The 573,179-nt window shown below is 43.2% G+C and overlaps 8 protein-coding genes across 18 annotated transcripts in view; 3 read left to right on the plus strand and 5 right to left on the minus strand.

Moving 5' to 3' along the window:
* Positions 1-23,396, minus strand: part of LOC121285613 (plexin-B2-like) — a 249,354-nt gene extending 225,958 nt beyond the window's left edge. Inside the window, exon 1 of one of the 3 annotated variants that reach the window (XM_041202227.1) lies at positions 23,188-23,396. The gene's annotated coding sequence lies outside the window, so the exon portion shown is untranslated. The other 2 variants (XM_041202228.1, XM_041202229.1) reach the window with 2 other exon arrangements.
* A 45,055-nt stretch (positions 23,397-68,451) lies between these two features.
* dennd6b (DENN/MADD domain containing 6B) lies at positions 68,452-163,528 on the plus strand. Of its 5 annotated transcripts, none has more exons than XM_041203652.1 (21): positions 68,452-68,616; positions 71,971-72,009; positions 82,756-82,798; positions 86,965-87,077; positions 90,847-90,927; positions 97,288-97,393; positions 111,716-111,795; positions 112,743-112,805; positions 114,604-114,659; positions 115,126-115,248; positions 120,579-120,674; positions 125,779-125,873; positions 128,406-128,471; positions 138,359-138,423; positions 143,235-143,258; positions 147,090-147,179; positions 148,065-148,118; positions 150,642-150,751; positions 154,743-154,845; positions 157,127-157,201; positions 163,391-163,528. In XM_041203652.1, exons 1-21 carry the CDS (start codon positions 68,452-68,454, stop codon positions 163,496-163,498), a joined length of 1,755 nt encoding a protein of 584 aa, XP_041059586.1. In that variant the 3' UTR covers positions 163,499-163,528. The 5 variants fall into 5 exon arrangements, 4 of the variants coding, with proteins under 4 accessions (XP_041059586.1, XP_041059585.1, XP_041059587.1 ...); XM_041203651.1 differs by lacking the exon at positions 163,391-163,528 and adding an exon at positions 159,688-160,089; XR_005944943.1 differs by lacking the exons at positions 154,743-154,845; positions 163,391-163,528 and adding an exon at positions 159,688-159,758.
* A 51-nt stretch (positions 163,529-163,579) lies between these two features.
* gcc1 (GRIP and coiled-coil domain containing 1) lies at positions 163,580-183,977 on the minus strand. Of its 2 annotated transcripts, none has more exons than XM_041203649.1 (3): positions 183,842-183,977; positions 179,593-180,666; positions 163,580-166,518 (listed from the first exon to the last, which is right to left on the minus strand). In XM_041203649.1, the coding sequence occupies exons 2-3, from the start codon at positions 180,628-180,630 to the stop codon at positions 165,205-165,207; spliced, it is 2,352 nt and encodes a 783-aa protein (XP_041059583.1). In that variant the 5' UTR covers positions 180,631-180,666; positions 183,842-183,977; the 3' UTR covers positions 163,580-165,204. The 2 variants fall into 2 exon arrangements, with proteins under 2 accessions (XP_041059583.1, XP_041059584.1); XM_041203650.1 differs by lacking the exon at positions 183,842-183,977 and adding an exon at positions 183,608-183,725.
* A 143-nt stretch (positions 183,978-184,120) lies between these two features.
* LOC121286509 (ADP-ribosylation factor 5) lies at positions 184,121-210,388 on the plus strand. The gene is made up of 6 exons (XM_041203655.1): positions 184,121-184,605; positions 194,525-194,605; positions 197,241-197,350; positions 203,030-203,101; positions 204,182-204,307; positions 208,691-210,388. The coding sequence occupies exons 1-6, from the start codon at positions 184,539-184,541 to the stop codon at positions 208,775-208,777; spliced, it is 543 nt and encodes a 180-aa protein (XP_041059589.1). The 5' UTR covers positions 184,121-184,538; the 3' UTR covers positions 208,778-210,388.
* Positions 210,389-227,496: 17,108 nt separating this feature from the next.
* On the minus strand, positions 227,497-409,394 carry sbf1 (SET binding factor 1). Of its 4 annotated transcripts, none has more exons than XM_041202231.1 (42): positions 409,266-409,394; positions 322,251-322,336; positions 320,139-320,276; positions 319,330-319,455; positions 318,011-318,121; positions 304,573-304,678; positions 301,195-301,327; positions 300,594-300,702; positions 300,119-300,232; positions 299,254-299,331; positions 294,101-294,214; positions 293,116-293,244; positions 292,033-292,131; positions 291,379-291,583; positions 291,085-291,197; positions 288,689-288,838; positions 288,261-288,329; positions 287,358-287,516; positions 273,995-274,254; positions 273,306-273,478; positions 272,668-272,741; positions 272,226-272,421; positions 271,382-271,509; positions 270,389-270,564; positions 269,119-269,228; positions 268,121-268,325; positions 264,481-264,677; positions 260,368-260,505; positions 259,562-259,657; positions 254,899-254,973; positions 247,516-247,700; positions 246,640-246,816; positions 246,395-246,496; positions 244,374-244,559; positions 243,150-243,276; positions 241,909-242,039; positions 241,053-241,274; positions 240,634-240,741; positions 238,982-239,196; positions 234,576-234,666; positions 232,778-232,909; positions 227,497-232,681 (listed from the first exon to the last, which is right to left on the minus strand). In XM_041202231.1, exons 1-42 carry the CDS (start codon positions 409,318-409,320, stop codon positions 232,583-232,585), a joined length of 5,697 nt encoding a protein of 1,898 aa, XP_041058165.1. In that variant the 5' UTR covers positions 409,321-409,394; the 3' UTR covers positions 227,497-232,582. The 4 variants fall into 4 exon arrangements, with proteins under 4 accessions (XP_041058165.1, XP_041058164.1, XP_041058166.1 ...); XM_041202230.1 differs by having other exon boundaries at positions 269,095-269,228; XM_041202232.1 differs by lacking the exon at positions 254,899-254,973 and having other exon boundaries at positions 269,095-269,228.
* Positions 409,395-458,591: 49,197 nt separating this feature from the next.
* lmf2a (lipase maturation factor 2a) lies at positions 458,592-478,866 on the minus strand. The gene is made up of 15 exons (XM_041203228.1): positions 478,738-478,866; positions 474,838-475,091; positions 474,395-474,423; positions 473,828-474,024; positions 473,007-473,185; positions 472,351-472,489; positions 469,828-469,968; positions 466,144-466,249; positions 465,219-465,315; positions 463,348-463,530; positions 462,708-462,876; positions 462,172-462,283; positions 461,282-461,387; positions 459,803-460,128; positions 458,592-459,349 (listed from the first exon to the last, which is right to left on the minus strand). The coding sequence occupies exons 1-15, from the start codon at positions 478,829-478,831 to the stop codon at positions 459,343-459,345; spliced, it is 2,139 nt and encodes a 712-aa protein (XP_041059162.1). The 5' UTR covers positions 478,832-478,866; the 3' UTR covers positions 458,592-459,342.
* Positions 478,867-479,318: 452 nt separating this feature from the next.
* Positions 479,319-525,512, plus strand: ncaph2 (non-SMC condensin II complex, subunit H2). Its single transcript, XM_041203122.1, has 19 exons — positions 479,319-479,462; positions 489,946-490,073; positions 492,706-492,807; positions 493,237-493,292; positions 494,279-494,360; positions 494,891-494,962; positions 495,544-495,623; positions 497,355-497,509; positions 500,116-500,202; positions 502,476-502,570; positions 502,674-502,745; positions 510,248-510,314; positions 511,350-511,454; positions 511,685-511,738; positions 519,296-519,364; positions 519,519-519,574; positions 521,510-521,611; positions 523,436-523,585; positions 524,530-525,512. The coding sequence occupies exons 2-19, from the start codon at positions 489,963-489,965 to the stop codon at positions 524,668-524,670; spliced, it is 1,656 nt and encodes a 551-aa protein (XP_041059056.1). The 5' UTR covers positions 479,319-479,462; positions 489,946-489,962; the 3' UTR covers positions 524,671-525,512.
* Positions 525,513-536,604: 11,092 nt separating this feature from the next.
* LOC121286461 (protein SCO2 homolog, mitochondrial) lies at positions 536,605-540,002 on the minus strand. The gene is made up of 2 exons (XM_041203586.1): positions 539,943-540,002; positions 536,605-539,632 (listed from the first exon to the last, which is right to left on the minus strand). Exon 2 carries the CDS (start codon positions 539,620-539,622, stop codon positions 538,402-538,404), a length of 1,221 nt encoding a protein of 406 aa, XP_041059520.1. The 5' UTR covers positions 539,623-539,632; positions 539,943-540,002; the 3' UTR covers positions 536,605-538,401.
* Between the last annotated feature and the right edge of the window lie 33,177 nt (positions 540,003-573,179).

Raw genomic sequence — 573,179 nt, forward strand, 5'->3', positions numbered from 1 at the left:
TACCTCGTGGAATGTAACCATTATTTGGTTAACAGACAATTGATAGAGGCCAGCTTTGAGTCCTAGCTGGACAGGCAGCAGATGCCATCTTACAAACATCAAAAGTGTTCAAAAATATACTACAAAACATCAAGAGTGCATTTTCATAATCCTCTCTGACCGCAGCATCAACAAGCTCCATACCTCATTGATCCGTACTTTCATTTTGTATGAATTTACTAAAGAATGAGAAAAATCCCTGATTTCACAATGAAATCTGTTTTTAAAATATGCGGAGGTTACTTGACTAGCAATCCAGAGACCCAGGCTAATGCTCTGGGGGCATGGGTTCAAATCCCACCATGGTAGCTGGTGGAATTTGAATTCAGTTAATAAATCTGGAATATAAAGCTAGTCTCAGTGATGGCGACCAGGAAACTATCATTGATGGTCATAAAAACCCATCTGGTTCACTATGCCCTTTAGGGAAGGAAATCTGCCATCCTTACCCAGTCTACACGTGACTCCAGATCCACAGCAATGTGGTTGACTCTTAAGTGCCCTCTGAAATGGCCTCGCAAGCCACTCAGTTCAAGGGCAATTAGGGATGGGCAACAAAGGCTGGCCTTACCAACGACGCCCAAATCCCATGAAAGAATACACACAAAAAAAATCTGGACAATAGATTCCAAGAGGGTAAAAACTATACTCCAAATAAGTGCCCCAGGTCTCAATTGAAAGTCTCAGACACTTAAAATTCATTTTTAAATGTACGCCAGCAGCCTATAGATTATACTATTACTGCAGATTGCACAGGATGTTATTTGAACTTGAAGGGAATTTTAATTGGATTAGCAATCTAGTTTACAGCCAAATTGGACTGAAATTATCTCGGTAGGGGAGAAAAATGTGCACCGATGCAACATCACAGACCCATAAAGCATCTGTATGACTTGAGCTTTGATGCCACTTGAAATTTTTGGTCTAAGTTCAAACACCCAAAAAATTACAGCCCCAAGATGTTTTGAGGTTTCATTCTCATGAAGCTAAAATAATCCAGCTATACCCAGTTGTGTACTCAGAGCTCATTCACTCTGGGCTGCATGAATAGGTCTTCAACAAAAAAAATGCGATTTTTTTTTAAAAGAATACATTGTAAAACAGAGAAATAGATTAGATGTCTCAAATTTGTCACCATTAAAAGGCATACAGAAAAAAGAAAGTAGTTTAAAGGACAATCATTCTTATCTGCTCTTACAATCGATTTAATATGCAGCGTGCATCTCCTTTAGTGGAAAACTACTGCTCCTTGTCTTGCCTCCTAGTAATAGTGTAAAATGGAATAAGACAAAGAGATCCTCAAGAAGTGTGTAGCGCTGCAAGATTGAGGATGGAAAATTCAACTGCTTTTTAAAAAAAATGCAAATCAGTTAAATAAAGTTAACATAGCATGTTCATTAGAAATTCATCCCAGTCTGTTGTTGCTCATCTTACACCTATTCTTGGAGCAGCAATAATTTTCTGCAGCTAAACTAGGGAAAAACTACTGCCACTGTCTTTGGTCACCATGAATGACATCAAATCCTTGAAACTGCTTCCATCCCCTCTCCTTTGGGCACCACTTCCTGAACCAGACCATTTGCAACCTCAACATTAAATTCAAAGCAGAGAGCTGACCACATATCAGTACCATCTCAAAAACCACCTAGCCCCATCTCTGCAACAACCTTAGCTCACCTTCTGCTGAAACTCATTCATTCCTTTATCACCTCCAAACTATTCGCCTCGCAGTCATCCTCCACCCTCCATAAAATTCCACTCCCGGTATCCCTAACCAGCACCAAGTCTTGTTTACACACCGCCTGCCTTCTTGATTTACATAGTCAAATTTACATTCACAGGTTTAAAATCTCTTTAAAGAGTCTTTTATTAAATTCATTCACTCTTGGTATGCAGGCATCACTGGCAAGGCCAGCATTTATTGCCCATCTCCAATGGCTCTTGAGAAAATGGCAATGAACTGCCTTCTTGAACTGATGAAGTCTCACATAGCTGTTAAATTGAGTGTTCCAGGATTTTGACCAACCAACAATGAAAGAATGGTGATTAATTTCCAAATCAGAAGGATGTGTATTTTGAAGGGGTACTTGCAGGTGGAAGTGTCCCTATTCATTTGCTGCCCCTCTCCAAGATCACGAGGTCACAGGTATGGTTGTTGAAGGAGCCTTGCCAAGTTGCTGTAGAGCATCTTGTAGATGGCACATACTGTAGCCTCACTGCATCAGTGGTGCAGGGAACGTGTGCTTAAATTGGTGAATGGGTGCTGATTAAGTGTACAGTTTTGTTGCGGATAATGTACAGCTTCTTGAGTGCTTCTGGAACTGCCACACATCCAGGCAAGTGGAAAATATTCAATCATATTCCCAACTTGCAACCTGTTGACTGCGCCAAGACTTTCAGGAGCGAGGTAGTGAAGTGCTAATGGCCCACAAAATCTCATGGGTGCCCAGTTGAGCTGCTTGATCTGTTCTGAATCTACCCCGATTCACAAGTTAGCGCCTCCTGAATGCTGTAACCTTTTCCGATCACATAATATGCTCCCATGAACCTCTGACTGGCCTTTCTCCCCCCACAATCCTTCACCCCACCATTGATGGTCAATCTTGTAATAGCCTGGGTCACACACCTAGACTCCCTTCCCTAAACCCCTCTTTTGTTGCTTCTTCCAATCATCCTTTAAGACTATTCTTCAACCCCAATAAACAAAGATTTTGTCAAAGCAACTTAATCTTCTTTGGCTCAATATGCATTTTAGATTGTGGAAAGCTTTACTAAGTTAACCATACTATGTTAATACAAGTTGTTGTTGTTTACTCATAGTAATTCCAGAATGGATTCTTTGTACGTACGCAGACAGATAGAGAGAAGAGAGAGAGAGATAGAGAGTGTGTGTGTGAGTGAAGAGAGAAGTCACAGTTGACCTCAAGCACATCGAACTAAAGAGGGACATCATGCTGGGAATCTACCATTACCTAGGGCAATCTACTCAGAATATGTCCATGCATCAAATTAAAAATTCATGCAGTACATAATTGGGGAAACTTGATAGTTTAATGTTGGTTAATAAAGCCTTCTCATCCGGTCTCTTTTTAAGAAAGAACCCTGGCTCATTTCAATAGTTATTCCCCTCCCCCACTCTAAAAACTAGCATGTTTTTCTTTAAACAAGGTGTCATGTTTCAAACTTACACAATGCGATTTACATTCATATGCAAATCAACTCTGCCATCTGGTATCATGCATCAGGGTTTACAAATCTCTGATAGGGATCAAAGAACCTAGATTCATATCAGTTCTGTTGAAGGGTCCTGAGGACTCAAAACGTCGACTATGCTCTTCTCCACCGGTGCTGCCGGACCTGCTGAGTTTTTCCAGGTATTTTTTATTTTTTGTTCTAGATTCATATATTGTCAACATACGAATAACTATATGGTCAGGGAATCTTGCCCTCATCCTCTTCCTTGCACCCATGGAGGAATGTTCCTCCTGAGAGGAGGCCTTAAGAGGCATGGAACCTAGCAGTCATTTTTATTTTCAGAAAACGAAGAGGCAGCCTTATGTAAATTATTTATTAGGCATCACACTACAGAATCTTGACAATTTTTCATTATTTTTCAAGCGAGTTTGAAATTCTGCCTTCCTTTGATCAAGTCATATTTTTGACCGCAAGACACTCCTCAGTTTCTGCACATGGTTTCAGAAAGCAGAGGAAAGTTTTTGACTGTGGGGGTGGAATCCTAAGCAATGCTAAACAAGCAGTCTGCAATTCCTACTTGCTAAAACCAATTGGTATAACATGGGAAGCAAAAGCTGTAGCTAGAAGGCTCAAATCATGTCTTAATTCATTTGCACCGAACCAGTTTGAATTCAATTAGTTCCTTAAGCAAAAACAAAAATACCTAGAAAAACTCAGCAGGTCTGACAGCATCTGCGGAGAGGAATACAGTTAATGTTAACTGTATTCCTCTCCGCAGATGCTGTCAGGCCTGCTGAGTTTTTCCAGGTATTTTTGTTTTTGTTTCAGATTTCCAGGATCCGCAGTATTTTGCTTTTATCTTAGTTCCTTAAGCAGTTTGAAATAGTTGTGAATTGGTTCAAGGAGCTTGGGAGAGGGGAAGTGCCTGTGTGAGGTGTAAACGTGCAATATTTGAGTCAATCTGTTCAACATTCAGCATTAGAAAAAAACCTCAAGAAACAAAATGTGAGAAATCTTCTGGAAAGTACCAAGCAGCTTTCCTTTTTTTAAAAAAAACTACCAACAGCATTTGCAACAAAAAAAAATTTGCTCACTCAAAATTAGAGATCCTGTGGTGAAGAATTAGTTTCATCCACATCATTACCAACACCCAACATTGCAACATCCATACACTGGTTAACCAAAGTCACAAACACAGTCTAATTGTGACCAAACTGCATTGTTCCTCCTTATCCCTCCTGCAGTCTCTAAAGAGGTTGATCACACCATCCTCTTCTAACACCAACCCTCTGATGTCCCAACCCACTTAGTTTCACTCTGACTTATCCAATCATAGCCAGATAATCTCTAACAATGTTCTTCCTACCCATGAATGAGGGACTTCAACTTCACTCTAGTTTGGTCCAAGCAAAATACATTCCCATAGAGTCACAGAATGATTACAGCACAGAAGGCCATTTGACCCATCGTGTCTCCTGGGTCTCTGAAGTAGCAATTCACCTAGAGCCACTTCCCCATCTTCTCCCTGTAGCCCTGCACATTCTTCCTGGTCAGATAATAATCCAATTCCCTCTTGAATGCTTTGATTGAACCACTACACTCTCAGGCAGTGCATTCCACTGCGTGAAGGTGCCAGTCTACAGCCAAATCAATTCACTCCACATAATAATCAAAAAAAAACACTGGGTATAGCAAAGGCTACAGACCTTGACAACATCCTGCCTGTAGTTCTGAAGACAAGAGAGGGGGAGGTGGTGGCGTAGACACTGGACTGATAATCCAGAGGTTCACACGCTGGAGATATGGGTTCAAAGCTGGTGGAATTTGAATTCAGTTCACAACAGGGTATTTGCATTGCCTTTTTTTACCCAATAAGCTGGGGTACTCAAAATGCTATAAAATGTGATGCACATATATAGTTAAAATAAAGTGAGAGCAATTTTTACATATAAAATGAATATATCATGGGATCAATGTTTTGAGTTTATAAAGTCTGGGAAAAGACAAGGTGACAGTTCAATATTTCTACAACTGTGAAAAGGACTGGATAATGAAGTTAAATTAGATGCTGCACTGATAACATAATATGCATAATTTAAACTACAAACTGTGAAGTGCCATAGACTCTATAAATACAAGTTGCCAAGCCCCTGTTCAATTATTTTCAAGCATTGCACATCAGCTTACAATCAAACCATCCCGGATAAAATTATCCAAAAAGGAAATGTGCCTATAAAGTGTATCACAATGAAACAGGATCAAATGTGAACCTAACAATATACTTTGTCTTATTCAACTTTAAACTGCAAATTAGCTATCATTGGTAAGTGATACTAAGATCTATATACCCTTACCTTCAGCACAAATCCAGGTTAGCTATGTATATGGGTCAAGCATTTATGAAAATTAAAAATGTGATTCCCCATTATACCAGATACTGTCTGCAAATTTGGTAACTGTGGTCTCAGGAGTGACTGACCCATTTTTATTTGAAGTGTGTGTCATGCAGTCCAACAATTAATATAAAATTTCAGTTAGCATTACATACAAAAAGTCTCATTGCCTGTAAGCTTGAATTGATTATCTTCAGCATTGATCCAAAAGTTCATTTGGAGCTCCAATGGGCTGCTAAAAATATAAAGAACATTCTGGAAAGAATGCATTTCCACCGGGAAAATTCTACATAATATTTCGGCAACTATGTTTGCTTTTGCTACAGACATCTTATGCATAAATAAATCACCTTGGTACATTCAAGCCACTACTTATATTTAGAGGCCAGTCAATCACTATATAACATCAAATAAGCAGACTGTTTTCAAAACAGACATTTTCTCTGGGGGGGAGAAATGTCACAGGTAAGTATTTAAAAGAAAGGATGTGACCTATTAAAGTATATAAATCAGGTAGTGGTAATCTATTTTAAACAAGCTTTTCAATTGGAGAAGTTTAAACTTTAATATGCTGCCTTCTATCCTTAATGATTAGACATAAACATTTTGCACAAAAATACACAGTACAATTTCAAAAATAATAAGACTTCATTTATATAGTGCTTTTCATGACCACAGGGCATCTCAAAGCACTTTACAGCCAATTAAGAGCTTTTTGAACTGTAGGCAGTCACTGTTGCACACATCAAACTCTCAGTAACAGCAATGTGACAGCGATTGGATAATCTGTCTTTGTGATGTTAATTGTGGGATAAATATTGGCCAAGACACCAGGGATAGCTCCCCTGAGGCAGATGGGGCCTCAATTTAATGTTTCAACCAAAGGGCCGCAGCATGTCTGACAGTTCAGCACTCCCCTCAGTACTGCACTGGAATGTCAGCCATGATTTTTATGCTCAAGTCCTGGAGTGGGACACGAACCCGAAACCTTGTGACCAGAGGCCACAGCTGACACAGATTAATAATGGCAACGATTGAATTCAATAGACTTTAACCAAAACCAGGGTTTCTCATTTCCTCCTCAACCACCCTCCATTTCCATATGCGACCACTTGGTTTGGGATGTTTTTGCCTCATTGGTCTTTGCAGCCACTAACAGGAGGCAGGAAGTCCACAATGAAAAATTAGATCAGTCCCTGTGTAAATCCCAAGCCCAGAGAAAGCCATTAGCTCTCCAACATGAACTTATTCTATAGAGATGAAATTGAAACCTAGATCTCAGAACAATTGCTGTGCTATTTCAACCCTAAAAACCACACACATTTTGTGGGACATCAATAATACCATGCGATGATTCATTCCTACCCCCTCCAATGGAGATTTTCTTTTCTGCAACAACAGCACACATGATCCTAATTTTGACAACTCATCTGTTTTCATATTTTGATACACTGTATAACTTTTTAAAATAAACCATAATTAGAAAGTAACCATATGCACTAGCCCTTCTTAAACTGAAATATACAATCACCAAAAATCATATATTCTTTAAAGAGCCACAGCATAAAAAATATCTAATCGCTGTAGGTGTGCTGCATTACTACAATACACTCTTACCTTCAATCATATCCATAATTATGCCCTACGTGTCATTTCATGTGAGAGTAGAAGCACTGTTAAATGAGGAAATTGAAAGGATATTGTCCTAGATGTGCCACTCTGCTGTTAGTTTCATGAAAATCAGCGCATCACCATTTCAATGCATTGACCCCTGTGAAGTTTCTGTATCTGCATGTTAGAGATTAACCAAACTGTCCACAGAAAGTTAAGTCTTGACCATTTCAGTCTAAATGCCCTTAAGTCATGATAAATGTTAAATCACTTCCAGCCAACCCCTCTGGCACTGAAAACTATTGCAAGTGTGGAGTCTCATTCTTTTTAGTTTTAATTCTTGGAGGTTTTAAAAATTACAAATTTTAAGTTTAAGTTCACCAAAAATATGTTGATCATTTTTCTCCTCGCGCTCTGTCAATCTAATCTTTCTTTCCATTTCTCTTTCTGTGTCTAATTTGGCAATTGAATCCACCCCTTCTAATTTATACCTCATTCTGCTGTCAATTTCACAATCTTTCAATCTGACTGGTTAAGGAGATAGACAGTTATTTTCCCTGTTCACTAGGGTCCCAACTGTCCAGTTTTGATTAGTGACATTATCTGCTTGCGCTTTCACCTACTTGCCACATAAAATTAAAAAGCCTAAAATGTGCAAAGGCAAATATAACCAGAAGACATGGGAGGTGCCCTGCTACAGCAAATTATGGCTCAATCTTTTTGTTTTGTCCATAGTAGTGGCACATATCCCAAGATTTGAAGCCCAACATACCTTTGTCTCACTGGTCATCAGTTTTCTTACAGTAAGTGTTCAATTTGGGACCTAGCTGGTGCAGTAGGTTAGACGCTAGTTTTTCACCTTTGCAATCCACATTTAAAGTAATATCAAATTCCAGTTTTCTATGGTCTGTTTGATCCAAATGAAAAAAGTGGTCAGGTATTCAAAAACACCTAAAAACAATGCACTCTTCTGATCTACATTAATTCTACCCATCACACCCACAGAATGCCACCGCCATCGTGCTGATCAATGTGCCAACCAATATTGTGATTAAGGAAAAGAAATTTAACAAAAGCAACCAAATCTGAAGAAGCATAAGTCATGAGGCAGGAATAAAGGAACATAGAGAAGATTATAATGTATTATGAGACAGAAACTGACCAACTTAACAAAATGTGATGTACTTATAATAAGAATGCTCTTTCAGACAGCCAGTGCAGATTTGATGGGCCAAATGGCCTCTTCCCACACTATAAAGATTCTGTGATTCTAAAGCTTGTAGATAGGTAGCAGAGTTGAGAGGTCTGATTCATCTGCTGCAATTGGGGGTGCGGGTGGGGGTGGCCTAGGCAAGGGGGAGAAATGAGAGAAAATGGAAAACATGGGGGGCAAGCTTTCATTCAAAGAATGAAATAATTCATTTTAAATCACCAGGTATCATCACAGGATAGCATTTCCAAACATTCCTAGCTTTGTTCCAAAGTCTATAGCCACAGGTTACATTAGGACTGTCATCTTTTAAAAGTCCTACTTCCATCTAACAACACGAGTGCAAAATTCTTCAGCACAAAGCCCAACACAAATCGCTTGGAAAGAAACAAACTTGCAAGGGCTGCAGGGAACCAGGAGGGGAATGGGACTAACCAGATTGCTCCATAGGTAAACTAGCATAGACTCGATGGGCCAAATGATCTCCTTCTGTGTTGTAAATGATCCTATGACTCTTTGACAAATCAAGAAGAAAGCACCTTGGGAGTGGGCTGCATGCCCAGACTAATTTTGTCATTTGGCAAATATAAAAACCAGTAGGTAAACTTGCATACCTTTCACATGCCATGTTGCGACATGAGAACACAGTTAAACAATTTAAAGTAAGAAGTTGGAAAAACTCAGCAGGTCTGGCAGCATCAGCGGAGAAGAGTTGACGTTTCGAGTCCTCATGACCCTTCAGCAGAACTTCTGCTGAAGGGTCATGAGGACTCAAAATGTCAACTCTTCTTCTCCGCCGATGCTGCCAGACCTGCTGAGTTTTTCTAGGTAATTCTGTTTTTGTTTTGGATTTCCAGCGTCCACAGTTTTTTGTTTTTAAAGTAAGAAGTTGATCATCATACAGGCCCAACAGGGAAGAAAATAAAATGGGTGGTAGCTGATACTGCTGATTAGAGTGCAGTTCCCAAGTCAGTGTCATAACTTGTCAGTCCAAAATCACCAGGCCCTGAAGAAACCTACATCTCTAATTTTGTCTCACCCATAGCTGGCTGCAATGGGGTGCCAACAGGGATCATGATATAAATCTACCCAATTCAATCCTACTCCAAGATTACAGTACCAAGTTGTAGTATAAAGATTACAAAATATAACCAGAATTTTTCGGTCGAAACACTGACGAACTTTGGACTAGATTAAGAAGTTGCTAAAACTGTTGATGTTGCTTTGGTGATGCAACATTAGAACATGAATAAATGCTTGATTATTCATCTAAAATGTGTAATTTCAGTAAAGCTTTTAAATGGTACAGCTTTCTGGGAATCAGTGTGTAATGTAGCAACAGATTTATTGCACAATTCTCTATATGCAGGGTCTTTTTTCGGGGCAGCTTACTGTCACCCTCACTTGTAGGCATTAATTCATACCAAAACATGATTCTATTAGGATGTCACCAAACAGTAATCACAAACTGTTACCTCAACTGTGGGCATGATCCTCCAGAAAATTGTGAATCCTACATTAAAAATGGTTCATTCTAGTTAACCTCACCATTATTCTTCATGCAAAATCCAGGGTGTTCCTCAATATCATAACCTCATATTATTGTAAAATAAATTAGTCTAACTTTCAACATCCATAGAAGTACAGTTAAAATGTGGAAATCAGGGATTTGCCCTGCTAGTCCAAAGATTTCACTACATTGGTACCTCACTGATTAGATTTGACATTAAAACACATGAAGGACTTGAAGCTGCAGTACTTCTTCATCCTACTTCATAAAGTTGCAGAGGTACTCTCTCTACTCCTCCAACTCTTCCTTTATACTTTAGCACTCATCTCCCTCAGCACCAAACCTGTTTAAATAGTTACTCTTGCATTCTCTCAAACCGCCCCCCACCCCCCCCCCTCAATTAGGTTAGCCCAAATACATCTGCCTCAATTGCTCCCTCACTCCCCTTGCCCCAATTGGGCATTCTTCCCCTTACAATGCAATTTCACATTGGCACTCTTTCCCAGCCAGTTCCCATGGGCACTTCCCCATCCCAAGTACTGCTCCCGGCATCTACCACCTTGACTTAAACCATTCGGTCACTGCCATCCATTCCATTCCTTTTGTTCTCCCCCAACTCTTACCAAACAGTTTCTAGTCATCACATATGATAGGTAGGAACTCCTCTTCCCAAAAGGAATTCTTAACTAAAGTTTACTTATTTTTAAATCAGCAGGAGGACTCTTACAGCAGTGCTACCAAGGGGAGAATGGCCAGCAGTTTCTAACACGTGATCCAGACCTCAAAATGCTGACAATCAGCATGCTGTTAGCATAAATGCTAACTGCAAATAGGGAAGGAAAAAGATTGCATTTAAATTAATTCCTATCTTATGTGATGCTCTTACTTCAGTAATTAAAACTGCTCCCACTACTTCAGTATTATAAAACTCAAAGCACACAATACATTTGTACAGTCAAAAATCTGTGAATGTACTGTGAGTTTTTACCCACAATGTGGTATAACCTAAAAATTCCCCACACACCATTAGGTTTCATAATTCTGGCAAAACTGAATATATGTTCTCTTGGCAGAAAAACCTAACTCTCCAAAAATAGTAATGCTCAGATGTGAGTAACTTTAAGCTATTAGCCAATTTTTGTGGCAGATCCAGCATTCCTTACATCAAAGGAGACGAAAAACTTGCAAAGTTGTCACTGCATTGCTATTTCAGAATACATTTTTCTATCCAAGGAACAGGAGTAAACCATTCAGTCCCTTAAGCCATGATTTAATTGAATGGCAGAACAGGCTCATCTGCAGCTTGACCCTATCCACCCCTTTGGTTCTACAACCCTTAATACTTTTGCCCAACAAAATTCTATCAATCTCAGATTTGACATTTTCAATTTACCTAGCCTCATCAGCTTTTTGGGAGAAGAAATGTTCCGGGTGTTTACTATCCGTTTTTTGAAGAAGTAATCACTGGTTTAGACTGCCTAGCTCTAATTTTAAATATAAACTCCTTTATTCTGGACAACCCCACCAGAATGATGCCACCACCAAACACATCTTCCCTTCACCCCCCTTATCAGCATTCCGTAGGGATTGCTCCCTCCGGGACACCCTGGTCCACTCCTCCATCACCCCCTACTCCTCAACCCCCTCCTATGGCACCACCCCATGCCCACGCAAAAGATGCAACACCTGCCCCTTCACTTCCTCTCTCCTCACCGTCCAAGGGCCCAAACACTCCTTTCAAGTGAAGCAGCATTTCACTTGCAATTCCCCCAACTTAGTCTACTGCATTCGTTGCTCCCAATGTGGTCTCCTCTACATTGGAGAGATCAAACATAAACTGGGCGACCGCTTTGCAGAACACCTGCGGTCTGTCCGCAAGAATGACCCAAACCTCCCTGTCACTTGCCATTTTAACACTCCACCCTGCTCTCTTGCCCACATGTCTGTCCTTGGCTTGCTGCATTGTTCCAGTGAAGCCCAACGCAAACTGGAGGAACAACACCTCATCTTCTGACTAGGCACTTTACAGCCTTCCGGACTGAATATTGAATTCAACAACTTTAGGTCGTGAGCTCCCTCCCCCATCCCCACCCCCTTTCTGTTTCCCCCTTCCCTTTTTTTTCCAATAAATTATATAGATTTTTCTTTTCCCACCTATTTCCATTATTTTTAAATATCTTAAAATCTTTTATGCTCTCCCCACCCCCACTAGAGCTATACCTTGAGTGCCCTACCATCCATTCTTAATTAGCACATTCGTTTAGATAATATCACCAACTTTAACACCTATGTGTTCTTTTGTTCTATTGTTGTTGACATCTTTTGATGATCTGCTTCTATCACTGCTTGTTTGTCCCTACAACCACAACCCCCCCTCCACTTCTCTCTCTCTCTCTCTGCATCCCCCCCCCTCCCCCCACACACACCTTAAACCAGCTTATATTTCAACTCTTTCTTGGACTCGAACTCAAGTTCTGTCGAAGGGTCATGAGGACTCGAAACGTCAACTCTTTTCTTCTCCGCCGATGCTGCCAGACCTGCTGAGTTTTTCCAGGTAATTCTGTTTTTGTTCTGGATTTCCAGCATCCGCAGTTTTTTTGTTTTTAACCCACCAGAAGAAATGTTTCTATCTACCCTATCAATTTATTTTCGTATTTTAAATACTTCAATTAAATCATCTCTCTTTTTGCAAGGAAACAGCCTAGTCTGTGCAATCTGCACATGTTACATTATAAACTTTAAGTACAGCACCTCCAAACCAAAAAACTATGTTTCAGAATTTACGTCTTAGGAAATTTTATTGGTTTTGTATAAACTTATTTAATGATTAATTAGAATATCCATGCCTTATTTTTATCATCTGAATGAAAACACCATTTTGGAAGCCAACCAAGTTATTGTTAACTAGAATCTCCCAAAACATAATAATGGCAAAAAAAAGATTTTGAAATTTATCTTGAGAGCAGGCAGTCCAGAAAGGGTTCACTAAGTTGATCCCAGGTAGGGAGGGATTTTATGAGAAGAAGTTGAGTAGGTTGGGCCTGTACTCATTGGAGTTTAGAAGAATGAGAGGTAACCTTACTGAAACATGAGATTCTTAGGGGGCTTGACAGGGTAGATGCTGAGAGGTTGTTTTCCCTTGCAGGAGAGTCTAGGACCAGAAGGCATAATCTCAGAGTAAGGGGTCGCCCATTTAAGACAGATGAGGAGAAATTTCTTCTCTCAGAGGATAGTGAATGTGGAATTCTTTACCAGAGGGTCGTAGAGGCTGGGTCGTTAAGTATGTTCAAGGCTGAGATAGACATATTTTTAAACCAGTAAGGGAATCAAGGGTTTATGGGGAAAAGGCAGGAAAGTGGAGCTGAGGGTTATCAGATTAGTCATGATGTGCCAAATGGCCTATTTCTGCTCCTACTTCTTATGGTAAAGATATCTCTTTAAAAGGGGCACATTAAGTACATGATTTACTCTTTTACCAAGGGATAGTGCTGAGCTATCTGCCTACATAAACAGTACAACAGTTTTTTTTTAAAAAAACTGCACATCCTGGTTCATTACTGGCCTGAAAGTTACAAATCTGAAAATATTGCATCATTGCAATTTGAGCCAGAGTACACGTATTAAAATAAAAATCCTTTACAACGTAACTGCTTTGCAAGATCAAATGCTGAGATTAATATGTTGTTCTATAGAGTTCAAGTGACCAGATCGGAGCTCCACTCCACATGAATAGAAAGATGCAAAGGGGAGGGCAAGAGGACCATTAATACACACTCTACTCACTGCATAGTACTGAACATGAACTAGCCTTCCAACCACTAAAACATGAACACCTGTAATGTATTTCTAGCATTAGCTCTTTTTTTTAAATTCCAGATTTTCAGTTTTTTTAATTTTTAACTCTGCAAATGTATCATCTTGACAACTGATGGTGTTTGGTTATGGTTACAGGATGTGTGTGAGGGTGTGGTGGGAGGATACAGGAGGTAGGAAAGCCATAGCCAAGCAACAACTTTTTAAATAATTTCTAATGTATGTCCTAAATATGCAGACTTTGATATAAACAAAACTATTATTTTACTTTTCACTGAATAGGTGAGAATGAATTAAATTCATAGGATCACAAGAAATACAAGGAGTGGGCCATTCAGCCCTTGCATCTGCTTTGCCATTCAATAAAATCACAGCTAATTGGATTGTGATCTTAACTCCACCTTTCAGCCTGCTCATGAGCTTGGCCTAAATAGCCAAGTGGTTATGGTACTGGGTTTGTAACCCTAAGATCAAGAGTTCAAATCTCACAATGGCAAACTATGAAACAATGTAACTTCATCTGAAACAGATGGAAACAGGTTTACTCAAAAAAAAGAGTATCAAGAGTTCAAATCTCACAATGGCAAAACTATGAAACAATGTAAGTTCATCTGAAACAGATGGAAACGGGTTTGTACTCGAAAGAGGTTTCAGCCTGCTCACCACCACCGCCACCCCCCCCCCCCAAAAAAAAAACACACAATCCCCGACTCCGTTGCAGATCAAAAATCTAATTTAGCCCTGAATGTATTAAGTGACCCAATCTCCACTGTTCTCTGGGGAAGAAAATTCTAAAGACTAACAACCCTCAGATAAAAAAATTCCTCATTTCCATCTTAAATGAGAGTGCCCTAATTTTCAATGTCCCCTGGTTCTAAGTTCCCCCACAATGGGAAATATCCACCCAGCATTTACCCTGTCAAGCCCCCTCAGGATAGTCTATGTTTGAATAAGATCATCTCTCATTCTTGAGTATAGGACCAATCTGCTTCATCTTTCCTCATAAGATAACCCCTTCATCCCAGGAGTTAGCCTAGTGAACCTTCTCTGAACTGCTCCCTATACATGTATATCCCTCCTTAACGGAAGGAGACCAAAACTGTACACGGTAATCTAGGTGCAGTCTCATCAATGCCCTGTACAGTTGTAGCAAGGCTTCCCTACTTTTATACTCCAACCCCCTTACAATAAAGGCCAACATTCCATTTGCCTAATTACTTGCTGTGCCTGCATGCTAACTTTTTTGTGATTCATGTACAAGGACACCCAGATCCCTCTGTACTACAGCATGCTGCAGTTTCTCTCCATTCAAATAATATATTGCTTTTCTATTCTTCCTGCTAAAGTGGACAAGTTCACATTTTCCAATATTATATCCTGTCTGCCAAATCTTTGCCCATGCACTTAATCCAACTTTATCCCTTTGTAAACTCTTTGTATCGTCCTCACAACTTGCTTTCCTATCTTTGTATCATCTGTAAATGTGGCTGCAATGAAGTTGGCCCCTTCATCCAAGTTATTAATGTAGATCACAAATAGTTGAGGCCACAGCACTGACCCATGTGGCACCCCACTCATTACAGTTTGCTAACAAGAAAATGATCCCCTTATCCCAATTCTGTTTCCCGCTAGCTAATCAATCCTCTATCCATGTTAATATATCACCCCAACACAATGAGCTCTTATTTTGTGCAGTAATTTTATTGAATGCCTTTTGAAAATTCAAATAAACTTTTACCATTCCTGCTGATGTTAATGCTGGAAAGTCAGATTCCAGAGTAAAACCTGGTTTGATAGATCCTAACTTTTAATTTTTTTTTTAAAGAAACCGTGGAAAGCAGTTATGAATACATTTACAGGAGTCTGCTAGTGTACTTTTAACAAATAATAAAATATTTATCAAAAAAACTATATTACACTTGACAGAAAATTTGGAAAGATTTCAATTCAAACACCAGTAAATTAGTCAAATCACACTACTCTTTCATCCCAAATATACCTTCACAAATTTGTAAAGTTAAACACAACTTACAGTATCTGTCTTATGCTCTAATATCGAGGTAAAGTATGTGGTACATGTAAACAAAAAGGCAAACTGCAGCTGGATACACCACACTCCAAAACCTAGTGACAGATGCCACCAAAGCAGAGTCTATGGATTTCTCATCAAACACCCCCCTCCCCCCACCGGATGCTTGTCACACAGTGAGCCAACCAGTTTCACTGAAACTCTGTCTTTCATACGAGGGTTTCCAACCTCCACACTCAAGGATCGCACCTTAGAATTCTCTCTCAAACGACGCTTTCACTCAGACGTCATCAACAAGGATCCATCTCCAGGGTTTCAATCTCTCCTTCCGATGTTCCTTTCCCTGGATCTCTATGTACACTCACTTCGCCTTATATGCACACTTTCAGACATTCGGCCATGACAAGCAGAACACCAATGCTCAAAAGGGTACATTTGCCCTTCTGGCCTGCAGCATTGGAGTTACAAACCTATGGCTGCCTCCTCGGGTCTTCAGGTTTCTCTCAAGCCCACTTTGCTCCAAGTCTGCTACCCACAGCTTTCTCTCTAATTAGGAGCCTGTTTCTCTGCTCCTTACTTTTAACTTCACTTAACAAGACCCGTTTCAGATTCCTGTCCTTGTCCCTTAACCTGACTGTCCTCTTGGTCCTAAACTAGGGAGTGCGACAGAAACAGACCCTTCTCCCGTCCTGCTCACCAGGACACCTTCTCCAAAATGGCACTCCTCTTCCCTTTTCATGCTGTTTCACCTTTCCTCCTTTTTTCTTCTGTGCAAGACCACTTTCCAGCTGAAGAAATAACAAAAACGAACTGCACAGGTGTGCAGGGCTGTTTACCGGCCTGTAGACATAAAGACGAACCGACTGCACATGCATGGCCATTCTCCAGGCGGCATGTGTGCAGAACCCGAAGATTGTACAAAAGAACGAACTGCTTATGTGTGGCCATTCTACAATCAGAGACTGCCGAACTGGTAGTTCCCGATCTCCGATTTAAAGGTGAGTTTTTTCCTCCCTTTGTGGTTTATCACACAACATCTACTTTATCCACTCTGTTTATTACATTGTCAAAAAAACTAAGAAATTTGTCAAACAAGATTTCCCTTTCACAAAACCATGTTGGCTCTGCCACATTGCATTATGATTTTCTAAATGTTCTGCTACTCCTACCTCCTTAATAATGAATTCTAGCATTCGCCCAATGACTGGCATTAGACTAACTGGCCTATTGTTCCTTGCTTTCTGTCTCCCTCCTTTCCTGAATAGCGTTGTTACATTTGCGGTTTGCCAGTCCACTAGCAACTTTCCAGAATCTAGGGAATTTTGGAAGATTACAGCCAATGCATCCACCATCTCTGCAGCCATTTCTTTAAAGGCCCTTGGATGCAGGCCATCAGGTCCAGGGGACTTGATCTGAGATGAGTGGTTTCTTTTCCACACTTCATTCCCAGCCCAAAAGAACTTACTGCCCAGTCCAAACCTAACAATTTGTACTCAAGTTGGGGATTCCATGTAGAATAGCAACAAAATTCTTATCAATGAAAATCATATCAAATTCTACTAAGTCAGTATCAGTGCATTAATTATAAAGATAAAAACAAAAAAACTGCGGATGCTGGAAATCCAAAACAAAAACAAAAGCAGAATTACCTGGAAAAACTCAGCAGGTCTGGCAGCATCGGCGGAGAAGAAAAGAGTTGACGTTTCGAGTCCTCATGACCCTTCGACAGAACTTGAGTTCGAGTCCAAGAAAGAGTTGAAATATAAGCTGGTTTAAGGTGTGTGTGTGGGGGCACCTCTCTCTCTCCGCCCCCCCACACACACTTATTTCACAAATAAAACTAAGATGGAAAAATTATCAAAATTATCAAAAGTTGGTTGAGTGCCAATAATGTCACAATAAGTGAAAATTAAAAGCTCAAAATGGTCCCATTGGTCTAGCAATGAGTGTTTTAGAGCATCAACATGCAGGACCATAGGCTAGTGAGACTCCATCCAGGCTGCATGTAGGTGCTGACCTCAGAATGCTGCCATGAGAAAGTATCAAGCATTTCCCATAAGTCAGCTGAAAATAAGGGGAGTCATTCCTCCGCTCCTTTATTACATTTGAACTGTTCCTCTATTACATCTAAACCAAGTTGGAACAAAAGGAGACTTGCCAGGAGCACCGATGCAGTAAATAAAGTGATACCCTTGGGGGCTGGGGAAAAGGTACAAAATAAAGCTGGAAGTAAACCCAGAAACCCAGTCAAGATTTATCAAATGGTAGAAAATAAACATGAGATGGATATTACTACTCTACTTAGACATCCCTATTGTGAAAAAAGAGGCATTCTGAGGCCACCAGCTCAGCCAAAAGACATGAAAAAAAAGGATGATAAAACAGGAAGTAGTTATAACGGATGACTTCAAATCAATTGAATATAAACTGGGAAAACTCCAAAAATAATTGACCGCCACAACCTGGTAAATATAGTGCATGCCTGCTTCATGAGTCAAGGAAAACACAGGAGCATGACTTTGTATTTGTTGATGATCCAATGCGTTGTAAGTGGAAGTGATTACATTCATCAGGTACAGCAGCCGCAATCACTGACCTCAGCATAATCTGTGAGCCCAACATACTAGAGCTCAGGAGTCAGGCATATAAAAAGAGCTAATTCAACACAAAAAGGAACAATCATAGCAAGTCGAAACAAACCAGTCGAAACATCATGAGACAACTTGGATTTCTGTACAATAACCCAGTAAGCAGGAATCAGCATGGATTCAGAAGTTGTGTCTGGTCAACCTCTTTGAGGAAATGATAATGGATAGTAGAAAGTTCTGTGAGGTGTACCTAAATTTCCAAAAAGGCACTTGAAAGACATTTCAGGGTAAAACTAGCTCAGTACCCAAGGAGGAACAGAATAGAAAAATTATGCTGTTAGGAGGGTATGAGGCAGCTCATGTGAAGCTTAGAACATAGATCAGTTGGGCTGAATGGCCTGTTTTTGTGCTGTAAATCCTAAGTAACCTCAAAGCCATTAAATCTTAGGAATGGATAGGAAATTGCCTGTAAGGTAGGAAACAATATATTCAAGTCAAGTTCACTCGGGTTGTATCGGGATAGGATGGGAAGAAAGACTTCAGGAGAGTACTATGCAGGTTGCCTTCCTTTGCTGTTAAAGCCACAACTGTTGCTAAATTATGATAAACTACATCCAGAAGATCTATTGAAATTGGTCCAATTCAGAGATGCCATACAAGGCAAAACTGCGAAATTGAAGGAGACAATTCAGATATCTCAGAACAAAATATATATTTTAGAACACTGATACATGCAATTTAATGCAGGCAACAATAAAGGACTGCACACTAGAGGAAAAATGAGTGAAATACATACTCTGTGGAATGGTCTTGAAATAGCCAAGGATAAATAGGAGTCTTACAAGACCTAAGACTCAACGTATCAAACCAATATATAGCAGCAATCAACAAAACCAATGGAATGTTGAAGTATTTAACCAAAACTGTAGAAAACCACCAAAGGCACATCCAAGCACCAAGGGGCATACAGAGACAAATCACAAGGAAAAGAAAAACTGGAGAACTAGAAAAGAGCAGAGAGTTTACCTTACTGAGATAAGAGATAATTTGATAGGATGGAATAAATAGATCAGGAATGTTTTAAATTAAATTGCAAAATTACACCAGGTCAACACAGTTTCACCTAGTAAAATAAAAACCTGTGTGTCTTATAGAGAAATTGTTTTTCACAGGAGAGTGCCACATGGATTGGACTTCCAGGTTACAGGCAGGGGCGGAGGATGGTGATGACAGCAAAAAGGAATGTTCACCACCACCTTCTCAAGGGCAATTTGAAATATGTAATAAATGCTGTCCTTCCAAGCAATGCTCATTTGCCATGAACAAATAAATAAAAACCTTGAATTATTTGAACAACAACTGGATGCTGAGGGGGAGGGGGTGGGGAAGAAGAGAGACTAGAAGGTCTCTGTGGATAGATGGATGGATGAGTTAAGATGGACCAAAAAGCCTTACACATTGTAAAGTATCTTGTGATCTCATCAGTGGTTGGTCTCAGAAAGATATTAGCTGAGGTTTTAAAACATAAGACCATAAGACATAGGAGCAGAAATTAGGCCATTCAGCCCATTGAGTCTGCTCCGCCATTCAATCATGGCTGATAAGTTTCTCAATCCCATTCTCCCACCTTCTCCCCGTAACCTTTGATCCCCTTACCAATCAAGAACCTATCTATCTCGGTCTTAAATACACTCAATGACCTGGCCTCCACAGCCTTCTGTGGCAATGAATTCCACAGATTCACCACTCTCTGGCTAAAGAAGTTTCTCCTCATCTCTGTTCTAAAAGGTCTTCCCTTTATTTTGAGGCTGTGCCCTTGAGTCCTAGTCTCTCCTACTAATGGAAACATCTTCCCCACATCCACTCTATCCAGGCCTTTCAGTATTCTGTAAGTTTCAATCAGATCCCCCCTCAGTTCTAAACTCCATCAAGTATAGACCCAGAGTCCTCAAACGTTCCTCATATGTTAAGCCTTTCATTCCTGGGAGAGTTCCCATGAACTCTAGTTCCTCTAGACCGTCTCCAGGACCAGCACATCCTTCCTGAGGTGGGGGGCCCAAAATTGCTCACAATATTCTAAACGTGGTCTGACCAGAGCCTTATAAAGCCTCAGCAGCACATCCCTGCTTTTATATTCTAGTCCTCTCGAAATAAATGCCAACATTGCATTTGCCTTCCTAACTACTGACTCAACCAGCAAGTTAACCTTGAGAATCCTGGACTAGGACTCCCAAGTCCCTTGGCACTCCAGATTTCTGAATTCTCTCCCCATTTAGAAAATAGTCTATGCCTCTATTCTTCCTACCAAAGTGCACGACCTCATACTTCCCCACATTGTATTCCATCTGCCACTTCTTCGCCCATTTTCCTAACCTGTCCAAATCCTTCTGCAGCCTCCCCACCTCCTCAATACTACCTGTCCCTCCACTAACTAATGCCCCAAAATGGCAGCACGAAAACATCAGAGAGTTTAGGCACTAACATGCACCTTAGAACAGTCAGACCTAAAGTCAATACTGCACTGTGCATCATACCTATCATCAAATGCATTCTAATTGGGTATTGATTACAAAATATGCATGCAAGATGAATCTCATCATGAAATACAATAAACCCACCCAAGCGGTGGCAGCGGTGGGGGGGGGGGGGGGTAACAATTTAGCAAGCCTTTCACAGAGAAATGTGTTTTCTTTTAGCCCCTATCCAAGGTCCCCCACACCATTCCCCAAGAGGTTGGGTAGGTAAACGAACCCCGGGCTTCTGTTAACACTAGACTTGGGTGTTAGAAGGCATACAAAAGGTTGCATGGAATGATTTCTCAGCAGGATTCCTCTTTCTCTCCCTGCAGGGATGTGTCTGGCCTCTACTTAACACCACTACCAAGAAAACACAGAATTAGGAATTCATTGTATGAAAAAAGGAGACACTGACCAGCATCCTACAGCTCTGTGGGACAGCACTCCACCACACACGTTCATGAATACAGTACAAGTTTCCACACTCTGGATACATTGAAACTATTCTACAAAGCACTCTTTCACTCAGATCACTAGCCTGGATATATTCAGCTTAAATATTAATTCATTTCTGAATCATTTATGCTGAGCAGGGAATTTCCCAATCATCAAGAACCAAGCAGCCTCAAAAGTGGTAATCCTCTTGTGTAAACTATCAGAAGCACTGTGCCTAGAGATGGCAGCAAACAACACAATATTATGGAGGTATGGAAACATAAGAGTTGTGCATTTTTCATGGCCTACTTAAATCAGGAGGGTCTTCCGAAAATCAGTTTTTCTCTAAAATATGTCAACCGAAGCTCACCACTAAAAGTCACAAACTTTTCAACAGTCATCAAGGGTGCTCCTTGAAATACACATCCATATCAACAACAAATAATGTCATACACCAGTCTTTAAATGCCTACGATACGACAGTGAGGCTTTCTTCCCGCTTTCATACAAAGTTACAGCAAAACACTAAAACCCGCAAAAACTAAGCCGGCATAAAAATTTTATGGGAGAAAAAAAGCAAAAATTTAAACATCAACCAAGGTTTCATTAATTTAGCTTGCACCCCGTGAATTATTTGTTTTCCTGACCATGCAGAAGACCATGAAATTTGACTAAAGCTCATTAAAGCTTGAGCTGACACTTAAGCGTCGACACTTACCTACTTACCTTGTGGCACCACTTGTGCCGGCAAAACAAAGATTCCTACTGGAAATAGGCTCAGCTGCTTCCAACAATAAAAGAACAGCCTCAGTGCAGCCAGAGAATTACTTTAAAAGACCTTCCACGGTATACAGCTCTTCCAAAAGGGTGAATGTCACACAAGTTCGCGTCATAAAGTTGCGGAGAATTTGTCAGCATTGAATTTTGATAAATTCTCGAACAAAAAATCGCTACCACGCCCAGCGCATGAACACCCCGCGTTGAAACAACCAGTGCCACAAAAGGAGTCAAACTTTAGTTTCCCCTCCAAAAGGAATCAACCATCCTGTATATATTTATCACATTCTTCAGTTGGAGATACAAACACTGGAAAGAAAGGGATCCATTGAAAAGCAGGACATCGAGCCAAGAGTGACTCGACCAGTAAATGGTTAAAAAGGAGCCTGACGTCAGGCTCAAACTTGAAATCTAGGGATTAAGACCCAAGAACCCCCTTTAGATATTAAGCAATTTACAATTGGTCTCCTTGAATTGTTCTGGGGTTCCCCCCCCCCCCTCCCCTCCCCTCCCTCTAAGTACACACAAAGGAGGAGAGCGGGGGTCGCGTCAACAATAGGAGTCGGTCGATCTTCTCCTTTAGGGTTGGGCTCGGAGACTAGCAGCTGGGTTAATTATAAACCTCGCCTTCCATGAAGAAACGAATCCCTTTCGAAATTAAGTTAATTTAATTTAAACAAACGCAAACATTTCAGAGCTTTGCAGCGCTCCAGGACAGTGCAGCCAAGATACAGGCACCAAGAAGTTCGGAGCTTTCAAAGTTGGAAGCCGAAAGGGCGATCGCCGCGCGCCCTAAGTTCATTTAACTTTTTAGTTCGTTCCTCCCAATTTTTTTTCATGTTCAGTAAAACCGACCGGTGATAAAGAGAAAAAGAGCAATGAGGTAAACGAACAATAAAAAAAAATCACATTGACCTACTCACACAAGACAACAGGCAGCTCCTCACCTTTACTTTTCCAAGTGCGGTTCAATCGGAGAGACTTCAAGGAAGGTGAGTGACTCACATGACTCGATCTGGGTTTTAATCCAGAGGGAAGAGAGATAGAAGGGGGAAAAGAGGAAGGACTCACCTGTGGGCGATGCACACATCCGCTCTGAGTAACAACGACACGAGGAACAGGAAACGGAATCAGCCGATTCCTCACGAATAATGAAGAGGAGAAAGCCTCCTGATGGCACCCGCGGTGAGGATGTGTCTTGAATGCTCAGCGACTCTCCTGTGGTTGAAGTGCGGCTGCGAAGGGCTCAGCAGCTCCGGCGCGCCTTCCACCGACAAACTGCTCGGGACATTGGTGGTTTTAATTCCGGCGGGGGGGGGGGGAACGTGTGGAGAAAATGACGCCGGAGCTGTGGGAATTCTCCACACATGCAACGTCAGAATCATCATCAGAAACTGGCACAACTTCTTAGTTAGTCCCAGGATGTCTTATGTAGCGATTGTGGCTTTTTCGTTATGGTGATAAATTCGGACTGAATTAGAACACACTCCAACCCGGGCTTCTGTTTGCTTATCTTAAACCGATCATTTTGTTATTGCTGGCTATATGAATGTTTATTGCGCTGATTTCTTTGAAGATGTGTATGTGTGTGTGCGTGTGTGTTTTCTCTCTGCCCCGCCCCTGTCGTGTTTGTCAGTTTCACGCTAGTACTGCCTCGGGAGGTTTTACAGGCATGAGTTGTGTCGGGTTTTCTTTTGCCAAACTGCCGTCGACGAGAGTTTTTCGGACAGTTTAACAAGAACTGAAAGTTGGGGAACTTTAATGTTGAGGGCGGTTCAGCAAACTGTCTGAATCTCAGGATTCACCATAAGAAGTCTGGCAGTGCGAGGCCGTTAAGCAGAGCACACGAACGAGTAGTGTCATTCATATTACTCGCTTCATTCCAAAAATGCGATTATACATATGAGACATATTTAAATAGAACTTTTCATGACCATCGGACGTCTCAAAGTGTATTGCAGCCTATTAAGAACTTTTTGAAGTGTAGTCACTCTTGTAATGTGGAGCCACAGCAAACTCCCACAAGCAGCAATGACTAGATAACCTGTTTTTCGTGATGTTGGCAGATGGGGTTTTGCTTTAATGTCTCATCTAAAAGATAGCACCTCCAACAATGCAGCACTCCTTCAGTATTCACTGCAGTGTCAGCCTTGATTTTAGTGATTGAGCCTCAGAGTGCAACTTGAACCCAGAACTTTGCAACTCGGACAAGAGTAGTACCCACTGAGCCATGGCTGACTCTCAATGTAAGGCTGTATTAAAATGTACAATGAAAGTCCATTCCACAGTATTAAACTTTTGTACTGATAAGCAGGAAAGCTACTGGAACCTAAAGCAGCAACTACAAATTGCAGAGCTGTCACATATGTAAACTTATAGATGCAGTCTTTTACATTATATGCCCATATATTAAATATCTAAAATAAAAATCATATAAAACACACAGCTAAGCTTTAAAGACAGGATATGAATCAATTGCCTTTCCATTATGTACAAAATTCACAGTGCACTGTATAAGATCCATATCTATAGCCAGTTCCACTATCACTAGCTAAAATTGAGGAATCAGAATTGAGATTATTCTTTCACAGGATGTGGGTGTTGCTGACAATGCCAGCATTTGTTGCCCATCCCTAATTGCCCTTGTGAGCAGTTAGGAGTCAATCACCTTGCTGTGCATCTAGAGTCACTTGCAGGTCAGACCAATTAAGGACGGCAGATTTCCTTCACTGAAGAACTTTAGTGAACCAGATGGGCTTTTCCAACAATCAGTGATAGTTTCAGGGTCACCATTACTGAGACTAGCTTTCAATTCCAGATTTTTTAAATTGAGTTTTTTTTTAATTAATTGGTTGAATTTAAATTCCACCAGCTGCCATGGTGGCATGTGCCAGGGCATTAGCCTCTGGATTACTAGCCCAGAGACATTACCCCTACACCACCGTCTCCCATCAAATGAAAATGGGACTAAATGGCCTTTTTTCCCCTTTCATTTCTGTGATTTATCATGTAGATGCAACATCTATTGAAATCATTGAGGTTCTTGTTGAACTTTCATCTTCAGCAAAACAGATCTCAGAACTACAGATCTGATTTCCCATTGATTGCTTTTGAACGTGGCAAAAGCAGCAACCCTAATTTTCCCTTAAACCCACTCTTGACCCAGTACCTCCTCTTTCTAAGCTATTGTTCCCAGATTCCACAATTATGCAACTTGTTCTAATAAATTTATATTAGTTGATAGTAGGAACAGGACAGAGAGAAAGATTCTTTCTTAACGGGAGCGGTGGGAAGAATCCTTTTAGTCAAATTACCTCAATCTGATCCTGCCTGTCTCCAAGAGGCTAGTTAGATTTGATTTGATCTTGATGCTTGGGTACAGTTGTGCTGTATTGGGGAATAGTCTAACAGTAGAATAGTACAATAGTAGATAGACAAGAGAAGAAATTAATAACAACATTTTTTAACTCCATTATCTGTACTGCCTAGAGTGTATTCACTGTCCATTCTTTCTATTTCCACCTTCCTGAACAAAATTGTTCCTCTCAATTTTTCCTGGAGACAGAATTTCTAACTCCCAACTCCTTCACAAGAACCCTTTCAAACTCCAACTCCCCACCTCCTAGCCTGCTACCTGAAATAAGTCAACATATTGTAGATTCATTCTACAACAGTTATATCTCCACATCTGAAATTCATCGCCTCCATTTTCAGGTGACCTTCCATCCATTGCTTCCTTCCATAAAACTAGCACCAATACAGTCATAAACCACTGGCTTGAATGCATCTGGTAATTGGCCACCCAGAATGTTGATTGCCAGATCTGTCTTGACAACTTTGCTCCCTTATCACAGCTGCAGAAACAACCTGGGGAGTGGAGCAGAATCAACTCCAATTAACCATTCGTTTTCATGGACTATCAACCACAAATATGAGGAACTCATCAGTGAACTTATTAGCATCCAAAGCCAAGGCTGTCTACACAGCTGCTTCAGTGTCTTCTGATGTTTCTTTCTGGGGACTACTTAATTCACAGCCTTCCTTTCTGCCTTCTTCACAACTGAGTATCAGCCACTCCATTTTCCAGCTTCTGCTCAATATTTCCCCCAGCCCTTGTTACACTTATCTCATCCATGATGTTTACTCCCTACTTCCTTGGTCCCTCTTTTTCACCTTCTTCCAATTAAATTTTACCTCCTTAACCTTAGTCTCACCAACATCTCTGTTATTTAATGCTATTTCTACATCCTTCAGAAAACATTATCAATCTTTCCCTTAAGCCTTCTGTTCTATCATTGATTCCCTGGTGGTCTCATGGTTAAGATTTGGCACCACTACTGAATGACAGAACTGGCTTCAGTGGTGAAATGGGCTGCTCCTGTTCCAATTATCCAATGTCTAACCACTGTCCTTTCTTTGCTTCCACTTTCTTCCAAAGTCAGTTGATAACACTCTTTCCTCTGAGACAGAAGATGGAGTTCAAGCTCCACTCTAAGACTTGAGTACATAATGTAGGCTAACGCTACAGTGGATATAAAGTTGTCAATCTATGTTACATGAGATGATATGTTAAGTAACCCTGCCCGTGTTCCAACATCACCAAAAGTCTCATTATGGCTGGTCAAAACTTATGGTGTGCAAAATGGCTGCATTGTTTGCCAAAATTATAAAGTCACAGAATTTCAACATAATCTATTATATGAGAAGCGTTTTTGAGATGTTTTGGAGAGATGCAATGCAACAATGGAAAGTGCTATGTAAATACAAGTCAGAAAATCAGAAGCTAATTAGAGGTGAGGAAAGCCATTTGCGCATCATGTTCCATCTATCCAACAATGTCTACAACCTCTCCCCCACCTCCACCCCGCAAGACACTTATTGCACCATGCAATAAGTTTATCAAGTTATTCCAGGGTTCTTGACTCCACTATTGTGTATGGATGTTTATTCCACTGTTGATTGTTTTTTCTCCAAAGAAGAGTTTCCTGATATGTCCTAAAAGTGCCCTTCTTAAATCAAGCCTGTGTCCCTTAATTCTACTCTTGCAATTTCTTTTAAACATTCCAGATTAACTTTTCTATATCCTGAACTAGGCTTTTAATAATAATTGATAATCTTTACATCCCTTTAGATTCACCTCTCAGAATATTTCTTTTTAGGCTGGAAAGCTGGAATTTCTCCAAACTTTCCTCATAACTCATGCTGATTCTGGAGATTAGCTTTATACCTCGACATGGCCTCAGTGTTTGAATCTCTCATTTCCAGTTGATCAGAAGTGGGGAGTTGGGTGTGGAGGATCACAGGGGAGAGGGGGTGCAATGCAATTTTCAAGGTGCAGTCTGACTCAAGCATTAGGGTTGGATTTTCATCATAGAGGTGGGTAGCAGGAGTCAGGAAACTTCCCGGCTCGGCCCTCCTGCCTCTGGAGAAAGTGCCAGCAAAGACGGGATTTTTTTCCAGGGGTGGGTGCTAATTGGAGTCAGACCCACCACCCCCAGAAAATGTCCAGATGCAGCCACAGGGGCTGCCTAGTGCTGAGTCAGACTGTTTAAAGGGCCCGTTTCAGTGCCCTGGGATTTCCTCCCAGTTGTAATAATAACAGCAAAGCAAAGAACAGCCCTCTAGACCTCACCCCTCACATTCCCATGATCTATCCATGCTACCCCTTGCCCTCTACCCACCCCCATGGTCCCTCATACCCTCTATGCCAAGCTATAGTCCTCTAACCATGCCCCGGTGGCCCCTTATATCCTCCATGCCAAACTATGGCCCTCTACCCACCCCATTCCCCCAAGCCAAGCTATGGCACTTTCATGCCCATTCACCCATGATAGAAATATATAGAAACATAAAAAATAGGAGCAGGAGTAGGCCATTCAGTTCTTTGAGCCTGCTCCGCCATTCATTATGATCATGGCTTATCAGCTAACTCAATAGCCTGCTCCCGCTTTCTCCCCATACCCTTTGATCCCTTTCGCCCCAAGAGCTACATCTATCTCCTTTCTTGCAAACATACAATGTTTTGGCCTCAACTACTTTCTGTAGTAGCAAATTCCACAGGCTCATCACTCTCTGGGTGAAGAAATTTCTCATCTCAATCCTAAATGGTCTACCCCATATCCTCAAACTGTGACCCCTGGTTCTGGACTCCCCCACCATTGGGAACATCCTTCCTGCATCTACCCTGTCTAGTCCTCTTTGAACTTTGTAGGTTTCTATGAGATTCCCCCCTCATTCTTCTGAACTCCAGCGAATATAATCCTAACCAACTCAATCTCTCCTCATATGTCAGTCCTGACATCCCAGGAATCAGTCGGGTAAACCTTTGCTGCACTCCTTCTATAGCAAGAACATCCTTCCTCAGATAAGGTGACCAAAACTGCACACAGTAGTCCATGTGTGGTCATACCAAGGCCCTGTATAATTGCAGCAAGACATCCCTGCTGCTGTACTTGAATCCTCTCGCTATGAAGGCCACATAATATTTGCCTTCTTTACTGCCTGTTGCACCTGCATGCTTACCTTCAGTGGCTGGTGTACAAGGACACCCAGGTCTTGTTGCACATTCCCCTCTCTCAATTTATAGCCATTCAGATAATAATCTGCCTTCCTGTTTTTGCTACTAAAGTGGATAGCCTCACATTTATCCACATTATACTGCATCTGCCTTGCATTTGCCCACTCACTCAGCTTGTCCAAATCACACTGAAGCATTTCTGCATCCTCATCACAGCTCACCCTCCCACTCAGCTTTGTGTCATCTGCAAATTTGGAGATATTACATTTAGTTCGCTCATCTAAATCATTAATATATATATTGTGAACAGCTGGGGTCCCAGCACCAATCCCTGCGGTGCCTCACTAGTCACTGCCTGCCATTCGGAAAAAGACCCATTTATTCCTACTCTCTGTTTCCTGTCTGCCAACCAGTTTTCTATCCATCTCAATATACTACCCCCAATCCCATGCGCTTTAATTTTACATGCTAATCTCTTACGTGGAACTTTGTCAAAAGCCTTCTAAAAGTCCAAATAAACACACATCCACTGGCTCCCCATCATCAACTCTACATCCTCGAAAAATTCCAGTAGATTTGTCAAGCATGATCTCCCTTTCGTAAATCCATGCTGACTCCATCCGATTCTGCCACTGTTTTCCAAGTGCTTAGCTTTTAAATCATTTATAATGGACTAGAATTTTCCCCACTACCAACATCAGGCTGACTGGCCTATAATTCCCTGTTTTCTCTCTTTTTAAATAGTGGGGTTACATTAGCTACCTTCTAATCGATAGGAACTGTTCTGGAGTCTATAGAATCTTGGAAGATGACCACCAATGCATCCACTATTTCTAGGGCCTCTTCCTTAACTACTCTAGGATGTAGATTATCAGGCCGTGGGGATTTATTGGCCTTCAATCCCATTAATTTCTCCAACAGCATTTCCCTACTAATACTGATTTCTTTCAGTTCCTCCCTCTCATTAAAGATTGTGATCCCCAACGTTTCTGGTCTGTTATTTGTGTCCTCTGTGAAGACAGAACCAAAATATGTATTTAGTTGGTCAGCCATTTCTTTATTCCCCATTATAAATTCCCCTGTTTCTGACTGTAAGGGACCTACATTTGTCTTCACCAATCTTTTTCTCTTCACATGCCTTTACAAACTTTTACAGTCAGTTTTTATGTTCCCCGCAAGCTTACTCTCACACTCTATTTTTCCGTTCTTAATCAATCCCTTGGTCCTCCTTTGCTGAATTTTAAAGTGCTCCCAACCCTCAGGTCTGTTATTTTTTCTGGCCAATTTGTATGCCTCTTCCCTGTATCTAATACCATCTCTAATTTCCCTTGTAAGCCATGGTTTGGCCACCTTTCCTATTTTACTTTTGTGCCAGACAGGAATAAACAATTGTTGCAGTTCACCCATGCTCTCTTTGAATGTTTGCCATTGCCTATCCACCATCATCCCTTTAAGTAACATTTCCCAATCCATCATAGCCAACTCGCGCCTCATACCATCGTAGCTTCCTTTATTAAGATTCAGGACCCTAGTCTCAGAATCAACTACGTCACTCTCCATCTTGATGAAGAATTCTATCATATTATGGTCACACATCCTCAAGGGGCCTTGCACAACTAGATTACCAATTATTCCTTTCTAATTACACAATACCCAGTCTAGGATGGCCTGTTCTCTAGTTGGTTCCTCAACGTATTGGTCCAGAAAACCATCCCATATACACTCCAGGAATTCCTCCTCTATGGTATTGTTACTAATTTGATTGCCCAATCTATATGCAGATTAAAATCACCCATTATTACAGATGTTCTTTTATTGCATGCGTTCCTAATTTCCTGTTTAATGCCATTCCCAACATCACCACTACAGTTTGGGAGTCTATATACAATCCCCACTAATGTTTTTTTGCCCCTTAGTGTTTCTCAGCTCTACCCAGACAGATTCCACATCCTCGGAGCTAATTTCCTCTTTATCCAGCAATGCAACTCCATCGCCTTTTCCTTTTTGTCTGTCCTTCCTAAATACTGAATACCCTGGATGTTCAGTTCCCATCCCTGGTCACCCTGCAGCCATGTCTCCGTAATCCCGACTATATCATGCCTGTTACATCTATTTGCATGGTTAATTCATCCACTTTATTGCGAATGCTCCTCAGGTTAAGGCACAAAGCCTTAAGGCTTGTCTTTTTAACATTACTTGCCCTGCTCCCACTATTTTTCACTGATGCCCTGTTTGATTCTTGCCCTTGATTTCTCTGCCTATCACTTTTCTAATTCCCCTTTCTGTCTTTTGTTCTTGTCCTTGATTTCCCCCTTTTCTGACTCCTTGAATGGGTTCCCATTCCCCTGCCATTTTAGTTTAAACCCACCCCAACCACTCTAGCAAATATTCCCCCTAAGACATCAGTCCCGGTCTTGCCCAGGTATAACCCATCCAGTTTGTACTGGTCCCACCTCCCCCAGAACCAGTCCCAATGTCCCAGGAATCTGAAATTCTTCCCCTCACACCATCTCTTCAGCCACATATTCATCCGATATATCCCACTATTTCTACTCTGACTAGCACGTTGCACTGGTAGTAATCCTGAGATCAATACCTTTGAGGTCCTACTTTTCAACTTACTTCCTAACACCCTATATTCTGCTTTTAGGACCTCATTCCTTTTTTTACCTATGTCATTTGTACCAATGTGTACCACGACCATTGGCTTCAGAATGTCTTATAGCTGCTTTGAGACATCCTTGACCCTAGCACCAGGGAGGCAACATACCATCCTGGAGTCTTGTTTGCAGCCACAGAAACGCCTATCTATTCCCCTTACAACTAAATCCCCTCAGTACACTCAGTACAGAACCAATGAACCCCATAGTAACAAAAGGGTTTGAGAAAAAGCTTTAAAAAAGGGATTCATCCATAATTTTCTACTTTCTTTAAAAAATCTCCATTCACTAAAGCCCTATAAAATTGTCCATCATCCTGAACCCTTTAAAATATCAAATTGGAAGCACTTGACACCTCTTTATTTTGTCTGAATAAACATTGTGCAATTGACAGAATAGATCACAGAGCAAGAGCTGTCAATCAAGCAATGTTTTCCCTGGGGTACAGCTGTTTCAACAGACTAATGCACCTCCAGGGAGTCTCTCTGACTCCATGAAATGCAGTCCATATATCAGTTTTTCTTTCTTTGACTCGCTGTATTAACAAAACTGAAAGCCTATTTTCAAAATAATAACACCATCCCACTGCTGATACTATGAGATTATGCAATAACAAAAGTTTTGAGTACTGTTTTAATGAAATAAAACAGAAGAATTATAGTATATACACAAACTGTTGTTTATAGCAGAGGATAAGATTGAGAAGGATAAAATATTACACATCAAGTCACAAAAGAAAGCAATTTTTAGTTCACATGTTTGGATTGAATGCTCATTTTGGAACCCAATCTGCCTTGCATAACTTTCAGCCTCATATGCACTTGCTTATCAAGAACAGACACTAAGATGATACTATGGTCTCAGCTGGCAAGATACAGAAATGGAATCAGTAGTACAGAATTTTATTCACATTTCTTTTCCCTCGTCTGCAAGGAACCAATTTTTCTGTCTCACTTTTACTGTTCTTGAATGATTCAGATAAATCCAGCCCTAAAAGAATGTGACCTTGTCATTTTAAAATGATAGAGACTGAACCACCAGTTTAAAAATAGAATGGAACTTTTTCTAAAGAATGTTGTCTTCACGGTCTTCACAACATTTAAATTTGAAAGAGTTACACTCTTAGGGTTTTTTTGGTTCGGGAAAGTTATATGCACTTAAGAGAAAGGAAGGGTGGAAGAAAGGAAAGAGTACTTTAAAAATACGTATGCCGAATTAAAGAGACTATAATGATGGATGTATCAAAAATCACCAAGCAATGGGTAACAACTTAAATGAACATCATTGGAAAAATTGAAAGGATTATAGTAATGAAATCAGTTTGTATTCTGTTGACATTGGAAGCTGCATAACCCATCTAGGTTTTTGAATGACATTATATCAAGTTGTAAATCTTTGGGAATTGAAAAAGCAGTTGTAAGCATAAAGCTTGGTAAGCAATTTTGTAGTAGAAATAAAATTTTGCTTTCCTCCCGTTATTTAATATCATTTATACAGAAACAAATATTGGCTCAAAAAGTGAGATTATACGCTTTGGTATAGTTTTATTTATTCATGTTAGTTATTCCATATACCAGTAGTTTAGGCCTAACTCTAAAAATCACCAAATCATAGAAATGGCATGGAAGGAGGTTAGTTGGCCCATCATGTCTGAACCCTCTGAAAAAGAGCAATACTGCCAAATTCCTATGTTCAACCCTTGGTCCGCAGCCTTATAGATTAGCTTTGTAGATTAATGCTCTTCAACTGTACATCTAAATACTTTTTAAAAGTGATGATAGTTTTTGCACTTACCACTCATTCAGGCAATGAGTTCCAGACCCCTACTACCCTACAGAAGAAAACAATTCTCAACTCCTCTTTAATCCTTCTACCAATTACTTTAAATCTATGCCCCTGTTTAATGTCCTCTCTGCTAATGGAAATAGGTCCTATCTATCCACTCCATCTAGGACCCATGTAATTTTATACACTTCAATTAAATCTCCCCTCATCCTCCTCTGTTCCAAAGAAAATAACCTCAGCCTATCAAATCCTTCCTCAGCTAAAACTCTCCAGTCCTGACAACATCCTTATTGATGTCCTCTGTACCATCTTCAGTGCAACCATATCCCTTACTGTAATGTGGTGACCAGAACTGTACAAAGTACTCCCATGTGGCCTAACTAGCAGTTTATGCTAGTGTTTTACATATTCTAGCTTGACCTCCCTGCTCTTGTACACAATGCCTCATCTAATAAAGGAAAATATCCTTTATGCCTTCTTAACCATCTTATTTACCAACATTCAGAGATCCGTGAACATGCAATCCAAGGTCCCTCTGGCCCTCTATACTTCTCAGTATCTTACCATTTATTGTGTACTTTCTTGCCTTGTTTGCCCTCCCCGAGTGCATTACCTCTGTTACGATCTCAGGAGAAACCAGTAACTTTTAAAAAGAACTCCAAAGTCCCAGTTATTAACTGAATGAATTACGCTACAAGATTTCACATTTTAAACAAAAACTTACTGTACGAAGGTTAAACAAAGCAAGTACTATTAACTTAACACTATATATTGTAAACATTTATACTTCGAGCCTGAAAATCTCAACAGAATACTTGCCGTTCTACTTTTATTTCTATCTAAGAGTTCTCCTATACTTTACAAGATCTTGAGGGTTCCTTCACTCTTTCAGAGACCAAACCCAGGTGTGCCACAGCTCTCAGGAATTCACTTTGATTCTCTTCCATGTTCCTGCTATTCTCTGAGGTGTGAGATTTCTTAGGGTCCTTGCACTAGTGTCTGACTGGGCCAACTCTCCAACTCTCTTTCAACGCCTCATGATTATGGATGCCCCAACTCAAACATGGGCCTCACTGCACTCTGGCTTTAGTGACTCCAAATCAGAAAGACCCCTGGCTCCTTTAAGCCCTCTACTCTTGCTCCACAGCTCCTGGCAGATTCTCTCTGCATTTGTTCAAACTGCCCTGGACACAGACATCAACTGACTTTTGCGAGAAATCCCACAGATAAAACCCAGAAAAAAACTCCCTGCAATCTGTTCCCATGGTAACATGACATACCTGGAATGTCCCAAGTACAGATGTAAACTAATTATCCTCTACTCCACACTATCCCTTTGTTCTGGGAAACCATATTCATAATTAAAATCCCTCTGTTCCAAAAATATAACTTATTCATAACACATCTAAAAGTACATCGAAAATATTTCAAATTGGACATTACAGAAAGTGCAATAAAATTAATCTTTTCTCCATAGAGCATGTTGCACTCTGAGGTGCTTTAATACAATTGAAATCATATCATTGTTAGAGAACAGAAGGAGCCCATTTGGCCCATCTGTCTGCACTGGCTCTCCAAATGAGCAACTCAATTAATGCCATTTCCCCATCTTCTCCCTGCAATTCTGCACATTCTTCCTTTTCAGATTAATGTCTAATTCCCTTTTGAATGCTTCAGTTGAACCTGCCTGCAACACATTCTCAGTGAGTGCATTCCAGACTTTAACCACTCGCTGTGTGAAAAAGTTTTTCCTCATATCACTTTTTCTTGTTTTACTAATTACTTCTAATCTGTGCCCTCTTGGTCTCGATCCTTTCATGAGTTTCTCTTTATCTCTTCTTTCAAGACCTGTTGTGATTTTGAGTAACTTTATTAAATCTCCTCTCAACCTTCTTTTCTCCAAGGAAAACAGTCCTAACTTCTCCAATCTACCTTCATAACTGAAGTCCCTGGAACCATTCTTGTAAATCTTTTCTGCACCCTCTCTAATGCCTTTGCATCCTTCCTAAAGCGCAGTGCCCAGAACTGTTTTTATTCATTTATGGGATGTGGGCGTCGTTGGCTAGGACAACATTTATTGCCCATTCCTAATTGCCCTTCAGAAGATGGTGATGAGCTGCCTTCTTGAGCTGCAGTCCATGTGGTGTAGGTGCACCCACAGTGCTGTTGGGGAGGGAGTTCCAGGATTTTGATCCAGCAACAGTGAAAGAACGGCAATATATTTTCAAGTCAGAATAGTGAGTGGGTTGGAGGGGAACTTCCAGGTGGTGGTGTTCCCATGTGTCTGTTGTCCTTGTCCTTCCAGATGGTAGTGGTCATGGGTTTTGAAGGCACTGCCAAAGGAGGCTTGGTGAGTTGCTGCAGTGCATCCTGCAGATGGTACACACTGCTGCCACTGTACTTTGGTGGTGGAGGGAATGAATGTTTGTAGAAGGGGTGCCAATCAACCAGGCTGCTTTGCCTTGGTGGTGTCAAGCTTCTTGAGTGTTGTTGGAGCTGCATTCATCCAAGCAAATGAAGAGTATTCCATCACACTCCTGGCTTGTGCCTTGTAGATAGTGGAGGTGAGTTACTCGCCATAGAATTCCTAGCCTCTGACCTGCTCTTGTAGCCACAGTATTTATATGGCTAGTCCAGTTCAGTTTTTGGTCCATGATAACCCCCAGGATGTTGATGTTGGGGGATTAGCAATGCTAATGCCATTGAATGTCAAGGGGCAATGGTTAGATTCTCTCTTGTTGGAGATGGTCATCGCCTGGCACATGTGTGGCGTGAATGTTACTTGCCACTGGTCAGGCCAAGCCTGATTATTTTCTAGGTTTTGCTGCATTTGAACATGGACTGCTTCAGTATTTGAGGAGTCGCGAATGGTGCTGAACATTGTGCAATCATCAGCGAACATTCCCACTTCTGACCTTAAGATGGAAGGAAGGTCATTGATGAAGCAGCTGAAGATGGTCCGGACGGAATACTCCAGCTGAGGCTGAACTATTGACTTATACCCTATATCCTGGGCTTTATTAATAGGGGCATAGAGTACAAGAGCAAGGAGGTTATGTTGAACTTGTATAAATCACTAATTTTTAATATATGCCATGAAAAGCAAAGGACCTGAGTCCTGTGGAATCCCACTAGACACAACCTTCCAGTCACAAAAATACCCGTTTACCACTACCGATTGCCTCCTGTAATTGAACCAATTTTGGATCCAACTTACCACTTTCCCTTGGATTCCATGAGTTCTCATTTTTCTGACCAGTGTGTTATGTGAGACCTGTCTAAAATCTTGCTAAAATCCATGTAGACTACATTAAATGCACTTCTCCACTGACACTCCTTGTTATGCCCTTTAAAAAAAATGCAATCAAATTAGCCAAACAGGATCTTCTCTTAACAAATTGTCTGTCCTTAATTAATCCATGCCTTTCTAAAGTATGATTAATTCTCTCCCTTAGAAATTTTTCCCAATAATTTGTCCACCATTGAGGTTAGGCTGACTGGTCTGTAAATCCACAGTCTATCCCTTTCTTCCTTTTTAAACAACAGTTTACCATTTGCCAGATTATGATTAAAATCCTCATTAGTTAATTGGCACCACACCTGTAACCAGAAAGGATTGGAAAATGATGGTCAGAGCCTCTGCTATAATATCCCTTGTTTCTCTTAACAGCCTAGGATATGTTTCTTCTGGACCTGGCAATTTATCGACTTTCAAGTGCGAAACCCTTTAATATTTTCTCTCTCACTATAATTATTCCATCAATATTTCACACTCCTCCTCATTAACAAAAATGTCTGCATGGCTCCCCCTTCCCCCCTCTTTTGTAAAGACAGATGCAAAGTATTCTTTAACAACCAAACCCACATTTTTTGCCTTCACTCACAAGTTATCTATTTGGTGTCTAACAGGCCCTACAATTTCGTTGTTTATTTTCTTTCTCTTTATATATTTCTCAGACATTTGGTTTTACTTGATTTGACTTGCAAACATTTTTTCATGCTCTCTCTTTGCTTTCCTATTTTCCTTTTTAATTTTAATTGATCATACACTTTCTGTACCCCTATTGACTTTCTGACGACTGAGAGGGAGAAATCCCAGCAGCACAGGTTTTTGAAAAATTTTGAATACAGCAAACACATAAAGCTCAAGTAATTCCTTTTTTAATCACTGCATTAGTAGCTCCCTCCCCAAAACACTTCCCAGTTTATTTTTGACCAGGTCATTAGTAAAGAAAGTTGAATACAATTGCAGTAAAGGAAGTAAATATCTATTTACACCATGCTGTACTGACAAGAGAAAACAAATTGTGGATTTGTGGAAGCTTTTTATTCCATCAGCCATAACCAGCTGAACACAAATGCCTCAAGATATGCTATTGCACTCTTTTGTCTGCCAGCTCATGCAGCTGCCTGCTTGTCATCTCTTTCTGGTTTTCTGTACATAGAACTGCCATCTCATCTTCCACATGGTGTGTTTGCAGCTGATGCTCATTGCATCACCTTCGTGGGGTACCAACCCTCAGCTGTGTGGCAAAATGTCCTGCACATCAGAATCTTCTTGCGTTAACAACACACTAAAAACACCCAGATGCGCCCCTTTCAAGGTTCTAGTCATGTCTTTTCTGTTTCATATACTACATCATCAGGTGACATAACTTATTACTAGCAGTAAGTTGAGGTGCAGTGGATTAGAAAGTAACAACTTTCCAGTTCAGAATTACTCCAAGTAGCAGTCATACAATGTTAACTCTATGGCATGTATTTTGTAAGTTGTACCTTCACACAGGATTTTGTGACCTCCAAATCTGCAGATGCTACTTCTATTAACAGCAATGTTTTACTACTTGACATAAAAGCGTGGTGTAACTTATATGCTAACTTTTTTAGTAGTTTGAATGGCGTGTATTGATCTTGTCAAATGTGCTTCAACCTTACCAATCAACAGCAAAGGAAAATATATTCTACAGTCTACCTCGTGAAATACTGTTTTGCAATGGATTTACCAAGAGTCCTGTCATCAAATGAAGTTACTAAAATTTTTAAAGGTCTAAAATTAACTTACTTATTTTAATTAGAAATAGCATCACAAATGATCAAGTTGTTAGAAAAAAAATCTCAAAAGATATGGGGGCAGAATTTTACGACCCCATGGCGGCAGGCTGGGGCCATAAAATGTGACGAGTTGTTCAAAAGTCCATTGACTTCAGTGGGACTGGAAAATCCCACCGGTATGGGGTGGGGGGCCCGTAAATTTCCGCCCATGAATGCAATGGTATATGCACGTCGCTTCAGGTGAATGAAGAGTTGAGTCATGATGGGATTGTATCATCTTGTCCTGAGGTGGACTTTTAGGGGAGGCCTAAGGACAGGATAGGATTTACATAGACTTACATAAAATGTACAGAACAGAAACAGACCATTAGCTACTATGACAGCTAACCCTGTCAACATATCCTATTTATTCCTCCCTTATCTAGATTTCACTTAAATGCACCCTTTTCCTAACTCTACGGAAAGAAATGCAACTGTTTTTAATTTTAAATCAAAGCTGCACATTCAGAAAGAAAATCGACAAGATAATGTAGAATGAGGCTAGAATCCCAAGTTGCACCGATTTGCACGCTTCCCTCATAAACATCCAGAAGAGGAAAATTGTAAGAATATCGTAAGGTTAACAGTTGAAACAGCCTCAACATGAACGCCAACAAAACTAAGTTTGCTCATTAAAGTTTAAAGACATTGCAAAAGAGTTGATACATTTACAATTGACAGCGTAAAACTCTGTATTAGATGTCAAACTGCAAATTTCTTCCATCTGGCATTGTAAATTTTGAACACAGAGGACGGAATCGTCCCAGATTTGCACAAAGCGGTGGGAAAAAGGATGTTTTATTCGGCAGCTGCAAAATAGTGGCTTTCTGCGCCGTATTGTCCTATTCCCGGCGCATCCCGCCTCATTAATAATGCGTTCCCAGGAAACATGCCAGATTGCTGGCAGGACAGCCTCTGATTCACCCACCTCACCATCACCTCAGGCCTTCAGTAATCTGGCTGCCATATTTAAAGGGCACTGCTGCACAGAGCTAGTCTCTCTAAGGCATAGGAAGCTGCTGGAAAGACACGGCTGCCAAAGGGAGGAAACATGCTGCCCACAAATTTAGCGACACCTCCCTTGAGTGCCTACTGGATGCTGTGGAGGCCCGCTGTGATGTCTTTTACCCTCACTCTGGGAGAAGACCAACAAACAAGGTCACCCATCCAGCATGGGGGGGTGGGGGGGGGGGGGGGGGGGGGGGGGGGAGTTGGGTGGCGGGGTGCAATAGCAGCAGGGGTCAGTGCCAACACCCTGCAATAGAGGACATCCACCCAGTGTTGAAAGAGAATGAATGATCTCCTCCGTTCCACCAGGGTAAGTTACTCTCCTCATTGCTCTCAGCCCATCTCACAAACCCATCACACATCCACAAGGATCTCACTCACTGCCAGTTCAAGGGACATCACCATTCACTATCCCACACTCACCTTCACCTGCCTTGCAGATCATATCCTCAACCCGTCCATGGCACCTCTCACCACCCATACATACTAGATATCCTTATCATCTGGCCTGGCAGGCATCTAGCTTACACTCTCTCCATCTGTATTCATGAAGGACAAGCTGGCACATGACAAAAGGAAGAGGTCGTAGACTGGTGGAGGAATGCCTGACATCAAGGTGCTCGCAGACTTTGAAAATAGCTTCATCCAGCTAGCTGGCGATGATCTGGACCGTTCCTATGCTGACGGTGAGGTTGGTGGTGCTCAACCAAGTGAGAATCCAGCAGTGCAACATCCTTCAGACAACCATGCTGTGAGTCTGTTCCCCTGTTCCGCAGTCCCCTGCCATGCACCAATTAACTCTCCTTGCTTTCACAGGCACATCTGGGAAGCAGCCTAGGGAGTCCACAACCCAGGTCATTGACTCAAGCCCCAAAGGCACCTCAGAAGAAAAATCTGATGACACCCTAACTGAAAACCCATCACAGTGCTCACCCACACCTCAATGGGATCTAGTTCCACAGTAGCCCCATGGTCACAATCTGATGAGCATATCGCACTGTCTCATTCACAGCAGGCAGTGGCAGGGACTTCCCAGGTTTCTGGCACTCAGAGGACTACTGGAGGCCAGAAATCTGCTGAGTCCGAGTCAGATGATGAGCCTCTGGACTCTATCACACCTCAGTTGCTGGAGCTGCAAAAGCAAGCTCAGGAACATCAGGAAGGATGTCCGCTGCACTCCTCAGATTGCAGGGCAAGATGGAGGAGTCTGTCTATCTTCAGTCTGAGGCGATACCACTGGCATTCCAATGCACCAAGGTCAACACTGGTAGGATGGTGACTACCATGGAGACCTTATTCCAGGACATTGCTCCTGCACTGCTGCACAGGCTGAACTCCATCGCTGATGCCATAGTTGGCCTCCAACAGTGTTCATGTAAGAGGGATGTGGGGCAGCTCAATCTCACTCCAGCTTCCCCTTCTCCTCAAGGAGTCAGCCAGGAGCTCTCAGGCACCCATAGGGAGGAGGATCAGCAGCTCAACACCCCATGGCCAATCACCCAGGTCAGTCCAGTGGTGTTCATCCCATCTGAATCCCCTCTTCCTGTGACCCCAGCAACTCCAGCTCCATAGGCTGAGGAAGATGCCACTGCCACACAGCACGACCCCAAAAGCAGGCTGAGACATGGAGGGCCCGTCTGGAGGATGCCCATCATGGTCATCACAGACAAGGCATAGCAGTCAGCAGGCTGCCTCCACCTCCGCTGTGGACGTCGGGGGAGCGTATAAGCAGGGTTAGGAAGGTTAAGAAGATGTAACTCTTTCAAGTACAAACCTGTTTCCATCTGTTTCAGATGAAGTTACATTGTTTCATAGTTTGCCATTGTGAGATTTGAACTCTTGATCTTGGGGTTACAAACCCAGTACCATACCCACTTGGCTATTTAGGCCAAGCCGTTAAGAAGATGTAACTCTTTCGAGTACAAACACATTTCCATCTGTTCCTATTCAGATGAAGTGACATTGTTTCATAGTTTGCCATTGTGAGATTTGAACTCTTGATACTCTTTTTTTTTTGAGTAAACCTGTTTCCATCTGTTTCAGATGAAGTTACATTGTTTCATAGTTTGCCATTGTGAGATTTGAACTCTTGATCTTGGGGTTACAAACCCAGTACCATAACCACTTGGCTATTTAGGCCAAGCAAAATATTTGTTCAATGTCTCTTCCATTTCATAGTTTTGCCATTGTGAGATTTGAACTCTTGATCTTGGGGTTACAAACCCAGTACCATAACCACTTGGCTATTTAGGCCAAGCTCAAATATCTATTCCTTGGTTTCTACCTTTTTCCAGTCAAGCATAGGGTCAACTGCAATATCAGTCAACAATGCCCACTGATGAATTAAAGTTCAGAATAAGTGGTAACTCTTTTGAATACAAACACGTTTCCATCTGTTCCTATTCAGATGAAGTTACATTGTTTGCCATTGTGAGATTTGAACTCTTGATCTTGGGGTTACAAGCCCAGTACCATAACCACTTGGCTATTTAGGCCAAGCCTAAATCAACCAAACACCTTTTTCCCTTCCTCTGTTCAACTCCCTGAAGCGCTCAACTCCAGCACTCCAACTCCAACACATTTCCATCTGTTTCAGATGAAGTTACATTGTTTCATAGTTTGCCATTGTGAGATTTGAACTCTTGATCTTGGGGTTACAAACCCAGTACCGTAACCACTTGGTTATTCAGGCCAAGCCGTTAAGAAGATGTAACTCTTTCGAGTACAAACCCGTTCCCATCTGTTTCAGATGAAGTCACATTGTTTCCCATTGTGAGATTTGAACTCTTGATCTTGGGGTTACAAACCCAGTACCGTAACCACTTGGCTATTTAGGCCAAGCCGTTAAGAAGATGTAACTCTTTCGAGTACAAACCTGTTTCCATCTGTTTCAGATGAAGTTACATTGTTTCATAGTTTGCCATTGTGAGATTTGAACACTTGATCTTGGGGTTACAAACCCAGTACCGTAACCACTTGGCTATTTAGGCCAAGCCGTTAAGAAGATGTAGTTGCACAGCCTGAGCATGGGTGTTAATTACTTGAATTTAATGTTCACTATTATAAATAAACTCCCAAGAATGTCTCCTTGCCTATGGCTCCTTGTTATGATGAGCAGTGTTCATGTCACTCAGATGTGAAACCTTGGTTCTGGCACAAGATAAAGGCAGGTGTCTCAGTCCAGAGCCTCTTTCTTGTGTGCAGTGTGTAACCTTCAGACCAAAGTGATGGTCCGGCTTTACACTCACTGGACACACTAGTGATGCCTACACCTTGCTGGTGCTTGTCATAGCTGACAGCATGTCATGAGCAGGTGTTACAGAGTTCCATCATTCTCTCTGTGTGCTCTCAGCACCTTTGAGGTGGAGCTGGCCCCCATCTCTTCAGTCTCTGTGACTGGTGATGCTGTGCTCCCGAAGGGGTCAGGTGCTGAAGGCTGAAAAAGGATCAGGTGCATTTAAAGTATCACGGCTACACCTTCGTGATATGACCCGGATCATAGAGTACAAGCAAGCTGCCCTCGGCCAGACAGGAGTCAGATGTTCATAGAGGCAATATGAAGATCTATGGAGTGGCCTCACTGCACGTCGTCATCATCCTCCTGGAATCTAGCAACTATTAGGGCCTCTGCAGCGTCTCCATGACAGGGGCGTGAGCACTGAGGGTATGTGCACTGCCATCAGCCACACAGGAATCAAACATTCACAGATGTAAGGCGAGGATGTCAGGACTGTCCTCACTGCATCTTGTCATCATCCTCCATGAATCTTGCAGCTATGAGAGCCTCCTGAGCGCGCCTGCCTCGTCTGGCCAGTGTGATAGCCTCACTGCCAGCAACCTCGCCTTCGAGGGGCTCATCACCACCATCCCTTTCGACATCCTCCTCATCGGAGGATACATGCAGTTCCTCCATCTCCTCCCCAGCCAGGTCCTCCCCCCTTTGCAGTGCCAGGTTGTGGAATGCTCAGTGAGTGACAGTGATGCACAACACCCTCTGGGGACTGTATTGCAGTGCTCCATCTCCACCAGACCTGTTGACACACCAGAACTTCATTTTCAAAATGCCTATAGTTTGCTCCACCAAAGTCCAGGTCATGGCATGAGCCTCATTGTACCATCACTCTGCTGCAATCTGAGGCCACTGCACGGGTGTCATTATCATGTCCTCTGTGGGTAGCCCTGTCCCCAAGGAGCCAACCCTGCGGCTTCTCTGGACCTTGGAAGATGTCAGGGATCTGAGACCTGCTAAGGATGTAGGAGTCATGGACCGTCCCTGGGAATCGTGTGCAGACCAGCTGAACATTCACTGAGTGGAAGCCCTTGCAGTTGACGTAATTGACTGCTTGTTGCCACATAGATCTAAGCACCATGTGAGTGCAGTAGAAGGCACGCTGCACCTTTGGAAAACCTGAGACCTGCCCAAATCCCAGCACGCTTGCTGCCTGGCTTTCTTGATCCTGGGCGAAATACACAAAGTTCTGTGCCTTCACAAAAACGGCATCCGTGACCTCCTGAATACATTTGTTTGTAGATACTTGACAGATTCCACGTAGGTGACCTGTGGAACCCTTGAAGGAGCCACTGGCTCCTCAGTTACTTTCATGGCCACTGGCAGTGGATGCCTTCCATGTCCCCATGGCGCAGGTGGCATATGTGACAACCAGCTCCCTAGACATGTGCAGTCTTCAGCGACACTGGTTCTCAGTCATCTGCAGGAATGACAGACACTGTCTATAGACCATGGATCTAGCATGACACCTACGAGCGACGGCTCACTCTGGATCTTCAGCTGCGTGCACAGCAGGCCCTGCCACACCTTCATCTTGAAGGAAATGCTCCTCCCTTTGTCAAGCCAGGTGCCTCTGCCACACCCTTCTTCTACTTCTCTGGTCTCTGTAAGCCATGAGGCATACTGCTAAATCACCAGACTCCATGATCCTGATGTTCTCGTCTTCTCCTGCAGAATCAAAAAGAGAAATGTGTGGGTTAGCATATGTGTCCTAAGAACCTCTCTTGCTTAAGTCTGAAGGCCGTTTCACACATTCAGGAAAGTATTGGCCCCTATTTGGATGGCCAGTTTGTAGTGCGCTCATTGGCTGTCCAAAACCCTATCCACCTCCGCCCCACTCCACTTAACCGATTGGTGGCAGCTTCGGCCTCTGAACTGCATGCTGTGCTCTCAGCTCAGGCACAGGCGTTCTCCTAACCTGCACTGCAAGGCTGCTATGTTAGCTTGAACCATGATGGATACTGGTCCATACCTTAATTAAGACATTGCAAGGGGCTGTGAACGCCTCCCCCAGTGACTTCACAAGGGGATAATACTACTTGCTCAGTCAGCCAATTGCTCTGCTGCCCCCTAAAACACACAATAATTTGCAGTCTGCGTCATATGGTGAAAATTTCTGGAGCATTTGGTGGCACTTTCATGCTTTTGTGTTGCTTCTGTGGGCAGAAAGCTTCAGAGGCCCGACTCCAAACATGTCAATGGAGCTGTGGGAGAATGCTAATTTTTGACAAGCTTTTCCAAGTGTGTGGTTGCTTCCCTCAGCCCCCCTCCTCCCCCCACACCCCTAGCATGTGTTGGAGTCCTTCCTTCAGTATGTCTGTGCACCACCACACCACCCCCACTCAGTCTGACCCACACTCGAGTCCTTGCCCTGGCAGTGCACAGAAAGCTAGCTGGGAAAAAGCGACTTGCCTGTGCCCCCCAGCAAATGCACAGCGCCTCTTCCTTGATGTCCTATGGGCAATGCTCATGAGTGCTGCGCTCCTCCATGTTCCCCTCGAAGTTCAGGTTGCCAGGTGCACTCCTTTTAAAGGCAGTCATGAAGTACAACATTCTGAAGTCAAGCCACCGTGGGCTGTAAATTTGATGCAGGGGGGTATGATTCTGCTGAGCAAGGCTTATAATTAGATGCAAATGTATTAAAATAACATTCCCTACATCTGGTGGTGGGAACCGTGGCCCGCCATTGACGGGTGGAGCGGACGATTGCAAACTAGTTTCACAATGGCGTAAAACCGATTTTTGGCCTTTTTGCCATAGTGATCCCCCCCTGCCCCTGCCCCCTCCCCCTGCCCCCACCAAACGCCCACCATGATGCCCGACGTCAGTGGCACCGGAAAATTCTGACCAGAGTATTTCCAGACATCAGAGAATATTTATCATGCAAGGAACACTATGGTTTTTGCAAAATGCTACAGGGACACTTATGAATTAGGGGACTAAATCTGGCCAACTAATTATGAAATGAGTTTTGCATTGTTAATACCAGCTAAATATTCATACATGCTAAATTCTAGAAGGTCTGTTAATTAGGTTTTTTTTTCAGTTAGTAAGGGCATTAGAATAACTGCCGTTTAAATTTTCCTGCTTTTCTGTGAAATGCTCAGGATGAGAATAAATGGTGGAAAAGCGTAGAGAAACATTTCCTGTAAAACCTTTTGAAGGAATAGTGGCTGCTCTGCAACGGACTTCCTCTGTTGCCTGTTCTAGAAGGCAATTAGGAAACCACATGAAGGCGATAGCATTGGAATCTACTCATGCAAATATATTGCATCTGTTATCACACTCTGAAGTGCTTCAAGATGAAGAGCAGATAGACTGATCCAGTGTCTGTAGCTTCATTGCTAACATTGAAATGGATTGAGGTCCAAAGCATGAGTTCCACTCTCTCTGAATACTCAGGTTGTGATTAAAATCCGCAACATTTCCCATGACTGCACCCATTCGTGATACTTGTCAGAATCTCTTCCATCCCAAACTGGGACACTGCAGGCAGTAAAAAAAGCTCCAGCATTTCTCAGAACTTTGGGTTTATTTATTTTTAAAAATCTGCCCATGTATGCTTACATTACAACATTGGTATGTCAGGTACAGGGATTGAAGGTACAATAAAATTATATGACAACCAGTCTGTAGTGGATCCAAGCTCCGTATCCACCCTAAACACAATGAGAAAAATATCTGGCATCATAACAAGAACTACATCAGCCAAAACAGAGCTAGTTTTGGCTATCCTGTTGTGCAATCTTTGCCTCTAGTTTACTTGTCCAAATAGCAGAGAGGAGCAGATTGGTTGTGAGTAAGAATGCTACTGCACAGTAGAGGCAATTAGTGGGACGAGGTGTGTAGTGATTGTAGGTATCACCTTTCCTACCGCCTTTAGGGGTCACATGAGTATACTGACAAATGAGCCCTAAGCATTGGTAACCTGAGGGGGTGGAGCTTTCTAGTCGTGGACATGGTTCAAGCATGTAGTTTCTAAAAGAGCTCTGTAATAAAGTTATCTGTTTCAAGTAAGAAACCTGTCCGGTATGTCAAGTTCATTACATTTGGCGACGAGGGTAAAATAACACCGACGCTGCACCTTGCCTTGTGAATGTGAGTACATCAGTTCCTAAGAGAAAAAAGAGAAGTATACTCACCAGTCATGACACTCTTTGGCAGGATTGACCCTTATGACGCGTCCATGGAAGACTGGAACCAGTACATAGAGCGCCTAGGTTTTGATTCGTGGCAAATGAAATAAATGTGGAGAAGAAGCAGAAAGCAATTCTTTTGAGTGTCTGTGGCAGCAAGGCAAACACTCTTATCCACAGTCTGACGGCCCCAAACGCCCAATTCTAAATCTTATAACGAATTGGTGGATCTCGTGAAGACACAGTTTCAGCCGAAGCCATTGGTAACAATGCAGAGGTTTAAGTTTTTAACTCCGGAGTAAGGGACCCGGGAGAGTCCATCACAAATTATATAGCAAAGTTGAAGCAGTTGGCTGAGCCCTGCAACTTTGGAGACACACTCAATGATTTGTTGCGGGACCAGTTGGTTTGTGGCATTCACAACAACACCATTCAGCACTGTTTATTCACAGAAGTTAATATCGATTTGAAGTATGCGATGGAAATAGCGCTAGCAATGGAAAGTGCTGCGAGGGACTCGCAGGCATTACAGAGTGTGCAACATGGTGTTGTTCTTCAGTTAGAGTGGGAACCTACCACCAGGCGTGGCACGAAAACCAGAGACACAGCAGTGAAGTGGGAGACAGTCTCTGCTGCTCAAAAAATGAAAAGGCCTAGTGGAAGCATTTCAGCAGTGACTCCAAAGTTAACCTGTTACTGATGTGAGGGTCACCATGTCCTGGAAACCTGCAGATTCAAGGAGGCAGAATGCCATTACTGCCACAAAAAAGAGCACGTTATAAAGCAATTCAGGGTGAAATCGAGTAAGCCCATCAGACAGCAGACCAGGATGACTGAAGTGAATAATATAACAGAATCAGAAGTTGCCGATACTGATATCTATTCCCTATACAATGTCAAAGCAGTAAAAACTGAACCAATAACCGTCATCCTTCAAGTGAATGGGAAGCCTCTAGTCATGGAGGTAGATATGGGAGCCTCAACCACAGTGCTGGGAGAACACACATTTAAATAACTAAGTGAAGGTACCCAGCCACTGAATCTGGAGCAAACTGTGGCTCAACTGAAGACATACAATGTAAAGTCAATACAGGTGAATGGCATTGCCATAGTACCTGTGTCCTATAGGCAACAGACAACCCAGCTTCCAGTGATCATAGTGACAGGTGAAGGACCTAATCTTTGAGGCCATGACTGCTTACAAAAAATTAAGCTCAACTGGTCAGAAATATTTCAAGTGAGAACAGGAGGAATTCCCAAGCTGTTAAGGAAGTATGACAGTGTATTTCGTGAAGAACGGGGAAAGATAAAAGGTTTATAAGCAAAAATATATGTAGATTTGGAGGTGACGCCCCAGTTCTTTAAGGCAAACCTGTGCCTTATGCCCAAAAGGAGAGGGTGGATGCAGAGAAGCTAGGCATCACCCAGCCAGTCCAATTTTCAGAATGAGCAGCCCCCATATTCCCTGCAATGAAACCTGATCAAACTATTCACATCTGTGGAGACTACAAATTGACTGTGAACAAGGCAGCCAAACTAGATAAATATCCTATCACAAGGATAGAAGACTTGTATGCTAAGCTAACTGGACGTGAGCCCATACCAACAGCTAGAGCTGGATAGCATGTTTAGAGGGTATGTAACCATCAACACGCACAAGAGCCTGTACCAATATGCAGGCCTACCCTTTGGAGTATCATCTGCATGTGCAATCTTCCAAAGGACCATGGAAAATCTATTGCCCCCAAGCAGTAGTTTTCCTAGGTGATGTCCTGATAACAGGGTCAACGGAAGCCAAACATTTGGCCAACCTAGAAGAGGTTTTAAGAAGACTTTGGAAAGCTGCTGTACGATTGAAGAAAGAGAAATGGATACTCTAAGTACCAGAAGACACTTACTTGGATCACCGAGTGGATGTCAAGGGGTTGCATCCAGTAGAGGAGAAAGTCAGGGTAATCAAAGGGGTGCCCTCTCCTTCCAGTGTCACTGAACACAAGTCTCTTTTGGGCATGATAAGTTATTTTAGTCACTTCTAGCCAAACTTGTCAACAGTGTTAGCACCTTTTACACTTATTATTGAAAAAGAACCATCCTTGGTCATGGAATTCACAATCAGAAGAACTCTTCATGAAAGCCAAGAAGCTATTACACTCATCATGACTACTAGTGCATTATGACCCATCAAAAGAATTAATATTAACCTGCGATGCATCCCCTTACATTGTGGGAGCTGTGTTATCACACAGAATAGAAGATGATTCTGAAAGGCCAAATGGCTATGTCACCAGAAGCCTCTCTGCAGCTGAGAAGGGTTATTCACAACTTGAAAAGGAAGGTTTATCAGTAAAATGTGGAGTGAAGAAATTCCACCAGTATCTGCATGGGTGGCATTTCACCATTATGTTGGACCATAAAACATTAATGGGTTTATTTAGTGAGGATAAAGCCATTCCACCAATAGCCTCAAAAAAAATTCAATATTGGACTTTGATATTATTGGCATAAGAGTAACCCTTTATGCACCTTCCTGGTGTGCGTATTGCAAATGCAGATGCACTCAGTCGTCTTCCATTACCAGATAGCATTGTACATGCTCCAGTGCCACAAGAAGTTGTGCTTGTGCTAAATTGCTTGGCCTCCTTGCCTGTGTGCGTGAAGCAAATAAGGAATTAGACAAACAGGACCTTATTTTGTCAAAAGTCCAAGACCGAGTATTGTAAGGATGGTCCAATTCACCATTGTCTGAAGAGATAAGACCATTCCATGCCCCTAAAACAGAGTTAAGTTGTCAAGGTGGAATCTTGTGGTGATCAAGAGTCTTCATCTCTTCGTAAGGAAGAGAACCACTCTTGACAGAGCTTCACAATGTACATCCAGGCATATCGAAGATGAAGATGTTGCATGAAGCTATATCTGGTGGCCAGGCATAGACAGTGACATTGAAAACATGGTCAAGCACTGTATCCAGTGTCAGCAACAACAGAAGTTGCCTGTTTCAGCTCCACTGCATCTGTAGGAGCGGCCAGGTTGGCCCTGGGTTAGATTATATATTGATTATGTATGTCCATTCTTAGGTACCATGATTGTATTGATCATAGATTTGCATTCTAAGCGGATGGATGTGCATGAAGTTAGACCACTGACATCATGTGCGACTATTGAAAAGCTGCACCAATGTCTTAGTATACATGGCCTACTGGAAGTCATTGTTTTGGATGACAGTACTGTCTTTATAGAATTTCAGAGATTCATGAGCTTAAATGGAATTAAGCAAATTAAAACAGCACCATATCATCCCGCATCAAATGGATTAGCTGAAAGAGTAGTGCAAACTTTCAAATATGGAATGTAGAGGTTATCCAAAGGTACCCTACAAACTCCACTTTCATGTTTTCTTCTCAATCGTCATACGACTGCTCATGCAACTACATGTTCAACACTGTCTGAATTACTGATGAAATGCCACCTACGCAGAAGGTTAAGTCTGGAGTTTCCAAACTTATAGGGGAAGGTAGAGGAGAATTAGCATATTCAAAAATTGAATTATGATATTCATAGCAAAGCTCAAAGATTTACTGTGGGAGATACAGTTTTGGTACAGAATTTTGGAAATGGGCCTATTTGGGTTCCTGGTATAATTGTCTCTGAAATTAGGCTCTTGTCATTTCAAGTGGAAGTGGAAGACCAGATTGTTCGATGGATCACCTAAGGAGTAGAGAGACATTCCAACAACCACTTATTCCGCCTGTAATTGATGTCAAGCCTTTAATCTCTGAAGTGACAGGTCAACCTAGAATAGACATGATGTCTCTGTTGAATTGCCTAATCCTTAACTGCCACTTTCAAAGGGGGATGTGCCCAATGCTGCAGTTCTTGATCATGTCGATCCAGTGGGAGAATGTCAAGTGGCAGAACTACGCCACCCTAACCGAGTTAGAAAACAACCTCACAGACTTGATCTTTAGTCACATGACCTGTGTATATTTGTATATGTTGTGGATTAAAATATTCTTTGGAAATAGGAAATGTAAAAAAAACTAAAGGGGGAGTAAATATAGTGATTGTAGGTATAATCTTTCCTACTGCCTTTAAGGGTCACATGATTTACTGGCGAATGAGCCCTCAATGCGGGTAAACTGAGAGGCGGAGCTTTTTAGTCAACCTGGTTCAAAAATGTAGCTTCTGAAAAAGCTCTGTAATAAAGTTATCTGTTTCAAGTAAGAAATCTGTCTGGTACATCAAGTTCATTACAAAATGCATCTATGAAGTCTCATGGCATCAGGTCAAACACGGGCAAGGAAACCTCCTGCTGATTACCATGTATGGCTTCCCCCCACCACCCCCCCCCGACTCCCCAGCTGATGAATCAGTACTCTTCCATGTTAAACACCACTAGGAGAAAGCACTAAGTTTGGCAGGGGTGCAGAATGTATTCTGGGTGGGGGACTTCAATGTCCATGCTCAGTAGCACCACCACAGACCGAGATGGCCGAGTCTTAAAGGACATATCTGCTAGACTGGGTCTGCAGCAGATGGTAAGGTAACCAACAAGAGGGAAAAACATACTTGACCTCATCCTTACCAACCTGCTTGCAACAGATGCATTTGTCCATGACAGTATCAGTAGGAGTAACAACCACACAGTCCTTGTGGAGACAAAGTCGTGTCTTCACATTGAGGATACCTTCCATCGTGTTGTGTGGCACTACCACTGTGCTAAATGGGATAGATTTAGACTGAGCATCCATGAAGTGCTGTTGGCCCATCAGCACCAGCAGAATTGTACTCAAACACAATCTGTAACCTCATGATCTGGCATATCACCCACTCTACCATTACCACCAAGCAGGTGACCAATCCTTGTTCAATGAACAGTGCAGCAGGCCATGCCAGAAGCAGCATCAGGCATACCTGAAAGTGAGGTGTCAACCTGGTCAAGGTATAACACAGGACAACTTGTGTGTCACATAACATAAGCAGCAAGTGATAGACAGAGCTAAGGGATTACACAACCAATGGATCAGATCTAAGCTCTGCAGTCTTGCCACATCCAGTCATGAAAGGTGATGGACAATTAAACAACTCCCTGGAGGAGGAGGATCCACAGATATCCCCATCCTCAATGATGGCAGAGCCCTGCACATCTGTGCAAAAGATAAGGCTGAAGCACTTGCAACAATCTTCACCAGAAATGCTGAGTGGATGATCCATCTCGGCCTCCTCCGGAGGTCCCCAGCATCACAAATGCCAGTCTTCAGCCAATTCAATTCATTCCATGTGATATTAAGAAATGGCCAAGGCACTGGATCATGCAAAGGCTATGGGCCCTAACAATATTCTGGCAATAGTACTGAAGACTTGTGCTCCAGAACTTGCCACACCCCTGGAAAGCTGTTCCAGTACAGCTATGACACTGGCCTCTGCCCAGAAATGTGTCAAATTGCCCAGGTATGTCCTATACACAAAAAGCAGGACAAATCCAACCTAGCTAATTACCGCCCCATCAGCCTACTCTCGATCATTAGTAAGTGATGGAAGGGGTTATCAACCCTACCATCAAGTATCACTTGCTTAGCAATAACCTGTTCACTGACGCTCAGTTTGGTTGCACCAGAGTCACTCAGCTTCTGACCTCATTACAGCCTTGGTTCAAACATGGACAAAAGAGCTGAACTCCCGAGGTGAGGTGAGAGTGACTGCCCTTGACATCAAGGCAGCATTTGGCCGAATGTGGCGTCAAGGAGCCATAGCAAAACTGGAATCAATGGGAATCTGGGGAAACTCGTCGCTGGCTGGAGTCATACTTGGCACAAGGGAAGATGGTTGTGGTTGTTGGAGGGTGAACATCTCAGTTCCAGGACATCACTGCAGGAGTTCCTCAGGGTAGTGTCCTAGGCCCAACCATCTTCAGCTGCTTCACCAATGACCTTCCTTCCATCATAAGGTCAGAACTGGGGACATTCGCTGATGATTGCACAATGTTCAACAACATTCGCACTCCTCAGCTACTGAAGCGATCCATTTCCAAATACAGCAAGATCTGGACAATACTCAGGCTTGGGCTGACAAGTAGCAAGTAACATTCATGCCACACAAGTGCCAGGCATTGAGCATTTCCAACAAAAGAAAATCTAACCATTGCTCCTTGACATTCAGTGGAATTACCATTGCTGAATCCCCCTCTATTAACATCCTGGGGATTACCATTGACCAAAAACAGAACTGGACTAGCCATATAAATGCTGTGGCTAAAAGAGCAGGTCAGAGACTAGGAAACCTGTGGCAAATAACTCACCTCCTGACTTCCCAACACCTGTCCATCATCTACAAGGCACAAGTCAGGAGTGTGATGCAATACTCTCCACTTGCCTGGATGAGTGCTGCTTCAGTTACACTCAAGAAGCTTGACACTAACCAGGACAAATTAGCCTGCTTGATTGGCACCCCTTCCACAAACATTCACTCCCTCTACTACCGACAAATAGTGACAGCTGTGTGTACCATCTACAAGATGCATTGCAGAAACTCACCAAGATCCTTAGACAGCACCTCCCAAATCCACGACCGCTACCATTAGTAAGGACAAGGACAGCAGACACATGGGAACACTCACCAACCTGACTTGGAAATATCTCACTGTTCCTTCACTGTCACTGGGTCAAGTTCCTGGAACTCTCTCTCTAACAGTGCTGTGGGTATACCTACATGACATGGACTGCAACGGTTCAAGAAGGCAGCTGACCATCACTTTCTCAAGGGCAATTAGGGATGGGCAATAAATGCTGGCCTAGCCAGCAACACCTACATCCCATAAATGAATTTTTAAAAAAGTTTCCCGATACTTCAGTTGTAGTTGTTAAGGCAAAAGTGAACATACAAGCTATTGATCCCTGATGTTGGAGGACAGACCTATGAGAAAAGAATGGGAAAACTTGAATTATTCATTCTTGAAACCAGGTGAATGAGACAGGACCTTATTTAAATACCAATTGGAATGGAAAAGTTTGAAATGGAGTACTATATCAAATTCAAACACATCAGCAGGACAAGGGGGTAGAGATACAAACTAGTAAAAGGGAAGTTTAGGACTAATGCAAGAAAATCTTTCTTGACGCAGTGACTGATTAGCTCCTAGAAAGGACTTTCATGGTAAATAGTGGAAGAGAACATATGGAATTGCTCAAGAGGCAGTTAAATGCTATTGTATGGGTGTCATAGGTTTCTATGGATAAATTGACTTAATTCAACTATATTCATCTTCATGACATTGGTATTTCTGTATGACACAGAGTGAAAAGGGCCCAGTTTTGATTTTGTTGAGAACAGTTGAGGCAGTGGTCAAAGCTGCAGCATCTCTGGATGAAGAATGGCAAAATTGTCCTGAGTCTTTCAGTCGATTGATGTACAGTAATTCCTGTTGAAAATGCGTATGTGGACATCAGATAAGGACAGGACTGAGCTTGGTTTAATCAACATTTGCACATAGGTGATGCCCAAATGGGCAGGCTATTATACAACAACAGTCATCCAGGTAACAGGCATTGGCAAAACAGCCATTAATTCAATCATGCTGCGCTAAGGTAATCAACTGGGTGGTATGTGGCAGCACTGTGAAATGCAGCAAAGTTGAGGCACAGAGGTAGCTTCCATTTCCCGCCTGGCAACTGGCCAAATTTACTGGCTGTTTGCCCACTGGATGTGAAAACCAGCACCAGGAAGCTGTGGCCAAGCATTTGGTAATCATGAGGGAGGGAGTTACAGATCAAGGCTTGTAGAGAGTATATTGGCAATTGCAACAAGGGCTGAGGTAGGCCATGATCAACAGAAGAGAGACTGAAGGCTTCCTCAAAAGACTGGGGAGTGCACTTATGTTCTTCCTGGCCCAAATGAGCAGTATAAAAAGCATTTATCTTCTGCAGCCAGCATCTCGTGCCTCCATTATGCTACTGGATTTCCAGATCTCTGGGAAACCCATACACTAACTGGTAAATTTAAATCAGGCTCCTAACTGCACTTGTTAATGAAGTGTCTCATCTCTCCATAATGAATCCCCACATGGTTCAAAACCTTCAACCATATAAATGGTGGTGGATTTGGGATGCATTGCGTGTTTAAAACTTTTTAATCCCCCCCCAACCTCTCCTGTCCACCGTTCAGATTTATTATTGGGATGAATGTCTTCACGAGAAGAGTGAGGGAAGAGAACTAGAGAGAACAAGAAGCCCTGTTTTCCACTTAAACTTATGTCCATCATTGATAAAAGTCTACTCCAGAGAGTCACATCAACCTACTTGCAGTAGTCACTACCTTGTATTTATATGCTATGTTGCAATTCCTAGCAGAAAAATGCTTACAGAAAAACCATATTATTATTGTATAGATTCCTTTTTGAGAAAGGCACAATTATTACGAAGCAATTATGTTGAGTTTTGTTTAGCTTCTGGTATGAATAGCATTACTGAACTAAATACATAAACCAACCCATCATATGTAACCATTATGCCAGATTCCCAGTCTTGACTAAAAATGCCATGGGGTGAATAACAGACTGGGTGATTAGATAAAAAACAAAAACCACAGGTGGTGGAACATATTGGCTTAGTCATGCATTTACTCAAGTGTTACCTTGGAATTTGGCCAACCAGCTTTAACAAAGATAAAAGCAGACTTGAGAATTTCATGGAATGTGAAACTGGAGATTAAAACAGTTTTTATATTTCTGGCTCAAAATGTAAACACAATTAGAAAATCTATTGATATGATATATCAGTATTTACATATACTGCACATATTAAAATAAACAGGCAACCAAAATGCAGAGATAGAGGAACCAAGGAGAACAATTTACCCTCTTTGTTCAAGTCAATAAGAGAGTGTGGACAAGCCCAGTGTCATTGTGACAAGCACAAACTAAGAAGGAATACACCATTACCTGCCCACAGTAAAAATGTAGGTATGCAAAATCTTGGATAAGTAAAACAATCAATATCCTGTGGTGCCAATTATGAAAAGATTTTCCAGAGCTCTGGAAAACCCGTACAGTAACTGGTAAATTTAAATCAGTCTCCCAATTGCACTTGTTAATGAAGTGTCTCACCCATGTGGTGGATCCCCACATGGCTCAAAACCTTCAACCATATAAATCATGGTGGACTTGGGATGCATTCCATGTTTAATACTTTTTAACCTCCCCCAAACTCTCCTGCCCATCATTCGAGTTTATTATCAGGATGAATTCTTCTCAAGAAGAGTGAGGGAAAAAATGCCCTGCTTTCCACTTCAATTTTTGCCCATCATTGATAAAAATCTACTTCAGTCACACCAACCTACTTTCAGTTTCATTACCTGATCCCAAAATCCCAAGGTACTTCACAGGAGCTTTACTGGACAAAAATTAACACCAAGCCAAAGAAGAAACTATTAAAGGCAGGTGACCGAGAGGTTAGTCATATAACTGGGGTTTAAGGAGCCTCTGAAAGGAGAAGAGGTGGAGAGGTTCATGGAGACAATTCCAGAGTTTAGGACCTAGACTGCCACTTAAGAGTTTGATTAATATCCACCCATTTATCATGATTCATGGCTATCATTGTGAAGTGGTCCATTATGTGATGAGAAGTTTTCATTATCTGAGACAATGTGGGCAATTTGCCACCTTTGAGATTCACCAAGCATTATGTATGTTGGGGTTGATATCTAATGATTTAGAGTGGATTTGAGTATTTGTGCACCATGTAACTTGAATTTTGTTTGGCTCTTTTATATGGAAATAGGTTTTGAATTCCATCCCATATGCACATTTTATACCACTGGTACATCTGATTGTTGGTGTATACTTCACTATATATAAGAGCGTGACCAGCAGTATATTTTCAAAAATGTTTAACTTAAGTTGCATATTGTGCAGCTCAGCAACAAACCAGGAGATGATGGTTTGACATTACTGAACTAAGTTGCATGCATAATTTCTGTGAGCAATATTTAAACATTTCAGAGTTTAAAATGGTTTTGTTTTTTTCTCAGGTAGATTAAAGGACTGAAATGGACAGTATTGTGTTGGAAAGGGGAATGTTTGTAAATCAAATACTGAACCCATGATCATGGCTGCTACTTCAAGCTTTAGGAAACAGTGTGTGGAAAGCACCATTTACATTAGTGTTTACATTTACAATTCGAGATTGACAAGATTTCCCTTGTTGCTAATACTTGTTCTTGTGTTAGTATTGGCAAGAGAAAGATATTTCTTGTGCGCAAAAGGGAGAAGGTAGAATAAACAGTAAAAGCTAGATAAAATCTTCAATCTATGTCAATCTTTCTTTGGGCACTTCAGAATTTAAGCATTAAAGTTCCCCTAAGGCCTGCCAAGCAAAACCAATACATTTCATTCCTGCAACATTGAATAGACTTACATACTTAGTTCTTAATATTTCCATTTACAGAAGATGTTCAGGAAGAGAATAATTTTCCACCAAGTAATCCATCTGAAAACTCCAGTGCACTGAGACAATACTTCCGAGTTCTGATGAAACCTTAAACAGAGGCCATGTAGGGTTGCCAACCCTCCAAGATTGCCATGGAGTCTCTACGAATTGAAGATCAATCTTTAGGACCCTGCTGAGTGTAACCCTGGGAAAAAATAAATGGGACATTAAAAAGGATTTTTTAAAAGCATTTTTCTTGAACATTTCTCTTTACCAGATATAAAAATATTGTAAAATGGGAATAAAAAGGCTGTTTGGCTGACAGTCAAACATCATTCATTTGCTACTGAGTCTGTTTTCTTTCCAAGTGGCATAGGAAGGCAGTATGCCACAAGGATGAATATGTTGGCTAAATAATGTTTGGAAGGTCGGGGCAAGTCAAATGATGAAATCTCCAGGAATACATTTAATCACAGGTGACAACCCTGTGGCCATGCTTGCCTATTTCAATTGTTCAGGCAGCTGTTAAAGATGCCACATTTACAAATTTTCTGAACCATCTGGAATATTATAGGGCTGATTTTTCAGACAACAGGTATAGTTTGGGAACATACAATCCCACAGTGTGAGCTTTGCCCATAAACAATTGGCACAAAGGGAGGAGCCTAATAAAACAGTTTTCTTGAAGAAAGATGATAAGTTTTATAGAAAGTAATTTTTATTTTAATTTTCATGCATCCTTTGCTGAATTTTGTTCCCTGTGTCATTTGGCACAGCTGAAGTAGATTTCCATTTTTGATTTTTTTGCACTGCCAGTTCTATGTTGGATTATTTTTGCTTGCTGCTGGCTTTGACAGTTAATCTTACAATGAGACGAGGATGAGTATTCCGTTGTGAGTTCCAAATGCAATGCACAATCGAGAAAAAGGATTTTTAAGGGCCCAACAAATGCATGTGCAATGATTGCCAAGTTGTTTGGCCATGCCAGTTTCTAACTTGGAACCTGCATATATAGGTCACATCATGTGCACATGGACATGTTAGAAGAGACCTGTCTTCACAAGAGCAGCTGCCAAAAGCTGTACCATCTGCTGCATAATAATCTGCATTCAACATTGGACCAGACAACTCCTACAATAAATGTGATGATAGGAATTCATGGTACCAGATTGTTCCAGGTTGCTCCAGTTTATATCTGCCACACCAGACACTCTGTTGTGCATACATGTATCAAGCAAGAGACAACAGCTATGTGTGTACAGACTAACAGTTTTTTTTATCTGTAGAAAGGCTGAATCATCTGTACAGGATGCACATGTGTCACGGGCTTCTCTCAGTAAGTCAATATTTCTGGAATCAATTGTGAACTTTACCAACTTTGTTGCTAAGGAACCATATCAATGCATGTTATTTGAACTCTGGACTTCTAGTCATAACCTTTTTGGTAGAAACTTAGGCTAAAGTTTTGTGACTTTTGTGCAGTTTTTTGCATTGATGTTTTCTCCAAGACCACAGTCCAAGTTTTGCACTGGGAGTCTGTTCTCAGGTATGTTCCTACATGCTGCAAGATGAAGTGATGAATTGTGCATCAATGCCAGTTTGTGATGCAATGATCTCAAATATGTTGCCCTGGGTAACTAAAAGAGCCTTGGCATTTCTCCAAAAGAAAAGAGGAGTGGCAGAATCTATTATTCTATTATAACTGCAGATTAAGTAATTTAAGGGCCTATTAACTCATTATTTAATGTCATAAATTTCATTCCCTTCCCTCCATTGGGACGCTCCGCATTAATTGATCCTGTCTCTTTAAGTTTCACCTTCATATCATTTTTCTCTCTCACCATTAGCGGTTCTCCCAAGACCTCTCTCTATGTTGGAGCAATCCTACTTGCACTATTACCTTTGCCAGATTGCAGTAATTTACCTGCCTCTGCTGATTGGGAATAGCATAGAACACATCTCAGCAAGCTTGACCTGGTTGGTTCTTCTCTCCCAGGGCTTCCCATTGTAAAGCCCACTGCTGCCAGTAAAATGAACCGAGGTCGAAAAAATAATTGACAGTTGGCAAAGCCTAACTGTTAGCAGGGGGTAAAAAACAAGTCTGAAATGGCCAAAATCCTTTGTCTCCCCAGCAACTTTGGATACTGTATTTCTTGGACGTGTTTTGGACTTCATTTCCAGTATGCCCTCTAGAGAAGGGGTGGACAACTGGTGACAGGGACAACTGGTAAGAGAGATAGTTGGTGAGAGGGGCAGCCAGATTTGTGCACTTGGGAGTTTTTTTTTCAATTTTCTATCCCACATTGGAACTTGAATCTCTAACCCTGAACCCAACCCCAACTCTAAAGGTAAACAATACTACCTTCCTAATCCTACCAACGTAATGTAGGAGAGTTCTGACTCGGACACTAAACTCAAAATGCCCCCAAATAAAACCTCATTACACAATTCCTAACCTTATCCCTAATCTTAACCCTAATCCTAAACCCAAACTCTAACCCAAGTACCCCATAACCCCAATCCTTGTTCCTAAACCTGAAATACCCACCAAAACACAACTTCTACACAATTCCTAACACTAATCCCTAATCCTAACCCCTACACCAAGGCTTCCCAAACTATGGGGCGAGATTTTGGGATCACAAGCTTCAAGGCAGTAATGGCTGCTGTGGAGTTTAGACTGAATGCTCACAGCTGCAAGGCCCCTTTAAATCCTCCAGCTCTTTTCTAATGATGGGTGTGGTCTAACAAACATTTTTAAGGCCTGATTGCTATCGCAAAAAGAGCCTGTGAAAAGATAGGTGTTTTTTTTAAACCTGTAGTTTAAACAATTCTAGTTATGCTGAACTTCTCCCCCCATCCCCTCAGTAGCTGAAGCTACCTCCATCGGGGTCACATGAAGTTAGTGGCATTAAAATGGGGTCACACTAAGAAAACATTTGGGAAACACTGCCCTACAATAACCATAACTTAACTAATCCAGACTCTAATCCCAACCCTATCCTCCCAAGCCTAACCTAATGTTAACTGTAAACCTGACTATAGTCCAACTAATTTCTAATCCTAATCCTTCACCCTAATCCTAACCCCTAACCCTAACCCAACCAACCTGGATCATAATAACCCTTAATGTAAAACTAAATCATCAATGGTAACCTCAACCCTAATTGTTCTGCCCATACATCCCAACCTAACTCCTCAACCTAATCCTAAACCAAAACCTTAAATCAGCAAACCTGACCCTGAACCTCTAACCCTAAACTAGTATCCTTAACCCAAACTCTAAACTCCTAACCAAATGCATTAACACTAAGCCTAATCCTAACAACCCTAATCTTATGCCCGCTACCCTAGAGCCTAACACCAAAACAAATTCACCAACCCTAAGCCTTGCTCCAAACATAAGAACATAAGAAATAGGGGCATGTGTAGATGGGCTTGAATCTGCTCTACCATTTAATAAAATCATGGCTGATCCTCAGCCAAACTCCACTTTGCCACTCAATCTCCATATCCCTTGATTCCCATAAAGTCCAAACTTCTATCTATCTCAGCCTTGAATGATCTCAACAACTGAGCACCACATCTCTCTTGGATAGAAAATTCCAAAAATTCACAATCCTCTGGGTCAAGAGATTTTTCCTCATCTCAGTCCAAAGCTTGCACCTCCTTCTCTTGAGACTGGAATCGGAATTTTCCATCCCCATTGGCGTCAGGCATCATGTTGGCCGTGAGTGGACAATATGGCGGGAAGGCCAAAAATCAGTTTATGATTGCCTGCTCTGCCCACCAATGGTGGGTTCCATTTCCCACCGCTGCACATCAGGAATGTAATTTTAATACATTGGCTTATCATTATAAGTGCTGCTCGCTAGAATCATCCCCCCCATGTCAAATTTACTGCCCATGTCAGTGGGAAAATATGCTGGTGCAGAACGTGTCTTGACAAGTGTAACGTGCAGAAGTCAGGACTTACCATCAGGGCCTTGCACACATTGCGGACATCCGAGGAGCAGATGATGCTGGAGCCCTAAAGCAACCAGACCCTGGAGGAACATGTACATTGCATACTGGGTGAATTCTGATGGACATGGCACCGCCACAAAGCAGCTCATGGAAAGTGGAAGGTCACCATTGAGGGTCTGCTTCGGGGCATCAGTGTCTTGGCCATGTTCTGCTACAGATGATCGTCAGGGGATGGAGAGGAAGGTCCAGCTTTGAAGAAGAGTCATCCAGACTTGAAACGTTAACTCTGTTTATCGCTCCACAGATGGTGTTAGACCTACTGAGTTTTTCCAGCACTTTATGTTTTGTTTCAGATTTCCAGCATCCGCAGTATCTTGCTTTTATTATAGAGGAAGGTCTAGGTTTGACTGGGAGAGGAAGGTGCACTGTGAGTGTGGGGAACGGTTGAGGTTGGGAAGGGGGGAATGATGGTGTCGGGGGTTGGGTCAGGTTGGGGGGGAGGGGTAATGGGGAGAATGTGGCAACTGAGGAAGGAGGTGTAAGGGGGAGGAAGGTGTAAGGGAAAGAGTTTAGAGGGGGAAGGAGTTCGGAGGGGGGAAGGACTTTGGGGGGAGGAAGGAATTCGGAGGGGTGCAGGATTTTGGTAGGGAGGAAGGAGTTCAGAGGGTGGAAGGAGGCTGGGGGAAGGAAGGAGTAAAGAGGGGGGAAGTAGTCCAGGGGATGAAGGGGTTTGGGGGGAGGAAGGAGTAAGTGGGGGGACGTGCAGGTGAACATGCAAGGGAGGGGTCTGTGGAATTGATGAATGCCTCCTGGGGAGCGAAATGAGGGTGGGTGTGGTAGGAAGGAATGGTGAAATGAGAGCGGACAGAATGAGCTGGTAGGGTGGGAGGGTCCAGACATCTCATGAATTTGAATACCTCTATTAAATCTCCACTCAACCTTCTTTTCTCTAACACCTGATCTATCTTCATAACTGAAGTTCCTCATCCCTGGAACAATGTCCTTCGAAAGTCATTCCACTCTACCTAAATTTTCTGTATCTCATTATAACCAGCAAGACACACCTCAATGGCTCTCCATTTCTTAAATGTTCAAGATCCCCGCCTGCTCTGTTCCCTTTCTTTTGAATAGAAACAGAACCTTTAAAAGCACCCTGCTTGGTCTTTAACACAGTTTTCTCCACTTATCCACAACAGCAGCCTTTGTCCTCTGCATCTCAGCAGCAGCTTCCCTTCTGTTCTGTCAACTAGGTCTTTCCCGTGAGAGGTGCGAAAACTGCCAACTGACACCTCAATGGGTTTCTAATTGAGTTTCTCTTTCCATAGCAACCTAAGATTACATGGGCACTTCTCTGAACTGAGGTGTTTACAAGGAATTCAATCCATTTTCAGAACTATCTGTTTTACTTTGCATTAAAGGTATGTTTTAAAACATAATCGTCTAGTAAAGTTCAGTGTTCATAACAGCTAGGACACCCAGATCCATCTGAACACCAACATTTCATAATTTCTCACCATTCCTACCAAGCAAACAACCTCACCTTTCCCCAAATTATATTCTGTCCGTCACCTTGCTTTTCTATATCGCTTTGTAGATTCTTTGTGTCTTCCTCACAGCTTACTTTCCCACCTAGCTTTGTGCCATCAGCAAACCTGGACAAATTACACTCAGACCCTTAATGTAAGTAATTAATATAGATTGTAAATAGTACTGATTCTTGCAGCACCCTACTAGTAACAATCTGATAACCTGCAAATGACCCGTATATTCGTAATGGTTTTTATCCTTTAACCAACACTCTATTCATATTACACATACCTATGAGCCTTTATCTTGTGCAACAACTCTCCGTGTGGGAACCTATCTTATACTACATCCATAAATTCCCCTCGATCTACCCTGCTAGGTACACCCTCAAAATTTTTGAATAGATTTGTCAAACATGTGTTGGGTTCCTCCAACATGGAAAAGAAACCCAACACCGTTTGTATTTAAAAACTTCATCCTTATTACTATTTTTTATTTTTAAACTGGACCTTTTCTCCAGAACAGAATTATCTTAGTTTCTGGAATTTCACACCTCATTATGCTTAGGGAGCTCCTAAAAGACAACCTGTGACTGTTTAGATTAAGTTCAAAGGGAGCTACAGGAATTCCATTTGCATTTGATAAGCCAACCTTGCTAGTGAAGTCAATGCGTCTACTGAGACAATGGCTTGCCAAATGCTAGGCCCTCAACATAAATGGCACCCCCTTTCAACCCATAATGGGTGAGACATCATCAATTCTGAAAACAAAGTCAATTCCAGATGCTGTATAAACATCCCTTTTGAAGTAATAGTGGAGGAGGAAGTTCACATGACCCAATACTCTGGCCCCTGGAACTGAGGATGGACCTAGCAGGGTAGATAAAGGGGAATTTATGGATGTAGTATAAGATAAGTTCCCACACGGAGAGTTGTTGCACAAGATAAAGGCTCATAGGTATATGTAATATAAATAGAGGGTTGGTTAAAGGACAAATAACAGTTTAATATTACATTTCTGGGCTGCACGCCCAGTTTGCTGTTTTATCATCCAACTGGCAAGTCGCAAAGAAGCCAGCTCTACCCAGGCAGAACAACCAGCTCATCTAACCTGGTTCTGCTGGAAGATTTCATAACATCGCCCACAAAATCGACTCAATCTCTGCATGCCTACTTCATGTGCGACATCAACCTCTTTACTTAACCATGGATGGATCTCTCTTCTTATTGAGTTTTATTTCTCAATAGCATGCAGATTGAGAATTATGAAACATTTCTTCAAATTTTCAATATTACTCAGGTAATGTCATACCTTTTATTCCAATTTCTCAATCTACCTTTGCCATTAATTATGTTCAATACTCTAGTTTCACACTTAATTACAGCCCTCTCAAACTCAATATGAAATTCTATAATTTTCCCAGAGGATTCCTTTCTGAGAGGTTACTAATTAACCCTGTCTTATGATACAAAGCAAAATCTAAACTGGCCTTTCCCCTGGTTGGTTCCATCATGTATTTTTCTAGGAAAATGTGTCAAATTAAGTCTATGAACCCATCCTACAAACTAACTCTTTCCAATTTGCTTTCTCCATTCTATATGAAGATTAAAATTCCCTCCAATTATTGCATTACTTTGTTACAAACTCATTTTTCTTGATTAATGCTCTGTTGAACAGTATATTTACTATTAGGGGCCAGAATTAGTCAAAGTGTCACTTAACGACACAGAAGGTGCCCATTTGGCTCAGTGTGAGCAACTGTCCCTCATTTCTTGGGACTGTCCTGTATTTGAGGCCAATGTCCCGTGTCCCAATTCGAATGCTGCCAGGATGCTGTTTTTGCCGTAATTTGGACCTCTGAATCTCATGCATGTGTTTTGCACCCTGGCAGCCGCGGCCATACTCCTCTCCCCTCTCATGCTCCTCCCACCCCCCTCACATTCCTCCCCCCCCTGCCTCACACTCCAAACCCCTCTACTCACATCCCTGGCAGCCTCCCACCACCTCCACTCTTAGCTCTGGCAGGAACCCCCGTCCCCTGCTCTAACTTACCCTAATGCTGGAGTGTCCCTTAAATATTTCTGTGAGAGTTTATTTAATTTCATTGATTTGATTTGGCCCATCGAGTTCATGCCAATTCCCTGCAGAGCAATCCAATTAACCCTGCTTGGTCCCTATAATCCTGCAAATTTATTTTCTTCAAGTGCCCACTGTTTTCCTTTTGAAATCATTGATTGTTTCCTCTTTTAAGAAAAACATTTTCTTCAAAATCAAACCTCAACTCTCAATACTAAAACAATCCTTCACACTCAAATAAAGTGCACCCATAGGGCAAACAATAGGAATTCACAGCCTGAGGTGGACTGATCTGAACTCCACTGCAATAACTTCAACTGGGGACATCATGCACTTCCTGTTGAACACCTGTCTCCATACAACAGGCCCTAGTCACCTGACTAGGGTTGCCAACAGTGATTAAATATCTTCCCGGAGATTTCATCACATGATTTGCCCCTACGCTCCAGCTGTTCGCTGGCCAACATGTGACATTCTACCTTCCTATGCCAATTGGAAGGAAAGACTCATTAGCCAAACTATTGTGGCTGGGTGATGGGATCCCAGGAGTGGGATCAGATAGGTCAGATTCAGATCAGAAAAATGGAGGTAGGACATTAGCTAGGAATGTTGTGATAGACATGGAGTTACAGGAGAAGCAAAGTTTAAAAAGTGTCCAGCAAGAGAAATTGATGGGGTTAAACTGTTTATACTTCAATGCAAGGAGTATTACAAACAAGGTAGATGAGTTAAGGGCACAGGTAGACACATGGCAGCAGGATGTCATTGATATAACGGAGACCTGGCTAAAGGAGGGACAAAACTGGCAGCTAAATATCCCTGGTTATAGAGTCTTCAGACATGATAGAGTAGGAGATAAAAAAGAGGGGAGGGGGTGGTGTAGCACAAATGGTTGAAGAATCAATTCCAGTTGTGAGAAGCGTTGATATACTAAATGGGTCAACAAACGAGGCTTTATGGATTGAGCTTAGAAATAAAAAAGGGGCAGTCACACTACTAGGAGTATACTACAGACCCCCAAATAGTGAAAGGGAGATAGAAAAACAAATATGTAGGCAAATTTCTGCTTGTAAGAACAAGAGGGCAATAATAGTAGGAGACTTCAACAATCCTAATATCAACTGGGATTCAAACGATATAAGGGGCACTGTGAGAGAAAAATTCATGCAGTGTGTCCAGGAAAATTTTTTCAACCAATTAGTGACAAATCCAATGAGAGGAGATGCAATTCTAGACCTAGTCTTGGGGAACGAAGTGACGGTTGGCGACCATATCAGGGACAGTGATCACAATTCAGTTAGATTTAGCATTACCATGGAAAAGGACAGAGATAAGGCTTAAGTAAAAGTCTTGAACGGGGGAAGGCAAAGTTTACAGAAATGAGAAGGGACTTGGCTGAGGTGGACTGGACAGCACTGCTGGAAGATAAAACAGTGGAAAACCAGTGGGAGCACTAAAAAGCGAGATCCTAATTGTACAAAGTAGACATGACCCCTGCAAAAATAAGAGTGATACTGCCAAATCTAGACCCTCCTGGTTGTCTAGAGGAATACAGCGGAAAAAGAAAGCGTACGATAAGCACAAAGAACTAAGCACTGCAGATAACCTAGATGAATATAGGAAGTGCAGGGACAAAGTTAAAAAGGAAATAAGGAAATCAAAGAGAGGGCATGAAAAAAGATTAGCAAGTAATGTTAAAGATAACCCAAAGATGTTTGCCCAATACATTAATGCTAAAAAGTTAGTTAGGGAAAAAGTTGGACCTATCAGAGATGAAGATGGAAACTTGTGTGTAGATGCAGAGGCTGTGGGAAGGGTTTTGAATGAATATTTTGTCTCCATGTTTACAAAGGAAAGGGAGGATGTAGATATAGTAGTCCAGGAGGAACACTGCGAGATATTGGACAGGATAGTCATAAAGAGAGAGGAAGTACTCGAAGGGTTGAAATCCTTGAAAGTTGAGAAGTCACCAGGGTCAGATGGACTGTTTCCAAGGCTGCTGAAGGAAGTCAGGGAGGAGATAGCAGATGCTCTGAGGATGATTTTCCAATCTTCAGGAGATACAGGGGAAGTACCGGAGGACTGGAGAAATGCAACGTAGTTCCATTGGTTAAAAAGGGATCAAAGGAAATACCAAACACTTATAGGCCAGTTAGTCTGACATTGGTGGTGAGAAAATTAGTGTCATGTGGAAAGGTATGGACCAGTCAGGGATGGTCAGCATGGATTTGTTAAAGGAAGTTCTTGCCTCACAAATTTGATTGAATTCTTTGAGGAAGGGATAAGAAGGGTTGATGAAGGTAGTGCAGTGAATGTTGTGTACATGGATTTTAGCAAGGCATTTGACAAGGTCCCACATGGCAGATTGGTCAGAAAAGTAAAAGCCCATGGGATTCAGGGTAATGTGGCAAACTGGATAAAAGGTTAGCTTTGTAACAGGAAACAAAGGGTAATGGTCAACGGATGCCCTTGCGAATGGAAAATTGTCTCAAGTGGTGTTCCACAGGCGTCGGTGTTGGGACCCTTACTGTTTGTATTATATATTAACAATTTGGACGTGAATGTGGGGGGCACAATTGGGAAATTTGCAGAAGACACAAAGATTGGCCGAGTAGTGGATAGTGTAGATGATAGCCATAATCTCCAAAATGATATAGATGGGTTGGTGGAGCGGGCGGTAAAGTGGCAGATGGGCTTTAACATAGAGAAGTGTGAGGTCATACATTTAGGGAGGTCAAACAGTTACAGGGATTACAAAATAAATGGGAATATACTAAGAGGAGTAGATGAAGTGAGAGGCTTTGGCGTACAAGTATACAGGTCACTGAAGGCAGCAGTTCAAGTAGACAAGATTGTAAAGAAGGCATATGGAATGCTCTCCTTCATTGGCAGAGGTATAGAATATAGAAGTAAGGATATCATGTTGGAATTGAATAAAACACTGGTGAGGCCACAACTGGAGTGCAGTTCTAGTCACCACATTACAGGAAGGACTTAACAGCTCTGGAAAGAGTGCAAAGTGTTGCCAGGGTTAGAAAAGTGTAGCTACGAGGAGAGATTGGATAGGTTGGGGTTATTTTCCTTAGAACAAAGAAGGCTGAGAGGTGACTTGATTGAGGTGTACAAAATTATGAGGGGAATAGATAGAGTGGCCAGGATAAAATTGTTTCCCTTGATGGAGAATTCTAGAACAGGGGACATAGTTTCAAGATAAGTGGCAGAAGGTGTAGGGGGGACATGAGGAAGAACTTTTTTTATGCAGAGGGTAGTGGGTGTCTGGAATTCGCTGCCCAAGTTGGTGGTAGAGGCAGAAACTTTAAACTCTTTTAAAAAGTAGCTGGATCTGCACCTTAAGTGCTGTAAGCTTTAGGGCTATGGGCCGGGTGCAGGAAGGTAGGATTAGAAAGGGCACCTGGGTGTCCTCAGGCTGGCATGGACAAGATGGGCCGAATGGCCTCCTTCTGTGCTGTAACTTTTCTATGGTTCTATGGATGATGCTTGACTGTCAGCTAAACAGCCTTTTTTCCCCATTTTCAATATTTTTATCTATGGTAAAGAGGTGTTCAAGGAAAATTAAAAAAAAACATCTTTTTTAATGGCCCTGTGATTTTTCTCCAGGGTTGCACACAAAAGTGACCTGGAGTTTGATCTGCAATTTCCGGGGACTCAAAGCCAATCCTGGACGGCTGGGACCCTTCACCATCTCGCATAACAATCCTCGATCCGTCAGGAACTGCGCATGCGTCAACGGGCAGCTTGCTCTGAGTATACGCATGCGTTAACCGCTGCCTGCTCAGGACAGGGTGTGCATGCGTCCTGCTCCCCTGCGCATGCGTGAGATTTAGAACGCGGCCCCGTTGTCATGGAGCTGTTGGAGACAGGGGGCCGGGCTCGGACGGCGAAGCATTGCTCGGTCCTCAGCCCCAGCCCCGGCTTCGCACTCGCACTTCCCTGGGACCACTTCTCCGCCTGGCTTGAGTGCGTGTGTGTGGTCACATTCGACTTGGAGCTTGGACAAGCGATCGAGGTGAGGGTAGGCCTCGCCCTGAGAAGGCTGGTAACAGGCGATTGGGGATGGAGGAGGGCGGTGAAATGTTGGGTAATACAATGTGTAACATACGGTATGTATACTGTATGATATGCACTGGTGTTGCTCATGTTTGGCCCTTTTCCTCCTCTAACATGATTGGCGATCTGAAGATAGCGGATCAAGTTTCAGATGTACCCTGCTGACACCCAGCTCCACTTTATTGTGACTTTTGTCGACCTCTCCCACCACTGTCCCCATGTTGTTAGGCTGCTTACTTGGGCGTCCAAGCCTAGCTGAGCCACAATTTTCTCAGGTTTAACATTTGCAACAGACATTTTATCAAGCATCAATTTCTTCAGTTTACTCTTGGGAAGACTAGCTATTGACTTCGGCCCTGCTGCAAATTCTGTGCACTCACCATTGTTTCATCTCCCTCCCAGACATTGCCTAAGGTTCAGCCACACTATTTACAATTTCAGCGTCCGATTTACCCTGAACCGTGTACCTATATCCTCCATTGCAACAGTCACCCTACTAACTTTGCACATCTCCACCCCGTCTCAGTCCCTCTGCTGTTGAAATCCTGATACCTACCTTTATCAGCTCGAGACTTGACCATTTCGCAGTCTCTCAAAACTTTGACTTAAACTCTTACCTCTATTGTATCCCTCATCAAATTCCACTCGCCCATCATCCTTGTGCTCACTTACATACTCCTGGTTTCCCCCAAAGTCTTAAGTAGAAAATTCTCATCCTTGTGTTCAAATTCATTCAGGGCCTTGCCCTGCCTAATGCTGCAACATTTTCCAGCTGTACAACTTTTGAAGAACTCTGCATCCTTCCAACTCCTGTCTCTTGTACATCACAAAATTTTTTCATCCCACTCTTAGTGGCTGTGCATGTAGCCTTCTAGGCCCTATGCTCTGTAATTCTATCCTTGCATATCTCTGCTTTTGCATATTTCTTTCTTTAAGACTTTCAAAAGTTACTTCCTAAGCTTTCAACTATCTCTCCTAATACCTCCTCCTTTGGCTTGGTATTGATTTTTGTTTGATTTCATTTCTGTGAAGGGCCTTAGGATGCTATACTGTGTTAAAGGTGCTAAGTAAATGCAAGTTCTTGTCACAAATTCCTACAAAGAGGAAATAAGTTATGCCAACACTTTACATGATGGGAAAAACAATCTGTTTGTTATGCTTGAGTTACAGACATCCCACCACTGGTAAGACTGTGATGCAAGCACCTATTTCACCCACCATTTATTTCTTCATTCAGTAATTTCTACACTTAACTGGTCTTCATTTTTAAAAAAGATTTTATACTTTTTCCTGATTTTTCATTCCCACCCCCATGTCCCCAATTTTGAAATTGATCATCCTTCTTTGTTGTTGGTCCCCCGGTTCCCTTACTTCATTCTGCTAGTCTTGTTCAAAACCTGACCATGTTCTACCAGTCTTCTTTGCTAGCTTCCAGTTCAAGAATAGTTTTAAGGATATAATAAGAAACTGTAGACTAGTCAAACATCAATTGTAGACAAGCTCTTATAATTAAAAACAAAATTAATAAACATTTAGATCTACAAAAATAAATTAAGGCCTATCAGCTCAGATTTGTGATACTGAAGTTATGTTTAAGTGTGATGGATGTGCATGAATTTTCAGATCCTTTGAAGTATCTCATAGAAAGCTCATAAAAATTCAGTTTTTTTTTAATTCGTTCACAGAATGTGGGCATCACTTTTTTCTCTTTTTCTAGATCTGATCTGTCTTTTTCTCTCTTTCTGTACCTGATTTGACATTGAATTCACTCACTCCAACTTAAACTTCTTTGTCGGTCCTTGTGATGTTAATTTCGAAATCCATCAATCTGGTGGGCAGATTGCTTGCCCAGTTGGTTCAGGTTCCATTTGCTCAGTTTCATTCACTGATGTTCAGCAACTGGCTACATTTTTAAAACCTAAACATGTAATGGTAATTCTAACTAGATGCCCTGACACAGCAAATTATGGCCCAATATAAATGTGTCAATGCTCTGCACTACCTTTCATGCAGTATCTGCTATTTAGGTGGTGTTGTAATTAGCATTTAGAACCTTAAAGAAGTTAAAAGAAGCTTCATGTACCATTACCTGAAGAATCCATTACTGACACTGTGTGTTGGCCCAGCATGTGGGTTATACAGTAAAATCTTTATTATCCAGCATGTATGGGGAATAGTGGTGCCAGTTAAACAGAAATGCCGGTTCACGGAGGGTTCCACTTACCAATGGAATACAGCGCAATACTTGGAGCATGAAGTAATGTACAAGTACTCAAGAAGTAAAGAACAGTATTCTTTTTACTTCTCATCTTAAACAGTACATTAACACTAAGTATAAAATAATACAGAAAAAAGGTACAGCTTTGTAATTGCTCCCAGTTGGTAAAGTGACCATTCATATTAAGGGAATATCAGAAACTCCATAGTAGCGAATTTCGGTTGGTAGTGCGCCGGATAACACAAAGTTGAATTGAATATGCAATTAAGTGGCAGTGCAGGAATGTGTTCATCTGGAGCACAGATTCTCAAGGTAAGGATAAAAAGTAAGTGTTAAATGATTTGTAAAACCTTTTCCTCAGTAAAGCATGGTTTCCCTCCCGAACAGCACTGTGACTGTGGCTGTATCTACACCACATGGATTGCAGTGGTTTAAGAAAGCAGCCTAACACCACCACCTCAAGGGTAATTAGGGTTGGGCAATAAATGCTGGCCAACCAGTGATTCCATCAGTGCCAAACCTCCAAAAATCATTGGGGTGGGGGTTTGTGGGAGGAGACATAATCGGGTGAGATGAAAAGTAAAGCCTGAGGCTGCAGGGACCGTTTGCGACTGGGCATGTTGAGATTTTATTAATGGAGTGCCTTTTGCATGTTATATAGGCCCCCGACTGATTTTAGCAGCAACCTTGTCCAGGGCTTGATTTTCTTTGGTACATGTTACAGCAGATGGGAATGGGTTGGGTTCCTTGATTCTGCTATTTTCAAAGTAACAGAGAGGAATAATGAGGTTAGTGTGATTGATGTTGTGTACGTATGGACTAGAAGGGCATTTGAAAAAAGTAATAATAATAGAAGCACATGGGATTAAGCGGCAATGATAGCATGGATACAAAATTGCCTATTATTTAAGATAATGCAGTGCATCTTCCTGTTCTTCAAGAGCACATGGAAAGCACATGGTATACCTACAAATATAAAGTTTTAAAACAAAATATTTTGAGGATAGACATATTTAATATTTTGGACATGTAAAATTTATCCTGTTTTATGAAAAATTTCTTCAGTTGAGCTGTTTGTATTTTTTTGGTCCTCAGCTTGTGTATCCCCATGATGTGCGACTTACAGAAAAGGAGGTAAGATATTAAATTTGTGGAATTTCTATTCACTAGATAGTACCATTGAGATCCCTTGTAGCTTGTCAGATAATACTGCAACCATGATAATTTTGCTTTATAGAATTTGCATAAAATGCACAACTACTGCTAAGCTTTCTTGAAGTCTGAAAGCTGTAAAACATAGATAAGAGTTCTTGGAAAAGGAAAAGATAATTTCAGCCAAATACAATTGTTCCTTTCTTGGGAAACATCCCAACTTAACATTTTCTGACGCCTCCTTCAAATACCAGAGATAATTTTCACTTTTGTTGGGATGGAAACCTGAAATCAGTGAGAAGAAAAATCAGGCAGGCTGTGTAACAAACAGTTTCATCCACTACTGTCAATTTACCTTCTTTGTTGTAAAAGTCTAGTTGCCGTTTGAGCTCATTTGTATAATGTGGACGTCAGTGCACTTTCCCAGTAAATTAATGGCCAGCTTGGGTTAGTGATAGCAATTTAGCTTCTGAGTCAGAATATTGTGGGTTTGAGGATGCTACAGGTTCTGAGCGCACAATCTGGGCTGGTACTTGATTGCAGTATTGAACAAGTGTTGAAACATTGGTGGTGTCATCTTTCCTTGGATGAAACAGTAACCAAGATCCCCACTGTCTATTCAGCTGGATGAAAATGATCCCATTGTATTTTTTTGGAAGAAGATTAGGAAATTTTCCTGGTGTCCTGGCCAAGAGTCCACCCTCGTCCAACACTAGTAGACCAAATAATTGATTTATTTCAGTGCTTTTTGTAAGAATTTCCTGTGGCTATTTTGGCTATCATTTTTGCCTGCAAAACAACAGCAATTAATTTGCTGTGCAGCATTTTGGGATATCCTGAGAGCTTGTGATATTTAGCCTTTTCACAGCTCTTTAATCTCTTGGAGGCCAAAGTTCCTTGTCCCTTAGAAATCTACAACACAGAAGGAGGCTTCGTCATGCTTGTGTCACTTCTTTGCTAGAGTAATCCAAGCTAATCAAAATGCTGTGTTCTATTCACATAGGTGTGCATTTTTCTTTCTTCAAAATATTTAGTCAGCATTTCCCTTAATAGGTGCAGCAATCTCTGCAACCACCCCTGAAGCAAAGCATGCTTCAGAAAGTTTTCCTCACCTCTGCCTTAAATTTCTCACTGACTGTATAACTAGAGGAAATAATTTTTGTTTATTGACTCTTTTAAAACCCTTCATAATTTTAAAATCTCTACTAAGTCACCTTGGAGCCTTGTCTGCTATGGTGAAAATATACCTAGTAACCTTTAGAGTAAAGCATAGTCCAGAAAAAAAAGGGATCAGGAAGAAAAGAAATTCAAAGCAGACGAAGGCAAATTTGGAGTGCATGTCCAAAAGTGCAAGGAGCATGTCACATTAGGTTGATGAACTGCAGGCACATGTTGCCACATGGTATTATGATATTGTGACATAAACAGAAACCCGGCTGAAACAAAGAGAAGAATAGGGATTTAATATGCTTGGCTGCGATATATTCAGGAGGAATATGGCATAAGGAAAGGAGGGGGTGGGCAGCATTGCTCAAGTATACCATGCAGCCTTGAAAAGGGATTATGCACTAAGAGGGTTCGAAGAACCTATGTGGTTAGATTTAAGCAGCGGAATCGTAGTTGTTATGCTGAAGTATGTATGGCATCTCATGGCATCAGGTCAAACATAGGCAAGGAAACCTCCTGCTGATTACCACGTACCGCCCTCCCTCAGCTGATGAATCAGTGCTCCTGCATGTTGAACACCACTTGGAGGAAGCACTGAGGGTGGCAAGAGCGCAGAATGTACTTTGGGTGGGGCCTTCAATGTCCATCACCAAGAGTGGCTTGGTAACATCATTGCTGGCTGAGTTCTAGAAGACATAACTGCTAGACTGGGTCTGGCAGGTGGTGAGGGAACCAACAAGAGGGAAAAACATACTTGACCTCATCCTCACCACCCTGCCTGCCACAGATGTATCTGTCTATGACAGTATTGGTAAGAGTGACCACCGCACAGTCATTGTGGAGACGAAGTCCCACCTTCACATTGAGGATACCCTCCATCATGTTGTGTGTCCCTACCACTGTGCTAAATGGGATAGATTTCAAACAGATCTAGCAACTCAAGACTGGGCATCCATGAGGCGCTATGGACCATCAGCAGCAGCAGAATTGTACTCCAACACAATCTGTAACCTCATGGCCCGGTATATCCCCCATTCAACCATTACCATCAAGGCAGGGGATCAATCCTCGTTCAATGAAGAGTGCAGGAGGGCATGCCAGGAGCAGCACCGGGCATACCTAAAAATGAGGTGTCAACCTGGTGAAGCTATAACATAGGACTACTTAAACAAAAACAGAATTACCTGGAAAAACTCAGCAGGTCTGGCAGCATCGGCGGAGAAGAAAAGAGTTGACGTTTCGAGTCCTCATGACCCTTCGACAGAACTTGAGTTCGAGTCCAGGAAAGAGCTGAAATATAAGCTGGTTTAAGGTGTGTGTGTGGGGGGCGGAGAGATAGAGAGACAGAGAGGTGGAGGGGGTTGGTGTGGTTGTAGGGACAAACAAGCAGTGATAGAAGCAGATCATCAAAAGATGTCAACGACAATAGTACAATAGAACACATAGGTGTTAAAGTTAAAGTTGGTGATATTATCTAAACGAATGTGCTAATTAAGAATGGATGGTAGGGCACTCAAGGTATAGCTCTAGTGGGTTTTTTTTTTTAATAATGGAAATAGGTAGGAAAAGGAAAATCTTTATAATTTATTGGAAAAAAAAAGAAGGGGGAAACAGAAAGGGGGTGGGGATGGGGGAGGGAGCTCACGACCTAAAGTTGTTGAATTCAATATTCAGTCTGGAAGGCTGTAAAGTCCCTAGTCGTAAGATGAGGTGTTGTTCCTCCAGTTTGCGTTGGACTTCACTGGAACAATGCAGCAAGCCAAGGACAGACACAGGACTACTTGCATGCCAAACAGCATAAGCAGCAAATGACAGACAGAACTAAGTAATCCCACAACCAACGGATCAGATCTAAGTTCTGCAGTCCTGCTACATCCAGTCGTGAATGGTGGTGGACAATTAAGCATCTCACTGAAGGAGGAGGCTCCACAAATATCCCCATCCTCAATGATGGGGGAGTCCAGCACATAGTGCAAAAGATAAGGCTGGAGCATTTGCTACAAACTTCAGCCAGAAGTGCCAAGTGGATGATCAATCTCGACCTCCTTTGGAGTTCCCCAGCATCACAGATGTCAGTTTTCAGCCAATTCAATTCACTCCACATGATATCTGAAGGCACTAGATATTGCAAAGGATATGGGCCCTGACAATATCTTGGCAGTAAAATAGCGCAAATCCAGCCCGCCCAATTACTGCCCGATCAGTCTACTCTCGATTATCAGTAAAGTAATGGAAGGGTCATCAACATTGCTATCAAGTGGCACTTTCTTAGCAAAACCTGCCCACTGGTGCCCAGTTTGGGTTCTGCCAGGGCCACTCAGCTCCTGACCTCATTACAGCCTTGGTTCAAACATGGACAAAAGAGCTGAACTCCCAAGGTCATAGAGGTTTACAGCACAGAAAAAGGCCCATCGAGGTGAGGTTAGAGTGACTGCCCTTGACATTGAGACTGCATTTGATCGAGTGTGGCATCAAGAAGCCCTAGCAAAACTGGAGTCAGTGGGAATCAGGAGGAAAACTCTCCACTGGTTGGAGTCATATCTAGCGCAAAGGAAGATGGTTGTGGTTGTTGGAGGTCAGTCATCTCAGCTCCAGAACATCACTGTAGGAGTTCCTCAGAGTAGTGTTCCTGGCCCAACCACCTTCAGCTGCTTCATCGATGACCTTCCTTCCATCATAAGGTCAGAAGGGGGGACGTTCGCTGATGATTGCACAATGCTCAGCACCATTCGTGACTCCTCAGATACTGAAGCAGTCCATGCCCAAATGCAGCAAGATCTAGACAGTATCCAGGCTTAGGCTGACAAGTGGCAACATTTGTGCCACATATGTGCCAGGCAGTGACCATCACCAATAGGAGAGAATCTAACCATCACCCCTTGACATTCAATGGCATGACCATCACTGAATTACCCCACTATCAACATCCTGGGAGTTATCATTGGCTATAAACTGAACTGGACCTGCCATATAAATACTGTGGCTACAAAAGCAGGTCAGAGGCTAGGAATCGTGCGAAGAGTAACTCACTTCCTGACTCCCCAAAGTCTGTCCACCACCTACAAGGCATGTCAGGAGTGTGGTGGAATACTCCCCACTTGCCTGGATGAGTGCAGCTCCCCCAACATTCGAAGCTTGACACTGTTCAGGACAAAGCAGCCCTCTTGATTGGGCACCGCATCCACAAACATTCACTCGTTCCACCACCGACGCACAGTAGCAGCAGTGTGTACCATCCACAAGATGCACAGCAGGAACTCACCAAGGCTCTTTACGCAGTACCTTCCAAACCCACGACCACTACCATCTACAAGAACAAGGGCAGCAGATAGATGGGAATATCACCATCTGGAAGTTCCCCTCCATGTCACTCACCATCCTAACTTGGAAATATATCGCCGTTCCTTCACTGTCGCTGGGTCAAAATCCTGGAACTCCCTTCCTAACAGCACTGTGGGTGTATCTACACCACATGGACTGCAGCGATTGAAGAAAGCAGCTCACCACCACCATCTCAAGGACAACTAGGGATGGGCAATAAATGCTGGCCCAGTTAGCAAAGCCCACATCCTGTGAATGAATTATAAAAACATAGTGGGAATGAGTTAGAGGAGCAAATCTGCAAGAAACTTCAGAAAGATGTAAAAACAATGGAGTAGTAATAATGGGGATTTCAATTATCCTGATAAAGCCTGGGGGAAAAAAAAAACTGTGTTAAGGGTAAGGAGGAGCAGAAATGTGTACAAGAAAACAAAGTAATTACTGTAGATCAAGCCATATAAGTCGACTTGGCGAATAAAACAATCCCATTTTTCTGGCCCCAAAAACCATGTTTTTGTGTATACTTGGCATATAAGTCAACCCCCCTTTTCAGCCATGAAAAACTGTACTTGCATTAGAAGCCAGCCTCAGTTTTTCACACCACAAATGCATGTTTTACTTACTGCTACCTTATAATTGGGTGCAAGGGATTAAGTAGGCAATACGGGCTATGTTGTGAAGATGCACGGGACTTTAAGGCACCCCCAGTCCTTTGCGTCAGATGCTGATGACATTTCAAAATGGTGACCACTCATGCCAGCAGTTCACTTTTACACTCACTGTATAACTGGACCCCCGTTTTTGGAGGAATTTTTCGGTGCTTCAAATGTCAATTTATATGCTGACATCTATGGTAGATTGAAATGAAACAAAAAGGAGGCTTATGATGATAAATGTCAGGTTCATTATATAGTAGAGAATCAAGGAGAATACACTGTGCAGAGGAGAACTGAGAGGGCTTGGTTGAGATACTAAATGAGTACTTTGCATCAGTCTTCACCAGAGAAGAGTTTACTGGCAATGTCATAGTAAAGGAGGTGATAGTAGAGATATGTCACAGAATTGTTGAACTGACAGAATGAAATAGATCAAGAGCAGGTACTTCAAAGGTTCACAGTCCTCAAAGTAGAAAAGTCCCCATGCGATCCTAGGTGGTTGCTCAAAACAAAGATGGAAATTAAAGAGGCTCTGGTCACAATCTTCCAAGTTGAGGATGGTGCCAGAGAACTGGAGGATTGCCAATGTTACACTCCTACACTCTTATTCAGAAAAGTGCAAGGGAGATAAACCAGTAGGTATAGCATTAATGTTGGGGACACTTCTAGCGACATTAATCTGGGAAAACATTAATAACAAGTAGAAGTTAAGTTATGTTTTGCTTATTAAAAATGGGACTACACTGGCCACCCTCCAGTCCTCTGGCAAAAATTCACACTCAATAGAGTCTGAAATTTTATTTCTAGGGCTTCTGAAATTTCCTCCCTCTTTTCCCTTGGGATCCTTTAAATCTATCATTTAATGCTTTGGCACTTTGTCTTCCTTTAATTTATTTAAAATTTTCCTTTTATCCATCACAACATCACTTATCTTATTCTCAAACATGTCAGGATTCACCTCCTCTCTGATATCCTTCTCTTCAGTAAAGAAGACTGATACAAAGTATTTGTTAAATATTGTAATAACCATTTTCTGATCATCTACAATTTGACAATACTCTCCTCTCAGGTCCACGTCTCACTTTTAACAATTCTCTTTTTATTGAAATTCATGTAAAATACTTATTGTATTGTTCCTTCTAATGTTTTGAATTTGTTTTCTTCATCTTTCTTTGGTTTTCTTATCCCACTCTTAAACCCTTCTATTCTCTCATTCTCCTTTTTTCATTATTTTTATAGTCCTCATTGGCCCTTTTCTTCAATTTTAATTAGTTTCTAATCTCTTTGTTTATCCATTATATCCTAAAACTATTAGCGCTTTATCTTTTTAATGGAATAGACTAATTCAGTACTGTTGCATTTTATTCAAAAAACATTGTGTTGCTTTACAGTCCAATGTACCAAATTTGCTTTCCACCTCACCTGAGCTAGCTCACCTTGCATCTTTCTAAGATTTGCTGTATTCTAATCTGATCTTCTAGTTTTTGTACTAAAATTTTTCCTTTCCAGTTGGTTCTTAAAACTTATTTTGTGGTCACAGCTTTCAAGCAGCTCACTTACATTTATCTCCTTCAGCCCATTCACCTTTAAAATGGAACAGTCAAATGGACTCCCTTTCCTAGACATGCTAGTTGAGAAATCTGCCAGGGGGTTCTCTACCATGGTGTACCACAAGCCTACCTTTATTGGTCAATACATGCGTTGGGATTCTTACAGTTCCACTCACTGTAAGATAGGCTTTAAAGGCCACCTCATAAATTGGGCCCAAGCCATTTGCTCACCATGCAAGCTTGATGCATCAGAGACATCCTGTGGGATAATGGCTACCCTGATCAGACCATTTCTTGCTGTATGTCATGCAAACTCACGAACAAGCCTAAGGTCATCACTTTCGGCCCTGAAAAGTGCCCATTCTACCTCAGATTACCCTGGAAGGGCAAGGTATCTCAAAAATTTGAGCAATCGGTGAAGCTAGCTGTTTCACGCTGCTACTATGTAGTAGCAACACATGTGATATTCGCCACTAACAGGATGCTGCTGTCAAGCCAAAAAGACATTCTGCCGATCTCACAAATGAGTAATGTGGTATGTGAATTTCAGTGCAAGTGTGATGCTAGGTATGTAGGCCATACGTCCCAAAGGCTGGTGGATTGTATCAGACAGCATGTTCACATGCTGTTTGCAACAGGCAAGGTATAGATCGTACCTAACCAGCCCATGCTTGCAAAACTCAAAACACATTGTCCAACGTTAGATGTGATTCCGCAATTGGACAGCATTTGCTAAGTAATCCTCAGTATGCTAAGAATTACAATGACAACCAATTTAAGATTGTCAGTTAGGCTTGCAGCGTGGCGCATTTGCATGTACTGGAAGCTACAAATATTAATACACAGGGCCCTGTTCTTTGCAGACAGAAAGAACATGTATACACATTGTGCCTGTTTCAGCTAAACAAGATAAGTGACGACCATTCGCTGGTTAATTCCTCAGGGCAATGCCTTGACCAATCAGAGTCAAACTGCCTGATTTAAATTTCAAACAATGCTTGGCAGTTAACTGTCAGTCACCATTAACTGGTACATTGTCCTTTGCAATGCCTCTACCAATCAGAGTCCACTTGCCAACCAATCAGCACTCTCTTCTCATACAGTACAAAGTTTTGCTTCCTCAACATTAGTATTCTTGCGATTGTCCTGATGAGTGCAAGACGAAAAGCTTCCACAAAATGTTTTTTTTCAGCAATATTCATGTTCTGTACTACCAAACGACTATTTGTACAATAATTCTTTTGTTATACCAACTCATCCCACTAATCATACTGCATTTCTTTCATATCCTTCCCATAGTTTTGAGATGTGCAGTATAACTTTACTAATATGTTAAGCCTTTTGATTTATCTTTGAGCAGCAACCATATTGACTTTACCTGTAGCTTTTCCTTGTCTTTTGACTCTCTATAGCGTATATTCTCTCCTTTACCAATATTGTTACTCTGTTTCTTTTTTATCTTTCCTATCCCTCCTAGATGTATTATATGCACATTTTACATTCATGTCCAGTCTGTAGCCACATTTCTGTTAATTCTGCTAAGCCTAGATTTCCCTGTAAATAATCCTAGTTTCACCTATTAGCACGTATCTTAGCTAATGTCACCACCGTCAACACCTTTGTCCTTTTGTCTATGACATCTTTGGCAATCTCTTCTTTGCCTCTACCTATCACTGGCCCTCTATCCAGCTCTACTTGTCCCACTCCCCCCTTGAACCAGCTTATATTTCACCTCTCTTCTATTTGTCCTTAGTTCTGTTGAAGAATCATACGGACTTGAAATGCAGATGCTGTCAGACCTGCTGAGTTTTTCCAGGTATTTTTATTTTTGCTTTTATTTTCTTTGGCTCCCTCCTCTGCCTCATCTACATGCAACATCATCTTTGTACATGTGGCCAGTTTCCAATTTTACTCTGACAGGTCCCAGTTCTACTTCTCCACCGTCTCTCTTGACCCCTCCACTGTTTGTGTTGTCAAAAGGCTTGCTCGACATTCAGTCTTAGATGCGCAGCAATTTCCTCTAGCTAAATATTGTATTGGAAAGACAGAAAGAAATCATCAGCTTTGGCTCCACCACAAACTCCATATCCTTGTCCATGATTTCATTTCCCTCCCTGAGCCAAATTACTTCCAGTTTCAATATTTGATTTTGATGCCAAGTTTTATTCTGACCCATATCCTCATCATCATGAGAACAACCTCCTTCCAGCTCCATAATGTTGCCTGCCTCCAATCCTACCACAGCTCATCTATTCCTGAAGCTGTCATGCATGCATCTGTCACCTTCAGACTTGACTATTCCAGAAAGGGTAGTTGAATTTAGGGCACTGAACCTCATAAACAGTTAAGTTTTATAATGAGAAAATGGCAGGGTTGGAATTGAATGGAACAAAAGGCCTTCTTAATCTAAATTGTGAATTAATATAGAATGGGGGGAAAATGAGCCAAATTTCCCTTGAACAGTCATAAAAGGAGCTGGAGGACATTCCATTTTCAATTACTAAAGGCATTTTTACTGATCTTAATGCAGCTTTCTCACACTTGGAATAGGTAATTCTCCTGATGTTGTCAGCACACAATATTGGAACAAAAAAGTGTGAAGTGGTGCATTTTGGTCAGATAAATAAGGATAGTCAACATAAATGAAAGGGAGTGTAGGAGTGGAGAGACCTGAGGCTGAATGTATACACATCTATGAAGGTGGCAGGACAAGTTTAGAAGGCTTTTCTAGAAAAAAAGGATCAGGATTACAGTACAAAAACATGGAAGTTATGCTAAATATTTATAAGACACTGGATAGGGCCCAGTTGGTGTAGTGTGTTAAATCTGGGCACTGCACTTTAAGAAAACTTTTAAAGCCTTAGAGAAGGAGCGGAGGAGATTTACTAAAATGGTACTTGTGGTGAGGGAGTTCAGTTACGTGGAGAAGCAAGAAATGTGAGGGTTGACCAGAGAAGATTAATTGAAGATTTGTTAGAGGTGTTCGTCATCAAGGTTTTAACAGAATAAATCAGAGAAACTGTTTCCAGTGGCAGAAAGGTCAGGAACAAGAGGACGCTGATTTATAGTAATCAGCAAAAAAAAACAGGTAATATGAGAATTTTTTTATGCCTGTTATGATTTGGAACGCACTGTCTAAAAGGGTGATGGAAACAGATTCAATAATAACTTTCAAAAGGGTATTGGACAGATGTGTGAAGGGGAAAATTGACAGGACTGCAGGGAAAGAGCAAAGGAACGGGACTAAATGAATAATTCTTTCAAAAAGCAGGCATGATGGACTGAATGACCCCCTTCTGTCCTGTAACATTCTGTGATTCAGTGATTCTGTATGTTCATAAAAAAATTGAATCTTTTCTGGTTTGTATTTTTTCTCATTCATCAATTATTTTAGATACCTTTTATTTTAAAGCAAATATGATATTGGGTGATGGAAGGTAGGAGAGAGTGCTGTGCATCAAGTGTTAGAATACAAGGTGGTCTCTGCAAGTGAATGCATACTCGGGGACCCAGTCCAGTGGCGACGGGTGTTTCCCCATTGGGAAAAGCAAAGTAGCGCTATCCACTGCTTTTTAAATAGGGATTGACAGAGACCTCACAGGAAATCACCTGTTTGTCTCTTTAGCTGGATAGTGGCTTATGAAGCAAGGAGGAAAGGAAAATGGAATATAAGTAGCCTTCTTGAGAAAAATAACACATCTCTGAATAATTTCCACCCCTCTTAACTAAATGGGGAATCAGTTGATGAATATAGTTGTTAGGAGAAATATGGAATGCTGAAGGAATTGGAAGTTAATTTTCATGTTTTTCAGGATACACTTATAATTCAATTCATTTTCAACTTATTGGAAGTCATTCTAATTTCCTGTTGTGTTTGCTTAAAAGCCAAGGGGGACTTTCTAATCTGTTAAAACAAAGACATTTATTATTTTGAAGACCTCAAAGTTTAAAACTTGCCTCATCGCTGTCCCATTCACTATCACTAACCCTAGGTTTGTTTTTTCCTCTCTGCTTTTGTTTTTCTTTATTTTCAGAAAACCAGCATCTGCTACCTGTCCTTTCCAGATTCCTACTCGGGTAAGAAATCTGCTCAAATGAGGTGTACTCTTTTCCTATTGACCTTTAAGTAAGCTGTACTTGTGCAGATCATTCTATTCCACCCAGAAACATATTTAATCCTGAGATTTTTACTGCTGTTTATTACTATTCTCTTTTCAGAAGTCCTTGAATTTAAGGATTAGTTTGGGAAGAAAGCAGGAGGCTGTATAAATCAGTGCAAGGAGGGTTTAAAACCAGCGCAAGCAAGAATTGCCCCGTTGTGAGCTAAACTTTCTTTTTTGTTTCTAGGTTTTCAGCATCAGCATTTCTTGCTCATAAATCTAGAAAATTCCCAGTTTGGCCTTTGAATGTCGATGATGCTGACAAGGCTGAATTTAATTGTGCATCTCTAGTTGCATTAAGAAGGTGCTGGTGGGCTGCCTTCTTGAACGGTTGTGATGCTTCCATAATTGTGTGGGATCAGGGATTCAAGGATATTTACAAACATATGAATTTGGAGCAGGAGTAGATCATTTGGCTCCTCAAGCCTGCTTGGCCATTTGATAAAATCATGGCTGATCTGATTATGGCCTCTACTTTCCTGTCTGTCCCCTATAACTTTTGACTCCCTTGTCAGTCAAGAATATATTTAACTCAACCTTAAAAATATTCAGTGAACCTGCCTCCTCTGCTCTGTGGGGAAGATCACAGACTAATGGCCCTCTGAGAAAAAGAATTTCATTTCAGCTCTGTCTTAAATCGGAGATCCCTTATTTTTAAAGGGTATCCTTTAGTGCTAGTCTCCCTCATAAGGGGAAGCATCCTTTCAGCATCCACCCTGTCAAGTCCTTTCAGGATCTTATATGCTTCAGTAAGATCACCTTTCATTCCTCTAAATTTCCATGGATAGAAGCTCAACCTGTCCATCTTTTCCTCCTAAGACAACCCGTTCATCCCAGGAATCCAACTAGTGAACCTTTCATGAACTGCTCCCGATGCATTTATATTTTTTGTTAAGTAAGGAGACCAAAACATTACACAGTACTCCAGATGTGGTGTCACACAGCTGTAGTAAAACTTCCCTACTTTTATATTCCATTACCCTTGCAATAAACGATAACTTTCCATTTGCTGTCCTAATCACTTGTTGTATCTGCATGCTAACTTTTTATAATTCATGTACCATTCCTCTGTACCACAGAGTTCTACAATCTCTCTCCATTTAAATAATATTGCTTTTCTATTCTTCCTGCCAAACTGGACAAGTTCACATTTTCCTACATTATACTCCATCTCCAAATTTTTGCCCACAGTTGGGAGGGACTTGTCAGCCTTCAGCGTTAATAATTTTCTTTGTATCCTTTTCCAGGTGATTATAATTGGTCTCAGTTCAGGAATAAACGGGTCTTTTTCGGAGTAGCAGACGGTGACTAGTGGAGTACCGCAGGGATAAGTGCTTGGGCCCCCGCTATTCACAATATGTGTCAATGATTTGGATGAGGGATCAAATGTAATATTTTCGAATATTATTCCTACTCTCTGTTTCTGTCTGCTAACCAATTCTCAATCCATGCCAATATATTACCCCCAATCCCACATGCTTTAATTTTACACACTAACCTCTTATGTGGGACTTTAATCAAAACCTTTCTCAAAATCCAAATACATCAGAATCACTGGTTCTCACTCATCTATTCGGCTAATATATGACGACACAAAACTTGGTGGGAATGTGAACGATGAGAAAGATGTTAAGAAGCTTCAAGGCAATTTAGACAGGTTGAGTGAGTGGGCAAATGCATGGCAGATGCAGTATAACGTGGAGAAGTGTAAAGTTAGCAACTTTAGTAGGTCTTTGTCCACCAATCACTGAAAGCAAGCATGCAGGTGCAGCACCAATTAAGAAGGCAAATGGTATGTTGGCCTTCATTGCAAGAGGACTTGAATACAGGAGCAAGGATGTCTTAACCTGTGCAGTGCCTTGATGAGACCACACCTGGAGCACTGTATGCAGTTTTGGCCTCCTTACCTAAGAAAGTATATACTTGCCATTGAGGGAGTGCAGCGAAGGTTCACCACACTGATTCCTGGGATGGCAGGATTGTCGTATGAGGAGAGATTGGGCTAATTAGGCCTGTATTCACTGGAGTTTAGAAGAATGAGAGGGGATCTAATTGAAGTGTATACAGTTCTGGCAGGGATGGACAGGCTGGATGAAGGATGATATTTCCTCTGGCTGGGAGTCTAGAACAAGGGGTCACAGTCTCAGGATACGGGATATACCATTTAGGACTAAGCTGAGGAGAAACTTCTTCACTCAGATGGTGGTGAACCTATGGAATTCTCTGCCACAGAAGGCTGTGGAGGCCAATTCACTAAATATATTTAAGAAGGAAATAGATAGATTTATGGACTCTAAAGGTATCAAAGGGTATGGGGAGAGCACAGGAATATGGCGTTCAGATGCAGGATCAACCATGATCAGGCTCAGAGCAGGCTCAAAGGGCCGAATGACCTACTCCTCCTATTTTCTATGTAATAATCCAGGGATTATTACCTTTGAGGCTCTGCTTTTTAATTTAGCCCCAGCTGCTTATACTCTGAATAAGCTTTCCTAGTCATATCCATGTTGTTGGTACCTACATGGACCACAACAATTGGATCCTCTACCTCCCACTGCAAGTTCCTCTCCAGCCCAGAGCCGATGTCACCAGGGAGGGAACATAGCCTGCATTATTAGACAATGACATTGTGAAGGGTGTGATTTTTAGGTCTACTCTTTAACACCTGGTGTGTACGGGCTGAAATTCTTAAAAAACTAAGAAAGGACCTGGAGTTTTGGCAAAAGCGGCAATTCACAGGTTCATGTTACCCCTGGTTCTCTTCCATGGTCTTGTCCACATCTGGATGGCACTGGAGAGGGAACATGTGCTGTTCATCGATATGCTCAAGGCCTTCTATGACTGTCGGCACACTCATTAATTGATATGGATAAGTTTATGCTTTAGCTTCTCTTAGTTTCATTGAACCTCATGTTCAGATTATGATATTAGCAGTGCCTCCACGAGAGAGGTGCTTGTAGAGCTGTTTTTCTGCTTAGTGATATTGGAAAAACATCCCAACACAGTTGTTGGTCTAATCAGTGTAGACATGTCCAGTCTTTGAAAATATGAGATAGCAGTTGATGCCAGTAACTGAATGTGAGAAATAAGGAGGTAACAAATTAAAGTGAATGAGGGAAAGTTGCCAGTAGTTGGATACAAAGCGTGATGAACCAGACTAATGAGCTAGGTTTCAAAATGAGTTGTAATTGCATTGAGATTATTATTTAGTGTATTAGCATAATGTATATTTAAAATATACTGATGTTGCTCATGCATATTCTTTTTCCTGGCTTATAAACTTTGAAAGATTAGCCACCCTTCACTGCATTGTTATGATGAGATCCTCTAAAAGTTTTCCATAAGAAAGAAGAAACAACTGAACTTATTTAGCACCTAGCCTATTCTGGGATGTTCCAAAGCATTTCATGCTCAATCTCCTAATTTACATATAGCAACATTCCACAAACAACCGATGGGTTAAATGAATAGATAATCAGTTTTTGGTGCTATTAATTGAATGTTGACTAGGACACTGGGAGAACTCCCTGCTGATCAAAAAGTGTCATGGGATCCTTTGCATCCACTCGAACAGGATTCTGAATTAGTGTCCCATCTGCAAGACTGCACCATTGGCAATGCAGCACTGCCTCATTACTGCATTACGTGCTCAAGTCCAGGGCTCAGGCCCAAATTTACAACTTTCTGACTTGAAGATGAATTTGCTTCCACTGAGCCAAAATGATACTAAGTACCAATTTGTTCAAAATCCAGTCACCACGTACTGTCCCACCCAAAAGTGGCTCCCTGCTTCCTAGTACATTACATTTAAAGTCCTTGCTCTTGTTTTCAACTCCCTCTTGTTCTGGTCTCGCCATTTCTCTGCAAGCTCATCAAGCATATCCCCTTCCTGCACTGTTCAGTCCTCAGACATTAGCCTTTTGTGTACCCCCATCCCATCACTTGTCCCTGTAATTAGTAACAAAACCTAAGGCATTCCTTAGTGACCTATTTCCCAAGGTATTTCAATTTTTGAAGCACTTTGGGATGCCTTTTATCTTACAGGCATTAAGTGACTGCAAGCTGTTTTTGTTTTTGCTATAGGTTGCCTTGGAGACACACAATTCAGCTTTCGAATCCGAAAGACAGTGGGGCACAAGCTATCCATGGATGAAGATGAAGAGAAGTACAATCGAGATGCGCCAGTTGTTCTTCAGGTGTATTTTAAATTTAATTAATTAAATTTTTAACATCTATTTATCAACAATTAAACAGCCAGTCAAAATAAATGTTAAAGCATGTACTGTTGCAGTTCAGAATGATCTTGTACTAGTTCTGGTGCAAAACATTATTCATAATTCAGTACATGAAACGTAGACCTTAAATTATTCCTCAAAATTCAAAAGACAACTTTGAGGCTACTTCTTGTTTCATCTACTTGTTATGCATTATTTTTATCTATTACACACCTTTCTCCTATCTTCCTTTCACCTGTCCCTACAATATAAATGCTAGTTTGTTCTTTTTCCACTTAATCGAATTCTAATTTGCCTGCACTTTTTACATTCTCTTTCAATTTTTTTCAGGAATAGTTATCCATTTTCTTCTTAATCTCTTATAGCTTTGCTCCTTCCTATTTGTGTTTTCTGTAACCTCCTCCTGCATTGCAACTACATCTTGCACCTGGAACTGACTATTCTTCTGAATTTGGCCCATGCTCCCTTTGCCCCATTTTTGGTGGTTGCACCTTTAGCCCCCTTGGCTATGCTCTATGAATTCTTTCCCTAATACTCTACCTCAGTCTCCTTTAAGACCCTCCCCTGACTAAACTTGTTGCTGTTTCCTAGATGTTCCCCAATTCTTAAGTGTGCAAAAGGCTGGGAGAATCTACTAAATGGAATAGCTTGCTAAACAGATTGGCAACAGGAATTTGGTGAGAGTGGGAATTCAGTGCAGAGTGATAGGTGCTAAGAACTGTAGCAGTGGCTTAAACTTGGAGCTAGGCACCGCAAGAGATTTGACTGTGTATGAGAAAAGGAAAGAGTAGAAATAGAGGAGTACTCATAGGGGATTCAATAATTAGGTGTACAGACAAGCTTTTCTGTAACTGCTAATTGTGGTTCCTGAATATTATGTTGCCTCCTTGGTGCCAAGGTAACAGATATCATCAAACAGTTGTAAGTGGAAGGAAACAGTTAAGAGGTGGTGACCCATGTTGGACCTGTAGAAAAAGTGTTGAGGTCCTCAGGCAGAATTTCAGGAGCTAGGAAAAAGATTTTTTAAAAAAATCTCAGGATTACTCCCAGTGCATTGCTAGTCAGTATAGAAATAAGAGGATTGTGCAGGTAAATGTGTGGCCACAGAAGTGTTGCAGGTTTCAGAAGTGTTGGAAGATTTCAGAATTTTGGGGCATTGTGACCAGTTCTGGGGTAAAGGGCACCTGTACAAAATGGATGGGTTGACCTTAAACAGAGTTGGTCCGATGTTCTTGTTGGGACTGGTTAACTGGTACTGTTGAGGAGGGTTTAAAATAATTTTGCAGGGGTGGGGAATGAAACCACAAAATAGCAGCAAGGAGCAGCAGTGAGATCAGAGGATGGAGGTATCAACAGCAGTAAAATTGGAACTATCCCAAAAATCTCAGCAGATTGAGGAAAGTAGTAAAAGTGACAAAGGAGGTATTAAGTTGTGTCTACATCAATGTCAGTAGTGTGACTAACTAGGTTGGTGGGCTGTAGGCACAGATTGCCACTTGGGATTATGATGTGTTTGTAATAGTGGAGACATGGCTTACACAAGGGTGGAATGGGGTTTTTTAATATTCCAAATTCTCAAGTATTCAGGATTGATAGAGAAAGTAAATGGGAAAAGGTCGTGATTGTATTGATTAAAGATGTTAATGTTATAACTAGAAAAGATATATTAGATAGTTCTAGGGCTGAACCTAATTGGGTTCAACTAAGGAACAGAGAGGGAGCTGTTAGTTTGCTGGAAGGTTTTTAAAATGTAGAGCTCCCAATAGTGAGAAGGGGATGGATGAGCAAATTTGTTGGCAAATTTCAAAGGCATATAACAAAAATAGAGAAGTAATATTAGGAGACCTTTAGTATGTAATTGCCTAGTATAAGCTGGGAAAAACCTGGTGCTAAGGTTAGAGAAAGAGATGAGTTCCTGTTATGTGTACAGGACCACATTCTCGATCAGTATGTCTCCTGGCCAACAGGGAAGCTACCACTATTAAAATCAGAAAGTGCTGTTAACTACTTAACAGGTCTGACAGATTGGAACAAGTGATTCTAGGGTAAAGCAGTAATGGAACAATGGAAAGCGTTCGGGGAAGAGAGTTCAGGCAAGAACTAGGCATATTCCTGGTTGACAAAGGAAATAAAAGTTCAAATAAAACAGAAAACACAGCTTGTGATAAAGGTTTGGAGCAAAATTCCGTTAATAATCAGGAAGATTAAGGAAAACTTTAGTGACTGTAAATCAGTGTCCAGTGGCGTACCACAAGGATCTGTGCTGGGTCCCCTATTATTTGTCATTTATATAAACACCATAGATGACTATGTGGGGGGTAGGATTAGTAAGTTTGCGGGTGACACAAAGATTGGCTGGGTGGTTAACAGCGAGGTTGGGTATCTTGGGCTACAGGAAGATATAGACAGGATGGTCAAATGGGCAGATAAGTGGCAGATGGAATTTAACCCTGAAAAGTGTGAGGTGATACACTTTGGAAGGAGTAATTTGAGAAGGAAATTTTCAATGAGTGACATGACACTAGGACGTTCTGAGGAACAAAGGGACCTTGGCATGTGTGTCCATAGATCTCTGAAGGTGGAGGGGCATGTTAGTGGGGTGGTGAAAAATGCATATGGGACACTTGCCTTTATCAATCGAGGCATAGATTACAAAAGTAGGGAGGTCATGTTGGAGTTGTATTGAACCTTGGTGAGGCCGCAGCTGGAGTACTGTGTGCAGTTCTGGTCACCTAATTATAGGAAGGATGTGATTGCACCGGAGGGGGTGCAGAGGAGATTCACCAGGATGTTGCCTGGGATGAAATATTTAAGTTATGAAGAGAAGTTGGATAGACTTGGACTGTTTTTGTTGGAGCAGAAAAGACTGAGGGGCGACCTGATCGAGATGAACAAGATTATCAGGGGTGTGGATAGGGAGCAGCTGTTCCTCTTCGTTGATGGGTCATTCATGAGGGGACATAAATTCAAGGTGAGGGGCAGGAGGTTTAGGGGGTAATGCGAGGAAAATCTTTTTTACCCAGAGGGTGGTGATGGTCTGGAATGCATTACCTGGGAGGGTAGGGGAGGCGGGTTGCCTCACAACTTTAAAAAGTACTTGGATGAGCACTTGGCACGTCATAACATTGAAGGCTATGGGCCAAGTGTTGGTAAATGGGATTAGGTAGGTAGGTCAGGTGTTTCTCATGTATTGGTGCAGGCTTGATGGGCCGAAGGGCCTCTTCTGCACTCTGTGATTTTGTAAAAACAGGAAAGAATTAAAAATCTTAATATGGGAGACAAAGACAGGTTATGAGAAAAGATTAGCAGGCAATGTTAATTTGAACCTAAAGTATTTTATGTACACTTGAAGTGTAAGTGGTTAGCTAGGAAAGAAGTTGGACCTATTAAGGACCCAAGGGAAAATCTTCATATATAGACAGAGGACATGATTCAGTAATTAAATGAGTACAGGTAATTTTCATTTGTCTTCAAAAAGGAAGCCTATGATGTGAAAATTACAGTAAAAGAGGAGAGGAAAGTTATGAAGAGGATAAAAATTAATAGAGAAGATGTAATAAAAGGTTAGCATTACTATAAGTTGATAAGTCTATTTATCTGGTATTAGTGCATCCTAGGTTGGTGAAAGAAGCAAATGTAGATGGGCTGAATGGCATTCTTCTGTCCTATAAGATTTTATAATTCCATGATATGTTTTGTATGTTAACTTATTCAAATTATTTTTTTTCAGCGGGATCGAGCACATTATTATGGATTTGTCTACTTCCGACAAGTCAAAGATAGTACAGTTAAACGAGGGTATTTTCAAAAGGTAATCTGTCTTGTTTATAGTATGAAACAGACTGGTTTGTGCATTGGTCAGAGTCAACAATTTGACAAAAACATTTAAGTTTGAGAAGTTTGCCTGCCTCATTATACTAATGAAGAAAAACAGTAAGTTCTGTGATTTATTAGACTGCCTTATTGAATTGGAGAGAAACCTTGTGCTCAGATCAACAGTTTGCCTTACTGAACAGCAACAGGAAACTATTTCTTTTTGATTTAATTATTCTGCCATAACACTTAGAGTGCAAACATTCAACTTTGTTATGTGTTCCTAACACAGGGAATGCACAATTGTCTTATATAATGAATTCTGCACAACGGATTTTCTAATTGATAATGCACAATTTTTGGCAGAAAGTGAACATTACCAATTGAGATGCAGTGCAGAGCTTTTCTGTGACAGTCACTAGTAGTACCATGCCTGTGGAGGAGTTTGGCTGTAGTCAGCAAGCAACAAAATTTGTCATGGTGCCCCTTGTAAATTGGAGCTTTTGTACATCATGTGCAGTTCCAGTAGGAGATTTGATGGATGCAGTTGATGGTTTTTTAAAAGCTGTTTTTATATTGAGCCTAGTTACATTTTAGTCAGTTTGCCTGGATATTCTTCAACCTACTTGCCACACTTGCTACAATCCAGTTGGGGACTGTTAACATTTAAGTAGAAATCCGAATACCTTGTTTTATCCAACAGAACTAAGCCACAAGATTTCACTTTTTTTCAACAAAGGACAACTTAGTTGTTTATAAAAGAATTAATTAAAATTAAGCACCATTAACTTAACAATATAGTTTATAACTATGCATGTTATGCACTCAGATTTACTTCTTTCCCCAAGAATTCTATTATAAGATACTTTAAACTTAAAGTTATTTACTTCTGCAGGGGCCACCCATAAGTATGCCACAGCCCTCTGGAGAATTCTCCTCGTCTCCAGCTATTCTCAGTGGTAAAGCTTTCATTTACCATCACTTGACTCTGGATACCTCAGCCCCTTGTTCTGGTTAACTTCTTAATACTTCACAGTTAATTTGGCTGATTACTTTCTTTTGCTACAAGACTCTGGAGGCCCGTTGTAGATTTTCCCACTAGCTTCAAATTAGGCAAACTTCCGGCCTCTGTTCCTTCACAGAATTCAAACTGAGATTAAGCCTCACCCGCATCCCACGCAGTGAATAATGAAGTTAGTTTTTTGCTCTGCTTAGAGCGCAACCCTAGCTAACCATCTGGCTATCTCTTAGTGAGCTATAAACCACACAAGGTCCAAACTGCAACTATCTTTTCCAGCCAAACCCAGGTAAATTGAAACCAGAGAATCTCCGTAAGTTCCACTCACCTCCATGATTACTTATTTATCATCAGTAAATAGGAGAAAGGTGATACAGGAAGAGATACACAGACAAATTAGAAAAATGCAGCAACAGCAGTGCCCTAAATAATAATTGTCCAAGGAAATTTTGGGGCAAAATTAATGTAAATTAAAAAGGTTGGATTTCTCTAATGCATCCAGGAATGCTTTCTAAATTAGCATGTGATGACAACTGCTCTGTACATTAGGACTTGCGGATGTCTTTGTTGTCAAACATTCGCTGCCATAGTTTACAGAAGGCTAAGCTGGTGCAGCTGATCCAATGTTACTTCTCCTGTTCACTGATGGCCTATTGAAAGAGGTGGCTGCCAAGGTATGGGAAGTACTCAACATATTTCAGAGTCTTCAACAGAAATGGGAGGTGGAATATTTGGCTGACCATTGTGGATTAATGAGAGTTTGGTTTTGGCAACATTCAAGGACAGACAGAGTTTCTTGTATGCAGAATTGAAGAGATGATAGTGGCTTGCAAATCTGGTGCAGAGTTGTCAATGACACTGCTGTCATCCACAAACTGTAGATCATGTACATCTGTGATTGTCAGTTTAGTTTTGACACAGAAGTGACTGAGATTAGATAGTTTTCCATCTAGGTGCTATGTAATACTGACACCAGAGGTCAGTTGATCTTTTTTGTGGTGAATAGCCACTGTCAGGTAGATTGTAAATAGTATGGGGGCTATCACACAGCCTTGCATCTCCCACTCAAGACAGTTGCAGTTATACCATCATGAGGCAATTGTAGAATTGTCATGAAGTTTCTTAGGCATCCAAATCTTTGGGGTATTATCCACAGAGCCTCGCAACTTACTGAGTCAGATGCTTTGATCAGGTTAATGAGCACAGTTAAGAGTTGCTGGTGGTGTTGTGGACATTTTTCTTGGATTCGCCTGGCAGCAAAGACCATGTCAGAGGTTCCTCCAGAAGCTCTAAAGCCACACTCAGTCTCTGGGAGGATTTACACAGCATGATTTATTTCCCTTTGTGAAGACAGTTACAATCCCTGGAGTCGGGGGGAGTTGGTGAGGGGGTGTTTGTGGAGGGCTGAGTACTTTTTCCACCCAAATACGTAAGATGAGTGCTTGGAGTCTTGATGTGAGCTAAGGCCCACCAGCTTTGAAGACCTCAGCTGGAGTACCATCAAAGTTGCAGGCTTTGTTGTTTTTCATCCATTTGATTGCTTGTTGCAATTCTCCCATCAATAATGGTTCACCCATGGAATCTACCACAGAGTGTTGGGGGATAACCTGGAGAATATTAGGTGCTACTGTGGATTCATGTTTGAGAAGTTGTTTAAAATGTTCTTTCCAGCGCTGATGGATGGCATTGTCACCTTCAAGAAGAGAAACACTACCCTGTGAACGAAGGGGATTTTGCCCATTTGACCTTAGTCTGTCGATGGCCCTGGTGGTTTCAAAAAAGCTTTGCATGTCATGATGATCAGCATATTGTTGAATCTCTTGTGCTTTTTCTTCCCACCACAGGTCCTTTATCTTCCAGATTTGTCTTTGGGCATCAGCCTTGAGCTGTTGTAACACTGCCTCCTTAACTTGTGACCTTGGGTTGTACTGCCCAGCAATGAAGGCTGCTCATTTTTATTCTAGGAGGTCACATATTTCAGCATCGTTTTCATTGAACCAGTCCTGGCGATGACAATTAACAAACTCAGTGGTCTGGACACAGGAGTATAGTACAGTTAACTTTATTTGATTCCACTGTTCTAGAGTTGACTTGGATTTGTGAAGATTTTCCAGATTGGTTGTGAGCTGCATTTGGAATTCCCCTCTAATTAGGCTGCTTTAGGGGTGAGACATTGATCATCTTCCCTTAGACTTCTGGGCTTTGGTGCTAGGTGGATGTTGATCACCAATTGATCAAGTTTATGATTTGTCTAGCAAGCAACACTCTCCTGCATTGATCAAATAATACAGACATCACTTAGATCTTTGACCCAAGCATGGATGTAATCCAGGAAGTGACAATGCTTTGATTTAGGATGGCTCCATGTGGTTTTATATTTGTCCATTTGGAGCAAGAGGGTGCTTATTATGTTGAGGCCATGCTGAGCCCACCTAGTTTTTCCCAAAGATTCCACTCCAGATATCAGAGTTATGACCAACCCTGGCCCCCTAGAAGGATGATCTATTCTTCTTTTGAAGTGGCAGTGAGACTTCAGCAAAGTCAGAATAGAACTTTTCCTTCAGAGGATAAGCGTTGATCATGGTGGCATATTGGTTATGGTTGAGCTGTAGATGAAGTATCATGAGCTTTCAATTATATATTTTGTTCTTTAATGCACCTGTTTTGCTCCTTTATCTTGCCTACAACTCAGTGGGGAGAATTTTCTCCCTGTCGGTGGGGGGGTTGTGTGGGGGCAGGCTAGGGAAGGCATACAGCCGATCGGCGGCCCCAATTGGCTGGGCTACGCCATTTTACATGGGCGGGCCTTAATTGGCAGCCCGGAAGCGCTGAGCGCTCCCTGTACTGGCGGGGGGAGTAGGCTGAGTCGGGGAGTGCGCTCTTTTGCACCTCTGTGCCTCAGGAAGATTAGTTTCATGTATAAAACATTGAATAAAGAGAGAAAAAATTTTAAGGACATGTCCCCTCATGTGAAACTATCACATGAACTGGGACATGTCCGTTAATGTAAATAAAATTTTTTCCAACACTTTAAAAACATTCATGAAACCTCATCCTGCCCGTGGATGAGGTTCCATGAGAAATATGAAGGCCGCCTTAAGGTTGGACAGGCAGATTGGTTCAATGATTTAATTGATTGTTAAATGGCCTTATTAGGCCTTTGACAGTTCGGCGGGCGTGCAGCCGACTCGGGTGTGCACCTGCTGAACTGAAAATCTGAATGGCGCGCAGTGACGTTGTGGTGCATGCCCGAGGTCAGCCTGTGTCATTTTATGCCTTGGTGAGCGGGTCCCGCCCCTGCTCGCCGAGCCAAAGATTCTGCCCAATAGAACAAAAACCCTCTTTCCTCAGAAGGACAAATATAAAACCACATAGAATCATTCTAAATCAAAGCACTGGTACTTTCTGGATTACGTCCTTGCTCGGGTCAAAGATTTAAGTGATGTCTGTATTACTTGATGTATGTGGGGGAGTGATGCCTGATAGACAGATCATAAACTTGTTTAACTTGCCTACAACTCTTGAATTTCTTAACTTCCTCTCTGATTCCTTGTTTTGTTTTTTCACGTCTGCTTGCCGTAATAGTTTAAAATTTCTCAAACAGCACTAGTTACTCACCCAGCAAGGTCATTGGTCTCATTTTCTGTGCAGATGAAGGCTGCCCATCCTGTACAAGTCACTTGTGTCCCAGAACTAGTGTTAATGCCCCATAAATTTGAAACTTTCCCTCCTACATAATTTCTCCAGTCACACATGTGCTCCATTTTCTTACCATTCCAAAACTGGCATATGACATTCGCACTAAATCCTACCCTGAGGTCCCTCACTTCAGTCTTCACCTAATTCCTGTAAATAAGCCCTTTTGCAAGACTTGAATTATGTTCCTTCCAAGGTGATCGGTTCCATTGTAAACCATAACTTATGTTCGTTTCACTTTTTTATCCAAAATTGTTTGCATCCACTCTGTTATATCCCTTACCTGGTTTTTGGGATCTGTTATACCATTTAGGATTCTCTCCAAATTCATCTGTCCTATTTATAGGATTACTAATACACTTCTGCATCATTGCGCTCTTCCCCCCCTTACCCTGCAGGCACTAGCTCCACGGTTTCATGGTGTATTTTATGATTGTCGTCGTCTTCTGAGATGTTGTTGCCATTGCAAGTATTTGCTACAGGTTGTCCATTTGTCAAGTTAACACATTTGGAATTTACACTGCCTCCCATGTCCTCTTTCTAGCACTAGAAGGAAGTCCAAATAGGAAGTCCAAATTGTAACGCAAGTCTCGCAAGTAGGCATACACTAGATCAAATGGTAGATTATTAAATATTCCATTAGTAACATTGGCATTTTGTTCTGTTGGAAGTTTACCATTTTCTTCGGCAGCTTATCAAGGAGCAGGTAACTTTCAGTTGAATGGAACGCTGGTTTACTTTTAGCTAGTTAAGGGCTAAAAGTAAGTACTGTATCTTACACTTAAAAATTAGAAAATGTAGGCCAGAAGGAATGTTTTGATACATGCAGTTTAACAGTTCTCCTGCAGAATTATCTTCTCTAATTTCAAAGATTACCCCAAATCATTCTGCTGCGGTGACATTTGCTTTCTTGGAGACTTGGCTATATGTAATGACAGCTTGCAATGGAGAATGAAAATAATGCGAGATTTACAGCCACAGCTGAGTTCAAGTTCAATTTTCTTTTTAAATGAAATTTCAAATGAATGTTGATGTTTTTCTAAATTTATTCTCAGGAGGTGGATGGTGCAGGCAAGATCATCTTTATTGCTTATCCCTGGTTACTCATGGAAGGTGATGGTGGGCTACCATCTTAAATCAGTGCAGTCCTTGTGAAAGCATTAGGTCACGAATTTCAAGGTTCTGATCCAGCAACAGTGATGTATGCCCAAGTCAGCATGGTGTGTACTTGGAGGGTAATTTAGAAATGGTGTGAGTTCCCATGATGTTGCTGCTCTTGTTTTCTTGCTGGTAAAAGCCACAGAGCTGAGAGGTGCTGTCATGATTGCAGTTGTTCCATTCTAGGTTAATTTTTCTGATTGCTAGAAGGAGTGCACTCAGCAGCAGCCAGCCTTACCAAAATACAACAATACCACTCACATCAGAGGCACACCATATAAAGGTTAACGCTTATTCTCCATAATCCACCTTCTAAGAGGCTTTAATTTGAGCTATAACAGCTGACTGTTAGACAGGAACCTGTGACATCTAATGTTTAAAGGTACTGCACAGAACATAGCAAGTTAGATTTCATTAAAATAAGTCAAAACTAGATATAGTTTCGATTTGCATCATATTATTCTTCTTTCTGTTTTTTTCTTCCAGTCGCTGGTGCTGATTTCTCGACTTCCTTTTGTGAACCTCTTCCATTCTCTGCTGCAACTGGTTGCACCTGAATACTTTGAGAAACTGGAGCCTTGTCTAGAGGCAGGTTAGAGCATTTCTAGGAATGTTACAATTGTGACAAGCAGCAAACTCAGAATACCCACATAAAATTAATGTGTCTGTCCTTCCAGAGACATATTATTTTATGTTCAAACTTAGCATATAGAAAATTCACATTACCCCATTTAAGTTTCTAAGGGCAAGTAACTTGTAGGAATTTAAAAAGACAGTAAGATCACAGAGACAGCCTTTTCACTAAAACCTCCAATCCTTTTTCTCTCTAGGAGCGCACCTAAATACCCTCCAAACTAAGTTTTTTTGCAACCAGTCTTCATAATTTAACCCTTTAAGCCCTTGGCTATTCTGAAGAATATGCAATCCACAATCCTTCATCTCTCCAAGGGCGATATATCCTTTCGAATGCACAGTGTCTATATTGAACACAGTACTCCACATGGAGTCTGGGCAAGGCTCTATACAACTGAAGCATAATTTAGTCACTTTTGTATCCCAGTCCCTTTAAGATAGAGGTCAGTATTCCATTAACCTTCCTGATTATATTTTTTTGTCCTTTTCCATTAGCTGTGCTCATGGACACCCAAATCCTTTGTTCCTTCACAGGTTCTAGTTGCTTGTCATTTAGAAAATATAAATATTTGTCTTGAATCAAAAGGGCTGATTTCACAATTCTCCACATTGAACCTCATCTCCTATAGTTTTGCCCATTCACATAGTCTGTGTGTCCCTTTGTAATTTCCTGCTTTCATCTACACAGTTTATTGTGTTTCTTAAGTTGGTTTTATTTGTTAACTTGGAAATCTAACTCTCTTCTTTCACCCAATTCATTTTTTTATTACGAAAAGCAGACATCCCTGTTCAGGTGCCTGGGAAACACCACTTGTTACATTCCACCAATCAGAGTACATTTCCTTTATGTCCATATTCTGGATCCTAACTTACAACAATTAACCAACCCATGTCACAAGGTTACCTCCAATTTTATGTGCTTTTGTTTTCGCAGAACCGTAACAAATGCCTTTTATAGACAACATCTATAGGTGCTCTACTGTGCTTCATGTTTGTGACCTCATCAGAAAAATTCAGCTAGATATAACCTATCCTACAGAAATTTACAGAATTTCCTTGATCAGCTTTGTATTCTTCATTATTTGACTTGTCTCCTACTTTTGGATTATCTGCAATCTTGAAGTTTTTAATCTACTAAAAATCTTAACTGCATGCATTTCTCATCTACAATACCTTACTTCTTATTATCAATTTATTGTCACAATTTTATGTCAACTTTGCCATTATAAATTCCCTACATTCACATCTTTAATGGAAGCTGCTGATGTATAGTTGTCACGTTGTTATTGCACAATTTAGTCACTGGGTGGAGGCATATTAGCTTTTGAACATTTTTAGACACTGCCTTTCTGGAAATTTTCAGACACTAGCATATTTTCTGTTCAAGTATGTTTTGGTTTAAAATTCTAATTTTTCCATTACAATTTAGAGCCGCAGAATCTTGCTACTCATAAGCCCTTGGCCCAACATGCCTGGGCTGACTCTTTGGAATAGCTGACCAATTTCGTCCCTCATGCCAGCCTTTTCTCTATAACCCTGCAAATTAGACCTCTTCAAGTACACGTCCAGTTACCTTGTGAAAGTTGGTAAGGAATCTGATTCCACCACAGTTTCAGATAGTGTTTTCAAGATGTTAACAATCCCTTGTGTGGGGGAAAAAACTCTTAATTTCCCTTCTAGTTCTTTTGCTAACTATTTTAAATTTGCGACCTCTGGTTACTGAGCCATTTACCAGAGGGAATACTTTTTCTGTACTTGTTCTATCAAAATCCTGCGGAATTCTAAATATGCCTATTAGGTATCCCCTTAATCCTCTGTGCTGTTAGGAGAACAATCCCAGTTTCTGCAACCTCTCTACGTAACTGAAATTCCTAATCCCTGGTATAATCCTGGTAAACCATCTCTGTATCCTCTCTAAGGTCTTGACCTAATTCCAAGAGTGTAGTGCCCAGAATTGCTCAGTGGAAGCAGCATGTGATGTTCAGAGCAAAGCAATCCCGCAACCAAAATATCAGATCAAAGCTCTCCATTCCTGTCACATCCAGTTGTGAATGGTGGTGGACAATTAAACAACTAGCAGAAGAGGAGGCTCCACAAGTATCCCCTCCTCAATGATGGGGAAGCCCAGTACATCAGTGTAAAAGATGAGGCTGAAGCAGTGCCATGTGGATGATCCACCTCTGCTTCCTCCTGAGGTCCCCAGCCTATCCCCAGCAGATGCCAGTCTTTAGCCAATTTGATTCACTGCAAGTGATATTAAGAAACGGCTGAAGGCACTGGATACAGAAAAGGCAACAACCCCACCGAAGAGTTGTGCCCCAGAACAAACTATTCCAGTATATCTACAACACTGGCATCTATCTAACAACGTGGAAAATTGCCCAGGTATATCCTGTGCACAAAAATAGACAAATCCAACCAAGCCAGTTACCAATGCACTACTCTACTCTCAAATATCAGTAAAGTAATGGAAGGTGACAGTATAATCTAAATAGTACTGTTCTGAGTGGGGAGCAAGAACAGAAGGACCCTGGGGGTAGATGTTCACAAATCTTTGAAGATGGCAGTGCAAGATGATAAGGTGGTTAAGAAAGCATATGGGATTCTTGTCTTTATAACAATACAATTCAACACAAAAAACGAGGAAGTCATTCTAAACATAGGAACATAGGAGCAGGAGCACGCCATTCGGCCCATCGACCCTGCTCTGCCATTCGAACAGACCATGGTGATCGTCTACCTCAATGCCATTTTTCCCCTACTATCCCCTTATCCCTTGATGTCATTAGTATCCAGAAATCTATTGATTTTTGCCTTGAACAGGCTTAATGATTGAGCTTCCACCGCCCTCTGGTGTAGAGAATTCCAAAGATTCACCACTCTGTGAAAAAATTATTCCTCATCTCAGCCCAGAATAGCCTACCCTTATTCTGAGATTATGTCCCCTGGTTTTAGACTCATCAGCCAGGGGAAGCATCTTTTCTACATCCACCCTGTCACGCCCTGTAAGAATTTTGTAAGTTTCAATGAAGTCACCCTCATTCTTCAAAACTCTAGGGAATGCAGACTCAGTCTCTCAATCTCTCCTCATAAAATAATCCTACCAAACCAGGGATTAATCCAGTGACCTGTACAAATTATCTGGAGTACTATGTACAATTTCATCTGTATTTGTTCATTGGATGTGAACGTCACTAGTAAGGCCAGCATTTGTTGGCTATCCTCAATTGCCCTTGAGTAGGTGGTGGTGAGCTGCTTTTTAGTACCACTGCAGTCCATGTGGTCTGTGTACACCCACAGTGTTGTTAGGAAGGGAGTTCCAGGTTTTTGACCCTATGACAGTGAAGGAGTGGCAATATGGTTTCAAGTCAGGATGTTGTGTGGCTTGTAGGGGAGCTTGCAGTTGGTGGTGTTCCATGTTGCTCTTGTTCTTTTTGGTAGTAGAGATTGCAGGTTTGGAACCTTGTGTCAAAGGAAGCTTGGCGAGTTGTTGCAGTGCATCTTTTAAATGGTACACACTGCTGCCACTGTGTGTCAGTGGTGGAGGGAGTAGATGTTTAAGATGATGGACAGTCGCTGAAGAAGCAAGTTGCTTTGTCCTGGATGGTGTCGGGTTTCTTGAGTGGTGTTGGGGCTGTACTCATCCAGGCATTTGGAGAGTTCTCCATCACAACTCTTTTCTTCTCCGCCGATGCTGCCAGACCTGCTGAGTTTTTCCAGGTAATTCTGTTTTTGTTCTCCATCACACTCCTGATTTGTGCCTTGTAGCTGGTTGACAGGTTTTGGGGAGTAAGGAGCTGAGTTGCTCACCTCAGAATTTCCAGTCTCTGAACTGCTCGTGAAGCCACAGTATTTATATGGCTGCCCCAATTCAGTTTCTGGTCAATGCTAACCCCCTCCCCCCCAAGATTTTGATGGTGAGGGATTCAGCAATGTTAATGCCATTGAATGTCATGGGGAGATTTTTTCTGATTGGTTCATTGTCATGCTTTGGTTTTCTAATTGTGTTTCACAGAAATACCAAACAAATAAAATAATAAGGAAAAAAATGTGCTCCTACTTATCTGCAATTGTAGATGCTTGTTTGAAAGTCCACATAAAATCTGAGAAACAGCAAAATATAAGGCGACAAATCCTAACTTACCCTGTTAGGTAACTAGCTCTTCTTTCCTTTGCTTGCATCTACCTCTGAGACAATATCAGCATAGGTGCTGCTTCAGTAGTAATCTGCTGCTTTAGGTCTTGGGGGTTGGTTCTTGGTTCCCAAGTCTTCCTTTCTATCTTTTTTTATTTTTTTCATGGTATCTGGGTGCTGCTGACCAGGCCAGCATTTGTTGCGCATTCCAGATTGCCCTTGCACTGAGTGGCTTGCTAGGCCAGTTCAGGGGGCATTTAAGAATCAGTCACATTGCTGTCTGCTTGGAGTCACATGCAGGCTAGATCGGGTAAGGATGGCAGATTTCCTTCCCTAAAGGACATTAGCCCTTAGGACCATCCTTGGCCCTTGCCTGCCATTCATTCCCCACCCTGATCTCCTACACCTCCACTTGACTTGAGCAATATAGTGGGATACCACATAAATGACAACACTGAAAAACTTGTTTGGCTGATAGGACTTGTGTCTGGTGCTACTATTCTAATACAATTTTGTTTTATAGGGTAGAATTTTATGAGTCAGCGAGCAGGGGCGGGGCCCTCTTGCAGACGCGTAAAATGATGAGCGGTGATGTCGGGGAGGAACTCCCAACGTCACCGCACCCGATTTAAATTTTCAGGAAGGCGGGAGCGCAGCGAGATCAGCTGTGCGCCCACCGACCTGTCAATGGCCAATTGAGGCCATTGATAGGGTCAATTAAATAACTAAAGGAGCCCCGGCGGGAACTAGAAAAAACATGAAACCTCATCCATGGCGGGACGAGGTTTCATGTAGGCTTTAAAAAATTTTAATAAAGATTTTGTAAAAATTATGGACATGTCTCAACTTATGTGACATTGTCACATGAGGGGCCATGTAAGGGAAATTTCACTTTTCTATTTTTGTGTTTTTTTACATGTACAGCTGATCTCCCTGAGGCTGCACTTAGCCTCAGGGAGATGAGTGCGCTCTTTTGTGCACATGTGCGAAAGAGCGGACTCTCGATTTTGGGATTCACCCCGCCCGCACAAGGAGTGCAAAGCGCTTCCGTGCAGACGTCACGCCGGGTTGGCCTTAATTGGCCCGCCCACGTAAAATGGCGGCGCACCTCCATTCGGGGGCGCCAATCGGAAGCGTGCCTGTAAGCACCTGCCCATCATCCTCACCCCCACCCCGCGATGGGGGAAAAATTCAGCCCATAGGGCAGAATCTTCTGGCTGGTGTGCTGAAGCCCGCACGCCAGTGCTTAAAATGTCGAGTGCAGATGTTGCGCGAGCGTCCGGACATCAGCGCGAGGCACCATGATATTTTGGTTGGCGGGTGCGCTATGCACTGGGACACACACCCGCCATTAATTAAAGGCCTCGTTAAGGCCCTTAACTTGCCATTCGTCGACGATTTTGAGGGGCCCATATGAACTTAGCCTCGGTGCATGGGCCCAACGGGCAAGCTAGGTGATTTTTTTTTTTACAAACCTCATCTAGTGGCAGGATGAGGTTTGATAGCGGTCTTAAAAACGTTTAATAAAGTTTTTGTTTATTTCATTAACATGTCCCATCTCGTGTGACATTTTCACATGAGGGGGACATGTTAATGAATTTTTTCTTTTTCTTTTTTTTATATTTGCCGGCCTTTCAGCAATCTCCCTGAGGCAGCACTTTGCCTCAGGGAGATGTGCACTCTTTCCTGCCCATGCGCGAAAGAGCGCACACTGACAGTTGGGGAATCCCCCCTCCCCCACCGCACAGGAAACGCATGGTGCATCCCATCAGGCGGCCCGCTGGGCGGACCTTAATTGGCCCGCCCACTTAAAATGGCAGCGGGGCCCATTTCAGTGGCTGCGATCGGTTGCCCGCCCACCGCCGAGCCGGTGGGGCCCGCCTGCCCATCAAGGGCAAAATTATGCCCATAGTCTTTTTTTCAAATGCTTATCCAATTCCCTTTTTAAAATATGTGATAGCCTGTGCCTTAGTGTGAAATTAGAGGGTATTGTAAATTTTGAGGACGATTGCAGTAGGATATAAACAGTGTGGCGGAATGGGTGATTAGGGTTAGATGTAGTTTGGACAGAGTAAAGAATTGCAGAATTTGGAATGCAGATATTTATATCTTTAAACATAGAAGTGTCATTAAATAGACATTCTAGATATACATGGAGCATTGAATATAAGAATAAGTAAGTGATCTTGAATTTGTCCATGACATTGGTTAGGCTATTGTTAAAATACTGTGTGTTGTTTTGACTACCACATTATAGAGTTAGTGCTGGAACTATGAAATGGGAATGTGACCGGGAATAAGAGGTTAATAGTTATGAAGAAAAGCTCAAAAAATATTATTGTTTCTCATGTGGACAGAGATGATTGGGGGGGGTGGGGATGGGGCGGTACATAATAGAGGTCATAAAATGATGACAGGTTATGGGTAACTGGGCATTTATTATCACCAGAAGATTATCACCAGAAGAATAAAAGTGAATGTTAAAGTAACATTTCCCACAGCGAATAGCAGATATTTTTGGTGAAGCAGATATTTTCAATTGTTTTGCTGCTTCACCTTACTTATTCCTAACTCCTCCTTAAGTACTCAGACTTGTGCCTTTCTGTTTCATTAATTTAAATCCTCCCACATTCTCCAAATGGACATTGATGCTGGTTTTGTTCAGAGGAAGCCCATCTTTTCTGTGGAACTTACTGTCCTCCAGAACCTATGCCATTGCCCTATGAATCTGAAACACTCCTTTCTATACTAACTGGCAATCTACATGTTGATGTTTCTAAATGCTTCTCTCTAACTGGCCTAGTGCATGACCCCAGGAATAATCTGAAGATTACTGCCTTGAGTGGTGTGATTTGCTGCTTTTCAAACTAACGTATAATTCTTCAAATTCCTTTTGCAAGACCTTAATCCTACTCTTTTGTCTAATTGTTCCAATGTCAACCACATCTTCCGATTGCTCAGCTTCTTTCCAAAATATGCATAACCTCACCATGCTACAACTTACCTGGCATCTTATTTGAAACTTGATTTGGAACTTTTAGGCACAAGTCTAGAAAATGCTCACCAGCCCTCTAATGGAATTCCACTACCACTAGTTTTTCCTTGACATTCACATGTATTTTTCCCCTCCCTGGGTAAGCACTTGCTTGAACATGTCATGGTGTTGCTTTTGATCAGTATTCCTGTGTCACACACTTCTTGCCGGCATTCTAAATATCCAGCATTGTAAACCAAATTGGCCATAATTAAAGGGAATATGACAGTATGGATATGAAGTTTTCTAAAGGCTGTTTCCAAAAAAGACCTTTTGTTTTTTTAGGTAACTTATCTTGTGTGTGGGGAGATTTGAACTTGGATCCCCAGAGCATTACCTTAGGTCTCTGGAGTACCGGTCCAGTGACAATACCACTATGCCACCACCTCCCCAAGGCACAAATTGGGAGTATTTGATAGAAAACTGTCCACTTGCCTGGACGAGTTTGGCTCCAACAACATTCTAAGATTGACACCACCCAGGACAAAGTGGCCATCTTGATTGGTACCCTTTCACAAAGCTTCATTCCCTGCACCACCAATGAACAGTGGCAGGTGTGTACTATCTAAAAGATGCATTGCAGAAACTTACCAAGGCTCTTTAGGCAGCACCTTCCAAGCCCACGACCGCTACCATCTAGAAGGACAAGGGCAGCAGACACATGGGACAGAATTCCCCCCCCCCAATTAGGGGGGGAAGAGTTGAAGAGCAGATGCACGGAGGTGCACCTCCAACCGGCGTCCCCGATTGAGGGCACGCTGCCATTTTATGTGGGCGGGCTAATTAAGGCCCGCACAGCGTGATGTCCGCAGGGAAGCACTCTGCGCTCCCTGTGTGGGCGGGGGGGGGGATCCCTCAGCAGAGAGTGTGCTCCTTCGCGCATGTGCACAAAAGGGCGCACTCATCTTTCTGAGGCAAAGTGCTGCCTCAGGGAGATTGGCTCTACAATAAAAAATAGAGAAAAAAAAATCCCCTGACATGTCCCCACATGAGCTGGGACATGTCCATAACTTTTAAAAACACTTTAAATAAATTTTTAAAAACCTACATGAAACCTCATCCTGCCTTTGGATGAGGTTTCATGTTTTTTCTAATGCTCACTAGGGCTTCTGGCCTGCCTGCCAACCTTAAGGTTAATTACTTAAATGACTCTGTCAATGGCCTCAATTGGCCATTGACAGGCTGGTGGGCGCACAGCTGATTTTGCTGAGCCCCCACCTACCTGAAAATTTAAGTGGGGTGCGGTGATGTCGGGAGTTCCACCCGATGTCACTGCACGTCATTTTACACCCCCTGGCCCCTGCTCGCCAGCAGGAAATTCCTGGCCATGGGATCACCACCACCTGGAAGTTCCCCTCCAAGTCACTCACCATCCTGATTTGGAAATATATCGCCAATCCATCACTGTTGCTGGGTCAAAATCCTGAAACTCCCTCCCTAACAGCACTGTGGGTGTACCCACACCACAGGGACTGCAGCGGTTCAAGAAAGCAACTTATTGCCAGCTAAGGATGGGCAATAAATGCTGGCCTAGCCAGCAAGCCCCCATCCTGTAAATGAATAAAAAAAGAACCAATATGGAATGCTGGAAATCAACAGTGAGTCACTCAGCATATATAGTACTGATACCTACTTCATAATTTCATAACTTTTCTCTTGCTGACATACCTGCTGTGTACTTCCAATATTTTCTTTTAAATTTGTGATTTTAGCATTTGCTGTTTTCCCTTTGTATTTTCGTATCCATGCTGCCACATTTTTTTTTAAAACCTCACGATTTAATTTTTATCAATAAGCATTCTATGCAACAGCAATGTCACTTTAAGTAGCTTTTGAAAACTCCTTTACATAATATTGACTAACATGTTATCAATACAGTGTTATTCCTTCAGGAGCTATTAGATTTATCAATCTAGAAATTTGTGCTGATTTTAATTAACCCATGTCTTTCTAAGTGATCAAAATCCTCAAGGGGATAAAGAAGATAAAAATCAATATGCTTAACATGTTTACAGGTTGCACAACAGGACATAGCCTCAAATGTGGAATAGGGATGGTGAAAAGACTTAGGGCGGAATCGTCCCAGATTTGCAATTAGTGCGGTAGTGGGCGGAAAAAACATTTTGTCTGCCGGCCGCAATGGCAGCTTCTCACACCGTATCATCCCAAACCCGCCGCATTAATTATGCATTCCTGGGAAACATGCCGTTTCCATGGCTGGTAGGCTCTCAATTGCCTGCCATGCCATCACCTCGCTGCTTCATTGTGTCAGACACCATACTTAAAGTGCAGCCATGCGCACATCTCTCAGTGCTTCCAGCCCACGACTGCTGCACAGAAGACAGGATGGCCCCGAAAGTCAAAAAGACTGCAGTCTCCTGCTTCAATGACGTATCCCTTGAGCGCCTACTGAATGCCGTGGAGGCCTGCTGTGTTCACAGGATGGACAGTTGCATTACCAATCCAGCATGGGAGGCAGTGGCAGCGGTGGTCAGCGGCAATGCCTTGCGAAAGAGGACAGCCACCCAGTGCTGCTGCAGGATGAATGGTCTCATCCATTGTGCTAGGATAACTCACTCTCAACTCACGCACTGTCAAACCCATCACATCCACAGGGATCTCACACCACAAGGGACAACTCCACTAACTCTCTCACACAGCCTCACATCTCTACCAGGCTCATATCCTCTCGAGCTCAGGTGCTCATCCTATTCATGGCTCCGCTCACCACACAAACATTCCATGTAGTGCCATGTGTCATGCTCACACACTCTCCATCTGTTTCCACGCAGGAGAAGCCTGCACACATCAGCCTGAAGAGTTCCCAGATCGGGGTTGGAGTGGCCCAGATTAGCCCCTTTTCTCACTTTGAGGACTGTGTCATTGTGCCGACTGGCGAGTACATGGACGGTCCCTGCATTGACAGTGAGGTCAGAGGTGAACATCCTCATGAGGATCCTGTACCACATCATCCCTCTCCTGCTTTTGACTCTGCTGCCATGCACTAATTATCTCTACTTTGGTTCACAGGGAGCTCTGCCAAGCGACCAACACCGTCAGCCAGCCAGTCCCTCAGCTCCATCCATGTCCTCACCTCCAGCAAAGCGGACTTCTCCTCCATTGTAGAGCTGGAAATCAGCAGCCTGGAAGACCCTTCAAAGTGCTTACGTACACCCTCCACCTGCACAGAAAGACACACCTTGGTGGGACCCAGATCTAGAGCAAGCTTGGGTTCACAGTCTGGTGGTCACCACACAGACACATGTCCTCAGCAGGAAGAGGCAGGTTCGGCTGAGCTCCCTGGCACTCGGAGGACAGCTGGGGAAGAGGCATCTGTGAGGTCTGAGTCAGATGACGAGCCTCCGGATTTGGCCTTCCAACTCATCCGGGAGAGTCAGCAGAAGGCATGGGAACATCACGCAGAGCTGTTGGAAGCCTTCAACAGAGTGGTACCCGAGTCGAAGGAGTGTGTCCGCATGCCCTCTGATGAAGTGGTGCCCACGTGCGTTATGGAGGTCTCCATGGGGAGGATGGGCAGATGCCTTGGAGACCCTGGTCCAGAAAGGCCCGGAGATGTGGGCAGACCTACAGTCTGTCATGGGAGCCATGGGTGAGTTCCTGCAGTGGCAATGTGAGAGGGAAACAGGGCACCTCGATGTCCCTCCAGGTGCTCTTTCCCCTCAGGCTGGGGCCCCCAGGCACCTGAAGGGAGGAGGAGTGGCAGTTGGATACCCCTAGGTCATCCATCAGGAATCTTAGAGGCTGTCCTCTCCCTCCAAGTCTCCTTTACTTGTGAGCCCCTCAACCTTGTCCTCTCTCACCCCAGAGGGGCCAGTTGGCCAACAAGTGATTCTGGAGGGAGAAGTAATTGTGTGACAGGGCCTTTCGGAGCCTTGTGCATGCACTCTCCTACGCATGCGGATCCTTCCTGTATCACATTCGTCGCACTGTCCTGAGCATTTTCAGTGCTGCCTGCTGGGGTTAGCTTTCAGTTGTCCATCTGAGCCAACCTGCATTTCTGTCCACAGTAACCTCCCTGACATCCTCCTTCCCATCCCCAGGGCCCGTGTCTGACTCCCAGTCCCCACCAACCACCCTCGCCATCCCTTCTATTGCTACCGTCGAACCCTCACCCTCCCACCCTACTGCCTCACTCTGCCCTTGTTCTTTCTCACCATTCCCTCGTACCACTCCCATCTTCAGTTCCATCCTGAGGAGGCAGTCATAGACTCATCAGAATGCTCCCTGGCATGTTAACCTGGACACACCCACCTCTTGACCCCCCCACACTGGAATAAATCCCTCTTTAACTGCCCCACCCCCCCGGAATGGAATCCCTCTCTCTCCCCCCAGCCCTCTGGGAATGGAATCCCTCCCCCCGGCTCCCTGGAAAGGAATCCCTCCCCCTTGGGACCCCCTTCCCCCACTCATTGAGACTCCTCCCCCCTCTCCCTTCTGGAACAATATCAAAGGAGCTTGTATCAGCAATTTTGAGAGAGTTGATTAAATACCTATTGAAAATGTTTGTAAGAGGTGTTTGATATTTCCTGGAAACTGAGATTGGCCAGGTATACTGTATTGCTCTTTCTTAGTCCTGTGTATTGCTATGCTTCCATACATTGGTGTTCAGAAACTTTTCCATTATGAACGTTAGAATGACTAGTCTTCTAGTAACCTGGGCCAGAATTTTTTGCTTGTCGGGCAGGCATGCGCCCAACCCGATCGAGCAAAAATGATGTGTGATGTTTCGGTCAGCGGGCGTGTGCGGGAGTCGGCAGTGCGCCCGCTGACAATTAACAGGCATATTAAGGCCAATAAAGTTATAATTGAATTACATTTTCTGCTGCCTGTCCAACCTTGGCAAAAAGGCCAAACAGCCTTTGGATTTTTTAGGAAACCTCAGCCACGGGCAGGATGAGGTTTCCAACAGCAATTAAAAATTGAGCAGGGCCATGTTATTAATTAAATGTTAACATTTTAATTTAATTTTTAATTGCTGTTGGAAACCTCATCCTGCCCGTGGCTGAGGTTTCCTTAAAAAATCCAAAGGCTGCTTGGCCTTTTTGCCAAGGTTGGACAGGCAGTGAAAAATGTAATTCAATTATAAGTTTAATGGCCTTAATATGCCTGTTAATTGTCAGCGGGCGCACTGCCGACTCCTGCACACGCCTGCTGACCGAAATATCACCCGTCATTTTTGCTCGATCGGGTTGGGCGCATGCCTGCCCGACAGAGTCACATGAGGGGGCATGATTTGTAACATTTTAAAATTCTTTGTTTTTAATTTTTTAAATCTTCATCTCCCTGAGGCAGTTCCCTCCACACAGGCAGTGCTGAGCGCTGCAGACAGCGTTTCACACTGTGCGGGCCTTAATTAGTCCACCAGTGTGAAATCCCGGTTGTAGCCCGATCGCAGGCGACAGTCAGCTTCCCGACTGCTCCAGCTCGCATCTGCCAAGCCTGCATGATGAGGGCAAAATCCTGGCAGAGGTATATCATTTTGTCCTTTCTTGAACAGAAATACTGTTGGGGTTAAGTCTGTAGAGTTGTGTGAGTTTATACAGAAATTTCTTTCATACATATTCACTCCACTTGAGTACCTCCACTTTTGTTTGTTCCTTATCCCGCAATTGTCACTACTCTTAAAGTATTGCAGTGTGCCTGCAAACTTGCTCCTTGATCTGCTTCACACTATTTGGTGGCCTATGTAATTTTAATCAGGTAGATTCTGCATTTGGAGTACTGTGTACAGTTCTGGGCACTGCACCTTAGGATATACTGACCTTGGAAGGGGGGCAGCATGGATTGACTGGATTTTTACCTGCCAAATTACTTTAAATCCTTCCTCCCCATGCTACCCCCTGCCCTCCACCCCCCATCCCCCACCCCCCAAGCCACAGGCATTAGTTTAAACTAACTGCAAGAACAATGGGATTTGGTTCAGTTTGTAAAATGTTTAATCTTACAAAAGGTTAAACATACAGAACACTGTGAAAGTTATTTTCATCATTACTCATATGCAACCCCCCAACCCTTCTGCAGACAGACTGCAACCTTGCCTCGGGTCCATTTTGAAGCAGAAGATTTTTACTTTAGCATTAAGTGATGTTTGTGCCATTTTGCTAGCTATTGGCAGCCCACCTGCTCTTTACCCCTATTTCTCCATAAGCTCCCACATACTGGTGCACTCAGACCCTGGGCCAGCTGTGAGTGCTTGAAGAGCTGAGACTTTGAGCTGACCCTTCCCTATCTTGTCCTGCTGGCCTCAACCTTCAAAGAACTCTCTTAGTGTTAGTGGATACTGGGAAGCGCTTGTCAGTACCGACACCAAGACTCTGCCTAATATGATTAGGCCTCCCTGCTGCTTCCATACCTTGGGCCTACCCATAGAATGTTGCCGTTCCCCAAGATTTATCTGAGGATTTATCCCCCTCGGTTACAGTTCATTTTATTTTCTTCTATCACCCAAAACAGTTTGTACTTTTTCAGCACAGAGAGAAAAGAAAATTCTCTCCAGTTCAGTTGGAGTTTTCTCTATTTAACTTGTGCAGTGTGCAACACTTTTGCAAAGTTTATACAAGCATTTCTAGAAGTTTTTCCAAAGACTTTGATTAGTTTCTACCTGGTAGAAGTAGAGGTGTGGGAAGTGGAGGAAGGCATAGAATCTTGGAATGATACTGCACTATAAGAGGCCATTTGCCCCATTGTGCCTGTGCCGTCTCTTTGAAAGAGCTTCCAATTTTCCCCATTCACCTGTCCTTTCCCCATATCCTTGCAAATGTTACCCCTTCAAGTTTTTATCCAATTTCCTTTTGCAAGTTACTATTCAATCTGCTTCCTCCACACTTTCAGGCAGTGCATTGCTGATCATAACATATGTTTCTCCTCATTTCACCTTTGGTGGAATCTGGGAATTCCATTGATAGCCTGAGCTGTTGCCCTTGCATGACATTTGAGGTCACAAGTCCCATTCAAAGACTTGAGTTCATTCTTTGGGTTATCAGACGCCATAGTGGGAATAATTCTGGGTAAAGGTAGAGTTGAAGAAAATAGTTGCAGAAAATTGTGTTCAATTTATGAATTCTGAATGCTGCCTACTCTTTTTTTTGCAGTTTGTAACGAGGTAGACCAATGGCCAGCACCAATCCCTGGAAAAACACTCAGCCTACCTGTCATGGGAGTGGTCATTCAGGTATGAATGGGCAGAAATTTGGAACATGGATATTTGGAGTTTGGTGAGGAGAAACCCAGATGTCCTGCAGTTGTTTGGGACTTAAAACTCAGTAAGGACTATTGTAGAATAAGCAGACTGTAACTCATGTCATACCTTCTTTCCGAGACATGAAACAGATTCCATCTTTCTGCTGGGAGATTTGAACCAAGGACTCCTGAGATGAAAGAATATTATCTTAACCCAGGTTCCCAGTTCAGACCCCGTACATAGACATTTCTTTAGGGATTTATCACAGCCTAAAATTCAGCATTTCTAACTGCTCTTGTTTCTCTTCTTTGGCATTCTTTAACTCAGATTTGGAGTCTTGTTCTCGGTGCAGTCTTTTAGATATTGCACATGCCCACAAGATAGAGAATCTGTATCCTCTGCTCTGACCATTTCACATTGTTTTCAACTTGACCTAATAATTGTTGGCTTCTTGTCAGAGATTCACTGTTCTTTTTATCTGTTTTATAATCCAGCATGGCGATGAGAATTTCTGTTCTCTTCAGTGTTGGTATAAGATGCTCAAAAAGCATATCTAAGTATAGCATAATCCACATACTATTCCTAGGTTAAATATGTAGTCCAGAATTCTGTTTTGATGAGGAGATACTCAGGGAGTTAAATAAATGGATAGAATCTATAATGTGGCAGTTTGCCAATACTATTGACCCTATTCTCTGTGCTTAATTTTCCATCATCAGGGCAATGTCCTATAAATCAAGTGCAATTAATCCTTTTTAATTTGGGGGATTTTGAGAGCCTTGGGGAGGGCAAGTATAGAAATACTTTGTGAAAAAGAGTATTAGAAAAAGTTTTGTAAATCCTTGGTTTTTGTAAATCCTTAGTTCTAAATTTTTAAAATGCGTTTAGGATTGTTTCCTTTTTCTGTCTTAAGTTTTACATTTTCCACTCACTCATAGGTGCGAATTCCATCCAAGAAAGACAAACTTGGAACGAGCCCTCTCAAACAGTCAAACCAGGAGGTATGGCAAAAATGCACACTATTCTTATTAAGTATGATGATGGCCCACCGCTAGATGTTCTTAACGGGGAGTGGAAGCTGGTAAATCTATTAAAACTGCATAACATGTGGGGTAAGTAGAAACTGAGGTCAAGATTTTCCGGCCCCACCATGGTAGGAACTGCTGTGGGGGATGTGGTGGGCCAGCCTAAAGTCCATTGACTTTTCACGGGACTGGAAAATCCTAACCTGAAGATTAGCGAGTGTAGTGCTAAATGAGTGTGATCCTAAATGGATCAATAAACAGAACAAAACTTACCTGCTTCACAAGAGCATCATCAAACAACATTTTATGCTGAACCACATAAAGATATTAGGACAGGTTTTAAGGGATGCCTTAAAGGAGGAAAGAGAGTTTGAGAGGCAGGGAAGTATAGGGAGGGAATTCCAGAGCTTAGGGCCTAAACAGCTGAAGTAATGGCTGCCAATAGTGGAATGAAGGAAATTGGGGATGTGCAAGAGGTTAGAATTGGACGATTGTTAGGGCTGCAAGAAGTTGGTGGTGGGATGACTCCCCTGGAAAAGTGAAGGACGAGGAAAGGTTTTATTGGGCTTTATTTAATATTCATGAGCTTTGTGAATTTGGTTCCAGGAATGCTCTTCAATCAGGCACAAGATTTAAGGATTGGAGAGCACAGTTTATAGTTAAGGGTGTCAAAAGAAAATGTAGGTAACTCTTTTTCAGTAATGGGCTGAGAATGGTGGAGCAGGTTACCAGTTGGTTCATGGAAAATAAAACTGTGGCAGATTTTAAAAGGATTGAATGAATTCCAATATGCAAAGGAGATACAGGGCGCTTAACTATATAAGCATGGTTTAAAAAAAAAGGGAAAGTTTGAAAGGGTGAACTAGGCGCACCAGAGGTCTCATGCTCACTCTGTTAATGTGCTGCTATGAATAGCGGTTTGAGAGTAATGTTTTGAATTCTTTACTGGATGTGGAACCTAGATTTTACAGAATTTGAGACACCATATGGTAAAAGACGCTATATGGTAAAACACACTGCGTGTGGTGAAGGATGTTGTACCCAAATTGTATTAGAGACACTATTCCTATCTATTTGATCCTTTTCCAAAAATGTTTTAAAAAGCGTACTATGGGCAAAACTTTTACCTCAGCGGGTGGGTGCACGCCTGACCTGCTCAAGCGTAAAATGACGAGAATTGACGTCGGGTGAGCGTCTCGATGTCAACTCGCAGTCGCGTGGTGTTTCGTTCAGTGGGCGTGTGCTGGAGTCGACAGCGTGCCTGCTGACACTTAAAAGGCCTGTTAAAGCCATTAAAAAGATAATTGAACAAAATTTTTCATTGCCTGTCCAACCTTACGGTTGGTAGGCAGGCAAAAATGCCAAACGGCTTTTGCACTTTTTAGGAAACCTCATCCATGGGTGGGATGAGGTTTCCTAAAGCAAATAAAAATAAAAAATTTGAAATTTAATTAATAATGTGTTCTTACTCACAAGGCAGAGTCACATGAAGGGACATGTTTTGCTGCATTTTTCAGATCTTTAATAATTTTTAAAAAAACTCTCCATCTCCCTGAGGTAGTAGTGGTGCATGCGCAAAGTTCGCGCTCATGCCGCTCACCCTCCCCCTGCCCACACAGGCAGCACTAAGTGCTGCCATTCACGTTTCACGGCCCGCCAGTGGCGGTGATCAGCTTCCCAACCACACCTGCCCACCCCCTGCCGAGCCTGCCCAACAAGGGCAAAATTCTGCCCTATGTTGAAAATTGAAAAGCTTTATTTATTTTCCCCACAGAATCTGTTGCCAGCGCCATTGGTCATTCCCACAGTAAACGAGTTGGATCTCTTCGGGTAAGAGTTACTTCAGTGCAGTAAATGGACTTGAGTGAATATGGCATGAGCCTAGTGACATAATTGCGATGTTGCAGTATAAGTGTTCAAATATCTTTGAAATGTTGATAGTTAAAATTGGTGACATTTTTAAAAAATAACACTACCATCTTTGGAACTGCCATCTGGAGCTATGACCTAAAAAGATTCATCTACAGTTATTTATTCTCTTTCTGGGGATGTTAAGCTGTAACATATCAACTGTCTTTAAGATTTAGGTCTTTGAAATGGACAATCTGAACAATGTAAGATTCAACTGATGTGTTTTGGAAAGAGGGATTCTGAGATATGATAAGGTGGATGGGGTGGGATTGAGGGTACCATGAGTTTCTTTGATCCACTGGCCTTTATTTGGCCTAATTTAAAAAAGGTTCAATTTCTTAGCTGCAACCCATTCTGTTTCCCTGATGTATTCTTCCTGTGTCAGGTGTTTCCAGTCAATTCTGATCCATATGCAAATGCTTTGGGAGCTGATGTTGCTTGGAGAACCAGTGATTGTCATGGCAACATCCCCCAAAATTTCTTCAGATACAGTGCTGGCACTGACCAGGTGAGTAGGGAACTATTTGCAGTAAGTCTCTTGTGGCTCAAGTGACATTTTTTGGATATCTTGTATATTGAATTTCAGCTTTTGAGAACTAAATTAATTGACTGAATATAAAATTTAGCAGACTGAATAGAAAATTTAGCAATCAGTTAGTTGGGTCAAAGCTTTATACCAAACACATCTTCCCTTCACTCCCCCTGATGGCATTCCATAGGGATCGTTTCCTCCGTGACACCCTCGTCCACTCGATCACCCCCTACTCCTCAACCCCCTCCCATGGCACTTTTCCATGCAACCGCAGAAGATGCAACACCTGCCCCATCACTTCCCCTCTCCTCACCGTCCAAGGGCCCAAACACTCTTTTCAAGTGAAGCAGCATTTCACTTGCACTTCCCTCAACTTAGTCTACTGCATTCGTTGCTCCCAAAGCAGTTTCCTCTACATTGGAGAGACCAAACGCAGACTGGGTGATCGCTTTGCAGAACACCTTTGGTCTGTCTGCAAGCATTACCCAGACCTGCCTGTCGCTTGCCATTTCAACACTCCACCCTGCTGTCATGCCCATATGTCCGTCCTTGGCTTGCTGCATTGTTCCAGTGAAGCTCAATGCAAACTGGAGGAACAGCACCTCATCTTCCGACTAGGCACTTTACAGCCTCTGGACTGAATATTGAGTTCAACAATTTTGGATTATGAACTCTCTCCTCCATTCCATTTTTCCCCCTTTTTGTTTTTTCCAATAATTTATATAGATTTTTTTTCTCACCTATTTCCATTATTTTTAAATGTATTTCTATCCATTGTTTTATCTCTACCTTTTAGCCTTTTTAGTATTCCTTCACCCCACCCCCACTAGAGCTATCTGTACCTTGTTTGTCCTGTTTTCTACCCTTAATTAGCCCATTACTTTAGATAATATCACTACCTTCAACAGCTCTTTGTCCTTTTGTCGGTGACATCTTTTGGATATCTCCACCTATCACTGGCCCTTTAACTAGCTCTTCTTGTCCCAACACCCCCCCTTAAACCAGTTTATATTTCATCCCTTTCCTATGTTTACTTAGTTCTGTTGAAGGGTCATGAGGACTCAACATCAACTGTGCTCTTCTCCACCGATGCTGCCAGACCTGCTGAGTTTTTTTTAGATATTTCTGTTTTTGTTTTTGTCTTATACAAGAAAATCTTGGACAGATAATTACCCTTCAAGAGATCTAAGCTAGTTGATTCTACAACCATTAAGCTGCTTCCTTGTTAAGGAAATACTTTTTTGCATGTCACTTGCATCTGCCCCTTTTTAGTTTATACTGTTATCCCCTCGTTCTGCTATCTGGTCAAATGTCCCTAACTGATCCTCAACTTCCTTGAGCCTTATTAATTTGAATATCCTTCTCAATCTTCTCCTTTCCAATGAATAGAGTGCCAATTCTGTGAGATTATCCTAATGTGTTTAATTCTCTAGATCCCAAATCATGCTTTCTTATACTCCTTTGTGAGCTATGACGGATTGCTTGGTTTTTTTCTAGATCATTTATGAAAATTTTGAAAAGGATGATGGTAATTTCATCTCTAAATTTGTAAATGACAGTCATTTTTTTTTTAGCAGGGAAAGCCAAGATGGCCTTGGATTATTTTGGGATGTATTTTGTTGATGCAGTTGAATGCAGATCACTAAAGTCATACATTTAAGGATATAAAGTAAGCAGAAGGATTATAGGAATAGTAGGAAAATACTGACTAGAACAAACCAAGTGGAAGTTCTGGGAGTCATATTAGACAGATCCCTAAACATATCAAGCTGGTGTATGTCTTCTGTTAATTTACATAAAATCACAAACCATATAGATCAAAGAATATTATCTTGCCACGGTAAAAAGTGTGGATCAGGCTGCACCTGGAGCCAATGGTGTTTGTATTTTAGGACCCGTTGTTACAGGAAGGGTACAGCTCAGCTGAATGAAGTGCAGGAAGTACTAATAGAATGCGAAGTTAGTGATCTCAACCACTGGAAACATCTTTTCCTTATTTATTTCAATGATAGATCAGATCATAAAAAAGTAAATTGGAATCCATGGCCAGAATCTTAGCTGTCATGCAGGTGTGCGCCCGACCCGGAATCGCACGAGAAGACATCGGGCGTATGTCCTGATGTCATCGGGCTCGTGCGCAACATTACAGTCAGCGAGCCTGCACAGGAATTGGAAGTGCACATGCCGACTATTAAGTGGGCAATTAAGCCCATTAAGGAGCCACTTGTCAGTGACTTTTCGCAGCCCATCCATTTTTACAGTTGGCGGACAGGCCAAACGGCCAGCTGGCCTTCACATTTTCACGACAAACTACATCCAGGGCGGGATGAAATGTCTGGGGTTAAGTAAAATAAAAGATGTTTGAGGGATGGTCTGCTATGTAGTCTGCTGCCAGGTGCTTGCATTCACAGTTTGCAGCAGTTTATTGAGCTCATTTCATTTTTAAGTTACTGCAGCTCCCTGAGGCGGCTCCACAGCAGCTGTTAGCCTTCAGGGAGTGCAAGCCCATACCCTCCTTTCTCTTGGTGCCCGCCCTCACACTGCATCCCCTCCGGCAGTGCTGAGCCTTTCTCAGCATGTGTTTCATGCTGGCTGGCAGTTAATTGGCCAGCCAACGCGAAATTGCATTTGGAGGCTGATTGCATTTCACCTCTGCTTCCGGGTCTGCTAATCCTGCGCGCCTGATGAACGTAGGATTCAGGCCCTTATTTTTATATCTAAAGGCCGAGAATGCAGGTGCAAGGAGGAAACCTTGAAGTTATACAAAACCTTAGTTAGGCCACATTTGCAATATCCTGCACGCTTTTGGGCCTCCTATTAATGAGGGAAATAAAAACAATGGAAAAGGCACAGCAGCAAAGATTCACCAGCTCATTACCAGAGGCAACCCCTTGATAATAAGATGTATATACATGAATGATAAAGCAATTTCCAGTAAGATGCTAGAACTGGAGTATTTGTGGTATTAGGGAGCTGTGATGTGGTGGAAATCTGGCTAAAAAGATAGGCAAACTGCAGAACCATCAGTCTAACTTCAGTGCAAATTGTGGAATTGAATGCAGAAAATGAAATTGATGGTCAGAAATAAACTTGAGGATCGCCAGTACCTTAATTAACCTAGTTAAAGCAGTCAGCATGTATTCAGAAGAAGATCCTGTCTGACCAACTTCCACAATAACTTGGAATCAAAGAATGATGCAGCACAGAAGGAGGCCATTCACCCCAATTAGCTTGATTTCTCTGCCTTTTCCTTAAAACCCTGTAGACTTTTCCCCTTCAAATATTTGTCCAATTCACTGTTGAAAGTTAGTATTAAATTTAGGCGGTGCATTCCAGATTTTAACAATTCACCTGTGTTTAAAAAAAATCAAATTATGTCCAGGTCGCCTCTCGTTCATTGGCAATTACCCTAAATTTGTGTTCTCTGGTTACTGACCTCAACCATTGGAACACCTTTTGCTTATTTATTCTACCAAAACTCTTCATGATTTTGAACACCTCTATTAAGTTTCCCATTGATCCAGTGCTTTCCAAAAATTTTTCCACTGGCACCCCATTTTAATGCTTGAAAATTGAAGGGACCCCAGAGTGAGAGCCCATCAGGGTCGTGACCCATGGTTTGGGAACCTCTGCTTTAACCTCCTCTGTTCTAAGAAACACAGCCACAGCTTTTCCCACTAACTACAGCATTTGTCTAAGTGTTTGACCATCTCTAATTACACCAGTTTACTTTGATGTTGTGTGTGTTAATAGAATGTAGAAGGGACGCTTAAGAACCAGATTGCTTTGTTAGAGAGCAGCCAAAATGTGAAAATTGTATGAAATTCTTCTTCACTCTTTGTGATATATTATCAAGTAGCTAATAAGGATTGCTGAGTGATCTGGGACAAAACATTTGGTTTTATTTGGTTTATATTTTAACTTCCGGCTATTCAACTTGTCAGGTATGTAGAGTGGATTGGGCGAGTGAAGGTTTAATCTTTCTTTGTTACCTACTTTCTATTTCGTTTACTTAAGGGCTTTGTTTTGGTAAAAACAAAAAACTGTGGATGCTGGAAATCCAAAACAAAAACAGAATTACCTGGAAAAACTCAGCAGGTCTGGCAGCATCGGCGGAGAAGAAAAGAGTTGACGTTTCGAGTCCTCATGACCCTTCCACAGAACTGGGTGAATATAAGGAGAGGGGTGAAATATAAGCTGGTTTAAGGTGGGGGGGGCGGGAGAAGTTGGAGGGGTGGGTGGTGTGGTTGTAGGGACAAGCAAGCAGTGATAGGAGCAGATAATCAAAAGATGTCACAGACAAAAGAACAAAAGAACACAGAGGTGTTGAAGGTGGTGATATTATCTAAATGAATGTGCTAATTAAGAATGGATGGTAGAGCAGTCAAGGTACAGCTCTAGTGGGGGTGGGGTGGAAAGACTAGCAGGGCATAAAAGATTTAAAAATAATGGAAATAGGTGGGAAAAGAAAAATCTATATAAATTATTGGAAAAACCAAAAGGAAGGGGGAAGAAACAGAAAGGGGGTGGGGATGGAGGAGGGAGTTCAAGATCTAAAGTTGTTGAATTCAATATTTAGTCCAGAAGGCTGTAAAGTGCCTAGTCGGAAGATGAGGTGCTGTTCCTCCAGTTTGCGTTGGGCTTCACTGGAACAATGCAGCAAGCCAAGGACAGACATGTGGGCAAAAGAGCAGGGTGGAGTGTTAAAATGGCAAGTGACAGGGCGTTGAATTCAACAACTTTAGATCTTGAACTCCCTCCTCCATCCCCACCCCCTTTCTGTTTCTTTCCCCCTTCCTTTTGTTTTTTTCCAATAATTTATATAGATTTTTCTTTTCCCACCTATTTCCATTATTTTTAAATCTTTTATGCCCTGCTAGTCTTTCCACCCCACCCCCACTAGAGCTGTACCTTGACTGCCCTACCATCCATTCTTAATTAGCACATTCGTTTAGATAATATCACCACCTTCAACACCTCTGTGTTCTTTTGTCTGTGACATCTTTTGATTATCTGCTCCTATCACTGCTTGCCTGTCCCTAGAACCACCTCCCTCTCCAATCCCCAAAACCAGCTTACATTTCACCCCTTTCCTTATATTCGCTCAGTTCTGTGGAAGGGTCATGAGGACTCGAAATGTCAACTCTTTTCTTCTCCGCCGATGCTGCCAGACCTGCTGAGTTTTTCCAGGTAATTCTGTTTTTGTTTTGTTTTGGTAAATCTGTCCATACCCTCCTTCACACAGAATTTGAACATCTGAGCATAGTAGTTGGATTTGCTGTCAGTCTGTTTGTTCTCTGTTGTAGTTGTATTGCACCCCTGAGATACTGCTGTGACTATCGGCCTTACTTCACCATCCATGACACTGAATTTAAAGAGTATACAACGCGAACGCAGGCACCGTAAGTTGAAACATAAATGATTTTTAATTGTGTTTGTTGAAGTGGTGGAATGGAGTCTTGGAGTTAGCACATTGAAGTGAAACTTCCTAATTGCAGTAAGCTGTACAGTGAGTGAACTTCGCTGCCCTCTGGCTGAGTATGGTAAGAAGTCTGTTACAGTGCTCATGAACAAGGTAAATTGATGCTTCTTCCCTGTGTGTTAGCTGTGGCTCAGTTGGTAACATCCTTGCTTCTGATTCGGAAGGTTGTGAGTTTCACACTCCAGGACTTGAGCACAGAAATCTAGACTGACGCTCAAGTGCAGCACTTGTGAAGTGCCACACTGTCAGAGGTGTTGTCTTTTGGATGAGACACTAAACCTCAGGTGGCTGCTAAAGATTTCATGGCACTATTTCCCAGAAGAGCCAGGGAGTTATCTTCTGTGTCCTGGCCTATATTTTGCACAAAAACAGAATATTTGGTCATTACCACATTACAGTTTGTGTGATTTAGCTGTGTGCAAATTGGCTGCTGCATTTCCCACATTACAATGATGACTACACTTAAAAAGTATTTAATTGACTATAAAGCGCTTTGGGACGTTTGGAGGATGTGAAAGGCACTATAAATGCAAGTCTTTTTATTTTTGTGTAGATTAGAGCAAATGGAAACATGCAAAATCAGCTGACCTGTCGCATTGAGAGAAGCTCAGTCAGGGATAAATGATAAGAAGAAGATGGTAACACTAATAAACCTTTAAGATAATTTACTTTTTGAAATTTTACAAACAGAACCAGGAAGAAAATCAAGTATCAACAAAAGAAAGAAAGGCTTGCATTTCTATAGCACCTTTAATAACTTCAGTGTTGTGAAGTGGATTACAGCCAATTATGTACTTCTGAAGCATAGTCACTGTTATAATGTAGAAAACACAGCAGCAAATTTTCACACTGCAAGATCCTACAAACAGCATTAAGATAAATGACCATATCATCTGTTTTTAGGGATGGTGATTGAAGGATAAATAATGGCAAAGACACAAAAGTAATCTGAGATGGGGATTTTTTTGTGGAACTGGAGCCATGACCTGGGGGGTGGGGAGGGGCAATCTTCTCCCACCTCCAAAGCATTATTTTCCTCTGTGACCTCCTTTTTCACTGCTGGTAAAGGATATCCTTCCTTCTCTGTACATCCTCCTCCAGAACCTTCAGTGCTGCGCCAAAAACCTGTATACCCACTCCCTCCATTCCTGGGCCATCCTAATCCATGCCATTGTTTGTTATCCAGCGTACTGCATACCTTTAGTGTAAGAATGTATGTGGTAGCTACATGTCCTGCTCCACAAAAATTGTCCCTAATCAGTGCCCAAGTGCTAATGTGCAGGTGTCTATTTTAGCATCTCCAAGTACAGTTAAATGATGGTAGTCATCAATTAGCATGTAAATTGCAGCTAAAACAGACTTTTTAACAGGGATGCCACATTAGCACAGCACCCACTTATTGCCTGTTATCACCCTTTCCCTAAAATAACCCCCAAGTCTAAAGCTGTCATACTGAAATTATATGATAATTTAATTTAAAGACCTTCCCCTCTCTGATGCTGAACGTTCAGTGCTCAGCAAAGGACTTAGTTTCATATCCTTACGCCCTCATCTCAATGAATTTCGGACTTGGCACGATGCTGAACTCTTCTTCCACTGCCTTCGTCTCCGTGCTCACTTCTTTGGGCAAGAGTCCTCTCCCCATTCAACGGATCCTTTTACCCACCTCCAATATTCTCCCTCCACCTGGACCCCTCCCTCTGGATTCTTACCTTCTCTTGATTTTTTCATTGAGAACTGTCAGCATGACATTAGTCGTCTCAATTTCTCTACTCCTCTCACCCATTCTAACCTATCTCTCTCTGAACTCACTGCACTCTGTTCTCTCAGGTCCAACCCTAACATTATCATCAAACCCGCTGACAAGGGTGGTGCTGTTGTTGTCTGGCGCACTGACCTCTACCTCGCAGAGGCTGAGCATCAACTCGCAGACACTTCCTCCTACCTCTCCCTGGACCATGACCCCACCACTGAACATCAAGCCATTGTTTCCAGGTCTGTCACTGACCTCATCTCCTCTGGAGATCTTCCTTCCACAGCTTCCAACCTGATAGTCGCCCAACTTCAGATGGCCCGCTTCTACCTCCTACCCAAAATCCACAAACAGGACTGTCCTGGCAGACCAATCATGTTGGCCTGTTCCTGCCCCACGGAACGCATTTCTCGCTATCTTGACTTCCTTCTCTCTCCCCTTGTCCAGTCCCTTCCCACCTACATCCGTGATTCCTCTGACACCTTATGTCACATCAACAATTTCCAGTTCCCTGGCCCCAACCGCTTCCTTTTCACCACGAACGTCCATTCCCTCTACACCTCCATCCCCCACCGGGATGGTCTGAGGGCTCTCTGCTTCTTCCTCGAACAGAGGCCCGAACAATCCCCATCCACCATTACTCTCCTCCACCTGGCTGAACTTGTTCTCACACTGAACAATTTCTCCTTTAACTCCTCTCACTTCGTCCAAATAAGAGCTGTGGCTATGGGTACCCTCATGGGCCCCAGCTATCCCTGTCTCTTTATGGGGTATGTGGAACATTCCTTGTTCCAGTCCTACTCCGGCCCCCTCCCACAACTCTTTCTCCAGTATATCGATGATTACTTATGTGCTGCTTCATGCTCTTGTCGGGACCTGAAAAAATTTATTAATTTGCTTCCAATCTCCACCCCTCCATCATTTTCACATGGTCCATCTCTGACGTTTCCCTTCCCTTCCTTGACCTCTCTGTCTCAATCTCTGGTGATAGACTGTCCACCAATATCCATTACAAGCCTATTGACTCCCACAGCTACCTCGACTACAGCTCCTCACACCCTGCTTCCTGTAAGGACTCCATCCCATTCTTTCAGTTCCTTCGCCTCTGTCGCATTTGTTCCGATGATGCTACCTTCAAAAACAGTTCCTCTGACATGTCCTCCTTCTTCCTTAACCGAGGTTTTCCACCCACGGTAGTTGACAGGGCCCTCAACTGTGTCCAGCCCATCTCCCGTGCATCCACCCTCACGCCTTCTCCTCCCTCCCAGAACCATGATAGGGTCCCCCTTGTCCTCACTTATCACCGCACCAGCCTCCTCATTCAAAGGATCATTCTCCGCCATTTACGCCAACTCCAGCATGATGCCTCCACCAAACACATCTTGCCTTCACCCCCCTGGCGGCATTCCATAGGATCATTCCCTCCATGACACCCTGGTCCACTCCTCCATCACCCCCTACTCCTCCTCCCACGGCACCTCCCCATGCAAATGCAGAAGATGCAACACCTGCCCCTTCACTTCCCCTCTCCTCACCGTCCAAGAGCCCAAACACTCCTTTCAAGTGAAGCAGCATTTCACTTGCATTTCCCTCAACTTAGTCTACTGCATTTGTTGCTCCCAATGCGGTTTCCTCTACATTGGAGAAACCAAACGCAGACTGGGTGACTGCTTTGCAGAACACCTTCGGTCTGTCCACAAGCATGACCCAGACCTCCCTGTCGCTTGCCATTTCAACACTCCACCCTGCTCTCTTGCCCGTATGTCCATCCTTGGCTTGCTGCATTGTTCCAGTGAAGCTCAATGCAAACTGGAGGAACAGCACCTCACCTTCTGTCTAGGCAATTTACAGCCTTCCGGACTGAACATTGAATTCAACAACTTTAGATCTTGAACTCTCTCCTCCATCCCCACCCCCTTCCCGTTTCTTCCACCTCCTTTTTGTTTTTTCCAATAATTTATGTAGATTTTTTTCTTTTCCCACCTATTTCCATTATTTTTAATGTATTTCCACCATTGTTTATTTCTACCTTTTAGTATTCCCCCAGCCTCACTAGAGCTATCTGTACCTTATCTGTCCTGTCTTATACTCTTAATTAGCACATTCCTTTAGATAATATCACCACCTTCAACACCTCTTTGTTCTTTTGTCTGTGACAGCTTTTGGTTATCTCCACCTATCACTGGCTGCTTGTCCCAACAAACCGCACCCCCCCTTCCTAAAACCAGCTTATATTTCACCCCTTTCCTATTTTTACTTAGTTCTGTTGAAGGGTCATGAGGACTCGAAACGACAACTGTACTCTTCTCCGCTGATGCTGCCAGACCTGCTGAGTTTTTCCACGTACTTCTGTTTCTGTTTTTGTTTTGAAATGATATGTTGCTAAGTTAAAGGTACATCCTACATACTACATTTAATTTTTCTCATCCAAATGCAAGATAAGCAATCAATCACTTAAATAAAAACAGAAAATGCTGGAAATACTCAGCAGGTTTGGCAGTATCTGGGGGAGAGAGAAGCAGAGGTAACGTTTCGGGCTGATGACCTTTCAAACTCTTAAATTGGGCAGAAGAGGGCCAATGAGGCCAATCAAATGTCAAAGTCTGAGCTATGAGGAAAGTTATGGTGGTACTTAAGATGCTTAGCGGAGTAGGAGAAGTCTATTTGGAGCAATATTTCCAAGTTAAACCATAATTGCAGGATTAGAGGACATATGTACAAGCTGGTAAAATATAAATTTAGAGCTGATTTTAGAAAGCATTTCTTCATTCAGTAAGGAACTAGTACCTGGAATGGAGCAGCGCTAGAAATTCTGATATCCTTCAAGAGAAAGTTGGGTGCTGTGTGCAATCTGAAGGAATTGGTGTCAAATCCTTCCTGGAAGTAGTAGAAAGACAGAAGAAAAAATTGGAGCAATAACTATTAATAAACCATCATCATACCCCTTGAAGCTGACTTGATAGCAGATAGAAGTCTTGGAGTACATTGTACAAATGCAAGTTTTTGTCACCCACCCCCACTATATACATGTGAGGGGGAGAAAAATGTGGAAATGGGATCTGTATATTCACCAGTACTAATTAGGGAATTTCCTGTCATGTTAATATTAACCAAGTCCTTTGTAAGTTTATAACGAGACATTTAGACTGGTTATAACAATCTTTCATCTCTGTGTTCCCTATATCATCAATTCCAGAGCACTATCAGTGGGTTATTTTCTTTACTCCTTGTACTCTGTATTGATTTAGGTGGTGTGATTTATTTTGACTAGGCCAAATGTTATTTTGGGAGTGACCAATCCTTTCTTCATCAAAACATTCCAGCACTGGCCACACATTATTCGTATTGGAGAAGTCAGAATGTCAGGTAAGGAAGGAATGGTGAGCGTAACTTATTGTTCTGAGACACAGCTCTTAAACCTGTACTGAGTTAAATATGTGCAGAGCCCTGTGTTCATGAAAAAGGGTTCAGAAAATTTTTTTTCTTTGAGGGAGATGAGCGATGAACCATTTTATGTTATTGCATCATGTGCAAGTAATGTGATCATTAAATGTCCTTTTTTTTGCATGATTTTGTAAGATCTTGGGAACTGAAGGAAGCCATTTAACCTCTCAATCTTGTTTCATCATTCACTTTGGCAGAAACCTTACTAAACAGAATTGGAATGCAAAGTACTTCACAAAGCTACACAAACTGATATTCAGATGAAGGCAGAGAGTATTCTTTGCCAAACACCACATTTGGCACTCGAACAATAAGAGCACATAAATGATCTCTCAATCTTGTTAAACATTCAGTTAGATTATGGCTTATCTTAATTACATCACCGATCTTGGCTCCAGACCCCTAGATACCCTTCCCTAACAAATCAATCTCAGTCTTAAAAATTCCAGTTGCCCCTCCTACACCCATTGCTTTTTGGGGAGACATTTCCAGATTTCCACTAACCTTTCAGTGAAAACATTCTTCTCAATTGCACTCCTGAAAGGCCTAGCTCTAATTTTAAGGTTATGCCTCTGTGTTCTAGATTTTCCCACCAGAGAAAATAATTTCTTTCTATCCATACTATTAAATTCTGCAATAATTTTAAGTTCCTTGATTTGTCCAACCCTCAACCTTCTGAACTCCATAATTATGCAAATTGTCCTCATTGCCAGCACTCTATTGAATCTGCACTACACTAAGAATAAAATATTCTTCCTGAGGTATGCTGCACAGAATTGATTTGCAGTACTAATCCAGCACATTACCTTCAATTCAATGCATTTTCATTTTTGCTAATGATTTCTAGCATTATTTCCACTGATGCTGGGGATATTTGATGAGGTTTTAAAATGATTAAGGTTTTTACTGGGGTGAATAAGGAAAGATTTGTTTTGCTCAGGGTGACAGTGACGTGGAATCATTAATTCAAGGTTATCACTGGGGAAGAGGTTAGGAAAAGTTCTTTAGGTGGAGAGTTGTTAAAAGTATGGAATTCTTTTCTATAAGGAATAGGTAAAACAGAGAAAATTAGATAAACATTGAGGCAGAAAAACATGCAAGGCTCTGGATAAAGGGGAAGGTAGTGGGATCAGCTTTTGGACTGCTCTAATATCAGTATAAGAAAACATCAGTGGTTCCTTAGAAACATATTCATATAACTTACCAAGTAGAAGGAAACTGATTTGCCTATTTTGCAGTTACCAGCTCTTAACTTGGAGCTGTCTAATCAAGGAAATATCTACAACAGACCCAAATCTTTAACACTCTTTAAGAGCCGGATGCAACAATTTTGTAACTGTCAGCTGGCCTCATTCTCATGTTATGAGACTGCTAGCATTTGGTTCTTTGCTGCTTGAGCAAGTATTCCACTTACAGGAAGCCTATTCTAATGAGGGGACAAAGTTTATATCTGAAAATCAAGCTCAGCTGGTCACCCTTGCGTAATGTGTGGACCCCAGTGTTCTCATCTCAAAATTTAGGCTTACATTTAATTGTTTCATGCACATAGCAAGCCACTTTCTGTTACACATTGCAATAGAGGTCTTTTGCTATCATTTAAAAACTGGATGTTTTCTTTCTGCAACACCTGAGAGCTTATTGTTCAAAATATTTTCTATCCATTCCTTTTAAAAAAAGAAATGCTGTAAAGGTGAGATGATGGATTAAGGTCCATTGTAGAGCTAAGTTAGAGTTCTGAATTAAGAGACTCTCAGGCTGAACTGAGATATGATCTGAGCTCTGGGTTCTAAAATAGCTGAATGAATAATTGAAATTTGGACTGTCTTAGATTGTAAGCATAGAGGTAGAGGAAACAATAGCAAATTAGGCCCCAAAGAGGTCCTGAAATTCAGTTTTTCCTGCAGTGCAGTGGAATTAACAAATCAGCCTACACTATTTCAATGATTTAAAAAATGTTATCTAGTTTTGAATGAGCCATGTATTTCCCTGTTAAATATTGGATCGTCCGAAGCCGGTCTTTGGAACCTGCCACAAGCTCCTTATCTTCGCCTCCATTCTGTTCTCTTCCCTGGCCACTGTCTCAGGCTGAGACAGACTGTTCGCAGCCTAAGTATTCTCAAACCGTGGTTCTGATCCCATATTCTCTCCATCAGAAAGACCTCAGGCTTCCAACATAGTAACATTATTTATTTCTGCCCCTTAAACCACTCAAGCTGTCCTCTTGTGTCCCGGTGTTACAAGTCTTGGAAGTGTAACTGCAATGTGCCGCCTGTCTTATTTTACATGAGCTGTGCATCCACTGTTATTTTGTATGTACTGTAATGTGTGTATCATCTGTTCTCATTGATATAACATCTAATCTCGAAGCACGAGCTTCATATTTAATAGTTTTGTGAATCCGCTTTAAACCATAAAATGTAGCTTCAGCAATCACATTATGATTTTGTTTTCCAGGTGATTTACCCAAACAAATAAAAGTGAAGAAACTGATGAAGCTTAGGACACTGGACACAAAGCCAGGTAATGAAGGTTTGGCCTTTACTTTGGGATCCTTCTCAAGTCGTGCCTACAGCTTATTAGACTATACAAGGATTACTTTGTCTTGTTAGGGGTATCTGAAAATTAAGGTGAGTATCACAGCCAGACACTGACCTTTCACTTTTGAAACTTGAGTTCAAATCCAGTCCAGATGCTGTAGATGAAGATCTCCTCCTCCTGATGAAGACAGGGTAGTGCAGTGAAGCAAACACGATCCTTTCATTGCCCAGACCTCTCCCTGATCTGTCTGATTTCATTTTAGGAGATCTAGTGATTGAACCAACAGGAATCAAGAGGATTGGAAATCAAGATTCACAGATGTTGTGGAAGGCAGTTTTGGCAAGAGATTGCTTTCCCTTCCAATGCTTAAGAGATTCAGTGAGAGGAACTCTCATTGCACGATAAATGAGTCAGATAACATTCTAATAAAGGAAGTCTTAGATGACAGTAACAGTAAAACAATCACATGTGACATAGAATCAAAGCATGGTACAGCACAGAAGCAGGCCATTCGGCCCATCATGTCTGCATGCGCTTTGGCAAAGTGACCCAATTTGTAGCATTCCCTTGCTTTTTCCCCACAGCCCTGTCAATTTTACCCCTTCAATTATTTATCCCATTCCCTTTTGAAAGCTACTATTTAAAGCAGTGCATTCCAGATCATAACAGTTCGTTCCTTTTTTTTCCACCTGTCATCTCTAGTTTTTTTCCCCAATAACCTTAAATCTGTGTCCTTTGGTTACCAACCCTCCTACAGGAAACAATTTTTCTTTATTTACTCTATCAAAACCCTTCATGGCCTGTAACACCTCTATCAAGTCTCCTCTTAACCTACATTGCTACAAGGAGAACAATCAAAGCTTCTCCAGTCTCTCCACGTAACTGAAGCCTTTCATCTCCAGTACCATTCTAGTACCATTCTCCTCTGCACACCCTCTGAGGCCTTGACATCATTCCTATAGTGTGGTGCCCAGAATTGGATATAACACACCAGCTGGTGCCCAACCAGTGATTTCTGAAAGTTTAGCATAACTTCCTTGCTTTTGTTTTTTATTCCTCTGTTTATAAAGTCAATACAGATGAGTGCAATGTGTTGCACACTGGGGGCAAAAAAACAATATTTATTGCAGTGACTATGTATTCCTATAATGAACAAAAGTACAAAATGTCAGGCTGGATTAAGAGGCTACCATGTCAGAATGTCATGGGTTCAAGGTCTACTCTGGAAGTACAGAATCTAGACTGACACTTCAGCACCGTACTGAAGGAGCACTACATTGTTGGGGGGGCAGTACTGAGGGAGTGCTGCGCTGTCAGATAGTGCTAACAAGGGCGCCTCTTTACCATTTCAACAGTCATCCATGGGCATGAAACAGATGCCTGGTTGATGTTCACCCCTCTAGGCCAGTGTAGGATCAGGGGAACAATTGGGCTTTTCTAGAGTAGGAAGAGGCAGGGAAACTTGCATGTTATTTTGTGGAGCCTGTGTGTTTCTCTGACCTCTTTCCCTCAGGCCTCCTCTGTTGTATCATCGTATTTTGCTGAGAGAAGCATTCTCACTGCTTGCTCTGGCCTGATTGAATGGATGCCTCTGTGTCCAACAAAAGACCCTAGAAAAGTAGAGCAGAGTAGAAAAGGGTGGAAAAATTCACCAACTCCACTGTAACTCTGCCATGTCTGCTGAGTGGTGAATGCTTTTCGGATGAGACATTAAACTGAGTTCTCAGCTGCTCTGTCAGGCGATGTATAAGAACCCACAGCACTGTTCAGAGCAGAACTGTCTTGGTCAAAATTTATCATTCACTAAAACAGATTACCTGGTCATTTATCTCATTGCGGTGTGTAAGACCTTGCTGTGCACAACTTGATTGCCATGTTTCCTCATTATCAACAATATCTACAGTTCAAAAACAAGTTCTTTGTTTCTTTCATTCATTCTTTCTTTCCATTGCTTTGTGACTCCCTATCATAATAAACAGTCTACAATGGGAGGAGAAAATTCTAATGGAAAATTGGATAAATATTCGAAGTAGAAGAAAATGCAAGGCTATAGGGAGAGTGTGGGGCAGTGAAGATTTAGTTTGGCATTAATTCAGAGCTATGGGGAGCATCAGGTCTGTGGGATTAGTTTTGGATTGGTACAGCAATAGGGGAAGAGAGTCGAATAATGGGATTAATTTAGGATTGATACAGGGCTGTGAGAGGAGAGTGGAGCTGTAAAATTAGTTTGGGATTGATACAGGGCTATGAGGAGAGTGAGGCAGTAGGATTAGTTTGGAAACGATACAGGGTTATTGGGAGAATGCAAAGCAGTGGGATTAGCTTGGGATTGATACAGAGCTATGAGAAGAGAGTCGCGCTGTGCAATTAGTTTCTGATTGTTTTAGAGACATGGTGAGAGAGAATGGGGCAGTGAGATTTATTTTTGATTGCTTTACCAAAGAGTCGCTGTAGACCCAATACAGCAAAAGGTTCCTATGGTCCAGCTCTCCTCTACCAGTTCAGTTTAATGAACAAATACTGTCACTTAAATGCCCCTTGACTGATTTGCCGAAGCTTGCTGGATCTGAATAATTGATAAGGATTCAAAAATTATTAACTTCCCTACAGATAATTGAAGCAATCAGACAACATGTATACATTTTGGATATGTGCTTGGGACCTTGTATGTAACTTTGGAAACAGACAAGCGAGCAATACTAATAGTGATTTAGGCTGGAATAGTCAGTTAACTTGTAAATTCTTTGGGCCAAATTCTGGAAAAATAACTTGATTTCATGACTCACGCATTATGCACACATTGGCCAACAAATTCAGGGAATTAAGAGATATGCTGTAAATTGTGAAATTTCCAGAATTAGTGTTCCATTTACATTGCTCCATAGTTTGCTTCACACAAACAGCACCTCGTCCTCAACTACCCTGTTAACAACCTGCAAATCTAACAGATTGATTGCCCATTAAATTTGCCTGAGAAATTTTCGGTTTGTAATCAACAGTATATGTACCTTCTTACCAATGTAATAATTATTAATGTAATGACAATCAATCACTCTGGCCCAAAAAGGGGACAATTTAAACAATTAAAGAGTCTCATTCCTGCATGTGTAAATTATTAGAAATTTTCAAAATTTCAGACTTCTAAATTCTAACTCATTTACTTACTTTTCCTTTCTCTCTTTCCCTGTTTATTTCTTTATCTGCACATGATTTGATTCTAATCCACCCCCACTTCGTCGTTCTTCTGTTTCTCACTCCTTAAATCTCATTGATTAAGGAGATACACTGTTGGTTCTGTCATTCGCTAAGATCCCAGATATCTCGCTCTCCTCGCCATACCATGATCATCTTGCACTCCCAGCAAGTTGTGACACAAAGTGAAAGGTGCTGGAAACTTGTCTATCTAATGGCTAACACAGTGAGTTGTCCTGCTTCAGCAAGATTTGGCTCTTTATCAATTATAACTGATTTGAAGGAACTGCTGCCAAGAGAGATCAGTTTTGTCTTGTAACTTTTGAATTCGATGCTCATGAGTGATGCCAATGCAATACTTGCGAGGATTGAATTTGCACTTACTTCTGAAGTGACAGTGTGTCAGCACCCTGTTTTGGGAACCACTGCAATGTTGGATAACAGTGTTGTATCCTTCCAGAGTGATGCTCCATCGCAACAGATGTGCATTTTGTCACAAGTCGACTATAACTACATTAAGGGATTGTGCTCAGAATACATCATAAATGCAGTTCCATGTAAGTAGGGCTGTAGCCTCTGCAGCATCAGAATCACTTAAACATTAATTTTCAATTTTAGAAAAAACCATCTCTTGAGGCAGTAGCCTGCAATTTAGGTAAACAATTCTTGTCCTTCCACAAGTTAATTTACTTCACTTCAAGCTGGACTGATACTTCAATCTAATGCGTAGATGTGGAGGATGAAGCTTGAGCATTGTTGGGAGAAGCAAGTGCATGGTTTGTACTTAGTACCAATCTTTCAAAAGCCCTTTTTGCCTGGGCTGATCCAACCACTTGACTGGACTTCATTTTGTGGGTTAACTTAGTTAATGGTGAAGCTTTGTTATCAGATAACCAAGGAATACTTGACCATGGGCAGACCAAATACATGATGGAATCAACATTCAGTACAAAACCTGAACCATACCATGGTTATATTTGTTTTTTAACCTTAATCATGAACCATGCTTTGTTCAACTGGGTAGTGACATTATTGAAATGTCCTTCCCAGGTCTGACTGAAAATGACTGTATCATTGCATGCATTGTTGAGATAATCATCAGTCCCTGTCAGAATGGAATCTACCAGCTGTTGGAATGTGACACATTCTGAAGGACAAAGTCTGTAAACTTGGATACCTTTTGCAGGACTGTAGTTCTATTGCTTCATATATGATTGATTCCAACATGTACCACCACTTGTGGTTGTTCCCATTCCTTCTCCAAAACCTTAGTGCCACTTGTTCCTTTGTGTACCAGTCCTACACTCTAACACCTGGAAGATAATGGACCATTGGTTTTGGCTACTAGGCGCATGTCTGTTTGCCTGACTATGTAATCTTATTTGGCTACATTTCACTTAAACCTCCTTTGGCAAGCATTTACTCGATGGTGCCATCACATTGTGAGCAGCTAACCTCAATTACTGTCTTGCAATTGTCACATACATTCAACTGAACACCTTCTTTTGAATGATAAACTTGGGTCAGTTGGTGTAAGAAATTAGCAGTGCCCTGAATGGGGATGTACTAGATGCCTACATTTGTTTTGTTCAACCTTGCTTCCAACAACTGGTTTGTTTATGTTAATATTTAAATTACCAAATGCTAATTAAAACACACATTAGTTAGATAGAAACTGTTCCCATTGTCAGAAAGATTGGGAACCAGAGGACTCCAATATAAGGCGAATGGCCAAAGAACCATTGGCAACATGAGGAAAAGATTATTTATGCAGCAAGTGGTTAGCATTTGGAATTCACTGCCTGAGTGTGATTGAGGCAGATTCAGTTGTGGCTTTCCATAAGGTATAGGATAAGCATCTGAAGAGAGAAATTTGCAGGGGTACGGGGAGAGGGCTCAGGAGTGGGACTAGTTGATTTGCTCTTGTCGAGAGCCAGCATGGACATGACAAGCCAAATGGCCTCCTTTCTGTGCTGTAACCATTTTATGATTCTAAGTTAACCTCTTCTTCAAGAGTGCTTTCAGCACAGAGCTTGATGAGGGTTAAGTGAATCTCCTAAACAGAGTGCCAACCGGAATTTATTGACAGCAGGAATTCGTGAAGGGGGATGGAAGTGCTAAGGAATTTAAATCAAGGGACAATATAAATAAGTAAGTAATCAGTAATTAATTAGGACAATTACTTTCATTATTCTATTATGGGATGTGGGCATCATTTGTTGCCTATCCTTAATTGCCCTTGAGAAGGTGCTGGTGAGCCGCTGCCTTGAATGTTGCAATCCCATCAGGTGCAAATACATCCACAGTGCTGTTAGGAAGGGAGTTCCAGGATCTTGATCCAGTAACAGTGAAGGAACAGTGAAAAAGTTCCAAGTCAGGATGTTGTGTGGTTTTCAGGGCAACTTGCAGGTGTTGGTGTTCCCCTGCACCTGCTGCCCTTCTAGGTGGTGGAGGTCACAGGTTTGGAAGGGGCTGTTGAAGGAGCCTTGGTGAGTTACTGCATTGTATCTTGTATATGTACATACTGCTACCATGTGTGTTGATGGTGGAGGGAGTTATTGTTTAAGTTGGTGATTGAGGGTGCCAATCAAGTGGGCTGCTTTGAACTGGATGGTGCCTGCCTTTTGAGCACAGCTGGAGCAGCAATCATCCAGGCAAGTGCAGAGTATTCCATCACACTCCTGACTCGTGCCTTGTAAATGGTGGATTGGATTTGGGGAGTCAGGAGGTGAGTTACTCAACTCAGAATTCCTAGCCTCTGACCTGCTTTTGTGGCCATAGTATTTATATGGCTGGCCCAGATCAGTTTCTGGTTTGTGGTAACCCACAGTGATAGTGGGTCATTCAGCAATGGTAATGGCATTAAATGTCAAGGTTAAATTGTTTTTTCCAATAATTTATATAGATTTTTCTTTTCCCACCTACTTCCATTATTTTTAAGTGTATTTCCATCCATTGTTTTGTCTCTACCTTTTAGCCTATTTCGATCCCTTCCCCCCACCCCCATTAGGGCTATCTGTACTTTGCTCATCCTGCTTTCTACCCTTAATTAGCACATTCCTTTAGATAATATCACTACCTTAAACACCTCTTTGTCCTTTTGTCTGTGACATCTTTTGGTTACCTCCACCTATCACTGGCCCTCTATCCAGCTCTTCTTGTTCCCCCCCCCCCCATAAACCAGCTTATATTTCACCTCTCTTCTATTTTTACTTAGTTCTGTTGAAGGGTCATTCGGACTCAAAACGTTAACTGTGCTCCTGTCCGCAGATGCTGCCAGACCTGCTGAGTTTATCCAGGTATTTTTGTTTTTGTTTTGGATTTCCAGCATCTGCAGTTTTTTGCTTTTATTTTTGCTTTTAAATTTTCTCTTGTTGGAAATGGCCAGGCTCTTATGCGGCGTGAATGTTACTAAGGGGTTACAATTCCAAATAGCTAAGTAGAGGATACAAATTACATTAAATAGAAATCTGGTATACATCAGTTTTTTCTTCTCCAGCTAGCATCCTTGGTTTTTCGAGGTTCGCCAAACCACACCTTATGCTGTGATTTTACTATGGGGGCAGGGTGAGTAGGTAGGCTGGAATGGTGATCGAACCCTGTGCTGTTGGCATTGCTCTGAACCACACACAAATCGTCTAGCCAACTGAACTAACCAGCTCTTTCCCCCAAGGCCACACCATCGCCTATACATAAATATTCAAATAAATAGGATAAGGGACTACTGAACTAAAAACAAATAAGTAGATCAACTTTTAAACAAAATGATGACACCAAATGATGAAACAAAATGCTTCCTGCAATTCTTGTTCCCATGTAGGAACTCCAGGTGCTTTGTGTGCCCTGGAGAGTCGCATATGCAGGAAATATTTCCAGTTGCATAAACTCAAACTTGGTTTTGGAGCTTGAGGAGCAACTGAAGTCGCTACATTTGGGAAGATGAGAATTTCCTGGAGTGCATGTTCAAGGATTATTCTGCAGCTATGTTGTGTTCAGAAGGATAGTAAGTGCTGAACAGTTGGTTGTGGGGGAAGGGGCTGCTGGTGGAGGCGAAGTGCTAAGGGCATTGCAGGAAGTCATAGTCTGTACTGGAACTAATGACATAGGATAAGATCCTTTAGATAATGTTTCAGGAGTTAGGAATCAAGCTCAGAACTGGTCCTCAAAAGCAGTAATCTATGGATAACTCTCAATGCCATGTACTGGTGAGCATAGGAACAGTGTGATAACACGTGTGGCTGGAGTATTGTTCAGAAGGGAGAACTTCAAATCCCTAGGCCATTAGGACAAATTGTTAGGAGGGAGGGACATGTACAAGATGGAGGCATTGCACTTCAGCAGGGCTGGGACCAGTTTCCTCCCAGGAGGATAATTAGTGCTGTGGGGGAGAGTTTAAACTAATTTAGTGGAGGGGGACTTGAATCAGCATGAAGCATAGGAGAGGAAATACAAGAGGTACAGGGGACTTAGAGAGGCAACAGCATTAGAATGAAGAGTAGTTCAGATATAGGATGTATAAGACAGAGGGCTGGAATTGAGAAACAGACTAAAATGGGTTTAGAGTGCATGTGTGTAAATGCTAGAATGTGGAAAATAAGATCAGTGAATTACAAGGACAAGTCTCCACAAGGGATTATGATATAGTGGCAGTCTGAGTCAGTGGAAAAGGGAACTGGCCCAGGTGTATTGAAATCAAAGGTTAGCTGTTAAAATGAGCAATGGGAGGACTTCAAAGTGAAATGGTTTGGGTGCAGACTGGAACACATACCCACGAAAGGAATAGGAAGGACATCCAAAGCTAGGCATTTGATAAATATTGGATCTTTAGTACAGTAGAGAACCAAACAAAAAGGTTCAAAAATCCAACAAAAGGTACAGGGCAGAACCAGAAAAATAAATAAGAGGGACAAAGAAAGTATATGAAAGTAGATTTGTGGGTAAAGGAACTCAAAAGTCTTTTACAAACACATAAATAGTAAGAGGCTAGACAAAGGAAGGGTGGGGCTGATTAAGGCCCTAAAAAAAATCATCTTGTTGAGGCAGAGGATATAGTTGAGGTACTAATTGAGTGCTTTGCATCTGTCTTCAATAAAGAAAAACATGCTGCTAATGTCACAGTAAAGGAGGAGGCATTAAACAAATTGGATGAGATGAAAACAAAGAAGAAAGAGATACTTGAGGTTAGTAGTGCTATTCCTCTCGTGGGTAGAAAAGCCACCTGGCTGGATGGAATGCATTCTAGGTTGCTGAGGGAAAAGTGAATAATTGAGGAGGCTCTTACCAAAGACTTCAGTCATGCTTGGATATGGGAGTGATGCCAGAGCACTGGAGGATAGTAAATGTTGTATCTTGTATAAAGAATGGGAGAGGAAAAGCCTAACGATTATAGACCAGTTGGTGGTGAGTCATTAATCAGGGACGAAATTAATTGTCACTTGGAAAAATATGGGTTAATAATGAAAACCAGCACTGATTTGTTAAAGGCCAATTGTGTTTGACCAACTTGATAGGGATCTTTGAAGCAGTGGAGGGAGCTGATGAGGATATCGCTGTTGATGTTATGTAGATGGACTTCCAAAAGATGCTTGATTGATGTCCTTATTTTTATAGAATACTTCAATATTATTCAAAGTTGACACAAGAATAACGACAAAACTAATGAGAAAATAATGTTTTGTGGATAAAAAGCACACGGACATAAGGTTCTTAATGTAATAACAGCAAGCATTCCACGTTGTTTATGGAGTCATATAGTCATACAGCACAAAAGGAGGGTATTCAGCCTGTTGTGCCAGCTCTTTGAAAGTAGTATCCAATTAGTTAAACTTTTAGGAGAGACTGAAAACTTCAGGTAAAAACTTTATTGAAGCCATTTAAGTACACAAATGACAATAAGCTAGATAAATGTAATCATATCCTGAAGTAACTAACTGTTTTATTCAATCTTTATTTAGGACATGAGAGATTTCAGTTACTGAGGAGAAAATACTTAATTCATTCACGAGATATGGGCATCATTGGCCACATCAAGGCCAGCCATCCTTTATTGTCCTTGAGAAGGTGATGGTGAGCCACCTTCTTGAATACAACTATGTAGCTTGCCTGGACCATTTTAGATGGCAGTTAAGAGTCAGCCATAATGCTGTAGATCTTGAGTCACATATAAGTCAGATCAGGTGAAAAAAAGGACACTGGTGATCCAGAAGGGGTTTTATGAAGATCTCGTAGTTTACATGGTTACCATTACCATTACTAGCTGTTTATTCCAGACTTACTTGATTAATTGAATTTAAATACCCAAGCTGCCATAGTGGGATTTGAGCTATTGTTCCTGGATCATTAATCCAGAGCTCTGGATTACTAGTTCCATACATAACCGCAATGCTACGTTGTCCTCCATGAAAATATGAAGTTATCTTTTGTGATTTGTGGTAACCCGGTGAGCAGATTGCATAACAACAGTGGAGACTTTATGTGGACAAAATCCATAACAAAGGTGGACATAAGAATGCGTAATGGAAAAAAATGTTGACACGAAAGGATTACAAAATGCAACATAGGAAGCCAAATTGTGCAAATACCAAGTGAACCCAGATGAAAGTTTTTTTTTAGTTTTATCTCCCCAAAGAAAATAAATAAAAGCTATTTAAAACATATTTTCCCTCCTTTCTCTACAGGTATCTACACATCTTACAAAACTTTTTTGCACAAGGACAAGGCACTTATTAAACGACTTTTAAAGGTAAATCGTAATTGTTTTAATGTGAGACCAGGCTAATGATCTTTGCATGTAGCATTGATTCCTTTGATAAGATATGAGATCCCTGTGACTCTATTTTCTCCCCAAGCTAGAAGATGCTGAGGTCAGTGGCATTCCTCTCACTATGTTGTAGAATCTTATGGCATAGCACAAAAAGAAGACATTCAGCCCATCTTACCTATGATAATTCTTTGAGAGTTGTCTACACATCCCATTTTAAATTGTGATTTTCAGATACTCCAGTAATTCTCTTTTAAAAGCTACGGTGGAAGCAGTTTCCATCATTGATTAGGACATTTTGTGACAACCAGGGCAAAATTTACATTCAGTATCACTGCCATTTCTTCATGCACACACACAAAAATCCTTTTCCATCTCATGGTTTCCACTGTAACTTGAACTATTCTTTTTGTTTTATGTATTTAGAAAATTTCTAGCATACCTTTTCTAGCCTTTCAAGCCTTCCTTTTTGCTATGCCTCTATGTTTTCTATACTTTCTTACATTATTAGCTTTAGAATTGACTCATGGCTTTTTAAGCCCTAATTTCATTTGCTCTATTCATCAAAGGAAATCTAACTTTTGTTATACCTCATTTACTACTAATGCAAGTATGTTTTGTTTGTACATTAATCATTTCCTGTTTAAAAGTTTCACCTTTTTGTTTACTGTCTAATTTACCAACATGGACACAAGGGCTACATTTTTAAAAATCAATTTTTACGGGATGTAGGTGTCTCTGGCTAGTCCAGCATTTATTGCCCATCCCTAATTGCCTTTGAGAATCTGGTGATGAGCTGCCTTCTTGAACTCTCTAGCAGCTATATTTAGGACTCGGCCAGCTCAGTCTGTGGTGGTGCTACTGAACCACTTCTGGCAATGGACATTGAAGAGTACAGAGTACATTCTGCACCCTTGCCATCCTCAGTGCTTCCTCCATGTGGTATTCAACACGGAGGAGTACTGATTCATCAGATGTGGGGGGTTGTGGGAAGTATGTGGTAATCAGCAGGAGGTTTCCTTGCTTATGTTTGACCTGATGCCATGAGACATGGGGTCCGGAGTCAATGTTGAGGACTCCCAGGGCAACTGCCTCCCGATTGTATACCACTGTGCCACCACCTCTGCTGGGTCTGTTCTGCTGGTGGTGTCTGGGACATGATCTGTAAGGTTTCCATGAGCTGTTGTGAGACAGCTCTCCCAATTTTAGCATCAGCCCCCAGATATTAATAAGGAGGACTTTGCAGGCTCAACAGGGCTGGGCTTGCCATTGTCATTTCCGGTGCCTAGATCAATGTCAGTAGCCTGTCTGTTTTCATTCTTTTTTATTGGGTTTTTAGCAGTTTGAAACAACAAAGTGTCTTGCTAGGCCATTTCAGAGGGCATTTAAGAGTCAACCACACTGCTGTGGGTTAGGAGTCACTCATGGGTGAGGATGGCAGAGTTCCTTCACATTGGTGAACCCGATGGGTTTTTATGACAATCGACAATTTCATGATCTTCATTAGTCTTTTAATTAAAATTGCACCATCTGCTCTGGTGGGACTCGAACTTGGGGTCCCTAGAGCATTATCCTGGATCTCTGCATTACCAGTTCAGTGACAGTCCACTACGCTACTGCCTCCCCTTGGGGGAGGGAAGAATAACTGTCCTTCCAATCAAGGCAGCATTCAAACAGTTGCAACTCCAAGGAGTCCTAGAAAAACTGAAATCAGAAGGAAGGATAAAGGGAGAACCCTTCACTGGACACATACTGGAAGAAAAGAAAGTTGGTATGATTGTTCATAGCCTGAGAACATCACTACAGGAGTCCTCAAGGAAGCATTCTAGGCTCAACCATATCCAGTTATTTCATCAACGACTGTTCTTTCATTATAAGTTTTGAGGAAGAGCTGGTTACTGATCATTCTGTAGAGCTTGACTTATTTCACAATCTTCCAGTGAATTAACCCATGACCTAGATAACATACGAACATACAAATTTGGAGCAGGAGTAGGTCATTCGGCCCCTCTAGCCTGCTCCGCCATTCGATAAAATCATGGCTGATTTAATTGTGGCCTCCACTTACCTGTCTACCCCAATACTCTGTGACTCCATTGTCAGTCAAGAATCTATTTAATTCAGCCTTAAAGCTTATTTTTAAACTGTGTCCACTAGTTCTAGTCTATCCCATGAGGGGAAACATCCTTTCAACGCCCACTCTGTCAAGTCTCCTGAGGATCTTGTATGTTTCAATAAGCTCACCTCCCATTCTTCTAAATTCCAATGGATACATGCCCAACCTATCCTCATAAGACAACCCCTTCATCCCAGGAATCAGCTGAGTGAACCTTCTCTGCACTGCTTCTAAAGCAATTATTATCCTTACTTAATAAGGAGACCAAAACTGTACACTGCTCCACATGTGGTCTCAGCAAGACCCTGTACAACTGTAGCAACATTTCCCATCTTTGATATTCCATTCCCATTGCAATAAACAACAACTTTCAATTTGCCTTCCTAATCATTTGCTGCACCTGCTTATGAACACTTTGTGATTCATGTGGCAAGACACACAGATCCCTCTGTACTGCAAAGTTCTGCAATCTTTCTCTATTTAAATAATATGCTGCTTTTCTATTCTTCCTGCCAAACTGACAAGTTCACATTTCCCACATTATACTTCATCTGCTAAATTTTTTGCCCACTCATTTAACTTATCTGTATCCCTTTGCAGATTCCTTTTATCTTCTTCACAACTTACTCTCCTATCTATCTTTGTAGCAAACTTAGCAACCATACAGTCGGTCCCTTTATTTAAATCATTGATGCAGATTGCAAATTATTGAGACCCCAGCATTGATCCTTGTGGCATGCCACTGGTTATATCTTGCCAACCCGGAAATGACCCATTTATCCCTAATCTGTTACCCCCTATATCTTGAGCTCTTATTTTGAATAGTAACCTTTGATGTGGAACCTTGCCTTTTGAAATCCAAATTCACCACACCTACAGGTTCCCCTTTATCCATGTTGCTTGTTACTTCCTTAAAGAATTCTAATAAATTAGTCAAACATGATTTCCCTTTCACAAAACCATATTGACTCTGCCTGATTGCATTAAGATTTTCCAAGTGCCCTGCTACAATCTCCTTAATAATAGATTCTAGCATTTTCCCTATGACAAGTGTTGGACTAACTGACCTGTGGTTTCCTGCTTTCTGTCTCCTTCCTTTCTTGAATAGAGGAGTTACATTCGCTGTTTTCCAATCTGATGGGACCTTTTCAGAATCTAGGGAATTTTGGAAAATTAAAACTAATGCATCTGCTTAGCTGTCACTTCTTTTAAGACCCTAGGATGAAATCCATCAGGATCTGGGGACTTGTCAACGTGAAGGCATAATAATTTTCTCAAAACCTTTCACTGGCGGTTATAATTGTTTTAATTTCCTGGGATGTTATTTCTGGCTTCCACAGTGAAGACAGATGCAAAAGATATGTTCAGTGCATCCGCCATTTAGTTATTTCTCATTATTAATTCCCTAGACTCTCTCTCTAGAGGACCAACTTTAGTTACTCTCTTCCTTTTTAAATATTTGTAGAAACTCTTACTATCTGTTTTTATATTTCTAGCTAACTTTCTCTCATACTCCAATTTCCCCCTCATTTTTTAGTCATTCTTTGCTTCTGATCTGCCACTGATCTTTGCGGAATTGTACTCTTTTTCTTTCAATTTAATACTATCTTTAACATCCTTAGCTAGCCACATAAGATGCATCCTTCTCCTCCAAGAGTCTTTCTTTCTCACTGGAACATACCTTTACTGAAATATCTCCCTAAACCTTTTCCACTTCATCTCTACTGGCCTACCACTTAACCTAATTTCCCAGTTCACTTTAGCCAGTTCTGTCTTCATATGCTTATAATTGTCTTTATTTAAGTTTAATACATTAGTCTTGGACCTGTTCTTCTCTCCTTCAAACTGAAAGTGACATTCATTCATGTTATGATTGCTGCTACCTCCTTTATGAGGTCATTAATTAATCCTGTCTCATTGCACAAGGCAGGTCTGGAATAGCCCACTCTCTGGCTCTAGAATGTACTGTTGTAAGAAACTATACTGAAAATACTTTATGAACTCATCTCCCAGACTACCTTTGCAATCTGATTTATCCAATTTACATGTAGATTAAAAACACCCATGATTATTGCTGTACCTTTCTCACAAGCCCCTATTTTTTTTCTTTCTGGATACCTCGTCCTACAGTGTAGTTACTTTTAGGGGACATGTAAACTACTCCCACAAGTGACTTCTTACCTTTGCTATTTCTTATCCCTACCCAAACGGAGTCTATATCTTGATCTTTAGAACTAAGGTCATCTCTCACTATTATTTTAACGTCACCCTTAATTAACAGAGCTACCCCACCACCTTTTCCTAACTTCCTGTCTTTCTGCAATGTTATGTGCCCTTGAATATTCTGGTCCCAGCCTTTGTCATCCTGCAGCCATGTCTCTGTAATGTGAGAGAAACAGCGTGGTCATTTACAGGGATAGAGTATGAGAGAAACAGTATAGTCATTACAGGGATAGAGTGTGAGAGAAGCAGCATGGTCAATTACAGGGAGAGAGTGCAAGAGGAGCAGGGCCTTTAACAGTGACAGTGCAAGAAGAGTGTGAGACCATTAAAGAGCATGAGAGGGAAAAGAGCGCAGAGAGCAGCTGATTGGTGAGCAGGATTGGTAAGTATTCCTAATCTTTAAAGTAAAGTATTTAGTTTGTGTTTAGATCTCTTTTTTCTCTTTTTCTTACAGATAGCTTGTATAAGATCAATACAGGTGTGTATTAAAATAATTATAATAAAGTGTAAAGAGTGGAGTTACTAGAGTAATAAATTGAATAAAATACGATAGCGATGGCGGGATGGGTGAGGTTTTGCTGCTGCAGCATGTGGGAGCTGATAGACACCAAGGTGATCCAGATCGAACACATCTGTACCAAGTGTTTGCAGCTCGAGGAACTTCGGATCCGAGTTAAGGAGCTGGTGTCCGAGTTGTGCCACACCAGGGAAGGGGAAAGTTACCTGGACACTTTGCTCTAGGAGGTGGTCACACCCTTCAGTATGCTAATTGAAATTTGGTCTGTGATCAGGGACAGGAGGGTGTGATTGCAGGTGAAGCAGGTTTGGGGACTCAGGAGATAGCGTTCGGGGAGCCTCAGCCCCTGCAACTGTCCAACAGTTACAAGGTTCTTACAAGCTATGTGGATGAGAACAAGGACTCCAGGGAGGATGAGCGAACTCACTACAGCATCGTGGTACAGGGAGCCATTCAAGTGGGGGGAGGAATTGGGAATATGGTAGTGGTAGGGGCAGTATAATTAGGGGGATAGACACTGTTCTCTACAGCCATGAGTGTGAGTCCCAAAGGCTGTGTTGCCTGCCCGGTGCCAGGTTTAAGGACATCTCCTCAGGGCTGGAGAGGAACTTGGAGTTGGAGGGGAGGGATCCTGTTGTCGTTGTCCATATTGGTACCAACAACATTGATAGGACTAGAAAGGAGGTTCTGCTGAAAGAATTTGAACAATTAGGAGCTAAATTAAAAAGCAGAACCTCCAAGGTAATAATCTTGGGATTGCTACCTGAGCCACGGGCAAACTGGCATAGGGTAAATAAAGCCAAGGAGTTAAATGCGTGGTTTAGAGACTGGTGTGGGAGGAATGAGTTTCAGTTCATGGGGCACTGGTACCAGTACTGGGGTAGAGGGAGCTGTTCAGGTGGGGCAGGCTTCACTTTAACTGTGCTGGGACTAGTGTCCTAGCAAACCGAATAAGTGGGGCTGTAGAGACAGTTTTACACTAAATAGAGGTGGTGGGTGGGGGGGGTCGGGGGGGGGGATCTGTGTTTGTGTGTGTGTTTTTGTGTTGTTGTGTGTCGGGGTTCTGGAAAGGGGATATGTAGACTTACAAAGCAAAAGCACATGACAGCCTTGCAGGTCAGCTATTTAGGAATGATGCCCAGAGTGAACAGGAAGGGACACAGAATAGAAACATAAAAAAACAGCAGCAAATGGGGTCAAAATGGAAAAAAAAATGGTAAAAAGGTAAAATTAATGGCTCTTTACTTAAATGCATGTAATATCCAGAACATTAAATCCAACATTATCTCCTTTCTTATTGGACTAAAACCATATTGATCTCGAAAATAGTCCTCAATGTAGGATAGAAGCTCCTTCTCTGCTGCTTAGATTACCATTATCCTAGTCTATTCTTGGATAACTAATGCCACTCTTTATCATGAGTATTATTTATTGATTTTTTTTAAATTTTCATCTTGTTTTTTCCATGTCACTTTTTGTAAACAAAACTCCAAATAGAGAAACCATATACTATGTAAAAGAATAAGAATGATAAAGGGGAATGCAAGCCCATTAAAAAAAGATACAAGCAAAATTTTAATACATAAGTAATTGACAGACTTATTAAATGAATACCTTGTATCCTTGTATCTGTTTTCAGAGGAATCAGAGGCAGTGGTCCATCAGGACCTAGGAATAGGTCAAGGAGAGAAAGAGATGTAGTGAATTAAATATATGGGCATGGTCTACAGTAGTTCAAAAAGGCTATTCACCAACTTCTTAAGGGCAATTAGGGATGGGCAATAAATACTGACCTTGTCAGTGATGCCCATATCCCATAAGCAAATAAGAGAGAATGCAGAGGTGATTTACCAGGGATGAGAGACCTCAACCATGTGGAGAGACTAGAGAAGTCAAGATTGTTCTCCTTAGAGCAGAAAAGATTAGGGGGAAATTTAATGTTTTCAAAATAATTAAGTGTTTTGATAGGGTAAATAAGGATACTGCAAAAGCTATGGGCCCTGACAATATTCTTACAATAGTACTGAAGACTTGTAATCCAGAACTTGGCACCCATAGCCAAGCTGATCCAGTACAGCTACAACACTGGCGTCTAACCAGCAATGTGGAAAACTGCCTAGGTATGTCCTGTACACAAAAAGCAGGACAAATCCAAGCCAGCCAATTACCGCCCCATCAACCTACTCTCTGTCATCAGTAGAGTGATGGAAGAGATCATCAACTGTGCTATCAAGTGCCACTTGCTTAGCAATAACATGTTCACTGATGTTCAGTTTGGGTTCTGCCAGAGCCACTTGGCTCATGACCTCATTACAGCCTTGGTTTAAACTTGGACATAAGAGTTGAACTCCAGAGGTGAGGTGAGAGTGACTGCCCTTGACATTAGGGCAGCATTTGACCGAGTGTGGCAGGAAGGAGCCCAAGCAATACAAGGGTCAATGGGAATCAGGGGGAAAAATCTCCACTGGTTGGAGTCATATCTAGCACAAAGGAAGATGGTTGTGGTTGTTGGGGGTCAGTCATCTCAGTTTGAGGACAAAACTGCAGGAGTTTCTCAGGGTAGTGTCCTAGGCCCAACCATCTTCAACTGCTTCATCAATGGCCTTCCATCATAAGGTCAGAAGTGGGGATAATAGCTGATGATTACACAATGTTCAACAACATTCGTGATTCCTCATATAGTGAAGCAGTCCATGTCCAAATGCAGCAAGACCTGGCCAATATCCAGGCTTGGGCTGAAAAGTGGCAAGTAACATTTGCACCACACAAGTACCAGGCAATGACCATCTCCAACCAAAAAGAATCTAACCATCTCCCCTTAACATTCAATGGCATTACCATCGCTGAATCCCCCACTATCAATATCCGTGGGGTTACCATTGACCAGAAACTGAACTGGACTAGCCATGTAAATACTGTGGCTAGAAGAGAATGTCAGAGGGTAGGAATCCTGCAGCGAGTAACTCACATGACTAACCAAAGCATGTCGACCATCTGCAAGGCACAAGTCAGGAGTGTGAGGGAATACTCTCCACTTCCCTTGATGAGTGCAGCTCCAACAACACTCCAAAGCTTGACACCGTCCAGAACAAAGCAACCCGCTTGATTGGCACCCCATTCGCAAATCTTCACTCCCTCCACTACCGAAGCACAGTGGCAGCAGTGTGTACCATCTACAAGATGCACTGCAGAAACTCACCAAGCCTTCTTAGACAGCTCCTTCCAAACACACAACTACTGCCATCTAGAAGGACCAGAGCAGACAGATGGAAACACCACTACCTGGAAGTTCCCCTCCAAGTTACCATCCTGACTGGAAATGTGTTGCCATTCCTTCATTGTCACTGGGTCAACATTCTGGAACTCCCTCCCCAACAGCACTGTCAGTGTACCTACACCACCTGGACTGCAGTGGTTCAAGAAGTCAGCTCACCCCCATGTCTCAAGGGCAATTAGGGATGGGCAATAAATGCTGGCCACACCACCTGGACTGCAGTGGTTCAAGAAGTCAGCTCACCCCCATGTCTCAAGGGCAATTAGGGATGGGCAATAAATGCTGGCCTAGCTAGTGACACCCACATCCCATGAATGAATAAAAATAAGGAGAAACTGCTGCCTCTGGCAGGAACCTTGAGCTTCACCATTAGAAAATCAGACATTTTCATTCCAAATTGTAGACTTCGCACTACAAGGCGTTCAGAATTTTTACTTAGCATTTTCACTTAGAACAATGTTGCTACACCTATAAACTGATGACTTTTTTGGTATTCAATATCTGTCAAATAATTCCAGGGCATTCAAAGAAAACGTCCACCAGAAGTGCAGAGTGTCATTGTCCGTCGCCATTTACTGGAGCTGACCCAAAGTTTCATTATTCCCCTGGTGAGCAATTTGTTCCTCTTTAGGATGTACAGAAATGGAAAATGGTCTGTGTTGACTTATTACCTGTCATTAACTGCATTTCTGAACTTGGGCCCTAAACATCTATATTCTGCTGCATAGCCTAACGGAGTTGGCTTAATAATATGCAAGAGCAAAGTATACAGATGCTGGAAATTTGAAATAAAAACAGAAAATGCTGGAAATACTCTGTGGAGAAAGAAACACAGTTAATGTTTCACGTTGGTGACCCTTCGTCAGAACTGGGAGTGCAAGGCAGAGAAAGGGCTGGAGGTTAGGGAAAAAAGAACAACGAAGAAAGGGAAGGTCTATAACATGATGGAAGGCATTTACACCTCCACTAGATACAGATTTTGTTTCCTTACCGTTCTTTCCACCTTGCACTATCAGCCACTTTTGATCATCCCTGCCTTTAACCCTATAACAGAACTTCCCTTTTGTTCCTTCTTCCCTATCCTCCACTCCTTTCTCTGCCTTGCTTAAAAAACTTAATATGTCTAAGTGCTGCCAGTTCTGGCAAGGGGTCACTGACCTGAAATGTTACCTCTGTTTTTCTCTCTCTACAGATGCTGTTGAAATTTTAGTATTTTCTGTTTCCATTAATAATATGCATATAGGCTCATATATTCCACCTATAATCTTCCCTACCCTCCCTTCCCCGCTCCCAGTTTTTTGCCTTCCCTTTTCTGGTGATGTTGATTCCTACCATAGCTCCCAAGCACCATGGCAGGAAGCCCAGCTTTGATGTGTGCATTGGTTTGCCACCATTTTGAACCAACTGAGCCAAAGGGAACTTTTGAAGGAGATTTTAAGGTATGTGTAGGAAATAGAAACTTATACTGTACATAATTGTTTTCTTTCCCTCAGGAGAGATATGTTGCCAGCCTGATGCCCCTTCAGAGAACCATCACTGCATGGAAGGTAAAACTGAGTATTGCTGATAAATTGCGACATTCCCATTCCATTTATTGACTTGCAAACTCTGAGCTACAACACAACTGTTAAATCTCTGAAATAAAGGGACAATCAACTTTATTTATTCATTCATGGATGTGGACATCACTGACATATGGTTGCATTTATTGTCCATCCCTAAGTTGTCCTGGGGACTAGTGGTGGTAAGCCACCTTCTTGAACTGTTGTAGTCCATGTGCTATCAGGAACGATGAAGGAACGTTGTATATTTCCAAGTGAAGATAATGTGTGACTTGGAGGGGAACTTTCAGGTGGCAGTGTTCCCATGTGCCTCCTGTCTTAGTTCTTCTAGGGGGTTGAGCTCGTGGCCTTGGGGAGATGCTGTCGAAAAAGACTTGGCAAGTTTCTGCAATGCTTCTTGTAGATGTTACACACTATTGTGTGCTGGTGGTGGATGGAGTACCAGTCAAGCAGGCTGCTTTGTCCTGGATGGTGTTGAGCTTCTTGACTGTTGTTGGAGCTGCACCTACCAAAGCAATTGGAGAGTATTCCATCACACATCCTACTGGTGCCTTGTAAATGGTGAAAGGGCTTTGGAGAGTCAGGAAGCGAGTCACGTGCCATAGAATATCCAGCCTTTGACCTGCTCCTGTAGCCACTGTATTTATGTGACTGGTCCAGTTAAGTCTGTGGTCAATGGTGACTCCCAGGATGTTGATGGTGGGGAATTCAACAACGATAATGCCTTTGAATGTCAAAGGGAGATGATTAGACCAAAGAAAGATTGAATTAAAGCTGCTGATATTTTAAAAGATTAGGATGTTATCTGTGAGCCTCTACAGAGAACACCTGAAAAATGTAAAGTGGCAACCTATCAGTTTGGCCTAATGCTGCATAGTACACAGGAGCTGGAGGCAGCTGTTCAACCTTTCGAGTCTGTTGCTTAGGAACAGGAGGAGCCCATTCAACTCATCGAGCCTGTATCACCATTCAATTGGATCATGGCTGATAGGTATTTTAACTCAATTTACCTGTCTTGTTACCCTTGCCAAACAAAACCATGTAAAATCTTAATTTTGAAATTGTCAATTGACCACCTGCTTCAACAGCTTTTTATGGAGAGAATTCTGGATTTCCACTACACGTTTTGTGAAGAAATGCTTCCTGACATAAACCCCAACAGCCTAGCTCTAATTTTAAAATTATACTTCCTTGTTCTGAACACCCCCGCCAGAGGAAATAGTTTATTTCTATCCTATCAATCCTTTAATTGTCATAACAGTTCACCCCTTAATCTTCTATATTCAAGAGTTATATAAGTCTAGTTTCTCAACATGTTTCATAATTTCACCTTTTTTATCCCAGGTTTCAGGCTGGTGAATCTGCGCTGCATCTCCTCCAAGGCAAATGTATCCTTCCTGAGATGCAATGCCCTGAACTGAACACAGAGCTCCAAATAAAATCTAACCAGCACTTTTACAGCTGTAGCATAACTTCACCCCTTTCATATTCCATATTCCATAACCCTCAAGATAAAGGTCAACAACCCTTAACCTTTTGAATTTTTTTTGTACCTAACCACCTTCAGTGGTTTATGTAATGAATCCCTAAATTTTTCTGCTGCTCCACAGTTCCTAGTTTCTTGCCATTTAGAAAATACTCTGATCTATGTTCCTTAAGTCCAAAGTGGCTGACTTCACTCTTCCCCACTTTTAACCCATCTGCCACTCAATTTCTCAATGTTCCTTTGCAACTATTTGCTCCCATCTACACTATTTGTTGTGCAACTTAACTAAGCAAAGTCAGCAAGTTTGGATATACGGCTCTCTATTCCATCACCTGAGTTATTTATAATTGTAATAAAAAGCTGAGGCCACAGTGTCTGGGGACACCAGCCCAATCCTGCCAATATGAGCACATAAACATTGTCCTCTCTCTCTCCTACCTGCTAACCAATTCCCTATCCAAGCCAAAGATTTGCCTCCAGTTCCATGCACCCTGATTTTTTTTTTTTGTTTTGTTCATGGAATGCGAGTGTCACACACAAAACTATAATTTATTATCTATTGTTAAGAGTTTCTTATGTGGAACCTAATCAGATGCCTTTGGGAAGTCCACATAAATAACACCTGTAGACTCTCCCTTAACTACTATGTTAGTTACCACCTCAAAATATTTGGTCAGGTTTGTTAGATTTACCCTTTATAAATCTATCCTGGCTCTGTCCAAGTGCTCAGCCACTCTCTCCTGAATACCATGTTAAAAGACGCATTAAGTTGGTGCAGCCAGTGCGTGAGTGACATGTGAGAGCTGATAGTGTACTGATGCATGCAGTGCAAGGATTTGCAACTGTTCATGTTCTTCATCGGTGGATTGAGGTAAAAGTCAGAAGCTCAGGATTCTCTATTGGAGGAACTTAGGATGGTAAATAAGATCTTGCCAAGAGTTCAGAAGGTTCTTGCATATGAAAGTAAATGGTCTTCTCAGTAGAAAGAAAATTCCATTATTTCTACTGCCTTTTTCTGACAGAACCCACCGCAGATCCGCCCCTTTATCAAAGAAGAATTCATGAAGACACTGGAATACACTGGACCACAACTGACCTCTGTGCAGAAAGGGGATTGGGTAGGATTATACAGGTAGAGCATGACTTTAAATCTAATTGCAAACTTGACTGTAAGTGAGGAGCTGTAAAGTATTGAAACCTTTTATTTTGGGGTGGAGAATCATTTTGTTTTGAAAATCAGTGACCTGATCAAAGACATTTTTTATGGTCTTTATCAGAAACTCTGGGCTGAATGTTTGGGCCCCACCGAGGTCGGGAGCGAAGACGGATAGGGCCCGAAAATACTCGTGTCAGCCAGTGTGCAGATTTCCCGACATCATTCCTGGTGTTGGTTATTTTGGTGAAGGCAGATTCAGGGCCAGGAGGGCTACCAGCGTCTCCACATGGTGGGCAGAAAACTAGGCTCATTAAAAGCCTTGTTAAGCACACTGAAAGGAGGCCAACTGGGATTTTCCAGTAGATCTCCATTTTCCTGACCCAGAGAGGGACAGTTTAACTGCCTCAACATGGGCACCCAGCAGCAAGCCAAGGGACCAGAACTCCAGGCAGGCCTAGAGGTGCAAGTGCAGCAAAAGGCCACCCTGCAGAGGGCTTCGCTGCCGTCCACCCAAAGTTGTGGCCTGGCTGCTTTTTATGTCTTTTATTTAAACTTTTTAAAAAAGTTGGTCAGAGGTGGCCTCCAAATTGAACGCCTACTCAGTTACTTACCATCCCTTGCAGGCTGCTACTCCTTTCAAGCTGAAGGCCTCTGATTGGCCCTCTAACTTAGAGCTTATCCATCACCTTCATTTGGAGAGGAACCTGTCCATGCCAATTAGAGGGGGTCCCTGTTTGAAAATTCCAAGTCAGTGACTGTATCCCCTCAGGGGTGGGTTTGGGACCCAGAAACAGTCCTGACTCCTGATTCCTGTCCCCAGTGCACAACTCCAGCCTTCTACCTTAGCTCCTGATCCCAACTCCTTTCCCACATTCCATCTCAAGTTAAACCCAACAGCCTTGGTTTCTGCTGTGCCTTGAGTTGACCTGGAAATCCCATATCCAATTCATGACCATGTTAGACAATTTCTACCTCCAAAACTTTTCACCCATATTATTCCTGCTGCTGCTGAAACCATCATCTTGTCTCCATACTCAGGTTATCAATGATGTCCTGAGCCCCGCCTTGCATAAACTCCAACTTAGCAACAGGTAATTTATCTCACAAAATATTGCCCCTGTCCCCAGTTATTGCCAGCCTATCCTTCAGAACATTGATTTCAGAATTCACATTTGTATTCAGTGCCTTCCATGGCTGTGCCACTCCCTACCCATGCAACTTCTCTCAATTCTTCAAACACTGGTCTACTCTACATTGCCTGCTGCTTTCCCATCCTCACCCCTCCAGAGTACTCTACCAATGGGGCAGAGCCTGCAGCCAACTTGTCCCACACTCTGGAACTCTTCTCTAACGTGCTTCTCACTACACCTCTCCCCACCTTCAAAAGCTTTTCCCTGCCTTCAAATTCTTTCTTTAAACCAATCACAACAATTGCTATTTCAGTCACTAAATCAGAATCATAGAATGATACAGCACATAAGGAGGCCACTTGGCTCATCGTGTCTGTGCTAGCTCTTTGAAAGAATTCACACGCTACTGTTCTTTCCCTATAGTCCTGCAATTTTTTTTTCCCTCTTCAAGCATTTACCCAGTTCCCTTTTGAGTTATTGTTGAATCTGTTTCCACCACATTTTCAGGTACTACATTCCAGATCATAACTCACTGCATAAAAAAATTTCTCCTTGTGGTTGGCTCTAGTTCTTTTACCAATTATCTTAATTATTTGTCCTCTGGTTAATAACCTTCTGAGACTGGAAACAGTTTCTCCTTATTTACTCTATCAAAACCTTTCAAGATTTTGAACACCTCTCTCACATCTCCTTGTACCCTCTCTGCTCTGAGAAGAACCTCAGCTTCTGTAGTCTCTCTGTGTAATTGAAGTCCCCTGTCCCTGATCCCATTCTAGTAAATCTCCTCTGCACCCTTTCCAAAGTGTTATGCCTAGGATTGGATGCAGTATTCCATTTGGGACCTAACCACTGATTTATCAAAGTTTAGCATAACTTCCTTGCTCTTGTACACTATAAAGGCAGTGCAACACTTCACACTTCTCTGTACTAAAATTCCATTTGCCATATGTTTGTTTGATTGATGTCTTCCTGAAGTTTGTTACTACCCTTCCTACTGTATACTGCATTTACAAGTTACATGTCATTTACAAGCTATGAAATTATAACTTGTATACCCAAGTCCAGGCCACTAATATGAAGAAATACTTAAAAAAAAAAAGTGGTACTACTTCCTTCCACTCTGAAAAACCAGTGTTCACCACTATCCTCTTTTTTGTCCCTTATCAAATTTCATATTCACGCTGCCAATGTCCCCTTAATTTCATGAGTTTCAATATTGCTAACAAGTCTAATATGTGAACTTTAACCAACACCTTTTGAAGATCCACATATACAATATCAACCATACTTCCTACATCAAACCTCTCCGCTGCTTCATCAAAAAACTCATCTAAGATAGTCAAACACGATTCATTCTTATTAAATCTGTGCTGGCTGTCTTTTATTAACTCATATTTTTCCAAATGACAATTAATTTTGCCTTCATGCTGACTAAGACTTGACGGGCATGGTGTGAGTTCCAATGTCAGGATCATTTGCGAGTCTCGAGCCCTTGTGGGCAACCAGCAGGTCTATGGCAGCAATCTTCCTGGTGGCAACCAATTAAGTGACTGGTCCACTGTCCAATTGAGGATTGTGGGCTGGGTCTCCACACTGCTGGCCCAATGAGAGGGCTGGCAGCTTTGCAGTTTCAGTAGTAGCACCACAGAGAAGTGGCAACTGCAAAGGAGATTTAGAGAGCACCACTTGCAGTGGAGGTAAAAAAAAAAATGTTCCTGTGCTGGGGCCAGGCAGGCCTGGCAATTAGAGGGGAAGCACCTCCAGTGGTGGCATTGGGTCCATGGGGCTGACCATTGCTGCCAGGGGCCACTGCCTTGGGCTACAAACCTTCTGGTTGTGATTGCCTTTCCCCCCAGGAAACTACCCCCATACAGCTATCAACATCTCCGTGGGGCAGGGGCATCTCCACTGACAAAATGCAGGCAGCCTGTGAGAAGGGCTGTCAATTGACCTTTTAATGATTTAACTTGGCCACCCTCCTCTGGTTAGCAGCAGCCAAGCTGCTGTCATTTCCACTGCCTGGAAAATGCCCAGTGACAGGTCTGAGTTGGGAACGTGGCTTCCAGGCATTTTCAGTCCCCTTCCCCACCCCCCGCACACACACCAAGATTGCCACCTGGGGGCTGGTAAAACCTTGTCCACTGTCTCTAAAAGATTCCCCATCACCAAAGTTAGGCTGACTAGCCTGTCGATGCCATATTTATCTTCCTCCCCTCTCTTTGCAACATTTGCAATCTTCTAGTCCCGCTCCCATACACTACCAACATTTTAAAGTACCTCCTCTTTAACTCATCTTCTAGTCCTGCTCCCATACACTACCAACATTTTAAAGTACCTCCTCTTTAACTCATTTTATCCTAACCAATTTCTCTACCAGATCCTCCATTATTGTGATATTGGCAGGCATCCTCTTTAGCAATGACAGGTACAAAGTACTCAATTTGTACCTCAGCCATGCCCTCCATAAGAAGATCTTATTGGTCCATCAAGTCTGCACCGACTCTTGCGTAAAGCAATCCAGTTAGTCCCACTGCCCTGTCCTTTCTCCGTATCTCTGTAGAGTTTTCTCTTTTTAGCTCCTTAACGGCCCTGCTTTCTTGGACTACCCTTGCAAACATGTTCATATAAGAATTTTGGGTTCATTTTTATGTTAGTCGCCAATCTATACTTGTACACACTGTTTGCCCCTTTTATTTCCTTTTTCAGTTCTCCTCTGATCTTACTATACTCAACTCAGTTCTCTGCTTTATTATGAGCCTGCTCAAGTGTCTGTAATTTTGAGGTACTATTGTATTAGGTTACTGGTCTGAGCAGAATTTGTTTTCTTGAATTGACAGACGTTTTTTTAAATCTCCTAACTTTGATGGCTGGTTTCGTATGAGATACCAGGAGATGTGTAAGAAGCTGGAGATTCTTCACCTTGAGGTGTTGTGTGAGGCAGTAAGTATGGGTCATCATCAAAGCTTTAGATCTTGTGAAATAGGTTTGGGTGAGGAAGGTGGTTCAAACCATATGTATACTGCAACAATAACTTACATCTGTACAGTTTCTTTATCACAGATGTCCCCCAGCACTTTATAGAAGGGGCAGGAAAAAAAACCTGGCTTTGGAGGGAGACATTCAGAGGGGTTACTGAAAGCAAGGTTGAAAAGATGAATTTTGAGAAAGCGCTTTTAAAAGTGAAGATGCATAAGGCTGCTGAGGGCATTTCCAGTTAATAGGGCCAAGAGCATTAAAGGTGTTGATGCCAGTGATGGGTGAATGGAGGTGCCAGAGTTGGAGGACCAAAGGGTGTATAATGGGGGATATCATGCTGGAGAAACTTGATGTAGGGTTGAGCTAGGCTGCGGGGAAATTTGAAAATGAAGTCAAGGGTTTTAAATGTAATATGTTGCGTGTCTGGATGCCAGTGTTAGGAGGCGATGGGGAATGGAGTAATGAGTGACAGCTATCTAATGGAGGTCAGGTATTGGGTGGTTAATAATGTATTTAAGCTCTTGCATTTGAGGTCACTCTTGTGGAAAAGTCCCAACTCCCCATAGCTTTGGAAGTGTCTATCGTAGTCTTGAGATCAATATATGTTTTGAATAACAAACTCAAGGTAATAAACAGCAAACTCTGTTAGTGCTGGAATTTGACCTATGTCTGCTTGGGACTTCTGCCTGTTATTTGATGTTGAGGCACAACATCACATTTTACATTTATAAAATTTATAATAGTGTGAATTTTTAACCATTTAATGAAGAAATTAATAATTTTAGGTCCTATCTTTATACCTAGCAGCACAAGACCACACGTTTCTACCACTGCTTTCTAATCGGCAGATTGAGCTCTCGGTTATTTATGTAACAATACCTCTGTTTACATGGACAGGTTCTTAGTCTGGCTCACAACTCCCTTCCAGGATACCTGACTGAGTTTGTAACAGAGTATTCTGTGTGAACAATGAGAGCTAGAAGGCATCAGGACTACCTTCGTTCAGCTGAATTAATTTCATCAGTGTTAAGTTTTTATTAAAATAATTTGTATTTAACTACAAGGAAATATTTTTTAAAAATTATTAGTGGATCTCTCGAGGGATAGCTGATGCCAAGTTGGAGGATATGATGTTTTGTAAGAATGCAGGTCATGCTATGTGATGCACTATTATTATTAGAGGCACTGCATTATGGTGAGGATTAAGTCAAATTCAGGAAGTTTATGCCTGGAGAAGATTTCTAATACTCTGGCCAATCATCTGTGCCTGTACACATAACATCAAGTCCAAGTGCTGATCCAGGTGTGGCAGAGCAGTGGGAGGGACGGAAGAAAACAGGGGCAGGGGTGGAGGGCATGAGTGGGAGCCAGAGCAGGAGCTGGAAGGGGTGACAGAGTGGGGGTGAAGAGGTGGGGGAAGGCAAACCTATTATAGTGTCTGGCACCAAATGAAATGGAACCTCAGCAACAAATTTATGGGTAGAATTCTGGAGAGTTCTCCCGATCTACCACTTTACCACCACATTGACAAAGTAAATAGCGATAATATCAGAGAATTTTACAGCACAGTAGGAGACTGACCATTGTGCCTGTGTGGGTCTTTGGTAGGGCTGACTAGTCAGTCAGTCCCACACCTCCGTTATTTCCCCATACTCCTTCAAGTATTTATCCAATTCTCTTTTTAAAGTTACTATTGAATCTATTTCCATCACCTTTTTAACACAACACATTCCAGGATATAAATCGCTAAAACAATTCTCTTCATCTCCTCACTGGTTCTTTTGCCAATATCTTAATCTGCATCCACTGTCATAGACCTTTCTGCCAGTGGGAAGTTTCCTCCCTACTTGAATAAAAACCCTTCACTTTTATTAAATCTCCTCTCAACTTTCTCCACTCTAAGGTGAACAATTCCAGCTCCTCTCATGTTTTCACGTAACTCAAATGGGACCATTTTAATAAATCTCCTCTGCGCCCTGAAGAAGGTCTTGACATTCTTCCTAAAGTCCAGAGATCAACATAATACTCCAGCTGAGGCTTAACCAGTAATTTATAAAGATTCAACATAACTTCCTTGCTTTTGTACTCTATGCCCCAATCATAAAGCCAAGGATCAAGTATTTTTTTTTGAACAGCCTTCTTAACTGTGGTTAAGAAATACACAAAGGTGTACTTAGCATATTTAGTTACTAATTTCAACAGTGAAACTCTATTTGTTTTTTACATTTACTTTCCGTTTTACTAGGATCTGCTGATGTGGGTTCGAGAAAAGTCTGAAGTGGAAGTTGTGGACCTGATTTTAAAACTGCGTGAGAAATTGGTAAGATTTGCCTTTGCTCTTGTATGTGTCTCTCTATTAATTGGACTTTGTTAATGCCTGTAGATTGCCATCACAGTGTAAGGAAAATCATTTAAAAAGTCCTTCTGTTTATCCTTTATAAACATCAGGATAGATCCATTTATTGAATATAGAATGCAATCAGAGAGATTGTGCTGAGGCTCTTTCTATTCTATCTTCCCATCACTTACTTTAATCCTGATGTTGGTCTCTTACTGTTGTTCTCCAACAGAAATCTTTCCCTGTTATCTAATTTCTGAACTGTTCTAGGTTTTGTCATTGATGACAGTACCAAAACCTTTTCATCAAAACATTACTTAGTCAGTTGAATTGGAGCTGAAAAAATAATTATCATTCTTTATATATCCTACCATTGGATTTTCCAGCAATTAGGTTTAAATAAACAGATCCTTTTTTCATAGATCTTCTCAGCATATCCTTCAATCCTTTCTCCCTCAAGCAAAAAATAATTTTCTCTTGAACCCATTTATACTGTCCACTTCCCTGCTCATTTATCCCACAGCTTCAGTAATGTACATTAGGAACAGGAAGTAGCAATGGTGCACTGATGATTGATTAAGTGAGTGGGCAAAAGTATGGCAGATGGAATTCAATGTGGGATAATATGAGATCATCCACTTTCAACCCAAGCAAGTTAAATTGAAGTAGGAACTGTAGGAAAACAAAGGAATTCAAGATCCCCAACATACACATGATTTAAAGCCAATGGGCAGTATAGAAAACAGGTGCTGTAAGAACAGTGGATGCAGCAAGGTTCCGTTGCAAGGAACCAAGCAGTGTAGGTGGGGTGTGGGGTTGCTGCTGCAGGGGCAGTGGTTTGCATGGTGTTGAGTGGTGCAGGTTTTGCATTGCGCAGGAGAACCAAGGGTTTAATGAGAGTGAGGAACTTAAAAGTAATTAATATTAGTAAAGAAAAAGTACTGGAAAAATTAATGGGACTAAAAGCCAACAAATGCCCTGGACCGGATGGTCTACATCTTAGATTTTAAATGAGGTAGAACAGATATTAGTGGATACATTGGGGGTTTGATCTTCCAGAATTTCCTAGACTCTAGAATGGTCCCCATGGATTCCCCTGTAGCAAATAGAACCCTGCTGTTCAAGAAAGGAAGGAGAGAGAAAGTAGGGAACCCTAGGCCAGTTAGGGGAAATGCTTGAATCTGTATTATGAATGGGGTAACAGGCCACTTAGAAAATCATAATATGATTAGGTGAAGTCATGACAGTTTTGTAGGGACAGGTGTAGGCCATTAAGCTCCTTGAGTCTATTCTGTCATTCACTGAGTTCATGGTTTATCTTGGACCTAATTCTATATATCCAACTTTGCCCCATAACACTGAATACCTTTGGCTAACAGGAATCTACCAATCTCAGATTTAAATTTAACAACTGACCCAGCATCAACTGCTGTTGCCGAAGAGAATTCCAAACTGCTATCACCCTGTGTATTTCCTAACTTCAGTCCAGAAAAGATGACCCTAATTTTTATGGTGTGACTCCTAGTCCTGGATTCCTCAGCTAATGGAAAGAGTTTTTATCTACTGTATCATGGTTAATCTGTATTTTAACTCCATCTACCTGCTTTGGTTCCATAACCCTTAAATCCAAGCCTGACAAAAAAAAACTATTAATCTTTGTTTTGAAAATTTTGGGAGAGAGTTCCAGATTTCCACTCTCCTTTATGTGAGGAAATGCTTCCTGACATCACCCCTGAGTGGCCTAACTCTAATTTTAAGGTTATGATCCTTTGTTCTGGAATACCCTACCAGAGGAAATAGTTTCTATGTATCGTATCGAGTCCTTTAATGGTCTTAAACACCGCGATTAGATCATCCCTCAATCTTCTATACTCAAAAGAATCCAAGTCTAGTCAATGCAACCTGTCTTCATGATTTAATCCTTGAAGCCCTAGTACCATTCTTGTGTACTTGTACTGTACCTCCTTCAAGACCGATGTATCCTTCCGGAGGTACAAGGCCCAGAACCGAATCCAGTGTTCTAGATGGGGTCTAACCAGAGACCTGTAAAAATAGAACATGGCCTTCAATCTCTTTGTATTTTTTTTTTTAGATAAAAATTGAATGATCTCTAGTGCTGCATAATTCTATTACAAAAGCAAAATACTAGATGCTGGAAATCTTCCACAGATGCTGCTTGACCTGCTGAGCATTTCCAGCAATTTCGTTTTATTACTGCATAATTCCATAGTCTTTTTCATTTGTTGAGCAAATGAGTTTGATCTTGTCCTGGATCCACCCTATTCTGTGGAACACAACAGATAGCATGAAAGGACATTTACAGTTTCTACCTATAAGATTTTTAAAATGCATTATGCCTAAATTATGTCTGCCACCACACTTTTTGAAAGTCAAACAGTTAAGTTCAATATTTTCAGGGCTCTTCCATCTCACCCTTTTTAATTTAATGGCTATGTTTTCCTATCCAGTTAAAAGCAAGGGTCCATCAGCTCCCAGTCAGGGAAGACTTGCTGGAGAAGCTGGAGTTGTACCTGGAAACAGTAATCAGCTCCCTGCCTGATGATCTACAAGTGGTGTTGCACCGACATTAATTGGGACAGCAAATGACCTGCAGGCAGTTCAGTCCATCAGAGGGAACCAGTAGAGAGAAGTCACTTTGGACGCCATCTGTTTTCTGTTGTCAGATTCTGAAACTTCCATTATACAAAGACAGAATTGGTTGCAGTGGTAGGATTGCACTAGAATGAAAGCTTCTATTCAGCAGCCAGAATTAATTGTGAATGATGAACTAAAATGTCTGTGATGTAACCTAGCTTACACATGGATAGGATCAGAACACGCTTATTACTGTTAGTTTTGAAAAAGGTTTCACAAGATTAAATTAAACAGTTTTAAACCCATGGTGCTGTTTCTTTTATTTGGATGTGAACGTTGCTGACAAGGTCAACATTTGTTGCCCATCCCTAATTGCTCTTGGGAAGGTGGTAAGCTGCCTTCTTCAATTGCTACAGTGCATGTGGTGTAGGCACACTTCCAGTGCTGTTATTGCATTTCAGGATTTTCACCCAGTGACAATGAAGGAATGTTGATAGCATTCCAAGTCAGGATGGTGTGCCGCATGGAGGGGAACTTGCAGGTAGTGGTGTTCCCGTATGTCTACTGTCCTAGGTGATAGAGGTCGCGGTTTTGGAAGATGCGGTTGAAGGTTTGGTGTGTACTGCAGTGCATGGCACACACTGCTTCCACTGTGAGCTGGTGGTAGAGGGAGTGAATGTTTAAGGTGGTAGATGGGGTGCCAGTCAAGTGGACTGCGTTGTCCTGGATGCTGTTGAGTTTCTTGAGTGTTAGAGCTGTACTCCTCCAAGCAAGTGGAGAGTATTCCATCATACTCCCAACTTTTCCCTTGTAGATGGTGGACACTCTTTGACTCAGGAGGTGAGTTACTTGCTGCAGAATTCCCTGCCTCTGACCTGCTCTTGTACCCACAGTATTTATGTGATTGGACCAGTTAAGTTTCTGATCATCAGTAACCCCCCAGGATGCTGATGGTGGAGGATTCACCAATGGTATTGTTGTATGTCAAATGGAGATGGTCATTGTCCCGGCTCTAAGTGGTAGGTAGCATTCACACCACATATCAGTCCAAGCCTGTAAAATCTAATTAATGATCAGTCATTAAATGTGAGAATGCAATCTGGAACAAACTGCATTGCATGACCTGTAACAAGGGCTCAAGAATGTGATCCAATCTGTTGGCCGTGTAGGATTACACCGTGTAGGCTGGTGGAAGATAAATTCTGCAGTTAGGTACATGACGATGTGGAGAAACTACCAGTAGTTGTGCAAATTTAATTATTATAAAATCCATTCTCAGAATTGGCAAAACAGTTGGTTGAGTGAAGGACTGAACTGTGTCTGCTATTAAGGTGTCAAGGCTACTTCTAACAAAACTTGTTGAAACAAAACTAGAATACTTAAAAAGACAGGATAATTTAAAGGCAGGTAATTGGATTTATAAGAAAAGACAATAAGTTAAACATTGTCTGAGGAAATAGTGTGTTGATGAAGGAAATAGTGAATTTGTGAATATGAATTTTCAAAAGGTGTTTGATAAAGTCTTGAAAAATTTGGTCAGTTTCCCTTAGAACAAGTGAGATGAGAGTAATTTGATAGTCCTGTTTAAAATTACTAAATTTGGGACATAAGATACAAATGGCTGATTTTCAGTGATTGAAAGAAGATCATAGATACAACCATTAGTGTAAGAGACTTTTTACAGAGTTCTGAGGACGTGAAATTCACTACCAGTTATTGATTGAAGCAGTGTCAATATTTAAGAAAAAATTAAGAATAGGTGGTTTAAGGAAAGAGGAATAAAATAATATAGAAAATAGGGCAGGCATTTAGGATTATGATGATTGTCCTTTATTCCTATTGTTTCTTCCGATTTGAAAAAGTTTTTAAACCTGTTCGTGACCTATCCCCCAATATAATATCCTACATGGTATCTGTCAGAGTTTTCCACACCTACCATATCTGTCACCACCTCAAAGATCAGGTTCTTCCACTAAAACCTTCCTTTCTGAAATGCATTTTGGATGCTTCTATTTTCTCTTTTTCGTTGTTCTCCTTTAGCTCAACTATTTTCTCTAATACTTTAAAAATCATGATACTTCTTATCTCATTTTTAACCAAGGTGGAACTTAACTCTTCCCCATCTGGTGAAAGCTCATTGACCGGAAATGTTAGCTCTGTTTCTCTCGCTGCAGATGCTACCTGACCTGCTGAGTATTTCCAGTATTTTCTGTTTTTATTTAATCTTAAGATGCAGAACATTTTAAAGCATTGAATGCTTAGCCCTGATCCAATGTGCTAACCCTTTCCTTACCATTTGGTCCATAAACCTCATCAGATTCTGATCACTAAAATAAAACCATACAGCACAGAAATCATTCATATTTCTCATTTCATCTACCTGATCTATTTTGTTACTCAGTGAAATGTAGCAATTTGCTATCCTTTCGCGCAGGCCTACTGCTCTTAGTAGTCTTCAAATGTTTTGAAATGCAATTCCCATTTCTACAATCCCAATCAATTGTGGGTAATTAAAATCTAGATAATACTGAAAATTGCTTTTTTCCATTCCCCTTCCAAAATATGGGATAGAATCCACTGATGTAACATCTCTGTAAATGTTCAAGGAGAGAAGAAATAGTGACAACAGGCTAGTCAGCATAACTGGAGAAAAAAGACATGGTTTAAGCTTTTCATCTTGCACTCATCAGAACACTTTGTTACCATGGAGAATGCACCAGTGATATATTATTTTCAAAAAGACTAACAAACATGGCTGAAAACATTCCCTCAGCCACTGAAGGTGGGCAAAGATAATTAGAATCCAAAAGGAAATTGAATATATACGTGAAAAGGAAACATTTGTTGGGCTATGGGGAAGGAGCAGGGAATGAGTAACCAGATAGCTCAAAAAATCAGCTCAGACAGAATGGGCTGAATGGCTGCCTTCTGGGGTGTATTATTGTGAAATAGATGCTGAACCACATTGACTGTGCACATTGAACTTCTTTTGAGTACATCAGCTGTCTGTACAGCCCGTAGTCCTTGATTCAACAATGTTGCCATTAATCCTCCTTTCTTAACTATAGAAGTTGCAGTTTTGCTTCACATTTTTAAAAAAATGCTTTGCAAAGCTTTTTTAGTGACCAATAGATATGAGAGTAAAGGTGTCAAATTGGCAAGCTGGGACCTTACTTTATTTGTAATTGCGCCTGGCAAGGATATAATGATCTTTCAAATAATGGCATGGATTAAATGGGAAGGTTGCAAACTTCCTGTTTAGAAAAAGTGGATGCTTCCTCCTGCACAGGAAATAGCTTGCCCCACCTGAAATATTCACCTACTGTAGCGCACTCTGGAGGCTGTAGATTTTTCCGTTTTCTTTAAATTAAAAATTGTCTACACCACAGCATATTACAAGTATCCATGAAGCAACCTGGGCAGCAATATAACATTGTTGGATTTGAAGAGTTCTAAAGAAGTCATATTTGGCTGTAAATGTTAACTGTTTTCTTCAAAGATGCTGCCAGACCTGAGTATTTTCAACATTTTGTTTTCAGTAGCCATATAACTTGGGGCTGGTGTATTGTATTCCAGATGGAGCTTGGGTATAATGAGAAGCTGAAGCAGTTACATTTTCTTTGGACAAGCAAAGGCAATTTGATTGACGGTTTTGAAAAGCCATTAAGATTGATCGAAACTTGACATGGGCATATAAGGATGTCAGAAATTAACAAGTGGAACAGCTTCATATATGGAATAAAAAAATGAACAACACTTTGGAAGTGTTTTTTGATCTGTTGATTTTACATCAAATAGATGCTGCAATTGAATGGTTATGTACAAAAGAAGTCAAATGCATTCATTACTAACAGAGTCATAAGTCTACAATTCCATGTACAATGTTATAAAACAGTTCTATAAAGTACAAGACATGAAAAGGGCAATACACTCCTAGCCAATCTGGATCAAGAAGGCTCTGCCTTTATCCGAGGGACCTTTATTAGCTATCCTGCACATCAGTCACATTTCAAAGCAATTCATATCACACCTCCGGTATAAGGAGAAATCACAATGAGCATGCCTGCATGGAATAGCAATGTGGTATGAAAGTAACTGCAAATCTACAGTCAAGGTCCATACGATGTGACTGAATGGATTTAAATGGGTCTATCACATTCTAGAGTAACAAATGTAAAGTACCCATGGTTTATAGGGTATTGTAATAAATTATAATACTCCTGTGCATTAGTGTTCAAAATTAGGAAGGACAAGTGTCCAGTGGATCCACTACCTGAAAAGGTGGCGGAAACAGTTTCAATTGTAACATTCAAAAGGGAATTGAATAAATACTTAAAAAGGAAACAGTCACAGGACTACAATGCAAGTGGCAAGTGGGATTAAGCTCTTTCAAAGAGCCAGCACAATGGCCCAATGACCTATGGCATATGATTCTATAAATTAAACTTTTCCTTTTGTTGGGGCACTAAAATCAGCTACAACAATTTGCTAAAACATTCCAAGGCACTTTCCTAATCGAGAATTGATCTTGTAAGCTAGCTGTGACTTCAGTGGAAATCCCAAAGAAATGTCATTTTTATCCTTTCTCCAATTTTAGTTGCCTTGGAAGCTATGCCAGGTGATCAGGAACCACCTGTAGAAATGTGTCTTTTGAATAAACAACTGAATTCTTAAGAAGTGGGGAAGGATTCCAAGCCTAAGTTTGGAGAGAGCAACATAGACACTCAATCAGTCCAGCATTATTAACCCACCAACCCAGCAGTGTTCTTTGCAGAGATAAAACTGGCACTTATTTGGCTGATATTTCATAGCAGGAATAAAGCTCTTTAGACGATAAGGCAAATTGACCCCTGTGCTGAAGAGCACAGAGACAAAATCTTCACATCAAAAGGATCAGGAGAGAACTAGAGGAAAAAAAAACAGAGCTCACTGGCCCTTTAGCTTCCAGTACAGACACAGTAATAAAAAAGAAAGATTATGTCATCAACAAGGATGCTATTTTACAAAGCAAAGCTTTTTGGCTGCAAAGTTTGAAGCAGGTCTTTGGGAAACTTTATTCAAAAACCTTTACAGGAACCCATTTTTTAAAGTCTCATGTTAGTTTCATGTCCTTAATCCTCTCAAAATTGCTACATAGTGATAACTAGTTTACAGACCATTCCGACTACATTGTTATGAAATACAGCACTGTTACTGGTTAGGCAGATAGAAGTGCTTTAGGAGATTTTTATTTTCTGGATAATGGCAGTGACACTAAGCTACAGTGCTTACAGAAACAGAAATGCCCCACTACAAAACTCTATTAGTAAGAAAGACCTGAAAAAGTGGATTTTTGGATTAAATAACCAACTGCAAATAATTACAATAGTCCAGAATAAACTCTGTGGAAATCATCTTTTGCCAGAACCCCACCAGCTGCTGGCTTGCTGTTTCATCACATTTTGCTTCTCCTGAGGACTAAAGTGCAGGACAGTGAGAATGGCAGTTAATGTCTGCTGGCGACCTAGGGCATCTGGCAAGGTCAGGAATCTGTAGGTTACATTTTTCACATACTCCAAGTTTGCTCCTTCACGTTTCTTGTCCCTGAGATGTTTCTGTATCTCGTCTTGAAGAACTTCTACATCTTCTTTGTGTTTTTCTTTCTCCATCAGAAGGCTGTCCTCCAGCTCATGAACCACAGCTTCCATTTGGTGTTTCTGCTTTCTCAGTGTTGTGACCTCAAGCTCCTTTCGAGCCAGCTGTTCTGCATAGTGAAGAAAAGTAGGTTCGTTGGGTCCTGAAAAATTAGCAGTCTGCTTTAGAATATCTTGACAGAAATCTTCTTGAAGATGATCTTCATTCTGAGGACCTTCCCCATCTGACCAAAACTTGTTCTCAACAAAGTTTCTATGACTAGATAGCCCACTAGAGCCCGAGCGTAGAGTTTCAGTCTCTCGGTCTTTCTCAGCCAAGACTGCAAGAGCTCTGTCTCTATGCTTGTGCATTTCTTCTTCCAGTTTAATAACTCTCTCGTGACAGTGGCCTTCTATCTTTTCTATTTCTTTCTTGTGAGCTGTTTGGAGTTGGACAATATCCAGATTTTTTGCTTCAATATCACACGTGTGTTTGGTCTCCATTTCATCACACACAAGTCTAAGGGTAATATACTTCTCTTTCAGCTCCGCCAGCTGTTCGCGCAAACTCTCCAGTTCTTTGGTTGTACTGCCATCTTTAGCATTCTTGTTTTTGAGCACAACTTGAGCCCTCATCTTGTACCGTTCAAACTCTTCCTTCAGCTGTTTCAATTCTTGTTGATAATAGAAAACAGAGGCTTTCTCGCCATCTGATGTTTCGGGTGTGCCTGTCATATCAACTTCACAAAGCTTCTCTACATCTAAGGGTTCCTGTGATTTCTGAATTGCCAACACTAGCAATCCTTTCAGCTTTTCCATTTTGTCTCTTAAAATATTGACATCAAGATTCGATTCATCTATAGTTAGATCTGATGGGGATCTGTTGGAAGCAGCAATAGCCAACGTCTTGTTCTCCATATCCAACTGAGTTATACGGTCCTTCAGTTTATGAATTGTCATCTTGTCTTTCTGTTTGCTCTTGTCATAAGTGCCAAGAAGCTCAGAAAGCTCAGAGACTTTACTTTCCAAATTTGCAACTCGTTCTTCCTCCATTTGAGAAAAATGGCGTAGCTGTTCCTGTGCCTGAGCAGCCTGAAGCACAGAGAGTGAAAAAAAGTGTTAACCACAAATGAATTATAAAAACTGTTTTGTAACATTAAAAAGGGACACAGGAGATTATTACATACTTCTCCTCAGAAGCACAATGTCAGGCTGTGAATTAACATTTACTGATAATTTGTACAACATTTTACATTGTTGCTGTATAATTCTCACAGTAGAACTATTTACTGTTCTTTGGCTGGCAATGTAAACAAAACTAAGGTACAATTTGAATAGTGAGCTTGGCAGAATGGACAGGGATGGCAGAAGATAAAAAATCATCTCTATAACAATGCACATCGTTATAAAGTGCATTATAACTTTATAATGTCCACCACTGGGAGGAAGAGTTATTGTGACCGAGATTAGAAACAAGATGGGGGATAAAGGGGACAAAAGAGATCGTTTCTAGGAGCAGCACAATGGATCAAGAATATAAAAATAAAAACAAACTAATCAGCACTGGAGCACAAGAAGTTAGATTTAGACAGTGCTGCTAACATAGTTTGACACTGAGCCACATAAGGAGATATTAGGTCAGATGACCAAAGCTTGGTCAAGGAGGTGGGCTTTAAGGAGCACCTTAAAGGAGGGGAGGTAGAGCCAGAGAGGTTTAGGGAGGGAATTCCAGAAATTAGGGCCAAGGCAGCTCAGTGGGGATTAAAATAATGGATACTCAAGGTCAGAACTGAATTAGTGCAGAGATCTTGGAGGCTGTAGGCCTGCAGCCGGATAGGAAGGTGCCAGGACATGGAGGGATTTGAAAACGAGGATGAGAATTTTAAAATCAAGGCTTTATTGGTGATGTCAGATTCAGATGTTCTACCGACGTCAGGATTAGTTTGTTTCTTTTGATTTTGTTGGGCAATTTGAACTGTACCTCCGTAGCTACAACTTTAAATTGATCTGTGCTAAGGACTGCCAAAGAATCCCTGTTTAAATTCTCTTGCTGAACAAACATTTGGGCATTAAACATTAGTGTTAGGACAAGGAATTTGCTGTGTTGTTACTTGTCTTAAAGTTAGATCAAGCCACCGAATTTTCTCTCTTTTGTCTTCCAGTTGACTTTTATCTCTAATTTGGCTTGTATCTTGTTTGTAGTGTGGAAATCAGAGGTAGACACAATGAGGTACAGATTCCCTTCCCTTAAGGATACTAATCAACCAGTTGAATTATGAAAACAACAATCCATTAAATTTTTCTGGTTGTTTAGTGTCAGCCCACAAATGACCATTTCTTAACTGCCACAATGGAAGCTCTGGTTGTTTGAAGCCTCTACAATTAGTGGGTAATGCAGGGCGTTATCGGCCTTCGTTGATAAGGATCAAATTAATACTCTATCCAAGATTTTTATTTTGTATTAGTCAAAGGAGGGCACTTGTTCCACTTGACCCTTACCCAATATCACTCCAATGGCCTAGAAAGAAACGGAGATGGCATGTCTGAACGGATAAAAGGGACCCTGACTTCTCTATTAAACACCTCAAGATTCCAGACCTGGGAAAATGCATCCTTCGTCCAATATCCAGGAGAAGAAGTGGGAGTTATGTCACATTACCTCCCCCCAAGCTGCTAGAACCTATAATATTCCCATGTGAAACTGAACCTAGGCAGTCTACCATTTTACCAACTAACAAGTAGCAGCAGAAAGAGCTCTGTCCACGTAAATTGCCTGGCCTTTACTACTGGAATATTGGAACTCCTGTATCGATGCCTATAAGACTCATTCATCTCTACGTGCCTTCTTCCATTGTGGAATTCCTCGCTTCTGGAAAGTTGGATAATCCTGCAACAGTTTCAGCCTACTAACTTCTGAAGGAGGACGCCACAGGACTTTTTGATTCTGGACTCTGGACTCATGTGAAACCATAACTCTTATTTTTATTGTGGTCTTGCCCAAACCCTTTCTTTCCCTTATCCCTTCTTTATTCTATGAGTGCAAAAAGGGGCAGATGTTGCGAAACCCCTTTCTGGTGTTTTATAACGTCTGTAAAATAAACAAACCCCCTTATTTTACCTTATCTCGAGTTTGCTTAATAGAAGGTTGGATCACTCCAAACTGAAGGGTTGGGGACAACATGCCACTACTTGTAAAGGGGAAATCAGAAATCAAAAACACCTTTCTGTTCACAGAGAGGTAGTGAGAGGAGAAATCAGGGCTGTTTAAATTAATCCCCCTCCTGTCCAGAACAGAAATTGGGAGAAATCACATCTGGGATTGATCCAATTTGAATTTGACCAGAGTCCAAATTTAAGAGACAAGCCAATTTTGAGATAAGAGTCAATTGGAAGACAAAAAAAAGAGGGAAAATTCAGTGGCTTGAACTAACTTTAAGGCAAGTAATTTAACATGGCAAATTCCTTGTCCTAACACTAAGGAAACGGCAATGTTTGATGCCCAAATGTTTGTTCAGCAAGAGAATTTAAACTTTGGCAGTCCTTAGCACAGATCAATTGAAAGTTGTAGCTACAGAAGTACAGTTCAAATTGCCCAACAAAATCAAAAGAAACAAACTAATCCTAGCATTGGTAGAACGTCTGAATCTGACATCACCAATAAAGCAGTTAGATGAAGTGCTCGCTCATGACTCCGAATCCCCTCCCTAAGCCAATTTCAAGCTGGAAAAGCTTAAATTGCACCCAGAATCTCGGGAGAAGGGAAGAGAGAGAGAGAGGAAAGGTGAGGAGGAAAGAGAATTCCAGTTCCAAAAATTGGAAATGGAGTTAGCAGCTCAAAGGGAGCGACAGAGAGAGAAAGCAGACAGCTAGCCACTGCAAGGGAAAATCTCTCTCTACCTGGCAGCATCTTCTATCCCCCTAACCCAGAACCCTCTCGGAGGCCCTCAAGTATGTGAAAATCCTTCCCAAATTTAAAGAGCGTGATGTGGAGTCATTTTTTAACCACCTTTGAGAAAATAGTAGGACAGCTAAAATGGCCCTCAGAGATCTGGACACTTTTAGTTCAAGGGCAGCTGTCAGGGAGAGCCCAAAAGGTCTACTCCATGCTGCCTTCCGAGGTGTTCCTAAATTATGAGCAGACGAATGCCTATGGGTTAGCCCCAGAGGCATACCACCAGCAATTCGTGAACGCTCAAAAGAAGCCAACCCAAACCTACATCGAGGTTGAACGGCTGAAACAAACTGCGTTCAACCAATGGATAAGATCCCTAAAAATCTTACGCACCTGTGAAGCCTTCAATTTGTTGAATGAATTCAAGAATTGCCAACCCTCCAACTTTCGAATACACCTCGAGGAGCAAAGAATCCTCACAGCCAGAAGTACAGCAGTCACAGCAGACAGCTATGACCTCAACCATGAGCCTGTAAACTCAGACAGGCCCTTTCCAAACTATATTGTGAATATTGGTAAGAGAGGCAGCACGATCTAGAGAGGTAAGGGCCCCTGCCCAGAAAAGAAAATACAAAAGAGGGTGTGAGAAGTCTCCCCCTGTAACCCAAAAGGAGAATTCCCAGAGACCGGTGCATTCTCATTGTAACAAAATAGGCCATTTCAGACCCGAGTGCTAGAGATTGAGAGGCAAGCCAGTTGGCCTAGCAGGGCTTCACAAGTAGTCTCCTGAAGGATGCCCCAATGGATAGTGCAGCAGAGACTCTCACTACAGAAACTTACCCCTTTGGAGGGCATGGCACGATGCACTCTGAGCCGGACAAACTCCCAGAGAGCTTCCAGAGTTTTGTCCTTTCTGAATCTGAGCCAGATAAACTCCCAGAGAACTTCCAGAGTTTTGTCCTTTCTGAATCTGAGCCAGATAAACTCCCAAAGAACTTCCAGAGTTTTGTCCTTCCTGAAACAGTGTTCCCCCTACCCAGCCCAAAATGTGAGTAAGTTTGTGGTATCTCTCTGGGACACAGGGGCCACTCAGTCCTTAATGTTGGAGAGAAACCTAAACCCCGAGTCCTCCCTGAAGGCAAAAGCACCAATCAGTGGAGTGGGAGAAGGGTTGGTGTTTGCACCCCTGCATTGGGTCCACCTAGAGTGTGACCTTGTTTCAGGCCCTGTTACAGTAGAAATTCTCGTTAAGCTACCAGTAGCAGGAATCGATTTCCTCTTTGGGAACAATCTGGCTGGCAGCCAGGTGCTAGCCAGTGAAAAAAAATTGCCAATATCAAGCAGCAGAAAACTGCAGAAGGGCAGAAAGCTGGAGAAGGTCCAAAGGTCCAAATGGGTGGTGTAGCACCCATAGACCTCAAGCAAAAGCTGCTCGAAGCTAGCAAGGCTGAAGCCAGGCCAGTAAAATTAATGGGGTCCACAGAAGGCCCCTCCCTAGAATCGGAAATAGATTTCCCAAATATCCACAAATTAAATAGGGAGCAGAGAAGTCCTAAAGCAGGGAAATAAATAATGAGGCAGATGCCCCACACAGCCGAAGATCCTGAAAAAAGACAGGTTATTAAGCCCGGAATGGAAAAGGTTAAGGACTTGCCTGAAACATGGCTGGCTGAAACTCTCTTTCCGGCATTAAATAGGGACAAAGAGGGTTCCCAGCAGATAGGGAGGGAGATGACTCCCTCAGTCAAAAAGCTACCAGGAAGTGGAGCTGAAGCTCCACCTCCACTCAAGGGCAGTGATGTTCCAGAGGACATGGAAAGTATTAGGACAGCACCCTCTCCAAAGCCAAAGGCCCCGGCCAGGAAACCAGTGATTGATTTCACTAACCATTTTATAGCAATTTTAAATATGGCGCAGAAAGTTCCCAAATTAGCCCAGAAAGAGTGTGGATGGTGCCTCACCCAGTTGATAAGCCACCAGGAGGTACCGCAAGAGCTGACCATCCTCCAGCGGGCAGTAGTGTCCCAAAAGACACTGTACCCATCACAGAACTGACCAGCAGAGGGATACCAACTAGACTGGACCCACCCACCCTCATACAGAATTGCAAGAGGACTGGACAGAGTTAACTATCCCCTTTAAAATGATCCATAAAGCCTTCAGTATGCTCCAGAGGATACAGAGGTGGTTTTCCAGGGTGTTACCAGAGAAGAAGGACTTCAGTTATAATGAGAGATCGGGAAAGTTAGGACTGTTGTCCTTCAAACAGAGGTGTAAAGAGTTGACACAATAGAGGTTTTCAAGCTTCCTCCACAAGTTGTAACATCCTCTCTTTGTCTATCCCATCCCTTTTATAACCTTGAAGATTTTCATCAGCTCACCCCTCAGTCTTCCCTTTTCTAGAGAAAAGAGCCCTAGCCTGTTCATCTTTCTTTCAGGTGTAACCTCTGTTCTGGTATCATTCTAATAAAGTTGCTTCGCACCTTCTCCAGTGCCTCTATAATCTATTTATAATGTGAAGACCAAAACTACTCACAGTACTGCCAGTGTGCCTTATTAATTTTTAGTGATTTGTGCATCTGTACCTCCAGATCCCTCTGTTCCTCTCCCTTGTTTAGATTCACTAGAATTGTACCAAAAATTAGAGATTTCATTTACATGGAGAAACTAGAGAAACTGGAGTTGATCACCTTGCAGCACAGAAGGTTAAGGGGAAATTTAATAGAGGTGTTTAAAATCATGATGGGCTTTGGGAGAGTAAAAGGGTCAGTCACCAGAAAACACAAACTTAAGGTAATCAGCAAAAGAATCAGAATTGACATTAGGAAAACATTTTGGCGCAGCACAAATGCACTATCTAAGAGCAAACAGATTCAATAACAACTTTCAAAAGAAAACTGGATGAATACTTAAAATGGAAAAAATTGCAGGGCTTTGGGGAAAGAGCTGGGGAGTGGGACTAATTAGTCAGACTTTTCAAAGAGGCAGCACAGGCACAACGGGCCAAAAAGTTTCCTTCTCTGCGGATTTATTCTATGACAATGATTCAATGATAATGCTGTTAAGGAGTCAAGTTAGCAGATTTCAGCTGGGTCCAGGGAGTGGAAAGGAAATCCAGCCAACTCCTAATGGCTGTCTAATGATTCCCACTGCAATGTCGGAATGTCACGTGGGCATGAGAGACCATCAGAGTGGAACAGCCTTCTGACATTCACAGTCCAGGCTCACATCTGGTCACTCGGGTAAAAGACTAGTACAGATGAAACTATCCCAGGGCCTTCAGCAGAGAAATGAAAATCGAGGATGTTATGGTGGAAGTGCAAAATATGGAATTTTCTCACCAATCCCCATTCTGCTATGGTCACACTATTTAGTTTTGGGACTCAGCCAAATGTAAAACAGATCTCCCTCTACATATACAATGTACTTTCTCAACACCACCACTTAAGGGAGGCAGTAGCGTAATGTCACTGGACTAGTAAGCCAGAGGCCTAGGCTAATGCTCTGGGTACATGGGTTCGAATCCCACCACAGCAGATGATGGAATTTAAATTCAGTTAATAAAAATATGGAATTAAAAAGAGGTCTCAGTAATAGTGACCATGAAATGTTGTCAATTGTTGTAAAAACCCATCTGGTTCACTAATGTCCTTTAGGAGAGGAAATCTGCTGTCCTTACCTAGTCTGGTATATGTCTCCTAAATGTGACTCCAGACCACAACAATGTGGTTGACTCTTAAATGCCCTCTGAATTGGCCTAACAAGCCACTCAGTTGAACCACTACAAAGTCTACAAAAAGGAATGAAACCGGACAGATCACCCGACATCGACCTAGGTACCGGAAATGACAATGGCAAAACAAGCTAAAATTGGGAAAGCAGTTCCACAGATTAGTCAAGCTTGACATAGTCTTACTCATGGCATCATACCTTACAGACAATGTCCCAGACACCACCACTACCAACCCTGGGTATGTCCAGTCCAACCAACAGGAGGTAGTGGCACAGTGGTATACAGTTAGGATGGAGTTGCCCTGGGAGTTCTCAACATTGACTCTGGACCCCATGAAGTCTCAAGGCATCGGATCAAACATGGGCAAGGAAACCTACTGTTGATTACCACGTACTGCCCCCATCACCAACACACCGATACTGAATCAGTATCCTCCATGTTGAACATCACTTGGAGGAAACACTGAGGTGGCAAGGGCACAGAATGTACTCTGGGTGGAGGACTTCAACATCCATCACCAAGTGTGGCTCAGTAGCACTGCTACTGACTGAGCTGGTCAAGTCCTAAAGCACATAGCTACTAGACTGCGGCAGGCTGTGAGGGAATCAACAAGAGGGGAAACCATACTTGACTTCGTACTCACCAATCTACCTGTCGCAGATGCATCTGTCTATGACAGTGTTGGTACGAGTGACCACCACACGAACCTAGTGGAGACAAATTCCTGCCTTCACATTGAGGATACCCTCCATTGTGTTGTGTGGTACTAATACTGTGCTAAGTGGGATAAATTCAGAACAGATAGAACAACTCAAGACTGGGCACCCATGAGGTGCTGTGGGCTATTAGCCACAGAATTGTTTACAACCACAATCTGTAACCTCATGGGCCGGCATATCCCTCACTCTACCATTACCATCAAGCCAGGGGATCAACCCTGGTTCAATGAAAAGTGCAGGAGGGCATGCCAGGAGCAGCACCAGGCACACCTAAAAATAAGGTCTCAACCAGGTGAAGCTACAACACAGGGCTGCTTGCATGCCAAGCAGCAAAAGCAGCAAGTGCTAGACAGAGCTAAGCAATTCCATAACCAACGGATCAGATCTAAGCTCAGCAGTCCTACCACATCCAGTTGTGAATGGTGGTGGACAATTGAACAACTAACTAGAGGAAAAGGCTCCACAAATATCCCATCTTCAATGGTGGGGGAGCCCAGCACATCAATGCAAAAAACAAGGCTGAAGAATTTGCAACAACCTTCAGCCAGAAAAGCCAAGAGGTTGATTCATCTCGGCCTCCTCTTGAGGTCCCCAGCATCACAGATGCCAGTCTTCAGCCAATTCGATTCACTCCACATGATATCAAGAAACGGCTGAAGTCACTGGATACTGCAAAGGCTATGGGCCTTGACAACATACAAGTTAGGACAGGGGTAGGCCATCCGGCCCCTCTAGCCCGCTCTGCCATTCAATAAGATCATGACTGAGCTGATTGTGGCCTCTACTCCACATTCCACCTACCCCTGATAACCTTTGACTCCCTTGTTAATCAACAGTGTTTTAACAAGAAGACTTGTGCTCCAGAACTTGCCACGGTCCTAGCCAAAGTGTTCCAGTACAGCTGCATCATTGGCATCTGCCAGGCAATGTGGAAATTTCCCTGGTATGTCCTATCCACAAAAAGCAGGACAAATCCAACCCAGTCAATTACCGTCCCACCAGTCTAGTCTTGATCATCAGCAGTGATGGAAGGCATCGTTGACAGTGCTATCAAGCAGCACTTACTCAGTAATAGCCTGCTCACTGATGCCCAGTTTGTGTTCTGCCAGGGCCACTCAGCTCCTGACTTCATTGCAGCCTTAGTCCAAACATGGACAAAAGAGCTGAACTCAAGAGTGTGACCGCCCTCGATATCAAGGCAGCATTTGACCAAGTGTCAAGGAGCCCTGTCAAAACTGGAGTCAATGGGAATCTGGGGAAAACTTTCCACAGGTTGGGGTCATACTTAGCACAAAGGAAGATGGTTGTGGTTGTTGGAGGTAAATCATCTCAGCTCCAGGACATCACTGCAGGAGTTCCTCAGAGTAGTGTCCTAGGCCCAAACAGCTTCAGCTGCTTCATCAATGACCTTTCCTCCATCAAAAGGTGGGGATGTTCGCTGATGATTGCACAATGTTCAGCACCATTCGCAAATCCTCAGATACTGAAGTAGTCCATGTCCAAATGCAGCAGGACCTGGACATCAGAGACTTAGGCTGAGAAGTGGCAAGTAAAATTCATGCCACACAAGTACCAGGCAACAACCATCTCCAATAAGAGAGAATCCAACCATCTCTCCTTGTCATTCAATGGGATTACCATCGCTGAAGCCCCCAGAAACAACATTCTAGGGGTTACCACTGACCAGAAACAAAACTGGGCCAGGAGTATAAATACTGTGGCTACAAGAGCCGGTCAGAGAATGGGAATTCTATGGAGAGTAACTCACCTCTTGACTCCCCAAAGCCTGTCCACCATCTACAAAGCACGGGTCAGAAGCGTGATAGAATACTCTTCAATTGCCTTGCCTTGATGAGTGCAGCTCCAACAATGCTCAAGATGTTCAACACCATCCAGGACAAAGGAGCCGCTTGATTGGCACCCCATCCACCACCTTCAACTTCCACATTCTCCACCACCGATGCACAACGGCAGCAGTGTACACCATCTACAAGATGCACTGCAGCAATTCCTTCAACAGCACCTTCCAAACCCACGACCTCTCACTTCTAGAGGGACATGGGAAGCAGATAAATGGGAACACCACCAGCTGGAAGTTCCCCTCCAGCCCCTCATCATCCTGACTTGGAACTATATCGCCATTCCTTCACTGTCGCTGGGTCAAAATCCTGGAACTCCCTTCCTAATAGCACTGTGGGTGTACCTACATCACATAGAATGCAGCAGTTCAAGAAGGCAGCTCACCACCATCTACTCAGGGGCAATTAGGAATGGACAACAAAAATGCTGGCCCAGCCATTGACGCTCACATCTCATAAAGAATATATTTTTAAAATGGCTCCATTTCCATGTTATTTTCTTTCAGGGGAGATGGCTAATTCTGAAATATCAGATATCATGCTACTGATTTGTTGACTGAATTATGTCCTTTATTCAGCAGGTTAAGGATTGCTTGATTCCTAACTGCACAGAGCTGTTTTACTAGCAGACATGTTAGAATTCAGGCTACTGCATAACACTTATTACTAATGCTCAGCTCAAAAATTAGCTCCTTTAGGCAAGTTCAGATTTGCTAGGAAGCAAAGTTGAATGCGCAAAAAGACATTTCTTTAAGACAAATAAATAGCCCTCTATCATTGAGATGTGCACCTGAAAAATACCTCCCACAAACCTCTAGATCTGTCCAAACCACCCTGGCATACCGCATAGTTCAGGTTAAAGTATATGAACTGGGTTTATTATAAATATTGGCAATACTATACAGAAACAGGAGTACAACAATTCGATCAATTATAAGACTTCATACCGCATGGCCTGGATCTGTGATGAAAAGTTCTGCATGTGAAATAAAACTCGAAGTTTCTATAAGTCACTAACCCAGATAGAGGCACAATGATGGAGGAGTCATGGGCCACCGACCCAAACAAAGGCATATTGATACATTAGTCGTGGGTCACCAACTCAGATTAAGGCATAGTAATAGAGGATTCATGGAGCACCAACCCAGATATGTATTTTATTTTACTTTCATCTTCAGGTTATTGTAATAGAAGATTATTCCCAATTAATCAAAACTGAATTTCTCAGAATTATTTCTTGTTGTGACAATCCAGAGAAAAAAGGAATCCATAAAAATATACAATTTCAACAAATCAAATTTGACTTACTTGGATTCAGATTTTCCTCCATCTAAATAACCACCAGTGTTTATGTGCTATATGATCAGCAAATGAATGGTAAGCCCTGATTGACATTTAGGAGTGGAGTAGGGGGGTGGGGTCAGAATAATTGTTGGCTTTTGTTGTCTGCACTATTGAAGGTGACAACTGAGCCAGTAATGGACCTCTATTTGATTTTTAAAATCTGTAGCTCTTCAAGGATGAAGTTTATTGAAGATCTACATTTACAGGTAAGAGACTAATCTCAAATAATACATTCAAGATACATGAGAAAAGGATTCTGCATTGAATATTTTCCCTACTCTGTATCCAGCCCCTTAATATCACATTTTATGTCTTTCCTCAGTCAATTCCATATGACCAGGTAACATCTTCTGCTACAGATTGATACCACAGTGCATTTAACCAGACATCAGTATGGATTATGAAGATCAGTATAAAAAGGCCCTTTTTTTTGCTTAAGGCAAGATAATGTGAACAAGTCTCCTTGAGTACAATACTATGTAGGACCAATGTGCATAGGAAAGCAGTGCTAATAGCGGGAGACAGTGATTGATGCTACTTCCCTAGAATCAGAGAGATGAATTGCGTGAGCGGAATTTTGAGCAGTTCAAATCCCCCTGTGCAAGACCCTTTCCTTAGTCTACCAATGTCTTACCTGGGTAGAATGAAGATGTAGTCTTATACATGGAATAAGTAGGAGGCAAACTAACCAATATACAGCCAGTATTCTTAGACATGCGCTGGCTAATTTAAACACATGATGCAGAGAAAGATGAGCCAGCTGAATGCATAGCATAATGAGAGGTATCACAGCTTCACATCTTTGAGGCATGAAGACCAGATTTGAAAATGACGACTAATTGGGGGGATGGGGATTGGGGCGGGGGTGGGATCTATTGAATCTGAACCAAACCAGCCACAAAGTCCAAGGGAGAACAGGAATGGAATAAACAGGTTTACATTAGAATGGATGGGGAAGAGCCAAAGAATATATATAATGGAGGAAGAAGGAAGAAAAATAGAAGAGAAATAATAACTTTCAGCAAGGAATTGGAGAAATAATTGAAGTGAAGACATTTGCAGGGCTATGGGGAAAGAGCTGAGGCTCTTGGATAATTCTTTTAAAAAGCTGACAGAGGCACAATGGGTCGAACAGCTTCCTTCTGTGCTCCACTGTTCAATGATTTTAAGGAGGACATCCAGAACTAACAATGAGATAGGCTTGAAACATACATGCACAGATGCACAAAGCATTAGGTATAAAAATCAGGAAACTAGAAGCACTAAGAACCATTAGGAGGTATGATCTTCCCTCCAACATAAGGGCAGAAATGGGGGTTGCTTGCTGACAATTGCACAGTGTTCAGTATCATTCACAAATCCTCAGATATTGAAGCAGTCTGTACTAGCATGCAGCAAGACCTGGACAACATTCTGATGTACTGTAACAGCAAGTAACATTCGCACCACATATGTGCAAGGCAATGACCATCTCCAATGAAAGAATCCAACCCATCTCCCCATGACATTCAAGGGCATTACTATTTCTGAATTTCCCATCAGCAACATTCTGGGGGTTGCCATTGACCAGAAACCTAACTGGACCAGCCATATAAATACTGTGCCTACAACAGCAGTCTTCATTCTGAGGCTGGGAATACATGCCTGGATGAATGCAGCTCCAACAAGAAGCTCAACACCATCCAGGGCAATGCAGGCCACTTGACTGGCACCCCATCCATCCCCTTGAATATTCACTCCATACTCCACAGGCGGATGTGGCCACAGTGTGTACCATCGACAAGATGCATTACAGCAAATCGCCAAGGGTCTTTCGACAGCACCTTCCAAACCCACAACATCTGCTATCATTTAGAAAAACAAGGATAGCAGATGCATGGCAAGAGCCTGTCGAAGTGACACACCATCCTGACTTGGAGCTATAACACCGTTCCTTCACTGTCGTTGGATTAAAATCATGGAACACCTTTCCTAACTGCAAGGTGGGTATACCTACACCACATGGACTGAGAGGTTCAAGGCAGCAGCTCACTACCTTCTCAAGTGCAATGAGAGATGGATAATAAATGCTGGTCTTGCCAGTGACACTTACATCCCACAGACAAATAAGGTCACAGGTACGATGCTCTTAAAAGCCATTAAGAGGTACAACGCCACAACTTTGGGAAAAATTATTTCAGCCATGCCTGAACTGGCAAAATACATTCCCATATAGAAGATTTTCAGAAGGAACAGAGAAAAGAAAAAGGAAAGAGGGGTGACATTACTCAGGCCACAAAAGATGGAATATTAATTACTAAGATCACAAAAGATGGAATATTATTGAAGATGGTGTTTAGAACAAGTCTCTCTGAATTTAGCAGAAAAAAATAAAAGGCTTTGCAACAGTATTGGACATTGATTATAGGGTGATAAAGTGTGCAAAATAATTGCAGGAAGAGGATTTGTATCCACTAACCTGGGAAAAAATGGTGATCAAAATAGGGACTGGCTTATAGAATATATTCAGAACTGCTTACAGTGCTAAATATTTTCACATATTTAATGTAGGAAGACACAGTAAAAGAATCTGGATAAGAAGGTCCATGACCATTTGCTGATATGAGGTTCACACTCTACCTTCTTTATTTCCAGCTGAAGCTGTGCCTGATAATGAGCCTTTGTCTCAGTCATTTCTTCCTCCAATTCTTGTACACGTGGATCTGGTCTTCTCTTCTCTTCTTCAGCAAGCCGTAACGCACATTTCATCTCATCTACTGCCCGACTCAGATGCTTAATTTGAGATTCACAGTCATCCACCCTGTCTGCAGCGTGGCTTTTTGATGTCAACATATCCCTCGTATCTTCTAGTTGCAGTTCCACATCTTGCCGCAAAGCTCTCTCTTCCTGCAGCAACTTCTGAAGCTCGTGAAGCATTGAGGCATGGTCACTCTGCTCCCGGCTTCGTTCGTGTTGCTGGGTAATGATACGAGCTTTGGCCTCTGTGAGCTGATCTTGGACTTTATTCATCTCTGTTTCATATTTGGTGCTTTCTTCTTCAAACCTCTGGGTCAAGTCTTCTAGCTCTTGCCTCATTTTCTTCTTGTCTGTTAAATAGGAGGCCTCCATTCGTGATTTCTCCTGTGTGACAGTGGCCAAAGCATTGGTCAGAGTTGCCAACTGACTCTTCAACTGTATCATTTTATCAGTGTCACTGTGACTCTGTTGTTCCCCACTCCCAACACTAATACCACTTTCAGAACCATTAGCTTCCTCAGATTTTGGGGAAGAGGTTCCTCCAGCCACCAGTTCCACTGAGCCCTTATCTTCATCATTTAATTCTCCCTTGGTGCTATTGGTCAAACTAGCTGCTGTGTCCATACTATTCATTGTCCCCACACTGTCCTCGCTATGGACTGAGCTCTGGTCATCTCCAAGGTCAGAGACTGTACTTCCAGGGCCTACATTCTGTAAAATCTTATCCACCTCTTGAGAAACAGAAAGGACTTTCAAACTAGCTTCCAATGCCTCCTTTTCTTTGAGGAGGCTTTTATAAGCACGGACAACATCTCTCAGGCGTGTCTGGTATTGGAATAGCTGCTTCTTCTGTGCTTCAATTGTATCCAAAAGTTCTTTCTTACTGGGGCCACCACCAAAGTTCACACCAAACTTCTCCATGTCAGTTCAAAGTGGATCTCAAAGCGAGGAGCCCATCTGTAACAAGGAGGAAAAGAAATATTATCTGATAAAAACACATCAATCTCTTGTACTCTGTTTCAGTACAGCAAAATAGTGGGCAGGTGAAAGGTGACAAACTCTTTTCCTCTATGTGGACCAGGAGAGAGAGGCCTTTTAAGAATTAACTCACAGCAGAAGTCAGTCAGGAAAGGAGCATAAAATTAAGAGGGGGAGAAATAATACCCACACTGTTGACAGACAGGTAACTGAAAAAGTCAGGGGGTGAATTTGATCTTTGGTAGTAGGGAAAATGAGCCAGAGTAAATCAGCCAAATGTTCTACACTCTGTCCAATTTTCAATAGATCACTGAAGTACAATTTCAAATTCTGCAGGATAGATAAGGGGAAACCAGTGGATATACTATATTTGGGTTTTCAAAAAGCATTTGATAAATTGGTTATTACTCAAAACTAGGAGTAATCTATTAGTATGGATTTAGATTTAGTTAATGGGCAGAAAACAGTGAATAGGAATAAATTAGTTATTTTTGGGTTACTGGTTGTAACTAGTTGGATACCACAAGGATCAGTGCTTGGGCCTGAGCTATTTACAATATTTTATCAATGATTTATATGTGGGGACCACATGTAATAGAACCAAGTTTGCTAATGATACAAAGTTAGGTGGGAAATAAAGTTGTGAAGAAGTTGCAAGGAAGCTGTAAAAGGATATAGACAACTTAAGTGAGTGGGAAATAATGTGACAGATGGAATATAATGTGGAGACATGCAAGATTATCTAGTTTGGTAGGGAAAATAGAAAAGCAGAACTTTATACAAGGTGAGAGACTCTGAAATGTTGGCAAACAGATGGACCTGAGTGCCTTTGTATACAATTCAAAGAAAGTTAACATGCAAGTCTGGCAAAGAATTGGGAGAGCAAATAGTTTGTTAGTTTTTATTACGGATGGATTGGAGTACAAGAGTAGTCTGACTGCAATTGCATGAGGTCTTGGTGAGACCACACCCAGAGTACTGTGTACAGTTTTGGTCTTCTTCCATAAGGTAGGATATAATTGTCTTAAAAGGCATGGAACAAAGACAGATTCCTAGACTGTCCTATGAGGAGAGATTGAGTAGAATAGGCCTATATTCCCTAGAATTTAGAAGAACAAGAGATAATCCCATTGAAGCAAACAAAATTCTTAAGGAGTTTGGCGGGATAGATATTGGGAGGATGTTTCCCTTGGGTGAGGACTCATGAACTAGGGATTCACAGTATGAATTAAATGGTACAATTTTAGAGGGGAACAGAAACAGACACACCTCGTGGGTGCACCTACACTAATCTTTGAAGATGGTTGGACAAGTTGAGAAAGCTGTTGCTAAAGCATACGAGAGCCTTGGTTTTATTAATAGAGGAATAGAGTACAAAAGCAAGGAGGTAATATTGGACCTTTATAAGACACTAGTTAGGCCCCAGATGGAATACTGTGTTCTATTCTGGGCATCAAACTTTAGGAAAACATCATGGCATTGCAAAGGATGCAAAAGATGTTTACTAGAATGGTACCAGGCAAGAGGGACTTCAGTTATATGGAGAAACTGGGTTTATTCTCCTTAAAGCAGAGAAGGTTAAGAGGAGACTTGATAGAGGCGTTCAAACTCATGAATGGTTTTGACTGAGTAAATAAGGAGAAACTATTTCCAGTGGCAAAAATATTGGTAACCAGAAAACACAAACTTAAGGTGACTGACAAAAGAACCATAGGAACCAGTCATGACAATTTTTTTTTACATAGAGAATTGTTGTTCTGAAAGGGTTGTTGTAGAAGCAGATTTAATAGAATCGGGGGAAAATTGTACTGTGCTATGAGCAACAAGCATGGGTGTGTGATTAATTGGGTAGCTCTACCAAAGAGCCACGCAGTCTTGATGGGCTGAATCGTTTCCTACTATGCTGTATCATTCTGATTCTATGATTGTCAATTTTTATTACCAATGGCGGCCGTGTCATCAGCTGTCTAGGCCCTAAGCTCTGAAATTCCCTCCCTAAACCACTCCAACTTCTCCTTCTGCACATTGATTGTCCAAACCTACCTCTTCAGCCAAGCTTTCGGTCACCTAGTCCAACATTGCCTACCTTGGCTTAGTGCCAGCTTTTGGCTGATTATGCTCCTGTGAGGTGCCCCAGGGCAGTTTATTACATCAGGCATGGCTTATTTGGTAGTATTCTCATCTCTGAGTCAGAAGGTTGGGTGGGTCCAAGTCCTACTCTGGAGACTTGGCAACAAAAAAGGCCTACACTCCAGCACAATGCAGAGGGAACATGGCACTGTCAGAAGTGCAGGGCTAAGAGAGCACTGCTCTGTGGGAGGCAGTATGGAAGGAATACTGCATGGTTGGAGTTGCTGTCTTTCGGATGAGCTGTTAAACCGGAACCCTGGCTATCCTCTCTGTTGGACGTAAAAGGTCTCATGGCACTATTCTGAAGAAGAGCAGGGGAATTCTGATGGTGTCCTGACCCTCATTTATCCCTCAATCAACATCACTAAATAAACAGATTATCTGATCATCACATTGCTGTTTGTGGAACCTTGCTGTGTTCAATTTGGCTGCGGTATTTCCTACATTACAACAATAACTACATTACTGTAGTATAGAGGTGCTCATTGGCTGTGAAAAAAGTGCTTCGGGACGTTCTGATGTCAAGAAAGGCGCAATTCACACAAGCTCTGAATTTCTTTCTTCAAAAGACTTAATCACATATTTGTGGCGCCTTTCACGAACTCAGGATGCCTTAAAATGCTCTGCAGTCAATGAAACACTTTTCGAAATGCAATCGCTGTTGTAGAGAACAATTTGCGCACAGCAAGATTCCCAAAACCATTATTTGATAATGGCCAGATTATCTTTCAGTGATGTTGCTTGAGGGTGAATATAAGAAAGTTGGCATTAACTGGGGCGAGGGAACTACCTTGTTTTTGTTCAAAATGGTCATGCGATCTTTTATTCCCACTTGAGACAGGGCCTCAGGTAAACGAAAGCCTCCCCTCCGGCAGTACAGCACTCCCGCAGTACCGACTCTGTGGGAGTCACGACCCTCCGACCCAAGGCCGTGCTTGGCCAACTGACCGGAGTCCAGTTTTCCCTCTCACCCAACTAAAGCCACTTTACGTCGCCCACAAAACAAATAGGCCCGATTCCTCACCGAGGTCCACCTCCTCTCCGGGCTGATTGGCGCCTTCAGTGCAAGACCGAAACGCCGAGGCCAGAACACCTTCGCTGACGTCGCCAATGGAACTGGAAAGACGCCATTTTGAGAAGGTCACAGAGCTGAGGGTGAAAGGTCACCACGGCGCCGTCACTCGAGCAGCCTTTGTGAGGCAAGCCTCTAATTGGACGAAAAGCCCGGAAGTGGGCTTTGCGGTTTATGTTTCAAGCACACGTTTGACGTCATTTCTTCCTCGTTGGCCGGAAACTGTCATTGGAAACGTCATCGCTGGGCCAGTTCCCGTTGCCACTCCCGCCCGAAGCTAGGACTCATCCTGAGCCGCCCGGCCCCAGGTCTCACCCCCGAGCCGCCAAGCCCCAGGACTCACCCCGAGCCGCCCGGCCCCGAACCGCCACGCCCCAGGTCTCACCCCGAGTCGCCCGGCCCCAGGTCTCACCCCGAGTCGCCCGGCCCCAGGTCTCACCCGAGTCGCCCGGCCCCAGGTCTCACCCCTAGTCGCCCGGCCCCAGGTCTCACCCCTAGTCGCCCGGCCCCAGGTCTCACCCCGAGTCGCCCGGCCCCAGGACTCACCCCGAGCCGCCAGACTTCGATCCCGGGCCCACCCGAGCCGCCCGGCCCCGAACCCCGAGTCGCTAGGCCCTAAGCCGCCAGGCCCCGCTCCGATCCCGGAACCATGGGAATAGCCTTCTCGCAGGTACTGAGCAAACTCTTCGGGAAGAAGCAGATGCGGATCCTGATGGGTAAGTGCAGTGTAACCGCGGTCCAAAGGAAGGAGTCTGGGGCAACATGATAAAGCTCTCAGTTATGGGGACTGGACTTTATAATCCTGCTGCGTTTGTGGTAAGAATGAAGGAAATGGATGATTGAAAATGCCCTGGTGTGTCTGTAGGAGGGAGGGTGATCCTGGATCAATGTAAAACTTAAAATGACATTTATGATTTTGTTTAGTCGTGTGTTAAACTGTTATCTCTTTCAATATATGTTTGGTATTAATGTCCCTTTGGTAGATGTAAACCTGGCGTTGGACTTTGGCTCTATAATATCATTGGTTATAAAATATTGTCTATTTTCAGTGATAGAAGTACATTTTTAGAAAAGACAGTGGAGAATCTACATGCTGAATGATAGTTTGGCCTCTCCTTCCAGGTGCTCATCTACCTGTGCTGTTTCTCTCTCCTTTAGAATCATAGTGATATGGCACAGAAAGAGGCCATCTGGTCTGTTATGCTTGTGCTGGTTGATTGAAAGGGCTGTTCAACTAGTTCCACTCCCTTATTCTTTCCCCAGTGCCTGTAATTTTTTCCTTACAAGGATTTATCCAATTTCTTTTGAATATTACTGCTGAAAACTTCCGCTGCCCTTTCAGCCTGTGCATTCCATATCATCACACCTCTATGTAAAAAGAAAAAAGTCACCTCATCTTGCCTCTGGTTCTTTTGCTAATTACCTTAATGTGTTTCCTCATTACCAACCCTTCAGCCATTGGAACAGTTTCCCTTTATCAACCCATCAAAATCATTGATATTTTAATACCTCTGGTAAGTCTCCCATTCTCACAATCGAGCATCCCCAGCTATTCCAGTAAAGATTTGCGTATATGCATTTCCAGTGTGTCTGTTCCTGAGCACCCTTTAAAATTGCAGCATTTTGCTTATATTGCTTCTATTAATTGTTCCTTGCAAAGTTAATAACTTCAAACTTCTCTGTTAAATTTCATCTGCCTTGTGTATGCTCATTTCACCCTTCTGTCTATGTTCTGAAGCATTTTTAATGAAAGTTACTGTTGAGTCTGTAGCCACCACCCTATCAGCTAGTGCATTCCAAATTCCAACCACTCATTGCGTAAGAAAAGTTTATCCATACGTCACCTCTAGTTATTTTGCCGGTCACCTTAAATCTGTGATCTCTACTTATCCACCCTTCAGCCACTGGAAACAATTTCTTATTTGCACTATCTGAACCCTTCATGATTTTAATACTCAATGAAATATTGCCTTAGCCTTTTGACTAAGGAGAACAACCCCAACTTTTACTCAGTAACTTCTATGTAACTATAATTACTCATCTCTGGAACCATTCTAGTAAACCTGTTCATCCTTGCCAAACCTTCGTGTCTTTGCTAAGAGTGGTGTCCAGACTTGGGGTACATATTCCAGCTGGGGCTGAACTAGTGTTTATCCTTTTCTTTTTTGAACGTGTTCAGTAAGTGTAGAAGAGCATGTCAGGTGCAGCATCAGGTTTACCGGAAAATGAGGTGCCAACCTGGTGAAGCTAAGTCACATGTATGCTAAACAGAGTTAGCAGCATTTTATAGAGTGTGAAGCAATCCCACAACAATGCATCAGGTCAGAGCCCTGCAGTGCTGTCACCCAGTTGTGAATGTTGATGGACAATTAAACAATTAACTGAAGTTGGACCCAGCACAAAGGAAAGATGGCTGTGGTCATTGGGTGCCAGTCATCTCAGCACCAAGACATTGAAGCAGGAGTTCCTCAGGGCAGTGTCTACTTCGGTCGTAAGGTTAGAAATGGAACTATTCACTGATGATTGCAGCGTTCACCTACATTCATAATTCCCCATTCACCAATTCCTGAACAATATCCAAGCTTGGGCTGGTAAGTGGCATGTGACATTCCTGTTGTGCCAGTGCCAGGCGGTGACCATCTCCAATAAGAGAGTCTGATTGCCTCCCTTTGATAGTCAATGGGATTGCTATTATTCAATCTCCCACTGTCAACACCTTTGAGTCACAGTCGACCAGAAACTTGACAGCACCAGCCGTAAATGCATGAGTTGCTTTTGAGGACAGATCAGCTGAACTGCCCTTAATGTTGAGGAAGAATTTCCCTCAAAATGTATCAAGGAGCTCTCATTAAAATGGGAAGCCCACCAGTTGCTGCAGTCAGCGCTTTTATTTTTTCTAGTGACTTTTCCTATTGCTGTAGCCTAAGAATGTTGCATTGCTGCCAAAATTCTTTGGCTTCACTTGACTCTGCTAATGGATTAGCTTGCCCGTGGTACCAGCATACAACAGGGCCTGGATATTGACCAGGTTTGGGCTAGCAAATAACAAGAAATTGCAATCATCCAAGACTGGATGTCAGACAAGCAGTCTAATAACACAAGAAATAGGAACAGGAGTAGACCATATGGCCCACTGAGCCTGCTCTGCCATTCAATAAAAACAAAAAACTGCGGATGCTGGAAATCCAAAACAAAAACAGAAATACCTGGAAAAACTCAGCAGGTCTGGCAGCATCGGCGGAGAAGAACAAATTGACGTTTCGAGTCCTCAGGACCCTTCAACAGAACTAAGTAGAAATAAGAAAGTGGTGAAATATAAGCATGGCTGATGTTGGGCTTGCTTCAACTTAATTTTCCCATCTGCCCCCCCATATTCCTGAATTCCCTTGAGACACCAAAAATCTGTCTATCCAGAACTCTCTGGGTAGAGAATTTGAGTAAAGTAATTTCTCCTCATCTCAGTCCGAAACATTTGGCCCCCTACCTTAAAACTGTACCCTTTTTTAGGCACTCTGGCCAGCAGAAACGATCTCTCAGCGTCTACCCTATCAAGCCCCTTCAGAATCTTGTAGGTTTCAGTGAGATCACCTCTCATTCTTCTAAACACCAGATAATATAAGCCCAACTTACTTAATATCTCATCATAGGACAACCCCCTGATACCAGGGACCAATTTAGTGAACCTTCACTGTACTGCCATACAGACTGTGGTAGGGACCAAGAGAGGTGGCTAAGCTTGCAATCCCCATGAAGCAAACTTTCTGTTTGAAAACTAAGGAAGAGGGTGCCAGAGGCAAACACTCAAACCTTCTAGAACTGAGTTTGCATAAACACTTAGTCTGACCTACCCACAACCGTTGAATGTGACAATGCTGTCATGTTGTGGAGCTCGGTTTAAACGACTGGTTTGAACTTAGTGAGATATGAGCTTCAATGAAAGAAAGAATGTTAGATAAAATTAACAACGCGGTCCATAATTCTCACCATTGCTTTTAATTGTTCTGAGTCTTCTCTGGGCCACATTGGCACTAGCCACCCCCATTAGTGTTTAGAGCATCTTTCTGCCAAACTCTCTTTCTACAATAGCAGATCCTCAGGATGTAGCAATTGGCTCTTGTGTCTTTTCTCGAATCTTCCAAAGGCAGTTTTCAGCACTGGGAAAAGGCCACAAGCTCATTAGGTTTATCTGGACAGCAGGCGACTACAGAATATGATTGTGTACAGTTTCTGTTACTAACTCCTTATGGAAACAGTAGGGTAGTGGTAATAATAGTCTAATGATGAAACCAAAGTCGATTGTTGTAAAAACCCACGAAGGAAATCTGCTGTCCTTACCTGTTCCGGTTTACATGTGACTCCAGACCTACAGCAATGTGGTTGACTCTTAACTGACCTTTGAAATGGCCTAGCAAGCCACTCAGTTGTATCAATCTACTAAAAAGCCTAATAGGAATGGAACTGGGTGGACTACCTGGCATCGACCAAGGCACCAGAAATGACGATGGCAAACTCAGACCTGTCGACCTTCCAAAGTCCTACTTACTAACATCTGGGGGTTGTTGCCAAAATTGGGAGAACTGTCTCAGAGCCTGACATAGTCATACTCACAGAAACATACCTAACAAATCATGTCCCAGACACCCATCAGCAGGACAGACCCAGCAGAGGTGGCAGCACAGAGGCATACAGTCAGGAGGGAGTTGCCCTGGAAGTCCTCAACATTGACACTGGATCCCATGAAGTCTTATGGTATCAGGTCAAACAAAGAAACCTCCCATTGATTACCGCACCCCCATCAACTGAAGAATCAGTGCTCCTCCAAGTTGAACATCACTTGGAGGAAGCAGGGTGGCAACGTACTCTGGGCAGGGGATTTCAATGTCCATCACTAAGACATGGCTAAGTAGCACAACTACTGACTGAGCTGGCCAAGTTCTAAGTGATATAGCTCCTAGACTGGGTCTGCGGCAGGTGGTGAGGGAACTAGCAAGAGGGAAAAACATACTTTACCTCATTCTTACCAACCTGCCTGTCGTAAATGCATCTGTCCGTGACACAGTATCAGTACGAGTGACCACCACACGGTCCTTGTGGTGGAGATGAAGTCCTGTCTTCACATTGAGGATACCCTCCACTGTGTTGTGTGGCACTACCACTGTGCAAATGGGATAGATTTCGAACAGATCGAGCAACTCAAGGCAGGGCACCCATGAGGCACTATGGGCCATCAACAGCAGAATCGTACTCGACCACAATCTGTAATCTCATGGCCAAGCATATCCCCCACTCTACCATTACCACCAAGTCAGGGGATCATCCCTAGTTCAATGAAGAGTGTAGGAGGGCATGCCAGGAGCAGCACTGGACAGACCAAAAAATGAGATGTCCATCTGGTGAAGCTACAACACAGGGCTACTTGCATGCCAAACAGCATAAGCAGCAAGTGATAGAGCTAAGTGCTTCCACAACCAACAGATCAGATTTAAGGGAGGTGGTGGCATAGTGGTATTGTCACTGACTAGTATTCCAGAGACCCAGGGTAATGATCTGGGGACCTGGGTTTGAATCCCACCATGGCAGATTCAAATTCAATAAAAATCTGGAATTAAAAGTCAGATGATGACCATGAAACCATTGCCAATTGTTGTAAAAACCCACCTGGTTCACGAATGTCCTTTAGGGAAGGAAATCTGCCATCTTAACCTGGAGGGCTCTTAAATGCCCTCTGAACAAGGGCAGTTAGGAATAGGCAATAAATGCTGGCCAGGCCATGACAGGTTTGAATCCCCACCACAGCAGGTGGTGGAGTTTGAATTCAACAAAAATCTGGAAACCATTGTGGATTGTTGCAAAAAAAACCCATCTGGTTCACTAACGCCCTTTAAGGAAGGAAATCTGCCTCCTTACCTGGTCTGGTCTACATGTGACTCCAGACCCACAGCAATATGGTTGACTCTTAATTGCCCTTGTTCAGGGGGCATTTAGGGATGGGCAATAAATCACTCTCCCCATTGATCTCTCAATCATTAGGCAATCACTCTCACCTCACCCCTGGAGTTGATTCATGTGGGCAATAAATGCTGGCCAGCGACATCCACATCCCACGAATGAATTTTTTAAAATGCACCAAAGAGCTGAATTCCATAATCATGGCAGCATTTGACTGAGTGAAGCACTAATGCACCCTAACAAAACTAGAGTCGTCAAAACTAGAGATAACTCTCCACTGGTTGGAGAGATACATAGCACAAAGGAAGATGGTTGTGCTTTGTTGGAGGTCAATCATCTCAGTTCCAGGACATCACTGCAGGAGTTCCACAGGGTAGTGTCCTAGGCTGAACCATCTTCTGCTGCTTTATCAATGACCTTCCTTTCATCATAAGGTCAGAAGTGTTTGCTGATGATTGTACAATTTTCAGCACCATTCGTGACTCTTCAGACACTGAAGCAGCCCCTGTCCAAATGTAGCAAGACCTAGACAATATCCAGGCTTGGGCTGAGAATTGGCAAGTAACGTTCACGCCACACAAGTGCCAGGCAATCTCCAACAAGAGGGAATCTAACCATCTCCCCATGACATTAAATGGCTCTACCATTGCTGAATTCCCCACCATCGGGGCTACCATTGACCAGAAACTAAACTGGACTAGCTGTATAAATACTCTAGCCACAAGAGCAGGTCAGAGGCTAGGAATCCTGTGGCGAGTGACTCACCTCCTGACTCCCCAAAGCCTATCCATCAAGACATAAGTCAGGAACATGATGGAATACTCTCCACTTGCCTGGGTGAGTGCAACTCCAACAGCATTCAAGAAGATTGACACCATCCAGGACTAAGCAGCCTGCTTGATTGGCACTCTCTCCACCACCAACGCACAGTGGCAGCAGTGTGTACCATCTACAAGATGCACCCCGGGAACTCACCAAGCCTCCTTAGACACCACCTTCCAAACCCACCACCACTGCCATCTGGAAGGACAACGGCAGCAGACACCTGGGACCACCACCCAAGCTACTCGCCAACCTGCCTTGGAAATATATCGCCATTCCTTCACCTGTCACTGGGTCGAAATCCTGGAACTCCCTCCCTAACAGCACTGTGGGTGTACCTATACCGTGTGGACTGCAGTGGTTTTGGAAGACAGCTCACTACCTCCTCCTTAAGGGCAGTTAAGGATGGACAATAAATGCCGGCCAATCCAGCAACACCCACATCCCATCAATGAATTAAAAAAATCTTGGAAGCAAGAAACCTGAACTAATAATCCCAAGATGTGCATTCTGATCCAAGGAAAGCAATTTGAGAACTTGATTTCACTTTTCCAATCTAAAATAAAATGAAAGTGACCATGCAGCTGTTGGATTTTGTACCCTGTGTATCTGAGGGAATAAACCAATTTTTAATTGATGTAGGACTATTTTTGCAAATTTACAAACAAAGTTGAATATAAAGGTCAAACCCAGATGGATAACATTTTTCTCAGAACCTTACATCTAGACAAAACAATGCTAATAAAATAAAATAGAAAATCTAAAGTAACAAAATTGCTGGAAATTAGGGTCTGTCAATGTCCTTCAGTAAATAGAATAAACAAAGTTTTGTGGTGAAGTAGCCACTGATGCTGATGGCTTCCATTTTAAAAATGATAAATTGTAACAAGCCTTTTAGCCCAACCAGCCTATGACGTTCATCCTCCTACTCCTAATTCATATGTTCATACGTATCCTCATATGCGCAATATCCTAAGGAGGACTTTGCACGTAACCCTTGATTCGTGCACCTCCAATGATTTGATTTATAACATGCCCTACATTACTACTGTTTGGTGGCCTATAAGCAACTCGTTCCAGTGTTTGGTGCCCCTTGCTGTTTCTTCGCTCCACCCAAACTGATTCTACATCTTGATCTTCCAATCTAAGATCTTTTCTCACTAACATGCTGATCTCATCCTTCATTAACAGCGCTACCCTACCTGCTTTTCTGTTTTGCCTATCCTTCCTAAATGTCAAATATACTTGAATATTCAGTTCCCAACCTTCGTCACCCTGCAGCCACTTCTCCATAATGGCAATTAGATCATATTTGTTTACTTTTTGTGATGTGAATTCATCTACTTTATTGCGAATGCTGTTTGCATTAAGATGGAATACCTTTAGTTCTCTGTCTCATTTTTTGCAACCTCTATCCTTATTTACAAGCGCACTATTAAGTTTGTGTGCTCTAGTGAATCTTTACTGTACTGCGTCCTTGGCAAGTATATTCCTCCTTGAATGTCAAGACCAAAACCGCGCAGACTACTTCAGGTGTGGTCTCACTAAAGCTCCGCAGTTGTAGTAAGACTTCCTTGTTCTTGCACTCCAGTCCCCCTTGCAATAAAGACCAGCATGTCACTTGCCTTCCTAATTGCTTGCTGTACCTGCATGTTAACTTTTCTTTCATAAGTACACCCAAGTCTCTTGGAACATCAACATTTAAAAGTTCCATTCCTTTCTAAAAATATTCGCTTTTACTACCAAAGTTAATAACCTCACACTAAACCACATTATACTCCTTGTGCCACTTTGTTACCCACTCACTTAACCTGTCTCTCACTTTTCAGCCTCTTTGGGAAAGTGAGCTGTGAGAACACACCTGGCCATGTGTGGTCAGCAAACTTGGGCACATTACCCTTGGTCCTTTTGTCTAAGTCATTTAAATAGCCCCCAGCACTGATTCTTGCAGCACTCCACTAGTTACAACCTACCAACTTAAATGCCTGTTTATCCCATCCTCTGCTGCCTGCCTGTCAACCAACCCTCTATCCATGCTAATAAATTGTCCCAACTCCATGAACTCTTAACTTGTGTACTAACCTTTTGTGTGGCACCTAATAAAAGCTTTTTTGGAAATCCAAGTCTTCTAGCTCTCTATTATTTACAAGCTACATCCTCAAAAAAACTAATAACTTTGTCAAACATGATTTCTCGTTCTTAAAACCATGTGACTTTGTCTGATTGTCTGTGATTTTCTAAGTGTATTGTTAAGACTTCCTTCATAGATTCCAGCATTTTCTTGACAATTGATGTCAGGATAACAGGCCTGTAGTTTCCTGCTTGCTCCTTGCTTTCTTGAATAATGGTGTTACATTTACTAACTTTCAATCCACTGGGGCTGTTCCAGAATCTGGGGAATTCTAGAAAATTATACCCAGTGCATCCACTATCTCTATGACTACCTCTTTTAGAATCCTTGTATGTAGGCCAGCAGGCCTGGGGATTTGAGGCTGGTACTCCCTTGTGTTTCTCCAATGCTTTTTCTCTGATATTAATTACTTTTAAATTCCTCAATCTTAGCTCTTTGGATATTCTATTTCTGGTATGTAATTTGTATCTTCAACTGTGATGACAGACACAGATTTGTTCAATGCCTGTCAATTCCTCACCCCCATGATATTTCTCCTGTCTTTGCCTCTAAGGGGCCAACATTTACTTTAGCTAGCCTCCTTTTAAATAGTTACAAAAAACAATTGTAAGAGCTTTTATATGTCTGGCTAGGTTACTCTCTTCTTTATTTTTGCCTTTTTATCAACTTTTTGGTGTCCCTTTGCTGGTTTCTAAACTCTCCCAATCTTAAGGCTTATGACTATTCTTTGCAGCATTATAAGTCTCTCATTTTAATCTAATTTTAATTTAATTTTAATCTTAATTTCCCAGTAAGCCATAGATGGATCTTTCTCACACAGCTTTCGTGTTTTTGACTGAACACATTTTTGTTGAAAATTTTGGAAAACATTTTTTAAAAATGATCCAATGTTTAGTTACCACCATATCTTGTAGTCTGTTACCCAATTGACCATAGCCAGCTCTCCCCTCACATCTATATAATCCACGTTAAGTTTAAGATTCTTGTTTTGGACTCGAGTCTATCACTTTTAAACTTAATATTATTTTCAGTTTTATTATGACCACTGTCTCGCAGAGGATTTTTTTCTGTGAGGTTACTAATTAACTCTGCCTCATAGACAATAGTAGATTTAAAATAGCTTTGTCCAGTTGGTTCCAGAATGAATTGTTCTAAGAAGATTTTGCAAAAGAATTCTACAGACTCATCTTCAGATTACCTTTTCCAATTTGATTGATCTAGTCTGTATGAAGATTAAAGTCCTGTATGATTATTACGTTGCCTTTGTTACAAGTTCCAGTTTTTCTCAATGCTCTGTGGTATAACTGCTGTTGAAAGGATGTGTTAGGGTTAGATGAAGGTTAGGAGGAACGGCTGACGACCTATTGGGCAGAATGACCTGTTAACCCTGGAATGCTGTAAATTCTATGTAACCTATTCTTAACTGCTTAAATTTCTTACATGAATTGATGTCCACTTGTTCTAGACTCCTCAATCACTGGAAACTGCTTCAATTCACTATCCTCTCCGTTTAAAACTAATTACCACTATAAAATTCATCCATAACTGTTCTAATGAAAACCCAACCAAGAAATCTTATGCTTAGCTACAAATGCATATTGAAAATTCCCTTGCAGTTTGTGAAGATATATTTAAATAGGGAATGCTCCATGGAAAAGTTTAAGATATAATGTTATGGAAGGTTTAGCATAATGTAAGCTGTCTAAACTACCTTATTTTCTTCTGTACTTCAGTGGGACTTGATGCAGCTGGTAAAACTACAATTCTGTACAAGCTGAAACTGGGTGAGGTTGTCACCACCATTCCAACAATTGGTAGGTTTCTCAATAGTTTTTATTTTCGGGGTAAGATTGAAACATTCATTATCTTTATCCTGTTCATTTAATTGTGCTTGGGAGGTAAGCTGACCAACTCCTCCATGACTTGTACTGCTATGAGACGTGCCAGAGGAGTAATCCCTCGAGTAAAGAAACAGTCAGTGTTCAATGTATATAATTTGCATTCATACAGCGCATTAGAAATACGTCCTTCAGGTGTCATCAGAAACTAAAATGGACACAGCTAAGAGCAGACATTGGTAGGGTGATCAAATGTTTAGGGTTGGATCTGAAAGAGGAGAGAGGGGGAAATGGAGGGGTTTAGGGAGGAAATACCATAGTGCGGCTCCCAGGTGTCTTAAGGTATGACCATCATTGAGAAAACCTGTAGATGATATTGCTAGGACAGCATTTAGAAAAGCTTCAGGATTGATAATGGGCCATGGTCTCAGAGAATGTTACTTGTGACTGGTAGGGCTTCAGCTAAAGGCATGGAGACTTGATGGGAGAGATTCAGAGGCATTGTGGGAAAGGTGAGGTTTGTGGACAACAGAATGGAGGGCTTTGGAGAGAAAAGGGAGATGGGGCATTAGCTTCAAGGGCAGAGATTGAGGGTGAGGTTTTTGAAAAGGGGATGCTGGCAGCTTTGAAATCGAGGAGGCCAATACCTAAAGAAATAGTACAGGAGCCAGGAAGATAGATGGATTTGATACAAAGCGAGATAGGAAAGAAACAAGTGAGACACATGGGTTCAGAGTGAGTTGGGAAAAGTCTGAGAGGGGGGTTGGATTTGGTGGATGAGGGGTGGGTCAGTAGCTGATTAGAGTCTCATTTCTGTTGCCAAAGTCATCCATGAGTTCATTGCACTTTGGAGCAGGGAAGGGGTTTACGGAGGGGATTGGTAGTGGAGAATAGGAGCTGTAGGGTTTATGTTTGCCCTTTCAGATGATCCTGGGGTAGCAAGTATTTTGGCAAAGGAGAGCAGGGCCTGATGGAGTTTGAGGTTCAGCCAAGTGTTGTGCTAGAAGAGAAAACCAGCTGTGTGCCAGATAATCCAGTCTTCACACCATGGAAAGTAAAGAAAGGGCTATGCTATGGGGAAACTCCCAGGATGGAAAAGAATAGAGGTTTTGCTGGGGACAAGAGCATCAAAGAGGGAAGTAAGAGTGCAATCGAGCAAATAGACAGCTGAGCACCATAGCAATTGGCCAATGGCTAGGCAGTGTTGAGCTTTCATAGCTCTGTTTGTAAATGTCTGGGAAAATCTTTCCGGGGCAAATGAATAAAGAAGTGTCTGCCCTTGAAAAGGTGGCAGTGAGCCACTTGAATCACTGCAGCCCATGTGTTGTAAGTGCACCCACAGTACTGTTAGGAAGGGAGTTCCAGGATTTTCATCCAGTGACATTGAAGGAACAGAGACATAGTTCCAAGTCAGATAGTGTGTGGCTTGGAGAGGAACTTGCCTGTGGTGGTGTTCCCACGTGCCTTTGCCCTTGTCCTTCTAGGTGGTAGAGGTCATGGGTTTGGAAAGTGCTTTTGAAGGAGCCTTGATGCATTGCTGCAATGTGTCTTGTAGATGGTACACGCTGCTGCAACTGAGCACTCGTGGTGGAGAGAATGAATGTTTAAGGTAGTGGATGGGGTACCAATCAAGTAGGCTGCTTTGTCTTGGATATTGTTGAGCTTCTTGAGTGTTGTTGGAGATGTACTCATTCAGGAAAGCGGGCTATGGAAAGAGAGGATTTAGGGTATAAACAAAGAGTTGAGAATGGTATTATCTGAGTAGGACCATCGAAGTAGAGGCACCTTGAAAAATGATGTTGAGGGGATGGTCATCTGTATGTATATGTTTGGTTAAGGAGAGAGCAATGAAATCAGAGGAGAGAAAGGTGAGTTGAGATGGAGATTGAAATTATTGCAGTGAATAGTTACTCAGCAGGGGCTGAAGGAGGATATCTCAGAAGCTCAAGTGAATAGCGAGGATCATTGACAATGAAGAGGTTAGAGGAAGTAAAACAGAGACAAATTCCAGAGGAGTATGGGGAATAGAGACCAAGGTGTGACTTGGTGAGGCAAAGTATAGCCATCAATGAACAAAATCTCAGTCAAAAATCAAAATGTCCATGCGATCATACATAATGTTGAGAATAGCTGAGGCCTTGTTTGGAAATGAACAGACATTCTGGAGGGAAATGCAATGAGACAATTGATCCACTGGCAAAGTTGAAGCAGATAGTATTAGGTGGATATGTGGTTGGTGATGTTAGTCCCCAATGGATACACTGGGCAGGAAGACCAGTGAGAGAAAAGGTTGGGATAGTGGAGTTGCTTTTTGTAATGAGACAATGTCGGGTGCCTTAATGGGCTATGGAGAATACAGAAAGGCACTAGAGTTAACTATGAGCTTACTCAGCAGGGTATCAAGCCTGGGTTTTTGGCAGGAGAGTAGATGTGCAGAACACTGGTGATGGGTTAGGGTTTAGATTAGTAGAGGTACAACATGAGGGAGCATGTCTGATGGAAAACAGATGCAGGAAGCATGATCTTTCACATTAAAAATAAATTGAAGTTGTGTAGAACAGGAGCAGATTGTGGCCTTGTGACTAAATATTAAGGGGTGTTCTCATTTCAGGTTTCAATGTGGAGACTGTGGAGTACAAGAATATCTGCTTCACTGTGTGGGATGTTGGAGGTCAGGATAAAATCCGTCCTTTGTGGAGGCACTATTTCCAAAACACACAGGTATGTGAATGCTGGAACTCCTGAGCATGTCCTGGTTATGTTGTCCATCGTTTCATAAATAGTAACACAACAGCCATTATTTGCTATTGCAACACACAGAATGTGCTTGCCTAATATATAAATTAAAAGGATAGTAATATATTGATGGTGTTGGTTAACTGGGTGAAATGATTGTAGACACCCTCTTTTATATTTGCTATGTAATAATATAAATAAAACATTGAGCCAAGTGTAAAATAAGAATTCTCCTGAGTTGATCTGTTCCAGTGGATTTACCCATCAATGTGCAAGGTTGCACAGGTGTCCTATCCACAAAAACCAGTGCCTAACCTGCTTAATTATCAGCCCAAATACCAATTAAATGTGGGCCTTTTAAGCTGATCTGATATTGCAAGTGAAAATAAGGAAATGGTGTATCTGCTGAATAATTATTTATATCAGTATTTATAGTTGAGGACATCCCAAGGAAACCATTATTAAGCCCAGTTAAAGGATTTGCCAAAATTAACAGAAACAAATTAAAAGTAATGAAGAAAATAATGACACTAAAGATTGGCAAATCCCCAGGATTAGATGCTTTGACCCCATGATTTTCAAGGAGGTAGGTGAGAACCTACTTGGTGGGGTGGTTGGGGAGGAGGGTTGGTGATATATTTGTAATGTCACTGGGCTAGTAATCCAGAGGCCCAAGCTAATGCTTTGGAGACATGAGTTCAAATCCCACCTTGGCAGCTGGTGGAATTTAAATTCAAATTAATAAAATCTGGAATTGAAAGTAATGGTGACCGTGAAACTATCATCAATTGTCATTTAAAAAAAAAACTCATCTAGTTCACTAATATCCTTTAGGGAAGGAAATCTGCCATCTTTACCTGGTCTGGCCTACATGCTATTCCAGATTCACAGAAATCTTAACTGCCCTGAGAAATGGCCGAGCAAGCCACTCAGTTCAAGGGCAACAAATGCTGGCCTTGCCAATGGTGCCCTTATCCCATAAAAGAATACATTAAAAAGATCATTTGCAGGTGCCCAAACCATAATCTTCCAAAGTGCTCTCAATTCAGGGACTGTTCCTTTAGTTTGGAAAATTGTGCAAGCCCCTCCACTATTTAAGGTGAGAGAAGGAAAACCATGGAATTATATATGAGTTAGCCATTATCCATTGTCAGGTGTAAGATTTTTGGATTCGGGGCTACAGATACCTAAGATAGGCAGTCAACTATTCGTAAATAATTTTAAGATAGTTTATTAAGAAGCAACAGTATAGATCGGCTGCATTATTTAATTAGAGAGAAAAATTATACGACCCGTGACAGTTGAGAGCGGTTTGCTGATCCCAGGGGACAAACAGGCAGTTGGCAGAATGTGGTGATCTCGGTAGCTTGTGATAGTGGCATTCTGCTCCCTATTTGAAGTGTCTACCCTTGGTCTTCCTCCTCCTCCTCTTCCATCTGAGGAAGATGGCTGCCTGATGAGCATTGCCACATTACCATCCCCTGGCCCCTATCACTGACTGCTTGTTAATATACTCTTTGTGGGGGCTGGTAGCTTACCAGTGTCAATCATCTATTCAAACCCTCCTGACCAATGGATACAGGACAGATACCTAAGATACCTCGGGTTGGTTACCTCCTCCCCTGTATGTTACCCTGCTCGAGGTCAGCTTTTTAGTTTACATCATGCTGAGGACATATCCTGGCCCTTTCTGAGCACTTGCATAGATAAGGGGGTGCACAGGATGCCATCCTACCATCGTATGTCAACATGGCAGCCTGAACCAAGTGACCTTGCTGTTTCCAAGGACTGTTTAGAAGTCAGTATTTAGAAATTGCCTTCCCAAAGAGACGATCAATGCCGTTTAGCTAATCTCATAAAAGTTCTAAACTATGCAGTAAATACAAGTTTATTAAAGACCCCAGTTTCTTAAACGAGAAACTAATTAAAGTCTATCATTAAGGATAGGGTGATTCATTGCCTTGAACCAATATGGATATGTAAATGCTTGATCATTCCTGGTACATCCAATTGAACTTCTTGAAGAGTTGACTAAAGTAATGGACAAGGGAATGTCTATGGATTTTACTTATATGGACCTCCAGAAGGCATTTGATAAAGACCCTCAAAAAAGATTGTTAACTAAAGAAGAAGCTCATGAATTGAAGGCAAATTATTGATCTGGTCAGGAAAATTGCTGAGCTGCAGGCAACAGTGAAAGAATAATGGGCAGAATACAACTAATAATGTACCACAGGGATCTGTGTTGGGGCTCAACTATTTACTGCATTTATTAATGACTTAAATGATGGAATGAACACACTGCCTGGTAGGGTGTTGGACACAGATACAATAGTAGCCTTCAATGGGGAATTGGATAAATATTTGAAGGAGAAAAATTTGTAGGCGTATGGGTTAAGAGCTAGAGTACTGGAAATAACTGGATTGTTTCTTGAAACAGCTGGCACAGACCCTGGGCAGAATGGCCTCCTGTCCTGTACAGTTCTATGGTTCTTTGGATTAGTGGTTCCTTAGCCACAACAGTTTGCACTTACATAACACTTGGAATGTAATAAAACTTCTCAGGATGTTTCACAGGTAAAATATAGAGAGAAATTTGACACCAAGCCACATTTAGGTGTAGGCTGATGTGTGGCATGGATGTCACTTGCCAAGGAGTGACCATCTCCAACAAGAGAGAATTTAACCATCTCCCCTTGACATTCAATGGGATTACCATTGCTGAACCCTCCTCCCACCACCAATAACATCCTGGGGTTATCATTGACCAGAAACTTAACTGAGCGAGCATATAAATCCTGTGGCTAAAAGAGCAGGCCAGAGGCTCTGATTCTGTGGCAAGTAACCCACTTCTTGATTCCCCAAAGCTTGTTCTCCATCTACAAGGCACAAGCCAGGAGCGTGTTGAAATACTCTCCACTTGCCTGGATGAATGCGGCTCCAACAATACAAGAAGCTCAATGCCATCCAGGACAAAGCAGCTCACTTGATTAGTACCCTACCCAGTACCATAAACATTTACTCCCTCCATCACTGGTACACAGTGGCAGAAGTGTATACCATCTTTAAGATGCACTGCAACAGTTCCCTAAGTCTCCTTGACAGCACCTTTCAAAACCTACAACCTCTCCCACCTAGAAGGGCAAGGGCAGCAGACACATGTGAGCACCACCTGCAATTTCTCCTCCATGTCTCTCACCATCCTGACTTGATACTATGGTGCTGTTTCATCTCTGTTGCTCAGTCAAAATCCTGGAACTCCCTCCCTAGCCGCACTGTGGGTGTACCTACACCACATGGGCTGCAGCAGTTCAAGAAGGCGGCTCACCACCACCTTCTCAAGGGCAGTTAGGGATGGGCCATAAATGTTGGCTTAGCCAGCAACACACATTTCATGAAAGGATAAAAAGCAAAAAAAATGCAATATTAGGGCAGATGGCCAAAAATGTGGACAGCGACGTGTGTTAAAGCGTGCCTTAAAGGAAAAAAGAGCGGTTGAGTGATTCAGGTTTAGGGAGGGAATTTTGGAACTTGTGGCTTAAGCAGCTGAAGGCACGGCCACCAATGGTGGAAAAATTAAAATCCAGAATGCTCGAGAGGCCCAAATTTTGAGCACAGGTATGAGGGTTGTGGGGCTGAAAGAAGATTAGAGATGAGAAAGACCGAGGCTGGGAAGGAATTTAAAAACTGAAATGAAAATTTTAAAATCAAGGTGCTGCTTTATTGGGAGCCCATGAAGGTCAATGCGCACGGATGATAGATGAATGGGGACTTGGTTTGAGTAAGGACTAGGGCTGCAGAGTTTTGGATGACCTCTAGGATAAACTGGGATGCTGGCTAGGAGTGTGTTGGATTGGTCAAGTATATAGGTAATGAAGGCATAAATTAAGGTTTCAGCAGCAGATGAGCTGAGGCAGGGGTGGACTTGGGCAATGTTATGGAGATAGAAACCAGCAGTCCTAGCATTGCTGTGGATATGTGGTCAGAAGCTCATCTTGGTCAAATTAAACGAAGGTTGTGAACAGTCTGTTTTAGCGTCACACAGTTGCCAGGGAGGGGAATGGAGTCAGTAGCTAGGAAATTAAAAAACAAAACTGCGGATGCTGGAAATCCAAAACAAAAACAGAATTACCTGGAAAAACTCAGCAGGTCTGGCAGCAGCAGTGATAGAAGCAGATCATCAAAAGATGTCACAGGCGGCAGAACAAAAGAACACATAGGTGTCAAAGTTGGTGATATTATCTAAACGAATGTGCTAATTAAGAACGGATGGTAGGGCACTCAAGGTATAGCTCTAGTGGGGGTGGGAGGAGCATAAAAGATTTAAAAATATTTAAAAATAATGGAAATAGGAGGGAAAAAGAAAAATCTATATAATTTATTGGAAAAAAACAAAAGGAAGGGGGAAGAAACCGGGGGGGGGGGGGGGGGGGGGGGGAGAATGGATGGATGGAGGAGGGAGGTCAAGACCTAAAGTTGTTGAATTCAATATTCAGTCCGGAAGGCTGTAAAGTGCCTAGTCGGAAGATGAGGTGTTGTTCCTCCAGTTTGCATTGGGCTTCAACGCCCAACGAAAACCGGAGGAACAACACCTCATCTTCCGGACTGAATATTGAATTCAACAACTTTAAGTCTTGACCTCCCTCCTCCATCCCCACCACCACCACCACCTCTCTCCCCCCACCCCCTCTGTGTCTTCCCCCTTCCTTTTTGTTTTTTTCCAATAAATTATATAGATTTTTCTTTTTCCCTCCTATTTCCATTATTTTTTAAATCTTTTATGCACCCCCCACCCCCACTAGAGCTATACCTTGAGTGCCCTACCATCCATTCTTAATTAGCACATTCGTTTAGATAATATCACCAACTTCGACACCTATGTGTTCTTTTGTTCTGCCGTCTGTGACATCTTTTGATGATCTGCTTCTATCACTGCTTTCGCCTACAACCACACCACTCCCCTCCACTTCTCTCTCCCCACCCAACCGCCTCCCCACCTTAAACCAGCTTATATTTCAACCCTCCCTGGGATTCACCTAGTTCTGTCGAAGGGTCATGAGGACTCGAAACGTCAACTCTTTTCTTCTCCGCCGATGCTGCCAGACCTGCTGAGTTTTAGCTAGGAAATTAAGTTTGTAACAGGTATCAAAGACAGTGGCTTTGGTCACCTTAATTAATTGAGGAAACTTCTCACCCAGTCCTGGATGTCAGACAAGAAATCTGATAATTTAACAACAGTGGAAGATGTGAAAGAGGTAGAGCTGCTTGTGAAAACTAACACTATTCAGATGATTTTGCCAAGGGGCAGCATATAGATGAGAAAAGGGAAGAAGCCAAAGATTTGCAGAGCAAGTTGCCATGGCCAACTTTGTTTCCATGCCATTTTATGTTTTTCCTGTAAATGATGGGTCCCTGACAATTATTTTTACAGTATATTGAGTTGCAAGGGGCTATGACTCAGATGTAATGCCTGATATGAAAGTTTTGAGAAGTTACCCAGTCAGGAAAAAGAATTGCTCAGATGGAGTTCTACAGATATTTAGCAATTGTTTCCTACTTTCTAATGCAATTGTTATTCTTCATGGAGTACACTGGTGGAATAAGTTGTGCTTTTTTGCCCTAAGAATAAGTCATTATAACTCTATTGGTTGTTTATCCTTTTAGGGCCTGATCTTCGTTGTGGACAGCAATGACCGAGAGAGAGTGCAGGAATCGGTAGATGAACTACAGAAAATGGTGAGAAATGGCAGTGTTGGGTGGTTGGGGCGAAACCCAGGTTTTCTTAGTATCTGAGGTGGGGCCTCCTTTTGTTTCAGTTCTTTGCCAAATCCAATTTGTGTTATATCTAAACTGGGGGTCTCTGATGTGGAACCAGTGGATCTATATATTTTGCCTTTCGTTCACCAAGAATTTTTGGAAATAAACATATGACCATTTTGCTTCATGTTAACCATTTGTATAGAATCACTTTCATTTCAGAAGAAATGCCTTTTACACCACCTGGTATGGATTTCTCAGTGGCCATTTATAAAATACTGCACAAAGCTATTGGCAGAAGGGAGCCATTTGCTGAGGAATTCCAAAGATGTTGACAATGGATGCGGGGGGGGTGGGTGCAGAATGAGCCTCCAAATGAGAATGACAGCTTGGGTGTATTAATGTTATAAATCAGTGATTGTAGAAGAGGCCCTGAAATGATCATAAATACAGGCAGGTATAAACTGAACATTTGATGCCTTTTTTTAAATTTCACGTGTGCATAGTCACACAGCCAAGCAGCACCCTTATCAGTGGCTAGATGGAATTCTTTAATCCTACCTTCAAGATTAGTCAGTGGATCTAGTCAGCCTCCATATACTTTACCTGATTTTCCCTTCTCTATAATAGAGTTTCTGCTCCTGCATGTTTATTTAACTCTCACGTGTTGGTGTTTTGGGTACAGATAAGATTAGACTTGTGTCTATGTGTTCACAGTTGAATAGCTCATCAATGTTGGCTGTCCATTAGAACAATAATAACAAATAAAGCTCTGGGATGTGGCACTGACTGTGCTCGATTACTGAAAGCAGCTCCTATTACCCAGCAGTGAGGGTTCAGTTGCTGCCATCACACACTCTACTGCCTCTGGGAAACTACCAGTTAAGTTCTAAAACATTTGGAAAACAGAGGTCTATATGTGAGATTTAGAATTAATTCATGTAAAGGTTTCTTAAACTCTTTAATTTTCTTGCTTCTAAGACTGCAGTAATGTGTCTTTAACTTTGATTCATGTGATTACTGAGCTCATTCAACTTGTACTTTGCTCTTTGTTCCCAGCTGCAAGAGGATGAGCTGAGGGATGCAGTGTTGCTGATATTTGCAAACAAGCAGGATTTGCCAAATGCCATGGCAGTTAATGAGCTCTCGGAGAAACTGGGATTACAGCGCATGCACAGCAGAACTGTAAGGCTCTTGTATTTTTCTAAAACATACATCCCCATTGTTGATGTTTGGTGTCTTCTTTAAGGTCTCCAATGACCAATGGCAAGAAGGTGCTAGGTTTTAACTGCAGCTCTGTACTTGACTTCGACAAACCAGGCTAGACCAGGGGAAAGCAGTATTTGTTTCTGCCCATTAAGTTGTTGGCCTTGTCCCGGAGATAGTACACTGGCCTCTGAGTGGGAAGGTTCTGGGTTCAAGCCCCACTCTAGAGACTTGTGCAGATAATCCAGGCTGACAGTCCTGTGCAGTGGTTGAGGAGTGGTGCATTGTCAGAGGAGCAACACTTGCCCCGCCAAGGCCATTGCAGTGGCAGGATGGTTCTTATCACCAATTCAGACTTTGACCTTGCCTCCTTACTCCTGCATTTTCTCCTGTTTTGAAAATCTCACCATTTTGGTTCTCATTTGAAATCCTTGTTCTCTGTTGTCCACTCAAATATCATGAAAGTTCTTGCAGAGATACCTTCACTGCTTTCCTTCCTCAGTCTCTGCACCAAGAGACCTCTCTTCATGGGTGATTTCAACCTCTATCTCAATTCATCCTGTTCTCTGACCTCAAAGTTCACTGCCCTCTATCTCCTCTTCCATGTAAACGCCCCAGTGTATATTAATGACCTTCCCTGCCCTCTTTTTCTAAACGCCCCCCCCCACCACACACACACACACACACACACACACACACACACACACACACTAATCTCAGATAAGGTCATCTTTGATCACTTCCTTGTATTGCTCTCCACCACAGCCCGTTTCACTATTCCAGCTTTCCTTTTGTATCTGCCCTTTGGAAAAGTTATTCCCCAATTCATTACAATTGCACTTTGAAAATCCCAACTGTCTAGCCTTTGGCCTTTTGTCCACCATGACATTTCTGCAGCTACTGATTTTCTCATCTGTATTTTACTTCACCTTTACTCCAGACCCCAGTTGAACCATTACTCTCTTCCAGGCTAGCCATTCTTCTGGGACAGCCCTCATCTCCACTCCCTTAAGTCTATAGGACACAGACTTGAACAGATATAGTGGACAACTGGTTTAGCTATTCACTGCCAGATCTGGCTGGACCATATAAAGCACTATTGGGTCCTGCTCGTCTGTGAAAACTGCTGATTATATCCAGAATACAAAGAAAACACAACATGGTTAACTACATACCGTCTAATCCTCGCCCCTGTCTCCACTGCCCTGACATCCAACAATAAGTGTAAGGAGCTCATGGATTAGTCATTAAGATTGAGACCATCCGATCAGCTGCTCAATGACTTGGAATGTATGGTAGCTAAATTTGTTGAAGAGACCGACATAGGTAGGAAAGTAAGTTGGTAGCCTGCAAAGGGATATAGACAGGTTAAGTGAGTGGGCAAAAATTTGGCAGATGGAGTATAACATGGGTAAATTTGAACTTGTCCATTTTGGCAAGAAGAGTAGAAAAGCAGTATAGTGTTTAAATGGAGAGAAACTGCAGTACTTAACGGTACAGAGGAATTTGGATGTCCTGGTACATAAAAGTTAGTATGCAGGTACAGTAAGTGTTTAGGAAGGCAGATGGAATGTTTGTATTTATTGCAAGGGGAATTGAATATAAGAGTGGGGAAGTTTTACTGCAGCTGTACAAGGTCTTGGTGAGACCACATCTGGAGCACTGTGTACTCATTTGGTCGTCTTATTCAAAAAAAGATGTAATTGCTTTAGAAGCATTTCAGAGAAGGTTCACTCGACTCATTCCTGGGATGAGGGGCTTGTCTTATGAAGAAAGATTGAACAGGTTAGGCCTATACCCACTGGAGTTTAGAAGAATGAGAGGTGATCTGATTAAAACATAAGATCTTGAGGGGACTTGATAGGGTGGATAATAGGATGTTTCCACTTGTGAGGGAAACTAGAACTTGGAGACATAGTCTAAGAATAAGAGGCCTTCTTTAAGATGAGGAGAATTTTTTTCTCAGTCATTAGAATGGAATTCTCTTCTCCAGAAGGTAGTGGAGGCTGGGTCTTTAAATTTATTCAAGGCTGAGTTAGATATGTTTTTGATAGACAAGGGATTGAGCGTTATGGGAGGCAGACAGGAAAGTGGAATTGAGACCAGGCAGAGTCGACATGGTTTTATGAAAAGAAAGTCATGTTTAACCAATTTATTGGAGTTCTTTTGAAGAAGTAACATGTGCTGTGGATAAAGGGGAACCAGTGGCTGTGCTGTACATAGATTTCCAGAAGGCATTTGATAATGTGCCACATCAAAGGTTATTGCAGAAAATTAAAGCCCATGGTGTAGGGAGTAACATATTGCCATGGATAAAAGATTGGCTAGCTAACAGGAACAGTAGGCATAAATGAGTATTTTCTGGTTGGCAAGATGTAAGGTGTGCCACAGGGATCAGTGCTGGGGCCTCAACTTTTTACAACTTATATAATGACTTGGATGAAGGAACTGAAGGTATGGTTGCTAAATTTGCTGACGACAGTAGGAAAGTAAGTTGTGAAGAGGACGTAAGGAGGCTATAAAAGGATATGGATAGGTTAAGTAAGTGTATAATGTAAAAATGAGAAATTGTCCACTTTGGCATGAACAATAAAAAAGCATGTTATCTAAATGGTGAGTGATTGCAAAGCTCTGAGATGCAGAGGGATCTGGGTGTCCTAATGCAACTTCAGTAAGTAATTAGGAAAACTAATAGAATGGTATTATTTACTATGAGGGGACTTGAATACAAAAGTAGGGAGGTTATGCTTCAGTTATACAGGTGAAACCACATCTGTAGTACTGTGTACAGTATTTGTCTCCTTATTTAAGGAAGGATGTAAATCCATTGGAAGCAGTTCAGAGAAAATTACTAGACTAATAACTGGAATGGGTGGGTTGTCTTGTGAGGAAAGGTTGGACAGGCTAGTCTTGTATCCACTGGTGTTTAGAAGAGTAAAAGGTGACTTGATTGAAACATATAAGATCCTAAGGGATCTTGACAGGGTGGATGTGGAAAGGATATTTCCTCTTGTGGGAGAATCAAGAACTAGGGATCACTGTTTGCAAATAAGGGGTCGCCCATTTAAGACCGAGGTGAGGAGAAATTTTGACGATTGTGAATCTTTGGAACCCTTCCTCAAAAGGCGCTGGAAGCAGAGCTTTTCAATATTTTTAAGGCAGAGGTAAATTCTTGATACGGAGTGAAAGCTTATCAGGGCTAGGTGGGAATGTGGGGTTACAATCGGATCAGTCGCGATCTTATTGAATGGTGGACCAGGCTCGAAGGGCTGAGTGGCCTACTCCTGCTCTTAAGTTCCATGTTCCTATGCTCCTGCCTTTGCCCCTAGATCACCAGGCCAAACTTGCTCTAAATTTCTCCCTGTCCTAACCTTGAATTGCATCAGTCTCTAGTTCCTCTCTAAACTCATGCCCTTCCGGGCCTCTCTTGTTAATAAGACCCACCTGTTTATATCCTTGAACCCTATTCCCACTAAACCTTCCCTGTCTGGTCCCCACGTTAGCTGATATAGTTGATGATTCTCTCCTTGGGCTCTGTCCCTGTCATGCCTTTGAAGTGCGGTTGGCTGTTTTATTATGTTAGAGGTGCTATATAAATGCAAGTTGATATTGTAGTGTGGGATCTCTCATGTTTCTGTCTAAGATGCTACTTAAAATCTACCTCTGACTAAACTTTTGACCATTTTTCCCTAATATCACATTATCTGGCTCTGTCAAATTTTGCTTTGTCATGCTCCTGTGAAGTGCCTTGCAATGTTTTACTACGTTAAAAGTGCTATATAAACAAGGTGCTGTTGTACTGAGGTAACACAGCACTGTTGGGGGTGCTTCCTTTTGGATGAGCCATCTATCCTCTCTGATAGACCCAAAGGTCCCATGGCACTGAAGAACAGCAAGGGTGTTAGTTTCCTCAAGTGTAATTTGCTTGGCAGAAAGACGTTTGTGGCTATGCATGTTTTGAAAATTTACAGAATTGGCACCAAGTTAAAAGGCTTATTATAAAATGCCCTGGCCATACATTCTCTCCATTATTTGGCAATTTCATCCCATCACCTAGAGTTTTTTTTAACTGCTTCCTCAACTGGCCACATTTCAGATAATGCAGTTTTTGGTTTGTCCTTGTATTAAAGGTTCAGACTTCAGCAGAACTTCAGGTGAAATATGAGAAACAAGATAACTTTGTAAACTCCAAAATACTTGTTCTATCTCTTCACTGTGTTACAGCACAATGTTTCTAGCTTAATTGTTGCAGTGTTTTTCAATATAATGCAATGAAAAATTCTCTTGTGTCTACTGAGACCTCTTTCTTTAGCTAAAGTTATTGTGAATTGATGTTAATTTCTTTCTTTCTTGTCCTTACAGTGGCACATACAGGCCACATGCGCCACTCAGGGCTCAGGTCTGTTTGAAGGACTGGATTGGTTGTCCGCCGAGCTGTCCAAACAATAGAAGAACCAGCTTCATCCACTATCCCGCCTACATCAGTGTGTCAACTGCTAGGACTTGAACTCAAGGACTTTAACAATAGCTTCCTTTCCTAACTCTTCTATTCTATCCCTTAATTTGCTTTCCATCTCATGCTTGTCAACTCTTTAAGGTGCATGTTTTTTTTAATTTAAATCAAAGTTTGGATAGGAGTGATCCCCTCATTCAGTAATGGATGGATGCCCCCTTGCAAAACTAGTTCAAGGAGTGACAGCATCTGTAGTCTCTTAACTATGAGTTAGAACCTTTGCTTGTGACTGAGTGAGAACTTTGCACCCAGCTCCCAACTATAGTTTCTCACTGCAGTTCTAAACTTATGTCCTAACAACTGGATGAACAACATCTGCACAGCATCTTGCTGTGTTTGTTTAACCTTCTGATTTTGGACCATAGAGTATTTTAAATGGTTGTTCAACACACAGTGAAACACTCCCTCTTCAGCGTTCCACAGAATATGCACATTGTTTAAGAGGATTCCAGCGAAGGAAGAAGTTTTGCAGATGTGAATTGTGATGCTTTCTAATGCTGCAGATGCTAAGTTGGATGTAGGAGCAGTGATGACCATGGCTATATTGTTTCAGGATTAGGGAATATGTGGACACTTGGATCCTTGCTCACTCAATGGTTAAGCTGTAGCTTGGAGAATGGGCTTATAATCTGCATTTGTGAGGAGTGCCAATTGTAAGATGAACAAACTCCTCAATCAAATCATAGTTTTCAGAGTAATTCCCTTTTAACCTAACTGCAGCCTTCACCTGTTAACTGAACAAGCCAACTTTCTTTCCATTTAGCTAAACTTCACCCTGCGCAAAGGAGCTTTATACCTTCAGCCTTTTCAAGCGGTTTCTTGATCTTCCCTCTTCCTTTTGGTGACGGGCTTATGTGTCTCCTCCCTGGTATATCCCTGAAGGACAGGATTCCACTGTTGGCATTCTCCCATCGGTGCAACAAAGGGCCACTGCAGTGAGCTCTGGTCTGATGCCACTTCTGTGCAAATTCAGACCTTGGTAGGAAGTGCTTTTTGAATGGAATTACATCACTTCAAACTACAAGAATTTGTATATTTTACTTTGTGGCTGTGCTTTTGTTTTTCTTTTCAATTTAGGAATAAACTATCAGGTTACAAAGGGCACTGGTTTGCTGTTTTAATGGCTCAAGGGTAAATCATAATTTCCACAATTGTACAGAGAAAACAGTTAATTGTCTCTTTGAGACAAATATATATATGGTTTAAAAATACAGCCAAATCTTAAATTGTATGCATGGAGCATTTACCTCATCCTGCCATGGCATCGTACTTGTGCTAATGTTATAATGATGGGGAGCCCTTCTGAAATTCCCCTTGTGTGTTAATGTAATGTTCTTTTGGTTATGTAAACACTTTCTGTGCTTTAGATGCTGTAAACACACCTGCAAATGTATATTGCGTTCCCTGTGGAGACTGTGATCCTGATAACTGGCATTGTTACAAACAGTAAATCAGTGAGCTGAAGCAAACCATATTGAACGTAACTAAAGGCATAGTATCTTTTCTGAAACATTGATTCAATCTTAATAAAGGCCTTTTCAGAAACATTCCTTAATATTTTGTGCATGAATTGTGCTTTTGACTTAATTCAGGAAAGGTACAAGTAATAGATTGAGTTTGTTGGTGGGGTGGGGGTAACTGAGTGTGTGTCTGTTGTGGGGTGGGGTGGTGGGGCTGGATCTGTCTGTCGTTGGGGTGGAGATGGGGGTGAGAAACAGCTGCCTCCATGATGGTAATCCAGCAGCCTTGAGCAATGCAGTAACCTTTGATGATTGTGCCTTGCACTAAAGTGATGGAGCAGCCTTAAGTGATGAATCCTGCTCTGTAGCAATTGTTATGACCCTGTGGAGAACGATAACTTTAAAAAAAAAATTCAAACTCCCAGTGAATAGCTGAAAGGATGACACAACATGATTTCACATTTTAAGACTTTTGCTGTAACAAAGAGGTCAACATCTTGCGGGTTATAATTGACCAGAAACTGAACTGGACCAGCCATATAAATACTGTGGCTACAAGAGCAAGTCTGAGGCTAGGAGTCCTGCAGTGAGTAACTCGCCTCCTGATTCCCCAAAGCCTGTCCACCCATCTACAAGGCACAAGTCAGGAGTGCGATGGAATACTCTCCACTTGCCTGGATGAGTGCAGTTCCGACAACACTTCAGAAGCTTGACACCATCTAGGACAAAGCAGCCCACTTGATTGGCACCCCATCCACAAACATTCACTCCCTCCATCACTGACACACGGTGGCATCAGTGTGTACCATCTACAAAATGCACTGCAGGAGCTCACCAAGCCACCTTAGACAGCAACTTACAAACCCATAACCATTACCTTGTAGAAAGTCAAGGGCAGCACAGATGGGAATGCCACCACCTGGAAGTCCCCCTCCAAGTAACTCACTATTCTCACTTGGGAATATATCGCTGTCCCTTCATTGTCACTGGGTCAAAATCCTGGAGCTCCCTCACTTACAGCACTGTGGATGTACCTACACCACAGGGACTGCAGTAGTTTACCACAATCACCTCAAGGGCAATTAGGGGTGGCCAATTAATGCTGGCCCAGCCAGAAACGCCCACATCCCGCAAATGAATAAAACAAACAATAAAAGCAAGGTTAACTAAACAATAATTTTGTAGGCAACTTATACTTTAAACGACAGAAATGAACTTACTGTTTTACTTTTAACAGTTGAAAATCCCATAATGCTGCTATACTTGACACTCCCTTAAGTAAAGATTCAATTCGCCTGGAACCAGTCCAAAGTGATTCTTGGGCCTTGTGTTTACTTCCATTCCTTTCCTTTTCCAGCCTGGTAACTTTTAACTCCAGAATTGTCTCTTGGTGAGGGTTTTCTGGGACATTTCCCCTGTAGCTGAAGTAAGGTGAATCTTCCAGCCTCATTTTAAATTCTCTGACTTGGTGTTTTCAGTCTGAGTGTGAGCTCCCATCCACATTGCTGCTCAGTGAACCATAGAGATTTGCTGCCTCTACCTGCTCCCTCTCTCAGATCCTGGCAGACTCAACTGTCTATGAAATTCAGGGATATCTTTTAGGAGAACCTTGTAATCCAACCCTACATTGGTTTCCTATGTACCCTTCCCCTCTCAAAGCCTATCTCCATGGCAATGTGAATCATATGAGCCTGGTATCCAGGTAGGCATACTGATTAGCTATCCTTCAGACTCTTAATTTCATTCTATCTGGAAATTAAATACAATTAAAGTAAACTATTTTTAAAAACTGACATTCTTAACACCTTCCTTTGGAGACTAACTGTCTAACCACTGTCAGCACAGTTGCTTCTTCCATTGTCTACAAGTGTGAATAGCTTGCACTTTCCAGTAAAACAACCCCCCTTAACCTTTATAAGCCATCCAATTTTGTTGTCAGTGGAATTTAGAACATGTCTGATGACCCCTTCATTCCTTCATTTTGCAGTCCCAAAACATAATCTGATAAAACCCCACATTTGTAACACAACCTAGCAAGGTATCAGAGCTGGAGGTAATAGGAGTGAGCAGAGCAGTTGTGGTAACGGGTGACAGTTTGGAGAGTTTTACAAACTGGGTCTAGTCAAACAAAAGGTGTGTCTGCTCCCAGGGTTGGGGTTGATAATCTGATGTTCCAGGTTGACCGAATGTGAGACAGAGATGGTGAGGAACCAGTTGTTGTCAATGTCACTTTAAGTGTGGCTATTCACTCTATATTTAGGGTATTAAGTGTGAAGCTAAATGTCCAATACACAAGATGAGCTTGGAGAGGGCATTTGGAAGATAGAATTAGAGAAACAAGTTCAGAATAATGGCCAGGCATAAGCTGAGGGGCGGTTTGGTCTGGTGGGCTAGGGTGAGAGAAGTGGCTGAGGCAGCTGAACATGTGGTCTCAATCTTAGTGACAAAGAAGTCCATGAGATCCTCACACTTGTTATTGGAGTGGAGGATGGAGGAGACAGGGGGAAGTGGATTTTAAGAAGACCATATGTAGTGGAGAACAGAAGCTCGGAGTTATATTGGCATTCCTAGGAGTTGTGTTTTGGTGGTGAGAGCCACAATGCTACTGTGGTGGTTTGGGGAGGGTAATTGTAGGATGTATAGCCAGGATAGAAGGCCTCACTAAAGGGGAAGATGTCATCAGTGCTCAGCTGTGAGGTTGGTGCCATCATCAAATAAGCTCATGAAGTGCACAAGTTAACAGACATTTTGGAGGTAGATGTGGAGAGGGGTGATAATAGCTGATCTGCTGGCAAAGTCCACAGGGTCAGTATTGGGAGGGATGAGCGGGATGGGAAGGAGGTAAGAAAGGTTAACCCCAGTGAACCTATTGGGTGGCAAGGTCATCAAGAGATTAGGATGGGGCAGTTGGGGGTTGCTGCTCATAAGTAGGCAATGATGGGCCCTTTGTGGATGCCAGGAGAGGCACAGAGGCAAACTGTAGGCCTATTTAAAAGGGAATCTAGCCTGGGACGGCAGCAGGAGAGTAAGAAAGTCAAGGAGTAGAGAATGATTGGCATAGAGATTTGGGAGGGTAGAGTACTCTCAAGAGGGGAGAAATGAAAGGCAGCTCAATAATAGGAGGGAGGGGTCTAGGAGTAATAAAACGAAGAAAAATGGAGAAATAGAAATGAAGGGCTCAAGTCCAAAGCAGCAGCCAAAACACACAGACAAATACATCGAGGGAAACACAAATTAAATAATAAAAATAAAAAACTACGGATGCTGGAAATCCAACACAAAAACAGAATTACCTGGAAAAACTCAGCAGGTCTGGCAGCATCAGCGGAGAAGAAAAGAGTTGACATTTTGAGTCCTCATGACCCTTCAACAGAACTGAGTGAATCTAAAGAGAGGGGTGAAATATAAGCTGGTTTAAGGTGGGGGGGGGGGTGGGGGGAGAGAAGGGGGGGTTGCTGGTGTGGTTGTAGGGACAAGCAAGCAGTGATAGGAGCAGATAATCAAAAGATGTCACAGACAAAAGAACACGGAGGCATTGATGGTGGTGATATTATCTAAATGAATGTGCTAATTAAATAAGCCTGGTTACATAATGGGGAAATAGAGAGGTGAGGAGTGGAGGGCAGCCAGAGTTAAAGTCTGAGGTTTTGTGATGGGATGAAGTTGATAAGGTAGGATGGGACCAGTTTGGAGCATTGATAAATTATGTTTACACAAAGACAGGTGCGGAGGGTAAAATAAACCTATTTGGAGGGTAGAATATTGGAGGATGCACTGCTCAAGGCATTTCAATGAGAATAAAGAGCCAGGAGGTGGACAGAATTAATTGAGGGACGGAAAAATGGTGACAAAGTTGCAGGTCACCATAATATTCAGAGATGACAGAGATATGGTCTACAGCCAGGGGGTAGTGAATTTCTGGTCAGAAACAGAGCATAGCTGAAGCTGGAAAAGTAGTAGGACAGGCATTAGTTCAGCAGGTAATAGCAACAGTAAGAAGCAGGAAGCTAGACAAAGTTCCTTTAAAATTATGCAGTTGAATAGCAGATCAGGAGCACAACAACTGAGTCTTCGGGTGCAGTTAAGTGCAAAACATGCACTTGACATCCAGGAGTTTGGAAGCCAAATTTGAACATAGATCCAATGCTGACTGACAAAAAGAAAGGGCAGGTGATGGGCATTTGGGCCAGGTAACTTTAAACTAGCAGATAGCACCTGGAAGGACAAGTGTAGCAGGCACATGGGAACACCACCATGTGAAAGTCCGCTTGAAACCACACATCATCCTGACTTGGAAGTATATTGCCATTCTTTCACTGTCAATTAGTCAAAATCCCAAAACTCCCTCCCTAACAGTACTCTGGTTATAGTTACACCACATGGGCTCTTCTCCGTGGATTGTCACCTTGATGTGGTGGAGAGGCTTGTGTGTTCCAATGATCTCTTGAGCTATAAAAGCAAAATACTGTGGATGTTGGAAATCTGAAATAAAAACAGAAAATGCTAGAAAAACTCAGCAGGTCTAACAGCATCTGTGGAGAGAAAAAAAAGAGTTAATGTTTTGAGTCCATATGACTCTTCTTCAGAGCTAAAGAGAAGTAAAAATGTAATGAAATTTATACTGTTTAAGGGGGGTGCGGAGCAGGTGAAGCTGGATAGAAGGCCAGTGATAGGTGGAGGCAAAGGAGAGATTGACAAAGATATCATGCACAAAAGGACAAAGGATTGTTAATGATAGTAGTATTGGCTAAAGGAGGTGCTAAGGTGACATTAAGGTAAGAAAGCAGAATGTGATAATGGCAGAAGAAGGGTAAGCATTCTGTAAAGAACAACATGAACAAGTGACAGACGGCCCTTGTGGGGCTGGGGTGGGAGGAGGGGACAGTGGTGAGAAAAAAGATTGAAAATAGGATAAAAGTTGGGGATAAAACAATGAATAAAAATGAAAATAAGTAAAAATAAAAATAAGTGGATAAAAAATAAAAATTAACATTAAGAAATGAGAACGAATATTGAAAAAAGGGGGTGAGGATGGAGGAGAGAATTCAAGATCTGAAGTTGTTGAACTCAATGTTAAGTCCGGAAGGCTATAAAGTGCCAAATGAGATGAGGTGCTGTTCCTCCAGTTTGTGTTGAGCTTCACTGGAACATTGCAGCAGGCCAAGGACAGACGTGTGAGCATTAGAGCAGGATGGGGTGTTGAAATGGCAAGCGACAGGAAAGTCTGGGTCATGCTTGTGGATAGACCAAAGGTGTTCTGCAAAGCAGTCACCCAGTCTGCATTTGGTCTCTCCAATGTAGAGGAAACTGCATTTGGAGCAGCGAATGCAATAGATCAAATGGAAAGAGGTGCAAGTGAAGCTTACTTGAGCTGCAACCATCCAGGAAGATGGACAGTATTCCATCACACTCCTGACTTGTGCCTTGTAGATGGTGGACAGGCTCTGGGGAGTCAGAGGAGTTACTTGCCACAGCATTCCCGGCCTCTGAGCTGCTGTTGTAGTCACAGTTTTTATTTGGCTGGTCCAGTTCAGTTTGTGGTCAGTGGTAACCTTCAAGTTCTTGGTGGGGGATTCAGTGATGCCAATGCCTTGGTTAGATTCTCTCTTGTTGGAGGTGGTCATTGCCTGGCACATAAGTGGCAGATAATATTTGTGGTGCATATCTGGCCAAGCCTGAATGCTGTGCAGGACTTGCTGCACGTGGACACGGACAGCTTCGTATCTAAGGAGTCTTGAATTATACTGAACACTCTGCAATCATCAGTGAATACCCCCAGTTCTGACCTTATGTTAGAGGGAAGGTATTTGGTGAAGTAGCTGAAAATAGTTGGGCCTAGGACACTACCCTGAGGAACTCCTGTAGTGATATTTAGCAGCTGTGATGATTGGCCTCCAACAACAACAGATGTCTTCCTTTGTGCTGAGTATGACTCCAATGAATGGAGAGTTTTCCCCTGATTCCCATTTACTTCAATTTTACTGGGGCACCTTGATGCCACACTGGATCAAAAGTTGTCAGGGGCAGTCACTCTTACCTCACTTCTGAAATTCAGTTCTTTTGTCCATGGTTAGTCCAAGGCTGTAAAGAGGTCTGGAGTCAATTGGCCATGGTGGAACCCAAACTCGGCATCAGTGAGTAGGTTATTGCTCAGTAAGTGCTTAATAGCACTGCTGACAACATCTTCCATCTCTTTGCTGATGATTGAGAATAGACTGATAGGGTGGTAATTGGCCAGATTGGATTTGTCACCCATTTTGTGGTCAGGGCATATCCAGGCAATTTTCCACATTGTTGTAGCCATACGAGAACAGCTTGGCTAGGAGCGCAGCTAGTTCTGGAGCACAAGTCTTCAGTACTATAGATGGGATGTTGCTAGGACCTTTGTTGTATTCAGTGCCTTCATGAGAAAAGGTCTTCATAGCAAAGGTGCCCCTAGATAGCAGTGATCATAATATGATTGAATTTCACATTCAGTTTGAGAGAAGAGAGTGGGTCTAAGACTAGTGTTTTAAACTTAAGTAAGGGCAACTATGAGGGTATGAAGGCAGAGCTGGTTAAAGTAAACTGGGAAATTAGGTTAAGGGGTAGGTCAGTAGAGATGCAGTGGCAGACATTTTTCTTTTTTTATTCATTCAGGGCATGTGGGTGTCGCTGGCTTGGCCAGCATTCATTGCCTAACCTTAATTGCCCTTGAGAAAGTCGTGGTGAGCTGCTTTCTTGAACCACTGCAGTTCATGTGGTGTAGATACACCCACAGTGCTGTTAGGGAGGGAATTCCAAGACTTTGACCAGTGACAGTGAAGAAACGGAGATATATTTCCAAGTCAGGATGGTGAATGGCTTGGAGAGGAACTTCCAGGTGGTGGTGTTCCCACGTGTCTTGCCCTTGTCCTTCTAGATGGAAGCAGTCATGGGTTTGGAAGGTGCTGTCTAAGAAGCCTTGGTGAGTTTCTGCAGTGCATCTTGTAGATGGTACACACTGCTGCCACTGTTTGTCAGTTTAAGGAAATATTTAATAAAACTCAGCAATAATGCATTCTAATAAGAAAGAAAAACTCTAGGGGAAGGACGCACCATCTATGGCTAACTAAAGATGTTAAAAATAGTATCAAAATTAAAGAAAATGCATAGAATTCAGTGAAGATTAGTGAAAGGTCAGACGATTGGACAGAATATAACAACACAAAAGATTGATAAGAAGAATAAGGAGGGGGAAATTAGAGTACAAGAGAAAGCTAGCGAGAAATATAAAAACAGATCGTACAGTTTCTATTTGTATTTGAAAAGGAAAAGTATAATTAAAGTGAGCAATGGTCCTCAAGAGTGTGAGTCTGAGGATTGATAATGAAAAATAAGGAAATAGTAGAAGCAGTGAACAGATGTTTTGCATCTGTCTTCACTGTAGAGGATATAAATAACATCCCAGGAATAATTGTGCATCAAGAGGTGAAAGAGAGGGAGGAACTTAAAACAATTACAACTACCAGGTAAAGGGTACTGAGAAAATTATTAAAGCTGAAAGCTGGCAAGTTCCCAGATTCAGATGGACTTCCTCCTAAGATCTTAATAGAAGTGGCTGCTGAGATAGTAGATGCAATGGTTTTAATTTTTCAAAATTCCCTAGATCCTGGAAAGGTCCCAACAGATTGGAAAATAGTGAATGTAACTCCTCTGTTCAACAAGGGAGGGAGGGAGACAGAAAGCAGGAATCTACAGGCCAGTTAGCTTAAGATTTGTCACAGGGAAAATGCTGGTATCTATTAAGGAGGTTATAATGTGGCACTTAGAAAATCTTAATGAGGCAGAGTCAACATGGTTTTGTGAAAGGGAAATTGTGTTTGACTAATTTATTGGAATTTTTTGACAAAGTCACAAGCAACATAGATAAAGGGGAACTTGTGGATGTAGTGTACTTAAATGCCCAGAAGGTATTTGACAAGGCGTCACCAAGAGTTCATTGTGTAGGGGGTAACATATTAGAAAGGATAGAGACTTAATTAGCTAACAGAAAAGAGAGAGTAGGCATAAATAGGTCATTTTTGGATTGGCAAGATGTAACAAGTGGAGTACCATAAGGATCAGTGCTGGGGTCTCAAATATTTACAACCTGCATCAATGACTTGGATGACAGACCAAATGTACGCTTGTCAAATTTGCTGATGACACAAAGATAGGTAGGAAATAAGTTGTGAAGAAGACATAATGAATCTACACAGCAATGTAGGTAGGTTAAGTGAGTGGTCAAAAATTTGGCAGCTGGAGAATATATGGGAAATGTGAATTTGTCCACTTTGGCAGGAAGAATAGAAGAGAACATAAGAGGGACAAGAATGGACAATTTGGCCCCTCAAGCCTGCTCTGCCATTCAATAAGATCATGGCTGATCTTCTTGTGTTTCAAATTCCACATTCCCATCTACCCCGGATAACCTTTGATTCCCTTGCCTAACAAAAATCTATCTACCTCTGCCTTAGAAATATTCAATGACCCTGTCTCCACCGCCTTCTGAGGCAGAGTTCCAAAGTCGCACAAACCTCTGAGAGAAAAAATTTCTCCTCATCTTTGTCCTAAATGGATGACCCCTAATTTTAAAACAGTGCCTCCTAGTTCTGGACTCATCCACAAGAGGAAATATCCTTTTGACGTCCACATTGTCAAAGCTATTCAGGATCTTGTATACTTCAATCAAATCGCCCCTCACTCTTCTAAACCCCAGTGGAAACAAGCCCAGTCTGTCCAATCTTTCCTCATAAGACAACCCACTCATTCCAGGTATCAATCTAGTAAAACAAAAACAGAATTACCTGGAAAAACTCAGCAGGTCTGGCAGCATCGGTGGAGAAGAAAAGAGTTGACGTTTCGAGTCCTCATGACCCTTCAACAGGGTCATGAGTTTTTCCAGGTAATTCTATTTTTGTTTTGGATTTCCAGCATCCGCAGTTTTTTGTTTTTATCAATCTAGTAAACCTCTTCTGAACTGCCTTCCATGCATTTACATCCTTCCTTAAATAAGGAGACCACAACTGCACACAGTATTCAAAGTGTGGTTTCACCAATGCTTTGTATAACTGAAGCATAACATCCCTACTTTTACGTTCAATCCCTCTCATAATAAAGGATAGAATTCCATTAGCCTACTTAATTATTTGCTGTACCTGCATACTAGCTTTTTGTGACTCAAGTACTAGAACACTTAGGTCCCTCTGCACCTCAGAATTATGCAGCCATTCTCCATTTAAGTAATATTCTGCTTTTTTGTTCTTCCTGTCAAAGTGAACAACTTCACATTTTCCCACATTAAACTCCATTTGCCAGATCTTTGCCCATTTACTCAACCTATCTATATCCATCTACAACCTCATGTCCTCTCCACAACATACTTTCATACCCATCTTTGTGTTATCTTTAAACTTAGCTACCATGTCTTTGCTCCCCTTATCTAAGTCATTGATGTAAATCGTAAAAAGTTGAGGCCCCAGTACAGACCCCTGTAGGAATCCACTCTTCACATCCTGCCAATCCAAAAAAGACCCATTTATGCATACTCTCTGTTTTCTGGCAGGTAGCCAATTATCTATCCATGCTAATATGTTACCCCCCTACACAATGCGCTTTTATTTTCCAGAATAACCCTGATGTGGCACTTTATCAAATGCCTTCTGGAAATTCAAGTACATAATGTCTACAGGCACCCCTTTATCTAAAGCACATGTTACTTCTTCAATAAACTCCAGTAAATTAGTTAAACATGATTTTCCTTTCACAAAACCATGCTGACTCTCCCGATTGCCTTGAGCTCTTCTAAGTGCCCAGTTATAATCTCCTTAATGATCGATTCTAACCATTTCCCCACAATAGACGTCAAGCTAACTGGCCTATAGTTTCCTGTTTTATGCCTCCCTCCCTTCTTGAATAGAGGGGTTATATTTGCTACTTTCAAGTCTGTTGGAACATTTCCAGAATCTAGTGAATTTTGGAAAATTAACACCAGTGCATTGACTACCTCACTAGCCACCTCTTTCAAGACCCTAGGATAAAGTCCATTGGGACCCGGACACTTGCCAGCCTGCAGCTCCATCAATTTGCTTAGTACCGTTTCCCTAGTGATTTCAATTTCACCAAGTTCCTCTTTCCCTTTCACCTCCTGATTTGCAGCTATTACTGGAATGTTTTTTGTATCCTCTATAGTGAACACATAAGCAAAATATTTGTTCATTTCTTCTGCTATTTGCTTATAACCTACTATTTACTCCCCAATGTCACTCTCCAGAGTACCAACACTCACTTTACTTACTCTTTTTCATTTTAAATACCTATAGAAATTCTTGCTATCTGTTTTTACATTTCTAGCTAGCTTCCTCTCATACTCTAATTTCTTTCTTCTGGTTAACCTTTTAGTCATTCTCTGCCATTCTTTATATTCTGACCAATCATCTGTCCCGCCACTCATCTCTGCAGAGTTGTATGTTTTTTCCTTAAGTTTGATGCTTTCCTTAACTTTAGTTAACCACGGATCGTAGGTCCTCCCCTTAGAATTTTTCTTTATAGTAGGAATGTACTTATTCTGAAAACTCTGAAATATCCCCTTAAATGTCTGCCGCTGCTTTTCGATTGAACTATCCTTTAGCTTAGTTTCCCAGTTCACTTCAGCTAGCTCAGCCTTCATCCCCACATAGTTGCCCTTATTTAAGTTTAAAATACTAGTTTTGGACCCACTCTTCTCCCTTTCAAACTGGATGTAAAATTCAATCATATTTTAGTCACTGCTACCTAGGGGTGCCTTTACTCTGAGGTCATTAATTAATCCTGTTACATTACACAATACCAAGTCTAATATAACCTGCTCTCTGGTTGGTTCCAGAATATGCTGCTCCAAGAAACTATCTTGAAAGCATTCTAAGAGCTCCTCATCCAGTCTACTACTGCCAATTTGATTTTTCCAGTTTAAATGTAGATTAAAATCACCTGTGATCACTGCCATCCCTTTATCACAAGCACACAATATCTTCTCTTGAATACTTTGTCCTACACTATGGCTACTATTAGGGAGCCTGTAGACCACTCCCACTAGTGACTTCTTTCCCCTACTATTTCTCACCTCCACCCAAACTGATTCTACATCCAGATCTCCTGAACCAAGGTCATCTCTGACTATTGCACCAATGCCCTCTTTGATTAACAGTGCTACCACTCCACCTTTACCTAACTTCCTATTCATCTTGAATGTCATGTACCCCTCAATATTCAGGACCCAACCTTTGTCATCCTGCAGCCATGTCTCCGTAATTGCTATCAGATCATATTTATTTACTTTAATGTGTACCATCAATTCATTTACTTTGTTATGAATGCTACAGACATTCAGATAGGGAGCCTTCAGTTTTGTCTTTTTGTTACCTTTGTAGCATCTAGCCTTGACTTATGATGTATTCTTAGGTTTTTTCTCTTTGTCCCTTCCTGCCATTCTCTGACCCTCTTCTCATATTACTATTTTGCTCTCCTGTCTTGACTCTACACCTTGAATTGCTACATCTACCCAAACTTGATCCCTCACCCCTCTTGTTTAGTTTAAAGCCCTCCGCAGCATATTATTTCAATGTGGAAAGAATGCAGAAATATGAGATAGAGGGATCTGGGTGTCCTGGTACAATCGCAAAAAGTGAGTATGCAGGTGATTAGGAAGGCAAATGGAATTTAATTGTTTATTGCAAGGGAATTGGAATATAAAAGTTGGGGTATTTGTTACAGTCATACAGGGCATTGACTACATCTTGGATAGTTTGGGTCTTATTTAAGAAAGGGGATAATTGCACTAAAAGCAATTCAAGTAAGGTTTACTTGACTGATTTTTGGGATGAGGGGATGATCTTATGAGGAAAGGCTCAGCAGGTTGGACTTCTAACCACCTGTTGGACTGGGGTTGATCCCCCGGCTAGATGGCAATGGTAGAATGAGGTCATGAATTACAGATTGTGGTTGAATACAATTTTGTTGCTGCTGCTGGCCCACACCACCACATAGATGCCTAGTTTTGAGCTGCTAGATTTGTTCCAAGTCTATCCAATTTAACGCAGTGGTAGTGCCACACAACACAATGGGAATGTGAAGATGGGACGTCATCTCCACAAGAAATGCTTGTTCTCTACCAATTGTTATGGAAAGATGCATCTGTGACATGTAGATGGGTAGGAATAGTGTCAAGTAGGTTCTTCCCTCTTGTTGGTTCTCTCGTCACCTGCCACAGGTCTAGAGTGGCAGATGTGTCCTTCAGGGCTAGACCATCTCGATCAGCAGTGGAGCCACTCTTGTTGATGGACATTGAAGCCTCCAGCCAGAGTACATTTTATGCCCTTGCCAACCTGAATGCCAGTGGTGTTTAACATGGCAGAGCACTGATTCATCAGCTGGGGGAGGGGAGTAGGTGGTAATCAGCAGATTTCCTTGCCTGTGCTTGACCTGGTACACAAGACTTCATTGGTTCCAGTGTCAATGTTGAGGACGCCTAGGGCCACTCTCTCACAACTGTGCGCTGCTGTGCTGCCACCTCTGGAGGTCTGTCCTGCCAGAGAGACAGGATATATCCAGGAATAGTGATGGAAAAGTCTGGGGGGCATTGACTGTAAGGTATGATTGCGTCAGTATGACTATGTCAGGCACTTTGGACACCAGAGATATCATGGCTTGTGTAAGAACGTAGTGATCCACCTTTTGGATAATGTCAGAACTGCCCAGTTCTTCATCAGTTTGGGGGTGCTGTGATCAGTTTAGGCATTTTCACACTGTGAGAAAGTTTCAAAAAGTACAGCAAAAATCAAAACTTCCCCAAAGCTACAAAAACACTTGCTCACTTGTGCACCCTCTAATTCTCATGCACATTCTCACACACACATACATCATCATGTCACCCACACACATTCTCACTTAACATTTCACAAACACACCCCTTCACGCTTACGTGCTAATGTGCAATCATTCTCATGAACACCCTCATTTACCTGTACAGACTCACTGCAGCCTCACGCACACAAGGCTTGTATTTATATAGTGCCTTTCACAAGCTCATGATCAAAGCATTTACATCCAATGAAGTACTTTTGAAGTGTAATGACTGTTATAATATGGAAAACAATGGTAACTAATCTGTGCACAAACAGCAATGCGAGATTGGTCATGGTGGTTGAGGGATAAATACTGGCCATTACATCATTACTCCACTGCTGCTCTTCAAAGTAGTGCCACTGGATCTTTTATATCCACCTGAGAGAGCAGGGGAGGCTTTGGTTTAACACCTCATCCATAAGATGGCACCCTTCAACAGTGCAAACTACCATTGTACTGCACAGCAATCAGCTAGAATTATTGTGCTTTGATCACTGTTGGAGGTGCCATCTCTCATTAAACCCCATTTGCTCTCTTAGGTGGACATAAAAGATTCCATGGTATTGTTTCAAAGAGCATGGGAGGTATCCCTGGTGTCTTGGCCAATATTGATCCCTTTGTCAAGATCACAGAAAAATTTCACCCCTCTCCTTATATTCACTCAGTTCTGTGGAATGGTCATGAGGACTCGAAACGTCAACTCTTTTCTTCTCCGCCGATGCTGCCAGACCTGCTGAGTTTTTCCAGGTAATTCTGTTTTTGTTTTGGATTTCCAGCATCCACAGTTTTTTTGTTTTTATCTCTGTGTTTAATTGACTACCACTCCTCTTCAAGAAATGCCTTGAAGAAGTTTTGTTCCTCTCTGTGACAAGATTTCCGTATCTCTCTTTTGCCTTTTTCACCTTCATTGCTTTCCATTTCTCTTCTGGTGTTTGACAAGGTGTTTACTAAAACCCGCTTTCACAGCCATATCTCCTTTCTCAGTGACTGTCTCCGTCTCCGATTTACCCCATGTGGATTTCAACTGAAATTCCGTCCCTCTTGTTTTGAAACCACCCAGGATTACTTGTATCTCCGGGACATAAAAAGTTTCTTGGACTGCTGTTCCCGTCACGTTCTGAGACCCATACTCAGTGCCATGTGCCGCCATATGAACACACTCGACCTCTCCCTCCAGCAGCACCGCCGTACCCTTTTTCAAAGCTGCGCGTGCCCCCAGTTTCATTTTATTCTTCGTCTCATCTGACGCGTCAACAAGAAACTTTTTCTCTTTCTCTCAAGTGCTAAGGAACACAAGCTCCAACAACTCATCGACACCAACACCCATCCAGGACCCTCCACCCCTGCCTGTCCCTCCGTCCTCACCCCATCTTCCAATCCCAGCCCCCGCCGTATATTCATTATACCTCTCCGATGCTGAATGTTCAGTGCTCAGCAAAGGACTTAGTTTCATACCCTTATGCCCTCATCTCAATGAATTTCGGGATCGGCACGATGCTGAACTCTTCTTCCGCCGCCTTCGTCTCCGTGCTCACTTTTTTGGGCAGGAATCCTCTCCCTGTTCAACGGATCCTTTTACTCACCTCCAATATTCTCCCTCCACCTGGACCCCTCCCTCTAGATTCTTACCTTCTCTTGATTTTTTCATTGAGAACTGTCGGCATGACATTAGTCGTCTCAATTTCTCTGCTCCTCTCACCCATTCTAATCTGTCTCTCTTTGAACTTACTGCACTCCGTTCTCTCAGGTCCAACCCCGACATTGTCATCAAACCAGCTGACAAGGGTGGTACTGTTGTTGTCTGGCGCACTGACCTCTACCTCGCGGAGGCTGAGCGTCAACTAGCAGACACTTCCTCCTACCTCTCCCTGGACCATGACCCCACCACTGAACATGAAGCCATTGTTTCCAGGACTATCACTGACTTCATCTCCTCTGGAGATCTTTCTCCCACAGCTTCCAACCTGATAGTCGCCCAACCTTGGATGGCCCGCTTCTACCTGCTACCCAAAATTCACAAACAGAACTGTCCTGATCGTGTCAGCCTGCTCCTGCCCCACGGAACTCATTTCTCGTTATCTTGACTCCCTTCTCTCTCCCTTGTCCAGTCCATTCCCACCTACATCCGTGATTACTTTGACACCTTACGTCACATCAACAATTTCCAGTTCCCTGGCACCAACCGCTTCCTCTTCACCATGGACGTCCAATCCCTCTACACCTCCAATCCCCACCAGGATGGTCTGAGGGCCCTTAGCTTCTTCCTCGAACAGAGGTCCGAACAATCCCCATCCACCACTACTCTCCTCCATCAGGCTGAACTTGTTCTCACACTGAACAATTTCTCCTTTAACTCCTCTCACTTCCACCAAATAAAAGGTGTGGCTATGGATACCTGCATGGGCCCCAGCTATCCCTGTCTCTTTATGGGGTATGTGGAACATTCCTTGTTGCAGTCCTACTCCGGCCCCATTCCACAACTCTTTCTCCGTTACATTGATGATTACTTCGGTGTTGCTTCATGCTCTCATCGGGACTTGAAAAAATGTATTAATTTTGCTTCCAATCTCCACCCCTCCATCATTTTCACATGGTCCATCTCTGACACTTCCCTTCCTTGACCTCTCTGTCTCAATCTCTGGTGATAGACTGTCCACCAATATCCATTACAAGCCTACCGACTCCCTCAGCTACCTCGACTACAGCTCCTCACACCCCACTTCCTGTAAGGACTCCATCCCATTCTCTCAGTTCCTTCGCCTCCGTCGCATCTGTTCTGATGATGCTACCTTCAAAAATAGTTCCTCTGACATGTTCTCCTTCTTTCTTAACTGCGATTTTCCACCCACGGTCGTTGACAGGGCCCTCAACCGTGTCCAGCCCATCTCCTGCGCATCCGCCCTCACGTCTTCTCCTCCCTCCCAGAAACACTTATCACCCCACCAGCCTCCTCATTCAAAGGATCATCCTCCACCATTTCTGCCAACTCCAGCATGCCACCACCAAACACATCTTCCCTTCACCCCCCCTGGCGGCATTCCGTAGGGATCGTTCCCTCTGGGACACCCTGGTCCACTCCTCCATCACTCCCTACTCCTCAACCCCCACCTATGGCACATCCCCATGCATACGCAAAAGATGCAACACCTGCCCCTTCACTTCCTCTCTCCTCACCGTCCAAGGGCCCAAACACTCCTTTCAAGTGAAGCAGCATTTCACTTGCATTTCCCCCAACTTAGTCTACTGCATTCATTGCTCCCAATGCGGTCTCCTCTACATTGGAGAGACCAAACCTAAACTGGGTGACCGCTTTGCAGAACACCTGCGGTCTGTCAGCAAGAATGACCCAAACATCCCTGTCGCTTGCCATTTTAACACTCCACCCTGCTCTCTTGCCCACGTCTGTCCTTGGCTTGCTGCATTGTTCCAGTGAAGCCCAACGCAAACTGGAGGAACAGCATCTCATCTTCCGATTAGGCGCTATACAGCCTTCCGGACTGAATATTGAATTCAACAACTTTAGATCTTGAACTCCCCCCTCCATCCCCACCCCTTTTCTGTTTCTTCCTCCTTGTTTTTTCCAATAATTTATAGATTTTTCTTTTCCCACCTATTTCCATTATTTTTAAATCTTTTATGCCCTGCTAGTCTTTCCAATCCACCCCTAGAGCTGTACCTCGAGTGCCCTATCATCCATTCTTAATTAGCACATTCGTTTAGATATCACCACCTTCAACACCTGTGTTCTTTTGTCTGTGATATCTTTTGATTATCTGCACCTATCACTGCTTGCTTGTCCCTACAACCACACACCGCCCCCCCCTTAAACCAGCTTATATTTCACCCCTCTCCTTCTATTCACTCAGTTCTGTTGAAGGGTCACGAGGACTCGAAACGTCAACTCTTTTCTTCTCTGACGATGCTGCCAGACCTGCTGAGTTTTTCCAGGTAATTCTGTTTTTGTTTTGGATTTCCAGCATCCGCAGTTTTTTTGTTTTTATCTTTTGTTTTTATCACAGGAAAATTAGCTGGTCATTATCACATTAATGTTTGTGGGAGCTGGTTGTGCGCAAAGTGGTTGCCATGCTTCCTACATTACAACAGTGATTATACTTCAAAAAATACTTAATTATCTGTAAAGCACTTTGGCATATCTGGTTGTTGTGAAAAGTGCTACATAAATACAAGTCTTTAAGTCACCGGAGTGGGATTTGCACCTAGCACCCTTTGATTTAGAGGCAAAAGGGCTAGCTACTGACCCATTGCTGACACCTGTTCCCGCAATTTTTTTTTAATGAAGGTTCCAAAAGTAATATTTTAATATATATTTTATTAAATTTCAGTTATCTCTTTGTCTAAGCACAATACAGGATCCTGTATGGAGACCACAATGTTCAGACTCTAATAGAAACCCCAAATTCTACATGGTTACTGTATTTTACAATCTGGACTCTCACCCATCTTTATACAGGAATTGTAAATTGAGATTATGTACAAAGAATTATCTTCTTCATATTTCAAATAAAAGCATTTTCAAAGTTAAAAGCTTGGGGCAAAAGCAAAGCAGATTTTTAAATGTGGGAAGAAACAAAAATGTTTGTCACTTCTTTTCAAACTAAACAGTCCTGAACAGAGGATTTTAGAAATCCAAAATGAAAGGCTCAATTTATCACAACTTTTTTTCACACAAAATATAGAACAAGAAATTGCTTTGCCTGCCCCACCTTGCTGCTGTCAGATCCCTGAAATCATTCTCACATTCAACAAGAAAATGACCCAGCAATGATCTCTGGGATCACTAATTGGGTACTGCATATTTTTTGTTAATTAGCTTGTCAAGTAGCTGCAGTTCTTTTTAACCTTCATCAGTAAGTTCTACAGAGAAAGGGGGGCTATAGACTGAATCTCCCTGGATTGTATGAATGGGGAGTACAGACAGGGTCTCCTTGGAAAGGGAGCTACACTCTCCCTCAGATCTACTTTTGTTCAAATGATTCTCATCAGCATTTCTGCCACTGCGGACAGGTAAAGAGAGATAGTCCCAATCTGGATTGAGCATGACGGAGACAGATGAGTGTTGGGCAAATGATGATTGTACTTAGAGAAGGCTGAGGATGAAGCTGTTGTAGGTAAATACCTCATGATATATTCATTACTCCTTCTCCCCAAAGTGTCTGATCCTAAATATGAAACAGTGAACCTTCCATCATATCAGATACAACTCTGATGTTGGTCAGCAGAATCACAAGTGTCCTCACTTTTCCATTTTTGCAGATCTCACATCGCTCTACCATGAGGTACCAAACAATGCAGAGGTCAGTTGTGGAAATTACACAGGGTGTTGCAAATGAGTAGTGCACTGCCCATTCACACCAGGAACTGAGTCGCAATCCTGCTGAGTCTCTCCTCTCAGCTTCCTCTACCAGTCTGAAATGAAATGTGTTTCTTCTCTGTCCAGTGCCAACCAAATATAATCATCAACAAAATAAAACCGAAATACTATTGCCCAATAGCCAAGTGGCTTCAAATGGCTGGTGGGGGGAAACAGGAATGTGATATTGGGGTGGTTGGTGAATGATGTACATTATCTCAAATGGAGAATTCATGTCATTGTAAAACATAGAATAAACATTAATTTGTATGTAACCTACACTGCATCTACCCTGCGAGTGTTTGATGGGACAGTACAGTGGCAGCTTTACTTCGTACCTAATCCATGATGTACTGGCCCTGGGAACTTCAATTGGAAAAAAGTGAAGGAAGCTCTACCCGGCACCTGACTCTTGTTATAATTGATCTAGCATGGGCTATATGAGGTTACAGGAGTGAAATCCCCATGACAAACACTTCATTTAAAAAAAGCCTTAATTTAAAAGTAATGACATTAGTTTGGGAAAACTATTGACCACAAAAAGGTGATACTTGAGGTCCTATCTCCATGAGGGCAACTCACCGCACGAGCTCGCAGTGCCCCACCGCACGAGCCCGCAGTGCCCCACCACACGAGCCTGCAGTGCCCCACAGGGACTGTAGAGGAGGGTTTGATATTGGAAGTCCCCTGACATTGCTAGACCCCATTATTCAGTGAAGTTGCTGATTTGGCGCAGGGGAAAAATTTACAAATCCTGGTGAATTTTGGTAAAAAAGGTCATAAACTGTACATGTTGGAAATATACATCAGCTCTGAATCTACATCCAGGGCAGCCTTATGCGTGGGTGATAATGTTTTGTGGAGGGGGGCTGTCCCATTTGATTCAGTAATTAATTGATCTTTTTACACACAGATCACATGCAGCTGTTCGAACAGCAAATTGCCCTGCAATTACTTTGAACAGATCCGCCCTCCCTCCCTACTCCCAAACCCTTCCAAAGTGTTCCAAGGCAGCCAGTTTTTTTGACTGACAACTACAGGCGGCACAATGTGCACCCCCAGCAGGAATGTGGATCAGACTAGTAAGTGCATGAGTGGCAGCTGGGAGGTGGGTTTGGTGTGAGCTGGGAGCCAGGAATGAAGTGTGGTTGCCACAAATGCAAGTTCACCCAAGGCACCATTTTCCCTAATGCTGGCTCCGTCTACCTCGAAAATAAAATACAGTTGAATATTTCAGGGGCATACCATTAATTGGACAACCTGTGGGCATTTTCAACATGCTCTGGTTTTATCCTAGTGCATTCTACATGAACCAACCTGGTAACTGAGTGAGTACTGAGTGAAACAAGGCTTGAAAGAGGCAGCCTCTTCAGCTGTATGGTACTGAGGCCCATTTACAGGGAGTAAAATGTCTTTACTCCACTGCACCACCCATCCTTAATGAAATACCCCTTAATTTAGAAGATTTCATTCTCAGACTATTCAGCTTTTTTAGTCTCCAGAAGACATTCAAATGCTGATATTGAGAACATCAGTTCCTTTTTAGAACAGGAAGTGTCCTTGCCTACATTGCTTCACATCAAAGTTGAAATATTCAGCTGTGTTTTAAGGGCAGTGTCTTTCCACAATGAAAGTAGCACAAGCACATCTCAGACCTTGCAGGATCTGAAACTATAAGGCCTCAGCAAAATATCATTCGGGTCTCTTTTAGGTTTAGTCTGGGCATTCTAGAAATTTTGAACTGTAAATGTTGGCAGTTAACAGCTAAAAATGAGTATATATAACAAAATTTGATCAGGGATCTGACAGCACAGGGACTAAAGGCAACATTACAGAACTTAGGATACTCTGACAGTAAGACAGAACAAGCGTGAGCTGCAAAATTTACAAAAACTGTTCAAAACAGTCAAAGGCAAAGTGCGATTTGGACAGACAGTGAACAAATGACAGCAAGAGAAAGCACGAGCTGTGAAATAGATTCTAGCATCAATATTCCTAAATTGGCAACACAATATTAACACTAAACAGGATAAGAATGTCTTTATCGTTTGTAATTGGAAACCATATATTTAAGCAGTCTAGACATATCTGAATGCGATCTCGACCCCTCAGTCTGAGTCACAGGAGCAAATGCTCAACAGTTTAATACATCCCCAAAATATGGATTTTTCTGCATTTGAGACAGATTTGTTGTGAGAGACAATTGGCTGTCTGTCAAAGATATGACTAAGATTCTACTTGCTGTAGTACAGGATAGAGAAGATCACCTTTTGAGCCGCCCCACTTTGAACTTTAGAACTTGTGGCAGTCTCTGCTTCTTGCTTCCCTCGCACCCTTCAACTGTCCAAGGCTGAACAGACATGGTTATGAAGCCTTAATTGCAGTGTGTTGGCGATGGGCGCAATATAGCGACACCCTTCAGTGTACCACTGGCTCACTGACATTGTTTTTTTTTTCCCGAATAGATAGCAAATACACGTGGATACACAACAATTTGTAAATATCATTCGACCTGTACACTGATATCTAGGAAGCTGTTGCATAAATAGAACAAGGATTAAACTATGTACAGCTGTACATCACTAACAGCAGAATCAAAGCTACAACACTGTTAAAATAATCTCACAGCTGTGTTGTTTCTGTGCAGACACCCATGAGAGCTGGAAGTCCCTCCTCTCCCTGGTCAGCAGCTGCTCCTCACCACCTCTTTCATCATGACCCAAGAAAAAGGGGTGCGGGAGTGAGCAGTCTGGGATAAGTATGGGTCAGCCCAGCCCTGCTGCACACAACCATCACAGCTGCCTCTGTAAACACAGTGAACATATACCACCTGCCAAGCCCTGTTCCTTATTGCATAAGTTAATATAGAACTAAGTACACAAACACATCCCTCATTGTCCTACTGCTGCCCCTATTTTGAAGGGCTCTAGTAATTTTAAAGGAACATTAATACTCTCATTGAGAGCTGCTCAGTGAACAACCACACACAATCCTGTACCGTTAACCCTCTCTTGTTCACAAGTGCAAGTGGCTGCAGTTTTCCTCAACAAAATTGGCTTCAGATTGCTGCAGCAGTGCTGACCCATCGAAAATCAGACCTGAGCAAAGATTATTCCCATGTCAATTTGTAAACAGCAGGCTGTCCTTATTTTTTAGCCTATATTTTCTGTAAAGTATTCGGTTTAAGGTGAGAGCCTTTATACATTCCCCTTTCTGGAGATGCCTCGATTCCCACTCTGGGATTGCTGTCCCACACCATCCAATGCGTTCCTTACTAATTTAGCTTGATCCTCCCGCTGTCCTGCACTGATTCTGTACTAACACCAAACAATGAGGAAACTGCAGAGGTTGCCAACAGCAGTTATAAGACATTTCACAAGGTCTATAATAAAGGCGGCTGAAATGACTGACCGTCGACCAACATCCTTTCTCCAAGAACAGGCAACTAATCCGATGGATTTGACTTAAGCTTTGCTGGAGCTTTTAAACCATTTTGATGAAAGAGGTTTTTAGGCTCTGGTATTTGGGCAATGAGTTGCTGATCTAGAATATCAACTCTAGTCTCAGGAATTTGGCCACAAAAGTTCTACTGAAAATGGCAACAGAATTAAACACACAAATTAGTTCAGAGACAAGAGCAGAGGAAACTGTGTGTGTGAAAGGCCCTGAGCAAGAAAGGGTTTCACTTTTGCTTTATACTCATTCTAACTTGCAACCTTCTTTTGTGGTGATGTGTGCAACAAGCTCTCTCTGTCCCCACCAACTCTCCAGAGCATCTGCTGATTCTTAAACAGAAGATCACCAACAAATGCACAAGTACACCAATGCTGGATACAGGCAGCAAGACATCCAATCACCATCCTCCATTTCTTCTGGACTCTGCAATTGAGTGGCCGAGAAATCACAAGTTTCCATAATACTCTGGTTCTTGTGTTTTTGATACACCAGTTGTTGTCCGTTAATGACAGAGATCCAGTTGATGAGCTCTATACCCAGAAGTACACAGGCAATGCCTGCAGTACAAATGCTCACGCATCAGACAAGCAGCTCTGTATTTTATCAATCCACTGCTGGGCACTCTGGCTGTCTTGGGCACAGAAGTTGTAAACTCTTTTTGTTGTCTTCAGCTACAAAGTAAAAATATTTAACAGTCAGTTTTGGTTTGCACACAACCCATAACTGTAACATTTGAAACTTGGGGGGATTTGCCAATAGAGACTCACATCAAAGAAGGCTTTGTCCTCGATGTTTTTGGGGGCTCCCAGCGTTGCTGTTCCCAGAGTGACAGATTCCACCTCTGTGAGGTCCACAATCCCCTTCACATCAGTGTCTGATTTACTGTCGTAATATCTCAACTGAAAAAGATAGCACAAGAATTCTAGAATGTTCCCAGTCAAGCAGCACAGCATTGAATCCTGTCCTTGTTTGTAGATGCCATCTCTCCTCTACTGAATCTCAGGAGTCACACAAACCACACCCCAAGTGAGGTGGGGTTGGGGCAGATGACCCAGGCATTCTCCAACCGGGCCGTGTTTGAACCCTCCACCCAGGCTGCATTTCATAAAATCTTATACAAAGGGAGGCAATTCAGCCCATTGTCTTGCTAGCTCTTTGAAAGAGCTGTTCAATTTTGTCCCACTATCCAGCCTTTCCCCATAGTTCTGCAAAATTATTCCTCTTCAAGAATGCCCATCCAATTTTAAAAGTTCCTATGGAAACTGATTCCATCACCTTTTCAGGTCGTGCATTCCAAATCTACCAACTCTCTGTATGAAGAAACTCTCATCCTTCCTCTGCTTTTTCCAATTATTTTAAATCTGTGACATCTTGTTATTGATCCACTTGCCAAAAGGAACAGTTTCTCCCTGATATCAAAACTTCTCAATTTTGAATACCTCTGCTAGATCTCTCAACATTCTCTGCACTAGAATAAACATCTCAGCTTCTCTAATCTCCCTACATAACACAACATCCTGGTATCATCCTGGTAAACCTCTCCAGGGGCTTTACATACTTCCTGAAGTGTGGTGTCCACAATTGTTTATAATATTCCAGTTGACATAACCAGAGATTTGGAAAGTTTTAGCAGGACTTCCTTGTTTTTGTACTCAAGATCCCATTTACAAAGCTAAGTATTCCATAGATTTTAACTGTCTCATCAATTGCTCTGCTACCTTCAAAGATTTATTATCCCCCAGGTCCTTCTGTTCTTGCAAACCCCTCAAAATAGGACCAATTAGATTATATGGTCCACTGCTACATGTTGTTCCTCCCAAAGCACATCGTTTCACTCTTATCTGCGTTAAATTGCATCTGTCATTATGTTTGTCCATTTCACCTGTCCATGCTCTTGAAGTCGGTTACTAGAATGCTCATTATTTAGTACATTGCCAAATTTTGATTCATCTCAAACTACAAAATTGTACTTCTTATACCCAAGTCCAAGTCATTTCAATATAACAAGAAAAATAATGGTCTTATTACTCATCCCTGAAACACCCACTTCATACTTTTCTCGGGTTAGAAAAACATCTATTCACCACTATCTATCTCCTGTTAGCCATCTGACACCCAAAGATAACCGTTTCTTTACTACCTGAATAAGTCTGTTATGTGGTACTTTATCAAATGTCTTCTGAAATCCGATATATATTCACTGCAATAACTTCATCAACCCTTCTTGTTATTTCAAAGAACTCAATTAGATTAGTCAAATGTGATTTGCCGTTAACAAATCCATGTTGACGGTCCCTTATTAACCCACAATTCTCCAAGTGAGAATTAACTCTGCCCTTGAGAATGGTATCCAATAGTTTTTCCATCAATTATATTCTGACAGGCTACCTGGTTTATCCCTCACCTGTTTTTTGAACAGAAGTGTAACATGTTTGATTTTGAAACCCTTTGCCCAGGTTTGAACCCTGCATCTGGGGTACTATATGGCCCTATGTGAAAATACAGGACAGTTTGTCACTGATATTGTGAAACAAGACAAGACTGAGCAGACTGGTGCAATGTTACCTGATGTTTGGTTTTATCAAGTACGAACCAACGTGGTTTCCAGGCTTTCAGTAAAGCGCCCCCCCTCTTATAAAGGATTCCTTCGTATGACCTGGAGACACAATACATACATGAGAAAAGGACACTAATAGAAACAGTGCATTCACACAATGATTTGTGACCCAACACAATTAAATCTCTCCCTGCAGCAGTAAGGAATCTTTTTTCATCTGTGCTATCACTACTACTTTGCTGTACAAATTGAACAAAGACAATGTTGAAGCATTTGCAACCATCTTCAGCCAGAAGTGTCGAGTGGATGATCCATCTCAGCCTCCTTCTGAGGTCCCCAGCATCACAGATGCCAGTCTTCAGCCAATTTGATTCACGCCATGTGATATCAAGAAATAGCTAAAGGCAGCAGATACTGCAAAGGCTACAGGACCTGACAACACTCCTGCAATAATACTGAAGACTTGTGCTTCAGAAATAACTGTGCCCCCTAGTCAAGCTGTTCTAGTACAGCTACAACACTGGCATCTATACAGAAATATGGAAAATTGCCCTGGTATGTCCTGTTCACAAAAAGGAGGACAAATCCAACATGGACAAATACTGCCCCATCGGTCTACTCGTGCTCATCAGCAAAGTAATGGAATTTGACAATGGCATCAAGGGGTACTTATTCAGTGTTTATGACATGGTAGATGGTGTGTGCCAGGCGGATCAAAATCACGAGGGAAAATTGATCACACGGTCACAACTGTTTTACAATTTGCATTTTATTTCGAGATGTGTGCCCTGAATTCAGAAGTAATAAAACTACCACAACTTCAGGGGGTTTTAGAAAGCTAAATTAAACATTTATTAACAAAAGAAAAGATTTCAAGCACAAACTTAGGTTTATAAATTACTACTATGATAACTCCTAAAACCCCTAATTAATCTGGCTCCCGGTTACACCTCCGTTAAGGCAACAGTAAAAACAAATAGATTTAAACAGACCCAGGCAAAGCCACAAATACCCTGAACAGTCGAATTCAAAGTGAGTTTTCTCAGCTTCGGTTCCTGTAGACAGCAATTTGATGCACAGAGGCTGGAGGCTTTTCACACTTGTGTTAGTTCTTAGAATGCCTTCTCCGCTCACACATAGCGGCATCTCCTTTACACATGTTTCTCCCTTTTAATGCAAATTCCGTTGTTTCCATATGTTTTTGCTATTTTACTTTTCTCATAATATAAATCTTTTCATAGTCTTAATTTTATTAGTAACCTAGGTATAACATCTTACCATCTCTTTGAAATTCAAACTAACCTAATTTATCTATAGATGCAAATTTTCCTCACATTCTAAAACTTCAACCATGTTTACGTATTTAACATTTCAAACCTAGCTTCTTTTTGATAAAACCTCCAGACCAGCTGACTCCAATTCAATTAAATTCCACACACATACAGACAGAGAAACTAATCCAAACCCCAGTATTAACCCACATTTACAATAAATCACAAAAATATTATGAAAATTATTATATTTTCATGACACTCAGCAATAACCTGTTCACTGATGCTCAGTTTGGGTGCCGCCAGGACCATTCAGCTCCTCACCTCATTACAGCCTTGGTCCAATCATGGACAATAGAGCTGTCAAGAGGCGAGGTGAGAGTGGTTGCTCTTGACAGTAAGGTAGCATTTGACTGAAAGTGGCATCAAGGAGCCCTAGCAAAATTGGAAATCTGGAGGAAATCTCTCCACTTGTTGGAGTCTTACTTTAGTACAAAGGAAGATGGTTGCTGGAAGTCAATCATCTCAGTCCCAGGACATTGCTGCAGGACTTCCTCAGAGTAGTGTCCGAGGCCCAACCATCTTCAGCTGCTTCCCTCCATTATAGGTTAAAAGGTGGGTATGTTCACTGATGATTGTACAATGTTCTGCACCATTTGAAACTCTTTAGTCCATGCAGTCTGCATGTCCATGTCCAAAAGCAGCAAGACCTGGACAATATCCAGGTTTGGGCCGTTAAGCGGCAAGTAACATTTGGGCCACACAAGTGGCAGGCAATGACCATCTCCAACAAGAGAATCTAACATTCAATGGCATTAGTATCGTTGAATCCCCCACTAACAACATCCTGGGGGTTACCATTGACCATGAACTGAACTGGACCAGCGATATAAATACTGCGGCTACAAGAGCAGGCCAGAAGTGTGTGATGTGTAACTCAGGTCCTGACTCCCCAAAGCCTGTCCACCATCTACAAGGCATGAGTGTGATGGAATACCCTCCACTTGTCTGGCTGAGTGCAAATCCAACAACATTCAAGAAGCTTGACACCATCCAGAACAAAGAAGCCCACTTGACTGGCACCCCATTCACCACCTGCAATGTTCACTCCCTCCACCATCAATGTGTGATGGCAGCAGTGAGTACCATCGACACTGCAGCAACTCACCAAGGCTCACATGACAGCACCTTCCAAACCAGTGACCTCTACCTCCTGGTAGGATAAGGGCAGCAGATGCATGGGAACACCACCCCCTGCAAGTTCCCCTCAAAGACACACACCATCTTGACTTGAAACTATATCATCATTCCTTCACTGTCACTGAGTCAGAATCCTGGAACAACTTCTTAACAGCACTGTGGGTGTAACTATGCCATGTAGACTGAAAGGGCTGAAGAAGGCAGCTCACCACCATCTCCTCAAGGGCAATTTTGGATGGGCAATAAATGCTGGTTTAGCCAGTGATATCCACATCCCATGAAAGAATAAAAAAAAAATGGTGCATCTCTTGAAAAGTGTAATTGCAGGCTTTCCCAATACTTACTCAAGGACAGGTTCCAGTTCCTGAAATCAGACAACCTTGTATGAACTGAAACAAGTGTCCTGTTTTGCACCCTGTCTGGATTTTAAGGTAGCTTATGTTTAGTACTTAACCCCTCAGGACTGCAATCAATTTACTGGAGAATATGCGGGATTCCCATCACCTTCTGTCACTGCAGAAGGCAAAAAGTAGCACATCGTCCGATCAGCAAGTATAGGCTAAATTTGAATTATTAAATGGAAGCAAAAAGACACAGCAACATACTAATGCAATACATTGACCAGGCCAGCAAAATACACAAACTGTTCAAAAACAAAAGACTAGTCCAAAAACCTTACTGTTCCTTCCAGCAGATTCTCAGTGAGAGCCTCTGCTAGCATGAGGTCTTCACACTTTGGTTTCCATTCACAGTCCTCATGTAGACTACTGACATAGAAGACTGAAGATCATAAGATGGTTTGTAGTGCCCTACAGGGGTCTGTATTGGGGCCTCAACTATTCACTTAGGTGATGGGATAGAGAGCCACATACCTAAGTTTGCTGATGACACAAAGATAGACCGAGTTGTAAGCAATTACAGAGACATTAACAGGCTTTGAAAATGAATAAAACTGTCGCAAATGGATTTCAATGCAGACACCTATGAGGTAATCTATTTGGACCTGAATAGGATCGTTCCAGTACTTTCTAAATGATGAAAAGCTAGAAACAGTGGAGGTCCAAAGAGAGTTAGGGATCTATGTACATGGATCATTAAAATTACGTACAAGTACAGAAAATAATCAGAAAGACTTCCCCTGGAATTTTGAAGATTAAGTGGTGATTTGAACAAATTTTAGAAGATGTCTGATAGTGTAGTTACAGATAAACTATTATTGTTGGTTGGGGAATCTGGGACTAGGGAACAGTCTAAAATTTAGAGATAGACCTTTCAGGATTGAGTTAGCAAAAACTTCTATACATTGAATGCTGGAAGTTTGGAATTATAGTCTGCAAACAGTAATTGATGCCAGATCCATTTTTAATTTTAAATTTGATTGAAACATTTTTTCTATCCAAAGATATTAGGATATATGGGACAATGGCAGGTATATATGGACTAGATCACAGACCAGCTAAGATTTCATTGACCAGCAGAACAGGCTTTAGGGGCTAAATGGCCTACTCTTGTTCCTATGCTAAGGGGCCTCTTTCTTGCATCAGCAACTGAGCAATCAAAATTGGACAAGATGCGCAAAAGGATTTCTGAGGAGCCTAATGTTCTATCTTTAACACTTATCAATGGACAAACACCATTCTATTTGGCTGGGATGTATCAACTGTTGAAATATCTCTAGCCCCACAGACAATCAGAGACCAGAGTCGTGACATGGCACCGCTACAGCATTCTTAGCAATCATTTAGATGTTGTATAAATGTTTATGCCACTCTGAAAAATCTAGACAACTTAGCAGGAGTAAGAAGTGTTGAAACACAGTCCCAGTATAGAGTTACTCTATTTTTCCCACAGTCCCTATTATAGAGAGCCTCCCTGTTTCTCCAAAGTCCCAGTTTGCAGTTATTCCTTCTTTCCCACAGGTCTAATGTGGGATTATTCCTTACCTGTGTTCACTCTCTGATGTCTGGAACTGGCTGTACAAGGTACTCGTACTTTTTCGACCCATGACACCACTGGAGGGAGTGGAGGTTGTGCTACTGTCTGTGTCCAGACTCAGATTCAGAGTGGATCCAACTGCTGCCTCATGCAGATAAACGCACTGTGACCTTCGATGATGCGACAGGCTTGAGGACATCAGCAGGGAACTTGAAGACAAGTGCTGCATAAATAAGAAAATCAGGAGTGATCCAGCCATAAAAAAGTGCCACTGGGTTTCATTCCTTGTACATTGTGTAACGATCAGCTCCTGATCACAGTGCAACATTCATCTGTTTCACACTGTGTAATGATCTCCTCCAGGCTATGCCATGACCTTCAATTGAAAACAGTTGGATTCCTCTGGAACTCATGCAGAGCTGTGATGATTGGTCAGGCAATGAAAATTACTTTCCCCTTCACCTGGTATTACTCCAGTTACAGATATATATCCCTTTAACTCATTTTAACTTCAGTTTTCCTCCAGTTTTAGGTGTGAGAGCACTCTCCCCTCTGAGCCAGAGATTTGAGCACATAACCTTTGCTAGCATTGAACTCAGATAGTCAGTAGCGAGGGAGTACTGCAGTGTCAGAGGGTCAATAGTGAGGGAATGCTGCAGTGTCGGGAGAGTCATTAGCGAGGAAGTGCTGCACTGTTGGAGGGTCAGTAGTGAGGGAGTCCTGCACTGCCGGGGTATTTGTTGAGAGGCAGCACTACCTTGTCAGAGGGGCAGTGCATGGGAGCGCTGCACTGTCAGATGGTCACTTCTGAAGGAATGCTGCAATATTGGAGATATTTCTTTTGGATGAAACATTAAACCAAGGCCTCATCTGCCACATCAGGTGTATGTAAAAAGATCCCATGGCATTAGTTTGCAGAAGGCAGGGGTATTCTACAGTGTTATGCCAAAATCTGTCCCTCAATCAATATCACAAAATCAGATAATCTGGTCATTCATCTCATTGCTGTTTGTGGGAGCTTGTTGTGTGCAAATTGGCAGCTGCATTTCCTACATATCATAAGTACTTCATTGGTTGTAAAAGCCTTTGGGATGTCTCGAGGTAATGAAGAGGTCTTTTATCTTCTTGGTGCTGTACTCTTTCGAATGTTGCTTCCACGAGAACAGTTACTCTCGCCTCTGCCTTAGTCAACTCATCCCTCATACCTCCATAATTGGCTTTGTTTAAATTTAAGTTCCTACTTTCAGGCTTAACTACATTATTCTCAAATTAATATGAAATTCTATCATAATACAATCACTCTTCCCCAGAGGATCTTTTACTATAAATATTACTAATTAACCCTGACTGATTGCAGAATACTAGATCTAAAATAGCTTATAGGTTCCTCAACATTGTTCTAGACACGTATCTGCCTCTCATCCATACCTGCTGTTGACCACAGTCTGTGCAAGGGTGAGCTGAAATCTCCACAGTCTTGCCTTACCTTGTTTAAAAATCAGATCCTCAGCAATACTCAGTTACAACTCAAGTATAGAAATCACAGCCACTATGGAGCAAGACATTTGCAGCTCACCATCATTTCAAAGTCAATTATGGACAAGCAATGAAGGCAGTTCAAATCCTGTGAACACATGTTGAAGCCCAAGTGCTGACCTACCTTACCCTCCTGCTTGCTCTCTGTCCGCTGGGTTGTTTTGATCTTGTCCCAAGTCTCCTTCCATTTGTCTGGCACTTGACCCAGCTCAGACTCCAGTGACTGCATCTCCTGTTGGATACAACAGTGATCAAATTAATGGCCCAATCATGCGCACTCCCCCCCCCCCCCCCCCCCCCCCCCCCCCCCCCCCCGCGCCCTTCCCACTATCAGACACAAGTGACACAAGAGCAGCTGATAGATTCACAGCCCATCCAACCCCAACTGTCAGACACACGGACAGGTGATCATGTCTATGGCCCCCTAATCCAGATTACTGTCAGATACAAGGACAGCTGACTGCATTCACAGCCATCTATGGGTTGATCCTCAGAAACTGCCCACATTTTAGATCTGGACTGACACTCAAGCATGAACTCTACCTCCAACAATTTACTGATAGCATCTGGCTCCGTCTTGTTTTGGTTATCATAGCAGGGCCAGACAATCTTGCGCTGTGTCCGAGGAGCTCTTTCCCCGTCATCCACTTGTTCTCGTCGACTGTACACCAGCTCCCAGTCATATGGTGGCCCTTCAGAAAGTGTCTCGTGTGTGTAATAATCCCATACCTTAAGGTTGGAAATGTTACCATACGGCCTCAGAACCTAGAATTTAACAGGAGGATAACATCAGTGGTATTTAGAAACTGCCAATGCATTTAGACCAATAGTCAATGGAGTTACAAAATCACAGGAACTGGGTAAGCCATTTAGTTCCGAGTTTTTAGTTTATGTCCCCTAGTCTGAGACACCTCAACCATCAGAAACAGTTTCTCTCTATCTACCCTGTTTCTGTTAATATTTCAAATTTCAATCAGATGACCCCTTTAATCTTCTAAATTCCATAAAATGAAACGCTAGTTTGTGTGATCTCTCCTTGAAATTTAACTGTTGGAGTCCATGTATCACTCTGGTAAATCAACACTATACCCCATCCAACGCTAATGCATCTGTCCAGAATGGGAACATAATATTCTGAGTGTGGTCTAACAAAGGGTTTATATAGCTGTAGCATGACTTTTAACCTCTTGTATTCTAGCCCTCTAGATATAAAAGTCAGCATTCCGTTAGCCTTTTAAATTATTTTTGTACCTGTCCACGACATTTTAATGATCTACTTACATGAAAACAGTCAATAGATCAATAGTTAATGGGGCTATAGAAGGAAAACCCACTAAGAATCATGTTGTACAATGAAATCCACCACCTCCACATCAACTAGCCAGACGCTCCTCCTCACCTCTCCATCTTCAGGTGCATACAGGTAATTGAAGAAGACTGGCGTTTTCTTACTGAGCCGGTCAATGTAGTCCCACACAGACTTGTATGTATGTTGGTTCTTCTTCTCTCCTTTCTCTTCATACATCAGTCCTGTGGGATACAGACAGAACTCAAAGTACACTTTAAAAAGACAACTGGACTACCATTAAGGCTGGTTACATAATGAAGAGGGGCTGAGTGGATCAGACTCTGTTCCTTCACCATGGAATGATAGAGGCATTTAGTTTAATTCCACTCCCCTACCTGCCTACCTCTGGGATCTGGGTTCAAATCCAGTACCAGACAGAGGGGGATGAGGGATTCCGGGAGTAATGAATCTATGTTGCAGGGGATTGTATGTTGTCTTTTCACCTCAGATTGAGTTTGAGAAAGGCAGTGTGGAATTTGATTAGAAAAACCCATTAACCTTTTTTAAAATCACATCCTGCCAAAAAAGCAACCCATCAGTCTTCCCATTATAACATTTAATATCTTGTCAAAACAGCAGAGAACACCTTCAGCATATCAGCCTACATCAAGTTGGGACGAGACAGGAGGGAGAGGAATGATGTTTCTGGCAACACTGACAAGGTGATGGGAGCAAGAATCTGACTGACTGCTCTAGTTACATGTGAACATACGAATTAGGAGCAGGAGTAGGCTACTTGGCCCCTTGAGCCTGCTCCGCCATTCAATAAGATCATGGCTGATCTGAATGTAATCTCAACCTCACATTCCTGCCTACCCCCAATAACCTTTCACCCCTTGTTAATCAAGAATCTATCTAGCTCTGCCTTAAAAACTCTGCTTCCACTGCCTTTTGAGGAAGAGAGTTCCAAAGACTCTCAAACCCTCAGAAAAAATTTCTCTTCATCTTTGTCTTAAATGACCGACCCTTATTTTTAAACAGTGACCCCTAGTTCTAGATTCTTCCACAAGATGAAACATTCTCTCCACATAACACCTTGTCAAGACCCCTCAGGATCTTAAAGGTTTCAATTAAGTCACCTCTTACTCTTCCAGTAGTTTGCTGCTGGTCCCCAGCAAAACTAAGAAAATAAATCTCAGCAGTTCTCTGACACCCCCACCACCGCTCTCTTCCGCACACTCACCAACTCTACACATGCCCCACACCCTCAACAACCCCACAAAATTACCCAGCCCCTTCACCAGCACACACACATCCTCATCTGAACAAATAGCAGCTGATTGTGATTTTACCAAGTTCGATCCTTTCATGGTCAGAGTCCAGAAGGAAGGTCCGGAAGCGGTTGGACACATAATGATATGCCAGGAATTTCAGATAGTGCAGACTAAACTCAAACTCCATTGGGAACTGCAAATGGATCTGAAAAGGACAGAAAGGAACAGGTACGAAGTTAAACGAGGGAACAATGGGCAAGGACTGAATAAACAACAACTTCCTGGTGACAATGACTAGATCTTATAGGATCAGGACTCCATTATTCACTGACTGGCAACATGACCATTCCAGAGAGGTAGTCCCACACAGAGTCTTGCTCTGCTTCCCCTGCAGAGGGTAAGGAGGTGGAGGAAATGGAGTGGGGGTGGGGGGTGTGGTTGGGGGACAGGGAGGAGGGGTGAGTGAGGGGGGAATCCAGCTTAATTACAGAAGTTGATTAGACGGTAGTATACACCATCAACTTGGTGTGAGAGTTAAAAAGGTGAGTCAAGCAAATTCAACCACATCAATTCCCAACAACGTTCTGAATAAGGGGTTTCCCATTTAAGATGGAGATGAGAAAGGCTTTTTTTCTCTGAGGGTCGTTAGTCTTTGGAATTTTGTACCCCAGAGTTGTGTAGGATGGATCATTGAATATGTTCACAGCTGAGTTAAACAGATTTTTGATATACAAGGGAGTCTAATGTTAAGGAGGGCAGGCAGGAAAGTAGTGTTGAAGCCATGAACAAATCAGCCATGATCTTATTGAACAGTGGAGGCAGCTCAAGGGGCTGAATGGTCTACTATGCTCCTATTTCTTAGATTCTTGAGGTCATGTGAGATCTGGAAAGTTTTGAGACTGCAAAGATGCAAAGAATTTTCTTCAATGGACTAATTATATAAATTGATGAGATTCAGTTCCAGTCTCAGACACTGATCTTCACTATACATTAATAATCACCAGCCCAATTAATGATGGATTATTGAGATATATCTATGCTTCTTTGGTAGCCTACATTATTCATTCCCTCAGTTAACTTCATTTCCTAAATAGTTGTTTATTTAATGTCTAGTTTAAATGTTTCTTATTACCCTTTAGGTTGATACATGATGTTGTTAGATTTCTTCTTCTGACGCTCTAACAAGGCAAAATTAGGGAACAGTCCCAACACCCTGCTATGATGCACAAGGCGCAGTGCAGCGCAATCTCACTTCGCCATGAAGACTACGAAGAGCCAGGTTCTACAATAGAATGCACCTACCTGATGTACACAGTCCAGAAACTGCAGGAAGACAGGGGTGAAGCCACTGCTCTGACTGGCCATTGTCTGAGCACCACGGTGGCTGAAACGGTGTCCAAATGACAGCCACTCTTTCTCCACCAGAAGGCGGAAGCCCTCCAATGTCCTGTAATGTTGGTCAGACAGCAGCTGCACCAAGGACACCACCTGAAGGGAATTCAAAAACAAGTCAGAAAAACCATACCTGGAACAAAATGGAGAAACTCTACTATGGGGATTGATATTGGGATGGGATAGTTGATCCCATGGCCTTTGTGGTGCCACTGAGAAGCTCTTCCAAAGCCACTTCATTTCAGCCCATCAATATAACCTATTCCTTTCTACTTCAAGCGTTCATCAAACTTCCTCTGAAATGCATCTGCTCTGTTTGTATCAACTGCACCTTGTGGTAGGAAGTTCCACATTCTAACTCTGAGTAAAGAAGTTTCTCCTCAATTCCCCATTGGATTTATTAGAGACAAGTTTATATTTAGAGTGCTTAGTTTTGGTCTTGCCCTCAATATTCTTCATATCTACCCTATCATATCATTTCATAATTTTGAAGATCTCTGTCAGGTCACCTGCAGAAAAGAGCCTGTTCAACTTTCCTGATAGATATAACCTCTCAGTTCTGATATCATCTTTTACAAATCTTTTTGCACCTTCTCCAATGCCTCTATATCCTTTCAACAATATGGAGACCAGAACTGTTTGCAGTACTCCAATATGGTCTAAGCAAGTTTTTATACAAGTTTAAGATCTCACCTCTGCTTTTGAATTCTATCCCTCTAGAAATCCCCGTGCTTGATTTTCATTTTTTGTGCATCTTATATAAATGAAGTCGATCCCCTCTTCAGCAGCTAAAATAAGACTGGTATTTGCACATCATCTTTCACGTCCTCAGGACAAGCGAAAGCACGTTACAGCCAATGAAGAATTTTTGAAACATAGCCACTGTTGTAATGTGGGAAACATGGCAGCTAATTTGCACCCTGCAAACTCCCACAAAAAGCAATGTGATAATGACCAGATCCTTTGCATTAGGTGCTGATTGAGGGATAAATATTGGTCAGGACAACAGGGGCTCTTCTTACAATAGTGCTGTGGGATCTTGTAGGCCCACCTGAGACACTATTCTACAAGCCACATAGCCACTCTCAGCCTGATAGTTATCGTCAGTGGTCAAACATTTACCACATTAACTATAGAGGGGTAAGCAGTCAGTATTCTGCCAACCCTCATAATGTTCCCCACAGTGCCTCCCCATAATTTACCCTCTTTCCTTATTCCACATAAGCAATCCCATCAACAAATCTACTAAAATGCAGCAAAGTGTGGGATAATGGAAGAATAATCCAGGTTGGGTCCAAGTCTGGAGGTCACTGCACTGTTTCTGTCTGAGTCAGATGGAACTGAGGAGCAATGCATGGAGCATCCTCAATACAAATGTCACCTTTGACATTTAGCTATTTATGTCTCCCCTGGGGTGACCCAGCTGCCTGGTGGGTAAATGTACAGCCCATGGGTACTGAGTCATATGAACTAAGGAGGGTTCAGGCCCAATTGCTGATCTGGGCCAGGGCAGCAGATAAGACACAATAGGTGGCCTGTAGAGCTTTGCAGGTAGACATAGGTAACATTAGCCATGATTCTGTCTGGTAGTCACTCTCTAGTGACTTCCGCTGGAAAGCACATGAGTACACATGCGTACAGGCAGATGCAGGTGCATGTAAGGGCATTCTTGTGCATGTAACCTCTAAACACACCCTCTAAACCAACACAGGAAAAATGACTGAAGTGCGCTATTAGGGGCAGTGTGAAAGCTTGTGAATGTGGACCCTAAAACCCAACAATAGTTAGCTCCAGGACACAAGGGGAATTCAAAAGCAACACTCTTACAAATACATAAGGATTACAAATGTATGGGTAATCATAGAGTGGAGTTCTTTTCTTTTATTAGGTTTGTGAGGACAGACTCCAGCTTGATAATTGATAATAGGTACCTGAGTTGTCACGTCCCAGCCATCCTCCAGACTGATCAGCACTGAGGATCCATTATCCAACAACTCGACAACCAGCACTGATACCTGAAGCAACTTGTGTAGCTAGTAACAGAAAATACAGTGATGAAAGAGGGAGGAAAGGAAGAGGAGGAGAAAAAGGTCGAGAAGGTAGGGAACAGAGTGAGGGGGGATGGGGCAGGTGAGAGGGGCAGTCGGGGTAGGAGGCAGCAATGTAACCGAAATACCTGAGAGAGCCAGTCAGATTCCTCCAATGAACGGTAGTACGACTGGTTGGGATCCGTGGATGAAGAGCTTGGCACGCATGCCTTCATCAACTTCTTAAAGCTGGTTTTCACGTGTCGGGCATCAAATATGTCAATGGGGACAACTTCCCATTGCTGTGAAGGATCTTGTTTCGCCCCCTGGGCAAAGAATCATGTGTTATCCACATACTGTTAATTGAAAATTTCACATGCAACCAAACCATTTTTGAAAGATCCTTAGCCATTAATATACCAATAGTGAACTCACTAAATCCCTGAGCAGATCAGTCTGAAACAAGTCTTCTTTCATTTATCTACATTAAACAGGAGCACCCCTACAGACCAGAGTATCTGGATTCCAAGGATCCAAAAATGGCCCTGCAATCAACCACCTGTACTGCTAGAGAGAGGGACTTTAAATGTTCAATGACAGGTTTCCGATGCAAACAGACATTGGACCTTGGAGTTTATTACCTCATCCAGTGGTTCCTGGTGGAATTATCATGCCAAGTCTGAGATGGAGCGAAAGTACTGCAAACTTTGGGATTTACAGTATACACTTGACAGTCAGACCTGCAAATGTATCATTGGTGAGACCCACACACACTGATCAATAATCTGCAATTACAAGGCCAATGTTTCTAGTGGCTCCAATATCAAATCCCCTGACTAGACAGCATTGATCCCAGGTTCCAGAAGGATGAGACAACATCATTTGACCTAGTATTGCAACATGGAGTGCTGTTCATCCCTTCTGTCTGTCTTCACATACAGTCTTCCCTCTTCAGGCTGTTGAATATTCTGGGACAAATGAGAAATGCAGGAATTTGTCCCTAGGGTTTAGGAGATTATTCTCACCTTTAGCTGGGACTTCTCACCGATAATGTACAGGCCAGCTCGCGGCTGCCTTAAGTAGTGAGAGTCTGAAGGGCCCCCGTTAGCCTGTGGGGACAATGTATCTTTCCCTGCAAGCCGAAGTCCTACGTCTGAATTCAGGGAATAAGCACTCAGTCGTCCACTGCCACGCATACTGCCCCATTTTCCTGGAAGAGATAGAGACAAACTAACTGTCAGCATTCAATTACCACTCCTCCAGTTACAATAAATCTGTGGTGCTGAGAGATCACCAGCATCATTCACTCGATTCCCTGTCCCAATCTCCTTTTTGGTAAAGGACTGTGGATCCGGACCCATACTCTATGGGAAGGGAAAGAGTGGGGTGGGAACAAAGAAAAGTGCAAGCGCAGATCAGGATTACACAATGCTAGAGTTTTACTTTTGTTGAATGAATAATTCTAAATAGTAAATCAGCAAGGCTCCCAAACGCTGTGCCAATAATGAGAATTTGCACAGCACCACCAGTAGTGGGAGATCTGCAACAAAACAGGCAAGTGTTTATATTGGAATTGCTGCTATAAATGTTTAGAAATAAAAGCATTATTCAAAATTCATGTCAATAGCAAGGAAGGCTTGTGGACTAAATGCATGCCATATTCAAGGCAAGTAACATACCAGTTGGTCTCCTTTGATGATGCAAGCATGAGTGAAGTCCAAGAACACAAAGGGATACACGTTCAGGTAATGACTGAGAAATGGCTGAAATGTTAGGCCAAATCTTCTGGTCTCCATAATGTCAGAGACCGGACATATAACTAAAGATGCATGTCAGGACCCTGTGGAAGTCCTGATGTGCAGACCTACATGGAAATTGCCCAGGAAGTTAAAACTTCGAATGGCAATTCCCCGGCTCCCTCTGTACTTCTGCAAATGTCTCCGACCAGAGTTGGAGACTTGGGACAGATCAGCAATATTTACCTAGTAGTTACCCAGGAAATGTTAGATAGATTAAAATCTGGTCTAACATCTGGGTAACTAATTCCCTCCTGACCCACCTACTCCTTCCCCCACCCATGTACTCGCCCATTCAGTAACATTCAAACTGGATCTTTAAACTTACCATAATGCAGCTCATGCTGTAAAAAGGGGTCTTGTCCCGTCTTCCCCTGACTACACTCCACTCCTACGGAGTTCACTGATGGGTGCTGCACATTTCTGACCCTGGTAGAAATGCGCAGCAACGTCAATTCGGAGCAATTTATGAGTGCAGCAGCAATTTGGCAATCATTGCAGCTGCTTGGAAGATGCAGGCCTTTAAGTATTTAATTTGTCTCTGCATTCACCAGGCAGATATTAACATGGTGGACAAGACAGAGGACATCAAAAAAAAAGTTAAGATGGATTGCATTTGCTCAAATTAAAAGATGTTAAGGAAGAGGAAGCACGGGTTATTACATATAACAATTCAGTAGAAAAGAATGCCATCAAATCTACACTCACCTTGTTGGAGAACGGAGTTTGGGAACTTCAACTCTCAATGGACCTTGGAGCTTTTGCATACAAGTAGACTGAGAACAGGCTGCATATGCGCTGTTTTTGCAATTCTTATGTTCTTGGGGTCCAGCATGTCAGTGCAAGAAGAAAAACAACACAAAAAACCCAGGTCAGGAGACCAGGAGCAGAGCACCATGGAAAACTAGTATCCCAGGCCGGGGAGAGGGAGAGATCCCAAAAGGTGGTAGGGACAGAGAGAGGCCCCAAGAGGAGAAGGGACAGGGAGACGTCCCAAAAGGAAGTCCAAGGTAGGAGACAGAGACAGGGGACAGAAACAAGTCCCCGTTAAGGTAAAAAAAAAGCAGAGAAACAGGCTCCAAACAGAAGTGTTGCAGGCCGTTGAGGCAAAGGTGCCCCTTCGGAGCAGTAGTGTTCTCAGTGCTACCAAAGAGCTGAAGTTGTGCTTGTGAGTTGGTGCTTGGTGCACACTTGGGAATCCAGGCAAATGGAATCTCGGGAGACGAGATTGAAACCCTGTGTGGTGGGCCGTTGTTGATGCCATCCAAGTTTGGTAATTGAAGAGGGTTCAGGAGAAGCCCTGAAGATCCAAGAAGGCAGTTGAGGGTTGGTGACTCTGTGCTGCAGGCCATTTGGGCAACTGCTCAGCATAGTCAAAAAGCTGAATTTGTACTTTGTGAGTTGGTGCTTGAGAGCATGCTTGGGAATCCAGGGGAAATGATCTCGGGGGATGAGATTGAAGCCCTGCAACATGGGCTGCTGTTGATGCCATCTGAGTTGGAGCGACTTTTGGAGACAATTCCTAGGTAAGATCTTAGAAAGTGAAGACAGAAATCCCTCATGAGACAGACAGAGTTTCATTGAAATTGGTTGACTCAGTGTTACTGATGTCTGGGTGGGTTGTTGAGAAATCCATGCATTCTTTCTTGGTCGCATCTACCATTTATAGTGTAGTATGGTGTGTTCGACCACAGTTTGCCTGTTAGTTTAAGTATACCTCATATTAACCCTGAACGTTAGATTATAGGATAGATATTGTAAATTGTTTTATCTTTCTTAACTTTTCTATACAAGGTTATTTTGGTTTGTTCAAAATCCATGGAATGTTGTGGCTTTATGTACTGGGCAAGTGTCTCGAATCTCAAACTTTGTCTACTTTAAACAAAGCATTATTGGTCCCTAACTGAATCTTACGGAAAACTTGGGGGCCTGGTCAAGGATCATAACATAATTGGGGACTGGCAGACAGCTAATGTTATTCTTATATTTAAAGAGAGATGGTGCATGCCCAGGGAACAATAGGCCACTTAGGTTAATACCGGTGGTAGGAAAGATAATGGAATCTTTACTCAAAGATGTACAGAAAAACATTTAATAACAAGAATATCAAAGAGTAGTGAGCACATATTTGAAAAGGGAAGGTCATGTTTGATCACCCTCATAGAATTCGTTGAAGAAGAAAGAGAAAAAGTAGGCAAGGGTAAAGTGCAGGATGTAATAAATTTGGATTTTCAAAAGGCCATTGATAAGGTACGGAGTAGCCTTGTGACTAAGGGTCAGAACATGTGGAGTAAGGGGATAAGTATCACAATGGATAAGAAGCTGACTATAAAACAAAAAAGGTAGTAGGGGTTAAAGTTGGCTATTTAGGTTGGCAGCAGATTGGGAGTGGTGTTCCACGACCACTGGTGCTAGGATCACTGTTGTTCACTGTTTACATAAACGATTTGGACTTGGGAATTGGAAGTACAATTTCAAAATTTGCAGATGACACCAAATTGGAGGGATGTAATTGTGAACAGAAGAAAATTGTGACAAAATGCAGGAAAGCATTAATAAAATTTGCAGAATCAATATGCGATTAGCAAATGGGCTTCAATATAGCTAAGTGTGAGGTGGTATCTTTTGGTAGGAAGATTAAGGTGACCATATATTCTTGGAAAATAAGTGTCTAAATGGGATAGAGGAGCAGAGGATCATGGGAACAGATACACAAAACAAAGTCATGATGCAGGTTTGCCCATTTGTTGGTGTCATCTTCATCCAGAAAGTTCACTGCCATGAATCTCCACCTGTCTGTCCTGCCCTTACACATTCCACATAGGTCAACTATATCCAGTCCATTATGTCTATCATCCATTTTTTCCTTTGTATCCCTCTCCTACATTTTCCACCTATCTTTCCTTCCAATAATTGTCTCTGTCTACCATCTGCTCTAATGATGTGATCAAAATACAGTATCTTTCTCTCTTTGATGTTATGTAGTAATTTCTTCGTTTCTCCATCCTTTTCCAGCATTTCCTCAATAGGCTCAGTATATGTAGGATATGCGGAACATCCTCCTACATGTCCACATCCCGAATGCATTTAGCTTATCAAGAGCCTCTTTGTCAGTTGTCCTCATCTCTGAGGCATATAACCTAGATGACAAAACGTAGAACCTCAGCATTCTTTTCCCAAGATTCAGGTTCAGTTTCTTTGATATTAACATGTCCTTAATTCTGACAAACGTGTTCACAGGTAGCTCAATTCTCCTTAGGATCTCAAAATCACATCTCCCATTAGCTGTGATAATCTGCCCAATAGGCAAATCTTTTCACTTGTTCCAGCACAGGTCAATTTGCTTCAATTTTCACTTCACAGAATTGTTACAGCACAGAAGGAGATCATTCAGCACAGAAGGAGATCATTCAGCCCACCAGCTTCTGGGGTTAGGTCTCTGCTTATCACCACTTTCTTCACATTCATTCTTAATCCATGTTCTACACTCCTTGCTTTCATTTTGTTTACAATTTCCTGCAGTGCCATTCCTGACTCTGCAACCAGTGCAGTGTCATCAGTGTATCTCAAATTGTTGACGTTCAACTCACCAATGTTGCAACCTGATAGGTCTTCTATTTCTCTGAAGATAGCTTCAGTGTACAGGTTGAACAGTTTTGGGGGCGTAACACATCCCTAGTGCGCTCTTTTGATTGGAAAGCTGTCTGACATGTTATCAAGTCCTGTCACTGCTGACTGATTTCAATATAGATTCTAAGTTAATGCAAGTTAACAGATCCATAAAAAAGCAAACAAATCAAAAGGGTTCATTTCTTGATGAACAGAATTGAAGAGTAGAGAAGATATGCTAAAGTTACATCGAACTTTTGTTAAATCATACTTGGGGAACTGAGAGCAGTTCTGGTCTCCATATGATAAAAAGGATATAGAGGCACTGGAGAGGGTGCAAAAAAGATTTATGAGGCTGATAACAGAATCATGAGGTTATACCTGTCAGGAAATAATGAAAAGGTTGGGGCTTTTTTCTGTGGAAAAGAGGAGGCTGAAGGATGACCTGATAGCAGTCTTTAAGATTATGAAAAGATTTAATAGGGTAGATGTATAGAATATGCTTTCACATCCAGGAGAGAGCAGAACCAGGAACTATAAATTTAAGATAAAAGCAAAAATACCTGGAAAAACTCAGCAGGCCTCACAGCATCTGCGGAGAGGAACACAGTTGACGTTTCGAGTCCATATGACTCTTCATCAGAACTAAGGAAATGGAGTAATGAGGTGAAATATAAGTTGGTAGAGGGGGGTGGGACAGGTAGAGCTGGATAGGGGGCCAGTGATAGGTGGAGGCAAAGAATAGATGTCATAGGCAAAAGGACAAAGGGGTGTTGACAGTAGTGATATTATCTACGGAATATGCTAATGGGGACATTAAGGGCAGCAAGCAGGACAAGCTAGTAGCAGATAGTCCTAGTGGGGGTGGGGTGGGGGAAGGGATCGAAATGGACTAAAAGGTGGAGATAAAACAATAGATTGAATTAAATTTAAAAATAGGTGGGAAAAGAAAGATATTTTTTTTAAATGATAAATTACTGGAAAAAGGGGGATCGGAAAGGGGATGGGGATGGAGGAGAGAGTTCATGACCTGAAATTGTTGAACTCAATATTAAGTCCGGAAGGCTGTAAAGTGCCTAGTCAGAAGATGAGGTGCTGATAGTCCAGTTTGCTTTGAGCTTCACTGGAACATTGCAGCAGGCCAAGGACGGACATGTGGGCATGAGAGCAGGGTGGTGTGTTGAAATGGCAAGCGACAGGGAGGTCTGGGTCACGCTTGCGGACAGACCGAAGGTGTTCCACAAAGTGGTCACCCAGTCTGCGTTTGGTCTCTCCAATGTGGAGAAAACTGCATTGGGAGCAGCGAATGCAGTAGAATAAATTGAGGGAAGTGCAAGTGAAGCACTGCTTCACTTGAAAGGAGTGTTTGGGCCCTTGGACAGTGGAGAGGGGAAAGTAAAGGGGCAAGTGTTGCACCTTCTGTGGTTGCACGGAAAGGTGCCATGGGAGGGGTTTGAGGTGTAGGGGGTGATGGAGGAGTGGACCAGGGTGTCCCGGAGGGAACGATCCCTGCAGAAAGCCGCCGGGGGGTGAAGAGAAGATGTGTTTGGTAGTGCCATCATGCTGGAGTTGGTGGAAATGGCGGAGGATGATCCTTTGAACGTGGAGGCTGGTGGGGTGATAAGTGAGGACAAGGGGGACCCTATCATGGTTCTGGGAGGGAGAGGAAGGTGTGAGGGCGGATGCACAGGAGATGGGCCAGACACAGTTGAGGGCCCTGTCAACCACCGTGGGTGGAAAACCTCTGTTAAGGAAGACATGTCAGAGGAACTGTTTTGGAAAGTGGCATCATCAGAACAGATGCAACAGAGGCGAAGGAACTGAGAGAATGGGGTGGACTCCTTACAGGAAGCGGGGTATGAGGAGCTGTAGTTGAGGTAGCTGTGGGAGTCAGTAAGCTTGTAATGAATATTGGTGGACAGTCTATCACCAGAAATTGAGACTGAGGTCAAGGAAAGGAAGGAAGTTGTCAGTGATGGACCACGTGAAAATGATGGAGGGGTGGAAATTGGTAGCAAAATTAATAAATTTTTCCAGATCCAGATGAGAGCATGAAGCAGCATGAAGATTCTTGTTAATGAATCCATTAGGGAATTCAAGAGAAACTAGCTAGAGAATGGTTAGAATATGGAGCTCGCTATCACAAGGAGTAGTTGAGATGAATCGCTTAGGTAAATTTAAGAGGAAGCTAGATAAACACATGTGGGGAACAGTAATAGAAGGATATGCTGATGGGGTTAGGGGGCGGCACATGTAAAAAAATGGCTAGGAATTTTTGAACCAAACAGTCTATTTCTGTACTATAAATGCTGTCTAACTGCAAGTTTAGTCTGCTGGTGAAGCAGATTCCCAGGTTGTAGCACTAACTATGCAAGTGTACAGAGATCTAATTCAGTTCCCATCTTAATGGCATATATAGTCAATTTTACATAATATTTTAATTATTTTCATTTTACTGGTTATAATTAGAAAACAACAACATTATGAGAGCAAGGAAGTAGAGTCAGCTGGAGCTTAGGAGCATCCTTGAAGTGCAGGTTGAGGGACTGTGGAATGCAGATCATGTATGTCTACATTACCTCCCCAAGATGAGAGGGTATAATCAGTGTGACAAGTTTACACAGGTGGTTTTCATTATAAAAGTAGGCATAGGAATTACTGAGAAAAGTTAACATAGGAAAGTTAGGTTTTGTAGGGAGCAGCTGCAAGATTTTTAATATATTATTCATATTACAATCCTTGATGTACACAAAAAATATGGAAAATTTATTTTGCCTCATAGGTAATCACTGTGCACAGCTCATTCAGCTTTGTCTGTCACTGAGCAAAGGCTTAGCCCATAACTAAGTTAATTAGGTGAGTGCAATAGGAAGTTAAGGGTTTTAGAACAGGCAGTCTCAGTTTACGCATGCTATAGCAGGTTAATATGTGGTTATTTTTGCTCTTAGCCCTCCTAAACACAAGGATAGAATTGATTACTATCCTTGTGCTCAAACACAATACCTTGAGGGCTTTCTTTCCCCTTCGTTGTGGCTCTTGGATTTGCCAGAGTGATGACCCTGGCTCTGTGACCTAGTACTGAGAAGGCACAGCACAAAAAAAAAAATCAGTCCATGACTTGCTCCAGGAATGAGAAAGCACAAGATAATCAGACAATTAAACAATTGAAAATATACAACATTAATCATGAAGCACCCAGTTAAGTACTAGCACTGGACAGACATATCGGTCTCCATTAAACAGCTATCCCACTGTGTGGAGTTCTGACAAAAGGTCATCAACCTGAAATATTAACTGTTTCTCTCTTTAGGGGTGCTTAGACTTGCGAGTATTTCCAGCATTTGCAGTACTTTGCTCTTTTATCACAGAGTACAATACTGGCACTGGACAGACACATCGATCTCCATTTAAACAGTTATCACAACAACTTACTGACATTTAAGAAGAGGTACATTGGTGCTTATTACAATTTCCTATAGGACACCATTGACAGTCCAGTAGAGAGAATTTTAGCATTCGGTACAGTTCAGTGAAGGGTACACTGACACCCATTACAGTCTGGCACAGGGTACACCAACATCCAATACAGTCTGGCACAGAGCACATTGACACCCAATATAGTCTTTCACAGAGCACACTGACACCCACTATCGTCTAGCACAGAGCACAATGACACCCACTACAGTCCAATACATGCCACACTCAAACCCCATTACTGTCCATTTAAACAGTTATCACAACAACTTACTGAAATTTAAATGGGTACACTGCTACCCATTACAGTCTGGTACAAAGCACACTGCTACCCATTACAGTCTGGCACAGGGTACACCAATATCCAATACAGTCTGGCACAGGGTACACTGACACCTATTATAGTCTGGCACAGAGCACACTGACACCCACTATCATCTAGCACAGAGGACAATGACACCCACTTCAGTCCAGTACATGCCACACTCAAACCCCATTACTGTGAATTGAAATAGTTATCACAACAACTTACTGACATTTAAATGGGTACACTGCTACCCATCACAGTCTGATACAAAGCACACTTCTACCCATTATAGTCTGGTACAGAGCACACCAACACCCATTACAGTCTGGTACAGAGCACACCATTACTGTCTAGTACATACCATACTCATACCCATTATTGTTTGGCACAGGTCACATTGATATTCATTAGTCTAGTACAGGTCACACTGATATCCATTACAGTCCAACACAGGCCACAGCAATACTCATTATAGACCAGTGCAGGCCATACTGATCCCATTACAGTTTATTACATGGCATACTGATACCCATTACAGTTTATTACAGGGCATTAATGGCCCATGTGTGAAAACCTGGACAGGAAACCTTCTGCTGTAGAGGGCGACAAAGCCATTTTATCCTTACCCTCAAGGAAAGCTCCAGACTCTGACAAGATCCCAGGAGAAATGAACAAATCTGTGGGATCCCAGGTAGCCATCAAACTCACAAAATTGTATCAAATGTGGGATCAATAAACCATTTACTGGGCATTCAAAGATGGCATAATTATTCACATGTGCAAAGGAAAAGGACAAAAATCTGTGTCTGACAACCACAGGGGGCTCTCAATACTTGTGATATCTGGTAAGATTCCAGCAAAGGTCCTACTCAATAGATTAGTAAACCACATTGCAGAACATGTACTGGCAGAGTCAAAGTGGGTACAGGAAAGGCACAGGCACTAGCAACCCTTTGGCAAATACACGATGAATAATGCGAACAACAGGTGGAGCTCTATTTTGTCTTATTGACCTGACAAAGACCTTTGACACAATAAGCAGAGAGGCCTTGCGTGCAGTCACAGACAAGCCTGGATGTCCTGATGGAGTGGTAAACCTGATACAGCAGTTTCACAATGGAATGACAACCAGAGACACTGGCTGTGTTGAATACACTGGCCTCTTTGACATAGCAAGTGGTGTGAAACAGGGATTTTATGCTTTCATGGGATGTGGGTGTCACTGGCAAGGCTAGCATTTGTTGCCCATACCCAAATGCCCTTGAACTGAGTGGTTTGCTAGGCCGTTTCAGAGGGCAGTTAAGAGTCAACCCTATTGCTGTAGGGAGTCACATGTAGGCGAGACCGGGTAAAGACAACAGATTTTCTTCCCTAAAGGACATTAGTGAACCAGGTGAGTTTTTATGACAATCAATGATAGTTTCATGGTTGTCATTACTGAGACTGATTTTCAATTCCAGATTTTTATTAATTGAATTTAAATTCCACCAGCCACCATGTTGGGATTTGAACCCATGTCCTCAAAGCATTAGCCTGGGCCTCTGCATGACTAGTCTAGATACATTTCCACTATGCCAATTATACATCCAATTCCGAACAGATAGCAATCTCTTCAACCTAATATAACTGAAATCCTCAACTAAGGTATAAGAATGATGAATTGGGGATTGCTGTTTGCTGATGACTGTGCCCTCATGTAACACACTGAGCATGGCCTTCAATGGGTCATGGACTGTTTTTCAAAAGCAGCTGATGACAATGGGCTAATCATAATCTTAAGAGATAGAATCCACCAATCACCACCAAACTCTGACTATACCTCACCTTCTATAACCATCAGTGATACAACTCTGAAGGCTGTAGATAAATTTACCTATCTCAGTAGCACATTCCCAGTAAATGTCTACACTGACAACAAGGTGGCAAATAGAATTGCTAGAACAAGCTCAGCAGTTCCCTGCTTATGCAAGACTCTGTGGAGGAAACAAGGTATCAAACTTACAACAAAGCTTGTGAACAAATGCTGTGGTAATACCTACCATCCTATATGCCTGTAAGACATGGACTATCTACTCCAGACATATTCGCAGTTTAATAGGTTCCACATGATTTGTATTTGGAACATCAGGGGCATAAAATGGGAGGGCCAAGTTCCCAACACACTCAAATGAGCAGAAATGTCTGAAATTGAAGCACTCATCAGAATTCGGCTCAGATAGAGTGGACATGTAGTACATATAACTGATCATAAAATCCCTAAGATGGTCACGCATTCATAACTTAAACTTGGACACCGCTTATGAGATAGCCCAAGATTAAGGTTCAAGGACCCCTTGAAGGCAGACCTCGCAAATATGGCATGACAGCCACAGACCGGGAGAAAAATACACAAGAACGAACTACCTGGGGAGCGATCCCATAGCGGTGTTGCTTCCTTTGAACAGCAAAGAATACAGGCAGCTAAGGAAGAAAGGCAAGCTAGAAAGACTGGCAGTCTCAACAAAATCAGACAATTCATCCTTGCCTGTACTGTGGGAAGTCAGGCAGGTCTGTAGTTGGACTCCACAGCCACTTTAGAATGCACAACAGATGACTTGACCATGGAAGAAAAGGCCTTCTTCGATAGCAAAGGGAAACCAACAGCGATGATGACTGATAGCCCTCTGCAGTGCAGTATGGGGCACACTGATATTTACTATAGTCTGCTAGAGGTCACATTGATATCCACTGTAGTCCAGTACAGGATACACTGCTAGCCATGACAGTCTAGTACAGGCCACACTGATAAAACAATCATGTCACTTCAAGCACTGCTTGCTTAACATGCACAGGATACAATGCACTTCCACTCTCAATGCCCCATTAAGGTTATGCTACCATGCTGGCTAGTCCCTCCGATCTGAGTTGGATGTTTCTAAACCAATGCTCTGGGTGGGAGATTGGGAAGCTCTTGTTTATGGCAAGTGGGCAAATTCTGGTTTTGTTTACCATCACAGCCCCTGAGGCTGCGGAATTGATCATTTCAATTGGCCAAACAAACATGTTTGTAAAATCTCTGTGACCTCTCAGGCTACTGAACCCAAGTAGAAACTTTCAGTGTTTGCATCCCAATCAAACCACAATAGTCATCACTACTGTTTGGTTTTTAATTCAATAGCATAGAGCTCTGAAATGCACATAAAAAAACTTCATTGCAGATGTCAGTGGTGTACATCCAACAATCGTTACCAAGCTCCAAAGGACTAGTCTTTTAACATGAACCAGTATCAATGCACGCACCTGCTACTGTTGGTACAGTGGCAGGTAAGAGGCAGACACAAGCTAGATTTAGTACAATGTTGTTACTAAAACTGCCAATCTTATTCCATTTGAGCAATTACTGCACACAAAATAGGAAGGGAATTTCTAGATATGGTGGTGGAGACCTGCTAAACCAGGTGCAGCCACTGGAGGGACTGGGCAAAACAATCTTCCCATCTGCCTTTGTATTTGGCACGGCTCAGTAGGTACAGTCACTATGAGCTTAAAGTCCTCTTTCTGTCCTATATATGATTATGCCCCATTCCTTCCTCCTGCTAGAAATTCTGAACTTATCCCCATTGTCCAACCATCCCAATTCTCTCAATGATTGCAGGTCTGCCTCAGAGTCCCATGCTCTGTTACGCAGTTTTATAGGAAGCAGACACAAGGTCTCTATTAACTAAGCACAAGCAGCACCAGTTTAAGAGCCGATAGCTCCACCCAGCCATTCCCCTGCTGGAGGGAAACTTCAACTAAGGAAAAGGCTCAGAAATGAAGAATTTTAAAGGAAAAGAAACAACAATAAATCACAAAATGTTGCTTATATTGATTGTACACGCCACATGGATTCAGAGTGATTCTCACCTCCGCGACTGAAAGTGTTCGTCATTTCCTCCTTTCCACCCATCACCTGTTTCATCAGCACACTAATCTTTGGCTGCCTCTGCTTATCAGACGAGTCTACAGAATATAACAGGACACCGGTCAAGCAAAGGTTCCCAGAATATAACAGGGCAAGGAAAGATTCTACATCAGCAGAGGTACAGAAGGAAAGGACAAGATGCAATAGAGCCCAGAGCAGCAAGCAGAGTGCAGAACTTGGAACAGGTGAGGTGCAGATCAGTATACGGCAAGCTTGCTGATGACAGATCAGAGATCAATCTTCTTCATAAGTGCCACTCTTCTTCCTGAGGAGCTTTGAGTGAACCAAAACAGAATTTCCACTCCCCTTCCTATGATGGTACTCAATGCCCCAATTGCAGCCTAATTAAGGGATTTCTGCAATTTCAACATTACCTCCTTACCATTACATTATTTGCCTCCAGATATAAAACCAAGAATTTAATTTGCTTTCTCAATGGCAAAGTGGCTACTTTGAGGTGTTTAAATAACAAAAAGCATGGGTAAAATGTGAGTAAAGAAATTCTTGACCTTGGTCAGGATTAAAGGACGAAAGTACGTGATTCACAAGCCTGAGCAAGGATAGAGATTAGAAACTATTTATGAGGTTGAATGCCCAGAATTGCATCTGTACTCTATAAATGGCCTGTCACTGACCTGCAGTATCAAGATATCTTGTGGTTCAATGCCCTCCAGATGCGCACAGTACACATTTCACCTCATTGATAACTTTGAGGGGAAATAAAATCTCACAGAAAGACACAACAAACCTGAGCTGTTCATGTGAGCAGACGTGAATCCACTGAGAGTGTTGCGACCACCTGTGTCTGCGTAGTGCGGCATGGAGTTTATCACTGCCTGCAAATACTTTTCTTGTGCTAAACTGGTGGAGTCTGTCTGAGACGGATCTGAAACAGAAAAATATATTTAATAAGAGCTCCATCACAGGTGAAGGTCAGAGGCAGCTAAAAGAGACTTGAATCATAGCTGCAACATTCAAACCCAACCAATAAGGCAATCTGACAAAATCACACAAATTATAAACCACAAAAACTGAGCACGGTTGAAACATTGCCCTCCATCTCTCAGACTGGCATGGTGGCACCAGGAGCACCCCCACCCCCACCAAAAAATTAAGTCAATACACTCCAGTGGTTGTGTTATAATTGGCACAAAGGAAGAGGTTTGTGCTTGTTCTCTTAGCCCTCGGACTCTGATGCAGAAATTCTTCAGGGCAACAAGTTGAAACCAACCACCCGCAGCCGCTTCATCAAAGGCCTTTCATGAGGATATTTTGGCCTTGGAGCAAGTCAGGCATAGATTTACCAGAATGACACCTGGACTCCAAGTTTAAAATACAAATAGCGATTAACATACGAACGTACGAAGTAGAAGCAGTAGGCCACTCGGTCCCTTAAGCCGGCTCCATCATTCAATAAGATTATGGCTGATCTGACTGCAACCTCAATTCCGCATACCTGCCTAACCCCGATAACCTTTCACCCCCTTGTTAATCACAAATCTATCTGGCTCTGCCTTAAGACTTTGTTTTGACTGCCTTTTAAGGAAGAGAGCTCCAAAGATTCATGACCCTCAGATAAAAAAAATTCTCATCTGTCTTAAATGAGCGACCCCTTGTTTTTAAACAGTGACCCCAGTTCTAGATTCTCCCAAAAGAGGAAACATCCTCTCCACATCCACCCTGTCAAGATCCCTCAGGATCTTATATGTTTCAATTAAGTCATCTCTTACTCTTCTAAATTCCAGTGGATACAAGTCTAACCTAACCAATCTTTCCTCATAAGACAACCCGCTCATTCCTGGTATTAGTCTAGTAAACGTTCTCTGAACTGCTTCTAATGCATTTATATCTTTCCTTAAAGGAGACCAGTACCATACTCAATACCCCAAATGTGGTCTCACCAGTACCCTGTACAACTGAAGCATAACCTCCCCACTTTTGAAATCAATTCCTCTCTCAATAAAGGATAACATTCTATTAGCTTTTCTAATAACTTGCTGTACCTGCATACTAGCCTTTTGTGATTCGTGCAGTAGGGCACCCAGATCCCTCTGAATCTCAGTGCTCTGCAATCTCTCACCATTTAGATAATAAACTTCTTTTTTAATTCTTCCTGCCTAAATGAACAATTTCACATTTGCCCACATTATACTCCATTTTCCAGATCTTTGCCCACTCACTTAACTTATGTCGCTTTGTAGCCTTCTTACATCCTCTTCACAATTTACTTTCCTACCTATCTTTGTGTCGTCAGCAAATTTAGCAACCATTCCTTTGGGCCCTTCATCCAAGTCATTTATATAAATTGCAAAAAGTTGAGGCCCCAGCACTGATCCGTGTGGCACACCACTCATCACATCCTGCCAACCAGAAAAAGATATATTTATGCCTACTCTGTTTCCTGCTAGCGAGCCAAACTTCTATCCATACCAATATGTCACCTCCTACACCTGGAGCTTTTATTTTCCGCAATAACCTTTATCAAATGCCTCTGGAAATCTAAGTACAGTACATCCCACCGGTTCCCCTTTATCCACAGCACATGTGACTCCTTCAAAGAACTCCAATAAATTGGTTAAACATGATTTCCCTTTCACAAAACCATGCCCACTCTGCCTGATTGCCTTGAATTTTTCTCAGCGCCTTGCTATAACATCTTTAATAATAGCTTCTAACATTTTCCCTATGACAGATGTTAGGCTAACTGGTCTGTAATTTCTTGCTTTCCGTCCCCCTCCCTTTTTGAATAAAGGAGTTACATTTGCTATTTTCCAATCTAATGGAACCTTCCCCAAATCTAGGTAATTTTGAAATGAAAACCAGTGGATCAACTATTTCAATAGCAACTTCTTTCCAGACCTTAGGGTAAAGTCCATTCGGACCTAGGGTTTGTCAGCCTGCAGCCCCAACAATTTGCCCAATACCACTTCCCCGGTGATTGCAATTTTCCTGAGTTCCTCCCTCCCTTTCATTTACTGATTTACAGTTATTTCCGGGATGTTACTTGTGTCCTCTATAGTGAAGACCGAAGCAAAATGCCTGCTTAATTCATCCACCATCTCCCTACTTTCCATTATCAGACGCACATTTGATAGGACTAATGCTGACTTTGTTAACTCTTTTCTTGCTTAAATATCTATAGACACTCTTACTTTCCGTCTTTATATTACTAGCTCGCTTTCTCTCATACAGTAATTTCTCCCCCCTTTTTGTCATTCTTTCTGTTCTTCATATTTTTTCCAATCTTCTGATCTGCCATCCGTTTTTGCATAATTATATGCTTTTTCTTTAAGTCTCATCCTGTCTTTAGCTTTTTTAGTTAACCACAGATGGTGGGTTCTCCGCTTGGAATTTTTCTTTCTCACTGTAATATATATATTCTGTGCATTCTGAAATATCCTTTTTAATGTCTGCCACTGAACATCCACTGACCTATCACTTTACCTCTTTTGCCAGTTCACTTTAACTCTGCTTTCATGCCCTCATAATTGCCCTTATTTAAGTTTAAAATACTAGTCTTGGATGCACTTGTGCCTCCATCAAAACAAATGTAAAATTCAATGTTATGATCGCTGCTACTTAGGGATGTCTTCAATATGAGGTTATCAATTAATCCTATCTCATTGCTCAATACCAGATCTAGTATAGCCTGCTCTCTGGTTGGCTCCAGAAGGTGCTGTTCTAAGAAACTATCCCAAAAATATTCTATGAACTCATCTACACTACCTTTGCCCACCTGATTTTTCCAGTCTATACGTAGATAAAAATCCCCCATGATTATTGCTGTACCTTTCTGACAAGCTCCCATTATCTCTTCTTTTATATTCTGTCCTACTGTGTAGTTACAATTAGGGGGCCTGTACACCACTTCCACAAGTGACTTCTTGCCTTAATCATTTCTCATCTCAACCCAAAGCGCTTCTACATCCTGGTTTCCTGAACTTAGGTCATCCCTCTCTAATGTGCCAACACCATCATTAATTAACAGAGCCACCCCGCTGCTTTTTTCTAACTTCAAGTCCTTCCTAAATGTCACTTACCCTTCAATATTCAGGTCCCAATCAATGTCATCTTATAGCCATGTCTCTGTAATGGCTATCAGATTGTAAAAATTTATTTCTACTTGTACTTTCATCTGTTTTGTTTCGAATGCTATGTGCATTTAGATACAGAGCCTTTAGTTTCGTCCTTTTATTATTTTTGTAGCATCTAGCCTTATCTGCTGACTCACTCTTAGATTTATACTCTTTGTCCTTTCCTGTCACAGTCCGTTTATCATTTCTCATATTAATACCCTTCTCTCTTGCCTTGTCTCTACTCCTTGGTTTACCATGTCTTCACAAATTTGATCCCTTGCCCCCACTATTCAGTTTAAAACCCTCTCAACTGCCCTAGTTTTGCAGTTTGCCAAGACACTAGCCCCATCACGATTTAGGTGTAGACCGTCCCAATGGTATAGATCCCACTTTCCCCAATACTGGTGCCAGTGCCCCACAAACCAGAACCCACTTCTCCCACCCCAGTCTTTGAGCCTCGCATTCATTTCCCTAATCTTATATATCCTATGCCAATTTGCACATGGTCCAGGTAATAATCCAGAAATTATCATTGAGGTTCTGCTTCTCAATTCACACTGTCACTGTCTGTAGTCTGCAATGCCTACTGACTCTAGTTTCTAACATCCACAGTTGCACTGCTTGAAATAGCTCAGTGCCCGAAAGTCCTGTTACATTCTCACACCTGCCACCCACTGTCCAGTGCCCACGCTCCCATCATCTACACACCAACACTCATGCCACGCCCACACTTGCATGGTCTGTAATGTTACATTTCTTCTTCCAGTTAATATCATGGTTAGTACCTGCAGCTGGTGCATTCTGGGACTTGAAGAGGCCGACGACACTCTTCCCATGCAACCCAGCCGATCGCAGGAGCACGGCCTTTGTGCGTGAGTTCCTCCAACATACAACGGGGAAGCGATTTTGTCTGTAACACCGTGAGATGCGTTGCATTGTACTGTCTTGTATGCTCTGCGGGATAATCAGCAGGCTGGGGTAACTGAAAGGGGAAAATATTAGGTTAATCAAAAAATCATCCTGCTGACACCTCGACAGCCTGTGCTGTGACTTTCAGACATTGCTATTACTAAGGCTCTATGCTTTCAGTTTCAGCAACTTGCACTTCATCTTGGTGGACCATGGATTTATCCAGTCCACAAAGTATCCAGTTTACAGGTGGACTGCTGTACAGTTACAGATAGCATATGGTGGTAGAAAGAAGAGACATAACTAACATTAAAATAGAAAGAGAATCCACATAGACTGAGATAAAGATTACTTTATTTTCTTTATTCTTTCATGGGATGTGAGCATCACTGATAAGGCCAGCATTTGTTGCTGATCCCTGATTGCCCTTGAACTGAAGGGCCTGCTAGGCCATTTCAGAGGGCAGTTAAGCCTCCGCTACATTGACCGCTCACAAGACCGCTGTGGATCTGGACTCACATGTAGGCCAGACCAGGTAAGGACAGCAGATTTCCTTACCAAAAGGACATTAGTGAACTAGATGGGTTTTTATGATAATCGATGATAGTTTGATGGTCACTACCACTGAGACTAGTTTTATATACCAGATTTATTAATTTAATTTAAATTCCACCAGCTGCCGTGGGTTTGAACCAGTGTCCCCAGAGGATTACTAGTCCAATGGCATTACACTTTGCCACCGTCTCCCTCTAAGGCAGGATCGATCACATTAGTGGGGCCTAGCCAGTGATGCCCACACCCCATGAATTAATATATTTTTTTAAAAGTTAAAGAGAGAAAAAATGTTCCCACTTGCAGGGGTGACCATAAACAGGAGCCATAAATGCAACATACACACTCATAAATCCAATAGGGAACTCAGGAGAAACTTCTTTACTGAAAGGATGGTTAGAATGCGGAACTTGCTTCCATCAAGAGTAGTAGGGTTAATAGCATTGATGCATTTGAGAGGAAATTAAACGCAAAAGGGAGGAAAGAAATGCTGATGGGATAGGTGAAAGAGGGTGGGAGGAGGCTTTTGCGAAGCATGAACACTGTAAAGCTACTGGACTGAAAGGCCTGTTTCTATGCTGCAAATGCCTTTCAATACTTTGCAACTTTTGGTTGGGCCACACTTCCATTACAGTGCTATACACAGTTCTGGTCTCCATATTACAATGAGGATAGACTCACAAGAGGACAAGAGACAAAAAGATTCACAATTATTATACGAGAACTGGGGTTATGCTTATCAAGAAAAATCGAACAAGCTGGGATTTTTTTCTCTAGAAAAAAAGAGAATGCTGAGAGGTGATCTAATTGGCAATTCATAAAATTAGGAAAGGGTTTGATACAGTCGACATAGAGAAAATGCTTACACTTATGGTGGAGTCCAAAACTAGAGGTCATAAATATAAGATAATTACTGAGTAAGCTCTTTAACCAGAGTGTTGTAAGAATGTGGAACTCACTACAAGCAGTGGTCCAGGCAAATACAATTGATGCATTTAAGGTGAATACAGGTAAACATATGAGGGAGAAAGGAATAAATGGAAATAGTGATAGGGTTAGATGAAAAAGGGTGGGAGGAGGCTCCTGTGGAGCATAAATGCTGACGTAGACCAGTTTGGCCAAATTACATCTAATCTGCAGCACAAAAAATTAATAGTTAAAACTTCCTCAAAGTTGGTGCAGATGCTGAAATGCAACATAACGATGAGGTCATGAGATACTCCCTGGAGCCTGGACTTCTGTGCATGATTGTGTATGGGGTACATGGCCTTTACCTTTACTGGGAACTAGGAGATATTCAACTGGACAGACAATTAATTTTTAATCCACAACTGTGTTAATAGTCTAAATTTCAGAATGGACAGGATTGTCCATGTCAGCAAGGCCACCTATGACAGCAGTCACGGTGCAAGTCTGGGGACAGTTGTGTCATGTTCTGAGGTGGCAGTCGTGTGAAAATCTACTCAAAATATTTCGAATTAATAAATTCAAAGCAAGAAAAAATACAAGATCTATCCATGCAGTATCCAATTCTCCCAAAGCCCATCCCTGCAGTGTCCCAATTCTCCCAAAGCCTTTCCCTGCAATACCCCAATTGATCCAGAGTCCATCCATGCAGAATCCAATTCTTCTGAAGGCCATCCCTGCAAACTCCAATTATCCAAGAGTCCATCCCCACAGCACCTAATTCTTCTAGAGTCCATCCCTACAGCATCCAATTCTCCCAGAGCCCATACCTGCAGAATTCAATTCTCCCAAAGCCTATCCTTGCGACACCCCAATTGTCCCAGAGTCCATCCCTGCAGTGCCTAAATCTCCCAGAGTCCATCCCTGCAGTAATCCCAATTCTCCCACAGCCCTTCCCAATAGTATCACAATTGTCCCAGAGTGCATCCCTGTAGTAACCCAATTCTCTCAAAGCCCACACACCCTTGTTTCACGCCTCAAAATAATTCCCAGCTGTCTACTAACACTTCAATCATGTTATCACACTGTCCAGATATGAAAGGAATTAGGGAGTAAGAAAAGAGAATTAAAAATGTTTGAATATTTTGGGGGAATAAATGGAATAAGCATAGGCTGAAGGATGCCAAGAAATCGATGAAGGCTGCAAAATGGGATCACAAGGAAAACCACAGCTGAAAACAAAGCGCAACAAGAAAGCATTCTCCAAGTATCTCAGGTTTGACAAAAGGTTAAAACAAAAGCTGTCACACTGAAACTGACAATGGAGAAATGGTGCCCGTTGATTGAGAAATTGCTGAAATATTTAACCGTTATTATACAACAGCATTTACAAAGAAATAGAGGGAGAAATGCCAGAAATGGGAGTACAGTTTCAAGGTGAATGTAGATGCAAACTTATAAAATCATGAGAGGTCACATTGGGGTGGTTGTTGAAGCTCCAGATAGAAGAGGTTCCCAGTTCTGACACCATCTATCCTAGGATTTGTAAGGAATTAACAACTGAGAGTCCGGTTTGAATGTTTCTCAATCACCGGACTTGATCCAAATTCCAGAGGGCTGAAAAATAGCAAAACAAAAATAAAAATACCTGGAAAGGCTCAGCATGTCTGGCAGCATCTGTGGAGAGGAGCACAGTTAACGTTTCGAGTCCGAATTTGAAACGTTAACTGTGTTCTCTCCGCAGATGCTGCCGGACCTGCTGAGTTTTTCCAGGTATTTTTATTTTTGTTTTGGATTCCAGCATCCACAGTTTTTTATTTTTATCTTAGTGAAAAATAGCAAATGTGGCTCCCATCTTCAAAACAAGTTCAAGGGGTATATCAGTCTTACTTCCTATGCTGGGAAGTATTGAGACATCGAGGAAGCGTCTCGAAGGGCAGCCGCTAAAGACTTTGGTGCTGCACTCGAACTATTATTCCGTCTGGGCAGTTTAGAGGTTGGTTTGACAAAACGATAATAACAAACTGTCCGAACCTGACTGGGATTTTTAAAACTCACCTCCTGCAGACACTGTACATGCGATTTACTGTAGTTATTCGGAATGGTTCATTCTTCGACCTGGTCAGACTATTACTGAGCGTGCCCAAGCCCAGGCGCTGGTAGTCACGACAACAAGCTCGCTCTACCATGTGGCTCATGGTTGATTTATCTGATCTAATGGTGGTGGAAAGTGTCAGTGCACTCTGCTCTATCTCCTCTGAAACTGCAAAAGAAAGTGTGTGTTAGGAGGGGGAGAGATCAGTGAGAAGGCAGGTGAGTAGTTTCACACACAGGCACATGGAGTGTTGGACAACTGTGGAGCAGGAACATGCAGGGTGCCTGTTGCATGGTCTAGGCTGACAGTGAGGCAATGCAACATTGTCAAAGGGCAATGCAGCACCCTCGCAGTACTGTCCTCCTTCTGACAGTGCAGCAACACTGCAGCAGTGACCTTCCAATAGTACAGTGGTCCTGTAATAATGATCTTTCAACAATGCAGTGCTTCCGCAGTACTGTGTGTCTGACTATGCAAGCTCTGCCACAGCACTTCATCTACGACAATGCAACACTCTCTCATTATGGCCCCTCCAACAGTGCAGCACTCTCTCATTACAGCCCCTCCGATGGTGCAGCGCTCCCTCATTACAGCCCCTCCGACAATGCAGCACTTCCTCATTCTTATCCACATCCCCCCACCACCGACTGTGCAGCAATCTTCAATATAGTCCCTCAAATAGTGCAGTGTTTTCTCAAACTGTCCAACAATGCAGCACACCCTCAATACTGCCCCCTGACACCGCACTGTTTTCTCAGTACTGCCCCATCTACAATGCAGCACTCTCTCCATTCTGGTTCTCGCACAGTACAGAATGTAGACTCATGCAACGAGAAGCATCTCCACTGTCCACCAAAATCCTAAGCCACACTTCCGAGTATCCAGACTCAGCACAGATCGGCAGCCCCCGGATACCTGGCACATGCTGACCACATACCAGAGATTTGATCTAAATTGTCACCGTGTGGAGTGGCTCGCTGGTCCCAGGTTGGTGGTGTATACTTCTTTCTGGTCACATATTGCCGTCCAATTGTCTTCTTTGCATTCTTCATGATATTCTTAGACATGGTCCTGAATAGATTGAATCAGAACTACTTTTAATTTCAAAGGGACTGACTTCTACTGATTGTTGATATCTAATAACTCTTGAAAAATAATCCTTAAACTGCAAAAGGGCTAGCACAAATCTCAAAAATGTCTGAGGGTCTCTGTCCTTACGCAATGGCAGTTTTGACTTGCTACAGAATCAGGACCATGCAGCTGCCAGGAACAACAGAAAGAGACACACCAAATGCACTTAACTGCTTAGTAATCCATCAAAAGTCAGTCTTAAATTTAAGGCATGCCAATCAGAGGAGAGCATACAGTCAAGGTCTGAGCAGCACACGCCTGACAGGAGCACACCTCTGGTGACATGAACCATAGGACCTCAGCCCTTTACCCTGTCCTACACCGTGGGGCCTTAGACTTCCTTTGCGATTCTGCGTGAGAGGTATTTCCAGGTGCTTTTGGCCATGTAAAGAAGTGCTTTTTATTTACCGACAGGTAAACAAACAATAAACAAAGAATAATGCTAATTTGGTGAGTGTGCATGGATGATGGGTGAATGGGACTTGATGTGCCAACACAGCGATGGTGGTGCCCATCAAAGAAGATGGAGGTGGATCATCAGTGTGTGGTTTTGAGTGCATAGTCACCAGACTCATATGTGATGTCCCCATGTATAATTTTTCTGCCAATGCTCACTTTTTAAACTCAGACAGAGAATAGGCAATTTGGGTGAGTTGCAAGAGGGGAAAAGGGCCTACAGAACAGAGTCCAGTAGTCAGTCAGTTCCTTCACAATAGGATGGGATAAAAAGAAATAGAACAAGTAGCCAAAATTGGAAAATAATTATATATTAAATTACTAGGCTCTAGGTCTGAGTGGAATTGCACACCTGTACTTTACTGTGGGGCAAAGAATGACAGGATTTCTCCTTCCAAGCTCTGCAATGTTCACCCTCACATGCCAGGTAGGGAGCCTGTTGAGAGGGGTTTGAATGTGTGTCAGGTGATGTAGAGCAGGTGATGAGCTCTTCAATCTTCAGGTGCCAACTGAAATCAGAGGGTTTAAGACCTGGTGGCACAACATACTAAAGCACAGTGGGCAGGAAGGACCATACCACCACTACTGAACGCTGCCCCGTTGACTTCCGTTCATAGCTGTTCCCATGCACCTCCCTAGCTCACCTCAGCGACGGGTTCTTCTCCTTCTGCTTGGACTCCACAACTTGCTTAGGCGACTGGCCTACAGTGAATGCAAAGGTGCTTTGCACATACTGTGGGTACCTCAGTTTGTGGATGTGTTTCCGAAATATTTCCACCATCTCAGATGCCACCTCTTCATCAAAGGTGATCTTCATCAACTGTTAGGGAGTAAAAAGGAACATGTCTAGGGATAAGAAACAACACCTTGAGGGTGGCGTTACCTGCTGAGAGGCTTCTCTAGAAACTATATAAACTCTTTTTATGGTTTTTAATTATCTCGGTAACATGGCTCAATGTTTACAGCGAAGTGCTGGGTGGAAGCCAGTTATTTTGGTAAATGGGTAATATAAGACTCCTCTCTTGTTATTTTCTCCCCTAATTGCACCTCCTTGAAAGTACCATTACGAAACAAGAGGAGGGACATTTGGCTCACCTGCCCTATCAATTCCAGACACAAGCTGTAAGCAGGTAGAAGCGCTCTGTGAAGGCGCACCAGAGTAGAGTTCAATGAAGAAATAGATTTAATCTAAACAAACAAACTTCAAATGGAGACACCAGATAAAATCATGGAAATCAATACTAAGAGGGAACCATTAGGAATATGCAAAGTGTGGTGGGGAGGGAAGAAGGGAGATTGCTTAACTTAAATTAGATCAAGAGACTAACGAAACTTATCAATAAAGGACAAATACCAAAGGTTTTATTTCAGCAATCAAAATATAGCAGAGCAGCGGAAACCCTGAAATTCTTTAAGATAAAATTAGGTGCTACAAATTTCAGACTGTAAGGTCAGTCAGGATGGATGAAGCTGGTGCAACTGGCCTTCATCCATGAATACCCTTTATTCATACTGACTCAATGTATGCTAAACCCCAGACCCTACAGTTTACAAATACTTACAGATTGTAAAGCACAGCACTCATCAAGTCAATAAGAGGTCACTGAGCACTGCCCAATGCTCTCTACGAATCTTACCTGAAAAGTGGAGGAACGCAATTGGAGCCCATCCTGGGAATCCTGGTCAGTGCGCGACTGCTGGTTAATTTTCTTCTCTTTGGCAAAAGAGGCAACAGGGAATGATCGAATCACAGTCTGTTCCCCAGCTGAAAACATGGAAAGAGAAAATTTATACTACTCCAGAAATCCAGGGCCTCTTTACACTAATCCAAAAACGCAGGCAGCCCTTATATGTCAGTGCTTCCAAAACTTTCTCCCACTGTGACCCCATTTTGAGGCTTCAAAATGGCCATGACCCCAAAGTGAGAACCAGGCAGGGCGGGTGGGGGGTGGTGGCTGAGAAGAGTAGGGGGCTGTCAGGGTTTTTAAATAAAAAGCACCTACCTTCTCACTGCCTTTTTTGCAGTTGGAATTAGGCCTCAAAGATCGGTCAGTTAGGTCACACCCACCAATCCAAAAAAACGTAAGGGTATAAAGGGGCCTTGCAGCTACTGACAATGGCCTCGAAGCTCGCAACCCCAAAATTTCATCTGGGGTTGCGACCTACGGTTTGGGAAGCCCCACCTTACATTAACCTGAAGCCTTCGATTAGATTCAAGCCTGTAACTCACTCCCAAGTATCCATTATTCTATATATAAATTCCCCAAATCTCTCAATTAGATTCCAGTCTGCAATTCACTCATGAGTATCTGTTATTCTACATATAAACCTGCCCCAACTTTCTTGGAAGTTAACAATTAGGTTTCAGTCAGTAACTCACTCCTGGGTATCTGTTATTCTGTATATAAATCACCCTAACCCCTCAATTAGATCTTAGTCTATATCACTCATGGCATGGCAGCCTTGTTTCTGATTTCTTACCTAATGTTTCAATGGGCGCCCCTTTGAAGATGATACGGTAGGTGGTGAGGAAAATGGCACCCTCTGCTGGGAGGATGGGGGGGCCTCCCAAGGAACCACCCACTGATTCCTCTCTTCCATCTGGTATCAGGTTTACTCGCAGCCCTTCCATTACCAGTTCCTCCCCAACCAGCAGAGCCGGACGCAGAAGTTTAGGCTGAAGTCAGAACCAAGCGAGAGAGAAAGGGAATCATTAGTGACAAAAAGAAACTCAGTTTCACACAAAGGAGCATTTTAAGGCACATCGGTTGTCGAAATATTCTGACTTTTTGTTCAATTCTGATATGTAACATACCACAGGTGGAATTATTAGATATGAACTTTGCCAGAATTAGAACCTGAAATGACCTGTACAGTTGTGTGGAAAGACAGGCAGCTCATCGTTAACTGTGAATATGCTCACCTTCTGAATAGGGGGGTGGCGTTTGCTTTCTCGATGAACAGCATCCAATGTCTCAATGTGCATCTGCACAATGTCTGCAGAAGAAAAAACATAAAACACATGAAAACATAAATCCCGAAATAAAGGATGATTCTCCAACACATAATACACACATACATACATACATACAAAGGATTGTGAGGCTGTAAGATGTATGACCAAAGTTAGTGACAAACCAGAGACCATGTCAACATTTAAGGAGAGGTTAGATAGATGGTTCAAAAAGAAAATATTGCAGGTGCTGGAAATCTGAAAGGGTCTTCATTGACTTGAAATGTTAATTCTGTTTTTCTCTCTACAGAAGCTGCTTGACCTGCTGAATATTTCCAGCATTTCCTCTTTAGATAGATGATTGCCCGTCTACACTGTCCCATCAAACATTCCCAGGGCTGGCACAGTATGAGTTAGATACAGAATAACTTCCTCTTTACACTGTCCCATCAGCACTGGACAGAGGCACTTTGTCAGAAGGGGCTAGTTTATTGCTGGATAAAGCAGGAGCTTTAGTGACTATATTTACAAGGCTATGCAGCATCTTTGATCCTGAGCCCTCTCCACAGAAAGGTGGTCGAATGATCCAGGCAGGAGGCTCAGCTTACCTGGTAAATTGGCATGAAGTGCTTTTAAGTGGTCATTACTGACACCGCTCTCTGTGCAGACTTTATCCACAAATCTGTTGATGAATCGAACCACCGAATTTGCCACATCAGAAGTTTCTGCATCCTCAAACCCACTTTCAGTATCATAGCTCTCGGCCACACTGCCTGCAATACTTCAGGGCAGAGAAGGTCAATCAGAACAGGAGATAAGAGTTCCGCGATGGTATCTTATACCAAAAATTACAGTTAGAAAACAGGGATCACTCAACACAAGCCAACATAATTCATAAAGATCAGAGGCCACATGGAAAATCTGTAACATCACATGTCAATTCTTACTTGTATTGCTCAATGCATTTGAGTAGAGTTTGACACTGAATCCTGAGATTACTTTTCCACTCTAAATTCATAGGCTGGGATATATCTCAGTCTGTGAATAACCTCTAATGAAGTTTGGGATATCACTGCCTGTGAGTGACCACTAGTGCAGACTGAGATTTCATTGTCTGTAATTACTAGCACAGTGTCTGAGTAACCGTTAGCACAGGATAGGCTTTCACTGTGTCTGTGAATGACAACTGACAGAGGTTGGGGTTTCAGTGCGAGTGACCACCAGCATAGGTTGGGGTTTCACCACCTGGAAGTGACCACCAAGAAACACTGAAGAAGTGAATGATGTTGGTCCTGACCTGTTTGTTACAAAGCTGTTGCTCACACTTTCCAAGTCTCCAACAGCTGTACTGCGGAGCAGGCGATTCTTGCTGGTATCGAGTGGCAAGAGCAGGTAGGTAAGGCGATTGCCATAATGAATGGCCTGACTGTATACTATGCTTTCCTCTTTATCAATCAGTTCTTGTTGCTTCTCTTTGCTGCGGGTTGGCCACATGCGTAATTGTTCTGCTGCCACTTCCAGCGCTGATCTTTGCTGCTTCTCCACGCTGTTACAACCCTTCAAAAACACAATGGGCAGAAAGCTCGCAGCACGAGTTTGTGCAACCTTTCACTATGGAACATATCACACATATATGTAACTACATAGCTCTTGCACTTCCGTCAACACGCTTTCGCCTGCGTCTGGGGTTTCACTGTCTATGAGTGATTATTAGCACAAGCTGGGGTTTCAGGGTCTACCAGTAGCATAGGCTGGGATTTCACTGTCTGCAAATGACTGCTAGCACACAACATAAGAAATAGGAGCAGGAGTAAGCCATTCAGCCCTTGGGGCTTGCTCCACCATTCAATGAGATCATGGCTGATCTTCTACTTCAACTCCATTTTCCTTTACTATCCCCATATTCATTTATGTGTTTAATATGTAGAAATCTATCATAGGAGCAGGAGTGGGCCATTCAGCCCAATGAGCCTGCTCCGTCATTCATTTAGGTCATGGCTGATCATCGACCTCAATGCCACTTTCACACACTATCTCCATATCCCTTGATGATATTAGTCTCCAAAACAACTATTGATTTATGCCTTGAACATGCTCAATGATTGAGCTTCCACAGCCCTCTGGGGTAGAGAATTCCAAAGAGTCACCATCCCCAAGTGAAGAAATTCCTCCTCATTTCAGTCTTAAATGGCTTACCCCTTATGCTGAGATTATGTCCCCTGGTTTTAGGCCCATCACTCACCACCTTATCTACATCCACCCTGTCACATCCTGTAAGAATTTTGTAAGAGCAGAGAAGACTGGGGGGCGACTTGATCGAGGTGTACAAGATTGAGAGAGGCATGGACAGGGTGGATAAGGAGCAGCTGTTCCCCTTAGTTGAAGGGTCAGTCATGAGGGGGTATAAATTCAAGGTGAGGGGGAGGTTTAGGGGGGAATGTGAGGAAAAACTTTTTTACCCAGAGGGTGGTGATGGTCTGGGATGCACTGCCTGGAAGGGTGGTGGAGGAGGGTTGCCTCACATCCTTTAAAAAGTACCCAGATGAGCACTTGGCATGTCATAACATTCAAGGCTATGGGCCAAGTGCTGGTAAATGGGATTAGATAGGTATGTCAGATGTTTCTCGTGTCGGTGCAGACTCGTGGGCCAAAGGGCCTCTTCTGCACTGTGATTCTGATTCTGTGAAGTGTCAATGAGGTCATTCCTCATTCTTCAAACTCTAGGGAATACAGACCCAGTCTCTTTAAGCTCTCCTCATAAAACAATCCCGCCATCCCAGGGATTAATCTGGTGAACTTCACTTGCAAACCTTCTATGCCAAGTATATCCCTCCTTAGATAAGGGGGCCAAAACTGTGCCCAATGCTCCAACCTAGGACTGAGTGCATGCAGTTGTTGAGCAAGAAAGTCTACATTTTTATTTTGTACAATCCTAATTTAGTTTGTAGTTGGCATTAAACTGAAATCTACAGTTTAAATTCTGTAGTTGCTAGCTTTAAGCAGGCTTTTTTCAAGGGTTCCAGTGATAGAGCGGTTTAATTAAGAACCAGCTGAAACTGGATCCTCATTAAATGACTCAGCTGGGTCTTTTGTGTTAGGAGCATACATAAAAAGCCAATTTAGTGCAATTTAACACTTGAGCGTGATTTACAATAGAGTGCTGAAGTTGAGCGCTTCAGGGAATGAGATTTACATGTTGAGCGAAGGTAGGGAAAGAAGTGTTGAAGAGTCATACGGATTCGAAACGTTAACTGTGTTGCTCTCCACAGATGCTGTCAAACCTGCTGAGTTTTTCCAGCTATTTTTGTTTTTGTTTCAGATTTCCAGCATCTGCAGTATTTTGTTTTCATATTAAAGAAGTGTTTGGTTGCTTTTGCCTAAACTTTTTTCTGCCTCACGGAATTGATTCTTGTTTTGCTACAGGAGAAGCTGGTTAATTGATGAGTATCTGGTATGTGATTAAGGATTATTTATTCCTAATGCTCAAAATAGTATATTTTTGAGCGGGAGGTGAGCAGGAGAGGATAAAAGACGCGGACCTAGGTGTCTGCCTGCAGTGAGACCAGTGGTGAGGTCACGAACCACAATGTGACGCAAGTGTAGGGGAAGCAGCTGATTGGCTGCTCCAGCTGAGGTCTCTAGAGAATTTCTAGTCTTTAAAGTAGGTAAGGTCTTTAGTTTGTGCTTAAGTCTCTAGTCTTTTTTTCTCTCTTTTTCTTAAATATAGCTTGTTAAGTAGAAGATCGATACTGGTGTAAAAAAAATTGATTATAATAAAGTGTAAAGAGCAAGGATACTAGGGTAATTAATTAAATTAAATATGATAGTGATGGTAGGATGGGTGATGTGTTGCTGCTGCAGCATGTGGGAACTGCCGGACATCAAGGTGATCCAGAGTATGTGTTTGCAGCTCGAGGAACTTCAGATCAGAGTTGAGGAGCTAGAGTCCAAGCTGCAGATATTGCGTCACATCAGGGAGGGGGAAAGATACCTGGACACTTTGCTCCAGAAGGCGGTCACACCCCTCAGATTAGGTAATTCAAATTTGGTCTGTGATCAGGGACAGGTGGGTGTGACCGCAGGTGAGACAGGTATGGGGACCCAGGGGGTAGCGTTCAAGGAGCCTCGGTCCCTGTAATTGTCCAACAGTTACGAGGTTCTTGCAAGCTGTATGGACGAGAGTGGGGGCTGCAGGGAGGATAAGCAAACTGACCATGGCACCGTGGAACAGGGAGCAATTCAAGTGAGGGGAGGAAATAGGAACCTAGAAGTGGTAGGGGACAGTACAATTGGGGGATAGATGCTGTTCCCTGTAGCCATGAGAGTGAGTCGCGAAGACTGCGTTGCCTGCCCGATGCCAGGGTTAAGGGCATCTCCTCAGGGCTGGAGAGGAGCTTGGAGTGGGAGGGGAGAAATCCAGTTGTCGTCGTCCACATTAGTACCAACGACATTGATCAGGCTAGAAAGGAGGTTCTGCTGAAAGAATTTGAACAGTTAGGAGCTTAATTAAAAAGCAGAACTTCCAAGGTAATAATCTCAGGATTACTACCCTAGCTACTGGCAAAGGATAAATAAATTCAAGGAGTTAAAATGCGTGGCTCAAAGATTGATGTGGGAGAAATGGATTTCAGTTCATGGGACACTAGCCCAATACTGGTATAGAAGGCAGCTGTTCCAGTGGGACAAGCTTCACTTGAACTGTGCTGGGACCAGTGTCCTGGCAAATCAAATAACTAGGGCTGTAGAGAGGGCTTTAAACTAAATAGAGGGCGGGAGGGTTCTGGAGAGGGGATACATAGGCTTACAAAGCGAAAGGATATGGCAGCATTGCAGGGCAGCTATTTAGGTAATGATACCCAGAGTGTGACAGGAAGGGACAAAGTGTGCAAACATAAAAAAAAGCAAAGAGGATAGAAGGGGGAAAAATGGTAAAACAGGCAAAGAAATGGCTCTTTATTTAAGTGCACTTAGAATTCAAAACAAAATAAATGAATTAATGGCACAAATAGAGGTTAATGGGTATGATCTTACAGCCATTACGGAGACATGGTTACAAGGGGATCAAAGCTGGAAACTAAATATTCGGGGTATGTGACTTTTCATGAGGACAGGCAGGAAGGAAAGGGTGATGGGGTAGCTTTGTTAGTAGAAGATGGAATAAGTACGATAGCAAGAAATGATCTTGGATCGGAAGATATAGAATCCGTATCGGTGGAGGTAAGGAATAACAACGGAAAGCGGTGGGAGTAGTCTATAGGCCCCTAATGGGAGTTATACTGTAGGACAAAGAATAAATCAGGAGATAATAATGGCACGTAAAACAGGCAGTATATTAATCATGGGATACTTTAATCTTATTGTATATTGGGAAAATCATATTGGCAGAGTTAGTCATGAATAAGAATTCATAGTATATTCAGGACAGTTTCCTAGAACAATATGTTGTGGATCCAACCAGAGTCCTCTATTTTGGATCTGGTAATGTATAAAGAGGCAGGTTTAATAAATGATCTCAGAGTAAAAGGTCCCCTAGGAAACAGTGACCATAACATGGTAGAATTTAGCATTCAGCTTGAGAGTGAGAAACTTGGGTCGGAAACAACTGTGGTAAACGTAAATAAGGGTAATTACAAGGGAATGACGGCAGAGTTGGCCGGGGTGAACTGGGAAAGGAGTTTAGCAGAAAAGACGGTTGATGAACAATGGCAGACGTTTAAGAAAATAGTTCATGACTCACAACAAAGATATATCCTAGTGAGGAGGGAGGATTCTAGGAAGGGGATAAACCAACATTGGTTAACCAAGGAAGTTAAGGGTAGTATCAAATTGAAACAAAAATATACAATGTGACAAAGATTAGTGGTAAGACAGAGGATTGGGAAAATTTTAAAAACCAACAAAAGATGACCAAAAGATAATAGATGGAGAAAATAAACTCTGAGGGTAAACTAACAAGTAATATAAAAACGGAGCTTCTTTCGATATCTAAAAAGGAAGAGGCCAAAGTGAACATAGGCCCCTTACAGAATGAAGCTAGGGAAATAATAATGGGGAACCAGGAAATGGCAGAGAAGCTGAATAAATACTTTGTACCAGTCTTCAAGGTAGAAGGCACTAAAGCATTCGAGGTATACTAAATAATCAAGAGGCAAAAGGGGGGAGGAAATAAATACAATAACTATCACTAGAGAAAAAGTACTAGGGAAACTAATGGGGGCTAAAGGCCAATAAGTCCCCTGGGCCTAATGGTCGCATCCTAGGATATTAAAGGAAGTAGTTACAGAGATAGTGGATGCACTGGTCATAATCTTCCAAGAATCCTTAGATTCTGGAAAACTCCCAGAGCATTGAAAAACTGCCAATGTCACACCCTTATTCACAAGGGAGGGAGACAAAAAACTGGTAACTATAGGCCAGTTGGCTTAACATGTGTCATTGGGAAAATGTTAGAGTCTATTATAAAGGGTGTAATAGCAGAGCATTTAGAAATAAATAATCTAATCAAGCAGACTCAGCATGGCTTCATGAAGGGGAAATCATGCCTGACCAATTTATTAGAATTCTTTGAGGAGGTAACAAGCAGGATACATAAAGGGGAACCAGTAGATGTAATATATATGGATTTCCAAAAGGCGTTCAGTAAGGTACCACACATAAGGCTACTTAATAAGATAAAAGCCCATGGTGTTGGTGTAGTATATTAGCATGGATAGAGGATTGGCTAACTAATAGAGACAGAGAGTTGGGATAAGGGGGGCATTTTTAGAATGGCAACCTGTAACTAGTGGAGTGCCACAGGGATCAGTGTTGGGGCCACAATTATTAACAATGTATACTAATGACTTGGATGAGGGAAGTGAATGTACTATCATCAAGATTGTGGATGACACAAAAAATAGGTGGGAAAGCAAGTGGTGAGGATGACACAAATAGTCTGTCTATATCCCTCTACAGACTAAGTGAGTGGGCAAAAACTTGGCAGATGGAATATGTGAGAAAATGTGAGGTCATGCACTTTAGCAAGAAGAATAAAAGAGTTGAATATAATTTAAATGGAGAAAGACTGTAGAAAGCTGCAGCACAGAGGGATTTGGGGTCCTCGTGCATGAATCACAAAAAGCTAGCATACAAGTTCAGCAGAGAATAGGGAAGGCAAATGAAATGTTTGCCTTTATTTCAAAGGGAGTGGAGTATAAAAATAGGGAAGTCTTGCTAAAACTATACAAGTCACTAGTTAGACTACACCTAAAATACTGTAAACAATTTTGATCCCCTTATCTAAGAAAGAAATAGAGGCATTGGAGGCAGTCCAGAGAAGGTTCACTAGGTTGATTCCAGGTGTGGAGAGATTTTATGGGGAGAGGTTGAATAGCTTGGGCTTGTACTCATTGGAGATTAGAAGAATGAGAAGCGACCTTATTAAAACATATAAGATTCTTAGGGGGCTTGACCGGTTGTTTTCCCTTGTGGGAAAGTCTAGGACCAGAGAGCATAATCTCAGAGTAAGGGGTCGCCCATTTAAGATAGGGATGAGGAGGAATTTCTTCTCTCAGAGGGGAGTGAATCTGTGGAATTCCTTAGCATAGAGGGCTGTAGAGGCTGGGTCATCAAATAAATCCAAGGCCGAGATAGATAGATTTTTAACCAGTAAGGGAATCAAGGGTTATGGGGAAAAGGCAGGAAAGTGGAGTTGAGGATTATCATATCAGCCATGATCTCATTGAATGGTGGAGCAGAATCTTATGACCTCTATACAACTCCAGCAAGACATCTTTACTCCTGTACTGAAATCCCCTTGCGACCAAAGCCAACATACCACTTGCCTTCCTAATGGCTTGTTGCACCTGCATGCTAACTTTTAATGACTCACGAACCAGGACCATAATATGCAGGAGCCGAAGTAGGCCATCTGGCCCATCAAGTCTGCTCTGCCATTCAACAAGATCATGGCTGATCTGATAATCCTCAACTCCACTTTCCTGTCTTGTCCCCATAACCCTCGATTCCTTTACTGATTAAAATTCTATCTCAACCTTGAATATACTGAATGACCCAGCATCTACTGCACTCTGCGATGAAGAATTCCACAGATTCACTACTCTCAGAGAAGAAATTCCTCTTTATCTGCCTCAAATGGGTGACCGCTTACTCTGAGATTATGCCCTCTGGTTCTAGACTCTCCCACAAGGGGAAACAACCTCTCGGCATCTACCCTGTCAAGCCCCCTAAGAATCTTATATGTTTCAATAAGGTCGCCTCTCATTCTTCTAAACTCCAACAAGCACAGGCCCAACCTATTTACCCTCTCCTCATAAGAAATTCTCTCCATAACCGGGATCAATCTAGTGAACCTTCTCTGGACTGCCTCCAATGCCAGTATATCTTTCCTTAGATAAGGGGGCCAAAACTGTTCACAATATTCTAGGTCCCTTTGGATAACTACATTTCCCAACCTCTCATCATTTAAGAAATATTCTGCCTGTCTGTTTTTTCACCAAAGTGAATAACTTCACACTTATTCACATCATATTCCATCTGTCATGTGCTAGCCCACTCACTTAGCCTGTCCAAGTCCTCTTGAAGCTGCTTGAAGTCTCCTTGCATCGTCCTCACAACTTATATTCCCAACCAGTTTGGTGTCATCAGCAAATTTGGAAATATTAAAATTTGTCTCCACAACCAAATTATTTATATAGATTGTAAACACTAATATAGCACTGATCCTTGCGGGACCTGACTAGCAACAGCCTGCCATCCTGAGAATGATTCATTTATTCCTACTCTCTGTATCTTAGCCAATTCTCAATCCATACTATTATATTTCTCCCAAACCCATGCGCTCTAATTTTATTTACTAACCTCCTCTGTGGGACCTTATCAAAAGCTGTCTGAACATCCAAATACATCATGTCCACCGGTTTTCTTTTATCAACGCTACGAGTAATATCCTCAAAAAACTCCAAGTTTGCCAAATATGATTTTCCTTTCATAAACCGATGTTGACTCTGCCCAATTTTATTATTTTCTAAATGTCCAGTTATCACAACCTTTATAATAGACTCTAACATTTTCCCTACTACTGACATCAACCTAACAGGTCCATTCTCCCACTTCTTCCTTTCTTAAATAGTGGGTTACATTTGCTACTTTCCAGCATGCAGGAGCCTTTCCAGAATCTGTAGAATTTTGAAAGATAACCAATGCAGCCCCCATATCTCTAGCCATCCCCTTCAACACCCCAGGATGAAGCTCATCTGATAAATCCAGGGGAATTATCAACCTTCAATCCAGTTAGCTTTTCAGTACTACCTCTTTACTAATACTAATTTCTTTTAGTTCCTCAGTTTCACAAATCCCTTGGTTCCCTAATATTTCTGGGAGATTTTCTGTATCTTCTTCCGTGAAGAAAGATGCAAAGTAACTGTCTAGTTTCGCCGTCATTTCCCTGTTCTCCAATATAAATTTTCCTGTCCCCACATGTAATGGGCCCACATTTGTCCCAGCTAATCTTTTCCTATTCACATACCAAAAAGGCTTTTACAGTCCGTCTCTACGGTCCTCACTAGCTTGCAGTCACATTCCCTTTTCCCTTTCTTAATCAGTTTCTTGATCCTCCTTTGCTGGGTTCTAAACTGCTCCCAATTCTCAGGCTTACCACATTTTCTGGCATCAGTTCCTTTGATCTAATGCAATGTTTAACTTCTTTCATTAACCACGGTTGATTTACCTTTCCCTTTGGGTGTTTGTGCCTCAGAGGAATGTATATGTGTTATAGGCACTGTAGTATTTCTTTAAATACTAGCCATTGCCTATCTACTGTCAAATATTTGTGCATTTTTCCAATCCAACTTGCCCCTTCATACCTTCATAATTTCCTTTCTTCAGATTTAAGACTCTAGCTTCAGAATGAACTATGTCGCATTCAAACTTAATGCAAAATTCTATCATGTTATGGTCACTATTTCCCAAAGGCTCCTTAACAACAAGGTTATTAATTAGCCCTTTCTCATTACACAACATTAAAATCTAAAATGGCCCAATCCTTAGGTGGCTTCTCAGTGTACTGTTCTAGAAATCTATCTGGTACACACCTCAGGATTCCTCCTCCACAGCATTAGTGCCGATTCAGTTAACCCAGTCTGTATGTAAATTGAAAGCGCCCATTATTACTGTATTATCCTATCACATGCATCTCTAGTTTCCTGATTTATACCGTACCCAACATTACCACTAGTTTGGTAGCCTAAAAACAACTGCCACCAATGTTTGCTGCCCCTTGCTGTTTCTCAGCTCCACCCAAATTGATTCCACATCTTGACCCATTGATCTAAGATCCTCTCTTACTAACACACTGATTTTGTCCCTTATTAAGAGTGCTACCCCACCTCTTTTTCCTTTTCATATATCCCTCCTAAATGCTGAATATCCTAGGATATTGAGTTCCTAATCTTGGTCACCCTATAGCCACATCTCCATAATGGAAATTAAATCACGCCCATTTACCTCAATTTGTGCAGTCAATCATCAACCTTTTCACAATGCTCTGTGCATTCAGATAGAGTGCCTTTATTCTGCTTTTTTATTATTCTCTATTCTGATCGATTTTATGTTTGCCTACGCTTCATCCATCTTCTATTTTTTCTTTCTACTTTTTTTTACTTCCTTTTACCAGTTTTGCTTCCCTTGAATCTGAGCAACCCCTCAGGTTTCCATCTCCCTGCCAATAAGGTTTAAACCCTCCCCAACAGTACTAGTGAATCTCGCTGCAAGGATGTTAGTCCCAGTGCTGCTAAGATGCAGTCTGTACATCTTGCACAGGTCCCACCTGCCCCTGAACTGGTCCTAATGCCTCAGAAATCTGATGTTTTCCCTCCTACACCAGCTCTCCAGCCACATGTTTAGTCGCTCAATTCTCCTATTTCTATGCTCACTAGCATGTAGGGCTGGAAGTAATCCTGAGATTACTGCTTTAGAGATCCTGCTTTTCAATCTCCTGCACAGCTCCCTGAAATCCGCTTTCAGGACCTCATTCCCCTTCCTAACTAAGTCATTGGTACTGACATGGACCATGGCCTTTGGCTGTTCACCCTTCCTCAGAACAGTATCCTGCCGCCTCTCTGTGACATCCTTGACACTGCCACAAGGGAGGCAACATACCATCCTGCAGTCACATCTACAGCCACAGAAACACTCGTCTGTTCCTCTAACTAATGAATTCCCTATCACTACTGTTCTTCCTCTCTTCTTTCTAACCTCCTGTACAGCTGACCTGCTGGTGGTGCCACAAACATGGTTCTGACTGCACTCCTCCAAGGAACCAAAACCCTCACCAGTATCCAAAACAGGAAACTAATTAGAGAGTGGGGCTGGAAGAGATTCCTGCACTACCTGCCTGGTTCTCTTGACTGCCTGGCAGACACACAGTCCTTTCCTTCATCATGTTCCTAACCTGGGGGGTGACTGCCTCTCTGAACGTGCTATCCACATAGCTCTCAGCCTCACGGATGTGCCACAGTGGCTCCAGCCGCTGCTCAAGCTCTGAAGCCCGGAGCTCAAGCTTCTGCAGCTGGTGACGCTTTCTGCACGTGTGGTCATCCAGTTACCGGTAGCGTCCACAACTTTCCACATACTACAGGACATGCATTCTATTTGACTGAGCTTCCCTGCCATGCCTTAACTTTACTTCAATGATTGAGCCTCCACAGCTCTCTGGGGCAGAGAATTCCAAAGATTCACCTCCCTCTTGGTGAAGAAATTCCTCCTCATCTCAGTCCAAAATAGCCTGCCCCTTATTCTGATACTGTGACTCCTGGTTCTAGATCCCCTCCCCAGGCAGGGGAAACATCCTTCCTGCATCTACCCTGTCAAACCCTGTAAGAATTTTGTATGTTTGAATTAGATCACTTCTCATTCTTCTAAACTCCAGAGAAGAAAGGCTCAGTCTATTTAATCTTTCTTCATAGGCAATCCCTCCATCCCAGGAATTAGTTTGGTGAACCTTGGTCATAATCCCTCTATGGCAAGAATATCTTTCCTTAGGTAAGGAGACCAAAATTGCACTTAATTTTCCAGGTGCAGTCTCAGTGAGACATATTTACTCCTATACTCAAATTCTCTTGTAATAAAGGTCAACGTATCATTTGCCTTAATTGCTTGCTGTACCTGCATGTTAGCTTTCAGTGACTCATGAACAAGGGCAACTAAGACCCTTTGAAGTTCAACACTTCCCAGCCTTTCACCATTTAAGAAATATTCTGTATTTTTGTTTTTCCTACCAAAGTGGATAACCTTACATTTCTCCATATGTATACCATCTGCCAAAATTTTGCCCCCTCACTTATACTCTCCAAATCCCCTTGAAAGCATCTTTGCATCCTCCTCACAACTCACTCTTCAATCTAGTTTTGTGCCATCTGCAAACTTGGAAGTATTACATTTAATCCCCACATCCAAATCATGGATATAGATTGCGAATAGCTGGGGCCCGAGCACTGATCCTTATGGTATCTCACTAATGTAAATACTGTGGCTACAAGAGCAGGAATCCTGTGACGAGTAACGCACCTCCTGACTTCCCAAAGCCTGTTCACCATCTACAAGGCACAGGTCAGGCATATGATAGAATACTCTCCACTTGCCAGATGACTGCAGCTCCAACAACACTCAAGAAGCTTGACACCATCCAGGACAAAGCAGCCCACTTGATTGGCACCCCACCCACAAACATTCACTCCATCCACCACCAACGCACAGTGGCAGCAGTGTGTATCATCTACAGAAACTCACCAAGGCTCCTTAGACAGTGCCTTCCAAACCCACGACTGTTACCATCTAGAAGGACAAGGGCAGCAGACATGTGGAACACCACCACCTGGCAGTTCCACTCCAAGCCACTCACTATCCTGACTTGGAAATATACCCACTCACCATCCTGATTTGGAAATACATCGCCATTCCTTCACTGTCGCTGGGTCAAAATCCTGGAACTCTCTTCCTAACAGCACTGAGGGTGTACCTACACCACATGGACTGCAGCAGTTCAAGAAGGCAGCTCACCACCACCTTCTTGAGGGCAATTAGGGATTGGCAATAAATGCTGAACTAGCCAGTGATGTCCACATCCCATGAATGAATAAAAAAAAGTCATGGCCTGCCAACCTGAAAATGACCCATTTATTCCTACGCTGTTTTCTGTTCGTTAACTACTTCTTAATCCATGGCAGTATATTCCGCACCCCCCACTCCACAATCCTATGTGCTCTAATTCTGTTTACTAACCTCTTGTGTGGGACCTTATTAAAAGGTTCCTCTTTCTCTATTCTGCTAGTTACATGTCAAAAACTCCAACAGGTTTGTTACACGATTTCCCTTTCATCCCTTTTATTGATTCTGCCCAATCCTAGCATTATTTTCTAAGTGTCTTGTGACCGCATCCTTTATTATAGAATCTAACATTTTCCCTATGACTGATGTTAGGCTAACAGGTGTGTAGTTCCCTGTTTTCTCTCTCCCTCCTTTCTTAAATAGTGGGGTTACATTTGCCACCTTCCAAACTGCAGGAACCATTCCAGAGTCTATAGAATTTTGAAAGATGACCACCAATGCATCTACTATCTACTGCCACCTCTTTCAACATTCTGGGATGTAGATCATCAGGTCCAGGGGATTTATCTATGTCAAGTCCCATTAATATCTCTGGTACTATTTTTATTACTAATATTAATATCTTGCAGTTCTTCTTTTACACTAGTCCCTTGATTCTCCAATATTTCTGGGAGGTTTTTAGTATCTTCCTCCATGAAGGCAGACACAAATGTTTGTTTAGTTTCTCTACCATTTGCTTATTCCCCATTATAAATTCTCCTGACTCCCCTTGTAATGAACCCACATTTGTTTTTGCTAATCTTTTCTTTTTTACATAACTTTAGAAGCTTTAACAGCTCGTTTTTGTTTGTTTACTCTTGTATTCTTTTCTCCCTTTCTTAATATTTTTCTTGGTTCTCCTTTGCAGGATTCTAACATGCTCCCAATCCTTAGGTTTACTTTTTTTTTGGCAACTTTATATGCCTCTTCCTTTTATCTAATGAAATCCTTGATTTCTTTCGTTAGCCATGATTGAAACGCTTTCCTTGTTGTTTTTTGTACATTAAAGGAAAGCGTTTTGTTGTAAACTATGTATTTGCTCGATAAATGTTAGCCATTGCCCATCTACCACCATACCTTTTAACATAGTTTCCCAATCTACCATAGCTAATTTGCCCCTCATATCTTCATAGTTTCCATTGTTTATATTTAAGACCTTAGTTTCTGATTGAACTACATCACTTTCAAACTTAATGTACCACAGACTGGGATTTGACTGTGCGTGAGTGACCGATAGTATAGGCTGGGTTTTCACCATATGACTGCTCTCTGCAGTGTGCTGAACAAGAACAACTTGAAGTCAGTTATTTGGCTAAGGAACCAGTGATTAAAACTTAATAAAGACAAATTTTATGAAGATGGTTAAAGCATAGAATCAAAAGGGACACAGCAAATCTTGGTTAGGCCACATTTAGAACATAGGGGTGTCATGTTGTCAGTAAAGCAGTCAGAGAGTGTGATCAGGGAATGCTGCACAGCAATTCTTTGCCAGACTCAGTGACCAAGCCATTACTTACTGTTTCTGAGGGATGGTCACCATCGACTTCCAAGTACAACGCTCGGATATGATTCTGTACATCGCTGTAAAACATGGCCTCCCAAAATTGGAGATTGGTCCACACCAGGTGTTCCTGTATACAGCTGTAAGCGAACTGTGTGACGCCAGAGCCCAGCTTCTGCAAACATTTACGTTATCTTTTTAAAGATTATGTCTAATTCCTGGGACAGCATTCAGATCCACACAATAATTGTCATATCCACAGTCAATGCCAACAAACAGTTTGCATTTACATGGCATCTTTAACAGAGAAAAAGTGCTAAACCAGGCCTGCTCATTGGAAATGTAAACAGAACTGCAAATGATCACTATCAGCAGACCGATAATGGCTCTGCTTGCCTCATCCGGTGCCTGTGTGCCCGTCTCCCTGAGTCGTGCAGTGACTGTGTCCCCGTCTCCCCGAGCTGCCCGGTGCCTGTGTGCCCGTCTCCCTGGTGCCTGTGCCCCCATCTCCCCAGTGCCTGTGTGCCCATCCCTCTGAGCTGCCCAGTGCCTGTGTCAGCATGCACACATGTGTGTGCATAAATCTATGGTCTCCGTCACAGGTCTCCTTGAGCTGAAATACAAAACCAAAATATTGCAGATGCTGAAAGCCAGAATAAAAACAGAAAATGGTGAAAATAATCAGCTCATCTAGCAGCATCTGTGGAGAGAGATGGAAAAAAAATTAGTTAATATTTCAGGTCAGCGACTTCCTGATGAAAAGTCACCAACCTGAAACACCAATTCTGTTTCTCTTCTCCACAGATGTGACCATACATGCTAATTATTTCCAGAATTTTGGCTTTATGTCTTTGTGCTGTCCTGTGTCTGTGTACGCGACTCCCTGTGCTGTTGTGTATGTTTCTGAAGGCACACTTACTCTGCAGAAGGCTGTAACCAGCGGGAGTAGAGCTGCAGCAACTAAATGTTCATCCAATGGTGTGCAATCCTGTAACAATAAAAAAATTGATTCAGGTCACTTTCTTTGAGACACTGACGCCACAGTGTGTCTGACCCCCTCTCTCCCTCAGTGTGTCTGACCCTCCTTCCCATTCCAGGCATTGTCCTACCATCACTCCACAAAAAGTGTGTGGCTGTGACCTCACCCCAATACACTGTGGGAGCTCTCATGAAGAGCTGGAGCTGTAATGCAATAGTGTAATAGAGGAGATGGGAGGGGACAGAGGGAAAGATGAAGCAGGGGAATCAAGGGTGGCAGTAAACAGGAAAGGCAAGATGGGGAAAGTGATGAAGTGAAAAGATCAGCCACATGCAGTTGTTTGTGAACACGCTTGGTCACCATAATACCTGCAATGCACAGTTCATCATCCGGACAATATAGTCGAACTGCTGATTGTCGAGGACGGCTCGGTTTTGCAGGACATGTGAATTTAGCTCTTGGGTGAGGCATTGTCGGGCGGCACGTCCCTTCAGGGCTCTTAACATGGCAGGAAGCAGCTGTACAGAGACAACAGATTTATAAACCTACTGAAAAAATTCATTCATAATTAACACCCACACATTAAGCGACTCCTCTCAGCTATAGGGCCAAAGCTGTCGCTCCAAAGTATTGCAGAATGAACACTCCTCAGATTCTCAGTGGTTTTTCACCATCAAAACTGCATGGGTTAGATAGAGAGTGAAGTTCCCTCTACAGTGTTTCATCAAATACTTCCAGGCCAGATACGAGATAGGTTAGATACAGGGAATTATTAATGGAAAAAAAGGAAATGGTGGAGGCACTGAACAGATATTGTGTGTCTGTTTTCACTGTAGAGGATTTACAAAATATCCCAAAGGTATTTGAAAATGAAGAAGTGAAAGGGAGGAACAATCTTAAAACAATCACCAGCATCAGGAAAAATATACTGGGAAAACTATTAAACCTAAAAACTTACTTGTCCCCCAGATCTGATGACCTGCATTCTAGGGTCTTAAAAGGAATGGCTGCAGAGATCTCAGAGAAATTGGTTATAATCTTCCAAAATTTCTTAGATTCTGGAAAGGTCCAAAAATAGCAAATGTAACACCTTTCTTCAAGAAAGGAGGGAGACCAAAAGCAGGTAATTATAGGCCAGTTAGCCTAACATCTGTCATAGGGAAATTGCTACAATCCATTTTTGAGAAGGTTATAGCAGGATACTCAGAAAACCGTAATGGGATCAGGCAGCGTTAACATGGTTTTGTGAATAGGGAAATAGTGTTTAACTAATTTATCAGTGTTATTTGAGGAAGTAACAGGCAAGGTAGATAAAGGGGAACCTGCAAGTGTGGTGTACTTAGATTTCCAAAAGGCATTTGATAAGGTGCCACATTAAAGGTTAATACACAAAATAAGATCTCATGGTGTATGGGGTAACATATTAGCATAGGTAAATTATTGATTGGCTTACAGGAAGCAGAGGGTAGGGATAAATGGGTATTTTTCAGTTTGGCAGAGGAACCCTCAGATAGTCATTGGTTGGTGGAATGTTGTTCCCCAGAAAGCAGTGGAAGCTGGGTCATTGAATCTATTCAAGGCTGAGTTAGAATTTTGATAGACAAGGGAGTCAAGGATTATTTGGGGGGGGGTGGGGGGAGAACAGGAAGGTGGAGTTGAGATCACAATCGAATCAGTGGAGTGCCAGAGGGATCAGTGTTGAAACTTCAACTATTTACCATCTATATTGGATGAAGGGAATGAACGTGTGGTAGCTACATTTGCTGTCGACACCAAGATAGGTGGGACAGTAAGTTGTCAAGAGGTGATAAAGAGTCTATAAAGGGATCTAGATAGATTGGTCTCTCAGGAATCAAGGGATATGGGGAATGGGCAAGAAGGTGATCTTGAAGCTGAAGATCAGCCATGATTGTTTTGAATGGTAGAGGAGGTTCGAGAGGCCATATGGTCTATTCCTGCTCCTATTTCTTCCACGTTGTGAGAGCCAGTGCAGATACAATGGGCCAAATGTCCTGATTCTGCACTGAAACATTTCTGTGATCTTATTGAAACATATAAGATCCTGAGAGGACTTGATAGGGTGGATATCAGGCGGGTGTTGCCTCATGGGAGGGATGAGGACCAGGGTACACAGTTTAGAAATAATAGGTCCCCTTTTAAGACAGATGAGGAAAGATTTTTTTCCCCTCAGAGGGTCATTAGTTGACAGAATTCTGTTCCCCAGAAAGCTGGGTCATTGAATCTATTCAAGGATGAGTTAGGATTTTGATAGACAAGGGAGTCAAAAGGTTATTTGGGGGGGGGGGGGGGATGGAAGAGGAAACAGGAAGGTGGAGTTGAGGCTATAACCAAATCAGCCATGATCTTATTGAATGGTGTAGCAGGTGCCAAGGGCCAAATGGCCTACTCCTGCTCCCAAGTCCTATGTTGCTATGTAAAGCTCCCTCTAGTGTCTCATCAAACACTCCCAGCACAGGAACAGGAATGATTAGATTCAAAGTAAAACTCCCTTTACGCTGTCCATTTAATGTACTTCAGCACAAATCTTATAAGGCATCTCGTGCTACCCGAGTATGTCATTTTCCCATTGATCTCACCAGCTGCTTTACAGGTTATGTGAGATCGCTCGTTTACAGACAAAACATGCGAAAGAGTGGAAGTGTTGTGCATCAGTGCCAAGAGCAACTAAGAATCATTAGACTTCACAACAGAGTTAATTATTTAACAAGGTGATACACAATTAAATAACAGAATATAAATTTACCTTTTTGGCTTCTAACATTTTGTTTTCAAATATGTAGGTTATGCAATTTCTGACAACCTCTAATCTTCGAGCACTGTTGGCGAGGACGATACCATTTTGATCGATCATGGTAGCTTTAACAAAAGAAAAATTCCTTAAGAAAACATTCAGTAAAATTAACTTCTACCAACACTCACCCCACCCTCAGCAAATGTCAATATTGTGTCCCCTGTGCCCAAGTCATCTGTGTGTATGTATACACACCAAGGATAGCATCAGGCCACCACAGGGAGATAAACTCAACAGTAAACTCACCGCTTGGAGGTCCCATTGGCACCATGCATTTCATTTCAGCTTTAACTGCAGGTGGGGCATTCTTCAATTTAGCAGTGGCCTGGTCGATGATCCACTGCACTGTTCCCTCATCCAGGTGAGGGAAGGTGTTCTGCTGCACCCGCAGATGGGACCCCTCCTTTGGTTTTTGTATTTTGTGCATAGCAACTGCTGGGTAAGGGTTCTCCTGTTAGAAGGGCAGAATAGAGATGATGACCTGAGGATAATTCAGCTGGCGCCACTCATCCTTATTACTCCTGCAATCACTTACTCTGAATCTCGTGAAAGCCAAACCATAAAAGAAAATTTCTTTTTCCGGCAGCTGCCCATCTATTTAGAAGTAGAAAAATCTGCAAACAAAACTGCCGTCAAGCTCTTCATGCATAAATAGATAAACAGTGCTACAGCAAAAGGGATGAACTCAACTTCCTTCCCAAAACCCCAAAAAATTAATGCAAATCCCAATTTTAAATTACAAGATCCGCATCTGAGCAGGCAAAAATCTCACAGCTAAATGCTGAAATTATCAAGTTCCAATCAGCTTGCTCTCTAGAGCTTCTCCTCATTGCATATATCTTAAGATATCATATTCTGATGAGCTGTTATCAAAACTATTGATTTAGACAGGGGACGCACGTTCCGGTGAAGCTGTTCTGATATTTCTTTCACGTGTTTCAGAACTTTCTGTGCATTTCCCTCCTCTGATCGTATTCTCTCGATTTCATTTGCTACCAACTGTAAACAGAAAAAAGAAGCATTTACCATCATCACCTTTCATCGTGGCCAGAATATACCATCAGATACAAGCGTAGCACTGTATCACAGAGACCTGCGACTGGAAGTCAGGCAAGGTTGCCTCCTCATACACCGATGAGGAATAAGGCAGTTTCAACCTTTCATACATCAGGATGTGGTGAGGGTGGGAGTTAAGGCAGTATTCTGCTCTCATACCAGTGGGAAGCCTTGCAGCGTTGCCCTCTCACTCACTGGCAGGGAGGGTTAGACAAGGTTATTCTCACAGACTGACATAGCATCAGGCAGGATCACACACACACCCCAATGGGGAGTATCAGACAGCATCGCTCTGTTACACGCTAGCAGGAAGTCAGTCATTGTCACCCTCTGATGGGGTTTCAGGTATGGTCACCCCCCCACACCTTAGCCATTTGTTTCTGAAGGCTGTGGTTGAGACCAGGGGAAAGCCCATCTATTAATCTGCTCTAAGCTTGCAGTGGGACAGTGTAGGGAACAGGAATAGTAATTTAAATCAGGACCTCCAGCAACCTGTGGTGCTGTGGGTGATAAATAATTCAAGAGTCAGTGATTTTGCTTTACAGTTCCTATGGTGTCGCACAAACTCTAAGAATCACAGACCCTGGGGAATCTAGAACTAGGGGACACAGTTTAAAGATAAGGGTCTCTCTTTTAAGATGGAGATGAGGGGGAATTTGCTCTCGCAAAGAGTTGTTAATCTTTGGAATTCTCTAACTCAGAAAGCAATGGAGGCTGATTCATGGAATATATTCAAGGCTGAGTTAGACAGATTTTTGATGTACAAAGGAGCGAAGGGTTATGGGGGCAGGCAGGAAAGTAGAGTCAAGGCCACAATCAGTTCTGTCATGATCTTATTAAATGGCAGAGCAGGTTTGAGGGGTCAAATGGCCTACTCCTGCTCTTATTTCATATGCTCTTATGACTAATAGATCAATTAAGGGTTACCTCATCAAACAAGTCACATGGTCGATACGGTGAGCCTCTTTCTGATACAAATCGTGCAAAGGCCATTCCTTCTAGAACTTTGGTCAGAAAGTCAACATCTAGTAACCCTCGTTGGGCCAGAAAGGCCACCTATACCGGCAGAGAACAACAATCCACAAGTCACCAACAATCCCATTAAACATCAACCAGCACCTGAAATGTTAGTTACTTTCACCTTCAAACCTTGGAAATTGTAGTAATTCCAAAATAATCATCATTACAACCTTCACAGCCATTGACTACAGTGTCTGCTGGTGCACTGCCTATACTGTGTGATTGCCCCTGCACTGGTACGCTTCATGTGCTGCACCATCGCCCCTGCACTGGTACACTCCCTGTACTGCGCTATTGCCATTGCCAGTACCCTCCCTGTACAGTGTAATCGCCCCTGTCGGCACACTCCCTGTACAGTGTAATCGCCCCTGTCGGCACACTCCCTGTACCGTGCAATCGTCCCTGTCGGTACACGGCCTGTACCGTGCAATCGTCCCTGTCGGTACACGGCCTGTACAGTGCAATCGTCCCTGTCGGTACACGGCCTGTACAGTGCAATCGTCCCTGTCGGTACACGGCCTGTACAGTGCAATCGTCCCTGTCGGTACACGGCCTGTACAGTGCAATCGTCCCTGTCGGTACACGGCCTGTACAGTGCAATCGTCCCTGTCGGTACACAGCCTGTACAGTGCAATCGTCCCTATCGGTACACGGCCTGTACAGTACAATCGCCCCTGCTGGTACACTCCCTGTACAGTGCAATCACCCCTGCCTGCAGTCTGTGCATTCAGATCACTTTTCTGTACACTCCCTGTATTGCAAGCACTATGATCGTTCCTTCCTGCACAGTGTATTGTGTGATCAATTCTGTTCATACACTCCCCAACACTCTGTACATTCCATACCTTTCCACCAAATACAATTTTCTAGCCCTTGGATGTACTCTCCATACCTTGTGAAAACGAATGACTGGCTCCGGATGGATGCGGATAATTTGCAGACACCACCGATAACCCTGAAATAACTGTGCAAACAAACGCAGAAAGACAGCACGGATCTCCTTATCCTAGCAAAGCACATAGAGAATGTTAGCTGGAATATTAAGTTCAGAGAATTAGTTACATGCAAGGGATCTTTACAACTTCATTACAACTGAAATCACAGAGCACAGACCATGAAACTAATTTCTGGTAAGAGTTAACCAACTATTCGGCCAAACTCTTGTGCATCATGTGAGGAGCCGCACCATAAGTGTTGAGTGGGGATCAAGTAAACATCAGATAAAAGAAAAAAAAAGGCTTACATTTGTATAGCATTTTCAGGACCCCTAAACATCTCAAAGCACTTCACTGGCAATGAGTGCACAGGCTTCATTCAGCCAAGTTTTGGTTCAAATTGTGAAGCTGCTTTATTCTATACTAATGGAAACATCAGAATTTCTGGACAAAGAAAGACCAAGATACATTCAGTTCACTTTCTATTATCTTGGTAGTCATGTGCAATGATAATAGAGTTGATTAATCACAGCAATCAATAAATTTCCATCAATAAATCTACAACAGGCCCAGGCACGAGATGAGGAAAAACACCCAGTAGTGGAAAGCTTTTGGAATCATAGCTCCAAAGTCATCTGTTCCTTCTAAGCATGCTACACTCACCACATGCCATGACTCAAATTATTCATTGTGTCTTAAAATGTTATTTCCAACATAGATTAAATACGGAGAAACACTTAAGACACAAATTCTCCCAGTACAACTGTTTCAAGTTATGCCCGCATAAAAACAAAAATATGAACACATTATGTTGCATGACAATAGAGGTTAGCTTGTTTGACATAAACAGACTAACTCTACCAGATTCTATCTTATAGCCAAGAGGGGAATCTCTTTACCCTGCAGATTTTTCACTGCCTGATAGTTCAACATCCTGTTTCCAAAAGCAAGACTAGCTTTTTGATGTTTGTCTCTCTTTCCTTTTAGCCTCATTGTTAACTCCAGAGAGAGATGAAAGGTATCTGACACTAATTGGTTAGATGTATTTTCCAATTGCCCAGACAAGTTAATAAATTAACAATTGTTTAGTTTCTAGGAAAACCATTTTAGCATATTAAGTATAATTTCTAGCTGACATCAAGCATTAAAGGTTACTATATCTTTTCTATGGAACACCAATCAAAATAATTCTTGAAAAATTATTTGTCTATAAGCCTATGTTTCTCCAGCCGTTACTGATAGCTCTGACTTTTGACACCTAGGGATGAGCCCCATGGATCTTCCCCACCACACCTCCAGCACCTGAATATCTCTCTTGTAACTGGGCACAGTAACAAAGTGTGATCTGCTGAGGACACGGTATGGTATGATCACACCTTGCTCTAACTTATTCTGCTGTTTTGGCTATGTAGTTCAACATTCTACAGGCTTTATTGATACTGCTCTACATTGATTAAATGTTAAGTTTACTAAGATTCTTAGGTGTCTCAAATTCTTTAGCTAAGTAAGCACCATTTATGGAGTACACAGTGTCCATTTTCCCTTTGTATGAGCAGGTTCCAATTTCATTTCCCATTGTTTTGCCCTCTTACATATTTTGTCCAACTCATTCTGTAATTTCTGAGCTGCCTCTTTTGATTCCAATGTTTGATAATCAGAACTAGAATGATATTTTCTTACATAAAATAATGGAAGTCAAGAACATAAGGAAGAGGAGTTGTAGGTCATTGGCCCCTCAAGTCTTTTTTGCCATTCAATAAGATCGTGGCTGATGCCATTGCGGCCTTAACTCCACTTTCCTACATTGGCTCCCTCACATATCAAAAATCTGTCCATCTAACTCAGCCTCGTTTTTCTGAATCCAAGTCACTGATATCAATTAGAAACAGTCCAGGGCAACAAATGCAGTAGCCCTCAGCCCATCCCAACATTGCACCTTTAATAAAGCAATAATTTTCAACCCTAAGGCCAATTTCTCATCCAATTTTTCCCCTGAATACCCAAAACCTATGATTATGCTTTCATGGGGATTTGTATCAAATGCCTTTGTGAAGTTTAGGTATAAAAGATTGACTCCTACTTTGTTTTATATCCTATCGTATCACTCTACTCACACTTCCACTTTACCTTAAATCCCATGGCCTTAATTTATACAAGTCTCTTACTCTTCTTGATTCATGGTTCAGTAATTTCCAGGAAAGATTTGGCTAAAAACGCTTGAGAATTTGCCTTTCCAAATCTGCTCTGAAAATCCCTTATCACTAATGTTATCCCTTATAATGGTTCCTAGCAGTTCCCTACTACTGACTTAAGGTTAACTGGTGCCTTTCTTCTTTCCTGAACAATGGTAGGACTATCCATCAGGTCAGAAAAGGAAGACAGCAGATTGTGCACAAATTCCTACAGTGCCAATCTAACAAATAGATATTCTGTACTGAGTCAATGACAATGGCTCAGAGGGTGATGTGCACAGCATTTTGGAGCAAGTGATTTCAGAAAAATAGACGTGTACCCAAAAAGTACAATAAGTTCCATATACTGTGTTTTCCCAGGGTTCCAAAGTAGGGAATATCATTGAGAATCAATTGGATGTGACATTGGCCTTAGGGTAGAAAATGACTGATTTATTAAAGGTGCAATGTTGGGATGGGCTGAGGGCTACTGAATCGTTGCCCTGGATTGTTTCTAATTGATATCAGTGACTTGGATTCAGAAAAACGTGGAACCAATGGTCTTTTCAATAACCTAAAATAATCTGCAAGAGAACATAAGGGATACAAAGTCAAAATTTGCAGCGGCCAAAAAAAAGGGACGTGGTTAATTGTAAAGGAAAAGTGTGCTCTAGATGTCATCTAACATGCTCTCCCCTGGCTGGCCCCTCATCTTCTACCCTCCATAAACTTGAGCTCATCCACTTGCTTCTGCTCTCTGAGATTTCTGCTCTCCTCCAATTCTTGTGAATGTGGAATTTTCATCATTCCACCAATGATCATCATGCCTTCAGCTATATAATACAAAAACAGAATTACCTGGAAAAACTCAGCAGGTCTGGCAGCATCGGCGGAGAAGAAAAGAGTTGACGTTTCGAGTCCTCATGACCCTTCAACAGAATGCCTTCAGCTGTCTAGGCCACAAGCTCCAGAATCCCTCCTGAAACTTTCTCCACCTCACTACCTCTCATCTGCCTATATTCTAACTCACACTGAGTCCTGTTTACCCATCACCCATGCTTGTTGACCCACAGTTGCTCTCGTCTGGCTATGCCTTGATTTTAAAATTCTCATCCTTAGGTTCAAATCCTTTCACGGTTTTGGCCCCTCCTTATTGCTGCAACCTCCTTCAGTCCTACAAACTTCTGAGATTTCTGCTCTCCTCCAATTCTTGTGAATGTGGAATTTATCATTCCACCAATGACCATCATGCCCTTCAGCTGTCTAGGCCACAAGCTCTGGAGTCCCTCCTGAAATTTTCTCCACCTCGCTACCTCTCACTTGCCCTCTAAAACACTCGTTCAAACCTATCTCTTTGACCAAGCTTTTTGCCATCTACCCTAATATCTCCTTTTATGATTTGGTGTCAAATTTTGTTTGCCAACACCCCTGTGAAGCACTTTGGGACATTTTACTATATTAAGTGCAAACTAAACACGTTACCACAAATGCAAGTTGTTGATGTAAATGGAAAAGCTGGAAAAACAGGAGAGAGAGAGACTCAAGATATCAGATAGGTAAATCTTTAGAAGTTGGAAGATGAGTTGATAAAGCTGTAAAATAAAAGCATTGTGATCCTATGTTTTACAAACAGGGGTAAAGGGGGCAAAAACAAAGAGATAATGCTAATCATTGGTTAGACCCCAGTTAGAATATTGGGTCCATTTTGGCACTTTACATTGGGAAGGATTTTAAGATCACAGAGAGGTTAAGTTATGCACAACAATGATACCAGGGATGAAGCTTTAGTTATTTGGAAAGATAGATATTGGGATGCTTTGTCAAATCTCATATTAACCTTACTTGTTGTAATGCAGAAGTATTACTAATGCTGAAGGGCTGTGATAATAGTAAATCAAAAATCACCTTTTCCACTGACTGATAAACTAATGGGCATAAAATCCAGATTACGATTAAAGCAAGAGTCTTGGAGAGCTTTTATATGCAGATGATTGTTAAAACATGGAAAGCTCAACTGAAAACTAGTGGAAGCAGAATTCTAACCTTTAAAAAGGAACTGGTGAATATTTAGAAAAGATCAAAATCAATAGGGTATGGGAAGGGATAGGTAAATGGGACCAGATGGATAGCTAAGATCCAGCATAGGTGTGGTGGGCCTTCTCTACTATAAAATCCTATGATTCATCACTCTCCAGTCCTCTGGTATTATTCCCATTTCTACAGAATTTGAACAAATTACAAGGTTAACTTATATGATTACATATGGAAAATGATCTGATTAATGCCTCTCACTGGCCTACAATGTAAACCAAAAGGCAAAATACTGTAGATGTTAGAGATCTGAAATATAAACCAAAACTCCTGGAAACATACAAATTAGAAAACATTTGTGGAGATAAAGAGGACGACTAACATCTCAAGCCTTTAAACCTAGAATGTCGACCACCTTAAACTGATGATCTATCAACTTGAAGTATTATCATCTTGCAATACAAAACACAAGTTATGCTTATTCAGCAACATCAGAATTAAGCATTGCAGTCACTATTTAGTCAGCAGAGTAAGGGTTAATCCCTAACTGTAGGGTTGCCCACTATAACTGAACAGGGCTGCTGCTTACTCAAGTTCACTCACTGTAACTGTAGAGTTACTGTTTATTCACGGTAAGAGTCGCTCTGTAACTGTAAAGTCGCTGCTTATTCATGAGCGTAAAGGTTATTCACTCTAACTGTACAGGGCCATTTTATTCAGGATAAGGATTTTTCACCATAATAGTACCGAGTTGCACTACTTATTCAGCAACTTGTGGGTTACTCACTGTGTAAATACAGAATTGCAGGGTGATGATTTACCAATAATGCATTTATAAAATCTACTAAAAACTGCTAAAAAGGATACTAAGCTATCTGTTAATTCCCAATTCTCATCCATGACTGTACCTGGAACTTCATTGAAGAGGCTGACATAGAGGAAGGTGGGAAGGCATAATCCGCATACTCCAATTCTGGGTCCAAAACCTGTGAGGAAAACATGGGAAATGTGCAATTAAAACCTCTACTTGTAAAAATTTATTAGAAATCTCAGGTCTGTCGCACATCCTCTAAAAGTCTTCCGTTATAAGAACCTCTGTCCATAATGGGATTTGTCGCTGTAAACCTGATCAGCTCTTGCAGACATTGGTAGAACAAGTTTCAATGCAGTTAAAGCCAGTGGAATTGCCTGCATTTTTCTTGTCTGCTGGAATGCAGAACCTAATGAAAGATCACAGACCTGAAATATTAACTATGCTTCTTTCTCCACAGGTGCTGCCTGACCTACTGAGGGTATCCAGCATTTTTGCTTTTATTTTGGATTTCCAGCTCCTGCAGTATTTTGCTTTTGCATTAAGGTTCAGCTTTAATGACTCAATACATAATACATATTATAGATAGGTACTTTGCCTTATTTGGAACTCTGAAAAAGTGAAACTTTGTTTGTGAACGTATTGTCTTACCATCATTGACCCAAACAAAATAGCTAGCCAGCAAATCAGTAAATACATCCTCTCAGCAATGTAAACCCTCACTTTTACATTTCTCAGCACCCTAACTTGTACTGTAGAGTGATTCCCAGCTTCCAACCAATTCCGCTTAACTGCTCACTATATCCACAAATAGGCCACAGGCTGTCAGAATTACACAGCATCTTATCACAACTGGGGCAAATGCCTCTGTCCTCAACCACCCACTCCCACATCTCAAACCCTGTGCATTGACACTCCTCATTAGAGCATTCATCAACAGGTGACAGTTAGAAATATCTTACCATAGAAAGTGCTGTCTGAGTTTGGAGCAGGTGAGGCTCCGGCAGGACTGAGATGTGGATACACTCCGGAATCAGAACTGTGCCACCATCCAGATCAGCCACGATTACATCCAGCTGGAAGGAAAACAAAATTCAACAATCACCAACACCAGCCTCCCCCTCCACACACACATGCATGCACACACGCGCACACACACACCCTCCCCAGCGTCACGGCCACTCGCCCCAACACACACACAACCCACCGCCACATCCCCTGTCCCTTCTCCCACACATATCTTACTCCCTTCACTATTCCCTTCTAACCCCAAAATATCTCTCTCCCCACTGCATTGGTCAATATTAAAATGGCATTATAATTGAAAATAATATTCAATAACTCCAACTTTAGATTGCAACCAAATATTTCAGTGAGTGGTGGAACTCTCAGCAAATGAAGTATGACTGAACAGACAACATTGTTGGGCGCACTCACCAGGTCCTGCATCTCTGCTCGGAAGGAAGAGTGGATTCCAATGATGAAAGGCGTGGGACTGCTCAGCACTTCAAGAAGTTGAGCCGGTAAGATTGGGATATATGTAAAACTACCAGAACACAAGGCAAAGATTCATTCATGACAAACCTAGAATAACAGACACTCAAGCTGCTGCCCCACCCACAGTCCCATGAAACCTTACAAGTTAGCCTCACGCTTCCAAACCACTCTCCACACCACCCTCCCATGACACCCCGCTTCCTCCTCCCACCCCACCATCCAGTCCCCCCTCCCACCCCTTCATCCACCCCACTGTCTCCTCACTTCCCTTCCCCAAGCTCTAACTGACCTTTTCCTTAACTCCACAACCTGTTATTAAAATGCTCCAGTCCTTAAGCTAACATCCAAGAACTGCTCGAAAAGTTTCAGGCACTGTACACTAGTCACATGACCGAAAGCTCAATCCCACTGGTTAACACAGTTCACCTACAGCAGAAAAACCCACCAAAACTCCCATCCAGTACTCCCTCCCAATAGCTCCAATGTACCTCTGTCCTGAGTACACCAGCACCTCTCAATGCATTGGCCCTCCCCTAGTTACCTATACTTTAGAGGGAACATGAGAGCAAGGAGTGCTCGACAGGCCTCTGTCAGCCTCTGGTAACTGGAAGACAGGAACAGAATCTTGTGTTCGGTTAGGGCAGCACAGAAAAGCTCCAGCACATTGTTAATACCTAGAAAAAGGAAACAAGGAATAAAGAAAACAAATTCCAGAGTTGGAAATAGTGAAATGGCAATTACTCTGAGTTAGAATATACCTTACTCTGAACATAGGAGATCTGATTTGATGTTAGAACACACATTACTATGAACATAGTGTATCAATTCTGTTAGAATGCATCTTATTGTGAACTTGAAGTATCTGATTGCATCTGTTATTTTAAAAATGTTAAGCATTTTCAGGCTGCCAAAGTTACAGTGCCCACTGGTGGCAATGTAAAGGCAAAACTGCACTATTTGACCAATTTACTACAAAGCAGCACCAAATGTGAAGTGCCATCCCAATTCAGCAGCCTCAATAATATCTAAGTATGCTTTCCAACCAGAAATACCCAGTTCCATTGTCTGCAGAAGCCAAGCAAACAAAGTATGCCAACCTGAACAATAAAAATATTACTGTTATTGAAATTCTGCAACTGAAAGCATCAAACTGCAGCAATTCAACACCAATGAAGGCCACTAACTACTGAAACAGGATGAAGCAATCTGAGCTCAGTGTGGACTACAAAGCCGAAAAGTGAGACACCTTAGCACCAATATTTGTGAGGAAGCATCTCCCGACACACTGTCACCACTGAGCAAGTAGAGCGGTACAACCTGGGGGCAGGCAGAACGAGACATTAAAAGGGCAGTGGCAGTTTGGATGTGAAATTAGCAAAGACAGAAAGCAGAGCACAGTGGTGATCTCCTGTCCATCACCCTGTCACAGACCTTCCTGTTTCTTCTGTCCTCCTTCCTTTTTACACTGGCTCAATGCTTGCTTGTAAAATCTTCTTCTAGTCATAATGACAGTAATTGACTTGAAATGTTAACTCACTTTCTCTCCACCAGTGCCTGCCCGACCCAAGAGTTTTCAGCATTTTGTTTTTATATCAGATTTCCAACATCACTGCTTTTGTTTGTGGTAGTGCTGAATGGTTGTTTTTCAATCTGGCAGTAAGTATTCAGTGGTGCTCCTCAGAAGTCAGTATTGGGACCACTTTTTTTTGATGTATTAATGACCTGGATTTGAACAAAGTCAAAACTTGCAAATGTTGTAAGTGGTGATGAGGATTACCTGGCAAGATTCAAAAAGCTGGGTTTGTTCTTTTTAGAGCAGAGGACATTGAGGAAATCAGACAGAGGTGTCCAAATATTGAGGGGATTAAATAGATCAAAAAGAGAAAATATTTTCAATGGCAAAAGGGTTGGTAACCAAAGGACACAGATTTAAGGGTCTTGGCAAAAGAACCAGAAGCGACGTAAAAAATATGCAGAGAGTTATGATCTAGAATGCATTGCCTCAAAAAGTAGTGGAAGCAGGTTCAATATTAAGAGTAGGCCATTCAGCCCCTCAAGCCTGCTCCACGATTCAACAAGATCATGGCTAATCTGATTGTGGCCTCAACTTCATTATCCTGCCTACCCCCGTTAACCCTTTATTTCCTTGTTAGTCAAGAATCTACCTACCTCTGCCTTAAAAACAATGATCTTGCCTTCACTGTTCTCTGGGGAAAAGAGTTCCAAAGACTCAAGACCCTCAGAGAAAAAAAATTCTTCTCATCTCCATCGTTATTTTTAAACTGTGTTCCATAGTTCTCGTGTCTCCCATAAGGGGAGACATCCTTTCAGCATTCACCCTGTCAAGTCCCCTCAGGATCTTACATGTTTCAATAAGATCACCTCTCATTCTTCTGAACTCCAATGGATAAAGGCCCAGCCTGTCCAAACTTTCCTCATAAGATAACCCCCGCCCCCCCAGGTATCAAGTGAACCTTCTCTGAACTGCTTCTAACGCATTTATATCCTTTCTTAAAATGAGACCAAAACTGAACACGATACTCCAGATGTGGCCTTGCCAACACCCTGTACAACTGCAGCAAAACATCCCTACTTTTATATTCCATTCCCCTTGCAATAAACAAAAACATTCTATTTGCCTTCCTAATCACTTGCATATAACTTTCAAAAGGGAACTGAATTAAAAGAAAACTGGGGGAATGAGGTGAATGGGACTAGTTGGATGGTTCTTTCAAAGAGCCGACACAGGCACTAATGGTTGAATCATGCTGTATCATGGAGGACCCAGACTGGAGAAACAGACAAAACACGTCAGATGAAAGGTAATGCACTGAAAGTGTGAAGTGATGCATTTTAGAATGAAGAATGAGGAAGGACAACATAAGCTAAACTACAATTTTAAAGTGGGAGGTCACATTCTTAGAGCAGGTCAAACCGTGGGTAATTTGAGAGCGACTCACCACCCCAAAGCCTTGCCACCATCTACAAGGGACAAGTGAAGATTGCGATGGAATACTCTCTACTTGTCTGGATTAGTGCAGCTGCAACAACATTCATGAACCTCAAAACAATCCAGGACAAAAGGCCTTCATCAACACTACATCCTCCAACCTAAGTATCCATTTCCTCCATGACCATCAGGAAAGAGATGGGTGGGGTAGGGGAAAAGGAAGGATCAGATGAATGGAAAGGAGGAATATTGGCAGGAGGGAGAAACATGGGAGTAGAGTGGGGAAGAGAGAGAGAGTTGCCAAGCCAAGAGGGGGAGATAGAAACAAACTGGAAGGGAAGAAGTGCATGTCTTTAGGGGAGCAGGGCAGAAGGGCCATAACTTCAGTGGAGGGGTAAAAGTTGTCAAGCAGCCTCACTGCTGTTATCTGAGCAGGTGGACACCGCTTACCTGATGCCCCTTTGGATGATGTTGAGGTGACTGCATGAAATTATTAAAACCTGGGTAAATGCATCACAGAGTTCCAGAAATATCAGACAGCGCCTTCTTTTACTCATTCATTTTAAGCAAGTTGGGGAAATGAATGGAGAAGTACTGCGGATGCTGGAAACCTGAAATAAAAACAGAAAATGCTGGCGCTAATCCACAGGTCTGGCAGCATCTGTGGAGAGAGAAACAGACTAAGTATTTCAGGCCCAAGGTTTGACATAGGGTCATCAACCTGAAATATTAACTCTGGCTCTCTCTCTCCACAGATGCTGCCTGATCTAAGTAATTTCAGCATTTTCTCTTTATATTGTGGAAATGAATACTGTGTTTGAAGAGAATTACTGAGGATATGGTGCAGGCAGCTGGAGCCAGCAGGGTAATGAAATTTGAGAACAATCAATGTGCACACAGCCTCTTGTGTTCCCATGATGCAGGTGGATTGGCTGAGCCTGATGTTACACATTGGCTTCGGACACGTACCCAACTGTTTGAGTAGCAGTGCAACACTGCAGCCACTGACTGGCAGCGCATCATTGACGGGGGTCTGTATCACCTGACGATCTCCCGCTCCCAGTGAGATTGTTCTCTGTGGAGGTAATGAAGCAGAAATTGTAAGAAAATGCTTAGTCAATACTATGAGCTGATTTAAGTAAAAAGAGCAACAAATAAAACTTTGAATGGGGACAAAACATCAATTTCAAGAATGACAGAGAAACAATCCAATCCTATAACTGGAGGTGAAGGACTATCACTTGGTTTAATCCAGAGTCACTTTATGCATATGTTTACAAATTGGTGAGTGGGCACAGACCGTCTAGCAAAGAAACAGGTTGCAACAAAATTTTCAGGGGGGCACCCACATATAAAACTTTGAAAATTCTGTCCTACAAATACATTCACTACCTGAAATTCCCCATACTTTAACTATTATCATTTCATATTGTAATGACGAGTATTAATTCCAGAGACTGCCTCATTACAATATTCTGATATTTTGTGTTCACCTACATCTTTCCTTTTCCTACACCAATGTAATACTCACTGACATCATTTCAGGTTTATCCAGGGAGGTAGGAATCAATTAAAACAGCAGTAATTCATACTGCCGACCACCTGGTGGAGGCACCGCATCACATGCGCAAGGCATAAATGACTGTTTGGAACAGAGGAACAAGAGGAGGCCCATTCTGCTCCTCGAGCCTGTTTTGCCAGTAAATAAGCTCATGGCTGATCTGCATCCTAACTCCACTTGCTTTGGCTCCACATCCCTTAATATCTCTGGTCACCAAAAATCTTTCCTTCTCACTATTATTAATTGAGACAGATCTACTCACCCTTATCAATTTCTTTCAAAATATCAAAGCCTCAAATTGCCAATTAAACAACTTTATTCTGGGGAATACAATTGTTTATACAATCTCTCCTCATAATCTAAATTTGGAGCCCTGGTAACATTCTGGTGAATCTGCGGTACACTCCCTCCAAGGCCAATATGTTCTAAGCTCTGGTCCCCAGAACTGTAAACAATACTTCAGATATGGTCCATCCAGGGCTTTTTATAGTTGTCAATAAAACTTCCTCCACTTTATATTCTAGCCCTTGGGTTACAAAGGCTAACACACCCTTTCTGATTATTTTCTGGCTGATTATAATATTTTAGTGAACTGCACACATGGACATGTAAGCAAAACTGAAGGCCACTGGTTTAAAGGGACAGTGGCAGCATGGTATAAAATTGGCTAAGGGAGTAAAATTGACTAAGGGGAAAGAAAACAGTACTAGTGAACAGTTGTTTCTCAGACTGGAGGGAAGTATACATAGAATCATAGAATGGTTACAGCACAAAACGAGGCCATTCAAGTCTGTGCCAGCTCACTGCAACAGCAACTCAGCCAGTCCCACTCCCTTACCCTTTCCCTGTAGCCCTGCATTTTCTCTCTTCAGGTGCTTATCCAATTCCCTTCTGAAAGGCACAATTGAATCTGCCTCCAACACAACTCTCAGGCAGTGCATTCCAAATCTTAACCACCCACTGCGTAAAAATGGTTTTCCTCATTGTCCACTATATGCCAGTTGAGGACTAACTAGTGATTTATAAACTGCTAGTACTTCCTCAAAAAATTCAGATAGGTTCTTTTGACATTAAACTTATATCAGTGTCCTCTGGTTCTCGACCCTTCCACCAATGGGGATAATTTTTCATTATCTACTATCTAGACCCCTCGTGATTTTGAACTAAAATCATGAAAATGAATTTACCTTGGCGTGATTATCAATATACAGCAACATTTTAAAATTTGATAACAATATCCTTCACAGGATTTCAAACCAGTCCATAAAGTGCTCGTTTGACACTGATGTCATGGTTTAACTCAACATCTATTACCTAGCTGAAATTTTTCATTACTTGTATCTCAGTCCCATCAGATAGGCTGAAGCTATATAAAGTGGAGTTCTCCAGGGGTTGTTATAACCACTGCTATTTTTGATTATTTATTCATAATCTGGACTTGGGTACACAGGGCATCATTTCAAAAGTTTGCAAATGATTCAAACCCAAATGAATAAACAATGTGGAAGATAGCAACAAATTCCAGGTGGACAGAGACAGGCTGGTGAAAAGGACAGACATATGGTAAATTTAACAGGAGTGTGTGAAGTGTTGCTTTTTGATAGGACGAATATAATCTATATGGTACAATCTTAAATGGGGACGTAGGGACAGAGAAATCTGGGGGTGCAGACTTATTGAAAGAGCTTACTCCCACATCTATATTTTTTGTTTGTAACCTAACAGATTCCCCATCCTCAAATATCTGTCCAACTCCATTTAAAATAATTTATGGAATCGGCTTCCTCCTTTTCAGTTAGGACATTCCAGATCCCGGCAATTTTCAGTGAAAACATTTCTCCACATTTCCCCTCTAGATCTTATATCAATTATGTTAAATCTATGACCTCTGGTGAATGACTAATTCACCAGAAAAAAAGTTTTTCTCTGTCCATTCGATCAAAACTTCTCTTAGGTCACCTCTTAACTTGCTCTGTTCCAAGAGTATCCAAGCTTTTTCCAGTCTCTCCACATAACTAATGTCTCACATTTCTAGTAACATTCTAGCAAACCACCTCTGTACCGTTCTAAGGCCTCTTCATTTTTCCTTAAGTATTGTGCCCAGAACTGCCCACAATATGCCAGTTGAGGCCTAACCAGTGATTTATAAACTGCTAGCACTTCTTCAAAAAATTCAGATAGGTTTGTTAGACATAACCTAACCTTTACAAAACCATATTGAAGCTCCAACATCAACTTAAAATTCTTTAAGTGCGCAGTCACCCTGTCCTTAATTACAGATTCCAATAATTTCCGCACAAAAGTTATCAAACTAACAGGTCTATAAACTTAAGATAAAAGCAAAATACTGTGGATGCTGGAAATCAGAAACAAAACAAAAATTGCTGGAAAAACTCAGCAGGTCTGACAGCATCTATGGAGAGAAAAACAGTTAATGTTTTGAGTCCATATGACTCTTCTTCAGAAAAGAGAAATAAATATGTAGTGAAATATATGCTGTTTAAGTGGGGTGGGACAGGTGAAGCTGGATAGAAGACCAGTGATAGGAGGAGGCAAAGGAGAGATTGGAAAAGATGTCATAAACAAGAGGTCGAAGGAGTGTTGATGGTGGTGATACTGGCTAAAGGAGCTGCTAATGGTGGCATTAAGAGTAGAAAGCAGGATGAGCAAGTGACAGGTGGCCCTGCTGGGGGTGGGGGGAGGGGACAGTGTGGGAGAAAAGATCAAATTAGGCTAAAGGTGAGGATAAAATGATGATGGATAAAAAATAATAATAGAAATAGGTAGGAAAATATATATATAAAAATAAAAAATATATATTTGAAAAAAGGGGATCAAAAAAGTGTGAGGTTGGAGGAGAGAGCTCATGATCTGAAGTTGTTGAACTCAATGTTAAGTCTGAAAGGCTGTAAAGTGCCTAGTCGGAAGATGAGGCGCTGTTCCACCAGTTTGCATTGAGCTTCACTGAAACAATGCTGCAGGCCAAGGACGGACATGTGGGCATGAGAGCAGGATGGTGTGTTGAAATGGCAAGTAACAGGAAAGTCTGGGTCATGCTTGCGGATAGGCCAAAGGTCACCCAGTCTGCATTTGGTCTCTCCAATGGAGAGGAGGCCACATTGGGAGCAGCGAATGCAGTAGATCAAATTGATGGAAGTGCAAGTGAAGCGCTGCTTGGACAGTGAGGATGAGGGGAAGTAAAGGGGCAGGCGTTGCACCTTCTGCGATTGCATGGGAAGGCGCCTTGGGAGAGGGATGAGGCGTGGGGGGTGATGGAGAAGTGGGGGCTAATGGAGGAGTGTCCCGGAGAGAACGGTCCCTTCAGAATGCCGACAGGGGGGCAGGTGAAGGGAAGATGTGTTTGGTGGTAGCATCATGCTGGATTTGGCCGAAATGGCTGAGGATGATCCTTTGAATGCAGAGGCTGGTGGGGTGAAAAGTGAGGACAAGGGGGACCCTATCATGGTTCTGGGAGGGAGGGGAACATGTGAGGGCAGAGGCGTGGGAGACCATAAGACATTCAGCCCATCGAGTCTGCTCTGCCATTCAATCATGCTGATAAGTTTCTCAATCCCATTCTCCCGCCTTCGCCCATAACCTTTGATCCCCTTACCAATTAAGAACCTATCTATCTCGGTCTTAGATGGGTCGGACACGGTTGAGGGCCCTATCAACCACCGTGGGTGGGAAACCTCAGTTAAGAAAGAAGGAAGACATGTCAGAAGCATCGTTTTGGAAAGTGGCATCATTGGAACAGATGCGACGGAGGTGAAGGAACTGAGAGAATGGGATGGAGTCCTTACAGGAAGCAGGGTATGAGGCGTTGTAGTCGAGGTAGCTGTGGGAGTCGGTGGGCTTGTAATGAATATTGGTGGACAATCTATCACCAGAAATTGAGACAGAGAGGTCAAGGAAGGGAAGGGAAAGGAAGTATCAGTGATGGACCACGTGAAAGTGATGGAGGGGTGGAAATTGGAAGCAAAATTAATAAATTTTTCCAGGTCTAGACGAGAGCACGAAGCAGCACCGAAACAGTCATCAATGTACTGGAGAAAGAGTTGTGGGAGGAGGCCTGAGTAGGACTGGAACAAGGAATGTTCCACATACCCCATAAAGAGATAGGCATAAATGGGGCCCATGTGGGTACCCATAGCCACACCTTTTATTTGGAGTAAGTGAGACGAGTTTAAGGAGAAATTGTTCTGAGAGAGAACAATTTCAGCCAGATGGAGGAGAGTGGTGGAGGATGGTGATTGTTTGGGCCTCTATTCAAGGAATAAGCAGAGAGCCCTCAGACCATCCTGGTAGGGGATGGAGGTGTAGAGGGATTGGATGTCCATGGTGAAGAGGAGGTGGTTGGGGCCAGGGAACTGGAAGCTGTTGATATGATGTAGGGCATCAGAGGAATCGCAGATGTAGGTAGGAAGAGACTGGACAAGGGGAGAGAGAATGGAGTCAGGATAGGAAGAAATGAGTTCTGAGGGGCAGAAACAGGCTGACACGATCATCTACCGGGACAATCCTGTTTGTGGATTTTGGGGAGGAGGTAGAAGCAGGCTGTCCGAGGTTGGGAGACTATGAGGTTGGAAGCTGTGAAGGGTAGATCTCTAGAGGAGATCTCTAGAGGAGATGAGAACAGCGACAGTCCTGGAAACAAGGGTTTGATGTTCAGTGGTGGGGTCATGGTCCAGGTCTATAAACTTCCTGTTTTTCCTCAATCATCTTTCTTAAATAATGGAGATATATTTTCAACTTTCCAATCCAAAGGGACAATTTCTGAAGCGATAGAGCTTTGGAAGCTAATGGGTAAAATGTTTGTAATTTCCTCACCACCTTCCTTTAAAACCCTGGGGTGGTAGATTGGCAATTTCCTTATTATTATTTGCAATGTTATCCATCTATATTTAAAGGACCCACATTAACGTTGACTACAAACTTGTGTTATTATTTTTCACAATTTTCTTTTGTTTTCACAGCATGGCCAACATGCACAGGGCATCAAGGAATCAGTAAGACGAATGAAAACAGACAGAGGCTGCTGAAGTTATGCTGTTACCACAGAATCTGACGAACAGTTACTTCCAAACAAAGCCATGCTTCCAGGACACCTCGTGGCATCAGAGATCACACCGCTGGCACCAGCTAGACCTCATCATCACCAGATGTCCCACTCTCAGTGTCCTCATCACTCAGTTATCACAGCGCTGACTGTGGCACCAACCATTCCCTGGTGTGTAGCAAGGTCAGGTTTCAGCCAAGAAAACTATACCACCACCAAGAAGAAAGTTCTTCTTTGGATCAACACTTGCTGCACCACTGACACAGAAAGGGCCAAGGAGTTCCTCAACATCCTCAATCAGGCTCTCTTGGACAACACCCAAGGCCAGAATGCAGTGTCAAAGTAGGATCATCTGTACACCACCATAACTCTGAACTCACTGTGTAGGGGAAAAGAGATCTGAGGAATGCTGACTGGTTTGGGGTTTACTGGACTGAAATGGGGCCAGTTACAGCAACCAAGAGGACAGCCCTCATGAACTACAAGCACGGCTCCAGAAAAACAAAATCTAGATCCTCTCAGAGCTGCCAAAATCAATATTCAGCAGACTGCTTGGCACTGCACCAACCAATACTGGTTGAAACTCCGCAACTGCTGCTGACTCCAGAATGCTAGAGGGTTATATGAAGGAATAAAGAAAGCAACAGGTACAGCAGCAACCAAATCAGCTACCTTGAAGACAATGACAGGGACGATCAGTGAACCTAGCGGAGCACTATCTCAAACTTTACGTAATGGAAAACGTTGTCATTGAAGAGGCTCTCAAAGCCATTCCAGACTTTCCTATCATGGAGGAGCTGGACAGTGAGCCCACCACTATAGAGCTCAACAAGGTTGTTGACCATCTTGCCAGTGGTAAAGCCCCAGGAAATGATGGCATTCCACCTGAAATTAACAGAAGTGGAAAACCAGCACTGCTGCAGCATCTCCATGAACTTTTGTGTCTCTGCAGAAAGGAAACATTAGTGCGTCAAGACATGCATGATGCAAAAACAGTCACCTTGTACAAAAACAAAGGGGATCACAGTAACTGCAACAATTATCAAGATATATTGAATATTTTAGGAAAGGCCTTGCTCATGTTGCTCTGGCCAGGTTAAGGCTCTGGCATCACACATCTACCCTGAGTCTTAGTGCGACTCTAGGGCTGGCAGATCGACAGTTTACATGATTTTCTCATTTTGGCAGGTAAAGGAGAAGTGCTGCGAACAGTGCAGGCCACTCTACGTTGCTTTCATGCACCTCATCAAGGCCTTTGACCTTGTCAGTAGAGACAGACTTTAAACTGCTGCAGAAAATAGGCTACCCGCCTGGACTCCTGGGCCTCATTTCGTCTTTCCATGAGAACATGCAGAGTTTCATTAGTTACAAAGGAGCATCAAAGGAGGTTTTCAAGATCAGCAGGGGGGTAAAGCAGGGCTACGTCCTGGCGCCAAATCTCTTTGGCACATTTTCCTCCATCCTGCAATTGTATTCTTTTGGCAACTCAATGAGGGTATCTATTTGCATACCAGAGCTGATGGCAAGCTGTTCAACTTGGCTCAATTTCGCACCAAGCTAAAAGTGCATAATGTCTTAGTCCGTGAGTTGCTGATGATGCCACACTGGCATCCTCCACTTGCAATAGCTTGTAGATCGGTTCTCCCCAGCCTGCAAGGAGTTTGGACTGAATCAGTGTCAGGAAGGCTAATGTTATCGGCCACGATGCAGAGACTTCACCTTCTATCAACACTGAACCTCACTGTGGAGGCCATTGAAAGCTTGACGTGCCTTAGCTCAACAATTAACAGCAACCTGTCCCTGCTGAAATCGGCACCAGGATTGCCAAGTATGTAGCTGTCATGTCAAAGTTGAGAAATCGAGTGTGGACCAACAGCAAACTAACCGAAAATACAAAGCTCCATGTATACCAGGTTTGTATTCTCAGCAGCCGCCTCTACAGTAGTGAGGCATGGACAATTTATGCATGCCAAGAAAAGCGGCTGAACAGCTTCCATCTCCACTGCCACAGGCTACTATTGGCATTTCTGGACAGTGTCGAATATAGAAGTATACCAGCATGCAGGGATCCCCAGCATGTTTGCCCTCGAGTCAGCTGCTACTCCGTTGGCTGGGTCATGTCAGCCGAATGGATGACAGCCCGCATCCCCAAAGATGTGATCTATGGCGAGCTTGCTATCGGCACGAGACCAACAGGTCACCCACGTCTGCAATACAAGGATGTCTGCAAGCAAGACTTTAAGTTGACTGGGACTGGAGTTGATGCATAGGGAGTCCACACTGCTGATTGGAGTACTGGAGACTAGCAGTCAGGAAGGGCATGGAAAAAACTAACGCTATTCATCTGTGTCAGTTGTCGAAGGGACTGTCACAGCCTCAACAGTGTTCAATCCAGAAGTGACATACACCCTGGGCACAGCCCATCATATCTTGAGACAGACAGATCCCAATAATGACTTGTTTTCTTAATATAATTGTAAAACTTGAGTTACTATTGATATTTCTCACAGTTTCTCTTTTTGCAGGCCTTATAATTTATTTTTATCTTCCTCTGTTGCTCTTTATCTCTCTCCCAGTCTCCTGGACCTACATAATCTATCGCACCTTCAATTTCATATCATCTCTAACCATTTTTTCAACCACGACTATTCTATTTAGTAAGTAGAGCTCTTGTCCTCAACAGTTATATACTAGAGTGGAGTAAATGACTTGGAAACTGACAGTAATGAGAAAAGTTTACACGTTTCAGTTACAATGAGTAGGATTCCAGAGGCTTTTTGATGGATGGGGAGACTGCTCTTCATCCAACAGAGGTGAACAGGCTTAAAATGAAGGAAAACCTGGAATAGAACCAGAGTTGCTAACTCCAGTTAGGAAACAAGCTTAAACACAAGCACAAGGAACAAAACGGCCTTGCTCTATGTTTCCATTTCTGATTTCAGCATTGAGAATACAAATTACTCTCAGTTTGATTGGTAAAGTCAGATTCCTAGGACAGTAAAATCTAATGTGACAGCAGCCTCAAAGGACAGGAGGGAAATACTTATAAACTAAGCCACATAAGAGAATCCTGAGTTCCATCCTTGCACTGGTGAGTTAGCAGCAGCTGTAGCGCAATTTAAACGATTTAGATTGGATGGAGAAACAAGCAGAGCTTGTACAGCTAATCATGAGTCAGTGCCACCTGCTGGAAGGCTTGTGTGAACTGCCCTGGTCAAATATCAAATCAACACAATGTTTACGTTCATACAATTAGAAAAGGCCTTTTAGCGAGATGCCAAAAAGATCAGGAAAGAGGGAAAAGAATCAGCACCTTCAAACTGGAAAGGGAAAGCATAAGAACCTCAACAGCTTCGGCGGAAGGGAATGATTAGACAGGGGGGCGGGCCAACGACTTGGGGGGGGGGGGGCCAGCGCCTTGAGGGGAGCGGGCCAGCGCCTGCCCACCATTCCCCTCAATCCCCTGAAGGTGCTGACCCATTCCCGTGAAGGTGCTGCTGGGGTGTATACAACCATGGTCACCATGCTATAAAAATAGCATAAAAGCACCTGCAGAAATACAAAAAAGATTTAGGAGTATGGTACTAGAACTGAGAGATCACAACTATTAGAAGAGATTGAATAGGTGGCACTTATGTCTTTAGAAAAGGCTTTGATGTGACCTTATTGAAGTATTTAAAATTTTGGGTCGGACAGGGTGGATGTGGAGAGAATGTTTCCACTTAAGGGAGAGTCTAAAATAGAGGCCATGTATCCAAGACAGTTACCAATAAATCTAACAGGGAAATAAGGAGTAATTTTCTTCACTCAGAGTGGTCAGAATGTGGAACGTGCTGTCACAGGAAATAGCTAAAACAGCTTCACCTGTAGTTTAGATGCTTTCAAAAGGAAATTAGATGAGCACACGAGGACAGGGAGCAGAAAAATCCACTGAAAGGCTGACATGAGGCAGCAAGAATGGGAGGAGACTCATGTGGAGTATAAATACTAGCATGGGTTAGTTGGGCTGGATGGCCTGTTTATCTCGTATATTCTACATAATTCTGCGCAAATACTGCCTGGTTTAATGCCAAATACTCCTGGGCTCTCGAGCTGAGTCATCTTTCTATATTCTGAAATGCCCATGAAATGCCACACCACTTCAGCAATCCTCCTGATCCCAGAGATCAATCAATCCATAGGATCTCACTGCCTGATTTGCAGACTCAGAAATATTAAAGATTATCATTTACAATTATTTCTGATGTATGTTACCAATAGAATCATGGCTCTGTGCAACCTGCCACCAACAAACAATGCAGCTTTTAGGCAATGAAAATTGAAGCGGAAACAAAATCATACCCCTGCTTCCTCGCTTTTATCATCCATCTAGGTTGGCAACAAAGACATACAGTGGATGAAAAATAAACATACCAGATTAGAGACAGAGAATGTGATCATAACTCAAGAGTGACCAGATAAACAGCTTTTGTTAGACTGCAACACAGGAGAACAATTCATACATTGGATGCAACAATAACGTAGGTTACACCACTGGGCACATGCTGTGATCACAGATTGTCCTTTAACTCTATGATAATGGCATTTTACTCAACCATTTTCTGCTATTCTGTCCTTTTCTCTCAGCTCCTTTTAGTTTCCCATCCCTGCTCTCCCCTCTCCTGTGAACTTGCTGACTCTTACCACCTCTCCTGAAGATGCCAACTCTCTGACCCTGCCACAATACTAACCAGCTCTTATTAAAGACATAAATGACACCCTATATGGCTGTGACAAACTCTCTTCCCTCTTCTTTCTAGACTTGTCTGCAGCCTTTGACACAGTTGGCCACATCATTCTCCTCCAATACCTCCCTATTATGCTGTGTGTAAATCTGTCGCCTGGTTCCATACTTATCTACATGCTGCCTCTCAGCGGCATCATCTGAAAACAGAGAGTTTCCATACATAAGAAAAACAGAAAATGCTGGAAAAACTCAGCAGGTCTAACAGCATCTGTGGAGAGAAAAACAGAGTTAACATTTCAAGTCCCGATAACTCTTCTTCAGGGTTGAAGAGAAGTGAAAATGTGATGAAATTTATACTGTTTAAGTGGGGTGAAGCTGGACAGAAGGCCAGTGATAGGTGGGGGCAAAGGAGAGATTGACAAAGATGTCATGAATAAAATATGTCATGAACACAACAACTTCAGACCATGAACTCGCTCTTCTGTCCTCACCCCTTTTTTACCCCTTTTTCAATATTCATTTTTATTTTTATCCATTAATTTTTATTTTCATTTTTATTCATTGTTTTACCCCCACCTTTTATCCTATTTTTGATCTTCTTTCCCCACCACTGTCCCGTCCCCCCACCCCACCCCCACAAGGGCAATCTGTTACTTGTTCATGTTCTTTTCAGAGTGCTTACCCTTGTCCTATTATCACATTTTGCTTTCTTACCATAATACCAGTATCAGCACCTCCTTTAGCCCTTACCACTACCATTAACACCCACTTTGTCCTTTCGTTCTTGACATCTTTGTCAATCTTTCCTTTGGTCCCACCTATCTCTGGCCTTCTTTCCAGCTTCACTTGCTCCATCCCTACATCCTTAAACAGTATAAATTTCATCACATTTTTACTTCTCTTTAGCTCTGAAGACGAGTCATACAGACTCGAAACGTTAACTTTTTTTCCTCTCCACAAATGCTGCTAGACCTGCAGAGTTTTTCCAGCATCTTCTGTTTTTGTTTCAGATTTTCAGCATCTGCAGTATTTTGCTTTTATCTTAGTTTCCATGTGTACACTGATAATGCCCAGCTCTGTCTCAGCACCACCTCTTCTGACCCTTTCACTGTCTCTAAATTATCAGACTGCTCGTCCAGCATCCAGAACTGGATAAGCAGGAATTTTCTCCAATTAAATAATGGAAAGACTGAAGCTATTGTCTTCGGTCCCTATCGCAAACCCCGCTTCTAGCCACCGACTCTAGCCTTCTCTCTGGCAATTGTGAGGCTGAGCCTGGTTGTTCACAACCTTATGGTCATACACATAAACTTAAGGTGGGCCATTACAATGACCATCTGTTTCCACTCCAGAACACTGCCTAACTCTGCCCCTGCCTCTGCTAATCTTCTGCTGAAGCCCTCAATCATGCATTTGTTACCTCTAGACTTGACTATTCTAACATACTCCTAACCAACCTCCCATCTTCTACCGTCTATAAACTAGAGGTCATCCAAAAAACACTGACGCCCTTGTCTTAACTTGCACCAAGTCCCATTCATTCTTCACCCTTGTGCTTGTTGATTTACATTGGCTCCTGATTAAACAATGTTCCGATTTTAAAATTTGCATCCTTGCTTTCAAATCCCACTATGGCCTTACCTCTCCCCAATCTATAATCTTTTACAATTCCACACCCCTCCTCCAATTTTGGCACCTTGAGCATCCTCAATTTTAATCACTCCATCATAGGCAGTTGTGTCTTCAGCTTCCAAGTTCTTTAGCTCTGGAATTCCCTTCTTACACCTCTCTGCCACTCTTTCTTCCTTTAAGACACTCCCTAAATTCCATCTCTTTGACCAAGCTTTTGTTCCTCTGTCCTAATATCTCCTTGTGTGGATCTCAGCCAAATTTTGCTTGATAACACTCTTATGAAATGCCTTGGGATGTTTTACTATGTGAAAGGTACGATACAAATACCATTTGCAGCTATTGTTTTGAAGTGCCCTCTTTATCGATCCCTTAAAGATGAAAATTCTCCCAAACTCCTATAATGGTGCTGACTCTGGGATGGGATATTAAAGGATATGGGAAGTGAGAGACAGAATGGGATTAGGCTTGGTGGGAAAATAAAGGGTACAGGGTTGGATGGGGAGAATTGGATTAGACTGGTCGGGTTATTGAAGGGTACAGGAAGCGATGGGATGAGTGGGAAAGCAAAGCACCTGCATAGATTTGAGCCAAATGACTCACTTCTGTGTCAGAACATGCTCTGGTGTAAGCAAAACAAATGATGGAACTTTAATTTCTCAGCCACTAACAATGTTAGTGGCTATAAGGCTTCAATTTTCCAATCTCTAATTTGAGCTTTGAACAAACAGGAGTTGGAAATGTAAATACAATAAAGACATAACCTTTCAACCTTTTTTAAGGAGGCTATTTTCAAAGGTTAATTCTTCAGATAAGACATCATCCTAACCACTTTTTAAAAAAATAGAAATATTATGAGTGACCAGGAATGATTAAAACAGTCAGTTGCTATGTTCTTAAACCCTGTTATTTTACAAAACAGTTTATTAGCTGGAATGCATCTTCAGTGCAGTGGACGTCGTACATAAGTAATGGAAGAGTGATCTGATGTCACAGAGCATTTTTTTTTTATATAGACAGTCCTGGGGACACACTGTTCCTGTTACACACATTGCTCAATGCTTGGTACCTCCGCTATTTCTCCCAGGAGAAATAACCATCTTGAGAACTCGAGCCTTCCATTTCACTCTTGGAACAGAGCACAACCTTCACAAGAAAATGGTAATGCACTGAGCTACTGATGGTTCTACGTCTGCACATATTCCAAACACTGAGCTGCCTGGCCTTCTTAGCAAGGGAGAAAATCCGAATACTCCATGGGATTTCAACTGCTCAAAGATCTCCTCCAAAGTTTAAATCACAATCTATTGCTTTTTCTACCCTTCACTCACTCCTCTCATCAAAATAACTATTAAATCTTCAACAATGTGTCTGATAATGAAAATGTGCAGTGCGAAAGGAATTATGAACTAAAAGACAGAGCAAGCCTGACCTGAGATCCTCCAGTGATAGGAATGATGCAAGTTAGCAGGTTTCCAATCACCGACTCCAATGGAAAATTCAGACTATCAATGTAAATAGTGTAGATCAGTCCCAGACAATTCTGCATAAGGCAAAAAAGAGAGAGCAATAGGTCAGAGATCAAGGTTCAGATACTTGCACTTACTATAACATGCAGTTGTAAATAACATATCCATGATTCTGTTTTCATCCAACAAGAAGCCACTGAATACGTTGCATGGCATCAGCGAGAGGGCCAACTGGTGCCTCCAAACAACCCCACAATTAAGGGACGGCAGTCACCCACAACAGCTGCTTTATAATATTCAGTACTAAACCTCGTGGACTTTTCCCCTGCCCTCTTTTCCCCAGGACAGAGAAAACACCAGAAGCTGTAACAGGGAGAGTCACAGGTAACATCACAAACAGCCCAAATCAGGAATGACCATGACAGATACAATGCCCACAGTCACGGTGTTGTATTTCTTATGCTGGTCTACATCAGAACATGGAGTATGGGACTCTACTCCACCCCAGTCACAGTTCATCTGCTGTTGAACCCCTTGATGACTGCATCATCCCTAGGTTTGTCAATTCCAATGCTCTCCTAGTTGGTCTCTCATTCTCTACTCTCCGTAAACTTGGAGGTCATCTGAAATTCCACTGCTTGTATCGTAACTTGTACTAAGTTTGGCTGACCTATCACCCCCTGTGCTTGCTGGCAACACAGTGAATTTAAAATTCTCATTGTGATTAAATGCCTTTAGGGTCTCTTCTCCCCATCTCTCTAATTTTCTCCTGCCAACTTTCATAAACTGCAGTTTTTTCAATTCTGGCCTATTTATGCGTCCCAATTCCCTTTGTCGCACCAGTGATGGCCAGGCCTTCAGTCATCTCGATCCAAAGCTCTAAACTTCTCCACCTACAATCTACCTCTTTACCTTTCTCCTCTTTAAAGGCCATCCTTAAAACCAACCTCAACAACCTAGCTTTTAGTCATACCTCCAAGTATCTTTTCTTGGCTCAGTGTTAAATTTTGTGATTACACTTTTGTGAAGGGCCCTGGGATGTCTTCTAAATTAAAGGTGCTTTGTTGATTATGTGGTGTCTACGGTAACAAGAACAGATTGACCAGTCATTTATCACTCTTGTTTACGGCATTTTCCAGTGTTCAAAATAACTGCCATGTTTACATTATATTTACTGCATTTGAAAATAATGCATTGCACTTGAAACAATCAAGATGTTTCAGAGAGTTTTCATAAAATGTGATAAAAATGCTAGGCTCCACCTCTTCTACTAGACTCTTACCCTGAACACCTCGGTGTGATCCAACTGAGAAACCAGAACGAGACTCTTTGGGGCAAATAACTGTGGGGCCTGGACAAATTTCGAGTCCTCCTCATCATCAACATCATTAGTATGGTTCTTCTGGGGCTACAAGAAAGCAGAGATAACCACAAAACACAGTATAACACAAAGCTTGCAAATCGAGGTATTTGGATAGTTCATATAGAACAGATACCTGGCAGAGTGTTTCAGGCTAGAATCTAATCGAGTGGTTTATATAGAAAAGGACAGATACATGGGAGTGTGCTACAGTCTGGAATTTAATCAAAAGGTTTATTCACAGAATAAAGGATACCCAAGGGTGAGCTCCAGGCTAAAATCTAATCTAAATGGATGAGGTGAAGTATAAAGCAACCCAGAACCCTGACTGTAAAACTAGAACTGGAATTTATCCATGTGGACTAGAAAAGTCACGGGTTCCACCTCGTCATCCTGGGTGGCAGGAGAGATGTTATAATTCCTAAGCTTTTTGAAAATGGGAGGGCAGTAACAAAAGGAACAAAATGAGCCGGGATTCTTGGTTTTGAACCTTTATCAGGACTCTGTGGGAAAGCAGCCTTTGAAGCTGAATGACGAACTTGCACTGTCTTTGCTCACAAAGCAAGAATGGTCACCTGGGATGTCTACTGCCAGATTCAAATTCTCATAACCAAACCCTTACAATAATCAGCACTTGGAGAAGGGATAACAATAGTCATGGGATGAGAACAGGGAACACAAAATAGATAATGATGTTTAAGGATTCTGCACCAATTTTTTTGTATTTTTACCTGTGAACTCTCAACTGCTTCCCAAAAAGTGAAGCATGCACAATAATGCCTCTCCGAGTTGATATCAGTTAAAACCGCCACAAAGAAGTTGGGAGATTTCCTTTCGAGAACCAAATGCCATCCACTCGGCTGACAGAACTGCAAAGAACGGGTGAGGGTGGGGAGTGAGAGAGAAATGAGGACGATATCAGACAGCAAATATGCAAAATCAGGCTATATCCATCATCACCCAACCAACTCATACATCTGGAAATCTTGATACTCAACCTTGTGGAAACACTGATATTCACCTGGCTGAAAACTCAAGGGCTGGACCAAAGGGAATGGCCTATTCTTACATTTGGGGAAGTGACCAAAACTATAGTTAAAAAACAAAATCTGAATTGTTTTCTGAACATGAGAAGGGTGAGGAGGGAGGGGGTGTGAGGGGATAATGGACAAGAGAGGAGGGTGTGGAGGAACAGTATGTGAGACAGAGAGAGAAGAGTGTCAGGCAAGAGAGAGAGAAGGGTATAAAGTGAGATAGAGTGAGAGAGAGAAAAAGAGAGAAGGGGTGGAAGGGGGATGGGCAAGTCATAAAGAGAAGGGTATGGAGGGAAAGCAGGTGTGGGAGAGAAAAAGAGAGGGAGAGAGAGAAAAATGAGTGGAGGGAGAGGTGAGAAAGACCATAAGAATATAATGAAGAGGCAACTTGCGCACGGCCTACATGGGAACTTTCAGTTTGTTGCATGGCTCATGGCTTAGAGGTAATATTGCTCAGTCCCTTCATCTATGTCACTAATATAGACTATAAATAGCTGAGGTCCCAGCATTAATCCTTGTGGCACCACACAAGTAACAGCCTGCAAACACGTGTCTGTCCAATTAAAGTAGCGCCTTGTTTTTTTAAAGCCTTTCAGAGATTCCTAACTGTCCACTTTCCGCTGCCTAATATCCTCCTTATAATCGAACTCCTATAATTGCCACGGCACACCAACTGTGGCCTAGCCAACTTTTTGTAAAAATATGTAATCTTTCTTCATATTCTAGAATGCTATTATGGCCTTCTCTATCTGCACTGCCAGTTTTCGCAACCCTAGATCTCTGTTCCTCCAGTCTTTGCCCCATATGTACTTTAAGTTTCTCCACCTATATCCCCATTGAGATGAAGCTGACTGTTTTGCAGGGATCCTGAAACAGCAAGGAGTTGAGTAAGCAGTTAATCTATTTTTGATGGGGCTGGTTGAGAAAGAAAGCAATATTGTCCAGGACACTGGGAGAAATTCAGAATAGTTATAGCACAGGAAGTGGCCATTTGGCAAGATATGTCCATGCTGGCTGTCTACAAGAGCAACTCCTGATTGAGAATCCTACGATATTATTTGAAAAACAATGTTCATTGGAAACACTGCACAGATAAGACAGGGGATCATTTGAATATCACATCAAAAGCACAGCAGTACAGTGCCAATTCAGATTACGAGGAAACAATGCCAGGCATCTAACCTGTGTAGGTGAATGAGCGTTCAATGAGACACTGTAAAGAAAGCATTATGATGACTGCCGCAAAAGCACTCGGCTTCAATATTAGATGTGCAGTATATGTAAATGGTCTGAACAGTTGGCCTACTATCTGCCCCCAGAAAAGGAACACTCACTCACTGCCTTTGCAACTGACAAAACTTTTTCAGTTACTAAAACATCCTTCACCAAAAGCAACAAAGACAGTGGAAGCAGTCCTCTGATTTCAATAACTGAAATGACTGAGGAGATGCCCATGTTCAATGGCTCTCGCTACCATAAACTGGGAGGGAAGCCTGCAGGAAGTCAATGCAGTCATTTTCACCTAAATCCCAACTGGCATAGGCTGGGCAGAGTAGAGGAAAACAGGAACAGTATTTAGTAAAGAGGAAGGCTGAAGAAAAGTCAAATTTGACTCAAAACATTAACTCTGTTTCTCTCTCCAGACCTGAGTGTTCTCAGCACTTTGTTTATATTTCAGATTTCCCGCATTTACAGTACTTTGCTTTTATAAGAGAGTGCTGATGTTTGGTAGAGAGAGAAAGATAATAGATTATAACTGATTTTAAAAAAAATCAAAACAGTAATTTTATATAGTTTGCTGTGACTAACCAACTGAATTCCCTGTGGAAAGGGGTTGTCTTCCCACTCTTTTTCTGGGAAGCGTTGGATAATCCGGCCCTGACCATCACCACTTCCTGTAAAAGAAACAAAAATTAAAGGTTAAAATAAAGCACACAGTATATCATGCTAAAGCAGACTAAAATTAAACAGTACACCACAATAAATCACGTTAAAATGACTTGTGGGTTATAGTGCTGAGGCACCTTAACTAGGAGAGATCCATGTTAATAAATAGGTTTTCAGCTGTCTGATGCCAACACACTTTGGGACTGTAAGCTTTTCCTTTATAGCAGTTCTTCGAATCACTGTGAGACCTGCTTTTGGACAGATGTAGTTTCTCCTGGAAACATTTATCAACCAAAGCATTTTAGACCAGCTTGTCATGAAAGAAGGCAGACAGCAGGGATTTACCTGCAGCAACATCACAAGGGGCTCTTCCCCTACAGATCATCAGAGTACAATGTAAACTCTGCCAGTAAACTCAGCACCTGCAAGATCTTACTGCAGCAAAGCAATTATATTACCAGCATAGTAGAATATCCTGCAGGAGCTTATTCTAAATTTACAATCAGAAACTGTACAAACTAATCTGGTCAATACCTCCAAAGAATTACCAGCAACAGAGCTTCTAAACCATGTTTTAAATTAAGCATATGTTTAATCTGCAGGAAATCATCTAAAATAGTCTATTACGAATTTTATTTCCCTTCTCCATGCTCTAACACTAACAAAAACAAAGTTAAGGAAATAGGATGAAAGCAAAATACTACGGATGCTGGAAATCTGAAGTTAAAACAGAATGCTGGAAAAACTCAGCTAGTCTGGCAGCATCAATGGAGAGAGAAACGGAGTTAGCGTTTAGAGTCTGTATTACAGAGTGCAGCTGACTAAGGTGAGTGAAGATGGAGTTTGGTGAGAGGGGAGCTGCAAGTGTGAATTTTATTCTTAAATTTTGCTCTTAAAATCTAATCCAGCTTGTAATCAGCAGTAACTGGAAAGTACTATGTAAGCAGGCTAAATTCTTTCTTTCTTGCAGTTTAGAAAGGGTAAACTCACTCTCAGTTGTAGGAGCTCAGTTGTTAATTGGCTAACTGGCTGAATCTGGTTACTGTAGCCCCAGTTGACTTTACCATAAATTCAGGTTCTTTAGTGTAGTCTTGTTTGTCAATAGTTGTAGATCATGTCGGGTAGAGAGAAAGGTGGTAAAGGACTGAGCAAAGGTGGAGCCAAGGGGCGCCATAAAATCCTTCACGATAATATCCAGGGTGTCATGAAGCCGGCCATTCAGCACCTGGCTTGCTGTGGGGGTGTCAAACGTATCTCTGGTCTCATATACGAAGAGGGTCACGGAGTCTTGAAAGTTTTCCTCAAAAATGTTATCAGGCACTTGGTAACCCAAACTGAGCATGCCAAGCTCAAGATAGTGACGGCCATGCATGTGGTGTAAACACTAAAGCGCCAGGGGCATACCCTGTGCGGCTTCGGCGGTTGAAGATACTTGCAGTCTTGGCAAACGGAGTGCAGCTGACTAACTAAGTGAAGACTTGGAGTTTGGCAAGAGGGGAGCTGCTCATTTCCTCTTTCTATTTTTCTCGCACCATAGAAATTGGTTCTTGCTCTATTACAGGGAAAGGAGCTCACTGTTTGGTGAGTGTCTGGTAAGTGGGTAAGTTCTATTCCATCCCAAAGGTTTAAATAGTACACAATTTGGTGGTAAAGTTAATCAAATATATAAGAAAGCAATATAAATAAGTGATTAAGATAATTGAGTAATTATTTAAAACAGATTAAGGATGCCAGGGCAGATGACGTGTCAAGGCTGCAGCACATGTGAGCTCCTAAGTAACAATGTGATCCAGGGCAAAAGCGTCTGCAGTAAGTGTTTGCAGCTTGAGGAACTTCGGCTCAGAGTCATTGAGCTGAAGGCTGAGCTGCAGATTCTGCGACACATCTGGAAGGAGGATAGCTACCTGGATGCTTTATACCAGGAGATAGTCACACCACTTAGGATAGGGTCTTCTGATTTGGTCAGTGGCTAAGGACAGGAGGGTGTGACTGTGAATGAGGCAGGTAAGGGGATCCAGAGGGCAGGAGTGTGAGCCTCTGCAATTGTCTAATAGGTTTGAGGTTCTCTCAGCTTATTTGGATGAGAGTGGGGACTGTATCGTGGATGAGCAAAGTGACCATGGCACTGTGGTACAGGAAACTATCCAAACGGGGGGAGCAAAAAGGAACATGGTGGTTTTAGGGGACAGTACAGTAAGGGGGATTGACACTCTTCTCTGTAGCAAGAAGAGAGAGCTCAGGTGGCTTTGATGCCTGCCTGTTGCCAGGGTTTGGGACATCTGCTCAGGGCTGGAGAGGAACTTGCAGTGAGAGGGAAAGGATCGAGTGGTCATGGTCCATGTAGGTACCAACAACATAGGTAGGATGAGGAAGGAGGCTCTGCATAGTCAGTATGACAAGCTAGGCACCAAATTAAGCAAAACCTCAAAGGTAATAATTTCTGGATTATTACCCGAGCCACATACAAATTGGCAAAGGGCAAATAAGATTAGAAAAATGAATGCGTGGCTCAAAGACTGTAAGGGAGAAGTGGGTTCTAGTTTGTGGGGCACTGGCACCAGTATTGGGGAAAATGGGATCTGTACTGTTGGGACGGTCTATACCTGAACCGTGCTGGGGCTGGTGTCCTCACGTGCCGCCGAACTAGGGAAGTAGAGAGGGTTTTAAACAGAATAGTGGGAACAAGGGATCAAATTTGGGAAGATTTGGTAAACCAAAGATAGAGACAAGGCAAGAGAGAAAGGTATTAAAAAGGAAATGATAAACAGAAGGTAACAGGAAAGGAGAGTACAAATCTAAGAGTAAATCAGCAGATAAGGCTAAATGCTACAGAAATAATAAAAGGACAAAACTAAAACTATCTATTTAAACGCAGGTAGCATTCAAAACAAAACAGGTGAACTGATAGTGCAAATAGAAATAAATAAGTACGATCTGATAGCCATTACAGAGGCATGGCTACTGGGTGACATTGATTGGGAGGGATGACCCAAGTTCAGGAAACCAGGATGTAGAAGGGGTTTGAGTTGAGATGAGAAATGATAAAGGCAAGAAGTTACTTGTGGGAGTGGCCCCCAAATTGTAACTGCACGGTAGAACAGAGTATAAAAGACGACATAATGGGAGCTTGCCAGAAAGGTACAGAAATAATCATGGGGGGCTTTAATCTACATACAGACTGGAAAAATCAGATTGGCGTAGATGAGGAGTTCATAGAATGTTTTCAGGATTGTTTCTTAGAACAGCACGTTCTGGAGCCAACCAGAGAGCAAGCTATACTAGAACTGGTATTGAGCAATAAGATAGGATTAATTGATAACCTCAGTGAAGGCACAGCTGGGTAGCAGTGATCATAATATGATTTAATTTTACATTTGTTTTGAGGAAACATGAGTGCATCCAAGACTAGTATTTTAAACTTAAATAAGGGCAATTATGAGGGCATGAAAGCAGTGCTAGCTAAATTGAACTGGCAAATGAGGTTAAGGGATAGGTCAGTAAATGTTCAGTGGCAAGCATTTAAAGGGATACTTCAGAATACACAGAATATATATATTCCAATGAGAAAGAGGAATTCCAAGTAGAGGGCCCATCATCCGTGGTTAAGTAAAAAAGCTAAAGACAGTATCAAACTTAAAGAAGGATATAATTACGCAATTATGGGGTAGCAGGTCAGAAGATTGGAAAGAATATAAAGAACAGCAAAGGATGTCAAAAAGATTAATAAGGAGGAAAAAATTAGAGTATGAGAGAAAGATAGCTAGTAATAAAGGCACATAGTAAGAGTTTCTATAGATATATAAGCAAGAAAAGAGCTAAAGTGAGCATTGCTCCTACAGCAAGTGCGTCTGGGGAATTGATAATGGAAAGTAAGGAGTTGGTGGATGAATTAAACAGGTATTTTGCTTCAGTCTTCATTACAGAGGACACAAATAACATCCCAGAAATAGCTGTAAATCAGTAAATGGAAGGGAGGGAGAACTAGAGAAAATTACAATTACCAGGGAAGTGGTATTGAGCAAATTGCTGGGGCTGAGGGCTGACAAATCTCCAAGTCCAGATGCACTTCACTCCAAGGTCTCTGAAAGAAGTGGTTCGTGAGATAGCTGATGCACTGGTTTTAATTTTACAAAATTCCCTAGATTCAGGGAAGGTTCCATTAGATTGGAAAATCGCAAATTTCACTCCTTTATTCAAAAAAGGAGACAGACAGAAAGCAGGAAACTATAGGCCAGTTGGCCTATAACATCTGTCAAAGGGAAAATGTTAGAAGTTATTATAGATGTTATGGCAGAGCGCTTAGAAAAATTCAAGGTAATCAGGCAAAGTCAACATGATTTTGTGAAAGGGAAATCATGTTTAACTAATTTATTGGAGTTCTTTGAAGGAGTCACATGTGTTGTGGATAAAGGGGAACCGGTGGATGTACTGTCCTTAGGTTTCCAGAAGGCATTTGATAAAGTGCCACATCAAAGGTTATTGCAGAAAAGCTCATGATGTAGGGGTTAACATATCGGTATGGATAGAAGATAGACCAGCTAACAGGAAGCAGAGAATAGGCATAAATGGATCTTTTTCTAGTCGGATCTGTGATGAGTGGTGTGCCACAGAGGTCAGTGCTGGGGCCTCAACTTTTATATAAATTACTTGGATGAAGGGACCAAAGGAATAGTTGCTAAATTTGCTGATGACAAAGATAGGTAGGAAGTAAATTGTGAAGAGGACATAAGGAGGCGACAAAGTGACATAGATAGGTTTAGTGAGTGGGCAAAGATCTGGCAAATGGAGTATAATGTTGGCAAATGCGAAATCACTCATTTTGGCAGGAAGAATAAAAAACATTATCTAAATGACGAGAGATTGCAGAGCTCTGAGATTCAGAGGGATCTGGGTATCCTAGTGCATGAATCACAAAAGGTTACTATGTAGGTACAGCAGGTAATTAGGAAAGCTAATAGAATGTTATCATTTATTATGAGGGAAATTGATTACAAAAGTAGGCAGGTTATGCTTCAGTTGTACAGGGCACTGGTGAGACCACATCTGGGGTATTATGTACGGTACTGGTCTCCTTATTTAAGAAAAGACATAAATGCGTTAGAAGCAGTTCAGAGAAAGTTACTAGACTAATACCAAGAATGGGCGGATTGTCTTCTGAGGAAAGGCTGGGCAGGTTAGGCTTGTATCCACTGGAATTTAGAAGAGTCAGAGGCGACTTAATTGAAACCTTTAAGATCTGAGGGGTCTTGACAGGTGGATGTGGATAAGATGTTTCCTCTTGTAGGAAAATCTAGAACTAAGGATCACTTTAAAAATAAGGGGTCACTCATTTTAAGACAGAGATGAGGAGAAATGTATTCTCTGAGGCTCAGTGTCTTTGGAACTCTTTTCCTCAAAAGCCTGTAGAAACAGAGTCTTTGAATATTTTTAAGGCAGGGCTAGATAGGTTCTTGATTAACAAAGAGGTGAAAGGTTATCGGGGTAGGCAGGAATGTGGGGTTGAGGTTACATTCAGATCAGCCATGATCTTATTGAATGGCGGAGCAGGCTCGAGGGGCCGAGCGGCCTACTCCTGCTCCTGATTCATATTACTCCTCGACAAAGCTCTGAAGAGTCATACAGACTCGAAATCTTAACTGTTTCTATCTCCAAAGATGCTGCCAGCCCGACTGAGTTTTTCCAGCATTTTATGTTTTTATTCAGGAAATAGGACATCAGCTTTCCAAAGACACTTCCTGCATAGTTCAAGCAAGGAGCAGCCTAGGGATGGGATCAATTTGCATCCCCTGCTCAGGTAAATTTGCCAGAATTTATATCAGGCAGATGCCATGCCTGCCCAACCCATGTTCCCCTGGTATGCTCACAGCATGAGCAGAGCTGTACTTTGAGTAAAAAAAATTGCTAGCAATATTCAGCAGGTCAGGCAGCATCTGTGGAGAAACAGAGTTAATGTTTCAGGTCAATAACCTTTCATTGGAACTGAGATAAGCTAAAGCTATAATAGGCTTTTAGTAAAGGGTGGCTGGGACAAAGACAAAGGAAGGTCTGTGATAGGGTGGAAGACAGGAGAGATTGAATGACAGGACTAAAGCACCAGCATCTTAAAAAGCACAGAAATACTGCCAAATCAATCCAATCCAAGATAAACAAGTCAGTAGAAATGACAGAAAAAGTAATTGCCCAGATGGTTCAGTGAGCTTATGGTCACAGATCGGGGAGTTTCCGGTTGTTGTCAATAAACCATTCAAGGGCTCAGTACATTGGAATGGCTTATCGCATCAGATGGTTTGGAAGAATCAGTTTAATTTTATATTCCTCAGTGTGGGGTAATCAACTAATTCCCAAGGGAGGAAAATGAGTGCCTGGATAAGGAAGTAAACATCCTGGGCAGTCAGGTCAAAATCAAATGCAACGACATCTTACTGCAGAAAAAACATCTGATGCTTCAGTTGGTGGTGGCTATGCCAAAGGACTGGCAAATTAGAGGTCAAGTCCAAATCTCACTGAATCAACAAACCTGGTGATTTGTGAAGAAATGATCGTTGCCCTGAAAAGCCGACTATTTCACTAATATCCTTCAGTCAAGGAACTTGGCACACATACCCAGTCTGATGCACATTTGACCAGTTTGCACAATGCCATAAAGACAACTAATCACAAGCCAATGCAGTTCATATCCTAAAAGCAAATGAAAAGTTTGGAAGTCTGCATTAGGAATCGCAGAAGTTTTGGGAGTGATTCTATTTCCATGTAGCTCAGACTAGAGAGGAGGAAAATGTTTGAAGCAGGCACCAATTAGCACAAGCTGATTCTGGTCTCCACTAAGAACTATCTCAACAATCTGTTCAAATTCTGATCATTTTGTCTGCGTTCCTAAAAATCTATTTGTCCAGTTCTCAGAATCTGCATTTCTTATCACTGTTTTGTCTCTCAAAATCGGAGTCAAAGATATCACAAAAGCACTAAGTTAAGAGAGGCTAAAATCAATTGCCTGAGACAGGCATAAATAAAGCGAGACACTAAGCACGCGTTTAATGTGCTTTCTTTCTTGAAACAAGAGGTACCAGTCTGCAATAGCCAGCACCAAGAGCAGAAACACCAAAGGACAGGGGATGACTGTATAACTGTAACTGGAGGCACTCAGCCCAGAGTCCAATGCAACAAGATACTTCTGCTCAACAGTTTTTGGCATCTGGCCTAGAGGATGAGAACACTGCCTCTCTCCCAGAATAAATTCATGCATAACCCCAACAAGTCCATCAGCTTTGGGCAAATACACCACTCGTAGTAATATACTTTGAGGAATAGAAGTTAGAGACATTTTGATAAGGAAGATATTACACTCAAAACTCAATGAGCTTGAACTAACTCCTCCTCCCAGCGCCCTGCAATGCTGGTGTACCTTTGGCTGATATCAATCCAGTTCCCTCATACTCTCGCTCAGTAATCTCTTTCCCAGCATCCTATTTTACGGAATATATCTCTGACATTAATCCCACTCCCTCACAACGTCACTCAATAACCCTTTTCCCCCAGCACTATATAACTCGCTATCTTTACTGACATTAATCTTCCTACAAGATAACAAAAATGGAGAAGCTATGGTCTGTTTTCACTGATCTTTATCAATAATTTCTTGGCTTTTTAAGAATCAATTTTAGCGCTGTTCTGGACTCCCTGGAGTGCTCAGTTTCTGCCCTCATTTGCTCAGCTACTCCAGTGATTTCAATTTCAGAGCTGGATTGTGACAAGTCAGGCACAATCTAAAAGCAGCATGACAGCTACTCAGGAAACCTTGTCACCAATTCAAGGAAACCACTCCCTAAACAGAGGTAGAAATTTTCTAATATGCACCATGATTCTCTGGAATCTGGGAATTAAAGTTATATTGCTGCAGTTCGCAACAGAGAACCATCTCCTAATCAACAGGTCCCTACTGGCATAGGAATGCTGCCCTAATGAATGGGGCACCTCTTTGACATATTTTCTTAATACAAATAAGAAATATTTTGAACGAGAAGTGCTGAATCTGCTTCTCCCCCTAGCACATGGTGCAAACAACTGCTTGGCTAAATATTTCTGTTTCAAAAGAACGTTTATTCACTGGGGACCCACAATCCCAGAGTATTGATACCAATGACCAGAGCGACTCAATGTACTGAATCAGCATGACAGCTGTACATTCAATTCCTATCATTCGCAACCCCTTCTATCACAAATTTATTTACCTGCGCATATATGTACACCAAATCACAGTTCGCGGCCACAAAACTTCACTTATCCACAATTTAGAATGTTGAACTCTCACCATTCCCATGTCTCTCCCACATAGAAAGTGCACACTGCGCATGTGCCATCTCTGCGTACACACAAGTTCACCGTTCGCAATTTCACCTTTCATTAGATTTCATAGGACCAGAACCCCTGCAAACAATGGGAGTTGACTGTACACTCATTAATATGATGTGCTAACACATTTCTTCAGAACCACAACATACACATTCACTCAATAACTGGGTAGAATAGTATACGGTGGGTCATTAGTTAAGGAATGTGAATAATATCGGTAGCAAGCTTCATGCCGGACATCCTTAATCTTGGACTCTAATGTTTATTTTTATTTATTATTTCATGAGACACGAGTGCCACTGGCAAGGCCAGCATTTGTTATCTATTCCTAATTGCTCTTGAACTGAGTGACTTGCTAGGCCATTTCAGAGCACAGTTAAGTGTCAACCACATTACTGTGGGTCTGGAGTCACATGTAGGCCAGGCCAGGTAAGAATGGCAGATTTCTGTCCCTAAAGGACATTAGTGAACCAGATGGGTTTTTACAACAATCGATGATAGTTTCATGGTCACCATTACGAAAACAAACTTTGAATTCCAGTTTTTTATTAATAGAATTCTAATTGCACCAGCTGCCAAGGTGAGATTTGAACCCACTTCCACATAGCATCATTAGCCTGGGAGTCTGGATTACTAGTCTAGTGACATTGCCCCTATACCAACATCTCCCCACAAGGTTGTCTGACTTCTGATGTAACTAGGTGGAAAGGCCTCTCTGCCGATATTGGCACAGATAGAAGTTCTATATCCTCAAGTGAAGATGTAATAACAAAAAGGAATAAAGATAAATTCACTGTGATTTAACACTGTAGCAACAATATTCTTTTGCATGGTCCAAACTGGCTTTAAAGAGGGAGTCTCCACTTAAGGGAACCACTACACTTGAGGATTATCCCATGAGTGAAATATTCTTCAACACTAGTCACTAGGTCAGGTGACTGGTTGACTCTTGAAAATTTCCCAGTAATCCCCTTTCCACGAGCAGACATGAATGAAGAACTTTGCATCAATACAAAAAATAACAACCATGAGCAATTACTGAAAAACACCAATTCTGACAAGAGTTTCACTGTGATGAGGGATCTGAATAGAGACATTCATTTTATTTACTAACAAAACCATGTCCTAGGCAAATTGACACTGTTGTGCAACCATCAACACCAGAACACGAGGACTGGAAAGTGATTCCAAGGAATTTAGGAATAAGCCTGTTGTCTGCACCCCAGCTCACTGTAACCCAATCCACACTGTGTCCCTTACACCAATGCCCTTAAGACCAACAAGCGCTTCATTACAAGCTGCCTGTTCACTTGAGTTAACACAGACAATCCTGGAAAAACCCAGATAAAACAGCTAGCACATCTTTTCATATGGCTTTAAGGGCAGAAGCCGTCGTCACAGTTCTAATGTCAAGTTCTCTAACGAGTCCAATGCCCTGCTCGAGACCAACTGTGCTCCACGATGTCGTCCCCAAACTTGAGTCAGGGACAAGTTGTTATTATGTGCTCCATGGTTTGGTCAGGGTTTCCGCAGTCGCAGCCAGACGAGGTTTTGAGGTGCCACTTGTACATTGGGTGGCAACATTGGCCGTGTCCAGTCCATACTCTATAGAAAGTTGTCCACATGCTCCAGGAGAGATTGAAGCCTGGTTGTTGAGGTGTTGGGTCGGAGACAATATGCTTATTTGGGGGGATATTTTTTGACCAAGCTTTCCTTCAGGTTTCATCAGTGTTATGGGGTTGGAGATGTTTGGTTCGTGTCCAGAGGGTGTTTCATCGAGCCATTTGGTGAGTTTGGGGATCTTGGTCTCTGTGGATGGGGAGGTCCAAGTTGCTGCTGATTTATGAATTATCTGTGTGTTGCTGTGTTCCGTTGAATGGTGGGAGTGGTTTGAGAGGATTGGTAACCACTGAACTGGAGTTGATCTCAAGAGTTCCAGAGATTATCCTCATTACTGAGTAAAGTTGTGTCTCAATGAGTTTAGTCTGCCGACTTCGCAAAGGACAGCATTTTTGCACCCCAGCTTGTTCCAGCAAGCTTGATGATGTTCACTCGTATTTTGGTCTTTGGTGTCAATGATACGTTAGGGAGTGGTCAAGGATCACTCCAAGATAGGTGGGAGTTGGGTCATGCCACACGTTTTCTCCACAGAAGGTGACATTTAAGGTGGTGTGCCTTGTAATTTTCAAAGTGGAATGCAGAGATGATGGACTTGGCTGGGTTTGGGTGCAGTATCCACTTGCCATTTTTGACAGGTCAGAGTTTAGTGTGGCTTCTATATCCTGGAAAGATTTTGCCTTTATTGTCAAGGCAATATCATTGGCGTAAATAAATTTGTGATGTGATGGGCATGTCGCTTATGCAGATGTTAAAAAGTGTCAGTCCCAGGACACTGCCTTGTGGGAGACCATTGCTGAATGCTCCTGGAGGTGGCCTTGTCTCCTAAGACAACCTTCATCCATCTGTTGCTCAGTAAAGTCCACAGCAGCCAGAGTGGTTTGACACATGGCAGCAGTAGGGACAGTTTGAGCATCAGTTCATGTTTCCACACAGTCTCATAGGCTGAGGAAAGAGCTATGAAAGCAACTCCAGTTTTGAGCTTGCCATGAAAACCAGTCTCAATGTTCACGGTGAAAGCATGGACTTGCTCACAGCAACTGTGTTGGGACTGAAAGCCAGCCTGCTCTTGGGAAGGGATGTGTTGGTAATAGGGCTAATTCTTAAAAGAATGAGTTGCTCCAGGAGCTTATAGCTTGCACAGAGCAGTGAAACAGACCTGTAGCTCCCGAGGTCACCTGCTGGCTTTCCTGGTTTTGGCACGGCTCTTACCATCACCTCAAGCCAGATTTGGGAAATGTGGACATTCTCCATAACAACTGAAAAGAGTGCCAGTAGCCATTGTTTTGCCAGTGGGTCAAGATGGTGCAGGAACTCCTGTGGGATACCATCTTTCCCGGCAGCTTTGCCCTTTTTTGTAGTTGCTAGCCCAGCATCCAGTTCCATGAGGGTAATGTCATCTGACAGCGAAGGCACCTCTGGGAAACTTGTCTTCCTTCTGAGATTTTTCTTGACAACCTGTTTGTGCTGTTTATCGAGGGATCCCTTTGAGTTGGCCAGTAGTTTGACATCAACAGCATTTGCACTTACTTGTGAGTTAGCGGCCTCTGCTGGATTTGAAGCTCAAAGTTTCCTTCGGAGGTTCCAGACCCAACTGCTTGAGTGCATAAGTCTATGGATTCCACGCAGTCCAGCCAGCTTTGTTGTCTATGACTGTCCAAAGATTTAAATAATGCTGTGGTAGATGCTGGATCTCCAATTTATTGGTATTGCTGAAAAAGGGCTTTGCAGGTCTCCAACAGGGGATGTACTGCTCTCTAAAACCTTGAAAGATGTTCTTCTTTGTTACAGCAATATGCAGGGCTACAAATTGATTATACTGTTTCGGTGTCAGGGAAATATAGTGGATGGCTTCTTCACCTCGGCAGTAAATCCAGGATAGTTTGCCATATGGAAGCTATATCTTGACGCTTGTTTTGCTGACATGACAGAGATTTCAACCTCCGCATTTCTTAAAATCAGCCTATGTTGGCCAAGTGGGAAGTCTGGAAGACAGACGTACAGGGACACCTGCACTATCTGATGAGACAATGGTGAGGTCAAGGTTATATTCCTTCTCCCACTTTGATCCAAAGGTTGCATGATTTGAGAGTCATATACAAAGCGAATATCCTGTGCCAACATCCAATCCGTCAGGGCTTCACATTGTTATCATTTGAATCTTAACCCCATTCCATACGGTAACTACTGAAGTCTCCCACGTACATAGTTGGCTGTTGAGTGGGTGGAAGAGCTAGACTAGGCCATTCTTTGTTTGGAGGGGCGCTTACAGATGATAACTGTCAGCTCGCCAATCTTGACAGCTGCTATGGAGGTACTTCTATGCTCCAAGTTTGGGATTGTAATATAGTTAGTGATTTCATCTTTACATAAATCATTGGGCCATATCTTGTTTGGTGCAAGATTGTCGGAAGCTTATAACCATATTGTAACAAAGACAGCTAATACCGGACTGATTGTATTCTCAAAGACAAGGTCAGGATAGTTATCTGGTTACAGATTGAATTGATGTGAGGTTTCTGCAATCAAAATGTATTAAGTTAGAGCAATTTTATCGATGTGATGTCATGGTGTCAGCTGTGGCCCACTAAGTTTTCTTTCGCCTTGAAGGCAAAAAGTCATTGGTTAACTCCCACACCAGTACTTGGGCACATAATCCAAGCTGACACCCCAGTGCTGGACTGAGGAAGTGTTTCACTGTTAGCAGTATTGTCTTTCAGATGCAATGTAAACCAACATCCCATTTAGCCTCTCAAGTAGATGTGAAAGATTCCATGACACAATTCAAAGAGCTGGGCAGTTCACCCTGCAATCCTGGTTAATATTTATCGCTCAACCAACATCACTAAATAAACAGATCATCAGGTCATTTATATCATTGCCGTTACTGGGGCCTTGCTGTGTGCAAAATGGCCTTTGTTTCTTACATTACAACAATAACTAAACTTCAAAAAGTATTTCCTTGGTGATAATGCAGTTTGGGAAACCAAGGTTGTGAAAGGTGCTGTATGAATGCACATCTTTACTCTGTACGGAAATGTTGTCCATTTCTCTCTATACATGAAGACCCTAACTTCTAAGTAGTCCTGGATTTTGTATTTTTGTTGCTCTGGAGCATTTTAATTGTGAGCAGCAGCTTCCTCCAAAGCTACATATAGCCCCCAGCCAGTGTGGCCCCAATCAGTTCCTGGCCCCATCAGCCCTGCATCCATCCCACAATCTCCACCCCACCTCCATTCCACTTGTCAGCCCACAGAAACCCTGGCAACACAAGGTGTAACAAAGGGACCTACTGCTCGTGTCCACTTTTCACATGTTGGCAGATCTGCCTATTTCCAGCATCTTTTGTTTTTATTTCAGAACTTCAGAATTTGCTCTGTTTTTATTTTCTATGGAACTGCAGAGTTAACTAACTATTGGACATTAACCCAATCTTTGAGCAAAGTTAAACTGGAATTGTGGGTAGACAATGCTGACATGACTGGTCTTTACCAGGACTGAACACATTAAGGTAGTTCTCAATAAAGCAGACAAATTTTACAGGGTAAGGACGGTAGTCATTCATGGAGAGATTTTAAAAGGTAAAATATTTCAATAAACTGAATTACTGAATAGAATATTTTAAAATATTTGAAAAGCAGCAACCTGGAGGGTAACATGATCACGGAGCAAAACCATATCATGCTGACTTACAAATCATATCTACATTTCTCCCTGTCCCACAGCAGGTTAATGTTCCCCGAGTGGGTTCCTCACTCGAATTTACCATTATACCAACATAAACTCATGCGCAAAAGAACCTACACAGGGAAAAATCGGGGCAGAGCTATCAAACGGCCTCCACTTCCTTCTAGACACGCACTGCCCTAGTTTCCAATCTTCACAATAATTGCAAAGGCAGTACACACTGCTTGATGCCCATTCAACTTCAGACCTCTATTTCCCTTTAAGAAAATGCAGGACTCTAAGGATTCAATCATGAGTCTCATGCTAATGAAAGTTAAATAGACAACGAGTCAGTGTGTGGATTCCACCCCCGCATTACAACTGAGGTCAGGCCTGAATACTGTACACATTGTTTCACCCATTCCCAATTCCCCAAACCGTCACTTTGCTAGGACACAGCACTAACCGTCCCTTTAAAGAGCCTTTTAAGAAGAGCACTGGCCATTGCCGTCATCCTTCTCTCCATGTTAAATGTGCTCAATGAGGGCTGTAACTACTACAAAGATAGTACAACAAAAGCATTTAATAGTGACAAGTAACTGCCTCTATGTGTGACCTATGCAAACTAGACTGAATGACTCAAAACCACACATAACTGCAGAACAATAAAAACAGGCTCCGGAATTCAGTAGTCAAAACAAAACTATTTTTAATCTGATTGCCAGTACTGTGCTGTATAGATTACAAGTGTAATAAAGGAGCCATTCAGTCCATCAAGCCTTTCTGCCATTCAATTAGATCATGGCTGATCATCTACCTCAACCTCAATTTCCCACGCTTTCCCCATATGCCTTGATGTCATTAGTGTCCAGAAATCTTATTGATTTTTGTTTTGAACATGCTCAATGATTGAGCTTCCACAGCCCTCTGGGGTAGAGAATTCCAAAGATTCACCATTCAGCGAAGAAATTCCTCATCTCAGTCCAAAATGGCTTGCCCCTTATTGAGATTGTGTCCCCTGGTTCTAGACCACCCCAGCCAAGGTAAACATCCCATCTACATCTACAGAAATGGGTACTGCAGCAATGCCATCTGTCATTCAATGGCTAATACAGTTCATTTGCAAGAGTCGTGGAGAATGGGGAACAAAATATAGTTTGAATGAAATAAATGCTGAGGACATTCTTGAACTGTTCTTGAATTCTTACCATTCTTTGGGTAAAGAAGTTTCTCCTGAAGCTGTCTGAGATTTATTAGTGACACTCTTACATTTATGAGCCCTAGTTTTGGACTCCATCAAAAGTGAAAACATCTTTTCTGCATCTATCCCATAAGACCCTTTCAGAATCTTAAAGACCTCAATTAGGTCACCATTCAGCCTTCTCTTTGAGAGAAAATACCCCCAGCCTATTCAATCTTTCCTGATGGGCATAATCTGTGTTGTGCAATCATCCTTGTGAATCTTTTTCACACCTTCTCTATTGCCAAAATATCCCTTTTTATAATATGGGGACCAGACCCCACACTATCCCAAGTGTAGTTTAATCAAGATTCTATACAAGTTTAATATAACTTGTATGCTTTTCAATTCTATCCCTCTAAATAATTAACCTATGTTTTGTTTGCTTTTTTTAATGGCCAGATTAACCTGCATCACAACTGTTAGTAATTTGGGAGTCTGTAACCCGCAAATCCATTGCCCCTCTCCCACAGTGAGATACTTAATTTGCAAAAAGCATGCATCTGCTCTATTAATTAAATTCTTCAATTTGGTGTTATCCTGATGCTTGAGTATACATTGTTTTATATAAATGAACAACAATGATCACACCGCTGATAAATGTAAGATTGTGGAACCCCACTTCTCACCTTCTGTCAGTCTGAGTAACTAACTTTAACCTTTACGCTCTCTTACTTTTGGTACAGATAAAAAATAATAGAAATTTGCAACTTAGCAGCCTGTATTATTCATTTGGTCACAATGACATTCAACAAAAGTTAAACTATTCTGGTGTAATGACTTCTAGAGTCTGGGAGTTAGCAAGGCAACTGATTCCATCTGTCCAAATTGGATAGCCAATTAGCTACAAAAGCTAGTGTTCTGGTAAAATTAGTTTGAAAAAACAAAGTTTTAAACGGAATGCAAGAACAGATAGACCAGTAGGGTGTTTGTGCATCAATCTTGAAGGTGTCAGGGCAGGTAAACAAAACATTTAACAAAGCTTATGGAGCTCTGGGCTTTATAAATAGAATACAATAAGAACTTATGCTTACAGAATCTTTATCATAAAATGCTTCACAGGAGCATTATAAATCAAAAATTGATACTGAGCCACATAAAGATATATTAGAGCAGGTGACCAAAATCTTAACTGAAAAGGTAGATTTTAAGGAGCACCTTAAAGAAGGAAAGGTAAGAGGCAGAGAGGTTTAAGGAGGGAATTCCAGAGGTTTTGGGCCAGGCAGCTTTGGGAGGGCCTCTAATGGTAGAGCAATTAAATCAGGAATGCTCATGGGGCCAGAATTAGATAAGTGCATATATCTCAGAGGATTTGGGGGCTGGAAGAGATCAGAGATAGGAAAGGGTGAGGCCATGGAGGAATTTGAAAACAAAAATGAGAATTTTAACACCAAGGCATTACTTGACAAGAACCAACATGGGTCAGCGAGCACAAAGATGACGGGCAAACTAGTGCATCTAGACTATCGTTAGAATAGTGCAGCAGAATCTTGAGGAAGAGCTCAAGTTTACAGAGGGTAGAATGTGGGAGACTGGCCAGGAGTGCTTTGGAATAACAGAGCAGCAAATAAGTTGAGACAAGATCGAAGTATGGCAATGTTAGGAAGGTGGAAAGAGGCAGTCTTAGTGATGGTGCAGATGCTTTGTCAGAAGTTCAGCTCAGGGCCAAATGTGACATCAAGGCTGTGGAAAGTCTGGTTGAGCTCCAGACAGTTGCCAAGCAGAGAGATGGTGTCAGTGGCTGGGGAGCAGGGTTTATAGTGGCAACCAAAAACAATTGCTTCAGTCTTCCTGATACTTAATTTCAAGAAATTTCTGCTCATCCTGTCCTGGATGTCGGACAAGCAGTCTGATAATTTAGCGACAGTGAAAAAATTGAGCAGAGGTAGAGCTGAGTGTCATCAGTGCACTTGTGAAAATTAGTGCTGTGATTTCAGATGACGTCACTGAGGGACAGCATATAAATGAAGAAACAAACTTGCATTCATACAGTGTCTTTCATGACCACCATGAGGTGCTGTCAACAATGTAGGAAATGCAACAGCCAATTTTCACAAAATAAGCTCCCACAAACAATGTGACAATGACCAGATAATCTGTTTTTGTGAAACTGATTGAGGAATAAATATTGACCAGAGCACCAGGGATAAATACCCTGCTCATCTTTAAAATAGTGCCATGACATCTTTTCCATCCACTTGAGAGAGCTAACTCAGCCTTGGTTTAACATCTCATCCAGAAGTCAGCACCTCTCACCATGCAATACTCCCTTATTACAGCACTGGGCTTTCACCCTTGTTTTTTTTATGCTCAAGTGCTCAATGGAACTTGATGGGAAACACCGGGTGTTTGGGGGGGGGGTGGGGGGGTGGGAGGAGAGAGAGATGACAGAGGTAATGGTGCAAAGCAGGAAGAGAAGCCATTGCAAGTCACATTCTGGCTATAATTAGATAGATAAAATAAAACCAGGCAAGTGCAGTTGATAGTGGAGAGGCATTAGAGGGGGATGGTATGCCCAACCATGTCAAAGGTTGCAAGTAGGTCAAGAAGGATAAAGAGGGATAGTTTACCTTTGTCACAGTCACAAAATACGTTATTTGTGGTGTTAATAAGAATAATTTTGGTACTTGGAAAGGATGGAAACTTGGGCACACTCCCAGCTTCCTAACTCTCCACAGTCACTCAGGCATCCTGATCTCCCTCCTAATTGACCTGGCTTTCACTTTAAGATTGTGATCCCTGATTATGAATTCTTGTACCAGAGGATTTTTTTTTTCATATCTACCTTAACAAATCCTTTCAGCAGATCTCAATTAGATTACCCCCTCAACCTTCTATACTCCACAAAATATAAGCCAGGTTTATGTAACCAATCACGATGTTTCAACTCTCCATGCTCTCCTTTTATTCCGGTGACCATCATCCAAACTACTAAATCCTGTGAACTGATCCTCAGAAACAACCTATGAGCCACACAAGATAACACACAGTATGAAGCATGTCAGAAGGCTACAAAGGATTAAGTGCAGTAACAGTTGGAGGATGCTAGCTAGCTAGGGAGGGGAGCAAACTGGAGAGGGTCTCTGCTCATGTTTCACTATTCAATGTCTAAAGTGCTCAGAACTCCACCCTTGGCTCAACTTCCAGATTCCCTGGCTCCTTAATCCAGCCAAAATCAGAACAGAGTCAGCATGGAGGGGCGTTAAGCATTGTCGGTGGGATGGGCAGGGGAGGAAGAGAGAAAGAGGTGAGCATCGTCAGGGGATGCAGGGGTTTAGCATTGCCAGGAGCGCAGAAGGCAGCTAAGCAATGTCAGGAGTTCATAGTTGGGGTCTAACAAAGACAGGCACATTTAAAAACTGTGCAAGTCACTGAACTGAAGACAGACCTTAAGGATTAAAAAGAGGCGCAGCTTCACTGGCATTGCATTTAGCCACCAGGCTTCTCCACTCTGCACATTCATCACTGAGCGGGAGACCTGGACCAATGTCCAGATTTTGTATATACAGAAGGGAGCAGTATGTATCAACAATTTTACATTCAAGTAAGCAAAATCAAAGGAAAGTCCATCAGTGCCCTCCCTAATGTCAAGACCAGAGTATTTGAATGGTTATTCTGGGTATATACAGCCTTCAGTTACCATAACACTTTTTTTTTTTATTCATTCACGGGATGTGGGCTTCTCTGGCTGGGCCAGCGTTTACTGCTCATTCCTGGATGCCCTCGAGGAGGTGGTGGTGGTGAGCTACCTTCTAGAACCGCTGCAGTCCATGTGGTGTAGGTAAACCCACAGTACTGTTAGGAAGGGAGTACCTGGATTTTGACCCAGCGACAGTGAAGGGACGGCAATATATTTCCAAGTCAGGATGGCGAGTGACTTGGACGGGAACTTCCAGGTGGTGGTGTTCCCATCTATCTGCTGCCCTTGTCCTTCTAGATGGTAGTAGTCATGGGTCTGGAAGATGCTGTTGAAGGAGCCTTGGTGAATTCCAGCAGTGCATCTTGTAGATGGTACACACTGCTGCCACTGTGTTGGTGGTGGAGGGAGTGAATGTTTGTGGATGTGGTACCAAGAGGGCGGTTTTGTCCTGGACAGTGTCAAGGTGCTTGAGTGTTGTGAGAGCTATACTCATCCAGGCAAGTAAGGAGTATTTCATCACCCTCCTGACTTGTGCCTTGTGGGCAGGCTTTGGGGAGTCAGAAGGTGAGTTACACATCACTCTGACCTGCTCTTGTAGCCACAGTATTTATATGGCTAGTCCAGTTCAGTTTCTGGTCAATGGTAACCCCCAGGATGTTGATAGTAGGGGATTCAGTGATGGAAATGCCATTGTCAAGGGGCGATGGTTAGATTCTCTCTTGTTGGACATGGTCATTGCCTGGCACTTGTGTGGTGCCAATGTTACCTGTCACTTGTCAGCCCAAGCCTGGATATCGTATAGGTCGTGCTGCATTTGGACATGGACTGCTTCAGTATCTGAGGAGTCGCAAACATTGTGCAATCATCAGTGAACATCCCCACTACTGACCTTATGATGGAAGGAAGGTCATTTATGAAGCAGCTGAAGATGGTTGGACCTAGGACCTGAGGAACTTCTGCAGTAATGTCCTGGAGCTGAGATGACTGACCTCCAACATCCACAACCATCTATCTTCCTTTGTGCTAGATATAACTCCAACCAGTGCAGAGTTTTTCCTGATTCCCACTGACACCAGTTTTGCTAGGGCTCCTTGATGCCATAAACAGTCAAATGCTGCCTTGATGTCAACAGTAGTCAGTCTCATCTCGGGAGTTCAGCTCTTTTGTCCATGTTTGAACCAAGGCTGTAATGAGGTCAGGAGCTGAGTGGCTTTGGCGGGACCCAAACTGATTGGGTCAGGTTATTGCTAAGCAAGTGCCACTTGATAACACTGTTGATGACTCCTTCCTTCATTTTACTGATGATTGAGAGTAGACTGATGGGGGCTAATTGGCAGGATTGGATTTGTCCTGCTTTTTGCATACAGGTCATATCTGGGCAATTTTCCACATAGCCAGGTAGATGCCAGTGTTGTAGCTGTACTGGATCAGCTTGGCTAGGGGCGTGGCTAGTTCTGAAGCACAAGTCTTCAGTACTATTGCTGGAATATTGTAAGGGCCCATAGCCTTTGCACTGCCCAGTGCCTTCAGCCGTTTCTTGATATCCCGTGGAGTGAATCAAATTGGCTGAAGACTGGCAGCTGTGATGCTGGGGACCTCTGGAGGAGGCAGATGGACCATCCACTCGGCACTTCTGGCTGAAGATTGTAGCAAATGCTTCAGCCTTATCTTTTGCACTCGTGCTGTGCTCCCTTATCCTTGAGGATTGCGATATTTGTGGAGCCGCCTCCTCCAGAGAGTTTTTTAATTGTCCACCACCATTCACAACTGGATGTGGCGGGACTGCAGAGCTTAAATCTGATCCAATGGCTATGGAATTGCTTAGTCCTGTCATTCACTTGCTGATAATGTTGTTTGGCATGCAAGGAGCCCTGTATTATAGCTTCACCTGGTTGACACCTCATTTTTAGGTATGCCTGGTGCTGCTCCTGGCATGCCCTCCTGCACTCTTCATTGATCCAGGGTTGATCCCCTGACTTGATGGTAATGGTAGAGTGGGGAATATGCCAGACCATGAGGCTACAGATTGTGGTTGAGTACAATTCTGCTGCTGCTGATGGCCCACACGCCTCATGGATGCCAGTCTTCAGTTGCTAGATCTGTTTAAAATCTATCCCATTTTGCACGCTGGTGGTGCCATACAACACATTGGAGGGTATCCTCAATGTGAAGATCGGACTTGTCTCCATAAGGACTGTGAGGCGGTTAGTCCTACCGATACTCCATCTGCAGCAGGCAGGTTGGTGAGGATGAGGTCAAGCATGTTTTTTCCTCTTGCTAGTTCCCTCACAACCTGCCACAGACCCAGTCTAGCAACTATGTCCTTTAAGACCCACCCAGCTCAGTCAGTAGTCACAGCCCCATTCTTGGTGATAGACATTGAAGTCCCCCACCCAGAGTACATTCTGCACCTTGCCACCCCAGTGGTGTGGCAACATGGAGTGATGTTCAACATGGAGGAGCACTGATTCATCAGCTGAGGGAGGGCAGTACGTGGTAATCAGCAGGAGGTTTCCTTGCCCGTGTTTGACTTGATGCCATGAGAGGAGTCGATGTTGAGGGCTCCCAGGGCATCTTCCTGCTGACTGTATACCACTGTGCCACCACCTTTGCTGATGGTCTGTCCTCAGTGGGACAGATAGTGATGGTGGTGTCTGGGACATTATCTGTAAGATAGTCATCCTCACGGAACCCTATGTCAGGCTGTTGCCTGACTGGTCTGTGAGACAGCTCTCCCAATTTTGGCACTAGCCTCCAGATATTAGTAAGGAGGACTTTGCAGGGTCAACAGGGCCATTTCCGATGCCTAGATCGATGCCAGGCGGTGCGTCCGGTTTAATTCCTTTTTTGAGACTATGTAGCGGTTTGATACAACTGAGTGGCTTGCTAGGTCATTTCAGAAGGCATTTAAGAGTCTGGAGGCAATGGCATAGACCAGTCCAGGTAAGGGTGGCAGATTTCCTTCCCTAAAAATGCATTAGTGAACTGGATGGGTTTTTACAATGGTTTCATGGTCATCATTGAACTTTTAATTCCAGATTTTTATTGAATTCAAATTCCACCATCTGCTGTGGTGGGATTTGGACCCGGGTTTCTGGATTACTAGTCCAGTAACAATACCACAACACCATCACCTCCCCCATTATACATTATTAAATACTACATAGAATTAAGGTGATTGGTAGAAGGATTTAGAGGGGGCATGAGGAAAAACTTTTCACCTAGAGAGTGTTGGGCGTCTGGAGTTTACTGCCCAAATTGGTGGTTGAGACAGAAATTCTCATCTCATTTAAAAGATACCTGGATCTGTACCTGAAGTGCTGTAACCTGTAAGGCTATGGATCAGGTGCTGGAAAGTAGGTTTAAAACGAGCTAGTTTATTTCTTTAACAAAAACAGAATTACCTGGAAAAACTCAGCAGGTCTGGCAGCATCAGCGGAGAAGAGTTGACGTTTCGAGTCCTCATGACCCTTCAACAGAACAGTTTATTTCTTTTCCTCCTTTTTGACCAGTGCAGACACAATGGGTTGAATGGCCTGTTTCTGTGCACTAACCTTTCTATGGTTCTAACTGCAAACTAAAGCCAAGCCACCTTCACACCAGAAAAGTCATCTGAAGATGGTGTGCAGATTACCACACATCTCATTGTTTCAACTGAGTAGTGGTTTGACGCTTCCTGTCTCTGCTTACACAGTGAGGCACATAAGACAATTAGCATCACAGTAAATAGTTCTACAGCTCAATGTGACAGTCCTGTGGAGTCACCATCTTTAAACTGCTTTGCACCACCACAACCAGGCTAGCTACAGCATTCATGATTTTGTAAAGCAAAAGCTAATTGCAGTGAAAAAATATTTAAACATTGAATTAAATATTGAATGGATTAAGCCAATATGCATCAATATTAAAGCTATGCATCAATTTCCCTTCTGAGTCTCAAATCTGTCAATGTTTTCTGCCAAAACACCAACTCTAGGGTACGTTCTTCCAATTGTGGTCATTGCAGTGCGCAGAAAGGTTATGCGAACTGTGGGGAACACACGACCCATTCCTCTCGCAGCTTACATTTGGCAATCAGATAGCAGAAACCCTCACCAATAGTTCTCTCTCAACCCAGGATTGCTAAGGCCAACTGGAGCTCACTAAACTGTTGCCCCAACGTCAATTAGCTAAGCTCCGCAGCACCTCCACTATTAGCCCAAGCCAGAGTCGGTCCACATGTCAACCACATTACTTGCTTAAGTTCTGAAATTGGACATGAAAGTAAACATTCTTAATTCAAAATCATTTGGTTTACCGGATATGCCCGTGGGAGGGACCTGCTGTCCTCAGTCAAGATAGAGGATGAAAAATGAGTAGAAACAGGAAATGGAGACAAATGTTTAAAATGTTAAACAACCACTGCAGCTCCAGGTAGAAGCAATTATAGTAAAACCAAAGTGTCACCCAGGGAACAATTGATCCATTGCTCCTGAAGAGACAGCTATTCAGGAATATCCTCAAGCACTCTCAATACAGCCCGGAATACAACAGTGCTCTGGAATTTTGCAGAAAGAGAGCGGAATTTAATTGAGCTGTGGTCAAAATGTACATGGCAGAGGTCAACTAATCATTTACCTATTCACAAGTCTAAAACCTAGAGCAAGTAGACGTTTCCTGCTACTCAGGAATAGATCAGAAAGTCAACAATAATCCACTTCAGAACACATCACAAAAATACAAGAGAAACAAGATCCTTTTTAATCCACTGCATTGGGAGAAACAGAATTGGGCACTTCATTCCATCTGGAGAGACCAAGACCCCACCACCGATGCCACTGCCCACACTGCCACCCCCACACCAAACCTGGGACACCAATCCACGAGTTTATTTTCGTTTCATTGCATTTGAATTTCATAGCTCTGGAGATTCAGGAACACCTGTTGCCTTAATAGCTGGTAAATCCAAGACCATCAAGATCTGTTAGCAACCACAGCTTGAGATAGATTTTAATGAATGGAAACATTGATTTAAACTTTATAGCTAGCCTGCAAGGCATCTGAATCCCCATAACGTTAAAGAGCAAAGACCTGGGAGAGGTATCAGTGTGAAACAGCAGGGGAAGATCCAAAATACTAGAAATTACCCATTTTCAGGCTAGAATTAATACAACAAAACTTGCGAATGAACGCTCCAAGTAGTTGGACGGTGCTGTACCACCTGTCCCTGGTGGAAAAATTTATGCAGAGAAACACTTTCGGCCACAAGTCCATCAGGCAGTGGTCGGCACGTAACGTCTTAGAGGCCCTGAGGGAAAAGGAGAGGGTGGATCCTGTGGGATGGTTCCCCGAGCAGACTGTCAAAGTCATTTGGCAGAATGCCTCATCGCCAGAACTTTCCAACAAGCACCAAGACGTAGCTTGGCTGGTGTGAGAAAGGCCCTCCCAGTCAGATCCTTCCAACACGCCAGGAGTCTCACCCACTCTGCACATTGCCCTTGAGGTGGATATGGTGGGGACGAGACTGTTGTTCACCTCCTTGTGGATTGTGTCTTTGCAAAGAAGGTCTGGAGAGAGATGCAGTGGTTTCTGTCGAGGTTCATCCCAAGCAGTTCTGTGACACAGGGCTCTGTGCTCTACGGGCTGTTCGCAGGGACTCACACCAAGACAAACATCAACTGCAGCTGGAGGATCATCCACTCGGTGAAAGACACTCTTTGGTCTGCCCGAAACTTGTTGGTCTTCCAGCGCAAAGAGTAGTCCCTGACCGAGTGTTGCAGACTGGCACGTTCCAAAGTCCAGGACTACATGCTGAGGGATGCACTAAAGCTTGCACAAAGGCGCAACGGGGAAAGGTCGCTGTCTAAGACCTTTCTGCCACAGTGCACTGAGGGGCTGAGAACTGTTGAGAGCCCCTCGGGCTGTACAGCTCAAAATGAATGTATGCATTGAATACTAATTGTATTATAATTGTATTGAAGCACCTCAGAGTACAACATGATGTATGTTGATAACTCCAATACCATTGTCTGATTGTCTGCATTGACCATATTGAAATGATTGTAATATTCATTGATTGTATTGATGCACCTAGTGATGCATGTGTAAAAGTTGAATCTGATTATACTTATGTGATGGTGATTTTGAAATGGTTTGGAATGTTCTTCCAGAATATTTTATGAATAAAGTATATTTTTCAAAAAAAAATACAATAAAACCTGCGCCATTTTCAATCAAGCCACCAACAGATATGAGATAATGCGACACAGGCTGAAAGACAGTATTCTATGCAATGAAACTGCATAAATAATTAACTGTGATTAGGACCTTCGCACATGTACAATCTCAGGGACACAGTGCAGATTCACTGACACAGATCCAGTAAGTCATAGCTGCATTGCAGCAAACCTGGCTATTTTAAGCATCAACTACAGCTCACTGCACTGCTGTTGACTGAAAAGCTATCAGCAATTCCAGGCTCTCATGAAACCAGCTATAAAATATGTTTCATTTACCTGGCCCAGTATTTATATATAAAAATCCCAGCATTCATCTGACACCAAGAACAATTTACTTACAGAATACAGCACAGGTAGGAACTGTTCCTGTCATAGAACAGTGCAATGTTGACACATACAGGTAGAAAGAAGAGCAAGCACATTGTGGAGAGGCATCTGACTCTTCTCTGTGCTGCCCTGGAACTAGGATCTAAAGTTCTGGAGTGGGAATGTGCTGCATCACAGCCAGCCTGCCTCAGCCAGTATTTCCCGATGCAGTCCCATATCTCAGTGATTGAATTCAGTTGTATTCTTAAAAGGAACCACATAAATTAATACCCAACATAACCAAGGGGTACAGGGAGTAAACAGCTATTCGGAAATGTGAGCTTCCTTGTTAACCTCAATCAGCAGAGAATTTTAAGTGAAGTGTAGATGTATAGGGTTATGGGGGAATGAGAAAGTCAATGGGATAAGTTTTGGATTGCTTTAGTGAAGAGAGACCAAATGGGTTGTCTGTGCTTTAAATATCTACAGCTTTATGGAAAAACCTCATCTTCGAAATCCTGAACAAGCACAACTCATAGTAAAAAGTATTAACTTATAAGGACCTGACTTCCAGGTCATAACTGCACATATCCACTGGGTGATTTCAAATCCTAACATTACTACTTCTTGCCCTATCACATTGTTCCCACAATCACCACCTTGTCCCAAATCTTGCTTCCAAACATCCATCTTCTCTTCCCCAGCACTATATTTACTGAGTACCACAATGAGCAATTGTTGACAAGCTCTGAACTTTATCACAGTTATTTTCAGAAACTGCCACTTCATCAGTCAACTTTCCATGTTCAGAGACTTTTTCTTCTTAACAGCCAGTAAAAACAATCCAAAGTAAAATTATGTAGAATCAGTGTTGTACACCTAATCTGTGCTGTCTAATACCACACTGGGACTTCAATGATCTGCCACAGTGAAGGCATGCTGGAAAATGATAAAAGTTGCCAGATAATTGCAAGTCCTTCCATAGTTAAAGTCAGTTAAAGGAGGTGACACATTACCACTACGGAAATAAATGTGGCCCTGCCAGCAACAACACATCCCATGAATGTGTAAAGAATACATTTCAATACTTCTCTGCCCAACATGCCCTTTTGCACAAAGGATATTTAATCTTAGATAATGCTTTCAGTATATAGGAATTAAAATATTCTGGCTCCTGAAAACGCTAACATGCTCTGTTTCTCATTAAATGATGCAAAAACCCCAGCAACATGCTTCCAGCTGAACCTGATGATTCTTAACCTATAAAGTGGGCAAAATTTTCTTGCCAAAAACATTGTTCTTCACAGTACATTTAAACAGCAGTGCTGGCCTGAGACTGGAGTTGCACATTGTGAGCACACACTACAGAATATCCAGCCTGACCACAACACTTTAGGATGCACAGATTTATTAAAACAGCTGGAATTTTATTCCTAAATTACCCCACACTGTTCAGCGTAGTCTGTTCTATTGGTTTATCGTCCACACGGTCACTTAGATCAGATTGCTGTCCGACTGGAGCACGTAATCCCTCTCTCACACGTCAGCAGCTCTAAATAAAAATATACTTGACATCACTGTACCCAAGTAATTGAGGAAGATGGAGGGTTCCTCACCTCCCAATATAATCCCACCGGTTTTGGCAACATCATTGATACTTGAGCCAAAGGGGCAGAGTTACTTCTGACTAAGTCTTCAATTGACTTCCACAGAATTGCATCCTGCCCAATCACCTTCAGTGTTCCCAGCTCTGTCCTGGGTGTCTTTTAAAATCAAATTAAAAGTTCAAGTTTGTTCAAATAAATGTTTTTTCATATTAGTTCTTAGGATGTTGGGGAGGTGGGTGAAAATGGACTGGCAAGGCCAGGATTATTATTCCCCTTCAGTTTCTCCAGGGATAGTGGAATTACAATTGCTTCCACCACAGGATGCTTTGTTCAGTCACTCCAGAAGGCTTCAAGAGTCAATTATCACTCTGAAAAAACTGCTCTTGACTCTTATGATGGTACAGAATTTCCTGAACTGAACCAAATAGAGCAATGTTGATTTTTGGCACACTAGATAGAGCAATATTGGATTTAAGCGACCTTCATTTATTTGCACAGTATTTAAATTCCTTCAATCTTTTATGCTGATTCCACAAAGCATCTGGCAAAACCCAGTATTTTTAAATCTTTTTATTAAATTGCTCTTCACTGAGGTCTACAATGTATTTACGTATCTAAGAACTTTATGACACTGGAGTGTCTTTCATCAAAAAATGCAAAACCTTGGCAACCGCATTTCCTTAAACACGTTGTGTCTAATGTGCATAACTCATGGTTTGATGGTTTCAAACTTTAATTTCCAGCAATAGAGAGAAACATCAAGAAAGACAAGAAATAGTTGCAGGATCAGGCCATCCAGCCTACTCTACCATTCAATAAAATCATGTTGATCTTCCACCAACCACATTATTCCCATATCCCTCGATTCCTTTACTATTCAAAAACGTATTGCTCTCTTTCTTGAATATAATTATCAACTGAGCAGCCACAGCCCTCTGCAGCAAATAAAGCTTTATGAATCTTGGAATCTGAGTGAAAAAATTCTCATCTCATTCCTAAATGGCCTTACTGAGATTGTGACCTCCAGTTCTAGACTCCCCAGCCAGCAGAAACATCCTTCCAGCATCATTGATGTCAAGCTGCTTATTAATTTTATACTTATCAATAAAATCACATCTCATCTTCTAAACTCTACGGAACATAGGCCTGGCATATTACATCTCATTGGACAGTCTCAACCCAGAAACCGGTCTAGTGAACCTTTGCTGCATTCACCCCTAAGGCAACTACATCCTTCCTTATGTAAGGAGACAAAAAACTGTACACAGTACTCCAGGTGTGGTCACACCAAAGCCCTACATAATTGCTCTATGGCTTCTTTATTATTGTTATCTAACTCCCTTGTAATTAAGGCTATATCACACCATTTACTTTCCTAATTGCTTGCTGAGCTTACGTGTTAATTTGTGATTTGTGTACAAGGGCACTCAGATCCCTGATTATGAACGTTTCCAAGCGTCTTGCCCAAAAAAAGGCATAAATTTGTCTTTTCTTTCTGTCACAATTGTTAATGCTGATTTCTGCTGGTTAAACAGAAGTTTTAACCTTCCAGAGTATCTTAATGAAATGCCAAGAAGTTTTGATGTACTGTAATTTGCAACTAAGGTGTAAAGTTCCAAATAACTTGTCAGTTACAGTTTCAGGAAATTCTGGGCCAGTATGTTATCCTTCTAACCTATATTAATCCAGTTTCCTAATTTACCCCTAATTTCATTACTCTTAACTTTCTCTTGTAATTTCACTTGTGGTACCTTGTCAAATGCTTTCTTAAAGTCCATATACACCACGTCCATTGCATCAAGTCCATTTGCTCCTGAAAGTGTTGAGACTTGTGGTTCTTGGAATCCATGCTGGCTACTTGCAACTATTTTCTCTATTTCAATGCATGGTGATTTCATCCTTAATTAGAAACTCTAAATTTTCCTTCCCACAGACCTTAAGCTAACTGGCTTGTAATTACCTAGAGTAGCTCCATCTGTCTTTTTTAAAATGGGACTAAATTGGCCCTTCTCCAGATCCAAAACACAGCCTGAAATATCATTTCTAGGAGCTCTATAATTTCTTCACTTCGAGCCCTGTTGAATTGTATTTCTTTAGCTTCATTGACAAATCTATACCTTTTCATTTATCCATCACATCATGGCTCCTCTTGCTCTCAACAGCTTCAGGATTTGTTAACCAACCAATATCTTTATCTTTAGTAAAGACTGATGTGAAAGTACTTACTACATAGTATTTACAACACAGAAACAGGTCATTGTGCCAGTGTTTTTACTTCACACAAACCTCTTCCCACCCTACTTCAACTAACCCTATTAGCATATCCTTCTATTGAGAAAACTCAGTTGGAATGGGTACCTGTAAATTTCAGATCCAAGAGATCCCCAACAGCTCCAGCGGTTAAATAAACAACTGACCCATGAGGATTAAGAAGGTCCCAGATCCCTCATGTTTTGAGAAAAGCTTCATGCCCTAAATGTTAAGCACTCTGCTCTCTTCACAATAGCTGCCTGACCTGAGTATTTGCGCTTGGGGAGAGTGTAGGCATTGCATATTTTCCAATTATTCTTTTACTGTATAAAAACACTCCAGCCACTGCCTATTATCATTTATAGTCAACTGGATAATTCAGGCTTTGGAGGAGTGTTTTCATTCAAATTGAAATGCTGAATGATAAACAGACTAAAGGAGAATTTGCCTCACCAAATCTAAAAGCTTCTGTTCCAAGTAACGAAGATCACAAACAAGCAATAACAACTATGTTGCAGAATACAAAGGGATAATTTTATATCGGTAAAGGCTCACAACAATCTGTCAGGTCCTTGTGCATCTCCAGGACAAGCAGATAGGAATCCTGTGTACAGCGTCCCTCAGCCCTTCAGTTTTACAGAGAAAGGAGGGGCATGTTGTAACTCTTTTGAGTACAAACACGTTTCCATCTGTTCCTATTCAGATGAAGTTACATTGTTTCATAGTTTGCCATTGTGAGATTTGAACTCTTCATAATCTTTTAAATGAAAACCAAATCAACAAAATTGGGATAAATCAGGCACAGCCCCTAATTCAGGTCAGCTGTAAAACCAAGAACAAAGTTTAAAGGAAACTTACAAACTTTAAATCAAAATGTGATTAAAGGGGTCAACAAAACACCCCAGTCCCCGCGGTGCCCACCGAGCACGGAAGGCCTCGAGAGTGCCAGCAGACACCGCGTGCTCCCTCTCCAGGGACATCCAGCAGCGAACGTAGCCGCGGAACAGGGACAAACAATCGGGCGGGACTCACCCGTCGATCGCCCGCTGCCTGGACCTGTTAATGGCCAACTTGGCCAGGCCCAGGAGCAGGTTCACGAGGAGGTCCTCCTCCTTCCCACCCCCTTCTGCACCGGGTGCCCATAGATCAGGAGCATGGGGCTGAAGTGCAAACAAAACATCAATAAAAGGTTTTTCAAATAACTAAAAAGGGAGTGCAGCCTACAACACCCTAGGTATACATGGTCCACGGACTCCACAAGACCGCAAAAAGGGCACGTGTCCTAAGAGTCCGTGAACCTATGCATCCTCTTATTATACGGGACTGCTGCATGCAACACCCTCCAACCCAGGTCCCCGATAGAAAGGGGGAGGACACCTCTGTAGAGGGCCTCCCATCGGGGGCCTCCGCCGCCGGACGGCAACAAGGCACGCCAGGGTGTGTCCGGTCGACGGACAAGGGCGAGAAAATGGAAGGTGTGCAGCAGCAGTCCATACAAAAAGACCCTCTTTGCCGTGCCAAAAGGCACGGAGGGCATGTCCCCGAGGCGGCTCATATTGCGGGGCACCAGCACCCGAGGGAGGGTTCGGGGCTTGGGGCCAATGTGGAATTCTGTCCGAACAGGGGAACGTTCAGACGGAACACCACCGCGCACCTGGGCCACCTCAAGACCCAAAATAACGTCGGGTCTGAGCACGACCGTTCTCAGGTCTTGGATGGCATCGGCTGCGACCTGGACACTCACAGACGCGCGTCGCGCCAACTCCTGCGGGAGCATCCAGCCCAGTCCTCTGCCACCCAGCACGTCCCTGATCCTGGTCACCCCTGCGGCCACAGCCCTCCTCTCCGCCAACCACTGAAAAGGACGGAGGGGCGGATTCCTGAGCAGCGGCTCTCTGACGATAGCCGCTACTCCTGAAGGGGGAGAGCTGCGTCGCGAGGCGACCACTTTCCAGACTTTGATCAGGTCCTGGTAAAAGACGGGCAACGCCTGCAAGGAGCCACCGAGGCCCAGCTATTCTATAAACAGGAGCTGCACGTCATAATTCAGGCCGTGCACCTGACGGAAGAAATACGTCGTCAGGGCACACCATCGAGGAGGAGGCTCGACGTAGAGGTATCGCTGCAGGGTCTGAAGGCGGAAAGTCGCCACCTGTATGCGCAGGTACACTAGCGCCTGACCACCCTCCCTAAGCGGGAGACTCAGAACCTCGGCAGCGACCCAGTGCAATCTTTTGTCCCAGAAGAAGTCGACTAACAATCTCTGGATTCTTGTGACAAAGTCCGGGGGAGGGGTCAAAGTGACCAGCCGATACCACAACATAGCGGCGATCAGCTGGTTTATGACCAGAACTCGACCTCGGTAAGATAGCACTCGGAGCAGTCCTGTCCAGCGCCGCAGGCGAGCGGTGACTTTCGTCTCCAGTTCCTGCCAGTTTGCCGGCCAGGATTCCTCAGCAGGGCAGAGATGGACCCCCAGGTAGAGGAGGCTGGTCCTGCTCCAGGTGAAAGGCCTGAGCTCCTCGGGTAGGGGATCCATCTGCCACTGACCGACCAGGAGTCCAGAACATTTACCCCAGTTGATCCTGGCAGAAGAAGCGGCAGAGTAGACCTCCTAGCACTCGCGCATCCTCCGCATGTCAGCCGGGTCACTAAACATAAGGAGCACGTCATCGGCGTAAGCCGAAAGGACCACCCCGATGCCCGGCCCGCGCAGAACCAATCCCGACAACCTCCTCCGCGAGAGGCGCAGGAAAGGCTCCACGCAAATAGAATACAACTGGCCAGACAGGGGGCAGCCCTGACGTACCCCTCTCCCAAAGCGAAGGGGCGCCGTCAGGGACCCGTTAACCTTCACTAGACACTCCGCGGCGGTGTACAGAAGTCGGATCCGGGCGACAAAATGCGTCCCGAACCCGAAAGCTCGCAGAGTTCCGAGTAAGTATTCGTGATCCACCCTGTCGAATGCCTTCTCCTGATCGAGAGACAGGAAGGCGCTCGACAGACCAGCCCTCTGGGAATGGTGGATGATGTCTCGGACCAGATGGATGTTATCATAAATGGTTCGGTCCGGGACGGTGTAGGACTGGTCAGGGTGGATCGTGTGGTCCAACACGGTGCCGAGCCGAGAAGACATGGCTCGGGCGAAGATTTTGTAGTCCGTGCTGAGGAGGGAGACCGGGCGCCAGTTTTTCAGAAGGCGGAGATCCCCCTTCTTCGGCAGCAGGGCAATCACGGCCCTGCGCCACGAAAGGGGCATCTCCCAGGTAGCAATGCTCTCCCCCAGGACCCCCGCGAAGTCGCTCCCCAAGACGTCCCAGAACGCCCTGAAGAACTACACGGTCAGCCCGTCTAGTCCCGGGGATTTGCCCCTAGAAAGACCGTCGAGTGCACCGGTCAGCTCCCCCAGACTTATAGGGGAGTCAAGCTTTCCAGCGCACTCCGGGCCGACCTGTGGCAGGTCCTCCCACAAAACTCGGCAAGAGTCCTCACTGGACGGATCCGGAGAGAACAGGGCAGTGTAGTAATCTCGGGCGATGGCCCTGATGCCCTCCGGATTCGAGACAAGGGATCCGTCGTCGGCCAGCAGCGTAAGGAGCTGCTTACGGACCCCGTGCCTTTTTTCCAGTGAGTAGAAGAAGGGGGAGCCGCGGTCCATCTCCTTGAGGAACCGGATCCGCGACCTCACGAACGCGCCCCGAGACCCGACCAGTTGCAGGTCCCGCAGCGCGCCCTTCTTCTCATCGTACACCGACCGCAGGGCCGGGTCCGCATCAGGCTGACGGAGACGTGCCTCCAGGTCGAGCACCTCCTTCTCCAACTCCTCGACCCTGGATTTGCGTCTCTTTGTCGACCCCTTCGCGTACTCTTGACAGAAAACTCGGACGTGGGTCTTGCCCACGTCCCACCATAGCCTCAAGGAGGGGAAGCCTCCACGCTTCCTTCTCCAGCCGGCCCAGAAATGACGGAACGAGTCCAGGAACCGCAGGTCCTCCAACAACAGGTTGTTAAAATGCCAGTACGCGGACCCCGTCCAAGCGCAGAACGAAGTGAGCTCCGCCCACACCAGACGGTGGTCCGTGCACGGAACCTGCTGTATAGAAGCAGCCGGAACGCAGGACACGTACGCCTTCGAAATGTAAAACTGAATCTGACTTGTCAGTAATCTTAACGAGAACAAGTACCCTGTAACTCTTTCGAGTACAAGCCCGTTTCCATCTGTTTCAGATGAAGTTACATTGTTTCATTGTTTGCCATTATGAGATTTGAACTCTTGATCTTGGGGTTACAAGCCCAGTACCATAACCACTTGGCTATTTAGGCCAAGCCAAACAAGATACCACACTTATCAGGTATGGATCTAAACATACTAAGCAGCAATGTAACTCTTTTGAGTACAAATCCGTTTCCATCTGTACCTATTCAGATGAAGTTACATTGTTTCATAGTTTGCCATTGTGAGATTTGAACTCTTGATACTCTTTTGAGTAAACCTGTTTCCATCTGTTTCAGATGAAGTTACATTGTTTCATAGTTTGCCACTGTGAGATTTGAACTCTTGATCTTGGGGTTACAAGCCCAGTACCATAACCACTTGGCTATTTAGGCCAAGTTAATGTGTAACTATTTCGAGTACAAACACGTTTCCATCTGTTCTTATTCAGATGAAGTTACATTGTTTCATAGTTTACCATTGTGAGATTTGAACCCTTGATCTTGGGGTTACAAACCCAGTACCATAACCACTTGGTTATTTAGGCCAACTAAAGTAATGTAACTCTTTCAAGTACAAACACATTTCCATCTGTTCCTATTCAGATGAAGTTACATTGTTTCATAGCTTGCCATTGTGAGATTTGAACTCTTGATCTTAGGGTTACAAACCCAGTACCATAACCACTTGGCTATTTAGGCCAAGCACAAACACGTTTCCATCTGTTCCTGTTCAGATGAAGTTACATTGTTTCATAGTTTGCCATTGTGAGATTTGAACTCTTGATCTTGGGGTTATAAACCCAGTACCATAACCACTTGGCTATTTAGGCCAAGCCGAGGTGCATGTTGTAACTCTTTCGAGTACAAACACGTTTCCATCTGTTTCAGATGAAGTTACATTGTTTCATAGTTTGCCATTGTGAGATTTGAACTCTTCATAATCTTTTAAAATGAAAACAATTAAACTAAATCAACAAAATTGAGATAAATCAGGCACAGCCCCTAATTCAGGTCAGCTGTAAAACCAAGGACAAAGTTTAAAGGAACCTTACAAACTTTAAATCAAAATGTGATTAAAGGGGTCAACAAAACACCCCAGTCCCCGCGGTGCCCACCGAGCACGGAAGGCCTCAAGCGTGTCAGCAGACACCGCGTGCTCCCTCTCCAGGGACATCCAGCAGCGAACGTAGCCGCGGAAGAGGGACAAACAATCGGGCGGGACTCCCCCGTCGATCGCCCGCTGCCTGGACCTGTTAATGGCCAACTTGGCCAGGCCCAGGAGCAGGTTCACGAGGAGGTCCTCCTCCTTCCCAACCCCCTTCCGCACCGGGTGCCCATAGATCAGGAGCATGGGGCTGAAGTGCAAACAAAACATCAATAAAAGGTTTTTCAAATAACTAAAAAGGGAGTGCAGCCTACAACACCCTATGTATACATGGTCCACGGACTCCACAAGACCGCAAAAAGGGCACGTGTCCTAAGAGTCCGTGAACCTATGCATCCTCTTATTATACGGGACTGCTGCATGCAACACCCTCCAACCCAGGTCCCCGATAGAAAGGGGGAGGACACCTTTGTAGAGGGCCTCCGCCGCCGGACGGCAACAAGGCACGCCAGGGTGTGTCCGGGCGGCAGACAAGGGCGTAAAATGGAAGGTGTGCAGCAGCAGTCCATACAAAAAGACCCTCTTTGCCGTGCCAAAAGGCAAGGAGGGCATGTCCCCGAGGCGGCTCATATTGCGGGGCACCAGCACCCAAGGGAGGGTTCGGGGCTTGGGGCCAATGTGGAATTCTGTCCGAACAGGGGAACGTTCAGACGGAACACCACCGCGCACCTAGGCCACCTCAAGACCCAAAATAACGTCGGGTCCGAGCACGACCATTCTCAGGTCTTGGATGGCATCGGCTGTGACCTGGACACTCACAGACGCGCGTCGCGCCAACTCCTGCGGGAGCATCCAGCCCAGTCCTCCGCCACCCAGCACGTCCCTGATCTTGGTCACCCTTGCGGCCACAGCCCTCCTCTCCGCCAACCACTGAAAAGGACGGAGGGGCGGATTCCTGAGCAGCGGCTCTCTGACGACAGCCGCTACTCCTGACAGGGGAGAGCTGCATCGTGAGGCGACCACTTTCCAGACTTTGATCAGGTCCTGGTAAAAGACGGGCAACGCCTGCAAGGAGCCACCGAGGCCCAGCTGTTCTATAAACAGGAGCTGCACGTCATAATTCAGGCCGTGCACCTGACGGAAGAAATACGTCGTCAGAGCACACCATCTAGGAGGAGGCTCGACGTAGAGGTATCGCTGCAGGGTCTGAAGGCGGAAAGTCGCCACCTGTGTGAGTAGGTACACTAGTGCCTGACCACCCTCCCTAAGCGGGAGACTCAGAACCTCGGCAGCAACCCAGTGCAATCTTTTGTCCCAGAAGAAGTCGACTAACAATCTCTGGATTCTTGTGACAAAGTCCGGGGGAGGGGTCAAAGTGACCAGTCGATACCACAACATGGCGGCGATCAGCTGGTTTATGACCAGAACTCGACCTCGGTAAGATAGCACTCGGAGCAGTCCTGTCCAGCGCCACAGGCTAGCGGTGACTTTCATCTCCAGTTCCTGCCAGTTTGCCAGCCAGGATTCCTCAGCAGGGCAGAGATGGACCCCCAGGTAGAGGAGGCTGGTTCTGCTCCAGCTGAAAGGCCTGAGCTCCTCGGGTAGGGGATCCATTTGCCACTGACCGACCAGGAGTCCAGAACATTTCTCCCAGTTGATCCTGGTAGAAGAAGCGGCAGAGTAGACCTCCTGGCACTCGCGCATCCTCCGCATGTCAGCCGGGTCACTAAACATAAGGAGCACGTCATCGGTGTAAGCCGAAAGGACCACCCCGATGCCCTGCCAGCGTAGAACCAATCCCGACAACCTCCTCCGTGAGAGGCGCAGGAAAGGCTCCACGCAAATAGAATACAACTGGCCAGACAGGGGGCAGCCCAGACGTACCCCTCTCCCAAAGCGAAGAGGCCCGTTAACTTTCACTAGACACTCCTCGGCGGTGTACAGAAGTCGGATCCGGGCGACAAAATGCATCCCGAACCCGAAAGCTCGCAGAGTTCCGAGTAAGTATCCGTGATCCACCCTGTCAAATGCCTTCTCCTGATCGAGAGACAGGAAGGCGCTCGACAGACCAGCCCTCTGGGAATGGTGGATGATGTCTCGGACCAGATGGATATTATCATAAATGGTTCGGTCCGGGACGGTGTAGGACTGGTCAGGGTGGATCAGGTGGTCCAGCACGGTGCCGAGCCAAGAAGACATGGCTCGGGCGAAGATTTTGTAGTCCGTGCTGAGGAGGGAGACCGGGCGCCAGTTTTTCAGAAGGCGGAGATCCCCCTTCTTCGGCAGCAGGGCAATCACGGCCCTGCGCCACGAAAGGGGCATCTCCTCGGTAGCAATGCTCTCCCCCAGACTCCCGCGAAGTCGCTCCCCAAGACATCCCAGAACGCCCTGAAGAACTACACGGTCAGCCCGTCTAGTCCCGGGGATTTGCCCCTAGAAAGACCGTCGAGTGCACCGGTCAGCTCCCCCAGACTTATAGGGGAGTCGAGCTTTCCAGCGCACTCCGGGCCGACCTGCGGTAGGTCCTCCCACAAAACTCTGCAAGCTTCCTCACTGGACGGATCCGGAGAGAACAGGGTAGTGTAGTAATCTCGGGCGATGGCCCTGATGCCCTCCGGGTCCGAGACAAGGGATCCGTCGTCGGCCAGCAGCGTAAGGAGCTGCTTACGGACCCCGTGCCTTTTTTCCAGTGAGTAGAAGAAGGGGGAGCCGCGGTCCATCTCCTTAAGGAAACAGATCCGCGACCTCACGAACGCGCCCCAAGACCCGACCAGTTGCAGGTCCCGCAGCGCGCCCTTCTTCTCATCGTACATTGACCGCAGGGCCGGGTCCGCATCAGGCTGACGGAGACGTGCCTCCAGGTCGAGCACCTCCTTCTCCAACTCCTCGACCCTGGATTTGCGTCTCTTTGTCGACCCCTTCGCGTACTCTTGACAGAAAACTCGGACGTGACTCTTGCCCACGTCCCACCATAGCCTCAAGGAGGGGAAGCCTCCCCGCTTCCTTCACCAGCCGGCCCAGAAGCGACGGAACGAGTCCAGGAACCGCAGGTCTTCCAACAACAGGTTATTAAAATGCCAGTATGTGGACCCCGTCCGAGCGCAGAATGAAGTGAGCTCCGCCCACACCAGACAGTGGTCCGTGCACGGAACCTGCTGTATAGAAGCAGCCGGAACGCAGGACACGTACGCCTTTGAAACGTAAAGGCGGTCGAGTCTGGACGCTCCGACTCCAGGTGACACAAAGGTGAACACGCTGGAGTCAGGATGGAGATTTCGCCAGACGTCCACTAAGTCGAAGGACCTGACCAGGTCCCGCAACTTACTCACACCTCGCGTGTAGTGCGGGGTACCGTGACAGTCCCGGACCCCGAGGGTGCAATTGAAATCTCCCCGAGGACGATGCACTAGCCAGCGTCGATGGAGCCGAGATGAGTGGACACTTCTTCAAAGAAGCTCGCTTGCTGCTGCGTGCCCAGGGGAGCATACACATTCACAAAGTGAAGCACCCCCCCCCCCACCCCCCCCCAACAACAGACGCACAGTCAGGTGCAGCAACTGGCCTGGCACCGGCTCCTTGACTCCCCAAGATCTCCGGCTGAAAATGCGGGGCCAACAAGATAGCCACCCCGCCCGAAGTGGAGGCTAGGTGACTCATGTAGACCACCCCTCGCCACTCCAGGAGCCACGTGGCTTCGTCTCCCGGAACGGTATGGGTTTCTTGCAGGAAGCACAACGCATACTTCCCGTCCCTGAGGACCGAGAAGTTCTGGAACCTGCGCTGTGCGCCCCTGCTGCCGCGGATGTTGAGGCTGGCTATAGTCATCTTCATTGTCAAAGGTACATCAAACCTTCACCGTAAGTATTTAAAAAAAAGAAGAGGACTTTTTAGTCCTTCCTCTCCTTCAGGAGCCCAGCGAGAAATGTTTGGACCCTCCGACGCGCATTCCTATCCAACTCGGGAGACTTGAGAGCCTCGCGAGTGGACCAGAACACCAGCGGAAACGAATGCCACCGGTCCAAGGCCAACTGAACCCTGTCTCGGCGACCACGGTGCCCCGACAAAAAGTCCGGAGTTGCCTTGGGGGGATGAGGGGGGAGTCAGTGGAGGGCACCAGGGGATCCACCGCCTCGCTTGAGAGCGACTCTGCGTAATCCCCAACGCTCACCACCGACACCCCGTCCTCCTCCGGGTCGTCACCTCCAGCTTCCGACCCCTCCCCCGCATTGAGTACGGTGGCTGATTCGGAGCTGCCAGCTGGCTCTATCTGTGCCTCGATCCCACCCCCAGGATCAAGGCCAGAGGAGTCCTCTCTGGTCTCCTCTAAACTTTTTGGGCCAGAGGGCAGCGGCAGTTCTGATGCCCGCTCTCCTCCCGGCACCGGGTCATCCGGGGAGCTCAGGACAAGCTCCTGACCTAAGCATAGGACACCTGGTGTCAAGGTTTGGGAGGGAGCGGGAAGGTTCTCCTTTTCGCCGCCACCCAATGACCCATTTATATTTTTTTAAATTTCAAAGCTGCAGTCCCCCGACGAGCCAGAAGGTACCTCGGGGGTATTAAGTGAACTGGAGTCGGACACCACCTCAAGGGAGGTGCCCTCAGTGACCCCCGAGGGGCCCTGTTCAGAGGACTGCAGCAGACTGGTAGGGGGAACAGTGGTAGGGGTAGGGGTTTCTGGTTCCCCCAGAGGGCAGGGCGAGGTTTTACTGGGTGGAGACGCCACCACCTCTTCATCAGGGGAAGGGACACGCCCAGCTTCTTCAGTTTGGACGTCGCCCACTTCCTCCTCCGAAGCATGATGTCTCTTCCGGGTCAGGCTGGGGGCTAGGGAGACCTCCATTTCCGAGGCCCCCTCCTCCTTGTCCAGCCCTCCCGGACACTCCACCCTCTGGGTTTTCGATGTTTGTTTCCCCTGCTCGGGGTCCTAAGGATAATCTTGGGGTTACAAGCCCAGTAACTTTTTCGAGTACAAACACGTTTCCATCTGTTCTTATTCAGATGAAGTTACATTGTTTCATAGTTTGCCATTGTGAGATTTGAACTCTTGATAATCTTTTAAATGAAAACCAAATCAACAAAATTGGGATAAATCAGGCACAGCCCCTAATTCAGGTCAGCTGTAAAACCAAGAACAAAGTTTAAAGGAAACTTACAAACTTTAAATCAAAATGTGATTAAAGGGGTCAACAAAACACCCCAGTCCCCGCGGTGCCCACCGAGCACGGAAGGCCTCGAGAGTGCCAGCAGACACCGCGTGCTCCTTCTCCAGGGACATCCGGCAGCGAACGTAGCCGCGGAAGAGGGACAAACAATCGGGTGGGACTCCCCCGTTGATCGCCCGCTGCCTGGACCTGTTAATGGCCAACTTGGCCAGGCCCAGGAGCAGGTTCACGAGGAGGTCCTCCTCCTTCCCGACCCCCTTCCGCACCGGGTGCCCATAGATCAGGAGCGTGGGGCTGAAGTGCAAACAAAACATCAATAAAAGGTTTTTCAAATAACTAAAAAGGGAGTGCAGCCTACAACACCCTAGGTATACATGGTCCACGGACTCCACAAGACCGCAAAAAGGGCATGTGTCCTGAGAGTCCGTGAACCTATGCATCCTCTTATTATAAGGGACTGCTGCATGCAACACCCTCCAACCCAGGTCCCCGATAGAAAGGGGGAGGACACCTCCGTAGAGGGCCTCCCATCGAGGGCCTCCGCCGCCAGACGGCAACAAGGCACGCCAGGGCGTGTCCGGTCGACGGACAAGGGCGAGAAAATGGAAGGTGTGCAGCAGCAGTCCATACAAAAAGCCCCTCTTTGCTGTGCCAAAAGGCACAGAGGGCATGTCCCCGAGGCGGCTCATATTGCGGGGCACCAGCACCCGAGGGAGGGTTCGGGGCTTGGGGCCAATGTGGAATTCCGTCCGAACAGGGGAACGTTCAGACGGAAGACCACCGCGCACCTGGGCCACCTCAAGACCCAAAATAACGTCGGGTCCGAGCACGACCGTTCTCAGGTCTTGGATGGCATCGGCTGCGACCTGGACACTCACAGACGCGCGTCGCGCCAACTCCTGCGGGAGCATCCAGCCCAGTCCTCCGCCACCCAGCACGTCCCTGATCCTGGTCACCCCTGCGGCCACAGCCCTCCTCTCCGCCAACCACTGAAAAGGACGGAGGGGCGGATTCCTGAGCAGCGGCTCTCTGACGATAGCCGCTACTCCTGACGGGGGAGAGCTGCGTCACGAGGCGACCACTTTCCAGACTTTGATCAGGTCCTGGTAAAAGATGGGCAACGCCTGCAAGGAGCCACCGAGGCCCAGCTGTTCTATAAACAGGAGCTGCACGTCATAATTCAGGCCGTGCACCTGACGGAAGAAATACGTCATCAGGGCACACCATCTAGGAGGAGGCTCAACGTAGAGGTATCGCTGCAGGGTCTGAAGGCGGAAAGTCGCCACCTGTGTGCGTAGGCACACTAGCGCCTGACCACCCTCCCTAAATATTTGTTCAATGTCTCTTCCATTTCATAGTTTTGCCATTGTGAGATTTGAACTCTTGATACTTTTTTTGAGCAAACCTGTTTCCATCTGTTTCAGATGAAGTTACATTGTTTCATAGTTTGCCATTGTGAGATTTGAACTCTTGATCTTGGGGTTACAAACCCAGTGCCATAACCACTTGGCTATTTAGGCCAAGCAAGATGTAACTCTTTCGAGTACAAACATGTTTCCATCTGTTCCTATATCAGATGAAGTTACATTGTTTCATAGTTTGCCATTGTGAGATTTGAACTCTTGATACTCTTTTTTGAGTAAACCTGTTTCCATCTGTTTCAGATGAAGTTACATTGTTTCATAGTTTGCCATTGTGAGATTTGAACTCTTGATCTTGGGGTTACAAACCCAGTACCATAACCACTTGGCCATTTAGGCCTTAACCACTTGGCTATTTAGGCCAAGCTTTTTAATTAGTTGTAACTCTTTCGAGTATAAACCCGTTTCCATCTGTTTTAGATGAAGTTACATTGTTTCATAGTTTGCCATTGTGAGATTTGAACTCTTGATCTTGGGGTTACAAAGCCAGTACCATAACCACTTGGCTATTTAGGCTAAGCCGAGGTGCATGTTGTACTTGGAAGGCAGGTGCTCTGCTGTTAATTAGTGCAGCCTTCAACAATGTCATTTGACCCTGAAATAATTGTACAAAAGATAGCTAATCCCTTTTTCAATCAGCAAATTCATCAGAACACAGCAGCCCAAGCAACCTACACAGTCAAAAATAAAACTTTTTAAAAGGCTGCAGCCTTAATTCGACAGGAACAAATCCTTTGACGTGTTAACTGAAGAATACTGCACCATGGAAACAAGGTGCATGCAATACCACTAGAACCTGACTCAGGTTCCATCATGTTAATGCAGAGCAGATAACAAGCAGTTCAAGGCTAGAGAACAAATTAGAGGAAAAGTGAATCAGCTCATTTATGTCCTTGTGGTCTGTTCGAGAACTGCAGAAGCTCAGGCATAGTTACAGTAACATGGGCATACAAACCAGGGAATGAGATGCACGTTGACACCCACAGCTGACCAGTACATCTGTCATTCCATGATGCTATTTATACAGCCCACAACAGTCAACCCGGAAAGAGAGAGAGCTGTCTGCTGAGGTCGCAGATAGGACACAAACTATTAATAAACACGATCACAGAATCACAGTGCAGAAGAGGCCCTTCGAGTCTGCATCAACACGTGAGAAACACCTGACCTACCTACCTAATCCCATTTACCAGCACTTGGCCCATAGCCTTGGATGTTATGACGTGCCAAGTGCTCACCCAGGTACTTTTTAAAAGATGAGAGGCAACCCGCCTCCACCACCCACCCAGGCAGTGCATTCCAGGTCGTCATCACCCTCTGGGTAAAAAAATTTTTCCTCACATCCCCCATAAACCTCCTGCCCGTCACCTTGAACTTATGTCCCCTCATGACTGACCCTTCAACTAAGGGGAACAGCTGCTCCCTATCCACCCAATCCATGCCCCTCAATCTTGCACACCTCAATCAGGTCGCCCCTCATTCTTCTCTGCTCCAATGAAAACAACACAAATCTATCCAACCTCTCTTCATAACTTAAATGTTTCATCCCAGGCAACATCCTGGTGAATCTCCTCTTCGCCCCCTCCTCCAGTGCAATCACATCCTTCCTAAAATGTGGCAACCAGAACTGCACACAGTACTCCAGCTGTGGCCTCACCAAAATTCTATACAACTCCCAACACAACCTCCCTACTTTTGTAATCGATTGATAAAGGCAAGTGTCCCATATGCCTTTTACACCACCCCACTAACATGCCCCTCTGCCTTCAGAGATCTATGGATACACATGCCAAGGTCCCTTTGTTCCTCTGAACTTCCTAGTGTCATGCCGTTCATTGAATACTTCCTTCTCAAATTACTCCTTCCAAGGTGTATCACCTCACACTTTTCAGGGTTAAATTCCACCTGCCACTTATCTGCCCATTTGACCATCCCGTCTATATCTTCCAGTAGTCCAAGACACTCAACCTCACTGTTAACCACCCGGCCAATCTTTGTGTCACCCGCAAACTTACTAATCCTCCCTCCCACGTAGTCATCTACGTCATTTATATAAATGACAAATAATAGGGGACCCAGCACAGATCCCTGTGGTACGCCACTGGACACTGACTTCCAGTCACTGAAGCAACTTTCTGTCATCACCTGTCTCCTACAGCTAAGCCAATTTTGAATCCACCTCATCAAATTACCCTGTATCCCATGTGCATTTGCCTTCTTTATAAGTCTCTCATGTGGGACCTTGTCAAAAGCTTTGCGGAAATCCATATAAACTACATCAATTGTACTACCCTCATCTACACTCCTGGTCACCTCCTCAAAAAATTCAATCAAATTTGTTAGGCATGACCTCCCTCTGACAAAGCATGCTGACTATCCCCGATCAAACTTTGCCTCTCCAAGTGGAGAGGGATTCTCTCCTTCAGAATTTTCTCCAATAGTTTCCCTACCACTGACGTGAGACTCACTGGCCTGTAGTTCCGTGGCTTCTCTCTACAACCCTTCTTAAATAGTGGAACCACATTAGCTGTTCTCCAGTCCTCTGGCACCTCCCCCATGGCCAGCGGGGTATTAAAAATTTGGGTCAGAGCCCCTGCGATCTCCTCCATTGCCTCCCTCAGCAGTCTAGGACACAAATCATCCGGACCTGGAGATTTGTCCACTTTTAAGCCTGCCATCACCTCCAATACCTAGTCTCTCCCTTTTTCAATTTGCTCAAGAACCTCGCAGGCTCTCTCCCTGAGTTCGATACCTTCATCCTCATTCTCTTGGGTGAAGACGGATGTCAAATATTCGTTCAAAACTCTACCGATATCCTCTGGCTCCATCCATAGATTGCCCCCTTGGTCCCTAATGGGCCCTACTCTTTTCCTACCAGTCGACCTTGGCCAGATCCTGCCTTATTTTACTAAAACTCGCTCTCCCCAATCCAAAACATTTTTTTACAACTTGTCTATTTCTTTGTCCATAACAAGCTTAAATTGTACCATGTTGCGGTTGCTATCACTAAAATGCTCTCCCACCACCACCTCAGCCACCTGTCCGGCTTCATTCCTCAGAATTAGGTCCAGCACTGCGCTGTCCCTTACACAACAAAAACAGAATTACCTGGAAAAACTCAGCAGGTCTGGCAGCATCGGCGGAGAAGAAAAGAGTTAACGTTTCAAGTCCTCATGACCCTTCAATAGAACTGAGTGAATATTAGGAGAGGGGTGAAATATAAGCTAGTTTAAGGTTTGTGGTGGTGGTGGTGGTGGTTTGGGGGGGGGGGGGTGGTTTTGGGGACAAGCGAGCAGTGATAGGAGCAGATAATCAAAAGATGTCACAGACAAAAGAACAAAGAGGTGTTGAAGGTGTGTGATATTATCTAAACAAATGTGCTAATTAAGAATGGATGGCAGGGCACTCAAGGTACAGCTCTAGTGGGGGTGGGATAGAAAGACTAGCAGGGCATACAAGATTTAAAAATAATGGAAATAGGTGGGAAAAGAAAAATCTATATAAATTATTGGAAAAAACAAAAGGAAGGGGGAAGAAACGGAAAGGGGGTGGGGATGGAGGAGAGAGTTCATAATCTAAAATTGTTGAACTCAATATTCAGTCCGGAAGGCTGTAAAGTGCCTAGTCGGAAGATGAGGTGCTGTTCCTCCAGTTTGCGTTGGGCTTCACTGGAACAATGCAGCAAGCCAAGGACAGACATGTGGGCAAGAGAGCAGGGTGGAGTGTTAAAATGGCAAGCGACAGGGAGGTTTGGGTCATTCTTGCGGACAGACCGCAGGTGTTCTGCAAAGCGGTCGCCCAATTTACGTTTGGTCTCATTGTTCCAGTGAAGCCCAACGCAAACTGGAGGAACAGCACCTCACCTTCCGACTAGGCACTTTACAGCCTTCTGGACTGAATATTGAATTCAACAACTTTAGATCTTGAACTCCCTCCTCCATCCCCACCCCCTTTCGGTTTCTTCCCCCTTCATTTTGTTTTTTCCAATAATTTTTTAGATTTTTCTTTTCCCACCTATTTCCATTATTTTTAAATCTTGTATGCCCTGCTAGTTTTTCCACACCTCCCCCACTAAAGCTGTACCTTGAGTGCCCTACCAGCCATTCTTAATTAGCACATTCATTTAGATAATATCACTACCTTCAACACCTCTTTGTTCCTTTGTCTGTGACATCTTTTGATTATCTGCTCCTATCACTGCTTGCTTGCGCCTACAACCACCCCACCACTTCTCTCCCCCCCACCCCGCCCCATCCCCTCTCTCCCCCTCTACCCCCCCACCCACCTTAAACCAGCTTATATTTCTCCACTCTCCTAATATTCACTCAGTTCTGTTGAAGGGTCATGAGGACTTGAAACGTCAACTCTTTTCTTCTCCGCCGATGCTGCCAGAACTGCTGAGTTTTTTCAGGTAATTCTGTTTTTGTTTTGGATTTCCAGCATCCGCAGTTTTTTGTTTTTATCTCTGCGCTGTCCCTTGTTGGACCCTCTACATATTGACCAAGAACTCCACTCCATCCAAGCCCTTAACACTATGTCTATCCCAATTAATGTTGGGAAAGTTGAAATCACCTAACATAATTACCCTATTGTTATTGTTTTACGCACCTCCGCCAATTGTGCACATATTTGCTCCTCAATTTCCTGCTGACTATCTAGGGGTCTATAATAAACACCTAAAAATGTGGCTGCCCCTTTTTTATTCCTAAACTCTACCCACAAAGCTTCATTTGATGCCCACCTCCAAGATACCATCTCTCCTTACTGCAATAACTGACTCCTTAACTAATAATGCAATGCCTCCTCCTCTTTTACTCCCTCCCCTGTCTCGCCTGAAGATTCTATATCCCGGAATGTTGAGCTGCCAATCCTGCCCCTCCCTCAGCCACATCTCAGTGATGGCTACTATATCACAATTCCACGAGTCAATCCTCACGTTAACTCATCCATTTTACCTGTAATATTCCTGCCATTAAAGTAGAGGCCATCCAGCCTTGCCTTACTCCCTTGAAACTTAATGCATGTACTCCCTCTGACTTGATTGTTTCACTGTATTGTGATGTGTCCCTATTCTGCTAACATTGTGTGCCCTCCCCCTGCCGAATTAGTTTAAACTCCTCCCAACAGTCCTAGCAAACCCACCCGCAAGGATATTAGTCCCACTCTGGTTCAGATGTAGACCATCCCGCTTGTACAAGTCCCACCTTCCCCAGAAACGGTCCCAGTAATTCAGGAATCTAAAATCCTTCCTCCTGCACCAACTCTTAAGCCACGTATTCATCTGCGCTATTCTCCTATTTCTGAATTTGCTAGCATGTGGCACTGGGAGTAATCCAGAGATTACAATCCAAGAGGTCTTGCTTTTTAGTCTACTGCCTAACTCCCTGAATTCTTGATGCAAGGCCTCATCCCACTTTCTACCTATGGCATTGGTACCAACATGTACCATGACTTATCACCCTCCCCCTTCAGCATGCCCAGCAGCCGTTCAGTGACATCCCTGACCCTGGCACCAGGGAGGCAACACACCATCCTGGAGTCACGTTGACGGCCACAGTAGCGCCTATCTGTTCCCCTGACTATAGAATCCCCTATTACTATTGCTCTTCCTCCCCTCCTGTACAGACAGGCTGTTTGTGGTGCCAAAAGCTTGGCTCTGTCTGCACTCCCTGGAGGAACCAGTGCCAACATCAGCCTCCAAAATGGAATACCGATTTGCGAGCAGGACCCCAGGGGACTCATGAACTACATGCCTGTTTCTCTTGGACAGCCTGGTGTTCACCCATTCCCTTCCTTCTTCAATTCCCTTCATCTGCGGTGTAACCACCCCTCTAAACGTGCTATCCACAATGCTCTCGAATTTGTGGTTGACCTAAAAAGTTCTCCTGTACACATTTCAACAAATCCACTCCATCCAAGCCCTTAACACTATGTCTATCCCAATTAATGTTGGGAAAGTTGAAATCACCTAACATAATTACCCTATTGTTATTGTTTTTACACACCTCCGCAAATTGTGCACATATTTGCTCCTCAATTTCCAGCTGACTACCTAGGCGTCTATAATAAACACCTAATAATGTGGCTGCCCCTTTTTTATTCCTAAGCTCTACCCACAAAGCTTCATTCAATGTTCCCTCTAAGATATCATCTCTCCTTACTGCAATAACTGATGCTTTAACTAATAATGCAATGCCTCCTCTTTTACCTTCTCCCCTGACGATTCTGTATCCCAGAATGTTGAGCTGCCAATACTGCCCCTCCCTCAACCACGTCTGCGTGATGATGATGACGATGTAATATTTTGTTATGGTTTGGTATTTCTAACTCATTCAATATGGTTCAATTTCCAGATACTAAGGAGAGTTATTATCCAAAAGTCTGTTCCCTTCAAAAGACTCATTCAGCACACTAGCACCTACTACCTTTATTTTCACGTTCCTTAGATAATATCACCAGCTTCAACACCTCTGTCCTTTTGTCTATGACATCTTTTGGTTATCTCCACCTATCACTGGCCCTCTATCCAGCTCTACCTGTCCCACTCCCCCTTAAACCAGCTTATATTTCACCTCTTTTCTATTTTTCCTTAGTTCTGGTGAAGATTCATATGGACTCGAAACATTAACTGTGTTCCTCTCCACAGATGCTGTCAGACCTGAGTTTTTCCAGGTATTTTTCGTTTTGTTATGGGTTAGACTGAGGAGCATTTCCTCTATGCAGTAAAGCACTTCAGCAGTGATGCAAGTACATCTATGAGATTCCAACCATGATTGCACAAAGACCATTCAACGGTACCATATTCCTCTTGAAGGAGCCAGTAGCTAAGAGGCTGAGTTCATACAATGAAGCAACAATACCTAATAACATAAGAAATAGGAGTAGGCAATTTGGCTCCTTGAGTCTGTTCCACCATTCAATAAGATCATGGCTCATCTGATTGTGGCCTTAACTCCATTTTCCTGCCATAACTTGACTCCCCTGTGTTACGGACAGGAGAGGAGTAAATTTAAACAGCACTAATTTCTCCTGCCAACACCCATCCGTAAGCAGAAAGATGTTTTGATTTGTTTCCATCATTATAAGCGTTGGCGTATTTCTCACGTTTTTGGTGTGATCCAATTTTCTATTAATAACTCCACAGCAAACTCGAGATATGATGAACTCAAAGGGTTAGTTTATTTGGACATACTCAAGCTTGAAACGGGGTTTGCAATGTCTCCCCACCCCTCCCTCTCCATTGCATTTATACAGTAAAAAGAGGGATAGAGAAAAGGTGGTTTTACAGGGCAGAGACCACAGAGAAAATAATTATTGGTTTACATGGTTTCCAGAGTCCAGAATCAAAGTTCAATGGGGCATTCCTTCATGGATATCGTTGGTCTGAAAACCGATGCTGCATAATTCACTTTTCTGGGGATGTTGACTTCTAACGGTGAGATAGGCACACAGAGATGAATCAGTCTTGTAGGTAATGGTACAGAATTTCCAGCAAAAGTAATATAGATGGGGCCAGGTGATCAACCTGGGCAGAGCCCCTTTTTTGTGAGGCTGCCAGTTAGATGGTAAACAGCAGACTGAGACTTGCAGTTCAATGAGGCAATATTGCTGGTTCCACAAGCCAGAGACCCATGTCACATGATTCCTACCTCTCCACGCTGTCTTTGACAAAAGGTGTGGATCCCACATGTGTCCATGAGATTGTTAAATGTCTCAACCATTAAGGGGCCCTTTGTCTTAGCAAATGAGCAGGCTCCTGTTGGCCAGACTGGGTTATGAAATGCAGATGGCCTTTGTATAGCTTTTTTTGAATTCAGCCTGTGCAGCCCATAGACGGTCGTTAGAGGCTCTTCAGAGATAATGATGCGTGAGCTTCCTCAATATTGCTAGGTAGCTTCTTTTGTTCAGGGGTCACAGACAGACATAGATTCAGCCATTTTAAGGTCTTTGTCCAGTTTTAAATTTTTCGAGATTGCAATGAGCATATCTCTGTTTTATTTAAAAAAAATATACAGGGTGAGGTCTTAGTCTCACTCGTAAAATGTGAGGGTTGGTTAATTCAGTTGGCTAGATAGCTAGAGTGCGGTGCAGAACAACACCAATGGAATGGGTTCAATCCTCACAGCAGTTGTGGTAGTTCAGGGAGGCCTGCCTCCTTACCTTGTCCGATGCATGAGGCCAAGTGATGCCCCTGAACCAAGTGTCCCTCTATAATGGAGACAGAATCCCCCTCTGGTTCTTCATGGACTGTAGCTAATTACCTAGCTAAATTACGTTGTCAGTCAATCAAAAATCTGTCTAACTGAGCCTTGAATATATTCAATGATCCAGCCTCCACTGCTTGCTGGGAAAGAGAATTCCCAACACTAATGACCCTCAGAAGAAATTCCTCATCTCCATCTTAAATGGGAAACCCCTTATTTTGAAACTGTGCCCTCTAGTTCTAGATTATTCAAGGGGAAACATCCTCTGAGCATCTACCCCATCAAGCCTGGTCAGAATCTTATGTTGCACGGAGATCATCTCCCTTTCTTTTAAACTCCAATGAGTATATGACCAATCTGCTCAATCTTTCCTCATAAGACAACTCCCTCTTCCCACAAATCAGCCCAGTGAACCCTCTTCTGAGCTACTTCCAATGTAAGTATGTCCTTCCTTAAGTAAGGTGACCAAAATTATACACAGTACTCTAGGTGTGGTTTCACCAATGCCATGTACAGCTGTAGCAAGACTTCCCTACTTGTATATTCCATCAACATTGCAATAAAGGCCAACATTCCATTTGCCTTCCTAACTACTTGCTGTCCCTGCACACTGATGTTTTGAGATTCATGCCCAAGGGCTCCCAGATCCCTCTGTACAACAGCATTCTGCGGTCTCTCTATTTAAATAATACTCTGCTTTGCTATTCTTCATGCCAAAGTGGACAAACTCTTATTTTCCCGCTTTATATTCCATCTGACAAATTTTTGCCCACTCATTTAACCTTTCTATATTCCTTTGCAGACTCTATGTATTCTCCTCACAACTTGCTTCCCTACCTATCTTCGTATCGTCAACAAATTTGGCTACAATACAGTCGGCACCTTCATCCAAATCATTACCATAGTTCGTATATAGTTGAGTCTTCAGCACTAATCCTAGTTACAGTTTGCCATCCTGAAAATAACCCACTTATCCCTGCACTCTGTTTCCTGTCAGTTAGTTAATCCTCTATCCATGGCAATAAATCACCCCAACATCATAAGCTCTTATCTTGTCAAATGCAAAAATGATTAGCTCCAAGTACAAAAGATGAGACAGACTAGCAGGGTTTCAGGAGATGAAACAGAATTGCAGGGGTTCAAATGATGCAACAGAAAATCATTCTCAAATTACCAGAATTCTTAATTCATGGAGCCCTCTCACACAAATCAACTATCCATAAGAAACATCGACTTAGTGGCCACAAATTCAGCTTACAAATGGTAATGGTTGAGGCACGATATCAAGACAATACTCAGTGCCATTTACACCTTCACAAGCAATAAGGTTGTTACATGGAATAGAGAACTCCTTTGTATACTGCACTGGTCCATGGTATAACTGAAGTCTAAATCACAGCTTTTCCAGATTGATTAAAAGCCTCAAAAGTAATCCACAAATCCCTTAGCATCAGCCTGGACCAGTTGTCAGCACTGAGTTTGACTTGATTATATATTCTAGAGTGACACTTCACCATTTATCTATGTTGCAGCAAATTAAGAAACAACTTTCCAGGTTCCATAAAAGGGAAGCACTTTCTCCTTAACAAAGAACTGGAATTTATGGGAGAGTATCAACGCATTAACAAATCTTCAGGTCCATAAGTTGAAGAAACACTCGACCCTTATTTCAATGATATGCGGGATTATCAGGCCCCTCAAAGTATTACTCCATGTAGGACTCTTACATTGTCAAATATCAAAATGTTTGACTATGAGTAGAATTAACCAGACCTTGCATAATTGTTCCTTGCACCATAGAGTTTTACATGAAATATTCAAACATTAATTTTTACTTTTGCTTGAGAAAGAAATGTGTCCAGGGCATTGCTCCTCTTAGAAGTGCCATGAGATTTTTAAGCTGTTACAGCATTACTTCCAGCTCTAAGTATTTCAGCATTCTTAACAATAACACAAATGTAAGTCCCATTGACAAAAACATTAGCAAATTTGAATTATTAACACAAGTTATGTGATAATAGAAAGGTGTGAATTACACAGTTTATAGCAACTGGCTCCATTAAATAGAGCAATAAACCAGTGTGAGGTGGCAGTAATTAGCAAAACTTCACTGCACTGCGGCACCTAAAGATTTAAGCATTAAAAATCTACATACCCAGCAAATATTTCAGCAAATACAACTCTACCCCCTGATTCTTGAGCTAGATTCAGAAAATATTTCATAATGGTATTCAGGTTCCAATAAAGTAATTTCATAATCCAACAGCAGGCTTTAATACTGAGTTTTTGCAATCACCAGGCACCAAGACAAATGTGCAACAAATGTAACATCAGCACAAGTCTAATGAAGCAATTATTCAGTCGGGATGTGGAGGTGGGAGGAAAGCGAGAGAGCGGGCACACGAGCAAGACGGAACGCAAGACTGACAGAACACACAAGGAAGGTGGAATGATAAGAGCAAAGATGCATGGGAACAAGGCAACAAGGGCAAGACATAGCACGAGAACACGAGAGACGAAGGCAGAGTGAGGGGCCACAAGAGTGACACACAAGTGACAGCATGAGAAATGTACACACGACAGAAGTAAAAAGAAAACAAGACGAGAGAGAAAAAAAGAAACATAGATGTTTCCCTCAATTACCAATACCCACCACCAGCATTTCTTAGCTGTTAAATCTGTTAGCTGTCTAAATTCAGTTTCCCGTCAAATGTCAACAAAGTTCACTGCCCTGCCTGTGTAACTGAAACATGATTTCTGGAGCTATTTGTATGTTTCCAAACCCTCAATTCCTAACTGACAGTGAGCTCATGCCCTGACTTCGACCAAATATCTAAGAGCTGCACTGATATTTCAAGGGGGTTCCTGAGAGGGGGCGGGGGGGGGGGAAGCAGGGCTAAAAGGGAACTGGGCTGGGAAAAGTATCAGCTTGATGATCCTTTACAATGTGGCAGGAGGGGCATTTCTGCTGAAAGGATCCTTGGGCAGGTCAATGACAGAACGCGTGGTTGTTTTGTCATCTTATCCCATCCTGCCACCACCTCCCCAACTCCCACTCAGGATATTCACAACTTAGCTTCACATTATTGATCTCTACTAGCAGCAAGTTTTCAATGCCTAATAGAGTCACTGGCCTGAGTAGGATACAGATACACTGCCTATTCCTTTAGCAGGTGCCAGGCCTTTCTGGAGGGTAGACTTGTGCCAGGTGTTAATAACGCCAAATAAGAACACTAGGTACTCCTGAGCTTGGGCAGTAGAATGCACTGTATACACACACTGCTCCTGTCCAATTCCAGGGTGGGCAGGGGTTAGGAAATTCTGTTCTACAATGTCCCATCAAGACTGTACTTAGCACTGAGGACTGCTCCATGTTTGTACCCGGAGTAAAGAACTAATGTGGTTTTATTCTCTAAATCCAGAGAGGCCACGCAGAGCGATGAAGCGTAAGCAGTTGAGGCAGAAGCTAAACCAATATTAAAGACATAATAGGTGGGTGAAGGAAGGAAACACAAGAACATAAGGAGCAAGAGGTAGGGCCCTCAAGCATACTCTATCATTCAATAAAATCATAACTAATCATCTTCCTCAACTCTTGTTAATTGTATATTAATCTAATTGTAAGCAGGTGAAGGGCATTAACTGGGGATTCACTTTGGTTCCTATAAATAGGAATAGATATAAAAATAATATAAAAAAATAAATAGGAATAGACTGAAATTGTGGTGGTTGGGATATGAGCTGCATGTTTGTAATGTGCAACTTAAATATCCCACCCTATCCCCAAATCCCTTGATTTCCTTAGTATCCACAAATCTATTGACCTTTGCCTTGAACATACTTAATGACTGAATATCCACAGCCGTCTCAGGTAGAGAATTTCAAAGATTCACAACCCACAGTGAAAAATTTCTTCTCATTTCAGTTCTAATTCACCAACCCTTATCCTCTATGACGCCTAGTTCTAGACTCTACAGCCAAGGGAAACAGCTTCTCAACATCTATCTTGTCAAAACTTAAGAATTTTATATGGTTCAATGAGGGCACTTCTAAACTTCAGAGAGCATAGGCTTAGACTACTTGATTACTTCTCATAGAACAACCCTTCCAGTCCAGGAATCAATCTAGTGAACATTGTTGCAACCCCTCAAAGGCAAGTATATTTTCATTAGGAAAGGAGACCTTACACTGTACTCCAAGTGTTGCCTTACCAAAGGCCTATGTAACTACAGCAAGAATTCCCTACTTCTCTACTCCAATTTCCGTTTTAATAATGGCCAATATACAATTTTCTCTAAACGTCAACTTTTTTCTTCTCCGCCGATGCTGCCAGACCTGCTGAGTTTTTCCAGGTAATTCTGTTTTTGTTTTATACAATTTTCTTTCCTAATTGCTTGCTATACTTGCATGTTAACTCTATGATTCATGTATAAGGACACCCAAAACCCCCTGAATACCAATACTTATTCGTTTCTCAACTATATAAGTTGAAGGGATACGGGAACAGGATGAGTAAATGTGATTTGCCCATCACATAAATGGTAAGCAGCGACATGAACTGAGTGGACCATATGCCCTGTTTCAATGTTTTGTATTTGAACTTCATACATCACCCTTGTTGGATGTGGACACCATCTCAATTGCAAAGGAATTCAAATACAGAGTAAACTGTTGACTGCACAGGTGTTACCAAAGCATGAGAAGCTCCCTTAAATCTGTAGGTCACTCGCACAATCCCACCAAGTCTTTATGGTCCCAGCATTTAGAACATCCCATCCTAGTTAGTTGCTTCAAGTTCCACCCAATATATTGTGCCAGGAAAAACTGTGAAATATATATGTAATGAATACAAACTGGCATGTATGAATTTGGTGTTGAATAACTTGACCAATGGATGGAGAGATGATGTGCATTGGTGCTTAGTTGCCCCACATCATGGAAATCTACCTAAATGCAGGACCGAGAAGCCCGTTGTAGAACGGAATATCTTTTTCCTCTAATTGTTTCCCCTTTCCTCTCCCCTACTGATGCATCAAAACAGAAAGCAATGGCAAGCTGGGGGCATTACAGCTGAGCCTGATCCTGTTTTCACCCAATGTGCACTTCCTGTAAGAGTCACTAGACAGTGAAAACCACCAGAAACCAGGCCCAACCTTTCCCTCCTTAATCAAGTGCTGAGGACATTTTCAACATCCCAAACACTGATATCAGGTAATCAATGGAAATCAGGGTTTGAACCTGGACTGTGCTGGTCCATGTGGCTCAGCTACTTACTCTAAACTCACTGAGGTGGAATTTTAATAAGGTAAAAACAGATGGTGTTTAAAGAGGAAAATATAAATCTTTTCAAGAAGTCATCTTTTAAGGTGCACAATGCAGTTATTATTCCTGACCACAATTACAAAATGCTAAATTACTATGCAAAATATTTGCAAATGTTCTCCCCCATCTCCCATAACTTTGACACAAGATTAGAAACCCTAGAGAAATGACACAAGCAATTGTTCACGCTGTTCATCCCAGGTTCCCAAAGTAGTGACATCAGAGAATCTGTTCAGGTAGCTGCGGTTCATATTTTAAAATGTCTCAAAATGCTGGCACTATACTTCAACGTACTTCTCTCTTGTCAAATAAATAAATGTAACTGGTTTTCTGTGTAAACTGCGTAACCTTCGACTCCTCAGATGACAACCCAGGTTTCCAGCTTTAGTTTCTGAGATGCAAGATAGCTGCCCACAAGCCAATACTTACTCATCAGTACAATGTGGGAGGGTATTTTTTGAAAGCTTTTGCCACACATGATGGAGGCATGAAAAGACAAGGCAGCACAATTCTTTACACATGCCTTGGGTGTATTATTTGAAAAAAGTATACAGAATACAACAAAGGCAAAGAACCAAGTTGTAGTGTAGCAGGTTAATCACTGGCCAGTTCAAAAGTCACTGCATTCCATTCCATTCTCAGTCTGTAGTGATTGCCACTAATTTGGGCATACACACTGAATATTCATGCCTTTGTTGCGGATCATTTGTGAACTTGTAAATAAACTGATGTATCTTGTCTGGATAAGTGTCCTCTCAAGTTTTTAATTTACGCCCCCACAATTAAAACTCTTTCCCCTCACATAACTTTTCCATTCTCTAACCTGCCCTGACACCAGACTTTTCAATAAGTCACCACCAGGCCTGAACCATAGCCGCATGTGCCTTTGTGCACATCTCCAACGCCCTCTCAAATGCTGCAGTTTTTAGGCAGCTCACAGCCACATACAGGAGCTCTGCCCAACTTAAAACTGACTTTACTTTCAGTCACCACCTCAAACCCCTGATCAAGGCCAACTCCCACACTTTGCAAAGCATCTGGTGTCATTTTTTCTACAGTAAAGTATCAATACAATTTCACTTCTTTCTAAATTTAAATCAGCTGCAATAACCACTGAGCATGTGGCAGCAACATGGTACACGAAGAGTTTCAGAACATCAACAACAGAGAGCTGGACCTGCATACCTCATATGCCTGTCCAAAAATGGCCATCTCTTACAGCTTACGACACTAACATCTATCAACCTGTAATTTCCACACATTTTCTCAATCAAAAGTTGAATATTTCAGAGTACATTTAAAAAAAATCTCCAGTGTGCATCTCATATCAGACACTGCAGCGCCAGCATGCTGTGCTTTTATATTCACCATCCTCTCAGCTAACCTTCTGACCAGTGCAAGGAAAGGAAGAAAGGGATAAGCCCTCTCATCTCTTAGTGTTTTGCTGCCTATTAATGATACCATGCACATATTTCTCCCAGTTCTAGGAACATAGCAACATGACCAGGCAAAACCATTTCAGCCCACCTGGCCAGCCAAACAGTTCAAAAATTGAATACACAATTCGCTACCTATGATCACGCAATTGAACTTACCAACAAATGCTCATCTGGCTCCTTCTCTAAATGACCAATATCCTTGGCCACGATCATTTCCCTGCATGGTCCAATCCAAATGTTCACCTACTCTACGTGCAGCTGTTATATTTGATGCGTCCATTCACCTTCTGTATTTGAGTATCATCCACTGCCCCCTTGAGCCAACCTCAGAAACGTAATAAGCAATTTTAATCAAAGATTCCCCACTTACAATGCTTTTACATTCAACCTGTGCAACAATTCCAGTCTTGGGGCAGCAATATCTGAATATCGCTTTCCCCTTATTATGCATTTCTACCTGTTCAGTCCAATCCAGTCCATCTATTACCTGTTGAGAGGTCACAAATGCTTCTGCACAATACTATATGCAGATCATCATCAGGTGAGTCACTATTCCACAAAGCACAAAAATTAAGTTACTTGGAACAATTACATTACACATATTGGTTCCAAAGTTCTAATATCTGAATCGAATAAAATGGGTTTTGCTTTGTTGATTAACAAAACTACTAAAACAAATAGTTAAACAGAACAGAACTAAACTCACTAACAAATCTAAAATTAGCAGCTCACAAGTACAGACGAAGGAGCACAATATTTCACAGCAAACCCACCATGTAAATATTATATGCTGCTCATTTGCAAGCATTTGTCAATAAAGAGGTTTTTCACAGCAAAAAAGAAATATATGGAAGGTAGACACCATCTGCATTTATGCACTTTATCTCATTGCGAACTTGCTAAAAACCTTACATTTGCACACATTTTCTGTCCACAAGCCTTAGAACCATAGAAAAGTTACAGCAAAGAAAGAGGCCATTCAGCCATAGTGTCTGCAACAGCCGAAAGAGAAGAAAGAAAAAGCTAACTGCCAATTCTAATCCCACCTTCCAGCACCCAGTCCATAGCCTTGCAGGTTACAGAACTTTAGGTGCAGATCCAGGTATCTTTTAAATGAGTTGAGGGTTTCTGCCTCCACCACCAAACCAGTCAGCGAATACCAAACACCCGCCATCCTTTGGGTAAAGAAGTGTTTCCTCATGTCCCCCTAATCCTTCTACCAATCACCTTAAACCTGGGCCCCCAGTAATTGACTGCTCTGCTTGGAGAAACCCTATCTACTCTATCTAGGCCCCTCATAATATTGTACATCTCAATCAGGTCACCCTCATCCTCCTCAGTTCCAAGGAAAACAATCTTATTAAAAAGCCTTATTCCCTATTCCCATACTTCTGTCAACTTTTCTCATTAAATACCTATATTCACATTTGCAATATAATTTTTTATGCCAATCATCATGAGAATTTTAGACAGAGACCACTGGTGGCTAAGGAGCAAATCTGTAGATTTCCCTAAGTCCATCATTCTTATTTTTACACAATTTTCAGGGTTGGGAGAGATGGTCATTCTTATTGCACTTATGTCACTTGCTTAAAATTACTCTCCTTTTGTCCCTTCTGACCCTAGATTGCCATTTGCTCCCATATTTTCCAACATGCATGCCTCAATATCCGCCAGGGCAATTCCACTCTGCTCCACAAGCTTCTCACTGAGCTAGCCAGCCCAACTCAGAGGTCATCATTCTGATCCACCACACCTCTTGGTGAGTGCACCTCAAGTACTGCATGTAGTTTTGGCCTCCTATCTTAAGGAAGGATATACTTGCATTGGAGGCAGCTCAGAGAATGTTCACAAGGTGGATTTGGGAATAAAGGGATTGCATTATAAGGAAAGGTTGAGCAGTTAGGGCCTGTATTCACTGGAGTTTAAGAGAATGAGAAATGATCTGATTTAAACATGTAAGATTCTGAAACGAAAATAAAAATATCTGGAAAAACTCAGCAGGTCTGACAGCATCTGCAGAGAGGAACACAGTGAACGTTTTGAGTTTGTATGACTCTTCAACACTGAGGAAAAATAGAAAAGGGGTGAAATATAAGCTGGTTGAGGGGGATGGGACAAGAAGAGCTGAATAGAGGGCCAGTGATAGGTGGAGATAGCCAAAAGATGTCATAGACAAATGGACAAAGAGGTGTTGAAGGTGGTGATATTATCTAGGGAATGTGCTAAGAGGTGACATTAAGGGTAGAAAGCAGGATGAGCAAGGTACAGATAGCTCTAGTGGAGGTGGGGTGGGGGGAAGGGATCGAAATAGGCTAAAAGGTAGAGATAAAACAATGGATGGAAATACATTTAAAAATAATGGAAAAAGGTGGGAAAAAAATATATATAAATTATTGGAAAAAAGGGGGATCAGAAAGGGGGTGGGGATGGAGGAGAGAGTTCATGATCTGAAATTGTTGAACTCAATATTCAGTCCGGAAGGCTGTAAAGTGCCTAGTCGGAAGATGAGGTGCTATTCCTCCAGTTTGCGTTGAGCTTCACGGGAACATTGCAGCAGGCCAAAGAAGGACATGTGGGCATGACAGCAGGGTGGAGTGTTGAAATGGCAAGCGACAGGGAGGTCTGGGTAATGCTTGCAGACAGACCAAAGTATTCCACAAAGCGGTCACCCAGTCTGCGTTTGGTCTCTCCAATATAGAGGAAACCGCATTGGGAGCAGCGAATGCAGTAGACTAAGTTGAGGGAAGTGCAAGTGAAATGTTGCTTCACTTGAAAGGAGTGTTTGGGTCCTTGGACGGTGAGGAGAGGGGAAGTAAAGGGGCAGGTGTTGCACCTTCTGCGGTTGCATGGAAAGGTGCCGTGGGATGTAAGATTCTGAGCTGCTTCATAGGTCAGATACTGAGAGGATGTTTCCCTTCATAGGGAAATCTAAAACAAGGGGGCAGTTTCAGAATAAGAGGTCCACCATTTAAGACGAAGATATAGAGGCATTTCTTCTCTCAGAGCCACGTATTTCTGGAATTCTCCATCCCAGAGAGCTCTGCAGACTGAACCATTGGATGGATTCAAGGCTGAGACAGACAGATTCAAACTACAGGAGAGACAAGGGTTAAAGGGAACAGGCAGGAAAGTGGAGTTGAGGGCAAGATGAGATCAGTCATGTTCTTACTGAATGGCAGAGCAGGCTTGAGGGGTCAAATGAACGAATTCTGCTCTCATGATGTTCTTATTACAGCTGTTCAGGGAGCATGCAAGCCCGCTTCAGTAAAATACTTAATTGCCACCACCAGCAGGGTATCCGTGCATTGTTGCATTGACTCTTTAACCACCAGTTATATATTAACTAATGTAAATCAGCAGCCCATCACAAAAGTTATATTAGAATCCAATGACATCATCCTACAGAGCACTGTGAATCAGACCTCCCTGTGTAAATCTCATATCTTATGCTCATTGCAAAACATTCCTGCCAATGTTAGGTCTGTGCTTGACTATTGACTATTTTCTGACATGCTTATCACAATACACCATTTTAGATTATCTGTTCTTTCACCATTACTATTATTAATCAGATTAATCTTGTCTCAGCAGTCTGACCTTTTTTGCTTTTGCAGCATATGAAGCAATTCTTTATAATACCCTGTCGTCCCTTTCTCTACAATTTAAAACAACTTTTTAAAAAACTGTAATTGTTGTGGTGAGGTATTTTTTTAAATAAAGGATATTTGCTTACAGTCCCTTACAGAGTATGTTCTCATTAGGCCTGTGCCTGAAGATTTAGGGAGTGAAAGAGGATATTGTACAGGAAGTGGTAATTTACAAATTTTAGTTACTCGAGCAGAGGAGAACTCACAAGCCACAAAGCTGTGATGTATTATACAGGCCAAAGGAGGCTACAAGGAACATCATACTAAACAACTTCCTCCACAGTATCCTCTCATTTACTACACCTTTCAATGTTGTCATTTCAAAAAATTAACATAAAAAGGAGTGCCCTTTAAGAGCAGTTTGGTTTGACGTTACCAAGCCATCTGTGTCCACCACAACACAAGACTTAGTTAGTAGCACTCTTGTATCGGAGAGAGAACTTGTAGGCTTACATACCTCTCTCCAGGACTTGACCATTTGATTTAGGCTGACACAGCATCTCAGTACTGAAGTGCTGTACAATCGGAGTACTGCCCTCAGTTGAGATGTTTTTAAAAAAGCCCTGATTGCCTGTTCCAATGATCAGGTGGATGTTAAAAATGCTATTTACAGCAGAGTAGAGAACTCGCCTGAGGTCCACTCCTCCCTCAAGCAACACCACTAAAAAGTTTTAACTAATTGCTCATTCCATCACTTCGTGGGATCTTACTATGTATACAGTGATTCATTTTCTTACATAATAGTCATTATACTTCAAAGTTCTCTATACATGAACTGCTTTGAGACACTTCTGAGTAATGATAAGGAAGATAATCAAATTAACTCGCATTCCATATATGTAACTGCTTTCAACACTGGGAATATTTCTGAACATGTGAATAATCTGACTATCCTAGTGAAATTGATCAATTACTCTGTAGAGTTGCCATAAATTGCATCACTGAAATGCATTTCACATCATGGAAGAAATAAGGCTAACGAACCTGCACTAAACTAGTGAATTTTACAACACAAAAACAGGTCATTTGCCCTTACTGATCTGTGGTATTGTTTATTCTCTATGAACCTCCTCCCACATTACCATATCTAACCTTAGTTGCCTATTCCCTTCTCCCTCACATACTTCCCCTAAATACATCAAGGCTGTTTGTCTCACCCACTCAGAGTTCCACATTTCCATCACTGAGAAACCACATTCTTGCCACTGAGAACACAAGTTTCTCCTAAACTTTTCACTGGATTTATTGGCAACAATCTTATACTCATCACAAAAACAGAATTACCTGGAAAAACTCAGCAGGTCTGGCAGCATCGGCGGAGAAGAAAAGAGTTGACGTTTCGAGTCCTCATGACCCTTCGACAGAACTAGTTCTGTCGAAGGGTCATGAGGACTCGAAACGTCAACTCTTTTCTTCTCCGCCGATGCTGCCAGACCTGCTGAGTTTTTCCAGGTAATTCTGTTTTTGTTTTGGATTTCCAGCATCCGCAGTTTTTTTGTTTTTAATCTTATACTCATGATCAACAGTGTTAAATTGTCAGGTCTGTGATCATTCATCAGAGCTTTGGTTCTGATAAAGGATCACAGATTTGAAAAGTTAACTCTTTCTCTGTAGATGCTGCCAAAGCATTTCTAGCATTTTCTGTTTTATTTCATATTTCCATCATCTTTTATATTGATGGTCTCTACTTTGAACCCACTCACACTAATAAAAACACCTCTGGATCTATTTATCGAACCCCTTCACAATTTTAAAAGCTTCTATTAGATCATCCCTCAGTCTTCCCTTTTCCAGAGAAAACAGCACCAGCCTGTTCAGCCTTTCCTGATAGTCTAACCTCTGAATTCTGGTAGTAAATCTTTTTGCACCCATCCCAATGTTTTCATATCCTTTTTGTATAAGGAGATTAGAAGTTATAACTTCTCAGTTCTGGTGTTTGTAGTGACAGACTTGATTGGCAACCCCACACCACAATAAACATTCACTACCCACCACCAACACAGTAGCAGCAGTGTGCATCATCTACAGATGCACTGCAGCAACTCATCAAGACTCCTTCGACAGCATCTTCCAAACCCACGACCTCTACCAGCTAGAGGGACAAGGACAGCAGATGGATAGGAACACCACCACCTGTAAGTTCCCCTCCAAGTTACACACCATTCGGACTTGGAACTATATCGCCGTTCCTTCCCCGTCAATGGATCTAAATCCCAGAACTCCCTCCCTAACAGCACTGTGGGTGTTCATTCCTCCAACACATGTACCGCAGCAGTTCAAGAAGACAGCTCACCACCACCTTCTCAAGGGCAATTATGGATAGGTAAATAAATGCTGGCTCAGCCAGAGATGCTCACATCCCAAGAATGAATATAAAAAAATTTCTGCACTCATTCCAACACCTCTATCTTTTTTTATTATATGAAGACTTGAATTATGCACAGTACTCCATGTGTGGTCTAACTAAGGCTCTGCATAAATTTAACACAATTTCTCTGGCTTTGAATTCTATTTTCCAGGAAATAAACCCAAGTGTTTTGTTCAGGCTTTTTATGGCCTGAATCTGGATTGTTACTTTTAGTAATTTGTATATCCGTACCCTTAGTTCCCTTTGCACGTCTGCCCCGATTATACTTATTCGAGTTCTGGTTTCACAGATTTGAACTTGGATCACTACATTCAAAGTAGAATGCTCACCTTTACACCATAAAACCCACAAGCTCTGTCCCTGAACTAACTCAGTTTTCTCAACCTCTCCTACCATTTACCAGCACTGGAAATTTACCTAAATCCAATTTAGTAGAACTTAATGTCTGACGCAAAGAGGTGGCTCCTTTCAATTTAAGATTAACCATCGCAGCTAAGATTATCAAAGGCCTAATGAGCTTGTAAAACTGAAATGTCACACTGCCATATGCTCTGCTGCAGATAAAGCTGAAGGGAGGGATCATCCACCCCTAACTTCCTTCATCTTACCACTGGTAGCCATGACTTCAGCCAACTAGCATCTAAGCTCTGGAATTCCCTCCCTAAACCCCTCTCCCTCTCGCTCTTCTCATTTAAAATGTTGCTTAACATTGACCAGGTGTTTGATCAAGTAACATTTTACTAAGTTAAAGCTTCCATATAAATGCCAGTTGTTACTTAAAGGTTCCAGGAATGAGGAATTTTAGCTACAAGGTTAGGTTGGAGAAGCTGGGGTTGTGCTACTTACAGCAAAAGAGATTGAGGAGAGGTTTGATAGAGGTATATAAGATTATGACAGGTTTAAATAAGGTAGACGAAGGAAAGCTGTTCCCAATAACTGATCATACAAGCAATCTATTTTCCATGTTAAGTGCAAAAGGACTTTTTCACCTCCACTCCTTAGACTGTTGCGAAGTTATAGATCCATGCCACCTGGGACCTCATGGAGCCATTCTTCCCTTAAGAATGTTAGCATGCTATTCAACCATGGAATACTCAAGTCCTGTCCACCTGTATCATCAACATACCCTCTCCATTCGAGGTCAGTTGATATTCATTAGGAACAGGAGCCCCATTGATGTCTCCCCTTCCTAAGCCAGAGACACTTGGGCTAATTATAATCCCTCAATTTCTGACTTGTTTAATTTAGCACAGCTGGGGGCCTGGGACCTTACTAATCTGTACAACCCTATCTACCAGTGCTTTTATGGACTAAAGGAGGTTCTTTTTAAAGTTAGTCTAACATCGGAGACATTGGAAAAATAACAGCTTATTTAAGGTGTATAGTTAAAGTAAATATTAATCTGTTATTTATGTTTGCTTAAAGCCATTTACTGCCTCGCAGTCTGGAATTTATGTACTTAAATAAATACGGTAGCCCCTAGTTAATCTTCAACCTACACCTTCCAAACCTGCACTTCTACCATCTAGAAGGACAAAGGTAGCAGGTGCATGGGAACACCATCACCTCAAAGCCACATACCATCCTGACTTGGTCACATACCATCATTCCTTCATTGTTGCTGGTTCAAATTCCTGGAACTAGTGCCTTTGCCACACAGACTGCAACAGTTCATCAATGTTCACCACCATCTTAAGGGAAGTAAATGCTGGTCTTGCTAACGCCCACATCCAGGGCTATATTTTAAAAAATGTCAGCTGCAATGTAACATGTGAGCATCATATCTGTAAATTTGCCAGATTCATATGGTATATTCACACAGGGTGGGTCTGACATTATTCCAGCTGCATCTCCACTTCTTCTGCAAACCACTCAATTCATAGACCAAGCACTATAATACCCCAAAGCAGTAGGTTTGATATTAATGTCACAACTCTCATATAGAAACAAATCATCATAGCCTGCAGCTTGGAACCACTGGTAGTAAAACATTCACTTGCATCCACCCTCTTAACTGAAGTTCTCTTCTCAGAATGCCACCTTTCAAACTAGCATTGCTTCAGCCAAGCTTCCACAGCTCTGTTCCTGGGTTCTCTCTTCCTGGCCTAGCATTTGTTTCCAGTTGCTTCATGTGGATTTCCCCATCCCTCTTTCATAAACCAAATCTTTCATAGAATCATAGAATGGTTTACATTCAACCCATCATGTCTGTGCCAGCTCACTGTAAAAGCAACTCAGCCAGTCCCATTCCCTATCTTTTCCCTGTAGCCCTGCAATTTTTTTCTCTTCTGGTGCTTATCCAATTCGCTTCTGAAAACCACAACTGAATCTTCCCTCACCGCACACATAAACAGTGTGTCCCAGATCTTAATCATTTGCTAAAAATGGTTTTCCTCATTTCGCCACTGGTTATTTTGCCAATTCAACTTATATCAGTGTCCTCTGGTTCTTGACCCTTCTACCAATGGTAACAATTTCTCTCTACTATCTAGGCCCCTCATGATTTTCAACATCTCCATCAGATCATGAAATCGAATTCACCATGGCATGATTAGCAATATACAGCAACATTTTAAAACAGCATTGTGATAACAATATCTTGCACAGTTTCAAACCAGTCTACAAACTGCTGATTTGACATTGAAGTCATGGTCTAATTCAATGTCTATTACTTCAGTTGAAATGTTTCATTACTCATATCTCAGTCCCATCAGGTAGGCTAAAGCTACATTGACTATATATGGAAAACCCACATACAAGCACACTGCTTTGCAGAACCTCAAGCTTCCTGTCTTCTTCCTCCAGCAATGCAACTGTGATAAGATAGCTTTGTTTCCATCAGAACCAGGGAAAGCTCACTCCAGACAAACATTTTTATATTTTAAGATTAGTCTTTTTGCACTGAGAAAGACTTCACAATAAGCATTTGTATAAAACCTCTCCTGTGCTACTTTATAAAGTACAATGAGCAAAATTACAGATTCCCCAAAACAAGCCTTAATCTGCAACTGCACTTACATTTCAGTTCACAAAAGCTAATGCAGTCACTATAGCACACCAAATGCTTGCTGCATTTCCAGTTTCCAGATGTTTGATTTAAGTGTAAGAGGCAATAGGAGCAATGTGGATTGTGTGCAGCACAAGAGATCTTGAAACAATCCTCCCTGACACGGCAACAGTTTGCGGTGACCGCACCATTACTAGTGATGCATCAAATTTAAAGCACAATCTCTTGTAATGCTGCTCATGCACCTTCAGTTCTTTACCCTCTAAAATTGAATCATCCCTTTTAAATACTTCCCAAACACACTAATGTCTCACAGAATGGAAGACTGAGTGCTGCAGGGGTTCGTGGAGCTGCTCTGAATTCAATGGCTAGGAGGCAGGCTTTCTTTTTCCATTCCTCCTTTTGAGAAATGTATCTTGCTTCCACACTTGGTAATGTGAATATATTTGTCCAGCATCATTTTCTCATTTCACCTGCAGAAGCAGTTATTTCTACCAATTATTTACCCATATAACACATTTTCTAAGCGGAGCAAAAGTTTGACAGTTTTTGCGGAGAAGTGAGGTCTGTTATGGAAACACTCAGATGGAACACGCTCTGCTGACTTGTACTGTGCTTGGCTCTGGTCCTCCAGCCTGGAGTAGTGTTCAGTCAATTATCTATGATATTCAAGATCACCCAGGAAATCTGCAGTAGAATTAAAGGAGAAATGGTGACACCAGGAAACTGGATCATTGTTCCTCAAGACCTCAAGAGAGAGGAATAGGTGTAGGCCCGTCAAGCCTGCTCCATCATTCAAAACGATCATGGCTGATGTTGGGCTTCAACTCCACTATCCTGCCCTCTCCCCATATCCTTTGCTTCCCCAAGACAAAAAAAATCTGTCTATCCCAGCCTTAAATATATTCAACGATGGAGCACCCACAATACTCTGTAGTAGAGAATTTCAAAAATTGATCAGCCTTTGAGTGAAGAAATTTCTCATTTCAGTCCTAAATGATCATCCCTTTAATCTGAGACAAGGCCCAGATTCCCAGCCAGCAGAAAAAGCCTTATCAAGTCCTTTCTGAATCTTGTATGTTTCAATGAGATCACCTTTCTTTCTTCTAAACTCATCCAACTTGCACACCCTCTCATCATAGAGCAACCCTCTTATCCCAGGGACTAATCTAGTGAATCTTGGCCGTACTGTCTCCAACGCAAGTATGTCCTTCCTTAAATATGGAGACCAAAACGGCACATAGTGTTCCTGACTTAGTAAGGACAATGATGCCCTTGCTTCTTTGCCCCACCCTCAGATATATTTACTGCAGCTGCTGAGCTCATGTTTGACCAATGTGTCAGCTATTGTCAACAAAATCATGCATTTATATAGCCTAACTTAATAAAACATCTCAAGATACTTCACAGAACAGTTATTGAGAAAAAAAATTGACAAGTCACCTAAAGAAATATTTGGACAATCTACTGATCTTCTATCCTAAGTAGGAGGTTTTAAGGAGCATCTTAGAGGAGGGGAGGGGAGAGAAGTGGAGAGCTTTAGGGAGGGAGCATGGCCCCCTGTGATGGAACAAAGGAAATCAAATATGCAAGGAACCCAAAAACAAAGGAGAACAAAGCTTTCGGAAGGTCGAAGGGCTGGCTGGTAGAGGCTAAGATACAAAGTGTAATTTTGTACTAAAGTATTTACAGGACTGAAACAGGTCACTCAACACAACCAGTCCATGCTGGTGTTTATGCTCCACACAAGCCTCCTTCTACTCCTTATCACCTAACCCCATATCATTCTATTTCTTTCTCACTTATGTGATTACCTAATTTTCCTTTGAACATCATCTTAGCTATTCAGCTCAATCACTCCATGTAGTGGCGAGTTCTAACTTCTAACCCCTGACTGGATAAAGAGGTTTCTCCTGAATTGCCTCTAGGATTTATTTAAGACGATGTTATATTTTTGGCTGATTGTTCTGGTTCTGGCCGCATGTGGAATCATCTTCTCTGCCTTACTCCTCATCTTACAAACTACTGGCCCAACTCCCATCTCCTGTTCCTTTCTAAAATCTTTGAACGTGCTGTCGCCTCCAAAATGCTTGGCCACTCTCCTCGGGACTCCATGTTTGAATCACCCTAATCCAGATTCTGCACCTTCCACAGCTCTAAAGTAGCTCCGACCAAAGTCATAATGGCACCCTATGTGACTGTGACAAAGGTAAACTACCTCTCCTCGTCCTTTTCAATCTGTTGGCAGGCTTTGACAGGACTGACCACATCATTTCCCCCACTGTCATCCAGTTGGGTGGAACTGCTCTCGCCTTGTTCCATCGTAGTCAGAGTATCACTTACAATGGTTTTCCTTCCTGCTCCAACACCGTTACCTCTGGTGTCCCCCAAGGAACTATCCTTGGCCCCCTGCATCTACATGCTGCCTCTGCAAGGATAGTGCTTGACAAAGCCTTTGCAAGCAACATAGCTACAAAACAGTTCATTCTCAACTGTGGCTTCCAGACTATGTTTTCTTTCCAATAAAAACAATCTCATTACTTTCCAGGAAAATAAATCCACACACAACTGTATTCAATCGTTTTTTTGTAGCGCAATGCTGCTGCACCCAGGCTACTCTTCAATTCAGCGCTAGTCACTGTCCTCCAATTAAGAGCAAGCATCTTCTTTGACCAGCATATGGCAAAACCATCTGTTTCTGTACTGGTCAGATTCCAGCTCTCAGCATCATACAGAAGTGTCAACTTTCTCATATGGTGTCTTTTCAGGTCCTGTAATATATGACACTTTTTTTTAGTCTTTCAGAAAGAAATCAATTCAAAAATCGGGATGCAACGGTTAAACAGTCACTGATTCACCTGGGCCCTGGGCTCAAAACCAGCTCAGATTAATTGGATGAAAATCTGTTTGCTGGCTATAAGAAGCTTCTATCTAAAATTAGTTTGGGTAGTCTCAATTCAGTTGCTCGTGAGCATTGGCCTACAATTAAGCACAAAACTGCCTCTAACTTATGCACAAGCTGACAATCTCACTCATGCCACGAATTGGTTGTTGCAATTTCTGATCTGGAATTGAGGTCCATTACTTACTTTACACCTGTCTATGGCATGTGACTTGGTGAATTGTGATTGTTTGGTGCCAAAACTGCACCATTCCACAGCATGCTATGCTGCTGTAAATACTTCAGCTGCAGCATTTTGATTCTGTTCTCATTCCTTCCAGAGTGTTGCAAACATCAATGCAATACTCAGCATTCTCCTCAGCAATGATGTTCATTTCCTTCATAATTCAAATTAATTAGTCATCATAATGTCAGGAGAAAAGCATCCAGTAAGAATGGTAGATCTTACACATTTCAGATCCTTTAGCAGGTCATCAGACTCAACAATTTGGCACCCCTACTTCCAAATATTTGCCTCATTATAGGATAGTGACAGTATGGAAAGAGGTGGATGACCTCAGGCAGAGCATTGAAAGGATTCCTGATTCATTTCAAACCACTGAAACATCGTTCCTTCAATCTCATCCAATTTAGATTTCCCTCAAATGTCCTTCTGTGGTATAGTCATTTTTCCAGGCTTCTGCTAAGATGGAGCCTCTCCCAGGTACTCCCTAAAAGGATCATACATTCTTCCTCCAAGATGCATGCCCTGAAATAATCCCTTGAAAGTTCTGCAGTTTTAACCCACATGCTTTCAATATTGCTCTATATTTGTGCTACACCCAGTTTTATGTTGAAAAACTGAAAGACAAATGTTTGCGCACTATGGCAACAGATTAAATGCATTAATAGACACACCCATGGAAAATCCCTTGTATAACAAGAGAGGTGTTAACTGTTAAGAGCTTGTGCTCGCAATTTCTGGGTTCCAGGAATGTATTTAAAAAGCTCATTAGCATTAAGTACATTAATAAAGTGAGAATACACCATGTAGCATTTCCGGGGATCATCCCTTTCCATTTATCCATGAGATGATGTAGGTAACAAACTAGCAAAGCAGACTCAACAGGCCTACACCTGTTCCTTTGCAGCCAGGAAACCTTTAGCCTCAAAACCTATAACACACATTACACTCGGAATTCAAAACTGTCTTTTGCTACAGCATTCAAATTAGGTAATTTTAAATATAACAGAACTGGATGTGTTTTTGCAGGCTTTCACTTTGAAACAACCTACAGAAGAGGAAGGCATCCAACTCCTGCTCTCAACTCCTTCACATTGGAACTCAAGATGAGTCACCTGTATCTTTCACGCTTTCAAACCACGCTCCCTTCCTTTGGAGGGGAGCTTTTAAAGACAAGAAAAGCATAGATTGCTACTGTCAATTCAATAAAAGCTGCAGGGTCATTGAATCACAGCAGCTGCACTCAAAATATAAGCAAAGAAATAACTATACAGAAATTAATAAGAGTAAACCAGATTACTACCTGCATGCAGCAAAGAATTAAGTTCATTACAAGCTAACTAATGTCACATTCACATTGATTGAAAAGTAAAGTAAGAGAGTGTCTAGACTAGGTTATGACACGGAAGAAAACAGAACTACCCACTTGGCCCTAAGAACTGAACTTTGCACAAAACACAAACAAGTTACATCCTACATTTTATTTCATATCCCCCTTTTTCCATTTCAGTTCCACTTCATGAGGTTACTATGATGTTAAATGTGGAGTAGGGGAACCTCAGGCACAGACCTAGAGCCGAATGTCACATCAACTAACACGTGATTCAATAATGCCTATACCATACCTTCCTCAAAGTGAGTAACACCAACCATCTCATCCACTGCTTCTGCTCTGTCATTTCTTCAATGGTTCTGAATATGTTTGGGAAGTTTGTCACGTCTCTGATCCTAACTGGGGTTTAATGCTTTTATTGAAAGCTCTATTGAAACCATTAAAAGGTGAAAAGACTTGAGAATAAACCATCTGAACACTGCACTTAGGTCACCAATTACACAAAGGACAGAGTCAGAAAATACAGCAGAACAGAGAAAGTTGTTCAATAGCCACACATTTCTGTAACTGTGAAGAATCTCATTTCCATTAGTGTGAATCAAGAACATTCAAGGCTAATTCAAAAACACTCCACTGGAACTCTTCCCAGTTCTGATATCTGTTATGCCTCAAACTATGGGAGTCATATCATTCCAGTTAACTGGGGATGGCCTCTCAGTCTGTTGGTGATGGACTAAGCAATGAGGTTACAGATTGTGTTGGTGTACAATTCTGGCACAGAAGACTTGTACCTCAAGGACACCTAGTTTTAGGCTGCTAAGTGGCAGGGCAATACTAACTGATGGGAACCCTACAAGACTACGTAGTGGTCTTAACTACCAATGTTAACGTGGGAAAACACGTCTTAGACAAGTAGGTTAGCAAGATGAGGTCAAGTAAGTTCCTTCTAGATGTTGTTTCCCTCACTACTGATGCAGACCTAACACCTTGGTTCTTCAGGGTTCAACCAATAGTGGTACGAATAAGTCAATCTTAATGGTGGATATTCCCTCCAAGTACTGTTCAACATGGAGGAGTACTGATTCAGGAGAACATTCAGTGGTAGGTAATCAGTAGGTTTCTTTAAACTTGACATGAAGCCATGAGTTTTCATTATGTCCCCAGTCAATATTGAAGACTCCCAGGGCCACGTCCTTCTGCCCGTACATTGCTGTGCCCCCATGCTACATGGGCCTAAATCAGTGAGATACAATATACACAAAGTGAAGTCTGGGATACTGGCCAATAGATACGATTCTGTTGGCATGACTACGTCAGGCTGCTGCTTGTCTAGTTAGTCTGTGGAACAGCTCTTCCAAATTAGGCATCAGCCCAGAAAGATGGAGCCCAGAAAGGAGCACTTTACATGGCCAACTGGACTGTCAATTAGTATTATTTTGATACCAAGCTCAAGTTGTTAGCATTTTATTTATTAAACTTTGTAATGATTGATTTTACAAAAGAGTCCCTGTATAGACAATTTCAGAGATCACCAAGAATCAACCATGTGTTCCAGGATCATGTGTAGGGCTGGCCAGGTAAGGAAGCCAGATTCCTCCCAAAAGGTCATAAGTGAAAAAGTTGGGCTTTTAAGACACTGAGCTTTCATGATTACTTCTCTAGTGTCAGACCACAGATTACCAGATTTCTTGGTTAAAATTTCATAAATTGCCAGGTGGTATTCAAACTCATAACCTATGGTTACTAGTCCAGTACCACAGCTCGGAGGTTGCTGTATACTTCAACAAATGCTGCTGCAAGCATTCTTTGTGTCAAATTTGGTAACCCTAAATCCTCAGTATTTTCCGTTTCACTGCCCTCTGGCATTATTCCAACCTTCAAATTGACATCTCAAAATTTTGATGTCAAATAAACATATGACTATATACACAAAGATTTTCCTCTGAAAATAATCATTTTAATAATTCTGTAACTTTAGCAAAAAAGCTATCCAAACAATCAAAATACTAATGCAATCAAAAATGTTCCTGTTTAGGATATGTGAACTGCTCACTGACATAAATTTATAACGTCCTTTACCCTCTACAAAGCCAGTTCTAGAAATGTTGATTTGGAAATAAATTAATACGAGGTTTCAGCATAAAGCAACCAGATCAACTCAGAAGATACAGCATGTTAATGTTTGCAACAAAGCTATCACTTACATGCCAAATTGAAAGCTGTTCAGGGACAACACTACAGCAACAAGGATGTAAAATGAAATTCAAGGTTTTACACTATCTGCATTTAATTTTCCTACTGTTTCCATCCCACAATTGCTGCTCACACAACTACAGCCTTAGGGCAACTAGACAAGGATTGAGGAAAATCAAGAACAGAATTGGATGGTACATCAGACTGAACACATCTCTATGCTTTCTCTGATAGTTCAACAAGTACATCCAAACTTGGAGAGCTACACAATACGGAGGCCCGAAGTTTGATCATCAATATGTGCAGAGTTCACTGGTCACACTCAGAACTGTAATAGGAACACTACAACTTGCCTGAGAACTGGGCTAGGGACATGAACACCTGCCATGTTGCCATACCCTAACGATCAACCCCATGCTGAAAACTCTGGAGATGCTGAACAAGGCAGGACTGAATTTAGCTGTGATGCCCCCTTCAGTCAAACAGCCCTCTGGCACTGACCACCTCGGCACACACATGAAAGTAATTTGGGCAAGGAATGTCGGAGTGGCAGTGAATGTGTTTTGTGAAACAGGAAGCAAGCAAGGAGTCTTAACTCTCAGGAGTTGAATGTCAGAAAATACTGTCCCTAGGTTTCAAAATCTCAAAGCTTTTGAACCCTGAGAATGGGTTATAAATTGTCTGAAAGATTGGATAACAAGCACTTTTTAAAGAGGAAATTCAGTCAGGGTAAGTGCTGCTACGTACGCACAGCAATCAAGGTTTGGATCACTAATGTCTCGAATTTATGTCAATGACGGACTCAGCAACCCAATGCAAACAGATGATGCCAAACAAGGAGGGGCAGTGAAACTGGAGGCAGCTCAGAAATTACAGAATGAGATCACAGAACCTTACAGCACAAAAGGAGGCCTTATGGCCCACTATGCCTATGCTATCTAAATAATCACACAACCTGCTTTTACCCCATAACTTTTTTACTCCTAGTATATATCCAATTCCTTTCAAAAGTTTCTACTGAATCTACATCCACCACCCTTTCATAGGCAGTGCATTCCAGATCACAACTTGTATAAAAAAAGACATTAAAGCCAAAGAGGGTACAATCGCTTACAGTAGCCTAGTGGTTATGCGAAAGTGAATTTAATAAGTTTGACAATTAGTCTAAAATTAGCATGAAAGCTGCCATATTGTTGGGAAAATAACCCACCGCCCCTGCCTGTTCTGACCTTCACAAAATTCTAAATCAACACTACAGTTGATTCTTAGTGCCCCTTGGTAACTAAGGCTACCAATAAATAACGTATTTCTAAAGTTGCCTTCATTCCAAGAACAAATACCACCTAGTTTCATTAAAATGTCAGTGCAGGAAATTATCATTTTGAGGATACGCACCAGTTACTGGAACTATTTCCACTGAAGCAAAGTAGCTTATGAGGAGATTTAAAAGTTTCGAAAATTATTAAGTGTTTTGAAAGAGAAGAGGAAAGAAAAGAAGGGCTTGCATTTAAATAATGCTTTTTACAACCACTGGATGTCTCAAAGCACTTTACAGCCAATGAAGTCCAATGAAAGGACAATTTTCTCTGGTTGAACATATCAACAAAGTAGTACAGAACTTGAGTATTGCTGAATAAAGAGGCAAGTCTAAGCTTCTTGTCTTGCATTCATCAGGAAACTCGCCAGAATGCTAATATAAAGGGGGGAAAAAAACAATTTATACTGTATGTGAAGACAGTGCGATTGGACAACATTTGCTAAATAATCCTCTATGTGCTAAGAATTACATTGACAACCAATTTAAGATATCAGTCGGGCTCACAGTGTGTGTACTGGAAGCTACTTATATTGATACACGGCCCTGTTCTTAGCAGACAGAAAGAACGTGTACATACATTCTGTCTAATTCAGCTAAAAGGAATAAGTGACAGCCATTTGCTAACTCATTCCTCAGAGCAATGCCTTGACCAATCAAGGTCAAGCTGCTTGGTTTAAATTTCAAACAATGCTTGGCAGTGAAGGTACTGGATAGTGCAAAGACTATGGGCCCTGACAATATTCCGGCAATCGTACTGAAGACTTGTGCTCCAGAACTTGCCATGCTCCTAACCAGGCTGTCCCAGGACAGCTACAACACTGGCATCTAGCCAGCTATGTGGAAAATTGCCCAGCTATGTCCAGTACACAAAAAGCAGGACAAATCCAACCTGGCCAATTAGCTCCCCATCAGTCTACTCTCCATCATCAGTAAAGTGAAGGAAGGGGTCATCAGCATTGCTGTCAAGCAGCATTTGCTTAGCAATAACCTGCTCACTGACATCCAGTTTGGGTTCCGCCAGGGCCACACAGCTCCTGACTTCATCACAGCCTTGGTTCAAACATGAACAAAAGAGCTGAACGCCCAAGGTGAGGTGAGAGTGAATGCCCTTGACATCAAGGCCACATTTGGCCAAGTGTGGTATCAAGGAGCCCTAGCAAAACTGGAGTTAATGGGAATCTAGGGAAAACATTCCACTGGTTGGAGTCATACCTAACACAAAGGAAGATGGTTGTGGCTGTTGGAGGTCAGTTGTCTCAGCTCCAGGATATCACTGCAGGAGTCCTCAGGGTAGTGCCCTAGGCCCAACCATCTTCAGCTGCTTCATCAATGACCTTCCTTCCATCTTAAGGCCAGAAACGGTTATGTTTGCTGATGATTGCACAATTACAATTGCACAATTATACCCATTCACGACTCCTCGGATACTGAAGCTGTCCATGTCCAAATGCAGCGAGACCTGGACAATATCCAGGCTTGGCTGACAAGTGGTAAGTAATATTTGTGCCACACAAGTGCCAGGTAATGACCAACTCCAACAAGAGAGAATCTAACCATCACCCCTTGACAATGGCATTACCATCACTGAATACCCCACTGTTAACGTCCTGGGGGTTACCATTGGCCAGAAACTGAACTGGACTAGCCATATAAATACCATGACTACAAGAGTAGGTCAGAGGCTAGGAATCCTGCGACAACTAACGCACCTCCTGACTCCTGAAAGCCTGTCCTCCATCTACAAGGCACAAGTCAGGAGGGTGATGAAATACTCCTAATTTGCCTGGATGAGTATAGCTCCCACAACATTCAAGCAGCTTGACACGGTCCAGGACAATGCAGCCAGCTTGATTGGCATCACATCCACAAACATGTCACTCCCTCCACCACCAACATACAGTGGCAGCAGTGTGTACTATCCACAAGATGCACTGCAGGAATTCACCAAGGCTCCACAGACAGCATCTTCCAAACCATGACCACTACCATCTAGAAGGACAAGGGCAGCAGATAGATGGGAACACCACCACCTTGAAGTTCTCCTCCAAGTCACTCACCATCCTGACTCGGAAAAATGTCACCATTCCTTCACTGTTGCTGGGTCAAAATCCTGGAACTCCCTCCCTAAAAGCATTCCTACACTACATGGACTGCAGCGGTTCATGAAGGCAGCTCACCACCACCTTCTCAAAGGTGACTAGGGATGGGCAACAAATGTTGGCCTAGCCAGCAAAGCCCACATTCCCTGAATAAATTTTTAAAAACTGAACTGTAAGTCACCATCACTGGTGCATTCGCCATGGCAATGCCACTTGCCAACCAAGCAGCATTCTCTTCACATACAGTATAAATTATTGTTTTCCCACCTTATATTGGTATTTCTGCGAGTGCCCTGATGAGTGCAAGACAAAAAACTTAGACATGTCTCATTTTTCAGCAATATCAACAAGGGGTCATCGAGTTAACAGTCACCAACAAAATGAGGAGAGGGGTTAGGAGAAATCTCTTCACAGAGGGCTGTTTCGGCATGGCATGCATTGCTGCAAAGAAAGGTTGAGGGAGAAACTGTTACTTAAGGACAAATAGGTGAAGATTTGGAGAAATATATAGAGGGCCAAGAAGTAGTGGAATCAGTTTTGCATTGCTCTAGCATAGGCACAATGAGTTGTAAAACTTCCACCTCTTCTGTAAACTTCTGACTCAAACACTCTTAAAATCCTCAATTAAACAAGATCCAACCAAAATGATTCCTAATGCAAAAGAAAATTTCTGATAGAGCCAGTAGTCAATATGATGCAAGTTCCAATGTTAAGTTTAGTGTATATGCTTGTATCACTTAGGTTGGTATTCCATGATTTCCCTCAGATGCATTCAATCTCTGAAAAAGGCATCACACAGTGAGACACGGGCTAGTCCACATATGCTTCCTCTGACAGTACTTGTTTGTCCGATCAGAGCCACTAATGACTTCAGCTCCACCTGTTAGTCATGCGAAACTTTGGGCTCAACCTGCTAGAAACAGCAGAATTCCTATTCTGTGAATTAAGTATTGCAGCATCTTTTTTTCCTTATTCTTTCATGGGATGTGGGCATCACTGGCAAGATTCACATTTGTTACCCATCCCTAAATGCCATTGAACTGAATGACTTGGTTTGGTAGGTCATTTTAGAGGCAAGTTAAGAGTTGCCACATTGCTGTGGATCTGGAGTCACATGTAGGCCAGACCAGGTAAGGATGGCAGATTTTATTTCCTAAAGAACGTAAATGAGCCAGATGAGTTTTTACAACAATGATAACTGTCGTGGTCACCATTACTGGCATGGCACATTGGCTAGCTAACAGGAAACTGAGTTGGCATAAATGGGTTTTTTTCTGGTTGACAGGATGTAACGAGTGGTGTGCCACCGGGATCAGTGCTAGGGCCTCAACTTTTTACAATTTATATAACTGACTTGGATGAAGGAACCGAAAGTACTGTTGCTAAGTTTGCTGATGACACAAAAATAGGTAGGAAAGTTAGTTGTGAAGAGGACATAAGGAGGTGACAAATGATCATAGATAGGTTAAGTGAGTGGGTAAATATCTGGCAAATGGAGCATAACATGGGCAAATGTGAAATTGTCCATTTTTGCAGGAAGAATTAAAATAAACATATTACCTAAACGTCAAGAAATCGCAGAGCTCAGGTTCAGAGGAATCTGAGTGTCCTTGTGCATGAATCACAAAATGGGTGGGAGTGGAGCAGATGTTTTTTCTTGTAGGAGAACCAAGTTACTGTTTAAAAATAAGGGGTCGTTCATTTAAGACAGGGAGTGAGGAGAAATTTTCTCTCTGAGGGCCACGAGTGTTTGGAATTCTCCTCCTCAAAAGGTAGTGGAGGCAGAGTCTTTTAATATTTTTAAGGCAGAGCTAGATAGATTCTTGATAAGCAAGGGGGTGAAAGGTTATCGGGGGTAGGCGTGAATGTGGAGTTGAGGTTACAATCAGATCAGCCATGATCTTATTAAATGCCAAAGCAGGCTCAAGGGGCCTACTGCTGCTCCTAATTTGTATGTTCATATATTCCAGATTTTTAAACTGAATTCAAATTTCAGCAGCTGCCGAACTCATGTGCCCAGAACATTAGCCTGGACCCCTGAATTACTAGTCCAGTGACATTACCACTACACCAACATCTCAAGTGACACCGTAATACTAACTGGTCTGGGAAAATGGCGAGTTCAAAACACAGGATGTGAAGTTAAATGGATTGTATGCATTATTGAGTGCCTAAACATTATACTCAAGCATAAATTAAACTGCCTAATAGTGTTATGGGATAGGATTCTAATCATAAGTAACCTTTAGTAGCAATACGCTGGAGTAAAATGGAATTCAGTATAGCAAGTCTGCTAAAAGGAAGCAGAAATCCAGGCAATCAAAAACCAAAATACAGAAGTAAAATATAGTACTAGGAAGCAGGGGCATTAGTATATCAGCATGCCCAAGTCTGCCAGATGTTCAACACCCAATTATTGGTTAACCTGCTTCTTCTATAATGAAAGATGTGCTTTTTTGTCCACAAACCTGACTTTTTGTTATAATTTCAGACACACTTTTGTGTCAACACTGTCACAAAGCAGCTCCAGCCTAACAGAGAGGGTCTCATAAGAACTAGACTAGGCTATTCAGCCCTTCAAGCCTTTTATCATTCAATTAGATCATGCCAGATCTGTATCTTAACTCCAACTATTCATTTTACTTCCACAACTCATGATAACCTCTCCTAACAAACAACTTTCATTCTCTGTTTTAAAATTTTCAATTGACTCCTGGTCTCTACAGCTTTTTAATGGAGTGTGTTCAAGATTTCCACTATCCTTTACATGAAGAAGCGTTTCCTGACATCACTCCTGAACGGCCTAGCTCTAACTTTAAGGTTATATTCCCTTGTTCTGGATTCTCCCCTCACCTGAGGAAATAGTTTCTTTCAATCAATCCACTTTTTCAATTTCTTTAATCATCTTAAATACCTCAGTTAGATCACCCCTTAATCTTCTGCACTCAAGAGAGTACAAACTCAGTTTCTACAACCCATTATCATAATCTCTCTTAGCTTCAGCATCATTCTGGTGAATTTACACTGCATCCTCTCCAGTATATCCTTCCTGAAGTGCGGTGACCAGAACTGAACATAGTACCACAGACGGAGTTTAACTAGAGCTAATTAACATAGCTTCTACCTCTTTAAGATAAAGGCCAACATTCCATTAGCTTTTTACATCAGTTTTTGTACCTTTCCACCAACTTTTAGTGGTATCTGTACAGGCGCCTAAATGTCCGTGGAATAAATTTCAGAAGCTTCTCTCCAAACTCTGTAGTCATCTTATTATGCAAAAAATAAGAAACTGATTGTAAGCAACACCATAGGCAACTTACTCGTTTTATTTAAATGCCATCACTGAACAGCATCTACTATTAAATTTAATTTAATTATATTTCTTTTCTTATTATGCTGCCTGCTTCAAATGTGAAGGTGGGGTTGGCACAATAGATCAAACATTTTTACTTTTAGCTAGCAGATATTCCATGAGTCAGACGATCAACTGAAGACTGATGGTTACAGGAAGTGTATGCTACACACAAGAACTTAGGTTGATCTAAAGATGAACGATCCTTAATGGGATTTTAGCAGCGCTAGTTGAAGGAGGAATGTTAACTACGATATCAGAAAGTCTCTGCTCTTGAAATAGTGCCATGGATCTCTGACATCTACTTAAATCATAAGAATCCATTACAGGAATGCTGAACATACAAACTACAACAAGCTAACTAAACAAATGTGCCCTTAAATGATAAATAAATAAAATGGAGAAATGGCCTCTATAGGTCATACAAAGAGTTCATTGGGATGAGTACAATAAAATGTAGAAGTGCATTCAAAGGAGTTCCAAGGAGCATCATGGAAATTAGAAAAATACAGCAGCAAAAACTGAATGCAGTGGTTCCAGCTCTTTTTTAGTACTACAATAAGTGATCAAAGAGAAGAAAATCTCAAGCTGTGCAAACTGGCTTGAAGATGAATGACAGTGAAAGCAGATTCAATAGTAATGTGCAAAAGTGATTGGAAATGAAAAGAATTCTTTTTAAATGCAGGATTACAGGGAAAGAGCAAAGGAGTGGGAATAATTGGATAACTCTTTCAAAAGCTGGCATGGGCACAATGGATCAAACGGCCACCTTCTGCACTGTAAGATTCAACAAACACTCGTAAATATTCTGAATGATTGCTTACTCCAAGAATTCACAAAAAATATGAGCACATGCTTGCTTATACATAACCCAAGCAAAAACAAATGATAGAAATGAGATGGAAGCCCTATAAGAGCTCAAGGGTTATAAGAGCTCAAAATAAATATGCTAGGAAAAGATGATTTTCTTGCAAAATGCTGACAGACATGATAGATTTGAGGTGCTGAGCACTGGGGAGGAAACAGTAGATTGCAAACTCACAAATGGGATGCCCTATTTAAAAAAGGGACAAAACAGAATCAACTACAGCCCAAATAGTTTTCTTTCAATCCCATGTAAAATATCGGTACTAATCATCAAAAGTGAATCCGTACAACAATAATCAAATAAGGAGCAGCCAACATTAATTCAGAAAGAGGAAATCTAGCCTGACATTGTGATGTTCCCTACGTGATATTCTGAGGCTGTAAAACAGTGTATAAATACAAGTTCTTTCTTCCTTTGGTCAACCTCCTCCACAACTGCAAAAAGCCATACAACATCATGTACTCAGACTTCTAGAAGCTATTTAACAAAGTTCTACAGACAAGACTATTAGTTAAATACAACAATGTAGGATTTCAGGTTAAACATTTGGAATGGGCTATAAATTAACTGAAGGGTCAAAACATGCAGTCCTTAAAGGAGACATCTTCTTCTTAGGTTGTCCCTTGGGAACGAGGATGACACAGTTCAATGGGTTCTAAGATGGCTGATAAGTCGACCACGCGATTTACAGGCTTTGATACATGTGGGGTAGGTGGTGATTGAAGGGTTGGGTAGTTAAGCTGTGATTGTGGTGGTGGAAGTACAGAGTGCAGTGTTAGAGGGCTTGGTACTGAACCAACTCCCATTTCTAATTTACAATCAATGACATGGATTCCGTAACTCAACACAAACCAGGCATACCTGCTGTGCATACCAAACTAACAAGGGCAGTGGTCAAATTTTAGATGGAAACAATTGCAACAACAACTCACATGGGCAGAAATGCTCCTACATTGACTTCGGCCTTTTTCTGCATAAGCATTTATTACACAAAATTCACATTTTTAAATGAGTACTAGGTTGGTTCAGTGGGCACACTTGTCTTTAAGTCAGAGGTCATGGGTTCAAGACAAACACCAGGGACTTCAGCATAGAATCTAGGCTGCTGCTTTGGTGCGTAATTGAGGAAATGTTGCATTTCAGATCAGTTATCTTATGGATGAGATAATAAATTGTGCATCTGCCTGCCTAATCAGGTGCATACAAAAGATGTCATAGCACTATTTGAACAGGAGCAAAAAAATCCTGCCAATGTCCTGGCCAATATACTTCACATCAAAAACAAATTCACTGATTAGTGATCCAATTATTGTTTATGGGCATTCAGCCCCTCAAATCTGTTCTGACATTCAATTGAATTATAGCTGATCAGTACCTCAATTCCATTTACCTCTCTTTGCTTCATATCTCAAACAAACATACGAATTAGGCAGAATAGACCATTCAGCCCCTCAAGCTGCTCTGCCATTTGATAAAATCATGGCTGGTCTGATTGTGGCTTCAACTCTATTTTCCTATCTACCTCTATACCCTTTAACTCACTTGCCAATCAAGAATCTATCTAACTCAGCCTTAAAAATGTTCAATGGTGCTATTCAATAAATTCTTGATACCCTTCCCCAACAAAAATCTACTGCCTTCAGTTTTTTTTTTCATTTAAATTCACAGGCTTTTGGGGATGGGTTACAGATTTTCACTACCTTTCTGTGAAGAAGTGCTTCCTGATTTCACTCCTGAACAACTTACCTCTAATTTTAAGACTGCGCCCCATTGTTCTCAATTCCCCTACCAGAGGAAATAGCTTCTAGCACCCTATTGAACCATTTTACCATCGCCCCTCAACCTTCTATACTCGAGGGAATCCAAGCCTTATTTGTGCAATCTGTCATTCTTTAACACTTTAAGCTCTAGTATTATTCTAGTGAATCTGCACTGCACCCTCTTCAAGGCCAATATATCCTTCTTGCGGAGTGGTGCCCAGAACTGAACATAATAGACTAGATTGGCTCTGAACGAATGAAGCACAGATTCCTTGCCTTTGTATTCAATCCCCTTGAGATAAAGGTCAACATTTCATTAGCTGTATTAATTACATTTTGTACCTGTCTAATAGCTTTTAGTGATTTATACACATGGACATCCAATTCTCTTGGTTTCTCCACAGTTTCCAGTCCCTTGCTATTTAGAAAGTATTCCTTGTCATTCTTGAACTCAAAAGTGGAGAATCTCACACTTACTCATATTGAACTCCATCTGTCAAACAGTTCTTCCAACTCACACAGTCTTGTGTCAATGTCCCTTTGTAACTTCCTGCTCCCATCGACATAGCCTGTCCCTCTTAGCTTGGTGCCATCTGTGTACTTAAATATACAGCTTCGTTGATACACATGGTGAAAAGTTAATGCTCCAGTAATGACCCCTGCAGCAGGGATTCTTTTCACTTTGGAGGCATCCCCCTCCAGTGTTAAAAAAATTCCATGGGCCTCTGTAACACAAGTATTTTGTCTATAAAAAGTCTCTCAGAGCCCCTCCAACTCATCATATTACTGCTGCTGCTAACCTAGTACTGCTCCTATGCTCATCCCACTTCTTGCTCTCCACCTGAACCCCAAACACCTGACCTCCAGTCCAGATCTTCCCCTCAAACCCCTACTCTGACTGTTCCAGGCAGGTCAAACAATGCTGGTTCTGTTAGTCAAACAGCCTTTTTTCCTCATCTCCAATATTTTAATAACTAATATACAAAGTGCAGGATGAAAATGATAAAATATGCAATTTTTTGTAAAGTCCTGTATGATTTCACCCCCCTCCCCACCCAACCCCAAATTCCTTATAGCGATGTCCAGATTAATGTCTTACGGCAACTCCAGCACAATCCTGGCATGTTGAAATCCTAGCTGGAGGTCAACAACGGGTGAGAATAATCAGCTATACCTGAGATGCTTCTTTGGCACAGCAGCCAGGGATCACACTGCATGTCTCCCTGCTCAATAAGCTGAGGCCTGGGCTCAGCGACTGCTGCCAGTGTCATTGCATAGATGGTCAGGAGATCCAAGTAAGGACTCAAGCCTCCAGATTGTTCAGCTTGATCCCATTTTCATAACCGGGAATATTTTTCTTTTTTTCAAATCCCAGAGGTTATTTATGGTGGGGCGCTTTACACCTCTTCACAGACCCCTAGGGGGCTGCAGACACCCCCAAGTTGAGAACTCCTGCTGTGGGGAACTTGTCACATTCCACGAATCAACAAATGTTCCCTTTGTCCCCATTCTGTCTCCAACTTCCTTACCAATCACTGACCCGTGTCACAAGGTGACATTCAATTTCATGCGCTTTTATTTTTACTAATGACCTCATGTGCAGATCCTTATTAAATGCTTTCTGGAAGTCCAGAAAGACAACAAATATAGACCCTCATGTCCTCAACGCATCTCTGAACAGGTCAAACATACCCGACTCATGGAATACCCTTTTGGCGTGTGACTGACCAAAATGCAGAAGGCTCATTCGGGAAGCCACCCAACTCATCAAGACACTTCGTCAAGAACGTGCAAGTGCAAAGTCAAGACATCAGAGGGAGTGCACAAACCTCCAAACAACCCATCTACCCAACCCTTCAAGCACCATCTGCCTCTTCAACCCACACCCGCCACAATGTGACAGAGCCTGCAAATCGTGCATTAGATATATCAGTTACCTCAGAACCCATCGAACTGGAGTGGAAGCAAGTCATCCTCAATCCCAAGGGACTGCCTACAAAGGGGCCCTCCCATGTCCATCAGGTTAATGACACTAACATAGGCTCGACCATGCCAAAACTATAGCCACACACCAGAACTCAAGAATTAATACAACAGACAACCAAGATCAGTACACTCTAGGATTACCTCTCATTAAATTCATTCTGAGTTTTTCATAAGCAACAATGAAGATGAACCATTGGTGCACGAGTGGATAATCAAGGCAATGGGGGTTAATATATTCTAACAAGTGCAAACACATTTCAATTTATTTGCCCCATGTTTACAAATTTGCTCTCTTGTACAAACTTACAGCTCTCCAAGTATATAAAATGATTAAATGTTACAACACACAGGTTGATTTAGCCTATGATATTACTTCCCTTCCCCCATTCCAACTTATACCACAACTGAATCACACTCTCCCCCTGCACTCCAAAATGTCTCCACTCTCAACATACACAGTCCTTCATTCTCTAACTTCACACCAATTTAATCAATTCCCTGAACCTATATTCAACATCCATTAATCTCATTTTCTTCATCTCTGTCCTTACCAACGCACATCCCATCCCCGCTCCCTCCCCCACTGCTCTCCACCTGCCCGAGTTGCTCTCCCTTCGCCCAGCTCTCTCTTATTCCTCGCTTCCCTCCCATCCATCTCTCACCCCAGCCCTTGTCCCATCTTCGCTTCCCCTCACAGTCCTCTCATTCCCTCGCTCTCCCTCTTTCCCCCTCGCTCCCACTCACCCTTCTTTCCCATCCTCTCTGTCACTTTCTCCCTCTCTTGCCACCTCTCTCTTTGCCTCCCTTGCCCCACTTCCCACCGACCGGTGTCATATTCTCTCCTCCGCTACCCACAAAGGCATCTCTCCCCCCTCCCCGATGTCTTTCCCACCCCAGTCTCACTCTTTTGTCCCTCCCTGTTCTCTCTTCCCCCAACTCTCCTGGCCCTCTTGCTCGCTCTTGTCCCCAACTCACCCAAGTTTCTCCCTCTCCTCCCCTCCCTTGCTCCTTAGTCCCTCCCACTGACCCCCACCTCCCTATCTTTTTCTCCTCCCCCTCCCACCACCACCCTCCCCTCAAGGTCTCTCTCTCTCTCCTCTCCCCCTCCCCAGTTCCTCTCCCAGACCCGCAACCCCCCTCCTCCCCCACCCCACAGGCCCTCTAATCCTCACCAGTCCCTCTCCTCCCTAGATCTCCCTCCAGTCATTCTCCCCACGTCTCCCCCCGTTTCTCTCCCCACGACACCCCCACCCCGTCCCACTGCTCCCACCCCACTCCCCCATCCCACTATCCCCCCAAGGGCCCTCTCCCCTTTCATCCCCATCCCTACTCCACTCCTCCCCACCCCTCTCCCCACTATCCCCTCCAGGACACTCTCCGCTCCCTCCCCTCCCTCACCCCTCCCTCTCTCCCCTCCCTCCTCTCATTCCCCTCCCCTCCCTCCTCCTCTCATCCCGCTCCCTCCTCTCATCCCGCTCCCTCCCCTCATCCCGCTCCCTCCCCTCATCCCACTCCCTCCCCTCATCCCACTCCCTCCCCTCCCTCCCCTCATCCCCCTCCCTCCTCTCATTCCCTTCCCTCCCCTCATTCCCTTCCCTCTCATCCCCCTCCCTCCTCTCATCCCCCTCCCCTCCCTCCTCTCATCCCCCTCCCTCCCCTCCCTCCTCTCATCCCCCTCCCTCCCCTCCCTCCTCTCATCCCCCTCCCTCCCCTCCCTCCTCTCATCCCCCTCCCTCCCCTCCCTCCTCTCATCCCCCTCCCTCCCCTCCCTCCTCTCATCCCCCTCCCTCCCCTCCCTCCTCTCATCCCCCTCCCTCCCCTCCCTCCTCTCATCCCCTCCCTCCCCTCCCTCCTCTCATCCCCCTCCCTCCCCTCATCCCCTCTCATCCCGCTCCCTCCTCTCATCCCGCTCCCTCCCCTCATCCCGCTCCCTCCCCTCATCCCACTCCCTCCCCTCATCCCACTCCCTCCCCTCCCTCCCCTCATCCCCCTCCCTCCTCTCATTCCCTTCCCTCCCCTCATTCCCCTCCCTTCATTCCCCTCCCTCTCATCCCCTCCCTCCTCTCATCCCCCTCCCCTCCCTCCTCTCATCCCCCTCCCTCCCCTCCCTCCTCTCATCCCCCTCCCTCCCCTCCCTCCTCTCATCCCCCTCCCTCCCCTCCCTCCTCTCATCCCCCTCCCTCCCCTCCCTCCTCTCATCCCCCTCCCTCCCCTCCCTCCTCTCATCCCCCTCCCTCCCCTCCCTCCTCTCATCCCCCTCCCTCCCCTCCCTCCTCTCATCCCCCTCCCTCCCCTCCCTCCTCTCATCCCCCTCCCTCCCCTCCCTCCTCTCATCCCCTCCCTCCCCTCCCTCCTCTCATCCCCCTCCCTCCCCTCATCCCCTCTCATCCCCCTCCCTCCCCTCATCCCCTCCTCGCATCTCCCTCTCTCCCCTCCCTCCTCTCCCTCCCATCCCCCTCCCTCCTCTCCCCTCATTCCCCTCCCTCCTCCCCTCATCTCTCCCCTCCCCTCATCCCCCTCCCTCCTCTCCCCTCCCCTCATCCCCCTCCTCTCCCCTCATCCCCCTCCTCTCCCCTCATCCCCCTCCTCCTCTCCCCTCATCCCCCTCCCTCCTCTCCCCTCATCCCCCTCCCTCCTCTCCCCTCATCCCCCTCCCTCCTCTCCCCTCATCCCCCTCCCTCCTCTCCCTCCCATCCCACTCCCTCCTCTCCCCTCATTCCCCTCCCTCCTCCCCTCATCTCTCCCCTCCCCTCATCCCCCTCCCTCCTCTCCCCTCCCCTCATCCCCCTCCCTCCTCTCCCCTCCCCTCATCCCCCTCCTCTCCCCTCCCCTCATCCCCCTCCTCTCCCTTCATCCCCCTCCCTCCTCTCCCCTCATCCCCCTCCCTCCTCTCCCCTCCCCTCATCCCCCTCCCTCCTCTCCCCTCCCCTCATCCCCCTCCCTCCTCTCCCCTCCCCTCCCCTCATCCCCCTCCCTCCTCCCTCCTCTCCCCTCCCCTCATCCCCCTCCTCTCCCTTCATCCCCCTCCCTCCTCTCCCCTCATCCCCCTCCCTCCTCTCCCCTCCCCTCATCCCCCTCCCTCCTCTCCCCTCCCCTCATCCCCCTCCCTCCTCTCCCCTCCCCTCATCCCCCTCCCTCCTCTCCCCTCCCCTCATCCCCCTCCCTCCTCTCCCCTCATCCCCCTCCCTCCTCTCCCCTCATCCCCCTCCCTCCTCTCCCCTCATCCCCCTCCCTCCTCTCCCCTCATCCCCCTCCCTCCTCTCCCCTCATCCCCCTCCCTCCTCTCCCCTCATCCCCCTCCCTCCTCTCCCCTCATCCCCCTCCCTCCTCTCCCCTCATCCCCCTCCCTCCTCTCCCCTCCCTCTTCTCCCCTCATCCCCCTCCCTCCTCTCCCCTCATCCCCCTCCCTCCTCTCCCCTCCCCTCATCCCTCTCCCTCCTCTCCCCTCCCTCCTCTCCCCTCATCCCCCTCCCTCCTCTCCCCTCCCCTCATCCCTCTCCCTCCTCTCCCCTCATCCCCCTCCCTCCTCTCCCCTCCCCTCATCCCTCTCCCTCCTCTCCCCTCCCTCCCCTCCCCTCATCCCCTCCCTCCTCTCATCCCCCTCCCCTCATCCCCTCCCTCCTCTCATCCCCCTCCCTCCTCTCATCCCCCTCCCTCCTCTCATCCCCCTCCTCTCCCCTCCCCCTCCCTCCTCTCCCCTCCCCCCCCCCTCCTCTCCTCTCCCCTCATCCCCCTCCCTCCTCTCCCCTCCCTCCTCTCCCCTCCCCTCATCCCCCCCTCCTCTCCCCTCATCCCCCCCCTCCTCTCCCCTCATCCCCCCCCTCCTCTCCCCTCATCCCCCCCCCTCCTCTCCCCTCATCCCCCCCTCCTCTCCCCTCATCCCCCTCCCTCCTCTCATCCCCCTCCTCTCCCCTCATCCCCCTCCCTCCTCTCATCCCCCTCCCCCTCCTCCTCGTCCTTCTTCCTACTCCTCCCACTCCATCTCCCTGCTCCTCCCACTCCCTCTGGGCCTTGGATCACTCCCGGGGCCGCGCTGTGCAGCCGGCCGGGTCTGAGAGCTCAGTAGGCATTCGGTCGCTGAGGGCGGTCACCCCATCCAAGACGGAGCCGCACTCACCGCGCTTATCGTGGTCGTAGCCCACTAGCACGAAGTAGTCGGCCAACCTGGCCATGGCCGTGTCCCGGTTGCTCGGCGCCGCCTGTGATCCCAACCGTCAGCATCGTCCCGCCGCCATCACCGCGCCTGCGCGCCCTGCGCCGGGCGGGGAGGCGAGACCCAGCCCATAATAGTCAGTGCTTGCGTCGCCATGGTAACCGCCATCATAACCAGCTCAAAGCAGATCCGTCTCATACAAACAGGGACGAGTTACAGCCATTCGGCCTATTGTGTCTGTGCTGACCCAAAATTTCTATCCAACTTAAATCTCACTTTCCAACTTCAAAGTACTTCAAATCTCATTGTTAATATCTCTGCTAATGGAAATAGACCCTTACTATCGACTCTATCTTTGCCCCTCAATTAAAAGAAAATAAATTCTCCCCCTTCCAAGGAAAACAGCCCCAGGGTATCCAATCTTTTCTCATAGCTAATTTTGATTTCTGGTTATGGCAGCATCCTCATAAAGCTTCTCTGACCGTCTAGTGGGAACTGATCCATGTAATGTAATGATCAGAAATGTGCTCAGTACTCTAGCCTGTAGCCTAACTAGTGTTGTATACAGTTCTAACATAACCTCTCTGCTCTTATATTCTGTGCCTCCTCTGAAGAGGAAAGTATCCCATGTTCCTTCTTAACCACCCATAATAACAAACCATATCAACCAACCTGTACCCTATAATAGCAAACTGTTGCACTTGCCCACAGTAACTGTCCTCGAACCCATAATAACCAGTGCATTAGACGGTGCCCATCACATAATGTATAGTTCTTCAGTACAAGAGTAAAGAATAGTTCAGAAACAGAAAACATCAAGCACGGGACAAATGTAGACACAGACACAAATGCCCTGTTCTGGGTAAATAAGTTTGCTGAGCTGCAGGCGCACAAGTTGCCACATGGAACTATGATATAGTGGCAATAATAGAACCTGGTTCACACAAGGCAAGGATTATGAACTTAATATTCCTGACTACAACGTATTTTTTATTCGTTCATGGGATGTGCATGTCACTGGCCAGGCGAGTATTTATTGCCCATCCTTAATTGCCCTTGAGAAGCTGGTGATGAACTGCCTTCTTGAACTGCTGCAGTCCATGTGGTGTAGGTACACCCACAGTGCTGTTAGGGAAGAAGTTCCAGGATTTTGACCCAGCAACAATGAAGGAACAGCGATGTATTTCCAAGTCAGGATGGTGAGTGACTTGGAGGGGAACTTCCAGGTGGTGGTGTTCCCATCTGTCTGCTGCCCTTATCCTTCTAGAAAGTAGTGGTCATAGGTTTGGAAAGTGCTGTCTAAGGAGGCATGATGGGTTCCTGCAGTGCATCTTGTAGATCGTACACAGTTCTGCCACTGTGCGTCGATGGTGGAAGAAGTTCATGTTTGTGGATGTGGTGCCAGTCAAGCGGGCTGCTTTGTCCTGGATGGTGTCAAGCTTCTTGAGTGTTGTGGGAGCTGTACTCATCCAGGCAAATGGAGAGTATTCCATCACACTCCTGACTTATGCCTGGAAGATGGTGGACAAGCTTTGGGGAGTCAGGAGGTGAGTTACTCACTGCAGGATTCCTAGCCTCTGACCTGCTCTTGTAGCCACAGTATTCACTTGGCTAGCCCAGTTCAGTTTCTGGTCATTGGTAACCCCCCAGGATGTTGATAGTGGGGGAATTCAGTGATAGTAATGCCATTGAATGTCAATGGATGATGCTTAGATTCTCTCTTGTTGGAGATGGTCATTGCCTGGCACTTGTGTGGCACGAATGTTACTTGCCACTTGTCAGCCCAAGCCTGGATATTATTCAGGTCTCGCTGCATTTGGACATGGACTGCTTCAGTATCTGAGGAGTCGCGAAGGTGTTGAAGATTGTGCAATCATCAGCAAACATCCCTACTTCTGACCTTCTGATGGAAGGAAAGTCATTGATGAAGCAACTAAAGATGATTGGGCCTCGGACACTACCCTGAAGAACTCCTGTGGTGATGTCTTGAAACTGAGATGATTGACCTCCAACAACCACAACCATCTTCCTTTGTGCTAGGTATGATTGCAACCAGCGGAAAGTTTTCCCCCGATTCTCATTGACCCCAGTTTTGCTAGGGCTTCTTAATGCCACACCTGGTTAAATGCTGCCTTGATATCAAGGGCAGTCACTCTCAAGGAGTTCAACTTTTTTGTCCATGTTTGAACCAAAGCTGAGATGAGGTCAGGAGCTGTGTGACCCTGGTGGAATCCAAAGTGAGCATCAGTGAGCAGATTATTGCTAAGCAAGTGCTGCTTGATGACAGTGTTGATTACCCCTTCCATCACTTTACTGATGATCAAGAGTAGGCTGATTGGGCTGTAATTGGCTGGGTTGGATTTGTCCTGCTTTTAGTGTAAGGACATACCTGGGCAACTTTCCATATTGTTGGTAAATGTTAGAAAAGATAGTGAAAAAAGAAAGGGGCCAACAATTCTCATCCTTGTTTTCAAAGCCCTCCAGGGCCTTGCTCCTCTCTACATCTGTAAGCTCCTCCAGCCCTACTACACTATGGGATCTCTATGCACCTCCAATACTGTGGTCTTGCGCATCCCTTCGCTCCAACAATTGTAGCCGTGTATTCAGCTGCTTAAGTCCTAGATTCTGGACTTCCTTCCCCATATTTCTGTCCTCTCTACCTCTCTCGCCTCATTTAAAACACTCCTTAAAACCCGATTCTTTGACCAAGCTTTAGATAATCTGGAATAACATCTCCCTATGTGGTTCAGTGATTGAAGTCACTCTATACAAACAAATTTTCTCCCCCAGAGTCTATTGGTTAGAATTAAGGAACAATGGATGAGCTTTAAGCCACCAAATAATGGGAAACAAATAGAGAAGCAAATATGCAGAAAAATTACAGAACAATGCAAGAACTTGAGCGCTGATAATGGGAGCAAGTAATTGGCCTAATAATAATAAAAACAAAAAAACTGCGGATGCTGGAAATCCAAAACACAAACAGAATTACCTGGAAAAACTCAGCAGGTCTGGCAGCATCGGCGGAGAAGAAAAGAGTTGACGTTTCGAGAGTCCTCATGACCCTTCGACAGAACTTGAGTTCAAGTCCAAGAAAGAGTTGAAATATAAGCTGGTTTGTGGTGTGTGTTGGGGGGGGGGGGTGCAGAGAGAGAGAGAAGTGGAGGGGGTTGGCGTGGTTGTAGGGACAAACAAGCAGTGATAGGAGCAAGAACAAGAACAAAAAAACTGCGGATGCTGGAAATCCAAAACAAAAACAGAATTACCTGGAAAAACTCAGCAGGTCTGGCAGCATCGGCGGAGAAGAAAAGAGTTGACGTTTCGAGTCCTCATGACCCTTCGACAGAACTTGAGTTCGAGTCCAAGAAAGAGTTGAAATATAAGCTGGTTTAAGGTGTGTGTGTGGGGGCGGAGAGATAGAGAGAAGGCTCATCAAAAGATGTCACCAACAATAGAACAAAAGAACACATAGGTGTTAAAGTTGGCGATATTATCTAAACAAATGTGCTAATTAAGAATGGATGGTAGGGCACTCAAGGTATAGCTCTAGTGGGGGTGGGGAGAGCATAAAAGATTTTAAAATATTTAAAAATAATGGAAATAGGTGGAAAAAGAAAAATCTATATAATTTATTTGAAAAAGACAAAAGGAAGGGGGAAGCAGAAAGGGGGTGGGGATGGGGGAGGGAGCTCAAGACCTAAAATTGTTAAATTCAATATTCAGTCCAGAAGGCTGTAAAGTGCCTAGTCGAAAGATGAGGTGTTGTTCCTCCAGTTTGCATTGGGCTTCACTGGAACAATGCAGCAAGCCAAGGACAGACATGTGGGCAAGAGAGCAGGGTGGAGTGTTAAAATGGCAAGCGACAGGGAGGTTTGGGTCATGCTTGCGGACAGACCGCAGGTGTTCTGCAAAGCGGTCGCCCAGTTTACGTTTGGTCTCTCCAATGTAGAGGAGACCACATTGGGAGCAACGAATGCAGTAGACTAAGTTGGGGGAAATGCAAGTGAAATTCTGCTTCACTTGAAAGGAGTGTTTGGGCCCTTGGACGGTGAGAAGAGAGGATGTGGAGGGGCAGGTGTTGCATATTTTGCGTGGGCATGGGGTGGTGCCATAGGAGGGGGTTGAGGAGTAGGGGGTGATGGAGGACTGGACCAGGGTGTCCCGGAGGGAGCGATCCCTACGGAATGCCGATAGGGGGGGGTGAAGGGAAGATGTGTTTGGTGGTGGCATCATGCTGGAGTTGGCGTAAATGGCGGAGGATGATCCTTTGAATGCGGAGGCTGGTGGGGTGATAAGTGAGGACAAAGGGGACCTTATCATGTTTCTGGGAGGGAGGAGAAGGCATGAGGGCGGATGCGCGGGAGATGGGCCGGACACGGTTGAGGGCCCTGTCAACGACCATGTGTGGAAAGCCTCGGTTAAGGAAGAAGGAGGACATGTCAGAGGAACTGTTTTTGAAAGTAGCATCATCAGAACAGATGCGACGGAGGCGAAGGAACTGAGAGAATGGGATGAACTCCTTACAGGAAGCGGGGTGTGAGGAGCTGTAGTCGAGGTAGCTGTGGGAGTCGGTAGGCTTGTAATGGATATTGTGGACAGTCTATCACCAGAAATTGAGACAGAGAGGTCAAGGAAGGGAAGGGAAGTGTCAGAGATGGACCACGTGAAAATGATGGAGGGGTGGAGATTGGAAGCAAAATTAATAAATTTTTCCAAGTCCCGACAAGAGCATGAAGCAGCACCGAAGTAATCCTCGATGTACCGGAGAAAGAGTTGTGGAAGGGGGCCGGAGTAGGACTGGAACAAGGAATGTTCCACATACCCCATAAAGAGACAGGCATAGCTGGGGCCCATGCGGGTACCCATAGCCACACCTTTTATTTGGAGGAAGTGAGAGGAGTTGATAGACTGTCCGCCAATATTCATTACAAACCCACCAACTCCCACAGCTACCTCGACTACAGCTCCTCACACCCCGCTTCCTGTAAGGACTCCATCCCATTCTCTCAGTTCCTTCGCCTCCGTCGCATCTGTTCCAATGATGCTACCTTCAAAAACAGTTCCTCTGACATGTCCTCCTTCTTCCTTAACCGAGGTCTTCCACACACGGTCGTTGACAGGGCCCTCAACCGTGTCCGGCCCATCTCCCGCGCATCCGCCCTCATGCCTTCTCCTCCCTCCCAGAAACATGATAGGGTCCCTCTTGTCCTCACTTATCACCCCACCAGCCTCCGCATTCAAAGGATCATCCTCCGCCATTTACGCCAACTCCAGCATGATGCCACCACCAAACACATCTTCCCTTCACCCCCCCCTATCAGCATTCCGTAGGGATCGCTCCCTCCGGGACACCCTGGTCCACTCCTCCATCACCCCCTACTCCTCAACCCTCTCCTATGGCACTACCCCATGCCCACGCAAAAGATGCAACACCTGCCCCTCCACTTCCTCTCTCCTCACCGTCCAAGGGCCCAAACACTCCTTTCAAGTGAAGCAGAATTTCACTTGCATTTCCCCCAACTTAGTCTACTGCATTCGTTGCTCACAATGTGGTCTCCTCTACATTGGAGAGACCAAACGTAAACTGGGCAACCGCTTTGCAGAACACCTGCGGTCTGTCCGCAAGAATGACCCAAACCTCCCTGTCGCTTGCCATTTTAACACTCCACCCTGCTCTCTTGCCCACATGTCCGTCCTTGGCTTGCTGCATTGTTCCAGTGAAGCCCAATGCAAACTGGAGGAACAACACCTCATCTTCCGACTAGGCACTGTACAGCCTTCCGGACTGAATATTGAATTTAACAACTTTAGGTCTTGAGCTCCCTCCCCCATCCCCACCCCCTTTCTGCTTCCCCCTTCCTTTTGTCTTTTTCCAATAATTTATATAGATTTTTCTTTTCCCACCTATTTCCATTATTTTTAAATATTTTAAAATCTTTTATGCTCTCCCCACCCCCACTAGAGCTATACCTTGAGTGCCCTACCATCCATTCTTAATTAGCACATTTGTTTAGATAATATCACCAACTTTAACACCTATGTGTTCTTTTGTTCTATTGTTGGTGACATCTTTTGATGATCTGCTTCTATCACTGCTTGTTTGTCCCTACAACCACACCAACCCCCTCCACTTCTCTCTCTCCGCCCCCCACACACACCATAAACCAGCTTATATTTCAACTCTTTCTTGGACTCGAACTCAAGTTCTGTCGAAGGGTCATGAGGATTCGAAACGTCAACTCTTTTCTTCTCCGCCGATGCTGCCAGACCTGCTGAGTTTTTCCAGGTAATTCTGTTTGTGTAATTGGCCTAATATCTATCTCTAATATCCCTAATATTCTATCTCTCTATTGGCAAGCCCTCTTATCGAGGATGATTCTGTTTGGAATTGGAAGCGAGATATCAGTGTTGGCTGTGGGTTTGCAGATGGTTTACGAACCCTATTTTGGCTTTGCAGACTCACCCACCATGAGAATTTTGGCTGTAGGCCGGTAGAGGTGGTTGGTGGATTGTTGGTGCAAGTAGCTATCTTCTCTTTCCGTCTCTCACTCAGAGACTGCTCATGTTGATTGGAAATCTTGACTCCATTTTTGATGATGAATCACCATTTGTGATCGCAATTGGACATCTGCTTCCCATGCATTGACGTTAATAGGCAATACCTGCATGAAGGCTTTGAGATTGTCTTTGAAGTGTATGCTTTGGCCCCGTGTGAGTGGGCCTTCCTAGCGTACAGCAGTGTTTGGACAGTCTTGAGTCAGGCAGTCTGATGACATGCCCTGTCCATCTCAGCTGATGGGAGAATATCATTGCCTCTTATACTTGGGATGACCGTTTCTTAGAGAATGTTCATGTTTGTCCTTTTGCTCTCCCACTTAATTCACAAGATCCTTCCAGGACAATGTTGATGTTGTTGTTCTAGGGCCTTGATATCATGTCTAAAAGTTGACCAAGCTTAAGCACCATTGAGAAGCATGGGGAGAACAATTGCCCAATAGACTTTGGGCTTAATGTTGGGTCTGATATAATGACTCTCGAAACTGGAGTATGTAATTACCATAGACTGAGCTAGCACACTGGATTCGATGGTGTACCTCTTCATCAATGTCAGCTTTTTGGGATAGACAGCTTCTAAGATATGGGAAGTAAGAGACATTTCCCAAAACCTCACCGTGAATCTCAACTGAAGGGTTAGATTTGTTTATGCGGGTTGGTAGAGAACTTTGGCCTTCCTCACATTCAGGACTCATTGGGCAGAATCGTCCCAGATTGGCACAAAGTAGCAGGTGGGAAAAATGACGTTTTACCCGTTGGTCGCAATGGCAGCTTCTCATCCTGTATTGTCCCAATCCCGCCACATTAATTATGCATTCCCAGGAAACACACCATTTCGATGGCAGGCGAGCTCCAATTTGCCCGTCACACCATCACCTCACCACTTCATCACAGCAGGCGCCACATTTAAAGTACAGCCACATGCACACCTCTCAGTACTTCGTGCCCAGGTCTGCTGCAAAGAAGACACGAAGGCAAGAAGACTGCAGCCCCCAGGTTTAGTGACACATGCCTTGAGTACCTTTTGAATATCATGGAGGTCCTTTTGATGTTCTCTACCCCAGCTCTGGCCACAGGAGGGGCAGCAACATTACCACTCTGGCTAGGTAGACAATGGCAGTGGTGATCAGTGCCAATGCTGCACAGAAGAGGTTGGCCATCCAATGCAGGTATAGGATAAATGATCTCATCTGTGTTGCCAAGTTAAGACAACCATCTCATCACTCTAAACTCACACACTCAAGCTCATCACATATTCACTGGCATCTCACTCACTGCCAGCTCAAGGGACATCACCATCCATTCTCTCACACATAACCTCACATCTCCATCTGGCCTCATCTCCGCTGGAGACTGCCTCCTCAGCCCTCACCACCTTGAGGCCACTTGCACAGATCAACATGTGACCCCACACCCACCCTGGGATACACTCCTTCCCCAGTACAGCCCTAGCCCCACAGTCTCTTCCCTTACCTAAGGCCACCTCTCCCCCTTCCCCAAGCAAGCCCTAGCCCTGCAGCTGTACAAAGCCACCCCTGCCTTATGGCTGGTCTGGTAGCTGGTCTGCCTGTCAGCCCCCCTAAAAGTGATGTGGTGCTGTCTGTGAAGCCTGGGGCTGGTGACTGAGAGTGCTGCCTGAAGCAGGGTAGGCAAACAAACCTTGAAGTCCCAAGTGAAATGAAGTCCGCCAAGTGCACACCTTATATATGCTGTTGTGAAACACATCAGCATGCAATCACGCCGATGTACTCAGATGTTCCAGTATGGGGGGATGATTCCGGCAGGCTGGGCTTATAATGAGATGCAAATGTATTACAATGAGGTTGCCGACGTCTGATGCCAGGAAACGTGGCTCGCCATGGATTGGCAGAGTGAACGATTGCAAACTGGTTTCACAACGTTGTGAAACCAATTTTGGCATTCTCACCATATTGTCCGATCACGCCGCTGAACCCGCCCGATGCCAGCAGGCACAGAAATTCCACCCTTGGGTTGAGTGAATTTGTCAACTATCTGTTGTAGTTCTTCTTCAGAGTGAGCAATAACTTGTGCACCATCAGCATACTGTTGTTCCATTACAGAAGTGATTGTTGTCTTGATTGTGTTCGTCAGCCAGTTGAGGTTGAAGGTATTAGCACGGTAAGTTATTACCACACCTGGGGGGCTGCTATCAGTGATTAAGTTGCGGCATCGCTATAAGAAAGATTTAGAATAGTATTGTTGTAATGACACAACCCTGTTTGACAAGGAAGGGGTCTGTGGTGGAGACATTGTATCACATTGTTATTTGCATTTTGTCATGTAGGAAATGGATGTTGTTCATGGACTTAGCTGGGCTCTATTTCTCTGTAGCACCTTCCAAAGTGTAGTCCGATTCACTGAGTTGAAGGCTTCTGTGAGATCGAAGAAAGCCATATACAAGGAATATTCTGTTCACTGGACTTTCCCTGAAGTTGGTGTGTTGTGGAGATCATGTCAATTGTTCCTCTGGTGGGTCAAAAGCCACAATGGAACTCTGGAAGGACCTCCTCTGCAATTGATGAGAGGCAATTAAGAAGTAACCTAGCTAGGACCTTGCCAACAGCTGAGAGCAATGCTATGCCTTTGTAGTTGCTACAGTTCATCATGTCTCCTTTCTTGAAGATTGTAATCATCATGGCATCTCTAAGGTCAATTGAAATTTCTTAATTTTGCCAGCACTTTACAAAGAGGGCATATATCTGAGAGATCAGTGTATGAACATAGAAACATACGAAATAGGAGCAGCAGTTGGCCATTGAGCCTCTTGAGCCTGCTTCACCATTCAATAAGATCATGGCTGATCTGTCTGTGTTTCGAGTTCTATATTCAATGTACATACAATGTCTCCTCTATGTTTCATGGGATACTGCCAGGACCAAAGGCTTTGTTATTTTTCATCTGGTTGACAGCAGTTATCACTTTGTCAAGTGTTGGATCATTGTCTCATTCATTTTTGAGGGTATGTTGTGGGAGGTTCTCCTACAGGTGCATATCTATCAGTGGCGTTCTGATTGAGTGGTTCTACCAAGCGTTCTTTCCAGCAGGTGTAGATACTGTCTATGTCTTTGAGGAGAGGTTTGCCATCTTTGGATTTTACCTTTGTTGATCCATGTGCTGAGGATATATAGGTCTCTTTGATTGCCTTGCAAAAGGTGAAGGTGTCATGCATGTCAGCAAGGAATTGAATTTCCTCAGTAACAATACCCTCAGCCTCCTCTGTTCACCATTTGTTCTTTAAATCTCAGGTTCTTCTTTGAACATTAGCTTTGGCTGTCTGGTGGCCGAGCTTCTTTTCTGTGAGTTTCTATCCTGTTGGCAGGTTTGGAACACTGTCCATTTACAAGCAATGGGTTCGTTTGCATATTTCTATATCACTCTCACCAAACCAATCTTGCTGCTTTCTCGTGGTTTGTCTGGGGATTTCTTGGCACATATGGCTGATGATGGATTTCAATGATTGCCAGTCATCTTAGACATTGCTTGATAGTGATCCTGTGGTTTTTGATTGATTTTTACTTGAAATTTCTTGAGCTGGGTGTAGTATGACAGACCAGAAACCTCAAACGTTCTCTGTACCTGTCACGCTGTCAGTTAATTTTGGGGGCCCCCTTAAGTGCAAATAATGAGCGAATGAGTCAGTGGTCTGTCCAGCTACCATCAGCCATAACTATAGCATATGTAATGTATAAATATTTTCAATCCCTCATGCTGACTATCACATAGTCTATTAAGTGCCAGTGCTTCAATCTTGGAAGTTGCCAGGATGTCTTGAAACATTTTCTCTTTGGCAGAAAAGGGTGTTATTGACCACCTGATTATGTTCTGGGTGAGGAGGCACACACTGCTGAAATTGGACTTTCCAACTCCATGCTTTCCAATGGTGTTTGGCCAAAGGATGTGCATGTCCCCCTACCTGGTCTTGAAATCACCAAGAAGCATGATATTTGACTGTGATATTACGCTGCAGCATCTAGGTTGGAATACATTGAAGGCTTTCTTCACTTTGTCCTAATTTTTGTAAATAGTAAACAGCATAAATGACAAAATGAGGATGGACTTCTTGAAACATGTACAATAAAATGTTCTTAATTATGTGTTTCTAGCCCTACAAGGGCTATGCAAGATCTAATTCTGGAGAATGAAGTGGGGCAAGTGGATCATTTTTACTAAGAGAGGATTTGGGGATAAGAACATAAGATTTAGAAGCAGGAGTAGGCTGTCCAGATCCTCAAGCCTTTCATTCAACAAGATTGTAGTTAACCTCCTACCTCAATTCCACTTTCCTGCTCAGTCTCCATAACCTTTGAGTACCTTAGTGGCCAAAAATCTATCGATTCCAGCTTTGCATATACTCAATGACTGAGCATCCACAATCTTCTGGGGTAGAGAATTCAAAGGATTCACAACCCCCTGAGTGAAGACATTTCTCTTCATTTTAATGCTACATAGTTAAGCCCTTATCTTGATAGTCTGCTTCCAGCTCTGGATGCTCCAAGCAAGGAAACAACCGCACAGCATCTATCCTGTCAAGCCCTCTAAGAATTTTGGCAGTATCGGCGGAAAAGAAAAGAGTTGACGTTTCGAGTCCTCATGACCCTTCCACAGAACTGTGGAAGGGTCATGAGGACTCAAAACGTCAACTCTTTTCTTCTCCGCCGATGCTGCCAGACCTGCTGAGTTTTTCCAGGTAATTCTGTTTTTGTTTTGGATTTCCAGCATCCGCAATTTTTTGTTTTTTTTTTGTTTTTGTTTTTACCTCTAAGAATTTTATTCTTCTTAATGAGATTTTTAATGAGACACCCTCTCGTTCTTTTAAACTCCAGAGAATATAGTCCCATTCTACTTAATAACATCAGGTTTAGAATAGTTATGGAAAAGGACAAGGTGCAATCAAACGGGAAAATACTTAAATGCAGGAGGGCTAACTTCAGTGAATCAAAAAGGTCACTTGCTCAGATGAATTAGAATCAAAGATTGGTAGGCGAAACAATAATTGAACAATGTGAGATCTTCAAAAAGGAGACGTTTCAGGTATAGAGGAAATATATTTCTGTGAGGGGTAAAGGAAGGGCATCCAAATCTAGCCCTCCTTGGAGAACTAAAGATATGGCAATTAAAATGAGACAGGAAAAGGAGGCCCAAGACAATGTAATGAAGTTCACTATACAGTTGGGAATCAAGTTGAATAAAGAAACTACAGAGGAGAGCTAAAAAGAGAATAAGAGGGCAAAGGGAAAGTATGAGAATGAATTAGTGGTTAACATAAAAGGGAATGTAAAAGTCTTTTATAAATGTATAAATGGTAAAAGGATAGTCAAAGGAAAGGTGGGGCTGATTTGGGATCAAAAGGATCTTCTTGTGGAACAGAGGGCATGACTATAATATTAGTAACTTATACCTTGCTTTGCTAGAGAAGTAGATGCAAAATGTAGCAAAAAAGGAGGAAGGAGTGATATTGCATAGGATAAAAAGAGATGTCCTTACAAGATTGGAAATCCTCAAAGTGAAAAAGTCCTCCGGTCCAGATGGGATGCATCCTAGTTTTTTGAGGGATGTAAAGGTGAAAATTGCAGAGGCTCTGGCCAAGTTATTACAATTTTCTTGGATATGTGGGTTGTGCTAGAGGATTGCAAATGTTACACCCCTTTTTAAGAGAGGGAAGAGGGTTAAACCTGGCAATTAAAGACCAGTCAGCCTTTCCTTGGTGACAGGGAAATTTTTAGAGACAATAATTCGGGACAAAACTAAATTGGTTTCTAACCTTCTCTGTTCTAATGAGAATGACCTGATTTCTCCAACCTCTCCACATAACTGAAGTCCCTCATTCCTGGTACCATTCTAGCAAATTTCTACACCACCTCTAAAGCCTTGATATTTTCCTAAAGTCTGGTGCCCAGCATTAGAAACGATACTTCATTTGGGGCTTAAGTAGTCTTTTATAAAAGTGTAACATAATCTCCTTGCTTTTGTACTCTACGCCTCTATTTATAATGCTAAGGATCCCATAAGCTTTTTTAAACAGCTCTTTCAACATGTCTTGCCACCTTCAAAGATTTGTGAATGCACTGCTCCAGGTCTCTCCATTTCTGCATTCCCTTTTAAAATTGTATAATTCTTTATATTGCCTGTCCTCAATCTTCCTACTAAAATCTATCACTTCAAACTTAAATGCGCTAAATTTCATTCCCTATGTGTCTGCCCATTTCTCCAGATTGTCTAGATCCTCCTGAAGTCTGTTATTATCGTCCTCATTGTTTTCTACAATCTTCAGTTTCATGTCATCTGTAAACTTTGGAACGATGCCCTGTACACTCAAATCCAAATCATTAATACATATCAAAAAGGGCAGTGGCTCTAAGACCAATGCTGTAGAAACACTATTGTCTCTTTCCTTTCAGTCTAAAAAGGAACTGTTAACCATTACTCTCTGTTTTCTGTCCTTTAGCCAATTTTGTATCTATGCAGTCTATTATGTTGATTATTGTATCACATTTTGAAAGTCCACATACACAACGTCAAATGCACTACCCTCATCAACCCCCTCCCACTACATAACCAAAAAACTTTACTGTTAGTCAAACATAATTTGCCTTTGACAAACACATGCTGGTTCTCATTTATACATTTTTCAAAGTCCCAATGAATTTTTCCAGGATTATTGTTTAAAAGTTTCCCTGCCATCAATATTAGGCTGATGGGCCAGTAGTTACCAGGTTTACCCCCCTCACTTTTTTAAAATCGGGTTGTAACTTTTGCAATCCTCCAGTCCTCTAGCAGCATCCCCAAATCTAAGGAGGATTGGAAGATTGTGGCCAGAGACTGCTATTTCCACCATTATTTCCCATATTATGTGGTTTACATTGTGCAATGGTTTACAGTGCGCAGTAAGGTGCTGTGGGAGGAGCTCATTAGGCCTGAGGGAGCTGCTGGTCAGGACTGTGGAAGCTACTGGTCTATGTGTGGGAGGTGAGAGTCTGGGTCTGGGAAGAGTGGACAGACTGAGGTTCAACTTCAGAATTCTGGCAGACAGCAGTATGCAAACTGGAGTCACAGAGAGCAGAGGTCCGTGACAAACTGAGAGAGGAGTCCCAGGACAGAGCAATAGTGAAGACTAGGAGAACGATGGAAGCTAGAGTGCATGTGGTGAGTATTTTAAGCACCTGGCGATTGACACCTGTGATTGAAAGGTTGCAGCTCAGAGGATGACAGGCTGCCCCTGGTGATTGACAGGATTATCCTGGTGATTGACAGGCTGATCCCATTGACTGATAGGTTGGTCTCAGTGATTGACAGGCAGACCCTGTTGAATGACAGGATTATCCCAGTGATTGACAAGATTGTCCTGATGATTGGCAGCCTGACCCTGGTGATTGACAGGCTGACCAAGGTGATTCACAGGCTTGTCCCAGTGATTGACATGCTTGTCAGTGCTTGACAGGCTGACCCTGGTGATTGACGTACCAATTCCAGTGACTAACAGGTTGACCCAGGTGATTCATAGGCTGACCATGGTCATTGACAGGCTTATTCCAGTGATTGACAGGTTGACCCAGGTGATTGACAGATTGGCCCTGGTGATTGACAGGCTTGTCCCAGTGATTGACAGGCTGACCCTGGTAATTGACAGGCTTGTCCTAGTGATTGACAGGCTGACCCAGGTAACTGACAGGCTGACCCCGGTGATTGAGAGGATTATCCCAGAAATTGGCAGGCTGACCCTGGAGATTGATAGGATTGTCCTTGAGATTGACAGGCTTGTCCTAGTGATTTTCAGGCTGACCCGGGTGATTGATGGGCTTACCCTGGTGATTGACTGGAATGTACCAATGATTGACACATTGACCCTGGTGATTGACAAGCTGACCCAGGTGATTCACAGGCTTGTCCCAGCGATTGACAGGCTGACCCAGGTAATTGAAATGCTTGTCTTAGTGCTTAACAGGGTGACCCTGGTGATTGACGTACTAGACCCAGACACTAACAGGCTGACCCAGGTGATTCATTGGCTGACCCTGGTGATTGACAGGCTTGTCCTAATGTTTGACTGGTTGACCCAGGTGATTGACAGGCTGACCCTGGTGATTGACAGGCTGACCCAGGTGATTGACATGCTTGTCCTTGTGCTTGACAAACTGACCCTGGTGATTGACAGGCTTGTCCCAGTGTTTGACAGACTGACCCTGGTGATTGACAGGCTTGTCCTAGTGATTGACAGGCCGACCCAGGTAACTGACAGGCTGACCCCGGTGATTGAGAGGATTATCCCAGAGATTGACAGGCTGACCCAGATGATTGACAGGCTGACCCTGCTGATTGACAGAATTGTCCTAGTGACTGACAGGCTGACCCAGGTGGCTTATTGGCTGACCCAGGTGATTGACAGGCTTGTCCCAATGATTGATAGGCTGACCCAGTTGATTGACGGGCTGACTCTAGAGATTGACAAACTGACCCAGGTGATTGACAGGATTGTTCTGGTCAGGCTGAACCAGGTGATTGATAGGCTGACTCAGGTGATTGACAGGCTAACTCTGGTGATGGACAGGCTGACCCTGTTGATTGACAGGTAGTCACAACCAGCTCCTGTTACGGTTGAAAATAACACATCACATCAGGAAATGTTTGGTTAAACTAGAATGAGGAGTTTATGTGAGCAAAAGTGAGAGAGTGTGCACAACATCCTACCGTATCAGGAGGGAAAGTGATTGAGGTAGGAGAAGAGTGGTTTAGAGGAAGTTGTAACAGGGCTGACTGGGATATTCCCAGCTGCTGAGTGCTCCTGGCTCTAACTCTCTGTTTTTCCTTCTCCAGATGTGGATCTGAACTCAGTGAGTGCCAGGAGTTCTTGTCATTCCAGAGAAGTGTTTACATTGCCTGATCCTAGCATGACCCAGCTGCCCGTGACTAGCTATTCCATTCCCATGCTCTTAATGCTGCAACACTGCCACCTGTTGTCTGCAAGCCACAGGTAATCATGAGATAAAAACAACAAACTGCAGATGCTGGAAATCCAAAACAATTACCTGGAAAAACTCAGCAGGTCTGGCAGCATCGGCAGAGAAGAACAGAGTTAACGTTTCGAGTCCTCATGACCCTTCAACAGAACTGAGTAAAAATAGGAGAGGGGTGAAATATAAGCTGGTTTAAGGTTGGGTGGGGGGGTGGGGGAGAAGTGGGGGGAGGTGGTTATAGGGACAAGCAAGCAGTGATAGGAGCAGATAATCAAAAAATGTCACAGACAAAAGTACGAAGAGTTGTTGAAGGTGGTGATATTATCTAAAAGAATGTGCTAATTAAGAATGGATGGCAGGAATCGCAAGGTACAGCTCTAGTGGGGTGGGGTGGAATAAGACTAACAGGGCATAAAAGGTATAGATTTAAAAATAATGGAAATAGGTGGGAAAAGAAAAATCTATATAAATTATTGGAAAAAACAAAACGGAGGGGGAAGAAATGGAAAGGGGGTGGGGATGGGGGAGGGAGTTCAAGAACTAAAGTTGTTGAATTCATTATTCAGTCTGGAAGGCTGTAAAGTGCCTAGTCGGAAGATGAGGTGCTTCACTGGAACAATGCAGCAAGCCAAGGACAGACATGTAGGCAAGAGAGCAGGGTGGAGTGTTAAAATGGCAAGCGATAGGGAGGTTTGGGTCATTCTTGTGGACAAACCAAAGGTGTTCTGCAAAGCGGTCGCCCAGTTTGCGTTTGGTCTCTCCAATGTAGAGGAGACCGCATTGGGAGCAATGAATGCAGTAGACTAAGTCAGGGGAAATGCAAGTGAAATGCTGCTTCACTTGAAAGGAGTGTTTGGGCCCTTGGATGGTGAGGAGAGAGGAAGTGAAGGGGCAGGTGTTGCATCTTTTGCGTATGCATGGGGAGGTGCCGTAGGTGGGGGTTGAGGAGTGGGGGTTGATGGAGGAGTGGACCAGGGTGTCCCGGAGGGAACGATCCCTACGGAATGTCGCTGGGGGGGTGAAGGGAAGATGTGTTGGTGGTGGCATCATGCTTGAGTTGGTGGAAATGGCGGAGGATGATCCTTTGAATGCGGAGGCTGGTAGGGTGATGTGAGGACAAAGGGGACCCTATCATGTTTTTGGGAGGGACGAGGTGGTGTGAGGGCGGATGCGCGAGAGATGGGCCGGACACGGTTGAGGGCCCTGTCAACGACCATGGGTGGAAAACCTCGGTTAAGGAAGGAGGACATGTCAGAGGAACTGTTTTTGAAGGTAGCATCATCAGAACAGATGCAACGGAGGCGAAGGAACTGAGAGAATGGGATGGACTCCTTACAGGAAGCGGGGTGTAAGGAGCTGTAGTCGAGGTAGCTGTGGGAGTCGGTAGGCTTGGATATTGGTGGACAGTCTATCACCAGAAATTGAGACAGAGAGGTCAAGGAAGGGAAGGGAAGTGTCAGAGATGGACCACGTGAAAATGATGGAGGGGTGGAGATTGGAAGCAAAATTAGTAAATTTTTCCAGGTCCTGACGAGAGCATGAAGCAGCACTGAAGTAATCATCGATGTACCGGAGAAAGAGTTGTGGGTTGGGGCCGGAGTAGGACTGGAACAAGGAATGTTCCACATACCCCATAAAGAGACAGGCATAGCTGGGGCCCATGCGGGTACCCATAGCCACACCTTTTATTTGGAGGAAGTGAGAGGAGTTTAAGGAGAAATTGTTCAGTGTGAGAACAAGTTCAGCCAGACGGAGGAGAGTAGTGGTGGATGGGGATTATTCAGGCCTCTGTTCGAGGAAGAAGCTAAGGGCCCTCAGACCATCCTGGTGGGGGATGGAGGTGTAGAGGGATTGGATGTCCATGGTGAAGAGGAGGCGGTTGGGGTCAGGGAACTGGAAATTGTTGATGTGACGTAAGGTGTCAGAGGAATCACGGATGTAGGTGGGAAGGGACTGGACAAGGGGAGAGAGAAGAGAGTTAAGGTAATGAGAAATGAGTCCTGTGGGGCAGGAAAAGGCTGACACGATCGGTCTGCCGGGACAGCCCTGTTTGTGGATTTTGGATAGGAGGTAGAAGCGGGCCGTCCGAGGTTGGGCGACTATCAGGTTGGAAGCTGTGGGAGGAAGATCTCCAGAGGAGATGAGGTCAGTGACAGTCCTGGAAATAATGGCTTGATGTTCAGTGGTGGGGCCTGATAGTCGCCTAACCTCGGACGGCCCGTTTCTACCTCCTACCCAAAATCCACAAGCAGGACTGTCCCGGCAGACCGATCGTGTCAGCCTGTTCCTGCCTCACGGAACTCATTTCTCATTATCTTGACTCCCTTCTCTCTCCCCTTGTCCAGTCCCTTCCCACCTACATCCGTGATTCCTCTGACACCTTACGTCACATCAACAATTTCCAGTTCCCTGGCCATCCAATCCCTCTACACCTCCATTCCCCCACCAGGATGGTCTGAAGGCTCTTAGCTTCTTCCTCGAACAGAGGCCCGAACAATCCCCATCCACCACTACTCTCCTCCGTCTGGCTGAACTTGTTCTCACACTGAACAATTTCTCCTTCAACTCCTCTCACTTCCTCCAAATAAAAGGTGTGGCTATGGGTACCCGCATGGGCCCAAGCCATGCCTGTCTCTTTATGGGGTATGTGGAACATTCCTTGTTCCAGTCCTACTCCGGCCCCATCCCACAACTCTTTCTCCGGTACATCGATGATTACTTTGGTGCTGCTTCATGCTCTCGTCGGGACCTGGAAAAATTTATTGATTTTGCTTCCAATCTCCACCCCTCCATCATTTTCACGTGGTCCATCTCTGACACTTCCCTTCCCTTCCTTGACCTCTCTGTCTCAATTTCTGGTGATAGACTGTCCACCAATATCCATTACAAGCCTACCGACTCCCACAGCTACCTCGACTACAGCTCCTCACACCCCGCTTCCTGTAAGGAGTTCATCCCATTCTCTCAGTTCCTTCGCCTCCGTTGCATCTGTTCTGATGATGCTACCTTCAAAAACAGTTCCTCTGACATGTCCTCCTTCTTCCTTAACCGAGGCTTTCCACACACGGTCGTTGACAGGGCCCTCAACCGTGTCCGGCCCATCTCCCGCGCATCTGCCCTCACGCCTTCTCCTCCCTCCCAGAAACATGATAGGGCCCCCCTTGTCCTCACTTATCACCCCATTAGCCTCCGCATTCAAAGGATCATCCTCCGCCATTTACGCCAACTCCAGCATGATGCCACCACCAAACACATCTTCCCTTCACCCCCCCGGCGGCATTCCATAGGGATCGTTCCCTCCGGGACACCCTGGTCCACTCCTCCATCAACCCCCACTCCTCAACCCCCACCTACGGCACCTCCCCATGCATACGCAAAAGATGCAACACCTGCCCCTTCACTTCCTCTCTCCTCACCATCCAAAGGCCCAAACACACCTTTCAAGTGAAGCAGCATTTCACTTGCATTTCCCCCAACTTAGTCTACGGTATTCGTTGCTCCCAATGCGGTCTCCTCTACAATGGAGAGACCAAACGCAAACTGGGCGACCGCTTCACAGAACACCTTTGGTCTGTCCGCAAGAATGACCCAAACTTTCCTGTCGCTTGCCATTTTAACACTCCACCCTGCTCTCTTGTCCACATGTCTGTCCTTGGCTTGCTGCATTATTCCAGTGAAGCTCAACGCAAACTGGAGGAACAGCACCTCATCTTCCAACTAGGCACTTTACAGCCTTCCGGACTGAATATTGAATTCAACAACTTTAGATCTTGAACTCCCTCCCCCATCCCCACCCCCTTTCCGTTTCTTCCCCCTCCCTTTTGTTTTTTCCAATAATTTATATAGATTTTTCTTTTCCCACCTATTTCCATTATTTTTAAATCTATTCCTTTTATGCCCTGTTAGTCTTATTCCACCCCACCCCCACTAGAGCTGTACCTTGCGTGTCCTGCCATCCATTCTTAATTAGCACATTCTTTTAGATAATATCACCATCTTTAACACCGCTTTGTTTTTTGTCTGTGACATCTTTTGATTATCTGCTCCTAACACTGCTTGCTTGTCCCTACAACCACCACACCCCACTTCTCTCTCCCCCCCCCACCTTAAACCAGTTTATATTTCACCCCTCTCCTATTTTTACTCAGTTCTGTTGAAGGGTCATGAGGACTCGAAACATCAACTTTGTTCTTCTCCGCCAACATTGCCAGACCTGCTGTGTTTTTCCAGGTAATTCTGTTTTTGTTATAGGTAATCATGCTTTGTCTTCATGTAAACTTGCCTGTTCTCTCTTAGATTCAGACAGATTGTGTTGTAATCCCTGCATGGCTCACAGGCCACATCATTTAATAGACAGAACTACATAAACTAATGTTCCACGCATCCAATTTAATATTGAACACCTTGAGAAACATAGGAAAGGAGGGGGCCTGTCAGCCTCTTGAGCCTGTTCCACTGTTCAGTTAAATCATGGTTGATCTGTATCTACTCCATTTAGACACCGTAAGTTTAATAACCCTTAATAACCTAGCCTAAAAAAATCTATCAATCTCAGTTTTTAAGTCTTCAGTCAACCTTCAGCATTAACTGCCCTTTGGAGGGGAGAGTTCCAGATTTTCACTACATTTGGTGAAGAACTGCTTTCTGATTTCATCCTTGAACAGCTGAGTTCGAATTGTCATAGAGCCTGATCATCTGCCATTCCACTAGGTTCTGAGGAGTGGCTATACTTTTGACATGGTATATTAATGCCTGAGTTGGTCACTAACATAGAGGACATGGAAATAGATTCTGTCTATTGACCATCTCAAATTCTGTCAACATTTGAAACATGATTAAATCACTCCTAAATTCATGAGAATACAAGCTTGTCTATACAACATATCCTTATAATTTAACCCTTTAAGGCCTGGTAGTATTCTAGTGAATTTGTGCTGCATCCACTCCAAGGCTGAGAAGTATACCCTTCATGAGGTGCAGTGTCCAGAACTCAGAATAGTAGCCTGGATGGAGTCTGAACAAGGCTCTGTATAACTGAAGGATAAATTCCTCAACTTTGTATTCCAGCTCCCTTGACATAAAGATCAACGTTAGCCTTATTAATTACTTTTTGAAGCTGTCCAATAACTTTTAGTGATTTGTGTACAAGGACAGCTAAATCTCAGTTGCTTTCAGTGATGGCAGCAGGGGTCATCAGGAGCTCAGCCCAACACCAACAGGCCCTGTATTGGGAGGAAATCCCTCTGTCGTCCACACAGTGCAATGGGGAGGCAAACAGAGGCTCTGAAATTACAAGGATCTGCCCCCTTGGATGCACTGGAACATTACACAGTGTAACATCACTCGCTGTGGCCCCATCTAATAAATCTCCAGGTCAGCAAGAGTGTTCATCAAACAGCCAGGCAAATGTTATTCACATGGGAAGAGAATTACTCCTGGGGAGGGGTCCTCAGTTTCTAGTCCCTCTTAGTATTTCTATTTGTAATTCTTGTATCCAAAGTGGAGAATTTCACACATCCTCACATTGAACGCCATCTGCCCCACATTTCTTCCAATTCACACGGACAGATGTCAATGTTCCTTTGTAGCTTCCTGCTCCCATCTACACAATCACCAAACTTGGTGTCATCTACAAACTTAGATATACAACTCCATTGATATACATGGTGAAAAATTGATGCACCAAATCTCTGGGCAAACATCACGAGTCACATTCTACGAATCAGAGAATGTTCTGTTTATTACTACTCTGTCTCCCACTTCCCAACCATATTGACCTGAATCACAAGGTAACATCCAATTTCACAAACATTTATTTTTTCTAATGATCTCATGTCTGGAATCTTATCAAATGCCTTATGGAAGTCCATAGCGACAGCATACATAGACTCTCCCATGTCCTCTATGTTAATGAACAACTCAGACATTAATATACCATGTCAACAGTATAGCCACTCTCCAGAACCTAGGGAATGGCACATGATCGGGCTGTATGACAATGGGTTCACATGTGGGATCTGAGACTGGGGTGGGTTTGGGACTACTAACTGGGGTCTAGGATGTGGGATCTGTGAATGGGGTCTCTTTTGACAGGGGTGTCTATGATGGGGGTATTTGATAGGTAGGTCTGTGACAAAGTCTGTTGTGACAGGATGGGTCAGTGACAGTCGGTTGTGACGAGTTGGGTTGTGATGGGCATCCTGTGATGGGCCTCTGTGACAGAAGGGTTTATATTTTGTGTTTAATAGAAATGCTTTGCCCAGCAGGTTTCTTGTTCCTGGGAGGGTTTGTACTGGGAGAGTGCTGCACTCTCAAAGGGACAATACTGAGGGACTGCTGCACTGTCAAAGGGCCAGTACTGAGGGAGGGCAGCACTGATACAGATACCACCTATTACATGAGATGCTAAACTAAGGTCACATCTGACCTCTCAGATGGAAGTAGGGCATTAACATGGAATATTTGTCCACTCCGAGTCCTCTATCCTGGTCTCCCTATCCCCCTGTGTGAGGTTATCTGCATACTAAAAGTAACTCATTCCATGGTTCCTTGGGATGTTGTTTCAGTTAAACACCTGCAGGAAGTAAGTGTGCCTCACACCCTGCGTGTGAGGTGTGTGTGTTTGTGGCATCAAGGTCTGACTGGTCTATGTTGAATTTTGGGGTTAGATACTGGATTGGTAATGCTCACTATCAACCGGAAGTGTATTCTGACCCCACTGAGTTAATGAGGGCCCTGTGATTGTAACAAATTCATTAACTTCACTGGGAATTTGAGTCCTGGGGTACGTTTCGGGATTGATATTCTGAGATGTCTTATGGTCGGGCTGTGGGGGGGTGGAGTCTGGAGCTGGGGAGCCCTAAAGATCCCACGTGGGACCTGGAGCAGCATTTCTTACACAAACTTACGTGTGTTAGCATGCATGGCTGTGTGTGGGTTTTCAAGTATCTGTACAAGCATTCGCATGTCTGTACAAGATTGTGTCTCTAAGCATGTGGGAGCATATGTACAAGTGTGTGCATGTTTCTAAATGTAAATCTGTCACAAATTACATCCTGTTGACTGTGATTGAGGTAATCTATCCCACCTCATTCTTCTTGCCTTTTTGCAGCTTTTAACATGGTTGATCACATCATCCTGCTCCAGTGTTTCTCTTCGGTCATCCAGCTGGGTGGGACTGCATTCACTTGGTTCCATTCTTATCTTCTCACTTGATTTCAAAACCCCCCATGGCCACATCTGTCCCATCTCTGTAACCTCCTTGTAGCACCACAACTCACTGAGATCTCTGCGCTCCTCCTGGTCTGGCATTTTGCTCACCCCTTATTTTAATCACTCCACAATTGGCAGTTGTATTTTCAGCTGCCTAGATCCTAAGACCTGGACTTCCCTTCTTAAATCTCTCTGCCTGCCTCTCCTGCTTTAAGACGATCTTTGACCAAGCTTTTGGTTATATTTCCTGGTATCTCATGTGGCTTGATGTCAAATTTTGTTTCGTAATGCTCCTTTGAAGAGCTTGGGGATATGTTACAATGTTAAAGGTACAATATAAATGCAAGTTGTTGTTATTATTGTTGTTGAATGTGCATGCACATATGAGAGCATGTGTCTGTGACAGTGTGCAGATGATCACATTCTATGTGGGACACTATAAGCTGGTTTTCATGTGCTGCTGCAGTTTAGCTTTTAATGGATAAGATTTGTTGCAAATGTAATCAGAATCTTGCAATCTGCAAATAGCAGCCGGTTTCACTCAGTTCATCCACTTGAACACTTAGACAGATATTGGAAGGTTAGAATGTTCATGGGTTGTTTTTATGATAGAGTGATAGAGAATTAGGGCATATATGATCTTTGCATTTTTGGACTTGTTGCTTGGGTCATTGATTCCGTCGGGATATTAGTTAATTGTTGTTCACGGAGAGGACAGACCTTACACACTCTGCCAGAGGAAAAATATTTTCCATTTTGTACTGAGTAACTAGGTGCTGACAGAGGCAGTTTTAGATTGGACTGACTCAAGTCCCTTTCTCTCAAAGCTGCTCAAACAGGCTCCAGCTGGTAAAACTTGGGTACTCTCACATCTTCTGTTAGTATTAATCCCAGTTAATAGAGTAAGAGATTTGGGAAACATTCAACTATTAACATTTCTGAAATTTACTGAACCTTGAGTTCCTCATAGTCATGGAACAGATTCCAGTTACCTTCCATAAAGTCCCCAGTTAAAACAACCATTTAATCCCATAGACAGTAAACACAACAACAACATAATCTACATGGAATCTTTCATGGACTCTCCAACTCTGTCTCACTCTCGCTTTCTCTCTCTCGCTATCGGTCCGTCCATATCATTCATTCTCTCTACATCTCTGAATGTAGACGGAGATTCACTCTGGGTCTAACATGTGCTGCACCTGCCCTGGGGAGTGTTTGAGTGCAGAGAGAGCTTTACTCTGTAGAAGGAGTGTAGAAGGAGCTTTAATCTGGATCTAATGTGTTGTACCTTTCCTGGGAGTGTTTGATGAGATGGTGTAGAGTTACATAGGGTTTACAGCACAGAAACAGGCCATTTGATCCAACTAGTCTGCTCTGGTATTTATGCTTCACATGAGTCTCCTCACAACCAATTTCATCGAACCCCATCAACATATCCTTCTATTTCTTTCTCTCTCATGTGCTCGTCCAGCTTTCCCTTAAAAGCATCAATACTAGTTGACTCAGTTACTCTTTGCAGTTGCGAGTTTCACATTCTAGCCACACTCTGGTTAAAGTCATTTCTCCTGAATGCTCTATTAGATTTATTAGTGACTAGCTTATATTGATGGCCACTAGTTTTGGACTCCGTCACAAGAGGAAACAACAGTGTTACATCCACATTCAAACCCTTTCAAAATCTTAAAGACCTTTGTTAAGTCATCCCCCAATCTTCTCTTTTCTAGGGAAAAGAGCCCCAGCTTGTTCAGCCTTTCTTGATAGTTATAACCTCTCAGTTCTGGTATCATCCTTGTGAATTTTTTTTTGCAACTTCTCCAGTGCCTTTATACCCTTTTTATAATATGGAAACCAGAACTATGCACAGTAGTTCAAGTGTGATTGAACTAAGGTTCTATACAGATTTAAACTAACATCACTGCTTTTCAATTCTATCCATCTAGAAATGAACACCAATGCCTGTGTTTTTTTAAATGGCTATATTAACCTGCTTTTAGTGATTAGTCTCTCTACATCCCAGACCTCTTTGCTCCTGTATTCCATTTAGACTTTTACCAAGCTGTAGGTGGCTTCCTTATCTTCCTACCATCTCACACATATCTATATTGAAAATTTGTCAATTACACACCCATTCTGCAAGTTTATTAATGTCTTCATGTATTTTATCATATTCTTCCCAGTATCATCTACATCCACCAGTTTGGTGTCTTGAAGCTTTGAAATTGTACCTCTGATTATGAGTCCAAATGATCAGTGTAAATAGTGAACACCAGTGGTCCCAGCACAATTTTTGTGGAACATAAGTCCCTACCTTTTGTCAGTCTGAATAAGCACCTTTAATCTCTGCACTCTGTTTTCTGTTTTGTAACCAGGTTGCGATCCATTATATTGCCTGTTCCCCTCACTCCGTCTGTTCTAACATGAGTCTATGTGGTACCTTATGGAAGGCCTTTAGAAAATCCAAATTTTTACCTCTACTACATTATGCTTATCTACTTTTTCTGTTACTTCTTCAAATAATTCAATTATATTTGTCAAGCATGACCTTTCTTTTTGAAATCCATGCTCACTGACTTTATTATACTTTCAATATCTAGATGTTTCTTTGTTACATATTTGATCAAGGATTCAATTACCTTTCCTGTCATCCACATTACTCTAATTGGTCTGTAGTTCTCTGGACTTGTTCTATTTCTCTTTTTATGGAAAACAATAACAATAGCTGCCTGCTGACAGAACTCCCACTATCACAGTATCTTTACAGTGCAGAAGAAGGGCATTCGGCCCATTGAGTCTGCACTAGCTCTCTGAAACAGCATTCCACTTAGTCTCACTCCCCTGTCCTAACCTCGTAAAGAGGAGGTAGAATTTTGAAATATTGGGGAGTTGAGGGCTATGAGGAGCTGGCACTGAAAGAGGAGTTGAGGCCTGGGGCAGATCAGCCATGCTCTTGTTGAATGGTGGGTCAAGCTGGAGGGGCTAAAAAGCCTACTCCTGCTCCTATTTCTAATATTCTTATGTAGCCTTGCACATTCTCTCTTTTTCAGGTAGCAATCCAATTCCTTTCTGAATACCTCGATCGAACTTGCCTCCACCACCCTTTCAGGAAGGTTGTTCCAGACTCCAAACACCCTCTGGGTGAAAACATTTTTTTCCTCACATCACCTTTGCTCCTTTTGCCAATTATTTTGATTCTGTGCCCTCTAGCTCTTGATGTTCTCTTGAGTGGGAACAGTTTCTCACTATTTACCCTGGTCATACCCCTCAGAATCTTGAATACTGATATCAAGTCTCCTCTCAGCCTTCTTTTCTCCAAGGAAAACAATCCCCCTTCTCCAATCTATCCTCATAGCTACAGTTCTTCATCCCGGGAAACATTTTTGTGAATCTCTTCTGTACTGTCTCTAATGCATTCACATCCTTCCTCAAGTGTGGCACCCAGAACTGGATGCAGTACTCCAGATGAAGCCTAACTAGTATCTTACATAAGTTCAACATGACCTCCTTACTCTTGTACTCAATGGCCCTATTAATAAGGTCTAAGATACTATATGCTTTATTAACTGCTCTCTCAACATGCTCTGCCATCTTCAATAACCTACATATGTATACACCGAGGTCCCTCTGTTCCTGCACCTCCTTTACAGACCCTGCCTTTATTTATACTTCCTCACCATATCTGTCCTGCCAAATTGAATCACCTCACACCTCTCACATCTCCCTTTTCTTAAGCATTGCTGAAAAGAGTGACATGTTGCTGAAGCTTTTCATCTTGCATAAATCAGGACAAACACAAGAATTCCAAATTTCAAACAATCACAACAATTTATACTGCAGGAGAAAAGTGTGCTGATTGGTTGGCAAGTTGAGTCTGATTGACCAAGATGTTGCCATGGAGAAGGCAACAGAGAACCTTAGGCTTCCCAGGCTCTCTTTTCCTTTTGCTGATGAACTTTTATACATAGATAGTGGTGTCTCCACTATCTCTTCTTTAACTTCTTTTAATGTGAGTTAATACAATCCATCCAGATCTGGGGTTTTATCCTCTCTAAGGTTGACTAGTTTATCTAGCTGAAGTCTCCTGGGATTTTTATTCCATGCCTTTTATCCATTTCTTAGATTTGCTTATGTATTATCTTTCCACTTCCCTTCCACAATTAAGTGGTCAGTAGTTTACTCCTGTAAGTGTGATTCAGTCTATCTTACCTTTTATCTCAATCCATAAGGATTCTGTTTCTATCTTAATGTTAGTTATGTCTTTTCTTCTGATGCCATATTATTGCTAATTAGTACAGCTACCCCACACCACCTTCTTCCTTCCCTATCCTTTCTAAACATGTTTTGGCCTGCAATAGTTAACTGCTAGTCCTATTCCTTATTAAACAATGTTTCAGTTATCCCAAGCACAACTAACTCTTTGCTACAGATTATTGCCTCCAAATAGACATTTACCCTGTATACTCTTTGTACTGGAATGTTTATAGTTATATTGTCAAACTCTGTAAACTGGTAAATGAAATGAATTAATAAATTACACACCAATAAACATTATATTTTCATTTACTTTTGTCTCCTGATTTCATGAAATGTTCATATTTTAAAACGTTTTACCACACACACAGAGAACACATGCACAGCGAGAGACAGACACATATCTGCAGCCACACACACACACAAACTCATACACAGACAGATACATACACACAGGTCAAGATGCTAAAAGGCTGTATAAAAGGCTGTACCTATGTAGAATGCAGTTGGAGGTGAGATCATTAATCAGGTAAATGAGGTGAAAGTAGTATGGAGATAATTAATAAACTGCCCTTAGAATGATTAACCCACAATATCTCTATAGTCTAATGAAGAGTAAAAAGGTCACATTGTTGACCCTGAACATTGACCTTTCACCATCCTACAGAAAGCTGCTTAACTGCGTGAGATCAAGCTTAGACACCCACACAATGAGCAGTGCCATGAATGTGTCCCAGACGGTGAGTCTGTCCAAAGAAAACAGAACTTTGAAGCTTATGGTAAAAATACTGTGGATGGGGGAGAAACAGAGAAAGAGAGAGAGGGACAGACTGACAGAGAAGGAGAGCTAGAGACAGGGAGAGACAGAGAAAGAAAGTGAGACAGAGGTGGGAGAGAAATAGAAAGATAGAAATACAGAGACAAAAAAGAGAGAGAGAGCCCTAGCTCTGTGTGAGATAGAGGGAGAGCCCTGGGTCTGTCACTCTCCGCTCTATTGGTCTGTCTTTTTCATTTAACTTTCTCTGTCATTCTCTCATTCTGTTGCTCCATCTCTCATTCTCCCCTCTTTCTCTCCCTCATCTCTAGTTCTCTCGTTCTCACTTTCTCATTTTCTGTCTCTCTTGTTCCCCCATCTCTTGTTCTCTCACTCTCTTGCTGTCTGTCTTATTCTCCCTGTCTGTTTCTTTCATTCTCTCCCTTTCAGTCACTTATTACCTCTCCCCATTGTTCCCAATTTCTGATGTTTCTGGCCCTTTACGTAGCTATGTTATTGTGCTGAGAATTCTGAGAGGCTGGGATCAAGTGAGGGTAGAAACTAGTGGGGATCAAGCAAGGATTGGGCAGCAATCAAGTGAAGATTGGGCAGGGAATTAACTCTCTGGGCTCACATCCCTTGATTATTATTGTTATTATTATTCTGTGACTAGGGAACAGTGCAGAAGTTTGGGGAGGGACTATTCATTGAACAAATGAATGCTGTTCGCTCATATCTGACTCCCCTTCTGGGCCTTCCTTGGTATGTTTCTTTTATCCCAGTTATTTCCAGTTTCTGTACTACCCGTTCTCCAGCTCTGAGTTTACCTTACAAATCATGGCCCCATGTTGTTCCACAGATTGTGTAAGGTAGATAATGAGCGGTCCCAAGTTAAAGGATCAACCAAGAGCCCAGATTGTCATAAACAACAGGGATTTTTAAAGAGTGGCTCCTATCTGTGTGTTAAATGAATTTATAAAATTCCATGGCCATTATTGGAAGGAGTCCTGGACAATATTTATCTCTCAAAAAATATCACTAAAAACAGATTATCTGGTCATTTATCTGACTGTTGTTTGTGAGATTCTATTATCACATTAACAAGTGACTAAACTTCTAAATTCTTTGAATGTTAGCTGTTTCTTGAGAGATGTCATCAGGTGTGAGATAAAGTAATCTTTCATTTGGATCCACTAACCAGCTGTTCATTACAGAATTTAAAGCCCACCAATGCCTTGGGGCAGGAGTGTGGCCAGACTGCAGTTCAGACCAACACTGAAGAAAAGGTCACATACAGGAACTTCCAGGTTAGTCACAACATCACATGAAATGACACCAGGACAGAGACCAGTGCTGGGGGGGAGGGGGGCAGAGCAGTAACAGGGAGTGAAGAGCAGTACCAATGAGTTGGGGAAAAGAGGAAAAAAGTACCAGGGTGGGGTGGAGAGCAGTACCCAGGGGTAGAGATCACACTGGGGTGGGTTTGCAGGAATGCCAGGTTTGGTTGCGGGGGGGGCAGAGAAGAGAGGAGTATCTAAGGGGAGATAGCAGTAATTGGGGTAAGGGAGGGAGGGAGCTGGTTGTTGGAGGTGATAGGGCAGTTTAGGAGTACCCAAGGGGTGGGCAGAGGAAGGGAGAACTGAGAAAAGAGGAGAGCAGTAGCAGGAGGGGAGGAGAGCAGTACTGGATGTTGCAGTGGCTGGTAAGGTGTGTTTCATATACGCATGGAAATACATTGCAAGGGTTAACTTTAATGCTTCTGTCATGTGTAGAGGGGTAAGAAGGAAACATTTAATAAAGGTGTGGTTTGCTTTTGTTCAGTCTGGATTCCTCCAACATCGGGTGCTGAACACGTATCGGCTGATGCACACTCACCAGACTGTGGAATTTGTTAAGGGGAAGGTAAGTGGTTAATCCAGAGAGTCAGGATCCTGATCCCTGGGATATCAGTTAATCCCTTTTAGAATACAATAGTAGTACTATAAAACACAGAAGGAAAACATTTGATGCATCATGCTTGTGCCAACTCTTTGATAAAGATATCCTTAAATTTGTGTTACTGACCTATTTGTCACTGGAAACAGTTTCTCCTATAAACTTTATCAAAATCCTTCAAGACTTTGAACACCTCCTTAAAACCTACTTTTAACCTTCTTTCTCTAAGGAGAAAAACCTCATCTTTTCCACACGACTGCATCCTTGACATCCTTCCAGGAATGCCGAGATTTGAATACAGTACTCCAGCTGGAGCCTAACCAGAGTTTTATAAATGGTTTGCATAACTTCCTTGCTTTAGTACTCTAGTCTTCTATTAATAAAGTCAAGGATCTCATTTTTTTAAAAAGTCTTCTTAACTGGTCCTGCCAGCATCAATGATTTGTGTACATATACCCCCGAGGTCCTTCTGCTCCTGGACCACCTGTAAAATTGTACTATCCTGTATTTAGTACACATTGGCTCTCCTCATTCTTCCTATCAGAATGCATCACTTCACAATTCTCCAAATTAAATTTCATCCACCACGTGTCTGCCCATTTCACTAGTTTATGACTTCTTGAACCCTGTTACTATCCTCCTCTTTGTTTGCTACAGTTCTGAGCTTTGTGTCATCTGCAAACTTTGAAATTGTGCCCTGTATACCCAAGTGCAGACCATTAATATATATCAAAAAGAGCAGTGGTCCCAATACCAACGACTGGAGGCACCACTGTACACTTGTTTCCAGTTTCTGTTTTCTGTCTCTAAGCCAATTTCGTATCCACACAGCCACTCTCCCTTTAATCCCTTGGGCTTTGATTTTGTTAACATGTCTATTATGTGGTACTTCATCAACCATCCTTTGAAAGCCTGTATACACATCAACCCTTCCTGTTCTGTCATTGTGGAATTTGATCAAGTTAATCAAACATGATTTGCCTTCATCAAATCCATTCTAGCTTTCATTTATTAGCCCATACTTTTCCAAGTGCCAATTAATTTTGTCCCAGGCTATTGTCGCTAAAAGTTTCCTCACAATTAATGTTAGGCAGACTGGTCTGTTGTTGCTGGGTTGTATCCCACTCCCTTTTATTGAACAAGGGTGTAATATTTGCAATTTTTCAATCCTCTGACACTAATCCTGTATCTAAGGAAAATTGTGCTCAGGGCCACAGCAATTTCCTTTCTTACTTCCCTCAGTGGCCTATCCAGATCAAATGACTTTTCCACTTTGAGTGCAGCCAACCTTTTAAGTGCCTCTTCTATGCCTCCTATCCAACATCGCTGCTGCCTTCACCTTTACTGCTGCATTGGAAACTTCCTCTTGTGGAGATAAATGTAAAGTAATCAATTACTACCTCAGTCACATCTCTGCCTCCACAAAAAGATTTCCTTTTTGATTCCTAATCAGTCTCATCCTTCCTTTGACTACTATTTTACTAATTATGTTCATAAAAGATATTTGGATTCTCTTTTATGTTACTCACTAATTTATCCTCATACTCTCTCTCTGCCCCTCTTATTTTCTTTTTCAATCCTCCTCGGTATTTGACTTAGCTCTTGGCTGAATTATGAAGTCAAGAATTATCTTTTTAATGCTTTTCCCTATTTAATTTTAAGCTCTACACCTTCAGTCATCCAGGGAGCTCTAGCTCTGGATGCCTTTCACCTTTATAAGAATGTGTCTAGTCTTAACCCAAACTATCGCCTCTTTGAAGTCCTCCCATTGCTCATTTTCTGTTTTGTACGGCAAATATTGATTCTAATCCATCCTTATCCTTTATCAGACCAGATCCTTTATCAAACCTTTAGAATTAGCCCTTCTCAAATTGAATATTTTCACATTTGCTTCTTGATAAGAAGATATTACTGAGGAGTGGCATTCAACCCAGGGCCATTGAAGGACTGGGTACAATGGTATTGTGGGTTCTCTGTCAGGTCTACATAAAGGGTTGAGTGACCTGTTGAGCTGGTGTTTGAGTGACTAACTGAGCTAGTGGATTGAATGACTGGTTCTGTGTGTCTCTGGTTGTAGATCTCTCGATGGGCCTCATGTTCACATGCTCAGATGACAGTGATGGAGGTTCTTCAGGCGCTTGATCAGATGGTGGATGAGTCTGACCCCGATGTGGATTTTCCAAACTCTTTCCACGCCTACCAAACTGCAGAGGAAATCAGGAAGGTCTATCCCAGCATGGGTAATCTATGTAATTCTATGTAAGGAGAGGTTTCTGGGAGTGACACAGACACATACACAGAGAGACACACACACACACACACACACACACACACACACACACACACACACACACAGGGAAACACAAGAAGATAGGGACATATACAGCCACACAAAGATGCAGAAAGACAAGTGGACATACTCAGGGAGATACACGCATAGATTGACAGAAGCAGGGACACAGGTAGACATAAATGCACAAAGAAATGAGAGAGTGTTTGTGTGGATTAGAGCCATAGAAATGTTATGGTGCAGAAAGAGGCCATTCAGCCCATCGCATCTGCACTGGCCAAAAAGAGAAAAAAGAAACTATCCACTCATTTTAATCCCACTTTCCAGCACCTGGTCCATAATCTTGCAGGTTACAGTACTTCAGATGCAAATCCAGGTACCTTTTAAATGAGTTGAGCATTTCAGCCTCGACCACCAACTTAGGCAGTGAATTCCAGATGCCAATAATCCTCTGGATGAAAAAGATTTTCCTCATGTTCCCTCTAGTCCTTCTACCAATCACCTTAAATCTATGTCCCCTGGTAGTTGACCCCTCAGCTAAGGGAAACAAGTCTTTCCTGTCTACCCTATCTAAGCCCCTCATAATTTTCTACACCTCAATTAGGTCACCCCTTAGCCTCCTCTTTTCTAAGGAAAATAACCCTAGCCTATCCAATCTCTCCTCATAGTTGCAATTTTCAAGCCCTGGCAACATTCTTGTAAATCTCCTCTGCACACTCTCCAGAGCAATTATGTCTTTCCTGTAATGTGGTGACCAGAACTAAACACAAAATGCCACAATGTGGCCTAACCAGCATTTTATACAGTTCCATCATTACATCCCTGCTTTTGTATTCAATACCTCACCCAATAAAGGAAAGCATTCCACATGCTTTCTTGACCACTTTGCCCATCTGTCCTACCACCTTCAAGGGCCTGTACACATGCATAGAGTCACAGAGGACTACAGCACAGAAAAAGGCCCTTCAGCCCATTGAGTCTGATCCAGTCAAACAAGTACCTAACTATTCTAATCCCATTTGTCAGCACTAGGCCCATATTCTTGTATGCCATGACATTGTAAGTGCACATCCAGATACTTCTTAAATGTTATGAGGGTTTCTGCCTCTACCGCCCTTTCAGGTAATGAGTTCCAGATTACAACCACACTCAGGGTGAAAAAATTCTTCCTCACATCCCCTCTAAACCTCCTGCCCCTTACCTTAAATCTATGCCCCTGGTTATTGATCCCTCTGCCAAGGGAAAAAGTTGCTTCCTGTCCACCACATCTATGTCCCCCATAATTTTATACACCTCAATCATGTCCCCGCTCAATCTCCTCAGCTCCAAGGAAAATAACTCCAGTCTATCCAATCCCTCCTCATAACTAAAACTCTCCAGCCCAGGCAACATCCTGATAAATCTCCTCTGCACTCTTTCTACTGCAATCACATTCTTCCTATAATGCAGATTCCAGAACTGCAGTAATACTCTAGCTGTGGCCTAACCAGCGTTTTATACAGTTCCAGCATAATCTCCCTGCTCTTATATTCTATGCCTTGGCTAATAAAAGGCAAGTATCCCATATGCCTTCTTAACCACCTTATCTACCTGTCCCGCTATCTTAAGGGACCAGTGGACATGCACACCAAGGTCCCTCTGATCCTCGGTACTTCCCAGGGTCCTACCATTCATCATGTATTCCAGTGCCTTGTTTGTCCTGCCCAAGTGCATCATCTCACACTTATCCAGATTAAATTCCATTTGCCACTGATCAGCCCATCTGACCAGCCCATCTATATCCTCCTGTAATCTAAGGCTATCCTCCTCACTATGTACCACCCCACCAATTTTCGTGTCATCCACGAACTTAATGATCAACCCTCCTACATTCAAGTCTAACTCATTTATATATACCACAAACAGCAAAGGACCCAACACCAATCCTTGTGGAATCCTACTGGACACATGCATCCCTCAAAAACACCCCTTGACCATCATCCTCTGCTTCCTGCCACTCAGTCAATTCTGGATCCTATTTGCCAAATTGCCTTGGATCCCATGGGCTCTTACCTTCGTTATCAGTCTCCCATGAGGGACCTTATCAAAAGCCTTGCTGAAGTCCAAGTAGACAATGTCAAATGCATTGCCCTCATTTACACATCTGGTCACCTCTTTGGAAAATTCAATCAAATTGGTCAGACATCACCTTCCCTTAACAAAACCATGCTGATTGTCCTTGATTAATCCCTGCCTCCCCAAGTGTAGATTAATTCTCTCCTTTGGAATTGCTTCCAATAGTTTCCCCACCACTGAGGTTAGACTGACTGGCCTGTAGTTCCCTGGTTTATCCCTTCCTCCCTTCTTGAATAACAGTTTCACATTGGCTGTCCTCAGTCCTCTGTCACCTCTCCTGTGGCCAGAGAGGTGTTGAAAATTATTGCCAAAGCCCCTGCTATCTCCTCCCTTGCCTCACTCAACAGCGTGGGATACATTTCATCCGGGCCTAGAGATTTATTTACTTTTAAGCCTGTCAGACCACTTAGAACCTCCTCCCTTTCTATGCTAATTTCTTTAATTATATCACAGTCCTTCTGCCTGATTTCCGTACCTGTCGTCCCTCTCCCTTGTGAACACTGACAGAAAGCATTCATTTTGAACCCTATCTACGTCTTCTGGTTCCACACACAAATTACCACTATGGTCCTTAATGGGCCCTACTCTTTCCCTAGTTATCCTCTTACTGTTAATGTACTTGTAAAATAACTTTGGATTTTCCTTTATTTTACCTGCCAATGTTTTTTCATGCCCCTTTTTGCTCTCCTAATTTCCTTTTTAAGTTCCCCCCTACACATTCTATACTCCTCTAGGGCTTCCGCTGTTTTGAGCCCTCGGTATCTGGCATAAGCGTCCCTTTCTCTTTATCCAATCCTGTATATCCCTCGACATCCAGGGTTCCCTGGATTTGTTGGTCCCACCCTTTGTCTTTACTGGAATATGTTGGCCCTGTACTCTCCTTATTTCCTTCTGGAATGAGTCCCACTGCTCTGGTGCAGATTTACCTAAAAGTAGCTGCTCCCAGTCCACTCTGGCCAAATCATACCTGATCTTATTAAAATCGGCCTTCCCCCAATTTAGGACTCTGATTTTTGGTCCATCCTTGTCCATTTCCATAACAACCTTGAATCTAACAGAGTTATGATCACTATCTGCAAAATGCTCCCCCACTGATACCTCTACCACTTGCCTGGTTTCATTCCCTAAAATTAAGTCCAGGACTGCCCCCTCTCTTGCAGAACCATCTTAAAAAGCCCTCCTGGGTGCATTTTAAGAATTCCGCTCCCTCTAAGTCTATCACACTATGACTAACCCAGTTAATGTTGGGGAAGTTGAAATCCCCCACTATTACTACCCTATTATTTTTACACTCCTCTGAAATTTGCCCACATATCTGCTCTTCTATTTCTCTCTGACTATTTGGGGGTCTCCAGGGTGCACTCCAAGGTCTCTCACTTGTTCAATCATTCTCAATAACTTCCCGTTTATTGAGTATTCCCTTGCTTTGTTTGCCCTCCCCGAATGCATTACCTCACACTTTTCCAGATTGAATTCCATTTGCCACTTCTCCACCAACTCAACCATACCATTGGTATCATTCTGGAGTCGGCAACTAACCTCTTCACTATCAACTACAGGACCAAATTTTCTGTCATTTGCAAATTTCCCAATCGTACCTCCCACACTTAAGTCTAACTCATTAATATATATACAACAAACAGCAAGGGCCCCAACACTGAGCCCTGTGGAACACCACTGGAAATTGTATTCCATTTGCAAAAACATCCATTAACCATCACCCTTTGTTTCCTGTCACTGAGCCAATTCTGGATCGAACCTGCTACCTTCCCCTGTATTCTATGAGACCTCACTTTCCTGACCAGTCTGCCATGTGGGACCTTGTCAAATGCCTTACTGAAATCGATGTAAACAACATCTACTTCACTATCCTCATCAATCCTCCTTCTTACTTACTCAAAAGATTCTATTAAGTTAGGACACGATCTTCCCCTAACAAAACCATGCTGACTATCCCTGATCAATCTCTGCCTAAGTGACAGTTTATCCTGTCTCTCAGAATTGTTTCCAATAATTTGCCCACCACTGAAGTCAGACTGACCGGCCTATAATTTTCTGGCCAATCCTCTGCACCCTTTGTAAATAATGGTACTATGTTCACAGACCTCCAATCCTCTGGGACCTCGCCTGTATCTAATGATGATAGTAAAATGATCCTCAGACCCTCAGCTATTTCCCCCCTGGCTTCCTTCACCAGCCTGGGATACAATCTATCTGGACCTGGTGACTTAACCACCTTCAAGGATGCCAGTCCCTCCAGTACTTCCTCACTCACTATGCTTATTGTATCTAATATTTCACACTCCTCCTCTTTAACTAGAATGTCTGCATCATCCCTCTCCTTGTTGAAGACAGAGACAAAGAACTCATTGACAACCCTGCCCGCATCTTCTGCATCAACCCACAAGTTATCATGTACATCTCTGATAGGCCCAACTTTTCCTTAGTTATTCTCTTGCTATTAACGTACTGGGAAAACATCTTAGAATCTTCTTTGATTTTACCTGCCAATGTTTTTTGTACCCTCTCTTTGCTTTCCTAATTTCCATTTTTACTTTACACCTGTACTTTCTATATTCCTTTAGGCATTCTACAGTATTAAGTCTTTTGTGACTGTTATAAGCTTTCTTTTTCTGCTTTATCTTGGCCTATATGCTTCACGATAACCAGGGGGCTCTAGTTTGGCAGTACCACCCTTTTTCTTTGTGGGAACATGTCTACACTGTGCACTAGCATATCTCCCTGCAAGGATATTCGTCCCAGTTCCAGTCAGGTGTAGACCGTCCAGCTTGTATAGGTCCCACCTTCCCCAAAACCAGTCCCAGTGCCTCAGAAATCTGATGCCCTCCCTCTTACAAAAACAAAAACAGAAATACCTGGAAAAAATCAACAGGTCTGGCAGTATTGGTTGACGTTTCGAATCCTCATAACCCTTGAACAGAACTAAGTAAAAATAGGAAAGGGGTGAAATATAAGCTGGTTTAAGGGGGGGAGGGTGTTGGGACAAGAAGAGCTAGGTAAAGGACCAGAGATAGGTGGAGATAACCAAAAGATGTCACAGACAAAAGGACAAAGAGGTGATATTATCTAAAGGAATGTGCTAATTAAGGTTAGAAAGCAGGACAAACAAGGTACAGATAGCTCTAGTGGGGGTGGGGTGGGGTGAAGGTATACTAAAAAGGCTAAAAGGTAGAGATAAAACAATGGATGTTTCCTTTAAGAAGTTTTGCTCTACTCTCTGTCAGGATTTCCGTATCTCTCTTTTGCCTTGTTCACCTTCATTGCTTTCCATTTCTCTCCTGGTGTTTGACAAGGTGTTTACTAAAACTCGCTTTCACAGCGATATTTCCTTTCTCAGTGACTGTCTCCATCTCTGACTTACCCCACTTGGATTTCAACTGAAATTCCGTCCCTCATGTTTCGAACCCACCCAGGATTACAGGGATCTCTGGGACATACAACGCTCCTTGGACTGCTGTTCCCGTCGCATTCTGAGATCCACACTCTCCCTCCAGCAGCACCGCCGCACCCTTTTTCAAAGCTGCGCGTACCCCCAGTTTCATTTTATTCGTCTCATCCGACGCCTCAACAAAAAACTTTTTCTTTTTCACAAGTGCTAAGGAACGCAAGCTCCAACAACTCATCAACATTAACACCCATCCAGGACCCTCCATCCCTGCCTATCCCTCTGTCCCCATCCCGTCTTCCAATCCCAGCCCCGGCCGTATATTCACCATACCCCCGACCTTCCCCTCTCCGACGCTAAACGTTCAGTGCTCAGCAAAGGACTTAGTTTCGTACCCTTACGCCCTCATCTCAATGAATTTCGGGCTTGGCACGATGCTGAACTCTTCTTTCGCTGCCTTCGTCTCCGTGCTCACTTCTTTGGGCAGGAGTCCTCCGCCTGTTCAATGGATCTTTTACCCATCTCCAATATTCTCCCTCCACCTGGACCCCTCCCTCTGGATTCTTACCTTCTCTTGATCTTTTCATTGAGAACTGTCGGCGTGACATTAGTCGTCTCAATTTCTCTGCTCCTCTCACCCATTCTAACTTGTCTCTCTCTGAACTTGCTGCACTCCGTTCTCTCAGGTCCAACCCTGACATTATCATCAAACCCGCTGACAAGGGTGGTGCTGTTGTTGTCTGGCGCACTGACCTCTACCTCGCGGAGGCTGAGCGTCAACTCGCAGACACTACCTCCTTCCTCTCCTTGGGCCATGACCCCACCACTGAACATCAAGCCATTGTTTCCAGGACTGTCACTGACCTCATGTCCTCTGGAGATCTTCCTTCCACAGCTTCCAACCTGATAGTCGCCCAACCTCGGACGGCCCGCTTCTACCTCCTACCCAAAATCCACAAACAGGACTGTCCCAGCAGACTGATCGTGTTGGCCTGTTCCTGCCTCACGGAACTCATTTCTCGCTATCTTCACTCCCTTCTCTCTCCCCTTGTCCAGTCCTTTCCCACCAACATCCGTGATTCCTCTGACACCCTATGTCACATCAACAATTTCCAGTTCCCTGGCCCCAACCGCCTCCTCTTCACCATGGACAACCAATCCCTCTACACCTCCATCCCCCACCGGGATGGTCTGGTGGCTCTCTGCTTCTTCCTTGAACAGAGGCCCAAACAATCCCCATCCACCACTACTCTCCTCCATCTAGCTGAACTTGTTCTCACACTTAACAATTTCTCCTTAAACTCCTCTCACTTCCTCCAAATAAAAGGTGTGGCTATGGGTACCCACATGGGCCCCAGCTATGCCTGTCTCTTTATGGGGTATGTGGAACATTCCTTGTTCCAGTCCTACTCCGGCCCCATCTCACAATTCTTTCTCGGGTTCATTGATGATTACTTCGTTGCTGCTTCATGCTCTTGTTGGGACCTGGAAAAATTTATTAATTTTGCTTCCAATTTCCACCCCTCCATCATTTTCACATGGTCCACCTCTGACACTTCCCTTCTCTTCCTTGACTTCTCTGTCTCAATTTCTGGTGATAGACTGTCCACCAATATCCATTACAAGCCTACCGACTCCCACAGCTACCTCGACTACAGCTCCTCACACCCTGCTTCCTGTAAGGACTTCATCCCATTCTCTCAGTTCCTTCGCATCTGTTCTGATGATGCCACTTTCAAAAACAGTTCCTCTGACATGTCCTCCTTCTTCCTTAACCGAGGTTTTCCACCCACGGTCGTTGACAGGGCCCTCAACCGTGTCTGACCCATCTCCCATGCATCTGCCCTCACACCTTCTCCTCCCTCCCAGCAACATGATAGAGTCCCCCTTGTCCTCATTTATCACCCCACCAGCCTCCGCATTCAAAGGAGCAACCTCCGCCATTTCCGCCAACTCCAGCATGATGCCACCACCAAACACATCTTCCCTTCACCCCCACCAGCGGTATTCTGTAGGGATCATTGCCTCCGTGACACCCTGGTCTACTCCTCCATCACCCTCTACTCCTCAAGCCCCTCCCACGGCACCTTCCCATGTAACCGCAGAAGATGCAACACCTGCCCCTTCACTTCCCCTCTCCTCACCGTCCAAGAGCCCAAACACTCTTTTCAAGTGAAGCAGCATTTTACTTGCACTTTCCTCAATTTAGTCTACTGCATTCGTTGCTCCCAACAAGGTTTCCTCTACACTGGAGAGACCAAACGCAGACTGGGTGACCGCTTTGCAGAACACCTTCGGTCTGTCCGCAAGCATTACCCAGATCTCCCTGTCGCTTGCCATTTCAACACTCCACCCTGCTCTCATACCCACATGTCCGTCCTTGGCTTGCTGCATTGTTCCAGTGAAGCTCAATGCAAACTGGAGGAACAGCACCTCCGACTACGACTACGCACTTTACAGCCTTCCGGACTGAATATTGACTTCAACAATTTTAGATCATGAACTCTCTGCTCTATCCCCACCCCCTTTCTGTTTTATCCCCCCATCTTTTTTGTTTTTTCCAATAATTTATATAGATTTTTCTTCTCTTACCTATTTCCATTATTTTTAAATGTATTTCCATCCACTGTTTCATCTCTCCCTTTTAGCCTTTTTAGTATTCCTTCACCCCACCCCACCCCCACTAGAGCTGTTTGTCCTGCTTTGTACCCTTAATTAGCACATTCCTTTAGATAATATCACCACCTTCAACACCTCTTTGTCCTTTTGTCTGTGACATCTTTTGGTTATCTCCACCTATCACTGGCCCTTTACCCAGCTCTTCTTGTCTAAACACTCCCCCCCGTCTTTAACCAGCTTATATTTCACCCGTTTCCTATTTTTACTTGGTTTTGTTGAAGGGTCATGAGGACCCGAAACGTCAAGTGTGCTCTTCTCCACCGATGCTGCCAGACCTGCTGAGTTTTTCCAGGTATTTCTGTTTTTGTTTTGGATTCCCAGCATCCGCAGTTCTTTGCTTTTAGCCCTCCCTCTTACACCAGCTTTCCAGCCACATGTTTATTCGCTCAATTCTCTTATTTCTATACTTGCTTGCATGTGGGACTGGGAGTAATCCTGACATTACTGTTTTAGAGGTCCTTCTTTTCAATCTCCTTTATAGGTGCCTAAAGTTTGCTTTCAGGACTTCACCCCCCTTTCCTACCTAAATCATTGGTACCAACATGGACCACGACCTCTGGTGGATCACCCACCCCCAGAAGAATGTCCTGTAGCCGCTCTGTGACATCCTTGACCCTGGCACCAGGGAGGCTACATACCATCCTGGAGTCATGTCTATGACCACAGAAACGCCTGTCTGTTCCCCTAACTAATGAATCCCCTATTACTACTGCTTTTTCCCTCTTCTTTCTCCCCTCCTGTACAGAGCTGCCTGTGGTGGCACAAACTTGGCTCTGACTGCACTCCTCCAAGGAACCAATGTCCTCACTGGTATCTAAAATGGAAACCGATTGGTTTCTGAGACTCCTGCACTACCTGCCTAATTTTCTTGGACTGCCTGGCGGTCACTCATTCCCTTTCTGCCTCCAGACTCCTAAGCTGCGGTGTGACTGCCTCTCTGAACGTGCTATTCAAGTAGCTCTCAGCCTCGTGGATGCACCTCAGTGACTCCAGCCACCACTCGAGCTCTGAAACCAGAAGCTCAAGATTCTTCAGCTGCACTTCCTCCATGTGGTCATCTAGGACACTGGTAGCATCCACAACTTCTCACATATTACAAGACATGCATTCCATACAACCAAGCTGACCTGCAATGGTGCTGAGTTCCCTTGCATTAACTTTATTTTGCTTTGGTTTACTTGTGCAATTTTATTTTACCTGGTCTCTACTTAACTTTATTTCCCTATTGCTTGTGTTACCTACTTAAATGTAAGTTGCCTTTCTTTTAAAAATAATGTGCTTTATTAATTCTCAGCTACTTGATGACATCCTAACAGCAATTTCTCACCAACCAATGAACTTTCTCTGGTGATATTTGGTGCGAGGTGACTGCCTGGCTTGGGATCCTCCTCTCGCACTTTCCTCTCTCTCAAACAGTGCAGCACTCTCTCAGTATTGCCTTCCAAGAAGCTCATCAGGGATCTGGGTGTTGGAGGATCCATATTTTGGGGGGTGATATGGGTTGATGAGGACTGGGGAGTTGAGAAGTTAATTGCTTATTCTGTATCCTGCTGTTGGGTTTGAGTTTTTCTGTGTTTTATAGACTGGTTCCATCTGGTTGGGCTGCTGCACGATATCGGGAAAATCCTCACTCTCTGGGGCGAGCCGCAGGTAAGGATGGGGATCCTTGAGGAGATGGAGGAAATTGAGAGAAGAATCATTGCATGTGGCTCCTACAGACTGTATCTGCCACCCACACAGAGGGTCACAACCATAGGAATAGGAGAAAGGCCATCAGGCCCTATGGGCTTGTTCCACCTTTCAACTAGGCCTAGGTCTTAACTTATTGGTTCTGTGTCCCTCAATACCCTTGACTAACAAGAATTTATCAATCTACATTTTGAAATTTTCAACTGACCTCCAGCATCCATAGTCTTTTGGAGAGCAAGTTCCAGATTTCCAGCACACTTTGTGTGAAGAAGTTCTTGCCACCACTCCTGAATGTTTCAGTTTTAATTTTAAGGTTATGCCTCCTTGTTCTGGAGTTCCTTGCCAGAGGGAATAGTTTCTCTCTTATCAATCCTATCAACTGTTTTGATCATCTTAAACAGCCAAATTAAGTCATTCCATAATTGTCCACACCCAAGTCTCATCGAAATTTTGCTGCACATATCCTAACTCGCACCAAGTCGCATTCATCAATCACCCCTCTTCCTCTGACTCAGATCCTGAACCCCAGACTCAGACCCAGGTACACACATTCAGGCCTTGATTCCACCCTACTTCTTCAGCCTGCCATCCACACCAACGCCCCCTCCCCCAACCCGACCCATAGACACACTCAGACCCTGACCCCCTGATGTGCCAAGGTCATTAAGCAATGAAGATGTGATACCAAGCGAGGACTTTGTGCTGCAACAAGTCTGCTTGTTGGACTGTGGGAAGCTGTTCATGTTCTAACGCACTGTGATCATTGTCTTTCTTCAGTGGTGTGTTGTCGGAGACACCTACCCAGTTGGGTGTAAGTTTCAGGATTCCATTGTTTACAGGGACTCCACATTCTCAGACAATCCAGACCTTAAGGACCCTAGGTACAGGTAAGAGACTCTGCTCATTACACTCGCTGTCTGTGAGGTGTCTCAGTGTCAAACCTCTTCACCATTAAAAGAAACCAAACAAGCATTAGGAGATGTTATTCATCCCACCATCTCCCCAGGTGTATGCCCTCAAATATAAAAGCAAAATACTGCAGATGCTGGAAATCTGAAACAGAACAGAAAATGCTAGAAAACCTCAGCAGGTCTAACAGCATCTGTGGAGAGAAAAACAGAGCTAACATTTCAAATCCATCTGACTCTTCTTCGGAGCACTGGGGTTATCCCAGTGATACTTCATCAGTTTGTGTATCACCCCTTCCTTGTCCTTATTTAGACCAAAATCTCTAGTTCACAGCTGCTTAAAAATTCCCTCCCTAAGCCTCTCCACCTTTAAAATGCTCCATAAACCTTACATCATTGACCGAGCTTTGGTTATGAGACTTCTTACCTCCTAATGTGACTCCCACAACGCTAAAGGACGAATGAATAAAAATGGTTCCAAAGAGAAGCATCGATTGATGACACACTTGGGGAGAGGGTGGGGTGAATAAAACCTCCCAAAGCTCTCTAGCAATAGTAAAACTGTCACTAGGAATGCACTCTACTCCAAGATCCCAAGGGTGCTGTGTGACATCTTCATGACATTCCTGTTCCTATTTGGGCAATATATTAAGCACCTGTCATCCAATCCAGGTGGAAATAGAGGAGGGTGGAACGGTCTCAGACAGTGTTCAGTGTAGAACATTCCCCTAATTATTTAATTATATATTTTACAGCTCGCTCTATGGGATGTACGAGCCTAACTGTGGGTTGGACAAAGTATTGATGGCGTGGGGACATGATGGTAAGCAGTGATAAGGAGTCCAATGCTGCAGTTGAAGGTGGGAGATCTTAAGAGAACAGAGAATTTGCTCTACTGTCTGAAAACTGAATGCAGAAAAGGAAATTTTGCACACCATGCTAGCTCTCTAAGAGTACAGATATGGAATTGAAGAATCAAATATTATGGAGAGAATATACATTAATCAAAGGGAGTTGATAGATTGATCTTCAAAATTATAAAATGTTTTGCAGGGATAAATAATGAAAGTTTGCTCCTACTGGTCAGTGAATCAGTTAACAAGGAGAACAGATGACAATTATCACTGGTCACTGAATCAGTAATAGGGACACAGATTAAGGATTATCACTGGGAGGATAAAGAGGATAGTTAGGTTTTCACACATGGATACGTTACATAGAATGATTTATACATAAGGGGCTGCTGAGGGAGCGATGCACAACATTTAGAAGAGAATTGGATAAGAATTTCAGAAAGAGCATAAAGGAAGATGCTTGTGGCTGTTGGAGGTGAACCATCTCAGTCCCAGGACATCGCTGCAGTAATTCCTTGGGGTAGTGTCCTAGGCCCAACCATCTTCAGCTGCTTCATTAATCCCTTCCTTCCATCATAAGGTCAGAAGTGGGGATGTTTGTGGATATTTGCACAACGTTCAGCACCATTCGTGACTCCTCAGTCTATGCCCATATGCAGCAAGACCTGGACAACATTCAGGCTGGGGCTATTAAATGGCAGGGAATGACCATCTCCAACAAGATAGAATCTAACCATCTCCTCTTGACATTCAATGGCATTACCATTGCTGAATTGCCCATTATCAACATTCTGGGGATTAACCATTGACCAAAACCTGAACTGGACCAGCCATTTTTAAAAAATTTCGTTCATGGGGTGTGGCCGTCGCTGGCTCAGCCAGCATTTATTGCCTATCTCCAATTGCCCTTATTCTGAGGGCATTTAAGAGTTAACCACATTGCTGAGCGTCTGGAGTCACATGTAGGCCAGACCAGGTAAGGATGGCAGATTTCATTCCCTAACAAACATTAGTGAACCAGATGGGTTTTTATGACAATTGGTAATGGTTTAGACTTTTAATTCTAGATTTTTATTGGATTCAAGTTCCACAATCTCCCCAGAGCATTACCCCTAGGTTTCCGGAATACCGGTCCAGTGACAATACGACTACACCACTGCCTCCCCAACAGCACGTCAGAGACTGGGAATCCTGCAGTGAGTAATTCACCTCCTCATTCCCCAAAGCGTATCCATCATCTACCAGGTTTGAGTCAGGAGTATGATGGAATACTTTCCACTTGCCTGGAAAGGTGCTGCTCCAAGAACATTCCAGAAGCTTGACACATTTCAGGACAAAGCAGCTTACTTGATTGGCACCTCATCCACCACCTTAAATATTCACACCCTCCACCACCAATGCACAGTGGCAGCAGTATGTACCATCTACAAGATGGGCTGCAGCAGCTCACCAAGGCTCCTTTGACAGCATCTTCCATATCAGTAGCCTATATCATCTAGAAGGACAAGGGCAGGGAATGCACGGGAACAACACCGCCTGCAAGTTCCCCTCCAAGCCACGCACCATCCCGACTTAGAACTATATTGCTACTCCTTCACTGCCGTTGGGTCAAAATCCTGAAACTTCCTTCCTAACAGCACCATGGGTGTACCTACACCACATAGACTGCTGCAGTTCAAGAAGGTGGCTCACTACCATGTTCACAAGGGCAATTAGGGATGGGCAATAAACAATGGTTTAGCCAGTGACACTCATATCCCAAACTAATGGTGCATCTCTTGGAAAGATTACTTTGCAGGAGCCTTGACTATCACTACTTTAGCACTGGACTACAACATGCAACATGAATGTAAAAGTGCATGCTGCCACAGCAACCCGGACTCCTTAGGGAGAGGGTTGGCCAGTATAGATTAGACTGGTGGGGTTTGATCCCCATTCCAGGGGGTGGGGTGGATTCGGATCCTGCCTCCTTGCCCAAGCTGTCGTTGTGTTTGCGGTGCTGTGGATCAGACCTTTGGGCAGAGAACTGAAGAAGAAAAAAATTGCTCCAGTTGGGGGCAAGGGGGCTAGGGTCATCACACGCACGATGGCCGAATGGTAGCCTCTAGTGCTGTAAATTCTATGAGTTCACTTGGATGGATCAGAAGGTACCCATTACCATCTGGCCAGGACTGTTTATTGGTGTAAGAATCCAAATGGAGGGGAACTTTGGACAGATATTATTTACTCTATGACTGAACATATAATTACTGAAAGAAAATGAGCTTGTCCAAGTTGGGTTTGGCTGAAGCCTCTCACAGCAGCACACCTGTGTCATACTCATTGTCACAAATCACTTGGTTAATGTGCAGAACAATGTCTGCAGGAGACTGAGAAAGTGAAAAAAGCAAATGAAACAAAAAAATTCTCTTAAAACCTTGTTGAATGTAATGATCTGAGCTTAACTCTGGGGCTACTCACTGAGATTTAACTTTGATCTTTCTCTTGTAGAATATCTGTACAACGTGCTAAAAACCAATGGGTGTAAACTCCCTGAAGAGGTAACTTTGAAAGAATTTTGAATTTCTTCTCTGAGCTGAAGTCTAGGTCAATGAGTCAGATGATCACCATGCTCTATGAACTGCACAACTTGCAGTGACAATGCCAGGTCAGCCGTGGCTCAGTGGATTTCACATTCACCTCACTCAGTAAGTCATGGGTTCAAATCTCACTCGAGATTTGAATATATAATCCAGGCTGACATTCCAGGGCAGCATTCAGGGAGTGCTGTGCTGCCGGAAAGGCAGTACTGCGGGAGCACCAAGCCTGAAGGGCAGTAGTGCCCGACTGCCACAATGTTGGAGGGGCAATACTACCCAAGTGCTGCAATGTCGGAAGGGCAGTACTGCCTGAGCACCGCAATGTTGGAAGGGCAGTACTGTGGGATACCACACCATCTGTGGGCCAGTAATGCCTGATTGCTGCAATGTCACAGGGGCAGTATTGCAGCGGCACCAGGTAAGGAGATGGAGCCTTTGTCATCTCGGATGAGAGCAAATTACAGGAAGGAAGTTAGAAAATAATAAAATATCTGAAAAAAGTTTGGTGTCTAATAAATAGTGTTTTGTTTGTATCTGTGCATGCGTGTTTATGCATCTGTATGTATGTGCTTATCTGTGTGCATGGGTGGCTATGTGTTCATGGCTTTTTTGTGCACATGCGTCAGTGTCCATGTTTGTGTTTTTGATGCAGGGACTATACATGATCCGCTTCCATTCATTCTACCCCTGGCACACTGAGGGAGATTACATGCATCTCTGTAGTGGCAAAGACCTGAACATGCTTCAGTGGGTTAAAGAATTCAAGTAAGTTCCTTAAAAATGCTAGAACTATTCTAAGTGACATTCTGTAAATCTGATTTTTTGAAGTTTCAACAAGGATTTTAATCCAATGCCATACAATTGATGCACTGTAATGGTAGAATAGGGAACAGAAGAAACATTGGAACTGGATTGAAAATTAGCTAAATGAAACAGGGCTGCACCAACACAAGGGATCAATGGGGAGAGCACTGACCCCATTAGGGAGTGCCCCTGAGGTTGGCGCTGCAGTGTGTCCCTGGGGTTGGTGTTTATTGCTCATCCCTAATTGCCCTTGTGAAGATGGTGGTGAGCCATCTTCTTGAACTGCTGCAGTCCACATGGTGTAGGTACAGCATCCCTGGGGTCGGCGCCGGACAGCATCCCTGGGGTCAGCCCTGAAGAGCGTCTAAGGTCATGATGGAGAGTGTCACTAGGCGAAAGTCGCTGGAATCACTATGGGAGTGATATTGCTCAAACTAAGCACAAAGGGATCAACACATCATTTGAGGATGGCTTGGTGATTTTGAACTGGTGTTTAAAGTGCAAAACCTTAAGGCTAATGAGACAAAGGAGTAGAAGTAAACAGCAGAAATAGAAACTAGGGAAAATTAGTTGGGGAGGATCCGTGATGGGGCAGATTGGGTGGGGAGGGTCTGTGACTTGGCAGATTGTCAGCGGAAAGGAATGGATTTTCTATGTTGCAATGCCTTCTGTTGGCCTAACCAAGCCCTTCTATGCCTGCAGCAAATTTGATTTGTATACCAAGTGTGAAGACTTGCCTGATGTGAAGAATCTACAGCCCTACTATCAGCAACTGATTGATAAGTATTGTCCAGGGAAACTGTGCTGGTAATCAGCGGAACAAAATTCAACCTCGCGTCAACACCTCAATCTCAGATCAACAGCACTTTCAGAATTGGAACAATTTTACTAACTGGTCAAAATTGGCAACTTTCCAAGAAACTCATAAAACACTGACCATGTGGAGCTGGACGTAACAGCCCCAGATTGCAAACATCCACAAGGACAGGATCCATTTGGTTAGTCTGACAGTGAGCTCCATGGATCAGATTCATGTTTCACTCTTGCCCAGCTCCCTATATTTCCTGATTTTTTTTTCCATCTCATTCTGTGTACCTGTGATCCAGCTTGTAAAGTCTTCTGCCACTGTTGTACTGGAGTAACCCACATCCAGTAACAACTGTCTTTCTAGACACCATCTTCCACTCACTATCAAATTTGACACAGGCTTTTGGAACAGGTCAAGATCTTGAAGTAAAAACATCATATTTCATGTTGGAAAATGTGAAATGTTTTGATCATTTCTTTAAAATATGGATTTTACTGGTTACTGTGGAGGAGTGAGGTAAACTGTGGGGAACATACCCCACTGTGCCTCACATAAATACTCTGGCTTTAAAACAGTCTAAATAAACAGGATAGAAAGCTGCTCCTGCTGACACTGCACCAATTGTTCAGACAGTGGGGGTACTGCTGAGTCTGGGACTGTTTCAGGAAAGTCTGTTTGGGGTCTGTCCTGTGTCCAGGGGAACACAAACCCAGAGAATGACTTCAAAGAGAAATAAGTAGCTGAGTGAAGGTTGCGGGGGGTGACTCTTTCAGTGTAATAATGAGGTGTCAGCGAGGGTAAGATGCAAAAACAGACGGGGACAAGCTTTAGAGTAGAATAATCAACAGTGGGTGGGATGGTGGGGAATAAGTAATTCAGGGCAGGGGGAAAACAGAGTTGGCTAAACAATAGGCACACCGAGAGAACGCCCTTCACCTCAATCCTATTGTTACTATGGGTACTGGACAGCACTACATCTGTTATAATCAGTAAATGATACAGCATTGAAACAAGTCATTTGCGGTTCTCCCTTTCAGGGCACAGAATTGCTTTTAATGTGTTTAGCAAAATTTTGATCGCTGCTCAAAGGTACCAGAGAAATAGGGTGCTGCGCCATTCCTTTATTCACCAGGAATACCAGAGGATGTTACCCATCTCAGTAAGCAATGCCTGATGGAGAAGTGAGGCAGTATATGTATAATGTACATGCAATATTGTGTCATCTCATAGATGAGGGGTCAAGGAGTGTGAGGAAATGAGAAGTTTATAATTGAAGTGTTGATGAAGAGATACTGTACATTTCTGTGATTCGTGCCTCAGACATTATATCATCCAGCCTCAGCTTCTCATTTTGACACACCTGAGGGTTCCAAACATCCAATAACTACTCCAGGACCTTACATTCAGACTCTGCATTTGAAGGAAATTACATATAAATTGTACAAAACCAGAGTCCAGAGAGTTAACACCACTGGAATATTTTAGAGCAGGGAATTTTTATTGCAGGAGAGAGTATTTTGACAATTCTTCTTTAACACGAGTATCACGGATAATTTACCAATTGAATTGGATCAGGAAAGCAGCAAGAGCCCAAAAAACTGCACACAAGGCAAGATACAATTTTACCGGGAATCAGCACCAAAATCTGTAACACGCAGAGCGAGATTGGATGCAGGGTGAAACATGGTTAGAATGAGCAGTGAGAAACTTGCAAGTTCAATCAAATTGAGCTGGAATCCGTCACTGGAACGCAATGGAATCAGATGGATTTCCTGGTTAATTACTGACATCTGGAGGCAGAACTGCAACACTACAACACCTTTCCAGACCTGACATCTGCAGTTTTGGGCCCAGACTACTGGATATTTAGATACAGAGTCTGCTGTCACACAGTTGGTGATATACCGATTCACACCTGATTCGATGGGGGCCAGGCAGAGAAGGACAACTGCATAACACTGGAATATATAACAGATTGATCCTAGTCAGTGGAAGGTTTGTAACCACAGGCAAGAGGAGATGGTGTTGAGAAGGGAGATACCCTCAGACCTACTCAATACACAAAAAGCAACCAGTACACCATCCCAAAGCATTGAACAAGTTCCTGACTCAAAAATGACTGAACCGTTACACACATTCTTTACCTGATCAGTGAAACTTGGGCACTCAGACCCCAAAACAAAAGATATACCTGCAGGACTGTGTTAAGCGAATTCTTCTGGTCATCAAGTTAAATCCTTCAATTAAATACAGAACTTAGTGTTAAGAGGTAATAAAGTTATACAAAGCACTTGGTTAAGCCCACAGTTCAAAATTGTGTGCAGTTTTGGATCTCCATTATAGAAAATATATTAAAGCCACAGAGTTCATCATTGTGATTCCAGAAATGGAAATGATAGTTTTAAGAGGATAAAGATACTGTGACTGTTCCCAATGGAGCACAGAAAGCTCAGAGGAGATGTAATAAAGTTTTTTAAAAAATAACCAGCCTGCTTCTACCTCCCACATTTAGATCCCAAGTATATGACATACTAGGTTCAGGTGGAATAATATTTGTCACTTGGCAGTTGTGACACACAGTCTGGCAACAGGACCCCTCTCATTCCCAAATGAAGAGCAGCAGAAATGTGAGGGAGAGAGTTAGATATAATAGAAAAATATAAATCAGTAAAAAAGACTCTGATGATTACTTTCTTCTGCGAACATTCTCTAGCGACTGTTCCTCAGTGGGCAGACGCACTTTGCCCTCTGACCGTCGAAATTCCTTTCTCCTACCATCAGCATCTGCCTCCTCGCTACCACTCACATCCTTTCCCTCCGGTCTCCTCCAACCCGGCTTTAATTGGCTCCCCTTTGCTTTGCGGTTTGTCAGGACTTTGAGCAGGGAGATGAGCAACACAGCAACATACAGGGCCCAGATCACCTGTTCCCCAGAGTAGGGTTCCACCTGTTCACGGGTCAGTTTCAGGATGAACGGCAAGCCATCCTTCACGGCCCGTTTCGGAGGCGCTTTGTCCTGTGAGAGAAACAATAGCTAGTGAATGTGTGTCAGGTGCAGCACAGGACAGGTACTGCATGGGTTAGATACAGAGTAAAGCTCTCCCTACTCTTGTATCTAAGATCCACAAACAGACTGCTCTGCTCGACCCATATTTCAGACAGTTCTTTCCCCACAAACTTATTTCTTCCTGTCTCAACTCTTTTTTTCTCCCATTGCTTCCCAGTCTTTCATTGCTTTCCACCATTTATTAGTTCCTATTGTCTCCCTTTCAACACGGAAGTCCAGTCCCTCCAGCTCCTCCATCTCCCCCAGCAATCTGCCAGGCATCCCGTGGGGATACCACTTCTTCCATGAACGAAGGCCCAATCAGTCCCCATTCACTACCACTCTGCTGCACCGAGTTGAACTTGTTCTTACATTGAACAACTTTGCCCTTCACTCAACTCCTTTCCTCCAAATAAGAGTTGCTATGGGAATCTAAATAGATCCAGGCTAGTCCTTTTCATGGGAAATATAGAACATTCTTTGTTCCAGTCCTACTCAGGCCCTTCCCTCACTCCCGTAATTTGATGACTGCATCACTGTCACTTTCAGCTCTCTCCCCGAAATGGAAAGCATCACATATTTTTGTTTCCAAATTCCATTATTCCTTCCTATCACCTTCACATGGTCTATCTCCAACTCTTCCTTTCCTCAATTTTCCTATTTCCACTTCTGGGGACAGGCTATTGATCAATATCCACTATAAACTTACTGATGAGACTTTTTCCCACTCCACTTTCAGTAAGGACTTAGTCTATTCTACCAGTTTCTCTGTCACCATCGCATCTGTTTTATGACCTTTCACATCAATGTTTCCAATACATCTTCCTGTTTCTACAAACAAGGACTCCGCTTCACCATGGTTGACAGGGGTCTTGACCCTGCTCGCCCCATTTCTTGCACTTCTGTTCTCTTCTATTCCCTTTCCTTCCAGAACCACGTTGAGACCCGGTGTCCAACAGTTCCAGTAGAGGGAGCTTTGCTTTGTATCTAATCTGTGCTGTATCTATCCTGGGACAGTGTAGAGGGAGCTTTATTCTGTTTCTAACCCTTGCTGTTCCTCCCTGGGGAGTGTTTGATTGGACAACATTGACAGGTCAGCTAGAGTGTGTTTTGCAGTCCTCACCTTGAAGCCGTATTCATGTAAGAGTGATTCCAAGTTGGGGTCTCCTAAAGTCACCGAGGGAAAGAATTCTCTCACATGTTCCCGAGTCCACCAATCATTGAGTGAGCTGTGGGTAGGAGGGGTGGAGAGGGAGAAAGGGGAGAGTCAGCATGTGGCAAGCAGAAGGAGAGCCGGGGAATGCGCGAGGGAAGAGGGAAAGGCTCATATTAGTGAGGAAATATATGGCATGGAAGCACACATTTGGTCCAATCAGTCTGTGCTCGTTTTTACCCTCCACGTGAGCAAAGAGTCCCAAACATGTTTACCTACACTGTTCCCACATCCCTTCATCTACCTATCCAATCCAGTTCTGAATGATAAGTTTCACTCCCCCTCCCGCAGCACTGCATTCTCTCTCTCCTTGACATCATGCTCTCTCTGTGGCATATTCTCTCTTTCCACACTCCAGCAACACATCTGTTCCCTCCATCTCAACTGCTGCATCGCAATCTCTCACTGAAGCACCACGCATGCTCTCCCCACACATACAGCACCGCGCACTCTCTCTATCCCTTCCCCTGATGCACCACTCATGTCCTCCCGACCTCCCTCCAACCCCTCCCCCGCCCCCACCTTGGGACTGTGCACACATTTTCGCTTTCTGCCCCCAACCTCAGGATCACACGAATGATCTGTTTCTCTCCCCACCCCACTTTCTTCCACAACCCCGCACACACCCTCTAACCTTGGAACCATGTACACTTGCTCTCTCTCTCTCCCCTCCTTGTGACCACGTGCCTTCATTCACTCTCTCCCAAGCTCACTCTCACATTCTCCCTCCCCCACTCCTAGTCTACGCTCTTTCTCTCTTCCCCTTGGCGGCTGTATACTGCATTAGCCCAGTCACTCACCTGTCGGTCCTATGCGTAGTAAACCAGTACTTGTAGAGCTGGGCTCGGATATAAGTGGGGGGTTTGGTGCTGAAGACATATTTGGTCTCATCCACTTGTACCAAGCGAATGACTGGAATTGGAAAAAAATGAGAAAATAAGAGGAGGTGACAGGCTGGATACTTTAACACTGTATGATAGCGGAGGAGCACAGTATAACAGCGAGAGTTACCACAACCAGCGAAATGCAACAGCAAGAGTTACCACAACCAGCAAAATGCAACAGCAAGAGTTACCACAACCAGCAAAATGCAACAGCAAGAGTTACCACAACCAGCAAAATGCAACAGCAAGAGTTACCACAACCAGCAAAATGCAACAGCAAGAGTTACCACAACCAGCAAAATGCAAATGCAAGAGTTACCAAAACCACAGTGCAGTGTAGTAGTGAGAGTTACTGCGAGTAGCACAATGAGGGATACCACAACCAGTGCAGTGTAACAGTGAGATACCGCAACCAGCGCAGTGCAACAGGCTGTAAGATTCTCTGCACTCACCATTTCTCTTTCCCTGGAGAAGCCGATGGATGAAGCTGGTGAACCAGGGACTGTGCCTATGGTCACCAAGGGCAGCAAACCACATCTGCCAATCAAGTCTGGGCTGGTGCGGGGCCACCAGAGGAGGAGCCAAGCTGAGGTTCCCTGGTTTGTACATGAATTCAATTTCCTGAGAAAAGGAAAAGACCTGGAATATGGGATCAAACACAAGAGAAGGAGCAGAGTGCAGGGCCCTAGGGCACAATACCACACTCTCAGTGCAATTATTGGGAGCGGGAGGGGAAGAGAGAGCAGATAGATCACCCCATTCACATGCTGAGGATTTGGGGGACTGCACCCACTCACAGGGTGAGAATTGGTGGGGCTGTACTCCACATAGGACAAGGATTGAGGAGGGTTGTAGCCCACTCATGGTGAGGATTGAAGGGGTCTGTACCCCACTCTCAGGGCAACAATAGAGGGAGGTTATATCCCACTCTCAGGGCAAGGAATGAGGGGGACAGCAACCCGCTCTAGGGAGAGGATGGTTGGGTGGGGTGCTGGGTCATAGAACCACTTTCTCATGACTCTCCTACTAAATTGAAATCTGTCCCATCACAATGATCCCACTCCCTCCTTCTCCACTGTGCATGAATCCTACCGTCCATCTCTGGCCATCATAGCTTCCTTCCAAAACAACCTCTGGGCGACCTCCAACCCCTGTCATTCGCCGGAACAGCCCATAGGAGTTGACTAGCTGGTAACGGTCAACCATATCATACAGCTGTCGGACCTCAGGCCTCAGGTTGGAGCTGGCCTCGTACTCAATGAAGGTGTATGGTACCTGGGTGAAGGCAGGAGGTTAGACCATCAGCGCTCTGAACTCATACCCATCAATTTCTAACACATCATACTAAGAAGAGGGGAGCTGGGGGTGGGGGAAGAGAAACACAACACAGTAAAATCAGGTGGGGGTGGTGCCTCTTGATCTGTGGCTCTATTGGTTATGAAATTAAGTGTATATTCAAATAATTTGTTTTTACAAATGATGAGTGTTTCTTCCTCTATCAGTCTTTCAGGCATTGAGTTCCAACTCCCTATCACGCTCTGGGTGAAAAACATTCTCAACTCCTCTCTAAACCTTCAGCCAATTACATGATTCAAATGGCTAGGAAGAAAGCCAAGGAGACATATATAGAGACAGAGTTGATAGTTGATAACTATGTTCCCTGGTTCTTGACCTCTCTGCTAAGAGAAGTAGGTGCTTTGTTTCCCACTCTACCTAGATCCCTCATAGTTTTATACAACTCAATTAAATCACCTGTCAGCCTCATCCGTTCCAAAGAAAACAATCAAAGTCTATTCAATCTTTCCTCTTAGCTAAGATGCTCCATTCCTGGCAACATCCTCATAAATCTTCTTTGTCCCCTACAGTGTGATCACATCTTTCCAATAACGTGGTGACCAGAACTGTATGCAGTATCCTAGCTGTGGCAGAGCTGCTGTATTGACTTTTAACTTCCCAGAAATTTGCAAATCACCAGTAAACTGAGAGATGTTGGGTGGTCTTGGTCCCATAAATCAATCCCTCGAGTATTCACCCACTTCTCTAAAATTTCTCTGTTACTCATTGGATCATCCATTCTATACTCATCATCCTCTATGAAGGGGCTGAGTCTAACCCTGTGCCTGAGCCAGTCACTACTTCTGGAATTTGTTCTAACCTTGAACATGTTATCTGGATTCATCCATTCCCTTCAGATTATAAATTGGATTAACCAATCCTCCCAATTTCACCCCTCATACCCAATGCAAACCTGCCACCCTCTCTCTGAACAACAAATCCTATCTAGTCACCCTTTCTCTGAGTAACCAATCATGGCCCTTCACCCAACTCCAGCTCTTCATCTTCTCAGTGTAAGTTAGGTCAATAACATGGCCCAGGACAGTAAGTGTGCTGAGGCCCAGGCATGTTTTGGGGAAGAGACCTGATCTATCTTCAATAACTCAGGGCTGTTGTTAAACTGTGCCAGCTGTCACTCAGTTGGTAGCACTCTTGCCTCTGAATCTCTGAAGTTTGTGAGTTCGAGTTGCATTCCAAAAACTTAAACTTGAAAATCTAGGCTGACAGTCCAGTGTGGTAAAGGGAATGCTGCACTGTAGGAGGTGCCACCTTACAGATGGGACTTTAAACCAAGGTCCTCTCCGCTCTCTCAGGTGGACATAAAAGATCCCATGGCACTATTTTGAAGAAGAGCCAGGGAGTTATCCCTAGTGTCCTGACCAATATTTATCCCTCATCAACATCACAAAAATAGATGATCTGGTCATTTATCTAACTGTTTGTGAGATCTTAGCTGCTGTGTTTCCTACATTACAACAGTTACTATATTTCAAAAGTACTTCATTGGCTGTTAAGCACTTTGGGATGAGGTGGTAAAAGGCACTATATAAATGCAATTCTTTTTTCTTTAACTGAGATCAAAGATTTCCAAGGGAGAATCCCAGCTCTACCCAGTAGCCTTCACTCACCAGACTAACGGCAAACATTGCAGTAGCTGCAACAGCAAATAAGGCCCATTGAGAGGTAGCCCAGAGCTTGGCAAAAATCCCTCTCACCATCAGGGAGCTGCAAGAGAGAAAAAGAGTCGGTGTTAATTCAGGGGCGAGGGAAAAGCACAACTGGGGGACTCACAAGGGGACTCTTTAAGCTGGTGGGGGCGGTGGGGGATTGTTTGACAATCAAGCAAAAGGGGGCTGGGGTTTAGGCAACATGATCCCACAAATCAAGTGCACAGCAAGTAAACTGAGAGTTGCGTGGGTGTAAGAGGAATCCCATAAACTGGAGGAGGGGGCTGCAGCAAGAAACTCCTATAAACTGGGTGTTCGGCAACATCATAAACCAGGAATGAGAACAAATAAACCCAGTGTGGGGGGTGGGCAGTTTGGGAAGGGCATGAACAATTGAACAATGTTCTTTCCAATTTCTATTTGTTGTGTGCACCCACACAGCTTAAAGAGGACACAAACTGAAGAGAAGCAGGGTGATCTGACCCGTATTTATCCCTCCAACAACATCACCAAAAAAACCAAAGATTATCTGGTCACTGCGGTTCATTGTTGCTGTGGGAGCTTGCTGTATGCAAAACGACTGACACATTTCCCACACCACAGGGAAACCCTCTCTGGGGACCAGTTAGTTCAGATGCCTAGATGGCTATTGTGGTTTAGTGCCAACAGTGCGAGTTCGATCACTGTTCCGTACGAGGCAGACTTGGGATCTGTCTCCTCACCATGCTCCTGAAAGTGGAAGGTAATGGAAAAATCACCGCTAACAAAAACTACCAAGAAAAATAGCTCAGGATGAAAGCATCAGCAGAAAATCAGCTGAGGACCTGCCTTCAGGCAGGGCACACATGAAGGATGGAAGAATCTGTATACTTCCTCAGAGACGCACCTGAGCAATGACTTGATTATCTCCCAGCTGAGGGACAGCACACCGATCCAGATGGTGAGTGGAGTCACGATCTTTAGCCACTTTGTAAACTCATGGAAAGTGAAGACTATGAACCAAGCAAAGGGTGTGGTTAGAGAGAGCCTGTGCTGTACATGCTCTGCAGTGTTTGAGGGAACAGTGTAGAGACAGCTTTACTCTGTATCTAACCTGTGCTATACCTGCTCTGGAGTGTGAGAGTAGACAGTGTAGAGAGAGCTTTACTCTGTATCTGACCTATGATGTACCTGCCCTGGGAATGTTTGATGTCAACACAGGATGCCTCAAACCGCAATGAGTTTTATTCATAAAATCATATAACACAGGAAGCCATTCGGCCCATCATGCCTTTGCCAACACTTTGGTAGAGCTATCCAATTAAACCCACTGCGCTGCTCTTCTCCTTCTCTGTTGAGTAGTACAACTGAATTTGCTTTCACCAACCTCTGAGGCATGCATTTCAGATCATAACTGGCTGTAATGAAAAAAATGTTCTTCATGTTGCTTCTGGTCCTTTTGTTAATTACCTTAAATCTGTGTGTGCTAGTTACCAAACCTTCTGCCATTGGAAACAGTTTCTACTTATTTACTGTGTCAAAACTTTTCATGATTTTGAATACCTCTAACAAATTTTCTTTTAACCTTCTTTTCTCCAAGGAGAAATATGATTTTATGAATAAAACAATCCCAGGTTCTCCAGTCTCTTCACATAACAGAAGTCCCTCATCCTGGGCACCATTTTCGTCTGTACTCTCTCCAAAGCTGTGACATCTTTCCTATAGCGTAAGCATGAGAAATAGGAGCAGGAATAGGCCATTCGGCCCCCTCTGCTCCACCTTTCAATAAGATCATAGCTGATCTGATTGTGGCCTTAATTCCACTTTCCTGCCTGTCCTCATAACCTTGTCTAACTCAGCCTTGAATATAGTCAATGACTAGCCTCCACTGCTCGCTGGGGAAGAGAATTCCAAACAGCAACAACCCTATGAGAAATTTCTCATCTCCGTCTTAAATGGGAGACTCTTTATTTTGAAACTGTGCCACCTAGTTTTAGATTCTTCATGAGGGGAAACATACTCTCGGCATCCACCTTTATCAAGCCCCCTCAGAATCTTATATGTTTCACTAAGATCATCTCTAATTCTTCTAAACTCAAATGAGTATAGGCCCAACCTTTCAACTGTCCTCAAAAGACAAACTGATGCCCAGCTGTTGCAGATATTAAAAATATAGATTTTTAAAGTCCTGGGCCCCTTGATCTTCTGTATGCAGAGTTTTTCAAATTTTACATGTAAAAATGGGAATAATTACACATCATGACTTCATAAGTTTTAGTTTTAAATTATATCCTAATGATGTCAGATCTCAAAATTGTCTTTCCACTTGCCCCTCTCCCCCACAGCATGCCCCTCCCCGCAAGGATCGTGTATGCTTAACAGCCTTCTCGACTTGTCCTGCCACCAAAGACTTGTGTATATACACCCCCAGTGTCTCTGTTCCTGATTCTCCTTTATTTCATATTGCCGCTCTTCTTTCTTCCTACCAAAATGTATCATTTCATACGTCTTTGCATTAAAATTAATCTGCTGTGAGTCTGCTCAGTTTACCGATCTATGTCCTCCTGAAGCATGTCACTATCCTCTTCAATGTTTACTAGATTTTCAAGTTTCCTACAATCAAATTTTGAAATGATGTCCTGTACAATGAAACCAAAGTCATTAATTATAATCTTTAACCTCTCCCAGTCTGGAATGCTTGGGATCTAGTCATTTCTAGATTTTGGAGTTGTCTGGATTATAGAATGACAATCAGAATGCCTAATCACAAGTGTGTGCACTGGAAGACACCATAGATATGAATATTTACCTGAAACATAAAAGAGTGATAAAACATTATAAAGCCGACTTTACTGATCCAAATACCATATTTCCCATGTTTCCACTCAAGGCACTGATCTGAAATGATGCCGATGATGCTTGGGTCTGCTCAAAAAATTTCCTGACAACTGGGATTTTCGAACAATAGACTTCTGAACTGAAGAGATTACAGTGTATACTAAAAAGACAATACTGACCTTGGGGACATACTGTATACTTCCCTCCAGTTCGAAAAACAAGTGATCGTTATTATTCTCTGACAATTTTTGTATCCACTGCCACTGCCCCTTTAATTCCACATATCAGAGGCTTTGATTTAGCTAACAAGCCTTTTATGTGGCAGTTTAAAAGTCCATGTGCACATCAGCTGAACTACCCTCATCAACCCTCTCCGTTGCCTTAAAGAACTCAATCAAGTTAATCAAACATGATCTTCCTTTAATAAATCTATGTTACCTTGCAGTTATGAGCCTATATTTTACCAGATGTCAATAAATTTTGTCCTGGATTGTTGTTTATGAAACCACCTGGCTACTGCCTCCTTCCTCACTGTGTCACTGACAGCACTGTTCTCTTTAGAGGAGACAGATGTAAAATACTCATTTAGTACCTCAACAATACCCCATACTTCCACAAGAGGATTTATTTTATCATCCCTATCATTCCTGCCTTTCCTTTGACAACCTTTTTACTAATTATGTGTATAATCGTACCATTCTCCAGCACTAGGACGAGGAGCATGCAAATATATTTTAAAAAGAAAGACAAATGTAACAACAATTTATAAATGCAAGGAATATTTAGTAACAAAACATGTGAATTATTGGAGAAATAAGAAATTTACAAATGGATATGGACAGGTTAGGTGAATGGGCCAAAATTTGGCAGATGGAGTTTAACGTGGATAAGTGTGAGGTTATCCATTTTGGTTGGAAGAATATAAAGGCGACTTATTATTTAAATGGAGAGAAACTTCAGAATGCTTCAGTGCAGAGGGATCTGGGTGTCCCATACATGAATCGCTGAAAGCTAGTATGCAGGTACAGCAGGTAATAAGGAAGGCAAATGGAATTTTGGCATTTATTGCTAAAGGAATAGAGTATAAAAATAGGAAAGTGTTGTTGCAACTGTACAAGGCATTGGTGAGACTGTGCACAGTTTTGGTCCCCTTACTTGAGGAAGGATGTAGCTGCACTGGAGGCGGTTCAGAGGAGGTTCACTAGATTGATTCCAGAGATGCAGGGTTTGTCTTATGAGCAGAGATTGAGCAGTTTAGGCCTATACTCGCTAGAGTTTAGAAGGATGAGAGGAGATCTAATTGAGTTATATAAGATGCTAAAGGGGACAGACAAAGTAGACATGGAGCGGACGTTTCCCCTTGTGGGGCATTCTAGAATGAGAGGCTAAGGGGTGGTAGATTTAAATCAGAGATGAGGAGAAATTACTTTTCTCAAAGGGTCGCGAATCTGTGGAATTCATTACCTCAGAGTGCAGTGGTTGCCGGGACGCTGAATAAATTTAAGGAGGAAATAGACAGATTTTTAATTAGTAATGGGTTCAAAGGTTATGGGGAGAGGGCGGGAAATTGGAGTTGAGGCCGAAATGAGATCAGCCATGATCATAATGAATGATGGGGCAAGCTCAAGAGGCTGAATTGCCTACTCCTGCTCCTAGTTCTTATGAGTGATATCTGAAGAGCTGAGCCTGCTGGTTGGTTATAAGGCAGGGTGAGTGTCCCAGGGAGAGGATCTGAAGCTGTTGTTGCTCGTACCTATTTTTGATTCTATCATCCTTTTCTCCCAGTCGACACTTAGTCCGAAGTAGTGAATTGTCCCGTAAACAAGTGTTAAATAAACTGCCAGCTCAATGAGACTAACGATCAGGACTTGCAGTGTCCGTGACCAACCTGGGCCTATAGGGAAAAGAAGAAACAATCAAACTGCAAATGTTAGAGTTCAATCACCTTTTCCCTGGACACATATCACAGGGATCCGGCCCCAGGCATGCGGACAGTCACATGGGCGCCTGGCCCCGGGCACCCCCGCAGTCTCACAGGGATCCAGCCCCAGCTATGGCAGCAGTCTCACAGGGACCCAGTCGCAGGCATGCCAGTTGTCTCACAGGGATCCAGCCCTAGGCATGCCAGCAGTCTCACAGGGACCCAGTTCCAGCCACGACAGCTGTCTCACAGGGATCCAGCCCCAGGTACGCCAGCTGTCTCACAGGGACCTAGTCCCAGGCACAACAGATGTCTCACAGGGACCTAGTCCCAGGCACAACAGATGTCTCACAGGGACCTAGTCCCAGGCACGCCAGCTGTATCACAGGGACCTAGTCCCAGGCACGCCAGCTGTCTCACAGGGACCTAGTCCCAGGCACGCCAGCTGTCTCACAGGGACCCAGTCCCAGGCACGCCAACTGTCTCACAGGGACCTAGTCCCAGGCACGCCAGCTGTCTCACAGGGACCTAGTCCCAGGCACGCCAGCTGTCTCACAGGGATCCAGTCCCAGGCACACCAACTGTCTCACAGGGACCCAGCCCCAGGTACGCCAGCTATCTCACAGGGACCCAGCCCCAGGTACGCCAGCTGTCTCACAGGGACCCAGCCCCAGGTACGCCAGCTGTCTCACAGGGACCCAGCCCCAGGTATGCCAGTTGTCTCACAGGGACCCAGTCCCAGGCACGCCAGCTGTCTCACAGGGACCCAGCCCTAGGCACGCCAGCTGTCTCACAGGGACCCAGCCCCAGGCACGACAGCTGTCTCACAGGGACCCGGTCCCAGGCACGCCAGCTGTCTCACAGGGACCCAGCCCTAGGCATGCCAGCTGTCTCACAGGGACCCAGCCCTAGGCACGCCAGCTGTCTCACAGGGACCCAGCCCCAGGCACGACAGCTGTCTCACAGGGACCCAGCCCCAGGTGCGCCAGCTGTCTCACAGGGACCCAGCCCCAGGTGCGCCAGCTGTCTCACAGGGACCCAGCCCCAGGTGCGACAGCTGTCTCACAGGGACCCAGCCCCAGGCGCGACAGCTGTCTCACAGGGACCCAGCCCCAGGTGCGCCAGCTGTCTCACAGGGACCCAGCCCCAGGTGCGCCAGCTGTCTCACAGGGACCCAGCCCCAGCCACGTCAGCTGTCTCACAGGGACCCAGCCCCAGGCACGCCAGCTGTCTCACAGGGACCCAGCCCCAGGTGCGCCAGCTGTCTCACAGGGACCCAGCCCCAGGTGCGCCAGCTGTCTCACAGGGACCCAGCCCCAGCCACGACAGCTGTCTCACAGGGACCCAGCCCCAGGCACGCCAGCTGTCTCACAGGGACCCAGCCCAGGCACAGCAGCTGTCTCACAGGGACCCAGCCCTAGGCACGCCAGCTGTCTCACAGGGACCCAGCCCAGGCACAGCAGCTGTCTCACAGGGACCCAGCCCTAGGCACGCCAGCTGTCTCACAGGGACCCAGTCCCAGGCACACCAGCTGTCTCACAGGGACCCAGCCCAAGGCACGCCAGCTGTCTCACAGGGACCCAGCCCAGGCACAGCAGCTGTCTCACAGGGACCCAGCCCTAGGTACGCCAGCTGTCTCACAGGGACCCAGTCCCAGGCATGCCAGCTGTCTCACAGGGACCCAGTCCCAGGCACCCCAGCTGTCTCACAGGGACCCAGTCCCAGGCACCCCAGCTGTCTCACAGGGACCCAGTCCCAGGCACCCCAGCTGTCTCACAGGGACCCAGTCCCAGGCACCCCAGCTGTCTCACAGGGACCCAGCCCTAGGCACACCAGCTGTCTCACAGGGACCCAGCCCAGGCACAGCAGCTGTCTCACAGAGACCCAGCCCTAGGCACGCCAGCTGTCTCACAGGGACCAAGTCCCAGGCACGCCAGCTGTCTCACAGGGACCCAGCCCAAGGCACGCCAGCTGTCTCACAGGGACCCAACCCTAGGCACGACAGCTGTCTCACAGGGACCCAGCCCCAGGCACGACAGCTGTCTCACAGGGACCCAGCCCCAGGTACGCCAGCTATCTCACAGGGACCCAGTCCCAGGCACGCCAGCTGCCTCACAGGGATCCGGCCCTGGGCATGCCACCAGTCACGGGGGCCCGGTTCCGGACATGCCACCCGCCATGGGGATCTAGCTCCAGACACGCTACCAGTCACAGGGCCCCGATCCCCGGACATGCCACCAGTCACGGGGACCTGACCTAAGGAACACGCCTCCAGTCACAGGTACTCGACCCTGGACACATCGCCTGTCACAATGTGCCACCTACAGGCCACCCCCTCACCTGCCTGATACTCACTCTCAGCGTGTTGCTTCTTGCCTCGCCTGTGCCAAAAGTGAGCATGCTGATCGTCCAGTAGTGAGAACCCCAGGACAATCGTGAGCAGATTGAAGAAATTATAGTTACCAGTGATAATAATTAATACCTGGAGCAGAATCTGGAGAGTTAAAAAAAAATTCCATCAGAGAAACAGAGACACATACAGAGAGGTCGAGAGCACGAGAGAGAGAAGCCGGGATCCTTCCCGCATGCATCAGGATCTAGTGGGCTGCAACAATGATCTGAGCCAGCAAACGTCACCTTCCTCAGGGTACGTACTTGCTTTCCCCCAAACCCCTATTCCTGCCCCAACACCCTCCCCCTCTGAACCTCCTTTTTAGTTGTGGGGGTCAGGGAATAGTGCACACCTTGGAGCAAAGGCTTTGGATGCCCTGCTTTACTTCCAGAACACCCCTCACCCTGCCTCCCCGAGGTGGGGTCCAGCCTTTAACAATCAGCCATGGGGGGGAATCTCAGGCATTGAAATGTACACTCTTTGTCTGTACCAGAGCCTGAGCATAACAGGGGCTGTGGATTTGAACCACTCTTTACAACTCTCTCCCCTAATTCATCCACTCCTTCCTCTGACGGTCTGATATCTCGGCGCATTTGTTATCTGCAGAACCTGGACTTACCTGAGTGTAGAATGCGAATAGCCTAAGGCGAGGGGTTGGAGCAAAGAACAACAGAGGAACCACAATCTCTAGCACAAACACGATAACCACGCTGAACTTTTGAAACCAAGATGGCAGCTGGTGTGCAAACCAAGCAGCAGCAGTGGGGATGCACTGAGTCTCATAGTGATAGGTCAGAGCTGTAAGGAGATCAGACACAAAAATTTAGTGAGTTCTGATGAAAGATCATCAGACCTGAAACATTTAACTCTCTTCCTCTCTCCACAGACACTAAGACATGCTGAATATTTCTAGTATTTTATGTGTTAGTTTCAGATTTCCAGCATCCACAGTATATTCCTTTTGTACAGTGTTTACACACAACACTGTCCCAGGTTCACCATCACCAATCCCCTGTAAGTGGGTAATACATACCATATAATCATGAGCTTATCGTTATTGCCCTATATATTGTGCCACAACAGTGAAGAAAATCCTATGTAATGTGAGTTGGCCACTAATCTCCCATGTGCATATCTCTGATCTTCTGGAAGATCAATTGCGAACACTTGTGAGAAAAGGTTGCATGGAAACCAAGAAGCTGGTTTATTTTACGCAAAATACAGGACTGAACAATATGTATGCTCAGTCTTCTATAAAACTCATCCAATCTCCACTGATCCTCACTACACTGAAAATAACAAACAACACAAACATTGTCTAACCCAGGATAAGCTGCACTTTTTTAAAGTCAATCTTCCTCTAGCCTAGTCAATGGGGGGTTGGTGCAACTGGTTGGGGGTTGAGTTGGTGTACATGTAACTGCAGTAACTGCTTCTCACCTGTGAGCCCCCACCATGTGGGGCATCGGCTGGTCAGTTTCACCACACCAGAGGCAAACATGAGCCTGAAGAACAGCCATCGCACCAACCAGAAGGTGATGGCGTCATGGTGCTGGGAAGGGGCTGCCCGCCATTTCTGCAGGTGTAACGGTGCAACCAGGATCGCCAGGAATCCAGACTCCAGTAGCAAACTGTCCCTGCAGAATCAGAGAGGTACTGGTTACTCACTCCTCACACTGCTCTTCCTGCACACTGATCACCCGTTTGCACACTGCCCCCTGCTTACTCCTCAAACACTCTTCACCCTTCACATGCTGTCCCCGCTCACCCCTCACACACTGATCATCCCTTTGCATGCTGTCCCCTGCTTACTCCTCAGTGTTAATCCATTTGCATGCTGCCCCCTGTTTACTCCCCTCACACATTGTTCACCCCTTCACACACTGTTCCCTGCATGCCCCTCATTGTTCACCCCTTTGCTTATTGTTCACTCCTCCCATACTGCCTGTCACCAATACCCCTTGCAAACATTCTGTGGTAGGGTAATGGGGGATGAAATGAACTCACCACTGGAAGTACAGGAAGACTTGTCCAACCTAGAGAAAATAAAACATGAATTGTTAACACTCGCCCAGAGATTGCACCCCATCCAGAGCTCAGCTCTGCCACCACCCCGCCACCCCCCCCAAATATCAGCTCTCGCTGCACACAGTTTAAACTCCTTCTCACTAGTTTATACCCCTCCCTCTAATTGAGCATTCAGTTCTTGCCGCTGTGGGTTTTGCTGACACCTCACTTCGGAATCCAGGCTGAAATCCCACAAATATGATTGGCCCCAAATCTGAATTACTTTACATACTCCACTCCCCCAACATGCCACAAACCAGATGTAGTGACCCCTGACCCAGGGGTTGAAATGATTCATGACCCCCACACTTGGAGCTGACAACATGTGGTTGTGTGGGAAGGGCACATACACTCAGATGGGAAAGACACAAACACACACCCACCTGGTACAGAGACAGGTAGAGGAACCAGAGGCATGCAAAGATGAAGCAGTCTCGGAGAGGCTTTACCACCAGTGCAATGATCGACAGGCCGATGCCCAGCAAGCAGATGAGCTCCATGCCCTGCTCAGTGTCAAGTCCAAGCCAGGGGCACAACCACAGTAATGTTGGAGAGTCAGTCAGCTGGTCCAGCAGTGGCTTTCCAGTGAAGGGCAGCATCCTGCGGACTGGCAGAATTCCTTCCTTTCCATAGAGCCCTATCAGAAAAGTGAAATGTCACAAGAGTACTAATAATAGAAACACAGAGTTTACAGCATAGGAGCCCATTCGACCCATCGTGTCTGTGCTCGTCAAAAGAGAATTATCCAGTCTAACACCACTTTCCAGCTCTTGGTCAGCAACACCATAGGCTATAGCACTTCAAATGCATTTCCAATTTTCATTTTTTAACTGCAAACAGGGCTTCTTCCTCTTTCATCCTTTCAGGCAATGAGTTACAGACCTTCACCACACTCTGGCTCAAAGAACTTTTCCAAGTCCTCTCTAAACCTCCTACTAATTTCAGTTCTTTTCTAAACCTCCTACCTGACGCAGTTCGCCTCCAAGTGCAGCAAGACCTGGACAATGTCCAGGCTTGGGGTGACAAGTGGCAAGTAACATTCATGCCACACAAGTGTCAGGCAATGACCATCTCCAACAACAGAGAATCTAATCATTGCCCCATGGCATTCAATAGCATTACCAATGCTGAATCCCCTATCATCAACATCCTGGGTGTTGCCATCGACCAGAAACTGAGCCGGACTAGCCATATAAATACTGTGGCTACAAGAGCAGATCAGAGGAATCCTGCAGCGAGTAGCTCACCTCCTGACTCCCCAAAGCCTGTCCACCATCTACAAGGCACAAGTCAGGATTGTGATAGAATACTCTCCACTTGCCTGATGAGTGCAGCTCCAACAACACTCAAGAAGCTTGACACCATCCAGGAAAAAAGCAGCCCGCTTGACTGGCATCACATCCACAAACATTCACTTCCTTCACCACTAAAACATAGTAGCAGCACTGTATACTATCTACAAGAAACACTGCAGGAACTCACCAAGCCTCCTTAGGCAGCACCTTCCAAACCCACTACCACTACCATCTAGAAGAACAAGGGCTGTAGACAGATCGGAACACCACCACCTGGAAGTTCTCCTCCAAGCCACTCATCATCCTGACTTGGAAATATATCGTTGTTCCTTCACTGTTGCTGGTCAAAATTCTGGAACTCCCTCTCGAATAACCCTGTGGATGTACTAACACCACATGGACTGCAACAGTTCAAGATAGTAGCTCACCACTGCCTTCTCAAGGGCTATTACGGATGGGCAATAAATGCCGGCCTAGCCAGTGATGACCACATCCCATGAATTAAAAAAAAATTTTTAAATCAATGCTCCCTGGTTATTGATTCTTATATTCTATTCCACACGAATTAAGTATCCCATTTGGCTTCTGAACCACCTTTTATACCAGTCCTGCTACCTTCAGAAATCTGTGGCCATGAGCTCCAAGGTCTCTGTTCCTCTACACTTCTCAGCATCCAACCATTTATTGTGTATTCCCTTGCCATGCTAGCCTTCCTCAAATGCGTTACCTCATAATTGATCAGACTGAATTGCACCTGCCACTTTTGTAAACACTGGACAAATCCATTGATATATTTCAGCAGTCTACAGCTTTCCTCCTCAGTCTTAACATCATGATCAGCCTTTGTACCATTTGCAAACATTTTAATCATATCCCCCCCCCCCCCCCCCCCCCCCCCCCCCCCCCAACATTTAAGTCTAAATTATTGATATGTAACACGAAAAACAAGAAACTTAGCACTGAGCCCTGTGGAACCCAGCTGGGAATGGCCTTCTAGTCACAAACACAACAACCCAGTATCCTGTGCTTTCTGCCCTGGGGCAATTTTAGATCCAACCTGCTAATTATCGCACGGGTTTTTACTTTTCTGGCCAATCTGCATATGGGAACTTGTCAAAAGCCTTGTCAAAACTCACCAGTTGAGCTACTCTCATTGACCCTCCTTGTTACTGCCTCAAAAATTCAGTCAGGTTAGCTGGACATATCCTTCCCTTAACACATCTTTGCCGAGTGTCCTTGATTAATCTGCACCTTTCTAAATGACTCATGTCCTTCAGAATTTTCCCACCAATTTGCTGACCAGACTTCATCAATTCCTTTCTCCGTTTTTAAACAATGATAAAACTGTAGCAGTCTTCCAGTCCATTGTCACCATGCTTGTGGCCAGAGAAGATTAGAAACGATAGTCAGAGTCACCGCTATTTCCTCAACTGCTTCTCTTAGCTGCCTGGGGCACATTTCATCTGGGTCTGGTGGTTTATCAACTTTCAAAGATGCTAAACCCCATAATATTTCTTCTCTCTCTTTTATACTCCTTCTCAACCACAACATTTGCATCACTTCCCTATTTTGTGATGGTCTTGAATAGGCCCTACTCTTTTAGCTATCCACTTTCTATGTTTACAAAATAGCTTTGGGGTTGCCTTGATTTTACTTGCCAACATTTTTCATGTTTTCTCTGTTTTTCAAATTTCCTTTCTAAGTTCACCCCTGCACTTTCTTATTCCCCTTGGCTTTGTGTGTTATTGAGCTTTTGGTACTAGACTTAAGCTTCTATTTTTGCATTATCCTACAGTGTATGCACTTTGACAGGGCAATCTAGATTTGGGTGTCCTATCCACATTTCTTTGCGGGAGCAAATTTGTTCTGAATCCTCTCTATCTCCTTGAATATCTCCCACTGCTCTAATACTGTCAACTAGCTGATGATGGGTAAGGTGCACAGCCCCAACTGACAACTTTCAACCAATCACAGTCTCCTACTCTCTGGCAGCTCTTGACTGATCAGAACAGAGTTCAACCGATTCCACAATTCTGAATCTCACCCTTCGCAGATGGTGAGAAGCATAACATTCCAATGCCGATCCACTGATGGCTGATTCAGACAAACTGCCCACTCAAGATGAAAGCTTTAAATCACAGGCACACCAGGGAGACAGGAATGAGATAAAAACAGAAAATACTAGAAAAACTCAGCAGGTCTGGCAGCATTTGAGGAGAGAAAAGCAGAGTTAATGTTTTGGGTCCAAATGACTCTTCTTCAGAGCGCGAGTCATATGCACTCGAAACGTTAACTCTGTTTCTCTCTTCTCAGATGCTGCCAGACCTGCTGAGTTTTTCCAGAATTTTCTATTTTTGTTTCCAGCACCTGCAGTATTTTGCTTTAATCTTATAAGATATATATACGGACTCGAAAGATCAACTGTATTCCTCTCCGCAGATGCTGTCAAACCTGCTGAGTTTTTAGAGTTAAAACGTAATTGGATTGGCTTCTCTGCAGAGAGAAGGGGCTGAGGATAAGGTGTGCTGTGTGTGGAGGAAGGGTTCATGGATACGGGGGGTGGGGGGGGGGGGAATGGGCAATGTGGATAATGTTCATAAAACAAGATGGTTTTAGTTGAGTCTAATGGGAGTTTCTTAAACATGTCACCTGTGTGCATTACACAATTGGAGTCTCGGACCACAATACCAGAGTGGCTCTGTTACACCACAAAGCCCCCAAACCAAACCAACTCTTGTTCGGCACCATTCATACTGTCAACTATTCTTTTCAACCTCCCATCCCACAGCCACACACTCTCCATTATTTCAAACTAAATGAATTCTTACACTTCACACTGCTCCCTACCACTACCGGACAGTCAGACCTCTCCCTTCATGCATGTGGCTCCCCTCCCCTCCCCTCCCCTCCTCTCCTCTCCCGCCTGTTGACTGCGCCCTTGCCGACCCGGACCTTTACGCTCACAAGCTGTCAGTTCGCTGCTGTTACCTGGAATTTGTATATAAAGTGAGACGAATGCACACAAGTAAATGGCTGCAATGCCCCAGAGGAATGCACCGCGCGGACCGCCGATCTCCCCCATCTTGAAGTTGCAGGCCTGGACTCAACCACACAATGGGGGGAGGAGGTGTCAATACGACCAATCCAAATCACTTCAATGATAATGACCCACAATTTGGTTAACTCTGAGCCATTAATCAACACTCTCAATAATATTGATTATTTATGAAATAAACAACCGACTTAACAACGGGCTTAAACATTTTGTCTTTTTAATAAGTTCCTAAAGTTTCGCCCCCCTATTCCCGAAATGGATTGCGCTACACCTTCACATTTCTCCTCAGTTTGGCGCCTGTACCATCAGAGCGGGAGGGGAGATCATCTCTGGAATTTTTTATTAAATTTGCGGAATCCAATAGGTTATTTGAACATAACATTTCTCACATAGCAAAGCCTCAAGTTGATAGGTTTTATCTTGCGTAAAATTCTCTCAAAATGTGTTTTCCATCCTTTTCCTCCCCCTTCATGGTCGGGTGGTTGAGTATGTGCTGCGCATGCGCAGTCCGGGGTACATCCCTGAGCGGGAAAAACAAAAAATGGCGCCGGCCTCAAAATAACAGAATTGGAGACAGTGGCGGACGTTTGGACAGCTAGACCCGGGATACTCGGACTCTGGGAGAGTAGGACGTAGCTGGACACGGGCCCTCGGTGGGGTGAGTGTTGTACTGACATCAGAGCCCTTGGTGGTCAGTTTGACCACACCGCCCCCACCCACTCTTCTCTTTCATTCCCTCCCTCTCTCTCTGAATCTTAATGTATATGTTGTTAAATATATTTTCACTTCTCCCTATTTTCCTGAGTATATGAATATGCTCGGCAGCCTCTTGTGTTCTGGTTCTGAAAGAGGGCCTACCCCGAATATTAACTTCTCTGTTCACTACAGCAGCTGATTGACGTGTTCGCCGCCGTTTCTGGTTCGCTTCCAGCATCTGTAATATTTTGAAAAGTAGAATACTGCGGATGCTAGAAATCTGAACTAAAAACAGAAAATGACAGAAATACTCAGGTCAGGATTTTTTCTCCACATATTTGACCTGACCTGCTGAGTATTTCCAGCATTTTCTATTTTTATTTTTGTAGCATTTTGCCTTTCCTCCTTGTTTATTTTTGCAGCAGTGCCCGGCCCTACCATCTCAAAATTCAAGAGACAAGCTATGAAAAATCGAGAGGTTTGGTATAAAAATCATGAGTTTTTAAAAATATGAACCAGTATAAATTGACAGTTGGTTTATAAACCTCATTCTTATTTTATTTGATCTCTAATGGGTTAGTGTTCTTTACAAAAGCTATATTACTGCATCTGAAAATGTTTTACAAAACAATTTTAAAATTCCTACCTGTTATTAGTTGTGCATTCTTTCTCAACAGACACAGGATCATATTTGTCAACCTAGTATCTTTGGTTTATGAAGTTGTTGAATGGTGCAGATTTTGGGGAGATAGCCTCTATTGATTAGCTGTGCTGCAGCCAAAAACTTTCCTAAACTCTGTAAGATGTAGTTGTGTTAGTTCACCAAACCCCTTCTCACCATCTGGTGGCAGCCACCTGTCTTATAAGATGATAGTTTCCGTGGTGGTCAACTCTTTGTTAAGCATGCCCGCAGTGGCTCAGGAGCCCCACTTTGGCATGGCAATTTCTGCTGCATTTGCTGCAGAGGAAGACAGTGGGTGGAGAAGATGCAAGATTTGCTGGCCTCTGTTTACTCTGGAGTCTCTTCTCAGCCAGCTAAGCTTTTCATTTCTGCTAGATTCTTCCAATGCCCTTTCAAAAAGTCAGCCCCCAAAGGTCACAGTTGTCAGCAACTGTCTCCCAGTTGACAGTGTCATTGTTTGCCATTGCCATATCTTGCTTGTAACTGGCCTTGTAGTGGAAGTATGGACATCCAGGAGGTTGTGACCCAGTGGCCAGTTCACCATACAGAAGGTCTTTGGGTATACCACCGTCATCCATCTGATGCACATGGCCAAGCCAGCGCCTATTTCGTTGGCTCAGTAATGAATGGATGTTGATGGAATTGGCATGCTCCAGGATCTGAGTTGGTGACCTTGTCCTGCTAAGAGATGCCAAGGATACATCTGAGACAGTGAAGGTGGAAACTGTTAAGCCTTTCCTCCCGCCAAGCATATGTTGTTTAGGCCTCATCACTGCAGAGGAATGTGCTGAGGATGCAGGCTTGGTAAATTCAAAGTTTGGTGTGCTCTGTCCAGTGACAGATTATTGATGATTGTGGAGCCTAGATATGTGAAGCTATCAACCTCCAGTGTCACATTGTCAGTACTGATAGATGGCAGTATGGCAACATCTGGACCTTGACATTTGTCTTCTTGATGCTGATGGTGAAACCAAACTCTTTACAGGTGTGAGAAAGTCTGTTCATTTGCTGCTGAAAGTGTTCCTCCATATGGAATGCTAGGACAGTAATGTCACCATAAAACAACTCTGATGAAGACTTGACACACCTTTATCTTGGATCTCAGGAAAGCAAGGCTGAACATCTTTCTGTTCTGGTATGTAAGCAGATGTCACATATAAGTCAGGTCTGAAGGCATCTGTCAACAACAAAGAGAACAATATGCCAAAAAATGTCAGTGCCAGAACACAAGCCTGATTGACCTCACTGCAGTTCTCAAAGGATTCTGATGTTGCCCTGTCATAGCTGTCCTTACCATCATCGTCCTACTGTAGGTACATTAATGTCTGCAGGTAAGGAAACCAATCTGGTCAATCCCACATCTGACTCCAGCGGCACACTGCATGGTTGACTTTTAATGCCCAGGGCAGCTAGATGCAGGGAATAAATACTGGCAAAAATAACCTAATCATGAATACTCCTTATTTTATTGTTGACATTTATTGTAATTAAGCAGCAGGTTTGAGCTGTAAAAACCCAGGATATGGCAGTTAAGTTCACTTACAAGCAATTCTTTAAGCTGCTTTTTCAGTCACCTCTTGTTATTTAGGCCTAGAATATTTTGTACTGATGCTACTAATCTTAATTGTTTTTGGTGATTTTCCTTAAGTACATGTTAAACAATAAACATTGCCAAAAACAATGTACTTTGATATATATGTTTCACAAATACGAGGCAGGATTTAACATATGCCTGAAAATGTCAAGAGTGCATCAGAAACCTGCTTAAAAGCCACCTCCTCCACTGTGCTTTTGTATCATTCAGCAGGACTGGTCGGTTTCTCTCTTGTTTCCTTGTGCTATGCGCTCCATATCCTTTTCCTCCTTGGGATAGACAATAAAAGGTTGAGTGTGGGAACCAGAAACAGTTTTAAACCAAGCAAAGAAACACTAGTGATCAAGTTCTAAATGAATGATGGATTTGGAAGCACATCTAGTGATACAGGTATTGATTCAGAAAGGCCAAACACAGCTGCATTAAATAGATTTTCAGTTCTCCAACAGTCTTCATCTAAAGATAATTTTGGTGCATGGATGGTTGTTCCCAGGAGTAGTTCAACTTATGATGGAAGTGGACAGGGTGAACGTGAGCAAGGAGACTGATTTGAAAGGACTGAACCTTTGTGTCAGAATTATGGGGTTTATAAGATTATTATAGTTGGGACTGTATCTTTAAATTTAGGGTATATGAAGTGGTCATGCTTTGTCATCTGCTTGATAGTAAGCCTGGGTGGCTTAATTGTTAGAGATCTAAGGAAAACTTAGATTGCTTTACTGAGAGGAAGGTTCAAGGTATTTAAACTTGGGGACAAGACAAAGTTTCTGAGTTTACGATGACAGATGGAGCTTCCCAAAGTCGCAGAAAGATGTTCAAGGCTGTAAACAGTTGTGCTGTAAACGGTTCATCTACTTCTAAAATGAAAGGGAGTTGAGGTCAAGGATAGCTGATTAGCATTTCTACCTAGATACATTGCCATGGGGAAGTGGGCAGAGGAAGCCATTTTGAAATCCGGTTACAGGCTTCTCTATAAATGAATGAATGTCACAAATGGACAGCAGAAGTTCTGGGTGGTCAGCAGAGAGAAGCCACTACAGCTGGATGTGGGAGGGAGACAATCTCTTGGCAAAAAGAAGCATCCTGCAGCCATCTAAGAATTCCAGGATATTTCTCCTGGCATGGCCAGGGGAAAGAAGAATCATCAGAACAGGGGTTATTCTGGTGGTGGATTTAAGGAATTCTCAAGCTGGGGGAAGTGACTGGAGATGGTCACCCAAGTTACTGCTCAGCGAAATGAGGATACAGGAAACCGTTAGAAGCTGGGAGCATCAATGCCGGAGTGATATAGTTAATCACATCACAATGTGATTATCAGAATTTGAAGTTGTGTTAACAAGGTCATTGGTCAGAACAATAACGTAGAAACTAGCAGACACGTTGGCTACATCCCACGTCAGATGCGAATATCAGGGATTGGCCTGAAAAACGGGAGCACCCAAGCAGTATCACTTAACAAATTGTGATTGTTAAGATCATGTTCTTCCCTTTGTAATAAATTCTTAACAGTTAAACCTCAGGACGACCATTATATCAAGCCTAGAAGTTGGGTGAGAAGGAACTAGCTCCAATATACATTCTGGGTATTGTTGCATTTCTGGTTCTTTTACACGAACTCCCCAATCTTTCACATGAGACTGGTAAATGATAAGTAGGTTCGATTTATCTGAAGACTCCAATTGATATATGCACATTATCAGAGCGCTGATTATTCTCATGATGATCTTCCACAATTTCTCTATCTGAGTTCATCTTTGGATGTGTTCTAATGCAATTGGAGCATTGGGTATAGTGCAGTTGTACAATTTGTTGAGTTGGCTTCTGTTTCTCCTTAACATCACCTCATTTGGTGTTGTGACCTTGTAGAATCTAGATTTGCTGCATGCTTTAAATACTTTCGTAGGTAACCAGGTTCCCTGGGTAGGATGTGTAACTCAAACCTATTGCCCCATGCGCAGACTAGGCAGTTCTGCACGTGCATGTTGGTAGTCTGCTGTCGTCTTTCTCCCCTGTTTTTTTTGAGAAGTTTCTCCTGTTTTCCTGAGAATTTAGATAGGTGATGACTTGACAAAGTTGTCCTAACCTGCCTCCTGAACATGATTTCTGCTGGTGATGGTAAGCCCATATCTAAAGGTGTTGCTCTGAAGTGCACGTGACAATGTGGAGATCTTGTTTTGTTTCTCTGCACTTCATGATTAATGACTTAACGGTATGGCCCATTCGCTTGATAAGACCATTGCATTTGGGATAGTGTGGCAAGACTGTGACATGGTTTACGTTTCATTTAGCACACCTTTCCTTAAAAGATCTACCAGTATATTGTGGCCAGTTCACTGATATAACTCATTAGGGATACCAAACAAACTGAATATTGTGCTCATTGTGTCTGCCATGGATGCTCTCAAAGTATCCTTCAATTGTCTGATGATTGGAAGCTTTGGAGAAGTGTTCCGTGGTGAGGAGAAAGTCATCGCCATGGACAGTGAATAAATCTCTTGCAATTTTGGAGCAAGGGTGCGATGGAACCTCATGAGAATGCATTGGTTCTTTGTGTTGGTGTGGTTGGTGTCTCTGGCATGCTTCGCACATCCTTGCTACCATCTCAATATCGTTGTTGATCCATAATACACAATTGGCCAATACACAGGGTCCCTTGCCAGGTGCCTTGTCCGCTCTATGGCCATATGCCCTGATGTAACTGATAATATGTCCTGATGAAGAGCTTCAGGCACAAGCACACCTGCTTTCCTTTGAAAATCACAACTCCTGAAATATCTAGTTCATCTCTGTACGGCCAAAAACATCTTACGGTGCCTGACACTTGTATCATTTCAGGCCACCCTTCTGCAATAACTTTGTAATACCTTCAGTGTGGATCATTTGCTGTTTCTTCCTGAAATTGGTTACATTTTTGACAAAACTCATCAGATTGACATTGAGTAAACCTTCTACTTCGATGTCTATGCCATCTGCTTGTAGATCTAGTAAAATGTCTGTGGATTCTTCGTATTCAGTAATCTATTCTGTGTGGCCGAAGTAACCATTTTGCTACCGGGTTTGTTACAGACTTCAGTGTTGGATCCCTGTATTTTAGAAGTCCCTGTAGTCTGGGTGGTGCACTTGTGCCAAATCATTTCAAATCAATGGTTTGTGGTCAGTTTCCACAAAAAATCGCTCACCAAATAGGCATGTGTGAAACCTTATATTGAGTACCATAGCGAGTGTCTCGTGCTCGATATTCAAATAATTGGATTCCGCTTGCAATACTCTGCAACCAGGGATATTTTCTGTGACTCTGCCCATATGCCGCTGGAACAGAAACAAAAACAGAATTACTTGGAAAAACTCAGCAGGTCTGGCAGCATCGGCGGAGAAGAAAAGAGTTGACGTTTTGAGTCCTCATGACCCTTCAGCAGAACTGCTGGAACAGATTTGACTGATGGTTAAACCAAAAGATAATCTCTGGAAACAGCATCTTCTGAATGGTGTCCTGAAAGTAGTGATTTCTTGAGATCCCTCTGCCAAATGAACCAACCAATGTTAGTGTTTGGCTTCCAGCTTGGAGAAAAGTCTTGCTTCTGTGAATCTTGTGTTGGCACCTCTTTAGAGCAAGATCTGGATGCCTTGGATTCAAGCATACACAGATTGTGTCATCTTTTTTCAGTACGTACACGATAGAGCTTTACCAATCGGTATGCTGATGCATATGATGGATAATGCTGTTATGCTCCATGTCACTGAACTCACTCTTAACCTTCTTCAGGAGGATCGATCGATGGAATTTCATCTTTTGTGAGGCGTAGCTAGTATAACCTCCTAAAATTTCCTAGTGTCGAATCTGTCCGGGTATATCTGTTGAGTCAGTCCATGACCTACAATGTGTATGTTCTTAGCCTCTTCTGCCACGATTGGTGCACCAGCTATCTTGTGTATGGTCACAATATTGAGTTCTGTGCATGCCGTAAATCTTGCTACTGCTGGCGCAGTCGTGTCGGCAGAATACATGCGGTTTCCATGCTGTAGCTGCATTTCAATGTCAATGTACCTATGCAATGAATGGGTAACCCATTGTACAAAATTAATTTGGCTATCGTAGATTGTGTCATTGACCCCCAACGGTCCAGATACACATCATTCGAGATTCTGAGTGGTAAGATGCTCCCACTCGCTCCCGTGTCGACTTTGGTTATGAGCATGTGTTTGCTGCTTTTCTTCCAGCATATGATGCTGATAGTAGCAAAATCCTTGAACTGCTTGATTCATCCACACATTGTGCCACATTTACCATGTGGAAAGCCTGTTCACTTTCTGTTTGAAGATTTCTCCATTCTTATTCTTCACCTTGGTCTGTCTGGTTGTTAATCTCGTGTGTATGCTTGCACTTATGTGGGTCTCTGGCGCACTGTTGTTGCTGCCAGTATGCTGCATGTACTTTTTGTTTAGTCATTTCTTATTGCAACCTCTAGCACACTTTCAGAATCAGACTTCCTGCACTGGCAAGCCCAATATCCTCTTACACCACATACCTTATGAAGGAATGCAGGTCAGCTTTGTGGTGGGTGCAGCAGATGGCACTTCTCATATGGCTTGCTTGCTTTCTTTGTCCCGGCGACTGTACCAATACTGGTAGCTTCATCCACTGCTTGCAGGTGTTATTGTCCAGCCAAAATGGCTTCCGATTTTCAGCTATCTTTTATCAATGTGTCAATATCGTGAAATCTTTCTCCAAAAGGCCTTTTTGGAAGGCTTCGATTGGCATTGAAGCTATAATTTGTTCCATCATCTGTTGAGGCCGCTCAGCTTTTGAAAAATTGCAGCCCTTGTCCTTATCATGGCACCTGCTGACGAACTGATCAATTGATTCCTGTGATAAATGTCCATAAGCCATCAGCTCCAATTACACGAAGCTGATCCTCAGACAGGCCCAAAGTGTTGATCTGTGCAACCCCCTGTTTCCAATGGCTATTTTTATTTTCACCGCTTGGTTATTCGATTCTGTGATGGATAAACCTAAAAAGCAGAATTCCATCCTTTGTTTTAAAATTCAGATAGGACATTTGTGGTCTTCCAATTAATGCTTGAAATTTGGTGGTCATCTTCCTGATGGTTCCTATCTTTTACAGATACTCTCGTTTTATAGGGATTTGTAATCTCTTTACTCTGTGTGAAGAGATTCAGCAATGCAGCTCAAAAACAAAAGTACCTGGAAAAACTCAGCAGGTCTGGCAGCATCTGTGGAGAGGAGCAGTTAACGTTTCGGGTCCGAATGACCCTTCAACAGAACTAAGTAAAAATAGAAAAGAGGTGAAATATAAGCTGGTTTGGGGGTGGGGGGGTTGAGCTGGATAGAGGGCCAGTGATAGGTGGAGATAACCAAAAGATGTCACAGACAAAAGGACAAAGAGTGGTGATATTATCTAAAGGAATGTGCTAATTAAGGGTAGAAAGCAGGACGAGCAAGGTACAGATAGCCCTAGTGGGAGTGGGGTGGGGAGTAGGGGTCAAAATAGGCTAAAAGGTAGAGATAAAACAATGGATGGAAATTCATTTAAAAATAATGAAAGTAGATGGGAAAAGAAAAATCTATATAAATTATTGGAAAAAACAAAAAGGAGGGGGAAAATTGGAAAGGGGGTGGGGATGGAGGAGAGAGTTCATGATCTAAAATTGTTGAACTCAATATTCAGCCCGGAAGGCTGTAAAGTGCCTAGTCTGAAGATGAGGTGCTGTTCCTCCAGTTTTCGTTGAGCTTCACTAGAACAATGCAGCAAGCCAAGGATGGACATGTGGGCATAAGAACAGGGTGGAGTGTTGAAATGGCAAGCGACAGGGAGGTCTGGGTAATGCTTGTGGACAGACCGAAGGTGTTCTGCAAAGCGGTCACCCTGTCTGCGTTTGGGCTCTCCAGTGTTGAGTAATCTTTCCCTTTTTTGGCTGTAGCTTGGGTTTTTGCCATACTCATCCCAGATGTTTTCCCATTTTGCATGTTTTTTTGTCTTTGCGCAAGAATGGCACCCAAGGACGTCTTAATGACCCTGCAGCTTTTCTTCCCTATTCAAAACCGACTGCACAGCTTGACTCTGAACTGATTCATTGCTCTCATTCACCAGTAATTCAGCTATCCCACAAATCAGGTACTAACTGTTCTGAAAAGTATTGTGTGTAGATGGACTATCTGTCCTGTGGTTTCAGTGCACTACAGTCTCCATATTGCACCAAATTTTGTCTGTGCCGCCTCCTGTGGTCTTCAAATTTGCAACACTGCCACCATGTTGTGTTTCTGGTTACTTTAAGCAAACTCACCAATCTGTCACATGGAACTGGTAAACTGTAAGTAGGCTCAGTTTATTTGAAGACTTCAACTGATATGTACACTTAACAGGGTAGCTCAACAAACAGGCATCCTCGAGTGATTCAGCAACCACCATTTGTCACATCAATAGCTGCAACCACTCATACACACAACTAATTGGCTGCTGATCGCATACTACTTTACATCCTGGTCCCTTGATCATTTCCATATTCTTTTAAAGTGATATGACAGGAATCATGTGATATAATTCACAAAGTAAAGGTGCACAATATATCAGAGAACAGCTCTTTAAGGTCAGAACTCACAGGACATCCCAGAGACAACATCTATAGAGGCCAAGTTTGTCACCTTGAGTCTGCAAGAAGCCAGGTTGTATGGATCTATCGTATAACTGTAATAGTTATTATACTATTGGTGTCTGAGTAATAAATTTGCACTTGGACAACACGCTTAAGCCTCAGTCATGACCAATTATTCAACATGGTTGGAAATATTTCTTAACAGGCTGTTTGCTATCAGGATTATAATTCTGTGGCTCCAGATGTTGAGAGATTCAATGATTGGTTATTATAATCCAAAACCAAGGAAAGAAACTGAACTGCAATATTTTCAGCTTTCTTTTAGTATTCCTTAAGTTTATTCTATTAGTATCTCTGTCTGGGGCTAGTGCTGGCTGCATGAAACAGACTCTGATGCTATAAAAGTTGGAAATAACTTTCTTCCAATTCTTGTTTCCCCCTTCCCTCCTACTGGCTGCTCTTCCTTCAGTGAAATCGATTTCTTGGTTTGTTCCAGGTTTGCTTTTCCTTGTGAATTTTTTCAAACCAAACATCTGTGCCCCACCTAGCAGTTGTTTGAAAAGTTATTTTTGAAGGTTTTTGTGAACAGGTTGTGTTTACTGTCTGTCTCTGTTGAGGTTCTAGTACTAATGTATGGGATTTGCTCATCCAGACAGAGATTTTCTTTAATTTAAAAATAGGCTGAAATCTACAAAATGAGAAGATTGTGGCTTGTATCATTTTGCTTGTGAATTGAGACCTTGCATCAGAATCTGGGGCCTGAAGACGCAGAATGTGAGAGAATCTGTCCCTGACACTTGCTGATACACAGTCTTTGGCTGGTGTTTGGGCCAGCGGCTGCCACACTGATCTTGCTGGTTGCAGTAAAACTCCAACAGTCCGTAACAATGGAAGCTGGCACTAAACACCCTGACACTAAACAGGTTTTCGACCCAATGCACAACCATCTATAATTGCAACTGGTACCTGAATACTGATCTACTGCCACCATCTATTTGGGACTCCACCTTCATGATTCATCTGGGGAAGGAGCAGGACATAGCACTTGTGTAAAATCTCTGGACTTTAGAGTTCTTTCATGAAATTGCGATTGGGGATTAGGATAGTGCTCATGTGGAGGATAAACACCAACACAACTGGTTGGGTAGCATAACCTGTCTGTGTTGGAATTCTATATACTTTATAGTTTGTGGGATTATAAGTGCCTCCCAGTCTGGTACTTTTCTATTTTCCTGTGGCATAGATAATTTTCATTCAATATATTTTAATGTGTAATGTGACCGTTGTCTGTTCCTTTAGTTGATTTCCTCCTGAAAGCAGTATTTCTTTCACTTTACATGAGGTGAGTGACAGACCAAATGGGAATTTGTGTGTTTGCATAGATGAGAGCTTCAGTAAATCTCCTGCAGTTAGATTCTACTAACAGCATCACCCCAACCTTGTGTCATAATTACAGATGTCCCCTTGTTTCCAATGTTCTGATGAAAGTCATTGACCTGAAACATTAACTCTCTCCACACTCTGTTGAGTATTTCTGTCTTAATTCCTTGTCTCAAGGGTTCAGTGCTAAGTTAATGATGGAAGACGTTGAGACACGATTCACACATCTTCTTCAGCCCATTAGAGAGTTGACGAAGAACTGGGAGATTGATGTGGCAGCTCAGTTGGGGGAGTATCTGGAAGAGGTGAGGTCTTTATTACTGAAGATTACTTGTTCTCCTGTGACATGATTCACTGCCTTTTGTTTATCTCCCTCTCCTCAATTCTTTCTTCCTTGCTCTTGCCTTTTTTTGTCTCCTCTTTGGACACCCTTCAGAGATGCCAGTCTTCAGCCAATTCGATTCACTCCACGTGATATCAAGAAACGGCTGAAGACATTGGATACTGCAAAGGCTATGGGCCCTGACAATATTCTGGCAATAGTACTGAAGACTTCTGCTGCAGAACTTGTTTTGCCCCTAGCCAAGCTGTTCCATGCAGCTACAACACTGGCATCCACCCAGCAATGTGGAAAATTGCCCAGGTATGTCCTGTACACAAAAAGCAGGACAAATCCAACCCAACCAGTTACCACGCCATCAGTCTACTCTCGATCATCAGTAAAGTGGTGGAACGGCTCATCAACAGTGCTATCAAGTGGCGCTTGCTTAGCAATAACCTCCTCACTGACGCTCAGTTGGGTTTGGCCAGGGCCACTGAGCTTCTGACCTCCTTACAGCCTTTGTTCAAACATGGTCAAAAGAGCTGAACTCTGAGGTGACAGTGACTGCCCTTGACCAAAGACAGCATTTGACTGAGTGTGGCATCAAGGAGCGCTAGCAAAACTCAAGTCAATAGGAATTGGGGGTCTGGGGGGAAACTCTCCACTGGTTGGAGTCATACCTAGCAGAAAGGAAGATAGGTGTGGTTGTTGGAGGTCAATTATCTCAGTTCAAGGAAGTCACTGCAGGAGTTCCTCAGGATAGTGTCCTCGGCCCAACCATCTTCAACTGCTTCATCAATGACTTTCCTTCCATCATAAGGCCAGAAGTGGGGATATTCGCTGATGATTGCATTATGTTCAGCACCATTCGTGGCTCCTCAGATACTGAAACAGTCCATGTCCGAATGCAGCGAGACATGGCCAATATCAAGGCTTAAGCTGACAAGTGGCAAGTAACATTCACGCCACACAAGTGCCAAGGAATGACTATCTTCAACAATAGAGAGTATAACTATTGCCCCCTGACTATGGAACTCGTTGCCACAGAAGGCTGTGGAGGCCAGGTCATTGAGTGTATTTAAGACCGAGATGGATAGGTTCTTGACTGGTAAGGGGATCAAAGGTTACGGGGAGTGGGCGGGAGAGTGGGGTTGAGAAATTTATCAGCTATGATTGAATGGCGGAGCAGACTCGATGGGCCAAATGGCCTAATTTCTGCTCCTCTGTCTTATGGTCTGACATTCAATGGCATCACCATCGCTGAATCCCCCACTATCAACATCCTGGGAGCTACCATTGATTAGAAACTGAACTGCACTAGCCATATAAATACTGTAGCTACAAGAGCAGGTCAGAGGCTAGGAATCCTGTGGCGAGTAACTCATTTCCTGACTCCCCAAAACCTGTCCACCATCTACAAGGAACAAATCAGGAGTGTGAAGGAATACTCTTCACTTGCCTGGATGAGTGCAGCTCCAACAACACTCCAGAAGCTTGATTGGCACCCCTTCCACAAACATTCACTCCCTCCACCAGTGAGAAACAGTGGCAGCAGTGTGTACCATTTACAAGATGCACTGCAGAAACTCACCAAAGCTCCTTCCAAACCCACGACCACTATCACTGAGAAGGATAAGGGCAGCAGACACATGGGAACACCACCACCTGGAAGTTCCTCTCCAAGCCACTCACCATCCTGACTTGGAAAGATATTGCCGTTCCTTCACTGTTGCTGGTCAAAATCCGCTCCCTCCCTAACAGCATTATAGGTGTACCTACACAGCGGTTTAAGAAGGCAGCTCACCACCACCTTCTCAAGGGCAATAACTGCTGGCCCACATCCTGTGGATGAATAATAAAAAAAAAATCCATCAGTCATGTAAAATCTCAAATCAAACATTCCCAAACTTTATTGTTTCACCTCTTGAGTGACAAGGCATTTTTGTACAAAAAGGACTCTGTTTCAGTTAATGCATAGGTAGATTCCAAGCGCACTCCTCCCAACCCCAGATTTAACCTCTTAAAATTTCTGCCTATCAATTTGAAACTTGAATGTGCCTATCACAGACAGTTTAGGGTACAAATGTTTTTAGTGCAGAACAGATTAATTTAGGGTTGAAGTGTTTGGCATATTCTTCAACAAATAGCTCTGGGGAAAAAATATCCAAAACACAGGCTTCTGTAAAAATTTCAACAGTCCTCACAAGGTAATCAAGTCAGTTTATTCAGTTAAAATTAATTTTACTGTAAGCCATGCGGATTTTTAAAAAAATTTTGTTGCAAATCTTATTTTGAACCCTGGCAATTTCAGTTGTGACCAACTCCCCTGACTGTTGGCCAGACTACTCACTTGTATTGTCTGCAAATTTGTGCTGCATTTATCTAAATTCTAATCCTCTAAATCTCTGCCTGTGGAATGGACCCCTGGGGTATCCCCCTTCCAAACTCTGTACCGTGGAGCAGGCCCTGGGATACCCCAGTTCCAACCCTCCTCCAACCTGAGCAACATCTATTTAACCCGACCCTGTTTCCTGTCTGCCAGCTGACTTTCTGTCCATGTGGCTACAACTGCAGCATGTAACCTTCGGGGCAATCTCTTTCTCTCTGTCTTCCAGTTGGACCAGATCTGCATTTCCTTCGATGATGGGAAGACGACAATGAATTTTGCTGAAGCTGCTCTTTTGATCCAAGGCTCAGCATGTATTTACAGCAGGAAGGTCTGTTCATTCCAGCCTCCTCTGGTGGATGGGGTAATATTTGGATTGTGTGGGACTGGCTGGATGCGGAGATGGATGGACCTGGTTTGGGAGGAGGAGCATGCATGTCTAGGAAGGAAGGTTGGGACAGGATGGGTGCAGTGCTGGCTTGGTTTGGTTTGGGTTGGGTTGGGAGTGTCTGGGAACTGATCCTCCTTCATGCTTGGTCCCTTTAATATTTATTAAGTTGATGAAATATGCTTAATGAGGGGCAAAATTAAACTTTCAAAATGGAGGTATTTGATGCAAAGTTTGGAAAGGTGTCTGGTCTAAGTGTGTCATGGTTGTTAGTCTGATGTTAGCTCAGGAATTCTCCATGTTGCTGCTGACTGCCCTGTTGGGATTGATGAGAACGAATAGGGTGTGAGGATGTTTTTCCTTTCTCCACAGGTGGAATATCTGCATTCTTTGGTGTACCAGGCTCTGGACTTGATCTCCAACAAAAAGTAAATAATACTTGCAATAACAAAGCAGCACTGACCATGAATTAATGCCTTCAGTGGCAGCAGTGTGTACCATCTACAAGATGTTTTGCAGGAACTCACCAAGCCTCCTTAAACAGCACCTTCCAAACCCATGACCATCTAGAAAGACAAGGGCAGCAGAACATGGGAACACCACTACCTGGAAACTCCCTGCCAAGTCAGTCACCACCCTGACTTGGAAATATATCGCCGTTCCTTCACTGTTGCTGGGTCGAAATCCTGCAACTCCCTCCTTAACAGCACTGTGGGTCTACCTACCCCACAAGGACTGCAGCAGTTCAAGAAGGCAATTCACCACCACCTTCTCGAGGGCAACAGCCCAGAATAAAAAAAAGGAAGTTTATACCAAGTACCCTATAAACGTAGGCAGTACTGGATCGTGTATTATATTGTATATACAGAAGGGTTATGTTGATATCAGAGTATTACACCTAGTGGAACAGTATTTTGTAATATTTCTGTACAAGCTGGTTATATATACACATACTATACCCAGCAGTACATTGTTTCATTGCAGGATTATCCATGTAAACACTAAATTGGTGCAAGAGCATCAGACTCAATAACATGCTTTGTTAGTACAGAAACATTACAGGTGTAATTACAGGTGTGTTACAGTCAGTAGCTGGCTGTGTTATTACAAGAATATTGCACTTGGTAATGGGCTGTTTGCTATAACAGGAACATTACACCCAGTAACAGTATGTGCTACAATGGGTTGTGATACCCACTAACAGTCTGTGTTTTGATGGGACTATGGCATCCAATGCAGTCTATGTTACCATGGAACTGTAACACCGAGTAAGAGTCTATGTTATCACCAGATGTGGAAGGTTGTTCAATTGGAGAGGGTTGATCTCTCTTTTCTCTCCTAAGTAAAAATGCTTTTTACAATGATCTGGTTGCAGAAACTGCTTTAAATGTCATTTTTATATTTGCTATTTTAGGCGGAATCAAAAGGTTACATCTATTGGGGAAGATGGTACAGATAGTGACGTATCTTTGGCTAATGACAAGACTGATTGGGAAGTAAGGAGCAATGACTCGGGATTTACTGTTCATTAACTCTGTGAAATTAATTAGATGTAAATGATTGAAGTAAAATAATAAAAATCTTGCGTTTGCATGTTGCCAACAATTTAGACTATACAAGTGCTGTGACTGTTATTTTGGCAAGCTGTTCCATGAGATCAAAGCTGTTGTCCCTGATATTGAACACTGGTGTTGGGGAGAACCAGGGATATATAAGGTGACATTAAAATGAACCTGAAACTAAGGGGGGTTAATTACTTTGGATGGTTGAAATGAACAAATTTTATTCTTTTAAGGTTGTAGAAATAGGATTGTAAATGTATCTCCTTGGGAGCTGTGCTGGGCTGTGCTCCATGGGGCTATGTAGCTATGTGTCATACCGTTCATGCCTAATATGCCCTCTAGTTCCAGCACTGTAACAGTCACTGCTCTGGTGTGTGCTACTGCTATTGTAAAATATTGGCCAGCCTGGATCTTCTATCTTTCTACGTCAGATGTCACTAACTGCTGAAATCTTTCCTTTCCAGTTTTTGTCTCTTGATGATATTGAGTGTCCATCAAAAACCAACATTGATTTGCAGAAGGATCACAGTTCAAATGTACGTAATCCTTATTTGCGATTCCTCAGATTTTTGACAGTGCAATGTGGTGCTTTCATAGCATAATAGGTTATCATTCCCCCACCCCCGCACAACTCACTGCAATCTTCACTACACTGAGTGAGGGCTGGAGTTCAACACCAGGCTGGTGGGTATAGACCAGAAGAAAGTATAAATTAAAAACAAAGGAAGTGGGGAACCTGATCCACAGCAGGATGGACAATTTGCCTGTGGTGAAAATGGGAGCTGTCATGAGACTAAAGCCCTCGGCCAAGGCCAGGCAGCGAGGGCTAGCCAGAAGAATCTGCAAGAGACAGGGAGCTTGTAAGAGGCGCTCAAGGGATGGGCTGGGATGAGTATGGAGCCTGGGAGCAGGACCAAGGTGAAATAAAAAAGGTGGCATTTGGGTATTTGAATGGTAGCAGAGCAGTATTGAAAGATGAATAAATTCAGGTGGGGAAGTACATTTTTGAGGTCATGTTGGACTGAGGTGCAGGGGTTACAGAGAACAAAGATGGGAGAGGGAGTGATAGAACCTGACTTCTCTGACTGTGCTGTGTTTGCTTCTTTTGATACTTCAGGCTGTAAACATTATCCCACTAACGCCAATGGCACTAGTACCATTAGAAGAAATTGAGAAAAAGAACAACCCGCTCTTCAGGTATGGAATTTGCTGCCACACGCGCACACACAAGGCAAATTGAGGCAGTCAGTGGGCTGCAGGTAGACTGTGGAAGACCCAATCAGTGTGCCCCAAAGGGATTGTGTGAAAGTCTTTCTAGCTGCCAGCCGTAAGGATTCTCAAAGTTTCAAGCAGCTTTATTGCGGTTGTTGGTGGAGTTTAGTTCACTGCAACGTACTGAATAATGTGCGGCCACTTAATACTAAATTAGCAATTAATTGGCTGGAGAAATGGAGGTGTCACATTCCTACAATAAGATGTGCTTCTGAGTCTGAAATTAGTTATTTGAGACTTCACTTTGTATCTAGCCAATGGTATATTTGCCCTGGAAGTGTTTGATGGGACAGCGTAGAGGGAGCCTACTCTGTATCCAACCCATGCTGAACATACCCTGGGATTGTTTGATCCTGATATCGGATTCCAGGCTGAAGCTTACTTCATGAAGGTGCCTGTGGCGTGTTGGGGTACCAGCACTGACACCTTACACTTTGATTAGAACAGTAAATTTCCTGAATTCGGGATGCATCCATCTTGAATGTTCAGTAGTCAGGTGAGATGTAGTTGTGGAGGAGCTATGAGGCTGAATGCAAGGAGCTGGAAGCAGGTGACCACCTGTTGACTGGCGTAATACTGAGTCACATGGTGTAGGAAGGTTGTAGGTTATCTTCTGTGCTGATCTTTACTGCATTTAATGGTTAATTAGAAGGAGCAAGAACAGCACACCCACCTGATGATCTATCATAGGCGTGAATGTTGTACGAGAGAAGGATAAGGATTGGGTGTCATCCCTCCACATTTGATCATGGTGTTGATACTGTCTGCCTTCCCCTCTGTTCCAGAGGTAGAGAGCCATGGAACTAGATCTCAGCAGGGAAGATGACAAGGGGCTTGGGGAGGGGCAGGGATGGGCAGGAATGTGGAAGCTTTAAAGAAAAACACGAATGTTCACTACTGTATGGCTTTTCCAAAACCTTGAATCTGTGTGCCCTAGTCCTTGTACCGTCAACTAATAGGAACAGCTTTTCTTTGTTCATTTTATAAACCTGTCATAATCTTGTACACCTCAGTCATATCTCCCCTCAATCTCCTTTGCTCCAAGGAGAATAACCCCAGCTTCTCCAATTTAGCCTTGTAATTAAAATCTCTTATTCTTGGAACCATTCGCGTAAATCTCCTTTACACGCTCTCATCTGTCCTAAAGTGTGAAAACCAGAGCTATACGCAATACTCTAATTGCGGGCTGACCAGAACTTTATAGAGGTTCAGCAGAAATTCCCAGTTTTTGCACTCAATGCCTCTATTTATGAAGCACAAGATCCTATTTGTTTTGATAACTACACTCTATGTCCTCCCACCTGCAAACATCTATGCACATGAACCCCCAGGGTTCCTCTGCTCCTGCATGCACTTTAGAAGTATGCCATTATGTCTGTGTTGCCTCTCCCTATCCCTTTTGTCAAAATGCATCACATCACACTTCTCTGTATTAAATTCTATCTGCCACTTGTCTGCTTTCTGCTAGCCTATCTTTGTTCTGTTGCAGTTGACTGGTATCATCCTCACTATCTGCCACACCTCTTAAGTTTGGCATCATTTAATGCATGAAGTGTTTGAAGACCAAGTGAATGGTCAGGTCATACTCAAATGCTCAGGAAGCCCGAGGAAACAATCCTCAATTACCAACCTTACAGGCTTTCTGTTTTGCTGTAGCCGGAGAGGAGAGATCCTGGGCAGCCGCAAGGATTTTCGAATGAATACTTGTACCCCTCACGCCACAGGCGCCTTCATGTTGGAACTTGCCAATGTGTCACCAATGAGCTATCTGAACAGGCAACAGCAGGACAATGCAGAGCACAATAGAAACGGTAATTAACTGTATGCCAGTGAACAGTTTACCCATTGTCACGTTGCAGCCTCTTGCTGAGAGTGAGTCTGAGTGTGTCACTGATTCCAGGACTGTTTTGTACCTCTAGCTTGATTATTGTCTGATTGGACAGCTCCTGTTCCGTGAGTGTGTGGCTTGCTGCTGACTCAAGTGTTGAATGTTATTTATTGTGCTTAAACGCTATAATCTCTTCTTTATTCAACTTGTCACCTGTGATTTGAACCTTGCACCATGCTGAACACTGAGTGTTGTAGGAGCATGGAATGATTTGCTTTTGGGATTCGTTGAGACAGACCATTTAATCTTTTAAAGAAAAAGTGGTTTAATTTTTTAAGCAGAGGAAGTTACAAAGCAAAGGACTGAGTGGAACAGTGGGAATGGTTTGGGATTGATACAGGGCTATGAAGAGGGTGAAGAGTGAGGCAGTGTGTTTAGTTTAGGATTAATACAGGACTGTTGGGAGAGAGCAAGGAGTAGGATTAGTTTGGGATTAAAAGTGGGTTTGGGGGAAGAGAATGGGGCAGTGGGATTAGTTTATGATTTATCTAACAGATCCGGAACAAGCACAATGAGCCAATTGGCCTGTGCTGTTAAATGTTAACACTTCTGTGATGATTTAAAAAATCTCCACTGTTGTAATAAAATCCAGTCTGACTTTCTCAGACTTAAAATTCCTGACATCTGGGATCACTTTTGACCCTTCTGACCACTTCTCTTGACTCCTCCACTGCCCCTGATTTTTCAGATTGCTTGTCTCACATCCATTTTAGGGTAAGTAGAAATTTTCTCCAACTAAATATTAGGAAGATAGTAGCCATTGTTTCTTGTTCCATGGCCACTATACCCCTTCCTGGCAACTATCTGAAGCTGAAGCAGACCATTTAAACCATGGTACTTTGATTCAGATGGAGTTTCTGACTACATGTCCACTTCAACAAGACTGACTATTTCCAAATTCGTCACATTGCCCGACTCTGACCCTGTCTTAGCTTATCTGCTGAAAACCTCATCAAGTCTTTATTACAGGGAGGCGGTGGCGTAGTGGTATTGGCTGGCCTGGTAATCCAGAGACCCAGGGCAATACTCTGGGGACTCGGGTATGAATCCCACCATGGCAGATGGTGGAATTTGAATTCAATAAAAACCTGGAATTAAAAGTTCAGTGATGACCATGAAACCATTGTTTGTTGTCATAAAGATCCATCTGGTTCACTATTGTCCTTTAGAGAAAGAAATCTGCCGCTCTTACCCAGTCTGGCCTAAATGTGACTCCAGATCCACAGAAATGTGGTTGACTTTTGAATGCCCCCTGAGGGCATTCAAGGCCTAGCCAGCAATGCCCACATTCCATGAATGAATAAAAGAAAATATTTCTAAACTTCAATACTCCAATGCTCTCCTGAATGTCCTCTCGTTTTCCACCCTGTGTTATCTTACGGTCATTCAAAATTCTGCTGTTGCATCTTAACAAATTCTGCTGTTGCATCTTAACTTGTATCTAGTCCTTTTCAACCATTAATTACCCTACTGTTCACTGACCTACACTTGTTTCCAATCTGCCACCACTTCAATTTTAAAATTCTCTTCCATGTTTTTCAGATCCCCCCCACCATGACCTTGCCTCTTCACATCTCTGCAGTCTCCCCCAGCCCAACCCTGTGGTTTCTGTACTGCTTGAATTCATGTCTCCAGTTTTAACAGTTCCACATTGGCATCTGTACTTTTAGTTGCCTAGACTCTTAAGTTCTGAAACTCCACCTCCCTCTATGCCTCTCTCTCCTGCATTTAAGTTGCTCCTGAAAGCCAACGTCTTTGACCAAGCCTTTGGTCATCTGTTCTAATATCTGCTTCTGTACCTCTGTCAAATGTTGGTAATGATCTTGTCAAGAGTTTTTAGATGTTTTCCAATTTTAAAAGAGTTACATAAATGGAACTTTTTTTTAGGCAGGATGTCAGTTGCATGGGGTCATTCTTATTGCAGAAGAGATTAACTAGAATTGTACCAGGGATGAAGAGCATCAGTAATGTGGTGAGACTGGAGAAGCTGGAGTTGTTTGATGAGCAGAGAGGTTAAGGGGAGATTTAATTGAGGTGTTGAAAATTATGAAGCGTTTGGGTAGAGTCTATAGAAACTGTTTCCAGTAGCAATAAGGTCAGTAGCCAGAAGATACAGGTTGAAGGTAATTGGCAAAAAAAACAAGGGGAGATGAGAGGACATTCTTTTTCAGTGTTGTAATCTTGAATGCACCACCTGAAAGGGTGAATGGAAATAAATTCAATAACCCTCAAAAAGGAATTGGATTAATAAATTAACTGAAAAGAGAAATTTGCAGTGCTAAGGGAAAAGAGCAGGGGGTGTAGGACTAATCGATAGCTCTTTCAAAGAGCTGACATATGCACGATGGACTGAATAGTCTCCTTTGCTGTATCAGTCTATGAAGTCAGTAATTATAAGGAGGCCAGATGTCTCCTGAGATTTATGCTAGTGCTTGCTGAGTGCACAGAAGGCTGTGTGGAGCATGTGATGTGGGCACAGGCAGGTTACACAGCAGGAATGTGATTATTACACTGTGCCTTACGTTGCAGGTCTACAGAATGTTCCGGAGGACGTGGGGATGGATAGCAGTGACTGTCAGGCTCCAATTCCAGTATTGAACTTTTTGGATGAAGGGGGTAAGTATGCTACTCTAAAGAACTTGATATAGCTTTTTTTTTCAAGTTTAAATAGAAGTGATTTGGGCTGAGGAGTGCAGCAATCCCTTTGCAAGGGTTGTTGCTGCTTTTCTTCTTATGTTGAGCATATTTGGGGATTGACAGACCAATCTGGTATTTCACTCTAATTCATGCAAATTAAACGTGGTGCATTTCACCAGGTGCGTGTTAGAGAGATCTCAGTGGTTATTTTCACACTAATTTAGATTGTCAATTGTGTGGCCCGGAAGGTGCTGCCTCCTGCAGTTCTGTAGGTGCCAGCCACCTGCTGGTGCCTTGCATATGGAAGGAAGAATCACAGCTGAGCTTTGTTTTATCTTTGTCTAACTTTCACAGCCCAGTGATTAAGGACAGGATCCTTGAATGATTCTACTGCCCAACCTCCCCAGCTCAGGGATACTGAGACTTTACATTGGAGAGACCAAACGCAGACCGGGTGACCGCTTTGCAGAACACCTTCGGTCTGTCCGCAAGCATTATCCAGGTCTCCCTGTCACTTGCCATTTCAACACTGCACCCTGCTCTCATGCCCACATGTCCATCCTTGGCTTGCTGCATTGTTCCAGTGAAGCTCAACGCAAACTGGAGGAACAGCACCTCATCTTCCGACTAGGCACTTTACAGCCTTCCGGACTGAATATTGAGTTCAACAATTTTAGATCATGAACTCTCTCCTCCATCCCCATCCCCTTTCTTATTCCACCCCCCCTCCTCACTTTTTTTCCAATAATTTATATAGATTTTTCTTTTCCTACCTATTTCCATTATTTTTAAATGTACTTTCATCCATTGTTTTATCTCTACCTTTTAGCCTTTTTAGATTCCTTCACCCCACCCCACCCCCACTAGGGCTATCTGTACCTTGCTTGTCCTGCTTTCTACCCTTAATTAGCACGTTCCTCAGGTAATATCACCACCTTCAACACCTCTTTGTCCTTATGTCTGTGACATCTTTTGGTTATCTCCACCTATCACTGGCCCTCTATCCAGCTCAACACCACCCCCCACCCCCAAACCAGCTTATATTTCACCTCTTTTCTATTTTTACTTAGTTCTGTTGAAGGGTCATTCGGACTCGAAACGTTAACTGTGCTCTCTCCACAGATGCTGCCAGACCTGCTGAGTTTTTCCAGGTATTTTTGTTTTTGTTTTGGATTTCCAGCATCCGCAGTTTTTTGCTTTTATTATACTGAGACTTATGATATGCAGGATACCTACTTTTTCAGTAGTACACCCTTGTGCAAGATTGATACTGTTCACCATTAATCACAGCTAACCCACTGTGAAACCCCTGATGAAGAAGGCCCTTCAACTGGATTAGGTTGTCATAGGTCAGATAGCCGATCCACAGCCCTCCAGCTTTGAGTCAGGTAAACAGGCCCCAATTACTGCCCTGCCTCCAATCAACTTCCACATTTTTGTCAGAATCTTGAAATGTCACTTCCAAGTATCTCCATTGTAGCTAACAATGGGATATGGATTTCCTCTCCTAGTGTAGAGAAACAAGCATACTAACTCTCCCAGTGTGTAGCTGCAAATATCATTTAAAGTTGCTACTTTACAACCAAGTTACTGCTAAATAAGCAGATCATAGATGTTCTTACCTGAAAACAGACAAACTTCATAGTCCATGACACACCTGTTTCTTTTATATCCAGTTCTTCCCCTTGTCTCCTGAAGGCCAGCCTTGAATTTAGATCATGGAAGTTGGCAAAACCATAGCACTACCTCCAAGTAATGGTTCAGTGTTGTAAGATGTTTGGCTAAGTATCACGAGTGAGCCTTACAAAGCAGACAACTGGCATTGAATGCGCTGCAACAGGAGGCATTGGATGGTAAGGAGCAGGATCCAAGACTTGGGTCTCCCTCTATGGTTAAGATCATTGAGGCAGGTTGTAGCAGCCTGACTCTGCTCACTCTGCTCAGGCCAGGAATCAAATTTGGACCTTGCACTATGTGTCTGAATACTATCGCGGAACCAGACTGTGGATTGGAGCGGGTTTAGGGGTTGGGGCAGAGAGTTAGAATGGGTCTGGGGCCAAGGGTGGGGTCGGGATGGCTGAGGCAGTGGGTGGGGCTGTGCCCAATTCTGGTGACCGTTGTTATTTTGAATATGTAAGTGGTATGCGTTATTTTGATTGTCTCCACAGCCCTCAATCTCTAAATTTTAGGTGGTAGAGGTCCCTGTGAGAATAATCTAGACTAAACACTTTGAGTGTATGCTCTTATCTCAGGTCCCACAGGAAGTGATGGTGGTGATGCTGATGGCGATTTTCTTCCACCTTTAGCTGAGGATGAAGCAGTTCAGGAGCATATTACAAACCAAAAGGTGAGTGCTGATTTGGGATGGGGTCTGAAGAATAATGTACATTAGACTATGGTACTAAACTGTGTTAGTACTTACTGCAATTCTCTCTTTTATGTCCCTGCAGGCTGTGGGTGAAGAGCGAGGTTACATGCTGCGTCAGAGGGGTCCAACAGAGCCTGACACCATGCACACCAAGGTAATGTCAGCAAATCCTGGAAACTGTTTTCCTGTGGCTTCATTCGAAAGAGAACTGCAGAAAGTCTCGAATCACAGCAGGAAAGTCCAGCTCAGCTCAGTCAACCCTGCAAAGTCCTCCTCACTAACGTCTGGGTACATGTGTCCAAATTGGGAGAGCTGCCTTATAGACAGGTTGAGCAAAATCAGGCTTCTAGAAACATACCCATGCACCAGCGTCCCAGACACCTTTCCCACTAGCAGGACAGATCAACCAGAGGTGGTGGCATATTCCGAAGGGAGTGGCCCCAGGAATCCTCAATATTGACTCCAGTTTCCATGAAGTCTCATGGCATTGGGTCAAACATGGCTAAGGAAACAAGGATTGAGAAATTTGACGGAATTCTAACACTTGGATAAAGGAATTCTGTCTTTTAAATTATCTTCCCACCTCCGTCAGTAACGACGTCGGGAGCAGGATTCGGGGAGCCGCTACTCAGCTTTGCACCAGCCTGGACCTGGCTGCTGTCACTCATCCCAACAGAAAGGTGTGCTCTGCTGCTGACCACTTGGTGAAGCCGTGGGGTTCAGCAGGCCCAGGTGGAGGGAGAGCAACAGAGCCTGAGTCTCGGTTGGTTGTAGTGAATCAGCACTGGTTATCTGAATGTTGCCACATTGTTGTTGAATTATAGCAGCAAACAACAATAACCATAGGAAGGTATTGCCAAGAAAAAAAATGCAGAATTATCACACAACCCAGCTTGGGCTAGGATGAAAGGTCAGTGGATTTTCAGCAATATTTTTTTGCCAACTTTCAGTTATGATGGGTCTGTCCATTAAGGGGTTTGTGAGGCTCCAGAATGGCTCAGTGTTGAGGCTGCTGGAAAGGCCAGGCTGCCATATGAGTGAGTGGGGGAGGGTTTGGGAAGAGGAGCTGCTGAGTAGGGAAGTTAGGGGAATTTGGGAAGGGGGGGAGCTGCTGAGTAAGTAAGGGAAAGAGGGGGGGTGTGCATACATGTGTGCATGCGTGTGCGTGGCTTCACTGTGTCTTCTGTAAAAAGGAAAGATGGAGAGCTTGGTTGAAACCTACAGAATCACATAAAGTAATAACTTTTTTACAAAGCACATTAAAAACAGATTTTCAGATTTGTATGATATGTTGATTTATAATACATGGCCTTTAACAATTATATACTGAATTACTACCCTTTATTGCTATTTTGCTTTTGCTGGTGTCTGGCATCACGTTAATTTTTAGAGCTTTTTTATTTGCTCATGGGATTTGGTCATCAGTGGCAATGCCAACATTTGTTGCCCAGCATTAATTGCCCTTGAGAAGGTGGTGGTGGAGTTAAAATGGGGTTACAATGGAAAATAGTTTGTGAAGCACTGCTGTAGTCCTTTGCTTTTCTTTGCATGTACATAAACCAGCAAAGTCATGTTCTGTTGTTAGTTCATTTTTTAAATTCATTCATGGGTTGTGGGCTTTGTTGGCTGGGCCAGTGTTTATTGCCCTTCCCTTGTTGCCCTTGAGAAAGTGGTGGTGAGCTGCCTTCTTGAATCTCTGCAGTCCATGTGATGTAGGTACACCCACAGTGCTGTTAGGAAGGGAGCTCCAGGATTTTGACCCAGTGACAATGAAGGAACACCGATATATTTCCAAGTCAGGTTGGTGAGTGACTTGGAGGGGAACTTCCAGATGGTGGTGTTCCCATTTATCTGCTGCCTTTGTCCTTCTAGATGGTAGTGGTTGTGGGTTTGGAAAGTGCTGTCGAAGGAGCCTTGGTGAGCTTCTGCAGTGAATCTTTTAGATGGTACACACTGCTGCTACTGTGCGTCGGTGGTGGAGGGAGTGAATGTTTGTGGATGTGGTGCCAATCAAGCGGGCTGCTTTGTCCTGCACGGTGTCAAGCTTCTTGAGTGTTGTGGACGCTGCACTCATCCAGGCAAGTGGGGAGTATTCCATCACACTTCTGACTTTTGCCTTGTAGATGGTGGACAGGCTTCAGGGTCAGGAGGTGAGTTACTTTTCACATGATTCCTAGCCTCTGACCTGCTCTTGTAGCCACAGTATTTATACGGCTAGTCCAGTTCAGTTTCTGATCAACGGTAGCCCTCAGAATGTTGGTAGTGGGGGATTCAGTGATGGTAATGCCATTGAACATCAAAGGATGATGGTTGGATTCTCTCTTGTTGGAGATGGTCATTGCTTGGCACTTGTGTGACGCGAATGTTACTTGCCACTTGTCAGCCCAAGCCTGGATATTGTCCATGTCTTGCTGCATTTGGATCTGGACTGCTTCAGTATCTGAGGAGTCACAAATAGTGTTGAACGTTGTGCAATCATCAGCAAATGCCCCCACTTCTCATCTTATGATGAAAGGCAGGTCATTGATGAAGCAGCTGAAGATGGTTGGGCCGAGGACAATAGCCTGAGGAACTCCTGTGGTGATATCCTGGAGCTGAGAAGACTGACCTCCAACAACCCCACAACCATCTTTCTTTCTGATAGATATGACTCCAACCAGTGGAGAGTTTTCTCCCAGACTCCCGATGACTTAAGTTTTGCTAAGGCTCCTTGATGCCACACTCGGTCAAATGCTGCCTTGATGTCAAGGGCAATTACTGTCACCTTGCCTCGGGAGTTCAGCTCTTTTGTACATGTTTGAATCAAGGTTGTAATGAGGGCAGGAGCTGAGTGACCCTGACGGAACCCAAACTGGGTGTCATTGAGCAGGTTATTGCTAGGCAAGTGCTGTTTGATAACTCTGTTGATGACCCCTTCCGTTGCTTTACTGATGATGGAGAGTTGACTGATGGGGCGGTGATTGGCAGGGTTGGATTTGTCTTGCTTTTTGTGTGCAGGACATACCTGGGCAATTTATCACAGCTGGGTGGATGTCAGTGTTGTAGCTGTATTGGAACAGCTTGGCTAGGGGCACTGCAAGTTCTGGAGCACAAATCTTCAGAACTATTGCCGGAATGTTGTCAGGGCCCATAGCCTTTGTTGTATCCAGTGCCTTCAGCCATTTCTTGATATCACGTGGAGTGAATAGAATTGGCTAAAGACTGGCATCTGTGATGCTGGGGACCTTTGGAGGAGGCCGAGATGGATCATCCACTCGGCACTTCTGGCTGAAGATTGTAGCAAATGCTTCAGCCTTAACTTTGTACTGACGTGCTGGGCTCCTCCATCCTTGAGGATGGCGATATTTGTGGAGCCTCCTTCTCCAGTGAGTTGTTTAATTGTCCACCACCATTCATGACTAGATGTGGCAGGACTGCATAGCTTGTATCTGATCCGTTTTTTGTGGGATCACTTAGCCCTGTCTATCACTTGCTGCTTACCCTGTTTGGCACTCAAGTAGCCCTGTGTTATAACTTCACCAGGTTGACGCCTCATTTTTAGGTATGGCTGGTGTTGCTCCTGGCATGCCCTCCTGCAGTCTTCATTGAACCAGGGTCGATCCCCTAACTTGATAGTAATGGTAGAGTGGGGGATATGCCAGGCCATGAGATTACTATTGTGTTGCTAGATCTGTTCAAAATCTATCCCATTTAGAATGGTGGCAATGCCACACAACATGATGGAGGGTGTGAAGGCAAGACTTCGGCTTCACAAGGACTGTGCAGTGGCCACTCCTACCAATACTATCATGGACAGATACATCTGCAGCAGGCAGGTTGGTGAGGATGAGGTTGATTATGTTTTTCCCTCTTGTTGGTTCCCTCACCACCTGCCACACACCGAGCCTAGCAGCTATGTCATTTAAGACTGGGTCTGTCCTGCCAGTGGGACAGGACATGGTGATGGTGGTGTCTGGGATATTATCTGTCAGGTATGATTCCGTGAGGCTGACTATGTCAGGCTGTTGCTTGACTAGTTTGTGTGATAGCTCTCCCAATTTTGGTGCTAGCCCCGAGATGTTGGGAAGGAGGACTTTGCAGGATCGACAGGGCTGAGATTGCCATTGTAGTTGCCGGTGCCTAGGTCGATGCCGGATGGCCTGTCCGGTTTCATTTTTTTTCCTGACTTAGTAGCAGTTTGTTCCAATTGAGTGGCTTGCCATGCCATTTCAGAGGGCATTTAAGAGTCAACCACATCACGTGTAGGCCAGACCAGGTAAGGACGACAGATTTCCTTCCCTGAAGGGACATTAGTCAGCCAGATGGGTTTTTATAACAATCGACAATGGTTCCATGGTCATCATTAGACTTATAATTCCAGATTTTTGTTGAATTTAAATTCCAACATGGCAAGATTTGAACCCAGGTCTCCAGAGCATTACCCTGGTTCTCTGGATTACTAGTCCAGCGAAAATACTACTACGCCATCACTTTGTGTATCACACAAGGCCATATTAACTGCACTGAATGCTGAAATGCTGAGGCCACTTTGGTGATCTACAAATGCATTGGTCCACGGCCTTGATAGTAATAGAAGGGAAATAATGTTTCTATCCATTTGAGTCTAATAATTCCACCTATTGGAAGTGGCCTAGAAGCATTTGCATTTCACTATAGATCATAAAAAGTGCTATAATTACTCCTTGTCACAAAAATTTTCAAACCTTTTTGTTTTCAGCCACTCACTTTACTGGAGAGACCTCCTGCTGATTGCCACTGAACTCTCTCTCCCAGCTGATTAAATCAATATCATCCATGTTGGACAGCACTTGGAAAAAACACTGAGGGGAGCAAGGGCACAGAATGTACTCTGGGGTTTTCACCAAGAATGGTTTGGTAGCACCACCACTGTCTGAGCTGGTTGAGTCTTGACGGGGATAGCTATGAGACCAGGCCTATGTCAGGTGTTGAGTCAACCAACATGAGGGTAAAACCTATTGACCTTGACATCTCATATCTATCTGTTGCAGATACATCTGTCCATGACAATGTTGTTAGGACTGATGTTCTGTGGAGACAAAGTCCTGTTTTCACACTGAAGGTATCTGCCATGTTGGGTGGCACTACCACTGTGATAAATGGAATAGACTCAGAACGGAGCAGCTTAAAACTAAACATCCAGGAGGTGCTCTGGGCCATCAACAGCAGCAAAATTGTATTCCACCCCTATATGTAAAGTCATGACTTGGTGTATCCCTCAATCTACCATTATCATCAGCCAGTTCAGTGAGGAGTGTAGGAGAGCATGCCAAGAACAGCACGAGGTGCACTGAGTGATTAGGTGTCAACTCGGTGCACTCAGGACTAGATGTATGCTAAGCTGCATGCTATAAACAAAGCTAAACGATCCCACAATGTACTGAACAATTCAAAGCCACATTCAGTTGTGAATAGTGGTGGATAATAAAACAATTAAACAGTCAGGAGGTGAGTATCCTCATCCTCAACAATGGCAGAGCCCCATCAGTGTCAAAAATTTAAGTTTGGAGCATATGCAGCCTTCAGCCAAAAGTGCAGAGTAGATATCAATGTTGGTCTGCTCCTGAGGTCCCCATCATCACATGCCAGTCTTCATCCAGTTGATTCACTCCACGTAATATCAAGAAACAGCTGAATGCACTGCATGTAGCAAAGGCTATGAGCTCTGACAACATTCTGGCTGTGGTGCTGAAGACTTGTGCTATGGAATTAGACGCGCCTCTAGCCAAGGTGTTTCAGTACAGCTGAAACACTAGCATCTATCTGGCCATGTTGAAAATTGCCCAGGCATGTTCTTTCCACAAAAAGCAGGACAAATCCATTCCAGACAATTACCATCCCAACAATCCACACTTGATCATCAGCAGAGTGACTGAAGGTGTGGTCAGCAGTACTAATAAGGGCAAGACTGTGTGTCAGGTGTACTGCGGTAATGTGAATTGTAATCATAGGACAGTATGGCATAGAAGAAGGCTGTTTGGCCCATCTAGCGTTCAGAGCTCTTTCAAAGAGCAATCCAGTTAGTCCCATTCACCCACTCTTTCCCCCATTTCCCTGCAAATTTTTCCCCAGTTTCCTTTCGAAGGCTACTGTTGAATCTGTTTCCACTCTCCTATCAGGCAGCAATGTCCAAATCCTAACCATTCATTTCCTCATGCCACTTCTAGTTCTTTTTCCAATCACCTTAAATCTTTGCCTTCTGCTGAAAGGCAAGTCAACACCTGGAAGCAGTTTCTCTTTATTTACTCTATTTAAAACCCTTGTAGTTTTTAACACCTCCATTGGCCTTCTCTATTCTAAAAAGAACAACTCCAGCTTTTCCAGCCTATGTAGAATTCTTTTTACTCACTCATGGGATGTGGGCATCGATGGCCAGGCCAGCATTTATTGCCCATCCCTAATTGGCCTAGAGAAGGTGGTGGTGAGCTGCTTTCTTGAACTGCTGCAGTCCATGTGGTGTAGATATAGTGCTGTTAGGAAGGGAGTTCCAGGATTTTGACCCAGTGACAGTGAAGGAATGGTGTGTGGCTGGTGGGGAACTTCCAGCTGGTGGTGTTCCCATGTGTCTGCTGCCTTTGTCCTTCTAAATGGTAGCAATTGTGGGTTTGGAAGGTACTGTCTAAGGAGTTTTGGTGAGTTCCTGCAGTGGATCTTGTAGATGGTACACACTGCTATCATTGTGCATTGGTGGTGGAGAGAAAGATAATCCTTTGCCCTGGAACCATTCTAGTAAATCTCTTCAGTACTTTGACAATAGCTTTCATGTTCTTCATAAAATGTGGTACCCAAAATTGGATACAGTTCCAGCTGGGGCCAAATCGATGTTTTATAAAGGTTTAACATAACTTCTTGGCTTTTATACTTGATGCCTCTGTTTATAAAACCCAGGATCCCAATAAACATTATTAACTGCTCTGTTAACCTGTCCTGCCATTTTCAAAGATTTGTGCACAACATCCCCAGAGGGTTCTTGAACCCTTCTTAGATCAATGTATGTGTGTTTTGGAGGGAGTCATTTGTTGTTAATCACCTATCCTGAGAATACAAAGTTCGCTGTCAGGAGCTCAATTTCAGAAAGCTGACTCATTTACAAAAAAGGCGGAAAGTTTTTAAGAATTCATTGCTTTTTCTGGCAGCTGCTGCCCCATCCTCTCTCTGCCCAGGGTGAGTGTGGAGGCATTTTGGCGGAAAGTATGGAGGCAAATGGTGAAGATAGATCTGTTGGTGGGGCCTTCTATGCAGTAGTAGATTAGTGATTTGATACAGCAAAGAAGGTTGTTGCAGAGTTTAACCAAAATAGACGTTGGGTGAGATGTTCGGAGAGTGGAGCGGGGGAGCTTGGTGGACTCGAGCACCACTCCAGAGACTTGAGCACGTAATTCAGACTGATGTTTTGGGACATTGCTGGAGGGCTAGTGCTTATGGAGTGCTGCACTGGCTGAGGGGATGTGCTGCATTGTTGGATGTGCTGTCTTTATCCTTCAATCAACACCAAAACTAGTCAATTTGGTCATGTATCTCATTGCTGTTTATGGATCTTGCTGTCTGCAAATAGCTGCCATGTCTATTAAATGCTACCACATTAAATATAAGTGCAAGTTCACTTACTGATTCCATTGTTGCCTGTTTGTACTGTAGGAAGTGCTCGACCCCTGGAGGAGCCTGGACCCTTTTGAAGCCACTCAAGACAAGCCATTTAAGAAAGGTGACTTGTTGAATATATCTAGCTTCTATCTCTGCTATGCCAGAATTCTGCTGAGAGGAAGGAAACCCAGGCATGAAAACATAAACTCAAGCAACGTTTCTTAGATTCAACAGAGAATATTGATAGCCCTGTCAAGGAACAAACTGGGAGCGGGTTTACTGAGTGACAGCTGTCTGATTATTGAGGGCCTATGCGATTGTTCCATCATTCTCTTTATCCCCACCCCCCAACTGTTGATACCTACTTCAAAAAACACCATGATCATGATAATGGTGGAGATTTCAGCACTGCTGTTGCTAACCTGTACCTTAATTATCCTTTTTTAATAAATATCAACTGCTGCCCAAATTGGCAGAATGGTGCACAGGGCAGCAGGGTGAATGTCGCAGTTTGCACTATAACTCTGCTGTGCAGTGATTGGAAGCAGGCCACAGCTTCAAAATTCGAGCCAGGTTCAAGGATGATTCAGGTTCAAGGTTCAAGGATGATGCCAGGAAGCACTTTTTATACACACAGGATAGTAGAAATCTGGAGTTTTCCCACCAAAAGGTTCTGGATGCTGGAAACAATTGAAGCTTCATTACCTGGATTAATAGATATTAGCCAAAGGTACTGGGGATATAGACCAGAGGCGAGTAAATGGAGTTGATGTGCAGATCAGCTGTGGTCTAAATTGAATGGTAAAGCTGAATACCCTGCTGTTCCTGACTAAGAATTTTTATGCCTCTCCTCTGCTTCTGACCCATTTTGTATAAAGGCCAACAGTCATGCTTGGGGTCACCTATCTCAGTACAGGTTGGAGTTCTGGCCTGCATAGCCTAGTAACACAGTGACTGCCCTACCAAACCAGTAGACCCACTGATACACGTACCAACCAACAAACCTTGTTCAGCCCACTAACCACCCAACAAACCCTGTACAGCATACTGACCATCTGACAAACCATTGAATAATGGAGGGAGTGACTGTCTGGTTGTGATGAGTTGTTTGGGTGATTTGTTACTCTGTTCTGCGCTGCAACTTCGTATTTTTCAGGGAAACACTTTGTCATCCCATCGTGTGTCGAAGTCATAGGAAGCAAGCGGAAATGGAAAACCTGTATGAAATTGAAGGAGTTTGGGAAGTGGTTCTCTGTGACATGTGAGTAGCTACTTACCCTGTGTTCACTGAATCCGTGAAGTTTGCACTGTGTCCGAGTGTGGGTAACACTACATGGCTCTGGATTGCCTGTCATTCATCGCAGGTGCATTCTTGTACTCCATGACTCATCATTAGAGTGTAATATACTGTGATGTTCATTGCTATTAAATTGTGTATCATGTTCTACATCACCTCTGTCTCATCTCTTGTACTCTTCTTTTTCTCTCTAGATTACGGTGGACAGAGTGATGTGAAGAGTAGGAGAAGGGGTCCAACATTTGCAGGTGAGAGGCAGTGCTGGGCATCTGGAGTCAGTCTAGATTCATGCATCAATGGGCCTGTTTAGAAAGTTTTATCTGACATTACTGAATATAAGAGCTGGAGTGAATTGGTTGTAATGTGAGTACTACCCATATTCTGTCCGAATCCTACTGTTTCTCTGAGGAAACTATTGCCTCTTCGGGTTACTTATTCCTTCAACACCTGGCCTGTGTCCTTCCATAGGAAGTCTAGTTCAGTCTGAGATACTGACCAAGGAGAGGGTAGAATCAGCGGCTAAGGAATGGAGTTTGCCAAGGGGACTAGAGACAATGGCTTTAAGTAGAGAAAATTTCTGCTCAGCCAGGATTGGATGTTGGACAAGCAGTGTGTCAATTCAGAAACAGTGGAGGAGTTGAGAGGTGACTGTGAGGTAGAGATAATTGTCGTCAGCCTACGTGTGCAACTGTACGCACTATTCCAGGTGCAGTCTCACCAAGGCTCTATACAGTTTCAGTAAGACTACTTTACTTCTGTAGTCAAATCCTCTTGCAACAAGGGCCAACATACTATTTGCCTTCATAATTGATTACTGCGCCTGTGTGTTAGATTTCAGTGACTCATGGACAAGGACACCCAGAACCCTTTGGAATCAACAGTTAAAATCTCTCACCATTTAAGAAATACTCTGCATTTCTGTTTTCTTCCTATCAAACTGGATAGTTGATATAGATTGTGAATAACTGGGGCCCAAGCACTGATCCTGTCGTACCCCACTAGTCATAGCCTGCCAACCTGAGAATGACTCATTTATTCCTACTCTGTTTTCTGTCTGTTAACCAATTCTCAATCCATGCCAGTATATTGTCCCCAATCCCATATGCTCCAATTTTGTTTACTAATCGCCTGGGGCCTTATCGAAAGCCTGCTGAAAATCCAAATGTGCCACATCCACTGGTTTCCCTTTATCTATTCTGCTAGTTACAACCTCAAAAAAACTCCCAACAGGTTTGTCAAACATGATTTTCCTTTCATAAATCCATGTTGACTCTGCCTAATCTTCCCATTGTTTTCTAAGTGTCCAGTTATCACATCATTTATAATAGATTCTAGCATTTTCCCTACTACTAATCTCGAGCTAACAGGTCTGTAGTTCCCTTTTTTCTTTCTCCATCCTTTCTTCAATAATGGGGTTACACTTGCTACCTTCCAATCTAATCTATAGATTAAACATGCGTTCCCTGAAATATTGTTTCCACACATTAGTTTGGAATTTACCCCTCCAGGTGGAGATCAAGCCCTCTACTATTCTGGTCAAGCTGAAGCGCTTTGTCATGGTCAACGCTATCTAGATCCTTTAGCATCCCAACAAATCATGTTACCCCCTTGGCCCAATTTATATAAGCACTCCTCATGTAAAGGATTCATATACTCCTGTACTGAACGTGGGGAGAATCTTATCTAGAGTATAGAGGTAATATGCCCTGGTTGTAGTGTATGAAGGGATAAAACACTTCACTCTGTATGGTGGGGAGAAGGTGTCAAATGTGCAGAGAAGGTGTCAAATGTGCAGTATCTGTTACTTTCACAGCAGGACTCTGCCACAGACATGAATATTCAGAAAGAAAAAAACAAAAAAACTGCGGATGCTGGAAATCCAAAACAAAAACAGAATTACCTGGAAAAACTCAGCAGGTCTGGCAGCATCGGCGGAGAAGAAAAGAGTTGACGTTTCGAGTCCTCATGACCCTTCGACAGAACTTGAGTTCGAGTCCAGGAAAGAGCTGAAATATAAGCTGGTTTAAGGTGTGTGTGTGGGGGGCGGAGAGATAGAGAGACAGAGAGGTGGAGGGGGTTGGTGTGGTTGTAGCGACAAACAAGCAGTGATAGAAGCAGATCATCAAAAGATGTCAACAACAATAGTACAATAGAACACATAGGTGTTAAAGTTAAAAGTTGGTGATATTATCTAAACGAATGTGCTAATTAAGAATGGATGGTAGGGCACTCAAGGTATAGCTCTAGTGGGTTTTTTTTTTATTTTATATAATGGAAATAGGTGGGAAAAGGAAAATCTTTATAATTTATTGGGAAAAAAAAAGGGGGGGAAACAGAAAGGGGGTGGGGATGGGGGAGGGGACTCACGACCTAAAGTTGTTGAATTCAATATTCAGTCCGGAAGGCTGTAAAGTCCCTAGTCGGAAGATGAGGTGTTGTTCCTCCAGTTTGCGTTGGGCTTCACTGGAACAATGCAGCAAGCCAAGGACAGACATGTGGGCAAGAGAGCAGGGTGGAGTGTTAAAATGGCAAGCAACAGGGAGGTTTGGGTCATTCTTGCGGACAGACCGCAGGTGTTCTGCAAAGCGGTCGCCCAGTTTACGTTTGGTCTCTCCAATGTAGAGGAGACCACATTGGGAGCAACGAATGCAGTAGACTAAGTTGGGGGAAATGCAAGTGAAATGCTGCTTCACTTGAAAGGAGTGTTTGGGTCCTTGGACGGTGAGGAGAGAGGAAGTGAAGGGGCAGGTGTTGCATCTTTTGCGTGGGCAAGGGGTTGTGCCATAGGAGGGGGTTGAGGAGTAGGGGGTGATGGAGGAGTGGACCAGGGTGTCCCGGAGGGAGCGATCCCTACGGAATGCCGATAAGGGGGGTGAAGGGAAGATGTGTTTGGTAGTGGCATCATGCTGGAGTTGGCGGAAATGGCGGAGGATGATCCTTTGAATGCGGAGGCTGGTGGGGTGATAAGTGAGGACAAGGGGGACCCTATCATGTTTCTGGGAGGGAGGAGAAGGAGTGAGGGCGGATGCGCGGGAGATGGGCCGGACACGGTTGAGGGCCCTGTCAACGACCGTGGGTGGAAAACCTCGGTTAAGGAAGAAGGAGGACATGTCAGAGGAACTGTTTTTGAATGTAGCATCATCGGAACAGATGCGACGGAGGCGAAGGAACTGAGAGAATGGGATGGAGTCCTTACAGGAAGTGGGGTGTGAGGAGCTGTAGTCGAGATAGCTGTGGGTGTCGGTGGGTTTGTAATGGATATTGGTGGACAGTCTATCACCAGAGATTGAGACAGAGAGGTCAAGGAAGGGAAGGGAAGTGTCAGAGATGGACCACGTGAAAATGATGGAGGGGTGGAGATTGGAAGCAAAATTAATAAATTTTTCCAAGTCCTGACGAGAGCATGAAGCAGCACCAAAGTAATCATCGATGTACCGGAGAAAGAGTTGTGGAAGGGGGCCGGAGTAGGACTGCAACAAGGAATGTTCCACATACCCCATAAAGAGACAGGCATAGCTGGGGCCCATGCGGGTACCCATAGCCACACCTTTTATTTGGAGGAAGTGAGAGGAGTTGAAGGAGAAATTGTTCAGCGTGAGAACAAGTTCAGCCAGACGGAGGAGAGTAGTGGTGGATGGGGATTGTTCGGGCCTCTGTTCGAGGAAGAAGCTAAGGGCCCTCAGACCATCCTGGTGGGGGATGGAGGTGTAGAGGGATTGGACGTCCATGGTGAAGAGGAAGCGGTAGGGGCCAGGGAACTGGAAATTGTTGATGTGACGTAAGGTGTCAGAGGAATCACGGATGTAGGTGGGAAGGGACTGGACAAGGGGAGAGAGAAGGGAGTCAAGATAACGAGAAATGAGTTCTGTGGGGCAGGAGCAAGGGTGGTGCTGTTGTTGTCTGGCGCACTGACCTCTACCACGCGGAGGCTGAGCGTCAACTCGCAGACACTTCCTCCTACCTCTCCCTGGACCATGACCCCACCACTGAACATCAAGCCACTGTTTCCAGGACTGTCACTGACCTCATCTCCTCTGGGGATCTCCCTCCCACAGCTTCCAACCTGATAGTTGCCCAATCTCGGACGGCCCGCTTCTATCTCCTACCCAAAATCCACAAACAGAACTGCCCCGGTAGACCGATCGTCTCAGCTTGCTCCTGCCCCACAGAACTCATTTCTCGTTATCTTGACTCCCTTCTCTCTCCCCTTGTCCAGTCCCTTCCCACCTACATCCGTGATTCCTCTGACACCTTACGTCACATCAACAATTTCCAGTTCCCTGGCCCCTACCGCTTCCTCTTCACCATGGACGTCCAATCCCTCTACACCTCCATCCCCCACCAGGATGGTCTGAGGGCCCTTAGCTTCTTCCTCGAACAGAGGCCCGAACAATCCCCATCCACCACTACTCTCCTCCGTCTGGCTGAACTTGTTCTCACGCTGAACAATTTCTCCTTCAACTCCTCTCACTTCCTCCAAATAAAAGGTGTGGCTATGGGTACCCGCATGGTCCCCAGCTATGCCTGTCTCTTTATGGGGTATGTGGAACATTCCTTGTTGCAGTCCTACTCCGGCCCCCTTCCACAACTCTTTCTCCGGTACATCGATGATTACTTTGGTGCTGCTTCATGCTCTCGTCAGGACTTGGAAAAATTTATTAATTTTGCTTCCAATCTCCACCCCTCCATCATTTTCACGTGGTCCATCTCTGACACTTCCCTTCCCTTCCTTGACCTCTCTGTCTCAATCTCTGGTGATAGACTGTCCACCAATATCCATTACAAACCCACCGACACCCACAGCTATCTCGACTACAGCTCCTCACACCCCACTTCCTGTAAGGACTCCATCCCATTCTCTCAGTTCCTTCGCCTCCGTCGCATCTGTTCCGATGATGCTACATTCAAAAACAGTTCCTCTGACATGTCCTCCTTCTTCCTTAACCGAGGTTTTCCACCCACGGTCGTTGACAGGGCCCTCAACCGTGTCCGGCCCATCTCCCGCGCATCCGCCCTCACTCCTTCTCCTCCCTCCCAGAAACATGATAGGGTCCCCCTTGTCCTCACTTATCACCCCACCAGCCTCCGCATTCAAAGGATCATCCTCCGCCATTTCCGCCAACTCCAGCATGATGCCACTACCAAACACATCTTCCCTTCACCCCCCTTATCGGCATTCCGTAGGGATCGCTCCCTCCGGGACACCCTGGTCCACTCCTCCATCACCCCCTACTCCTCAACCCCCTCCTATGGCACAACCCCTTGCCCACGCAAAAGATGCAACACCTGCCCCTTCACTTCCTCTCTCCTCACCGTCCAAGGACCCAAACACTCCTTTCAAGTGAAGCAGCATTTCACTTGCATTTCCCCCAACTTAGTCTACTGCATTCGTTGCTCCCAATGTGGTCTCCTCTACATTGGAGAGACCAAACGTAAACTGGGCGACCGCTTTGCAGAACACCTGCGGTCTGTCCGCAAGAATGACCCAAACCTCCCTGTTGCTTGCCATTTTAACACTCCACCCTGCTCTCTTGCCCACATGTCTGTCCTTGGCTTGCTGCATTGTTCCAGTGAAGCCCAACGCAAACTGGAGGAACAACACCTCATCTTCCGACTAGGGACTTTACAGCCTTCCGGACTGAATATTGAATTCAACAACTTTAGGTCGTGAGTCCCCTCCCCCATCCCCACCCCCTTTCTGTTTCCCCCCCTTTTTTTTTCCCAATAAATTATAAAGATTTTCCTTTTCCCACCTATTTCCATTATATAAAATAAAAAAAAAAACCCACTAGAGCTATACCTTGAGTGCCCTACCATCCATTCTTAATTAGCACATTCGTTTAGATAATATCACCAACTTTTAACTTTAACACCTATGTGTTCTATTGTACTATTGTTGTTGACATCTTTTGATGATCTGCTTCTATCACTGCTTGTTTGTCGCTACAACCACACCAACCCCCTCCACCTCTCTGTCTCTCTATCTCTCCGCCCCCCCACACACACACCTTAAACCAGCTTATATTTCAGCTCTTTCCTGGACTCGAACTCAAGTTCTGTCGAAGGGTCATGAGGACTCGAAACGTCAACTCTTTTCTTCTCCGCCGATGCTGCCAGACCTGCTGAGTTTTTCCAGGTAATTCTGTTTTTGTTTAATATTCAGAAAGTGCTGTCACTGAAAACATTTAACAATGATTGGATGTTGCTTTTAATAGGCACATAAATACAAACAAGTGTAGGTCATACTGCCCCTCATGCATGGTTCCTTAAGACTAGCATCAGCTATATGTGTGAGAGCGATCAGCCCAGTTAATGTGTAAGGATGGTGCTCAGAACAATGCCTGTTGGTCCTGTTCAGCCTCATTATCCTGCAGGTAACCCTCCGACTGCACAATTACATCTTAATATTCCGCAGAATGGCATTCAGCCCACTCATGGGGTTTCAGAACAATCATTTCATATTTTGATGTTCACCATTTGTCTTATTTACATAACTTATTTGTGTAGGAGGTGGGATTAATTTCCTCCCCCACTCAGCCTCAGAAAGGTGGCAGAAACAGAACTTCAGTAATCTGCCAGGAGTTGGGTGCAAATCTGACTTGCTAGAATTCCAAATATAAATTAATTGTGTGGGAAGAAAATACAAATCAGAAATACTCTGCAGTTACTTCTGGTTAGCAGTAGTTAGTGCCCGAAATAGAATGAATGGGATTCTCCTTTAATTTACAAGTAGTATGAAAAGAAAACGGGAGTGAAAAATTTTAAACTCTGATGAATTGAGGCTGTAATTGGCCACAATTCTACTGCAGCGTCTCTGACAACTAGGTGTCTAGCACCTGAGACTCTGAATAGATAAGCCACTTCCCTTAAAGGTGTGAAGCGGGCTATTCTGATTGCTCAAGTCTAGTCAAGATACCCTTGTCTGAATAATTCAGCAGTGGTTTCTGGTATAGCACTGAAATACCCAGACTCAAATAATCCAGGAAGGATTTCTGGCGTATGATCTTATTTGGGACACTGCAGTTTAGGCAGATTGGCTTTGGACAAGAGGCGGGAGAAAATGAGCAATGTTTCTGTTCCCTGTCACAGTCTAATTGTTCTGGGGTCATAAGGACAATGATAGACAGGTAAAGACCATTGAGTCCATCCTTCCTATCCCACACAACTCCCTTCTAACAGCATTGTAGATGTTCCTACTCCAGAAGGACTGCAGTGGTTCAAGAAGGCAGTTCACTCCCACTTTCTTGAGTGCATTTCGGGATGGGCAATGAATACTGGCTTGCTAACGACACCCACATCTCATCAAAGAGTTTTTAAAAAATATATATTGCAATATCTCATGTATAATAATATATACACTCCTCATTCCACCCAAAACCATGTAATCTTTGAAGTGACAAACCAGATAAAAACTATAGACACTGATCCCATAAAAAGTTTTTATTTGTATCATATGTGGTGATCATTTGGTCGGGTTGAGGAGAGGGAGAGAGTGAATGTGTTCAATTATAAAAGCATGGTTGAGACAAATGGTTGATAAAAGGTTTGATTAAAATATTCTGGCTGCACTCTTGTGCTAGAAGCAGTGATTGGGAGCTGATGCTTATGGAATTGATCCCAATGGTATTGTTCTCTGGTTTGAGTCAGCTTTATGAACCTACGTCAAGAGACTGACATCCAGTGAATTATGAACGGACGTGTAAAGATTGAGTTTGCCTCCTCTTTGACAAATTAAATTAGCATTACTGAGTAAAACATTGTGAGCAGCAGGAAAATGTTTCTAATCTGTGTTTATTTTATTTTAGATGATTATGACATTAATTTGGATCAAGAAGTTGATGCACCTCAGGACAACCACAACCCCCTGAATCTTGGTAATTGTCCTTCCTCTAATTATGGATAAGCCCCACCCCTGTAACCCTGATTAATACCCCACCCCTCCTTTAGCTCTGGGTTACCCCTTCTCCCGTAACTCCAGATTTCTACTGTTTTTCTGTTGGTAATTAAATTTTTCATCTGTATTTGCAGAGCCTCCTGGAGAGGGAGGATGCGTGAGCTATGAAGAGCTTGTTAGAAGGAATGTGGTATGTAAAGCTGCTGTTAATTAAATATGTGTCTTGTTTTTGCATCCTTTTTATTCAGTTACAGTACAGGAAAAGTTTTTAATATTAAGCTATATTTAAAATCTACATCACAGTTAAAATGAGTACAAATATTTGGAGGACAGTCCTTTCTGGGTTCTGAACCAATACATGTATGTGAACATGTGTTGGTGTAGCTAACAGTTCTAATCTTGGAAGCCATGACTTGTGATTCTGAGGGACTTGAACTGCACAGGGTGCTAGCATTTTTAGCACACAGTGGATTCCAGTAGTGATGCACAGTATAGATCCAGTACCTAAACATCTTACAATTCATTCTTGGAATGAGAGCATCACTGGCAAGGTTGGCATTTATTGTCCATCCCTAGTTTTCCTGAAAACGTGGTGGTAGACCTTCTCCCGAACTGAAATTCATTGTACCAGTTTGATATAATTGAAAGGCTTGCTTGCCCACTTCAGAGTTCAGTTAAAAGACTCCTCATTCTGTAGTCTACAGGGGGAACAGTGTTATTTGGGATAACGGGATAATCACAGAATTTTAATGGCACAGAAGCAGGTCATTCGGCCCATGGTGTCTGCACCGGCTTTCCAAATGAGCATTGTGACTTAGTACCGTGGCCCTGCCTTTTCCCTGTACCCCTGCACGTTGTTTCTATTCAAATAATCATCTAATGCCCTCTTGAATGCCTCGATTGAACCTGCCTCCACCACACTTCCAGGCAGTGCATTCCAGACCCGAACCATTCGTTGTGTGGAAAAGTTTTTTCTCGTGTCACATGTGCTTCTTTTGCAAATCACTTTAAGTCTGTGCCCTCTCGATCTTGATCCTTTTACAAACGGGAACAGCTTCTCGCTATCTACTCTGTCCAACCCCCTCATGATTTTGAACATCTCTATCAAGTCTCCTCTTAGCCGTCTTATCTCCAAGGCGAACAGTCCCAGCCTCTCCAACCTATCCTCATAGCTGAAGTTTCTCATGCTTGGGATAATTCTTGTAAGCCTCTTCTGCAGTCTGTCCAATCTGTTCACATCCTTCCTATATTGTGCCCAGAACTGTACACAATACTGCAGCTGAGGTCTAACGAGTGTCTTATATAAATTCAGCATAACCTCCTGCTCTTGTACTCTATGCCCATATTAATAAAGCCCTAGATACTACATGCTTTATTAACTGCTCTCTCCACCTGTCCTGCCACCTTCAATGATCAATGCACATATACACGCAGGTCTTTCTGCTCCTGCACCCCCTTCAAAATTTCACCCCTTATTTTATATTGACTGTCTATGTTCTTCCTACCAAAATGCATCACCTCACACTTCTCTGCATTGAACTTCATCTGCCACTTATCTGCCCACTCCACCAATTTGCCTATGTCCTCTTGAAATTCCACACCATCCTCCTCGCAGTTCACACCACTTCTAAATGAAAAATGAATGTACAAGAACAGCATTATCAGGTGTAATATATTCCTTACTGTAATGTACAAGAGTAGTGTTATCTGGAGTAAAGAGGTAATAACCCCGTTCTTTAAATATATAACAGCAGTGTTATAGTGGGAATATACTGCTCACTAATGTGCTAGGACAGTGTTATTGGATGTATAAGATTAATCTACTACTTACTGTAATGTGCAAGGGCAGTGTTATTGGGAATGAAGGGGTAATGTCATTCTTGCTAAGTCCTGTATACAGGACAGTGTCATTGGCTATAAAGGGGTAATATAGTCCTGTCTACGGGAGGCTTGGTGTTATCTGGAGTACATGTTGCTTTTGTTGTTGCAATTTATTTGCACACTCTATTGAAAAGTGGTGTACACGAGGCCAGTGTTCACTCTGATTCTGAATTCTTGGCAGTTCTGCCTAGCACATTGGTTGTTGGATTAAGCTATTCCAGTTTGACCCATTCCTGTATTCCAGGAGCTGTTTATCGCTAACTCCCAGCAGTACGCCCAGGAGACAGCTCTCTCCCTTCGTGTGAGAGACTGGGAGGAGAAGATTGGTCCAAGGCTGGAGGAACAGGTAAGAGTGATTTTGTTGGACATAATAGATAAAAACAAAAAAACTGCGGATGCTGGAAATCCAAAACAAAAACAAAAACAGAATTACCTGGAAAAACTCAGCAGGTCTGGCAGCATCGGCGGAGAAGAAAAGAGTTGACGTTTCGAGTCCTCATGACCCTTCGACAGAACTGAGTTCTGTCGAAGGGTCATGAGGACTCGAACCGTCAACTCTTTTCTTCTCCGCCGATGCTGCCAGACCTGCTGAGTTTTTCCAGGTAATTCTGTTTTTGTTTTTGTTGTTGGACATAATGTTGGGAGCATTATTCTGGGGATTGTGGTGATGTTGGGAGGTTGCTTAGCCTTTCTGACAGGCCAAATTGAAAATATGAGCCCACCTTCAGTCTGCTGCTGAGTGTTTGCAGCATTTTCAGCTTTTATTTCAGATTTCCATTTGCTGCAGGTTTTCCTCTCTGAAACCTTATTCTCTTTTCCATTGTAGCTGCTCTTCAAAGGGCTGGCTGGAGTGTTGGTAACTAGTATGACCAAGTTTAGTGGAGGCGGGTTGGGGGTGGAATACGTACAAGAAATGAAATGAGCTTAATTATAATGCAAACAGGAAAGGAGATTATAGAATTTACTAAATTAAAGGAGACCATAAATGACCAGGGAATAAAGAGTTATAGAACAAAAGAAAAAAAAGATGGTTAAAAAATAAAGTGAGTGAAAACTATTAAAAATTAGTTTAACTGTCTGTACAACCATACACAATGTGTCTCTAATAAAATAGGGGAACTGGAGGCATTAATATGTTGTGAGGAACCAGATATAGTAGGAACTACTGAGACATGGCTACAGAAAAATCAAAACTGAGAATTAAACATTGCAGAGATAACATGAAAAAAAACAGGGGAACAAATGTAAGGTTTTTATTTCTAGACAAATAGAATTGAAAAGTAGAGAAGTTATGCTTGACTTGTATTAAACTTTGATGAGACCACAATTGGAGTACTGTGTACAGCTCCAATTGCAATATTTTAAAAAAGGAATACAGAAGCACTGGAGAGGGCACAGAGAAGATTTACAAGGATGGTACCAGAACTGCGAGGTTATACCTAACAGGAAAGGATGAAAAGAGAAGGGTGAGAAATAACTTAATAGAAGCCTTTAAAATTAAATAAAAGATTTTGGTCAAATGAATAGAAAGAGAATGTTTCCTCTGTGAGGATGAGCAAAACTAGAGGCCATCAGTATAAGGTAGTCGCCAAGAAAAATCAAATGGGGAATTCAGAAGCGACTCCTTTACCCAGAGAGTGGTGGGAATGTGGAACTTGCTACACCAGGGAGTAGTTAAAGTGAAGAATATAGGTGCATTTAAGGGACTCGATAAGCATATGAGGGAGAAGGAAATAGAGGATTATGCTCCTCGAGTTAGAACAGGAAGGATGGAAGGAGGCTCGAGTACAGCATAAATGCTGTCATGAACTGTTTGGTCTGTTTCTGTACTCTATATTCTATATAAACAGAAAACAGGCTTAAGATAATTATCAAAAAGCCAGGGGGCAAAAGAGGAGAATTGCTTTCATGCAACAAATTGTTACAATCTGGAATGCAGTGTCTGAAATGGCGGCAGAAGTAAATTGAATAAATACTTGTAAGGAGAGAAATTGCAGGGGAATGGGTCTAGTTGAATATCTCTTTAAAAGAGCTAGGATATGCATGTTGGGCCAAATGGCTTCCTGTTCCCTATGATTCTCTTCTATAACTCCTTCCTTTGCACATTCTGACTATTCTTTGACATTCTGACCAGTTCCAACCTGCTTGTAATGTTTCTGATCTCCTGCAGGATGAGCGAGCTGCCTTCGACATCCATGATTATGGGGTTAGAATCATGGATGCATTTGAGTCCGTCAGACAGAGACGTTCATTTGCGAGCATCGTGGCTGGGAAGGAGGCATTTGAAGTGTGTAGATACATGTTGGCCACACTACAGCTGGTGAGTGTGCTCTCCAAGGGATAATGGGATTAGACGAGCCCAAGAGCTTCAAACACCTATAAACACAGCAATATGTAGCGATCGAAAGGAAGCTTAGTGCAGGGGAGGTGGAACAGAGAACATCTCATAAACTAGGCAGATGTGAGGCGCAGACCCAGCTGAAGTAAATGGTTTAGGTAACTTGATGAACAAAGACTGAGAAACGTGTTGTGACTTGACAATGGTTAGATGTGAGAATTTCCCATGAGTTACATTTTAGGTGAACAGTGCCAATGAATGGCTGTATTAGTTGTCACTCCGTACAAGGTGTGTTATTTTATTGATTCTCTTGAATCAGCTTAGCTCAGTGGCTTGAACCAGAAAGTCAAGAGTTCACACAGGGACTTTTGAACATATAATCCAAGCTGCACTATCAGAGGGGCAGTACTGAGGGGCTGCAGCACTCTTGGAGGGGTAGACCTGAGAGAGTGCTGCATTGTCGGAGAGTGAGAACTTTGAAGCTTGAGTTTTTTCAGATTTTACTCTACTCTTTGGAGATGTACAAGGAGTTTGCCTGTCAATCATCTCATTGCTGCTGTGGGACGGATAGGTCAGTCCCCTTGGGTATGCCCTGTTCCTGAGTTTTTTTTTTGTTTCAGTCGCTCTTGATTTACCTGTTTTCTCTCCACTGCTGGAAGTCATTGACTTGCTGGGTTATGGCGGAGGATTGAGTCTACCTTTGATAACCTTTGCTTTTGGGTGTGCCCCTGTACAGAGAGTGGACAGTGATTTCAGCGCTGTCCTAGTGAGTTCAGTTTCTCCAGTTGTCACCTCATCAGGCCAGAACTACTTCAGCATTGACTCTGCCTGTTGCACATTGTATAGTGGCAGGTTTAGCTGCAGGGCTGGGATTATTTGCTGTCTCTCGCCTGCTCACAGTGAGATCTGTCCCCTTTCCTCTACAGGCCAATGACTACACGGTGGACATATGGCAGAAAGACGGGCTGTATGAATCAGTCGACACGATGCAACTCACCCTGTTGAGCAAACTAAGAGCTCATGATCGGTTCCGGACATACATGGCTCCGTCCATCTCCAATAAATGAAAAGATCCATAAATTTCACTCAACTTTCACAGTCCTGGAACTGCAAGCTCAACCTCACATCCATAACCCATGGCCATACTCGGAGAGAGCTGTGCCCATATCTCGTTGCTTGTGCGACAGCAAGAGGCACTGATGAGTAATGTGTTTTGGTGGAAACCACCTGCCCCACCCTGGTTCGGCCTTTCTCTCCCCCAACCCCTCCCCAAAACAAATCTTGGATTGTGATTATTCTCTATTTATGTTTATATGTTCTGTGCAGCACTTCTAAACTGTCTTTATTACATAATGTGCCTCATGACACAGCATGGAGTACAATTCACTGGGCTGCACCCTGTACAGTTTTGTCATACAAACTCAATCTTCTGAGGAAAAAGTGTTCCCAGTCAGTCAAGCTGTTATCTTCTCTGCTTGCTGAGAGGTTTACCAGATCTAAGAAGTAGGAAATCTCTTCAAATAAGTGCCATATCTGACCTGGTGACAGGTGTAACTTTGAGGCTTGTCCTTTTGTAATAGTTTTTTGGGGTGGGGTTCTTATGAAATATTTCCCTAACTCCAGCCCATCTGTGTCGAGAAGTCTTCAATTTCATGTTTAGAAAAAACGAATTTCAGTTTTCTTTCAGAACCACCTCCTCCTTGGCTCCACTGTCCTCAGTGGGAAGGTGCGGAGCCAGAAATGTGCCATGAATTGGGGTTCACTTGAATGGCTGTGAATTGTGCTCCATGTTCAGGAATAATAGCGCGTGCCATCAGAAAATCACACGTTTGTATAAAGTGCAAGATTTTTAAAAATGTACAAACCTAAATTTTGTATAAGTACTGCAGTAAACTTCGAACTCAGTTGCACTGTGTGTTTGAAACTTTTTTTTTAATCAATGTGGGATTGGAAGATCTGAGAAAATGAATCTTTAGGGATGGAATTCCTGCTGTGTACTGTGTACAGGGTAGAATGTTCTGATGAATCAGTTTCAAATTGGGCCTCTGAGAGGGGAGCCACGGGGTTCCTGCCCATTGAGATAATAATAGTGGGATTTGGCACCTTTTGGGATGGGGTGAGGCTCAGAATTGGCATATCAAAATATGTTAAAGGAGCCTGATTTCCCTTCTGATCCAATGCAATGCAAGTGAACCTTTTTTCCCTCCTTTTACTTCAAGGGAAGCATACGAAGCAGTGTCTTCTTTTCACTCTGTGTAGCCAAGCTGCACAGTTTACTGCTCAAATAAAATGCAGTTTATTAAAATGGAGAGGTGTTACTGATCTGTTTCTAATGAATATTGCAAAATTTTGTTATGATCCCAAATGAGACCCCTCCCTACATTTCCACCCCAAATTTTATTAGAATCCAATTCAGGACCAGTAACTTTTGTTGGAGATTAAATTTGAAATCCTAGTCACTCACTAAGAATAAAGCCACAAGATTCCACAATTTTAAAACAAATTTTACTATACCTGAGTTAACAATGAAGAGTGCAGGAGGGCATGCCAGAAGCAGCACCAGGCAAACCTAAAAACGAGGCATCAAACGGGTGAAGCTACAACACAGGACTACTTGCATGCCAAACAGATTAAGCAGCAAACAACAGAGAGCTAAGCGATTCCTCAACAAACTACTCGGATCTAAGCTCTGCAGCCCTGCCACATCCAGGGTGGTGGTGGACAGTTAAACGACTCACTGGAGGAGGCGGCTCCACAAATATCCCCATCCTCAATGATGGGGGAGCCCAGCACATCAGTGCAAAAGATAAAGCTGAACCATTTGCAACAATTTTCAGCAAGCAGTGCTGAGTGAATGATCTATCTTTGCATCCTCCATATGTCCCCAGCATCACAGATGCCAGTCTTCAGCCAATTCAATTCACTCCACATGATATCAAGAAACAGCTGAAGGCACTGGATACAACAAAGGCTATGGGCCTTGACAATATTCTGACAATAGTGCTGAAGACTTGTGCTCCAGAACTTGACGTGCCTCTAGCCAAGCTGTTCCAGTACAGCTACAACACTGGAATCTACCCAGCAATGCAGAAAATTGCCCAAGTATGTCCTGCACACAAAAAGCAGGACAAATCCAGCCCGGCCAATTACTGCCCTATCAGTTTGTTCTCGATCATCAGTAAAGTGATGGAATGGGTCATTAACAGTGCTATTAAGCAGCACTTGCTTAGAAATAACCTGCTCACTGACGCTCAGTTTGGGTTCCACCAGGTTCACTCAGCTCCTGACCTCATTACAGCCTTGGTTCAAAAATGGACAAAAGAGTGGAACTCTCGAAGTGAGGTGAGAGTGACTGTCCTTGACATCAAGGCAGCATTTGACTGTGTGTGGCATCAGGGAGCCCTAGCAAAACTGGAGTCAATGGGAATCAGAGAAAACTCTCCGCTGGTTGGAATCATAACTACCACAAAGGAAGATGGTTGTGGTTGTTGGAGGTCAATCATCTCAGTTCTAGGGTATCACTGCAGGAGTTCCTCAGGGTGTCCTAGGGCCCAACCATCTTCAGCTGTTTCATCAATGACCTTCCTTCCATTACAAGGTCAGAAGTGAGGATGTTCGCTGCTGATGACTGCACAATGTTTTCCATTCGCAACTCCTCAGATACTGAAGCAGTCCATGTCCAAATGCAGCAGTATCTGGACCATATCCTGACAAGCGGCAAGTAACATTTGCACCACACAAGTGCCAGGCAATGACCATCTCAAACAAGAATGAATCTAACCATCGCCCCTTGACATTCAATAGCATTACCATCGCTGAATCCCCCACTATCAACATCTTTGGGGGGGTTACCATTGACCAGAAACTGAACTGAACTAGCCATATAAATACTGTGGCTACAAGAGCAGGTCAGAGGCTACGAATCCTGTGGCAATTAACTCACCACCTGACTCCCCAAAGCCTGTCCACCATCTACAAGGCACAGGTCAGGAGTGTGATGGAATACTCCACTTGCCTGGATGAGTGCAGCTCTAACAACACTTATTAGGAAATAGAAATAGTTTAAATAAGTTGTATTTGTGAGTGTTAGGAATGAGTTTTAGCTTTAAAGTTTAAGTTTGATTTGTATTTCTGTATTTGTATGTTTAAAAAAAAGTCAAATTGCATTTTAGTCTCACTTTAAAAGGTGCCTGCATTTCTAATGAGAGTTTTATGACTGTTGCAGCTAGGTTAAACAAACAAGACTAGAGAAACTGGGCTGTTGCCTAGCAACAGGGGTCCAGATATGCAAGCCCCTCCCACAGACACACACAAGAAACACATTGATTTGGAAGCTGCTTTGAGTTCAGTTGGTTTTGAAAGTAGCTGCCGGGAGAGACTGGAGCAAAGGGGACTGATAGCCAGTCCCAAGCTGAAGAAAAGACCCCAAATTCCAGGAGAGTGGGACAGGAGAAAGTCTCAAGCAGACCTTCTAGTCAAAGGGAAGGACAGAAACCTGGAAAAGGTCCCATTAAGTAAGAGTGAGGGGTAGAGAGAAAGGCTGGCTCCAAGCTTTAGATTTAAAGAGACAAAAGCTTCAGAAAGCAGATTTAAAGCCAGAAGGTCCTAAGAGATAACTGAAGGTCTGTAACTCTTTGCTATGGGCATGTGAAGCAGTGGTGTACTGTTGACAGCTGAGTTGATGAGATTGAGTGCATGGAAGAAATTTTGAATGCATATGATGACTCGGGAGAGGAACAGTGAAAGGAGAGTTTGAATCCCTGGAGTTGAACCCTTGCTGAAGGCGTCTTAGAGAAAGGGTCAGCTTGGGAGAAGATTCCAAGGCGAGGTCTTGGAGAGTGGAGATTGGAAACCCTCGTGTGAAAGATGGATTGCAATGAGACTGGTTGACTCACAGGGTGACAAACATCTGGGGGGAGTTGAGATCCATAACATCTGGTTGAGGTGGCATCTGTCACTTGGTTTCAGAATGCGGTGTGCCTGACTACAGGTCGTCAATTGGTTTAAATGGACTGTATACTTACTGTGAACCTTAAGAGTATAAGATAGTTTTTGTAACTTGTGTTATCCTTACAAATCTGTATATATCTGTAAAGGTATAGTTGTGGGTGAAGGAGTATTGTAATATAGTTCATCTTTTCTTGTTTAATAAATGTTTTATTCTTTTTTTTTAAAATCAGCTGACTCCTGTGACTAATCAGCAGCTCCTCTCTATGTATCTAAACAAACAATTAAAAGTTAGGTAAAAACAAAAAACTGCGGATGCTGGAAATTCAAAACAAAAACAGAATTACCTGGAAAAACTCAGCAGGTCTGGCAGCATCGGCGGAGAAGAAAAGAGTTGACGTTTCGAGTCCTCATGACCCTTCAGCAGAACAGAAGGGTTTTTCCAATTAAAAGTTAGGATCTATCAAGCTGGATTCCACCCTGGAATCAGGCTTGTCCAGTGGTAACCTCAGCTGAGGATATAACACACAAGAAGCTTGATAACATCCAGGACAAAGCAGCCCACTTGATTGGCACCCTATCCACAAACATTCATTCCATCTACTACAACCGCACAGTGGCAGCAATGTGTACCATCTACTACAACCGCACAGTGGCAGCAATGTGTACCATCTACAAGATGCATTGCAGGACTCACCAAGGCTCCTTAGACAGTACCTTCCGAACCCATGACCGCTACCATCTAGAAGGACAAGGGCAGCAGACACATGGGAACACTGCCACCTGAAAGTTCCCTTCCAAGCCCCTCACCACCCTGACTAGGAAATGTATTGTCGTTCCTTCACTGTCACTGGGTCAAAATCCTGGAACACCCTCCCTAATTAACAGCACTGTGGATGTACTTACAGCACATGGACTGCAGTGGTTCAAAAAAGTATCTCACTACCACCATCACCTCAAGGGCAATTAGGGTTGGGCAATAAATGTTGGCCTAATCAGTGGCACACTCATCCCATGAATGAATAAAAAAAACAAAGCAAACAAGCCTATACTATCTACCTTATACTGTAACATCCAGAATTAACATGAGGTAAACATGAATTAACAAACTGTGGTCACACACCACAAACTGTGCATTAAATGGCAGACAAACCAAGATAAGTCCCACAAATTTCTCAGCAATTCACCCAGACATCAGTCATCACTGAATCACAAAAAATCCTCAAAGCTTTGTCTTCCTCACAAGGAATTTTAGCTCTGCTCCTTCAAAGATCTAGTCCTATCCCCAGCCGACAGCAACTCTACTGGAGTTCCATGGGTACAATCTTGACCCAAAAGGCACATTATTCCAGATTTCTTTCAAACCTGCTCCTAGCTCCAGTCTTCTTGGTCTTTTCCAGCTGAGCTGACCTACTGAGATGTGAGCCCCATGTTGGCCAGGCTACCCTCCAGCATCTAAACATAGGCATAGCCCCAGCTTCTCAGCCACACTGCTGCCAACAACTACTGCTGGGCTTCCCAGAACCCCCAACTCTGAGCAGCAGGGCGGTACCAATGGTTCCCGAGACTTCTCTGAACCCCAGTCCCTGCAGCAGCATGGATCTAATGGTAGCACTTCAGCTGCATGGAGCTGACTCTCCGCTTCCTCTGTTCCCTATGGGCTGCTGTTCACTCTAGAGGTCATGGGATGATAGACTAAGCAAGAGGAAAAGATTGAAGGGAGCTGTTGGTCTGAAGATTAGAGATATAGAAAGATGAGGGCACCGTTTTTATCATCATACACTGTTTCCCTTTGGGCAATAATGGGGAAGTGTTGGACTGTGTCATGAATGCTCCTTCCATGGTCCACAAGTCCTGAAGTGGAACTTGAACCTGGAGCTTCTGGCTCAGAGGTAGGGGTGCTACCTACTGAACCACAAGACCTCCATGGGCAAGGCCACAAAGTGGTTTGAAAACAAGAACGGGAATTTCAAATGGAGGCATTGCTCAACCTGGAGCCAATGTAAGTCAGTTGGCACAGGAGTGATGGGTGAGTGGGAGGACATGGGCAGCAGGGTTTTGAATGATCCGAAGCTTGTGGAGTGTAGAACGTAAAGACTGGCCAGGACAGCATTGGAATAATCAAGTTTAGAGATAACAATGGCATGGATGAGGGTTTTAGCAGCAGGTAAGCTGATGTAATGTTGAAGTTAGGCATGGTAGAGTTGGAAATAAATCTTAGTGATGGTGCAGATGTACAGTAGGAAACACACCTTGGTCTAAGAGAACAACAAGGTTACAAACGTCCCGGTTTATTGCCATGAAGAGGCAATCGCAAGGAAACAGAGTTTGTGACAGGTACTGAAAACAATTACTTCTGTCTTCCTAATATTTAACTGGAGGGAATTTTTGTTCATCCAGTATTGAATGTGAGATAAGCAGTCACACAATTTAGAGATGGAAGAGGGGTTAAGAGAGGTGAAGGAGAGGCAGAGCTGGGTGTCAGTGGTATACAGTTGGAGATTGACGTGATGATTTCAGGTGCTGTCACCGAGGGGTAACGTAGAAGAGAAAAGTGGCGTGGGGTGGTGTGGGCAAGATTAGAGGGAGGACACCAGAAGTAACAATGCCGGAATGGGAAAATAAGCCATTGCAGATGATTCTCTGGCTCCAACAGGATAGATACAAGCGAAACCAGCTAAGTACAGTCCTGCTGAGCCAGATGACAATTGAGAGAGGTTAGGGTAAAATGTTGTCAACTGTATCAAAGACAGGTTCAGGACGGGTAATCTAACATTATCACAATCAATTAGGGATGTTAATTATGACTTTGCGAAATGCAATCTTGGTAATATGATGGGGTGGAGACTTGATTAGAGAGATTCAAACAAGTTCTGAGAAAATTTTAAAGCTACACCACAGCAGTACATGCATGCTAAACTGCAGAAGCAGTATGTTATAGCCAGTGCTAAGCAATCCCACAATCAACATGGCGTCTGATCAAAGCTCAGCAGTATTGCCATGTTATAAATAGTGGAGGACAAATAAAGAACTACATAAGAAGGAGGATCCATGATCACCCCCATCTTCAATGGCAGAGCCCAGTATGTGGATGCAAGAAACAAGGCTGAGATGTTCACAGCTTTATTCAGCCAGCAGGGCAGAGTGTATGATCTATCTCTGCCTCTTCCTCCTGAGGTCCCCATCATCAAATGCCAGTCTTCAGCCAATCTGATTGACTTCATGCTCTCCTCATGACTTCCCAAAGCCTGTCCACTATCCACAAGGCACAAAATCTCAGAATTGTTACCTGTAGAAGGAGGCCATTCGACCCATCCTGTCTGCACCAGCTGTCTGAGCATTTTAACTTATTGCCAATCTCCAGCTTTTTCCCCATAACCCTGCACATTGGTTCAATTTAAATAATCATCCAATTCCTTCTTGAATGCCTCAATCGAACCTGCCTCCACCACACTTCCAGGCAGTACATTCAAACCCTAACTACCTGCTGTGTGAAAAAGTTTTTTCTCACCTCACATTTGCTTCTTTTGTAAAACACTTTAAAACTGTGCTGTCTGGTTCTTGATCCATTTACAAGTGGGAACAGTTTCTCCCTAATGACTGTCCAGACCCCTTATGATTTTGAAAACTTCTATCAAGTCTCCTCTTAACCTTCTCCTTTCCAAGGAAAACAGTCCCAACTTCTCCAATCTTTCCTCATAACTGTAATGTCTCATCCCTGGAACCATTTTCATAAAACTCATCTGCACTCTCTCCAATGCGTTCACATCCTTCCTATAGTGTGGCATGCAGAACTGTACACAATGCTCAGCTGAGGTCCAACCAGTGTCTTATATATGTTCATCAAAACCTCCCTGCTCTTATACTCTATGCCCTATTAATGAAGGCTAAAATACTGTATGCTTTGGAAACAGCTCTCTCTACCTGTCCTGCCATCTTTAATGATTTATGTACATAAGTACACAGGTCTCTCTGTTCCTGTACACCCTCAGTATCCTTTATGTTATACTGTCTCTCCATGTTTTTTGTACCAAAGTGCATCACCTCACTTCTCTGCATTGAACTTCATCTGCCACCTATCTGCCCACTCCACCAATGTATCAATATCCTTTTGAAGTTCTACATTGTCCTCCTCACAATTTACAGTTCTCCCAACTTTTGTGTTATCCACAAACTCTGAAATTGTCCCCTGCACACCAAGTCTAGATCATTTAAAAAAATCAGGAAAAGCAAGGGTCCAATACCAACCCCTGAGTAACTCCACTACAAACCTTCCAGCCTGAAAAATACTCATTAACCATTACTCTCTGTTTCCTATCCCTCAGACAATTTTGTATCCACATTGCTACTGACCCTTTTATTCCATGACCTATAACTTACTTCACAGGTCTGTTGTGTGGCACTGTATCGAATGCCTTTTGGAAGTCCATATACACTATACATCAACAGCCTTTCCCTCATCAACCATCTCTGTTACCTCTTCAAAAAACTCCAGCAAGGTAGTTAGACATGATTTTCCTTTAACAAATCCATGCCGACTCTTCTGGATAAATCCACATTTTTCCATGTGACCATTATTTCTATCCCGAATAATTGTTTCTAGAAGGTTCCCCACTACCGAAGTTAAACTGACTGGTCTGTAAATGCAGGGCAGTTCTTTACAATCTTTTTTGAGGTCAGCCTGGATGTGGGCAGCTCCAATATCACCGAAGAAGCTCACAACAATCCAGGACAATGCAGTCCACTTGATCAGCTCCCCATCTATCTTAACATCCACTCTCTCCACTACTGATGTAGTGGCAGCAGTATACCATCTTCAAGATGTACTGCAGAAACACCTTCAAGACTCCTTCAACAGCATCTTCCAAACATGCAATCTCTCCCAATTAGGAAAAGGGCAGCAGATGCATGGGAACACTACCACCTGCATATTCCCCTCCAAACTAAACTCCATCCCATCTTGAAATTACATCACCATTTTTCCACTGTTGCTTGGTCAAGATCCTAGAATTCACTTTCTAACAGCACTGTGTAGCTACACCAGATGGACTGCAGTTCAAGAAGGTGGCTCACCATTGCCTTCAAGGGCAATTGGAGATGGGCAATAAATGCTGGCCTTGATATCGATGCTCACATACCATGAGAAAATAAAAAAGGCACAATGCTGAAATGGCTGAGTGCACTGGATATATCAAAGGCAATGTACTTTGACAACATCTTGGCTGTAGTGCAAAAGACTTGTGCTGCAGAACTAGCTGTGCTTCTATAGTCAAGCTGTTCCAGTATAGCTACAACACTGGTATCTGCCCAGGTACGTCCTGTCTACAAAAAAGCAGGCCAAATTCAATCCAGCCAATAGTCACCATTCCCACCCCACACCCCCACCCCCTCCCCCATCATCCTACTCATAACCATCAGCAAAGTAATGGAACATGTAGGCTTTTTTATTCATTCACAGGAAGTGGGCTTCGCTGGCTGGGCCAGCATTTATTGCCCATCCCCACTTGCCCTTGAGAAGGCAGTGGTGAGCTGCCTTCTTGAACTGCTGCAGCCCATGTGGTCTGGGTACACCCACAGTGCTGCTAGGGAGTTCCAGGATTTTGATCCAGCGACAGTGAAGGAACGGAGATGTATTTCCAAGTCAGGATGGTGAGTGACAGTGGTCATGGGTTTGGAAGGTGCTGTCTAAGGAGCCTTGTTGAATTCCTACAGTGCATGTTGTAGATGGTACACACTGCTGCTACTGTGCATTGGTGGTGGAGGGAGTGAATATTTGTGGACATGTTGGTGACAGTGGAATGACATGTGGAATGTTGGTGACAGCGCTAGTAAGCTGCACTCACCAATAACCTACCTACTACTGCTCAGTTTGTATTCTGGCAGGGCCACTTGGTTGCAGACCTCAAAACATGGACAAAAAAAACTGAATTCCAGAGGTGAGAGTGACTGAACTTGACATTGATACAGCATTTGACCAAAACTATTGAATATGCTTCCGTGACCCTTTCAAGCAGGGCATTCCAGATCATAACTGGCTATAGAAAAAAATTCTCAAACGCTTCTTGTTCTTTTGCAAATTATCTTAAATCCATGCCCTCTGCTTACTGACCCTTCTGCCACCAGAGAGAATGAATAAGGAGAAATGGTATCAAAACCATTTACAATTTTGAACATTATTAACTCTCCTCTCAACCTTTCCAAAGGAAAACCCTAACTTCTCTACTCCTCCCACATACAACTAAAATCCCTCGTCCCTGATACCATCCTAGTAAATCTCTTCTGCATCCTCTCCAAGGCCTTGACATCCTTCCTAAACTGTGGTAACCCAGAAATGCACACAATTCTCCAGTCAAGGCCTAACCAGTGTTTTATATTGATTTAGCATAACTTCCATGCATTTGTACTCTAATCCTCAAGTTAGAAAGCCAAGGATTCCATTCTATATAGTATCAACTTGTCCTGCCACCTTCAAACATTCGTTTCCATACAACACCCCACCCCGCCACCAGGCCTCTGTTCCTATAACCCCTTTAAAATTGTACTATTTAGTTCATATTACCTCTCTTCATTCTTCCTACCAAAATGTATTACATCACACTTCTGTCTAAATTTCATCTGCCCATTTTACCAGCCTACGTCCTCATGACTATCCTTCCAATGGTTTACTACATTTCCAAGTTTTGCATCATCTGCGAACTTTGAAATTATCCACTGTATAGCCAAGTCCATCTCGTTTACATCAAAAAAATCAATGGTCATAATACCAACTGCTGAAAAACACCATTGTATATTTCCCTCTAGTTTGAGCAACAACTGTTCACCACTACTTCTGTCCCTCAGGCAATTTTGCATCTACGGTTCCTTTAATCCCATGGGGCTTTAATTTTGCTAAATCTATTATGTCAAACTTCATCAAACTCCTTTTGAAAGTCTATATATACAAGCGCACTATGCTAATCAAACCTCTCTGTAACTTGATCAAAGAATGTGATCAAGTTAGTCAAACACAATTTACGCTTATCAAATCTGTGCTGGCTTTCATTTATTCATCCATACTTCCTTAAAGATAGTCTTTTTCTGGATTATTGTTTCTAGTTTCCTCACCACTGATGTTGGGCTGATTGACCTGTACTTCCCAGATTTATCCCTCATTTTTTTAAAATAGGGTGTAACATTTTCAATACTCTAGCAGTACCCCACTAGTTGTTGATCATGGTCAGAGCCTCTGTAATTCCCATTCTTACTTCCTTCAGTAACCCAGGATTCATCCTATCGGAACCAGATGACTTTAGTAGTTTCCTTAAGTACCTCAGCCATGCCCTTTGTCTTCATAAGATCTCCAGTTTGGAAGCTAATCTGCCTACGCTTTCTATGACTACTATTTATATGCTTATAAAATACATTTTTGTTTCTTTTTATATTAGTTGCTAATCTATTCTCATAGTTTTTTGCCCCTCGTTTACTTCTTTAGATTGCCTCTGTACTTTCTATTTTCACCTGGTTCTCTACTGTTATTGTTAACTGTATCTGCTCTAAGGAGAACAATCCCATCTCCTCTAGCCTCTTCACATAACTCTAATCACTCATTCCTGGTACCATTCTAGTGAATCGCCTCCACACCTTCTCCAACGTCTTGAGATCCTTCCTAAAGTGGACTGCCCAGAATTAAATGCAATACTCCAGCTGGACAAGCATTTGAAAAACTGTTAAGGGGACTAGACAAGGGAGCAAGATTGGTGTTGACAGTTCTGAGAGGTTAGACGGTGCCCTCCTGTCATTTCTGATTTCATGAAATTTCTTCTGATAATTTGGTTTCATTTAGGACTTCAGCAGTGAAAAGCTGACCTACAGGTGGGTAAAAGTACAGAAAAAGAGTGGCATTAGAACACAGGACCTACATTTGTTCTGAATAGTTAATGCCTTGCTCTTTGTTCTTAGACCCTTCTGGATGAGGATAAGACGGTGGGAACTCTGTCAAATTCCTGGCATTGGCAACATTAACTGTTATCTCAACCCCTGAACTTTTACATAATTCACCATTTTACTTCATGTTATTTCATATCTATTCTCAGTTTATTGTGTGTACAGACACTGGATGAAAACAGCCATTATATAAGTATGTCATATACCAGTTGGTCAAGTTCACATTGTCAATGGTGGATGTGTTACATTCAGAATTCAATTGTGATTTATTAAAATAATTTGTTGGAATGACAAAAAATATAGAGACCTGGACATTCTATCTCTTAGGGAACATACTTCAACCTGCATAAACCGTGTATCACACAGAGACTCGTGGAATTTTTTCATTTCGAATCCAGTCCTCTAAGATAGTGAAGAGCAGAATTCTTGGATTATGAATCTATGCCATCCTGTGCTGGGTTTCACAGTCCTGCCCACTCCTTGTTCTTAACCTTCAAAGGCAAATGATTTTCAGCACTGGGAAAATTGCTTCTTTCACTGTTATTTAGATTGTTACAATGTTGTCAAGGCCTCCCATCTTGTTGCTGTGCATATTGGTCTTGTTCTAAATAGCTGTAACATAGGTAATAATGCCATTAGTTCCTGTCTGCATTTAAGTTTTGATTTAGTTGAAAATGTTGGCATGCCCATTCTGACCAACAGGCTGTCTATTTTAAAAATCTATTCCATATAGGAGTTGTGATCAACTTATCATTTCAACTCTCGGGTCCAATTGAGTGCACTGTACACCCATTGGGCTGATGAAAGGAATATGCTGTGAAGTAATGACCAATTCACATAATTAATAAACAAGCACTGACAATATTTGTCATAGAGCAAAACCAAACACTCCCCAGTGCCTGATGTGCCCATCTACACTAGCATGGATTTAAATGACTAAACATTCATTCTGACACTTCTAGACACATTTGCCCAGGAAGTGTGGCTTTTGCCAATGTCAGTGTTGGCTCAGTTGCCTTAGTCAGATGGTTGTGGATTCAAGTCCCACTTCAAGACTTGAGAACAAAAATCAAGGCTGACACTTCAGTGCAGTACTGAGGGAGTGCTGTACTGTTGGAGATGCAATCTTTTGGATGAGGTATTAAACTGAGGTCCCATCTGCCCTCTCAGGTGGGCTATTTCATAGAAGAGAAAGAGATTTATCCCTGGTGTCGTGACCAATATTTATTCCTCAATCAACATCATAAAAAACATTACCTGATCATCATCACATTACTTTTTTTAGGGAGCTTAATGTAAGCAAATTGGCTGCTGCATTTCTTACATTACAATACAAAAGTACTTCAGCTGTAAAGCACTTTGGGATGATCTGAGGTCATGAAAGATATGATATATATGCAAGTCTTCCTTCTTATATTGTTATTGGAGATTAATTTACAACAACTAAGTTGGCAAATTAAAATTAGGCTTCAGCACGGGGCCATTCCAAGCAGTTACAGTGGAATTTATTAATGGGGTACTCAAAACAACCCCCCTGCCTATCCCCACTCACACAACATGTGAGCAGCAATGTCTGGCATTCACACTTCCGGTTATTAAATTGATCCTGCACTGAACTGCAAGTTGACATCCAGATTTTCTACAAGTGTTAAATGAAGGATCATTTATTATCCTGCACAGTCTGAAATTCTAACCCATCAGCTAGTTAAACCTGTTAAGTGATGGTTACTGTCAAACTCTTCCATTCAATTGAGTTGGGGTTGGGTTTGGCACAGCATTGCAGCATAAGGTGAAAGGTTGTAATCAGTGATAGTTTTGGCCCTTTGATCCTATGTCTGACAGGGTGGGGTGGGCAAGCATCCTTTTAACAAGTTCCACTCCTGTAACTGATGCTGCAGGCACAAACATTCTCCAAGAACCTCTTGTCATCAACTGAAGAGAGTATTGTAGGTTTTGATGTGGCTGCGGATACTCTCAGCAATTTCCTGGTCACTTTTATTCCTATTGTAGTAATCAGTGAAAAGCCCATCTGGGTTTAGAAGATAGATAATGATGGTGTGGTCCACAATGTAATCATTGTCTTCATCCTTGGGACCAGCACTGTAATATACCCGGAATGCCTTGCCCAGCTCCTTAATCTGTTCTGGAGTCCCGGTCAGCCCCATCATGCGAGAGTGGAAATCCTTGATGTATCTTGCCATCTCCTCCACCCCGTCTCTCTCTGGATCGACTGTGATGAAGATGGGTTGGACTGGAGGTAGCGCTCTCTCCTTGTCTAAGATCTGCACCACGCTGGATATCTTATCCAGCTCATCGGGACAGATGTCGGGGCAGTGGGTGAACCCAAAGTACAGCAGCACCCACTGACCAAGGAAGTCCTTCTTGGTTCTGGATCTTCCAGTATGATCCAGCAAGTTGAAGTCGCCTTGACCAAGTGCTAGCTTCTTTAGTTGCTCCTGGCGTCTCATCTTTTGCTGCTGCTCCTTTTCCAAGTGGACATAGAACCACAATCCCATTACTGCAGCCCCAAAGAGGCACGTCACCATGAACTTGGTCTGGAGTTTGATCTGAGGGCTCCCTACTGGTCTCCCTGAACTTCTATCTGAGGTGGACTGTGAGAATGGCCTGTGGTTCAGGAGTGTCGAACTGCCCGGACTAATGTACACAACTCTGGGAGCCAGATGGCAAATGCTGCGGATCCTCAATCGCCTTTCCTCAGCTTGGAACTGCAGTTTCTTTCTCTTGTACTGACTTGGTGGTTTGCAGATTGTTAACTGCGGAATAAATTGCACACTTTCCAATGGACAGTTTGGAGTTTCAGTGATCCGAGCTGGCGGGATAGTTAAGCTGTCAGTGAGCAATTCCTCTCCATTGGTGGAGGAACAGCATAATTGGTTAGTGCTCATGCGATTGAAGATCTTTTGGCTGCAATCAGTGATCACAGATGCAGACTGTAAATGCCATCTCTTTCCTTCCCTGATCCTGTGAGCTTTCGCTCCTGGGTGCCCTATACTCAGGGAGCTGGCATATCCCAGTGCTGCTACACCATATCTGCTCACATCTTGACTCCAACAGGTTACTGGCTTCAGGAAGCCACCATTGAACAGCAGCTGCCAACATGAACTGTAGCCTCTCAACCTCACAAACATCCCAGCAAACCTGCAGAGAGAAAAAGGATCCGGCTCACATCAAAAAGATCCAGGTCAAACCTCAAACAACCGAGACAAACACCCACTGACACATCCAGAAAGAACTGCTCTGCGGCCTCGATCCCGCGCCACCACCCCGCTCCTCCGGGTGTCTGTGTGCCACACCCCGACAGCGGCTCTCGATCTGAACCCTCCCCCCTCCCTCTCACCCCCCTACCCACCCAACTCCACCCCTCCCCCCCCCCCTCCCTCTCTCCCTCCCTCCCTCTCCTCCTCTCTCCTCTCTCCTCCGGGACGCCGCCATTTTCTCGGGTTTTTACCGGCCAGGGCTCTGGTGAACTACAAATCCCAGGAGGTTTCGCGGTCGCGCATGCGCTGAATCAGAGGCGACGATTCGGATTCAGGGAAGAGACAAGAGCGGGAAATCAGAGAGAGAAAACTCCCAAACTCTGAGAGAGATAAAAAACGCAAACTCGGAGAGAAATTCCCAGTTTCTGAGAGAGAGGAAAAAAGAAAACCACCAAACGGTGTGTGTGTGAGAAAGAGAGAGAAATCCCCAAATTCGGAGGGGGGAGGGGGGGGGGGTGGAGAGAAAGTGAGTGAAAGCCCCAAACTCAGAGAAACCACCAAACTCAGAGAAAGAGAGCGTGAGAGGAAAAAAAACCCAAACTCACAGAAAGAGAGAGAGCGAGAGAAAAAACCCCAAACTCACAGAAAGAGAGAGAGCGAGAGAAAAAACCACAAACTCAGAGGAGAGAAAAAACCCCAAACTCAGAGAAAGAGAGCGTGAGGAAAAAAACCCAAACTCAGAAAGAGAGAGCAAGAGAAAAAACCCAAACTCACAGAAAGAGAGAGAGCGAGAGAAAAAAAACCCAAACTCAGAGAGAGGAGAGAGAAAAAAACCACAAGCTCAGAAAGAGAGAGCGAGAGAAAAAACCCCAAACTCACAGAAAGAGAGAGAGCGAGAGAAAAAACCACAAACTCAGAGGAGAGAAAAAACCCCAAAGTCAGAGAAAGAGAGCGAGAGAAAGAAAAAAACCCAAACTTAAAGAAAGAGAGAGAGAATGAGAGAGAAAAAAACCCAAACTCAGAGTGTGCGAGTGGAAACCCCAAACTCATAAAGAGAGAGAAAGAAAAAACCCCAAACTCAGATAAAGAGAGAAAGAAAAACGCCAAACTCAGAGAAAGAGTGAAAGAAAAAAACCCAAACTCAGAGAGCGAGAGAAAGAAAAAAAACCAAACTCAGAGAAAGAGAGAGAGCGCGAGAGAAAAAACCCCAAACTCAGAGAGCGCGAGAGAAAAAACCCCAAACTCAGAGAGAGAGCGAGAGAAAAAACTTCAAAACTCAGAGAAAGAGAGAGCACGAGAGAAAACCCCAAACTCAGAGAAAGAGAGAGTAAGAAAAAAACCCAAACTCAGAGAGAGAGAAAGAAAAAACCCCAAACTCAGAGAAAGAGAGGGAGCGCGAGAGAAAACCCCAAACTCAGAGAAAGAGAGAGTAAGAAAAAAACCCAAACTCAGAGAGAGAAAGAGAAAACCCCAAACTCGGAGAAAGAGAGAGAGCAAGAGAAAAAACCTCAAACTCAGAAAGAGAGAGAGCGCGAGAGAAAACTCCTGACGTCACCCCGCGTCATTTCCATTTTTAGGTCGGCGGGGGCGCAGCTGAGTCAGCTGCGCGCCCGCCGACCAGTCAACAGCCAATTGAGGCCATTGAGACACTAATTTAAATCATTAATGGACCTAACCGTTTAACCTTAAGATTGGCAGGCAGGCCGGGAGCCCTGGCGGGCTTCAGAAAAAGCAAGAAACCTCATCCGTGGGCGAGATGATGTTTCATGAGGGTATTTAAATTTTTAATAAAGGATTCGGTTAAAGTTATGGACATGTCCCAACTCCTTAGACAGTGTTACATGACGGGACATGTCAGGGAAATTTTCCTATCATTTTTACTGCAAATTTTAATTCGGAGCCGATCTCCCTGAGGCAGCACATGGCTTCAGGGAGATCAGTGAGCTCTTTTGCACGCATGCACAAAAGAGCGTATTCCCGGCTGAAGGAATCCCCCCTCCGCCAGCACAGGGAGCGCATTGTGCTTCCTGGTGGATGTCATGCTGGGCAGGCCTTACTTGCTCCGCGCATGTAAAATGATGGCACATCCCTGATTAGGGGCACTGATCGGAGGTGCGCTCGCTCCTGCACTAGCCGCCCCCCCAGCCCCCCACCCCCCCACCCCCCCCACCCCCAGTGAGGGGAAAATTTTTCCCTAGAACTGTGCATGAATGGCATCAGAAAAAATCCTATACATTATTTTGAAGAAGTATAGGGGAGTTCACCCTGGTGACCTGGGTTAATAACTATTTCTCAATCAGCATCACTAAAACAGAAAGTCTGGTCGTTTATTTAATTGCTGTTTATGGGAACTTGCTGTGGGCAAGTTGACAGTACTACACTGACTACAGTTCAAAAGCACTTACTTGGCTGTAAATTGTTTTGGGATGTTCTGAGGCCCTAAAGGTGCTAAATAAATACAAGTCTTTTTTACTTTTAAGAAAAATCTCTCAGTCTTAAAAGCTCAAGTTGACTCCCCAACATCCACAGTGTTTGGGGAAGAGAGATCCAGTTCTCTATTACCCCTTGTGTGAAGAAGTGCTCCCTAATGAATAGCCAAGCTCTAATTTTAAGGTTATGCTGCCTTGTTCTGGACACTTATCCCTGAAGAAATAGTTTCTATCTTACCCTATTAAATTCTATTAAATCCTAGTACAATCTTAAACATCTTGATTAGTTGATTAGATCACCTTTCAATCTTCTAAACTTGAATATAAGCCTAATCCATACAATGTGTCCTTGTAATTTAACCCTTTATGCCCCATTGTGTTCCGGTGAATCTGCAATGCACCCCTCACTCTATTTTCTCAGTGTTGTTCAGTATTTTATTCACCTTTATCAATCTGTTTTCAAGGATCAAAAGCCCAAAGTTCTCCATTATTCCTTCTGATCCTTCTGGTTCTTGAATTGTGTTCTTTATGGGTTGCATAACAGTCAATGTTTTATTTTCCTTAAGTCCTCAGCACTCCAATGTAACAATGAAGCCTGGAAGGTTTCAGCACATTCCCAGCTGGAAGGTTCTCCCAGGTCAGTATTTGCTTGTTTCTCTGTCTGATTTTATTTTTGTTTACACACTACTACAGGATGAGGAGACAGTCTTATTCGGCGTAGTACGAGGTATCAGCGATGGAAATTGGCAGGAACACAATGAGCTGATAGAGTAAAAGCAAAAAACTGCGGATGCTGGAAATCCAAATCAAAAATAAAAATACCTGGAAAAACTCAGCAGGTCTGACAGCATCTGTGGAGAGGAACACAGTTAACGTTTCGAGTCTGTATGACTCTTCAACAGAACTAAGGAAAAATAGAAAAGAGGTGAAATATAAGCTGGTTTAAGGGGGTGGGGTGGGACAGGTAGAGCTGGAGAGAGCCAGTGATAGGTGGAGATAACCAAAGGGTGTCATAGACAAAAGGACAAAGGTGTTGAAGCTGGTGATATTATCTAAGGAATGTGATAATAAAGGTACAGATAGCCCTTTTGCGGGGTTGGGGGTGGGGGGGGGGGGATTGAAATAGGCTAAAAGGTAGAGATAAAACGATGGAAATACATTTAAAAATAATGGAAATAGGTGGGAAAAGAAAAATCTATATAAATATTTGGAAAAAAGGGGGATCGGAAAGGGGGTGGGGATGGAGGAGAGAGTTCATGATCTAAAATTGTTGAACTCAATATTCAGTCCGGAAGGCTGTAAAGTTCCTAGAGCTGATAGACTATCTGTTGCAGCAGCCCTTGGATCTCTTATACCGCAACAAGGTGACAATTCCTGAGTCTAGAGTCTGGAAGTGTGGTTAGTAAAAGCCTTAAACCCAAGTCCTGCTTCTGAAATGTTGAAGATTGGATGTAATGAGCTCTGCCCAACACTTATCTTCCCATCATTTGGGGAAAATCCCATCCGGTCCACTCATTCCCTTTGAAATTTGAAATCCCAAATGATCTGTGCTGCCTGTGACAGAAACTGGGGACAGTTACAAAATCATAGAATTTGTAGAGAGACTCATTAGACAAACATGCTGGGGAGCGGATGGGGGCAGACAATTCAGAATTACTTTACAGGATCCTGACTCATATTCAGCACTTATTTCTTAAAGCCCTTCCGCTCCAAGTTGTGCAGTATCAGCCCAGACTCTGGGTTACTTACTGCAGGGGTGGGGGTGGAGGGGCTACGGTCGACCTGATTGACAGCAGAATCCTGTCGATGGGCATTTCCACTGAATGCTTCTAATCCTTTGCTACTGTCACCATTAGTAAAACATCCCTTTGTTGTGTGAGCTCAGTGTTAGGGTTGTGTACCCATGTTGTGTGCCTATTAAGGCTGGATTAAGGTTTGGGCTCCCCTGTCTGGAACTCTATACCATTAACTTGAGCTGATATACATTTGATGCTGAGCTTTAGAGGATGTGTAGGTCAGAATGGAGACACCTGTGTTGGATCAGTGCAGCTCTGAGTCACAGACTCTGATGTGATGTTTCATTTTGCAGGAGGGATGACTGTTCAGGATGTCACTCAGCAGCCCAGAACTCCTCTGCAAATCAGGAGAAGTATTCAGGTGAAAACTCAGGTAAGAACAGATGAGCAGTAAATCCTTGACCATTTATTCGGTATGTCATATTCTTAGCATTGAGCTTTGCCCTTGGGTCCACTGAATGCTACTACATTTCACAGATTCTGGAGCATTTCAACCCTGACTCCAGTCCGAGGAATCTGCAAGGTGTCTGATTGCAGGTGGTCATTTTGCCCTGTAATGTTCAATGGGGAAGTTTGATCCAGGGTTTTAAAATCCTACAATGCAAAGAATGAGGACAAGTTAGAGTCAGTTCCTGTGCCCAATGTCTGGCTTTGCCTTTGGATCTGTACCCCAATAAGAGTCACTGCCTGTGGAACTGTACCCCCGTGAAAGTCACTGCCTGTGGGACTGCGCCCCAGTGAGATTCATTGCCTGTGGGACTGCGCCCCAGTGAGGGTCTCCGCCGGTGGGACTGTGTCCCAGTGAGGGTCGCCGCCAGTGGGACTGCGCCCCAGTGAGAGTCACTGCCTGTGGGACTGTGCCCCAGTGAGAGTCACTGCCTGTGGGACAGCGCCCCAGTGAGAGTCACTGCCTGTGGGACTGCGCCCCAGTGAGAGTCACTGCCTGTGGGACTGTGCCCCAGTGAGAGTCACTGCCTGTGGGACAGCGCCCCAGTGAGAGGCGCCGCTGAGTCTGTAATACAAAATCCTCATGCTGGGTCCCTGCCCCAGTTCCAGAGGCTGGACCATGTGGTTAAGCTGTTCATTGTATAGTTTATGCTTTGGTGGAATCTGATTACTCCAAGTGCTTCTGTGTAGCTGCTGAGTTTACAGCTGTTTACTTTTCTTATGTACAGTTCACAATATTTTATGTGTGGGAAGACAGTCATGGACACTGAGGAGAATGGAAAGGGAGAATGGCAACTCTTGGGGGAGGGACCAAATTATTCACCTGGATGTCATCAGCATGCTTGATTTGGCCTAACAATGTTGAAGATTTGATGGGCTGAATGGCCTCCTTCTTCTGTTTGTACTTTCCTGCGATTCTAAGATAGTACTATGGAGGTGACAGTGTGAGTGTGGCAGGAGAAACCATTGGAGACTTCTGTCTCTGTTGCAAGAGTGGAGTCACAAGAGAGCAGACCCGTAATGATAGGCTTTAATGGAAAGCCTTGGGGAAGGGTCGAGTGGTCAATGGCACCAAAGCCAGTTGAGAGTTTGAGGAGGGAAAGCAGTCTCAGGATAGTGTTGCTGAATTGATCTCTCTGCTTTGGGAAGGATAGAGGTTAGAGATTCTTGGATTAAAAGTAGTGAGAAGGGTTCCAGTGTATCTGTGAGTCACAATGAGTTTTAGGACCTTGGAAGCATGTATTCCCAGATGTGTACACTGGCCAACATTTCACTACCCAACCTTTCCTGTCTCCTCATTCAGTGATGTTTCCTGGTTCAATGGTGCCTCCTGTTGAAATTGTGCTGAACTTCTTTTATTGCTTCTTTAGGGAATGCAGAAACACAGAATACTACAGACTTGTGGAGAGTTCAGCAGCAGAAAGGTGAAGCTGTTCATCTGTGGCCACAGTGGAGTTGGGAAAAATACTTTGTGTAAAACACTGCAGACGGTGGGTAATGATGTACTGCTGCTTCTGATGGGAAGCTCAATGCAGTATTGGTGCTATAACATGTGTGGGCCTCCCTCTAGACATGCCTGCGTCTCTATCTTTATTTGTCACCCCAAACACATTGACTCTCTGCTGATACTAAAACTAACAAAGCACAAAAAATGTGCGAGCGACTTTCAAAGATACAAGGGAAAGATTGTCCATGGTCTGTTTGCCTATGTTTAGTTGTCCATGGTTTGATTGCCCAAGCTTTGATTCTCAATGTTTCTTATTTTACAGACTGGCTGGCTGACCACATGTCAGTCTTTAGCCTTACAACCGCCAGCACCAGATTCCACTAAAGACAATATAAGTCAGACGGACCTTGCAGGTGAATAGAAATGGAGTCAGGACATAAAATAATTTTGACCCAGCAGGGAAATCGCCCAACATTCCAGGTATGCAGGTCCAACCCTCCTAGGAGGCCAGATACATGGGTCTGACTCTCCCAGCAGGCTGGGTACACTGGTCCAACCCTCCCAGCAGGCTGGGCACATGGGTCTGGCCCTCCAAGCAGGCTGGGTATATGAGTCCAAGGAAAAATAAGCAGATGTTGTAGTTGAAGAGGAGTGTGAAATGTTGATGGTATAAACATAGTGAATGAGGGAATATTTTTAAGGTTTTAGCATATTTGACAGGGGATAAATCGCCAGACCCTGATTAAATGTATTCCAGGATGTTAAGAAAAGCAAGGGAAGAAATAGTCCTCTCTGGCCACAGGCATGGTACTGGAGGAATTCTAACACTGTACCATTATTTATAAAGGGAGAAAAGGTTCAACCCAGTAATTAGAGGCTAATCAGCCTAACCTCAGTGTAGAAAATTATTGGAAAAATTCTGAGGGAATTTAGAAAGGCAGGCACTAATCAAGGAGAATCAGCATGGCTTTTGTTAAGGGATCGTCATTCTGACGAACTTGATTGAATTTTTTAAGAGGTCATAAGGAGAGTCGATAGGGTAGTGTGTTTGATGTAGTCTACTTGGATTTTAGCAAGGCTTTTGACAAGGCCCCATATAGTAAACTGGTCAGGAAAGTTAGAGCCTGTGAGAGCTAAGAGCATTTGGCAAGTTGTCCAAAATTGGCTTGGTGGCAGAACGTAAAAAGTAATGTTCAACGGGTGTTTTTGTAACTGGAAGGCTGTTTGTAGGGCTCAGTACTGGATCCCTTGCTTTTCATGGTATATATCAATGGTATAGACTTCAAAAAGGGCATGATTCAGAGGTTTACAGCTGTTACAAAGTTGGCAGAGTCATTGATGGTGAGGAAGGAAGCTGCAGACTTCAGGAGGATACCAACGGACTGGTCAGGTGGGCAGAAAAGTAGCAAATGGAGTTCAATTTGGAGAGATATTTGGAAAGGGCAAACAAAGCAAGGGAATACCCAATAAATGGTACAATACTGAGAAGTATAGAGGAACAGAAGGACCTTGGAGTGCATGTCCACAGATCCCTGAAGGTGGCAGGACAGGTAAATAAGGTTGTTAAGAAGGCATACAGGATACTTTCCTTTATTAGTTGAGGCACAGAATATAATTGGAGTGATAGTGCTAGAACTGTATAAAACCCACAGCTAGATACAGCTTACAGCCCTGGTCACTAGAAAGTTGTGATCAAACTAGAGAGGGCAGAGAAGAGATTTACGAAGATGTTGCCAGGAATTAGAATTTAGCTGTTAGGAAAGATTGGATAGGCTGGGATTGTTTTCTTTGAAACAGAGGAGGTTGAAGGGAGACTTAGTTGTGGTGTATAAAGTTATGAGGGGTTAAGATTGGGTGGTTAGGGAGGACCTATTTCTGTTGTTCTGTCCATGACCAGATTTAAAGTAATTGGCAGAAAGATTAGGGGGAATTCAGGATAAGCTCTCCCTTCCAGAGGGTGTTGGGAGTCTGAAACTCACTGCCTGAAAAGGTGACAAGCAGAAATCAACTGTGTTTAAAAATAAATTTTGGATATGCACTTGGAGTACTGTAAGCTACTGGGACAGACATGATGGGCCGAATATTCCAGTAGGATAGGTATACAGATCTGACCAGTGAAAGATGCTGATCTGAGGTTGCTCCTGATTGCAGGTGGGAAGGTGCTAATCTGGGATTTTGCTGGACAAATGAAATATTACTTCACTCCTTTGCTGTTTCTGGGTGCAGCCAACCAGGATGTCATTTACTGCATTGTATTAAGCCTGGAATAGGTTAGCAGTGACCAGGCGCACAGCTGGTCTCGGACACTTGGACAGGTATGGAGACAAGCAGCTGCCCAATTCCAGAGAAACCCTCTGTTTTTAGAATTCCACATCTGTCGAAAGTCATTTTTCAGCCCATTGTGTTTGTGCTGACTCTTTGCTAGAGTTACTCCCAAGCTAATCTCACCGCCCTGGATCAATTCCAAACTAACCCAACTGCCCTGCTTTCTTCCATTACCCTGTATAAATTTCAAACTAATCTCACTGCCCCACACTCTCCCCATAGCCTGTATCTTTCTGTTCAGATATTTCTCAAATTTTCACAAAAAGGATGCAACAGTCTCTCATTGAACCACTCCATTAGGCAAATCATTCAGTGCTTCAACAATCTTGTTTACTAAATGTTGCCTAAGCTCCCTTCTCTCTATTAGTGACCACTGACTCCCCAACCAGAGGATATAGTTTTTTTTCTATTCACTTTATGAAGAGTTTTTGAAAATTTTTTAAAATCTCAGTGGGAACAGTCCCAGTATCTAATGTTTCTCCTCATAACTAGAGTTCCCCATCCCCCCAGCATTGTTTTGGTGGGTGTCTACTATAGTGTCCTTTCTATAATCAGAGCCAGAACTGCACACAGTCTTTAACTGTAGGCCAACCAAAAGTTGGTAGAAACATATCATTTCTTCATTACTGAGTCAACCCTGCACAATATCCTTCCAGTCTGGAAACCCAGGGATCCTGATGCATTCTGGGCTGACTCAGGACTGGTTCTCATCTGCTGTTGGCCTATTGCCTGTTTTGAGGGTTTATAACAAGTCAGGTGATGGCAGTGAGTTGTCATGCAAACTTCATGCGGTTTTAGGCAGTTCACTCCTTATGTGTGTCTGTGACCTTTAAGTGAGATCATTTCTTGTTGCAAAATTACAAATTCTGTATTGGTTGAGATTCTTGAACATCATCAGATGCAGCACAGAACAAAGACCCAAAGTGTTTATGATCGGCAGTAACTATGACACCATGGATCTGCAGAACAGAGCACAGATCAGTAAGAGATAGCATTGTGGGGAGAGCTACAAGACACGGATCAGGGGGCAGAGAAGAGAGTGAAGCACAGGTCAGAGGAGAGGAGGGAGTGAGACAGGTTCAGAGATGGAGAGCAAGCAAGCACAAGTCAGGGAGAGAGGCAAAGGTCAGGGAGGAAGGAGTAAGGTGCAGGTATGTGAATGAATTGGAGGCAGCAAGGCAAAGATTATATCTAACTGGGTGGAGTGAGTGAGGCACAGATTGAGGGAGAGGGAGTGAGGTTTGTGATAAGTGACACTTACTAAGCTGCTGGAAATCATTGGAATCAAAGAAAATTGAGGAAATAATGAATGTTCGTACAAAATATATTTTGCAGCAAAGCATTTTTTTGACATTTTAAACAATCAAGCAAAGGATTTTTGCAGACACTTAGGCATTGATCAGGCTGCGTTTTACATTAACTGCGCATCTGTGAGAGATGTGGAACCTTTGAGACATCGACTGGAGGAATGTGCAGCTCATTTACTGCAGGTCTGTATTGTCCATCGTAGAGACCATGGTTTACATTTATTCTCAGGATTTGGATGTCACTGGCAAGGCCATTGTTTATTGCCAATCCCTAGTTGCCCTTCTTGAATCACTGGTTCTCTTGCCACTTCAGTGAACACATGCGAACCCCATTGGAAGTAGGTCTGGAGTCATATAGGCCACTCTGAGTAAGGAAGACAGGTTTCCTTCCCTAAAGGACATTAGTGAAGCAGTTGAGTTTTTAATCACAATCCAACAGCTTCATGGTCACTTATACTGACAAAAGATTTTTACTTCAAAGCACATCCACCCCCCCCACCCCTGTGTCCCTGACTCTCACTTTGAACTTCATCCCTCTAGTCCCCTGACTCTCACATCAAATTCCATCCTGCTAAGTCCCATAACTCTCCTGTTGAAGCCCATCACTTTAGACCCCATCCCTCCAGTCCCCTTGACTGTCCCAATTAATTTATTTTCATGTGATCAAATCCTGATTGATATGCCCCACACATTGCACTTACCTTAAAAGAATAAGCTTGCAACCAGCAGACGTGATTCTAAATGCGAAACTTCCCAAATTCCTTTGTGCCCAAGACAAACTAGTTATCAATTTAAATTCATAGCCGGTGCTTCAGGCAGAACAGACATTTTGTTTTTATATCTGGTTAAATCTTTAGGAACTTTGGTAAGTTCCAAAAATACCCTGTACTTATTTATTTATCCCTCCTAATTTGGTTATCGCAGTTAAGTACTGTGTTTATTGAGAAAGAAAAATGAAACTGAGTTGATAGGTGGAGTCTGCAAGACCAGAGTCCCAGTAACTGACAGTAAAATAGTTAGGGCATTTCAGCCTGTTCAAATGTGACACAAAACCTGGCAGAAATAGCAGGAAATCAGGACATAAACCTCGTAGTAACAGAAGAGTGTTCAAAGCAGGGTTAGCTGATGTAATGTGTTCTGAATCCATCTGCTGTGGTGTTAGGTATGAGAGGTCTAGACCAGTGTAGTCTGTAAATAAGTGGGATTTGAGGGTGTGGGATCTAACTTGTCCTGGGGACGCAGACATAATTTAATCCTCCATTTTAAAGCCATGTGTTCTGACCTTTTAAAAAAATATGTTTTCATGATTAAATTCCTATGCCCACTTTTGTCATTAAAGTACCCATGTAAACTTTTCGTACTATTCTGATTGAGTTAATTCAGGAGGCTGGACACCAAGCTGAAGTGTCTGCTGCCAGACAATGTTACTTTCCCTCAATCCTCTGTGAAGCTCCTTTGGACATTTTCAATCTTAAGTTTCTTTAAATGCAAATTGCTGCAGTATTTACGGCCAATGAATTACTTTTTTGAACATACAAATTAGGAACATGAGAAGGCCATTTAACATTTTGAGCCTGCTCCATCATTCAATAAGATCATGGCTGATCCGATGGTGGCCTCAACTCCATATTCCACCTACCCCCATTAACCTTTGACTCCCTTGTTAGTCAAGAATCTATGTACCTCTGCTTTATAAAATGTATACTGACCCTGCCTCCACCGCTCTCTAGAGAAGAAAGTTCCAAAGATTCATGACCCTCTGAGAGAAATTTTTTTTCTCACCTCCATCTTAAATGGGAGAACAGTTATTTTTAAACTGTGTCCCCTAGTTCTAGTATCTCCCACAAGAGGAAACATCTTTTCAGCATCCAAACCGTCAAGGTCCCTTAGGATCTTAGATCACCTCTCAATCTTCTAAACTCCAATGGATACAGGCCCAGCCTGTCCAACTTTTCTTCGTAAGATAACCACACCCCCCCTTCCAAGTATCAGTCAAGTGAACCTTCTTGGGACTGCTTCTTAGAACTGCTTCTAACACATATTTATCCTTTCTTAAATAAGGAGACCAAAACTGTGCACAGTACTCCAAATGTGGTCTCACCAACACCCTGTACAACTGTAGCAAAACATCCCTACTTTAATCATTGTGATATAATCATTGTTGAAATGCACCCACAACTAGATTAGCCATGATCTTATTGAATGGCAGAGCAGGCTTGAAGAACCGAATGGTCTATTCCTGCTCCTAAGTCCTATGTTCCTGTGTTCCTATGAAATAGAAATACGGCAGCCAGTTTCTGCACAGCAAGGTTCCACAAACAACAATGTGATAATGACCAGATAATCTATTTTGGTGATGTTGGTTATGCAATAAGTATTAACCACAGATTTTTGGTAATACATATAACACTCCCTCAGTACTGCATTAGACTGTCAAATCACAACGACAATTTTGTTTGAATACTTTGTAAGTTGTGCCGAGATGTTCATCCCAGTAGATTTATATTGGTTGCATGTTTGGTGTTTCTCTGTCTGATCGATGGTAACAAGCCTGAATCTCATGCCTTAGGACATGACCAGCCACATCCCAACACTTTGCAGCAGAATTCTGGTGGAAGTGAATTTCACCAGGACTAAGGAGGTAGGAAGCAAACATTTTTCAGTTATCTCATTTCCAAACAAACACCAGCACCAGCTGATCAGTACTGGAAGATGTTGGGAGTAAAGGGTCAGGCACTGATCTTTCACTCTCTGGGACCTGGAGTCCAATCCAAATCCACATCCAGACAGAGGGGATGACAGGCTTTCTCTCTGATGTGGGACTGGGTCTTGGGTGGGTATGAGTCTCCTTCTTGGGCAATGATGTGTGTGTTGGACTGTCCTCCTTTCATGCACTGCTGAGGAGAGCAGAGGCTTTGCTTCTTTATATCTGGATGTGGAGTGGGTGACATTTATTGCTGGATTCTATTCTCCTTTCAGACCGGGTTCCTGCCTTGCACTGAGTTCTATGCAGTCGTGTGCGAAAATCTTTGTGAAGACATTGAGGATGAAGTGCTGAAGATGTCCATCGAGTATCTGCACAGTGTCTGCAAGGCATGGAGTCTCGTTTCAGCATTCGCCCAAACCCTTTTTATGTTTTGAGGGTGGTCAGAAAATCTGCGCAGTGAGTGGGAATTGAGTGATGTGGAGGTTCTGGAATCAGGTTAGTCTATTGGGGAGGATCTGGGATCAGGCCAATCTGTCAGGGAGGATCTGGGATCAGGCCAGCCTGTCGGAGAGGATCTGGGATTAGGTCAGTTAATTGAGGCTGGGGGGTGGGCAGGGTGTCAGGGTCAGAGTTTTGAGGGAGGGGCTCAATGTAATGGCAGGAGGTGATCACCGAAATGACAAGATGGGGTCAGTGTAGCGTGGAGGGGATCAGTTTAAGTGGATAGGGGTAGGTGTAACAGAGGAGGAGGTTTGGGGTCTAGGACCGGTCAGTATAATGGTTGGAGGGGCTAGTCATTGTATTAGGGGAGGGTTAGGATCAGTGGGTTGGGCTGTACATGAGAAGCTGATACGACTGGTTAAAGTGTAACTTAGTCTCTTTCCTCTGTCCATCAGTTGTATTTCCCACACACTGGGGCTGGATCCTCCCTGTGAGATAAAGGGCTGGTTGTTCTGGATTTGCTGTGGGTTTGTCAGAACATCTTTGGAAAGTTTGGGAGTTACACTTTCTCACACCTGTGCAGTGGTAAAGAAAAATGGAGCAGGGAAGAACTGGAGTCGGAACTGCACCTGGAGCAGGACAAGTGCCCCCAGTTGATTGTGGATCTCCTTGTGAAGCTGGGGCTGGTTTTTAACATTGGTTCGGATCAATTTATTGTCCCAGCCTGGCTTAGGCAAGAGAAACTCAGTGATGCATGGGTGAGGGAGGACTGCTTCAACTGGTACTGAGGGCTGATATACAGGTGGCACAGTCAACTCGGCCTTTTCTCTCAGGCCTTCTTCCTGAGATTTCAGTTGCACTTAATGAGGCGTTTTACAAGTGAGGCCAAGACTGTGAATGACAGTGAAGCAGCTCACAGGCAGCAACTTGAGTGATTTGTCATTTGGAAAGGTGGGGTTAAATGCACTGACAGAGGCCTTAAGTGCAAGTATCTAGTGATGGCCTGTCTCTCAATGTTACAGTCCGAGGGCACAAGCCTCCCAACTTCAACAACCTAGCTTTGGACACTCCGTCAAAGTGCTTTGAGCTGCTTGAAGGAATCTCCAACTATATAGAGAAGCTGCTTTGAGAAACCAATGCTGACTGTGAATGGGGCAGGTACTACTCTAGCCCCAAACAATTGTGTAACAAAATGGGCGGTTCAAATTCTAAGCTAACAGCCTATACACCTAGATCAGATCATGCAAGCAGGACGAGATAGGCTAACACTTTGCTCCAAGCTCCTGGTCATTGAGGAAAACGCTTGGGATATCTTAATGGCAGGTTATGATGCCGCGCTTCTCAAATGTCTGCAATGGAAGGCCAGTATGCAATGGTTAATGCACAGGACCTTGAAGGACCTCTGCAGCCAATTGGACCCATCACATCCTCTAGGTCAGCGCTGGAAAGGGTTAATGGAGCAGATGGTGGACATTGAAGTCTTGTCAGCTGTGGCTGAACACATTCGCAGTTTGCCCACTTTACTAGTGTTGGAGAATCACCCAGTGACAATTGAGGCATTATATCAGGGTCTGAAACAGTTGTGTCTTGCGGATTGCATGTATTGATTGATAAGATGTTCAGAGACATAAAACAGAAGACATAAATGCATCACCAACTTCACTGACCTTTACATCTCTCTTAAACATGCAGAAACAGTAACTCAGGTGGTAGGTTGGTGCTGCATAGAGATGAGTTGCAGAGGCAGGAATAGTTAATTCAATGGCTTGAGATCAATGTTCCCTCTAAACCACCTGACAGTGCAGCAACCTGAAAGTTCCTGTGCAGGCCACGTACAAGTCAGCTCCTTTAAGTTACCCATGTGCTCGGCCATACAATTAAATGGATCGACTGCTCACTCCAGATAAAGAATTAAGGGTATGTTGTTGAGATGTAAGTTCAGCACATTAAAAAGGGCTAAGTTATCAACAGGCAAACAGTGAGAGGTATTCAAAGAAGTATTTAGTGCAATACAAAATGAAAGCATACATCTAAAGAGCAAAAGGATCCACTTGTAATCAAGCAACCATCATCACCCAGTGAGGTAAGTCACAGTATAAAGCTGAAGGAAGTGACTGAAATGTAAGAGTAGTGATCCAGCAGACTGGAGAGTTATAGAAAACAACCAAGGCCATAAAGAAAATATGAAAAGCTAAAAGAGAAGACAAACAAAACTTGGAATATAAAGACTAATGGCAAAAGCTTTAATAAACATATTAAGAGTAAGAGAGTAGCTAAGGGATAGAGGCCCATTACAGGCATACAGTAGATACTGTAGCAGACAGCAAGATAATGGGAGATTACTAAACAAGTTATTTGAAACATTTCCAAAGTAGAGGAGGAAGGTAAAATACCAGCAGGAGAAGAGAAATTGAAAACAAATCTGGGGAGAATCTTGCTGGATTCAACCTTAGAAAAGAAAAGGTCACGGGGAAAATAATGGTGCTTGGGATGGATAAATAAATCTCCAGGAGTTGAAGATTTCCATCCTATGGTATTAAAAGCAGGTGAGGAAACTGCAGAAGCATTAGTCATAATCTTTCAAAACTTTCATGATTCGGGAATTGTGCAGACAGAGTGAAAATTTGCAATGCCACTTCATTATTTACAAAGGGTGGTTGAGGGAAACCGGGTAACTTCAAGCCTATCAGTTTTAAAATCAGTTGAGGAAAAGCTGCCAGAATCTGTCGTCAGAGACAGAGTGACTAAGAACTTGAACAAATAAGGGCTGATCAGAAAACTAGCATGGTTTTGTGAAGGCTGAGTCATGCCTAATGGACTTAGTTGAATTTTTTGGGTAGATCAGTAAAAATCTAGATAAGCGAATGTGGACTTCCAGAAGGCATTCAAGGAAGGTTCCACACAAGATCATTGGCAAAAATGAAGGTGCACTTGCAGCTCACCTCTGACATTGGTTGGAAAGTGGTTAAAAGTTGGAGACACAGAGTGGCAACAAAGAGTATGTACATTAATTGGCAGAATGTGATGAGTGGCGTCCCCTAGGGATCTATATTGCGATCACAGCTTTTCACCATATTTATCAGTGAGAGCTGTATCTCTTGGTTTGCAAGTTACAGATTATGAAGGATAGTAAATAGTATAGATGGGTGCAGTAAGTTGCAAAGGGACATTGTTAGTGTGATGACCTTTGACCTAAAAGCAATGCAGCAAGGAAAGTTTGTAATTGTTTTAAAATATCTGTGGAATCTAATTGGTCTTAATGTTTGGGACCTTTTTAATCAATTGTGAAGAGATCATTTGTAATTTTCTTGAATAATGAATATTGGTCCATGTGACCTGGTGCCTTTTCTCTGGAAGTAGTACCAACAGGAAAGAAGTTAAGATATGGAAGCCATAGCCAGACACAGAGGAGAGCTGCAGCAGAGGGGAAAGCAGAGAGGGCACATTTGCAAACAGCTGCGCATGTGTAATACAGTTAAACAGGATAGAAAGCCGAAGACATGGTTAGATTAGAAATTACAAATTGGACAATTTTACTGCTTCAGTTTTGCCAGAGCCGACCAGATTGGGATTTATTAAAGGATAAAGGAGTCTGGGGAAACTGTACCATGAAGACTGTCATGAACCTAGCTAAAGAGGTTCTGCAGAGTGTGCCGTTCAGGTGACGACTGTCTCTAGGGACCTTGGATGGAAAATGGCTGCCCGTGAACATGAGTCAAGGACCGAATCGACTGAGTGGCAAAGTGAGAGATACGAACATACAAAATAGGAGCAGGAGTAGGTCAATTGGCCCCTCAAGTCTGCTCCGCCATTCAATGCGATCATAGCTGATCGAATTGTAACTTCAACTCCGCTTACCCCTGATAACCTTTCACCCCCTTGCTTATCAAGAATCTTTCTAGTTCTGCCTTAAAAATATTCAAAGACTCTGCTTCCACTGCCTTTTGAGGAAGAAAGTTCCAAAGACTCACTACCCTCTGAGGGAACAAAATTTTCCTCATCTCAGTTTTAAAGGCTTGACCCTTTATTTTTAAACAGTGACCTCTAGTTCTAGATTCTCCCACAAGAGGAAACATTTTTTCCAAATCCACCCTTCAAGACCCCTCAGGATCTTAAAGGTTTCAATCAAGTCGCCTTTTACTCTTCTAAACTCCAGCGGATTCAAGCCTAGCCTGTCCAACCTTTCCAAATAAGACAACCCTCCCATTTCAGGTATTAGATCTTATGTACTGGAGGCCGGGTTAGAGAACTTTGGAACTAGGCATGGTGCCAGATGTCTGTGGGGATGATGCAGGTGCTTGTGGTCATGTAAGAAGTATCTTTGTTGCATTGATTATTTAAGAGTGAATTTTACCTTTTTATTTGAAGTATCATTTGCCTGTTAATTCATATTTAATTTGCGTTGGTTCCGATTCATGTTAAAATAAAAGCATTTCTTCACACAAAGGATAGGAAAATCTGGAACTCTTCCCAAAAAGCTGTTGAGGCTGAGAGTCAACTGAAAATTTCAACATGGAATTGATAGATCTTTAAAAATATATAAAAACAAAAAACTGCGGATGCTGGAAATCATTTTTTTATTGATAGATCTTTGTTAGGCAAAGGTATTAAAGGTTATGGAACCAAGGCAAGTAGATGGAGTTAAAATACATATCAGCTTTGATATAATTGAATGGTGGAATAGACATTCCTCAGCCTCTGGTTACAAGCCAGCAGACACAGGCTATTCCTTGTGGTCAACGTTTTTTGTTGGTTTATTGGGATTCAGTCACTGGGAATAAATTGAACTATTTGCTTCTTTTTATAGGCCTGGTATTGTAATTTCCTCAAGGAGTTAAATTGTGCGTTATATGTCTGAGAATTCTTCCTTTTTTAACTGTAATTGCGTCAGCATTTATAAGCTTCAACTCTCAGTAACCATGGAAACAATATGTTCAGTGGTATCGACGCAATGCTCGATTGGAGTTGAACCATGAGAGAGAAAATAGGCACAACATTTGCCTCCATGAGCAGCAGGAGCATTGAGTTTTACAGCATGGCCATCATGCCTACAACATGTATATGAATCTATATAAATGCTATCTTGTATACATTTCCATATGTATCGAATGTATATCTATATACACAGCTAATATATACTTTTATATATACAGTATATACATATGTACTGTCTATAGCATATACACCATACATTATTGTATCTTAGATTTTTCATAATGTGCACTTCCTGTTATGATTTACCCTAAAACTTCAGATAACTATACCTACGTATCTGTGATTCACCCATGAGCAACTTCATAAGTGATCTGCTAGCAATACAGAGTCGTTTTCATATAGTACAGGACTTGCATGCTAACAGGAAGGTCATACTAAACTCGTCACTCCCTGTATATTAAGTTTAATGTGTATGTTTTAAGTTTGTTGTACTTAGTATTCAGTCCTCCCAGCTCCTGAGTTGCACCTCCAATGTGGGTGCCATGTGCAGCATCAACCCCTACCCTGTGTGTGACTGCCTCCAGCTATCCTAGTGCCAGTCTGTGGCCCTTTTGACCGGTACGTCACGTATCAGCCTGTAGCCGCCCTCCCCTCCCTGGCTGGCATGCTGCAGCCCCCATTGGTAAATGTATATCGCTCACTTTCTGCCTAATAAGTAAAGAAACTGTGGAAGCACTCGTATCAGAGCACACTCTTATCTGTGCTTACTTCCAACAACCACTCCCATTCACATTGTGGCACATTCCTTCTGAAGGCACACACACAACATTCACACTGCGCCTTCCTCTTAGAGACAAAGGAACAGGATATGGAGGGTGCAACACCTGCCCATCCATCTCTTACAGCACTTTCTCTTCCAGGATCCTGAACACTCCTGGGTCAAACAGTATTTGACCTGCAGAACAACAGTGATGACACTTCTAAAAGTATTTAATTGGTTTTAAAGTGCTTTGGGACATTCTGAGTTTTAATTTTAATTTGTTCATGGGATGTGGGTGTAGTTGGCAAGGCCATCAATTATCACCCATAATAATTGCTCTTGAGAAGGTGATGAGCTGCCTTCCTGAACTACTGCAGCCCTTACGGTGAAAGTATTCCCACAGTGCTGTTAGATAGCTTCAGGATTTTGGCCCAGCGATGAAGAAAGAATGGAGATATATTTCCAAGTCAATCTGGTGTGTGATTTGAAAGGGAACTTTAGTTGATGGTGTTCCCATGCATCTGCTGCCCTTGTTCCTTCTAGGTAGTGGAAGTTGAGAGATTGAGAAGTGCCGTTGAAGGAACCTTGATAAGTTGCTGCAGTGCATCTTGTAGATCGTATGCACTGTGAATGCACCGGTGGTGGAGGAAGTAAATATTTAAGGTGCCAATCAAGTTGGCTGCATCACCTTGGATGGTGCCGAGCTTCTTGAGTGCCACAGTTATCCAGGCAAATGGGGAGTTGAATATCACCATCATTTGTCTTTCAGATGGTGGAAAGGTTTTGGTGATTTAAGAGGCAAGTCACTTTCCACAGAATTGCCTCTGACTTGCTGTTGCTACAGCAATATTTATGTAACTGGTCCAGTTGAGATAATGGTCAGTGGTGACCCAGGACATTGATGATAGGGTCTCATTAATGGTAATGCCTTTGAATGTCAAAGGGAGTTCATTGGACCATTTCTTGTTGTTGTGGTCATTGCCTGGCACTTATGTGCTTGAATGTTACTTTCCACTTATCAGCCTAAGTCTAAATGTTGTTCAGATCTTGCTGCACGCAGGCAAAGATTGCTTCATTATCTGAGGAGTATAAAGTAGAACTGAATATTGTGCAATCATCAGCTAACATCCCCATTACTGACCTTATGATGGAGGGAAGGTCATTGATGAAACAGCTGAAGATGTTAGGGCCGAGGACTCTACCCTGAGGAACACCTGCAGTGATATTCTGGGGCTGAGATGTTTGGCCTCACCATCCACAACCATCTTCCTTTGTGTCAGGTATGATCCAAACTGATTTCCATGGGCTTCATTTTTGCAAGGGCTCCTTAGTGCCACACTCTGTCAAATGCTGCCTTGATGCCCACAGCAGTCACTGTCACCTCAGCTCCGGAATTCAGCTCCTTTTTCCAGGTTTGGACCACGGCTGTAATGAGGTCTGGATCCAGGTGAGCCTGGCAGAATCCAAACTGAGCCTCGTGAGTTGTTTATTGGTGGGTAAGTGTCCCTTGATACCACTGTCGACAACAACTTCCATCACTTTGCTGACTGAGTGTAGGCAATTGGGCAGTCAGGTTAGATTTGTACTGCTAGTTAAGGACAGGACATAGCTGGAAAATTTTCCACATTGTCAGGTAGGTGCCAGCATTGTACTGGAACAGTTTGGCAAAAGGTGTGGCTAGTTCAGAGTGCAAGTCTTCAATATTATGGCAGGGATATTTAGTGGGCCTCATCCGCCATTCAATAAGATTATGGCTGATCTGTTTGTGTTTTGAATTCCACATTCCCATCTACCCCCGATAACCTTTGATTATCTTGCCTAATAAGAACCTATCTACCTCCGCCTTAAAAATATTCAACGACCCCTGCCTCCATTGCCTTCGGAGGCAGAGAGTTCCAAAGTCGCACAACCCTCTGAGAGAAACTTCTCCTCACCTCTGCCTTACAGGGGTGACTCCTAATTTTAAAACAGCGTTCCCTAGTTCTGTTCTCACCCACAAAGGGAAACATCCTTTCCACGTCCACCCTGTCAATACTGTTCAGGATCTTATATACTTCAATCAAGTCACCCCTCACTCTTCTAAACTCCAGTAGAAACAAACCCAATTTGTCTAACCTTCCCTCAAGACAACCCACTCATTCTAGGTATCAATCCAGTAAACCTCCTCTGAACTGCCTCAAACGTATTTACATCCTTCCTTAAATGGACCAAAACTGCACACACTATTCAAGATGTGGTCTCACCAATGCTCTGTATAACTGAAGCATAACATCCTTTTATTTTTAATTCCTTTTGTAATAAAGGATAGCATTCCATTAGCCACCTTAATTACTTGCTGTACTTGCTATATCTTTTTGTGACTCGTGCTAGAATACCTAGAACCCTCTGCACTTCGGAATTCTGTGGCCATTCTCAGTTTAGTACTACTCTGCTTTTTTATTCTTCCTGCCAAACTGAACAACTTCACATTTTCCCACATTATACCCCATCTGCCAAATTTTTGCCCACTTTCAACCTATCTGTAGCCATCTCCAAACTCCTTATGTCCTCTTCACAGCACACTTTCCTACCTATCTTTGTGTCATCTGCAAATTTAGCAACCATGCCTTCACTCCCCTCACCTAAGTCATTGGTATAAATTGTAAAAAGTTGAGACCCCAACACAGACCCCTGTGGGATTCCACTCATCACATCCTGCCAATCAGAAAAAGACCCATTTATGCATACTCTCTGCTTGCTGCCAGCCAGCCAATCTATCCATGCTAGTTTGTTACCCCCTCCACCAGGAGCTTTTATTTTCCGCAATAACCTTTGATATGGCACCTCATCAAATGCCTTCTGGAAATTCGAGTGCAGCATGTCTACATGACCCCCTTTATCCACAGCACATGTTACTCCTTCAAAGAACTCCAGAAATTGGTTAAACATGATTTCCCTTTCACAAAACCATGCTGACTCTTCCTGATTACCTTGAGTTTTTCTAAGGGGCAGGAGGTTTAGAGGGGATGTGAGGATGAATTTTTTCACCCAATGGGCAGTGGGAATCTGGAACTCACTGCCCGAAAGGGCAGTCGGGGTAGAAACCCTGTTAACATTTAAGAAGTATTCGGATGTGCATTTGTGATGCCATGGCATACAAGGCTATGGGCCTAGTGCTGGAAAATGCGATTAGAATAGTTAGGTACTTGTTTGACCGGCACAGACGCGATGGGCTAAAGGGCTTTTTTCTGTACTGTAGACCTCTATGACTCTAACACCTTCCCCACAATAGATGTCAAGTTAATTGGCCTTTAGTTGCTTGTTTTCTGCCTCCCTCTCTTCTTCAATAGTGGGGTTATATTTGTTACCTTGCAGTCTGATGGAACTTTTCCAGGACCTAGAGAATTTTGGAAAATTAAAACCAATGCATCTACTATCTTATTGGCCATCTCTTAAGACCCTAGGATGAAGTGCATCAGGACTCGGAGACTTGTCAGCCCACAGATCCATCAGTTTGCTCAGTACCACTTCCTTAGTGATTGTAATTTTACCAAGTTCCTCTCTCCCTTCCACCTCTTGATTTATAGCTATTACTGGAATGTTTTTTGTATCCTCTATAGTGAAGACTGAAGCAAAATATCTGTACATTTCATCTGCCATTTCCTTATTATCTACTGTTAACTACCCATTGTCACTCTCTAGAGGACCAACACTCACTTTACTTACTCTTTTCCTTTTTAAATACCTATAGAAACTCTTGCTACCCATTTTTATATTTCTAGCTAGATTCCTCTCATACTCTAATTTCTTTCTCCCGATTAACCTTTTAGTCATTCTCTGCTATTCTTATATTCTGACCAATCAACTGATCTGTCATTCATCTCTGCAGAGTTGTATGCTTTTTCCTTAAGTTTGATGCTTTCCTTAACTTCTTCAGTTAACCACGGACGGTGGGTCCTCCCCTTAGAATTTTTCTTTATAGTAGGAATATACTTACTCTGAAGTATCCCCTTAAATGCCTGCCACTGCTTCTCCATTGACCTATCCCCTAGCCTAGTACCCCAGTTCACTTCAGCTAGCTCAGCTTTCATGCCCACATAGTTACCCTTAATTAAGTTTAAGATACGAGCCTTCGACCCACTCTTCTCCCTTTCAAATTGGATGTAAAATTCAATCATGTTGTGGTCACTGCTACTTAGGGGTGCCTTCACTCTGAGGTCATTAATTAATCCTGTCACATTACACAATACCGAGTCTAATATGATCTGCTCTCTGGTTCCAGAATGTGCTGCTCTAAGAAACTATCTCGAAAGCATTCTATGAACTCCTCATCCAGGCTACTACTGCCAATCTGATTTTTCCAGTTAAATGTAGATTAAAGCCACACAGAGCTATTGCTGTCCCTTCATCACAAACATCTAATATTTCTTCTTGTATACTTTGACCTACATTGTGGTTACTGTTAGGGACCCTATAGACCAATCCCACTAGTGACTTCTTTCCCCTACTATTCCTCATCTCCAGCCAAACCGATTCTACGCCCTGATCTCCTGAACCAAGGTCATTTCTAACTATTGCACCAATGCCATCCTTGATTAACAGTGCTCCCCTCCACCTTTACCTAGCTTCCTATTCTTCTTGAATGTCATATACCCTCAATATTCAGGACCCAAACCTTGTCACCCTGCAGCCACAGCTCCATAATGACTAGCAGATCATATTTATTTACTTCAATATGTGCTATCAATTCATTTACTTTGTTATGAATGCTATGCGCATTCAGATACAGAAACCTTTACTTTTGTCTTTTTGTTATCTTTAATATCTAGTCTTGACTATTGGTGTATTCTTAGATTTTATCTCTCTGTCCCTTCCTGCTATTCCAGGACCCTCATTTCTCATTATTATTATGCTTTCCTGCCTTGAATCTACCCCTTGATTTGCTACATCTACCCAAGCTTGATCCATCACCTCTTGTTTAGTTTAAAGCCCTTTCTACTTCTCTAATTATGCAATTTGCAGGAACACTTAACCCAGCATGGTTCAGGTGTAGACCATCCCAATGGTACAGCCCACACACCAGTCTGAGTCACACATTCGTCTCTCTAATCTTATTTGCCCTATGCCAATTGGCATGTGGCTCAGGTAATAATACAGAGATTATTACCTTTGATATTCTGATTCCTAATTTGATACCAAACTCCCCATACTGACTATACAGATATGCTTTCCTTGTCCTGCCTATGTCATTGGTAGCTATGTCAACCACAACGACTGGATCCTCCCCCTTCCACTGTGAGTTCCTCTCCAGCCCTGAGCAGATGCCTGAACCCTGGCACCAGGCTGGTAACACAGCCTTCTGGACTCTCACTCTTTGATGCAGAGAACAGTGTCAACCCTCTGCATTATTCTGGCCCCTAATACCACTACATTTCTGTTTGCTCCCCCCCCCGACCTAAATGGCTTCCTGTATCATGGTGCCTTGGCCAGCCGACTCATTCACCTTCCAGACCCCACTTTTGTCCACAGATTGTGAGCACCTCAAACCTGTTTGACAATTGCAAAGTCTGAGGCTCCTCCACTACTGGCTGCTTGGTCCCTTTACCTGTCTCACTCACGGTCACATCCTTCTGTCCTTCACTGCTGACCAAAATAGATGGCTCTATTCTAAGAGGTGTGACTGTCTTCTGGAACAAAATGTCCAGGTATTTCTCCCCTTCCCTTACGTTGCGCAGTGTCTGCAGTTCGGCTTCCAGATCAATAATCCTGATCCTCTAGCTGCTTCCCCCTTCTGCAGATGTGTTTGAGATGGATTGCCTTGGCATCCAAAAGCTTCCCAATCCCACAGCTGCAACATAACACCTTACCTGCCATTGTTACTTATTTTATTTAGTTAATTTAATTACTCACTTAATTAACTTAGAATAATTCCTGTGTATACCACACCTCTTTTCCCCGTAGACTGAATTCCTACGTCAACCTAATTCACTACTCACTCGGTCTCCGTCTCACTCAGGCGTAGTCTCCTGTCTCCTCGTGCGCCCCTTACTGCTTAGTACTGTCCATAGCATTCTGCTTCCACTAGTTACTGTGTATATAGTCCTGTGTCGTAGCTTCACCAGGTTCGCACCTCATTTTCAGATATGCCTAGTGCTGCTCCTGGTATGTTCTCCTACACACCTCACTGAACCAGGGTAGATCCCCTAGCTTGATGGTAATGATACAGTCAGGAATATCCCAAGCCACGCGGTTACAGATTGTGGCTGAATAGAATTCCACTGCTGTTAATAACCCACAGTGCCTCATGGATGCCCAGTTTTGACTTGCTAGGTCTGCTCTGAATCTATCCCATTTAGTACAGTGGTAGTGCCACACAACATGACGGAAGGTGTCCTTAGTAAGACCATAAGACGTAGGAGCTGAAGTAGACCATTCAGCCCATCGAGTCTGCTCTGCCATCCAATGAGATCATGGCTGATCAGATAATCCTCAACTTCACTTTTCTGTCTTTTCCCCATAACCTTTGATTCCCTTACTGGTTAAAAATCTGTTTACCTCAGTCTTGAATATACTTAACGACCCAGCCTCTATAGCCCTCTGCAGTAAAGATTGACTACTCTCTAAGAGAAGAAATTCCTCCTCATCTCTGTTTTAAATGGGTGCCCCCTTACTCTGAGATTATGCCCTCTGGTCCTAGACTCTCCCACAAGTGGAAACAACCTCTCAGCATCTACAATATCAAGCCCCCTAAGAATCTTATATGTTTCAATAAGGTTGCCTCTCATTCTTCTAAACTCCAACAAGTACAGGCCCAACCTTTTCAACCTCTCCTCATATGAAAATCCTTCCATACCTGGGATGAACCTAGTGAACCTTCTCTGGACTGCCTCCAGTGCCAGTATATGTTTCCTTAGATAAGGGGACCAAAATTGTTCACAGTATTCTAGCTGTGGTCTAACTTGTGCCTTGTATAGTTTTAGCAAGACTTCCCTATTTTTATACTCCATTCCCTTTAAAATTAAGGCCAACATTCCATTTGCCTTCCCTATTGCCTGTTGAGCTTGTATGTTAGCTTTTTGGGATTCATGCACAAGGACTCCCAAATCCCTCTGTGTTGCAGCCTTCTGTAGTCTTTCTCGATTTAAATAATATTCAGTTCCTCTATTCTTCCTGCCAAAGTGCATAATCTCATATTTCCCCACATTATATTCCATCTGCCAAGTTTTTGCCCACTCATTTAAGCTATCCCTCTGTAGGCTCCTTGTGTCATCCTCACTGCTTGCCTTCCCACCTATTTTTGTGTCATCCGCAAACTTGGTAATTGTACATTCACTTACCTCATCTAAGTCATTAATATATATTGTAAATAATTGAGGCCCCAGCACTGATCCCTGTGGCACTCCACTAGTTACAGATTGCTATCCTGAAAATGCCCCCCTTATCCCAACCCTCTGTCTTCTATTAGTTAATCAATCCTATGCCAGACTGGGCATGTGGCAAGTGGTGAGAGAACCAACATAAAGGAAAAATCTACTTGACCTCATTCTTACCAATTTACCTGTCACAGACACATATGTCCAGGATAGTATTGGTTGGAGTAACCTCATCCAGTCCTTGCGAGCTGATGTCCTGCTCCACAGGGGCTGGCTATGGTTACTCTTACCAATATTATCCTGGACATATGCATCTGTGACAGGTAGATTGGTAATAATGAGGTCAAGTAGATTTTTCCTTTATGTTGTTTCTCTCACCACTTGCCGCATGCCCAGTCTGGCATGTATGTCCTTCAGGACTCAGCCACCTCAGTCGGTAGCAGTGCTAGCAAACCACTCTTGGTGATGGGCAATGAAGTCCCCCACCAGCGTCTATTCTTGCCCTTGCTACCCTCCATGTTTCTTCGAAGTGATATTCAATATGGATGAGCACTGATTCATCAGCTGTAGGAGAGCTCACATTTGACCTGATGCCATGAGACTTCATGGGGTTCTAAGTCAATGTTGAGGACTTCCAGGGCTACTCTTTCCTGACTGTATACTATTATGCAGCCACCTCTGATGGGTCTGTCCTACTGTGGGGGGTGGGGGTGCAAGACATACCCAGGGAGAGTGAAGGAACAGCCTGAGACTTTGGATGAAGGATATTATTCTGTTGCTTTACTACTCTGGGATAACTCTCCCAATTTTGGCACAAGTACTCCTATGTTAGTGAGGAGCACTTTCCAGGGTCAACTGTGCTGGGTCTCCCTTCATCATGCCTGTGCCATATGTCCTATGTTACATATCCTATGTCCTGTGCCTTTGTCATATCCTGTGCCTTGGTGTTATTTTTATTGTTTCTTGTAGCAATTTGATATCCCTGCTGGGCCATTCCAGAGGGTGGTTAAGAATCAACTGCATTGCTGTGAGTCTGCAGTTGTATATACACCAGATCAGGTAAAGGTGGCAGAAGGACATTAGTGAATCAGATGAGTTTTTGCAACATTCTGGTAGTAGTTTCATGTTATCATTACTAATACGAGCTTTTTATTCCAGTTTTTTTTGTTATTATGAACAGAATTGAACTGGATTTGAACTAATGTCTCTGGATCATTAGTTGAAGCCTCTAGATTAAGAGTACAGTAACCTAATGTGAAGACGGATGTTTTTTTTTTACATATTTTTGGGAATATGGTGGTATTCTGTAAAGAAGGCTGTTTGTGTGTGTTGCCATGGATAAATAAACTTGGGGGGAAGTTCATTTTCCTTTTATTCATTTATGGGATGTGGCTGGGTCAGCATTTATTGTCCATCCCTAATTGCCTTGAGATGGCGGTGGTGAGCTACTTTCTTGAACCACTGCAGTCACTGTGGTGTAGGTACACCCATAGTGCTGTTAGGGAGGGAGTTCCAGGACTTTGACCCAGTGACAGTGAAGGAATGGCAATATATTTCCAAGTCACGATGGTGAGTGGCTTGGAGAGGAACTTTCAGGTGGTGGTGTTCCCATGTATCATCTGCCCTTGACCTTCTAGATGGTAGTGGTCGTGGGTTTGGAGGTACTGTCGAAGGACCCTTAGTGAGTTTCTGCAGTGCATCTTGTAGATGGTACACACTGCTGCTACTGTTCATCGGTGGTGGAGGGGTTGCCAAACAAGCAGGCTGCTTTGTCCTGGATGGTGTCAAGCTTCTTGAGTGTTGTTGGAGCTGCACTCATCCAGGCAAGTGTAACGTATTCCATCACACTCCTGACTTGTGCTTTGTGGATGGTGGACAGGCTTTGGGGAGTCAGGAGGTGAGTCACTCACCGCATGATTCCTAGCCTCTGACCTGCTCTTGTAGCCACAGTATTTATATGGCTATCGCAGTTCAGTTTTTGGTCAATGGTAACCCCCCAGGATGTTGATAGTGATTCAGAGATGGTAATGCCATTGAATGCAAGGGGTGACAGTTAGATTCTCTATTGTTGGAGATGGTCATTGCCTGACACTTGTGTGGCGTGAAAATTATTTGCCACTTGTCAGTCCAAGCCTGGATATTGTCCAGGTCTTGCTGCATTTGGACATGGTCCGCTTCAGTCTCTGAGGAATTGCAAATGGTGCTGAACATTGTGCAATTATCAGCAAACATCCCCACTGCTGACCTCATGATGGAAGGAAGGTCATTGATGAGCTGAAGGAGCTGAAGATGGTTGGGCCTAGGACACTACCCTGAGGAACTCCTGCAGTGATGCCTTGGAACTGGAATGATTGACCTCCAACAACCACACCATCTTCCTTTGTGCTAGGTATGACTTCAACCAGCAGAGAGCTTTCCCCCTGAATCCCACTGACTCCAGTTTTGCTAGGGCTCCTTGATGCCGCACTTGGTCAAATGCTGTCTTGATGTCAAGGGCAGTGAATCTCACCTCACCTCTGAAGTTCAGCTCTTTTGCCCATGTTTGAACCAAGGCTGTAATGAGGTCAGGAGCTGAGTGACCCTGGTGGAACCCAAACCGAGCATCAGTGAGCAGGTTATTGCTAAGCAGGTGCTGCTTGATGGCACTATTGATGACCCATCCATGACTTTACTGATGATCGAGAATAGACTGATGGGGTGGTAATTGGCCATGTTGAATTTGTACTGCTTTTTGTGTATAGAATATACCTGGGCAATTTTCTACATAGCTGGTAGATGCCAGTGTTGTAGCTGCACTGGAACAGCTTACCTAGGGGCGCAGCAAGTTCTGGAGCACAAGCCTTCAGTGCTATTGCGGGAATATTGTCAGGGCCCATAGCCTTTGCACTATCCAGTGTATTCAGCTGTTTCCTGATTTCACGTGGAGTGAATTGCATTGGCATTTGTGATGCTGGAGACGTGCAGAGGAGGCTGAGATGGATCATCCACTTGGCACTTCTGGCTAAAGATTGTTGTGAATGCTTCAGCCTTATCTTTTGCATTGATGTGCTGGACTCCCCCATCATTGAGAATGGAGATATTTATGGAGCCGCCTCCTCCAGCAAGTTGTTTAATTGTCCACCACCATTCATGACTGGATGTGGCAAGACTGCAGAGCTTAGATTTGAGCCATTGGTTGTGGAATTGATTAGCTCTATCACTTGCTGCTTATGTTGTCTGGCATGCAAGTAGTCCTGTGTTATTGCTTCACCAGGTTGACACCTCATTTTTAGGTATGCCTGGTGCTGCTTCTGGCATGCCCTCCTGAACTCTTCATTGAACCTGAGTTGATCCCATGGCTTGGTGGTAATGGTGGAGTGTTTGATATGCTGGGCCATGAGGATACAGACTGTGGTTTAGTACAATTCTGTGCTGCTGACGGCTTCATGGATGCCCAGTTTTGAGTTGCTAGATCTGTTTGAAATCTATCCCATTCAGCATGATGGTGGTGCCACACAACACAATGGACGATATCCTGAATGTGAAGACTTGACTTCATCTCCACAATGACTGTGCGGTAGTCACTCCTACCGATATTGTCATGGACAGATGCATCTGCACAGGCAGGTTGGTGAGGATGAGGTCGAGTATGTTTTTTTACCTCTTGTTGGTTCCCTCACCCTCTGCTACAGACCCAGTCTAGCAGCTATGTCCTTTAGGACTCAGCCAACTTGGTCTTTGGTGGTTCTACCGAGCCACTCTTGGTGATGGACATTGAAGTCCCCCGCCCAGAGTACATTCTGCACCCTTGCCACCCTCAGTGTTTCCTCCAAGTGGTGTTCAACATGGATTCATCAGCTGGGGATGGGGAGGGGGAGGAGTGGGGGGGAGGCAGGGTGTGCGGTACGTGGTAATCAGCAAGAGGTTTCCTTGCTCATATTTGACCTGATACCGTGAAACTTCATGGGGTCCGCAGTCGATGTTGAGGACTCCCAGGGCAACTCCCTCTGCACTGTATATCACTATGCCACCACCTCTGCTGGGTCTGTCCTGCTAGTGGGACAGGACATACCGAGGGATGGTGATGGTGTCTGGGACGTGATCTGTAAGGTATGATTCCGTGAGTATGACTATGTCAGGCTGTTGTTTGATTAGTCTGTGAGACAGCTCTCCCAATTTTGGCATTAGCTCCCAGATATTAGTAAGGAGGACTTTGCAGGGTCTACAGGGCTGGGCTTGCTGTTGTCATTTCCGGTGCCTAGGTTAATGCTGGATGGTCTGTCCGGTTTCATTCCTTTTCATTGATTTTTTTTTAGCGTTTTGATACAACTGAGTGGCTTGCCAGGCCATTTCAGAGGGCATTTAAGTGTCAACCACATTACTGTGGATCTGAAGTCACACGTAGGCCAGACCAGGTGAGGACGGCAGATTTCCTCCCCTAAAGGGCATTAGTAAACCAGATGGGTTTTTATGACAATCGACAATTGTTTCATGGTCATCATCAGACTTTTATTTCAAGATTCTGGGCTTCGAACCAGAGTTCTGGATTACCAGTCCAGTGACAATACTGCTATGCCGCTGACTTGCCTGCCCCCATCCCCCCCCCTCCAGTGAAGTGATTTGCTTTGAACTCTATTTAGTCTGCAAATATGACTCCAAGCTCTCTGGCTTCCCACTTTATCCCCTCTTTCTCTCCCTAACAAAATCTCACTCTCTAACCCCGCCTCTCCCATTTCCTCAGGTTAGGATTCTTTGCCCAATATCATTCTGATGTCTCCATTGTGAACATGGTGAGGATGGAGGACAGTCAGAGGAGGATACATCCTCTGGACTTTTAATGAAATTTTCCAGATTTTGTTTCTGGTTATTCACCTCACTCAGGATTGAGATTGCAGATTATACAGATGTTATTTGCTGATGCTGGCTTGATGATATTTTCTCATTCTACACTTTCTTCTGCACCACGGACCCACCCCCAGAAAAGTACTTAAAAGTATATAAAGAGAATCAAAGTACAAGGGTAAAAATTATTCACTGACTCCACACATGTCTTATTGTGAATTTCTCTTGAGTAATTACTCTTGTTGAGTGAAACTAAATAGGCGCGGGCAACTTAGTGGGCAAGGATGAGGGTCTGGATCTCTGGGCAGGCGAGTTCCAGTTGTCCCTTACTCTCGCACACTTAGTTGTTTTGAGGGTGGGAGAGATGTTTCAATACTGACATTCTCTTTGTTGACGATCATTACCCAAGGCTAAAAGAGATTTTTTTCTTTATTCTTTCATGGGATGTGGGTGTTGCTGACAAGGCCAGCATTTATTGCCCTTGAAATGTGTGGCCTGTTAGGCCACTTCAGATGATAGTGAAAGGTCAACCACATTGCTCTGAATCTGAAATCAAATGTAGGCCAGACCAGGGAAGGTAAAAATGGCAGATTTCCTTCCCTAAAGGACATTAGTGAACCCAATGAGTTTTTACAACAACCAACAGTATTTCACGGTCTCCATCACTGAGACTAGCTTTATATTCCACCACCACCTGCCATGCTGGGATTTGAACCCACGTCCCCAGAGCAGTAATAGTCGTGACATTACCACTGCGCCACTACCTGCCCATAGTCACTGATAATAATCGCCCAGATATGGCATAGCTGCAATTAAAAACAGAATGTGCTGGAAAAATTCAGCAGGTCTGGCAGCATCTGTAGAGAGAGAGAAACAGTTAATGTTTTGAGTTGAATATGGCATAGATAGGCATATGACCGCATTCTGCTGAAAACAGGCAGATGAGAAGTATGTATAGAATCCTAATGGACCAAATCCCTTCCCGTACATTTCCCAGTATATATAATTCCAAATGACCAGAGCCCTTCCCATCCCTGCCATTGTGCAGAATCACAATGGACCAAATCCCTTCTCAATTCATTTTTTACTTGAGTATGATCATTATTATTAAAGTTGTGTTGCACAAGGCATTGTTTAGTGTTGGTAACTGTGTGTGGTGATATGTAATGAGTGGCTGATTAAATAGACCTTGGAATGTACATTGTTGTACGTGTATTTCAGGCAGTCTATAAATATCCATAGTCAGGAATACTGAGCCCTTGATAACCACTTCAGCTTGTCACGATTCAGCCTAAAGGACATCACCTTGCTGTAAATTGTGGTGAATCATGCCTGCTGTGACTAACACACACATCTTCCTACTCTATACCTCTCTGCACTTCAGGATAATTAAGCTGCATTATCAGACTCTCTGAAACACTCACCCCATCGGTCCTGCCATTATGGAGTGTCGATTTCCCATTGGCTTTCTGCAATTACAGCTAATGTGTGTGTTTTAAAGAGGTAGAACACTTCACAGATCGGGGTGACTGAGGCCGACAGGCCACTAAGTCTACAGTTATTTCTGGGGTATTTTGTGAATATCAAGATGTTTGTGCTGGGGAACGGGACCCTCCCTGTTACAATCAACCTCTGTTGGCATCAAACTCTCCCGACTGCTAAGTTAGAAATTATACTGCCTGATGTAACACCGAACTATACAGAGCAGGTTTGAGTTTCCTCGCTCCCAAGTTGTCAGAGAGCAGCAGGTACTCCTGGTGTAGAAGTGTTGGAATTCACCGTATTTTAAGGATTTGGGAAAGGCTATTTGAACTACTGAAGCTTACCTTTCTAGATTACTTTGATAGTAAAATAACAATGGGGTGTTCAGCTGGATAAAGCAGCCAGGAACCTCCAAAATAAACTTGGTAAATTCAACAACTGGGCAAAACAGTGGCATGAGATTAACACTTCTTTTCTGTCTGTCTCTCTCCCCTGCCCCGCACTTCCGTTCTCTCTCTCTTTTGCTCTTCTGCTTCCCCTCTCTTTGACACCTCCGTCACTTATGTTTTTCTTTCAGTTATTTCTCTCCTTCAGTTGCTCCTGTTTTTCCATCACGTTTGTTTTTTTTTCTCTTCTGTTGTGCTGTGGAACGCCCTGAGGATATAAAAGAGTCAGAATTAGAATACATTGAATGTACATCACAGAGCGAAGGCCATTCGGCCCAACCGGATAATGCTAGTGTTAAAACTACACACAAGCCCCGCCCTATTCGCAAACCCTTCTATTCCTTTCCCCTCATGTTCTTACCTAGCTCACCCTTGAATGCTATTCGCCTCAATTACTCCTTGTGGTAGTGAGTTCCAAATACTACTCTTTAGTTCTCCCAACTTTCCTCTCTCAACCAAAGAGAGATTAACTAACCCTTGTGATACTCCCAGCAAACATTACTAGGGCAGGTACAATGTGTGTTAAGTGCAGAGTAAATCTGTCTACACTGTTCTCTCAAAAACTCCTAGGGCAGTACTTCCAGACTTCATTGACCCCTGGGTGAAAGTTTAGAGGGTTCCAGAGTTGTTGGAGGGGTGGCCTTCAGTTTATGAGCATGACCCCAGTTGTCATACAAAAATCTGTGTTTTTAAACTTTAAACTCATCCCAACCAGCAAATTGCAGCATGATCTCCATCTCCTCCTTACTAGTCTTCCAATTGGGATTAAAAGTGAAATACTGTGGATGCTGTA

Source organism: Carcharodon carcharias, chromosome 13, assembly GCF_017639515.1.
Source record: "Carcharodon carcharias isolate sCarCar2 chromosome 13, sCarCar2.pri, whole genome shotgun sequence".
Lineage (NCBI taxonomy): Eukaryota > Metazoa > Chordata > Chondrichthyes > Lamniformes > Lamnidae > Carcharodon > Carcharodon carcharias.

Excerpts from the sequence above, each read along its gene's own strand:
- dennd6b (XM_041203651.1), top strand. The coding sequence starts at position 68,452 with ATGGAGCTGTTGGAGACAGGGGGCCGGGCTCGGACGGCGAAGCATTGC. Across the intron at positions 150,752-154,742 it reads GATTGGGTAGGATTATACAG|ACGTTTTTTTAAATCTCCTA; the intron begins GTAGAGCATGAC and ends TTGAATTGACAG. Across the intron at positions 157,202-159,687 it reads TAAAACTGCGTGAGAAATTG|TTAAAAGCAAGGGTCCATCA; the intron begins GTAAGATTTGCC and ends TTTCCTATCCAG.
- gcc1 (XM_041203649.1), bottom strand. The coding sequence starts at position 180,630 with ATGGAGAAGTTTGGTGTGAACTTTGGTGGTGGCCCCAGTAAGAAAGAA. Across the intron at positions 166,519-179,592 it reads TTCAGCTGGAAATAAAGAAG|GCTGCTCAGGCACAGGAACA; the intron begins GTAGAGTGTGAA and ends TCTGTGCTTCAG.
- LOC121286509 (XM_041203655.1), top strand. The coding sequence starts at position 184,539 with ATGGGAATAGCCTTCTCGCAGGTACTGAGCAAACTCTTCGGGAAGAAG. Across the intron at positions 194,606-197,240 it reads CACCACCATTCCAACAATTG|GTTTCAATGTGGAGACTGTG; the intron begins GTAGGTTTCTCA and ends TTCTCATTTCAG. Across the intron at positions 197,351-203,029 it reads ACTATTTCCAAAACACACAG|GGCCTGATCTTCGTTGTGGA; the intron begins GTATGTGAATGC and ends TTATCCTTTTAG.
- sbf1 (XM_041202230.1), bottom strand. The coding sequence starts at position 409,320 with ATGGCCAGGTTGGCCGACTACTTCGTGCTAGTGGGCTACGACCACGAT. Across the intron at positions 287,517-288,260 it reads TGGTTACAGCCTTCTGCAGA|AAGCTGGGCTCTGGCGTCAC; the intron begins GTAAGTGTGCCT and ends AAATGTTTGCAG. Across the intron at positions 246,497-246,639 it reads AATCTGACTGGCTCTCTCAG|CTACACAAGTTGCTTCAGGT; the intron begins GTATTTCGGTTA and ends TTCTGTTACTAG.
- lmf2a (XM_041203228.1), bottom strand. The coding sequence starts at position 478,831 with ATGGGGGAGATCGGCGGTCCGCGCGGTGCATTCCTCTGGGGCATTGCA. Across the intron at positions 472,490-473,006 it reads TATTCGCATTCTACACTCAG|ATTCTGCTCCAGGTATTAAT; the intron begins GTAAGTCCAGGT and ends TTAACTCTCCAG. Across the intron at positions 466,250-469,827 it reads GATGATAGAATCAAAAATAG|TCTTCACTTTCCATGAGTTT; the intron begins GTACGAGCAACA and ends CTTGGTTCATAG.
- ncaph2 (XM_041203122.1), top strand. The coding sequence starts at position 489,963 with ATGATGGAAGACGTTGAGACACGATTCACACATCTTCTTCAGCCCATT. Across the intron at positions 511,739-519,295 it reads AAGGGGTCCAACATTTGCAG|ATGATTATGACATTAATTTG; the intron begins GTGAGAGGCAGT and ends ATTTTATTTTAG. Across the intron at positions 521,612-523,435 it reads GTCCAAGGCTGGAGGAACAG|GATGAGCGAGCTGCCTTCGA; the intron begins GTAAGAGTGATT and ends GATCTCCTGCAG.
- LOC121286461 (XM_041203586.1), bottom strand. The coding sequence starts at position 539,622 with ATGTTTGTGAGGTTGAGAGGCTACAGTTCATGTTGGCAGCTGCTGTTC.